Source organism: Canis lupus, chromosome 17 (genome assembly GCF_011100685.1).
Source record: "Canis lupus familiaris isolate Mischka breed German Shepherd chromosome 17, alternate assembly UU_Cfam_GSD_1.0, whole genome shotgun sequence".
NCBI classification, from domain to species: domain Eukaryota; kingdom Metazoa; phylum Chordata; class Mammalia; order Carnivora; family Canidae; genus Canis; species Canis lupus.
Genome location: NC_049238.1, coordinates 51955449 through 52530105, shown reverse-complemented (window position 1 = coordinate 52530105; position 574657 = coordinate 51955449). Strand labels below are relative to the sequence as shown.

The 574657-nt window shown below is 43.1% G+C and overlaps 12 protein-coding genes and 6 long non-coding RNA genes across 52 annotated transcripts; 9 read left to right on the top strand and 9 right to left on the bottom strand.

Annotated features, from left to right (window-relative positions):
* Positions 1 to 9369: 9369 nt before the first annotated feature.
* On the bottom strand, positions 9370 to 16669 carry LOC111090443. Its single transcript, XR_005371904.1, has 4 exons — positions 16482 to 16669; positions 15548 to 16134; positions 10155 to 10365; positions 9370 to 9473 (listed from the first exon to the last, which is right to left on the bottom strand). It is a non-coding gene; the product is annotated as an uncharacterized LOC111090443 (long non-coding RNA).
* Positions 16670 to 80139: 63470 nt separating this feature from the next.
* SYT6 (synaptotagmin 6) lies at positions 80140 to 144805 on the top strand. Of its 6 annotated transcripts, none has more exons than XR_005372603.1 (8): positions 80306 to 80777; positions 91060 to 91325; positions 92763 to 93321; positions 126909 to 127029; positions 131464 to 131635; positions 133045 to 133174; positions 136956 to 137024; positions 138608 to 144805. XR_005372603.1 is itself a non-coding variant. In XM_038561826.1 (7 exons), exons 1-7 carry the CDS (start codon positions 80615 to 80617, stop codon positions 138677 to 138679), a joined length of 1587 nt encoding a protein of 528 aa, XP_038417754.1. In that variant the 5' UTR covers positions 80140 to 80614; the 3' UTR covers positions 138680 to 144805. The 6 variants fall into 6 exon arrangements, 4 of the variants coding, with proteins under 4 accessions (XP_038417754.1, XP_038417751.1, XP_038417750.1 ...); XR_005372602.1 differs by having other exon boundaries at positions 133045 to 133195; XM_038561826.1 differs by lacking the exon at positions 136956 to 137024 and having other exon boundaries at positions 80140 to 80777; positions 90977 to 91325; positions 133045 to 133195.
* LOC111090674 lies at positions 126738 to 160454 on the bottom strand. Of its 2 annotated transcripts, none has more exons than XR_005372604.1 (3): positions 160400 to 160454; positions 158229 to 158340; positions 126738 to 127210 (listed from the first exon to the last, which is right to left on the bottom strand). It is a non-coding gene; the product is annotated as an uncharacterized LOC111090674 (long non-coding RNA). The 2 variants fall into 2 exon arrangements; XR_005372605.1 differs by having other exon boundaries at positions 158229 to 158374; positions 160400 to 160447.
* A 37916-nt stretch (positions 160455 to 198370) lies between these two features.
* On the bottom strand, positions 198371 to 215391 carry LOC102154437. The gene is made up of 6 exons (XM_038562406.1): positions 215342 to 215391; positions 214727 to 215062; positions 213689 to 214006; positions 203177 to 203289; positions 200652 to 200743; positions 198371 to 199236 (listed from the first exon to the last, which is right to left on the bottom strand). Exons 1-5 carry the CDS (start codon positions 215389 to 215391, stop codon positions 200706 to 200708), a joined length of 855 nt encoding a protein of 284 aa, XP_038418334.1. The 3' UTR covers positions 198371 to 199236; positions 200652 to 200705.
* A 315-nt stretch (positions 215392 to 215706) lies between these two features.
* Positions 215707 to 218781, bottom strand: OLFML3 (olfactomedin like 3). Its single transcript, XM_038561820.1, has 3 exons — positions 218326 to 218781; positions 217304 to 217589; positions 215707 to 216993 (listed from the first exon to the last, which is right to left on the bottom strand). The coding sequence occupies exons 1-3, from the start codon at positions 218440 to 218442 to the stop codon at positions 216173 to 216175; spliced, it is 1224 nt and encodes a 407-aa protein (XP_038417748.1). The 5' UTR covers positions 218443 to 218781; the 3' UTR covers positions 215707 to 216172.
* Positions 218782 to 220197: 1416 nt separating this feature from the next.
* Positions 220198 to 271656, bottom strand: HIPK1 (homeodomain interacting protein kinase 1). Of its 14 annotated transcripts, XM_038561797.1 has the most exons (20): positions 271093 to 271247; positions 270400 to 270570; positions 264542 to 264655; positions 259468 to 260545; positions 250841 to 250964; positions 243035 to 243154; positions 242142 to 242228; positions 241272 to 241456; positions 240802 to 240964; positions 239290 to 239515; positions 235097 to 235218; positions 234051 to 234185; positions 231292 to 231434; positions 230686 to 230868; positions 229976 to 230179; positions 227923 to 228164; positions 226156 to 226286; positions 225381 to 225449; positions 225124 to 225220; positions 220198 to 225035 (listed from the first exon to the last, which is right to left on the bottom strand). In XM_038561797.1, exons 4-20 carry the CDS (start codon positions 260541 to 260543, stop codon positions 224461 to 224463), a joined length of 3882 nt encoding a protein of 1293 aa, XP_038417725.1. In that variant the 5' UTR covers positions 260544 to 260545; positions 264542 to 264655; positions 270400 to 270570; positions 271093 to 271247; the 3' UTR covers positions 220198 to 224460. The 14 variants fall into 14 exon arrangements, with proteins under 14 accessions (XP_038417725.1, XP_038417724.1, XP_038417723.1 ...); XM_038561796.1 differs by lacking the exons at positions 264542 to 264655; positions 271093 to 271247 and adding an exon at positions 271503 to 271522; XM_038561795.1 differs by lacking the exon at positions 264542 to 264655.
* Positions 271473 to 302099, top strand: AP4B1 (adaptor related protein complex 4 subunit beta 1). 3 transcript variants are annotated; one of them, XM_038561815.1, is made up of 12 exons: positions 271473 to 272241; positions 272666 to 272728; positions 292977 to 293144; positions 294722 to 294946; positions 295422 to 295552; positions 295930 to 296077; positions 296873 to 297369; positions 298573 to 298656; positions 299455 to 299558; positions 300385 to 300592; positions 300814 to 301095; positions 301359 to 302099. In XM_038561815.1, the coding sequence occupies exons 3-12, from the start codon at positions 293032 to 293034 to the stop codon at positions 301781 to 301783; spliced, it is 2217 nt and encodes a 738-aa protein (XP_038417743.1). In that variant the 5' UTR covers positions 271473 to 272241; positions 272666 to 272728; positions 292977 to 293031; the 3' UTR covers positions 301784 to 302099. The 3 variants fall into 3 exon arrangements, with proteins under 3 accessions (XP_038417743.1, XP_038417745.1, XP_038417744.1); XM_038561816.1 differs by lacking the exons at positions 271473 to 272241; positions 272666 to 272728 and adding an exon at positions 292748 to 292867; XM_038561817.1 differs by lacking the exons at positions 271473 to 272241; positions 292977 to 293144 and having other exon boundaries at positions 272711 to 272728.
* DCLRE1B (DNA cross-link repair 1B) lies at positions 286932 to 292466 on the bottom strand. Of its 2 annotated transcripts, XM_038561819.1 has the most exons (5): positions 292015 to 292466; positions 291193 to 291358; positions 290681 to 290863; positions 288107 to 288447; positions 286932 to 287905 (listed from the first exon to the last, which is right to left on the bottom strand). In XM_038561819.1, exons 1-5 carry the CDS (start codon positions 292201 to 292203, stop codon positions 287393 to 287395), a joined length of 1392 nt encoding a protein of 463 aa, XP_038417747.1. In that variant the 5' UTR covers positions 292204 to 292466; the 3' UTR covers positions 286932 to 287392. The 2 variants fall into 2 exon arrangements, with proteins under 2 accessions (XP_038417747.1, XP_038417746.1); XM_038561818.1 differs by having other exon boundaries at positions 286932 to 288447.
* A 4858-nt stretch (positions 302100 to 306957) lies between the features above and the next one.
* On the top strand, positions 306958 to 313347 carry BCL2L15 (BCL2 like 15). The gene is made up of 4 exons (XM_038561821.1): positions 306958 to 307445; positions 307766 to 307887; positions 310625 to 310849; positions 311453 to 313347. Exons 1-4 carry the CDS (start codon positions 307319 to 307321, stop codon positions 311468 to 311470), a joined length of 492 nt encoding a protein of 163 aa, XP_038417749.1. The 5' UTR covers positions 306958 to 307318; the 3' UTR covers positions 311471 to 313347.
* A 7441-nt stretch (positions 313348 to 320788) lies between these two features.
* Positions 320789 to 381122, top strand: PTPN22 (protein tyrosine phosphatase non-receptor type 22). Of its 3 annotated transcripts, none has more exons than XM_038561807.1 (22): positions 320789 to 321017; positions 337051 to 337159; positions 337420 to 337496; positions 337656 to 337751; positions 338162 to 338200; positions 339946 to 340017; positions 340134 to 340193; positions 340746 to 340888; positions 341631 to 341697; positions 342495 to 342572; positions 344975 to 345061; positions 361040 to 361116; positions 361256 to 362073; positions 363666 to 363749; positions 364119 to 364228; positions 366386 to 366413; positions 369458 to 369541; positions 369800 to 369915; positions 371092 to 371122; positions 372204 to 372245; positions 375487 to 375564; positions 380042 to 381122. In XM_038561807.1, exons 1-22 carry the CDS (start codon positions 320931 to 320933, stop codon positions 380104 to 380106), a joined length of 2448 nt encoding a protein of 815 aa, XP_038417735.1. In that variant the 5' UTR covers positions 320789 to 320930; the 3' UTR covers positions 380107 to 381122. The 3 variants fall into 3 exon arrangements, with proteins under 3 accessions (XP_038417735.1, XP_038417734.1, XP_038417736.1); XM_038561806.1 differs by having other exon boundaries at positions 364119 to 364249; XM_038561808.1 differs by lacking the exon at positions 372204 to 372245 and having other exon boundaries at positions 320790 to 321017; positions 364119 to 364249.
* On the bottom strand, positions 363814 to 382167 carry LOC102153166. The gene is made up of 3 exons (XR_005372592.1): positions 381767 to 382167; positions 364825 to 364942; positions 363814 to 364157 (listed from the first exon to the last, which is right to left on the bottom strand). It is a non-coding gene; the product is annotated as an uncharacterized LOC102153166 (long non-coding RNA).
* On the top strand, positions 381547 to 427274 carry RSBN1 (round spermatid basic protein 1). The gene is made up of 7 exons (XM_038561809.1): positions 381547 to 382839; positions 394233 to 394906; positions 413741 to 413878; positions 414193 to 414335; positions 420471 to 420638; positions 421914 to 422022; positions 422666 to 427274. The coding sequence occupies exons 1-7, from the start codon at positions 382134 to 382136 to the stop codon at positions 423134 to 423136; spliced, it is 2409 nt and encodes an 802-aa protein (XP_038417737.1). The 5' UTR covers positions 381547 to 382133; the 3' UTR covers positions 423137 to 427274.
* A 2595-nt stretch (positions 427275 to 429869) lies between these two features.
* PHTF1 (putative homeodomain transcription factor 1) lies at positions 429870 to 473580 on the top strand. 5 transcript variants are annotated; one of them, XM_038561810.1, is made up of 19 exons: positions 429871 to 429953; positions 430264 to 430338; positions 430978 to 431034; positions 449009 to 449078; positions 449750 to 449908; positions 455381 to 455537; positions 456966 to 457100; positions 459553 to 459712; positions 460589 to 460762; positions 460868 to 460957; positions 461967 to 462188; positions 464919 to 465047; positions 465446 to 465718; positions 466480 to 466611; positions 467145 to 467231; positions 470714 to 470869; positions 471861 to 471956; positions 472389 to 472514; positions 473047 to 473580. In XM_038561810.1, exons 2-19 carry the CDS (start codon positions 430294 to 430296, stop codon positions 473065 to 473067), a joined length of 2289 nt encoding a protein of 762 aa, XP_038417738.1. In that variant the 5' UTR covers positions 429871 to 429953; positions 430264 to 430293; the 3' UTR covers positions 473068 to 473580. The 5 variants fall into 5 exon arrangements, with proteins under 5 accessions (XP_038417741.1, XP_038417742.1, XP_038417738.1 ...); XM_038561811.1 differs by lacking the exon at positions 429871 to 429953 and adding an exon at positions 430645 to 430745 and having other exon boundaries at positions 430283 to 430338; XM_038561812.1 differs by lacking the exon at positions 429871 to 429953 and adding an exon at positions 430701 to 430745 and having other exon boundaries at positions 430305 to 430338.
* LOC111090673 lies at positions 464334 to 506706 on the bottom strand. Of its 3 annotated transcripts, none has more exons than XR_005372597.1 (6): positions 506332 to 506706; positions 504788 to 504917; positions 504410 to 504604; positions 498677 to 498838; positions 467119 to 467246; positions 464334 to 464785 (listed from the first exon to the last, which is right to left on the bottom strand). It is a non-coding gene; the product is annotated as an uncharacterized LOC111090673 (long non-coding RNA). The 3 variants fall into 3 exon arrangements; XR_005372596.1 differs by having other exon boundaries at positions 504462 to 504604; positions 506332 to 506675; XR_005372595.1 differs by lacking the exon at positions 504410 to 504604 and having other exon boundaries at positions 506332 to 506569.
* LOC119874762 lies at positions 493946 to 499697 on the top strand. 2 transcript variants are annotated; one of them, XR_005372594.1, is made up of 5 exons: positions 493946 to 494094; positions 497870 to 498229; positions 498474 to 498679; positions 498810 to 499040; positions 499322 to 499697. It is a non-coding gene; the product is annotated as an uncharacterized LOC119874762 (long non-coding RNA). The 2 variants fall into 2 exon arrangements; XR_005372593.1 differs by lacking the exon at positions 499322 to 499697 and having other exon boundaries at positions 498810 to 499180.
* LOC111090671 lies at positions 504645 to 516397 on the top strand. Of its 4 annotated transcripts, none has more exons than XR_005372600.1 (4): positions 504645 to 506890; positions 508828 to 508920; positions 513970 to 514755; positions 514843 to 516225. It is a non-coding gene; the product is annotated as an uncharacterized LOC111090671 (long non-coding RNA). The 4 variants fall into 4 exon arrangements; XR_005372599.1 differs by lacking the exons at positions 504645 to 506890; positions 508828 to 508920 and adding exons at positions 509338 to 513877; positions 516338 to 516397 and having other exon boundaries at positions 514843 to 514983; XR_005372601.1 differs by lacking the exons at positions 504645 to 506890; positions 508828 to 508920 and adding an exon at positions 509339 to 513877 and having other exon boundaries at positions 513970 to 514110; positions 514843 to 516228.
* A 27588-nt stretch (positions 516398 to 543985) lies between these two features.
* Positions 543986 to 553014, top strand: NAGK (N-acetylglucosamine kinase). The gene is made up of 10 exons (XM_038561790.1): positions 543986 to 544146; positions 545841 to 545925; positions 546078 to 546176; positions 546971 to 547112; positions 547779 to 547889; positions 548557 to 548669; positions 550102 to 550189; positions 551157 to 551254; positions 551974 to 552052; positions 552684 to 553014. Exons 1-10 carry the CDS (start codon positions 544118 to 544120, stop codon positions 552872 to 552874), a joined length of 1035 nt encoding a protein of 344 aa, XP_038417718.1. The 5' UTR covers positions 543986 to 544117; the 3' UTR covers positions 552875 to 553014.
* Positions 553015 to 556845: 3831 nt separating this feature from the next.
* PAIP2B (poly(A) binding protein interacting protein 2B) lies at positions 556846 to 565555 on the bottom strand. The gene is made up of 4 exons (XM_038561791.1): positions 565416 to 565555; positions 563969 to 564035; positions 562961 to 563137; positions 556846 to 562084 (listed from the first exon to the last, which is right to left on the bottom strand). The coding sequence occupies exons 1-4, from the start codon at positions 565487 to 565489 to the stop codon at positions 562028 to 562030; spliced, it is 375 nt and encodes a 124-aa protein (XP_038417719.1). The 5' UTR covers positions 565490 to 565555; the 3' UTR covers positions 556846 to 562027.
* Between the last annotated feature and the right edge of the window lie 9102 nt (positions 565556 to 574657).

Here is a 574657-nt window from a genome sequence, read left to right as displayed (position 1 = left end):
CATCCCATGCCTACCCATCATTCTTGAAGCCTACACTTCTCTATTATAGCACTCTGCACAATTATAATGAAGAATTGAATCACTGTATTGCTTAATGTCTATCTCTTTTGTTAGAATATCAGTTCCACAGGGGAAGGACTTTGTTGGTCTTGTCCACATCCTAGAATGTGGCAGCTTCCAAAGGACAATCCAAGCACCAAAAGAGGGTATATGTTGGGAAGGCTAAGTCTAAACTCTGCCTCCTGGCTTCCCTGGGGAAGTGTATTGGTATGAATGGGGACTACAGGTTGAGACCCTCTGAATTCATCCCCACCTGGGTCTCTATCTCCTCATCTATCAAATGGGTTCCATTCTTCTGTACTGTGTGAGGGGAACAAGAGAGAATGACTAAAATTTGGACCTAAACTTGGATGCAAATTTCCCATGGCCACTCAAACTACGGTAGAAATTGTAATCCTTGCCTTGGTATTCTGAAGTCTATGGAGAGAATAGCCAAGAATGTGAGATCTGAAGCTATTTCTGAGAGCCTTGAAACAGCTCCTTTGTTTTTACAGTGCCTTCATTTCTATATTCTGTTTGAAAAAAATGTAAATTATAGAAAAAGTGAGAAATATAGATAATTGCAAAGAAGGAAATTTAAAAACACTGTGACCATATGATTAAAATATTAGTATTACTAATATTTTGGTATATGTTATCCTGGGCTTTTTTTTGGGGGGTGGAGGGGCAGAGGGAGAGGAAGAGAGAGAATTTTAAGCAGGCTCCACACTCAGTCAGTACAAAGCCCAGTGTGGGGCTTGACCTCATGATCCTGAGATCATGACCTGAGCTCAAATCAAGAGTTGAACACTTATCTGACTGAGCCACCCAGGTGCCCCTGTCCCAGGCTTTTTATAGATTCAAATCTATATATCATAATTTATACTGCTTATAATTGCATATTTTCACCATAAATATTTTATGAACATTTTCATGTTTTAAATTTTCTTATATAAGATGATTTTTGCCTTATGTTTTCTTTTTAATTTTGATTTGAGACCTTTTCTTTTCTAATGTAAGCATTTAGGGCTATAATTTCCCTCTTAGCACTGCTTTTGCTGCATCCCACAAATCCTGGCGAGTTGTATTTTAATTTTCATTCAGTTCTACATCTTTTTACTTCCTTTTTTGAGATCTTTTAATTTTGTTAACTAGTCTTTTTCATTATAACATTAATTTATTCATATGGTAAGAAAATTCACACAGTATAAGAATGTTCAATAAAGAGAAAGTCTTTCATCCCACTTCCCAGTTCTTCTCACCAAGGTAACTATAATGAACAGTAATTTTGAGTGTTTGACAGCAATCCTCCACTTATGCACACTTCTATGTGTGTACGTGTGTGACACAATGTGTTTCATGTCTTATCTTTTATTGGACAAATAACACACAACACACTTGTGCATGTTAGGCATGTGGTAGAATGCTTACAAAGACAGTCCCAATTATTCTACTCCTTCTCATACTTCCTTTTGCAACATGACTTTGAAGCTATTCCCATCAAGAGAGGAGGAATATTTCCCTACCCCTTGAATTTGGGTTTGTTTGGCCACTAGAATGTGATAGAAGTTTTGGTGTGTCAGTTCTCACTCCAAGTCTTAAGAAACCTTGCTTGCCTCTACTTCTCTTGTGAAATCCTACCAATGCCATGTGAGCAAGCCCAGGGTAGCCTGTTGAAAGTCCACGAAGAGGTCAATTTTCCTGGCCATGTCAGTTCTAACCCACACTACACTGGCTGACCACCAAACATGTGAGAGAGCCCTCCCAAGATCAGCACAGCTATCTACTCAACCCACATCTAACCACAGAGACAACCAAAAGTCATCCTAGCAATAAAACATCCTTATTGCTTTAAGTCACCGTGTTTGTTATCTAGCAATAGCTAACATACAGAAACTTTTGTATCAGTATATTAAATAAATTAACGTGTAAAACACTTAGAACAGTGTCTGGCTCAGAGTAAGCTTTAAAAAATGTTAGCTATAATTATCACTATATACAATAATGCCTACAAAATATTCCATTGTATGGAAAGGAACACCATTATCTATTCAGCTAGTCTTTGTCAAACATTTATACTGTTTCCAGTTTTTTTCTGCTATGAGGAATGCTGCAATCAATCTGGTATACACATTTTTCTATTAATGGAAAAATTCTTTTTTTTTTTAATGGAAAAATTCTTAACATTTTAATTGCTGGATCAAAGTACAGTTGACCCTTGAGCAACATGAGGCTTAGGGGCACTGACCCCAGTACAATCAAAAATCTGTGTATAACTTTCAATTCCACAAGAACTTTACTACTAATAGCCTACTGTTGACCAGAAGCCTACCAATAACATCAATGGTAGATTGACACATACTTTGGATATTATCTGTATTCTATACTGTATTGTTATAATAACATAAACCAGGGAAAAGAAAATGTTATTAAGAAAATCATAAGAAAAAAATAAAAATAAATCATAAGGAAAATGCATTTACAGTGCTGTACTGCATTTATTGAAAGAAATCCTCATATAAGTGGACTCATGCAATTTAAACCTATGTTGTCCAAGGGTCTATATATGCACATTTTAAATGATGAAGGATAGTAAGACCTTGCCTTCCAAAGATGTTACTCAATTTGTCTCCACTGACAGTGTATGGAATCGCTACTTCTCCTCACTGTACCCAGACCCAGTAGTGTCTGTACCCAGACCACATAACAGTGTATCATAATTCATTTAACTGGTCTCCATTGTTGAACATTTAGGTTGCTTCCTTCTTCCCCCTCTTATAAACAAGATGTGGTGAACATTCCGGTAGATAAATCTTTTCACACATTCATGATTATTTCCTAAGGATAAATTCCTAGAAGTAGATTTCTGAGTCACAGGATTTACACATTTTAAAGGGTTTTGAATATATAATACCAAATTATTCCTCAGAAAAATTATACCAGATTACTCAAATGCAGCATTTACAAAAAACTGCATTACAGAAAATTTCCAAAATATACAAAAGAATAGAGACTATCACAGCAGCTCCTCATGTAGCTATCACTCAGCTTTAAGAATGATCAATTTATGGACCATCTGTTTTGTCTACAATTCCCCAATTTGGCAAGATTATTTTGAATCAGATCTCAAGGGGTATTTTCTGTGTACATTCATTTGAGCAGTTGAGGATTCAGAAGAGAGATGAAAAGTTCCCTTTTCAGAGGAGGTCCTGGTGCAAATCTTGTGTGATTACAGCCCAAAGGTCCTGGTCAGAGGAGGGCTCTGCTGAGGTGCACAGGGATCTGTGGCAAGCTTCGACGAATTGTACTTAAGCCCTGTACTGGTGGAGCCAATGGTCCTGCAAGCAAAGACCAACCCAGCCCACTCCTGTGGGTTTCCAGGGTTTCCAGAGTCTTGAGTCCCTAGCCCTTTCACTCTTCATTTGAATAAAGTGAGGTAGATCATGTAATCCATCTGTGGCTCACGTAAGAGCAAATATTGTGATTTGTTTTTACAGTGATTGCAGCTGAGTAAGAGGCCCTTCTTTGGCCTCTGTGGAAAATTTCCAGGCTGATTGAATTTTGGAATAATCGTTGGTCACATTGCATCAACAAGAAGTCAGCACAATCTTGGGACAGAAATACTAGCGATTTCCTTTAATAAGAAAGTACACTAACGGCCCAGTGTCTTCCCAGCTCTGGGTGCACATTATGTAGGATGGTACCAGGAGGCAAACTGCACTGTCGCTGAGGAGTTGCTCTGAGGGGAACTCAAAGAATCAGCCAATTTGCAGATAAAGAGCAGGATGAGACCTGTCTTCTGGACCAGAATAGTAAGTGGAAGGAAGAGGAATACTCAAAGCTAATTTCAAAATGTCAGATTCCAAGCACCCTCGAGTTCACTGCAGTTATTCCTAAGATACTGTGTTAGTTCCAGAGGTCATCTGGCTTTGCTTTAAATGAATTCTGTGTCATCAGAGTGCAAAGGAAAGGCCACAGGCTTTGAGGCAAAGAGGACTAGGTTTGAATCAAACTCCACCATCGAATTGCTGAGCAACCTTGGGCAAGTTACTCGTTCATTTGTTCATTCACTCACTCAGCAAAAATGTTTCAAGCTCTTGTTGGGTCCCAGATGTTGTGCCTGGCACGAACAATGTCATGGTGAGCAAGACATTGTTTTTTTCTTTCAGGAGTTTGTGGTCCAGTGGGGGGCAATGCAATGCTGTGCTAAGGGTAAAAACAGAGTGATGAGGAGCAGAAAAGAGGTCAGGGGCCTGCCTGCCTAAAGAAAGTGGTATCTCAGCTGGAATTAGAGAACCAGGGGGAGTCAGCCAGTGAGGGAGGGAGGGTAAATAGGGGATCCGCGTTTGTGGGTAAGAGGATTCCAGACACAGGGAACAGCTTTCAAAGGTTTGGAGCAAGAAATAAAAATCACGCTCCTGGAATTAAAGCTGTCAAGTGTATCTGGAGTGTAGTGTGCCCAGACAGGAGTGGCAGGGTGATACTGAGGAGGTAGCAGGAGCCAGATCTTGAAGGGACATCCAAAGGATTCAAGATAAGTCGGGAAACTAGAGTGTCAGGCTAGGCATCAGGATTAGATGGCTGAGAAAGACCCCCTCCACACCCTGCCCCTGGCTGCGGTGCAGAATTGATTGGAGAGGGCAATGGTCAGGAGGTGGTTGTCAGGTGCTCTGGACCAGCGCAGTGGCAGGGGCTGGTGAGCTGTGGATGATGCCTAGAGCTATCTTGCAGGTCAATGGCTGCATATGGTGATTGTGGGATATGGTAGGTAAAGGGAAGAAGGACCCAGGGGTGATTCCCCGGCTTCTGCCTGGCCCCTGGTGGGTGATAATGCCATTTACAGAGATAAGGACTGTCACAGGGGGTGGGACAGGGGAAGATGGGGAATTTGTGCTGAGTGTGAAGCTGAAGAGTTTCCATGGGCAATCATATAAATGCACTGGGGACTTGGAAGGATGACAGAGCTGGTTCTGAGTTGTCAACACATAGAGGATTATTGAAACCATACGAGGAGAGGTGATCTCCAGGAAGAGTACTTGGTCAGCGAAGAGAAAAAATGTCATCAATGAGATGGCTAAAATCTGAGATGCAAGGAATAAGCAAGCTATCTCTTGCAATGTGCTTTAGGAGGGTGCCTGCCACAAGGCAGGGTGGCTGTAGATGGCAGGGCCCTCTCTTCATCTCCCTGTGGTACTGTGGGGCAGACTTGTCCCACACTTACCTGTTCTCCTTCTTCTTAACTGCCTCTGTCTTTGATTTAATAGCAGCTCTGAAAACCCAAGCCTGACCCTTTCCCTATGTTCCAGAAAATGAAAATGGGCTGTTTAATATGCAAGCCCCCACCTCACTCCTGCAGGGTTCAGACTTTTCCAGCCAAGCAGGATTGAAGTCAGAGATTGAGGCTGTATGCTGCTTGCGATGGATCTTAAAGTCATGGTTTGCTTCATGATACATAGGAGAGAGAAATCTGGTCAGGAAACTCCAGAAAATCATTTCTCGGCCATCTGTCTTCCCCTGACTGGCAGCCAGAGATCGCTCACCAAGTCGTGTATGGCAGCTCGGCAGCTCAGTTGGAAAGGAACTGGAGCCAAGGTGCCAGGGTGCCCGTGCTGTGGCTTTGGTGATGGCAGCTGGCTGGTACGCTACTCCCAGGGTCAGCAGGAACAGATTATCCCAGGACAAGAGAACTAGCTCCCTAAACCTTCCCAGATAGTTCATTATTGGAATGAACTTCCCATCCAGTGGAATGTGGTTGGGCTGTCCTGACAGCCCAGCCCCGACTGCAGGTAAGGGCAGACTCAGCCCATTCTACCCTTTCAGCGTACTCCTGTTTTTTTTTTTTTTTTAGCATATTTTTTCATAATATTTAATTTATTATTATTTTTTAATAATAAATTTATTTTTTATTGGTGTTCAATTTGCCAACGTACAGAATAACACCCAGTGCTCATCCTGTCAATGCCCCTGTCAGTGCCCGCCACCCAGTCACCCCCACCCCCTGCCCTCCTCCCCTTCCACCACCCCTAGTTCTACTCCTGGTTTGAAAGGAAATGAGAACTGAACAGACTTCCCCACTGTTGGAGGAGCCGCAGAGAGACTCCCCCATGCCCAGCTGCCCTGAGGGTCCCAAAGCAGGAGTTAACTACTCTTCCTCGGAGTCTATTGAAAGCTAGTGGACTCGAAGGAAAGCCTGAATCAATGAACTGTGCTTTCAAGTGAGTGAAAGGAAAGAAAAGACCATACAGCTGGTGCTCTCCAGGAGAGGCAAAATGTTTGTATTTATAAGAAAAGAGCCTTTCTGACTTCTTCTTTGCCACTCACCATCCAGGCTACAGTGCTGCAGATTCTCTTGGCAGAGCACATGCCTTCGATTTAGAACAACATGGAGAAGGCAGGCATCCCTCCGTTTATCTAACCAGACCATTTTTCGTAATGTACAGCAGGGGACAATTTTGGCTGAGTCAGAACCCATCTCTGGCAAGTGTCAATATCCCTCCCCAGCTATTTGTATTCATTCATATGCATGGGGATCATATTTTATAGTTGGAGGAGGAAGAAAGCAGAGGTTTCATGAATTTGTCTTCTACCAGACCCTTTGGCTTGGGTTTGATCTCTAGAGGGATAAGGATCTGAAACTGATGGAATTATTTTCATGGAAGCCTCTGCAAGATTCTGGGCACAAGCTAGCATATGTAGGACTCAGGTGACAAAGTGTGGCCTGGGGGTGGGAAGAGGCCATTCTCCTCCCTGTGCATAGATCTCGGTGCCGTGCTGAGAACTGGTGGCCCTGGAAAGCTTCTTCAGGTGGCTTACAGGGTGAATGAGAGCTAGAAGAAGAGATCAAACAGGGTTGCCCTGAATGGTTGCTACAGTTGGAAGCCTGGCCTATCACCCAAGTGAGGTTCTCTTACAGAGGTTCCTAGAATTTACCAAAGGCCTCTGGAAAGGGGCTAGATTCTGTATGGGCAAGTGAAGGGCTTGCTCAGGATCATTGCATTTGGGCTATAGACATAAATATGACCTTGTTTTATACTCACAGAACTGGGAGGCTGTGGGTCACCTGGGAGAACTTGTGCAGGCAGAGTTAGTGTTACTCTTTCTTGCCACTTCTTTGTCTCCAACTGAACTTAGGACCTACTCTGGAAAGTGTAAGGGATTCATAGCTGAGGAGAGGACCCAGAGCTCTGCTGCCTCTAGGGGAGGTTTCAGGATATAGGGTGAGGGTAGGAACAGAGAGGCTGAACCTGGGAGTGGGGTCAGTCTGGAGCAGATGGAAAAGAGGAGGGAAGAAGACATACTCTCAGGTGGTCACTTTGAGGAAGCTATATAAAACTGTAAAGAAAACAAAATTCACCCATAGATCCACATTCACTAATACTATTTTATTTCATTACATTTCAGTCATAAATACACACATAATACTATTGATAGCACAAATATAAGTTTTATAGATATCTCTAATATGTGTAGATATCACACATCCTATATATGTTACATATACTATTTTCATTCTGTTACCCCCACAGAATCCTATTTTCTTTACAGCAGAGCTAATTGACATGGACAAATGTGTGAACTTCCAAGGAGAAATCAGCAAAGCCAAAAATTCTATCTCTAGGAAATGCTTCTTTCATTCCAGATTTTCAATCCTGTGAGAGTTAACACAAGTCCTAGCTTACATATCAAAAACATTCTAAGAAGGGGGAAAAAAAAACAAAGCCTAAGACCAACAACTCCAGGGTACCCTGGGGCCCCTTTAACAGTAACTTCCTGCACATGGTCCAGATGCCAACCTATATGAAAAGCTCTTGGGATGCTGGTTACAAATAAAATTCCTCGGCCCCACCCAAGCCCACTGAATCATATTCCCTTGGGGAGGGTCTGGTAATCTATTTTTATACAAGAACCCCGAAAATTGCTATGCACACTACAATTTAAGAATACTTTGTCTCGGGGTGCCTGGCTGGCTCAGTCAGTAGAGCATGAGGCTCTTGATCTTGGGGCATGAGTTGGAGCCTGATATTTGGTGTAAAATTCACACACACACACACACAGAATACTTTGTTAACCTGTGCTGTTTAATACAGCAGACACTAACCACTTGTGACTATTTTAATTAATTAAAATGAAATAAAATGTAAAAATTCACTTTCTCAATCATGCTAGCCATATTTCAAGTGCCCCATAGCCCCATGTGCTAGAGGCTACTGTTTTGGACGGTGCAGAACATTTCCATCATCACAGAGAATTCTATTGGACCGAGTTGGCTATAAGGAATGTTGTCAGTATGATTTAGAAGATTAAAAATATTTTTATGCTAAAGTGCGAAATTTAATCATTTATTCTACAAAAATGCTGTTTATTCCTGAAGAGTGAGCTCTGTATTGGTCAATGTTGATCTGTAAGGTTATGGCTGTCCCTGTGGGTCACCTCTTTTCTGCCTTTTGGCTGGGCTGTATGAAGCCTCTACAGGAATTAGGTGAGCATAGCCAAATATATTGGCCTAATACACCTCTAGGTAGGTAGGCTGTCATAACTACCCCTCAGTGGAGCAATGGAGTCTTTGTGCAAAGCAGAAGTCTCCCATTGTTCTGGGCTGATGCAAACCTGGGCCAGTGGATGTCAGCCTCCTTTTGCCTCCTCTGCCAGATACCACTGCACGTTCACAACCTATACAACTTTATGCAGCAGCCCTGAGTGGGGAGCGGCTTTAGTTGAGGTTGCAGATTTCTGTGTCCATAAAATATAAAACTTTAATGTCCTATTTTAAACACCTGCTAAGGCTGGGTCCCATGCTGGGCACCCGGGACCTAAGAGGTCACTGCCCTCAAGTTGTCCTCAATTGAACTGGGAAGGGGCGTTAAAGAGAACATCCAGTGGCGTGTGGGACGTGCATTGGTGGAGGGATTGCTTTCCCATAGGGAAGTTAACCATCTTGGAGAGGGCAGGGGCGTCTTCCTGGATGCCTGAGATAACACAGCAGGAAGACAAGGTGCCAGGTGAACCGGGCAGGGAAAGGTAGTGTGGCAGAGGGACAACAGGACTGCAGGTAAGGAGAGAAGCAACGTAGTGTTTGGGGGCCCTCATGTCCAAGTTGCGTTTACAGGAGCTCAGGGTCCAAGTCAAAGAACTGGAGATGAGTGAGAGTGAGGCAGAGGCCGGGGCTGAAGCTGCACAGCTGGGACTTCATCTCGCTTCAAATGGGTAGTCATGGGAAGGCTTTCAGCTGCTCCAACCATCACTTTAAATAGATTGTTTTGGAAAATACAACAGAAGTAATAATATATTTGTAAGTTGCATTTTATTGAGTTGCATTTGATCCTTACAACCCTCTAGAGAAGTAAGTCGGGCATTATTTATCATCTTACAGAAGTGGAGCAGTTTACAGAGAGGTGCCATCATTTGCCCACAGGTCACATAAGCCCCATCAAGCCCTTGAAAAAAATTTAAAAATGATTGTACCATTAATATTTCCAATTTATAAAAGCAATATGTGTTCATGAGAAAAATTAAGGAAGCTATATAAAACCGTAAAGACAACAAAATTCACCTGTAGATCCACATTCACTATTACCATTTTATTTCATTATATTTCAGTCATAAATACACCCACAATACTATTGATAACACAAATATAAGTTTTATAGGTATCTCTAATATGTGTAGATATCACACATCCTATATATGTTACACATAATTATTTTCATGTATTAGGATTTTGTATCCTGCTTTTTTCACTTACCAGTTTATCATAAGCAATTTTACATGTTTTTAGATAGTTTTAGAAGATTTTCAATGGTCAAATGTATTGATAGCTTCTTTAATTAATTTCTCACTCTTGGGGCACCTGGGTGGCTCAGTGGTTGAGCATTTGCCTTTGGCTCAGGGTGTGATTCCAGGGTCCTGGGATCGAGTCCTGTATTGGGCTCCCCGCAGGGAGTCTGCTTTTCCCTCTGCCTGTGTATTTCCCCCTCTCTCTGTGTCTCTCATGAATAAATAAATTTTAAAAAATTACTCACTCTTGGAGAGTTTTAGATTGCTTTTGGTGTTTTTTTGTTTTTGTTTTTGTTTTTTTTTTGCTCATAGAAGTAATCCTTAAAGAACATTATTATTACCTTTGGATGAGTTTCTTAAAAATTAGTGTGTCAAAAAGTATGACCCCTTTTTAAATGCTTGATACATGTTGCCACACTGCCCTTCAGAAAGGCTGTGCCAGTGTGCTCCCTGTCAGCTGTGTGTGACATTGTCCTCCTTACTGAAGCGTTGCCATGCTGCAGCCTCTCTGACATAAGTTCAGCTCAGTGCTGTATTGTCATTGTGTAGATGCTGCAGAAGAAGAGGACAAGGAACATAAGTACAGGTGAACAAACATGTCTGTGGGTCTGCTGACTGGGAGGAGGGCCACCAAGCAGCTTGTAGATGGGGAAGTGAGGTTGGAAAATTACCATTAAAGCACCTCAAGGGATGCCTGGGTGGCTCAGCAATTGAGTGTCTCCCTTGGGCTCAGGGCATATCCTGGAGTCCTGGGATTGAGTCCTGCATCAGGCTCCCTGAACAGAGCCCGCTTCTCCTCCTTCTGCCTATGTCTCTGTCTCTCTTTCTCTGTCTCTTGTGAATAAATAAATAAAATCTTAAAAAAAAAAAAAGAGCACCTCAACCTAGTCAAGACTTTAACCGGGCACACTTGGCATGTGGCTAGAGGCTACAAGACACATTGCCTTTTGTTTCAGGCATTCTATGACAAGTTAGACTTTCTGCTTAACATGTTCTCAAAGCCAGGGTTCCTTAGCTCTTGGAGCTTCATGAGGGAAGTTTTAAAGCTTTGGATAAACAGAGGAAACAGAGATTTGTGTTCAGGGCTAGAGAAAAGCTCTTTTAACCAATAAATCCTGTGAAATGAAATCCATCCATCTGATCCTAAATCCCATTGAAAGTGATTTTAATAGACTTGAAGTTGTGTTTGATCACTGCATCTTACTTTGAATGAAGGAAAAAGTGTTGTTTCCAAGGGAAAGGAAAAAGACTGGTACTCAAAGATGGAGAAGACACTCCTGAGGCCTCCCGAGGTGTACTGCGGGTGGGGTCTGATTCTGCACTCCCCAAAGCAAAGGGACTGTGGGCAAATAAAATGCTGGTTGTGTGTCTCCCATTTGCAGTTTGAGTTCACTGGTGGAAATGCAAACCAGAGAAAAAATGTTCCTCCAGAGTGGCCAGGAGCACCAGCAGAGGGAGCGAGTCTTAGAGAGGTCCTGAGACCCGTAGAGTTGCAAGGATCTGAAGAGGTGGCACCACTAGAAGGTGGGAATGTAACTAGGCACAGCGTGAGCCACCTCATGGATGTCAAAGTTCAGAAAGGAAGTAGCTAGATCTCAACAGGCATGTGGAGTCAGGACCTTAGACCTTCTTCTCTGTCTCCCAGTGGCTGTTTCATTTTATTTGCTCTCCCTCTCCATTTCTTTCCACCCATCTCTGCTTAATCGTCTGTCATGGGGTCACAAAACAACCATCTTGTCCATTAAATCAGTGTGAGCTTTCAGTACCAGTATTCTCCATCAAACTGACAACACTCTCCATGTCTCTCAAATCAAATTCCCAAAGAGAGATGTCCTGGCTCAGCCTCTTGAGTCTTAGCTTCTAGGTCAAGTGACCACCCCTGGTCCCTTGGAGGTCATAGAGGGGAGAGCTGGGTCATGAGGCATAGAGGGCTACAGGCTGTGGGTACAGCTGCCATGGTCAATTATAGAATATTTGAGGTGTAAAAAGAAGTTCAGTTTTCCTCTTTGAAGACAGCCTCACAATGTCCGTGAGACCAAACCAGGGGAAAGATCAGAAAGGAAAGAGACAGGAGACAAGGCTCATCTGGGCCCAGAGGGAAGGTGCACAGGAAAGGAAAGAGCTTTGGGCTTAGAGTCAGAGCACCTAGGTTAAAATCCTGACTGGTCTGCCTGGAAGTGGGGTCTGGGACCAGGAGTTTTACATTTTGCAGTCCCACTTGTCTGGGAAAGGCAGATTGTGCTGTCCTGATGGAGAAGAAAATTATAGTGTATACATGAAAGTGAATTTTAAATTGCAAATCATAACCTTTTTACAGTAGAAGTCAGGGGATCTTAGAGGCTGTGATCTTTCAGGGCTCTCCAGAGAAGCAGAGGAAGACAGGTATGACTTGTTTGAGATCAAAGGAGTTCTCAAAATTCACAGTCACATGATCCTTTTACTATCTTAAAGATTATTGAAGACCACAAAGAGTTATCTGTGTGGGGCGGTCATGATGATTTACTATGTTCAAAGTTAAAACTAAGGATTTAAAAAAAAGTGCATGGTAATTCATTGTAAGAAAATGATGACCCACTGAATGTGAGCATAAATCCATATTATTATTTTTAAATGGGGTTATTTTCCAAAACAAAAAAATATCAAGTAAGAAGACTGGCATTGTGTTAATGTTTTTGCAACTCTCTTTCATGTCTGGCTTAACCCATTCAATCTGTTGGAACATGTGGTTTTGAAGTATATGAAGAAAACCTGGCCTCCATACGTGTATAGTTGGAAATGAGAGAAATCTTTGAATAGCTTTTTCAGGTAATTGTGGATGCCCTTTGGTATCATATTCATTCAACAAGCAGTAGCTACTTAACGTGAAGTTGCAATGTGGAATCTGAAATCGTATCAATGAATTTTTCATTCTTTGTTCCATTATAACCCATTGGTCTCCCTTGCACTCTGAGTGCATCTTTTACCAGTGTACAATTTTGTAACGTGCATTGGTTATTTGGAAAATACCAGTTGAATGAGTTATGGAGATCTTCTAAATGTTGACACACTTCCTTATACAATATCAAAAAATTCCATTCATTAATTTTACCACCAGTCTCATCAGACAAATCTTAAGGTATTGGGAAGCTGTCAAGCTTACAGTGGTGGATGCAATGTTTTCCAAAAATTTTAAATTTTTGTTTAAAAGCTTAAATTCTGTCATTGGCAACAAATACTCAGTCGATTTCTCTGACGTGACAGACTCACTTTGTTCATTTTAGAAAATTTCTGCCAGATCCTGTAGTCTGAATAACCACATTTTGTCTGTCAGTGATTCTTTTGAGCAAAAATGGTGTTCCACTTTCTGAAAAAGGCTAGTTCAGCTCACAGCTCAGACCCATCACACAGTGCTTTTCATCAACCATCGTGCTTCGGCATCCAGCAGAACTGCTTTATGTGTACTTCCCAATTTGTCATGCAGAATATTAAAATACATGTACTCAAGGATCAAGAGTAATAAAATTGCTAATTCTTACCACTTCATCAAAAACATTCTTAAGTGAGACCATTGTTTTCCTGCAAGTGTGTGCCAATCTCATCAATACAGTGACGCAGGTAAATGATATCTATCTCAGTATTGTTAAGAAAATAGTTTTGACCTCAAGGACCTCCTGAAAGGGTCACAGGGACCCTTGGGTGTTCATCACTGTTCTAAGACTTTTGGGTTGGAAGAAAGGACACATTTCTTTATTTTCTAAATGAAATTAACTCTGGCCTGAGAAAGTCCACCATGCTTTCTTTTGAGATTATTTCCTCCTTTCTTGGGTCAGGCACAGAAAACAGGCAAGGGCCTTGGTCCCTCCTGGTTGCTGCTGACTGCTTCTTGTCCAGATCCTCTGGGTCCTCTGGTGGCTCTGTTGGCAGCTCCACCACCCAGAGCCCTGCTTGGCAGTGGGCTCTTCCCCAGACCCTCCTGGCTCTGGCACTTGGTGCTCTGTCCTCACAGACTCTCCTGCCAAGGTTCTGCCTCTTCAAGGTGCATTGGCTCAGGTCCTTATTGCTCGATAACTAGCAACTCTCCTTCTCTTTAGGAAGAGCCTATGTCTCCAACCACTCCCTGGATCAGGCTTCCCTCTTTTCAATCCCTAAAGTCTGAAGCCTTCAAAATCCTCCTCTTCTCCAGCATTCTGATATAATTCACTCAATGGACCTAAGCCAAAGGGCCATGGCCCCCAGATTGTGCATGAATTTGACTACAAATGTGTTTTTTTTTTTAATTTGGATTAATTGTCGTATTTAAAAATCAAGATCAGACAACTGTGATATTTATCTTCTCCAGAAGCATTAGAGGGCCTGACAACCTTAGGCCTGCATTGTCATATGGAGGCAGTTGCTGAAGATGAGAAAAATGGATCCGCCATGTTGCCAACGAGCTACCATTTCCTGTTAAACCCACCACAGTCTCCTTTGCTCACTCACTTACTTGCCTGACTTCATTAAGACTTGAGTTTGTCATCTCTGTCCAGCCCTTTGAAGAACAAAGCCTTTTTCAAGGTTTATCTCCTTGAAAGCAAATTAGTTTTTCAATCACCCCATTATAGTTGAGAAGACAAAGATAAGCCTGCCTGCCGACAAACTTTTATGAAAGGATTACTATGTTGCCTTAACCCCAGTTTAAAAGCAGAGCTTCCCCCTAGCCCTGCTGCAGCTGCTGGGCATGTGTCTGTGCATATGCTCCTGGAACCAGGCCTCGCTCATGCAGACCAGGAAGGCACCTGGACCTCTGCGACCATTATTTCCACCTCTTTCCATGAATGAAAGAGACAAAACAAGGAGGATGCTAACCCATGTCATAGAACCTGCAAGGGAGAGGCACTGGGACAAGAAACTGAAGTCCCACAAAGCCTAAAATGCCTTCCAACAGCCACTTCTTTCACCTTCATGTCATCCTTAGAGACCTCTTGCAACTACCCTGGGAGAGAGAAGACATTGAGTAAGAGGAACCCATGGAAACTTCGGTGCTGACTTTTAAAACAGTGTATATTTAGGTGATTCAGGGTGATGTGCCTGTCAGGTGAGGAGGAAAAGGGGGTGGGAGCATGCAGGGCTTGCAGGCTGGATTTTTCGTGTCCCAATTCCTTCTTTTTTAAAACTTGTGTTATTTATTTACTCATTTATTTTATTTGAGAAAGAGAGCATGCGTGCGCATGAACAAGGGGAAGGGGCAGAGGAAGAGGGAGAGAATCCCAAGCAGACTCTACAGTGAACACAGCGCCTGACATGGGACTAGATCTCACAATCTCCAGACCATGACCTGAGCCGAAATCAAGAGTTGGACGCTTAACTGACGGAGCCACTTCCTGGTTCCTTCTGAAGAAATACATTTATAACCAGAGAGAAAACTCTCCAAGTTATCCATAGTGTTGGCACTTCAATATTGCAAACCAATGGGAATAAAATATTTCAAACTCAAACAACAAGGTGGAGCTTCTCCAACTGAAGTTTGTAGAGGACTCAGAGTATTGCCTATTTGAGGTCTCTTGGGCTTCCTTCACAAAGTCCAAAGTGTTCTATGGAGCACTATTGGACAGCCACAGATTTAGCTCATGCAAATCTCCTAAGAGGAAACACAGGGAGTCCTTGACTGAGTCCAGCCACAGATAAGGGTGTTTGTTAGGTACCTGATAACGTGCTACTGAGGAACACTACAGCTTGATGCATATAGAACACAGGTTGGAAATAATCATTGACTTACCAAGTGGGTGCCCAGGGTAGATCATGTTATATTTTAAGCCTCCTCAACATCAATTATCACTTAGAGTATAAGTCGTCTGGATTATTCAGGTGAGGCCAGGCGGAGCCATTTTGGGCAATTCTTCTCTGTGTAGAAACAGGGTCTGTTTGTGTACTATGTTCATTGTCTTGGTGAAACCACAAGGCGTTTGTGGCCCCTGGCTCCTGTCATGGTCTGTGACTGGGTCAGTGCCAGAGCCGAGGCCTGACTGAGGCCAGGAGATGAGGCAGCTTATGGAAACTGGAGGTGGGGGGATGCGGGGAGTAGTTCAAACTCAGCATCACTGTTGCTTTTCTCTCCTCTTTTGTATAAAAAAGATCAATCTCATGTCTAATTCATTTGAAAATTCTCCACTTCTCTGTGTGTGTTTTTGGTAAAAATAGAAGTCTCTGAGGATTGCAGGCTCCTGCTGAATTTTATGAGCAACTTCCAAAGCTTGCTAACCAGGTTCCTCTAATCTTTCCTTGAGCGAATTAAGCACCAGTGGGAGGCTTGCTTTTCCGGGTGACTGGTTTGAGTAAAAGACTTCCAGGGTTGGGGGTAGAAGACTTTTAAGGTCATTTAGTCAATTTGTAGACCATGGAAAACACAACATGTGGGCAGGTTGACAGGAAGTTGGCCTCATCACCTCTGTTCCCATCCTATTTATTCTTCCCCTCCCTCTTACCCCTCTCCCTCCCTCCCTTCTTCCCCTCTTTTCTCTCCCTCCTCCTACCCTCCCTCCCCCTCCCCACCCTCCTACCTTGCTGCCATCCTCTCTCCCTCCCTCTTTCCATCCTCCTCCCACCCCTCCTTCCTTCCCTTCCTCCCTCCCTCCCTCCCTCCCTCTTTCCTTGCTCATTGTTCCCTTCCTGGTCCTGGCTATCATTATTTCTGCAGCAGACTCCCAGCTCACCTCTCTGCCTGCAGCCTTTCCCTTGCCCAAGCCAGGGAGTGCTTTCCAAAGGACAAATGTTATCCGATTTCCTTCTGGCTTTAAACCTTTAGTGCTTCTCTGGTTCAAAAACTTCTTTAATGTTAGAAGTCAGGATACACATTGCCTTTGAGGAGGAAAGTGGGATTGGTGATGGAGAAGGTAGGCTTCCAGAGGGTTGGCAATGCTTGATTTCTTATCTCCTGTGGTTGTTACATGATAATCACATTGTGATAATTTATTGAGCTGCCATTATGATGTGTGCACTTTTCAGTACATGTGTTATGCTACTATAATTTTTTTAATTGGATCAGTGTTTAATATCACCTTCCTGTGCTTTCCGAGATGGAGGTGAATGACTTTAAATGCTGGGGAAGGGGGCTATAGGGATTGCTGAAGGGATTCGTTGAAACTTGTGGCAACTTTGAAGCTGGAATATCAAAATAATGAGCTAATTTCAATGACTGCTGGTGTGACAGACTTGTAGACTGTCTGATGAATGGTGCTATGGATCTGCAGTGTTCTGGGATAATGATGATTCAAAGGAAGCTCTAGAATCCTTTACAAAGGTTATGGTTTGGGGCTGAGCAGAGAGAATTAATTCTGGCCCAGTTCCCATCCAAGAAAGGATTTGTTTCGGATGAAGGTTGATTAGGCACTGGCTTGGCGTAGCTCTTAGCAGGGGTGTGAGGTTGCTCCATAGGAAAGCTTTCCTGAAGTTTGTGATTAGGGATCCAAGGGGAGAGATGCCAGGTGTTCCTCAGAGGCAGGCTGCAAACCTGTCCCTGGGAAGTGACTCTAATGGGTAGGCCAATAAAGGGTCCCTGGAGGAAGTGAGGGGCGCTGAGTCCCTCCTGATCATCCGATGGAGGAGCAGAGGGAATAGGATAGCTATAGGTCTCAGAGCAAAGAGAGAATTGGTGTGTTGGGAGTGATGGGAAACAGGCAGAGAGGCTCCCCTGTCCTCTCAACTGAGTCACCAGCTTGCTGAGCTTTTGCAATAGTTGGGCTTCTTGTTCACTGCATTAAAAAAAAAATTACTCTTCATAGCCTGGGTCTATCTCCACTTAGCACTTTGTACATGATATTGGTATTTACTTTCTCATGCCTCCACCTCCTTGTTGGCCATGATGGTAGCACTGTCCCTTAAAACCATTGTACCCATCTCCAGTGCAGCATCTGACACCTTGCAGGTGCTCAGTGAGCATTTGTAGAACAGCTGGAGGTGTGCAGGTCTTCAGAGAGAGTTGCTTCCACTCCACAAAACCTCCCTGAGGAGTGGGACTTATTATCCCCCAGAAAACTGAGGCTCAGAGAAGTTCATTCAAAGCATATGGCTTATAAGTAGTGGACCTGTGATTCAAACCTCGGGCTGTTTGTGTTACCAAAGCTCTTGCCCCAAGTCTCTATGTAGTGCTGACCCCCATCTACTGTATCCTAGTATTCTCCAGTCAGCAACCTTACAGGTTGCTGACTTTTTTATTCAGGGTAACTTAGCCCTTCCCATCGGTGGATCCCAAATAGCCTAAGGATCAGGTTCCCTAGCCAAATATACAACATCCTGCACAAGAGAAGATGGACAGTTTCTTCCTGCTTATACCTTCCCAAGTCGTGGGCACATCCGCTGCATGGCTTGCTGGCCAGGCCTGATTGCAGGCTTAGCCTGAGTCAAGGGGAACAGTGTTACTGAGATTAATTAAAACCCATCAGGATACACCCTGGAGCTGGGGATTGATTGGATTATGCCAGGGACAGGTGGGCACCCAAAACAGTGGACTGTCTGCAAGGAAGGTCTCAGGATTGAAGCAGTAAAAAGGTAAAAAGTTATCCAGCCTAGTTTTTCTAAGGAAGGCTCCTCCAGTTAGCATTTTAGCCTCACATAGCCGATTGTCCCTTCACCAGCCCTTTTCCCATTGCCAATGTCCTCTGCTGGCCCTTTGCCCTTTGGCACAGTGGCCCTCTCTGTTGGCCTGGCCTTTTGCCTCACCTGGCCACATTTACCTGCTATGCTTCCCACACGCCTTGCTAACTTACTGGCCTGAGTGTACTGCCTACCGATAACCCTGTGCCTTCTTCCTGGACAATGTGTGCATCTTTTCTATGAGATGTCCCTGGATTAATCCCACCCACGTCACTCCCCTTCCATGACCCTCTAGCGTTGGAGATTCTCTCCATGGATTTACTTGCTGATGCTTTGCTTAAAAACTTTCTAAGTTCCAAAGTCACTTCTCATGCATTTCATGGGCATGTTTTTCTCCCAAACAAGAATGTTTGTTCCTTGATGAGAATAATGTCTTCTAATTCTTTGGCAACTCCAGGAACAATGAGCCTCATTCATATCACACACACACACACACACACACACACACACACACACACACGTTATCTCTTCTGACTTCTGCAGCCACACTGGAAAGGGAGCAGCCAATCAATGCCGCTAATTAACTAGCCAGGATGCCCTCAGCCTAGCATTTTGCCCTTGCTCTCACCCCTCTGCAGAGATGGTAGCTGCCTCTGTACATATGAAAGGTTGGAGAAAGGCACAGCTCCAGCAGCTAGGGCCAGAAAATCCTAGGAATATTGTTCTTTTTGGCTAGAGTCTCTGGGGATAATTTAAGCTCTACAGTGAACAAACTGTCTGTGACACTGCTAGGGTACAATTGCAGGAAACTGGAACCCGTGGAGTACCTACCATGTGCCACATACCTGTTCCTTACTTTAAATGCTTGTCCCTTTCAGTCATACATTTGCCAGCGCTGCTTCCTCTGCCACTCTTTCTCGAGTCTGTTTGGAGAGTTACACATACTCTCTGGTAAGCTCATATAATACCCTGTGGTGAAATCCCCAGAAAAAGTTTCTTCTCCTTTTTGTCTGTTGTTATTATACTTTGTTTGTTGACCCCAGCTCAGCACAAGAGAGTGCACTGCTCACCTGCCTGCCTCTTTACTACTGGGTGAGCTTCTTAAGGCCAGGAACCATTTTTTCCTGCATCTTTGGATCCTCTGAGGACAGATCCCTGTCAGATAATAATAAATAGATTCCTGTTGAATTAAATTAAATTAATTGTTGCTGAGGACAGCAGAAGGCAAGATTCAGAAAGAGTGAATACAGGACTTAAATACAGTGATTCTTAAATAAATAAGTATTTTTCTCCTTTATTATGGCTCATGGATGGAGAAAGAAGGGGGGAAAAGGAAGGAAAGAGGACTGATAAGGCTTTTCCCTCTCTAGATGAGCTTCTTAAGAGCAAGAATGATTTTATATCCCATGGTCCAGCCCAGCCCCTAGAATATGGAAATGATCCATAAATACCTATTGAGTGAATAAATGGAATGTAGGTCAGGTTGTGCTTCGGGGTTGGATTCTGAGTACTGCCTAGGGTGGGGCATAAGGACCCTGGAATCTAAGGTAGGATAGGGAAGGTCTTCATGAGGGAATAATCGACTTGGTCTACATTTCCAAGGGCCCATCTATGTCTCATACCTGTGGTTGATCAACTAGCTTCTCTCTTCTCAACCTCCTCCATCCCCCACTCTCTACCCTCAGGTCCAGCACCTGCAATGTTGCGTTTAAGACTCTAAACTGAGGCCTCAGGTCAAGGGAATGAGACCAACCTGTCCTTCATGTGTGCCAGACAATCAAGATATTCACATCATGTGTTCTATTGGTGGTAATGATCTAGATGACTATATTAAAATTAAGGATACAATACAAATTTAATGAATATTAAAATGGTTAAAGTCACTTAAATCAAGCTAAATAAGACTTGTCCTACAATTCTAGCATGTAATAGCCATGCAGTTGCCAGTGTAAAAAAACAGTATCATCCTTTATGCACATTATGCATAGACCAGTGGTTCTCACTTGGGGGTGATTTTGTCCCCCAGAAGCATTTGGTAATATCTGAAGACATCTGTGGTTGATACAACTTGCTATTGGTATCTAGCCAGTAGAGGCCCAACATGGTGCTAAGTATTCCATATTACATACAATGCAAGAAAGAATTAACCAGTCTAAGATGTCAATGGTGCTGAGGTTAAGAAATCTAGTTATGTACATGTGTGTGAGCACATGCATGTGCACGCACGTGCAAGCACACACACACACACACACACAAGAGTCATATAAACTGTTGGAAAATTGCAAAAATATTCCTTCACTGTTATGTGCAATTGTTGTGAATACTACACTAATTATGGGTACTCCAGAATCACAAACTGGAATATGAAGAGAAGCAAGAAAATGGACAGGCGACACATTGCATTATGCAAGAACTGATTGCATTCTTGCTATGCGAGAGGAGGAATTTGACATTTTAATTAATTTGTCTTTCCTTTCACCCAAGCGATTCTGCCTATCAGTCACCACCCCCTTGCCCAGCTAATGCACATTCTGAAGTAATGTCCATCTCTAACATCAGAAACAATACAACCCACAGATCTTGACATTCAGACACAATCACCTTTTGTGTCAAGGATGTCAGATGAGATGTGAAGAAACACTTTCCTCGGGCCAGAATGGTGTCGTTTCAAGAGCAGGTGTTTTAGGTTATGGGTCATGCTGTACCAGAGTCAGGCAGCAGATCCCTAGTGACAGAAGTGGCCATGTTTTCCTTCATAAATGCAGTTACTGTGTATTTGTGACATGGTGGGGGTGGGGGGCTTCAAAGCATGAAGCCCAGGGCAGGGGCTAGGAGGTTCCATGTCCTGTTGTCAGCCTCAGGTTCTGAGTGGGAACATAGAGGAGCTGAGAAGCTGCTAATCTCAGACCATCAGCAGTTTCCCAACTCTTTTGCAGAACAGCATGCTGTTTAGCTGCCAAAATATTAGGACTGGAAGCAGCTGGCAAAAATGTTCAGTGAGGAAGTGAGCCTGCTTGGAGAAGCCAAAGGAAAATTCTCTTAGACTGTGACCCAAGAAGGAACCTGGCCCTTAGGACCTCTTTTGGAAACTTGCGCTCAGCCAACTTGGGGCTCCCTCTGACCCTAGGTCCCCAGGGTTCCTTTGAAGAGTGTGTCTGGGACCAGTACTTATTGCTAGCCCTTTCTGGGGCAATGGGACTGAGGAGATCCTATCACTGCTCAAAGAAATTCACAGCCTAAAAGTGAATTTATTCTCAGCTTATGTTTCGTGAAATTGGAAAGCAAAAAGAAGTAGACGGAACAAGCCACTTCCATATAACTCAGCTAATATCTCTAAAGAGGCAGGTCCAAGGCGGAATAGATGACAGCCACCTGTGCAGGTGAGTGTTGAGAAGAGAGAGGGGACACACAGCTCTACTGAGGCTCATCCCTGTGTACATTCACAAGTCCCTTTCCAAAGAGCTATCACTTGGTCCTCACTGCAACCTCAGTACAGATACCCAGGTGGGTTTGTTTTCATCGTACAGGATATTGACCTTGAAGTATATAGTAACTCACACATTCAAGAAGGTATAGCTGGGAGGTGAAACTTGGTCTTTGGGCTCTAAAAACAATGCTCTTTCAGGTGACATCAGTGTTTCAGTCTGTGGACCCTGGACATTTTCATTATGAGGAGAGGTTTGTGAACCCAAATGTACAGTAGATGCTACCTGTAGCCTCATGTGAAGAGGGCCTATAGAATCTATTGACACTGATACAGAGCTCTATGGAAGGGTCTTGGAAGCAACCCATCATCCTCTGCTGTATTAGAGGCCTCCTAGCAGAGAGGTGACGTTCTTTGTCACTAGTGATACTGGGCACAAATATTCCTACAAGTGGATAGAGCTAGGGTGGAGGCATGCATCTTTGGTTCATGGTGTGTGGTGTGCAAAGGACTCCTAACTCAGATAAAGAACCCTACACATAGTACATGGGAGGTGCTCAAAGATTTCATCAATTGACCAAGTGGCTGAACTGTAGAAGAGAAGTCAAATGCCAATGGGAAAAGCAGCCTCCCAATAGCAACTAGGATGGGGAAAATCAGAAGCGAATTCCCTCAGGCACGAGGGACAAGGAATGGAAACAAACAGCAAAAGCATTTAGCACATTGCTAAACACTGGAAAGCTGTTGTTTTTGGAATAATAACACAACCGTGCAGTCTCATTAGAAGTTCTAGTGGGAACAGAAAAATACTTGTGGCCAATTTCCTTTCTGTTCCTGTAATTAGTAGTACATTTTTAAAGTACTGAGTAGGGTGCTAAGTCCTTTTCAATCACTACGAGTTCATTCATTCAACAAATGTTCATTGAGTGCCTATTATATGCCAGCCATTGATCTAGTGTTGGGGATATAAGAGTAAACAAAATTGACAAAATTTTCTGCACTCATGGAACTCATATTCTAGACAACAAACAAATGAAAACTACATAGTCTATCAGGTGGTGACAAATGCTATATAGATGGTGGCAGGGGGAGGGACACGGGGGGAAATTGGCAAATTTAAATAGGATGACCAGGGAAAGCCTCATTGAGAAAGCAGTGTTTGAGCAAAAGCCTGAGGATATGACAGAACGAATTAAGAAAATATCTGAGGAAGGAACATGCCTGGTGTTTCAGGAACAACCAGGAAACCATTGCAAGGATGCAGAGTGAGAGAGAGGGAATCAGGGTGAGGCTGGAGTCTGGGTTATACAGGACCCTATAGGCTATTGAAGGATCAGGAGCTCTTACACTGAGTAACATAGGAAGAGGTGATGTGATCTGACCTGCATTTTAGCAGGTTGCCCTGACTACTGTGTTGAGAATACTAGTAGGGAGTCAAGGGTGGGATTAAGAAGAACAGTTAGAAGGTTCTGGAAAAAATCCAAGGGAGAGACCTGACCAGGGTGGTAGCAGTGGAGGTGGTGGGAAGTGATTGGATTCTGGATGCTTTATGAAGGTAGTAAAGGCAAGATTTGCTAATAGATTAGATACAGAGTGGGTGGGAAAGATTTATCAAGGGTGATGCCAAGGTTTTGAACCTGAACAATGGTAAGAATATAGTTGCCATAAACTGACACGAGGAAGGCAGTGGAGGGAGGAAGCATGGGTTTGGAGAAGAAAATCAGAAATTTGGTTTTGTGTTAAGTTTTTTTTTTTATATATATATATTTTAATTTTTATTTTATTTATGATAGTCACAGAGAGAGAGAGAAAGAGAGAGAGAGAGAGGCAGAGACACAGGCAGAGGGAGAAGCAGGCTCCATGCACCGGGAGCCCGATGTGGGATTCGATCCCAGGTCTCCAGGATCGCGCCCTGGGCCAAAAGCAGGCGCCAAACTGCTGCGCCACCCAGGTATCCCAAGGGTTTTTTTTGTTTTTGTTTTTGTTTTTAATTTATTTTTTATTGGTGTTCAATTTACTAACATACAGAATAACCCCCAGTGCCCGTCACCCATTCACCCCCACCCCCCGCCCTCCTCCCCTTCTACCACCCCTAGTTCGTTTCCCAGAGTTAGCAGTCTTTACGTTCTGTCTCCCTTTCTGATATTTCCCACACATTTCTTCTCCCTTCCCTTATATTCCCTTTCACTATTATTTATACTCCCCAAATGAATGAGAACATATAATGTTTGTCCTTCTCCGATTGACTTACTTCACTCAGCATAATACCCTCCAGTTCCATCCACGTTGAAGCAAATGGTGGGTATTTGTCGTTTCTAATGGCTGAGGAATATTCCATTGTATACATAAACCACATCTTCTTTATCCATTCATCTTTCGATGGACACCGAGACTCCTTCCACAGTTTGGCTATTGTGGCCATTGCTGCTAGAAACATCGGGGTGCAGGTGTCCCGGTGTTTCATTGCATCTGTATCTTTGGGGTAAATCCCCAGCAGTGCAATTGCTGGGTCGTAGGGCGGGTCTATTTTTAACTCTTTGAGGAACCTCCACACAGTTTTCCAGAGTGGCTGCACCAGTTCACATTCCCACCAACAGTGTAAGAGGGTTCCCTTTTCTCCGCATCCTCTCCAACATTTGTTGCTTCCTGCCTTGTTAATTTGCCCCATTCTCACTGGTGTGAGGTGGTATCTCATTGTGGTTTTGATTTGTATTTCCCTGATGGCAAGTGATGCAGAGCATTTTCTCATATGCATGTTGGCCATGTCCATGTCTTCCTCTGTGAGATTTCTGTTCATGTCTTTTGCCCATTTCATGATTGGATTGTTTGTTTCTTTGGTGTTGAGTTTTTTTTTTTTTTTAATTGACTTTTTTTTTTTTTAATTTTTTATTTATTTATGATAGTCACAGAGAGAGAGAGAGAGGCAGAGACATAGGCAGAGGGAGAAGCAGGCTCCATGCACCGGGAGCCTGATGTGGGATTCGATCCTGGGTCTCCAGGATCGCGCCCTGGGCCAAAGGCAGGCGCCAAACCGCTGCGCCACCCAGGGATCCCTGGTGTTGAGTTTAATAAGCTCTTTATAGATCTTGGAAACTAACCCTTTATCTGATACGTCATTTGCAAATATCTTCTCCCATTCTGCAGGTTGTCTTTTAGTTTTGTTGACTGTATCCTTTGCTGTGCAAAAGCTTCTTATCTTGATGAAGTCCCAATAGTTCATTTTTGCTTTTGTTTCTTTTGCCTTCGTGGATGTATCTTGCAAGAAGTTACTGTGGCCGAGTTCAAAAAGGGTGTTGCCTGTGTTCTTCTCTAGGATTTTGATGGAATCTTGTCTCACATTTAGATCTTTCATCCATTTTGAGTTTATCTTTGTGTATGGTGAAAGAGAGTGGTCTAGTTTCATTCTTCTGCATGTGGATGTCCAATTTTCCCAGCACCATTTATTGAAGAGACTGTCTTTCTTCCAATGGATAGTCTTTCCTCCTTTATCGAATATTAGTTGACCATAAAGTTCAGGGTCCACTTCTGGGTTCTCTATTCTGTTCCATTGATCTATGTGTCTGTTTTTGTGCCAGTACCACACTGTCTTGATGACCACAGCTTTGTAGTACAACCTGAAATCTGGCATTGTGATGCCCCCAGATATGGTTTTCTTTTTTAAAATTCCCCTGGCTATTCGGGGTCTTTCCTGATTCCACACAAATCTTAAAATAATTTGTTCTAACTCTCTGAAGAAAGTCCATGGTATTTTTTTAAAATTTTTTTATTTATTTATGATAGTCACACACAGAGAGAAAGAGAAGCAGAGACATAGGCAGAGGGAGAAGCAGGCTCCATGCACCGGGAGCCCGATGTGGGATTCGATCCCGGGTCTCCAGGATCACGCCCTGGGCCAAAGGCAGGCTCCAAACCGCTGCGCCACCCAGGGATCCCAAGTCCATGGTATTTTGATAGGGATTGCATTAAATGTGTATATTGCCCTGGGTAACATTGACATTTTCATAATATTAATTCTGCCAATCCATGAGCATGGAATATTTTTCCATCTCTTTGTGTCTTCCTCAATTTCTTTCAGAGGTGTTCTATAGTTTTGAGGGTATAGATCCTTTACATCTTTGGTTAGGTTTATTCCTAGGTATCTTATGCTTTTGGGTGCAATTGTAAATGGGATTGACTCCTTAATTTCTCTTTCTTCAGTCTCATTGTTAGTGTATAGAAATGCCACTGATTTCTGGGCATTGATTTTTGTGTTAAGTTTGATATGATTTACTTCTCCAAATATATATATTTATGGAGAGGTTCATGTTCGAGATATGAATTTGGAAGCCATAGCACAAAGATGGTACTGAGAACATTCACCAAGAGAGTATTTAGAGAGAAAAAGAGGTCAGAGTTCTGAAGCTTGGGGATTTGAGCAAGATGTAATCAACAAAAGCCTGGGAATGGGTGACCAGTGAAGTAGGAGGAAACCAGGAGAGTGTAGACCACCCTGAGTCAAGTGAAGAAACTTTCAAGAAATGTCCGCTGTCTCCACCATATCAAAGGCTGTGAAACATTGAGCAAGATGAGTCCTGAGAATTGCCCATTAACTTTGGTAACATGGAAGTCAATGGTGAGTTTTACAAGAACAGTTTCAGTAGAGTGGGGCAAATGACAGCCTGACTATTGCAGATTAAGAGAAAACAGGAGGAAAAGCAACCAGCGAATATAGACAACTCTTGAGGAGCTGGATGCAAGAGGGAGTGTAGAAAGGAGAGCTTGTCCCCCTGGAGGGGCCTGTCAGTCAAGAAAGGTATCTTTTCATTTTTTTAAAATATTTTTTAATGTGGGGAAGGTTACGGCATGTTTATATGCTGATGGGATGATCCCACACGAGGGAAAAATGATGATGCGAGACAGACGGGGAAAATTGCTGGGGCCAAGTCCTTGAGCAGGACAAAGGAGAGACCCCCTTCAGAGCGCATGCGTGGAGGCTGACCTTCCCGTGCGCAGGTGAGGCCTCTGTAACAGGAGGAGGAACGGTGGGTACAGACGCAGCTAGGAGGGGAGGCGGTGGGGGGAGGTGGCGGCCTGGTCTTTCGGCTTCAGTTCTCTCCTGCAATCGTAAGCAAGGTCGTGTTCTGAAGGGGAGGGGAGGGGAACGGTGCTGGAGGTATTTGAAAAGACATTCCTCCCAAGTCTGTTGTGGGAATTACCTGAAAGGACCCAGCACAGCACATGGCCCATAGGAGAGGCTCATAAAATGGAAAGAATTCCTCTATTCTTTGTGATTGTTGTTCAGAACAATTTCTTTTGAACATTACATATATTGCTTTTATTATCATAATAATATTTCATTTTCGATGTAAAAAATTATGGAATAGGCAGAGAAGTATACACACACACAAAATCACTATCATCGTCCCACAAAGAAAATAGCTATTACCAGTTTGATGTATATCCTGCCACTCCTTTTTATATGGATATACAATATATATAACCTGCTCGGGATGTAGCTTTTTTCGCTTCACGTGTATTTCAGGGTTTTCTCATGTCATTTGGTAGTGTCCCAAAATATGATTTTTAATGGCTATACATTCCATAAATGGCTATAAGCATTCCATCATGTGGCTATTTCACCATTTATCTTGAAACTTCCCTATTTTAGACATTAAAGTTAATGCCAATTTTTCACGTTTGTCACTACCACTGTAACGGACATCCCTGCAGAGAAATCTTATGCTCTGATGAGTTCTTTAGCGTAAACTCTTAGAAATGGAGTTATTACATCAATGGGTAGGAACTTTTTAAAAACTCTTGATGTATATCACCAAATGGCCTTCCAGAAAAGTTATGCTAATTTACATTTCTTCCAGTGGCATAGGAGAATACCCTGACATGATCATTTTTAAAACCTTTGCAGGTCAGTATTGATTTATTGTTTTAATCTGTACTTCCTTGATGATTTGCAGAGTCCAATTTCTTTTCATATATTTACTTCATTTGCATTTCTCTGGAATGGCTCTGTACAGGGGAGTTTGGCTTGAGGAAAAGCTTCTCAGTGGAAAGACTTTTGAAGCTGCTGAGAGTTGTCCTGGGTCTATCCCTTTCCAGGACGCTTCCTTGAACAGGGACTTTGAGCTCCAGGAAGCCAGCTCCAGGAAGCCAGCGTGCAGGGGTGATCACAGCCCTTCTGCTATCATTTCTTTGCCCCAGTTCTTAGGGAAGGCGCCTCCAAACCCCTTCCTCCCCCTAGATGGCACCTCCATTGTTATGGCACATTTAGGGGGAGGGTGTTATTCCTGCAGCGGTGTCTGCAGGAATCATCCCAAGTCCTAGGGCACCCAAAGTCCTTTTTAATATTCCACAAAGAGAGACTTTCATCCTATCCATAACCTGGCAAACAGGAGTCATCACAGGAGTGAGTGAAGGGGCATCTACAGAGGGCAGTGAGCACTTGTTTCTTTTCCCTTTTGGTGTAGTGCCTGAGACTTGACTTGTTTTGAAATGAAATAATTCCTCTCACCCAGTAGAAGGAAACCGAACCACCACATTGTTAGCACTGACTTTTAAAAAGTTCTCCCCAATATATCTTTAATACTCATCTTATTTGATGGAGACCCAGCTTGACCTTTTAAACCAGAGCATCAGAGAGCCTCCCAACATAAGCTTTAGCTACGAAGGCAGTTATTTTTGCAATTTTTGAGGAATAGAAAAACTCCCTTTCCAAACTGTTTTGTTAGTGATAGCTTCAAACTCAATCTCTTTTATATAGACACACACACGTACACATGCACACACATACATATACACACACCCACAGATATACACCCACAGATATCACTACTACCACATCTGTCCCCCCACGCTCGTACCGCATTTCATACACCACTCCCATACACACACCCGACCTACACAACACACATAACACCATACTACACATTGCACCACACATGAGCACACCCACACACCACACACTCACACCACCATGACTACCACCACATCCCTAGCCCCCCAACACACACACATACATTCCTTCTCCCTCACAATCCTTCCCATCACAGCTCTCCACTCTTGGGCTTCTAGGAACATACATGGGCCTGCGATTTTCACAAGGATGAAGGGGGTTGTGCTGGGTCATCCATATTTCCCATCACAAGACATTGAGGTCACCCCAGTCATCTTGCTACCTGCCTGTAAGGAGGGGAAGGGGACAGAATATGCCCAATCCAGGGCTCTGGGATGCATCCAAGGATCACTTAGAAATTAGTGAGTCATTTTTGAGGCAGTAGCTTTAGTCCAGAGCACACCTTGGACTGAAACTTCCCTGCTTGCTCATTAATATGGCTCATGGAACTTGCAATCTGGAATAAATCAAGTCTAGGGCAGATGGTCAAGCCAAGACAAAAGAACCTTGAAGCATCTACGCTTCTAATTTCCATCCACTTTCCTCATTTAAAGATAAAGAATTAAAAAAAAAGTCTCAGTGGTATGAAGGAGCTATAACCGTATAGCTCTTGTAATTAGAAAGGGCAAATCTAATCAACTTTGGTGATCAGCTTCACAGATCTGTGATAAAATTTTCATGCTACAGCAGTTTCTCAGTCCTACCCTTCCTTCAGAATCATTCCCTCTTCTACTCAGAGTGTTCTCAGAGACCAGGGGCTATTTTCTAATACTTGCCATGGAAAAACATCCTTTAGGAGCAAATCTGCTATAAACTACTCTGGTTAGGTGGTCCGGAGTCAAATTTAGATAACTTCTTGCATATCCCCATGCCACCACAGTCCTTTCCGTCAGTGTGGATGATTGAAAGTTACTCCCTCTTGACTAGAGGTGTCAATGTTGACTCATGCCAAATAAATTATTTCAACCACTGAAGACTTTCCAAATGGCAGTCGATGTGGTATGTGGTTGGGATACTGGGCTCTGGGTTCAAGTACAAAATGATTTGAATCTGAACTACTCTAGACTCCTAACCTCAGATCTCTCACAAACCATGAGTCTCACAGATCATAACAGGATATACTTGATGGGGAGGTGGAGAGGATCAAATGAGATGTTGCACAGGGCCTGGCACATAACCCCGTGCATTTATTTTCCCAGGATATGCTATTATTATGAATGTGCTCTGAGCTTCTGCAGCCAAAATATCTAATAGGTGGGCACATCACAGAGAGCTTTACTTGCCCTGATAATGCCCTGCAACCAGGAAACAAGGAAGGGAGATTGTAGCCACATATTTTCCAAAAGATGAACTGTTATTTCTCAGCTGTAGTAAGAGACCAGAGGGATGTTTTTCCCTACCTGTTCCCAGCGTCAGTGACACAGAATCACCTTGGGAAGTGGCCAGGTAGTAATCGTGTCCCTGCCCTTCCTAGAGTTCCTCTAATGAGACCCTCTTTCAGCCTGTTCACTCATTTGGGAATATGTCTCCCTTATCTTTTATACTAATTTGGCAAGTCATTATGATAGTAATAATACCTGTTATTACCAGTCAATCTCTCTCAATACAAAATTATTATCATGTAACTTGGCCAAAAAGGTCTGTGTTGTTATAATTTATAAGGGCCAGATGAAGCAGAACAATAGAACTTGAAGTAATAACAATGACATCTTGCATTTCCATGGTGAGTTTATTTTTCAAGTACATAGTATGTCAGCAGGCTGCTCTCTGACCTCCCTTGGCCAAGAAATCCTGGCATTGGGCCTTTTATTCTGTTGGGAACCCTAAGTTTTTGGGCCACATGTCTCCATGTCTTCAGGCTCTGGTGATAGCCGCATCAGGTGGAGCCAGACCTCGTGGGGGGGCTGTTTTTCTGCAAACATGTGCCCCTGACCTCAAAGAGGCAGCGTCTTTATTATGGCCATTTATTATTTACAAAACCCTGCAGGTGTACACAGCATTTTATGAGACACAAAGACAAGGTCCTGCCCTGTGCACTGAGAGGTTTTATCCAGCATTTCATCTGTCTGAGCTGAGCTGTGGGGATGCAAGGCAAGCAGGACTGAAGAGCTGAGAGTGGTGTCTAGGGTGTCAGGGAGGAAGGAAGGATTTCTGATGAAGAATTTTAAATGGGGAAAACCAGGTGTGTGAAACTTGAAGCATCACTGCAGGGTCCAAGGAGAGGCTTAGCAATGTCCTGTGTTCCAACCCCGTGAAGAGAAATTCTGTCCGTGTGCCTTGGAACAGTTGGGGGAGGAATAAATGAAAGACGGAGAAGAGACAAGTGCCCTGTTGGGCCCAACAGCCTCTTATCCCAGCCTGTACCTCCCTGCCCCAACTTTCCTGCAAGTTGTCTTGTTTTCTTCTGTTTTGGGGAGTAAGCATGACAGGGAGGAGGATTAGTTGGCCTTTTAAAAAATGTGTTGTTTTTAATTCACTGTGTAGCTTTGAGCAGATTCACTTTCTTCCTCAAAAAGGGTAGATTCCTGGGTACTTGGGCCTCTAATCTCCAGCCACCTGTCAATCACTCCTCTTCCGTCTGCATCTGCCTGGCAGGCCAACCCTAATGGCACCTCCGAGTCTGGTGGGTGACCATCAGCTGCCTGTGTCATCCTTCCATCCACTAGCAGACACTCGTCCAGTAGCTCCCAGAATGGGCACTGGTGTGAAGGGATGAACAAGACCCCATTCCTGCCCCCCCAGAAGCCATAGACTCTCGGGCACAAGATGTGAAAAAACGATGAGGTTGGGATCAAAGCTGCCTCTCTTTTGGGAGCAGCCCGAGGGTTTGGCAACATGAACGCAGATTCCTTCAGGGCTTCTAGTCACTCGTTTGGAGATGTTCCTGGGCTCCTATCATCTGAAACAAGGGCTCAAATCCTAAGAAGGTGCAGAAATACAGACTTGCCCTGGGCACGGGACAAACTGATCACGTCCTTGGCATGGGAGACTTCCTGCTCAGAGCTCAGGGCTTAGTCTAATACCAGGCAAGTTTTGCAGCCAGAAACAGATATAAATTTGGCTGAGTTGCACTAGCGAAAGCAAAATAGATTCTGTAATGTACCGAATATGCACCAGATGGCTCTGCTTCCTACCAGCCCTGTAAGGCTGGTTAACTGCCCTCCATTATCACCATCACCGCCCCTCACCACCACCATCGTCACCACCACCACCTTCATCCCTACCCCCACCACCATCACCACCATCATCATCATCATCATCATCATCATCATCACCAAATCTTATTAATAGCTCTGTGGTACATGACACTCTACAGAGTCCTCTGAGTCTGGAGGTTTAGTTGAGAGTATTTCCTGCCTCCCTCCCCAATCCCCTCCCTCCGCCTCCACATCCCAGTGTGTCTGTAGTCTGGGTTATCATTTCCTCCACAATCTTCCCTCCCCATTTCCCATCCCTTAACCTGTTCCTTCTTCACATTCCCTTCCACTTTCCAAGCCGATGTCAGTGTGGACCTTACACCTCTTGTGTAAGAATCATCCAGGGAGTGTGTTAACAGTACAGATTTTTGGTAGCCCCTCTGTCCCCCATGGTAATTCAGAGTGTCTGATGGTGGCCCATGGGCATTTGCATTTTAACAAGCTCTGTACATGATTCTCATATGCCATAGAATTTGGCAACGCTGCCCTACACTCTCTGCTTTCTACAGGAGCCAAATAGTCTATCAGCTTCCCAATTTAGAGGGGCACAGACCAAAAGCCAGCTCAGGAAGGGACACCAGCAGTCATGTGCCAGAGCTGGCCTGTATCTGATGGCAAAGACATTTTCACAAATTTACAAGCTGGTTGTTAAACCATAGGTAGTTTGAAATCAACCATGGGGCAAGTATTTACATCATAGAAACTATCAAATACTACATATCAAGATCTTGTTTATTTGTTTGGAGAATTAGTTCACCAGCACACCCCTGGACACCAGGTATCAACCCAGCACTGTGATTTGCCCATAAGAGCCCTGAGGACCAGAGAGGTAAAGGGATCTATCCAAGGTGTTTGCAACAGTGAGGTGGAATCATAGCTAGAATCTGAGCCTCCTGGTCCTTGTTCTGATGTACACGAGAGCCCTACTTCTTTTTCATAATTATTTTGCCTCTTTTGGGAGGTTGGTTTGTAAGGATTCCTCCATAGAATTCCCATGAGTGGTTTTCACTCTGTGAGTTGGTTAGGGTGCTTCGATTGCAAACCACAGATTCTAGCTGCCGTAAGCAGAAGAGAATTCAATTGAAGAGTCTCACTGAGTTCACAGAATTGGAAAGTAGGCTTGCAGAAGGACCGAGCAAGGGCAGCTGAGGACTGCATGCAGCAGGGACTGATGGACCGTCTCCTGAGGGAGATGTGGATGGGTTGAACCAACTCCAAATCTTCTTTCCAGCCTTGCTTTCCTTTGTTCAAAATACAAATTCCTTGAAGAGAGTGAGATTGCCCTTGGGCCTCACGCCCACCTCTTAGCTCAGGCTGGACAGGGCATCTTGATTGACATACCCAAAGCTACATACAATGGGTGAGAGATAATTCCCCCAAAAGAAATCAGGCACCTTTACAATGCGAAGAGAAAACTGATGCCCAGTAGCCAAAAAAGAAAAAAAAAATCACATGCCTTCTATGCATTTCAACCAGACAAGAGCTCTAGAAAGCTTAGATCAATATTTCCCTCTTTCCATTGATACCGTGCATGGCACTTTATGCCCTGGGTACATCCTGCCTTTGGCTTGATGCTAGGGTAGTTGGGAACCAGACTTGGGCATTCTAATGCCTAAATGCTTAGATGCTTAATGCTTAAACTGAGCTCCCAGTCATCTTCTGCTCACTCCCTGTGTCCTCTCTTACTGTATTAACTACCATCTAAATGCTAATGATTCCCAACTCTGTGTATCTAGACTTATAGGTTGGGTTTCCCATTGGACATATTGACCTTAGAAGCACTTTACAGCTCCAACTTCCCTTCATTCCTGCTGCCACTGTCTGGATTCAGATTAGCATCATGCTCATGTATCATTTGTACCACCTCTGGTCTCTTCTCTATTATATTCTTTCCTATCCAATCTATCCTGTACATTGCACCAGTTCAGTTCCTAAAAACAAGTGAATCTTATTATCCCCATCCTTACATGACATGCAATAAGTCCTTTTTATTCAAAGTAAAGTCCCCACATCCTACCTTCCACGCAAAGCTTTTGGTGATCTGTTCTTAACCTGTCCCTCTCAGCCCCTCTTCCCATCACTGCTGACACACAACCTTCACCTTTATCATGTGGAACCTCTCAGCAGACACACCAGACCTTCTTGGACTTCTTGACCACTTCTTGGACTTTTCACATGCTTTCCTCTCTGTGCAGTGCCCCTCCTCAGAATCTTTCCCCAGAAAGTTCTTATTCATCCTTTATGACTCAGAAGACAAGATAGAAAATGTGGGCAGAATGATTGTGTTAGATGGATGGGAGAGGTAGAGATTGTCTTGGCGAATCTTGGAGAATCTTGGTGAAGATTGGCCTTTGCTGTCCTGTCTCATTAGATTTTATTTCTTTGTCCATTGTATTTCCACAACTCTTTGCTCATATAGTTCATAAAGTGCTCCCTCCATTTTAATGTATGAATTCACATGCATTTTTTTCACATCATTGTCAACATTCATGATTTTTTTGGCCACTCAGGACCTTTCACATCCTTCCTATATTTGGGAAATTCTCTGTTTTATGAATCTCCACATTCTACTGTGGAATGCACACACTCACTGTCCCAGCCTCCCTTGCAGCTAGAGCCCAGGATGTGACCACACATGCACATCCAGAAGCTAGTGCTACAAAGCAGTGAGAACTGGGGGAATACATTTTAACAAAGGTGGTTTGTATCTACCACAGTCTCAGAGATAGTGGTGGCAAAAGATCTTGATGATAGCCTCTGAGGTCATCAGTTCAAGGTGCATGTCTGTGTGGACACAGGGAACCAGTTCTGCAAAGTGTTTTGGGGTTTGATTCTTAGGTGTGTAGCTTCCCAGAAATTTTGTGATTGCACTGCTATTCTTTAATAAATCTATTTTCTGTTTAAAGTAGCCAGAGTTGGCTTCTGATTTTTACAATGAGGATCTTGACCTTTTAGTCTGAAAAACCTTCAAGAGAAGGGGCTGCTGCTTGCTTATTTCTTCATTTCCTCCGAAGTTCCCAGCACCACGTAGCTTCTGTGTATGTATTTGTTGAATGAACACCTGGCTTCTCTGGGAGGAGATTGCTTATCCCCAATGTATGACTTTAATAGCTACAGGCTGAAGTTTCAGAGCTTAGGGTAATGCTTATATTACTTGCCTCAGATACCTGGGTCCTGGAACCTATTTCAAAGAACTCAGAATTTCTCAAAGAGGAATGTTGAACAATCCACAAGATTACTTTGATTTTCATGTAGAATTTTGTTTGTTTGTTTGACTTTCCCATAAAGCTCCTAGTCTTGGACTTTAATTGGGCTTTATTCTTTCAATTCCAACATATTCCTGCATTTTCCTTCTTATTTCTTCCCCACATAGATTAACAAAAGAATTGAATGAATTTCCCTGCCCCAAACCTGGAACCATTTTTTAGAGATAATGTAGACTGCCTGTGTGTCATCTACTTATAAGGCCCTGGAAATAATTTTTTTGTGTTATAGAGTTCCTAGGCCAATAGGAGAGCAGAATGCTAGAGGCCTTCAATTTCATAAGGCATTTGATAGAGTCTCATTTTACTTCCTTGAAGACAGAGTAGGAAATGTGAGCTGAATGACAACACATTGGGGTCATGGTTGAGGTGGAGATTGCTAATGGTCCACCAAATTCCCATCTTCTTCATAGGAACAGGAGCAGAGCTGGCCCTGGCTGCCCAGCTGCACTGCATTTCCCACCTTCCATACAATATGGTGTACCATGTGTCTAAATTTTCTCCACTGACATGTGAGCAGAAGTGATGCCTGCCACTTCTGGGCCCAGCCCATAAATATCTCCTAGTTGCTCATCTAAGCTCTTCCCCTTCCTGCTGACTGGAATGGTGACCAGCACCGCAACAGAAGTCACATGCTAAAGACAGAAGAGCTTCCCTCAGCCTGGGTCCCTGACTAATGGTGGGAGGATGGTCTCCTGCCAAAGTGGAGCTTCTTCATACTGTTACATGAGAAAGGAGTAAACTTGTATATCTGCTAAACCTGAGTTGTTGTGTGGTCTCTTAATACTGAATTCACTGTTCTCTAATGCACTGGGATAGCTGGTTTAACGGCCATAGCCAAAGGATAATGACCAATGCATCAACATTAGCTTGGAAGGAGAACACCAGTGACGTGCCACAGGGCTCTGTCCTGGATGCTGACACAGCTTATTTTAAGCAATAATTCAGACAAAGCTGTGGAAGTCATACTTACCAGATTTAAAGACGACACAATAGCTGGTCAAATTAAAAAAAGATCTCACGAAGCTAAAAATAACAGGTGATATTTTCTAAGCACTTAATGTAAGCCAACCTCTGGGTTTAATGCTCTCCACACACGATCTTATTTAATGCCTGTGATAATCCTACAATGTAGGAACATTATCTCCCTTTCCAAGATGGGAAAACAAACTTTGGGAAATTAAGTACAGAGCTGGTAAATGATACTGCTGGGATTTGAACCTGGACTCTGTGGTCCCGACCGTGATGCTAAGGTGGCCTTTTGTCTAGGTTTGTCTGGGACATCCCTGGTTATTCCTGTTGTCTCAGTGTGATTATTAATAATACTGATAGTACTCCTTTCACTTTCAAAGGTGTGCTGATTTGAATGATAAATTATATGGTCACCTTAATGATTTTTCCCAGTCTAAACCTGACAAGGTAAGGTTTAGAGGAAATCAGTATAGAGCTCCATACATCAGAAATTCAAATATGGAAAATTCAATGGATTTTTAAAATCATAAAACATTACATTGAGACAATAGTATGATTAGGTTGTAAAAATGGCATTGGAAACTTGTATGTCATCATTAGTAGGTGTGGTGAGTCCAGAACAAGGTATGGATGGTTCTATGGTACTTGGTGCTGGATAGGCCATATTTAAACTGTTGAGATATCTTTAAGGATCCATATTTACAGAAAGACAACCACAAACTGAGGCATATCCAGAGGATGATGTACTAGTGCAATATCAGGAGACTAAATTATATAAGGACTGGGTGAGGACCATCCAAAGAGATGCTTCACCTGGAGTCAAGCAGACTTTAGGGACATATACGCTGTCCTCATATGTCCCAGTGGCTGCCATGTGGGGGAGGGATCAGGCTGATGCCAGAGACTCCAGATGGCAGATCCAGGACTAGGTGGAATGACAAGGAAACAGATTCCAGCTCAATTTCAGGAAGAACTTTCTAACAATCTGAGCTGTCTGACAATATGCCTGCTTCGCAGAGGATGGAGCAGCCGGTCCCTGGTCATATTCAAGCCAAGTCAGAGACACAGTGGTAGCACGTGCCCTGGGAGTGGGGTTGAATTAGATGACCTCTATGCTTCCTTCTCAAATTCTGTAGTTCCCAAAACAGGGATAGAAATAGATCGCTGACACAGACAGGGCACAGAATTTATTCAGGGTGTGAGTAGAGAACCAATCACAGCCTGGATTTTTAAATTTTTTATTCTATTTATTTTTTAAAAGATTTTATTTATTTATTCCTGAGAGACACACACACACAGAGGTAGAGACATAGGCAGAGAGAGAAGCAGGCTCCCCACGGGTAGCCTGATGTGCGACTCAATCCCGGGACTCCAGGATCATGCCCTGGACCGAAGGCAGGCACTAAACCACTGAGCCACCCAGGCATCCCTGGATTTCTTTTTTTAAAGGCAAGTATACAAGTCTTAATCTGTACTTTGAATGGCTCCATGGTCCCTAACCATCTCTGAATTACCAGACCTGCTAAGGTAGGCTGGGGGCTTGAATTAAGCTAGTCAGGAATGATCCCATTATAGTGGGACCAGGAGTTGGTGGTTGTGCCTGAGCCAGAGAGAAGAACTCTTGCACCTGCAGGGTCCAGGGGAACAGAGGGGAGGATGTCTGTCCAGTCCTTGAGTAGAAATAGAAGAGAAAGAAGTAGAACCAGCCTCTTCATGTACCAGGTTGGAGAGAGCTGAGTGCTTCTAGTGCCTGCTCTGTGTCAGCCTCCATGGTTGCCAGGCCCCAGATTTCTTACCCAGAACAAAGAACTTCTGCATTCACCCATAACTCAGTGAAAGGCTGTTGGCTGAAGTCAAGGGATGATAAGGTAGAATTTGAAATTAGGATGTTTCTCAGTTGCAGGTAACAACAACAACAACAACCAAACCAAACCAAACCTTCAAACTGATTTAATGTAAAGTGATTTTTTATTGTCCATGTAACTGACAAGCCTACAGGTAGCTTTAGTTTCAGGCGATGCTTGATCTAGGAGTTCAAATCATTAGGATCAGGAGTCTGTTTCTTTCTCCCTATTTCTTCTTCTTCTTCTTTTTTTTTTTTAAAGATTTTATTTATTTATTCATGAGAGACAGAGAGAAAGGCAGAGACACAGGCAGAGGGAGAAGCAGGCTCCCTGCGGGGAGTCTGATACAGGATCTGATTGTAGGACCCTGGGATCACGACCTGAGCCAAAGGCAGACACTCAACCACTGAGCCACCCAGGGGCCCCTCTTTCTCCCTATTTCTTAACTCTGTGCTCTGTGCACAGCATGGCTCCATTGCTTGCCAGATTCTCCCACTGTAAACCTCATCAGCCCTGGGTAACTTCCAGTATCCTAGAAAGCTATGAGTCCAGTAGGGGAAAAAGGCGAGGATGCATCATTTCCAGCCAGAACCCTGAGGTTCAGTCTGATTGGGCCTAAGTAACATGTCAGCCTTGAGCTTATCACTGTGACTGGGATAATGCAGGGAGGGAATGCCATTAGTTTAAGCTTCGTAGCTGAAGCTGTGCATTGGTGTCAATCCTGTACAAATCACGTGGCTAAAATAGGGGAGGGAAGTTTCCCAAAGGAAGTCTGATGGACTGTTGCTCAGAGGAGGGGGAATGAATGTGGAGCTGTAAACAACAGGTATCCCACAGGCATGGTCTCTAATCTCAGGGGGGCATCTATAGAAAACCCCGTTAGTTGTGAATCTAAGGTGGTATTCCCCTAATATAGAGGAAACCCTGGGTCCCAGGAGAAGAGAAACACTTAACCCAGCCAGGAAAAGAGGTAGTTAGGAAAGTCTTCCTGGAGGAAGTGGTGTCCACATTGAGACCAGAAGTGTGAATAGGTTTTAACTAGATAATAAGAGGGAAAGATGGTTGTACATAAAGGCACAAGTGTGATCTAAGCCAGTAGGTGAGAGAGCATCACAAGCTGGAGTACTGAAAGGAATTTAGTGTGGCAAGAGGGAGCAAGGAATCCTGGGAGTCAGGGCGCTCAGCCTGGCAGCGCTGTTGCTGTCCTTTGTACCCAAGAATGGAGCTGGGGCTGAACTGAGGGGTGGGAGCTTCATTTGTTCAAAAGGCTGCAGCCAGGGCAGCATTAGAGGCTGAGCACTGTCTGCCTGGGGAGAGGAGGGGGGCAGCCCTGGCTTGTCCTCTCACCGTCCCTGAGAGACAGCCCAGAACCCTGAGGGAGGAGGCCACAGAGTCAGTAGGTATGGGTGAGGGGGGCAGAGGCCCAGCGCTGTCCAAGGGGTTAGCTCAGTCTCTGGGTAGCCCCAAGCTAAATATCACAGTTTTGCCTAAAGCTGGCTTGAGATTAAATAAACGTCTGTTAAATTATAGACTGAGGTACTCGCTGCATTAATATTTTTCACTGGATCTCGAGGTGTGAAAGAGGATTCTTTGGAGAAGAGGTTTTTCTCCCAGGCTGTACGTCAGAATTTCCCAGGGAGCAGTGTCAGCAATGGTGTCACGGTATCATCCTGTGGTGGCAGGGCTCCCAGCCCTGCTGGGGCTCCTGTGGTGACCCACTGCCTTCTTGCTGGAGAGATAACATACATCGGTGGTGATGATGTGGGCTGACGTGTGGAGTCAGGCAGCCCTGGGTTTAGACCTCAGCTCTTCCTTTTACTGTGTGATCTCCAGGAAGCTTCCTGACTTTGCCAAGCTCCGGTGTCCTTCTCTGTAAAATGAGGTTGGTACCTACCTCATGGGAACTTCATAAGAATTAAATGAAATTATGTTTCTAAATTGCCTACATTATCATAAACCCCTAAATGGAAAATATTATTCTTACTGTGTTAGAGATTATTTCATCTTTACATACCTTCAAATGCCATTCATTCGCTTGTTTCTTCTGGCAACATTTACTGAAAATCTCCTCAATCCCACGTACTGGAAACATATCTGTGAACAAAACAGGCAAATATCCCTGCCCTCGTGGATCTTACCTTTTAGTCAGGGAGATGGACAATAGACAAATAAAAGACAACGATAAATGGTCTGAGGAAAATAAAATAAAGAAGAGAGGGGAACCCATAAGGGGATGTTTTAGATAGGAGTGATCAGAAAAAGCCTCACTGAGGATGTGACAGCTGAGCAGACACCCAAAGGATGGGAGAGAAGAGAACCACGCGGGAAGTGCTCGAGGCAGGAGGAACAGCTAGGGCAAAGGATGGGAATGGGTTTGATATTTTCCAGGGAGAGTAAGAAGGCTTCTGTGGCTACAGCAGCATGAGTCAGGTGGGTGATGGGATAAGGGGTGGGAGAGCCAGGCCAAGGCCAGACCTTGAAATGCAGATGTTGTTCTAAGATGTGATGGAAGGTTTACTACCACAGGCAAGTAAGATACTCTCGCCTACATCTTATAAGGGCTGTTCTGGCAGCTTCAGGGAAAATTGACTGGGAAGTGTGGTCCAGGTGACTACCAAAGGGTGTGCATGCCTTTGTTTTATTCTTGGAATAGTAGGCAACCTCTGAGATGCCCCCAATGACTCATGCTTCCTGGTAATCACTTCTTTTTGTAATCCCCCCCTCCCCTTGAATGTAGGTGGACATAATGATTCCCTTCCATCAAATATATTATGGCAAAAATGACAACATATTACTTCTAAGATTAGGGTATAAAAGACTATGACTTTTGTCTTTTCACATGTTTGTTGGCTTGCTGTGTTGCAAGCTCCAAGCAGCAAGGAGCTGATATCTTTAGCCAACATCCAGTGAAGACCTGAAACCTGCCAACACTACCTGAGTGATCTTGGGAGTGGGTCCTCTTCCAGCTGAGCCTTGTGATGACTACAGCTCTGGCCAACACCTTCACTTCAGCCTCAAGGGGGACCCTGAGCCAGAGGAACCCAGCCAAGCCACATGTGGATTCCTGACCCACAGCAGCTATGAGATAATAAAAACCAGTTGTTTTAAGTCACTAAGTTTTGCAGTGATTTGTTACACAGCAACCTATAACAAGTACACTTGGGATGAGTCAGTAAAATGGGAACCTAGTATAGCCAATCGGAAGTGTAAGAATTACCAAGAATCACTGTGAGTTCTTCCTTCAGATGTCTCATGACTCACTGACTTCCTTCTGGTCTTTAATCAATGTCATCTTCTCACTGAGGGCCTTTTTGGCAACTCTGTAGAAATGGCAGCTCTCCACTTGTATGCTGTCTTGTCACTAACCAACACACTATAGACTTTACAGTTATTTTGTTTATGCCCCTCTCCGCACTCCGCCCCCAGCACCTTGTGAATGTAGGTTGCACATAAGCAAGAGTTTGGGCTCTTTTGATCACCACTGTATTCCCAGTGCCTAGAATCCTGTATCACCCTGGGAAAGTAGTAGGTGCTCAGAAATATCTGCTCCCACATGTACCGCTGTACTTGAGCAGTGCGGGCAAGCACCGAGGAGTGACTACGTTGGCTAGAGACTACATTATTCTGTTCAGCAGCGCTCCACATACACGCAGAACAAAGAGCATCAATCAAAGCCAACCGCAGTGTCTGGGAGGCAGTGAGAATTCCAGAACACAGAACATGAGCAGCAAGAGAGGATGTGCAAAAGATGAGGAAATGAAAGGGAAGCAGGAGTGGGGGAGCAGACATCACCGCACTGAACAAAGCCCTCTTGAGCTGTGTGTCAGCCTGGCACATCAGGGCCCTGGCCACCTTCACTGTGGTTGAGTTTAATCAGTCCTAGAGACGCTCCACTGGCTAAGCAGCTGTTACGTGGGGTTATGGCATATAAAGTGTCTTTGAACTGGCTACAAAATTCTGTGGTATTTATTGCCTTACCTAAGCCCTCTTCCTCCCAATTTCACATTTAAAAAAATCAGCTCTTCCTTTTTTAAAATAATGGAGGGGGGAGAGGAAAAGGAAGAAGTTAGTCTTGGAAAGTGGGGCATGTCCCAGTGGAGAGTCCATTAGGGAGCAGAGCTTCACATCCTTAATCTATGGCCTTTGACTGCATGTCGTCGGCTTCTATTTGGGGGATGATCATACTGTCTTATTCCTCCATTCACTATCCTGGTAAACTTTTCTGTTTGCTCCTTAAAAATCCAATTTCCCCATCCCACAGCATCTGTTTCAGATAAGGCTCCTGCCAGCCTATAAAGTGTGTAAATTCTAAATGAATACTCCTTCTGTGTGGACACACTCCGCCAACAGATGGCTTAGTGGAAAGCTGTTGCTTTTGTGCAAAGAAAAGGCATCCCTTCTTGTAGGACTGGAATTCAGCCCTACTTGCCTTCCTGGCTGGGTACCTTTGCACCGTGTATAAACTTGTGTCCATACACAGTGGCCGTCTTCAAGTCCTTTCTTGTCCTCATCTATAAATGTGAAGTATGTGTGAAGAGTAAAACTCTAAACCATCTGAAGCCCAAGGGAGTGTTGAATGGGGTTGTTCAAGATGTGTCCTAGAAACTTTCTTTCTTTCTGAAGATGGAGATCACATTCAGTCTGGAAGTAATTCTTGATACCACGAATTCCAGTTCCCAACCTAGTCCACCATAGACGTAGCCAAGCAGAGGCAAGCAGATGCTGCTGCTGAAACAGAAGAGCATGTTGCAAGTAGAGAAAGGAGTCATTTGTGGGTTATAAATAACCAACAGCAGGCATTTTGCAGAACATATTGGAAAAGGCAGCCTCCCTGGATATCAATTGATATAACCTTTGTTATTTAAGATCTAAACTTTGGAAAAGGAATAGCAACGTTTCAGTTAAAATTATAAACGAGAAAAAAATAAAATCTGAACTCTGAGAGATTACAGATACAGAGATTGAAAAGTTTCTGCAATTAATAACGAGAGCCTTGATAGAAGAAATAACCGCCTAAACCTGGAACAATATGAACCAAGAATTAGGTGGCACCGAAGAAGCAGCTCAGCTTCTTGGGCCCGGATAATATAAAATCAATAGATTCATCAGTCTTTCACTTTGGATGGAGTGGAAGTAAGCATCGAGCCCAGGTGGAGTTTCCCCCGTGAATGCTACAGTAAACTTTAGATAGTTCTCATTACATAATGTGAAACTCAGCCATTCTCAATTAACCTTGGTCTAATCTTTATTGAAGTCTAAATTAAAGAACACTTCCAAGTACCTTCTCAAATGGAATCTGACTGTGAGAAGAGCCTTACCTAACTATGGTTGACGGGTCCCGGTGTCCAGAATGGGCAGGGTAAGTAATGCAGCCTCCCTCTGGGAATGCGCCTCCGAGAGCCTTCTCCCTGTCCAGAAGGGGCTGCACATTAAAGTGACAGTGTGTGTGGCTGCTGGCCAGGCTACCTTTCTTGCAGCCATCTGTGTGACAGAGTCTCCACCAACCTGCCTTTGTGTTCACCACCCCATGGCATCAATAACCCAGCACATTCCTGTGTGTGCCTTACGGCTAACCTTGGGCAGTCCTCAGGAGCTTCAGCTCCACTGCAGAACCAGCTTCCCATGGTGAGTCTGTCTTTGCCTTGTACCAACCCCCTAGTGTCCACGGAGGTGAAGTGGGGAAGAAGGCAGGCATTAGTAAAATTTAAGTAGAAACCATTTGTTTCTAAAAGGGAACCAACTTTCAGCAACTGATAAAACTGGTCTTTGGCTGTCTTCTCACCTTTCTTTCAGTGCCTTGCCACTAACTCCCCCAGTCTGTCGATAATGCCCCCCCTTCACTCCCATCCCACAAACCTCCCTTGAGAGCTCAAAGCTCTGGCTTTGGCCTGTTTATCTTCAGAGGGCCCTACGCCTTCAAAATATTCTTTATCTCCATTCCATTTTCTTATGCCATGTGGGGAAAGCAATCTGATTAAATTCCAAACCCTCACCATGGTGATTGGTGAGATTTTATTTCAGTCATGAGCACTTCTGGCCAGCAGCATGAAACACATTTTTTTTTTTAAGTAGGCTCCATGTCCTGGATCCCAACATGGGGCTTTTACTCACAACCCTGAGATCAAGACCCGAGCTGATATCAAGAATCAGACCCTTACCCAACTGAACCACACAGGCGCCCCAGCATGAAATACTTCTATACTTCTTACAATGCTGAGTATGGCATCACTGCATTATTCTTGTCATTTTATGTATTATTGCAAATAATTCCCTTTTTAGACTATAGCTTCTTGGAGTCTCGCTTCTCACTCTTCCTCCCTTCCTCTCCTCTCTTCCCTTCACTTCTGAGTGTTTCACTTTTGAAATAAATTACTCCATGTAGATTTTTCTTTTGACATTTATTCTACCCGACAGGAGGTCACTATTACTTTTGACCTCCAGAGGTTTCTAGAATTAGGTTTGGGGACCAAGTACTGCCTCCTCCTACTTTTTTGTTGTTGTTATTGTTTGTTTTGTTTTGTTTCAAATGATTGAATAGCTCAGCCCTAGTTTTCTAGCTGTATCTTTTTTTCCCTTTTAACATTTAAAAAAATTGTGTAGAAAACACATGCCATAAAATTTATCATTGTAATTATCTTTATTTTTTAAAAGATTTTGATTTATTTATTCATGAGAGATACGGGGAGAGAGAGAGAGAGAGAGAGGCAGAGACACAGGCAGGGGGAAAAGCAGGCTCCATGCAGGGAGCCTGATGTGGGACTCGATCCCGCATCTCCAGAATCACGCCCTGGGCTGAAGGCAGTGCCAAACCGCTGAGCCACCCAGGTTGCCCATAATTATATTTAAATATACAGCTCAGTAGTATCAACTATATTCATGAATTCATGCAAAAGATCCCTAGAACTTTTTATTGCAACACTGAAAATCCATACCAATTAAATAGCTACCCCTCATTCTCCTCTTGTCTCCAGACTGTGGCAACCACATTCTACTTTTTCTATGAGTTTGATTGGTTTATATACCTCATAGAATTGGAATCATACAGTACTTGTCTTTCTCTGTGCCTGGCTTATTTCACTCAGTATAATACCTGCAAGTGTTACCCATGTTGTAGCACGTGTCAGAATCTTCTTCCTTTTTAAGGCTGAATGACATTCCATTGTAGGCACACACCACATCCATTCATCTGTCGATGGACATTTGGATTGCTCCCATCTTTTGGCTATTATGAATAATGCTGTTATGATGAACATGGGTGTGCATCTGTCTCTCTCTTATACTAGAAGTACATTAAAATTATCCAGAAAGCAAGAAGAACTGAAAGGATAAAGCTCCACTTTGCCACAATGGCAAAAAAAAATCTGCTGCCTACTTTGTCACTCACTCTGGAAGCTGCTTGCTAGTGTGAAAGTTATTTTGCATAAAATTATCTATTAACTCAAAGCTTTCAACTCTATTTAAAGCTCCACTTTAAAGTTTGACTCTTTTTTTTTTTTTTAGTCCTTCAGAAGTTTTATTATCTGAAAGTACTCAGAAATGTCTCCATTCATCAGGGATCTCTAGAATACTTTATTCTTGAACAAGGGTATCCTATATTAACACTAACATGCAAGCGACTCTCGAGCGCTGTCCCTGCTCAGCGTTAGTTTTTAAAGCCAGTACATCTTTACGTGGCATTGAAAGTAGCTATTGAAAAGAAATTTGTAGGCAGAAGTTTTTCCGTAAGTCAGTAATCCCCAGCCCCTTCTCCAGTAGGGCAGACAAAGAAGAAAATCTCCCATGGTGAACCCAGGTAATGACAGATGTCTGCTTGCTTTGCCTTCATCTCTCTTCCACTCAAGAAAGCATAAAACACAAGTGAATAGAATGGGTGTTGTTTAGGGATAACCTTGAATTTTCTCTGGTTTATTTTTTCAAAAAGTCAATCTTTGCAAACTCCAGTGTCTTAACTATTTAAACAAATCACTCACAAGCCACCTTACAAATGATTCACTGCACCAGTACGAACACACTGTGTTTGAGAACTTTTGCCTTAAATGGTGATACTGCTGTTCTGCATGTGGTGCCTTCAATCCTGGGAGGGGTGAAAAGAGGTTACGTTTGTGGTTCCCTAGTTCCTTCTTTCTGATTGGGGAAAGGCAGAGGAAGGACAATGGAGAAGAGTAGCAAGTTCCTTGAGAGTCCAGAGGTCTTGATCTTGAACTTACTGCTAGGCTTCTTGCAAATTCAATCATTTTGAGAGCCCTAAATGACAAGCCCCAAGTCTTTGGAGCAGGAATAATGGAGTTCCTGGAGATTCTGGAACAGTTAAGATAGAGTTTAAGGGTTAAAACGCTCACTTTGGAGGCAGACAAATATGGCTCCAAGTCCAAACTCTGCTACTTCTTAGCTTTGTGAACTTAGGTGAGTTATTTAACCAGTCTGATCCTCAATTTTCTCCTTTGTAAAATGGGCTTACAAACAATCTACCTGATTGATGTTTTCATATGTCTAGAATTCCTTCTTCAGTTCCCTCTTTCCTGTGGGCAGCCATTCTGTGGGGTTCAAGTGAGGCTGACCTCTACTTCATCCTCCCAGCCACTGGTGTATCCACTCAAAGAGTTTGATTCAGGGAGGAGCACATGACCCAAACTGGCCAATCAGATCTTTCTGCTGGGGCTCCTGAGAAAGATTCTTTTCTGCTGCAGCCACTCATTGGGTAGACAGCAGTATGGGGGCAGAGGGCAGTAGCCATCTATCCTACCATGTGGGAATAAGCTGTCCAAAGAATGGAGTTGAGTGGAATTAAGCAGAGGTTAAAAAGAGCGCCCTAATGAAATTGATTCTGTGTTCCAGCCATGCCTGAAAGCAGATGTGCCGGGGTCCTTAAATTTCCCTTTTTGTTTAAACTAGTTTGAGGAGTTGAGTTTCCAACATTCTCAATCAGAAGTTGACTAGTATGCTACCTGGAGGTTGTTGTGGGACTAATGCCTGCAAAGGGATTTGAGTCTAGGTCATGGTGTCACATCTTCTTCTGAGCCTCTGTCATCAGCCCTTAAGCTAGTAGAAGCCAGAGAGTCCCTCCTTTTGTGTGCATGCGTGTGTGAGTGTGCGAGTGCGTGCATGTGCATGTGTCAGGGGTAAATAAGAGCCTACAGACTCTCCTTTCTCCTCTTTCCTTGCTCCATCAATGCGACTCAAGAAACTCTTGCCCTGGAGGAGAAAGTACTTCCAAGTGTAGCTCTTTGAATGAACTGCTGACCGTTTCTTCATACAGCTCAGTAATCACTATGGGCATCCCATGTCTATATGGGATTGATTTGGTTGTAAATTTTACTTGATTCTTTTCATCACACTCCATTTATGGAACTATAGAATATGAGAACCAGGAGGTACCCTACAGGAGGAAGTGTCTGGATGGACCCTCTGTCCTGCCCCTCGGGACAGAGGGAGTATTGGTTCGGTGATCAGCCCCAGGCCCCACAGCCAGCCAGCTGGCTGGAGCAGGTCTATGCTTTGTCTCCTGATTCTCAGTTCTCTGCAAGGCTTTTGCCCTCAGCTTGAACTGGGCCTCTTCTCAGCTGCACATCCAGACCCCTCCTCCCTCTCACTGAGGTGCCATGTGGTGTGCAGCCCCAAGGTTTGCCTCGCTCAGAGTTAAGGTGGGGGTGCCGCCCCTACCAGGTGTTCTGAGCAGCATGGCCGAGTTCCCACCTACTCCAGCAGTGGACGCCCCCGCTCCACTCTGCACCCTCCTTCCCCTCCCTTCTTTCTCTGTTCTCTATTTGTCCTTTTCTCCCCATTGTTCTGTAGCTTCATCCCTCTCTATCTGCTCTTGACCGCCCTTGCCTTCTCCCTTGCTGCTTTTCCCTCTCCCTCTGCCAATCTCCCTTCTTACTTCCCTCTCTTCCTCCTTTCCTGGTCTGGTTGGCCCACTGCTCCTGGGGGTGGGGACAGGTTGAATCCTCGATGTGGAGGCTAATGTTCTGAAGCCAGAATTTCCCCAAAATGGGGAAATTCCCAATTTTCCAATGACCAACAATTCCAACAGTTGTTAATACAGACTTTATGTGTTTAAAAAGATTTCTGTGGGCAAATCAAGAGTTATCAAGTTTCATGGGTAAGAATTTAAATCCAAACTTGAATGTGCAAGAACTGCCGTATTACCCTATTTTCTTAAAATCAATTTGACTCTGAATTCAAGCCTCCACCCCAACAGGCAAAGGGGAAATTCACCTTGTCATCACTGAAGAGTTCCTCCTGGTCTTGCCCTCCCCCATCCAGGGTTATGACAATGTCCTGAGGCATGACATTGAGCAGCACCTTTCGGGTAGGCACCCACGGCCACATAATGGGGAGTGTTTTGTTTTGGGTTTTTGTTTTGTTTTGTTTTGTTTTGTTTTGCCTGTGCCTGTATGAGGCTTGGGCATGGGGACCTTAGCTGGGGCTGGAGCCTCAGTGCCCAAAGCAACCCCCTGCTCCCAGGTCCTGTTGGGCTCCAGTGCCAGCTTCTCCCAGACATCTCCACCTCTGGTACCCTTTCATTTTGGAAAATTTTTAGCTGCTTCCTCTTCTGGCATCCCCTGCACTTTCTACCAGGCAAAACCACTCACCTTTTCCCTCCTGCTCAAAGAGGATCCAGCAGAATTTCAAAGGCGGGAAAGTCTGTATCGACAAATGGCTCCTGAGGTTCCTTCCACAAAATAAATCTCCTCTCAGTTAAGAGAGAATAGAGGGCTGGTTACTTTCTCAGGGAGAAGAAGCTGGGCAAGGAAAAACAGTAAGAACAAAATGCAAAATATTTTCTCAGTAACTGGCCCTGTCATCAGAGGGAGACAGGTCCCTCCTTGGAGAACTTCACGGGGCCACTGTGCATCGTGAACCTCCAGGAGGCAGAGAGAAAACCTCTCCTGTTGTATTTGACCTAGAAACATCTCTGTCAGCATCTCGAGGACTAGTTCCACAGAACATACCTCTGGGAAATTCTGCATGGGCAGTTAGCTGAAGGCTCCTAGCTCTGGGCTGGCTCTCAGCCTGGACCAGTTTGTGACACTGTCTAGTGGACACATGGAAGGACAGAGTAACGCTTCAAGCTGTGGTGGGAAGGTGTGGGCTGAGGGTTCCAGTCCTGGCTCTGCTTCTTCCACACTATCACCTCAGGCAACTTAGCTTCTCTGATGTTCAGTTTTCTCATATGTAAAACAAGGTTAGTAATAATACCTACAGAGTAGTGTGTGGGGAAGATTACATGAGGTAATGCACAGAAGCATCTAGAACAGCTCCTGGAATGTAGCAGATATCTGGAGTGACATTGTCCTTGTAAAGCCTGAATCCGAGGAGTCTGTGAGTAGCAAAGTGACTGTCCAAGTGGGCTTTGAAGAGGTCCAGCTGGCAGAGCTGAGGGATATGAAGGGGAGCAGGGTCTGGAGATCAGACCCTGACCTCCCCAGCTGGAGGCAGAATGAGGGCACAGGGGAGTGTTGTTCCCTCCCAGGCACAGCTCCTCAGGGTGCTGCCTTTTCCACGATCTGAAGAAGTATGTTAGCAAGACTGTTACTAAGGCTGCGATAACAAACAAACAAACGAAAACAAAAGCAGAGATCTGAGACACTGACCCCATTAACCTAGAGCACAGGCCCCAATCCCCTTCTTTATCTTGCCTCAGAATGTGGCTTCCCTGGGGTACCCGGGTGGCTCAGTTGGTTAAGTATCCAACTCTTGGTTTCGACTCAGGTCATGATCTCAGAGTTGTGGGATCCAGCCCCGGGTCAGGCCCCACGCTTACTGGGGAGTCTGCTGGAGATTCTTTCTCTCTTCTCATTTCCCTCTGGCCCTCCTCCCCTTTCACACACACTCTCTCTCTCAAATAAATAAATAAATCTTAAAAAGAAAAGAACAGAATATGGCCTCACCGCTGTGAGAAGGCCATTGTGACATGTGAGTGAGGACTTGTAAGGACCTGAATTAGGGCAGCATCAGCACAGAAGAGAGAACAGAGAGAGCTACCCCGATAATGGGAATGAGAGGCCCCCCCCCGCCAAGAGCTTGCTCTGCCTGCTGCCTACGTTGATCCCCTTTATGGGGCATTGGGGTGTCCATCAGCCATGGCTTCCTCCAGCTGTGCCTTGTAAGTAGTTCCTGGTGGCAAGGATTGTGCTGAGATATGGTTCAAGGCCGGTGTTCAGAGGCACGGGGACTTGGTTCATTTCTGCACCCCTTACACTTAGCACAGGGCTTGCCTCTTTCCTGGCCCCTCAGGAAGCAGATGCTAAAGGGACAGAAACATTCCCTGCTTCCTCATGACTTTTGTCACCAAGGCTATGGAGCTAACAGGCAAGGTTCCGATAGGACGGGATGGGATGTGGGCACCTGACACAACCCCCTCCACAACTGGCTAAGGAGACTGCGAGAAGGGTGGGGGGAGACACTGAACCAAGGTGACAGGGCTGCTCCTGCCCCCCCCCCCACCCTCCCTTCTCTCCCTGCACTGCCTCTGACCCCTGGGTTTCTTTGCAGCTCAGATTAACAGCCTATGAAGGGAAGCTCGCTTCTAGCATGAAGCCATGTGCACAGGCACAGCTGGTGTTGTGCTTCGCCCCTCCTGACATTGCTTCAGGAGCAGAGTGATTTGGGCTGCAGCATTAGGAACAGGCTGTCGAGGAGTAACAGCGCATTAATTTTGAGCATGGGCAGGAGCACAAGTGGCAATTCTGAGCTTAGACATTGTATTTGTACAGAACGGAGGCTGTGTCGGTATCCTCTGTCAGTCCTCGTGCACTGCTGGTGTGTGGAGCAGCACTGGGCTATCAACAGCTTGGCACCTGTGACAAGGTCTGTGAGACATGAGGTTCTGCAGGGTAGGGTGATGCCACAGAATCATTGAATCTTAGACCAGGCTGGGGCCTTGGGTATCGGTCTAATACTGGAGCCTTGCTTTGTGGTGTCACTGGACCCGAAATCCAAAGAGGTAAAGGAACTCAGGAAAGGACACAGAGTTCATGCTGCAGCAAGAGCAAGGAGAATCCACAGCTTCTGGCTCCCACCTAAGTGCTCCCCCTGCAGAGAATCTTCTCTCAGGAACTGTGTGGTCTAGAATCCTTTTACCTGAACTCCGTTTGCAGAGGGATGGGTTCCCGAGGAACCAGATCTTCCTTGGGCTGGGCTGCATAGAGCTTCCAAGGATCCAGGTCTGGTGAATCTGCTGCTCTGAAGCATCGTGGTACAGCCCTTCCCATGGGGCCTACTCACTGGATGACAGGTGCCATCCAGGTCTGCCCTTTCCCACCTCACCTCTCCAATCTTTTCTTTCTTCTCTTCCTTTAAGAAAGCCACAGGCTCTGCCTCTGGTGGACTGGGCTGAGGCCTTGCCTCAGAAGCCTCCACTCAGAGCTGGAGAGAGCCCCAGAGATCATCTTGTCTAGTGCCCCAGGAGGAAACTGAGGTCAGAAATGCCAGCCTAAAGCCACACAACTGGGGAGCTGGCAGCTGAGGTTAGAATCTAGGACTCTGGACTCGGTCTTAGTACCCTTCCCTCCTGATCCCACAACTTGAGAGAGAAGGCCTAGGCGGGGTTCCTCAGAGTGGGGCCTGTGGACAAATTGGCTTCAGAATCACCCGGAAAGCTTGCCTACACAGGTTTCAGGAGAGCTACCCAGGTGGAGCAGATCAGAATCAGTAGGGCGGGGCCAGGGATCTACTTCTGACACACCACTTCCTTTGAAGAACCAGTGAGGCATATATTACAATCAGTGGTGAAGGATGTTGCAAGTAATTTGTTACTAATAATACTTGAAGCTTTGACTAGAACAGATACAATAGCCCTGCTCTCACACACTTGCATAATGATGAGCTTCCTTGACCAGGGAAAGTTATGCAGCTCCAGCTGACTCTCAGGGAAGACACCAGCCCTGGAGTCTGCATTTTTCTGCACCCAATGACCAGCCCCTTGTGTTTGGGCCTCCCCTGAATGGATGTCTGAGGGGCACACACCTTTGGAAACAGGCTGAATGGGGTTTGGCTCCAAGCGCTACGGCTCACCAGCAGTTCATCAACTCCCTTGACTTCTCTGGGTTTCAGTTTCTTCATGTGTAAATCAGGAATAATAGTTCCTACCCCTGAGAGTTGCTGTGAAGATTAAATTAAAACATCCCAATGCATGTGAATTGGAACAAAATGAATGTGCAGGGGTCTATAGCAACCTGCAACCTACAGCAAGGCAACTGTGTGTGGCCTCTGGCTTCTTCGCCTTCTGGGGAAGGGGAAGTCTAGGGTCTGAGGACAAAGGACCCCCAAAGGATTCTTCTAGGATTCCAGAAGAACTGTGTTTCCCAGGGGGACATGCTTCAGGCAGAGCCTACCCCTGCAAAAAAGCTCCCTAAGTGGAAGTGACAATATTAGTTCTTGTCACTGCCATCTTTACTGCCTGCCACCTTCCCTCTGCAGAATTTGAGGGCTGTGGCCTGAGCTGGGACCCCCTCACCTTTCCCCCTCTTCCATTGCAGGAGCTTCTGTCCCAGCCCTGAATCCAATTCAGTGAGAACAGAAGTCAGACTGGGCATCAGGTGGGAGGCTAGTTTGGGAATAAATAAAAGACATACCCCTGGCTCTTGTGAAACTTCCAGCAAAGGAGAAAAGGAATGCTAAGCCCGGGGATTTTATTTTGCATCTTTGCTTCTCTGCAGTCCCACCTGTCTTGTACATTGCCTGCTTTTCGGGATGGACAGCAGGATAGAGCACAGAGGGGCATGTTTGGGGATCCCAGTGGGCTGTTTGATTCCCAGGCAACTCCCCTTCATCTTACTCCAGACTGTGTTTACCTCCCAATATGAGCCACTCAATGGGCTGTTCTGTTGCAATTTCAATGTATCAATAGGCAGCCATTCACCAATAATGATGCCCAGCAAGAAACTAATTTTCTTATTCACTGCACATGGGCCTCATTAAGGCCTGTATTACATGTGACATCTCAGGAGGAAACAAGCTCCAGGCTGGGAGGCCTTTCTCAGCATGTAACCTCATAAATAATGGGTGGGGGAACCCTCTGGGGAGCAGTGGCCCTGTTAACCCACTTCCTGAGGTTCACTGGCTTCACCACAAATTCTAAATAAGCCTCAAAATGGAAATAATGAGTGAGCTCAATGTCAATCGATACCCCTCACGGCACTTGTACAGAGGCTATGGTCACTGCAGCGCACCGTACTTGGATATGGCCTGGTCCTAGATGAGCCTAGGCTTTGCTTTCTGACTGCAGACCCCAGAGAGAAGGCTTTTAAAGAGCATTTGCCACTTCTGTTCCCCTCATTTTGCAGACGATGCCTCTAACTCCTGTGTCTGTGACCCTCTCCCCACTCGTCCACAAAGGCGCTCATTAGTGCTGGCCAGGCTCACATCAAAGGTGACTGTAGGTCCAATTTGTAGGAATCTGGTTGCCTTTAATTATCCACACCCTTAGGGGTGGAGGCCTTAGGGCATGGACAATTTTTAAACTGCGTTTTATCTAGAAAGGACCCACATGATCCTAGACAGTCTGAAACGATTAAAGAAAAGTTTGGGGGCAGCCCAGGTGGCTCAGCGGTTTAGCGCCACCTTCGGCCCGAGGTGTATCCTGGAGACCAGGGATCCAGTCCCATGTCAGGCTCCTTGCATGGAGTCTGCTTCTCCTTCTGCCTGTGTCTCTGCCTCTCTCCCTCTCTGTGTCTCTCATGAATAAATAAATAAAATCTTAAAAAAAAAAGAAAAGTTTGGTGGTGGGAAGTGGTGATGGTTGGGATAGCGTTACAGACAGGCTGGGTTTCTAATTGGTCTTAGCTTACTCATTTTCAAAAACCCCTTGGATGGGGACAGACTTCTAGGCAGAGGCAACTCAGATATGCTCTTGGTATCCATAGGGAGCTGGACTTACATTAAAACCTTGTAACTGACCTGTGTGTGCACAGGAGGGATGCCCATCCTACTGATGTGAAAAACAAAGGCAAAAGAAAAATTACATTTCCCTACTACTTACAGCCCAGTGACAAATCCTTGACATAGGCAGAGTGACATTCCTCTAGGAATGCAGCTGCCTCGACGTTAATATTTTGCTAAGGGCAAAAGGCAATCTTAGCCCAACTCCCATGATCCTGTGAGTCTACTTTAACATATAAAAATTGCTTTGGAAACTTCCTTTATCTCTACCCATCAAGATATATGTTGGCGATCATCCCCCAAGCATATGGTCCATGGATGTACATCCGAAGGGTCTCATGACTCAGATTTTATTAGACAGTAATAAATGACCTTTTCCCAACAATAGCTAGCCCCCTCAAGGTCTTGGAAAATTTGTTTCCAAAATACCTTGGAGGCTTGCACTGTCCCTAACCCCCTCTCAACTTGAAAGTATATAATCAGTCCATCGTCACAATCCCAGTGCAGCTCTTTCTGCTTACAGGCCCTGTGCCCATGCTTTAATAAAACCACTGTTTGCAAAAAAAAAAAAAAAAAAAAAGAAAACACTGTTTGCACCGAAGTCGTCTCAAGATTTCTTTTTTGGCCATCAGCTCCAAATCCCACTGCTTCAAACCACATCACTGCTTTCAGGCATTTAGAAATCTTCATATTGGCTCAGATTAGGCTGTGCTCTTTCTGGTGATATTTCCCCTTCCAAGGATGACCGTAACTAAACTGGCCTAGCCTCCTCACTGAGTCTTATTTAACAAATATTTACATATAATGAACTTACAAATTCAACACCCAAAAAACAAAAAAATTCAGTCAAGAAATGGGCAGAAGACATAAACAGATATTTCTTCAAAGAAGGCATACGAATGGCTACCAGACACATGGAAAAAATGCTCCCATCACTTGGCATCAGGGAAATACAAATCAAAACCACAATGGGATATGACCTCACAGTGCTCAGAATGGCTAAAATTAATTACTCAGGAAATAAGAGATATTGGACAGGATGTGGAGAGAGGGGAACCCTCTTACACTGTTGATGGGAAAGCAAACTGGTGCAGCCACTCTGGAAAACAGTATGGAGGTTCCTCAGAAAGTTAGATAAATACAGAGCTACCCTATGACCCAGCAATTGCATTACTAGGTATTTAGCCAAAGTATACAAAAATAGTGATTTGAAGGGGCATATGAACCCCAATGTTTACAGCAGCAATGACCACAATTGCCAAAATATGCAAAGAGCCTAGATGTCCTTTAATGGATGAACGGATAAAGAAGATATATATATTATTTGGCCACAAAAAAGAATGAGTTCTTGACATTCTCCACACACCTGCCATGATGTGGATGGAACTAGAGGGTATTTATGCTAAGCATATAGCATTCTGGTTCCACCATTTGTGCGTTGTGTGACACTGAGCAAGTCACCCAGTCTCTCCGTGCCTTTGTTTTCTTGTCTATACAATAGGCACGATAATAGTAACCACCTTATTGGTAGTTATGAGGACTCAATCAGTAAGTATTCCTAAAAGTGCCAGCAAGCACTGTGTGTTTGTTGTTCATTTTTATTTACATTCAAGTTATTTAACATATAGTGTATTATTAGGTTCAGGGTAGAGTTCAGTGGTTTATCATTTGCATATAACACCCAGTGCTCATTCCATCACATGTCCTCCTTAATGTCCATCACCCAGTTACCCCATCCACCCACCCACCTCCCCTCCAGCAACCCTCAGTTTGTCCTCAGTCAAAGAAAGACAAATACCATATAATTTCACTCTCATATTTGGACTTTAAGAAACAAAACTGATGAACATGAGGGAAGGGAAGGAAAAATAAAAATAAAACAGAGAGGGAGGCAAATCATAAGAGACTCTTAACTCTGGGGAACAAACTGAGGGATGCATCGCACATGCATCAGGCCAGGCACTAGCCTCTTGCCAGACAGCATGCTGTCCCACAGACAGAGTACCAGCTTCTGTATGACACCACCCTGAGTTCAAACCCCAGGGCAAGTACTTCACATCTATGCAAACATGGGGCAAGTTTTTTAGCCAACCTGAACCTCAATATCTTATCTGAAAATGGACGTGTGCTGGTTTTGATTGCTCATTCCTATCAGCATTTTGATTTCCCTTGGGGAATTATTTATTTCTTGCTGGGTGTAGTTTTGACAAGACTGTAAATGAAGGTGACTCATCTTTTCCCAGCTGGGGAGGGCATAGACCCCAAGTTAGGCCAATCAAACTATTTTCCTGGACTTTGATTCTGGAACAGAGTGGCACATGAATGGAAACACAGTGAGTATGGCAGGTATGCAGTCTTGCCTGTTCCCTCTTGCCTTGTCTGTGTTCCATCTGGATGTTTAGACTCCACATCTGCCTATTTGGTCTATTAGGCTTGACAGTTAGGCCTCTAATGAACTTTCACTGCTTTTTATATGCATAATAACCTCCCCAGACGTAACACTTGCTATGGGTCACGCTATCTCCTTGCCTGCTCTTGTTCTGGACCTTCCATACCCAGCATCATGCCTAGACCCTCCCTGTCCTTACCTCCTGCAAGTGTCCTGTGTTCTCTGAGTTCTAGGGTGCTGCCCATGGAGAGACCCCAGAGGCCAGGGTAGAGGATAAGCCAGGGAAAACTACTGGTGCCATTTTTATTTATTTTATATACTCAAGTTCTATATAAGACTTCAGTTAGGAGGAAAAAAAGACCCTCTACTGAAAAAAAAAAAAAAAACACCCCTAGATCTTTATATTGCTTGAACATTCCAGCTTTCTGTTTGTTCAGAACTCAGTTACCCATTCACTTAATATTTGCTTAGTGCCTGCCCTGCCAGGCACTATGCTAGATGCTTGGGATGCCAGGGGAGGAAATACAAACTCGATCCTCAAAATGCTCATGAGCTAGAGTGGCATCCCTCAAATTCGGTGTTCTCACAGGGCACCTGAGGATCTTGTTAAAATAGATCCTGTTTCTGTAAATCTGAGTTTGGGCCTGAAGTTCTGCATTTCTAACAAGTTCTCAGATGAAGGAATCAGAAACCCAGTGCTCACTTATGCCTTCTGGGATGCTTGTAAAAATCTTAATGCATGAGCCATGATGAAATCAGCATCTGTAATTTTTAAATAGTGTCGGTGAACCCAGTGGATAGCCAAGATTGGGAATCACTGATCTATAGAGAGAGATAGACTATGTTGGTTTTTTATGGCTGTCATAACAAATTGCCATAAACTTAGTCATGTAAAACAACATGCATTTAATATCTCACAGTTATGGAGGTCAGAAGTTCAAAATAAGTCTCATTAAATTAATCTCACTAAAGCCATGCTGTTGGCAGGGCTACATTCCTCTCTGGAGATTCCAAGGAACAACTCATTTTCTTGTCTTTTCAAGGTTCTGGAGGCTGCCACATTTCATGGCGTGAGGCCCCTTCCATTGACTCCAATCAGGTCTTTCTCACATTGCATCACTCTGGCTCTCTGCCTCTCTCTTTCTTTTGTAAGGACCTTTGTGATTATATTCAATCCACCCAGATAATCCAGGATAATCTTCCCATCTCAAGGTTGGCTGACAGGTAATGTAGTATAACATATTTACATATCTTGCGGATTAGGACATGAATGTCTTTCGGGGGGATATTATTCTGCCCACCACGCAGACATGGATTCCAAGATTAGACAGCTCAATGTGGTTCTGCCTTGAAGGAGATATGCATAGGTTGACCGGGGGCGGGGTGGGAGGGGGAGGGTGTCCTTACCCAGCCTTGGAAAAGGGAGAGGGGGCATGGTCATGAAGGACTTTCTGGGGGAAAGTACTGCAGATGATTTGTACTGGCTCTAGAGAGCAGACTGTCAAATTGCCAGGAATACAACCCAAAACAACCATCCATAGCTTGAATATTTCACCATGGAAAAATGGCAAATGCTACAAATTATTCATGTTTTTTTCTTTCCCAGAGAATCAGTTTTTAAACATTTACTAGCACACCACTGAGGGGATGCCCCAGAGTTGAATCTAAAAGAGTAGACATGAATTAGGTAGACAAGACACTTACCTTTGAAGTATATCTACTCTTATCAAATACAGTATAAATTCCCATTGGATAAGATGCATGTTTCAATGCCTCTAGAGCAGGCTTCTCAGACCTTAATATGCACAGAGATCACCTGAGGATATTTATTTATTTATTTTCACCTAAGGATCTTGTTAAAATGCAGATCTGATTTAGGAGTTCTGGGTGGGGTCAGAAAAGAAAACATTTTTCTAATAAATTTCCAGATGATGGCCAGAATGCTGGTCCAAAAGGCATGCCTTACGTAGCAAGACTCTAGAGAAGTGGTCTCTGAAAGTGATCACAAAGCAATCCATTCAGGTGGAGGAAAGATGATTCCAGAGTTTCTATTTGCATATTCTATCTACTGATGATGCCACTGGTTGCCATTATTTTATGTACATTGGAGAAAAAAATTTAAAGCTACCAATTAAACTATGATCTGCTATTAATTATAAGATGCATCTTAATTTTAGAGATATTACAATGTGACAAAACTGCATGTCTTTGAATCAATAAAATGCAGAATTTGTATTTTATAATTTAAAAAGTAAGAAATTGGGCACCTAGGTGGCTCAGATGGTTAAGTGTCTGCCTTAGGCTCAAATCATGATCTCAGGGTCCTGGGATCAATCCCCATGTTGGACTCCCTGCTCAGCGGAGAGTCTGCTTCTCCCTCTCCTTCTGCCCCTCCCCCTGTGTGTGCTCTCTTTCTCTTTCTCTCAAATAAATAAATAAAATATTTGAAAAAAAGGTAAGAAATTACACTTACCAATATTTACTACATGGACTGACACCAGAGCTCTTCCTGGCCTATATGTATGGTTCTGAATGTGCACAGCCCAGAGAGACCCAGAGGTAAAAGTGGGGGTCTCATACCCAAAGGGATTAGTGCTTGTCAATGCACTTTTGTTGTTTACTCATTATTTTTAGTTTTTATGGAGAGAGAGGTTATGTTATCTAGTTTTAACTAAAATAGCCATCATAAAATAGACAAATGGTTTAAAAGGATTCCTGTGGTTTGAAGTAACACCAATAATATAAGCCTCAGTAAGCAATAAAAAAGGCAGAACTGACATTTCTCCTCCTGATGTGAGTTCTGCATCTGCCACATTATGCAGTAAAACAATGATGATCTAATCAGATCTGACAAGACATTGGGTGGGGGGAGAAATTATCAGAAACCCTTTTGAAACGTGGGTTTACATCCATTTCTATTAGGGATGAATGTCACCCTTGAGACCATGAGTATTAGTTTTATGGTAGGACTTGTGTATAATTCACACACACACTTAGGGAGAAAAGCTCTGCTTATTGTAGGTACCCAGGGACCCTTGCTGATGGAGCTTCCACCAGCTTGAATGCTATGGGGGCGCTCACACCAGCAATTAAATGCTCTGGTCTGAAAGTGGTACATGTTTCTTTTGTTTACAATTCATTGGCCCAAATCAACCATATGGGCCCAGACACAAGGAGACCCAGAAGTGCCACCTGGCAAGCAGGACCCGTGACTGCCATGACACCTGAGTATTTTTTCTTCACCAACTGTGCCTCCTGTCCATCTGGGGTCATGATCATTGCAAGATACAGACAGCTCTTGACACTCTCTGTTAGAAGATACTGCCCACATAAGCCTGGTTAGCCTGGAAAAAAATCTTACTTTGAATGCATTTGAATATGAAGAGAAATTGGAGAAATTGCAAAGTTTATGAACAGATGATAGAGTCAGATCATGAAGTCATAACCTTGAAAACCTGTCTAACTCTTCCAAGCCAGCCCTATTCTGTTCTGGGAAATGACAACATCCCTTCTTAGCTTTGTGCCAAGAACTGAGTTAAGGAGATCTCTCTTCCAGGCTACAGTGGGCATAAAGAGAAACAAAGTTGGATATTATCACCTTGAAGAAAGGATTTAATCAGTGGGGAGGATCATGCCAAGGAGGCTCTGGAAGCTATGCTTATTCAGAAAAAAAATCCCAAAACAGATCATCTGTCTGAAGAGAATCTAGAGTTAGAGGGAATGTTTTCAATCTACAAAGGTTATATATGCACCCCAAATTTTTTAAAAAGATTTTATTTATTTATTCATGAAAGACACACACACACACACACAGAGAGAGAGAGAGAGAGAGAGAGAGAGAGAGAGAGGCAGAGACACAGGCAGAGGGAGAAGCAGGCTCCACGCAGGGAGCCCGACGTGGAACTCGATTCCAGGTCTCCAGGATCACACCCTGGGCTGATGGCGGCACTAAACCGCTGAGCCACTGGGGCTACCCTATACACCTCAATTTTTAAAAAGAGCTCCAAGTGGTATAATGAGCCCCAAAGGAGAGATACTTTGGGGTGACTCCATAGGAGTGTGTCAGAGCTGAGTCTTTCATGAAGCAAACTTCATTCACATTTGATATTGAGTAAATAGGTGGGAAACAAAAGGCAATATTGAACTAGGATGTAATTATTCATCTGTAGTGCACTCACAGCTCAGGTACTGTTTTAACTAAAGGAGCATCATCTTTTCATCAGCAACTGGAATCTTATCCCAATTCTATTTGCCTGGGAGCTGGTGATGTTTGGAAGGAGCAGTGGCCAGGGAAAGTCACTATGTTGTGCCCCTGGGTGGGGACAGCACAATATGCAAGGAGAAGTCATTCTGGAGTATTTACTGTGAGACTGGAGGATGGCAGCCCCGGGAGCAGATAAACAAGGTGAAGAGTTGTGTCCTGAGTATGTGACCAGTTTAGCCTACTAAGTTCATATTCAAGCTGGAATTTAAAAAAATTATCTAAATATGAAACTTTTATTTTTTGTATATTTTTTATTGGAGTTTGATTTGCCAACATATAGCATAACACCCAGTGCTCATCCTGTCAAGTGCCCCCCTCAGTGCCCATCACCCAGTCACCCCATCCCCCCGCCCACCTCCCCGTCCACTACCCCTTGTTTGTTTCCCAGAGTTAGGAGTCTCTCATGTGCTGTCTCCTTCACTGATATTTCCCACTCATTTCTTCTCCCTTCCCTTATATTCCCTTTCACTATTTTTTATATTCCCCAAATGAATGAGACCATATAATGTTTGTCCTTCTCCAGTTGATTTACTTCATTCAGCATAATACCCTCCAGTTCCATCCACGTTGAAGCAAATGGTGGGTATTTGTCGTTTCTAATGGCTGAGGAATATTCCATTGTATACATAAACCACATCTTCCTTAACCATTCATCTTTCGATGGACACCGAGGCTCCTTCCACAGTGTGGCTATTGTGGAAATTGCTGCTATAAACATTGGGGTGCAGGTGTCCCGGTGTTTCACTGCATCTGAATCTTTGGGGTAAATCCCCAACAGTGCAATTGCTGGGTCGTAGGGCAGATCTATGTTTAACTCTTTGAGGAACCTCCACACAGTTTTCCAGAGTGGCTGCACCAGTTCACATTCCCACCAACAGTGTAAGAGGGTTCCCTTTTCTCCGCATCCTCTCCAACATTTGTTGCTTCCTGCCTTGTTAATTTGCCCCATTCTCACTGGTGTGAGGTGGTATCTCATTATGGTTTTGATTTGTATTTCCCCAATGGCCAATAATGCGGAGCATTTTCTCATGTGCTTATTGGCCATGTCCATGTCTTCCTCTGTGAAATTTCTGTTCATGTCTTTTGCCCATTTCATGATTGGATTGCTTGTTTCTTTTCTGTTGAGTTTAATAAGTTCTTTATAGATCTTGGATACTAGCCCTTTACCTGATAGGTCATTTGCAAATATTTTCTGCCATTCTGTAGATTGTCTAGTTTTCTTGACTGTTTCTTTTGCTGTGCAGAAGCTTTTTATCTTGATTAAGTCCCAATAGTTAATTTTTACTTTTGTTTCCCTTGCCTTCATAGATGTAATATGAAACTTCTAAAGGGCTTTGCAATTTCTTCTGAGAAGTCTTCCTGGAAATGCTCAGGCCAGATCAGCTGCCTCACCTCTGTGCATGCCACTGCCTTGTATCTATTACAGTGCTGTCATCATATGAGAATAATTGTATACATATAATTGCTTATTTGCTTTCTGACCATTGGACTGTGCTCCTGGAGAATGGAGACTACATCTGGTTCAGTGCCATCCCCCTTGTGTGTGACACATAACACGTACTTAGCATATTTGATTGAAAGGATATGTGGATGGGGTGACTCATCTCAAGCCCTCAACTGAAAACACTATTGACATCCCATGGAGGACCTATTACTATGTACGCTTTCTTTACGGTAGGGCTCCTGGGCCTGGAGTCTACTCTATGCATCTTGTGGGAGGGGATTCAGCTCATGCCTGGGATTCAGCTCATGCCTAGGATTCAGGGTAGGGGGGGTAGGTTTGATGAAAATGAATGCAATATTTTATGTGCATGTTCATTTTTCCGGATAGGGTGCCCACCAGAGCACTTCAGAACCACTCACGACCTCAAAAAAGCATAAAAAATTCCTATGCTTGTGTAATGCTTCCCTTTGGCCCTAGTGGAGGAGGGATGGGAATGAGTTCTGGTTCTGCAGGGTGGTACCTGCCATCTCTGGAGATAAGGAGCAGCAGACAGTTACTTCTAGGCTCTTGACCACGGCAGATCACATGTCACTCTGCCCCATATCCCCTAAACGCAACGAGATAGACACATGTCTGAATTTGAATCTTGGAGTTGCACCATTTGGGATTTTAGAAAGCAATGAACCGTGGAAGGGACCTTGGAAAGTGGCAATCTCAAAGAGAAGCAGTCAGAGATATTGAAGCCAAGGAGAGAGGGAGGCTGCCTCATCATGCAAGAGGAATTGCTTCCTGCAGGAGGCTCTGGAGGGCAGAACTGAGATGAGTAGGTGAATGCTACAGGGAGTCCATTTCTGCTTTTACAGAGGAAGAACTTTCTCCCAGTTAAAACTGCTTAAAAATGGAATGGTCTTCTCTTTGAAGGTAGTGAGTTCTTGTCACAAGAGAAATTCAAGCAAAGGCTGAATGAACAAGTATCAGGGATACAGTGGGGCAATAATTCTAGGATTCATTTCACTGTCTCCGTCCCAAGTAATTCCATAGATTTTGAAAGGCATTTCACCTTTCTTAATTCAGTTCCTTGGAGAGACTCTTTTGACCAAGCCTCACCCACAGCATTTAAGCTTTTGTCTTCAGGTTGAAGTCAAGGGCTTGTGCAGGCAGGCTGACTCTAAATAAATGGATGAGATTCTGAGCAAAATCTCTCTGAATAATGTACTGAAATATATTCTTCTAAAATGTGAAACAGATAAGCAAAACCGCTTTTATTCTGATATACTCTGTTTTCTTGACTATCCTAGAAGCAACTGCTCTTGAAGATTGAGCTGTTGGAGCCAAAGGCTCTGAAATTAATGGAATGCAATTTTCTGCCATTTGTGATAAATTTCTGGCCTTTTTATGCACATGAAAGTCTTGGGATGAGCGGAAGCAAAGCTACTAACCAAGAGGTTATTTCGACAAGCTTCTTTCAGCCATCCCTCTATTGTCTTTTCCTGATCACAGCTTTTTGTTTTGCACTGAATAACAATAAAATAAAAAACGAGAACAAGTGAGAGAGAAAAGCAATGACACAATGTTCAGCCAACAATGCAAACAGAATAAAAATGTTCTTCGATTTTAGACAAAAGAAGAAGAATTTGGTTAAGGGCAAAAAAAATGTGCAACTTTATAAAAAGCAGCATTGGAAATACCATAACTTTTCTGAGCCACACAGAGTTTCACCTAGAATGTTATTTTCAGTTCTAATACGACCTTGGGCACTGTGGACACACGATTCCTGTTTAGATTCTTGCTTCTTCAGGGCTTCGCTCAGTGAAGTTCCCCCTTTCAGACTTAGAGTCCAGTCCCCTAAGTCTGGAGGAATCCTGATCTTTCCTGGTCTTGCTTTAAGCATACTCTGCTTTTAAACTTGTCTCTGCACGTCCCTTTCCCTCTGCCTGGGATGTCCAATGCCCCTGCCAGCTCACTGTGACTGCTGGAACTAAAACAGCCCCGCCCCCACTCCCACAGCCAGACACTATCAATGACATCACCCTTTCCATTGCCGTCATGGCATGTCTTGTGATCTTCTATGCTTATTTGTTTACTTGTGTATTATCTGTCTTCCTCAACTGAGATACAGTCTCCTTCTCCGTAGAGTTCCTCAGCTGCTTTGAAGCACAGGCTGTCAGAGTACCACCCAGCCTCCTTCCTTTTACGCAATTATCTGATGGATGTTCTCCTAGAGACTCCTCCATTCACTGACTACTTCATCTGCTTTACGGTTTCTCTTTCTACCTATCAGGATTCTTGGTGACTTCCATAGCCATATAAACGTCTCTGGTGTTTCAGGTCCTTGACTTGCTCATTGCCCCTAATCTTACCCTCCTCCTCCTTAGCCACCCGTGCCCATCCATTCATCTTTACCTATTCATCTTTACTGTACATAATCGGGGCCCCAAACTATTGACCCTCTCACCCTGCACTCTCCTTCCCCTGCTTGTGCCTGTCCCCTCCTTACCCAGCTCAGATTCCCATATCCACCTGCAGAATTACTGCCTTGCTTCATTATAATAAACTATCTCTCCCCTGCCTCATTCTTGGTATTTGCATGGCAAAATTCCCATCCTGATTAAATCCAACTCTTTGCTCCTCACCTGTGATCATGGCTGGAAAAAATACACACCCAGATTGATTTGTCTCATTTTAAATTCATGACCACAAACCTCCAGTGAGCCCTCAGTGCTGCCAGGCAGTGCTCCCACATTCACCTAGTTAATTCACTCTCCTACTCTCCGAGAGGAATATTTCATACATTTTCTCTCCTCTGACCCCTCTCTACCCATAATCCTCCCACTCTCAGCTGCTGATCTCACATGCCATGTCACCGAGAAAACAGGAACTCCCACTGGTGTATCCACCTGCCTCCCCACACATGAAACCCACAGAGTCCACCTCCTTCCTGCTACAAGAAATGATGTGTCCATGCAGCTATTGAAGGCCAAACCCTACACCGCAGCACTGGATATCCTTCCCCTCCCCACTCAAGGACATTGTTCCTTGTTCTCCTGCATCATGACTCTCCTCTCCCCACTATCCTTGTCAGCATAGACTGCTGTAACATCTCTCGTCTTAAAAAGGAAGAGATCCCTTGACACTGCAATCTTCTCCGGCAACTGCCTCATTTCTCTGTGCCCCTTTCTAGCAACACTCCTTGAAAACTTGACCATAGCCATCATGACACATTCACCTGCTGTTGTCTCTTGCATGGTCTCCCATCATGTTTTTCTCCCAGCCTCACCCCACCTTCCCATAGAGCCATTGTCAAGGTCCTCAGTTGTCTTAGTCAGCTCAGGCTGCTATAACAGAATTCCATGGACTGGATGGCTTAAACTACAAACATTAATTTTTAATAGTTCTAGAGACTGAGAAGTCAAAGGTTAAGGTACTGGCTAATTCACTTCCTGGTAAGAGTTCTGTTCCTGGCTATGGTCAGCCACCCTCTGTGTCCTCACATGGCAGACAGAGCACTCTTGTCTTCTCTTCTTTTAAGGGCATTAATCCCATCATAGAGGCCTCACTCTCATGACCTCATCTTAACCTAATCGCCCCTCAAGGGCCCCACCACCAAATACCATCACATCAGGGTTTAGCATATCAACATATGAATTTGGGGTATGTGAACATTTCATCCATCACAGCAGTGATCTCCATGTTGCTAAATCTAGTGGCTCACTCTCAGTTCTCATTTACTGGACCTCTTAGTTGCATTTGGCACAGCTGATTCTTCTTAAAACAATTTTTCCACTTGACTCCCAGAGTACCACCCCATTTTGTTCTCCAACTTCACTGGCTGCTCCTTCCCAGTTATTTTTATGGAGGCTCCAGTGCCCAGCATCTTAATGGTGCAGGTCACAGCACTCAGTTCTTGGACTTCTTCTCTATTCTTCACTCTCTCCTTAGATGACCTCATCCACCCACAGCTTTAAAGATTGTTTCTCAGATTTTTATCTCCAGCCCTAACCTCCCTGCTGTACTTCAAACTTGAATATTCAACTGCTTTGTTTTATCTCCACATGAATGTCCAGTGGGTATCTCGCACTTGACACGTGCAAACTGAATGCATAATTTCTGTACCACCCTCACCCCCACATAAACCTCTCTTTCCTGGGAATCTCCAGCTCAGGAAATGATTCCACAATTTATCCAGTTTCTAAGATAAAAAATCTGAGGATCATCTTTGACTCCTCTCTGACACACACCCTACAACTAATCAATCAACAAATTCTTTTGATTCTATCTTTAAAATATGTCCGATATCCAACTAAGTCTCACCACTTCCACCACTACTATCCTGGTCCATACCACCATCAAATCTCTCTTAGATTACCACAGCAGTCTGCTAACTGGTCTCTCTACTTTTACCCTTGTCCCTCTATACTTTATTTTCCACTGGGCCAAGATGATCCTTTAAAATGTAAATCAGATTATGAACACTCGCCTCAGACTTTCCAGGGCTTTCCAACACTCTCAGAATAAAATCCCAAATCCTCACTGATGGCTCCAAGACTTCACAGCCCCTCTGTCCAACAGTGCTTTCTGCCATGATGGAGATATTCTTCATGTATGTTGTCCAATATGGTAGCCATGGGCCATATGTGGCTATTGAGCATGTGACATGTGGCCCATACAACTGAGGGATTGAATTTTAAATTTTATTCAATTTTAATTAGTTTAAAACTCAGTCGCCATGTGTGGTTAGTGCCTACTATATTGGACAACACAGTCTGCACAGAATTTCCAGCTTTGCCTGCTACCTTTTTCCCTTCTTTCACTTGGCTCCAGACATACTGGCCTTCCTGAGGCTCCCTTGAACATTTTTTTAAGATTTTATTTATGTATTTGAGATAGAAAGAGAGCAGAGTGAGAGAGAACATGAGCAGGGGGAGGGGCAGAGGGACAAGGAGAAGCAGACTTCTCACTAAGCAGGGAGCCCAACATGGGGCTTGATCCCAAGACCCTGAGATCTTGACCTGAACTGAAGGCAGACGCTTAACTGACTGAGCCACCAAGGCACATTAACTTGAACATTTTAAGCATATTCTCACCCCATGGCCTTTGCACTTGCTCTTCTCTCTATCTGGAATTTACTTCCCCTGGATGTTCAAATGTCTTACACCCTCACTTTATTCTGGTCAAATACTATCTCCTCAGAAAAGTTTTTCTGAATACCCTATGCCGATAAAGGTATTACCTGTTACTCTCCAGCCTCTTTCCCTTGCTTAAGTTCATTTCTTGGCACCACTTCTCACCAAACATGATATTATAGACTTGTTTATTTGCTCATCATCCATCTCCTCCATTAGGTTATAAGTTTCATAAGGTAGAGAGTTTGTTTTGCTCACTAGTATATCTCCCAAGCTTAGTGGGTAGTTTGATCACTAGTTGAATGAATGAATGAATGAATGAATGAATGAATGAAACAGCTCCTGCCAAGCCAAGAGTAAGCACCTGTACTAAGTATTATAAGGCTACAGAAGAAACCTGAGGCAGGGACCCCATCTGGAAGTCCACAGGAGAGGACTAGCATTGGCAACAGGTGTTTACAGAGGGCAGAAGGGTCTATGTGGAGGGTTGGAGCTCTTTGCATGCAGTGTGGGTGGGAGGGTCTGCAGAGGCCGATGTGGAGAACAGAAGGGATGGAAGAGGTTGTTGAAGAAGACTGTGTGAAGGACACGCTATGGCTGAAAGGATCTGGGCAGGGATCCCAGGCCAGGGAGCACCCTGAACAAAGACATGGAGGCCATAGACCAGCAGTAAGCCTTCTTCTCTCTTGTGTGAGCACCCCTCCTGCCCCCCACCACCACCCAGAACTGATCCACAGCTTTTGCTGATCTGTGCTGTCTATGGCAAACTTCTCAACCTCACCCTCCAGGGTCTAATCTAATGGAGCTCTGACCTGTTCACAATAACATTTTACAAGCTCTCTGTTATTTCCTCAGTGTTGCATTCAGTTGTCTGCAACTTCGGTGCTTTCTCATTGCATTTAATTTGAAATCACTCAGGATGAGAAGCAGCAAGCCCCTTCAGGCCTTGAATCTGAGCTGTTTTCCCCAATTTGGCTTTACCAGTAATAAAGCAGATATTTGATGTCTCTCTCTGATTTCTGTGTCTGTTTCTGGCTTAAAATCTGGAGTTTGGGTGCATCGGCCTTCTCAGAAACCCTAACGTCTTCAGAATCGGTTGAAAATGTGACCTCTTCTGGAAGCTTTGCCTGCTTCCCAGCAGATACGTGGCTCCTCTGGCATCTGCAGCAATTTGCACCCATACTTGACAAGGGGCTTAAGATATTGTCTTCTGGCAAGCTCCTGTAGCATCCAGCCTGTGTCTGCTCCTCGCATGTTGCCTCAGCTCTCAGCTCAGAATGGATGCCTAGTAACCTTCCATTAAAACCATGAATGGAAGCAACAGCCATAGCTCCTGAGACAGGGACAGCACAAAGGCTCCAAGCCCAATTTTGGAGTGGTCATGGGAGGCCTATGGAGAATGGCTATAATACTGTGCCAAGGGCCTATCTCTATTCCCAAGGCTCCATGGCACATTGCCCAAAAGCCCAACACAGAACATGTGTTGGGCATCCACAAACTACTTTCTGCAGTTTAGGCCTTACCTTTGGAAAACATAGGTTTTTTTTCCCCCCTCATCCCCACCTTATTGCCCATGTCTGGCTGCTTGTTAGGCCATTCCATTGGGTCCCTAACTTTGAACAGAGAAAGCCAGAAGCTGCTATTAAAAACCAACCACCCTGGATCCTAACTGAGAGAAGCCAAATATAAAGAGATGATTTTACAAACAACCGAGTAACTTGAATGTGGACTGAATAATAAGAGAGGATTATTATTTTGTTAGTTTTGTTGGAGTGATAAATATTTATATACAGATATAAAGTTTTTATCAGAAGTGCATGTGGAAGAATTGACAAATAAAATGGAATGTGCCTCAAAATACTTTAGGAAGGTAAAAGGATGAGGGATAGATGAAACAACGTTAAGAGAATGTTAATAATTTTTGAAGCCAGGTGATGGGTGCATAGTATTTCATTTCACTGTCTCTACTTTTGTATGTGTTTGAAGATTTCAATTAAAAAAAAAGCCAACTTCTTGGTGTTTCCTTTCTTAAGGCTGCAAAAGAACAGGATCCCCATGAGGCCCAAGAGGGTTACCTCTTCATGGAGTGCCCTGTGCACTTTTTGTCTGAACATATTTCTTTCTACTTATCAGTTTAAGAACCCACAGATCTATTATGACAGCTTTATTAATAATCTGGATGTTTAAAACTGTTTTAATGAATTGGTCAGGATAGCAAGTTTAAAAGAAGGATAAGGTGATTTTGCAAAGGTCAAAGGGATTAGGCGAGCCCAGAGGGGTCCAGTCCCTGGTCTAGGGCATGACCTTCATCACACAGAGAGAATTTTCCTGCCACAGAAATAGCCACACAAACCAGGGTGGATAAAAGCAGAAGCTCCAGGCCATAGGTTTTGCTGACTGTGAGCAGAATTTGCCCCCCGGGGCCTAGCGCCAGAGCCAGACCACCCAGCAGTGGGAGTAATTAAGCTAGGAAAGGTCACCGATTCATAATTTATGTGTAAACAGCTCAATTTAACCAGCAGCCCCCTCCTCCGTTAGTGCCCACCTCAGCAGAGAGGGGAAAAAAGGGCCATCTGAAGTTTTCCAGGCCAGCAAAGACACATGCCTACTTACCTGGGGGCAGATCCCTCTTGCTGGAGCTGAGGACAATTTCTGTTGTGGAGATGTGACTGTTCTTGGTGTAGTTGAGGTGTTCAGTTGTAGCTTATAATAGGGGCCAACCAGCAGGGCCATCCCCTTGTATTTGAGGCCTCTCAACAATCACTTATGAAGTCTAAATAATAATCATAGTGCCATCATTTATTTATAGGTCTTCTTCAGGTATTACCACAATCTACACTTAAACCTCCTGACACCTCTAACAGTTGGTCAAATTATCCCCTTTTGTAGATGAAAAAATAAATAAAAAAGGAAGCTGGGTTGAGGGGAGGTTGTTATATACATTGAATTAGTCAGACTCCCAGGATTAATATCCAACTCTGATATAACTCCAAGGCCCAAACCCTTAACTTCCTTTAGGCCTTGCCCATTGCCAGTTGTCTTGGCCTGAAAGTGAGGGTTGTCCTACTCTCTGGGTGACAGCTAACTATGGTCTTATTTTATGTTTTTATCACAGAAGTTGGTGTGGCTCCACCAGTTCATCTGAAGACTGGCAGAAACTAGAAAAAAGATGAAGTTTTCTGTCTACCCTAAATTCTTTAATCTCACTCAAGCCACTCAAACACACAGCACACCAAGAACCCACAAGGACAAGTTTGACACATTCACAAGGGTATGTGGCACTTGTCCTGGGGCCTGGGCTGCTTAGTGTTGACCCCATCCTTCCTGGTTTCGGAAATTCTGGGTCTGCAGCTGGGACCTCAGCTCTGGCCTCTGGGCCTGGTGTCCTTTGTCTTTGGTCCTCTGGTATTGCACAAGTGGCCTCTTGGCTGCCACTGCAGAGCTTATGGTAAATGTCAGGACCCTCTCATTCCTGTCAGATTCCCAAAGCACAGCCTCTGGTTGGACAGTCACCACACTCTAGCCTCTAGTCAGAAGGGGCAGGTGCCCAGGAAGGTTTAGCCAGTAGGACAGGGCTGGAGCTGGATTCCCAGAGGTTACCAACTAAATGGCAGGCCATTTAGATCTGATGATGAGAATGGCTTTCAGAGAAAATAAGGACTTCCCTTTGTTGTTGTGCGGTTTGGCTCTAACAAGTTAACCCAATGACTAATGAAAAGCCCCCTTTCCCACCCACCATCTTCCCCAGGTGAGCATAGTTGTGAGAAAAGGGATTGGTTTTTGGTGATTTTCATGCACAAGAATCATAAAGAATTGGCTATGAGATGAGTCAGGCCATCCAATCCACCTCCTGCTAAGGCTGGAGGCGCTCATTGCTCTCTGAGGCTTCCCCCAAGCTGTGGAGCTATGGCCTGTCTACTCTACCTGGAAGCATCCAGGCCCCTTCACTTCAGCAACATCCTATCCTTGATTCCTCCTCCTTGAGCCAGAGGCTTCACCAATTTCCTCCTTCTTCCCTGTTCTTTCCTCTTCGGCCCACTTTCTTTTCCTGGGCGGAGAGGCTGGGCTCCCCTCAGTGGGCTCTGGGCCTCCCCTCCAGGATTTTCTCAGGAGTTTCAAAACAGGCTCTCTCCATCCTCCAAAGATTGCTGAGAGTTCCTAAAATCTCAGTGGCCTCCTAGAGGGAGAGCATGTCAGTGAATCTGTCAGGTGCTTTCAGGAGTATGCCTGAAAAAAATCCCCCTGGGGGTGTGTGTCTGTCTGAGTGTGGTCTGTGTGTGTATGTCTAAGTGCCTGAGTGTGTGCTTGTGCACACAGTGTTGCGTGTGTGTGTGTGTGTGTGTGTGTGTGTGGGAGAAATAATTACTCAGAGTGAAACAAAATATGTTTCCATCGAACTTAGCTGCGGTTCCTACCAGCAGTCTAAACAAATAGAGCATCACCCACCCACGGCCCCATTACCTGGCTTGGCACTGGGCTAGCTCCCCACAGCTGGGGCAAATCAAATCACCCTCTTACCAGGGCATTAGAGAGGGCCCCTGGGGTGGCAGACTGCTGTTATCTACCCCAAAGGACAGGTTGCCCCAGGGGTCAGTGGGTGCCTCCCGTTTTAACTATAATGGTGCTCTCCTCTGAAACTAAGTTCTCTTTCCCCTTCATCCCCATGCTTTTGTTCTCTGCCTCCTCCACCAGCTCCATGTGCACCCTGCTAATCTGGGAGGCCTGGGAGTGCAAACCCACTCTCTGACAGAGCCACCCTAGACCCTCTTCTCCCACAGCCAGCTTGGAGGTTGGGAGGGAGAGGTCAGAGAAGAAGGTATGAGTGCGCAGGGGCGAGACAGAGCAGAGAGAGGCAAAAAGGGAGGGAGGGAGTGGGAAGGGAACTCTGCATTCCCCATTAGCAGTACTAATTGCACAGTAATGACTTTGTGTTATTATCAGAAATTTATCCTGGAAAACAGTCAGCTGCCCCAGCAGACACATGCTTCCTCCACAGCAATGACTTGACACTTGAGAAAAATGAGAAATTTCTTCTCATAAAGAAACTTTTCATGCCCCAAACTCTGGTGTGCTCATGGAGGCATTGGCGCTGGTTCTTCCCAGCTGCCTGCCTGGGTCACCATAATCTCGGGGGGCGGGGGGGGGAGGGGGGGCGCCAGGGACAGTGTCTTCCCTTCTGGCTGCAACAACCACTCACCATAGGAGTCTGTTCTCCGGCCAAGAAAATTTGCTCAGTTTTTCTTTTATATAAATTGCAGATTTTTGTCCCAAAGCCTTGTCACACAAGCTATTCCAATATTCTCCAATTCCTTCCAGGCTCACCTGGCTAAAATCTCAAGACTCTACTCCCCCAGGAAGACTTCCCTGATTGGACCCATTTAACTCAGCTCCAATGCTTCCAGCACTCACATGCTCACTTTGCATTACGTGACATTCACCCATTCACCTCTCTTCAAAGCAGCAGATACTCACTGAGTGTGCATTAGATGTGAAGCACTGAGGACATAAAGATGAAGAAGACGCAGACCCCAGCTGGAAGAGCTCAAGGCCTAGTCACAGTCAACAGCATGATGTTGCAAATCTCTCTGGCAAAGGTAGGCATCGTGCACAATGAGCTAATAAGAAAAGGGACACGTCTGAGACGGCTTTGAGGTCAGGGAAGGAGTTGTTGAGTGCTTTGTGTGATCAACTCATTTAAGCCTCTCAGGGAACTGATGATGACAGTGGTATTTCTATTATCATCTCTAGGGGCAAGAAAACTGAAGCATGGAGAGGTTGAGTAACTTGCCCACTGTCACACAGCAACTACAAGGCTGATCTGAATCCAGGCAACCTGACTCCAAAGCCCACACTCCTAACCTCTGCTTGATTGCATCCTGTAAGAACCAGCTGAGGGATGAGAAAAACAAGAAAAGTGTTCAGAGCACAGAGACATAAAATTACGAAGTTCCAGAATCTAGAGCGCTCACGGGAGGGGAGGGGGGGAAGACAAGAGGAATTACACGAACAAAGAGCAAAAGCAGGGAAGTTTGGGTAGGATGTGAGGATAAGAGACAGGAATTGACACTCTGTGAGCACAGCCCAGGCAGCCTAAGGGATGCCTGGAGTGTGTGGAGAGGAGGCTAGATGGGTGGTTGGCGGCCAGGTCTGGAAGAGCATTGAATGCCATGTGCAAGAGAGTCACCCTCAACCTGAAGGCCCCGGGAAGTCTACAAAGGATTTTAAATGAGAGGGTGACATAATCGTATCATCCTGTAAGGCAACTGCCATGACCCAGAAGAGGAATGCTGAGTGCCTGAGCTAGGGCAGTGACAAGGGTAGGGAGCACAGGGGTTCAAATGTTTTAGAGATAAAATCAGGAGGATTCGGTGCCAGACTGAATGTGGTGGGTAAGGGAGAGCGAAGAATCAAGGAGGCCTCGGAGATTTTTAGTTGAGTTTGTTTTAGTTTTGTCCCCTTTCAAGGAGGTAGGGCAGGTTCATGAAGGAGAATACAAATCCTGTCTTGGACATAGGGGATTTAGAGGGTCTGGAATAAAAGTGTTTGAACAGGAATTTGGAAACTCATGGGTAGAACCACAGAGAGACAGAATCAGGAGTGCTGAGGGTCGGGGCTCTGGGTTGCCTGGGCTCATAGTCTGGCTCTGCTACTTGGTACCTGTAGCCTATAGGTAATTACAGGGTCACCATGAGAATTAAATGTTATAGTCACTAGGAAGTGAGCAGGGGAGATCCTGGAACAGAGTGTGTGCTCAGTAGATGTATAGTGGTATTGCTCTGATTACTAGTATTCTTTAGTGTTTGAAGCTCCCAGAGTGGATGAGATCACTCAGAGAGACTACGCAGAGACAGAAGAAGGGATGAGAGTCCAGAGCTGAACCTGGGAGAAAATGGACAGGCAGGGAGGAGGCAGAGGGGAGAGTGAATCAGGATGGGAGGGAACTCCAGAGGAGAGAATATCAGTCGATAGGGATGTGGGCATCTGCAGCAAAGAGGTCAAAGAACTCCTTTGAAACCGATTTCTCATGTGGCCTCTCTCCTTGGCATTCCCCCAGGGCAGGGCCTGTGTACTCGGGGCTCTGCACAATGCATGTGATGACCACACAGGGCTGCGTCTCCTGTGGCTGGTGTGGAGCCGGGTCTGCCCAGGACCTCAGTACATGCTCAGTTGAGTGAATGAATGGAGTGAAAGGACAGGCTCAGATTCTGGCTCTGCCACTTGTTAGCTATAACCCCAAGTCAGTTATTTTTAGCCTCTTTGCGAACCCACCACAAAGGTTTGGATAAGAAATATCTATCCTTTGGATAAGAAATATCTATCGCTGCTCAGGGTTGTTGTCTGAAGTGAGATAACAAATGGGAAAGTGTTGTGTAAACTGTCCCACATTTTATGAATGTAAGGGAATATTAATAAATGTTGGGGGGTTGACCCATTAAAATCATTTACTGTACCTCTAACAAACAGCAGAGATGTAGATAGTCTTGGGGGCTGGGATGGAAAAAGATTTTTGTTTTATAGAATGGATAGAGGCTAAAACTGGAGGGACAAGTGTATTTTTTCTAGGGACTTCAGCCCCTCAATTCCACCCATGGCTGTAGGCCACTGACCCAAAACATGTCCTTTTGATTCTTCTGGCTTGCATTCCATTGAAATCAAGGATTAAGACTTCCTGGTTTTGACAGAGCCCTTTTGGATTTGTTGTTTAAATTAGTTTTGGCATTTTATCTGGTTTCTTTTCATTAGTGCAACAGTCAGAACTCTGAGATGGCAAACTCTCTCCAGGCTCCATGGGGGAGAATTATAGTCTTTGGGGTCCTGGTCTTATAAGAATCTTGGCTTGGCCCTTTCTTGGAAGCTGTGCTCTGACCATGGAACACAACCCAGATGCAGCAGAGACTCCCTGAGTTGTCCTCTGAGGAGTTCTATCTCTGTCAAGAGTGAAGCAGCCAAGCATGTCCTAAGCCATGAAGCTGCCTGGCCTCAGCCCTGTGTTTTATCAATGACACTATCTGTCCCCCCCAGAACAGCATCTGGGCTCAAGATGCAATGGCAGGGGGCTACGATCAAAGGGCCAAGAGCTTTGCAAAGAGACACAGGAGTAAATCTTTCACTGCCCTATAATTTATTTCCAAATATTTTTTGTTATAAAGTCAATTTAAAAGCATTATAATCTTTTCTGTAAAAAAAATAAAAATAAAAAATAGGGACGCCTGGGTGGCTCAGTGGTGTCTGCCTTCAGCTCAGGGCATGATTCTGGGGTCCTGGGATCAAATCCTGCATAGGGCTCCCTGCAGGGATCCTGCTTCTCCTTCTGCGTGTCTCTGTCTCTTTCTCTGTGTCTCTCATGAATAAATAAATAAAATCTTTAAAAAAAATATTCACGCTCACTATCCTTCCCAGTACAAGGAAGGGGTACTAACCAGGAATCAGAAGGCCTAGATTCTCTCTTTCTGGCACCTCCTAGCTTATGCAACCAGGGACCAGTCACTTCATTTCCCCATTTGCCAAATGGACTTTTAGCATCCACCCATTCTGCCTCTCTGGGTTGTTATAAGATTAAATGAGATAAACTCCTGGGGCTCTTGGGTGACTCAGTTGGTTAAGTGTCCGACTCTTGATTTCAGCTCAGGGCATGATCTCAGGGTGGTGAGATTGAGCTCGGTGTTGGGCTTTGCACTGGGCGTGGAGTCAGCTTGAGAGTCTCTCCCTCCATCTACCCCTCCCACCACCCTAAAAAAAGGTGGGGGGGGGGGGACAAATTCCTTCTTGCAATGTGCAGGGACTTGTCCAATGGAAGAATATAGGTTAACCTCTGGACAGTGCCTCATGGATGGCCTTCTAGGATCTGAGAGACAGAGAGAGGGCAAGAACTGTTGTTTGTATTAACATCTGCTGCAAATCAGTCACAGTGTATTAGGTGTTTAGCCTAACTCATATAACCTTTGTATGCTCTAAAACAGGCCTTTTATGTCCCATTTTACAGATGAGGAATTTGAGGTTCAGATTGCTAAAGTATGGCACCCAAAGTGATATAGCTGGTAAATGATAGAGGCTGAATTCGAACACAGGTCTGCTTGACTCCAAAACCTGTGCTCTTTCTTCTGTATGGGGTCAGTGTGAAGAGGAGAACACTTGGCTTCCTTCCTACCTCTTCTCCTTCAATCATTCTCATTTCTCAAGTAGTACAGTGAGAGCCCTCACACACCATGGTTACTTAGGTACCACTCTAAAATTTTCAGGGATGATGTTGCCCTTCTGACCTTGAATTTGTCTGTTTCCCCAGTCCCCAACCCACTGGGTGCAACAAACCCTGTCCAGCCTTCCCAAGACTGATCTGGAACACTACACTTGAGCAGAAGCACAGAACAGAAGAGACCTCTGAAATGAGGAAGGAATAAGAAAGAGGCAAATATAGCCCTGGCTCAGGAGGTTTGAATTGTCAAAGACCTTCCTCAAAATAAAAGCAAGACTGGCCTTCTCAAAAATACCTGGGCATTGATGCATGGCTTTGTCTTCTGCATCTTTTCAGGCACAGAGGAATTCCTGAAAACTGTTAGGATGGCCTGGAATGGCATGGTTTGCAGAGTCACCTAGCTGTGGCTAGAGTTACTATGTTGGTGTGGGGGGTGGGGGACTTCTGCTGGAAATACTGATAAAGCTGTTCTGGCAGAAATCCCATAGGGATTCCATAGCAGTGTTTGCTTTAAATAATGGTGTAAAATATTCCCACTCCCCAATATAGGACATCGACTTAATGCTTCACCAGCAGTGAAACAGGTTCAACTGATATCTGTTTTCCTAGAGTTAATTTAAAACCCTGGCACAAAGTATCCACATACCTCACTAAGCAGGACACAGGGGCAGTGGGGAGAGGAGATCAGGGGCCCTCAAGCTTGGGTCAGAGCCCTCTTGGCTCCAATCCATTTGACAAAGCAGTGAGTACACTTGTATTTTTTCTCTCCTCTCCCTGAACGTCAGACAATCAGGCTGTGAACGTCAGATTGCTCCCTTTACATCTCTACTGGGGGCTTGGAGGGGAGGAGGGAATGGGGAAAGGGCTCCCTATTTAGAAATTGCATTGAGATGGAAAGACAATATGACACATCGGCTCATGTCAAAGGAGCTCATTCTTCTCGCCTACAGCATTAGCAATTTCCTACCGAGGTTTAATTTTTTTTTTTTTAGAAATTATTATTTTGTTTTAATTTACTTTTTTTGTAGCATAACTCAGCAGGTCATTATTGCTCAGAGCAGAGCAGGGACCTGTCCAAGGGCAGTTAGGCCACTGCCTAAGAGAATTGGGGGTGGGGGCAGGGAATGTGCACTTTGGCTATTTCTGAGGAGAAGAGGGCATAGGAATGGGAGGCTGCTTGTTTCTGCCCCAAATCTCCTTTCATTCTGCTTCCTACCCCACATCCAGTCCCCCTCCCCACTTCTGAGCAGTCTGGCCTAGAGGGGCTGGGGGCCCAGACTCAGGAGGCTCCAGCCACAGTGTAGATGAGATGAGAGCAATGGGGGAGGGGAAGCCCAAAGTGAGTCTGGACACTATCTCTAGAGCCAGAAACACTGCTCTTCTGTCCCTTTTTCCTTTCCCCACTCAGCGCTCCCCTTTCCCTTCATGTAAAAATCCTAGAATGCTGTTGCTGGAATGAGCCTTGAAGAACTCCTCATCTAACTTCATCACCTTACAAATAAGGACATTGACACCCTGACAAGGAACGTGACTTGCACCGGTCCTGGCACCCAACTTCCTGGAGCTCTACTTAGTTTGCAATGCAATCTCTGCTCCTTTTGTCTCCATCCCACCCCTAAATTGAAACTCAGATGGTATTTCTCTGAAAGATAGCCCTGAGGGGCAGCAATTCTACTCCTTTCTACCTCCTTCCCTTTTCAGGTCTGGGTGGGACTCTGGGAATCTAAATTTGGTCTCTTTATATGGGAGTGGGCTTGTCAGAAAAAAGGGTTTTAGAGAGGAAGAGTTCCCATCTTTATGTGTTTTTGTTTGTTTGTTTGGTTGGTTGGTTGGTTGGTTGGCTGGTCTGTGGCAGGTTATGTGACCACAAGTACCAGCAGGTATCAGCATTAACCTGGGGGCAGGGAGAGGAGCAAAGAAGAAAACTAAGGTGGGGCTTTTTCTCAATATAAGAAAAAAATGTTTCTCTTTCATCTGTGTTTCTGGATGAGTGTTCCTTTATATGTGTCTAGGTCTCTCTGTCCCTCTTTCCCTGTTCTCTGGATCTCTCCTGTACCTCCTCTATCTGTCTCTGTATGTCTGATTCTTTGCCTTTTTCTCTTGTCTCCATCCATGTCTCTTTCTCTCGCTGTCTCTTTCATACACACTCATTCATGCCCTCCAAATTCAAGAAGTTATTGACTGATCCTGGAGCCCCAGCCCCTTCCCGCAGCCCTGTCAGAGCAGAAACTCCTCCCCGTTCTGTTGAGAAATGCCAGGTCCAGAGCTGCTGCTGGGGCGCCAGAGACGCTGCAGAACCGTTTGCCTAGTGTGGAGGCTGAATCCGGGAACAATGAGAAATTATCTGTTAATTCTCGGATCCTGCCACCTGCTCTGCTCCAAACAGGCTCCTTTGCCTTCAGTTTAGATGCAAATCCCCCCAGTCATTGTAAAACAAAATATTGATTTCCCTGCATCACAGGCCTGGGCCCTTGGAAGGTCCTGTGCTTTTTCATTCTCTGCAAAGGCAAAACAAGGCGCTTTGTTCTGTGAATTTCCCGGGGAACTCGGGAGGGGGAGGGAGAAATCACCGCGGAGTGACAGAGTTGCCATAAACATGGGCAGAGAGCAATTCTTCTCCATTTGTATTTTACATAAACACAAACCTGCTGCCTGGGAAACTGTTAATGAACATGTAACAAGCAGCCTCTCCAGTGCTGAGCTCTGCATTGGGTGGTGGAGCAGGAGGTGACAGGGCTCCTGGACTCCTCAGGTGGGTTCTAGAAGCACTGGGATGCGCTTGGGGACTCCACAGCTTCACCTGTTCTTAGAACAGCGACTGAGCACCTCCCTCAGGAAGGCAGCCTGGATTGCATAGTGTCTCTGGGCTCACTCCAGCTCAGGTCCGCTGGCCTGAGTTCCTAGCCTTCTCCTATCGCAGGTTCGGGAGGTCAGGGTGGAAGCTGTGAACCCGCCGCGACTGCCCACCCTCCACCTCCCCTCCCCTTGCTCCCCCTCTGCGGTTCCACCAGCTGGGCCTTCAGCACCGTGGACAGGGCCAGGGACCGCGTCCTCCGCGCCCAGACCTCCGGGGGAGCCGGGCGCCCTCAGGCCGCGGCTGGGCCCTAGTCCCCGAGGCCGAGCTGCCGGGGTTCTCCAGCCCGAGGGCCAGCCAGAGCGCCTGGCGCAGATGGCGCATGTGGAGACCGCCAGGAGCTGGGGCTCGGAATCTCCTCCCTCTGGAACGTGAGTCACCGCCCGAGCCACTTCCAATTAGCGTGATAATTAGGAGGGAAGACCCTCCTCCCCCACCCGCCACCAGGGCACGCGCCAGCCCCGAGGCTTCTGGAGGCTCCAGCTAAAGTTTCCTTCCCAGCTCCGGGGAGGCAAAGGGACCTGAGCCTGGAGCTTCAGGTGAGCCGCACACGGGCAGGGGCTCACGGAGCGCGACGCCTCGGAGCCGGTCAGCCAGCCTGCCCTTGGACCTCACGCCGCAGTCCCTGGGAGGGAAGTCTGCCTTAAGTGTCGCCTCAACCCTCCCGTTTAGTTCGGTCTTTCTGGCCCTGGTTATGCTTAATAGCAAGACACACGATCTCCTGTGGTGTTGCACCGCTGTGGGGAGATGGGTCTGGCGGCGACGGAGCGCCCTCTTGAAATGCCCCCCATCCCTATTTGCCAGAAACTTTCCCCTCCCGTTGCCATGGAGAGAGACGGCCGCTGCCTCTCGTTGCCATGGCAACGTGCGGTTCCGTGGACCGCAGGATTGCGGGGCTCAGAAAGTCTTTCTGCAGTTGGAATAGCCCCGCAGTCTTAGGGTCCTCTGCCTCGGAAGCTGGGACTTGGGGGGTCGTCCGACTAACTTCCCTCGTGAGGAACCTTGGCTCCCCACTCCCCGCCGGGTCATCTTTCTTTCCCTAATGGATTTATCTATTTCGTCCGCCGCTTGTGCGGCGTGTGGCAATTTCCCCAGTGTCTTCACAAACACCGTCTCTCTATTCCCCGCAGCCTGTGAAGCACTCGCAGTCATTATGCCCCTTTTACAGAATGGGCAGTTGAGCCTCAGAGAGGCCCAGGGTCACAGCAGGCAGGGGATGCGGAGTCAGATCCCAGGCCCTTTCCTGGGCCTTGCACCCTCCGCGGTGCTGGACAACCGGGCTCCGCTGCCTCGAACCCGCCGGGACTCCGACCCGTCCCCGGGTGCAGAGGGGGCGGCCGCGAGGCGCCAGACTTGCCAGCTGCCGCGGGATGCCACGTGAGGGGCGGAGACCCTGCGGGGAGCCGATTAAAAGCCGAACGGAGCCGCAGGGGGCCGCTGCGGGGAGGGTCTTCTTGGGGCCGCGTCGCCCACCCCAGTCCAGAGGCTGCACGGGTTCGGGCGCCGGGGTGTCCCGGGCATGAGTGGGGTGTGGGCGAACGGGGGGCCTCGGTGCCAGGCGGCGCTCGCGCTCCTGGCCTCGCTGTGCCGGGCCCGGCCGCCCCCTCTCGGGCTGGACGTGGAGACCTGTCGGAGCTTCGAGCAACAGCCCCCAGAGAGGAGCCCGAGCGCGGCCGGCGCAGGTAACGGGAAACCCCAGACCCTGGCCGCCGTCCCTCCCCGGAGCCCCGGCCCCGGGAGCCCCGAACCTAGACAGAGAATTCTAGGCTCAGGATCCTGAATTTGGAACCAGCCAGTGCCCCGTTCCATCGCCCGCAGGGCAGGCGGAGGGACGTGAAGGGGACCTGGGAGGTGGAGAATCCCTGAGCCCCCTCCCGTGGGACTCTGCGGGGATCTCGTGCAAAGCCGCGCTCCCGGGGTGCAGCGCCCCACCGGGGCCTCAGTTTCCCTGGCGTCTCTCCGCTCACCCAGCGGGCGACCTGCCAGGGAAGGGGTCTGTGGGGCGAGTAGGAGACCAGGGACATCCGGGCGGAGGAAGGAACTCATTTCTTGGGAAGGCGGGGTGGGGGGAGGTTGTCGAGGTCCCAGGGTCCGCCTGTCGGTTTGCGCGCCCGTTGGTCTGCCCTGTCGGGCGAGGCCGTCCGAGCCCCCGGTCTCGGGGAGAAACTTGCGTCTGCGGGCGGCGGCACGAGGTCTTTGTGTCCGAGCGAGTCTCGGGCGGCGAGTGGCCGTCTGCGTCTCCGCCGGGGGGGCGGGGGGGGGCGGGATGGGGGAGGGTGTCTCGGCGTCTTGCCCCCGCCCCCGCCCCCGCCCCCGCCCCTATAACTCGCTCCCTCGGTCTCTCTCTGACTCACTCGGACTCGCGGCCGGCGCGCGACTGAGCCGGTGCCTCTCGCCGACTTTGCCAAGCGGGCGCCTCCCGCCCGAGCGCCAACGGCGCGGACCCTGCGCCGGACGCAGCCCCGCGCGGCCGCCGAGCCCAGGCGGGAGCCCGAGCCGAGGCGAGCTCGCCGGAGCCGGTGAGTCGGGAGCCCGAGCCCCGCAGCGCGCGGGCCCGGCGCGCAGCTGCGGCGTCTCTCGGGAGTCGCGACAGCGGCAATGGCGTGTCGCGCCCCGGCGACGGGAGGCGGGCGGGTGGCGGCCGGCCCGGGGCTTCCTTGCCGCACCGGCGCCGAGCGGCCGCGCTCCCGCTGCAGCCGGGCTTCTTTGTCCCGATGCCGACGGCCGGAGGGTCCTGGGCGACCGGGAGCCCCGATGGCCCCCTCCGGGGGGAGGGCGGGGGCAGTGCGAGGCCTCGGGAGGACGAGAGGATGCGGCGTGGGGGTGGGGAGAGCCCGCGGGGACCCGGGCTCCGGGGTTCCCTCGGCTCCGCAGACGCCGCTCCTTCGTGCCCCTCGACTCTGACCCCAGTGGCACCGGGCCTAGGGGTAGGCGGGGGTCGCCCCTGCGTCCCCCCCACACCCAGGCGGGCAAGGGAGAAAGGGGCCGCAGGAGGCGGGAATTTGGTCTCCAAGCGCGTCTCCAGGGAACAGAAGCCGGGGACCCGGGCGGCGGTTCCCGGAGCAGGTACAGGTGGGGTAAGCTCCCCAGAGGCCGCAGGTCTCGGGGCCCTGGTGTCACTTGAGGTTAAAGGTCAGAGCTGCTGGTAAGTCCTAGGTTAGGAACGGGGCCGCCGGGGTGGGCAGAGGAACAGAAGCCAGGCAGTGGGCCAAGGGGAGGGTTGTGTGTGTGTGTGGAGGGGGGGGATTGTGTCCCGCCTGCAGTAGTGGAGCGCACCTCAGCCCCGTGTGGGTTGTAGGGGGCGCTGCTCTCTCGCGTGCGCTCTCTCTGGCCCTGGCAATATTGATCAATGGGTCGATTACTGCAGCAGAAAGGACTAAGGCTAGACCTAAGAAGAACTTTCAGAGGGTGGTGCAGTGATGGATGTTGGCGAGGCCGATTCTCCCTCTTGAAGAATCTCCAAATAGATTAGGCCCAGCAAGTGTTACTAGATTTTGGTTCTCAGGTGCCATCATCTGCTACGCCATCCCACTCCCCATACCCCCTAGACGCATAATTTTCCCCAAGCTAGGGAGCCTCTTCCTGACTGTCTACCCAGCTCCCTTCCATCCTCTCCTCCAAAAATTTGTTTCCAGTGGGGGCCTCAATGCTGGTCCTGACTCCTTAAACCCTAAAGGGGATAATTCAAGGTAAGAACACACCTGTCGAGTTCCACCTGGGGTGGAGGCTGCCCTCCTCCCCTGTCTGTTCAGAGCAGAAATGTATGTGCTGGGGAGGGTGTATGTGTGTGTGTGGAACATTCTGATACAGGGAGGCAGTGGTGTCTCAACTCCCGGGGGACACCCTGTAGTCGAATGACAGGTACTTGGTGGCCAAGCTGAGGATGAGAGAAGGTTGAGGACTAGGAGCAAGCAGGCTCCGATGAATCAGTGTGCCTTTGCTGCAAGCTGCTTGAGCCCTCGTTAGCCCTGGGGGACTTGAACTTTGGCTGCTGAGTCACAAGCCTCTGGAGGCCTCCAGGGTGCCAAGCTAGTGGGCTGGAAGGGAGGAGGAGGCAGAAGGAGACCCTTGATCACAGTGAAAGAAAGAAAGTGGTTGAGAGTGGGTTTGAGATCTTGGGGTTTAAGTGAACACAAGTCTGGGGAGATGCCATGCAGTTCAGGACCAGGCGCCCAGGTAGCCTGGGTCTAGCCTACTCCTTGCATCCCAGAGCCACTGCCGAGGGCTAGATTCTTCAGTCAGAGAAATGCTGGATCTTTTTATTTGTATCGTCATGAAAAATGCAAGTGACTAGAGCATGCCCAGTTCTCTTTACCTCTGTCTGTGTCCTCCTGCCTTCCTCCTACTGGGAGTCTCTAGCTCACAGGATTTCTAGTAACACCCCAAAATTCAACTTTGAGAGATTTGGACTCTACTCTCTATTTACTGGGACCCTTCTATGTGCCGTGGTCTGTGCTAGGAATTGCACAGGAAACCTTGATCAGATCTCCTTAGCTTTCCTGACTTGGAAACACCTCTACACATACTGTCCCAGGTAGAAGCAAGTTCATTTTTCTTTAAACATTCTAGGGGCAAAGGGTCTGCTTTCCTCCTTAAAATACAACCTCCTCCCGACCTGCGCACCCCTGCAAGTGAGTTCTGACAGGCAGTGTTCTATCTTCTTCATGCCATTTACCTTGTGGAGATGAATGCATTTGCTCCATAGGCCAAATTGCAGAGTGTTGGAGGTGGGTAGGAGGTTCTGGATTTCAGGTAGTAAGCAGAGTTTCAGAGGTGTTGCAAAAAATTCAGGAACTGACGGGGATCCCTGAGCCTCCCTGCCCCTGCAGGGCTGGCAGCCAGGAATGATTATTCTCGGGCTTACTTGTGGCCATGAAATGTACCTACTGTTGGTTCACTTCTCTAATGACTCTGGATATGTTCTGTGATTCAGTCACCTGGTTTTGAAGTTGGCCATTGGCAACACAGGTAAGATTTTTCCTGTTTGTGATGGCAAGTTAAATGCATAGCATTTCATTAAAACACAAATGTCCTGTTTCTATAACTAAATAATCAGTTACTCCCTCACCTCCTGTTGGGAAGAAGAAATTCCGCAGATTTTGCCTTCTTTGAGGAACGGTGAAATGTACGATCCTTTAGAATGTACATCCTTTAGGTGATGTTCCGACTTTATGGTGTGTCTTGAACTTTAAGGGCACAGCCCTTAGGGTAAAATATCTAGGATCTGTAGAGTGCTTGGATTTATAGTTCTAGAAGTTTTCTTCTACCTCTGTCTGTGGGAACTTTGAGAGTGGAATGGTAGACTCCTCCCCTCCACGCTCTGTACAGAAGATGTGTCCTAACTATTCTGTTACTCTGTCCACAGAATTGGGGGCATAACATGGGACTGCAGAAAATTAGGACTAAGACTGAGGCATCTGGATCCTGCCAGGTTTCTTTAGGGTCTGTGTAAGGCTGTCTGGAGTGGAAAAAAGCAGAGCAAGAGAAAGTCCTGCCCAAGCAGGACATCTAGCTGTGGACACTCTAGGTGTCTGATACTGTCTCATCCCTCCTTTCTCTCTATTGCTGCTCTGTTTTTCTTGCTCCGTGTGGACCTAGGCAGACCTTCCTCTCAGTACTTGAAGGTGTAAACAAGAAGGGGGGTGTAGAGAGAAAGAATCTCTCTGGCTCTCTGTTTGCCATGCCCCTTCTCCCCCCTGCCAACTTGGGGCCTTGAACTCCACATCTCAGAGAGGCTCCAAGCCCTGACCAATCGGGTGGAAATGTACAGTTACCATCTACCAAAATAATAATACTAATAATTGCTAAATTAATGTCAACCGCTGTTAGCTATAGCACTCTGCATTAGTCTCCGGTTTATCTCTGAATCCCCTAATGATGGTGGAAGCCCGTGTCCAGTCATAAAGCTTGTGCGGCCATAATTAGTCTGGCATTGTCTATCTTCATCGAAGCTTTTCAGGAGCATTAATTCCTTCTCTGTTTGGACTCTGCTAATTATCCCCATCGGTGGTTCGGCCTGGATCTCTGAAAGAAGGAATGGAAGCAGAGGCTCTCTGCTCCCTCCTCCCTCTAACCCTGAATTTTAATTACACCAGCATCTCCTAATAAATTTACAAGCCACAGCAGAGTTTATTATTAATGGACCACATCTGTAAGGCTTAGAACAGAATAGCCCCGTTCCCCTAACTCACACACACACACACACACACACACACACACACACACACACATATATACATGCACTCTCAGGTATTTCTCAGGGACATCTATCTCTGGACAAGGTGTTTCCAGGGGCCACTGGTTATTGGCCTGGTGCCTGGTGTGTAACGTTCAGTGTCTATACTTTCTAGGGAAGAAGAAAGAGATGGGGGATGAGGAGGTTGGTCATAGTCCTAGTCTCCAGGTTACTACTCAGGTACAGAAGATCAGGCCAAATAGTAGAAATTGTGTCCCATACCCTCCTGATGATAACAAAGAAATGCCCCCCCTGCCACCTTCCTGTCCAGCTTTCTACTCAGCCCACAGTACTCTCAGGGGCCTGGCTCAGAAGCTTGAATTTTGGCATCAGAATTCCCAGGTTTAAATCCCTGGTGTCAAAAATAGTTTACTTCATACAGAATGGACCCAAAGCAGGGCCCTCTGAGAAAAGGAAGGGAGATATCAGACCACAGGGAGAGGCATCCAGGAGACCTTGGGCCCCTCCTCTCTCCAGGGAAGTGAAGATCTCCCTGAAGCCCACGAGGACAGACAATGCTTGTCACCTTCAGTGAGACTGCCTGGCAGGGGTAATGGCTCATGGCCTCCCTCCCTCTCTCTGGAAAATGCTGGGTTATTAATTAGCAACCTGGGGCTTCCTTATCTCTCCATGCTGACATTCCTTTCTCCAAAGACAGAGCTCTGGCGAGCCCCCTCCCTTAGTGTTAGGATTCATCAGCAGCTCTTATCACCTGCTATTGTTCCCGTTTTTCTAATAGGTTTCGACGTTAGGAAAACCCATTTTGTAACAGTAACAGGCATTTTTGCTAACAGATTGTAACTAAAAAGATAAACTGGGGAGAGGAAGTGAAAAGAAAGGACCATTTTCTCTACTTGCCCCAAAGCTGGAGAAAGCTGGCTCCAGGGCCTCAGGTTGCTAGTCGACCCTTGGAAAATGGTTTATGGATAAGCCTGTGGGGAGCAGGAACCACCTGGGCCGAGGATCCCTCATTCAGGCACAGAGACACAAAAGAGCACAACCCAGAGATCAGACAGCAAGAAATGCAGAGGCCCAAGAGCCTGGAAGGAACAGCACCAAGTCTGGGAAGCGAGAAGACTCTGGGCAGAACCATTCATATTAATACTAGTAATATTATTTGCTATTTCCTTCCACCGTGCCCTTTACATTATCTCATTTAATCTTTACCATCTCCCTAAGAAATTAGTGTGTACCCCTCAAAGATAAATTAACTCAGTTTAGGGGTGTTAACTAAGTAACCTACTAAAGGTGACGTTGCATTTCCAAATTTCCGAGAGAACTTCGCAAAACCATAGCATGTTCTCTCAACTGTGGATTTTTCTCCTACGATTTTCTTTTTACTCCTTTGGAGCTCACTCCTGTTTACCAGATGGCTGGTGACAGTAATAGCAGAACTGGACAAGTAGCAAACCAATGAGTATTGACAGAAAAACTAGGAGATGTGAGAGCTCTCATGTAGTACCTAGTATGTCTTGAGATCTAGCTATATATGCAATACTTATATTCTTTCTGCTGCTAGTACGATCGTTCCTAGTTTGTAATGACAAAGATAAAGTTCTATTAGTGTTCATGACTTGTGGGTGTTCTGCTGAGGGGATATTCAAAACTAGACTGGGCAAAACTAGGTGACTCTAATAGAAACGGCCAATATACTACATTCTGGACACTGTCCTCAGCACTTCTGCTCTCCCTGAAACCTCACAATGACCTTCTGAGGTAGATACTATCACAGATGAGGATTGTGAGGCTTGAGAGATTAAGTAGCTTGCCAAAGTCACACAGTTCAAAGGCAATGGAAATGGACATTTGAGGCGCCCAGCTTGACCCCAGGACAACAATTCTTTTTCTCCAGGCTGAAGAGGAAATAAAAAAGGAGAAGAGAGGGAGAAAGAATACAGGGATTTAGGAAGGTTCTTTTTCGTTTTCAGTACTGTGGTGAGGGCTTTCTCCTTTCTGGAGGGTTGCCTCTCTCTTGTCGGGAAGCTAGCATGAGATGGCAGTGTGAAATATACAGAGCACTGGGTCAGGACTCAAAAGGTGGCTGAGTAGCTCATCAAAATCATCTGCCTCAGTGTCGAGGTTCAGGCCAAACAAGTGGAAGAAAGGCTCTGAAGGCTACCTGTGACTTGCTAGAGGGCAATATGCCCTGATGGGTTGGCCACTGCTGACCTGGGTTGGGAAGGCACATCTGGTGGCTGATCTGGGCCTTGGTACAGCCCTTAGACCATACAGGAGCCTCACCTTCCCAGGTTCAGTGAACCTTTTAACCAGGCTCTTTGGGCTGTGTTTAAGGCCACATGTGGTGATTTTACAGCGGCTAAATCCTGTACAGTCACCCTTGCCCTGTCCTAATTCTGCTCTGGACTTGCTCACTGTCTTGTGTCCCTGGTGGGTGAATCCACTCAGCAACAGAACCCAATTCCTCGTGTAATGCCTGTGGGTGAGGTGTCCTGGAAAGAGATTCTCCAGGCAGAGGAAGGGCCTCTCAGTCTTACATAACCAGTATTGAGTGCTGGGTGCCGATTCCAAATAATCCATACCTCTGCCTGCCCTAATCACAGCTCTGAGGGAACAACAGCCCGGGTGGGGGGGTGGGGGTGGGGGCGAAAGAGAGTAGGGGGAGGGACATGTGCGCAAGCATTCCAAATAGCAGCCATACAGAGGAAAACTGATTCCCTCGGCCCGCCCCCTTCCCCCACCTCTCTTTTCATTTATGAATTCAGGTTTTTTTTTTTTGTCAGGCTGAACATTTAAATGCACTCTATGCTCTCTGGATTCCCCCCATTTCTCCCCCTTTCTCATTAAAATTCTAATTATTACCAGAGCAAGTAAGATGTATGATCAAAGGAAAGCAAAGCCCTAGAAATACCTTTTTGTTTTAAGGTGACTCATTGTAGAGAATGCATCCAGAACAGCTGGAACTGGGAACAGATGTAACTGCGAAGGGGCTAGAGATGGCTGGGTTCTTAGAATAAGGAACCCGTGTATCTGTGGTCGCTTTGCTGGTGAACCTCAGGGGCATCAGGGCCTAAAGAAACTGTCTCCAAACCATTTAGCTAATGGACTCATAACAACACAAATTATTTGATTTAATGCCTCCAATATATATTTGTTCCCATGTTCCATACTCATGTGGGTTGTGTCTCCAATTCTACGGCTTACCAGCTGTGTGACCCCAGGCAATATAATCCTCTGTGCCTCACCTTTCTCATATGCATAAAGGAAATAATAATCATATCTATTTCGCCAGAGAGTATGATATGAGTGAATACGTAAAAAGCGCTTCATACCTTGGACATTGTAATGTTTAAAACTTAACTAAATCCAAAAACAAAATGCTATCATTTCTGTTACTAGCAACCTGTATATTGCAATTCTGATTTATTGATTTCAAGATAATAAATACGAAAACAATCTGATATTTTTTTCTCTTGTGCCCCCAGGATGCATGCACACCACACTAGAGACCTTTAGAAGTGAACTTAGGGGACTCCTGGGTGGCTCAGCGATTGAGCAACTGCCTTTGGCTCAGGGCATGATCCCGGGATCTGGGATTGAGTCCCACATCGGGATCCCTGTGAGGGGTCTGCTTCTCCCTCTGCCTGTGTCTCTGCCTCTCTTTGTGTGTCTCTCATAAATAAATAAATAAATAAATAAATAAATAAATAAATAAATAAATATGAACTTAGACTTGGCTTTCCTGATCCCAGGCAGTGTCCGGGTGAAGGACAAATCCCAGCTCCTCTGGCCGGGGAGAGGCTCTGATGTCTCTGCAGGGGGTTGGGGTTGCTGTGGGTGGCTGTCATAGTTGATCCACGCCAGTACCAGGGAGTCAGAAGGCAGTCCTAGCTCCCCAGACAAGGTGGCTGACACTCTCACCTCCTTCCAAGGTTCTCTGGCTGGGGGACAGCTTTTCTTGGTGCCTGTGTGCTATAAGAGAACTCTGGAGTACTCTGGATTCCCCCTACAAGGGACTTGGCATCTTGGTACTGCAAGCCTAGGTTAGCACCTGGCGTGTAGCAGGTGCTCAGTAAATGCTGGTTAAGAAATAATTCTAGCTCTTGTATGTGCCATTCATTTATTCATTCATTCACTCATGCATTCTCATGTGCCAGGTTCTGTGCTAGGCCCCGAGTCAGACAAATATGAAAACACAGAGTTACAACAGCCCACAGTTTAATCAGGAACAAATAGGCTAGGACAGTGGAAGGAGCCCCAGGCTGGGTGGTGGACATCTGGACCCTGGTCCAGGCTCTGTGTCTGACCTGGGACCCCAGGTGAGTCCCTTCTCTGGACTATTGCTTCTGTCTGCAAAAGCACAGCCTGGCCTCAGTACTTGTAGGGTCATTTCTCGCCTTAGATCCTAAGGTTCCTAGGGCACTGAGCCAGGATAATCCAGGGCCTGCAAACCCACAGGCCTGCAGGGGCCACACAGGCCACACAGGTGAGGACACACACCCCTTCCCTCCGAAGGGTACAGGAGCACAGGTCCAGTTACCAAGGCATCTGGCCTCTTCCAGAGTTTCCAGAAATTTGGTGTGATGATGATGATGGTGGTGGAATTTCTTGACTTTTCCGCTTTCACCCAGAGGAGGCAATACTCCTCTGCAGGCTTGTTCACAAAGTTGACAAGTGACCCTTGAGCACACTGTGACCAGTGTCCCATTGGTTGGGAGGCTTCTGACCTCTCAGAGGGAGAAGAGGCTTTGGGATCTAAGGGTCATTCCAAAAGTGTGTGGGGGGGGGAGATCTGCTTAATCATTTCTTCTAGAGGGAGACATCCTGGCTGCTCTTCTGGGATAACAGGCATCCTGCTTCCTGCTGGGGTCGGGGGTGGGCTGGGGGCAAGACAGTGAGCACCTGCCTCCGAACCAACTGCGACATTCAAAAATGCTGGTTTTACAGCAAAGCTCTCAACTAGCCCAGGAATGGGAGAAGCCAGCTACAGGAATCACTTGTAATGTAGCTTTGAAATAAGTTGTGTAGGTCAAATTCCGACTTCATCCAAGTATTTACTGAGCCTGCTATGAGCAGAGTTGAGAGTTCTGCAGAAGCCGGGGACCTGATCCCTGCCCCTCGTTGGCATCAAGTCAGCTGTGACGGTTAAGCTCCCGCGTGGGCTCTGGGCTCCCCAGGGGTGGGGTAAGGGAAGAGATGGAGTTGGCTGAGCCTCTGGTCCCCGAGGCCACATGGCCTGTTGAGGAAGAGAAGCTGTATACACAAAAATGACTCTGCTGTAAGTCTGGCCATAGTAACAGCTCTAATAGAAATTCAAACAGCATCCGATTGTGAACGCTTCAGGAATCTGCACATTTGCTTAGGCTGCTATTTAAATTACTTTCCCTTCCCTGTGCACGTGCCCATAGGCAGTGGGGGAGGCCGCCCAGGTGCTCCCCAGGCTGGCAGCCGTGGAGGGGTGAGGGGTGGGGGAGGCGAGCGCCAGGCTGCAGACGTTTCCCAAAGTGGACTGTGGAGCGGCACCCCTAAACCACCTGTCCTCTGGCCGGCAGCTTTCTCACGAGCGCTCTTCTCTCTTCTCCCTTTGTCTTTGTCCCTTCTGTGTGCCCCCTCTGCCCACCCCCTTCCCTGCTTCTGCCCACCTCTGTCCGTCCCTGTCCCTTCCTGCCCGGCTCCTGCCGAGGGCAGGCACCTCTGTCAGCCTCCTCGCAGTGGTGGTTATTGTGTGTGGCGTGGCCCTGGTGGCAGTTTTTCTCTTTCTCTTTTGGAAGTTGTGCTGGATGCCCCGGAGGAGCAAGGAGGCGTCCAGTCCCGCGCCCGCTAACCCCGCCCCGGAGGCCGCGCCGCGCCCCGGCCCCAGAGGGGTCATGGCCGAGAAGCTGAAGGACGGCGCGGCGCTGGGCTTCCTGGAGGCGGCCGTGAAGATCAGCCACACGTCCCCCGACATCCCCGCCGAGGTGCAGATGTCTGTCCGGGAGCACATCATGCGTCACACGCGGCTGCAGCGACAGACCACGGAGCCCGCGTCGTCCACCAGGTGAGCGGGGCTCTCGGGGCCTGGCCGCCGGCCTCCGCGCTCCCTGTGGGCGGCGGGGCCCAGCCCGGGCGGAGCGAGCGAGCCAGCGGGCCGGGAGGGCACCACGCGCCCTCTGCCTGGAGAGCCGGGAGGCGGGCACCCCGAAGGGCTGCGGGAAAGGGGAGCCTTGGAGGTGGGTGCGTGCGGCGGGGCGGGCGCCGGGCTGTGCACGCGTGGCGGGGCGGGGCCTTTGGAGGGAAGGAAAGATTGCAGGCAGAGGGCAGAGAATGTGCAAGGACCCAGGGGCGTCCGAGGTCGTGTGTGTCCAGGGGTAGGCCAGTAAAGCTTGCAGATCAGAGTCTGCGCTGCACGCGAGGCAAGACCAGAGGGTCCTAACATGTTGAGAATAGGATTCCTTTATGACCTCTGACAGGGTTCCCTGCAGGACAGCAGTTGTATACATGGCATCCTTTAACTGAGAAAGCCAGAGACAGCACCCACAACATAATGACAAACGTCTGCTCTGAACTCAGAAACAAAAATAAATAAATAAATAAACTCCGAAATGGAAGCGGTGCAGTATGAGACACTGTATTTTTATTCAAACCTAGGGCTCATGTGGGCTCCTGGGTCCCTGCAATGTCTCCCCAGGCTCTCAGGGGAGCAGCCAAAGGGAAGGAGACTGGGCCAATAGGGAGTCCAGGATTCAAAGTGCCGGGGAGTCACATTGTCAGAGTTGATCATGTGATTTCCGGCCCGTAGCTCACCTTTCTTAGGCCTCACTTTCGCCCACTGTAAAATGGGACTAATGACTCCTAAGGTTGCTGTGAGGAGCCAAGGAAGGAATGCATCTGGCAATCCAGAGCTGACGATATATCACTTACTATACATCTGGTCCTGTGCTAAGTGCCTTTTCTGTGTATTAATCTGGTTCATCCTCACAGTAATCCTATGCAGTTGCTACTTTTATTATCCTCATTTTGTAGCACAGTGAAGTTAAAGAACTTGACCAAGGTCACATAACCAGACAGTGGCAGAGCCAATATTAACCTACACAGTCTGGCTCCCAAGCTCAATAAATGTTAACTACAATGGAGGGGGTGGTGCTGCTGATGATGCTGGAGGGACAGCGGCATCCAGGGTAGGAGAAGGGGTCTCATGCTTTCATGGTAGAAACCAGTCACATATACTAGGAAAGAAACCCAGAAAATAGGTGGGCGTGTGCTGGGAATGGCAGCCAAGGCTACCATGAACTGAGTTTATTATATACCAGACCCCATCCCAACTACTTTCCAGAGGCTTGTATTGCTCACAACCACCAGTGCACAAAGTGTGTGCAGGAGGCAAAGGGCCCCCGCAAAGGGTGGGATGAGCCAGGGCAGACAGGAGGTGCTGGCCTGCATATCTCTCCCCCTGAGCTGTGACCCGCTGTCCCTGCCCCCTCCCACCCCGCACCAGGCACACATCCTTCAAGCGCCACCTGCCACGGCAGATGCATGTCTCCAGCGTGGACTATGGCAATGAGCTGCCGCCGGCGGCAGAGCAGCCCACCAGCATTGGCCGAATCAAGCCCGAGCTCTACAAGCAGAAGTCGGTGGACGGGGACGATGCCAAGTCTGAGGCCGCCAAGAGCTGTGGAAAAATCAACTTCAGCCTACGCTATGACTACGAGAGTGAGACTTTGATCGTGCGCATCCTGAAGGCCTTCGACCTCCCTGCCAAGGACTTCTGTGGCAGTTCAGACCCCTATGTCAAGATCTACCTCCTGCCAGATCGCAAGTGCAAGCTGCAGACCCGGGTGCACCGCAAGACCCTGAACCCCACCTTCGATGAGAACTTCCACTTCCCGGTGCCCTATGAGGAGCTGGCCGACCGCAAGCTACATCTCAGTGTCTTCGACTTCGACCGCTTCTCCCGCCATGACATGATCGGAGAGGTCATCCTGGACAACCTCTTTGAGGCCTCCGACCTGTCCCGGGAAACCTCCATCTGGAAGGACATTCAGTATGCCACAAGTGTGAGTACAGCCTTGCCTCCCGGGCTTCTTGAGGATCCCTGGTGCTGGGTTGAGTGGGGAGAGTCCCTATTGTTCTCACCTGTAAAGTAGGCCTTTGCTCTTTAGAATGTGAAGGGGGGCTCTGCAAACTGACCGGTGGCTCAGCCCACCCTGGGGAAGTCCTTGCACTCTGCCCCAGGTTGGGCTGGGGCCACAGAGCTCCTCCTGTGTGGGTTGGCAAGGAAGAGAATTTTTGACCATTGCTTCTGATTACATGTTCTGAGGGGGTTACCTCTACCTGCTGGACCTTAGGTCTACCACCTAGAAAACAATGTCATCTATCTCTTTGATCACAGAGGAGGACTGAGCCAGGTCTATAGGACTGGACCAGACAGCAGCATCTGCCAAGTGCACTGATGTGTACTAGAAGTCTGGGAAAGGCAATCAAAAACAGAACATATTTATCAGGACAAACAGGTTATGCAGCAACAAATAATCCTAGGATTTGGTAGCTCAGAGCAACCAAGGTCTAGTTCTTGTTCACGTCATACATGCTTTGCAGCTCGGCCGGTGGCTCGATTTTACCTTGCGATGCAGGGGTCTTAGCTGACAGAGGCTCCGTGTAGACACATGCTGCCATCATTACCACATCAGGAAGAAGGGGATGGGGCAAGTCATGCACTAGTCCTTAATGGTTCCACAACGAAGTGATATATGTCACTTCGACCTACATTTCGTTAGCCAACTCGAGACACATGGCAACTCAGGAGGGCAGGACAAAGACATCTGACCATGTGTCCAAAGAAACTGGAACCATGTGATGACCAACACCAGTGACTACCACGCAGCCCCTTCTCTCAGGCATTCCCTGCCTGGGCCAGCCTGGAAGGACACCTGGCTAATCCACACACGGGATGGGATCCACACACCACATGGGGGTGGGCGCTTGGCTGTCTGTGACCAACTATAGTTAACCAGGGAATGTTTTGAGGAGCTGAGGCTTGGGCTGGCTTTTCAGAGGGAGGACACGTTTGGCACAGAGGATGAAGAGGGCATATCCAGAGGTCCAGTGCAGACCTCACCGGTATGGGTGATTTGCCTCTTTCTAAGCCCATCTGGGCAGCTGAGAGCCCAGCATGGGTATTCTCATCAAACGCCAATGGCCTTGTGTCTGGGGTCTTGAGTGCCAAACGGTCAAGTCTCCCAGGATATTTCCTGCACTGTTTCTCTGGGGCAAGAATGACTCCATTCAATCTCTAGACCTTCCCCTTGAATACAGTCAACTCTCAATATTTCTGTGTTGAACTTGTGAGGAGAGATGCCAGGAAAATCAGCCCTGCTCTGATGGGAAAAGTGTGAGAAACTTGATTTGTTCAAAGTTTGGTGGGCCTCTTTTCGGCCCCAGGGAGGGTCTCCAGGACACCCCATTCTAGCTGGTGCTGACTTTTACTGGTTCAGTCTCATGACCCAGTCTCCTCCCCCACCTTTGCTTCTATGATCTCCCCAAGAACAGGCGAGGCAGCAGGGCCAGGCAGAAAGGGGTGGGCAGACCGGGCCGGCTGGAGCAGCAGCTGTGCACCAGGCCGAGCCCAAGAGCTCTGCTCTATAAATCACTGTGAAGTTTACATCTGGTGCAGCTCTTCCCTTGTGGTCTCATTGGCCAGCAGCTTCATTATGGTGACTGCACAGGTAGAGAAAAGCAGCTTGGGCCTCCCTGCATGGAGGTCGAGGCCCAGGAGCTCTGAGAGTGGGAGGGGTGGGGCTGGAGAAGCACAGCTTGACTCAGACTCCGAAGAGACTGACTCCCTTTTCTAACAGGGTTCCCTGCCTCCCTCTCCTGTGACTTTAGCTGCAGGCATGATGGAGATCCAGGTCTGGTTTGGACAGTCTGTGTCTCAGAGGGATGCTAGCTTCCTAAATGCTTGAACTTTGTGGCTGTCTTGCCCACATCCCATCCCTTTCCCCAGCCCAGCTTCAGAAAATGGCAGATCATCCAAAAGGTGTTGGACCAATCGTCACCACCCTCATCATCCTCAGTACTCTTCTAGTTAGTCCTCCTCCCTCTCTTCCTAAGCAGAACACTGTGCCAGACACTTGTGGGGGGGAGTGGTGAGCAGGGCTGGGATTGAAGATGGCCCCTTTGATCCATAGAACATTTAGAATCTAATTCCGGAGGCAAGAGATGTCCATGCAAGGGCTAGTAATGCTGAGTAGTGAAGAGTGTATACCGTGTGAAGTTGCTCTTGAGAGTTAGGACAGCCCGGGAACTTTTCCCGGAGGAGGAGGAGGTATTAAGCTAGGTGGGGAGGGGCAGTATACATAGCTCGACAGGAAGGGCTAGCATCCCAGCCAGGAGCACAGGGAGGCCCCCCTCCCCCGAGTTTCTGAAGCTGAGGAGCAGGTGACTGGGCTCACACATCCTGTCTTGCTTGCAGCCTGTCTGGGCTGATGTCCTGCCAACGAGAGGGCCCTGGAGCCCTCCAATCTGCAGCTCTCCCAATGGGCTGGCTCTCAGGAGTTGGCTCATCCTCTTGGTGGGGGAGGAATCAGACAAAGGAGGGAAAAGGGAAGTAAGAAGACTGGTACTCTTACCTGTGTTTTTGGTGCTGACTCTGAAATTATAGTTATTTGGGGGTCAGAGAGGCCCAAGTCATCATCACTGAGAATGAGGAGCACCAGGTGCACATGAAATCCCGTGGCTAGCACGGTGGGGGCGGTATGAATGAGCACAGGGTCTCCCATTGGTCCTGTGTGCTGGACTCCATTCTTAGGAGCAACGTTTGGGCCCCGCTCGCCTTGGAACTCGGGCAGCTCTGCTGTCCTGCAAGCTGGTCCCCATACCCCCAGAAAGTCCAATATTCCTGCCTCCTGCCTTTGCTCACAGGGTCCCCTCTGTCAGGCAGGCCTGCCCCCACCCTCTGCCTGGCCCAAACCAATCCCTCTTTCGAAGTTCCCTGAGTCCTGCCCCTCTTACAGAAGTCACTCCTCTGGATTTTTATGTGTGGGTCCCTCAATTATGCCCTGAATCATATTCAGTCTTACAAAGCCCTCCCAATATCTCAGGAATGCCTTTGGTTCCACATGTGACTTTCTCTTATATTTTTCCTCATGGCTGAGTGTGTCATTTTATGCAAACATAAGAACTCAGCACATTTTTGTAGAATGACCAACTGCTTAGTTAATTCAATTAAAACTGTATATTGGAATGCAAAGAAAGGGTTATTAGAGAAGCAGGGGGAATGGGGTGTGGCTAACCTGGAAGGCTTCTTGGAGGAGAAGGTCAAATTGTATTTTGAAAATGGGTAGATGGGACACCTGGGTGGTTCAGTGGTTGAGCGTCTGCCTTTGGCTAAGCGCGTGATCCTGGGATTGAGTCCTGCATTGGGCTACCCCCAGGCACCCTGCTTCTCCCTCTGCCTGTGTCTTGGCCTCTCTCTCTGTCTCTGTGTCTCTCATGAATAAATAAATAAAATCTCTAAAAAAAAAAAAAAAAAAAGGAAGGAAACGGGTAAAGTCAGGCTTTGTGGGGAGAGACACAGCCTGTGTGTTCACTCCTTCAGAGACATGGTTCAGGTAGATGGTTTGTGTCTGGAGTAGCAAATTTATTAACCAGTTGGATCAGATAGTCTGGACTGAAATGGAGGATCAGTGACTCACAGAACAGGTAGGAGGACAGGCATGGTGAAAATCCGGGGCCTGGCAGGCTGCTTTGATTCACGTGAGGCCATGAATGCTGTTCCATTTTCGGTCCTAGTGCTTATACTAGAGCATCACATTCAGCCCTGGCAGGTGGAACCAGTGTGTCCCTTGTTTTGGGCTCTAGCTCCATTGTTCAAGTTGGTTTGAAGTAGCAAAGCCTGGAGCATTCATGTTGTTTTCCCCCCACCCCGACCGCTGAATGAGGAGCTTCAAGGCTGGTGAAGGGGAGGTGAACATCCGGGGATCTAGCTCTTGGTTAATTGCAAATCTTAAGCCATAAGGGACATTTGCCTTGCTGCCCCCAGGTGGTCCTGGAGGGAAGCCTAGGGAGCCATGGAGGTAGTACCCCCCTCACCAGGCTGGAGGCTGAGAAGCAGGCAACCTGGACATGCTAGAGCCATCAGAGGCCTTTTCTGTTCCCCTGACTCAAGGAGCTCACGGTGGGAAAGAAATCGTGGGAATTGGATAAATGCACTCCAGCCACAGCAGGGCTGCCCCTCCAGTTCTTGCCGCTGCCACTCTTGCCTGGCCTGACTCAGGGCCCCTGGTGGTCTCCTGGGCATTCCCAGAGCTGCGAATTTCCCCTCCACCTAGAACTTCGATGGGCTGAAATCCCCCTGTTCCTCCCTCCCCCGCCTTCTGCCCTTAGTCTCATTATTTCTATATAAAGCTGTAGATTTATCATTATAATAGAGCCGCTATCACCCGGGTTTGCTAACGTCTCTGTAATCTTGTAGTTATTGCTACAGAGGCCTCAGACCCCACTGCACACAACTATTCCTGTCGCTGTTCCTGCTCCTTGGTGGCGGGGGGAGGTAAAGACTGTAATTGGGGCCATAAATATGTGTTGTGCTTGGTGGCGGTAATGGGCTCGGCCGTTTTCCTGCCTTAGCAGGTCCCTGCCAGGTCAGAGTGAGCAAATACGGGTGTGTGTGTGTGTGTGTGTGTGTGTGTGTGTGTGTGTGTGTTGTTTTGGGGTGATGGCTCACTCTGGGTATTTCCAGGGACCCTGGACTCAGATGTTGCAGGGAGGAAGAAAGGCCTAATGTGGTAGACGAGTCTCTAGCCTGGGAATGAGCAGGGCTGGACAGAAAGACCTCAAGCTTTGGTGCCAGACACACCGTGTTGCAGTCTAGCTTCTGCTCTTTCTAGCTCTGAGACCTTGGGGGCGCTAGCTACACTGTGCCTCAGTTTCCACATCAACAAAAGAGGGATGGTAATGGGAATTGTAGCTCGTAGTGATATTATATGTAGAAAACTAAGTAACATACCTGAGATGCCTAGGTCAGCGCTGTCACAGAACAGCCTCCGGAGCCTCCTTCTCACAGTGACTTTCCTCCTGGTTCAGCCTGTGGGTCACCGCTCTCAGACCTGACCCCCACCTCGCTTCAGTCCCAACTACCTGTCCTGACAGGTTGTTGGGTATCTTTATAATTTCTTGCCCTAGCCGTGCCATATGTTCTCTGCATGACCTTGGGAAAGCGACTTGTCCTCTCTGAGCTGCAGTTTACTAGTGTTAAACCAGATTCAAGGTTCTGAGATTGTCTTCTAGAGAAGTGGCTTCTCTTATAGCGAAGTGCTTGGCTCTCTTGCTTTCAGAGCAGTCCCTGGGAGTGTGGTCCACAGGTTAATAGGCCGCTGGGTAGCATTTCCAGACATACTGTCCTCCCTTAGATGTTAGTAAGAATCAGTCCTCTCTTCAAGCCCCTGAGAAATGTCCTCTGGGGGGGGGGGGTTCCTGCCTCAAGGAAGCACCCCTCCCCACCAACAAGGTATCTTCCTTCTTTTTCCACAAGGCACAGTCCTATGAGGGGCACTTAGCTCCCTCCTCACCTGCTTCCTCTCAGATCCCTGTTTACTGGGGCTTATTACTTGAGCTCCTACCAGGAGCCTAGAGCACAACCAACTTGATTACATTTTATCCTTACCACAAGCCTTATTATCTTCCCCTTTATGTAAACAAAGAAATGAAGGATCAGGTTAAGTGATTCACCCAGTGTCACCCAGAAAGAAGGTGGTAGAGAGCCAAGATTCAAATCCAGGTCTTCAACTGAGCCCGTGGTCTTTGAGAGGCAGGAGTAGAGTGGAATTACATTACTCCCTGGGGCAGAAGACAGATCCGAAATTGTGTAGCTCATTCAAGGGATCCAGAAGAGTGATTTTGTTTTCTCTTTTGGCCGTGTTAGGTTGTCTCCTTCCTCTTGTTCCAGGTGGCAGCTTTTGTGTTGACACTGGAATTCCTTTCCCTTCTCCCCAGGATCCTTCCTGTGGGCAGTAGTCTGACATTCATCGCTCTTTTGTTCAACAAACATTTGAGTGTCAAGTATGTTTGGTCAGTTGCATCACTGAGCACTTGTTGGATGTAGAAGCTTGAGCTGGCTATGGAAAGGATGGCAGAGAAAGAGCCCTCCACCTCAGAGTGCCTAGGCTAATGCGCACCTTAGAGTATGCCCAGTCCCCCCCGCCCCACACACACATATGACATATGCCTGGGAATAGACCGGTTCAGGATGCTTGCAACAAAACTATGCTCTACTGCAAGCCATGTGCAGAAGTGTTGGGGAGAAATGCAGAAAAGAAATCAGAGTCAGAAAAGGAAAGTTTTATGCTAGACTTTGATGGCAATGAAGGTAGAGAGTGCTAAAAGGCCGGGGCGGTCAGGAGTGGGGGAGTGTGTTTCTTGATTTTCTCCAGATTGGGGAAAGGATCTAGAAAACACTTCTTTCACATCAGATTGATTTTTTTTTCTTTGTGCAAGACTACTGGTGGTATAATTAACTATACCAGGTACCAGGCTAACACTGAGAACACGATGACTTAAACTCCAGTCTTGTCCTCAAAGGCTCACAGTCTGATAGGGGAGGCAGGAAAGCAGCTCTGCTGTCCTGAGGGACATGCAGGTCTTCACTAGCCCAGTGTGTTGAGGAAGGCTGGCCTCCTGGAATGAAATTGCCTGTCCTTGCCAGAAAAGAGTTCAGTTGCATCCTCTTCTCATGCCCATGTACTCAAGTCAAATGAGATCCGAGGGTAGCCACAAAAGCCCTTTTCAAGTAGAGCCAAAGAATCAGCTAAATTGATCCACTGTGACTCATTAAATCACCTTGGGATGAAGCCTCCCCAAGGCTCATTGACCAGTGGCTTCATGCAATGCACACCTTGGATCTCAGGCTCTCAGCTCTACCCTGGCTGGGAGGCAGGCAGCAGGAAGAGGGAAGCATGATGAATCTTTATCCACTCAACATGTCTTCAGTCATCTCTCAGAGAACTTATCTGGGTCCAAGAATAACTGAAGGCACAAATAGAGGCCTTGCTTTCAAAGAGCTTACCATTCAGTAAAGGTTTCAGAGCAAGTCGATGCAATCAGAACACGATGATTTGAGGTGATTATGGAAGCCAGGAGGGTAGGTGAGTGGTCTGAGGATGTAGATGGTGGAAGGAGAAGTTGGGAGCAAGAACTGAGCTTTGGGGATCACCCACACTCATAGAAGAGAAAGCGTGGGCCCAGCAAAGGACAGCAAGCAGAAGGAGACCCAAGAGAAAAGAGAACGGAGGAAGTGAGAGGAGGGATAATTCGACAATAGCACATTCAGTGGTGATCTGTTCTACCATCTGCGAGGCACCTAGTACAGTCCTGGGCTCTGGGGTGTAGAGCTAAACAAAGTCCTTGCTCCCAAGGCACTTACAGTCCAGTTGGGGGACATGGGTGAGTTGGTGAGGTAAATATGTAGAGTCAGAGAGATACTGTGGAGAAAGCAAAAATGGGAAAGTGTGGTGGAGAGAGCAGTTTGAAGAGAGGATGTGGCGTAAAACAGGCTGGTCAGGAGAGGCCTCCCTGAGAAGGGCCCTTTGAGTAGATCCACAGGATGACTCAGAGAGAATCATACAGATACCTGGAAGAGAGATCTGGGTGGAGAGAAAGGCAAACACAAGGAACCTGACGTGGGTTGGTCAGATAACAGTCAGGGGGCTGGTGTGGCTGAAGCAGAAGTGGACTGGGGAGGGGACAGAGCAGAAGCGGAAGTGAGAGGGATATAGAGGCAGGGAAGCTTAATATAGAGGCAGGGAAGCTTAAAGAAACTTTTTTTTTTAGGCATAACTCATTAATTTATTTTATGAATAAATAAGAAAAAAGCCACTGGCTGGAAAGAATAGTAGAGATTTGTTTTCCAGCATTCTTTGATTTGGACTTCCCCACCCCCACACCATTATAACTGAGCTCACTTCCCACCCGTAGTCCGAAGTGATGACTCTTTCCACCAGGCCTTACCGCCGCCTCTCCAGTTCAGAGGAAATCGTGTCGGCCTGCGGCTCAACAGTCTTTATCCTACTCTGGTTCCAGCTTCAGGTACCCAGTCAAAAGTTTTAAAATATCACTGTAGCTGGCAGGTTGGGAGTAGACTCTACATTCAGGGCAGAAACAGAGAAATCAGTTGAGAGACTATTGCCATAAGAGACCACGGTAGCTTAGACAAGGATGGTGAAGGTGTAAGACCTGGCTTGATTCTGCATCTGTTCTGAAAGCAGAACTAGCAGAATTTCTTGACAGATTGTGGGTAGGGCCTGGGGTATGGAGGGAGAGAGAGAAGAATCAGGGTTTTCAGCTTGAACAGCTCAGGAGAGAATCACCAATCACTGAATTGAGGAATCCTGGAGGATGAATCCATCTGGAGAGGAAGGTCAGGCACTCAGACCTGTACACATTATATGGGAGATGACTTTGGGACATTTAAGTGGAGTTGTTGGACAAGGACTTGGATATAGAGTCTAGGGTCCAGGAGAGAGGCCTTGGCTAAAGAAATAAATATAGGAGAAATCAGCATATAAATGGTGTTGAAAGCCATGAGACTGGTTGAGATCCTGTTTGGAGATCCGCATTTAGACTGAGCATCAGGACTGGGACTGTCTTGTTCAGTGGTGGCGACTGGGAGGAAAAATCAGCCAAGATGTCCGACAACTAAGAGCCAGTGAGGTAGGAAGTAGGGAGATGCAGGGCCCTGGGAAATAAAGAAAGTATTTCCAGGATGAGAGCCAAAGACCAACTGTATCAGGTGGACCCTGAGAGAGACAACCTGAGGTCCGAACCTTTGGCTCAGCATCATGTGACAAGAGCCCACCTGGGAAAGAGATCACGTGGAGAAGACTGGGACCTGGGTTGCATTGTTTTAGGGAACTTTCCTGAGTGGCTGGCCCTTGCAATGTGACTTAAAAGACTAAGAAGGCGGGTTTTGCAGTGTTTTCCAGGTATGGGTCATACCTCGGGGAAGGCAGGGCTGGGATGCGGGCGTGGGGGAGCAGTGGGTGGCTCCAGCCCACTTAGTGCAAACCAGGCCAAGATGATGCATTCTATCAGGAGTTTGCCGCAAAGGCTCAGTATTTCTAGAATTCTGCCTTAAATTTCCAGGTGTCTGGACTCTTGCAGGCAGGACCAAGCCAGGATAGAAGCAGAGAGGGAGAACTTCCCAGAAGAGGCCCGTAGGGCAAATTAGGGTCATGCAGAAGCCACGGGTGGTGTAAGGGAGCAAGGCCGGGCCCGGGCTGCCTGCCCAAACCACGAACACGGCTCCCCAAGCCTTCTTGCCAGAGATACTCTGAATAATGTATGAAGCCCGCCAGCCCTGCCCGCTTTGTGTCAGTGACCTGGCCCCAAGTGAGCCCTCTAGGCTGCGTGAGCCTGCACTCGAGTCAGAAGCCACCTGGGTCCAGAGAGGCCACAAGGTTCCTTTGTTTGCTGCTCAGTGGGACTGCCTCCCAGCCTGCTAATGTTCACTTACCCCCACACTCCATCGAGCCTGGCCTCGTTTTCCTCTTTGTTGGGATGCCAGGCCTTGAGCTCTCCCCCTGTGCTCCCACCCTCAGGTAGTGGGCAGAAATATCCAGACCTTGCTCCCATAGTTTATGCCTCTAGCCCCTGCCAAGGCAGAGGACAGCTGGGTGGGCTCTTCCTTTTGCTGTCCTCCATGCAGGTAGGGCCTGGTTGCCTCCCTGGGAGGAAGTTCCTGCTCAGAATAAGAACCACGGCCCTACCCTCAGAGCTCATGTCTTTTTTTTTTTTTTTTTTAAGATTTTATTTATTTATTCATTCATGAGAGACACACAGAGAGAGGCAGAGACACAGGCAGAGGGAGAAGCAGGCTCCTCGAAGGGAGCCTGATGTGGGACTTGATCCCTGAACTAGGATCACGCCCTGAGCCAAAGGCAAACACTCAACTGCTGAGCCACCCAGAGCTCATGTCTTATAGTGCCTGGGAGCAACCTGGAAGGGCAGGCACCCAGGGGTCCCTCAAGGCTCAAAGCTTAGGTCCTGAGAAAGCGGCTCACCCTGCCAGGCCCCAGGTCCAGAGGCCAGAGGGGCCAAGGCTTTTCTAGAAAAAGATCGCTGAAAATCCATCAAGAACCCAGCCAGGGGAAGAGACAGGGTATGGGGCCCGAGCTCCATCCTGCAGGCAGCATGTTGGAGAGACAGGGCACGCGGTCCCAGAGCGGTGGCAGGGCTCCTGCCCACCCCCCACCCCACCCAGGAATGCTCCAGGCCTGCAAGTTCTTTGGGCAGAGGTGATGGGGGTGTAGCACCCCTTCCACACCCTCTCCCTTGGGCCTACTGGGACCAGTAGCTGTCTTGGGCACATGGGGTTAACAAGTTTCCCGTGTGGTACTGGAAAACAAACATAATTGGTAAAGACAGGTCCCTGACCTGGCAGTAAGCAGTTGCTCAATAACTGCCCCACTGGCCTTGGGTGCTCTCCCTTTCCCAAGAGGCCCTTCCCCTTGGCTTCAGAGGAAATGGCCTAAGAGGTTGCCAGAGGCTCCCAACAGTAGAGACAGTTCCAGTCTCAACCTGGATCAATTCCGAGCTTCCAGACAGTCCCCACTGCCCACTCTGGCCAGCTCCTTACAGAACCCAGCTCCCACTGACACCTGAAGCGGAGCCTGTTCTGCCTCCCTCCTCAGCTTGCTGCAGCCAGAGTAGGCTGGGCCAGCCCCCCCTGCCCTGCCCTGGCCCCAGGTGCCCTTCATTGGTATGCGGTGCATCTCAATAGTATAAATATCTCATCTTTGCCTACACGAGAATGAATGGGAAATCATTAGGCAGCGAGCTCATGCATCAACAAAAATCTATTTCTCTAACACTGGGACACTTTCTGTGCTCCCCCACCTTGCTGTGCAGAGCATATGCACTTGTCTTGTCGCTTCTATCACCTGATAACCCACAGTGACATTTTCTTCTGGAGAGAGATAATTTAGTCACAAGGGAAGCAACAGCCAAGCATCCCCTCTGGACACTGTCAAGGACATTCAGACTCCAGGATTCATTCAGGAGGAAGGGATTGTACGGGGTCCCCTAGGTCAGCATGAGTTCAGAGACTGGGGTCATTGGATGTAAGTATGAGCAGAATAGCAACTGCCTTGGGAGAACTGGGGCCATCCCTGGGGAGTTCCTAATTTCCAGCGGACTGCAGTGTTATGACCCCATGTTCTCATGGATGTGGGGAAGGTCAGAGCTGGAAAGTGTCTCAGAGATGATCTGACCCAGTGTCTTCCTGCTACAGATGAGCAAGGCAGGACCAGAGAGTTCACACTCATCTGGGGTGGCTCAGTAAGTCCTTGCAAATCTGAACCCAAAACCCAGCTCTCACGAGACCTAGTCCTGTGCTCTGCCTACTGCCTTCCTTGGTCGTCTCTAGGGTTTGGGGGCCAATTCTCTTGCCCTGGTATTTTGTGTCACTCCCCACCACAGCCCTTCCCTTCCAAAGCTGCTGCCCACTTGCTGTCTTCACTCTGTGCTTGTGAGTCTCTCCATCCTGCAAGGAAGAGGGCCAAGGGAAGACTGGGAGTCCAAGGCATGAAGTGTCAAAGGGTGCAGAGCAAAGAACACATTCTTGCTGCCAGCAGTTAGCCTCTTGTATGGAAGAGACTTCCAGTTTCCAGTGAGACTGGAAATAGGGCAAACCAACAAGTGACATCAGCACAAAAATCAAGGAAGAAAGAGAGGCCATTTATGAAAATGCCTCAGACCCTAAGCCAGGTGACTTTGACTTCAAAGCCTCCCCACTGCACATAAATATTTATATTTTGGAAGAGGAAAGAGGCAAAGCTAGCTGTAGGGTCCTGGTCAACCAGGACCCGTTGCTAGCATATTTTTAGGGTATTTTAGTGTCGGCAACTGTGTAGAACTATGTGGCCTCTCCAGCAGACCACCTCCCCTATCCCACTCTCCCACCAAGCCTGTGGCCGTCTGGTCCCCATTCATCCTCATCAGTTATCCCTGGCCACATTTTCCTCTCATGTCTGAGTTGACACCTACTCATTCTCCATAAATAGTCAATGCTTTCCTCTCTGGTCAAAGTCTTTGAGACCTTGTGGGTCTCTTTAGGGCTGTAGCAAAACTGGGGATGGAGTGTTTTCTGCAGAGTCCACTTGGCACAGGGATGAGAAATTACAGCCGGAAGACCACCCCGGGATGCTGGAGGGTCTGAAGCAGGAGGCTGAAGGTTCGCCTCGTTCTGGCCAGCATTGCCCTCAAATCTGATGGCCCGAGGAACACCGGTGACAGCTTCAGGAGACGCCCATGTCTGTCACTTTACAGCTCTTACCCCGCTGGGGTAAGACTGGCTGGACTTGGCACAGCCTGGCATTCAGGGAGGCTCCAGTATCCTCGACTATGACTCTAGCTTCTCCCAGAGCTCATTTATATTGTGATCAGAAAGCACATGAAGGTGGGCAGGATGGGCAGGGGTGGGGTGTGAGGGGCCAGGGTGGGGGAACAGGGCTCAGATTACTGTCCGTATGGAATCCCATTGTAGGTGGAAGTGAGCACCTCTGCCTCCTATGCCTCCTATGTGCCAGGCTCTAAGTGACAAAGCTTACTGTTAATCCCCAGCACGCCCCTGCGGGGGGGGGGGGGGTACTGTTGGCATCCCCGGGTTCCAGGTGAGGAAACTCAGACAATCTGCTCCAGGATGCAAAGTCAAGGAGATGTGGAGTCAGGAATCAAACCCAGGTGCCTCGGCTCTGCTGTATGTGCTCAGTCCTCCTCTCTGCTGTCTCTCAAGAGCTGGCTAAGGGGGGCTCTCCTCAAGGTCCTGCCTCTGCTTGGCGTGGGAAAGCAGATGTTCCCCTCTGACACTTCATTTTCTGCCTCATCTAAATGTCCTCTTCTCCGCCTCTGGTGACTCTTCCTTCACTGACCCAGTCATGGGACACAAGCCCAGCTCCACCCCACCCCAGGCAACACAAAGTGAGTTGCTATGCTTCAGTTGGAGGTTTGTTGTCATGAGAATTGGGTCTTTCTCCTCCCACTGCCCAGTGGAGAACTCCAAATGACACAGCAGACTGCTGCCCCGAAGGGCTCTCCCACCAGGCCTCCCATAGAGTGCCGCCTCTCATCTTTCTCTGGGCTCCTCTGAGCCTTCCCCAGCTTCTAAACTAAGCTTCAAAGCACAAACAAAGGCCCTCTTTAAATTGCCCTGGGCAATTAGTTCTCTCCAGCTCCTAGGCCTGGGCCCCATTCCAGCTACATCTTCAAACTCTCAAAACCCGACAGGGTGTTCAGTTGAGTGGTGATGGGCCATCTTCTCCAGGAGCAGTGGAACCCTGAGATGGGTGGATTGCCTTTACCAGGCTCCACCCTCCAGAGAAGGCAATTGTGTTTTTATTTTTTTATTTATTATTTTTTTTTTAAAATTTTTATTTATTTGTGATAGTCACAGAGAGAGAGAGAGAGAATGAGGCAGAGACACAGGCAGAGGGAGAAGCAGGCTCCATGCACCGGGAGCCCGACGTGGGATTCGATCCCGGGTCTCCAGGATCGCGCCCTGGGCCAAAGGCAGGCGCCAAACCGCTGCGCCACCCAGGGATCCCGGCAATTGTGTTTTTAAATAACATTTGTTTTCTTTTATTCCCTGAGAACTGCTATGGCCGTTGGGATCCTGTGAGCCCCTGCAAGGGCGTGTGGGGCCGTCCCTGTATGTGCATGAAGAGGTCCCTCCTTGGGGGGGTAGGTGTGAAGCGGAGTTACCACCAAGGTTGGAGAGGGAAAGCCACTCTCCATCTCAACACCCCCAGTCCTGCCAGTGGGTTGAGGAAGAAGCAGCTCTTCCCACAAGATGAGCCTGAAAGGAGGCCTCAGGCTGGTAGATGCCTTGCATGCAGCCTCAGCCAGGAAGGATACAGGCTGTGAAGAGACCATAGATAAATGTTGAGCAAAGAAAGGATGCCGCTCACCAGTAATGGGCAGAGAGCTGCCAGAGACAAACCCAGGGAGGGGCCTATGAGGTTGTCCCAGACTTTCGGGGCTACCACCCAATGATTTATAAGACTCAGGGGACGCCTGGGTGGCTCAGTTGTTGAGTGTCTGCCTTTGGCTTAGGTCATGATCCCGGGGTCCTGGGATCGAGTCCCGCATCGGGCTCCCCACAGGGAGCCTGCTTTTCCCTCTGTCTGTGTCTCTGCCTCTCTCTGTGTGTCTCTCATGAATAAATAAATAAATTCTTTAAAAATAAAAGAGACGGGTGCTGTGGGAACCAGGAATGGAGAAGATTGGGGTCTGCACTTGGTTTGGAGCTTTAGAGAGAGAAAGGACAGAGAGAAAACCCAGAAGGAAAGAAGGGGATGGTGGGGGTGGGGTGGGGAGTAGGGAGCTAGGGTTCTAGGCTAAGCTTCAAAGCATAAAGGCCCGTGTTAAATTGCCCTGGGCAATTAGTTCTCTCCAGCTCCTAGGGTTTCAGCCCCTCCTCACCTTGGCCTCTCTGGAGCCCCTCCCTCTAAATAAGGGAGACACGTCTTTATGGGGCAGCATGGAGACAGTTGGTCCTCCCACCGCCTCGGAGAGCACTGGCGTGGGGCTCCTTCTCTACGGGCTTCCCAAGTGAGTCCACTCCTTCTGAGAGCCTCTGACTGACTCACATCTTGGTGGTGACATATTGGACCACATGCTAGGGTCAGTCCAACCTCCAGAGAGAAAAACAGCTCTGGTGGTGTGTCATGCAAACACGATAAGCACTGCCCTTCTTGAAACGTTGGGGACAGCTGGCTTTGTGACTTGAGGAACCTACTGGAAAATGCTTCCCCCTCATCTCAGAAACCATCTCCATCTGTGTCACCTTCCAAAGCCCCAGCTGGAGTGACACCCTGAGGAGCCCTCCCTACTGTGTAAGCTGCAAGTTAGCAGAAAGTGGCAGAGCAGGGGGGAAGGCCCATAGAGCAGCTTAAGTTTTGAGAGCTTGAGGACAGCGGGGAAGAGAGGTATGATTGGGGAGGATCCTGGAGCTGGCGATCTGTCCTGGGAGGGCTGACCCTTGACAAGTATTTTGAAGGTGGGGGTAGGGGCTCCAAGGTGGCTTTTATATATTTTTTTAAAGATTTTATTTATTCATGAGAGACACAGAGAGAGAGAGAGAGAGGGGCAGAGACACAGGCAGAAGGAAAAGGAGGCTCCCTGTGGGGAGCCCGATGCAGGACTTGATCCCAGGACCCCGGGATCACACCCTGAGCTGAAGGCAGATGGTCAGCCACTGAGCCACCCAAGAGCCCCTCCAAGGTGGCTTTTAAAGGGGAGAAACAGGCAGACTAAACTTCCTTCTTGCTCCTGGGCCTTTTTGGTAGGTCTGGGTAGAAAAAGCGGCCAAAGGGAAAGGCAGGCAGTGAACACCTTTGTAATTCCAGTTCTTGCTGACAGAGCTTTTTTCTTCTTCTTTTTTTAATATATTAGTAAATCCTCTCCAGGACTGGGCAGACACCCAGCTCTCTTTAGGGAGTGAGTGTTCCCTAAGGAAAAATAATCCCCCAACCCTATTTGGGCACTGTTTGCTGCAGAAACTCTGAGCTGAGCAATGTTTTTTTCTTGCATGAGATGAGAAGGAAGATTCTCAGCAGAGTGTCCTGACACCTCCAGTATGGGCCTGACCTCAGCAGGCAGTCCTGCACATGCGTGTGCACACACACACACACTTTGAGTCCCTGATGCAAGCTTGTTTGATCAGCTTTTTTGTCACTTCCCTTCCTCAGAGGGCTCTAGCTGTCCAGAGTGGAATACTTTCAGTTGCCCTAAGAAACCATATTTGGAAAATAATAATCTGGGGAAGACCTGGTGTCCTAAAAATCACATAGCTTATTATATATACCCATACAGGTGGTTATAATAAGCCCATCACTAGAAACTGGAGGGTATTATGCTGAGTGAAATAAGTCAATCAGAAAAGGACAAACATTATATGGTCTCATTGATTTGGGGAATATAAAAATTAGTGAAAGGGAATAAAGGGAAAGGAGAGAAAATGAGTGAAAATATCAGTGAGGGTGACAAAACATGAGAGACACCTAACTCTGGGAAATGAACAAGGGGTAGTGGAAAGGGAGGTGGGCAGGGGGTTGGGGTGACTGGGTGATGGGCACTGAGGGGTGCATTTGGCAGGATGAGCACTGGGTGTCATGGTGTATGTTGGCAAATTGAACTCCAATAAAAAAAAATTAGAAAAAAAGCCCATCACTAAAAATAAATAGATAGATAGATAGATAGATAGATAGATGATAGATAGATAAAAATAAAAATCAAAAAATAAGCCCATCACTGCTTCCGCTTTGAATTGTGTCTCCTTTGTGTTGATAAAGGAGGATAAAGAGTATCTCTTTAGTTTCACTCATGAGGAAGCTGGGGATAAGGACGTACATCTGTTGAAGGCCACACAGTCCCCTCGGGCCTGTCAGTCAGGACCCATGAGGCATTTGGTGGACCTGGGGCCAGCCCTCAAGGACTTACAGGTAAATAGGACTTGGAGTCAGGAGACCTGGGCATGCATCCTGTCTCTGCTGTGCGGCCTCAGGTAGATCCCCTCACCTCTCTATTTCCTCATTAGTAAAACTGAGAACTAACCAGTCTTCCACAAGGTTGTGGTGAGGATGTATTAAATATCAATGAGAAAGGGCCTTCCCACATTCTTTCTGTAGATCATTGCTGCCAATGCGAACAGCGGCAATACCTAACATGTTTCTAAGGCACCGTCCGAGTTTACTGCCTCATTTAGCCTCATTGCAAGGTATGAAATTAGTATTTCAATTTTATAGATGAGGCAAACTGAGGAAATTTCTGGAGTCACGCAGCTTTAAAGCGCTAGAACAGAGAACCCAAACAGATCATTTTCTTTAAAAGCTGTATGGCTGTTATATCTTTCACCTTTCCTTGCTTCAAAGCAAATTATTACTATTTTGTTTTAGATATTTTGGAAAATACAGAAAGCCACCCAAAAAAGGAAATACTACTGGGACCCCTGGGTGGCTCAATGGTTGAGCATCTGCCTTTGGCTCAGGGCGTGACCCCGGGGTCCTGGGATCGAGTCCTGCATCAGGCTCCCTGCGAGGAGCCTGCTTCTCCCTCTGCCTGTGTCTCTGCCTCTCTCTCTGTGTCTCTCATGAATAAATTAATAAAATCTTTATTTAAAAAATGTTACTCACCATAAGCCCATTGTCCTAAGATAACCAGTATTGATGAAAACCAGAGTCCTATTGCATAGAAAGATCACAGGGATGCAGTGAGAGGCAGGAATGTGCTGGAGGCTCAGAGAGTGCTGATGCACAGGCTAGGTGGGGCCTGCAAATTTCTAGGATTAAGTGATTCTGGAAGAAGGCTGAGAAGAAGGGAAGGAGGTATGTGGGGAATAGGAGGAAGGAGACCGTTAGGTGTGCAGGTCCAAGGGATAGTCAAGCTAGGCTCACAGGTCTGGTGGGCCCCAGGCCTACCTTCTCACTTATAGATCATGGTCCCCCCTTATCTATTATTAGTGAGCCCCTTATTACCTGAGGTGTGAGCAGTAGGAGGGGCTGTGGCCTCCTCTTCCCTGGTGATGAGGCGGACACATCCCTGTAGGATTCTGGGGAGCCTTATAACCTCATGGTGAATCGGTAACCTTCCCCTGGGGGACCCCAGTCAGCTCCTCAGTTGGCAGAGCAGCAGGGACAGCTCCAATTCAGGCCTCCCTCCAGGTCTGGGGGGTGTGAGGTCTGGTATAGCTCTGTCCCCCCATCAGGACAGCGTCAGGCCACGCTGCAAAACCCATCACCGCTGTGGGAGCCAGTCCACTATCTCAGACGGGGTCCCAGCCTGTTAGACCCTCTTCACCAATCCCTGGATCCAGACTCTGAATGATGGGGGTACCCAGGGGCAGGGACTGGTCTTGTTATTAATAACACTGTTACCAACAGGTCTGGCTTGCCTTTATATAGCACAGCTGAATTTACAGAGCTTTGTGCACAACGCCTCATTTAATCCTCAGCATGTCTTTGTAGGGGCATTATCCTAATTCTGCAGATAGAGAAAATAAGCTAAGAGAGACAAAGTGAACTGTCTGAAGTTTGCCCAGCAAGTAAGACAAACTTTCATTTATTTTTGTCTGTTACTTTGTGCTGCTCCAAAAAGGATTTAGCCAGCTCACAAGACCTATAACACGATTAAAACTAAGTTTAAAACATCTGACAAATGTAGCAAAAGGACCCATGAAAGACAGTCAAAATTAAGTTCAGGGACACTGGGTGGCTCAGTGGTTGAGGGTCTGCCTTCAGCTCAGGACGTGATCCCTCGGAGTTACGGGATCCATTCCCGTATCGGGTTCCTGCTTCTCCCTTTGCCTGTGTCTCTGTCTCTCTCTCTGTGTCTCTCATGAATAAATAAAGTCTTTTTTAAAAAATGAGGTTCAGAGAGCCACCACACAACATGCATGCCCTCCTGTCCACTGTCCAGAGCAAGCCCACGTTTGACTTTAGGCATCCTAGCAGCTAACACAAAGAGGGAAACACAGTCTCAGAATTCTGTGTCCATGAAGTGAATACAGACCAAGTGCTCTGGGAAAACAAAGCTATTCCTGGTCCTAGCACAGGAGAGAATAATGAATATCATGGGGTCTGTCCAGGGAATGGTCTTTGAATTCCAAAACCTTATTACCCTCATAGGCCTCAGTTTCTGCATCTGCAAAGTGGCAGTAATCATAAGACCTAGTTCCTAAAGTTGTTGCAACAATTGAGATTCTCTTAAAAAAGATTTATGAGAATGAGTAACTGGATAATGTACGTAAAGCGCTGTCATGTGCTGGAATCAAGACTCCAGAAGTGTTAGGGGAAACACAAACATTGGGTGATGTGTGTAATGAATTTGGTCCCCATGACAACCTTTCAGAAAAGCAAGCTGGTTTGGCCTGGTGATTAACAGGGTGTGTGAATTTGAGCCACATGCCCCTCCTCTTGAGTCAAAATCTCTGATTGATATCTCTGTGACTATCTCTGTGCTTGCTTCCTCATCTGTAAAATGTGGGTAAGGGTAATTCCTACCCCATAAACACGCAGAGCTCTCAGCCAAGTGCCCAGCATATGGCAGGCGCTCAGTGAATGCTAGCTACAAGTGGTATCTTGGAAGTTTCTTCCACAGTCTCCTTGACTGTGGTGGATGTGGGCAGTCCCTGGAATCTGGGGCTCTTGACTTTCCTCTGCCACCCATTGGTCTCATTTGTTTGTACATCCCCTGTAGCCCTTGACTTTCATATAGTAAGTACTTCATTTACACATGCAGGGTGAAACTGAAAAGTGAGAGAAAGGAATTCCAAACTAGTGTAGGAATCAGGGAAACTCCATCTAGTGTTGCCCCGGGGCCACACAGCCATTCAAAGCCTTGTTCCCCTGGTCTGTAAAATGAGAAGGGATTTTGGTAATATCCAAGGCCCCTTGAGCTCTTACATTGATTGTCACGGAGGGGGGTTTACTGGGAAACTGTTAACTGCAGAAGAGCATGGTCAAGAATTCTTTAAAGAGACCTAGTTCCCACCCTTGTCTCTAGGAAGGCCCTGGGCTAGGAGAGCATGGCTGGGTGCTCTGCAGAGCCGTAGGCTGTGTGGATGGCAGTGAACACAGGTTCGGTCATTTCCCATCACCTGGTCTGGCAGGAAGGGACCTGGGTCAGCCTGGGAATGCCCTGTTTCCACTCTTCAAGTTTGGGTCCTTCCCACCTGAGAAAGAGGGGCCTCAGCTTACAGAACAGGATATGCTCTGTCTGTGGTCAGAGGAGAGGCAGATGGGGGTAGGGGACGGAGGAGGCGGAAAGAAGGAAGCATTGATTTCCTTCTTGGGAGGGCAGGAAACTCTGGGCAGCCACAGGGGGCCTGAGAGAGGAGCTGGAGAGGTGGTGAGCTAGGAAGCAGCCGCCCTCCACAGCAGCAGCACCAGCAGCCAGAGGGGCCTGGGGGATGCCCACCCAAGGGGCTGAGGCCAGCTCGCCTAGGGGTCCAGCCTTGCCTCCACACCAGGTTGGGCCCTCCCAGGCTCATTCAGAGCCATGGGGCAGTTCCTCTCAGAGAGGGAACAAAGGAAGAACTTGTGCTATGGCGCTAGGGCACCCCTAGTCATGGCTCTGGTGTGGGGGCAGGCAGGCACCTGGGATCCCTGGACCCCACCCTCAGGGCTGCCTCGCCAGAGCCTTATCATGTTTTTGCCATCTGCACTTGGTGCCTGGAAGGGAGGAGATAGCCATCGGTGTCCCTGGCTCACCAGTGGAGATGTTAGCTGCCTCTGGCATAACATGAAACCTATGATTTTTTTGAGAAGTTACAATAATGGAGCTAATTTGGTGTTTATCACTGTGCTCTTGGGTGAGCAGAGGGGGAAGAGAGGCCTGGGCCTGATGCAGAGCAACCAGCCAGTGCAGGGCTCTGTTGGCATCTCCAGGGGCTGTGGAGCCATGCTCCCTCTCCCTCAGCCTCCTCCCCCACTGCCTGTTTCTCCCTCCAGAGACGTGTCCTCACAGTGCAGCTTGAAGATGGTGGAAGCCCATTCCCGTCAGCTGGCAGAGGCAGTTCCATGGCAGGACACCGTAAGAAGGGGTTCGAAAGTTTGCAGAAATGCTTGAAGAATCTGCCCTGTGGGGGGTAAAGCCCACACATTCATTCAGCCTCTCAGTTGTCTCCATTTCATGATGAGAAGGTGAGGTCATCTGGTACAATGGTCTCATTTTACAGTTGAGGCAACAACAGTTCAGGGAGGCACAGTGACTTGCCCTAGATCATTCTACTGGTTAGCAGCACAGTTGTGATTAGATCCCAAGCCTCTTGGCCCTAAGTTCATCCTAATGCTGTAGACATGTGAACTGGAGGCTGCAGCCTGAGAAGCCCCATGAGATGTCTTCCCTAACCTTGTTTGTTGAAAGTGCTGATGGGTGGAGAAGCCCAGGTGAGAATAGAGGAAAGAGGCTGCCTGCAAACCAGCACAGCTTTCTATGGATCCTGAAGCCAGGAGCTGGCCTTTGAAAGTCATGGTAGAAGAGGTCCTCATTGCCACCCTCCACCCTTTCACCCAGGGACACACTCAAGGTAGCTGCTCCTCCTTCTCCTCTTGCTGACCCATATGTCCAGGGGACACACCTGGCCCTTCAGCCTACCAGGTGGGTTTTGGCTAGCCTGCCCAGTGGCTGCAGGGCCACTACCTGCCCCAATGTGGCTGGAGAGTAAGAGTTTTACAGACTGCGTGCTTGCTGCATGTGCATCTTGGTTGTGCCAGCAGCTGGCAAAGTCTACCTTGTGCTCTCCTCATATGCCTCCAGATCAGGGGCTTAGAGCAGCTTCCCAGTGGGATGCCACCCTGAGGACGGCTGATGCTTACAATCAGACAAGGTCAGAGAAGTTCAATGACTTTCACAGACATGCAGCTGGAAAATAGAAGAGTGGGGATTTGAACCTGAGGTTCTGCCCCAAACCCCATGTACTACCCCCTGGGGTTGTTTATACTAATTCCCTTGAGGCAGACTAGTGACTCCCTCCCCTCTGTTTGGATGAAGAGCAAGGACCCCAGCTTTCCACCAGACCCCCAGTTGAGAGTTCCTTGTTGATTATTGTGGGTCTACATGAGGGCCACTAAAATGCCTAGAAACTGTAGAAGGCCAAGGAAATGGAATTTCTTGGCTCTGGAGAAGAGAAGATGGTGAAAATTAATATAGTCTCCCAGACCTTGAAGGCATAATGTCTGCATCATGATGAAGTCATAGATGGGAACTGCGAGAGAAGAGCATACATGGGAGGCAGTGGGTTGGACACTGAAGAGAATTTCCTGAGTTCTAAGATGGTGGGATACTGAGAAAAGTGTAAGACATTTTAAACAGAGGGCTTAATTGTTCAGCATAGTGGAGTCCTGCTTAGAAGCTACAACTGGATGAGTTGACCAATCACCTGTGGTCTCTTGTGGTCTAGAAAATGCAATTAGAATTGTCTTGCTTAGATCTGCAAAGATCTCCCATATCAATGGAATGAATCCCAATATGACACCTGCAACTCTCTAATAAGCCCACAGGACTACAAACCATCCCCTCACCCACCTCAAAACCTAGGGGAGCAAGACAATGAAAGTGAGGAAAATAGCTCCCACTCTGCAGGAGACAAACTTCATATAGGGGTTTCCCAGTCCCAGGCCTGGTGTCTGCATCCTAGCTCAGGTGGGAAGATCTGTGTAGAGACAGCCTAAGGTCCTTGCATGGAGACAAGAACTTCTGGCCCAGGGGTTCTGTCTACCACCAGTCCAGCTTCCTCCAGTTGGGGTGGAGGGGAGTGAGTGGAGTATGCTCAGTTCCAGAGCAGGCTGAGTGACATGGTGGAGAAAAGCAAGGTCTTCAGCGTCAACAGACAGGAGTCCAAATCCATACTTGGTCAATCACTCTGAGAGCTTACGCAAGTTACTGACCCTCTCTGAACCTCAAGATGACAATGATCATAGACTCTTCAGAGGAATGTGGTATGAATGAAATGAAAAAAAAATAGGTTAAGTATCCAGATGCTCCATATCTGTTAGTCTCCTTCTCTCTTGTCTTTGGCTTTGATCACCAAAATAAGTAGGTTAAAAGAAGTAGAAGAAACTTCAAAATCCTGGCCAGAGTGTGCATGCTCAATTGGTTCTTCTAACTGGAAACGGCAGTGGTCCTCACCTTGGTGAGGGTGGGGCCCAATAATCTGCATTTCTGGCAACTTCCAAGTGGTGTGGATGCTGCTGGTCAGGGAAACACACTTGGAAAACTACTGCAATAGGGGTATTTACAGACTAACATCAGACATCTTTAAAACCCTCCCCGGGCTGCTTAAACCCTCTAAATTTGGGACAGGTGCCTTCTTGATAAAATGTAGCTATCCAGTGTACATGTGGTATGTAGAGAAAAGGTGAAGAGCTCGAGTGAGTATGCCGCTCCAGGAGGACCTTGCATGGCTTTGATCCATCAGAACCCTTGTGTGCACCCAACAAAAGGGAAGAGGCCCTTCCATCATCCCAACTTTTTTGGTGGCATTGATATTGAATGACTTTGCTTATGTTCCCTGAGGATGTTCCATGTCACTGTGGTTCTACTAGGGTCTGATCCAGGGTGGCCACAGAATCCCCTCATGCTATAAACTGCTGATACACAAGAATCACCTGGGGATCTTCTCAATCATTCACACCCCACCTTTGGAGATTCTGACTTAGTATGTCTTGAGCACAGCTCAAGAATCCAACCTCTACCTCCCCCAAGGAAGGGCCAGTACAGGAGAGTTTCAGACCACACCCCAAGGAACATCTTATGTGGCTCAACCCTGAAACCATCTCATTCCTCAGGGGGACACTCCTGGATAGACTAGAGACTGAGGTTAACCAAGGTCTACACCTGTCACCAACCCTTTCCACCACCTTCTTGACCAGGTGCAGACCACAAAGCTAAGTTGTTCATTCATTCAATGATTATTTGCTAAGCACGTGTTATATTCCAGGCACAGTGCTCAGTCCTAGGAATATAGTGGTGAGTAAAATATAGAGCCAGGACTAGGGTAAGGGAGACAAGGTAACTAGGGGGCAAAATGTAAGGAGGTCCTCACTCTTAGAGGCATGCATGAACCTGAGAGTGAGGGCCTCCTTCCCTTTTGTACTCTGGGCACCTGGTTTACTTCACCCAAGTCTCCCTCCTGGTGAGACGGACCCAGTCCCTATCCCTTGGGAACACACAGTCCAGAGCAGGGGGTGGCCTTGGAGGAAGTGACCTGAAGGGTGAGTGGACACCTGCCATGTGAAGAGTTGGGGAAAGAATGGTTAAACGGAGAGAGCCAGATTGCGGAGTCCTGGGAGCAGGGCACCCCAGAACTCTTCTGTTGCTGTGGGAGGGTGAGAGTGAAGATTTGGATCCTAATCAGTTAGGGCCCTGTAGGTCTTGGTAAGTGTTTTGGATTTTATTCCTAGTGCAAGGGGACACCACTGGAGGGTTTTAAGCAGAAGAGTGACGTGCTTCACTTTAGAATTTTGAAAGAGGACTCTGGCTGCCATGTGGAAAGTGGGACAGGTGAACACAGGGAAGCGGAGAGGTCCATTAGGAGGTGGTTGTAAGTGGGCAGGTGAGAGATGGTTTTGCCCTCTGTGTGGTACTAGAGAGGGAGAGAAGTGGGCAGGCTTGAGACTGAATTTGGAGGTGGAATTGACGGGGTTGGTGATGAACTACATAAAAAAGAGAGAGAAAGGCGGGCATCAACATTAATGTCTCATTTCTGGCTCGAGTAACTGGGTGGATGGAGGGACCATTTCCCAAGTTGGGCAAAACTAGGGGAGGATGTACATGGCAGATCAAAGTTCACCTTTACACATCTGAGAGATTTTTAGATTTCTGTGAGATGTCCACATTGAGACTTCGTGTTGGATATATGCGTCTGGAGTCTAGAAGAGAGGTCTGAGAGGGGCCATAAATTTGGGAGTCCTGAGAATGAAAGTGGGCTTTAACATTATGGATGAGCAGAGAGAGAGAGAGAATGAGTGTTTAGAATTCCACTGTTTAGAGGCAGGATGGGAGGAGGATGGAGCAGAAACTGGGAGGGAGAAGCCAGACAGGTGGGAGGAGGCCTGAAGGAAGTGGGTGCTCCAGAGTAGGATGGTCAACTATGGGAAAGGCTACAAAGCGCCTCTTCACCGAATAGCCACACCATAGTAAGACCAAGGGATTGTCTTGTGTTGGAGCAGGAGGTGGGGGAAGACCTAAACCCTCAGGTCAGCAAAGAAACAAGGAAGCTAGAGCCCCCGTCACTGGCCGTTCAAGCATGTGCCTGTGGCCCTGACCAAAGCTCTGCCAGTCTGGCATCCCCCAGGGCACCTGTTTGCAGAAATGCCCCTCCGCTGCCCCAGGAGATCATCTCCCTGGCACCTGGGCATCTTCCCTCCTGCTAAGAGCCCCCCCCCCCCCCCCCCCCCCCCGCCACCACCCTGCTCTGGGGCAGAGGTCAGATCACTGGATCACTCACTGTGGAGATGAGATGGAGATGCCTGTCCTCTCCCTGGGGAGACTGACAGCTGTTTGACAGCCGCACAGCAGGACAACTGGAGGCAAGAAATGAAGACAGATTCTCATCGTTAACTTCATTAATGTGCCATTTATTCCTCTCTGTCATTAATGAAACGCCAGTGGAGGACCAGAGCAGAGTCCCTGGCCCCCTGATCTTCCATGGACAAGCACCCATGGAGCAGACATTCTAGCCTGACCAGGCATCAACTCCATCTCTTTCAGAACTTTCCCAAACTCTCATCTCCTCAAGCTCCTTCCACCCCCTCGAAACCCCTCTCCCTCTCCACCCACCTTTTAAAGAGTCATTAAGATGAGATCTGCACCTCCCGGTGTGATTCTGACTCACGGATATTTGCCCAAAAGTAATGGTGCCTGTGAAACACTAAACCTCTTTTCGAGGGCAGGTTCATGGAGGAGAGGCTGAGAAAAAGTTTCCTAAATAAAACCATCTGTTTCCCTGAAGATGCTCAGTTACAGAAACCTTTGCCTCCCGCTGATGGGCTTTAATCTCTTGAAGGTCCCAGTGAGCCAGCCCAGCCCGGGGATCTCACCCACTCCCTCCTGCTTCCCCGGGGGCCATCCAGGGCTCTCCGTCTGTACCACAGGCTGCAGCTGGAGTCCACTGACTTCATTCAAGGCACCTCTATCCCATCAGATCGTTTATTCATAGGGCTGCAAAGCCCTTGGGGCAGAAGGCACTTGAGAGAGCAGGCAGGGATGGAACTCAGGGATGGATGGAACCCCGCAGGGAGTGCAAGCATCACAGCAGCCGTCAGCCCTCCACCTCAGCCTCCCCCTTTCCTCCCCCGCCACCCCTGGCAAGTTCCCCAGAGCCCAGGAGCCCAGGAGCCCAGGCAAGAGGAGGGGTGAGGAGGGATCCAGCCCACCCTCAGTCCCTCCCCACCTGGCAGCACTCACAGTGGGAGCCCTGGTGGCAGCCAGGGAAGAAGAACACCCGCCCCCCTCGGATCCACTCCCAGCAGGGAGTGGAGCCAGCCCTGGGGGTGCTGGGCGGACAGGGTGTCAGTCTGTCCTCCTCTGCAGCCCCATCATCCAGCAGATCACTAGGACCTCCTGGTTGTGTCTTCAAAACACCCCCCTTGGCTTCAAGGCATTTGTGACAGGATCTTCAGAAGCAAGGCTGGCGGGGACTCCCAAGTCACACCAGGGGAGTGAGAGTAGGCACCCCGGAGGAGGGAAGAGAGCACCTGGCCTGGAAAGATGCGTGTGGTCAGCGGTAGGGACAGATTCTTTCAGGCAGTGGCCAGAACAGGGCCAAGGCACGGAGATGTGAGAGAACCTGGAGCATTTGGGGAAGTAGGGGGTCCTAGGGAGGAGGACGGTGTGGTTGCCAAAGCTGTGGGCATCAGAACCAGGAGCCTGGGTTCCTGCCTCAGCTCTGCCATTTGCTGTGTGTCCCGGGCCAGTTGCACGGCCTTGCTGTGCTTCAGTGTCCCCATATAGAGAACAGGGACAGTACCAGTGCCCATCTCGCAGACTTAGGTGAAGACTATCCAGCTTACTATGTTTAGAAGCTAAGGACAGAATGGCCCGCAGTAGGGCTCCCAAAGTAGGATGGCTGGAAAAAAAGCCACGAAGAAACTTGAGTGTGGCTTGATCCTATATTGATTCTCTGGCTGACTCCTGGCAGCTCAAGGAGGTGGGCAGAGAGGTTCAAGGTAGGAGTCCTACAGGCCCTGTCCCTGAGCCTCTTTTTATCTGTTGTTATATATTTGCACTTCTGGATGAAGAAGAGGTTTTCTATCTACAAACTGGATTTGAAATGGGGAGCCATTGTAGGATTCGGAGCAGAAGAACAGCCCCCCTATCTACAGCAAGGAGGGTAGGTCAGAGGGAATAGGCAGGGAGGGGAGATCAGAAAGCGCCGAGGTCCAGGCCAGAGTGATGCAGGTCAGAGCTAAGATTGTGCAGAGGGGAGGGGAAGAGAGGCCCCAGGGTCGGGGCTGGAGGTGGGGGGACACTTGGAAGGCACAGCAGCTCGCCTGGCTAGGTGTGGAGTCTGTGAGGGGTGCAGGAACTGGCCCATTCGGGTTTCCTCGCCCCCCTGCTCTCTGTTCTCCACAAGCCTGCTGAGGTCTCTGCTTCACACAGGGAATAAAATGCAAACATCTTTCAAGATCTCTGACATCTGGCCCTGCCTCCCATGGCTCCTGACCCCTTGTCCTGTGCTGTTCTGGTCCCCCAGGCTCTCCAGCTCAGTGGCCACCTCTCACTGCCCCAAACCTGCATGTTTCCAGGCCCAGGGCTTGCTTCGCTGTCTCCTCTTCTTCCTGGTGGCTGGCCACCCCCTCCCTCTTTCGGTGGCTGGCCACCCCCTCCTTCTTTCAGGCCACCACCTTCCTGACCACTCTAACATGTTACCTGCCGCCCTCCCCACCCCCCTGTCATGTCCCCAGTTCATTCACTGCCCTTGGATACTCTCTTCCTTAGTTTATTTTTGTCTTCCCTCCCTGGAATACAGGCTCCTGGATTGCTGGGACCTTGTCTGTCTTGTCATCACTGTCTCCCCATATTCACGAACCTTTAGTAGGTGGGTAACAAATGAATGACATCCATGAAATTGGTCTCCGGTGTGGGTGTCTGAGTGGAAGGTGTGACACTGTGAACTGGGTGGGGCAGGTCCCAGGGCAGACTCCTCAGTGGGGGCCATGAGGCAGCCAGGGAGGTCCCTGCCCCATTCCAAGCCTGCCCTGAACAGTTTCAATCCCCACCCTGCTTCTCACCTTCTAACACACAGAACCTCTCGTGTCCCCTCCCTCTACCTAGAAGGTCCTCACTTGTTTTCCTCTGCTAGCAAACTCCCTTTGCTCACCTTGCTGGACTCTATAGAATATCACCTTCCTTCTGGGAAGCCTACCCTGCAAACCCGGGCACTTGGTTATTCCCTCCTCCACTCCCCCACATCTTCCCCACGCCTCTCTTAAAGCACTGATCAGACCAATGTATTACTTCCTTCTATGCTTTTCTCTCCCCTGTCCCTAAACTGTGAGGCCTTTATAATATTTGTAATTATAAAGTAATCATTATAATAGCTCTAGTGCTTTCTGAGAGCCTACTCTGTGCCAGGCACTATGCCAAACACTTTATACAAATGACTTCACTTAATCCTAACAACAAACCCTAAGAAGTAGATACTGTTAGCCCCATTTTACAGATTAGGAAGCCAACACTATGAAAGGCTAAATAAGTTGCACTGCTCATAAATAAACATCAGAGCTGGAGCTTGAACCCAGAGCTGCCTGATACCAAATCCCTATTCTCAACTTTTCGCTCATCAACCAGTATTTACTGAGCTTTTACTATGGATCAGGCACTGGCCAAGACATGACAGGTATGATGATGAATGATACCAGACCCCATCCCTACCCTCAAAGAGCTCACAATCTCAGGAGAACACAGCATTTATCAAATAATCCCCACAAGCAACAGGAAAGTGATGGTGGTGGCCTGTGCTATGGAAGAGGGTGGTCTGTGGTACTTTGGGGGCACATACCCAGCCCCAAGTGCCAGCCCCCATATCTGACTCAGCTCTACCCCTGATTCCAAGCCTCAAGCCTTCACAGAGGGATTGCTCACTGGATGTTTTTCTACCCATTGGAGCCAGATTGGCTTCCACCCTGTCTCTGTTCCAGGCCCCCCTGCCCTAGGGTAGCTTAACAGCACTTCCTGCCCCGTGTTTCAGAGATCTTTTTAGGTCTCCCGTGGCCTTTCTGAAAGTGCAGCGGATGCTTCTCTGCTGATGAGGAGAGATTCAGACAAGCCACTTAATGATTAAGAGACATGAAGTGTTCTCTAAGAGATGGGGAAGTACAATTCTTGCTTTGCTCAGCCTGGATTCCCAAGACAGATGTGGAGCATTGACGCCACTCATTGCCTATCTGGGAGGAAGAGAAGAAGGCTAGCTGTGGAGAAAAATAAAACATGTGGGGGCAGCGGGGACTGAAGGAGTAAGAGGATTTGGATTTCAAGATGAAGTTGCTAGATTCCTTGAGGCGGGCAATAGATAGCAGTCAGGCATCCAGAGGCCATCTCAACTAGAGATGTGGGTGGTAGGTTTTCCAGTGTGAATCCTTGTTTTTTATGGTTGGCAGGAAGGGACCTGGTTTTTATGGTTTTTATGGCTGGCAGGACGATCCTCTCATATTACAGACTGAAGCCCAGAGATGTGAAATGATGTGCCCAAGTTCTTGTGGCTGGTTGGTGACTGGAGGACTAAAGCCCAAGTCTCCTGACTTGCAATTCACTGCTTTTTCCTGGGCAGCCCACAGATCAGAATTCTCTTCTCTGCTTAGGGCTATGTGAGTGCATCAAAGAGATGGAAATGCCTCAGTGAGCTGTTGCAGACAGCCTACTGGGGAACCAGCATGAGCAATGGTAGGCAGTGGATGGGACTTAAGAATATTACTGCCCAGACACCTGGGCACTATAGGCAGGGGGAGAGTGCTGAAGTTAGGTGGACAGCTTGCACCTAAGGACAGGCTTTTCCAGGAGCCAGCACCCTGGCTCTTCCTTCCCTGGCAGCAGGTCTGCCCCCTCCAAACACCACTCAGGACATAAAGCCAACTGCCACTGGTCCCAGATCTGCCCCCATCGGCCTGTAGGTTAGTGGTCAAGAGGGCCAAGTTGGCCTCTGCCGATTTCTGGACAGAGGTGACCTCTCCATCACTGGGGAGCTCATTACTAACCAGGGGCCCTAAGGCGGCCTCCCCTGACAGCAAGTGAAGATGAAAGCAATAATGTGTGGGTAGTTCTGCAGCCCCTGGTCACCCTGGTTTTATTAAAGCCAAAGTTTCAAGCATCACTAATGAGGATAAAAGGCTGGCAATGAGTCTAGGATCTGGGGCCAAAACCTCCTAAGAAAGGGGGTGGGTGGGGCAGAGCAAGGACCTGTCAAGGCCACCCACGGGGCTGGAGCTGAGGCCCAGCTTTCCAGAGAAGGAGGTGGCTGCCAGGAGATGCTGACTCTGTTTGCTCAACCCCTGGTCCCTCTATTTACTCAAAAATAACCTCTTTTTTTTTTTTCTTTATCAAATAAGCCAGTCCTCCGCTGCCTGCATGTACAAGGGTAAATGTCCCCTCGATCCACTGAGCCAAGGGCAGCCAACTTGTGGTCAGGCCCAGTGAGGCCCAGTCACCCACGGCAGAAGGTCCTGGGTCCAGCTTCGGGCCCCTTGGCTCCTATTTTCTCTCTGCCTGCAAGTCATGGGTAGATCTTGGCCCATTCCCTTTACCATGGATGGAGAAAGGAGTTTACAGTCAGGAGCAGGGACCAGGGTGGAGGTAGGGGGGTCCGCTAACCACCCTAAAGACTCAGCGCCTTCATGCTGCCCAGCTGCCACTGTCATGTCAAGAAAGGGCTCCCTTGCAGAAAAGAGGGGGTCCTGCCGGTTCGGGGCTCCCCTGGAGGGAACCATCCTTGAGAGCAGTTCATAGAGCTGCACATGATTCCATTTACCCCAAGAGATCCTCCAAACACCAAGCAAGTCTCCTAAGTTCATAAACAAATCAACTCGGATGCCCCCCCAAATAAGACAGCCCTTAAAAGTGCCACTCTGCATTGTAGGATGATAATGGAGGGGAAACTGCTCTCCTCAGAGGGGCCACAGGATTCCTTCCCAGACCCTACCTTGATGGCAACACTGATATTGAGAACCACTCCTTCCAGGGCTCTCCTGGCTAAAGATACAGCCATGTACTTCTACGGGTGCTTCTCTGATGGTTGACCACCTCTGGAGCACGAGTAGGTATAAAGCAAAGCCTAGCCCCAAAGGGGCTTCCAGTCACCAGATGCTAGTGGGAGGGCATGGCAGCAGCAGAGGGGGGACTTGGAAACCCCTAGTGGCTCAGGGGCAGAAGGTGCTGCAGGGGCATAGGAGAGAGATGCTGTCTGTGGGCTGGACCCTGGGTGAGGACACCTGCAGGATGCATAGGACTGTCTACGCAAAGACAAGAAGAGGAACATTCTTGCAAAAGGGACCAAAGCTACATCAGCCTGTGGAGCAGAGGATTGACATAGAGGAATGGAGAGAAATAATTAGGTGAGGAAGTAAGATGAGACCTCAGTACAAGCTAAGAAGATGGATCTCGATTCCAGAAGCTGAACAAGGGGAGCCACCGGGGGTGTTTGAGCAGCAGCCTTGATCTGTATAAATTGGCACCAGGGCACTGTTCACTCAAGTTACTCAACTTGGGCGAGCTACTTAGCTTCACCAAACAGTCCTTTCCTCCTGTTTGCAGTGGAGACAGTAAGAGCACATGCCTTATAGGGCTATGGTAAGACTCACTGAGATCTTTTGACCAAAGACTTGGCACCTGGTGCACACACAAGAGCATTAGTTCTTCTTGCTGTCGTTGAGTCTGAAAGGTTTCTCTAACTTTGGGCAGGAATGAACCTGGGACGGTTATGAGAGAAATGAAGGGAGCCACCCTGCCCCCATTCCTTGTATCTCGGTGCCTCAGAGATGGAACCTTCAGCCAGGTACACTGGGGACCCCTGCATAAGAGGAAGGTCACCCTCCCTCAACAATATGCCACAGGGTCGCTTCCTGTGTCTCCCTCCTTGGACTAAGGGACTAGGGAAACAGGAGACACTCCTGTGGGAGATGGGGATCCTGGCATCTCCTTTTTATGGGTGTGCCCCACTGGACTGTGTGTGTGTTGAGGGGGGACTATATACTCTCCACAAAGCATGACGCCTCTAACAGGTTCTCAGTAAATGTGAATTGGCAGATACATGAGCAAATGTAGGAAGTTGTGTGGTGTAAGGTCTAGAGGAGCCAGGGTTACTTTCAGGTGCTGCCTGGGTGTGTGGAAGGTGCTCCAAGACAGAGCATGTGCGAGGAGTGTTCTCCTAAGAGCTGGGAATCCAGCTGTGTCTCCCACCAGCTATGTAAGCCTGGGCAGAGCCTTAGACCTGTGTTTGAACGCTGAGCTCCTCCTATCTGTGAAGTGGAGGGAAGAAGGACGGTATTCCCTGCCCTACAGGTGGCTGCGAGCATAAGAGCTCAGGGGTGTGGGTCTCAGCTCACTGGCTCTGTGGCCAGAACCCCTCCTGGGGCCCTGGTATGGTTCACCTGCCGCTACTCTGGGGTTTAACTGTGGGGGTGAGTATAAAGACCAAGGCTGGATCTTTTGCTAGGGCAAGGGCGGGTACCAGTCCCGCCCAGAGGAGAGCACTGGGACCACCTGCTCTGGAAGGGGATGGAAGAGTCTTGGATTCTTCTCCAGTTGGGGCCAGGTGTTAGGTGTCTCTAGGAGTCCCCAGGGAAGGAAGTTCTTTGTGTGGAGTAGGGACAAAAACTTTGGTGTCACCCTTGACTGCTCTCTTTCTCACACGTTGCCTTCTCAGGGAGGCCTTCCCTGGCCAGCCTGTCTAAAATGTCAATATCTATGGCATCCCCTGTGAGCATAACACATCCCCTTGTCCTGCCTTGCATTTTTCTCCTCAATACTTTTTATCATCTAACTTTTGACCTTTTTTTCTTGTCCAAGTAAAATGGAAGCTCTGTAGAGGCGCACGCGCATGCGCGTGTGTGAATGTGTGTTGTCCTTTCCCATATCTCTAGCACCCAGAACAACACCTGGCACCCAGCAGGTGCTCAGTGAACATTTGTTGATTGACTGGCTGAATGAATGAATGAAATGAGCAAAGAGCTCCATCTGAAATCAGAGCCACCCCAAACCCTGCCCCCATCTTTCCCCCCAGGGTTGGGGAGCACCAGACCAGCCTCAGAGCTTGGGGGAGGTTTCGCAGCAACAGCATCCTCCTTCATCAAGTGAGGAAGCAGCCCAGCAAAGTGCTGCTTAACTTGACAGACAGACATGCTTATCCTCTTTGAAGTTTTCCTCTTCCCTGTTACTGAGAAACTTCCTGGGATTGGGACCTGCCAGGGGCAGGAGAGGCAGCAGAGTACATACTCTCTGCCAGGGTCGTTTTTGAAGAATGATCACATTTGAGGGAAAAAGACGAGGTGAATCCAGGACCTGCACAAACTGGGGGTGGGGAGCATACATCTTGGTGGGCAGCATGGCCTGAGCGACGACACGATTGCTTGTGCTTTCATGCAGAGGCCTGGAAGTTAGGCAACTGGGTGGGCTTCCAGAGAGGTGAGGAAGCTGCTGGCCAGAGGGGCTGGTGAGGAAGAGCTGAGCTGAGGACTGGATGCAGCCCTGCTGGGAGAGAGCCCCGGATGGCCCGAGCGTGTCTTGCCGGGACACTGTCATGACCACAGACAGGCAAGGGGCTGGGATGTGGAGTCAAGGGACCATGGGTGAGCTGGAGGGGAACAGGGCTGGGTCTGGAGGCTGCAACCGAGACGCACATGTAGGACAGGTCAGGACAAAGCAGGGTGGCGGGGACCAGGACCAGAATCTGAGCAGAGTTGAGAAGGAGCAATTCTATGAAGAGGCAATATTGTTATCATTGTCTTTTATTCCCAGTTACTCCCAGCATGAAGGCCAGACCCTTGGGTCCAGAAGACCTGGTACTCTGCCTCAAAGAATGTTCTCCTGGGCACCCGAGTGGCTGGCAGCAGCGGCCCTGAGAGCTGTATGCCCCTCATCTGCCCTCTCGTCTGCTTCTTTGCAGGAAAGCGTGGACCTGGGAGAGATCATGTTCTCCTTGTGCTACCTGCCCACAGCAGGCAGGCTCACCCTCACAGTGATCAAATGTCGGAACCTCAAGGCGATGGACATCACAGGCTATTCAGGTACCTCTCCTCCCCAGGTGGCCTGCCATGTGGTCTTCCAGCCACCCAGACATTAGGACTTGGAAAGAGTTTAGAGAGGAGGGGAAAGAACTGTCAGTATTCTCAGAAGAGGAGCACCAGCTCTGGATTCCAATTCCAGCTCTGCCAATTCCTTGCTGTGTAATGCTTTGAATTTTCTAACCTGAAAGAAACAAAACCAAAACCAAAAAACTTTGGCAGGTTGCTTTAACGGATAAATGAGTTAGTGCATGTAAGTGCTTACTGTTGTGCCACGTAATAAACACTCAGTAGATATTAGCTGCTACTATCATTTTCCCTCAAAGGAGAGAGAGAATAAGAAGTAAACACATAGGAGGAAAAAAAATAAGGAAGCTTTCTCGTTACATGAGGCCCCGGCACTTTCGAGGGTTTTGTCAAGTTTGTGTAAATGTTTGTAGCTCCGCACAGCCCAACGGCAGCCCTGCAGGCCCAGTCAAGGGAGCAAAGCCACAGCAAAGCAAAGCACATTTGTATTTGAGTTTTTCCTGCAGGGCTCCCAGCTCCGACCTCGGCACCAGGAATGCTGCTAAATACAGCAGGAACGAGAAATCCTATTCTAGCAACCGAGGACATGCTTGCTTGGGGGCCGCTGCACAGACTGATCCTTTTCCATGATTCTCTAAGCTGTCAGAGAAGCTATTTGAGTTTTGATACAACAGAGGGGTAACTTGAGTCCCAGGAGCCTCCTTCCTCCCTATCAGCTCACATTAGCCCACGAAGAGAAATGGGATGAAGTCTCCCAAAGAGCAGATGTGCAGAATAGTCTGGGTTGCACTCGGAGTTGCAGACATAGGAAAAGGCCTGTTTCCCTCGACCCATCACCCAAGAGGCTTTTCTGAGGAATCAGATTTCCAGCATAAAACTACTCCAGAGGTGCCGATCTTTTATTCATTAATTATTTCTTTTCCTGGAAAATTCCTTAGTGTCATCACAGTTATCGTAAAGAAGGGATGGTCCAGCTGCAACTACCCGGGCCCAGGTGCAACCTAGTATAGTTGGAAGATGAGGAGGTATTAGACCTTGAAAAATGAGATTTTTGGGAAAGGTAGCTGGAAAGAGCTGAAGTAATGTGTATTTGTTGTCCCTTTGAGTCCCTTGGAGCCTCTGACCCAGCCCCCACTGTCTCTGTGCAACACTCACATCTTCCAGGCCAGATGCTCCCCAAGATAGTGCCCACCCTAAGTCCTCTCCTTCCACTGAAGCTCCCACTGCACTTTGGGGGGATATGAGGAAGAGCTTAAAGAGCCTCTTCCGACGTGTGCAAAGCTCTCAGGCCCCAGCAAGTTGGCTTCCTCCAAAAATACAGGCAATGTAGATTTCATTTTAATATCCAAAATAAGTGCATGCCAGGGACAGAAATTCACTGAGGACTCTCAAGGCTGCTGAGGGAAATAGGATTTTGCTGCCTAAGTCCCCACACTATCTTCTCTGGTGTAATTAAATTGATGTGCTAGAGAGGGAGCTTATGGCAAAGCCACTGAGGTAATCATAACGGCTGTTCCACATCAGAGGGTTGGGGGAAAGAGATTTTTCTCATGCTAAATTCTAATCTCCCTCTTGCAATTGACCCTCTTTTCTACCTGGGTTTGGAATCTACTATTAAATCTCCACTTGATTCTGGAAATTCAGGGGTCCTCTTTTTGTTGGGGATTTCTGTTTGGTCCACAGATCTAAGCAAATATCTGGAATAGTGCATGCAGCACAATATGCATTGAATAAATATGTTTTGAATGAATGGATGAATGAATTGACAGCATGAGGAGCCTTGTCAGAGGGCGAAACAGTGGGGGCATGTGTGCTAGGGGCCTCTCAAACTAGATCTCCTGTTTGTGAGGATGAGTTTGAGGTTGCCTTCAGCCCAGACTGCTTGGATATTAGGCCAAAGTAGGGAGTGAATGGAGCTTGTTGCCTCTTCTTGATTTCTATAACATTGACCCCCCAAACCCGAGGGTCTTCCTATTCTCCTCAATTTAACTAGTCATGCATCAATTCTTTAAGCCCATCCACTGGAACGATGACATAACACAAAATAATCAGAAGGATCAGGACACAACAAGGGTGGTGAGTAAGTAAAACCACCCATCTCCACCACATCTGGTCTGTACTGATTTGAGTCTAGTGGTTTAAAATGTAAATTTTGGAGTCAGAAAGACCTAGGTTCAAATCTGAAGCAAGTTCCTGAATCTCTCCAGCCTCAATTTCCCTACCTATAAAAGGGGATGATGATGATGATGATAGATATTTTACAGCATTGGTGGGAAGTTTAAATGACACAATGTATATAAATCTCAACACAATGCCCGACACATACTAAATGCTGGGCTATGATGGCTCTCATGGCAATGGGGCTGAAATGCACCACCTGCCTTTATGCTCCCTCTCTCAGCTACCTAGAACATCATAGGCTGTTAGAGAGGAAACAACCTCCAAGGTCACGTAGAGCCAGCATCCCACTGGAAGCCACCAACTTTTTGCTCTAGAGAATCCTAAGGAATAGGCATCTCTCTGCTTTGCCTCTTGGACAATCACAAGATGGATGGTTTCTTCAAGGGAGATACACCCACTGAATTTTATAAATGGATATGCCTCGTAGGAGTAAACAGAGTTGGAGAAGGAAGCTGAGAATTTCCCAGTCAGTAACAAGGCATTTGCCTAGTGGCCTCCGGGACAATTGGCTCTGCCATATTTTTCCAAGCCTAGTGACATGGGACTCTGCTGTGCTGTGAAAGTGCATGGAGATGGGCATGGCAGGCAATGGGGCAGCACTTGAGCAGCCACAAGTCCGAAGGCACTTTCCAGGGCAGTGTACACCTTATGGAGAAGTGGCTGTGTTAGTGATGGGTCTTGGAGTAAGCTTTACCCATCTGACTGCTTGGACTTGAACCCTGCCCTGGGCATATCCATAGAGAAGGGAGCCCACAGACAACCAGAGAAGTTGCCTCACAGAGGTTCTAGGAACTCTGCCTTCCTTTTTACTGAAAACACCTCCGAGAAAGGGCCCTTCCAAATGGGTCGTTGGAGACAGCAGGTTGATGAAACACCTGCTGTTTAATCACGGTCTCCCCAGGTCCCTCGTAAACCCAAGTGCCCCTGTGGTTAAGGCATAGCTGCCCTGTCTGTCACATTAGTTAGTCGGCAGCTCCTTTGAGAGTCTGCAGAAATGCCTTCAAGGCTTGGAGTTTCTGATCACGTGTCGGAGTCCTCCCTAGCTTCCCCATAGCTGGGTGCCTCAGCTGCCACCTGATCGATGCTCAGGGAGTATAAGGGCCTGATGGGTGCTCAGGTGCTCAGGAGATAGAACCACATGCCTGTGCATCAAGGCGTCAGGCAGCGGCCGCTCGGCCCCCGCCTCCTAACAGATCCTGTGAACCCTGGCTTTTGGGCAAGCAGGTATCTCTGTACATCAGTGTCTCAAAAGCTGTTATTACCTGCAAGTCGCCCTCCCATTTCTTCAGCTATGCAGCATAAATAACAATTATGATGGTGTCTAAGACACCTGTGCTATGAGATACAATGGATGTCACTTCACTTGGATGAGTGGAAAATTTCAGGGTAGAAGGATGACCACAAAATACCTATTCAGAAAACTAAAGAAGAGACAGGGATGGGAGACACGTGGAAGTTCAGTAAAAAGACATCTCCTCTGGGGATGGAGAGGATCCAAGATCCCACTGAGAAATGAAATGTCAGCCGGCTGCCCTGAATCTCAGAAGCCGCCTTACTCACGGCCCCCACCATAGCTCCCTCCTCCTCCTTTGCCCAGAAGTGGGCAGGAAATAGCTTCCGGGGAAGGAGAGAGCAGGGCTCTTCTTGATGCCAGCTGGAAATGAGCTTGTTGGGACAATGAGACCCATAATCCCGTTGTCAGGTAGGGAGGACATGAACAGTGCTGTGATTGTCGCTGTTCATTTACTCTGACACACTGCTACTCCTTGGGTGTCATGGGCTTCTATTTTTACCCCCCTTATCCTTTGGTTAATAATGATGACAAACCCCCAGAGAAAAGGCCTCCAAGTAGGTGAAAGGAAGAGTGTGACTTGTTCAGCTTCATCACCCTTTGGAGCCAGCCAGCTGTCATGGAGTGGGGATTTAGGGCCATGAACCGCATACCTATGGGCAGGTGTCCTGTCTGACTTGAGGCCATTAATGCAAGTCCATTAGGCACTCTCCCAATAATCCTGAGGTCGCTAAAGACTCTGTGTTTATTAAGCACGAGGTGTCCTCAGAGACAGGTGTGCTACATAAATACAAGGTGGTTTAATTATCTTAACAACCCACCGATACCATCGGATGAGCTACAATAGGTCTGTGGCTTCCATCCCTCTGTTGCAAATGATGTTTAAGGACATCTGGTTAACATGCTCCCTTCCCTTCCCATCACCCCCACTGGCACAGATCCATATGTCAAAGTGTCCCTGCTTTGTGATGGGCGGAGACTGAAAAAGAAAAAAACAACCATCAAGAAGAACACTCTTAATCCTGTCTACAATGAAGCCATCATCTTTGATATTCCCCCAGAGAACATGGATCAAGTCAGCCTGCTCATCTCCGTCATGGATTATGATCGGTAGGTGTGGGGCCCAGAGGGCCACAATTCCCTGCATCTCACCTCCCATGTCAATGCAGGATGGGCTTCCTGACCTCAGATCTTGTGATTCAGGGCCCGGGAGCCCATTGGCCTCAAATCTGGCTCCACTCAGGAAGAGTGCCGAAGTATGAGGAAGAGAATAGATTCCCCTGAGCAGAAGCTCAAGTTTTGCTTTCCAGGAGGCACATTTCCATCAGGGACCAACCCACCCATCAGTGTCCCTGAATTCACCCCTGCTGGGTCCTATTCCTCCCTCTAGCTGCAAGTCCCATCATGGATCCTCTCCATTTCTGAGGCTGTTACCATTCCCACTCAGGGATGGCCGTGTAGCCTCCCAGCTGACCCCTGCCTTCATCACTCCCTGACTCGAGCCAGCCAACACATGAAAGGCACACCTTCCTCAAAGACCACTTTTTTCTGGGACCTGCCCTTCTCAAGAACCATCACTGGTTCCCATTACCCAGGCCCTTCTCCTGGTTCCTCAAGGCCTCCTAGAATCTGGACCCAGCATAATTATCCAAATTAATTTCCCCTCCCTTGGATGTCTTTCTTCTCTTCCACTTACCCAAATCCTCTCTCCTGGCAAGGCAGGCTCAAAAATGTTTTCTAGGGGATCCCTGAGTGGCTCAGCAGTTTAGCACCTGCCTTTGGCCCAGGGCGCGATCCTGGAGTCCCGGGATCAAGTCCCACATCGGGCTCCGGGCATGGAGCCTGCTTTTCCCTCCTCCTGTGTCTCTGCCTCTCTCTCTCTCTCTCTCTCATTCTCTCTCTCTCTCCATGTCTATCATGAATAAATAAATAAATCTTTTTTTAAAAAAGTGTTTTCTAACCACCCCAGCCACAAAAAAAAAAAAAAAAAAAAAAAAAAAAAAAAAAAAAAACCCATGCAGAAAAGCCTTCATCCAGGATTTTTTAGCACAAGTTCTCGGGCATAGTAGGTGCTCGCTGAACATATTTGGGTGATGACTGATGTTCTTGCTGAGTCAATAAATCACATTCTAGCTACTGGGGGTATGGAGAAATGGTGCTGAGAATAGGGTAATTTATTTCCAAACGCCGATGTCTCAAGCAAGGGCGTGATGTGCTAGCTGAGTCAAATAAGGAAGAGACTTAAATTCTACCATTCCCTAAAGTCAGGCCATCTGCCCACCATTTCCTGAGATTCCAAAGCAGTTTATAACCTTTTTCTCATCTGCCTGGTGCCAGTGTCCACCCAAGGAGGCTGCGCCAGGTTTCACTGCCACTGGCACTCTGCAGTCCTGCCAAGCATCTATTTTCAGAGTTCAGCACTCCGAGTTAGACCTGCCGGGCAGACTCCCAGCCCCCAGGACCTCCCTTTCTGACAGCGCGTCTGGTCACCAGCGCCAGGCCCTTTGTTTCTCTCTCAGAGTGGGCCACAACGAGATCATAGGAGTGTGCCGCGTGGGGATCAACGCTGAAGGCCTGGGCCGGGACCACTGGAATGAGATGCTGGCCTACCCGCGGAAGCCCATCGCACACTGGCACTCCTTGGTGGAGGTAAAGAAATCCTTCAAAGAGGTGGGTGAGGTCGTGCTTGGCCCACAGCATGTTTGCTGCATGGCCACGTGGGCTGGAGAATGGCAGTCAGCAGCTGTGCGACCTGGCCTTCGTGGGTCCTGCCCCACGGGGTGTGCAGGGGCTACGTGCTTCTCATCCAGGGCATAATGGGCAGGAAGGAGATGGAAGAGGACAGTGGGAAGCTGCCTGATGGAAGAGCCTCCAATGTTGAGCATATTGAAAGCGACATTGAGTTCTAAATGGAAAATTAAAACTCGGAGGTAGCCTTCCCCGCAGCTCCACTGTGGCAGGCCCAGGACGCTTTCACAGAGCCCCCAGGCCATGTCTGTCCTTAGGGGGAAGCCCCAAGAGGGTGAGACCAGAACTTGACAAGAAATTCTACCCATGTCGAACCACTGTGTTCCCTGAGGCTCTAGCCAGGCAGTCCCAAGGCTGTCCTTCATTGCCTCCAAGCGGATGGCCGGAGACAAGAGCCTGCTGCCGCAAACGTGAGTTCTCCCGTTGTTGGAGAGTATGGCTTCAAGGCGTCCCGCTTTCTGACCTGACCCCAAGAGAGGTAGAGCAGATGGAGCACTGCCCAGGGTCCTGAGGCTCGGGTTCCAAGCTTGGCCCCCTCGGACTTGCTGTATAATTTTGAGCCAGTCATTCCTCTCAACTGCAAAGAAAATGTCCCTTCCAGTGATATTTACAGCTGGTTCTCCCTCCACCAAACTCCATCAATGTGACATCCTACAATTTATCATCCCATGGCTCCCAGGCCTCCTTTTTCTCAAATGGGTTGGGATATGGGGGTAGCCAGGCAAGCTTTAAACCTCATTTTGAGTATCTCATACCCCAATTTATATCCTAAAAGGCAAGGTGGTTGTTTGTTCATCCGAGGCTTCAAGCCTAGGAAGTCTAGAGCATAAAATTAGAAAATCTACTAATGAAAATAAAGCTTTAGTCATTATACCACATGGCCCCTCACCTTAAAAGCTGTCACCTCAAAAACAGTGTACAGTTGACCTCTGAACACCATGGTTTGAATTGTGTGGGTCCACTTATGTGTGGATCTTTGTAAATAAAAACAGTACTACACTATGAATGTATTTCTCTCTCCCTCATGACTTTTTTAATAACATTTTTTCTCTAGCTTACTGTATTGTAAGAATACAGTATAGAATTCCTATACCATACAAACTATGTGTTAATTGGCAGTTTATACTATTGGTAAGGCTTCTGGTCGACAGTAGGTCATTAGTAGTTAAGTTTTGGGGGAGTCCAAAGTTATATGGGATCTTTGACTGTGTGGAGGGTCAGCACCCCTAATCCCTGTGTTGTTCAAGGGTCAACTGTAATCTTTTCTTCAGGCTCTGGGACACAGGAAAGGTGTGGGCAGCAAACCCAGAGGACTTGCCTGCTCTCCCTTTTCTTCTTGATGTGGACAGGCCTGTTTCTACCTGCTTCCAGCACTGTGAGAGACTGAGGGCTGTGGGAGAGAGAGGACTCCAGGAGCCAGGACCAGTTGTTTACCTACTGAGCTAGGAGTGCCTTCGAGGCTAGCATGGAGAAATAAGGCAGGGACACAAAGTTCCTGTTCATCTGAGGCTTCATGTTTCTAGCTTGTGGTTGTCTTGATTTTGCCACAGCTGTGAAGCTTGAGTGATGGAGGCCAGAAGGTTCCCTTTGCAGGAGTGGGTGAGGTACTCACGACCCAGCCTCTGCTTCCATGGGAGGCAGCACTGGATAGAACTATAATGACCTGGGGACCACACTTGGCACCTCACTGAATGCAAGGTTGATTCAACCAAGGGAGAGTGCTGGGCCCCTGTCTGCCCACCCCCGCCACAAACACACATAAATACCTTGGAGATATTTAAGAGTAGAATAAGTATACTAAAATGTTCAGGATGATCTAAGGGCAGGAACATGTAAGGCTAAGAGGCCCCTGATGGGCTGCAGGGCTTCAGGCAACTCATTGCCCCAGTTTCCTGGTTGGTGAATGAGGGGGCAGGCTCCTAGCATCTCTGCTTTTCTAGGAAACTCTGATTCTAAATGATGATGGGTGGAGCCGGTGAGTCCTCATGTTGCACCAGCTCAGAAAGCTAATTCTTCCCATAACTCGCAAACTGAAGCTACCCTGACCAGAAGGTGGCTGGAGTTGAGGGTGGGTGCAGGGAGGCAGGGAGGTGCCGGCACTCGGTTACAGAACCACTCCGTGATGAATACAACCTAATTAAGCCAAATAATTGATTCCGAGTCTCATTTCTTTGAAAACTCTGACTCACTAGCCCAGACTACAAAAGAAAGAGAGATAAAGTAGAATCAAGCCCTTGAAAATGAATATTTGATGAGACAGTAAAGGGGAAGTAACAGTATACGGAGAACGAAAAGAGAATAAATTGATTCATATCCTTTGGGTTTACTTTTTTCTTGACCTCACACACCAAGCTCCGAGTCTGCTCGTCCCCCTTGCACTCTCCTACCATTTTCTGCTCAGCTGATCATTTCTCTGGATGAAGAAGCTGAAAATGGCATTCATCTTGGCAACTCAGGATTTCACCTGCACTTTTAGCACCCACCGTTTAAGTATCTTTATAAAACTGCATTTCTAAAAATCTACCAGGCAGATATGAAGTAAATCCTCTTTGGGCTCATGTGCTACATTGTACTCCAACATTCACCACCTCAATCATCCTTAGAACTCTCCTCTTGCCTTCTTCGTTCTGTTCTGGACATTGAGCAAGAGCCTTGCTCCTGGAAGTGTCTCTCCCGTTTGTATAATACATAAAGAAATCTTACCCCCCGGCTCCCGGGAAGATACTTGGCATCGTATCTATAAAGTACTCTCTATTTATATGGTACTTTTCTTAAGGCATTTCAAGTGCTGTGATCATTTCTTTTTTATTAATGAGAACAGAGGGCACCATACCTGCTCGCTCGTTTGGGGTTTTAAAATAAGGTTGAGGGGAACAAATTAACCAAAGAGGTATTTTTTTCCCTGCTGGGATATTTTTGTGAATAGAAGTTGATTAAGCTCCAGCCAACATCCTTCCCGGCAGTGGCCGTGGCCCCTTCCCTCTCAGCACTCCTGCCCAGGGCTGCATGTCGTTGCTGTCACCGTACACAGAGCTGAGGCTGACCAGCAGCCTTCTCCAAGGCATTTTATCATGAAGGGCCACATGGAAATCAGCTTCCAGAGATCCTGTTTGAGTGTGACCCATTTCAGAACAACAAAAGGTCTTCCTGGAACATAACTGCCCTGAAACGATCACCTTCCCGGGTGCTGGGGACCAGTCTTTGCTATTTCAGAGCCACCTTGATAAGCCTGCTGGAATCATTCACCTTCCTATTGTCCATGAACCCCATCTCCCTCCTCTGTTTAGCTTCACAGAAAAAGTCAGGGTCTGTCAGGGAAGCCAGCGTGCCTTCTTCATTTGTCCTGGGTTAACAATTATGCTCGGCGTGACTTCTCTTTGGGCCATTATATAAAGAGAGAAAGGTACTCTATGTGGCCATTTCCCCTTTTCTCCTCAGAATCAGTCCATCAATCAGATTGTCTAAGTGGCGTGCTTACCCAGGGGAGAAGCCAGTAATTACAGGGTACCTCTCACCAACACTACAGGCTGGCACAGGAAAAGCAGAACCTCTAAAGCAAAGGTGTGTTAAATGAGAGCCTTAGTGATCATCTTGTGTCACCTTCTGGTTAAGAAGCACTTGAGTCAGAAGTCACAGTGGGCTCAAACAACCAGGCATTTATTTATTTAAAATATCTCACCAGGGAAACCCTCGGTTGTGATTTCATTCACGTGGATGCTGCAAGCAGAGAGACTACCATCTGGAGTTAGGAGTAAGTACCTGGTGTGGACCTGAAGAGGTTAGGTTTCTTACACTCTGTGTGCGTCTCCTTCTTCCCCTGGTGTGGCCCGATGCTAGGGTGGCAGCAGGATGGAGCAGAAGGAACACCAATCTGGGAGTTAGACTTGGTTTCACATCCTGGCTCTGCCCCTAACTAGCTGTGTCTTGACTTCTCTGTGTCTTGGTTTTGTTATGTGCAAGGACAAGAGAGTGACCGGATGACCCCCTAGGCCTGTTCCCCGGTCTGGCATGCTAAGATCGCTCAAGCCTAGGGCACATAGTGGTGATGATCAATATCCGATTGTCCAGCGTCTGGTTAGTTGTAAAGATCTGCTGGTTGGCCTCCACAGGGAGCTCTGAGGGCCTGGGCCCGGGGAAGGTGACAGAGGCTTTCTGTAGAAGTGGGAGCACATGCAGGTGTCCTGCAGGTCTGGGTCCCTCCTCAGCACTGTGGCTTTCCAGTAGGAAATGTTGGCTGGAAAATGGTCTACTCCTTAGGTGGCTCAGCTCTGTCTAGAAATGGCTGCGTCATAGGCAGAACTGCATCCTTCCTCCTCTCACCCCCACTCATGCATGAATGCAGAAAGCATCTTCTACTAACCCATCATCCCGCAGTGGAGACCCTCAGAGATCAGGGGAAGCACAAGAGATCCATATTTCAGGTCAGATAAGCCACCTCCACCACCTCCTGATTCTCTGGAGCCTTGTCCCATGGGCACCTGGGAGAGGTTGGGGTCTCCTCAGCCCCCAAAAAGGATGGAGTGTGCAATGGACATTGCCTCACATTGAAGTTACGTGGCCCCATGACGGGTCGGGAATATTCCCGAGGTCAGATCTTTGCCCAGAACGCACTGCTCCAGCATGCCTGGCTTTTCAATTTAAGGAAGGGTCGAGTGGCTCAGGCTCGGGTGCGTCCATCCTCGGCCTTCTCCTTCGCTCCATCACGCCTCATTACGTCACCCACTTTGACAGAAGGGTCAGGGTGGGGCCGACAGGGCAACCTGTGAGATGGGTGAAGGCGGGGGGATGTTCTGGAAAGGGGAAGGGGCTGCCCTCCTCACACCCCCACCTCCTGGCAAGGGGGGTGTGAATGCCAACAGGAAGCATTAAGCCTGAGAAAGAGCCTGACACTAAAGTGATATCAGGTTTGTAGCTGTACTAACAGCTCCCAGACAAATTGCTAATAATTCATGATGGTGGGTTCTTGGCAGTAAGGGCATAGTCTGTAGACTGCCTCTTTCACTGCTAACATAATCCGATTTTCAGGGTGAAAAATGGCTGAAGCACTCAGAAATGGCCCAGTCACAGCACCTCATTACACACACACACACACACACACACACACTCACTGCACACAGTGAACACTTTAATTATCTCTGCTGTAAGTCTTTTTTCTTTTTTTAAATCAGGTATTCTGAACTAGAAGCTCTATAGCTCTTTTCCTTCTGTTTTTGCATGGCTGACAGCAAAATTCAAGCCGGGCAGGGTGAATCCAGTGCATGGGCCAGAGAGGTTACAAGAGTGAAATGCAAATCCCCTTGGCAATCAATAACCAGCCTTCTCCCCTCTCCACAGTGGCAGGGCCGGGCTGCCAGCTTTGACAGCGAGAGCTCGTGCCCGTCTCCGAAACCACCTCCCACACCGTGAGCCATGCGGCCGGGTGACATCAATGGGACTCAGCGATGTTCCTTTTTGCACTTGTTCAACCGTCCAAACAGTGCTGCGCAGAGGCAGCGGCAGCCGTAGCACAAGTCTTAACCACTCCTGCGCAGGTCAAAGCCAAGACACTTGTGTGGCCAGACCCGTCTTAGTCTTTTGTGTCTCCCAAGGTGATGTTTTCTGTGGTTTTCACTTTTTATGGATCTGCTGCCAGGAGGAGAAGGGGTGGGGGGTGGGTAGGAAAGAAAGAAGAGTAGGGAGCCCAGAAGCTGGTTCATATAAAATGCAATGTACAATAGTCGTCTTTTTCGGGGGAGGTGAGGTTGAGTTCCTGCAGTTTCGTGTCTCCACCAAGCTCCACAAGCCTGGAGAAGAAGGATGGGGGATGGAGCCATGACTGCTTCTGCCATGGCCTGCGGAAGGATGTGAATCGGGCCGAGAGCCTTTACAAGTCTGGTTACCACACCACCCTTGGAAGCTCTTGGTGACAACGATGATCATGATCGTGATGCGGACTCCTGGTCCTATGATGACATCACTGGGGCTCCGAGACGTGTGCACACCTTCCGCTGGTTGTGCAGGGCTCCTCGCCCCCCTCCCTTGTTGACTTTCCTCATCAGTTGAAAATGTCTTGATTCCTCACTGGAACTTAGTCACTTTCTTTAGGAATGATTCTGCTGAAACTAAACATGCCATATGTTTTCTGGCACACCACAGTTAATGATCGTATTTGTTTGAAAACAGGATCTTTGTTCTCAAAAATAACCTTCATTGTAAAGAAGAGAAGGCACATGTTCCAGAATGACTTCTGTGTTATGCATAGCTTTATAATTCCATGACATATCAAGCAACTGTTTAAAATGCCTAAATAGATCAAAGAAAAACCTAGATAAACTGTTCTTTGGGGACTGGAGAGTTTTAATCCAAGTCATAGCTGGAATCCATCTTTCCATGAAGAGAATCTCCTTGATTGAAACAAAGTCAGCTTAAGCCTATTTCAGACCCCTTGACTCTAGGACAATATTCATCTTAAACTTTAGTTCTATGAATTACTAAGTACTTCAGTGTTTGTTTTGGTGGTAGTGATGTTTTTGTTTTTATTTTCTTCCTTTAGATCTCTACCTTAGGCCAAATTCAGTCTAGGAAAAAAAGATGTTTCAACTCTTCTGTGTTGTAATAGTACATTTCTGTTGAGTTAATAGTGGTCTTCCCACCGACCATCTATAACTCAGTTGATTTGCTCAATTTCAGTCTGTATAGCCCTGGTAAACTCGTGGAGGTGAGTTTCTACTTTATCTGTGATTACACAGTGCCAACTTCCAGAGTTGTGTGTGTGACTTGCAAAAGGCAAGTCTGCTGAAGAACCCCTTCTTCCATCAATGGAATCTCAAGAAGGGAAAAGTTATTCACACGCCTTGTGTCTTACTCTTTATATATGTCACATGCTTTAGGAGCAGAAACTCAATAAAGTAACCCTCACTTTAAGCCAAGTTAACAGATTTCTCTGCTGATATAGCTTTAGGCAGTGTCTTCTACCCAAAATTCAGACTGGGCATGAGGATGACCAGGATATTGTAGCCAGAGAGGTTTTCAGCTTAGAAAAGTAAAGGCAGATAGACCAAACTTGATTGCATACTGAGCCTTAGGCTAGGAGCTAATGTGTCATTGGTATAAAGATCAGTTTCTCCCTAAATTGTCTTGTGATTGATAGTCATCCTCGTTAGGCAGTACTGCAGCTGGATGTTCTTTTGAGAGTGAGAGAAAAAAAACACACACACACACAAAGTCATGACAAGACTCAGAGCAGGCCATAAACTTCATTCTGTCTCTTGACTCTAGACTGACTCCATCAAGATAGCCATCTCAATCATTGAGCAGATGCTGTGGGTCCTGCAACTAGGCAGGGGACAGTTGAGTTTCCTGGGTCATGAGCAACCCAGAAACTAGTATGAGAGGGTCCTTCCAGAAGTGATCTCAAAACGCAGGTCCAGCTGCCTTCTTCGTACGCCCAGATGCATAAGGATGACCACTAGACTCCTGGAGAAAGGAGTGTGATCTGTGTGAATTGGGGAATAGTTACTGTTCTCGGACATTCCTTTCTTGTCCAAGCAGCTAACTTACATGAGTGAACCTCCCAGTGGTTTTGGGAAATCATTTCCTGAGCAGATTATGGTCAGTCCCGCACCACCTACCCCACTGCTACCACTCCCACTACAGCAATCCTGGTAAATTACTATAGGCTGAGAAGCCCACCCCAGGGAGGCCCTCAGCTCCAGGAGCCCCGCACCCAGCGTCTTCTGGGGTGACCAGTCCTCAACCTGAAGCATGAATGAACATGAATGTCTGCCAACTTCATTATCTAGCCCAATACCTCTTCCTCGAAGATGAGAATCAAATGAATTACAAGTTTCAGAATAAAATGAAATACAAAGTTGATTTATTTGTTGGCTTCTCTGCCATGAAAAACCTCTTTCTTGGGTTGGCGTTTTGAGCTTTGCTGAGGCCATGATAACCAGGGCCTTTTGCATCTCAATGTTTTGTTTTTTTTTAATACAAAGTTCCCACCTGTATTTAGCTGTGTTTCTGTGCTGAAAGATGCCTCTCACCCTTCCTTCGCATACTCAGGATGTTAATTAATTGCAACATCATTTAAAGACATTATGTTGTTAATTACCGCTTCGTGTCTCCCCGCCCCTGTCACAGCCTGGAGTTTTTGTTCAATTAAATCTCTGTCTCTTGACCATTTCTCTTGTCATCGCATGTTCCTGAAGGTTAGCTGTCTGCATACACACGGAACACAGCCCGGTTTTATCTTTAAACTTTGTTTCACATAGATAACCCCCTCCCTTCCATCAGAGGGACATCAGATGGGCTTGTTGGTTTTTTGTTCTGCCCAAGGCATACCTGCAGACCCCGTCAAGCTGGAATCCACCTGTGTTTTGTCAGACTTATGGCTCACAGAGCATTCGGTTCGCGGGGCTGTGCTGGTTCCTCAGCTGTTGGGCTCACGAGCAGTCCCTGCAGATGCCGCTTCTCTAGGGAAGCAGGCTGCACGCTCAGAGCTGGAAAGTGCGATTGCTCTCGCCCACCAGGAGAGGAATTCTGCTAACTCTCATAATAACACTACTTGGCCGAGTGAGGAGAAAACTCTACTGCAGCCTCGAATATTTAAAAAGAACATTCTGACTTAATAGAATAGCCTCTCCGCTCACCCCCAGCTTTTAATTAAATTAGGAAGCAGTCTGTAGAGGGGAGAGTGGTAGGGACCCTCGGCTCTGACGCACCTGCATCTGAATTACCTGCACTCCACAGTGAGATGCCCCCAGGGAGCTGCGCTGCTGAGGGAAGCACTCTGCCTCGTAAACACACAGCCTCCCCTGGCTTCTGCCTTCCGTCAGGTCACCCATCAGCCAGCGGGGTTGGATGATGTGCGGCTGTATCGGCTGTATCCAGAGCACATCGGGTGACGAGGTAAACGTGTCTGGCCGGGTGATGCGGCCTTAACAACCTTCAGACTTCAGTGGCTGCAGACAACGAAGGCTCACTTCTCATCCGCGCTCGTCCGAGTCACAGATCAGCAAGGGGGGGCTCTGCTCACCTCCTCGGATTCATTCCAGGGGGATTCAGCGTCTCCAAGGCTGCTGGCTGCCGCGCCCGAGGGAGAAAGAACGCTCTGCAGCCTCTCCTCAACACTCTGGCCCAGAGGTGACACATGTCCCTTCCCTTCACAGTTCATTGCTCACGACCACGCATGTGGCCTCCCAGAACACAGGGGTTCAAACACCCAGGGGAAGAACAACTGGAAATAACTGGTTCGCACTCAGGATGACCACAGCGAAGTTAGCAGACCCGTGGGGGTGGCAGCTACTGACGGGCAGGTTCAGAGATGCAAAGAGAAGCTGCAGTGCATTCACTGTTGAATGAACTCAAGGACTAGACTGAACCCCATGACCGTCCCTGGCTCAGACCTGAATGCTGCCCATAAAGAGCTTCTAGTCTAGCAAATTGGCAACATCAGTAACTATGGTCCCAGGTAGAAAGCGGGGAGTGCAGGATGGGAGGTAAATAAAAGGCTCCAGGGGTCCAAGAAAAGAATGACAGCTTTGAGAGGGAGGGGACATCTGATCTAGAGCTCTTAAGGATGGGTAGGATTCGGGATGGGGAAGTTAGGAGGAGGGGGCATATTCCCGGCTGAGCACTCCACACACCACACCACCAGGCTGCAGACCTGGTCCCTGCCTCATTCCTCCCAGCTGCCTCCGTGAAATGGGCCTGCTGCCCCTCCTCCCTCCACTGCTGGCTTGCCTCCTGCTCCCAGGCAGGCTGATGACCCAGAACTGCGAGGTGGGCCTGATTTTGAGGCTCTGGCTAGCTGCCCCGCCTCATTCACTCACCCAACCTCCCCTCCACGGGCAGTTTTGAAGCCACAGGCCACTCAAGACTTCGTGATTTGTCCTATGTCTCACTCCTGTTTACAGCAGCGAGCCCCATCCAGATGTCTGATGCCCTAGGGCAGGGAGCAGGACTGGCATCCCCCTGGCTTTCATGGAGCTGGTTCCCAGCAGCTCTCCCAGCATGGCTGCAGCAAGCCCTCCAGCAGAGACTGGGACCCAAGAGGCTGGCAGGCAGTTGTAGGCATTCACCCGAGGGGTGGAGTGCTGAGCTAGGCACGGGGACACAGGGAAACGAGGGCATCTGTACAGGACACAGTGAACACAGATGCACAACACAACAGGACTGAAAGCTGAGCAGATCTGGAAGTCAGGGAGGAGGAAAGGGTATTCAAGAGTATTGAGTGCTCTCCCACTTGAGGCACAGGAAAAATGATGGAGCCTTCCATAGAAACCGGAGACAGCAGAACAAGGAAGAAACGATGAGTCCAGCTGGGGCCAACTGAATTTGAGGTGTGGGAGGGATGTGTAGCAGACAGCTTGGTTTGAGATGCAGCTTGGCAGAGAGGTCAGGCATGAGAAGTTCATTTATAGAAAGCTTACACCCCAGAATGAGAGGTGGGGACAGGAGGCTGACACGGCCACGTGGGCACAAGTGGACAAGGAGAGTCTCAAAGAGGGCTTCTTGGAGAACCATCAAGATTTAGAGGGCAAGGAAAAAGAAAGTGATGTGAATAATAATGGAGGTGTGCCCAAGCAAAGCTGATAGATGAGGATGCAGATCAATAGAACTAGATCAATCAAGGGCCTCAGAAAATGATTCTTCACAAGTTCATCCCAAGTGCTTGAACATGACTCGCAAGTCTGCCTTCACCCACACTTGCAGGGACCCACGGCTCTTTTTCCCCCTAGCCTCTGCTCTTGCCTTTTGTGTGTGTGGTAAAATATATTTATCTTCAATTTACCATTTTTAAGTGTACATTTCAGCAGCTTTCAATATGTTCACATTTTTGCACAACCATCACCACCAGCCACCTATAGAACTTTTCTCATCCTATGAAACTCAAACTCTGTATTCATTAAACAGCAAATCCCCATCCTCTCCTCCCTGTCCACCCTTCAGCCCCTGGCAAAAACCATTCTACTTTGTGTCTCCATGAATTTCATTAATCTAGGTAACTCCTGTGAGTGGAATCATATCGTACCTGTCCTCTTGTGTCTGGATTGTACCACTTAGCAGAAGATCCTCAAGATTGATCCATGTTGTAATGTGTGTCAGAATTTCCTTGCTTTTTAAGGCTGAATAATATTCCATTGTATCAATACACCACATTTTGTTTTCCATTGATCTGTTGGTGGACATTTGGGGTGCTTCCACCTTTTGGCTATTGTGAATAATGCTGCCACGAAGGGGGGTGGTGTACCAATATCTCTTCTCGTCTCTGCTTTCAATTCTCTGGGGTATATACCCACAAGTGGAATTGCTGGATCATATGGTAATTCTCTTTTTAATGCTTTGGGGAAGTGCCATACTGTTTTTCATAGTGGCTGTGCCATATTACATTCCCATAGGCGGTGCACAAAAGTTCCAATTTCTCTCCACCCTCACCAACACTTGTTATTTTATGTATTTTTGATGGTAGCTGTCATAATGGGTATGAAGTGGTATCTAATTGTGATTTTGATTTGCATTTTCCTAATGATTAGTGATGGTGAGTATCATTTCACGTGCTTATTGGCCATGTGTATATCTTTTTTGGGAAAATGTCTATTTGAGTCCTTTGCTCATTTAAAAAAAATTTATCAAGGTTAAAATTTTACTTCCAGTATAGTTAACAAACTGTGTCATGTTAGTTTCAGGTGCACAATATAATGATTCAAGTGCTCATTTTTTAATGTGTTTTGTTATTGTTGAGTTGTCAGATTTCTGTATATATTTGAGATATTAATCCCTTATCTGACTTATGATTTACAAATACAGCATTATCTCCCATTCTGTGGGTTGCTGTTGATCATGTCTTCTGATACACTAAAGTTTTAAATTTTGAGGTAGTCCAATTTGCCTACTTGTTCTTTTGTGACTTGTGCTTTTGGTGTCATATATGAGAAATCATTGCAAATCCAATACCATGATACTTTGCCCCTATGTTTTCTTTTAAGAGTTTTATAGCCTTAGCTCTTAGACTTAGGTCTTTGATCCACATAAATCTTTGTATAGGTTGTGAGATAAGGGTCCAATTTCATTCTTTTGCACACGGATATCCAGTTTTTTTCTACGTCATTTGTTGCAAAGACTATCTTTTCCGCATTGAACGATCTTGGTACCCTTGTTGACAATCATTTGACCATATATGTGAGGGTTTATTTCTGGGCTCTCTATCCTGTTTCAGTGTCTATATATGTGCCTTTATACTAGTATCACATTGATTACTTGTAGCTTTGTAGTAAGTTTTGAAATCAGGAAGTGTGAATCCTCCAGCTTTATTCTTTTTCAAAATTGTTTTGGCTACTCAGGGTCCCTTAGATTCCATATGAAATTTAGGATGAATCTATTTCTACAAAAAAATGGGATTTTGATAGGGATTGCATTGAATCAATAGATAGCTTCAAGTAATATTCACAGGGACTCAACTTTTGAGGACACTATAAAATATCCTATAGGCATCGCCTATAAGGTGCCATTTGCTGACATTCTGTCCACAAACCCATCTGCACCTCTGGGGCTTTTGCTAATAAACATATGCTATGATGCTTGATGTAGGACCAAGCACAGTGATGGAGGTTTAACCAGCTAATTAGACTTTTTACCCAACTCTTGCCAATTTCCTATGAAATTCATCTTCCACAACTGCAAATGTCCTGGACCAACTGCCAACCTACCAACCAAACACAACCTTACAGTCCAGGTTCTCTCTCCTGCCCTCCTTGGCCCAGAACACTTAAGAACTTCAGCTGGACTAAATCCCATGAAGGCAGGTTCATCTCTGTTTCTGAATGCACATAGGTATTCACTCAACGAACGTGTTGAGCACCTAGTATATATCAGATAATGTGCTAGGCTGAGGGCACACAATTGATAATCACAACTAACAAACACTACGCACTTCTTTTTTTTAAGATTTTTATTTATTTATTCGTGAGAGACATACACAGAGAGAGGCAGAGACACAGGCAGAGGGAGAAGCAGGCTTCATGCAGGGAGCTGGACGTGGGAGTTGATCCCTGGACTCTAGGATCACGCCCTGGGCCGAAGGCAGATGCTCAACCCCTGAGCCACCAAGGTGCCCCAACTACACACTTCTTCTATGCTGGGCACTGTTCTAAGTTCCCAGTGCTTCACTTAATTTTCTCTTTAACCATAAGAGGTCAATAAAGCTGTCCATGGTCATACAACTGAACTCAGGTAACTAAATCCCATTGTCCACATGCTTAAGCATGATGCTTAATCATTGATCAACATGATGCTGAGCTGCCTTCTAACAAAACACATCTCTTCAAGGAGCTCACAATTCAGAGGAGGAGACAGATACATAAAGAGGAAATAACTATAACGCAATAAGCCTGGAGAAGGATTGCCTAAGCCATCCACCTACATGTATACCCTCCTTAGTGCAACCCTAAGTGTACCCTCTGAGACCCCAACCCTCATTCCTTCCTGGAGAGAGCCCTGCAGTGGCCTCTTTGTGAACCAGCACTCATGCACATTCATTTGCTCCCCCACATCAATTACCCCTGCAAGAATAGCTGAAGAATTGTGGAGTCCACTCATCACACTCAGCCCTATCAGTCACCCCATAAACATGTCTGTGTTAAACAATGCCAGGCAGAGTGAAGTCTTGCTGTAACTTGGTAGCTCTACTGGAAAGCTCAGAAATGGCAGGAGGGCTCATCACTCTACAACACACAACTCCAAACAAAGCCTGTGTCATCAGACTTGTTGAAAAGGGAAGTCCATGATGGGCTGGCATGGGAGAGGCAGGCAGAAGAACTCCAAGGGCTCAGAGGAGTTGTGCAAACTCAGGAGTTAGCTGAGCTGAGCTAGCTCAGCTCTCCTGCCTTCCATCTCTTCCTGTTTAGTACCAGAGGGGTGAGTATCCTCCTGCAGGGGCCTCAGCTGAGGATGGCTCACTGGCAATAAATTAGTCCTTGGGGCAGAGTGGGGAGATGTGTGACTCCTTTCCCTGAGGTGACTCTTTTTTCTGCACAGATTGAGGAAGTTTGGTGACACATCGGGGATTATGCAGACAGAGCAGTGATGTGGGCAGGTGCCTCAGGCATCCTGAGACATGTAGCATCTCTTCTGTTCTCTGTGGCTTCACATTGCAGCTTGTGTCTGAGCCAGGCTCATGGGGACCCTTTGGGCTAGGACAATGAGGAGTGAGAACCTACAGCTGGAAATTCTCAGTGTTTTTGGAAACATGAGTCCTGGAGATGACAGAGGACTTGCTAATCACAGCTGACAGGGTTATGGCCCCTTTGTACCATAGTCCTTCATCTCCCTGGAGAAATTACTGCTGATGACACACTGCAGTTAGAGTGAATAGTGAAATTGAAGAACGAGACAAGCTTCGCAAACCATCCTCCTTTAATTGCCACTAGCTTTCTTTTCCAGAAGGTCCAGAGATGCCTGACTCCTTACACAGAGGGGTTTCTTTCTGTGCCTCCTGGTCTTAAACCTGGGGCTGCCCTGATGCTCCTGGCTTGCTCTCTGCCTGGCCAGGAAGCTAAGGCTAGAACTGTATTCTCCATTCTGTTTCATCCCCATGGCTGCCTGACATGCAACGCTGTATCTTGCCAGATTTGCCACGTGAGGACAGGTTCATCTCTTCCACCCCACTACATTTGGTAAACTCAAGAGCCAGAAGATCATCTGGGTTCAGCCCTGACTCTCCAGCTTGCCCAGGCTACCCTGGGCAGGTCATGTGACCCACATCTATAAGACAGAGGTGGGTTTGCTTCGGTGGCAACAGCCAGGCTCAGCTTCTGGTGTGCAGCCCGAGGGCACAGTACAGCAGCCAGGGCTGCATGGACCATGTCCTCCCTCCTTGGAGGGCTCTTCACCTTTCACAGCTGAGTAGCTTGAAAACAAAGGCAATAAGATTGCACTGCTCTAAAGTCTGGAGAGGGTAGGAGGGAGCAGGGAGGGGGATGTACAGAATAAATCAAGTGGCTGGGCAATTAATTTAGAATAACTTAGGCACTGAACGTTGAAGAGAAACAAAAGTGGTGACATTTAACGAATGTGTCCGTTGATATCTCGCTCATTCCAGCTGTCTTTGGAAATGTCAGGTATCTCGCAATCCCTTTGCCTTGCAGCTGGAAGGTTTGTGCTAACAACCAGTTCTGGTTTCTGCCCAGTGGGTTAGCACAGGCACGGGATTTCCGAAGCGGGAGGTCCCGGAGGTGGAAGGAGCAGGAGACAATGCCCATCACCCTCTGAGAGCCGGACCCTACGGCTGCGCCCAAGGAGCCCCCATGAGTCCTGTCGCCTTGCCTTTTACCCACCTTCTTGCCACGAACTATAAGAAAACACACAGGGCGTGCACATCAAGAGAAAGACAATCAGTGTTTTCCTGGAGATCCATGGATGCCTCTTCAAACTTCTCAGAACTTAAAAGTTTTCAAGAGAAAACCTTAGCTGAACTCCAGGGAGAGAGGAAGCCAAGAACCAGTGGCTCCAGAGAACTCCAGGCTCAGGAATTTCCATTCTGAGCTGATTGGCCCTCGGTTCAGTCCTCTATAAATACCAGATACTGCTTCAGACACAAACTGGGGAGCAAACCAGCTGGATTTTCACTTTGGGGAAAAACGTGAAGCCAAGCAACGTTCGTATCCCAAACCGTATCCCGAACCTCCAAAATGAGCTTCCCCACTTCCATCTGCAGCTGAGCGGCCAACTCCATCAACCTCAGGGCACCGAGGTGCAGGGAGAAAGGAGTCACTAAAACCCAAAGGGAAACTAGCTGGTGGAAGTCTGAGTGACCACGGAGGCGTCAAGTTCCGCAAGCCCAGCTCATCTAGCAGAGTCCGGCTTCTGGCTGGAGGAGCAGAGGAGGGCCATAGTGTTCCAGGAGGCCTGGGAGCAGCCTGGGGATGAGCCAGCTCAGGAGACACCGCCACAGCTCGGCCTCGGCCAAGCCTTGTTGTGCAGGGAGCACACAGGTGACACGTCAGAGGAGAGCCGGCCTTCCATGGTCCAGTTCAAAGCCAGGCTTGTGCAGGGAGTCCGTGCCAGCCCCCCAAGGGAAGCCAAACACACAGGAGTCCCACCACCTAAGTGTGCCCTCACTTAAAGCAGAGCCAGACCGGCTGCCTTCCCACCAGCACACAAAGCCACAGCTCAGTAGGACAAGTGTTCCCAGTCCCTCCTGCAGGGTGCCGCCTGCGTGCTTGCCTCCCTCCTGGGGGTTCTTTCCTGACTCTGTCACAGAGCCAGCTTTGCAGCCTCCCCAACTCTTAAGCACATTATCTCTAGAAGTGAGAAAAACCCCAGACCCAGTCCTTGGCCTCTCCCCACTTTCTACATCATTTCACCCACCCCGACATCACCTCCAGCCTCTGTGCTCCTGCTGCTCCTTCCCCAGCTGCCGTCATACTCCCAAGGACCAAACTGCCACCTGCCGTGCCCAAGGCCCTTAGAAGTCCTGTCGCAGCCCCGCTGGCTCTCTCTGTGAACTTCAGCAGCCTTCCCCCATGTGTTGAATCCTGGACTCTCTTCTCTCCCTGCCTGAGCCACCACACCACATTTATTTCTTTCTCTGTGTTATCTCACTGCCCCCCTCTCTCTAGACCCTAATAATTTCCTTCTGCATTACCCCCTGGGGCTCCACTGCAATTTCTCCTTCTCATCCTCCTCTCTGCCCACCCTGGGAATGAAACATAAAGACCTTCTCACCCTCTTCTCTGCCCACCCTGGGAAGGAAATGCAAAAACAGCGGCACCTAAGCAGGTAGTAGAAATGCATGAGGCTATAAATCGGAGGTAGAGTGGCAGGTTGTGGGCCTGGAGGGGGCAAGCTCTATCTAAAGATATTCAAATTGAAATTAAAAAAAAAAAAAACAACACTAGGCATACTAATCAGATTTGGCCCCTGGACAACAACTTCTCAGCCCCTAAAAAGCTGGTGTCTACTTCTTGGAGAGTTTCATTACCCTGATTTATTTATTTATTTATTTATTTATTTATTTATTTATTTATTTATTTATTTTTAAGATTTATTTATTTGAGACAGAGAGAGAGCAGGGGCAGGGGCAGAGGAAGAGGGAGAGACAAGCAGACTCGACACTGAGCCCAGAGCCCAACATGGGGCTCAATCCCAGGATCCTTAGATCATGACCTGAGCTGAAATCAAGAGCTGGACACTTAAAGCCACAGAGCCACCCAGGCACCCCTACCCCGACACCTTTAATACACATTCCACCCTTACTCTGAAACTGCTACTGGCTCCCCTTTTGCCCGTGGGGAGAAAGGAATGATTATTGTTCGCATAAAATTTTAAATATTATCAAGAATCTTGCCTTCCATGAAACCAGTAATGGCTTAGTCTGGCATTTGGGACACCTCGCAGGTCCTCACCACCATTTCTATGGGCAACGCCACCTCTCACCTGTGCTTTATGTATGCAGATCCTGCCATCAGGATGCCCTTCCCTCCTCTGGGAAATATAAACATAAACATTCACTCTTTAAGGCCTAATTCCAGCCTCTCCTCCTGGAAAAAAAAGGCTACCCAGGCCCCTGGCAAGGGAGCGTGCCCTCACTGCATTCCTGAAGCAGTTGCTAGCACACACTCCCTTACTGTGTGTGCCTGTGTGCATTGCCTTGTCTCCTTATTGCTCTTGTCCTCTACCTGTGGCAAGGATCAGAGATCTTTTTCTTGTTTGGCTCCCTCCTACCACCCTACACTTCCAGGTGTCCCATTGCGGTGAGCCTGTCAGAGAAAAAACACCTGCCGCTAGGGAGGAGGACACACCAGCCAAGACCAGGGTCAAGTACCTAGATTCAGAATAGCAAGTGTGTGGTTGAGAATATAGTTCTGAGATGTACAAGCGTACTGGTCATGGTCATGGTCATGGTCATGGTTTCCAGTAGTGGCTCTCAAACCTTACTGTGCACTTGAACCACCTGGAAAGCTTATTAAAAATGTGAATCACGACCACAGAGATCCTGATGCACTAGACCTGGGTTGGAGCCTAGGAATATGTCTATCAACAAGCTGGCAGATGACTCTGGTGCCCATGCTCTGAGGAACAATTGGTCCCAGAATTAGGGATTTGGCTTTACCTGGATTGGGACGGTTGTTCCTAATTGTGAAGACCTCAATCCAGTCCCAGCTCACAGGGTGATTGTGTTCTAAATTCCACATGGTAGGTAGTCATGGGGGGCTATGTTCCTGGACAGTCTTAGGAGTGGGATTATTCCCACCCTGGGTATCTGTCTGGCAGCCCCATAGGCAGTACACTGTCCATCTGAACTGGACTGGGTGCTAGCAGCAAATGCACCCCCTGTGGAAGCTCTGCCCAATGCCCTAACAGTCACACCTCACCCGTGATATTATAATTCAGTCCCTACCACAGCAGGGCAAGCCATCTGCTTCCATTCCTGCACCCTTGTTCTATGTCACCACAGAGCAAAAGCAGAGGCCAACAGGTTGATCATGACAGAGCATCTGCTCTGCACAAGCTGACTGCAGACTGGGCACAGGCAGGGCCAGGCAGGAGGCAAGGCTGGAGTGCTGCCCTGGCCTGGCAGCTCTTCCAGAGCTCTTCTACTCACCCCTCTCCCTAACCCGATCTTTTCCTTCCTATAGTCAACAAACATTACCCAGTCTCCAAAGGACAGATACTAAAGAATTTTAGGGAAGCCTTTGTGAACAGGGATCGACTGGAGCAGAAGGTAAGAGGGAAGGTGGGAGCCCAAGAAGGTGCTAGTCCCACCAACTAGTCTTATGCATGGAGTCTGAGGATGGGAGGTCAACTGGGCCTCAGTTCTTTCTGCCATTAGAAAACGTCCTGATATGCCTCGCAAGCTCCCAATTTCCTGCTGGAGAACTCCAGGTGGATGACGAGGGACCTCAAATTCAGTGCTCCCACAGTTGAGAGTAGGATGCATTCTCAACTGACGCCCCTCCCTACTGGCTCCTGGTCTCCCCGTGCCTCCTGTCTGGGGGATGGCACCATTGATATTTTCTCTCCCAGGCCCAGGGCTTCTGAATCCTCTTCTATTCCTCCCTCTCTCCAGCCCCAGTCACTCAGCAGGTCCAATAACACTAACATTAATAATAGCAGCTCTCATCTGTTAAATGCCTGTGATATGCCAGTCTCCATGCTAGGCTCCTTTTGTGCATTACTCAACCTGTTCTGACATCTGTCCTATAAGGATGGATACTTAACATACGTAAGAGAAGTCATGGCACTTGCTGAAGGCCAAGGGGAGGAGCCGAGATTCAAGCCTAGGTGAGTCTGACCCTAACTGCTCTGTCCTGCCTCTGCAGGGCTTGGGTGCCCCCTCAGCCTGCACCCCACTGGCTGTCTCTGAGCCACTGGTGCGACAACGTGTTTATATCCTGCCAGAGTCTGTGAGCTCCACAGGCAGATTGATCCCAGGCCATGAAGGCCAGCCCACTGTGCTTCCTTGCCCAAAGTGCAAGTTCCTCTGCATGGCCCCCAAACACTGCTGGGGAAACATCTTCCTTCCTGTCCTAGCAACCGATGCCCCAGCACCCCTAGACGGAGCGTTGCCACTGCACCATGCAAGGTGGCACCTGGGATCAGGTGCCGCTGATGATGGATGCCTTCAATATTCTGGCCAGTCCCAGTAAGAGGGTTTGAAAATAAACTGGGACAGCAGGAAAAGGTAATTAGGCAGCACTTTCCTGATGAGGTGGGAGGATCAGCAGGTGTAAAGTCAGGGAATCTGAGTCCTGGTGTGCATTTAATTAAGTATCACTGTTCTGTTCACACATTGGATGGCAAAGCTTGAAAAAAATCCCAAACCAACCTCTTCCTTCACAACTCTGGAGGGGGAGAGGAAAGAGGCCAAGGGTGCCACAAAAAAAAAAAAATAAAAAAAAAATCAACAAAGCAAAGCCAACCTACAAAACAGTATAACCAGAATCCCAAACCTCCTCATACAACCTCAGCCCAGCCCAGCCCTTGATTATGAAAAGAATAACCAAAGGGAACAGAGAGAGTGCCAGGGAGACCGGGCTCTAGATGGCCCAGTGGCACACAAAAGGATTGGAGGAAAGGGATGGGATGCTTAAAAAGCAGTTAAGAATAGCTGCAAGTCATCCTATTTAAATTCTAACAAGGCCACTACTCAGAGATAACAAAGGCCACTGTGTTTAATTAAGGGTATAAATGGTAGAAATATGAGACAGGAACTCTTACTAGCTGTTAATGAGGTGGATGGGAAACCTCTAAAAATAAACCATGACAAGTTGAAAGGGTAATTAGGGGTGCAAAAATAAACAGAGGGTGTCAATTAGAAGTTCCCTGCAAAGACTTCTTCCAACACATCCTCACTAGGTAGGGCAGGCCCAAGAGCAAGCCTCCCCCCCGCCCCCCAGGCGTTAAGGTCTGTAGTAGGGGCAAGAGCCCTCTTGACTTGCCTGTTCTCCTTCCTGGCCTTGGAAGAATGAGAATAATCTCCCCACCTGGCCCTGCCGCACACGAAGCAACCAGAACCCAAGAGAGGCGGGCTATGCTTATTGAACAAGGAGTCCCAAGAGAGACCTGAACAACTATTAGGGGATGAGAGACTTTAAGAGCTAAGTGATAAAAATCAATCTGGTTCCTGCCTCTGAGCTGAGAGCCAGGAATTACCCCTACATGCATGGATTCGTGGACACACACACATGCACACACACATCACTGGAGATTTCCAGTCATGGCCAGCCCCCCACATAGAGGGAGCAGATGACTGCTAACCCCAAAGGTAGACGTGAGATGTTCTTGAAGCCTCTGGCCTTCCACCCCCTTACTGTCTTTCTCCCCTTCCCTGTTATGACTTTGAACACCACCACATTTGGAAGTCAGTCTGGGGTCAAGTAAGTTTGGGAAATTCTTCCGATGATATGTCTCTTGGGGAGATGCCCATTAACACATATAAGGCACTGAGAAGAACAGGGTAGAGGAGTCTTTGTGTTTATTTAACTCAGGTTTTCCCAAGCAATCTGATCACATAACCCTTTTTCCACAAAACATTACTCACCGTCTTTCCCTACCATCCACCCCAACCAGCAGAATTTGGGAACATTAAACCCAGCCCTGAGGAACCTGGAATTAGCCTTGGGAGGTATAACTGGAACACAAATCCCTCTGTGCTCCAAAGATGGGGCATCTGCCATCTCCCTGAGAGTTGCTGCAGAGCAGCAGGCTGGTCATGGGTCCAGGAAGGAGGAGACCCACAAAGGGAGACGAGGGGGTCCCAAGGATAAATGTCTCTCATTTCATTTATTCTCCCTCCAACTTCTCTGCAAATATTAAGCAGTGCTGGTGGTGCACGCCTCAAGGGGAAAATGGGAGCTTAAAAGTGGACCAGCCAAGAGCCATCACTGCTGTTGCTATAGGCTGTGTGACCTGAGCAATAGGACTTAGCCCTTTTTACCACCATTTTTTCTTTATTTATAAAATTAGATTGTAATAATAGCTACCTCACAGGGTTGTTTAGAGGGTAAGTAAAATAATACACACAAGCACTAAGTGTCTTTTCAAGCATGAAATGTAAAGTATTTATAATGATCAGAATAGCAACATTTTCTGTTTCCCTCTTTACCTCCCTTGGGTGATCTCATCCACTCCCAAGGTCTTCATTCCATGGAAATGTAGGCAGGCCCAAAAACCATACCCTGTCCAGATCTGTCTCTTGAACTCTAGATTTCTGCTACAGTTGGGGATTTATTTTAAGAAAGCAGAAATCCAATGAACTTCAAGGACAGAACTCCTTGCCAGATCAGAGAGGATCTACATTTGAGATCGGTGCGAGGGGAGGGGGGGACCCATTAAGAACAGAAGCAGTATCTCTGTCTTTCCCCCTCCAGGGTCTGCTCTGTTCTCCTCCTGTACTCCACCACCTACCTCTGCCTACTTATCATCCCCCAAGCGTATAGAACCCAAACCCAGAGCCCACTCCACATGGCAATAGATTCCATGTCTCCTTGTTCAAATGTAGGGAGAAAGAGTCTTCTTGAATGAGTCTATCCATTTGATCCAGACAACAGAAGTCATAGAAGGCTGTCCCGGGTAGGCCCATTGCAGGTCCAATAGCTATGGCCCTCTAGAGGGAGAGGATGGTGTGGTGTATAGAGCTGTCCCTTGAGGCATTGAATATTGAATATGGTGGGCAGGACATATAATAAAAGCCTATCAATTTTATTCTGCTCACCCTGCCTGGCACACATAACTTTCTCCCTATTCAGACATTTTCAAAGATATTATCTAACTTGATCACGTTTACAACTATAAATCAACTTTACAGTCATTTACAACTGTAAATCATGCATCTCCCCACCAGAACATGAAGTCACCTTCTACTGCTCATTCAGAGTCAGTGAGCATCATGAGATTGCTGCCGAGGTTGCTTGCTGGCCTCAGGATACACAGTATTCAGGTGCTGTCCATCCCTCTTCCAGTTCTGTGGGATCCTGCCCCAAAGTGACTGACCATTTTCTTAACAATCTCTGAATGAAATAGTAAATTTAACCTCTGCCATTCCCCCATTATCCAACAGGGTAGCAAAACCAGGATGGCAGCAGGTGGGGGGCGGGGGAGGGAATGGAATTACTTACTTGGAAAAGTAGAGGAAAGAAAGAGAAAATTAGAGAAAAGGAAGAGATCTCGAGGGCAAGAAACACACAGTAGCTCCTGGTCCAACTGTATGTCAAACCCTGTAGCCACAGGGGACCCCTGGTTGGCACAATGAAACTGATGTCCTTGGAAGGCTGCCTATTCTTAACAGTCCAAACAAATCCTGAGGATCAGGCTTCCAAATCTTCTGTTGTTTAGAACCCAGGATTACCTTTTTGCATCTGACCATCCTTCTCTCAATAGCTGATACCACATGGCACAGAAAGGATGGAAGTGAAGGCAGTATGTCTTTCCTAGTCTGTCTTTCCTTATCCATATTCCAACCCTCACTGTGAGACTTCCTCTCAGTGGGAAGGCTCTCCTTATTTTGTGGGGAAGATGGAGGAAGAAATGCGGGCTGGGGCTTGTGGGGGTGTCATGTTCCCCAGCAACTCCTCCTCCCATAATTCTTTCTAATGGTCTGAACATCCATCTTTGTCAATCAGAGCTTTAACTTTGGCACTAGAAATTCAATGAGACAGAAAATTAGGACCAGACCACAGTTTGGCAAGGCCCATTGGTCTGGACTTGGCTTGAAGTAATCAGAGAGCTCCAGCTACAGGCAAAATAGGCTGTCTGCACCAGAGTTACATAATCACTCTGTTTTCCTTATTTACTCATAGACAGGCATTCTGAACAGAAAACTCTCTCTTTGCTGCTGGCTATTATCTAAGGTTATAAGCAATAAATAATTGGCTTCATTATTCTCACATTCAGGCATCAAGCCTCCCAAATATTCACCTTTGGTATGCATATGGTCTGAGTCTCAAGAGACAACAGATGACAACTTAATTACTTGTTTTTCCACCAAAAATCACAGACTGCAAACTTCCTATCCTATAATGAAAATAAATTTTTATTGTATCTCACCCCAATAATACCATAGCTAGTTTCATATGTTAAGGCTCTATCACTCTGAACCCCATTTCCTAGTACCAATTTCTATTCTAATTGTGACTTTTCTGGTTACACACCTAAAAGAACTGAAGTAAGAAAGAATTCTTACTGAAGTAAGAAAAAATTAAATGTAAATTTATTTAACATTTAAAGCTTTACTACCCTCTCAACAACTTATATGTGGCCCCAGTGGCTGCTACCACAGCCCCTGATTCTAAAACCTTCCAACGCCAATGTCCACCCAGTGGCTTGGTCAAAACCCTCCAGAGATAAAACCTGATTGGTGTAGCTCGTTTATTTGAGCCAGACCATACACAAAAATTTACCTGTCAGCCTACTCATTGCCTTTGTGTCTGACCTCTATTCCATGTGTAGTTGGCAGTCATGTGAGAACCACGTAGTCTGTAATCCTGTCCCTTCCTGGAGCAAGCATCATGAAACAAGTAGCAGAATATCCAAATACTACGTATATCTCTACACGGAATTTGTAGACCCTAAAAATTAATCATTGCACACATTGAAATTATCATCTTTATATATGGCGATCTTTGTTCTTCCATAATCCTGATCTCAGTGAACGGCACCTCCATCCAAGCTAGAATTGGGGGTCTTACCCTTCATTGTCCCTTCTACTCCCATCCCTATATTGAATTAAACAACAAGTGTCATTGATTTTACCCCCCTAAAATCTCTTGAATCCATCCACTTCTCTTCAACCCTCCAGCATTATCTTAGATCATGCCGTCATTAACTTTTAACTAGCTTATCCCAGTAGCCTTCCCAAATATTCCCCAGATGGTTTTCAGACAAAACTGATCATGTCACTCTTAGAACCCTTCCATTGTGCCCCAATGTTCCAAACCCTTTGTAATCATGACTCCACCTACTTCCCCAGCCCTGCTGCTTGACTTTAGTCTAAGAGCCAGACTGAACAGTTCCCAGTTCCCAGAAGCCACTGTCATCCAGGCTGTCTTTTGGCTCAGGCTTGCATATGCTCAGCACCTTTTCCGGGGGTCTTTTCTGACCTCCCTTAGTCTAGGTTAGAGGTATTTTCTGTGCACTCTCATAAGGGACTTGGCATTACCATAGATCTCATCACTCTGGATTGTAAGCACCTGTTTTCTTATCTGTATACAGCACAGTGCTTGGCACATACTACATACAGATTTGTTATAAAAAAAGACACACTTATCTGTTGCTGTATGTATACCTCCTAACTCCTATGGACATTTCTTTGTTAATTACAACTGCAAGCTTTTGTGCAGGGTCTTATATCTTGTCAAGGATATTCAGGAGTTATGTCTCATTGGATCATCCCAGCAACCTTCCCCCACCCACCCCTACCCCCAGCCCTGGCACCACACCAAGAATGGAGGAAGGGAGGAATGCTACTCTCATTTACCTGAGAAAGAAATTGGATTCAAATGCTTAAGTGACTCATCTGATGGCAGGTTGCTAGGGCTGGTTCTTTCTGGAAAATCCATAAGTGACAGCTGGGGAGCAGGTGCCAATCTCTGGTAGCAGAGAAAGCACAGGAATGAGCAGGTTCTAAAGAAAAATGCACTATGAGTAGTGATATGTGAGACTCTAACTCAGCAGACACTGAAGTTGTTAAGAAAACAATAGGGGATCTATTTCAGGAGCTTTCAACTGCCACTTGGTCACAAGGGAGAGGGCGACTTTGTGTTCTAACCATTAGAGTGGATATTATGGTCCTTAAGTGATGACTTATGGTGTTCTCTAATGGCAGTGCACACAGATAGGCTGAGCAAGGATTAGATACAACACCACCAGCTCAATAAGCAGCTAAAAATTATTGGCCAGGGGAGAGTTAGGTACTGGGTGACTTGATTTTCTGGAAAACAACATGACAAGGAAGGCCAAGCAGAGGGAGACAATCAAGGATCCAGTAGGATGTAGAAAACAGAATAGGTCAAGCAGCTGCTGTCTATGAGGGCCATTCCACGCAACACCGTCCCAACTGTATTCCAAGCACCATTCAGAGCCTCTGCTCTTAGTGATCAATAAGAGTGCTTTGTATTCTGTGTGTGTGTACTTCAGTGCCAGGACATCAGACCACTTTAGCAACAACAACAAAAAATGCTTCACCCATAGGGAAAAAACACAGGCAAAAAAAGGGAGGGGAGGGTCGCTCCATTAAACAAGATTATATATAGAAAACCCAAGCTATTGTTAGATCCATAGTGACAGATACACATCTCCATTTGCCTTATCAGTTGTACAGAAAGGAAAAGAAAGGAGTGACACCAGAAACAAATCGCTACCAACAAATAGGTTTGCCTCTGGGCAGATCACAGGCAGTCAGTTCCTTTGCTGGGACCAGCACTGTGGCTGAATTAAAGCTCCCTAAATGCTGACATAGTGTTCTAGCAGCTAAACGGGTGTTTGCATAATTGATCTAACCAAGTCGATTTGAGATCTGTGTTTCTGGGCTCCACTGCTGAAATGCACTATGGTATGGCCTAGTGTGGAAAAAAAAAAAAAAATTTCATTCCAGGAGTGGATAAACCAAGAGTTTTTCCTGAAGGTCGAGGATTACAATTCCTAATGGGATGTGATTTCTTCTAGTTGCCCACCTTGTGGAATTACAGAATCTCCAGTTATTCTAAACGTTTTAGCCGGTCCGCCTGTTCCCCTGCCTCTTTGCGAGCTCCTCACAGTTGCATTGTTGACTTGGGCTCAGCCCAGCCCCAAATCCAAGAACATAAATTTAACATGAGACAGAAATCATTGGAAGAGCTTTAGTCCCTCATCCCCTCCCCCCCTCCAATCTAATGGGGATGGATTGGAGAATGCAAATGATAGTGTGGAAAATGGGCACCCCATTGTCCCCAAAGTCACTTTCTTATTATTCTTCCCCAGGCTACCACTATTCCTTTCACATCTGATTTGCAAGCTGTTAGCTCTATCTCTAAAATCTTTGTCTTTATTTCCACCTCCACCTGGAGCGTCCCATTCTGCTCTAATCCACCATCCCCTTCTCCCCCCTTTTTGGATTACTGCCTCCCAACTGGTCTCTGCTTCCCCTCTTGCCCCTGCAACCCATTCTCCACATTGCAGTCAAATTATTTTCTTTGTCACATTTTTTTTTAATTTTTATTTATTTATGATAGTCACACAGAGAGAGAGAGGCAGAGACATAGGCAGAGGGAGAAGCAGGCTCCATGCACCGGGAGCCCGATGTGGGATTCGATCCCGGGTCTCCAGGATCGCGCCCTGGGCCAAAGGCAGGCGCCAAACCGCTGCGCCACCCAGGGATCCCTCTTTGTCACATTTAACATACATTTTTAAAAACATACCTAAGTAGAGAGTAAAGTATAAAGCAGAAGCCGCTTTTAGGCCAACAGGCTTGAGCAAAAGGATGTAAGAAAGGGCCACAATGACCCCCTGGCTGGATATAGACAGGCCCATCAGGCGACCCGCCTCAAGATATTCTTAGGCCCTCACTGACCAATGGGCTACTTACAACTAGGCACAGATCCCCAAAAAGGGAAGATTCCATATGTCACCATACCTCCTCATTTTACCTCTTTAAAAATGGTCTCTACTCACTGCCTCCTTGCAGACAACCTCTCCTCTGCTGTCCCGCTGGCCACTTCCTTGTGATGTATTCAGTAAAATTCTATCTCCTTTGTTCTGTCTCAGGTGAATTCTCTTACCACCCCTCCACCCTTGCACCATGAGCTTCCATCTGATCACCGCCCCCCTTCCAGTCGAGAGACACCCCACTTAGGAACCACATATAGCGAAGGCTCAGTGATTTCTGTGTGTGGGGGACGTGTCAAAACAAATATTAGATATCATGGCATATCACCCATCACCACCTGCGCATTATGCATCTCACATTAATACAGGTTTTCTTTTAACAAGAGTCACGCTATTATTGCACTTAACAAAATTAACAGGAATTATTTAATATCAGTTGATACCAGGTATGTACTCAAATGTCCTAGATTGTCTCAGAGATCTCTTTTCACAATTAGCTCATTTGAAGAAGGATCTAGACTAGGTGTGTAACTGAACTAACGTGAATTTTACTCCTTAGTGAATTATAGATAGAGACTATGCCAGGTGAACTTGTCACACAGAGGAAACTTTATTTGCAGCAAATAAAAAGATCATAGGGAATAACTTCCAAAGCCCTGGCTCCTTGAGCCAAGGTGAATGGTTCCTTTTATTTAGGGTTAGGATGAATATCCAGAAAGAGGCATATACTCACCGCACGTAAAAGCTGGCAGGAGACATGCCCACACATGCATCCTATGTTACATTACTGAAGCTCATGCTCTTCCTTGGGCAAAGATTTTGACATTACAATGAAATAGAGGTAACTGTCTGACAAGCCACAGTCCATCTGTGCAGGTATGTATGTGGTTGCGCTCAAACTATCTTGGCTCTTCCTGCGGTTTATCTCTAAAAGATAAGGTTAGGGATGCCTGGGTGGCTCAGGCAGCTAAGTATCCGACTCTTGATCTCAGCTCAGCTCTCAGCTCAGAGATTGTGAGTTCAACCCTCACGCTGGGCTCCACACTGGGTGTGGAGGCTACTTTAAAAAAATGAATAAATAAAAGATAAGGTTAGCATTTCTGTGAAGAAGAAGCAGGGGTTAGTGGGGGTCAGATGGTGAGTTTTAACCTCATTAGCCATATGAGAGTGGTTTCAGGTCTATACATTGTGCCTCATCACATCCTTTAAGGCTCTTTTATTCTATAATAGTTTCCCCTCTTTTCTTTCCATGCCCTTGATTGATCTCTTAAAATATAAATCAGATCAGGTCATTCTCTGCTTGAAACCCTGCAATGGCTTTCCCAGGAGTAGGAATAAAATCCAAAACCCCAGGCCCTACAGGATCCGGGCCCTACCCACTTCTCCAATGTTCTTTGTCACTTGCTGATTCAGTCTAGCCCAAGGGCCTTCCTTGAACACACCAAATTGTTCTCACCTGGGATTCTGCACTTGCTGTTCCTACCACCTGGAATGCTTTCTCCACCGCCCCCCCCCCCCCGCCCCTTGCCACATGGATAATCAGATCTTGGCAAAACTGGTTCCTTGTCCTTGGGGGTCACAGCTCAAATTGCCACCTTCTCAGAACTAGATACCCTCCTGGATCACACATTCTAAAGTAGCTCCTCTTCCCTGGGCCCTGACTCTATTTCTTTATGCAGCTGATTACTATCTGCAATTATTTTCTCTTTGTTTACCTGTGTAACATGACACTGAAGTAGAAGTTGCCACCAAAACACTAAGAGACAACAGATGTGAAATTTCAGAGCTAGATAACTGTCCACAAAATCTACAAAGGAAACGGTCAGGAACATTCCCATGATTGTTGGTCTCCTCAGCCAGATTCAGTATATTAAAAAAGAGGTAAGAAAATGAAGAAAGAAGGATCTCTAGAAGATTTCTTTGGAAGGAGTCGTTGATATCCTAAGAAAGCCAACTCCTCCCACCCCAAGGAAGGGGTAGTAAGATGGGGAGGGCCACCTCTTACCACTCAAGAGAGAGAGGGTTTTAGAGGACCACTCAGAGCTTATACAGGTGTCCTCTCAAGTTGGTGAGAGGTGAAGAGGGTTATCAGATATTGGACTCATGCCTGACTCTCACTTAAGAAACCTAAAGTGGTTAGCTTAGGAAAACAAGGTAGAGGGTGCTATGTGGGGTTCACTCAGCACTTCCAGATGAGAGATGCTTGAGTATTTCCTATGGACCAATGTGAACCACAAGAGAAAAATCAGAGAGGAGTTGTCTTGGGTTCTGCCCAATGGAGGCTTCTAGAAGGTGCAGAGATCCCAGCAACAAGAAGCTGAGGGAGAAGACTAGGCTCCTAGAGGCTAAGAGAGAGTAGAAAATAACCCCTCACAGTTAAGATGCAGCTACATGGCCAAAGGAATGCAGTGATTGGGCTCTCCAAAGGAGTCAGCTTTAAGCATCTGCCAGGTCCAGAGAACACAAAATCTCCCAGTCTAAAAGAACTGCCCCATCCCTTTACCACACATGCTCTTGCCTCTCTCTGTCTGTCTCTCTCTCTCTCTCTCACACACACACACACACACACACACACACACACCCTGAAAGGAATAGAACGCCAGCAAGGAAGAGATGAGAATTTGAGCGTGGGAAGATGCAATGAAGAAAACAGGAGCTGGCTCTGCACCTTTCCCTGGAGTCAGGAAGCCATCAGCAGGTCAAAACTCAGAGGTTTTAATTCAACGTTTGGGTGCAATTGAAGATTTTAATTATTATCTTGCACCCGAAATTTCATTTCTCAAACCGAGGCTGTTTTACAACTTAGTGGCAGAAGAACTGTCTACCACCTAGGAGTGAAGAGCACAGTCGTGGTATCTGCCCATATTTCTGTTGCAGGGAAAGATCACCATCACTGAACTTCGGATGGGCAGGGCAGGACAAAATCAGTTATGCTTTGATCCTCCAAGTCATGCACTTAGCATGTCAGCTTGTTACCTGTCTCCTTGGACCGTGGACTTTGTCATCCTAACAGTGCATCCCCTGAAAGGAGAAGAGGGTCTGGCATGTGGCCATCTCTCCATAAATAAATAAAATAAATATTATCCAAGCCTGATGAGCGGGGTCATCCTTAGGTTCCCCAAGTTGTGGATCACTGAATAGCTGAGCTTCTGCTTTGAGGCGTTGGAATTTCCTCATATAGGTGTACTAGATAAGATAGGCTGCTGACCATGACAATGACCCCAAAACATGATTGGATTAACACAATGCAAGTTATTTTCTTGCTCGTGATGAGTCTGATGACAATGTTCCTGGGCACCTGTCCCCTAAGCAGTGGCTCAGGGATCCAGGCTCCTGCCCTGCCGTAATGCTGCCATCTTTAACATGCGGCCTCCAGAGGCTAAGGGAGGGGAGGCAGTTCGGGGAGGCACAGGTGATAATCAATCCCTTCACCTGGGAAATGAGACGCATCATTTTTACTTAGGTTCTTTTGGCCAGACCTAGTCCTGTGGGCCCAGCCAGGGACAAGCGGACGGAGAACTATGGTGTCTGGCTGGACAGCCACATCCTTGCAGTACTTCTACATCATAGAAGGAGAGCTTGAATCTTGGTGGTCAGTTACAGAAGCCACTGGAAGGACTGACTACAGCTTGTCTTGCTTGAAAAAGGAAGTCCTCCTCCGGATGATGACCCCAGCCAGATATCTGAGCTCAAATAGCCCTACCTTCATGTCCCCCATACTAGCTGTGACATAGTCCAGCTTCCCCTCAGGGAGCTCAGCTCTTTGTAGAAACCCTACTAGTTCATCAGGGGATCCCAGACTGAATATCTGCCTGCCACAGTGGTAAGATGTCCGCCTTTTCTTGGGGATAAAAAGGCCACTGCCATAGCTGGGTCAGGTGAAAAGTGCTGCTTCCACCTAGTGAAGCCCCTTGGCTCTGACCATCCTGCTGTGAGTGAAGTCCCCTGAGGGCCCTGAAACACCTATTTCACTTTATGGATGAAGAACTGGCACCTGGCATTTGACTTTCCCAAGGTCATAGAGCTCCTCAGTGGCAGGGCTGCCATCAGAGCCCAGATACCTGTCCATCATACCACACCACATCTTTGAAGCCTCTATCTTATTTACAGGCTGTCATTCCCACTCAATCCCCAAATCACCTACTGTTCTGCACAAACTGAATTTTCCTTGTTCCCACATCCTGGGAGCCTTTGCGCATCCTCTGCCTCAGCTGCTCCCACTTCCTTCCCAAGACGCACCTTCCCCAGGAGGCCTGCTCCTCCCAGTCTGTCTGCTAGCCGGTGCATCCTTTCTCCTCAGATTCCATTTAGAAGTTCTGTTCTAAAAAAAAAAAGAAGAAGAAGAAGAAGTTCTGTTCTATGTGGAGTGTGGGTCAAAAAGAGCTTTAACGACCGAGTTTACTGCCTTGTTCCCTTGGTCCCCCCACCTTCATGGACGAGGAGTCTAAAGCCCTGAGGCCTAACATGACCCTCCTGAGCTCACACTGCTAGTGGTGGCAGTTTGAAGAAGGCGTGTACTGCTGGCACACCTCTTGGGATGCTCTTGGCCTTACCCTCTTTTACGCAGTCACCAATCCTCTGTGAGCTAAGATGGTCGTTGTGTTAAACCTGACAGCCATCACCACAGCAGTGCTGGCTTCCCAGTGGGGCTTCCCTGCCTGGATGGCAGGAAACTTGTATACCTGGGGAGTTAGCCTCAGCCAGTTGCTGGAGGGGCGGACATCTGACCAGAGAGGATGGAAGCTGATGGGTAAGTGCTTTCTCTTTCTCTCCTCTAGGCAGACAGCTCTGAGACGTCTGTCAGGTGGCTTTGCAGACAGCCTCACATGATCAGGCCACCAGGAAGTGCCCCCCCCCCACCCGTGCATCTTTGAATTAGCTTTCTCCATCCTGACTTTACTCCTTCTGACTCTCATTCAGGCTATCTGGTCCCCACCCTCCAGGAAAACTTAACCGTTAAGACTGTCTCTGGCTTGTCTTTTAGGGGAAACCAGGCTCAGACAGAGACAGAGAGGGTGGCCCCTAGGAACACCTGGCTGCTGAGGTGGGTCGCCACAGGGCACTGGTCTTGGTTAATTCACCACTCTCCATGTCTGGTCCTCAGCCTTGTTGGTTCAGAATAGGGTATCTTGCCCAAGGGCAGTTGTGTTACCCAGGCTTGCCGGGGTAGGATACCCATCTATTTGGTCACCATCCAAGATGTAACTGTCAATCAGGCCAGAGACGTGAGGGCACTAACTAGTGCATCTTCTCCCTCTCGGTGAGAAATTTGAGAGGCCACGTGGCCAGGAAGTCCTCCGTGAGCAGTGAATCCCCAAGCAGTTCTAGGGGATCTCATCATCTTGGGACAGAACTCTCAGCTGAATAGCTGGGGGACCTCTCAAGGCTTCAGAAGTAGCCCTTGTCAAGATCTTAGTATACATTGGGAAGAGAGCTCATTTCCCAAAACAGTGCTTAGGTGGTTACCGTCCATATTTGGCCCATTACATTACTATTTTTATACTTCTATGTCCTTATATTGTTATTATTATTAGCAAGAAGGCAATATTTTGAAAAATTATTAATGTGCTTCCCTCTTTCACCTTTCATAGGATATAGCTTTCCCGTGGTTAGCCCTAAGCATCCACCTGCCAAGGAAAAGATGAAATCATTACAAAAGAAGGTAAAAAGAAGTAAAGAATTAATATTCTGCTATTGACATTTAAAATGAGATTTGTCAGCAAGCCGTTTATCTTTAGACCCAGGCTAAAGAGTTATAATTGCCAATTGGCTAAAATGACAACTCTGAGGTACAGTATTTGGGCTCAAATCCAGGTTCTGCCATTTACCAGTTATGTGACCTTGAGCAAATTACTGAATTTCTTTATGACTTATTCTCCTTATCTGTAAAATGGGGGTAATAACAATACCTACCTCAGAAGATTGTTTTGAGAATTTAATCAGCTAATACACATAAAGCAAGCATTCAACAAATTGGACTCCTTCTAGCTACCAAGCCCTGTAACACTTAGAGGTGGTTAGAAAGTGTCTGGGACACAACAAGTATTCAGTAAACATCATTTCCAAAATTCCTTAATCTTCCTCTTTGGCGTATCAAGAATCAGCTCTTAGAGTGCCAATGAGCCATGAAGTTCTCTCTGTTATAGACAGGGGATATGTCAGAGAGAAAGTGATAAAAGCCTTTCAGTCTTGAGGGGTTATGGAAAATTAGGTGGGAAAGAGAGAAAGGAGAAAACTCCATCCCATCACACACACCACACACATACACCGTCATCGCATATGCCGTACACCGCACACACACAAACATACATACACATCACATATACACTATATACCCTAGGCATACCATTCATCACACACACACCCATCACACATACCCCACATATACACACACACCATACACCACACACTAAACAAACATATATATATATATATATATATATATATATATATATATATATACCATACATCACAGACTGCACATACACCACACATACCCCGCAACACTCACACACAACCAACTGTTGGGACTGACCTTCTGAAACACCCAGAGAGTGAAAAGCACTAAGGACATAGGGACCTCATGTGTCAAAGCATAGCTAATGAAAACCAAGTAGCTATGTCAGGCAGAAGGAGGGTCTGGAGAAGATTAAGAGGAACCATAAGTGTTGGGGAGCCAGCAGGGGGACATGACGGAAACTCAGAAGGATCTCCACTCATCTGGCAACTGTAAGCGGAGGCTGAGTTAGCTAAGCAGCACCGTAGAGCCCTGACCAGGCTGAGAGACCAGATCACAAATTCCTCTAGTTGCTAAATTTAACAGTGCAAGCAGAGACCAGAATTAGGGCCAGAGAGAAAGCCCGGGAGACTCCAGAAACCAGGGACACCACCATATGATCCCAAAGGGGTGGTGTAAGGAGGGGTGAGTAGGAAAAAGACTCCAGAAGCTGGGAGACTGAGCATTTTTACACAAAGATTGACTGTTTTCTAGAGGTATTGTTTACATCATTGCCATCAATAGAACTGAATCTAGATTTTTCTTCCAGCTACCTAGAGGCTGGAGACACAATAAAGAATCCAGTTCCCTCTGGATGTCCAAGGCATGGTATAAGTCTTATGGCCTTGATTCAGTTCTTATTGTTGTTGTTATTTTAATGGATGCTGTCATCTATGAAGTTCTCTTTTGTGCAAATTGCCTTCCATACACACAGGGCAGTGCCAACAAACCAAACAACTTCCTACTGAGAAGTCCTGTTCCTTCCTTCCTGCTATCCAACCCTGTGGGTGATTAGTTTCCAAGGAAGACACCTTGCTCAAGCTGAACCAACTCAAATCTCTTTTGGGATGTGGAGATTTTGAGCAAAAGGAGCTGTTAGCAACTGGAAATCATAGTAGATTTCCAGAGCCGTGGCTCCCAAAGTACTAAGGGAGCCCCCTGGTGAGCCTCAAACTGACCTGAAGTGCAAGCTCTGGTTCCTATTTTTATGTGCAAATGACTTTATCGTATAATACCATAAATTTTTATATATAATGAGGGACTATTTTCTAATAATCTACCGAATGGGTTGTTATGGATCACTAAAATTTAGGGTTCATAAACTAAAGTGATTGTTACAAGAGTGTTCTAAGAACTCTAATTCGACATTGTGCTAGGGAAGCTGTCTGCTGGGCCAAGTTGGCAATGATGTGATACTCTCACAGCACAGGCACACACATAACTGGAATTCCTGCAATTTGGGGTAATGACACTTTATCATCAGTGCTTTATTGGTGTTGTTTAGAATTGCTATGGGTTTTGATGGCTTAATTACATTGCTCATTAATTATAAATTATATTAATTATAAATTGCTATAGATTTGGCTTCTTGATTATTTAGCTTATAACTATCAGTTTAGTTTATTGTGATTGTTATGTGTAGTGATCTTTTGGACCTATCATTTTTCAATAATTAGACTTTAAAACTATGCATTATAATTCAAATGGCATCATCATGCTTCTAGATATGCATATGCATATGCATGCATAGTCTCCCTTGCAGTTTTATTAGTACAGTGATAATTCATGCTGCACTGACTTTTGTCCTCTGGATATTGGGAATAATTGAAAGATTTGAAGGTTTTCACTCTTCTTGAGTCAGTCACAGTGAAGAATTTTGAGACCGTTACTTTTGAAGAAGAACCCACAAATATCTGATGTTAAGCCCCTTATTCCCAGGCACCTCAAAGGTCAACTCCTTTTTGGGTTCCATAAATGTATACAATAAGTTCTCATTTTGACTTAAACTTGCTTGAGTTGGGTTGGGTTACTTCGATCTAAAGAACCTTAACTAACAAAGTCATTGTATTTTAGGTAGGGACAAAATATTAATGTATTCACAATCTTTCCACTCTCTCTGCATTCTAAAAAAAAAAATCCCCCACTTTTTTTTTTTTAATTTAGGATATGGGTGGGATGGAGAAGGTAAAAGCCAATCAGATTTGGTACAAAAGGCATGGCACCAGGAAAGAAAAGAGAGGCTCAGAAGGTAGGAGGAGGGGGGAATAGAGAGGAGTGCAAAAGAACCCAGATGGGTCAGAAGATTCTGGAAGGAGAGTAAGAAGAGCTTTGCAAAGAACAGCTGCCATAATGAATAGAGAGAAATATGGATTATGAGGATCTCTAGGAAGTTTTACTGTGTGTAGAGGCCACCACAAAGTGGCCAGTGATACTCAGGTTTGAACTTGAGCAATCCTCTTCAATGTGGGCAGACTTTTCTTAAAATGAATACAATAATTAGAACCTAATCTTTCTGTTACTACTCACTAAATTATCATCACATTTCGGGCCTACTCCCTGAGAGTCCTCCCATAACACCTTGATTGGACTTTGAGGTATTCCCAAATTCTTCAATCCCACACTCTAATTTATTTCTACAGATACACTGGATGTTATTTTTATTAGTTATCTTGGAGGCAACCTTAATTCCAAGCTTTTAGAGGGTTGTTGACTGCCACTAAGCTGACACTCAACCCTTTTTTCTGCCTTCCTGACCTAAGCCAACTCTCAGCCTGAAGTTCTTCCCACAATCCCCATGGCTTACATGCTTTTGTAGTTCAGTTATTACTTTCATGGTGGTAAATCCAAATCAATTGGAGCACTTTCAAAAAGCATAAGTTCCTAGGCCCCAAATAAAACCTACTAAATGTGAATTTCCCTGAGAAAGGCTCAGTCGTTTGGGGGAAAAACAAATCTCCTCACTGATACCGATAGGTAGTCCTTCCTGAATTTAAAACAGCAAAGTGTGTTATATTCTTTAAGAACATTTCAGTATCACTGGTGTCATATATCCTACTTACTTTAAGTCCTAGAGTGCTAGGCACAACTTGTTTGTTTGACTAAACCATTTGTTGGCATGCCTGGGTGGCTCAGTGGTTGAGTATCTGCCTTTGGCTCAGGGCGTGATCCCGGGGTCCTGGGATTGAGTGCCTCATCAGGCTACCTGTGGGGAGCCTGCTTCTCCCTCTGCCCATGTCTTTGCCTCTTCTGTGTCTCTCGTGAATAAATAAATAAAATCTTAAAAAAAAAAAAAAAACAGTCTGTTAATAAGAACTCCTTTGAAAAAAAATAAAAAACAAATAAAAAAGAAAAAAAAAGAAAAAAGAAAAAAAAAGAACTCCTTTGACTTAGTAAATATTTGTGTGTGTTTTTTTTTAAATGATGTTTATCAAGCCTCTCCTCCATAAGGCTACTCTTTCCCTCTTTGGAAATTACTAAGTATTTAGGGAGGAGGTATTTAGAAACAATGTAATATCCTCTTCCTTATTAAACTTGCCATTCTTTTTTTTTTTTAAGATTTTATTTATTTATTCATGAGAGACACACAGAGAGAGGCAGAGACATAGGTAGAGGGAGAAGCAGGCTCCCCATGGGGAGCCCAATGCGGGACTCAATCCCAGGACTCCGGGATCACGCCCTGAGCTGAAGACAGATGCTCAACCACTGAGCCATCCAGACATCCCAGCCATTCTTTTATTTATATAGTGACTCATTGTTTTCTATTTTTTTGAAGGATTTTAATATGTTACTGTTATTATTTCTTTCCTTTTTTCATTCAAGTAACATTTTATTTTCATTAAGATGTAAGTGTGTTTATTTTTTATCATTATTTTTAAATTCCACTATTGTTAACATACAGTGTTATATTCATTTCGGGGTGTATATTATTTCTTTTCATGCTCATTTTCTTTTCAGATTTAGTCATTGTGATCCCCTTCAAACTGGTTTTTATGTCTTTTTGATACATCTCCATCATTCTTTGAGAACTTCTTCACTGTACTAAACAAGATGATCCAGGCTCATCTTGCAGTTTCCATGCTCCAGTTATGTACTATGGACTGAATTATGTCCTTCTAAAATTTATATGTTGAAGTCCTAACCTCAACATGGCTGTATTTGGAGATAGAGCCTATTAGGAGGTAATTAAGGCTAAATGAGGTCATAAAGGTGGGGTCTTGATCCAATAGAATCAGTGTCCTTATAAGAAGAGAGAACATTAGATCTATGATCCATTCTTTTTTCTTTTTCTTTTTTTTTTTTTTAGATTTTATTTATTTATTCACAAGAGACACAGAGAAAGAGGCAGAGACACAGGCAGAGGGAGAAGCAGGCTCCATGCAGGGAGCCCGATTTGGGACTCGATCCTGGGACTCCAGGATCACGCCCTGGGCCAAAGGCAGGCGCTAAACCGCTGAGCCACCCAGGGATCCCCTATGATCCATTCTGAGTTAATATTTTATATGGTGTGAGGTATGGATCAGAGTTTATTTAGTATGAATATCCAATAGTTCTGATACAATTTTTTAGAAAGACTATCCATTCTTCACTGAATTGCTTTTGCACCTTTGTTGAGTACTAGTTTTCCAGATATGTGTGGGTCTATTTCTAGACAATTCTGCTCCATTAATCTACTTACCTATCTTTACATCAATATTATATTGTTCAAATTACAGTAGCTTTATAATAAGCCAAAATTAGGGAGTATCAGACCTAGTGTTGTTCTTCTTTTTTGAAGTTGTTTGAACTATTTTAGATCTTTTGAATCTCCATGTGAATTTTAGAATCCACTTTTTATTTTCTGAGAAAGGAAGAGGGAAGGAAGGAAGGAAGGAAGGAAGGAAGGAAGGAAGGAAGGAAGAAAGGAAGGAAGGAAGGATAGAGAAGGAAACAGAATTCTGAGAAGTCTTTCTCAAGACCTCCCTCCCCCCCCCCCCCCCTCCCCTTCCCCCCTCACCTCCCTCCCCTCCCTCCAAAAGAAGAAAGAAAGCCCTCCCGAAAAAAGAAAGCAAGCCTACTGAAATCTATCTTGATTGGGATCACATTGAGTCAATGAACCAATTTGGGGAGAATTGACATCATAACCATATCGAGTTTTCTGATCCTTGAACAAGGCATTTATTTAGTTCTTTAATTTTTCTCAACAATGTTTTATAGGTTTCAGTGTACAGGTCCTTCACATATTTTCTTATATTTGTCCCTAAGTATTTTTAACTTTTATGCTATTGTAAGTGGTGTCATTTTTCTAAATTCCACTTTCTAATTGTTCATTGCTAGTATATATACATTTGATTCTGTATATTTGCATCCTACAACTTTGCTAAACTCATTTAGTTCTAGTAGCTCCTTTGTAATCCCATCAGATTTTCTACATAGGCAATCATATCTGAGAATAAAGATGTTTTCACTTCTTTCTTTCCAATCTGTACACTTTTTCTTTTTCTTTTCTGATTACAATGGCCAGAACTTCTAGTACAGTGTTGATTAGAGGTAGTGAGAGAAGATTCAGGTGTAATAGTCTACATAGTCTACAAATGTAATTAGATCAAGTCAGTTAATAGTAATAGTGTTGTCTGGTCTACTGTATCCTGATCTTAGTGGGAAAGTATTTGGTTTTTCATCATTAGGTATGATGTTAGCTCTGGGTTTTTCATAGATGCCCATTATCAAGTTGGGAAAATTTCATTCTTTTTTAATTTTGTGGGGGAGGGGAGAGAGAGAGAAGGGTAGAGGGTGGCAGGGGCAAAAGAGAGGGAAAGAGAAAATCTCAGACTGGCTCCATACCCAGTGTGGACCCCAATGTGGGGCTCAATCTCATGATCCTGAGATCATGATCTGAGCCAAAATCAAGAGTTGAATGTTTAGTCAACTAAGCCAGCCAGGTGCCCCAGAAAAATTTTATTCTATTCCTGGCTTTTGAGATGTTTCTTGCATCTACTGAGATGACCATATGGCTTTTTCTTTTCAGTTTATTAATATAGTGAATTACATTGACTGAATTTTTAATGGTAAACCAGCCATTCATTCCTGAGATAAAACATATTTGGTCATATTTTACTATTATTTTTATGTATTGTTGGATTTGATTTGTCAGAATTTTAAGAATTTTTGCCTATTTCTTCATGAGGGATATGTCTGTAGTTTTCTTTTTTTAAAAAAAATTTTTTTTTAATTTATTTATTCATAGACACACACACAGAGGGGGGCGTGCAGAGACACAAGCAGAAAGAGAAGCAGGCTCCATGCAGGGAGCCTGACCTGGGACTTGATCCGGGATCTCCAGGATCACACCCTGGACTGAAGGCGGCGCCAAACCACTGAGCCACCAGGGCTGCCCTGTAGTTTTCTTATAATGACTTTGGCTTTGGCATCAGAGTGATACTGGCCTCAAAGAATGAGTTGAAAAGTATCCCCTCCTCTTCAGCTATGAATGCATTTATAGAATTGAGATTATTTCTTTTTTAAATGTTTAATATAGGTCACCAGGAAACCATTTGGGCCCGGAGTTTTCTTTGTAGAAAAAAAAAAATTAACTATCTATTTAGATATAAGATTATTTTTTCTTGAAAGAGCTTTAATAGTTTATGTCTTCCAAGGGATTTGTTCATTTCATCTAAGTTGTTGAATTTACTGACTTAAAGTTGCTCATCATATTTTCTTATTATCTTCCAAATATCCATAATTTTTGTTTTTAAAAGATCTTTCTGTCTTCTCTGTGGAGAATAGAAAGGTGGGGATGTTAGGTTTGAGGGAGTAAAAACAGAGCATTCATTTATTCTCCAACTGGGTTCTGAATTATGTGAGAGACTCTAGAGTCAGTCACCTATACAATAGGAAATGAAAATAGATTCTGTATTACTGATAAATGCTTGTTTGGAGAATGTGACTTAATTGTAGCAACAATGAGCTTTCTAATACTTTAGCCCAGAATTATACAGTTACCAACCCCTTACTCCTGTTCTGAAGAAAAGATTCACAACAACTATGTTTTTGGTTTCAAGAGGGAGAACAGTTTATTGATATTATAAAAACCTAGTAAAAACAGAAAGAAAAAAAAAGAAATCTACACATAAATGAGGGCAATAGTAAGCAATAAATAAGAATAAGACAAACTTACATCAAATCGGGTATTTACAACATCCCACCTCATTAGCTGGGGAAGCTCCCTGGAGACAGCTGAACTGGAGCTTCCTCCCCTCAGATGAGACTTACTTCCAACTGACCATCCCCATAAGGGCTGTATTTATGGAGCAAGTGACAGGGTTTGAAGTTAAACATATGTTCACCTATGTGCAGTTTGGAGCAAGCTGCATTTCTATGTTATCATGTTCTTACATTTTCAAGGAGCCTGGATTCCATTCCAGGGGGCCAGCCCCCCCTGGAGTAGGAGGGGATATAAGGCAAGATTTGCTACTCTTGGCATCCAGACCAGAAGGGCCAGTTCTGACCTGAAGGCCAGATAATATCAATCAACTGGATTCCCGAGGTCATTCATGCAGTGGGAATCTCACAAACAACATTCCTTAGCCTGCCCGAGTATGAGTATGTGCAGATCTGGGTGATCAGTTATGCAGGACAAATCCCAGAAAACTCCATCCATATAGTCCAGCTCCCCAGGACCAGGCAGCTCTACATGACAGTGGCTCCTCTTTGGGGGTGCCATTCCTATAAAACTGTGGGCAAAGAAGCAGAGCATGGCACATCAAACCCTAAGGTGCCCCCCTGTGGTTTTCTGCCTCCTGCTGTCCCTGCTTTTTTTGTAATTCCTTCCATTAAGTGCAGGTAAAAACTGCCTTGCTTCTAACCAACAGAACATGGCAAAGGCAATGGACTATCACTCTCTTGATTGGGTTGTATTACATGGTAAAGGTGATGGCACGTTATTCCATGGTTACATGACTTTGTATAAGACTCTATCATAGCAGGCTGGATCAAGATATTCACCATGCTGGCTTGATGAGGAAAGCAGCCGTGTTGAGGAAGCCTATGTGGCAAGAAACCGTAGGCAGCCCCTGTGATCTGAGGGTGGCATCCACCTGATAGCCAGCAAAAAGCCAGGCTCTCGGTCATACAAGTTCAAGTCTGTGAATTATGCTAACATCCCAAATAAACCTAGAAGCAAATTCTTCCCTAGCTGAGCTTCCAGATGAAAATGCCCTGGCTGACACCTTGATTGCAACTTTGCCGGAATTACATAAAGGTCCCAGCTCAACCATGCCAGTCTTGACCCACAGAAACTATGGGATGATATGGGTGTGTTGCGTTAAGCTGCTATGTTTGTGGTAACTTGTTACACAGCATTAGAAAACTAATACAGCCTTCCTGAGGCAGGGAGATCCTTCCGAAAGAAAGCTAAGCCACTTGTGCCATTCCATCCCCTAAACTCACCACTCAATGGAGAGAGCAGCCCTGTTCACTTAACAGGGAGGTGGCTCCACAGGAAAACATGAAGTCAATCTGAGGGACATCTTCCTCCTTCCCCTCACCCCTGTCTCAACAGGAAGGAGAGATAACAGCTAGGGGACCATAACTCTGGTCCAAGCAAGAGGTGATGGTGGCCAAAATAGGGGGAGAAGTAAAAGGATCCAAAACATATTCAGAGGGAGGCGGGGTGGGGGGAGATCTGGACTTCCCAGCTTATTGCTTGAACACCTGGGGCTCTGGTGATACCACTGACCAAGCCCTCTGACTGACAGCTCTACCTAGAGGTCTCGGAGCAGCAGTTTGAGGGAAGGGCGGAAATCAAGAGTTGACTCTGCACACGCTGAGTTTGAGCTCCCGTGAGACAATCCAAGTAAAGCTGACAGTTAGAGGGCTGGCTATGCCAATCTGGAGCTCCGAAGAGAAGTTGGGGCTGAAGATGTAAATGCATGAGTCATCAGCATACAGATGTTATTTAAAGCCATGAAAGGGAGAGAACATAGACTCATGCCTTCCCAGTCTCTTCAAGCTGCCCTCAGACCCGGGCATTCTAAAATGCAAATCCCATCTTTTTGTTCTGCTGAAAATTATGCAATGGTAATCAAAGGGGTTTTTTTCTTCTTCTCTTAAGATTCAGTGTTACTAAAATGTTGTTTAAACTGTAAAAGGAAAGTTATGTTAACACGTTGTACATTGACCTAGTTTTGCAGAAGAAATTATATAGCACTGATTAACAGCCAGTACAATATTTGGAAAGTTGAGGAGACACAGAAAAAGCAAAGAAAATATAATGAAGGCAAGCGAATAATTAAATTAGAGCAAATGTGTCGCTTTTAACATTATTTTCTCTGAGTAACTATGATAATTTATAGACCAGCCGAAGATTTTAATTGCTTAAAAGGCCATGTGCTAGCTGTGTGACCTTGCAAACTGCTTTAACCTTTTTGTCTCCTTTTGCTTTTTCTATAAGGTGGGAATAATGATGTTTGCACACATTTCTGGAAAGGTTGCTGAGAGGGCCAAATGAGATCATGGAAATAAAAACACTGTGAAGGTTCTAGGAAGAGGAGGTGATAAGCTCCTTAAGTTCAAGGACCGGGATGTATTGTACTTGTATCTTCTCTGCCCGGCAGAGTGCCTAGAGTTCATTAGAGGATTATTATTAGAAAGGGAAAAAAATGCTTCAAGGGCTCTTCGTATTGCCTTCAGAGTAAATCTCAATTGGGTTCCCCGAGAGCAGAGTCTAAGATTAAGACTTGGGTGCAGGCGGTTTGTAGAATTGTCCAGAAAGCAGAAGGGAAGCAGGAAGACAGAGACAAAGAAAACAACCTCAAAAGTGGTGAGCTGAAGGCAACAGGACTTGGTTCCACAAAGACCCTTTACTGAGTCCCTCCCAGAATTGTCCACCTGCAAGACAGGAGGCTAGACCATTCATCCACCAGTTCCAGCCCCTTCCCTGCATCCGGTTGTCCTGGAGTATAATTCCCACTCAGCCCTCCCCCAGCGGAGTGTTCCTGTGGCCTTGGAGGCACTCAGAGGCAGACGTGGAGTGTGCTTGAGGTGGGACCTATCACGGCCCTGTCCACCTCCCTGTGCCACAGCTGATGGACCAGGGAGAGATACCGGTCTAGTCCTAGTCAGCTCAGACTGCTGTAACAAAATAGCACAGACAGGGTGGCTCAACCAACAGAAAGTTATTTTTCATAGTTCTAGAGGTGGGGAAGCCCAAGATCAGGGTTCCTGAGCCTTTCTTCCTGGCTGGCAGATGGCCACCTCTTCACTCTATCCTGGTGGAGAGCGAGTGAGTGAGTTAGCTCTGGCCTCTTTTTGTAGAGACATTAATCCCATCATGGGGCCCCCACTCTCATGACCTCATGGAAACCTAACCTATGTTAGGGCTTCAACATAAGAATTTTGAGGTGACACAAGTATTCAGTTCATGACACATCCCAACGCAGCTAAATCTTAGGGTGACTAGTAGCCCCTAACTGAATCAGACTGGTCAATCGGTTTCTTTCTCCCTGAGGAATTCGAAGTGGAGAAAGCCAAGAGAATGGATCCATCCGTGATGGGTATCGAAACCAGCAGGATGAAAGGTAAAGATGGGGCTGTAAGAACTGGTGAGTTTTACCAGGGGGCAGGTTGATTTTTTGATAATCATGAAAGAGATGGTTCTTGAGCTGAATCTTGAGGAGTTACCACGTGTTAACAAAATGATGGAGAAAGTAAAAGGTAAGGTAGAGAACAGGTGAATGTGGATGACAATAAGCCAGTGGTGTGGCTGGACTGGCGGTACCTACCTGGGCCCTGAATTTCCTTAATGGTGCAGCACTACCCTGAATGAGTTGTACCTGGTGCTAGGTCAGGAGGCTGCCCTGCGTGTCTTCTGACTACTCCTCACTCTTTTTTTTTTTTTTTTTAATTTTTTAATTTATTTATGATAGTCACAGAGAGAGAGAGAGAGGCAGGCAGAGACACAGGCAGAGGGAGAAGCAGGCTCCATGCACCGGGAGCCCGACGTGGGATTCGATCCCCGGTCTCCAGGATCGGGCCCTGGGCCAAAGGCAGGCGCCAAACTGCTGCGCCACCCAGGGATCCCTACTCCTCACTCTTTCAGGCAAAGGGCCCACAGGGTTCCAGATGCCCAGAAGCCGGCCGCTCTCTGGATACTCCACAGCGTCTCACGCCAGCCCTGCCTCAACTTCCTGAGCTACTCCGTTCATCCCTTAAAACTCAGCTCAGGCTTCAGAGCCTTTCCTGACTCCACTGTAGCCCTATCATCCCACTGTCCTCCATATACCCCACACTTATCTCTATTCTTTGAGTTCCAATTATTGATCTTCTTGTCTGCTACCATCACATTGAGACCTCTCTGAGGAGGGGAACAATGATTAGCTATGTTTAATTTTTTTTTAATTTATTTATGATAGTCACAAAGAGAGAGAGAGGCAGAGACACAGGCAGAGGGAGAAGCAGGCTCCATGCACCGGGAGCCTGATGTGGGATTCGATCCTGGGCCTCCAGGATCGCGCCCTGGGCCAAAGGCAGGCGCCAAACCGCTGCGCCACCCAGGGATCCCTGATTAGCTATGTTTAACAAATATATGTTGAGCGCCAACTAGGTGCCAGGCATGGCTCTAAACACTGGGGACATGAAAATAAATAAAGCAGAGTTCTTGCTGGCCTGGAGCTGATACTCTAAATGCTTGTCAGATGGATGGGTGGTTTGATGGTGGATGTGTGGGTAGGAAGATGGAAGATAAATGGGTGGACAGAGAGACAGATGGTCAGATGAATGACTGGGTATGTGAGTGAATATGCAGATGAAGCTTATGAGGTAAGTAGGCCTACTGTAAAGGAACAAAAGATATTCTCTTCAATTAAACTTTGAGAGACACTGTGGGGTACCTGGGTGGCTCAGTCAGTTAAACATCTGCCTTCAGTTCAGATCATGATCTCAGGGTCCTGGGATCAAGTCCCATGTGGGGCTCCCTGCACAACTTGTGCTCTGTCTTAAATATTAAATAAATAAATAAATAAATAAATAAATAAATAAATAAATAAATAAAATCTTTTAAAAATTAAAAATTAAAAACTTTGAGACACCTCATAGTCCCAGGCTGGGCCCATCCTCATCCCTAATAGCACCTATTACTGCCTAACAAACCAGCCCATGACTGAATGGCTTAACATGACGACAACCACTTATTATCTCCCAGTTTTTGTGTTTTAGATAAGACACATGAGGCATGAGTCATCTCCCTCCACAGACTCCCTCTGGGGTCTCACCTGGATAACTGAAGAGCTGGGACCTGGAATCGCCTGCGGGTGTGATGAGGCTGAGGGTGAAAGAGCTGCTTTGCAGGCAGCTCACCCATGTGGTCGTGGAAGGTCAAAGGTTGTTCCCCTGCACACGGGCTTCCCTGCGGGGCTGGGGGCTGGAGGGCCCTGAAGACACAACAGTTGGCTTCCCCCTGAGTGACTTATTCCAAGAGAGCAGCAACACCTTTGATGGCCTAGTCTGGGAAGTCACGTGCCATTCACTTTGGCCACATTCTAGGCATTAGGAGCAGGTGACTCAGTTTGGCCCACATTCAAGGGGACAGGAAATAAACTCCACATTTTGAAGTACATAGTGTAAAAGAATTTGTGAACATATTTTCAAACATCCTCAATCCCTCTTCCTCAGGCCCCCAAAATGATTTTTCTTTTTTCCAGCAGCCTCCACCTACAGTCAAACTCCCCTCCACCACAGACTCCCCCCAACACCCAGTAGGATGCAGTCTTCCCAGTTTCACCCCTACCAGCCTTCGCTAAATAAGTAATAATCCTTTGCATTTTAAGGGTTTTAATGCTAGTTCCTACAGAAAAGCTAAGCAAACAGAATTTTAAAATGGCAAATCTAGGGAAATTATTAAGTCCCTGAAACTGTCATGGCCTCAGCTCCATGGCTCTCAGACCCCCTCCTCCTGCTCAGAAGATCCCACAGGAGAATCAGTTCCCCTTCTGGAAATTCACCTGCACTTCCAATCTCGTTGGATGGCAGACTATGCTACTCAGCTTCAAGCCAGAAATATCTGTTTTGACACCTCTTCTCATCTGATGGAATTTTTGGTTTCTTCCAGAACCGTCTTTCAAATCTCCTCATTCATTGCAGACATCTCTAGCTTTGAGCTGTTCTTTATGTAAACTCTGCAGCTGCCTATGCTGGCACTTATGGATTGTGCTCTGCTCCCTGGAAACCGGGAAAGGAAGGCTTGTTTCCCAACCACACCAACAGATTTCTCCCCTGATTTTGAGGTGTCTTACACAGATTTGAGGGTCATGGCACCAACATCTTTTGCCTGGAAAACTTCAATAGCCCTCTAACTGGTCTCCCTCCAAACTACCCTTCATACCTTAGCCACAGTGACCTTGCTAAGTATTTATCTGACCACACTGCTCCCATTCCTTGAGACTCTTCAGTGGTTCCCCAGTGCCCTAGGAGAAAACCCACACTCCTTAACAAAGTCTACAAAGCCATCATGATATTGCTTTGGCTCACGTTCCCTGACAGCAGCTTCCAACCAGAAAGAGCTAGGTTGTCCGTATTCTGATTTACCTGTTGAAGGCATGCTATCAGCTGGTTCTACGTGGAAAGCTCACCTTTCCTGCCACTACCCCCAACCCCAGGCCCCTTTTACTCCTATTCACTTTCAGGTGTCAACTTGAAGCTTATCCTTGACCTCGGCCCATCCCAAGCTAGTATATCAGCTTGCTCCCACTTTTCATACTTAGTCGAATTTGGCTTATTTGTGTATCTGCACTATTAAAACCTTGAAGACATTAAACTAGGTCATGTGTTTTTACCATGTAGCACAGTGCCTGGATCATAGTACTTGCTCAATGAACTTTTTTTTTAAAGATTGTATTTATTTATTCATGAGAGACACAGAGAGGCAAAGACATAGGCAGAGGGAGAAGCAGAGGCTCCCTGTGGGGAGCCCACTGAGGAACTCGATCCCAGGACTCCAGGATCATGCCCTGAGCCGAAGGCCAACATTCAACCACTGAGCCACCCAGGAGTCAATGAACATTTTTGATGGAATGAAAGAAGGAACAGAAGCCCTCCACCACTCTCCTCCAGATGTCTGTTGCTCTGTTCTCTGGAAGGCCTGCTTTGGCCCTGGTCTGTTCCTGTCACACATAGCTGCCTGAAGAACACTGACTTCATAGATACATGGGTGCCAAGGTGGGCTCAGCTCCTCTGCTGTCCTGGGCCACCAACAGAGCTGAGTCTCAGTAGCTGCCATATGACGTGAGAGACAGCCACCACCATCACCAGCCAGATGCAGCCCCATAACCTATGTGACACATCCCTCCAAATCTCCAAGACCTGCCATCCGCTCATCCTCTCTGCCTGGGTGAGCAAAGCCACAGACCAGGGTATCGGATGACCTCTAAAAGGACTCTCCTTTCACTAATATGGCCTGGCTAGTTTTCTCCAAATTATAGTCACGTTTCTGATGGCAGTCGAAGCCATTGACAAAGGTGTCCAAAGCTGGAAAGACCCCATGCACTGCAAGAGCAAGCATTTTGTTTCCAGCTCCATGTGCCAGCATGGTGCAGAGAGCTGAGTTCCAGACTCACACTGCCGAAGGTGGACCCTGGTGCCCCACTGGCTAGCAGGATGGCCTTCAGAAAGTCACATGGGCTTTGTAACCCTCTCATTTTTCTAGAAGACAGAACAGTACCTACTCCTAGGACTGTTGTGAGGGCTACATGAGACCGTTGATGGGAAAGAGCTTTGAATGGACTTGATCCTCAAATAAATGATAGCTACTATTACTTGCACATAAAAGAGAGGCAAGATGGGACATCCCTGGTGGGACATTTCTTGTTCTCTATTTTTTTTTTAATTTTTTTATTTATTTATGATAGTTACAGAGAGAGAGAGAGGCAGAGACACAGGCAGAGGGAGAAGCAGGCTCCATGCACCAGGAGCCCGATGTGGGATTCGATCCCGGGTCTCCAGGATCGCGCCCTGGGCCAAAGGCAGGCGCCAAACCGCTGCGCCACCCAGGGATCCCCATTTCTTGTTCTCTAACTCTCTTCCTTGACTTACTCTTCCTCCCACAAGGTGCTCCCCAGAAGCCTCTCCTCTAGAGGGATAGCCTTCCCCTCCCATAGGACAATTCCAGACTCAGCCCATCCTCCTCTTCATGGCTACCAGTCCCTCAGACGACTGTCAGTGAGGGGCATGCCCTCAGTGCTCTGCTGGGAACCATGGGCAGGGCTCCTGGTGGGTCAGGGAGGGATAGTGAGCTGACGAGGGGTGCTGCAACTCCAGCTTTTGTCCCCCCAGCAAATGCTGCTGGCTGTTTTTCCCTGAATGACCTAAAGGCAAACACCCCTTGGTATAGCAACAATTAATTTCCTTCCAAAGCCCACAGTCTGAGATACGAAAGGAGTGCATATTCTTCCCACAAACGCAACTTTGACCCTACTCTTTGGGAAGTAATTACCTTGGCCTCATTATGTTAAAGGACCATTCCTTTAGCATAATAAACCTAAAATAAAACATAAAAACCTGGCCTGGATTTTATTCCAAAACATCTCCCATTAACTGAAAAGGCTCCTGCTCCAATCGGGAGCCTAATGGCACAGTCTCCTCAGTGTAAATTCTCTGATCCCCAAATTTCTCTTTTAATAATAGCTGTATTTCTTTCTGCTTACCCCACTATCCACTTCCATCCCCCTATGTCAAAGTGCTGGCCCCCTGTCCAAACTCCCACTCACTGTAGTTTCCAGCCTGAAGGGCACCTCTTGTCTCAGCTCACTGCAGAGATGACTAACACATCCTAACCCAAAGATGAATCACTCAGGTTACCAGCTCCAAACAATTTTCTTACAGACCCTGTGACCTTCTCTAACACCCACTCTCCTCCAGAACTGTGGTTCTCAATTTTGCCCCTGTCTGCCCACCCTGTATGCACCTGTTCTCACATTCCCAGCACCAGGGCATCCCTGGATTATTTCCTTTGATGCTGTGGGACATTAACAAGACAGTCCTGAAGTTATGTTAAAGCTCCAGTTCAGACTCTAACTCCAAATCCTCCCACAGCTGAACAGTACTCCCCCACATCCCACTGAGATCCTTATTCTCAGTTTATTGTATTCCAGGGCTACCAGCTCTAAAATTACTTAAACATACCGTAACACAAAAATAATTCCTTCCAGGGGAAGAGAAAGCTCACTCCTAACCTCTAAGTCTCCAAGAGACCAATGAGAGTTAATTCCACCTGAATCCCAAGCTACACACTCCCGGAGGCCACCAATAACCAGGCACTCATAATGGGTGCTCTGGTTCATCCCACCCCACCCTTTGCCCCAATTTTTGAATTCTGCTCAGCAACCAGAGCCATTAAACCCAGAAACTAATTTGTAAGGAACACAATGAGAAGAGTAATAGTCTCTCAGTAGGGTTCCAATGGAAGGTCCCTCCTGGACTGGCTCTGTAAAGAACAGAGCTGAAATACCTATTAACATTCAACCCCCACCCCCTACCCCAGTGGAATGGAAGCTGACCCACTGCAAAATGGAAATGTGCCCCAGACCTCAGGAGCCAGCACTTGGGTTCACATTTATTTATCCTGCAAATGGAGGCAGCCCTCGTGTGCCTGCTCCCGCAGCTCTAGGCCAGCCTGCAGAGCTGTCCCCAGGACACGTGCCTGGATTTGCTTTGGAGCAGTGCTATTTGGAAAAAGAGAAAAAGAAAGTGAAGAAAGTGGGAGAAGTGGGAAGGTGAGAAAGAGCCCAAAAGGCTGAAGAGAGAGTCAGCGGATGGGCGGGCAGAGAGAGCAGACTGATAATGTTAGCAGGGGTCCTGCACAGACAGCCAACCTTGCTGGACGGAAATACTGATGTGGTATTCTTTTCTTCACAGATGGAAGCCAGAGACTCAGAGATGGGTAGAGATTCACCTTGAGTCATCCCTGAGTCATAGGCAGCAGGCAGAAATAGATCTTATGACCCACTGTTCCTTGTCACAGATATCTTGTAGCATCTTTAAACCCGGACTCCTGAGTGGCGATGGATTCTGGTGCTCTTTGCCACCAGGTTGGTTCATTTGATGAGATATCTATCCTTTTCCATTCCAAAGGCAAGTGATTTAAAGTCAGAGAGGACCAGGATCTATTGTCTGTCAAGTATCCTTCAACAAAAGGAAAGAAGAAAAGAAAGAGGAAGGCAAGGCAAGGCAAGGCAAGGCAAGGCAAGGAAGTAAAAAAGGCATGCCAGGATCTTCAAACAACATCCCTAGCCAAGGCTAGCTCTCTCTGCACATCAAGTATACGTGTCTACCATCATCAGCAAGGTGCCACTCGTTTGTTTTCTGTTTCTCCTTTGCCACCACTGACTCCTCACTTCCATACACCACACATACCTAGTCCATCTAGGACTTCTAGGTCTCACTGGAGGCCCATGCCTTCCAGAAAGTCTTCCTCATCAGAACCCAATCTTGATCTTTCTCTTCCTTGTATTCCCTCAGGGCTGTGATGATGTGGATTTCCTACTCAACAGCCAGGATCCCTCGTGTGCCTCTGTCATCAGAACTCTGCTTTAGTTCCCATATTCACCCTCCCCCTGTGCTCAAGGAAGGTGCTCCTTCCCCAGCTCATTTATGCGTTTGAATTTGTCATGTGAAGATGTTATTGTTTTATTGTTTTTAAAATGTAGGTTTATTATTTTTCAGGCATAGTGAGGCCAATAGATCAGGAGACAACTACCATGGAAAAGAGTCTGTTTCTCACAGCTCTCAGAGAACCAAGGGTGCCTTGCTGTGTGGGTCAGTCCAGAGGGAGAGGGAACAGGAGAAGATGTGGGCAAGATTCTTTATTGCAGTTTTCTGTGGTATAGAACAGGTGAGGTAGGACAAACAGGCTTGGGATTGACTAGTTAGAATAATTTCGGTGGACTCCGAGGCTTAGGGGAAGTTCCTACTGCCTGGGCAGGTAGATGATGGCCCAGACAGTGAAAGTCTGATAAAAGAAGTGGTTGAGGTGTGGGATCTGGATTGGTTGGTTCACATGTGAAAGGCACAGGCCAGTGGTTTACTATCTCCAGAAATTAGCTAGCCCTAGGAGGAGCATCTTCTCCAGGGTCAGCAAGGGTTGGAGCGTTCAAAGCATCAGAAATACAGAAAATAGGAAGGTATGACTAATATATGTGCCCTTGGAGCTGCTGCAGCCATTTTGTGACCATAGGAAAAAGCCAACAGGATTCCCAAGGAGCCACTTCAGGCCCCCTGAACTGGTTAAATGACGAGTTAAACAACTTTCAATTGCCTCACTCTGATGTTCTCATTATATGAGACAAACCCCATACTGCTTCTGCCACTTTTATTCAGCTGTGATGTTACTTGCAGCTGAAAGCACCCTCACTGGTATGACATTTAAGTCCTGCTTTACTCTAACAATAAAAATTCTAACATCAGCTTGTTTTGTTACACTTTTTAAAGAATGAGCTGCTTGAAATAACACCATTCCCTGGCTGCAGAAACCATAGATGACGTTGTAATAACCCACCACATCTGTTTAGAGTTTTTATACCTTGCCTCCTTGGAGTCAAACAGAAAGTGAAAAACAAGGGCTCTGAATCTAGCTGGAGAAGGACATAGGTTCTGATTCCAGGTAGGTGTGGTGGTTGGACAGGGAGATGGGATTAGGAAGGGGTGAAGGTAGTGAAGTTCAGTTGGCACTTGGTTGTAGGACCTAATGAGTATAGCGGGGGAATATGAGCTTGGAAGAGAGAAGCCAAGCTTTCTAGACTGGGCATGGCTGCTGTGCAAATACATGCCCTATGTCAGAACACATCACCTTCCAGGCTTCAGCTGGCTCACTCTCCGAGTGAAGGAGTTGGACAAAGTTGTTTCATGATTTTAAGTATGAATAGATTGTCTCAACTCCCCTTCCATCCAAATGCCAACCACATACAATCAAATTGTTCATTAGAGGCAAATACCATTACATGCATTGGAAGAACTGGTTGTAAGTGGTTCTGTTTGGCAGGGCCTGCTCCCAAGATGAAATAACTTCTCAGTGATATTATTAATACTACTGTTATGGACTGAACCTTGTCCCTGTCCCCAACCCCTATGCCTCAGAATGTAGCCTTAGTTGGAAATAAGGTCCTTGCAGATGTAACTAGTTAAGGCAGGATCATGCTGGAGAAGAGTGAGCCCTTAGTCCAGTGACCGGTCTTCTTCTCCTCCTCCTCCTTCTTCTTTTTAAAGATTGGTTGATTGATTAATTTGATAGAGAGAATGTGTATATGAGTGGGGGGAGGGGGAGAGAGAGAGAGAGAAAGAATCCCAAGCAGACTCCGAGCTCTATCTCATGACCCTGACATCATGACCTGAGCCAAGATCAAGAGTCAGATGCTTAACCAACTGAGCCACTCAGGCTCCCCCAAGGACTAGTGTTCTTATAAGAAGAGAAGACAGAGATACACAGAGGGAACACCATGTGAAGACACAGAGACACACAGGAAGAAGACGGCCATGTGGCAACAGAGGCAGATACTTCTACAAGCCAAGGAATGCCAAGGATTTCCCGCAGACATTAGAAGCTGGAGGAGCCAAGGAAGGATTCTCCCCTATGGGTGTCAAAAGGGAGCATAACCCTGATGATAGCTTGATTTCAGACTTCTTGGCCTCCAGAACCATGAGACAATAAATTTCTGTTGTTTGAAGCCATCCAGTTGGTGGTGCTTTGTTATGGCAGCCCTAAGAAGACAATACAGCTATTGCTAATATGTGTCAGATGCTTACCATGTGCCAATAGCCATACTAAGTCCTCTAGTGCAGAATTTCTGTTAATTGTCAGAACTTTATGGAGTTGGTGCTATGTTTATCTGTGTTTCATAGGTGGAGAATATAAGATTTTAGGAGTCAAGCATGTGCCCACAATCATCTGGTAAGTAGTAGAGTTGGAGCTTTGAGGTATAGGACTCTTTGTTGTGAGGGTCTTAAGTATTGTGGGGATTTTATATATTCAGGTCCTCTTGGGGATATCATTCTTTCTATACTACTTGAGTTGTTTTGCCTGTTTGATGTGTTTGCCCAACCAAGCTATTTAATAAATTACCTCAAATGTAATATGTCCAAAATGGTGTGCATCATTTTCCCTCCAAGTTTCTTCAGTTTCCCACTACAACATCTCCTACCTCCTTCTCCCCAGCCTCAGTTGGTGGCCCTGTGCTTTTGCTCAGGCCCAAATCCCAAGAGTCTTCCTCCATTCCTGTACCCATCCCCAACACTGGAACCTCCAGCAAGTCCTCCAGCCCCCCAGGCTGCATGTCAAATCTACTCATGTCTCACTGGCCCAACCATCACCACCCCTGTCTTAGCCACCAATACCCCTCCTCTGAGCTAACTGCTGTAGCATAACTAGTGTCCCTACCAATAACTCCCTCTCCTGCTCTCCTGGAACCCAAGGTGTCCAGAGCGGCCTTCCACACCTCAAAACACTGCATATCATATTCCTCTCCTGCTTAACACCCTTCAAAGTTTTCTCATTATACCTAGAATAACACCTGATTCTGTCTGGGGTCTACAAGGCTCAGGTGAGCTGGCCTCTGCCCATCTATAGCCTCTCTGTCTGTCACTCTCTAGCTATGCTGCTCGTTTTTGTGGTCCTCAAATGTCCCTCAGCTCTGCATTGTTTTCTTCACCTAAAATGTTCTCCCCTGAGCTTCAATTGGTTCTCTCCTCATCATCATTATTCAGGCCTTAGGGGCCACCATATTTAAAATTGTCCCTTTCTCCAAGCTCGCTTCATCCCACTACCCTGTTCTATTTTCTTTATTCTCTAAAAATTTATATATATATATATTTTTTAAAGATTTTATCTATTTATTTGAGAGAGAGAGCACACAGGAGTGTGGTGAGGGCCAGAAGGAAAAGCAGATTCTCCACTGAGCAGGGAACCCATGTGGGGCTCAACCCTGGGACCCCGGGATCATGACCTGAGCGAAAGGCAGATGCTTAACCGACTGAGCCACCTAGGTGCCCCTATATATTTATTTTCTATTAAGTTACTTCCCTGCTTATTTTTTGTCTCTTTCCATCAGAATTTAAACTCCATGGCAGTGGGACCTCACCTACTCCAGTTCACCACTTTGTTCCAACACCTAGACTAGCGTCTGGCACATAACATGTGCTTCATAATTGCCTTGATACCTAAGTGACACGTTAAGTCCTCAAAGTGGGATCTGTGCTTTGGGTGACCTTCTCAGGTCACTCACTGCCCCTGGTTCAGTGCTCTGGTCCAAACAGTGTTCACCAAATGTTTGCTGGGTGAATGACCAGAGAAACTTTTCTTCTAGAATTTCTGATCTTCTTAAATATAGAGTTTTCTGGGTGGGTCCCAGAATTTCATTGAATTCAGAAATCTACCCCACGATATGCATAGATGAGATTCAGAAAGTTTTTCCTCAATTTTTTCTCTACAGGAAATCTGTTCAGTGAGACAGATTCATCCTCCACACACATGTAGGTTTGACCTGTTTCAAATTTGGGACCTTGCTGTCCTCACTAAGCTCTCATTTGTAAATATTTTCTGGATTTTTAATTACTTCCAACACAGAGAACACATTTGGATCCCCTTGCCAGTCATTCTGAATCTCTTATCACTCCAAATTGCTTGGGAAAATGAGTTTTTGTGCAATAGGGGACAGAGAAGAAAACTAAGAACTTTTTTTTAATTAAGTCCACATTTGGTGCCCTTCTAAGAACCACTGCATCTACTCATAATAAATAAAAGTGGACTTGCATTTCTTGGCAAGTGATTTCTCCATTCCCCTTAGTTTTTGTTTAAGGCTCAGTTTTTGCTGGCCCATTGATTTTTAAACCCCCCCAAGAACTGTTCTTAACTCCAAATCTGCTGGTGGGGTGCCGGGGTGGGGGACAGTGGTTACCCAGGTCCAGTTGCTAGAACTGTTGCAGCAGGTTTCTGGAGACCCTTGAAAAGTCTGCAGGAAGCAGAGTCAGATGAAAGGAAACTCCTTTAGATGATGAGTCCTATGCAGTTACTGAACAGAGGATCTAGACCTGATTCCCAAGTGTCCTACTTTTTTGCCATGTAACCTTGGGAAGGTTAATTACCCTCTCTGAGCCTCAATTTGCTCATCTCGAGAAAGGGGGTAGTGGTAACAACATGTGTTGGAGATGTGAGTGTACCATATTGCCCAGGACATAAAGTCTCCAATACAGCTCTTTGTGTCTTGTCCCTGCCCTACTTTGCCACCATATTCATTCATTCCCACTCTGACTTAACTATTCCAGCCAGGAAAGAGAAGAAGGAAAGATTTATTTTTTTTTAAAGATTTTATTAATTTATCCATGAGAGACACACAGAGAGAGGCAGAGACACAGGCAGAGGGAGAAGCAGGCTCCCCATGGGGAGCCTGATATGAGACTCCATTCCAGGTCCCCAGGACCATGACCTGAGCCAAAAGCAGATGCTCAACCACTGGGCCACCCAAATGCCCAGGAGGAAAGATTTAAAGAAAGTTAAGCAAGCTTGGCATTAGCCTCTGAGAAGGAAGCAGCAGCATCTGCTTTATTATCTCTCAATGAAACTGTCCAAATTCCTCTTCCTACAGTAAAAGGTAGCAGGGAAACAATCTGGCTAAGTGATGTATTTTGGGTAAGGTGCTTTGGGTTGCAGATAACCAAAACCCATTTGAACTAGCTTAAATAAAATAGAAAAATGGATCACATGGATATGAGAGTATCTCACAGAACCCAAGATCAGGGAGAGACTATGGGTCTCAGGAGAGTCTGAACCAGAAGCTGGAAAACCCACAGAGACCAAATCAGCCATTTTCTGGTTTTATTTTACTTTAAGATCACGTAGACCATCATCCCTGCTTCTCTCTATTCCATTCTTTTCTCTACCTGATAGTCATCATCTGACTCGCAAGTTTATAGGTTATCAGTTCAAGCCACATACAGGAGCTTACTGTCCTTGAATGACCGCTTCAGGCTCCCGGGAGAAGGAGTCCAATTGGCTCAACCTGAGTCAAGCACCAGTCCTGGGTCATTCCAATCCCGGCCAAGTGAACACACACCAACACATCCCAATGAGTGGACAGGGCGAGACTAGAAGGATTCTCAGACAAAGGGCCCCCAAGGGACAGGAAGCAATTCCCAAAACCGTCCACACCATATTATCACCCTGCATGGACAGAAAGCCACTCTTTCACTCCACCCACCAAGTTTTTAAAGATTACTATAATTTTACCATTTATTGCTTTGTTAGTAGCACTTTCTAATGAATCCTAAAACCATTTTTTCCAGAGTAGTTTTCTCTTCTTTGCAAATGTCTGAACAGGATGGGTCTCCAAGCCCGTAGCTCATGGTCACTTATTCTCAAATACTGCGAACTTAGGTAGCAGTCTTGGAACCATGTTAGTTAAGGCTAAGGAATAATAATGACCATAATAATAATAATAATGGGAGGCAGGTAGGTAAAGAAGAAGAAATAGATGTGGAAGAGAAGGAGCAAACATATATTGCACACTTAAAACTGCCAGGCATTGTAGTAAGTATTTTGGGGATTCAGTGGCCAATCCTTTCCTCAAGCAAATTAAAGACCCTGGGAGCTATTGCTTTATTACCCACCCACATTCAAGACTGCTGCTCACTCCTAGACACCCCTGAAAGTACTTGGTTTGATTCCACAAAATATTACTATTTTCATTTACACAAATAGCTTCCATTTATACCTAATCACCATGTAGCACAAAGATGATTGTATGTTGATTAACTTTGCTTTAAGATTAATTTCAACATTAAACTTCCCATTATTTTCAGGCTTCCTGGTTTATTGTTTCTACAGAACTGATTGTCTACTTAAACTTAAAAATAATTAGAGGGAATGTCATATCCTGGGATACTGGGCTATAATACAGATGGCACACAGGTCCTTCCCCAAGCAGCAGAGGATAGCTGGATATTCTAAAGAATCGATCTTAAGGTATCTGAATAGCTTTTGGAAAAGGAAAGAATATTAATGTCATGGAGAGATATAGTACTGTCTAATTGCATTTTTTAAGGAGTTAAGTAGAGAGGTAGACAGCAAAGATACTGCAGAAGAATACTGGTACTAAAGTCAAAAGCCTGCCTCCAACAATCACTAGCTACGATACAACAGGGAAGTGGGGCATGGGATTGGGTAGGGGAAAATTAACATTTGTTGAATGTTACTGTTATAAGTAATACTATGGCCAGATACATTAGTAAATAGTAATGACAATAATAGGGAAAAAACAGAAACAAGATGGCTTCTGTCTAGCTCTTTCTATGTGCCACACAATAGCATATTTAATTCTCGGAATAACCTTAAAGGATTGGTGCTATTATCACCTTCATTTTTCCAGAAGAGGAAACCAAAGCTCAGAGATGCTAAGTAAGTTGACAAAGACCAGGTTGATCATTCCTAGGCCATCTGGATTTGAATCCAGGTCTGCCAGGCATCAAAATTCAAGGTCTTTCCAGTTCTAGGTTATCTTCTTTTTTTTTTTTTTTTTTTTTTTTCTAGGCTATCTTCTTAAGTGATCCCCAGTCTCCAAGAATCTCAGCTTCCTCATTTGTAAAGTTGAATAATAAATTTTACTTAAAACACTAGGTCTTATAGGAGGCCCCGTAGGATCACACACCTGAGAGCTCTTTGTAAAATGTTAGCAAGTGTTAATTTGTTAGAGACTTAGAAAGTTTACCTGTTTTCATTTTTTTAAAAATTAAGTAAACTTCTCTTCCTTCCTTCCTTCCTTCCTTCCTTCCTTCCTTCCTTCTTTCCTTCTCTTCATCCTTTTTTCCTTCCTTCCTTCTTTCCTTCCTTCCTCCCTCCCTCTCTTCCTTCCTTCTCACTTTTTCTGCCTGTCTCTCCTTCCATTCCTTCTGTCTGTCTCTTTTGTTCTTTCTCTGTTTTCTTTCCATCCTCTGCCCTCACCCCCACCCCTGTGTGTTTGGGGGAAGAAAAAAACAGGTCGCTCAGGACAGCATGCATTTTAATTAGTCATCTGTGATTCACTGGGAGATGGCTTTGTTACTCTGAAGACAGAAGGAGACCTGGAAATTTCTCACTTACACAGAGGTGGTTGCACACCTAGTGGGGGCCCAGGGCATAGTTGCTAAATGATGGATGAAACTGTTGCTCTACTTAGGATACTCACTGCATAGTTGTGAGCAATTTCCTTTTAGAGGACCATCGTCATGCTGAGTCTCAGGCACCAACCTGGAATTCTCTAGAGAAAACCTGCACATCTGCCCTTGATAGGGTATAGTGGATAAGGCATAGCATCTGTGATCAGAGATCTAGATCTGAGCCCCAATTGTGTGACATTTTAGCTGTGTGGGGAAGGTTAATTACCCTCTCTGAACCTCAATGTTCTCATCCCTAAAAAGTGGTACTAACCTGTATGAAAGATGTATTAGATGAAGTAATAGATACTTTGCAAACAGTGCTTATTAGTTTGTAATTATAATTATGTATTGTTTCAGCAATGGGGAGAAGACAAGATGAAAGGCAGTGGCCTGAGCCCCTGGAAACTCTTCCTCATGGGTAGGATCTACAGAGTGTTCACTTGGCTTCTTCTGGGAGGTTCACTTACAGTCCTTTATCATTTTCATTAATTAGAGAAAAGAGCACAGGTGTCACCTAGAACTTGCAGAGCAGACACCTGGACTTGAGACAGAGGCAGTGAGGCCAGGGAGCAAATGGGGTAAATCCAGAGCCAGGCCTCTGGAGACGGGGGCCAGTTCCCTGCAGGCAACGTGACAATGGCTCAGGGAAGTCAGAGAAGAAGGGAGTGGCAAGTGTCCATTAAATACAATTAGCAATCACACCACCACCCAGGCCTACAGGGGTTCCAACACCCCCCAGGCTGTTGCCTCCATGTGGTGTTCTCCTCCCTACCTCCACTCCCAGCAGCCCAGATGCTCCTTTTAATCTGATTTACAGGGATCCCTGGGTGGCGCAGCGGTTTGGCGCCCGCCTTTGGCCCTGGGCGCGATCCTGGAGACCCGGGATTGAATCCCACGTCGGGCTCCTGGTGCATGGAGCCTGCTTCTCTCTCTGCCTCTCTCTCTCTCTCTCTCTCTCTCTCTCTCTCTCTCCCTCCCTGTGTGTGACTATCATAAATAAATAAAAATTAAAAAAAATTTTAATCTGACTTACAGGAAGCAGGAATGCTGAGACAGCCAGTGAGGACTGCCCCGGGGAACCCATGGACCACCAGGCCAACTCGGAGTTCCTACATCCTTAGGTTCAGAAATGGCCACTTCCTTGCTGAGAAACCAGTGCAATCTTTGAGCACACACTGAACTTGGTGTTAGAAGACAGGGGACTCCATTCAGGTCCTGCCACAAAAATACTGTGTGGCTCTGGCAGGCTGCTTCATCTCTCTGAGCCTTAATATCCTTCTCAGCAAAATGGAGATGTTAACACTTGTCCTGACTGCCTCATCTTGCTGACATGAGGATTGAATTAAAGAACTAAAACAAAACAAAACCAAATCATGGGAACAAAAACAGTCCCTTTAAACGATTGTTTTTATGAGAACAAATAGGCTGGCTGTACACTTAGCAGCATGGCTGGGCCTTAAAAATATGGCCGGGCCTTAAAAACATGGCCCTGAATAGAAAATGCAAGAAACACAATGAGTTATATACCACAATACTGTTCACAGAAATTAAAAATACACATGTTCACAGGGGCACCTGGGAGGCTCAGTTGGTGAAGCGTCTGCCTTTAGCTCAGGTCATGATCTCAGAGCCCTGGGGTAGAGTCTCAGGGCAGGCTCCCTGCTCAGTGGGGAGCCTGCTTCTCCCTCTCCCTCTCTTCCTGCTCTTGCTGCTTGTGCTCATTCTCTCTTTCCCTCAAATAAATATATAAAATTTTTAAAAATTTTAAAAATGAAAATATACAAATACACATGCTCACAAAACAATTATACATGTCTTTCAAAGATCCAACTTTAAACACATGAGAATAGCAATAGCAAGAGGGAATGGGGACAAAAGGAAGGAACAGATGCCCAGAGTTCTGCATGGACCCGTGGTGACCGTGGGTGACGTGAGCTAAGGGGTGGGCCGATCCTCCCACATGCACCTGAACATTGGGGGGAGTAAAAGTGCATTGTTATTGTCACAGCTTTGTGAAGTAAGAGTATCGATAGCACTCTCTCCCATAACCCAATCTTCCATTTATTCATTCATTCTATTATCATTCCTTAGGCATCCACAGTTGGCCAAACTGTACCAATTACTAGGATTACAGAGCTTTAAAAAAAAATAGGTCCAAGGGAGTGACAGTGCCTAATGGAGGTGAGGACAAGGGAGCCCAGAGCAGGGACCCCACCCCCACCCTCCACCCAGCACCAGCGTGGGCCAAGAGAGGCAGGTAGGGGGAGGGAGGCTGGCTAAGGGGCATTTGAGTCCTTCTAAGGATGGGGCTGTGTTAATCTGGTGAATAAAATGAAGAGGAGACAGCAAGTGCAGGGGAAACAGCAAGGTCAGTGGCATGGAGGGTTAAAGGAACGAGTTGCTGGCTCCGGACAGCTGAACAAGGTGGGGCCCCGGAGAGCCAAGGCCACGGGGGCAAGCAGGCCAGTCCCCCTCTGAAGGGCCTTGGAGACCCAGCTGGGGAGTTTGGATCGGGTCTCTATGCAGGGGAGCTGATGTGGCTTCACACAGGAGAGCGTCACACCCAGGTGTTCATTTTTGGTGACCACCCAAGACACATGCATAGACTGGGCCCCAGGAGGGAAGCCTGAAGGTGGGGAGACCATTCGGGGGGCTGTGGGGACCCCAGGGGACGGGGCTAAGGCAGTGGCTGTGGTGATGGAGAGGAGAGATCAAGGTAGTGGGACAGGAAGAGGAAGAACTCAGGAGTAAGCTGACTGGTATCTGGCTGGACATGGGCATAGACGGGGTTTGAGAGAGAGTCAGGGAGGATGTTACAGCCTCCAGTGGGAAAGCAAGGTAGCCATCAAGCCATTTTCCAGGACAGGATAACCAGGAGGATGGACAGGCTTGGGCAAGACAATGGAGCCCGCCGGGGGAGGATTGAGTTCAGCACATGCAGCAGGTGGTTGTACATGCAGGTGCTCAAGGAGGGAGAGGACCCTGGCTGGGAAACAGGTGCATCTGATCACACCTGCAATAGAAAGCCACTGGGGGAGCTGCCACACTAGGAAGGGGAGGGGGTCCGGGGGGTGGGGGGAAAGGCAGCCTAGACCGGACCATTCGTTTAGGGGGTGGAAGGAATTGGAAGGTGCAGAGGACAAAAGCAGGAGCCCGGAGAAGACAGGAGGAGTAAGCAAGTCCTGGAGATCAAGGAGCAGGGAGGTTTGGAGCAGGAGGAGGCAGGAGGGTCGGCAGGTGATGCAACCAGGCCAAGTCACATCAAGACTGAATCAAGCCCAGCAACCCAAAGGCTGCTGGTGACTGACAACAGGAAGGAGGTCCACTCTGCAGCACATGGGGACACAGACACAATGTAGGTGTGCCAGTCATGGAAAAGGCTTCCCTTCTGGCTGGGAAGGTCAGGAAGGGGACAGAACTGTGGCTAGAGGAAATCCAGGAAGGCACTTCTCAAGGATGAGAACAGCTGGAGTGTCTACAGGAGGGAAGGATGCGGGCGAGAGGAAGAGACTGCAGATCTAGGAGGGAAAAGTTATGGACCCTGGAGTAGGGATGGGAGGCAGGGCACAGCTGAAAGGGTTCACATGGATTGGAGACGGCCTCCCCCCACCCAGATGCAGCGGCTTTGCCAGTTCTCCCTACCGGTAAACCAAGGCTGGCATCTGTTACTGAGATTACTGCAGAGTTTGTTCCGTCTCATCCTTTCCTCATTTCCTTCCAATAAGGGCAAGAACTCAGAGGTGGCTGAGAAGCAGGAGGGAGGGCCAGGGGCCTGGGGCCAGGCGAAGTGGGAACCAGGACAAAGGACTCCAGCCCGTCACCGACATAAATGCCTGCATGCCCCAGTCTTCATCGCGAGGCGTCTGCTGACCATGGGCGAGTTGAGATCCTTGCTAAGTTATGGGGACACCAGCCTGGCTTCTTTATGGTTCAAACCCATCCCCACTTACCCTGCCTCCCAACTCTGGAACCAACTCTCAATTTTTTTGTTTTACCCCTGCTCCTTTGGCTCTGTTGTTCTTTCATTTCTGCCCCCGTGATTCCTGGCTCCCCATCAAGAGTTTTGTCTTGTATCCAATACACTCCAGCTTTTGTCTCTCGTGGGTAAAGGGATTTGAGGTGGTTAACAAAGATATATTGATGATAACAAGATATTTTTTAAAGGAGATCACAAATAAGCACAAAAAACAAAGTTAGAAGAAGTAGGATAAATCCAAGAGTGAGATGAAGAATGCCAAAAATACATTCCATCGGTTTTTGTACACTTGATTTTAAATGGCCATAGACTGCGTTCTGAGCTTCTTGGCAAATATATGTAAAGAGGAAACATGAAGTATGCAATTCGCTGTGCTTCTAAATAAAAACAAATGTATTAAAATACAGAAGAATTCAGAATAAAAGAAAAAAATGGACTTCCAGCATGAGAATGAAAGAAAATCCCAGGGTATTAGCTATGCAGCAAGCCCGGAGAGTACCAGAACATTCCGGGAGCTGTCTCCAAACAGCCATCTCCATGGGAGGAAATGATGGAATACCTGATATGTTTGAAAGTATTGAAGAGTTTAGACAACTAGGGGCAGGTTCAGCATGCAATAATGATAAATTCACAGAAACTAAGCATAACGACAGGGCAATAATTATACCCAGTATTTTTTTTTAAGCACAAGAAAGTAAGACTCATAACTCTGCTATGAATAGGATTTATGTGCTCTTACTAATGTAGTCATCAAACATCAATATAAATGTTGATCAAACTGATGCCATATAATATATTAAGAGGAGAAGAAAGTGACTGTGAGAGATGTTTTTTGTTTTAATCTGCTACGTTTTGAGGTAATTTGTAGTTCTCGCTATAAAAATGAAAAGGTGGGAATAATTATCAATAAATAATGCCTAAAACAGAAAAATCAGGAAGAAGTGGGATAAGCTTGTTATTTAGAGATATGAAAGTGAGTACCCAAAAAAGGAGCTTATGTAAGTCAGGCCTAGAGGGTCTGAGGGTCTGCTTCCAAGAAGGCTCCCTCATGCAGCTGGTCCATTGTTGCTGGCTGTAGGCAGGAGGCTTCCTTCCCTTCCTCACCACGGGGACCCCTCCACAGGGCTTCCTGCATGTCCTTACAACATGGTAGCCAATGTTTCCCACAGCAGGCAGTATAGGAAGGAACATGGTGGAAGCCACAGTATCTTTTATGACCTAGGTTTGGAAGTCACACTCTACCCTTCCAGGTATATCCTCTTGGCTACCCAGGTCAGCCCTATTCACTGTGACCACACAAAACATGAGTCACCAAAAGGCAAGGATCACTGGAGGCTGCCACATGAGTGTTCACAAAATAGGAACTAGCTAATAAAGTGAACCTCACCCTTAACATGCTTCTAAGGACATCATTGTTACGCCAGTGGTGTAACAGCAGAGAACAGCTTCTCTGTAACAGCAGCTTCTCTGTAACAGCAGAGAAGCCCTGTTTCAAAAAGCTAGCCAACCAGAGACCAAGGTCACATGTCCAGGCATTCAGCTCTCTGAAGATCTCTGAAGGTCTGATTTACCCACGGATAAGATTTAGGGATTCTAGAGGGATGGTGGGAATGCATGTCTTTTGCCTCCATTAATGCTAATTTTTGCCACTGAGCATCTGCTAAATGTTGAGCTGCAGGGAGCTCACTGTTATGCCAGCTGACAAGTACACATAGTTCAGCTCTGCCCTGTTACCAATTGAGGGCAGATCCACGTTCTTTATTTAATAGGCTGAGCTGGAGATGGGTTGTCACCCACGTGTGAAAGCTCAGGAGGCTGGCTGGGACACACACATGGCTGGAAGGAGAGCATCTTGCATGGAATGCCTGTCCTACATGCAGATGGCCTTGGCATTTAGGACATTCCAACTTTAGATCCATACCCCCTCCTCCTTGTCCAGGGGCAGAAGACTATTCATTCTGTATTTTAAAGTTCTATCAAACTTCCAAAGAGCAGCTCAAAAGCTCCCTGTCCATCAAACCTCCTTACTCCCTCCATACCTGCTCAGGACTGCCTCAGTAGCCTCCATCCCTCCTCCAGACCAGTGTCCTACTTTCCAGGCCCTTTTGTGCTCCCCTAGCCAACCTTCCTGACCCACACCTCCTGACACAGGGACCTGACCAAGACTGCAGAGGAAAAGGGAGTGCAGAGTGTGATGAACAAGGTGCACGGAGCCCCACCGAACTCTGCCATCCTACTCAGATATAAGACTCAGCTCATTCAGGTACCACTCATTCAGCGTGTACCTTCCCAGGCCTCAGGTCCCTTCACAAGAAGCTCTTGTCATTTTTGCTTCTGCAATGTGAGCCCTTAGAACACAATGATCCTGGGAACACAGAGATGCCTATAAAGGATATCCACGGTATTTGGTGTTTGTTCAGGCATATTTTTCCCCCTGAGGAAAAGACTACAGTTTTCATCGGATTCTCAAGACCCAGAGAAGTTAAGAATCCTTGTCAGAGGACACAAATCAGGGCCTGCAGGCCAGATGTGGCCCTCTGAGGTTATTGGTTTGGACGGCACAGTGTTTGGGGGCTTTTGGCAACATTTAAAGGTCAGAGGATTTTACACAAAAATACTGATTTCTAGTTGTTGATGCTTTTTTTTTTTTTAATTATTATTGGGAAATGAGGCAACCCTGAGCCCACATTCCCTGGGGGCAAGAACTGGCTAGATCAGGACAGCCGCTGCCCTTCAGATGGGGTGTGGGCTCCTCGCAGTCTCCAACAGACTGGTTTCTTCTCGATGAGCCTGCCTTCTTGACCCTGGCCAGGCCCTCTGTGTCAGAGCTTCAAAAGCGGGTCGTGTGGCCCTCCCAGCGGCGTGTTCTCACGGGGTGCAGGGGTGCAGGCCGGGCTCTCTGCGCGCCTGTGGTCGACGCCCTCACCGGGCGCCTCGCTGCCATCTGGGACGCACCTGGCGCACCCCCGGGCGGAGCTGCGGTCCTCACCTGCAGAGGGACCACCGAGCCGCCCTCCCGCCTGGCCCCGCCCCCCAGCCCTGATTGGCGGAGGGGCTGCTGGAGCCCTGGCCGGCCCCGCCCTCCCCGCCGCCCCGGGCCGCGCGTCTGGCTCTGGGTGCTCAGGCCTCCTGCGGCGGGCGCCTTGGCGAAGGACCGCGGTTTGCTCCCGGTGTGACAGCTTTAGCAGGTAATAAGGCAAGGCTTCGTCCTCATTGGCGCACCTGGGGGGCTCAGCGGTTGGGCGTCTGCCTTGGGCTCAGGGCGTGACCCCGGAGTCCTGAGATGGAGTCCCACATCGGGATCCCTGCAGGGACCCTGCTTCTCTCTCTGCCTCTCTGTGTGTCTCTCCTGAATAAAAATAAATAAAAACAAAACCACCTTGTCCTCCATCGGTCTACGCGCTGCCTTTTTTTCTCTTTGTAGTCGGGGATCCACATTGCCCTTCACTTACCAGCTGTGTGACCTTAGGCAAATCAGTTCATCTCTCTTCTGCCTCAGTTTCCTGTCTGTGGAAAGAGGATGATAAGACTAGTGTCACCCTCAGTGAGTTGTCATGAAGAAGACATGTGATAATCCAGTTTGTAACGTTTATCTGGCCTAATATCCAGAATATAATAACTCAATAACTGTAACCTATTATAATTTCCAATCTCAGTGTTGTAAAAGTTAAACCAAACTAACTGGGAAGAAACCTCCCAGCCTTCCCTCTTAGATATCTCTTTATTCTCACAGGATTAGGACGCTCTGAGCACTTCTGACAACAGATGGTGTGGGGGGGAGCATTCCCCAACCAAGCAATTCTTTGTGACACCAGTGGGATGGCCTCCAATTCAACTCAGTTCTGATGTTATCTACCTGGGGATAGCATCCCATCCCGTAGGTTAGGGCTCAGTCCCACAAGAGTGCCTGACCCCACTCCAGATGCCAGGTTGTCACCAGTGCTTCTGACAAATCAGCTACAAATCAGAGGCTTCTATGACCACCTCCTCCAGTTTAATTAAACCCCTCCCTGGGTTTAATTTAATTCAGGAAAGCAGTTACTGTTTACAGGTGTCATATAAAAGGATATGATAAGGATACAGATGGGCATTCACATGGAAGAGTTGCATAGGCAAGGTCTGGGAGGATGGCACAGGAGTGCCATCAGCCTTCCGTCCTCATGGAGTTGGGGTGCATTACCCTCTTGGTACATCAATGTGTTCACCAACCTGGAAGCTTTCTGACAGAAGCCCACGCTACTGGTATTTTATGAAGACTTCCTTACATAGACATGATCAATTATTAACTCCATTTCTAGCGCCTCTCCTCTCTCTAAAAAATGGGGGTTGAGGCTGAAAATGCCAACCTTCTAATCATGACTTAGTCTTTCTGGGGACCACCCCCCCCATCCTGGAGCTACCCAAGAGGTTACCCAGAATTACCTCCTTAAGACAAAAGATGCATCTAGTGTTCTTATCATTTAGGAATTTATAAGGGTTCAGGAGCCCTGTATCAGGAACTGGGGTCAAAGCCCAATATCTGGATTTTTCTATTATCTCACACAAACCAAAAACAAGGAAACCAATAACAAATAGAGAAACACTGATTTTCTCTGGTTGGAGCTCTTCCCTTCCTCCCTTCTCTGGCCTCGGAAGTGGCTCCAGGAATCCCCCAGGAGTCCACCAGACATAGTTTAAAACCACTGTCCTAGCCCACCACTGACCCAGTGCTGGAGCCAGACATGTCCTGAGAATCGTACTTGATCCTTCTCTGTCCCCTTACCCCATACCCAGCAATTCCAGGTCCTCTGAGAAACTCCTAGATTTCTCTCCATCTCTCCCTTTTCTCAACCCCACTGCTATTGCCCTTAGCTTCATGAGTTTTTTCTTTCATCCATAAGTTCCATAATTCACTCATTTAGCCAATATCTACTGATACTTACCATGTGCCGGGCACTGAGGAGATACTTCAGGGACAGCGGTGAGCAATGTTGCTCTCAAGGAATTTCCTTGCCCTCAAAGAACTTCCATTCTACTGGAAGGAGACAGAAAATAGATAAGCAAAAGATACAGTATGGTGGATGGAAAAGATAAATCAGAGGAGTGGAGGGTAGAAGGACTATTTCAAATAAAATGACTCACAAGGTTTCCTGGAAAATAAAATTTTAAGCAAAGGCTTGAAAGAGGTAAGGGAGTGAACCATGTGAACATCTGGAGGAAAACCACTCCAGAGAAAAGAAAGAGAGGTGCAAAGGCCCTGAGGTCCGTGCGCCAGGCATGTTTAAGAAGCAGCTAGCAGGTCAATGTGGCTGGACCAGGAAAGCCCATGTGGGAGATGAGGTCACAGAAATAAGGGATCAACCTGTCAGGGCCTGGTTTGTGGGTCATTGTAATGGGTTTGGTCTTAGTACTCTGAGTACAGTGAGCAGCTTTAACTGAGACTCCCCCAAAGCCTCCTACGTGGCCTCCCTGACTCCAGCCTCCACCCTGCCTGCCCTACCTGTCAGCTTTCCACAACACATCATTCCCATTCTTAACACCTTCACTAGGTCTCCATTGTGGACAGAAAATGCCAGTTTCCTTGGTGAGGCTTTAAAAATTGAGTGATTTGAGCTTAGACCCTCCCATCTTTCTACAGTCATTATCCAAGGAGCACCCCCTGCCTGCAATAACACGAACAGATTCTACTTCATCCCCTGTGTGGGCTGCTGCCTCTGACCCTCTGATCCAGCTGCTCTCTCCAGATTTATTCTCTTTGCTTTCCACTCCTCTGGCTGCTCCAGCACTTCCCCGAACACCTGGCAGGGGGAGGAGAGCGCCCATGGTCCCCTGGAAGTACCATCTTGTGCTCATCTTCACTCTAGCGCTTTTCCCCACTGTCTTTTCACGGTCCACCCCTCCATCCCGCTACCCTGGAGAGGCTCTGGAGGTCGGACATGTCCCTTTCATCTCTGTATCTTCAGCATTTGGCCCAATTACTCGCACACAGCAACAGCTCATTTCAATTTTAGCTTAACAACAAATGATCTCTTTCCTGTGCCCTTCAAACCCAACCCATTAAGCTAGATCTCATCTTTCCCCTGCTCTTAAGCACCTCCTTGGATTTGATTTTGCGAGGAGCAAAAAGCACTGTGCGGCCTTTATTAATTATGTGTGTACGTGTGTTATAACCCTTCATGGGTTACGAACTGGCCGGGGTCATGGGAATCAGCTTTTGTAACCACACTTCAGCCTCATCCCCACACCACCTAGAACAATATCGCTTGTGGGGAGATTTTAAGCAAATTAAGAGTGCGTGGGCTTCGCGATGGAACTTTTGGCCTCCTGGCCTGTCTGTTAAGCTTTTTTCCCCTTTTTTGGGAAATGGGGGTGGTGGTGATGGTGATGCCTATTTCAGAGCACTGTTGGAGGAGTTGAATGAGCCAGTTGGTTGGAGGGTTGTCATTGATTAAGGGCTTAACAGAGGCAGCGGTCATCATTAAAGTCACAGTGCTTTCTCACACTGTTAGAGGTCCAGTCCCCTTGAAAGGGGAGAATTTCTCGTAGGATCACCGAAAACACACATGCTAAAACAGTGACTCAGAATAAATTTTATTTTTATAAGTGGAATAAAAACTTGTGTAAAGTTTATCATGTTGAGGAGTCAAACTGAAGCAATTCTTGGAGACTGTGCAGAAGCTAAGAGTGTCCACAGTCCCTGGTCTGAGGAGCGTTTGTTTACTAAGTGGATGTGGGGCCCAGCCAAAGGCTGAGGAAGGCAGAGGCCACTTTCATGGCCAACAGTGTGGTTTCCTGTCTGGGGACATTCTTTGTGGTGGTCTGCAGAGACAGGGCCTTTTGTTCTTCCCACGGGGGGAGGGGGGCGGGTACCAGGGAGGGGGGCGCCAGAAGGCCAGCGGTTTGCTGGTTTGCCCCTGGTGACTCCAGCCTAGTGCGGGTCCAGCCTGTGGGTGTGAGCAACCTCCCACCACAGTGTGGAGCCAGCAGGGCCTTGCACAAGACTGAGGGGAAATGGACTGTGGGCTGAGGCAGAAAGAAGTGCAGAGAAAACGATGTAAGTGAGGAATTTTACGTCTCCAGCAGATGGAAAAATCGCAGAGGCAAGAGAGGGTCTCCCCAGCAGAGAAGAACCACGGCTATTAAAGGGAAAGAAGGACCCCTGTGCCCCCTCCATTCCACCAGGGACCCCACAGATTCTGAGGATCCTTGGGGTTCACTGCACAGCTGCTCTCTAAATGCCATTTCAACCCCATGCTGCCCAGAGCACCCTCTTCACCTCCCCTCTCCCCTAGGAGGATTCTGAGAGCCACACTGGCCAGACTCAGAAGTGGAAACATCTGGAGATTTCCCAACTTGCATTTCAAAGAGATCTCCAGGGCTCCCTCCCCACCAGCAGCACGTGGCAGCCGCCCCCGCCCCCACCCCCACTCAGGCCTCGGCCCCAGTAGTAAACACACCAACCGCTCACCCTGTCGTCCTCCCAAACACCTAAACAGAAGTCTACTTAGATCATGCTCAGGACAGCCACGGGCAGACGCGGTCTGTGAACACACACGGAGATCCTCTGCGTTCCGGATGACGCTGCAGAGGGCACGGGCAACAGCCTCACTGAAGCTCTGTTTTTTCACTGAAGACCCTTTGTAGAGGCGATCAAGCTTGGAATGCTATTCTCCACCTCCCGAGAGACTTTGGAAAGAGTACAGACATTCAGCCAAGCCTCCCACCCTAAAATGTTGGTGCACACAGTGCCCTTGTCTTACAGCAAGGGGCGGGGAGGAAGCAGCTCGGGCGGAGCTCCCCTCCCTGGGGTTGTCAGACCCCTGGGGCAGTGCCTGTGGAAGCAGAAACTGGACGAGGAGCTCTAGTCTAGTGGCCCAACTAGCTCTGCTCTAAGTCATTGCAATGGGCTGCAATCAGAACCTAAAAAGAAACTCAGCTGCATGTTAAGTAACTGGAATTTAAATAAAAATTGGGTGGGGGGAGGAAAGGAAAAGAAAGAAAAAAAATGAGAGAAAAAAAACTCGACTGTTGACCCACGGAGCCTAAGAACCCACACAGGGCTCCCTCCCTTGTTCTATTATTTCTTCTACCCCTCACCGGGCCTCCTTTCCTCCTCCCCAGCCCATACACTGCAACCATTTCCCAGAGAGAGTCTGGTGATGTGTGCCAAAGGCCTTACTAAGTCTGACTTCTAAGAATCTACCCCAGGAAAACAGTCTGTTTCATTTTGTCTTAAATCTATTAAGTGTTCTCTTTGAAGTCTTGTTTGTAATAAATACAAATGACCCAACAGAAGAGATTTGAACACATGGTATTTCTGGACATTAGAACACCATAAAATCTTAGAAAAAAAAAAGTATGGGGAAAAGTTCATGCTATGTGGAGAATTTTTTAAAAGCATCTTCCAAAACATTATTTCTCCAATGATCTAAAGAGAGAACAAAACCAAAAAAAGTATTCCCCCCGCAAAAGATATGGAAATGTGTGTGGTGGATATATGGATGATTTTTTCCCCTTCTTTGCACCTTTTAGATTTTCTACAATTAACACACATAATTTCTTAGCATACAAAAACAATAAATTGTCCACCTTTCTAAAAGACAGCCACATACTTTATCCAATACTCACACTTACAAACTTCTTATTGCTTTGCCTCCTGAGAAAAGCCAGAGGTGGAAAGGGCAGATGAACATAGGGCAGGTCATTGATCAATGAAAGAATCATTGGCAGGGCCAGCTAAATAATTGGCAGGGCCAAGTGCAAAATGAAAGCAAGGAGCTTCTTCAAAAATTAAGATTTTCGTGGGGCACCTGGGTGGCTCAGTCTACTAAGTGTCTGTCTTTGGCTCAGGTCGTGATCCTGAGGGATCAAGGTCCCATGTCAGGCTCCCTGCTCAGCAGGGACTCTGCTTTTCCCTCTCCCTCTACCCCCACCCATTCTCCCAACCTAATGCTCTCTTGCACATCTCTCAAATAAATAAGATCTTTAAAAAACAATTAAGATTTTCGACAGACAGCAACAGCAGAGCATTACACCAAGAGTGTGGGGCCCTCCTAAAAGGAGAGCCCTGTGCCTCTGCAGAGGTCATACATTCAGGAAGCCAGCCCTGGTCATGGGCCTGGAGCAGGACACCTGATGCAGTAGGTCAGAGCTTGCAGACCTGCACCATGTCTGGAGGAGTTGGCTGGACGTCCCACTACTCCCTCACCTGTTGCCCAATAGATTTTCATTCTTCATGAGTCCACTTTCCCAGCAATCAACCTCTGGAACAGTGGCATACTTTATCGTATGTATGCAAATCAGAAGCCAGCCAAGATTATTTAAACCCTGGATCATAACCTCCCTTTTTTTCTTTTCTCCCCTTAAGGTGACTGCTTATTTCTTCTATTTTAAGGATACTGGAAAGATGTCAACCCATTTTCTACCCTGAAATTAATGACAGTCCCTCCGAGAACAGTTTTTTGTTGTTGTTTTTTGGAAAAGCAATTTCTGCCTATTTTCTCTTCAGAATCATCAAGGACTCTGATTTGCAGAGTATTATGGTCTTTCCCTGGTCTAAGACCCCTTTTTTTTTTTTTTTTGCCAGTCCCTTATTTTTGGGGAGCAGAGAGGACATTCATTAACAAATCCACTACAGAGCATCATTCATTCCACATGTCTCACTCAGAGGGTTTTAGTATCAGGAGTTACAGTAAATCACCTGTGGGTTGTGATCACATGAACTCGCAAGGCAGCATCTTCGCTCATGACCAGGTGAGGGCAAGGATGCAGGAAGTGTGTTCATTCCCTTCGTCTGAGGGGGAGCAAACTCATTAACTAACCCTTGCATTAAATCATGTGCAAAGCAAACCTCTTCCTTTGCAGCCTATCACAGTGGCCACCTGCTGCAGAAATGCAAACAAATCAGACTCAAACCACAGCCAGACACCTGCCTGAGCCAGAGCTTGTGAAAAATGGATGCGGGGTTGCTTAGGCAGAAATGCACTCACTAATTTTTTTCTTCTTCTACCTACCTTCTCCAGGAGACTTCACCAGAGGCCAAATCAGGGGTGGGGGAGGGCTGGGCCCCAGTTTTCATTTGTTAAAATGTACCATGTGAGGTTTGCCCTGTGGCCAGCCAACCCCAGTTCTTTGAACCTCTTCTCTCTTGACTGTTCCTCCTTTTTTTTAACTTGCTGGAAAATGGAACAAAGTTTGAATGTTGGAAAATACTGTAAGGGGCATCTAGTTCCAACTTTCGAATACCTGCATCCTCTCTAAAGCACCACCCAACATTCATCCAGAGCTCAGTATCACCAAAGACAACACAAAACATTCTGGCACAGGGCTGACTACTCTTCCTTTTGTTAAGTGGAACTCCCTCTTTCTGTGCAACTAACTTGTACTGAGAGCTTGTTTCTACACTTTGGGGCCAGATTAAACAAGTATTATCCCTTTTCCTTTTGGTGATCTTTCAGACGTTTAAAGGCAGGGTCCTTAGTTCCCATAGGTCTTCTCAGTGGGTGTCAGCTATTCCATTGCCCAGGGAACTTAGCCCGTGATGACCTGCTGGAGGCTCAGTTTTCTTACTTGTAAAGTGGAGATAATAATATCTAGTTTTCAGGATTAAAATGAATGCTTGCTCGGATGCCTGTGTGGTGCAGTCGGCTAAGCATCTAATTCTTGATTTTGACTCAGGCTCTGATCTCAGGGTAGTGAGACTGAACCCTGCTTTGGGCTCCACGTTTAGCGTGGAGTCTGCTTAGGATTCTCTCTCTCCCTTTCCCTCTGCCCCTCCTGCTCTCTCTCTCTCTCTCTGAAATAAGTAAATAAATCTTTAAAAAATAATCAAAATAAAAAATAATCAAAATCAAAAGAATGCACACAAACATGTCCCAGGAGCCCTGCCCACAGCAGTCCCTAATAAGTAACAGCAGCTCTAACTGTCCTCCTCCCCAGGACGGAAAAGAACATTGCTTCTCCAGCCTAACCATAGCCCAGCGACACAGGATTGTTTCCCTCCTTCACACTATGCTGGGCTTCTACTTACTCAGTCTCGGAAGGATCATCTTTTGGAGCAGCCACACTTCATAGTATCTACTTACATAAACCTGATATCAACCCAAATCCTTTAAGTCTTTTTGCTCTAAACCTATGGTGCAGTTAGAGGCAATTTTATTCTCAAAGAGCTAACCCAGTGGCTATTTTCTGGCCGTGCCTGTGCAGAAGCACCTCCCCACCTTTGCTCGTGCTAGCTCTTCATCCCAGAACACATTCTATCGAGGTCGGGATCTCCCTCTGGGGCCTCCCTCAAGATATCACCCTTTTACAAAATCTCTTCAAATCTCCCTCATTGGACTATGACCTCATCCTCCTTGGAGATCTTAGGAAGGACCCTCTCTTAAGGTACTACTCTTCAGCCATTCAGGAAGTCTTAGGGAACAGAGGGAAATGTGTGCCTGTTTGTCATCCTATCGGCAACACTTCCCAGTTCCCCCATCCCACCTGAATTGTCAGCTCCTGAGGCACCAAATTCATCACCGTGTCCTTCTTGACCACCAGCATGAAGCTTGGCTCATAAATATTTGTTAGTAGGATTGGTTATTTTGAGGGTGAAGTGAGACCACCACGTTGATGCCATGCCTGGCAGGTGCACAGGGCTCAGTAAACAGTGCTGCTGTTTGTTATTTCTGTGTGGTGGCCCAGCCCAGAGGTAAGTGCCCCGCGGACACTGCCGTCCAAGGCAATGTGAATTTGAGGCTGCACACAGTGAATCTCATGTGCTCCAGGGCACACGAGGCTGGCAACGAAGTCCCTGTTACCAGGAGATGCACAGAAAAAACTGTGTGCAAAACAAAAGATTGCTGCTGGGCTCCGGCCCTCTGGCTACTGACCTTTGGCACACTTCTACATTCAGGAGAGAAGCAGGTGCTTCTGGAGAGCTTACACCTGTGAAAAAACCTGTGTGGGAAGCACTTGCCTCTCAAGCTCAAGCTCATGGAGAACAGCCTTGGGAGGAAGGACAGCTCCTGGACAGTAAAGACTTTCCTTTCTCTCTCTGTGCCTTCCTGCCTTTTCATCTTTCTATTTTCTGCAAACACCCCTCAAGCTGGAGCACGAGGACATTCCTTGGGTGCCTGGGGGCTCAGTGGTTGAGCATCTGCCTTTGGCTCAGGACAGGCCTGTGTCTGTCTTATTCAATATTGTGAATAAGCATGTAGCACATAGTAAATACTTCATCAATATTCATTACATTGTTAATTAATCAATTGTCAGTCCTGGCTGGCTTTGACATTGAAGTGTTCCCACGGACACTGTCCTCTCACTGGGGCTCTGTTCAGACTTCAGCATCTCTCAGTGGCCTTCCTGCCTTGGACATGTGTCCAGCCCCAATTTCCTTCCTGCTCCACGACCTTGGCTTTGGGCCTCACTCTGTTCTCCCGTGTTTGCGGAATCCATGCAGCCCGCTGATGACCACTTACAGTGGATCGATCCCACACAGGGTCCAGGTGAGAGAGATTTCAGAGCCCCTTTTTGAGTCTGGGATATCTACAACCTCCTTTTGCTCCCAGTGATCGACTCCCTTAATTACGACTTCTCATCTGTCCAGCTTCCCTTCGCTCCTTCTTGCCAGCTGGTCCTGTTCCTTGGCTCCCCGAAACCCAGCGCAGACATGAGACGTCTATGCTAATTTTGAAGCAGATACTGTGAGCAGCTGGCACTTGTGTGCGTGGTGATGGACAAAGCCCTTTCACATACATGCTCTCCTTTAGTCATCACACTACTCCTGGGAGGGAGGTATTCCATTGCCCACAACGCAGGCCTCAGTGTCTGCTCTGTGCTCTTCCATGGCACTGCCCACGGCGAGGAGGAGCCAGCTGGTGCTTTCCAGATGTGAACCAGCACCAGTGTTGAGCTGCTTGACTTGCCCTCCTTAAAAACCCACAGAACATAAAGCCCAATTTATGGCTGATAACCTATCTTCAGTTTACAGGCTTTCCACTGAATACTGAAGTCTGATAGAAATGAGATTACTCCTATCTCAACTTAAAATGTGATATATCTAACATTTCCCCTGTGTCTCCCTTTACCTACTGAATTATTATTATTATGCCACTATTCCTAGTTTATACATTGACTAGCTTATGACAGTAAAAGTTATTTGTCCTCAGTCTGGACTAAGGAGGGCTGGCAAGCACAGAGAAGGAGAAGAGAAGGGAATTTACCAGGTCATAATCAGAAATGAGAGGAGAAATCCACATCTCTGTGTGTCTCCCTCCCCTGGGCTGGGAGGAAAAAGTATTTAAGAATTCAGGTTGAAAAAAAAAAAAAAAGAATCCAGGTCGTTGGGCAGCGATGATTCCAGGGGGCAGAAACTGGTGCATTCCTTAGCTACTACAGCCACTGTCATGCTCCCGCTTCACTGAATAATCATGCCATGTGTAGAAAGGGCACAGCGAGTTAGAAAATGCTTGTATGACGTGAGGAGGTGAGACCAGACGACTTCAGGCCACTTCCAGCTTCAAAGAGGCCCTGCTTCTGGTCTGTGGAAGATTCCATCACACTCTGTGACTCTCATAATGGTGACCTGTGCATGTGTCAACTTTCTTTTAAGGCCCTGCACTCTTGCTCTGTCCTAGCCTAGAGGGGTCAGCCAATTAGAAAGTGACACAGATTCCTCCGAGTAGACCCAGTGGCACAGGGAGAGCTGGCAGGCAGGAGGGAGAGAGATAAGAGAGGAAACATTAAGTGGAAAAGCATAGTAGCCACATTCTATTCAGCCTAATGGTTTTGAAGGCATCGTGGCATAGCAGCACAGTGTAGGAATTGATGTTGACGATAACTCTGAGTCATTAAGAGGGATTCAATCATAGGTATGTCACTGTGAGCTGGCCACTCAACTCATTTACAGAATATTTATTGGATACCCAGTATGCACCTGACTCTGGATCCAGGGATAGAAAGATGGATAAGGTCCTCACCTTGAAAAGGCTCTCTCGACCTCAGCTTCTTTAGCTGTAAAATGAGGGCGCTAAACTCAGAGATTCCTAAGATTCTCTCCTGGGGGTACTAAAAGCTTTGTGCATTAGGGCTTGAACCTTAACAACCCTATAAGATGGTAATCTGGGTGTCATAATCATGTTCTGCAAATGAATAAACAGGCTCAGAGGGGTCAGTGTCCGGCTCAAGGTTGCCTAGTCAATGCAGAGCAGAGTCGATACTTGGCCACATGGACCAATGACACCGACTAGAAGGGTCTTCCTCTCCCCCTATCCTGTGCTGTCTCTGCACTGTCTTACTTCCTTCAAAAGGGCAAGCAGAATAGATGGAGAACAGCCCATGTGCCTGACAACTGCATGGATTTACCAGTCTGGAATACAGCATTCAACAGCTACAAAACAAAAATCACCTGCAATTGGACAGTAATAAATATCTGCAAGACCAAGTGCAACCAAAACGACGTTGAAAGATCTGTCAAGATCAACAGCAAGGGTGAGTCCAAAAAGTCAATAGTGATGTCTACCAGTGACAGCTGGGATGAACAGCTAAAACATCTTTGAGAGAAAATACGGTAGAAGGAAAAAGGCAGCTTGGGAGTACTATGTTAAAAAAAAAAAAAAAAAAAGGAAAGATGACCAAAAGCCAAAAACGCAAACACATGCATCACTGCTGGTAGAGGTGGTTCAGGCACAGAGAAAAAGAGGTGCCTTCACACATCCTATTTTCTTCTCTGATGGCAGGTGCAGGCTATCTGTCAACCCCTCAGTTACTGATAATGCAAAGATCTATGGTGGGCAACAGGTGGCGTGTCTTCCTATAGACAATGTACCGATGACAAGAGAAGGCAGCCAAAGAGCCACCGGATTGAGACAAATGGCTTATAACACCAGAGACGGCCACCAGCATACTCCCCATGATAAGACAGCAAGAATCGGCCCTGGGAATGAGCATTTACTGAGCACCTTTATTATTCTGGATGCTGTGCTAGCTGTTCTGTGTACACTGGCTACATCCATGCCTCTCAAGCTCTGGGGTAGGTAATATTGTCTGAAGCGCAGAGAACTGAGGCACTCGGGCTTATGTGGCCAGGGAGTGCCAGAGCAAGGGCTTGAACTCAACCTGAGGTCACACAGCCTTTCCACTCTTCAGTCGAGACCTAGGTTCTGCCCCAGTACTTATTAGCTATGTGGCCTTAGACAATAAGGCCTGTGTCAATCTCTGTACCCCTCAGGCTCCTGAGACCTGCTTATTGCATGGAACTGTTGTAGAGATGGAAGGAGAGAAAATGTGAGAGCACATTACCCTCTGAAAAGACTTCTGCAGTCATGATAACATGACTAACAATATGAATGACATTTCCCGAGCACCTGCTGTGTGCCAGGCACAGGGCTTACTGCTTTGCAGGAATCATGCCATTCAGGTCTCACAGTAATCTGTGAAGTGGGTACACTTACTGCCCACATTCTCTGAGTGAAGAAATGGGGTGAAGTAAGCCACCAGCAGCAGGGGGGCAGGGCTAGGGTGGGAGCAGCTTGACCTGCTCCAGAACCCTCGCCAGGAACTGGATGCTGAACAAGAAAGGTCTTCCCTCTGCCTTCATCCCCTGTGGTCACAGGGGAGAGATGTGCTGGTTTGCCACTTTCCCTTTAGATCTTGGAGCTGGAGATTGTCACTGTGGGAAGGCCAGTATGTTCCACAGTTGAAGGAGACTGCTTTCTGTGCTTATCTGCAGCTTGTCCTTGTCCAATCACATTGAAAAATGCCTCGAGAATGTTTACCGCTTGCTGGTGATGTGCCCCTCCTGAGTTAGGTCCTGAGTTATAGATACGCCCAGAGTTCCAAGGGTTCACTGCCTAACGGGGGAATCAGAAGACAAGGGTTTACAGGTCCCACCTGTGACCCAGGCTCTGTGTTAAGCCCTGGGGACCCAAAGATGAACAAGATACAGTACACAGTGATGTGGGCCGCAACTGGGATGTGCCCAGGATAAACTGGGGCCCAGGGTAAAGGCACCTGACTCTGTTGGGTGGGTGTAGACATGGACAGAAGAGCCTCCCAGAGGAGGTGGGGTTTCAGAGCCCCATATTGATTGTCCACACTGCTCACGAATTTCCATGGGTCAGCTCTCATCTTCATGGCAACAATCCTGTTGGGCAGGTACTATTATTTATAGATAAGGTAGTGAGTGACTCGCTTAAGGTATCACAGTGGGAAATGGCAGACCAAACTCTGATCCCAGGTGCTCTGATTCCCAGCTTGCCAGGCTCTAGAGTTTGTGCTCTTTCTAATATGAAGGGTTGCCACAGAGAACACAGGCTCTGCTGGAGAAAGCAGCAGGACACTGAGAATGCACAGAGCAGGAGAGGGGACCTCCCCACCACCACCCCGCCGCCCCCGACCGTCCCGAAGGCTACACAGGAAGTGGTATGACAGGCCTACACAGGTCCTCTCATTATCCTGGTGTGGGTCATGGCAGGGAGGAACATCCTAGAGGGTCAAGGTCCCCTGCCCAGCTGTCCAGGGGACAGGGTCAATATTTTTGGTGGGGAGGTAAGCTGAAGATGAGGAGCTGTCTTTAGGTCATAAGAAATTGAAACCCATACTAGAGAAAAAAAAAAGAAAAGCAAACAAAAAAGAGAGTACTTGTTTTAAGGAATCAGGCATTTTGCAGAACCCAGACTAGAAGTGCATGGTGAGCACAGGGAGGGGGTGAGGGAGGATACACACTCAGTGGCCCTAGGCCCTCTTGCTGGGCCTCGGCCTCTGTCCACGAGCCTCATCTTTTCCCCTCTGCAGGCCAGCTCCTGCTGCCTCTGGACAGGTAGCAGGGCAAAAGATGCTTCCAAACACTTTTCTCAGCTCCAACATCTCCAATCTGTGATTCTAAACCCCCAGGAGAGGGAATGTGATTTGTTTCTCTTGCACCACAAGGCCAGGCCGCCAGCCAAGGCCAGGGGATGTGGGGTCCTTTCTCAGAGAAGGTGGAGTTTGGGCTGTGGGCCAGGCCCCCGGGGAGGGGCGGGGGTCATGCCAGAGGCTCAGGAGAGGTGTCCAACTCTAGGGACCATCAGAACCCAGGTTCTGGAGAGACAGTGCTGAAAGGTCTGCCCTTTAAAGTAATACATTGACTTCTACATTTATCATTCTTCTGTGGTGTTATTAAATCCATAAATAAAGATTTAATCTTTTAAGCTCTGCATTGTGAGAGCAGAAGTTAAAGAGCAGACACAGGAGAGCTTATCAGCCCTGGTGGTGGCGGGGGTAGCAAAGGAGGGGGTGACCAGGCTGCTGGGGGTGTGGAACCAGGAGAGGCTGCAACTGCTGATAGGGGCTGGGGGTGGGAGAGACCCCTGCCGTCTGGCAGCAAAGCTCCTGCACTGGAGCCTGCACTGCCAGCTGAGGCAGCAGACAGGCTGGACAGCAGGTCCTAAAGAGGACCTCCCTGGACACTGGGAGAAAAACCCAGAGTCTCAACAGCTCTCCAGGTGAGCACGTTTTAATCTAAACAGAGAACTGGGGAGGACCCTAGGAGCCTCAGGGAAGGAAGGGGTTCCTGCAGGAGGAGAGAACGGAGCCTCCAGGAGGAGGCGGAGGAGAAGGAGGAGGAGTGGGGGGTGGGGGGTGGGAAGGGCTCTGCTTCCTGCTTAGCCTGAGCCGGGCCCAGAGGAAGCTCTGACAGCTGAATCAACAACTTCATCCTTACACCCCTGCCCTTCCCTCCCACCATCTAGGGCTCAGACAACATTGGCTCAGGCTCTTTGATGAAAATGGTAAGGCCAACACTTTGGTTCCTCTGGTGGGGAGACACAAAGACCAGCATGAGGGTGGAGAAGATGCTGAGAACAAAGCAATGAAGTGGAAAGCCAAGGAGTTAGGTCAGGAGGCTCTGCAGGCCAAAGCAGGGGGAAGGAGAGCCCTCTTCATCGGGCCTTGTGATGGAAGGCAACATCTGGACCAGGAAGCTGGCAGACAGTGGTGCCCAGCAGCCTGCATGGCTTACCTTTGTAGGAAGGGCCAGGTGTTGGGGGCAGACGTGGAGCTTCTCTTTGGGCTTTTAGCCCCCTTCCCCCTCACTGGGGCCTGTGCTTCCCACTGCCTTTTGTTCAATCCAAAGCAGAAGTCACCGCCTGTCTCTCCCAAGTAATGGGCCATGGAGGGTCGGAGAAGGGGCGGTGAGGCTGGTTTCTGATGATAGGCTTCAGCTGCTGAGGCTCTCTCCTTGAGCAGCAGATAATTTAGTTTAATGAATTTGGACAGTTCACTGGATCTGCCCACACAGTTCCACTCACCTTCCAAAACGCTTCCAAAATAGCCCAAGCTATTGAATGGGAGCCAAAGAAGAAGAAGAAAAAGCAAAGAGTAATAAATGACAAGGCCCCAGAGATTTCTGCCCTTTCAGAAAAGTCTGAGTGAACTTTTCCAAAGAAAATGGAAGCAAAAAAAAAAAAAAGGCTGTTTTTGTCCTTCTCATTGAGAATTCAGGCAAAGAAAGATGCTACAAAGACGGACACCCACATGGAGGCAGAGGACCCGGTTTCTACCCTGCGCTCCTCACACGGATGCCATATCCACGGTCTCAGAGCTGTTCCCTTGTCAGGGTCATCCCGAAACCGTTCCTGATGTTGCACACCACATCAGGATACCTCCACCGACGCGGCCCCGGCCTGTGGCAGCTCACAATGCCGCTGTGAGAGTGTCACACTCGCAAGGAGGCCATCCTCCCCGGGGGCACACTGGGCCAGGGTGCCCTGCCCCCCCCCCCCCCCCCCCCCAGGCCAGGAGCCCTCTCTCCAGGCCTCCAGCGAGAGCTCCCTCCCTCCTCCACAGCCCTCCGGTGCACCGCCCGCTGGAGCCAGATGTTCCGTGGGCAGCCCCCTCCGTGGGTGACAGGCCGTGATTACCGTTGCCAGCCCCACATTAGGAGAGCGCTGAATGGGAGCGAGCCCCCCGCCCCGGCTGCCTACAATAGCGCCTTTGTGAGGTGCTTCGCCGGCTTGCTTTTCCCTGCCTCGCCAACCTACGTCAGGGCAGCTCTTGCCTGGGGAGAGAAGAGAAGGCGACAGGAGGATCACAGCGCCTGGCTGGTCCGCCCCATCCTAGGGAGGCGGGATGTCCTTTAGGGAAAAGATGTGTTCCTTCTCCTCCCCGCCCTGAGAGCTGGGCCTGCCTGAGGTCCACGGCCCCGTGCCACGGCCTTGTTCCCGACCGCGGAGCGGGGGCGGAGGCTGGGACCGGGCCTGGCCCAGAGCTCAGCACGGTCCCAGACGCAGGAGTCCAAAAGCCGGGCTTCTCCGCTTCCCTCTGTGCGTCCCCCGGACGGCCTTCTGGGATTCCAAGCCAGAGGCCAGGGCAGAAAAGGGTTAAGTCTCCAGGCCTCCCAGGCCGGGGAGGGGGGGCGGGGGGGGGTGCGCGGGGTTGACCAGAGGGACGTGTTGGGAAACTGGGAAGCTAACATCTGGGGCGCGCTCCTTGCCCCTCCTCCCTGCCCAAACCGCAGACGCCGTGGCAGCAGGAAAATCGGAGCGGTTCGCAGGAGCTCGGTTGTGTAACCGCGCCCCCCAACCACCCCCAACCCGCCCCCGGGGATTGCCCCAGGCTGGAGAGGGGCGTGGGGGCGGGGCGGGCCGACTGAGGCTGCAAGCTCTCCCCAGACCCGTTCAGGGCTCGCGGCTTCACACTACTTTCCAGGGCCACTAGTACCATTTTGCCGGTTCGTAAACCTCCGAGGACTGGAATTGGGAGCCGCGCCCCTGGGCCGCAGTCTGGCGGCTGGGGTCCTGGTGCCAAGGGTGGCCCTGGGGCGGGGGGGCGCTGCAAACCCGGGGTGGGTGTGGGGGGCAGCCCTCCGCCCGGCCTCCCCGGGCGCCTCGCGGTGAAACCTGTAACCCGAGAAGGTCCCCGCCCCACCAGCGGGAGAGCCGGGCCGCGTCCCTAACGTGGCCTAAGGGGCGGCGGAGGAAAACGGAGGGTCGCGGGTTGAAATCGTCTCTGCGGACACTCCAGACACACACAGGCAGGGAGCAGTGGATTTTCCTTTTAATGCAAAAGGCGGCAATACAAAATGATGCGCAGGAAGCCCAGGTTCTCCGGGCACTTCAGGGGCAGCCAGAGGTGAGGGTTCCCTCCTCCGGAACTCGCTCTCCCCGCCCCCTACTAACACTGAGGCAGGGAATATTCTGCTGCCCCTTTGCTGGGGTTGCCCACCTGTAAGGGCCAGAGCTGTGGATCTGCGAGACCTCCGACTGGCCTGAAAGGCCCTGCCCTGGGGCAGGAGGGGAGTGAGGTTTTCCCTCTTTCCGCTGGGAAAGGAGCTCTCAAGATCTAAAGTCCCACAGGAAACGAGGGGACTTGAGAAGGTGGCTTTCACTGGCTGCAGATGCGGCGGGAGCGGCGGCCTGCCACATCTGGACAACGAGGAGCAGGAAACGTGATGGGGGTAGAAATGTGCGGAGGTGACAGAGATCCGAAACCCAGAGCTGGGTCCTCAGACTTCTTCCTCTTTCCTTCGCATCTCCAGCTTATAGACAATCTGGTAGCCGTCATCCCAGGCGTAGAGCTGGCGCTCTCGGGGGTTGTAGCGGAGGCTGGCATGGGCCCCGTACCGGCGGGGGAAGTAGGGGAGCGCTGCCCTCTCTGGGGTCAGGGTGCCGCTGGCATCAAAGGAGCATTGGATGCGGGCCCGGCTGGCAGGGCGGGTGTTATAGACGACGTACAGGGTCCCGCAGATGACAAAGGCAGCCTCGGCGTTCTCTCGGGGACACGGTGTGTCCCACTGCTGCTCCGTGTCCAGAGTCTGGGGGTCTAACTTAGCCAGACACAAGTGCCTGTCGTCTTCCCGAGTGGCATAGACGGCCCACAGGCCCTCCTCGTCCGCGGCCAGGTCAATGTAGGTGTCGGCCGTCAGCCCGTATGGGGGGATCAGCCCCTCCGCGGGGAACACGGAGCTGTCCACCACCGTTCGGTTGGCCAGGTGGAACTTGATGAGTTGCAACGTGTTCTCCAGCCCCCCTCCCCCTCCGGGTCCTCCGGGAGGCCTCCGGGCATAATAAAGAAAGCCCCCGTACACCAGCTGTCCTGTGCCCACCCAGGGGAAGGGCACCCGGACCCGGGAAGCTTTCCGGGCAGCCATGGCCAGGGTGAAGTCCCGCAACCTTGGGAAGACAAAGGCTGTGTCGTTCTGTGTCCCATCTAATACGTAGATCTTCTCTGTTGGCCCCATTGGATCCTTGGTCCATAGACCAGCTGGGCCACCAAACCGCTTCAGGATCTTCATCGATCTCACCTGAGAGATCGTGTAGCCACAGTCTGGCGGGGAGGGAGGAAAACACAGGACAGGGCAATACCGGCAAGAATTAGATGCCCACTGTGGGGAACCCACCAGGGGGCCATCTGGAGGACAGAGGGCATCTGCCAGTGGACACCTCCTCTCTACGGGAGACTAGGGGAAAGGGCACCCCAGAAACTCTTGCAATGGACCTGTCATTATAGAGATTCCCCTAAAAGAGATTCCAGGAGGCTGCACCAAAGTGGCCTGGGATGAGGAGAATGACTGGGAAGGAACCAAGGAAGAGCACAGGTTCTGAGAGTGTGAGGGCTCTGTTGCTGGATGGCTTACCTGTCAGCATATCGTACTTCTCATTTCTTCTGCCCTTGCCTTTGATCCCGGGGCCTCCGGTCACCTTCTCGTCAACCTCCACACAGGGTAGAGCTGGGTTTTGGGTCTCCAGATAGTCAACCTCCCGCTCCAGACGGTCTACTCTCCCCGAGATAGTGTCAGCCTCAGTCCTGAGGGCCTCGCGCTCCTTCTCGGCCACCTCCAGTAGCGGCAGCATCTTGTTCTTGAAGTCCCTCAGCTCGGCAGCGTGCCGGCTACTTTGGTCCTGGCACTGGGCCAGCCGTTCCTGCAGGGATGGGGGGGGGCAGGAGGGGGCTGGAGGGTCACAACTCTCAGGCAGGGAGAGGCCCGACCAGGGAGCAGGGAGTGGGGGAAAGCACACACTCAGCCAGGCATCCACTCCCCTTCAATCTCCCACTGAAAGGAAACCAGATGTCAGAGATGCCAAATGTGCAAAAAACCCGGCACGGATCACCTAGGCTTCTATCCCCAGTTCGTGTCCTCCAGCCCACGTTCTCCGTGAGCCTCACCTCAGAGGCCATCCTCTAAGCTGCCAGGGCGGCCTAAGTGCATGAGGTTGGTCAAGGGTCTCTGCTCCATTATACAGTGCTCCACTCGGGAGTGCACATATTTCCACTTGGGAAGTCCCCAGACTTCAAACCGTTATAAAAAGCAAGATGCAAGCTCTCTGGGAACTTCCAACTCTCACAGAATCACCAGCTCATCCTGAGAGGCTTCCCTACCACTCTGTCTAGCTCTCCTGTCCCCTGTCCCCTTATTCCATGCGATCTCAGGGTAAAATAGAAAGGCCTGTTTGTTCTGGAGTCACTCTGCGGCTGTGGGGAAAGAGCTGCGATTGCGATCGTGAGGATACCCTTAGTAAAAGGTGAGAGTGTTCTGTAGCGCCTCACAGAGCCCCACCTTGTCATCCCCACCCCAGATCCCTGACTGCTAGGTGAAGCAACAAGAGTTGTAGAGCCCTTCCAGCCAGCCTGGCCCAGGACGAAAAGGGAGCCACTCACCTCTAAGGCAGCTAGTCGGCGTTCCATGTACTCCACGAGGTGGTGCTGCTGTCCTTGAAGGGGTCGCAGCCACCATGACAAAAGGAACATGGTGAGCAGAGGCGTGTAGGGCCCCATGGCAGCGGAGAACAGGGCCGAGTAGGATTAGGAGCAGAAGCGCGGTCCGGAGCCTTTCCCGCTTAAGCCCGCCACTTAGCTTTGGAGGCGGGGTGGGGGCGGTCCCTCCTCTCGTCCTGGATCTCGGGTCTCTCTCACTCCTCTGGAATGCTCTCACAGGCTCTTTAGGTCCCCCGCCCCCTCCCATCCGCCTGGATTGATTAAACACAGATGGCCCTATGGCAGAGCGGCCAGAAGCCATAAGCACCTCCCGCCTAGGCTGTAGGCTCCCCAGGAGAGGGGAAGAAGGTGAAACCCCAGGACAGAGGCCTTCTGGGCAGTCACCCAGAAAAAGAAGCTAGCAGCAGGAGGCACGGCCCCAGAGTACACTCAGCAAACTCTGTTCCTGTTTTAGGAGAATGCATGCTTCCTTCCAGCGCTGGCTGCTTAAGAAACACCCATCATTAGTCTTTTTCCTTTCCCAGCAATAGTAGCATGAATTGTTTTCTGCCTTGTTCAGTGTAAGCTGGAAGCAGGGAAGACGAGGTTTGAGGGGAAGAGGTGGGAAAAGATCACCGCGGTCCTGTCTGCATTACCTTCTTCTATAGCTCATTGGCGCCACCTTGCGATGTCATCTCAGGACTTCTGGGGAAACCAAGACTTAGATCTCACCTCCTGAGGAAAATTTTCCACAAAGCAAGCCAAGCAGATTGAATTTACAGGAGTTTTTTTTATCATGAAAACACAGATTTCCCCACAGACTACCCAAGTACTTGAGGAGCTATTCCAATCTCTCTCTGGCTTAGCCTAAGGAAGAGTATGTAACTGAGATTTAAAAACAAACAACAAAAAACAACAAAAAAATAAAAATAAAAACGAACAACAACAAAAAAACCCCCAAATCATTGATAAGTTAAATTAGGTTTTGGTTACCTGGAAGTGAGATTGATGGCAGAGCCTTTCTACTTGGCTTTCTTTTACCCGAATGCTTCTAAGTATATTGTCTTACCAAAACTGGGGAATGTTCATGAGTTCACACTCATTTCATGTTCATTTATTTAGGAAAACAAATCTGAAAAATGTATGTGTTGCAGTCTGAATCAAAATAAACGTGTTCTGACTTCCCTACTAATGGGAGAGAAGAGCCTACTGATCATTCCTCTTGGTTATGGTCCAAAATAGTGTTTCTAAATGTGTCTCATTCCTATGTCCCAACCACAACCGCAGAACCCCACAATGAATTAATGGCCATGGTACGGTAGATGTGGCCGGAAACACGTGTCAAAAGAAGTCAAACGAGTATACCTTTTATTCATTGACCTGCAGTGATCCATCTACACAAATCTCTAATTCTTTATCAGGAGAAATTTTGTTCACTTTAAAACCAAGAGAAATCTTTTGAGAAGGGCTCCTTCTCCAAAAGGACTATGCTTCTAACGATGTAGCTTGAAAGAAGGGAAAAATATCTTCTGTGGTGATTCTCATTTTCATTACAGTACTTCAGATGGTCGGCGGAACATGCTAGGAAACAAAGTTTAATTATCCTGGGTCACAAGTTCTGCCTCTTTCAAAGAGCCAGGACCAGAGGATCTTCAGTTAGGGCCCGGACACTCCATTCTTGGAGAGTGTGTTCTATCGACCCCGACTCATTTCCACTGTGGAGATTTGTATGAAACCCGCCACTGATGTTCAGATGCAATGTATTTAGCCACTCCAAAGATGTCGTTTGTTGATCCTCTTTGCAACCCTCCAACAGAAGTCAAAAACAGCCACATAAATCAGAAAATTTACCCATTTTATTGATGCATTGCAATTGCTCTACATTTTACCATATTATGTAGAAAATACTGAAAATACAAGCTACTTTGTAAAACCAAAGACAAACATTGAATCCAAAGATAAACTATGTTTTACACAATGGACCCTTTTCCCGTAGTTAGTATTAAATTTTAAATATCTATTTCTTTTGTTAAAATGATTATTTTACATACTCCCTAAGTACATCTGCATTACAAACATAGCTCAATAATTCTCAGAAACTGTTTCTAGAGGCTTGTTGTAAAAGGAAGCGCACAACCAGAAAAGGGAGAAAGCAAAAAAAGTTTAAATCGCACACAATAACTAGCATATCAAATACATTTAATAAAGTTGGAATTCCATTGCAATATCAAGGATTCAAAGCAGAAATACTAACATTACATATAATGTACATATAATGTACTGCTACATGTAGTGAGATTATTTTTCAAGCTGAATCAAAACCACACATTATATAAAGTTTAGCAACAAACAACCATGTAGACATGCTGCACCATCCATCAGTTTAAAAAAATAAAATAAACCAAAAACTAAAATAGGAAGCAGGCTTGGGCCATTCCTGTCACTGAGAGGCAATTTCATTTCCTATCCTAAAACAAACCAACCTAACCAGTGGGTTTTTGCATAATAATGCTGAATAAAACACACATTACTGTGCTTGCCTGGCTAAGGGCAGTCAAGCTGAGCCCCTCTAGTGGAGGACGATGGATGGCCAGAACTGTTTGAAATGGAGTTCTTATTCCTGGGGCTGGTATCTGAGCTGAGTACTGACAGCAGTATTCCCTCCTGCAGGCTCTTCAAACTCTGGAGTGATCAAGTTGCCCAGGAGCCCAGAGTGGCTGTACTTAAACCTTCCCCGCTTTCTCTCTCAACCCTGCAGGGGAGAAGCTGGAAACGCAAGTTCTGAAAGGACGTAAAGCCTTAAGCTGGTCTGAGGCTAGGCCACTGGCTGAGTTCGCAGGGCTTCCCCCATCCTGTCAGGGCCGGCAATGTTAAACCCCAGGGACAGAATCTAAAGCCACATGGAGCACATAAAAATTCAGCAGACACAGATTTTTACCTCGGTAAATTTGAAATGCCAATTTGCAGACTAAGGCTGAAAACTTCTAAAATTCTTAAAGCCACACATTGCTAGTCAGGTGATTAAGATAACAATACACGCTCTTGGTATTGTCTTTTCCCCATAAGTTAGTAAGACTCACATCTTAAGTGGTATCTACTTATTGGACAGGGCGGGGCAGGAGTGGAGTGTTCTGTATATTTTCCCTGCATCTCATTTGTTACAGAAACAACAAATCTTATCCCTTGTAGAGGAAAGAGGAACAATGAAATGTTTCTCCTGGAAACTTAGGTCTGCCTTTGAGCAAGAAAATAAAAATACACTCAGCAAATGAGGAAACACAAAGATCACACACGCAGACCAGAAAACTATGTAACACCAGTGACAGAAACTATAAAAACTGCTTGGGTATCTTCACCAATATAACGGTGCAAACACAACTCAAGAGAATAACCCCACCACCACCACCACTCCTCAAAAAAAAAAAAAAGAAAGAAAGAAAAGCAGAAAACACCAACATGTTCCTGGTAGGCTGTACTGACTATCTGCCCCATCGTGGAAGCCCTTACTCTTTACAATGAAGAAACTCCAAATACCTTGACAGCTCCTCGGTGTTCAACCCGGTACAGAGCTGGCTGACCAGGCTCCATGAAATCTCCCATCTCCATCCTGCACCTCCTTGACGCCATCTCTACAAAGAACCAGTCCTAGACTTAGCCCTCAAATAACAGAATTTTCAATTCAGATGGAACACTTCTATATCTTAGAGTTAACTTTCTTCCCCCAAATCTTTTATGGGCAGGAACATCCCAATCCCCAGTACCCTCCACTTGACTCACATCCATGCAGGAGCTGAGAGTACAAGGACAATTTCACAGCCCCAAGAATACTCAAGTTGTTAAAAAGAAACCTCCAAAGCCCGATGACTCGATAGGTTTTGGTTTCTTTTTAATATTCTTCACCGGCTCAGAAACCTTTGAGTTCCCTGTCACCAGCGGCATCACAAAACTCCTCCTCATAGTATGGGGACATGGTAAGCAATACAACAGGCTCTTTGGTATAAACAGATCTGTTATAGGTTTTTTTTCAACAAGCAAATATTTTACTAGGAATGTCAACTATTTGCAGGAAGGACTGCCACATGGGAAAAGGGGGAAAAGAATCTCATTCTAAAAGGTGATTGCACATACTTAAAAAAAGAAGAAGAAAAAGAAAAAAACACATATTTCATACTGGCTTGACTCCTCCCACCTGCTTCCCAAATTCTCACAGAAGCAAGGTAGCAATGCACCGTGAGAGAGCCAAATGGGGGAAATGCTTCTGTGAGAACTCAGCTGAGATTCCAGACTGGAAAGGGGTAGAGGTGGTGGTAAAGGAGAAAAGCTGCTGTTTTTATTTTTCAGTCTTGGCAGGGAAACTGACAACAATGCATTTACATGGCACAGCTACTGATCCTGTTCTGCTAAATCCCAGTGAACAGCGTGGGGTCCATCCTAAGGCAAGCTCACTGTAAACTCTATGAACCACTACATTATCATATAAGGCACTACAATAAGGGAAGGAGGAGAAAGGGAAGAAGAGACACACACTGAACAACTCCTCACCAGACACACCTGTGCAAAACAATTCCAAGGGTCTCCTCTCCTTGCAGGCAATGCCCCTGCTCATTCAACACTACAGTAATATGCTCTAATATAATTGCAATTAGTTCACATACATTCCAACAAGTATCAGTTCATTTTGGTTTAAATACAATGGAGACATCCATTCCATCTCCGGGGTAACACTGGAGGATCAGATACACACTAAATACACAATTCAAGTGTAATCACTACACATTTGATTACAAATAACATTTGGGGTTAGCAGGAAAAATTGCTTGTTATATTTTTCTAATCAATATGTACATATTTAATTATGCAAAATATTAAAACACCACCATTACAAAACTTCTAAAATATTTTTAAATTCAGTAATAAATTTTTAAAATATTTTTTGCAATTCCTACATGCACTTATTGTATAAGTCTTAATAAGAGAGCATTCAGTTTGCTGCTGGCATACAAAGGAAGCTACTTTAAAGTATAAAAGCTATACACAAAGTTCTTATCTGGTTTCAGATCCTTTTGCTTTCTCCCCAGATAAATCACATAGAACAGAAGGGAGAGATGAGGCAAAGAGAGAGAGAGAGAGAGAGAGGTGTATTATTGAAAATTCATATTAATCTTTAGGCAAAGCTCACCAATGCCAAAAAACTTTAGACAAAGCTCATCAATACCAGTATCGCATAATACAAAGAGATATTGCGTATAAGACAACCACCACCATAAAATAATAACCACCTTAATGGCTTTTCCAATAATAAAATTTAAGCTGAAACAGAGACAAAGACTTTTAAAAATAACTTAAGAAGAATGCATGGTACTTCATTTAAAAAGAATACCTAGTGCTTACATGGTAGATATGGATTCTCTCACACTAAGTTACCAGCAAATGGTGAGCTGCCTTTTTAACACTACTTTATAATAAACACAGGAGCAACTGAGAGAATCCCAAGAGTAACATAGAGCAGTTTATAACCAGTTTTGCTAAAATAACAATTGCCCAGTAAGTATAACATGACACAAAAACAAAACTAAAACACTGTAAGTCTAAAGTCCCATAAAGAAAGATAAGATTTTGAGGAGAAATGCCTGATAGTCAAATACAGACTTGTGTAAGCTGCTCTTAAAATAGGCAATTAAGTCTTGGTTTTTAAACAAACAGAAGAGTGATTATTTTTCTTTTCTCACTTGTTACCAGATTTCAAGTCCTTCTATCAGCATTTTTCCTCTGACCAGCAATTACAATAAAACAAAGTTAAATAAAGAGGGGGCTTCACTTGGTTTTAAAAACATTTATAGAACTCAAGTCAGAGAGAAAATATTTTTCAAAGGGTAACTTCAGAACGATCTCTCTTCCTTGGTAACTGCAGAAGATGGGCATCTCAACTCTTCCAAATACCAAAAATGCTGTCACAAAAATAAGGAATTAAAAAATAGGGCAGACTTTGGGAGACTACAACAATGCAGTCAACACTAAGACAGGTTCCCCAGAGAAAAACCTTCTGCTTCAGTGGGCCCCTGCAGGACAAGTTGCTGGCTAAGGAGTTTCTGGAGGGGCTTATGGGAGGAGCTCATCATCGTGTGTCATTAAGAACTCAGGGCCAGGAACAGGCAGCCATGACCCCTCCTCCCTCTGCTCACCAACTACAAATAGGAATACTGGCTGATCTTGGTAGGACTCAGTGGGTATCCAGTGTAAATTGTTGAGCCTCGGGAAGACCCGATGTAGGACTGGGTGGCAAACTGGTGTTGGTACTGAGCAGGGGCCACACTGGCTGAAGTGAGCAGGCTGGGCCCAACACTGACAGGGACCTGGTGCACCAGGGTGCTGGGGTGGGTGCTGTAGGCTGCAGCATGCCTTGAGGAGCCCTGGGGGGAGAAGAGATGAGCAATGGAGCTGGTGGAGCCCAATGCAGCAGCGGAGGTGGGGGCAGCATACGTATACAGGTGAGGCTGGCTTGGCAGGTGAGCGGGGGCTGGGGCCAGGTGTGGGTGCCCCGTCGAGTGGAGTGGGCTGCCGTGCTGGAAGGTGTAGGGTGCTTGGGAGAGCGGGGCCACAAACGCCTGCTGCCTGCGGGGGGCAGGGTTGCTGCTTCTCTCCTGTGAGGTCGACGCTGACGATGACTGCTGGTTCTGGAAGGAGTAAGAAGGGAGTGAGGAGCCTGGAGGCCGTGCTAGTCCAGGGGGCACCCAAGGCCAAGTTGAGAGTTGAGGTTCTAACCTGTACTGCTCCTGGGCTGCAACAGCACAGAAGCTCCCAGGCTGGCAATGCTGTCAGAAGTCAGCCTCCATCCCTCCACCTCTTGGCAGAACAGATCCTAACCCAGCCCAGAGAGCAGCAGTTTGCTCTGAAGTATGACAGAGGCAAGGGGAGGGGGGGGGAATCAAGAGTTCACAGGGTTACCCGCTCCTGCAAGTTAGTAACTGTTGACTCAACTCACCCTATTCTGGCGCCAGGGAATTTGAATTTTTCCTAACCTTTCTTTCTTGCCATTGTTTTCTTTTGTTCTCCTCTAAGTTCTTCATATCCCTCTTGACTTGTGGAGCCTAAAACACATGCACTAACTCGAATTTACACTTGCACTTGCATGTGCTTTCTTTCTCTCACATACATACACACACGCGTGCACACTCACAGTTACACCCTCATGTTTACACTTTCTTACTCCTGGTAGACATCATACAAGCACCAGAATTTTAGCTGAAGAAAGAGTGAATAGTTTGCCCCCTTTAGAAAGAGAATAGTGTCCCTCCCCACCCCATCAGATCTCACAGTGGTGTGTGTGTGTGGGGGGGGAAATCCCAGACTCAAGTCAACACAGAACACTAGAACCAGTTGGTGAAGTGGCCACAAAACTTTGTACTGTTTCTTGCCTCAAGTAATCAGGGTGAGGCTTGGGTTATTTATGACCTGGGAGATAAAGGAAGAGGTCTCATGTGGTGTGGTACAGAAGCAGGCAGGGAGGGACTAAAGCATCCATGGCTCTTTCTAAATTCCAGACATTTCTCTAATCTTCCAGGACAGACTAGGGATGTCTGATGGAAAACCTGGAATGTGCATCCTCAACACTCTTACAGAGGGAATAAAAGGACACAGCACATGCAGGTATGACGCAGGCCACAAAACACCAAACTGTCTGACACAAAAGGGGCTTCATTTGGCTTTATTCAGCAGTCCAGCCAGAAGCAGAGTTCTCCAGAAAGTGACAGTAGGGAGGGCCCCAAACAGAAGGCAGCAGCCCCTAGCGCTTACCTGGCTAAGGTTGAGTGGCTGTGCTGCACTGGTCCCCCCGCGTGGAACTCGATACCCTGTGGGGGTGATACAGCATCCAGATGACTGCCCACTCACTGAGGCCACTGGCTTGGTCTTACTGCTCAGGAGACCTAAAGAAGGGTCAGACCGTAGTCAGTTATGAGTGGCCTCAGTTAAACCTCAGATGGCAGCATATTCATCAGTCCACATTTGCATGAGGTTTGCAAGAAAGAGGTAAGGTTTCATGTGTACCTTATTTCTTTAATTACATTTACAGCAGAGGAACAAACACTGCAGAACCTACTTTTCTGTCTTACTACAAAGCTCCAAAAATAATCTTTGAAAAGAGTCTTTTTTCCTTCACTTTAGTAAATCTAGTCTCCTGTAATGTGCAAGACACTACTAGAAATACAAACACCAGTAGGACATAGTCCCCATCCCCAGGGGCCCTAGGGTTTTATGTGGGAAACGGTTAAACAAGTATAGACATGACAACGGGAAGCTGAGGAAGATGTTGGTGATCCTTAGAGGACACTGAGGTTTCAAAGGGGCTTTAAAAGAAGGCAAAATTAGATCTTTTTGGGCACTATCTTCAGGTTCTTAGAAACTGCAGGGTAGTTGGACATAAGCAGGATCAATTTCAAAATTTTGCTTCTTTCTTGGTCCCACTAGGAAAACAGAAGCATTTATTCAATGATCTGTGGAGTAGCCAATCTTCCTTGGACCCCACGGTGGACAGAGCTCCTAACAACACTCGCCAGTAGCATGGCGTCAGGAAGTTCTGCCTTGCCTGCAATGGGACAGCTGCCTACTTCTGATGGAGGAACCGTACCGAAGCTTAATGATATCCTGAAATCAGAACTCTGTTCGTGTCTCTGGCAGTAACATAATTCAGAGTAAAAGACTAACTAATTTAAGTATAGCACAGACACCAATTCATGCTCCCCTCCTTAAATGTATAAGAGCTGCCACTGGAAAACAACTGCCTAGATAAGGACTCTGTTTCCTGGGCCCCCAAACCTCTTGGTGGGGCCACGGAATTAGTTTGCACTGTTTCCAGGGCTTAAGAGGTAAAGAAATGTGTGTCCCTCCCCAAACTCTTTCCCTATATCTCACTGGAGACTGAGGATTCCTGGGCTCTGATCCTTCACTCACTGCAGGCCCACCAAGTAGGAGCACTAGCACTGGGAAGTGAGTAAGAAACGAACTTCTATTACGTCAAGCCAGGGAGATCTGGGGCTTGTTACTGCAACTAGCATTACCTGATAACTAGGGAGCCTAAATCCAACATTTAACAGCAAAAAAGATGGAGGTCTTTAGGTTGATAATAAAACCATGAAAGTATCAATGCTATGACACTGGGTAAGAAAAGATCTAAGTATATCTTGTTTTCCAAACAAAAACAAAGATAAAAATGTTTGCAGTCATTTTTAATATTATCAGTTCCTGTTCACCCTGGATTGTCAAATTTGAATCGGCTGTGGCAAAAAAAAAAAAAAGTGGCCTGCTAATTCTCCCTGCCATATGACAGCTCGTCTGCCTTCTCCCATCAACAGATTATTTCTGAGACTACAAATTCACTTTTAGATCAATCCAAACAAAATAAACATAGTAAGATAAATTGATCACCGAAAATAATTTCACATCACAAGGAATGGATTTCCGGGATTAAGTAACTGGTTGCTACCACTGGCATAAGTAGACTAGCAACATATTAAGGTTATACTCATCAACACAGAATTCACCTGTGGCTGTGAAGATGCTCACCTGAGGCTTGGGTTGCTACTGTGCAGTCACCAAGCTGAGTTTTCAGTGGAGGCACAATGATGGTGCGGGTGCTAGCGCCATCCCCCACAACTCTGCCGGGCCCCTCCACAAGGGATCCACTATTGCCCCGGAGAGCACTCAGGGTATCAGTGGAATATGGGCTGCTCAAGGAAGAGTCAGAATCTGGAGAGTCATTGACAGTGACATAACTGATGACATTTGACCTTGCCTTCAGGCCAGAGCTGAAGAGAAGAAAACACGTGAAAATTCAACTCCTGTTTAGCAATGTTTCTTTGATGCTTTCTGGTCCTCCCATGATTACAAGGATAATGACAGCGACAGAATAATACTAGCAGCGGTGAACTTCTGAGTGCTTATTATGCGTCAGGCACTATTCTTACACTCCACCTATGTCTCACCAAATCCTCACAACACTTCTATGAAGTAGGTACTACCACCCGCATTTTGCAGATGAGGATGCTGAAGCACAGGAAGATTAAGACACTTGGCCAAGGTCACACAAGTGGTAAGTGGTGAAGACAGTACTCAGAGCCAGGACAGAACTATGCCAGATGCACACCTCTAACAGCTCTTCTATGGTGCCTCTCCGCCATTTCCACTCACGGTTATTTCAATAGTATTCTTCAAGAACTACTTTTTCCCCATATCATCCTGCTAGACTAGAAACGGTTCCTTATTATGTCTAATCAAACTTGCCATACTTTTTTTTTTTTATGTTCCTTTACAAACTAAACTCCACCTCCTAACTTTAATTTTTCCCCGAGTTTTGGAAAGAATTGGCTTCAGTCAAAGCAATCCTGCTGATTACATAATTATAGCTACTACGTGGTCACTTTTCCTCACTGGAAAGTTTACCTTTTCTCTTCCCCAAATCAGTTCAGAAACCACTTTTAAGACTTAGTTTCAAAGTCTAGGGCAGCCCTGGTGGCGCAGAGGTTTAGCCCTGCCTGTAGCCCAGGGTGTGATCCTGGAGACCCTGGATCAAGTCCCACGTCAGGCTCTCTGCATGGAGTCTGCTTCTCCCTCTGCCTGTGTCTCTGCCTCTCTCTCTCTCTCTCTCTCTCTCCTCTCTCTCTCTCTCTGCATCTCTATGAATAAATAAATAAAAAATCTTTAAAAAATTAAAAAAAAAACAAAGTCTACGTCCCATTTGTAAATACCATTTTGTTAACTGTAAATACCATTTGTAAGTAGCTCTTTTAAAGTACTTCATTCTAAATTTACTCTTTCAGTTCATTAAACTTCATTTATATAAAACTGCATGGTTTCTTAGTTACTGTCATGTGTGAATCTGAGACTACAAATTCACTTTTAGATTAATTCAAACAAAATAAACATAGTAACTACCTCCTCAGGTATACATAGGGTTATTCTGTCTTCTTTATGCCTAACACAAAGGCCCAGTGAAGAATACAACACAGCATAATCAAAGCAATTGACTATGTTAGCACTAAGAGAGAGGTGTATGTAACAGTTCTTAAATGTATCCACTCTCTCTAGGTTAACTGCCCAGTTAAGAACTTGGATTAAGGTGCTGAGATAAAAGGACATTCTTTGATACTTACATTCCTCAAATTTCAGACCACAAAGCAAAAGAAAAAGAAGTTGCACTCTTCCAAAGAGGCCTTTGCAGATTAAGAAATTACAAATTATCTCCTGATTACTGACTTGTTCCAATTAATTGCTGTTTATATGCTTCTGCTACGGCATCTATTTTCAGACTCTAAAGGTCCTTAAAGACAGGGAATCATGTCTGTGGTATGATGTGCATTCCAAGGCAAAGCAGATGAATATTAAACAGCTTAATATCCAACCCCCTTCTAGCTAATGTATCTGAAAAGACTGATGATTTAACATGATGCTCAGTTGTGGAAACTTGAGTGTTCTGTCTCATGCATCCAAGACCATGCTTCCAAAAATACCATTTATCAGTCCTTCCTGTCACAGCCCAAACTGGACCACTTGCCTAAAACCAAGAGTCTAAGCTTAAGGGTAGGAGCCAAGGAACCAGTGGGTCATTCACCTATCTTACCTGCTAGGCTTATACTTGTTGTCCTCTTCCTCATCAGTGTCACTGCGGATGGTGATGACACTCACAGGAGGGCTGGGAGTATCTGGAATGATGATTGGCTGATGCTGATCTGGGACAGGAACTAGGGAATTATAAGATGTGGTACGGAGGGGACTGCTCCCAACCAGAGAATAGACTTGAGAAGGCAGAACGTCCAGAGAAGACCTGTAGAAAAAGGTCACAAGGAAAGACCGCTCAGTCCTTGGCCCCCCAAACCATCCATCTTTTCCCCAGAACTCTTTCCAGCTTGTTCTTTAATTCATTTTTACCTAATCATTAAGCCAATACACTTAACTACAGAAGTTCCAATAAATAATAAACTAGTCGTGCTAGCCACAGTTTCCACCAGGGATAAGAACCCTAAAATACAACATAAATTTTATTTTTGTATGCCCATTACTCCATGGTTAAATTTCACTCTGTAATGTGGGCAGAGAAATAACAACATTGGCATAAAGATGGCCTGGATTCAAAGTAGCAGCAGAGAGAAAGGATGTGCATAACCAGGACGCACCTGGTATGCATGCCCAAGTCTCAGAAAAGGTTAGCTCCTCCTCAATTCGGCAGCCACTTGCTGCTTCACACCAAAAATCTATACCATGGCACTTTAAATGCTGGCAACATCTTTCCCAAACTGGCAGTTTTATCTACCAGTTCTAGCAGAGACTTACTTTGAAGAGACTGGAGCAGACTGCTTATTCTTCTTGGAAGGGAGAGAACTGGATTGCTGTTGTCTGACAACATGGGCAACACCAACATTCAGGGGCTGAGCAGTGGCCAGTGTCACATGGTTAGTCAGCAAGGAGGGCTGCTGCATGATGGTGCTGTACTGGCTACCATGAGAATGGGCATTCCTGTTTCAATGGAAAGACACAGAGAAGACTGAAGACTTCAACCACTGGGGAAATAGGTCCGAAAAGGTATCAAAAGCAATGAAACAACCAAATAGAGCTACATTTTAAATTGGGCACCTGGATTATACAAGGCTATAGTTTCTAATTGACTAATAAGACTTTCTTAAAAAAAAAAAAAAAAAGACTTTCTTTAAATCTGAAATAAATGATTCCCGATCTCAGAACCTACTGTTTTCCTATATTCAAAATTTTCTCATTACTCCATCTCCTAGTCTAATAAGGATTCTTTTCTTAAAGAATCTGAAACAAAGATGCATCTCTCCTTTCCTTCATTTTCTTCCCAGTCTGACCAAATCATCAAACACTCCTGCCATAAGGGATCTGTCCTTGCAAATCTCCCAGAGAAGAACACTGGGTACTTGCCTCCAGTCTGTGAGCTGCTGGCCACTGCCCATGGCCTCTGGAATCACTGCTGTGGGCTGGACAGAGTTGTGCAGAGCTACCCCAGGCAACTGTTGCCAAGTTGAAGGCAGGAGAATTTGTTGGGTTCCTCCAGGCCAAGCCTGCTGTAAGGAAAGACACACAAAAAGAACCAGACTTGACTCATTCTTGGCTTTTTCTTTTGTTTTTCAGATGAAAGAAAAATTCATATCTTAAGAGAAGTTGCCCGTAGATTGTTAACTTGCAGAGATCAAAAAAAGAAAAGTCAGAGGGGCTCAAGGTTACAAGTCTTACAAACAGGGAAAGACAACATGCTGCTTTCTGTCAGCCACCTCTTTAACATGACCACCAGGGTATTAAAGAAAAGAAGATCCCTGTGGTTAAGAGTTTCTGTAATATACTGTAGAGTCAAGGAGTCTGAAAGTTCAGAGGTAAGCTCTGGTTAAATGATGGAGTTTCATTTTTGCAATGATTCTAAAAATATCCCTAAAAAGAGTTAAGACAGCTCCCTTGAGATTAAAAATAGGAATTTTAAAATTTAAGTGCCAATCAGTTAAGACATCAGGTCAGTTCAACCCATAAAACAAAGGGGAGAATTGTGTCTTTTTAAAAGGGTAGAACTTGGAACACAGAACCAGATGTGGATGACCAAAGGCCAAAATCCTTTGGCAAACAAGCTTATGTCAGCAAGAGAAAGCTAACTTCAACATATATAGCCATATGATAGAATGAAATAGGGCAGTAAGTAAAATATTTCCATAATAGATGCAGGGAGCACCATATTTTGCTTTTAATAGTTACCTAAAATATACTGTTTAATGTATCATTTATAGAAACATACTTCAACATAAAAACTAATCACTACTAGAAAATACATCATTTCTAGTTTTTAACAAGCGCTTGCAGTAGACAGCAACAAATATGTTTTCTGAACTTCTTAGAGAAATTCTGGCATTTTCTAAAAAAATGGGAACAGATTTGAAAGTTTCCTTTTTAAACTTAAATTCTACAGTACAATCACCTACAATGCTTGGGTACATATGGTTCTTTCTTGAATTTCAAACTGCAAGGCCATCAACACACTGTTTTAAAAATATTTCTGCAAGTAACAGATCCACTTGTTACAAATACTGGTTCCAAACAAGAAGCCTTCAAAGCAGAGAAACTGCAAACACGTCTGCTACCATAAGCAGAATTTAAAACAAAATAAAACAAAACAAAAAATAAGAGAAGTATGTTAAGTCACACCATGCGTCTTTCCATAAGCCAACACCTGCACAAGACAAAGCATGTAGTTTAATACAGAGCAAGAAATAACATTCCAACGTGAGGCAGAAATCTGGCGTTCCAAGCGACGAACTGTTTTGACAGAGGAAGAACAAAAATATGCAAAGCTTAGCAAATGACTAGTGCAAACTTAAGAGAAGCAGCAAAGGAGAAGTTTCAACTAACATTCTCAAAACTATAGGTGAGCAAGTTAAAACCAGTGGCTTGGATCAATCAAGTTTGGAAATGTATCTGACTCCCTCGCACTCAGGTTTTATGCTTAGGATATAATTAATCTGGAGGTTGACGAAGACTTTTAAACTAAAACCAAACAAATTCCAACAACCAAAGTATGTTTCTGGAAGTGTTTACACTCACATGAGTCCTTGAGAAACAACAAAAGAAATGTAAAGCCACTTTGAAAGATGTAGATATCAGTATTCGATAGTATCAATAAGGTTTTTCTAACTTTAAATTTCAAATAACGAAATGCTGGGATGTCCAATAAACAATTCTAACTCCCCCATATAAACCAAAACACATCCAAAGACCACTCTGAAGGGTACAAATCCTGAAACACACCCTGAGGTCCTATTTGTTTTTCCTATCTCTAAGCCCCATAGTATTATATTTGCTGCTGTATTTAATAACTTTTCCCCAGGACTTGCAGTAACAAAGGTATTGCATTTACATAGAGGTTTTTGGCCATATTTTTTCACCTTTGTATAAAGACCTATTTGTAAAGTCATTAATTTCTCCATAAACCCCTAAAAATGAGTTCACCTTTAATCTCAACCAACACATGAAATATGATCTAAAAAGATTCTAAATGGAACATCTTTAAATGGAAGATATAAGCTGCCATCGATCATGAATGGCAAAAAGAGTTACCTTCATGTGTTCAGAGAAGGAAAGTTAACATCAGCTGATAAAGTAGTAAATTAAGAGCATCTTAAACATTTCTACATGTACAAAAATTTTAGAAGATTAAAATAGCAAATAAAGAAGGAAGCTAACTTGTCAAGGAGTTCAAATTTTGGCCATCCGGATACCTGTAGCAGAGCCAAACTAAAGGCCATTTCCTTCATTCTCAAGGATCAGAGGGTAAAAGGGCAGAAAACAGATAACAGTGTTGAAGTTCTTCTGAGACTACACCAAGAGCTTTTATCACACTAGGCTGCCAAAGAAGAATTAAAGCGATCTGGCTCCTTACAGAGCCACACTGAATATCAGAGTCAAACAGTGCTTCAGCAAATGTTGGGGAGGAAAACGATGAGACATTAAAAATGTAGCAAGAACACAGCCACAAGATGGCACATGCTTCCATGCCCTCTGCAAAAACTAAGTTAAAAATTTTTTTTTCTTTTGAAAAATGAGAAAACCAGAAGAAAACAGAACAAAAACAAACAGGAAAAAATAAAAAAGAAAGAAACCAAAGAAACTCCGTTAGTAACACAATCAAGTGAGGGAATTACCAGTACAGCGGCAGTCTGTTCAACCAGCGCCGGCCGGCCGGCTGCGCAGCTCAGAGTAAAGGGCACCGCATACTGCGGTGTGATGGTGGCTACTTGAGGGTGGAGAGTTGCTACCATTAGTGGTGTACAGCTTCCCTGCAACGTAGATTAGGCAGGTGAGTGAAACAAACACGGAGGCAGGTTATCTGGATTCAGAAGGGTTCTCAATCCCCCCAAGATATTACCAACAAGTAGTAATTTTGTATCACCTAAAATGCATGTACAAACACAACTTTCCCCTTCAACTCTGCTCATCAGAGCATCAGCTCACTAGGTCAAATGTCAAGGCCTAAAGCGATAAAGGATAGGAATCCTTCTTGGGCCAGATTCAGAAGATCGGTTCTACAAAACTCAGTTAACAAAGGCATGTAAGAATTCCTCTTCTTCCTACTCACAAAAGAAGAGTTTTGGACTTCCAAATTTCCTCTGTGTCATGGGCCACAAACATTTACACATAGAATTGAAAACATAGTATCTGTTGCTTATTTGAGTCTTTCACGATTTTCTTGCCCATCTTGGTTGCATGTCCCATGGCTAGTAGAAAGTTTTAAGGCTTTCTATAGCTTAAACACACAGAGTGAAGGAATGTAATACTTGAAGAGGCATCCTGATATGATCCAGCCTCTCTGCCATGATGTCATTCTGAAAGAGTGAGCAAAGGGGACATGAAACGGAACAAAAGGGGAATATCTTTAGAATCAAAATGTTGTTACATGTGTATGAAAAATTAACTTCATCTCACAAAGTCTGAGTAAGTTTACTCAAAACACAATGACTCAAGGTCTGGGTATTTATTCCTGTAAGTAAGTCTAAGGAAGACATTGGCAAAAATTGTAATAGTATTAGGAATGAGGAATCATTCAACTATAGATGTTTCATTTTAAGTCCACTGAATCATGACCAAGAAAGATCTTATGGTCAAAGCAAATACCATCTTCCAGGACAAAATATCTGCATCTCAATAGTGCTTCAGTGATACTGAGTGTCCAAATTGTTATGGCTTTTACCTGCGTAAGAACTCCTGACTGTATTTGTAGTGGCTGAGCAGCTGGCGCCTGGGGTACAATTGGCACAGCATTATCCATCCTCACAGGGAATCCAGAATGTTTTGTTGTTGCTTGTAACCCAGCTGTAGAAAACAACAACACAGTTAAATTGCTTTGTTAGGTCTGCAGTATTGTTTATTTTGTTGTTGTTTTTAGCTTTTCTGTTCAAATATCGACCACCCGGGTTAGTTTTAGACGTGTAAGACAAAGGCATTTTATAGAAGTCTAGGGAGTTAAGAAAAGGGAGAGTGGTTTGGTTCCTTTGAGGTTAAATTCATGGAAAGATGTTTGATACAAGAAGGGACAGTTAAGGGAATTCTAAGAAATTTTTTATCCTGCAACACTTATAGCACCCATCCCATTCTCCCATTAATAGCATATGCAAAAGCAAACAAACCTACACTTATTAAGTTACATTCACCTTTTAATCCATTAGGAGGAAAAAAAAATATTTTTATACATAATCTACTAAAAGCAAAGACTTAAAAAAAAAATAAATAAATAAATAAATAAATAAATAAAAGCAAAGACTTGAAAATAATTATAACTTTTCATTAAATTATGATTCTTAATTAGTTAAGAAAAATGATCATTACTTATTAAGTTACCCTTTCAGAATATTTTAAGATGTTTTACCCTACTCCTCAAAAAATTTACAAACTGTACATTTTACACCTACCATGTGAACTGAAGAAATTATAACCCAGGATAAAAATATTTAAAAAGTAGATATATTTGTTTATAGAAACACTTTTTTCTATTTACTTTAGGAATCTGCCTTTGCCATTGACAGCTTTCTAACAAGGCTCTTTTGCAACTAACGGACAACTAAAAAAAAAAAAAAAAATTGGGAATTTTTTTGCTGCCTTGTTCTGGCATAAATGCTGAATAAATGTTCCCTGCAAATAGGAATTTCTTATTCTGGGGAAAAGAGCGGCTTAAGATAGTTCTCCTTTTTGCCAAGACTTGAGAAGAGAGATTTCAAAGCTTTCTTTTAAACCTGTCCTATCAAAACCTTCAATGTGGAGAATTTAAGCTTCTATTATCTACTAACAGAAGTTTCTCTAATTCACTAATGCCTGCAGTTTTGTTAAGTGGTGATACATTTTATTTTAATTAGAATATTTCTTCAGTGACACTTCTTAAGCTATCACCAACTAATTTCTCTTAATATTACTATGGAGATAGCAAATAAGCATAACTCCTAAACTCTAATACTGTACTTTTCAGCAAGTCTCCCAATTTTCCATTTCAGTGATTTGCAAGTATCTTAGCAGTAAGATGTCATACTGGAAAACACAATCCAAAAATACACAAAGTAAGAGAGACTAGTAAAATCAGAATTAAAATACTCTAACAATAACTTTTCAAAAGTGCCATTCATATATTAAAAAAAAAAAAGTAAGAAATCCAGATATCCAAATCAAAAAATCTGCCAGCCATAAGGCAATGCTATCTAATAAGACAGCTAAACAACATCAAAATTCTTGTCTAAATTCCCAGGACACATGGCCAACTACAAGACAAGATTACTATAATAGCCTCCTATAAGTGGGCAGGAACAAAGGGCAAAGGCAGGTAAAATTTAGAAAGAAATGTTCATGATAAAGGTTCACCTATAAGTTCCAGGATAATGAAGTAAAAGGGGACAAAGTAACAGAATAAAATCATTACCACTGAGCAAACTGTGTATCTATTTTGGTCAACTGAAATAGTATAGAAAGTAGTATTTATAGTACTGACCTACAAATGTAACTAAATAAGCATTAGATTGCTTTCCTAATTTAGGCTAAGCCACAGCAGTTAAGCTAGTTTAAAACTTGCTTCTTCAGGGAACTATAAGTGGAAACAAAGATTAACAAAAGGCAACACTTTTGGAAGGTTTTCCCTAAACCCTGAACTAGGAAATGATTCAAAGTTTTGCTTTGCTTTTGTTGTTGAATACAACCTGTTAAATTTAAAAAAAAAAAAACCCATGGTAGTATGGAAAGAAGAGTAAAACTGTCTAATTGATGAGGGTTGTCATTTTTCCTCTAAGTATATAGTATATTGTAAAAAAGCAGATGGTGAAAGAAAAGAAGGCAACCTGGAATAGCCGACTGCTGGGCAGAAACCAGCATATGGCTGTGGCTGGCAAATCAACTGACAACTCTTTACAGCTAAGTTTAAATACTAAGAGGTGGTACAGAATATTTCAAAATCCATAAGCCATGAATCCCACTGCCTGGGTTCAAATCCCTGTTCTACCACTAACTAGTTATTAAAACTTTGGGTAGATGAGAGAATCATTCAATTTTCTCACCTATAATGGGACAGAATGACATTGGGCATAATGACATTGCCCACTTCCTAGGATTGTTTGTGAAGATGAATTAATACATGTAGAAACAGAACATTATCTGGTGTGTACATAAGAGCTATTTGCATCCGCATTACCTTAATTTAAAAACTCCCTTTTGTCTGGAAATTTTATGATTTGCTCTAGCTCCTCAGGTTATTCAGACTTCCTAATTAGAAAAAATTTTCCCAAACTTACACTTATCTAATTATACCAAAAGGAGTTACACCACTTTCCCCCCTCTACATCGAATCTACCTTTTGTTTTATTAAAGGAACTAAAATGTTCTGCCTCCTCTTGTAAATATCCCAAGAAGCAGCAAGACTTCTGAGTCCCACATATGAAAACTGTTCCCATGAGACTCACTTTGGAAAAGGTGAGGGGGAGGTGGGTGGCTGGTTTGCTGAATTCAGTAGAAGAATCACTCAACATATAACAACCCAAAGGTATAGAATTTACTATTATGTAGCAGACGCAGAAAATAATTTGGTAAGTTAGGCTAAATTTGCATTTACGGGTTTTGAATCTGCTCCTCCGCTCTCCCTGTGGTTTCTCCCTGGTTTACATCGCTATTGCTCTCCTGTCCTCCCGGTAATCTCTCAGTCTCCCCTAGCCCCTCTTTTCCTTCTGCTTGCTCCGACTCTGTCAGAAACCAAACAAGAGAGTCACAGTCAATAAGTAACTAAAGTAAAAAGATAAAAATGCTACCTGCTTCTATTTAAAGTGCTATGACACACCTAAGTCCTAATTTATTACCACAAAGTACTAATGCTGACTTTCTGTTGGGAAAGTCAAGTGTGTTGTCAGGATTTATCCTTAAAATAATTTAACCTTTTAAATGGTTCACCATATCAATAAACACATTTCCCATATTTTGGAATAAAGGAACTGGATAGACTCAATTATAGAACAACAATGAAAAAAATGAGGAAGGGGATCCCTGGGTGGCGCCGCGATTTGGCGCCTGCCTTTGGCCCAGGGCGCGATCCTGGAGACCCCGGATCGAATCCCATGTCGGGCTCTCGGTGCATGGAGCCTGCTTCTCCCTCTGCCTGTGTCTCTGCCTCTCTCTCTCCCTCTGTTACTATCATAAGTAAATAAAAATTAAAAAAAAAAAAAAATGAGGAAGGATGGGAAAGTGAAAATTTAAATCTTATTGCAACACATGGGGTCAGAGCCTCCTCCTTCAGCTATTCTGTTCCTTTGCGGATAGGAGTTTGCAGGAACAATATGATTCATAAGCTGAAGCAGATTTTAATGCACGCCCCACACAAATACCTCAGCTTATAGAATTTTTCAGTTCAATAAACAATAATCTTTATTTTTGGATATAATTCATGAGGTTTCTATATCCTGAAGTATAATTTTTTTACATTTTAGAATAAAATTACCTTTTATTTGGAATGCTAATTTTATCTAATAATGGAATGATATAGGAAATAAGAATCAATATAGAATTTGTTTACAACAAATTTCTTCAAGCTTAGTATTTCTGCATATTGATAAATACATGCTTAAACAAGGTATAGGACACTGGTACAAGGTCTCAGTGGGCAAGAAATTGACACTAGGGCAGTTCAAATATGAAAATGTTCACTGAACTCCCATGATGTGTCAGTATCATAATTAGATAAATAACCAATGTAAAAAAGGTAAACCCACTGTGTTAATTTCAGTTATCTTCATATTCAGAGACAGAATTTAAAGTTGTCAGAGATCAAAACTAAACAGCTAGATACCTACACTAAGGAACTACCTAAAGCAAGATTTGTAGGTCTGATATGATACCATTTAATACAGATGTTTCCCCACTTACTCTGAAAAGCAGGTGGACATACTATAAATGTTTGTTGGAACGGATCTGTCTGAGTGCAAATTTGAGTGGTTCCAGGCTGCAAGGATACGCCCTGCTGGGCAACTCCAGGAACTGGTGCTGCAGATGATGGGTACAGAGCCGACTGGTAGTTTAGCAGTGAGACATCTGAATTAGCCAGAGAAAGTGTAGCAGCTGCTGCAGTAGAACTGGAAGCTAGAACACTGGCCTAAAAACAAAAAGATTATAGTTGTACACTGGTATAAAATGGAAAGAACAGTATTTTTACACATGCAGAATCCATCCAGAAAATCTTAAAATAGAGTTTTGAAATTCAGTATTAACTATCCCTGAAATAATTCTCTGCTTAAGAAGTTTTCCCAATCTCCAAATTTAAGGTATATTATAAGGTTGAATAAGAAAACAAAGAATTAAAAAATGGTCCTACACTGACTGAGGACAGCCTCATCTTTCTTTCTGTGCGAAAAAGTTGCTGGATGTGAGATACCACCAAATCTCATTTTAAAAGTAGTCCTAGCTAAGAAATTAGAAAGCTCACATTTTCAATAACAAATGTAAATATTCCATTTGGCAAACAAATGCAAAACTACTTTTTTTAAAAAAAAAGATTTTATTTATTTATTCATGAGAGACTGGGGGTGGGGGCAGAGACACAGGCAGAGGGAGAAGCAGGCTCCATGCAGGGAGCCTAATGCGGGACTCGATCCTGGGTCTCCAGGATCAGGCCCCGGGCTGAAGGTGGCGCTAAACCACTGAGCCTCCTGGACTGCCCCAAAACTACTCTTCAAGTTAGTTATTGGAAAGACCAAACTGAACTTTTAGAAACAGTGAGCAGATTGGTGGTTGCTAGGAACAGGACAACAGGTGGGAGAGAAAATAGGTGAAGATCGTCAAAGGGTACAAACTTGCAGTTACGAGATAAATAAGTTCTGAGGATCTAATGTACAGGATAGAAAAAAATTATGAGAGGGACGCCTGGGTGGCTCAGCAGTTGTCTGCCTTTGGCTCGGGGCATGATCCTAGGGTCCGGGTTCGAGAATTGGGCTCCTTGCAGGGAGCTTGCTACTCCCTCTGCCTGTGTCTCTACCTGCCCCCTCTGTGTCTCTCATGAATAAATAGATAAAATCTTTAAGAAAAAAATTACTGGAAACTCCTTTCAGCACATGTAATGAGATATATAAAATCTTTCCAACAGAGAAAGTTAGTGGCTAAAGTCAGTACAACTAACAGTGGTAAGTAGTACAATAGCTATGGTCTGTTTATGGGACTATGCTAAGACTGAAAGCCTGGATTAGGTCTTTGTATTTAATTTTCGGTGGCACATGACTGGTAGGTATCATCAGTCTACTTGCTCTTCCATCACTTTTGTCATGTAAAAAATGTGAGAAGCAACAAGATCACCAAAGCAAAGACTGGTTTCTTTATCCCAACCTGTACTCTTACTACTCTTTACCCCACTTAGGTTTTTAGTTTCCAAAATCATTTACTGAATACCTGATTGTGCACTGTATTAAGCTGGTTGCTGAAGCTCATGGTTAGATTTGTGCTTGTATTTGGGGCAACATGAGTAGTAAAGGGACTCTTGATCTGACTCACTGTATCATACATGTGAACCCTCCGCTTGCAGATCTCCATATTCTGAAAGCAAGACTTAACACTGAAAAAAGAGATTAAAGTTTCAGTAAAATGAATACTGAGATTTAAAGAGATAACAAATAACTCAAGATGAATACAGATCAACATTTTCCCCCAAGAGTATTCAGATAAAATGAATCAAGAGTTTTTATAACCATAAAGAGAAAAAATACACCTTAAGTCTCATGATTTTTCAATGAGAAAGGAAAGCATCAGTGAGCCAAATATGCAAAGTACCAAGGTTGCTGCTCATGTGATCATTCCACTGAGCTATAAGATGGTAACTCAACAGAGAACCACACCATGGCAAATGCCCAGAACATACTCACTGATTGCTATGTGGAAAATCCAGAAGGTGAGTCATTGTCACAAACTGATGGTTAAGAGTTTTCAGAGGAGTAATTCTCTTATCTGCATCAATTGTTAGCATTTTTTTTAACAGATCAATGTATTCTCTTCGATCTGCCTTCTCTGCCAACATATCTGTTCCCTCCAAATCTGTGGACATATTCACCTTCCAAGGAAAATTTAGAAATATTATACTTCATCACTTAACCTTTAAAGCTGACACTAAACATCTGCATAACAGATAGACAGACATAGATCTCAAGAGAAAAACCTGAGGAAATTCTTTTTAATTATAGTATAATCATTTTCACAAGTGGAAGCTCTTCTTATGCTAATTAAAATCTTCAGTTTGGTAGAATTTGTGGCAGAATAAAGCTGAATGAAGTCTTTTCACTCAAAATTTGGATGAACAAGTTAAGCAGAAGCAATTATCATTACTTAAATGTTAAAATTTCTATTGTTGAAAAGATTAAATGATATAGTTAAGTAAAAAGTGTTTAGACAGAGTTTGGAACATAATAAGCACTCAATTAAGTTCTTATGTCTTTATTTAGCAAAGAAAAGAGACAGGAAAGAAAGCTTCATAAACAATATTTCAAAATAGTGACAGGCAACAAGACCAGTTAATCAAATGTAAGGGAGAAACAGATAATTCTACAAGTATCCTTGGTTAGGATTCAAATGTTCTTTTAATACATGGCAGAATATTAATGAACTTTTTTCTCTAAAAAATGAAAGCAGACTAGAAGATAACAGATTAAATCTATTTTTTAATATAACTAATAAATGGAAGTATGTCTCTGATTAAGAGATATGTAAAAGTCTGGCTTCCTTAAACTTTCTCTACTCACCTGAGCCATGTCATCTAAACAATTAAAAATGTACTTTCGAGCTTCTTTTGATTTGATTCCAGTCTCCAATTCATGTTCTTCTGGTGTCTATAAAATACAAATTAAAAAACAAAATTCCATCGGTATGTTATTTTCATATTTTGTTCTAAATTAAAGCCAAAATACAAAGAAACAATTGTCATCACCTGCCAACCAGAAATGGCAAACATGAAAGTAATTTACAACCAAAAAATCTGGTGGAGATGGGACCTGAATATCTGACTTCCCTTTCAACAGTGTTAAATTAAATGTGGAAAAAATGATGTAGCATGATGGTTCCTGAAAATGTCATATAAGAGGGGGACATTACCATTTTTCTCTTACAGTTACTTCAAATTAAATGACATTTCAAATGCTAGCTATTAAACAGGCAGGCTCAGGCGAAGAGATTCACAGGGTTATTCAAATTACTCAGAGATCTCTCAAGCTAAAGGCTCAGAAGTAAAAAGCAGGCACTGGTATTTGTTTCATGAAAATACGTAAGGCCTTAGCATGGGGAATTAGGAAATTATGTTGTTTTCTCCTATTTATTGAGAATTCTCTAAAAAACAGTCATTGCTAAATTACTCTAGTTCTTCCTGTGACTTAATGGTGAGCACTATTCTCCATACTCCCCTCTCAGCTGCTGGTTCAAATACACAAAATAATCTCAGACAACCAAACAGGTGTTTAGTTTATTTTTTTAACTAAGGATCAGGTCAAAGAGGTACAACAAAATAATTTTTCCAAGTACTTCTTTCTGCAAACATAATTCCCATCACCACCACCTCTTTTCCCTCCATCTCAAGAATTTAGTAACTAAAACGTTGGGAGTGAGGAGTACAGGAATGGATAGTATAGAAAGGGAGACAGACCTTCAGCCTCCACAGTGGATACCCCAAATTAGGATCTCTGTTGAAAAACCTGGTTGTTTTTGTCCCAGCACTGAGAAGATATTCAGCAGGCAGGCCTTGTGTTTGTGAAATGTAACGAATCTGAAACATCAAAACCATTAAAACACTGATTTGGAGTGAAAAGGAAAATATTAAAAACTTTTACACTAAGACATTATTAGCTCTAGCCAAATCAATATAAGTGAAATTTATCTGTAAATACATATTTATGCTAACCCACTCACAGGTAATTCCCAAATATTTATTCAGTTGTTTCTATGTTACTAAAATTGTTATTTACAAGGAAAATTCAGTTTTGAAAATTTTGTGTATAACCATTTTTGCTTTTTTGTAGACCTCTGATACATAGTTCAGAAAATGTCAGGAGATTTTTAGGACAGAACAGAATAATTTCCAACAAACTACCTCATGGATCACCAAGGGATTTTGTTTCATTTGTTGATACATCACCAAATTTAAAAGATCAAGAAAACATTTTTTTTTATAAGCTACTTTCTCCCTTAACTATTCTAGCTCCTGTCAATTGTCCCTACTCTAAATTGCCATAGAGTTTCTCTCTCACATCATAAAATTAAACACTTAATTTAGCTTCTCTATCCCTACATTACTAGAGAGCAGGCACTGTGTTCATTCAATCAACATTTACTGAATACCTACTATGAACTAGGCTAGCAGTTCTCAGTCTGGTGTGGGGACCCTTGGTGATCCCTAAGATCCTTTCAGGGAGTCCACGAAGTAAAAACTATTTTTAAAAATAATACTTCTCTGCCTTTTTCATCCCCTTCTTAGGGTGTACAGTAGAGATTTCCAGAGAGGATGTGTGATGATGTCATTGCTCTAATGGCTAACAAAACATGTTCTTATATATACTTGTGTTTTAAAAATTTCCCAGTTTTATTACTCACATTTGTTTGCTTCCACAATTCTAATGACCCAAGAAAGCAACAGAAGAAGTAATTTGCTTTTCTCTCCACTACTGAGAGTGATACAAGAAGTAATCTTTTTTACCACCTCCTCCATATTTGAATGGCTGTACTTAAGATGAAATTAGAAAGCAGGGAAATAAATCTTACTTTCCACCTCTCCTCCTAAAAACTTTAGTTTTAGTGTCTTTTTAAGTTATACTTTTTATTTTTATTTTATTATTTTTTAAAAGATTTTATTTATTTATTTGAGAGAGAGAGAGAGAGAGAGAAAGCAAGCTGGGGTAGGGGCAGAGGGATAGGGACACAGAGAGAGAGAATCTTAAGCAGACTAAGCATGGTGCCTGAGGCGGGGCTCGATTTTAGGACCCTGAGATGATGACCTGAGCCAAAATCAAGAGTTCATGCCTAATGACAGCCGCCCAGGTATGCCCAGTTTTAATTCCTAATGCAGTATATACTAATATATATAACCTATACAAACAGAGCTCTTTGGGATCCTCCCCAATTTTTTATCAGTGTAAAGCAAAGGTCAACAACCTATGGCCTATAGGCCAAATCTAGCCTGCTATCATGAGCCAATTTCAGATAAGAGCAGGATATTATTCTTGATCTGTGAGACCTACATAATGGAAGCCAATAAATCATTAACAAAATAGAAAATATATTTTAATGTAGATAAGAACATTTTAAATGTGAATATCTTTTGTGTACAAAAATGGTGAATTTTTTTTTAAATCGAGGATAAAATCTGTGTAATAAAATATTACCCAGACATTTAAAATGATAGAGTAGAGGGGCACTTGGGATGGCTCAGACACAGTTAAGCATCTGACTCTTGATTTTGGCTCAGATCATGACCCCAGGGTCTTAAGATCAAGTCCCAGGTTGGGACTAGATGTGCTAGGCATGGAGCCTGCTCACGATTCTCTCTCCCTCTCCCTCTGCCCCTCCTGACCCTGCTCATTCACATGTGCACATTCACACTCTCAAAATAAGTAAAATAAATAAAATGACAGAGTAGAAGTACAGTTATTGACACATAAAGATATTTCACAGTATATTAAGTAGAAAAGTAGATTACAAATTAAATAACCTCACTTTTTAAAAATATCACATTTCACTGATTCTAAGAGGCACATTTTTTCATACTAACATCTTTGAAATCAAGGTAAGTCTTACAACTGATAACTATCCTGATTTAATTAGTAGCATTCTTTCTTACAGATACAGAAAAACGGTATATCTTTGAATCAATGGTGTCTTAGATATCATCAAATACAGTATATATGCTTATATATGTTTATTATCCCTATATCCCTAAGTTTATTATGCACAACAGAACTATATATAGCACATATATTCATTCATTCTTTTAGTAAGTACATATTGAGCCAGGCACTGGTGATTTTAAAAATAGATATGGTTCCTGCTCTCATAGACTTTGCAGTCAAGTGAGGGAGACAGATACTGAAAATTCAAACTGAATTGGCATTCTGGAAAAAAAAAAAAAAAAAAAAAAGGCTTCTATAAAAATAACAACAAAGAAACCCAAGCTAGACTAGGGACTAGTAAGGAAAAGCTCCCTGAGAAAGTAACACTTGCACTAATGAATCAGTAGGCACTGACTAGATGAAATGAATGGGTGGTGCTATAAGACTATAAGCACAGCATATATAAGAGCCTGTGCTGGAGGGAAGCATATTCTTAACCAATGCTGAAATGATGCCAATCGTGCTAGAGGATGAAAAGCAAGAAGAAAAGGTAGAATATCAATCTAGTGGGAGACAGACAGGGGACGGACAACCCAGTTAGGGGCTCAGAGGCCATATTAAGGATTTAGCCCTTTATTCTAAAAGAATAGGGATCCCTGGGTGGCGCAGAGGTTTAGTGCCTGCCTTCAGCCCAGGGCGCGATCCTGGAGACCCGAGATCGAATCCCACGTCAGGCTCCCGGGGCATGGAGCCTGCTTCTCCCTCTGCCTGTGTCTCTGCCTCTCTCTCTCTCTCTCTCTGTGTGTGACTATCATAAATAAATAAAAATTAAAAAAAAAAAAGAATAAAAAAACCACTGAAGAGCAGGGAAGTAGAATGATCTAATCTGTGTTCTGTAAAAATCACTTTGTAAAAAAACTGGAGATCTCAATCATATTATATAATTCTTATATGTTATATATAAAACTATTACATAGTTATTTAATATCTGTTTCCCATCACCAAATTATAGCCTCCATGAGGGCAATACAATGCTTTAAGCAGCACTATATCCCCAGTGTCAAGTAGGTACTCAATAAATACACGATGAAAATTAACAAATTATATACATAAATAAATACAAAATATGCCAAATCATAAACAGGGTTACTTCTGAAGGATGGAACTACTAGAAGTCGGAAGTTTTATCTCTTGGCTTACTGCATCTTTTCTAATTTTTCTGTAATGATGCACTTAAAAAATTAAAACATTTAAAAATTTTAATATTATAGAATGAGTTTCATTGTGAAAGTAGAATGGAAAGCTATCATCCAGATACTGCTTCTCACATAGCTTACAATAGAGCAAAAACAAAAGTCCTACATTTATACAAAGTATTACTGTCTGTTATATTAAACGATTAAAATGTTTCCAACAAATCTGAAGCTATTAACTAATATTTCAAAAATCATAAATATCTGCTATAAAATCTCAGCTATAATATTTATGAAAAATCTATAGCTGATATCCTACTTAATAGTGAAAAACTGAATACTTTCCCCCTAAAATCTGGAACAAGAATTTCTGTTCTTATACTTCTATTCAACACTGTTACTAGTGCTTCAGTGCAAAGCAATTAGGCAAGGGGGGAAAAAAAAAAAGGAATCCAGACTGGAATGGAAGATGTAAAACTATTTTTATTTGTAGATGGCCTGATCTTGTAGATAGAAAATTGTAAGGAATCCATCAAAACAATTAGACCTAGAGTTCTATCAGAAAATTACTTGAGGGGCATTGGATGGCTTAGTCAGTAGAGCATGCAACTCTTGATCTTCAGGTCATGAGTTTGAGTCCCATTTGGGCATAGATATTAATTAAAATTAAAAAAGAACCTTGAAAGAAAGAAAACTACTAGAAAAAATTCAACAAGACTGCAGAATACAGTATCAATTACAAAACTCATTGTATTTCTATAAACTAGCAATGAACATTCTGAAAATAAAATTAAGAAAATAATTCTATTCACATAGCATCAAAAAATACTTATAAATAAATTTAATAAAAGTAATGTAAAACTTATACTTTGAAAATTATAAAATGTTACTAAAAAAAACCTAAAAATTCTGGTCACATTTATGGGATCAGAAGATAAATATTAAGATGATGATACTTCCCAGAGATCCAATGTATTCAACTATTAAAAAAATAATAATAACTTTTTTGCAGGAAAAAAAAAAAAAACCTAAAACCTACACTAAAATTCACATGGAATCTCAAGGGCCCTTGAATAGCCAACACAATCTTGAAAAAGAACAAAGTTAGAGGACTAACACTTCCTGGTTTCAAAACTGACTACAAAGCTACAGTAATCAAAACAGTGTGCTACTTGCATAAATACAGATGTACAGATCAATGGAACAGAACTGACAGTCCACAAATAAATCATGTATTTATGGTCAATTGATTTCGATAAGGATACCAACACAATCCAGTAGGAAAAGAACAGTCTTACAGGCAAATGGTTTTGGAAAAACTAAATATCCACATGCAAAATAATGAAATTGAATCAACTTAAAATGGCTTAAAGACCTAAATGCAAGAGATAAAACTATAAAGCTCTTATAAGAAAGCATACAAGAAAAGCTTCACAACTTTGGATTTGGTAATAATTTCTTGGATATGATACCACAAGTACAATCAACAAAAGGAAAAACGAATTGGGCTTCATCAAAATTAAAAACTTTTGTGCAAACTAAGCTATCAATGGAGTGAAAAGGCAATCCCAAGGAATGGGAGAAAGTTTTTGCAAATTATGTATATCTGATAAGGGATTAATACCCAGAACACAAACTTCCACAACTTAACAACAACAAACAACCTAAATTCAAAAATGGGCATTGAAGGGATACACAGGTAGCTCAGGGTTTGAGCCTTCAGCTCAGGGCATGACAGGTCTGGGGATCCAGTCCCACACTGGGCTCCTTCTGGGAAGTCTGCTTCTCCCTCTGTCTATGTCTCTGCCTCTCTCTCTGTGTGTGTGTATCTCATGAATAAATAAATAAAAATCTTTAAAAAAATAAAACAAAAATGGGCAATGGACTTGAACAGACTTTTCTAAAGATTGATTGATTGATTTTTAGAGAAGGGAAGAGAGAAAGTGAGAATCTCAGGCTGACTCCCCACTGAGCACAGAGCTTGACTCGCGCTTGATCTCACAACCTCAAGATCATAGCCTGAGACAAAAATCAAGAGTCAGACGCTCAGCTGACTGAGCCACCCACGCACCTTTCGAGTAGACTTCTCTGAAGAAGATATAAAGATACCCAATAAGCACATAAAACAATGCTCAACATCACTAACTGCTGGAGGAATGCAAATCAAAATCACAATGAGATTATCACTTCATATTCTTAAGGATGGCTACTTTTTTTTTTTTTTTTAAAGAAAACAACCAGTGTTGGTAAGGATGTAGAGAAATTGGAACTCTTGTGTATTGCTGGTAGGAATATAAAATGGTGTGACTGCTGTGGAAAAGTTTGTTTAAACATAAAATTACCATATGACCCAGAAATTCTACTTCTAGCTATATACCCCCCAAAATTGAAAACAGGGACTTAAACACTTGTATGCCAATGTTCATTGCACCATTATTCATAATGGCCAAAAGATGATAACTCAGCAACCATCAACTCACAAATGGACAAACAAGATGTGGTACACATATACACAGTGTACTCAGCCATAAAAAGTATTAATGTTCTGATGTATGCCATAGCATGGATGAGAAACATGCTAAGTAAAAAAAACCCAACACTGAAAACCACACATTGTATGTAACAAACATGATAAACTACAATAAGCCAAATCTATAGAGACAGAAAGTACATTAGTAGTTGCCAGGGGTGGGGGAGGGTGGGGGTTAGGAAAAAATGGGCACTGAGTGCTAATCAGGTACAGGTTTCATTATGGAGGGATGAAAATGTTCTAAAATTGATCATGGTGATGGTTTACACCCCTGTAAACATACTAAAAAATCATTGAGCTGTACACTTCAAATGGCTAAATTAAACGGTATACGAATTATATCTCAATATAAGTTATTTTAAAGAAACTCGGCTGTAAGAACAGAGATCCTGTCACTAAAATCTTTTTGTATAATGAGAGAAGCATCAAGATAACCTATCCCCAGTCCTGCTCTACAACAGCAGTATCCTATTTATTCAGCATGGGAAAAACGACTTCCTCCTACCACCCACAGTTTCACATCTATGTACCAGGAAAGAATTTTCTCAAAACTATCAGATCATTTCTTTTAAAAAGCCCCAGTTGTACCTTAGCTTCTATATCTAATTTCATTTGGTTCCACTTCCTGGAAAATTTACAGTACCAATCTGTCTACTAACATTGAAGGTTGGCCCTAAGAATGGCACTTGAGGGGCAAGGTTTCTAATTAGGGATCCACGAATCCCCTAAATTTGTACTCAAAATACTGTACACAAATTTTTCTGAGACAATCCATACCCGTATTTCATCAGATTCTCAAAATAGTCTAAGACCCAAAAAGGAGAATCAATGGCTTATTTCAACCAACTGGTTTTGCATCATTTACTCTCCTTCACACTTTTTTTTGTAAAATAAGAAACCTGGCTTTCTTTCTCACAAGGTGGAAGAAAAAGGGTCAATTATAAAGCTCAATTACTTATCACATGAGCTACTGATTTTTGTTTCAAAGACATGCCCAAAGAGTCAAATTTTTGGAAGGTGAATCTAAAATGAATCAAGGAATCAAAATCCTAAGTTGAACAGGGGAAAATACTATTTTATTCTTTTTTCCTTTTAATAATTCCAGATAACCATTTCTTTCTTTAAAAACAAACAAACAAACAAACAAACAAAAACAAAACCCTCACGCACCTACTATGCACCAAACACAATGTGAGGAGTTGAGGATACATTGGTGGAATCAAACAATCTATGCCCTCAAATTGCTTACAGCATTGTGGTTAGAACCACTTTTTAAAAAAAAGAACAAGAAATAAGAATTCACAATTTCCATGGCAAAACCTTTTCCCTCAGCACTTAGCTCCCTGGGAAATCATAGCATATCCTGCAAAGTTTCTCTTTTTGAGACACAGACTATCTATTACAATACTTTTCAACTCATACAATTTCCCTCCTAAATCCTATTTTATAGAAACCCAGTGTACATCACAGCTTCTGGGGCCCAATGTGTTTCAGTATGTAGAAAGTACTTATTTCAGCATCTGTCATGTATAAAAGGAAGTAACAGTTCTGAACGAGACAAAGTTCACTCTTTAAATTCCAACTCCTCATCCTTCTTTACTTTCATTATCTTAAAAACTCACAAGACACGTTTGTTAACCAAAACCAGTCTCTAATAAGTCATGACAGATCTGGAAAAGTACTAATCTAAGGTAATACGAAATAAAAAACCTTTTAAAATTGCTGTACTGCAAATATACCACCAGCCTAAGAAGCAGGTAGAAAAATCCTACTCTTTAAAAAAATCTTTTGTAACTGGACTGCTCTTTCCCTGATATCTAAATACTTCACTAGCACATTTCTTCCTCTAGAATCTATTTCACTAGTATATACTTGCTTTCTCTTTCCATCCAAATATATACTCTTACCTGATCATATTCTGAAGCACCAGGATAAAGAGGCCATCCCAGGAACAGCTCAGCTATCACACAGCCCAATGACCACATATCAATGGCTTCACAAAATGGTAATCCAAGAATAATTTCAGGGGCTCTAGCAAAAACAAAAATAGCAAATTAAAAAACAAACATTACTTGGGGAAATTAACTACTTTGACTAAGTCCTGTTTTAGTACCAGCCTAAGGTACATACTTATTTAAAGAACCTGAAAACTATGTGTGATATAAAATCCATCATTTGAAACTTCTGGAGCCAGATGTGTTTTGGAATTGAGATTTCTTTTTAATTTAAGAAAGGTAGTACCCAAGCATAAAACTACATATTGCATAATAATCCCAATGGAGTTTAGGGAAGCACCCATAATCAAACACAGTAATATTTCTACAACAAAACAAATGAACAGTCATACTAAGTTGGCTGAATACTTTAAATAGCCTTACATTGGTTCAAGACAGATTTTGCCAATAAATGAGCTTATACAAAACTCAGAAAAAGTTTTTTAATTTTGAAATCAGAGATAACGATCGCAGATTTATTCTTTTTACTCGTAGCACCTTTTTAATTATAGAAAAATCAATTAAATGACCTGATCAATAAATACCCCTTGGTAACAGAAATGCCTTCTATAGAGACTTAGTGGTTGACAACACTACAGAAATAATCATTTCTATTAATGCTCTAAGCGAGAAATCTAACCCTAGGGAAGCTTAAAGAGAAGACTAAGATAATATCATAAACTAAGAGCTTTATATATATGACCACATCCAAGGTAAAATTATTATCTCTACTTATAGGGGAAACTGAGGCAAACAAAGTAATTTACCCCAAACCACAGTTAAGTGGAAGGGCTAGAATATGAACACTGGCAGTCTGGCCCCAGAGTTGAGTATATTGTAATGTTTTCAAAAAAGTAAAAGTTAAGTATATATCCACCTATATAAATCTATTTGGCATGGTGGTATACATGGCATTTTTCAAACTATGACTAAAATTATGAGGTAAATGGGCTTAAAAGGGGGGGATATTAACAGGTATTACTAATGTCAATAATAATAAAAGATGATGCTTATATAGTGCTTACTCTGTGCCATGTACTGTTCTAAGTTACAAATGTGGTCACTTACTCCTTACAATAATCCTATGAAAATAAACATTACTACTGTTAAGTCATCAATTCTTTTTTTTTTTTTTTTTTTAACTAGACTCCTTGCAGGGGCTTGAACTCACAACCCTGAGATCAAGACCTGAGCTGAGATCAAGAGTCGGACACTTAACCAACTGAGCCACCCAGACACCCCATGTCATCAATCCTAAAATGTATGCTTTTTTTTTTTTTTCACATTTTAACATCTCTGAAATCAAGAAGATTCTTGCAAATGAGGATGTATCTTAGCTTAATGGCAGTGCTTTTACTTTCTTATTGGTACAAAATGTTTCATCTTCTAATCAATGGTATCTTAGATGCTACATAATAAAGTATCCTTTCCATTTTACAGATGAAGAAACCAGGCACTGAGAAGTAACTCACTCAAGGTCACACAAGTACTAAATTATGGAGCACAGGCAACCTGAATCTTAGGGCTGAGCTCTTAAACATTTTATCATAATCTCCAATTTCCCTTCTTTCTTAAAAGTCACAGAATTGGAATCTGTAAGGGCACACCAGATCCAGACCCCTCAGCAGATCTCTCTCCACGAGGGGCCCTCAAAGGGGCTGTGTCCCCTCATGGAGTGCCTACGTTTCTCCAACTTTCCTTTGAAGTATTATGTATACATTGTTGCTCTAAGGGCAGGAAGGATTGAGCAGGAAGAATATAAAGATATTTCCCTAAATAAAAATATTCTCCCCAGGTAATTTTCTAATTAAGTACCCCCTTAGAAAATAAGGTAAATTAGAGGATTTCATAGGCTCTAGAGGCTTTCCTAGGTGATCCTTGTACAGAAACAGCAGAAGGATGATCCAGGCCTGCTGAGACTTCCACTATTTGACAGCTATGGGCAGAAGGATGAATATCACCAGTTTTGTATTATTTGACGTTAACCGTGGCTTTGTTAGCCAAAGAAACAACCTTCAAAAGGGATATTCCTGTTGCAGGTAGCTAGAGCCACATATTCCTGATGGAATTCCAGAGTTTAATTAAATCCCAACCACTGTAGCATGTTTTTAAGATGGCACAAGTTTTATAGCATTAATAAACTAGAGTGTAATAGTATACAGAAACATAAAAGCTTTTCTAAAATTGAAAAGGAACAAAATTTTTACTTTCAGCAAGCAGAATCATTAATTTTCAAGTTCATGACAGTGCCAAAAAGAGCTGGCAGGGAGAGCACAAATGGCTTTGTGCCAAAATAAAAACTGGGCTTAGAACATTCCTAAGCATCAATTGAAGAGCAGCAGATTGATTTTGCCATTCCCACTATACCAGGAAGACATTTTAAAATCCAAAGGTAGGTCATAGGGAGGGGCAGGCCACCCAATAACTTACTTCTTTAAAAAGGTAGCAATAATATGTGATCATTGTTAGGCTTCCAGAGCCTAAAGTTTCAGAGAACTTAAGAAAAACACTAATTTCAGTCCCCAAGCCCCATTAGACAAACAAAACAAAACAAAACAAAACAAAACTCTAAAGACTGGCTGGAATCAGTTTTTCCATTTAGTCTCATTTCTTCTTCTGGAGTAACAAAAGCCGCTAAGGATTTTCAGCAAAAACTCACAACAGTAACTCTACTACATCTACCATACAAAAAAGTGAGCATCAAAGGAAAAAAACAATGAAAGTAAAAATAAAATAAGGTTGTTCAGTCTATTGAGGGCTTTTCACTATCATTAGAAACTAGAAATGATGACTGAACTAAACTCTAGGAAGCAAAAAAACAGAAGTTATTTTCTTGTACTGAACAGATCAGAATCATTTAAAGCAGGTTCACCTCTAAACACGGAATGTTTTAAACTCTGAATTCAGATAATTCTTGGTACTATCTTCATTAGTATATCATCTTTCCCTTGGCCTCCATTGTTTCTCAATCCTTCAAATATAAACTCTCAACACTAAAATTCTGCTTCTACTCCATCTGTATAGGGAGGCTGAGTGAGGTAATTACTTTTCTAGGTCCCTTACCAGCTCTGACATTAACACCTGTACAGCAAAAAAGATGACCTAAAATAGCACAGGGGGCAGCCCGGGCGGCTCAGCGGTTTAGTGCCGCTTTCAGTCCAGGGCCTGATCCTGGAGACCCGGGATCAAGTCCCAAGTCAGGCTCCCTGCATGGAGCCTGCTTCTCCCTCTGCCTGTGTCTCTGCCTCTCTCTCTCTCTCTCTCTCTCTCTCTGTGTCTCATGAATAAATAAATAAAAATCTTAAAAAAAAAAAAAAAGAAGAAGAAGAAGCAGCAGCACAGGGAAGAGAGGGAAAAAACCCAAACTGGCAGTCACTTTTGTAGGAAAATGGCATTAATTGTACTTTGGACACAGTGGGTCTTCTCTTTGAAAATACATCCCATCTTTAAGGAACAGATACTACACGGGCTCTAAATACTACAACCAGGTGGTAGAAATAATCCCTGCCTTTTGATTTTCCAACTTCAAATTTCATGAAACTAAAAAACTGCTCCAAAGTGTTATTTCACTAGAACCCAGAGCAAACTACTGTTAGAATCACTTAACAGCACAAATTACCCTCTGATCATTTTAATGAATACTCTTGTTTCTTCCTGCCCATCTCAGAGGCATCAAACTTACCAGATCAGAGATGTTACATAAAGTCTAACTTCCTGCATCTGTGGCTTGGGTGAAACTGTAGTATGTTATTTGTCTAGGATAAACTGAAAATATGCTTTCCTTCTCTAGACCTTGTCCTTCCATACATAACAAATACAGAGATCTCAACTTTAATAAAGGCCAGCTAGTTTGTTCAGAATGGAAAAGCACTGGGATCCCTGGGTGGCGCAGCGGTTTGGCGCCTGCCTTTGGCCCAGAGCGCGATCCTGGAGACCCGGGATCGAATCCCACGTCGGGCTCCCGGTGCATGGAGCCTGCTTCTCCCTCTGCCTGTGTCTCTGCCTCTCTCTCTCTCTCTCTGTGTGACTATCATAAATAATAAATTAAAAAAATTAAAAAAAAAAAAGAATGGAAAAGCACTGAGTTTGTAAGTATGGCAAACCTTTGTACCTAAACTGAAGCCCCAAACACAGCAATCTCTTTGGAAGTAGTCTATATTTACACTTACAGCGGCCAGAAAATAAACTATATTATTTCCACTGCCTAGAGTATTTAGCCATGCCTATGGCCAACAGAGACAGTATGCTGGTAAAAATTTATGTCAAATGATAATATTTTGGCAGGTCATCAGCAAGATGAAGCAATGTAAACTAAAAAGGAGGGAGGGTAAGGGGAAATCTCACTTTGAAGTCAGGATGCTTCACTGGCCAAAGGGATTTCACAGAGGTTTTCTTTTTCCTTTTCCTTTTTTAAAAATATTTTTATTTATTTATTCAAGAGAGACACACAGAGTAAGGCAGAGACACACAAGCATTGGGGGAAGCAGGCTCCCGAAGGGGAGCCTGATATGGCACTCAATCCCAGGACCCAGAGATTATGGCCTAAGCCAAAGGCAGACCTCAACCACTGAGCCACCAAGGTGCCCCTCCCAGAAGTGTTCTGAAGGACACCAGGGTGAGACTCTAAAAGCAACACGAAGAAGGCCACTGTGGATAAAACTACTGATAAAGAAGGAATGCCTGAGCTACTACTCCATTGGCCTGAGGTTCATTATCAAGTATTATTATGACATAACAGAATACTCATATTAAATCCTAAATGTAATCAAGCCCTGGACATTGAACTTCAGTATGCATAGTAATTACTCAGTAATACACAAAAAGAACTCCTGTTTTTAAGGGGGTAAACTGAGCTCCATTTACAATTACTCCTATAGTCAAGAACTAAATGCAATGGATTTGCAGAATGATTTGTTGAAGAGTACTTGACAGTAGACTTAAAAATCTGAAAATCATATTTGCTATAAAGATAAAACATAACCAAATTACTCCTATGACAGCTTAAATTAAATCAAAAGGATAGGGAAAGGGGCAAAGATCATCAACCTAACACTGAAAATTATTCAAATGAATTACTTACAAGAGAAAGCTAAGCAGCCAGAACTATTTACTCCTCAAATCTCCTTTACCCTTTAAGAGAAAATTCCATCAAAATTATTTCACAAAAGAATTATTTCTATCGCTTTTTTTTTTTATCTTAAAATTGCTTCCGTTACCATAAAGACAAACCAAATAGTTAAAAAATACCTGCAGGCACCGACTAGAAAAGAGATCAAGAAGTAAGAGCTGATCAGCCTCCACCCACCTCAGCGATGCCCTCCCTCCTACCTCCCCAATGCTCCAAAGGAGATCTGAGCTCTTAAGTGTACCTGTAGAATGTTTCTGTATATATACATGAGTAGGTGGTGGTAGGATTGCTCAAAGGAGAATACTAAAAGAAAAAATAATTGGAACCTAAATCCTCCAAGTCGTGAATAACCAAATGGAGGTGAGATTTTCAAAATTAGCTAAACTGCCTAGAGCAGCATGAAACCAGAAACCAAGGCTGTAGGAATTTCTTTACTCCATCTCACTCAAGTAAGAAATAATCAGTTTTACAAAACTATAAAAGGAAGAGATAAAAATAGAGAAGACTGGATTGGAAGACGTAATACTGTGAAGATGTCATTACTACCCAAACTGATTTACAAATTCAGGGCAATCCTTCAAAAACCAACGAGATTATTTGAGGAAATAGAAAAATCCATTATAAAATTCATATGGAATCCCAAGGGACTCCAAATGGCCAAAACAATCTTGAAAGAGAATAAAGCTGGAGATCTCCCACTTCTTGATTTTGAAACTTACTACAAAGCTACAAGTAATCAAGACAGTGTGGTAACTGGCATAAAAACAGACACAAAGATCAATGGAATAGAACAGAGAGCCCAGAAATAAACTCTTGTATTTGTGGTCAATGAATTCCAACGAATATCAAGACCTCTCCATAGAGAAAGTATAGTCTTTTAAGCAAATGGTGCTAGGAAAACTGAATATCTATGCAAAAGAATGAAAATGGACCTCTACCTTACACCATATACAAAAATTAACTTAAAAATAGGTCAAAATTAACTTAAAAATATTATGTCTGTATTTCTTATATTCTTATAAGTAAGAGCTAAAAACTATAGAACTCTTACAAGAAAGCAAAGGTGAAAAAGTTTTATGACATTGGTTTAACAATGATTTCTTAAATATAATTCCAAAATCTAAGCAACAAAAAGAAAAAACACAAACTGGACTTCATTAAAATTTAAAACTTTTGCGCAAGTATCATTTCACCAAAGTGAAAAGGCAACCCCATGGAATGAGAATGTATTTGCAAACCATCTACCTGCAGAGGGAGATTAATATCTAGAATATACAAAGAACTCTTACAACTCAACAGAAAAACCCAAGACAAAAATGGACAAATGACTTGAACAGGCATTTCTCTAAAGAAGATATACAGATGTCTAATAAGCAAATGAAAAGATGCTCAACATCACTAATCACTAGGGAAATGCAAATCAAAACCCCACAAATACCATTTCACACACTTAAGGATGGCTATTATCCCCCCCACCACAAAAAAAAAACAAAAAACAGGTTTTGATGAGGAGGTGTAGGAACTGGAATCCTCATTCAATGATAGTGGGAATGTAAAATAGTGCAGCTGTAGAAAACAGTTTGGTGGTTCCTCAAAAAGTTAGAATTAAAAAAAAAAAAAAAAAAGAATTGCCATATGATCCCGCAATCCTACTTTCAGCTGTATACCCCAAAGAAACAGGGACTTATACTCTTGAATGCTAATGTGCATTGCAGTATTATTCATAGTAGCCAAAAATGTGGAAACCCAAGGGACTGAATAAACAAAATGTAGTATATACATGCACTGGAATATTATTTAGTCATGAAAAGGAATGGAAGTCTGATACATGCTATAGTATGAATTAATCTTGAAAACATTATGCTGGGCAACCCAGGTGGCTCAGTGGTTTAGCGCCTGCCTTCAGTCCAGGGCGTGATCCTGGAGACCTGGGATCAAGTCCCATGTCGGGCTCCCTGTAGGGAGCCTGCTTCTCCCTCTGCCTGTGTCTCTGCCTCTCTCTCTCTCTGTCTCTCATGAATAAATAAATAAAATCTTTAAAAAAAAAAAAAGAAAGAAAACATTATGCTAAGTGAAATAAACCAGACACAAAGAGATAAATATTGTATGATTCAACTTACATGCCGTATCTAGAATAGGCAAATTCACAGAGACAATAAGTCAAATAGAGGTTACCAGGGGTAGAGGGAAAGGTGGAGTTTTTGCTTAATGGTTACAGAGTTTCTGTTTTGAGTGATTAAAAAATTTTAGGAATAGTGGTGATGGTTACAGAACACTGTGAACATACTTAACACACTGAATAGTACATTTAAAATGGTTAAAATGGTAAACTTCATATTAGGAAGATTTTACACAATTAGAAAAAAATATGTAGATGGCATACCTTCTGAGCCTTTGTTCAGATTAAAATATCCTTCTTTTATTTTCACACACAATATAAAATTCTAAGCTCAGACTTTCTATTTACTGAAAATTTAATATGGGCATTTGATATGTTGGACATATCACCTGATAAACATATATTGTGGATTATCTTTTTTTATTGTTTCATTTCTTGATTGGGTGAGTGTACAATTTGTATTTAATGAATGATCATTAAAATTAAATATTAGGTTCCTTATAATTAGTAACTAGACAAATAAATAAATGTGGTATTAAGAAATAAAAGCTCATTTAAGACTTCCCCCTTTATTTTCAGTAATTCTCCCTGATTATAGCACAGACAACATTGTATATACAAGCATTTAAGTACTTTCACAATAATTATTATATATTAAAAAGACAGCTTTCTTAGAAGTATCAATCTGGAAATATAAATCACTAAAATATAGGCACTTATTGGGTCAAGGACATTTTAGGATAACCAAATAAGGTCATAGCCAAATTAAGTTCGAACTCTTATGGAGATGTTAAAATAGGAAGAGCCCTCGGCAATCATCAAATCCAATTCTCTTTACTACACAAAAAAGAAAACGTCAAAGAATGAAATGTTGCTAGAGTTAAACCTGGAATTATTCCCAAGGCATCTTACCTGCCAAGATATGAACTTGGAAAAGTAGCAGCATATGCCTAAATTCATTACAAATAAGTAAACATCTTTATATTTTTAAAGACTCTTTAAAATGGGAGAATTAGGTTTAATGGTACTTGAGAAGGAACCGGATGCTAGTATAATTCAACTATGAACAACCTTCAGAATTAGACTGAATTAATTTTTCTAGTGTTAAATAAAACTTCAGAAATAATGTTACATATAGGAATGCCAGAGATGGAATGAAGTAAAACATATTTTCCTATTCTACCTTGCAATCTGCAAATAAATTCAGTTTGTTATACGTACTCTATGTAATATATGTTAAATATAAAGATAGATCTCTAGTCTAAGATATGCTTTTTAACATTTGCCACTTGCCTGTAGTAACGTGACTGTAAGTAGGTTGAGCACACAGCTTTGGAAACGTGACTAGCAGAACCAAAGTCAATGACCTTCACTCGGTAGGGTTGGCGCACTGGGTCGACCAGCATTATGTTTTCAGGCTTAAGGTCAGCGTGAATCAGACCAAGGCTCTTGAGCTTCATCAGGGCTGTGGCCACCTGCTGCAAGATTGGTCTGATGTACTTGAGTGGCAGTGGGCTAAACTTGTTCTGCTTTAGAAAATCATATAAGTTCTGCTCCAGCATCTCAAACACAAGGCAGGTGTGATTCTTATGCTGAAAGCATTCATAAGAACGAACAAAATTATACTCATCAGCATTTTCACTGCTTAGGCGGGAAAGGATGCTCACTTCAATCTGTCCTTGTCTGGCATAGGAGGGGTGGTTCTTCAAGATTTTAATAGCCACGATTTCCTTAGTGCTCCGCTTCCAGCACTTAGCCACCTGTCCAAATGTTCCCCGGCCTAGGAACTCCAACACTTCATAGCTATTGGTCATAGAGCAAAGGATCTCATGCTGGACCAGCTGGTAATCCCCTTCTCCGCTGGAACTGCTACTCTTTGTGGTCACAGTGGTGGTTGTGGCAGCAGCACCCACCACAGTCCTGTTTTGCAGCATGAGAGGGGGATGTTCTTCTATGATCTGCACACTACCGTTGCTGTCAACTTCCTCACTTTTTCTTTTCAATCCACATTTTTGATATGGCTCAAGCAAAGAAACGTTGTTTCTGTGAGTCAGGGTCTGGCTGCTTTGGAAGGTTGATGTAGCAGCACTGGCCGAGCTATCAGCAGCTGTTACAACAATATGCTCCACTGCAGGAGCTGGGAGGAGGAGGCCCTGGTCGTAAGCAGGGATGTTGAAATTTGCTACCTGGTGAGAGGAGTTGGCTTGCCCTTGTGTGGCTGGGAGGGTTTTGCTGTGGGTATAATATTTGTCGTTGCTGCTCTGTCCAGAAACATCCCAGCCAGAGGGCTCTATTTTCAGTTTCTTCGCACTGCAGAAGGCACTCGACGACACTGATGGGGGGGAAAACACCTGCAGCTGTGATGCCATACCTACGTTGAGAGAGAGGAAGAATTAGATCCTCAGTTTTACACAACCCTGCAATTAATAGATTAGAAAACTTTTAGTTTAGTAAAACCACAAGTAAAATATTACTATCTGGCTGGAGTTTTATTTTATGCATTTTCCAAAATATGTTTCCTATTACAGAAGGATAAACTTTTTGGTCTAATCACACACACACACACACACACACACACACCCTTTTTTTAAAAAAGATTTTTATGTATTTATTCATGAGAGACCCAGAAAGAGAGGCAGAGACAAAGGCAGAGGGAGAAGCAGACCCCCTACGGGGAGCCTGACGTGGGACTCAATCCCAGGACCCTGGGATCACAACCTGAGCCAAAGGCAGACATTCAACCACTGAGCCACGCAGGTGCCCCTAATCACTCACCCTTAATCACTCTTTGAGACTCAGCAATAGTAAGTCACCTTGTCAAAAGAGCATGAACATCTATGATGGTTTATAAAATAATAACCATAATAATAATAGCTTAGATGATTGATCACTTACTATGTGTCAAGGAGTAGTCTAAGCACTTCCACGTGCATTACTCATTTAATTGTCACCACAACCCTTTGGAAAAGATACTATCATTATTTCCCCTTTACAGATGAGGAAACTAAGATACAAAGTGGCTAGAGTAACTCGCCCAAAATAGCACAGCTATTAAGTAGCAGCACTGGAATTCAAACCGAGGCTTTTTGGCCCCAGAACTCATTCCACAGCTCTGTCTTCATTCCTACCCTGATGAGATTTTTGATCATTTAGAGATAGATGACACACTTACAAATTTTACAGCTGAATCAAATTTGCGAAGGATATTCAATATATTGCTAAAATAACGGGTCCCAAAAGATCACAATAGGGCAGAAGCCGCAAGACAAATCTAGATGAAATTTGACACAAATATAGAATCCTACACAGGCCCAAAATATGACTAGCACAAAGCACCAGGATAAAAAAATTCAAGGTTTAGCAGGAGCACATGTATATGAAAAACACTTTGAGTTGGTAAAAGAAACACTATGTAATAATGTTTCCCCAACCAAAAGCTAATTCAATCTTAAACTACATTCACAGAAAGAGTGTCCAAAATGTGCTGGACAAAGTGAAGGCTACTACTCTGCTCAAGTCATACACTATTTTAATGATGTCTAGCTCTATACACTACATTATTAGAGGATCACTGATAAAATGACCAGGAGAAAGTAATCAAGATGATGGGAACCCTATTGAGAGGATCTTCTGAAGAACCACATGAAGTTATTTTTAGAAAATATGGAGAGGGCAGCCTGGGTGGCTCAGCGGTTTAGCGCCGCCTTCAGCCCAGGGCGTGATCCTGGGGACTCGGGATCAAGTCCCACATCAGGCTCCCTGTATGGAGCCTGCTTCTCCCTCGGCCTGTGTCTCTGCCTCTCTCTCTCTCTCTCTGTCGCTCATGAATAAATAAATAAAATATTTTTTAAAAAAAGAAGAAAAATAGGAGAAAGAGGGCAGAACAACCCAGCTTTCTGGTCCCTTAATATCCCATAAACACCTCAAGTTCAATAAACCTCAAGACTCCCAAAGCTAATACTTTCAGAAAAAGGTTCAAACAACTGACACAGCATATAAGCCATTTCTATTTATCTTCTCCCTTCTCAACCATATAACCCTCAGATGCCTTGGGGCTCTATATTAATTATTCTGCTCTTGTCCATACATTCCCCTTTTCAATTAACTACTTCCCAGGATCAGTCATCTACAAAAGATTCTCAAATTTTTGATTCTAACCCAGACTTCTCTCTCCTGAACTCCAAATTCTTACTTCCAAATAACCACTCCACACTGAAATGTGGGTATCTTGCAGACATCTCTCAAATTTAACATGTCCAAAATGAAACTTGAGCCTCCACCCTATCCCCAGTCTTCTATCTCAATTATGACACCACCATATACCCAACATCTCAAGCTAAAAATCAGAGAGGCAATGGGTGTTTCTTTATCTATAAACTGGTGGTAGCAATACCTACCCTCAAGGGGTTGTTCTAGAATTAAGTTATCTAATACATGTAAAGTGCTAGTGTCTGGAAATCATTTAGTATTATTATCCTGACTCCTCCTCATTACTCCACCTCTAATCTATAACCAAATCTTAACTGATTTTACCTCCTAAGTATATTTCAGATCAGCCATTTTTCTCTATCTCTATCAGGACTATTCTAGTTCCAACAGCCAGTGGCCTCCAAAACTAATCTTGAATGCACTCTGGGGATGACCTTTGTTGTTAAACTATGCAAATCAGATGACTGCTCTTTCTTTCTTAACCACCTTCCTCCCCCTGCCTCCAGGGTTTTCCACTGCTTTGTGGATAAAATCCAAAATCCTTAATTTGCTTTTAAAAACTCTCCAAAAATCTGTTTGCTGTCTTCCAGAATCTCTCCACCTTGATTCCTCCATTCCAGCCATACTGCCCTTCCTTCAGTTCTTGGATAGGCCCTCTGATATGCTGAAGATTTTCTTCTGGGAAAACCATTCATTCACACACATCTTCACACACACACACACACACACACACACACACACACACACACACGCCCCACAACTCTCCCCCCAACCAAGCATTCCCAAGGCGTCCTGTTCCTCCCTTAGGACTCAAAAGTATTTCTTTAATGTTACTTTAGCATTCTCAGCTACAGTGTAAGTTCCATGACAGGTACCATAACTGTCTCGTTTTTTGCTTCTATCACCACCAGCAATTACCACAGACTCTGGCAATATACAAACATGCAGTATTTGCTGGATGATTCTGACCGCTGCCTACCAACCTCTTATCTACTCCCTACCACTCATATTAAACCACAGGATTTTTAAACTCTTGGTTCTATTTTTCAAACGTCCCTCCTTTTTATCTGTGCAACCTGTGAGATATGGGGGAAGTCTCCACTCCAATACACAGAGTATAATTTTACTAGTCATAAGAGAATAAACACACACAAGAAAGGAAGGAAGTGTGACAAAGGATGTTACAGCACATAAAAAAGCAATGTGTACGTTTCTTTGTGCCTGAATGCAACTAAAAACCCTTTGCACTGGACTAGACAGCTGGAACGAAAACAAATCCTCAGCCTTAATTTCTAAAATGTAGTCTGGATTTACTTGAAACAAGAGTTTCCATAATTTATGTGAACTCTGAAGAGAAAAAAGTGTAAATTAAAAGCTAAAGTCAGTGCAATTGAACTCCAAAGCTACAAATCTGTAAGTCTTCTTGTTCTGCCTATGTCACTGACGTAACACCAATTTAAAATAAAAATGTAAAACCAGGTAGTGCCTTTACAGAATTTACCTATTAAAATATATGCAGAAATATTTCTCATCATCATAAAACTGAGCCAACTTTTTGGACAATGAAAGGAAGCAAATTTTTGAAATTTGTTTTCCATTTCATATCGGTTGAGCTACTAATTTTAATAACCTATCAAGAAACAGGAACACAAACTTTATGTACCTAAACGTATTTGATAAAAGAATTTGAATGCAAAATTTGCAGTTTGTAGCTATGCCTAGGAATATGGAAGCTGAAGGAATAATACTGAAAAGAAATCATGAAGTATAACACCAAATTTTTAAAAGTATGTTCACTACTACACACTTTTTAAAATATTACATTTACCAGAATAATGTTATGGACAACTTTTCACTCAATAAACAAAAAGATACTGATGGTTTCAAATCTTCACAGTGAGCACTGCAAAAAGCACAAGTTCTAGGAATTTTTCTAAAAGTTTATATAAATGACTATAATTCTTATTCAGCAAGACAAACTTTAAGTCCACACATAGGAAAAGAACCACCCAGAATTTAACTAGCTTTCCCCACAGTAGAGGTATGTGGTACTTAAGTCAGTATCATGCCAGTGTGGCTGAGTCTCATTCTGACCTCAACAAGCACAAGGTGAAAAGAAAATGCAAAATCAAAACTGTCTAGAAAAATCAATACTTACCTATATAAAACCTTGAAATTCAGCTAAAAGCAGCCATTTCTAGACGTAAGATTTTATGTTCCATAAAATTTGCCTTTGCAAAATGGGAAAGGAATTTTCTTCCTAGGGTGAGACCTCCCAAACAAAAATATGGAACAGAATTATCATCTGTGGAAAACTTTTTTATGAATATTCTCAAGTCCTGGGAGAGTAGCTCCCAATAAATTAAAACTTACTTCTCATTTCCTGAAAATGTTGCACTTCTTGACCCTAGTAATAAACTAGTCTTTTCATTTTAAACCTGACTTTCTGAGAATTTAACTATCTAAATATATTGACAAATTTGGTCACTACATTAATCTGGAACTAGAACTAACAGGCGGAAGGCTACTAGTACTTGTATTTATTGCTAAAGATAATTGAGTCTTGCTAGAACTAAGGCTTTCAAAAACAAACAAATTAATAGCTTCTCCACTCACTGCCATGGTCACATCTATCTAACATCTACAGGTGCCCCACATTATGGACACTCCAAGTAGGTCATCTTACCACAAAGAATTCAAATATTAAAACTATGAATGGAACAGTTGGTTATGGCAACCAGTAATCATTTGTCAGTGTTTTGCCCTTACTCTTCAGGTAACTTCCATCTTCCACACCAATAATAAAATTCCTACTACTTTTGCTTAGCATCACTTTTGTCTCTTTGATACAATTTAACAATTGGGTGACCTAAATAACCTAAAATCAGTACTGTATATTGACTGCTTCCTCTGGCACTAGTCCTCAGATGACATGTACATAGTTGTACATCTTCTCCAGCAAGCTGATATATAAAGAATATTCCTATCACTAAAGTAAGTAAGAAAACACATTCTGTAAAAAGAAAGCAAGGAGTACAGTAAGTAAGAAAACACATTCTGTAAAAAGAAAGCAAGGAGTACTTTCAGGATGAAAACTCCTTCACCACAACTCCATCTCTCTCTTCACTCCACCCATTTTTCTCCACTCCTGCTGATGATCCTGGACTACTTAACAGCCTAACTTGCTTCCCCCAAATAGTACTCTCAAGTCCCCTTTTTAAATTCCCTTCTCCTAATTCATACTTTACCTTACCACCGAAGCTTTTAAAAATACTTAATCTGTCTTCTGCTTGAAACCTTGAGATAAAGTCCAAAATCTCTAAATTCCCAGCAGCAGTAAATTTCTCTGAGTTCCTAGAATACACCTTATTTCTCCCATCCTAGTTCTTTCACACATAACGTTCCCTCTCTGAACTTCATTTTCCCTTCCTAGTCTTCTCTTTTTCTAACTTCTATTTATCCTGTTAGTCTCCGCTTAAACCTCACTTTTTTCAGTGTGGTATATACAGGTGGTTGGTTTGGATCAAATTCTACTCTCTCCTTCACTCCAGGCACACGGCTATGTTTACCAGTCCCTCTCACCAACAGAAAGTGGTGTGTGGGTTAGCTTACTGTGTTCCTTTCCATTTCCACCAGCAGGAACCTATGGAGATCCAGCTTCCACCACGAAACAATGCTCAAGGGGTGAGAGGGCAATAAGATGGAAAGAACTGTCTCTGATCATGTAACAGCAGAACCGCCTGCCCCCTAAGAATGCCCATTTCAACCTGGAACATTTACTTCAGGCTGTTACATGAGAGGAAAACTATTTTCCTAGATTATGTGTATTTTGCTGACACACACAGGAAAGCCTTGCCCAGACCACTTTGTACTAGCTTAGGTTTCCTGGTAAAAGCTCCCACAGCATCCTCTACTACTTCTTAGCACTTACCACACTTGTACTTATTTATTTCATTTACTCTTTTAACCAACCCATATTGAGTACCTAGTCTGTTTGCCTGGCACTGTTCTAGAAACTACGGATAAAAGTGATGCTCCAGATGGACAAGATCCCTTGTTCTCTTGGAACTTACTTTCTTTTGGGAAGACACACACACAGCCCCCACAAGAAAACAGTAACTAGTGACAATGTTATGATAAAAACAAAACACAACGAAATGACACAAACAGTGGGAAGGGGAGAGATACTCCAGATTTGGTGGTCAGGGAAGGCCTTGTAATGTGATGGCACTTAAGCTAAGACCTAATTGACAAGAAGGAGCCATTCTAGTGAAAGAGAACAGTCAGTTAGTGCCAAGGTACATTCTTGGCTTATCTAAAGAAGAGACCAGTATGGATGGACTAGAACAGGAAAGAAAATGACAAGCAGGGCCCAAAGAGGCAGACAAGGGCCAGGCCATATATTAACTCTTTAGGCCACCCTAAAATTTATTCTAAGTATGACCATTTAAAAGTTGACTTCTAGGGTGCTTAGGTGGTTCAGTTGGTTTTAAGCATGACTATTGATTTCAACTCAGATCCTGATCTCAGGGTTGTGAGACTGAGTCTTAGGTCAGGCTCTATGCTAGGCATGAAGCCTGCTTAAAAGTCTGTCTGTCTGTCTCTCTCTCTCTCTCTTCTCCCTCTGCCTCTCCCTCCTCCCCTTTCTTTCTCTCTCTCTCTCTCTCAAAAAAAAAAAAAAAAGTTCACTTCTCTTCTAAACTTCAAGTTCTGCGTGGGGAATTTTCAATAGTAGAGTAGGTATCTTTTTTGAGGGCGGAGGGTATTACCAGCATCTATCACCATGGCTGACGTATAGTATGTGTCAAATGTTCATTAGAATGAATGACTAGGGACACCTGGGTGGCTCAGTGGTTTAGTGCCTGCCTTTGGCCCAGGGCGTTGTGATCCTGGAGTTCTGGGATCAAGTCCCGCATGGGGTTCCCTGCGTTGTGATCCTGGAGTTCTGGGATCAAGTCCCAGCATGGGGAGACTGCTTCTCCCTCTGCCGGTGTCTGCCTTCTCTCTGTGTCTCTCATGAATAAATAAATAAAATCTTAAAAGAAAAAAAAAAAGAATGAATGACTAAAAAAGATCATTATTTGTCCATATGTAAACATAAGGGGATCTCGGCTGTCATACTGAATGAACTAAATTAATATTCAAGTGAGACAGAAATTATAGTCTCTTGCCTACAAGAGAATATCTAAGTTAGTTTTCTAAGTGTAGAGATACAAAAAAAAAAAAAATAAGTGTAGAGATACAGAAGGAAAAAATAAGTGAAAAACTCTAAGGACACCATTTGAATGGAAGTTCCCCACCCCTTTCCTGTAGCACTTTCCTTCATAAGGAACTAACAAGCCAATTGCTCAACTAGTATGCAAAGAAAGGGTGTGGAATAAGTGGTGTTAACTGATGAAAGAGTAACTCTACAATTCTATTATTATTTACAGCCATATAATCAATATTTTGTAATATTTTGGTAAGCCAGCTGATGGGTGCTTTCCTTTTAGGCAGGATATCTTTTCCTAAATTTCAATAGCTCTATTATTTATTTGGAATGATGCATCTATAGCAACAAAACAAAACAAAAGTAGGGTTTTTGTGTATTTGGTAAAAAGGTCGATCTTGGTATGTGCAACCGACAGTTTACAGGGCCTATAAAGTTTAGAATGAAGAAAACTATACCTGGAGGAGTTTCAAGCATAAGGGAAATGTCAAATTAACAAAGCATACATCAGTATAGAACATAAATGTTGAGATGACCCTGTTTAGATCAGTCAGCAAAGGCCTAAGGAAAACAGAACTTAAATAAGGTAACAACTGTTTGGCAGATGGGAAGGTCGAATAACTTCTTTCAGATGAATGAGATAACTTTTGCCAATATGCCAGGCAATGTGGAAAAATGAAAAACTGTTTCAAGTAAGGAGATGTATCTGATGCAGAAGACACTGGCAAAAAAGTACAGGGATTCTTACAGCTAAAATGAACCTTATAAGACTCTTTCCAAAACGCCCTAACTCCAAGATGAGAAAAAGGAGACTCAAGAAAGGCAAACAAGTTTTACATAGAGCTAATGAGTAGCAATGCTGGCAAAGAATTCAAGTCTTCTGATTCTTTTTCAATTAAGCACTCTGGGAAAGCACTGTACCAGGTGCCCTTAAAAGAATCCAAAAGAAATACACTTAAGTTTCCCTATCTTCAAAGAGTTTAGAATGTTGCTTAGGTGATTTAACACACACACACACACACAAAAACGAAAAGAAAAGAAAAGAAAAGAAAAGAAAAGAAAAGAAAAGAAAAGAAAAGAAAAGAAAGAAAAGAACAGAAAGAAGAAAGAAAGAAAGGAAGAAAGAAGAAAGAAGAAAGTAAAGGAAGGAAAGGAAAGTAAGGACTACAGTCCCTTCCCGTCCCTTACATTCCCCCCCCGCCCCTCCCCTCCCCGCACCTAAAAGACATAAAAACAGGATGTAAGGGTTTTTTTTATAGAGCCAAGTTATGCTCTACAAAAATAAGTCAGTCATTTAGGGAGCTGGTAAATTAGGAACAAAAAAGGAACCAAAAAGCAAATCAGTGATTGTTGAAGTGGTACTTGGAAGGAAAAATTATTTTTGGTGACCTGTGTTCAGAATGGCATGAAATGTAAGTGAAGAAACTGGGAGAAATTAACAACTATAACTTGAAAAAAAAAAAAAAGCTAAAAAATATATGGATTGGTCTATACAGTCATGAAAATGAAAATAAAAGGGCAGATCAGGAAGTTCATGTTTGCAAAATTACTTCAAATTACAAAAGGACCAGTTACAATATATAACTAACATCAAGTTGTGCAAGTTCCAAGTGTAAGAAGTTTACAAGGCAGGTTTGGCTCACTGATTTCTCCCAACACAACCATGGACTGAGCTGAGCTTATGAAAACAAAACCACAGAATGAAGAAATTCTGTTTTCCAGAGAATTGTGAATTTTGAGATTATCTTTTTTTTTTCTTTTAGGAGAGTTCTGGTTTGGTTTTCAATCTCAAGTTACCGATCAACTAACTTACTCTACAATCTGTGAAACTACAATATCCAAAAATAGTATAAACTTCTTATGAGTGTCACCAACAAAAGTCCTACTTACCAACTAGAGCCAGTATACATATTTACAAGATCTCACTCACCATTCTACTCATCAGATGCTTTACTGGCTTGGCTGCCTCCGGTTCCAACCACAAGTTACTTTAGTAAAATTTCCTCCCAGCTAGGAACAGTATATCTTAAAGTCAACGATATACTTCATCCTCCCATCGTACCCTTATTGTAACACAGAACCCGGAGGTAATTACATGCAACGATCCAAAATCACCAGCTGAATAACAACCATTAGGTAATAGGGCTGGTTAGATTTTTAAATGTTTTACAGGAAGCCTCAGACCTATAAAAGTAAAAGCTTGTTAACGATTTGAATTCTCTACAATCTTTCAAACACACGCAAACTAGAGACCAGGAATCAAAAATAGCTTTACACAAACAAGAGCAAAATTGTAGGTTTTGCGGAGGGCATCAGCCACTTAATTTAACCCCACTTCATCAAGAGCAGGAAGCCAGGCTGCTGTTTTCATCAGTTACTAGGGAACAAATAAGATAAAAGATAGACTGGGCAGGGGAGTCTACAGTCGGAAGGACTATTTATTTTGATGCAATTACAGAAAACTCCCAAAGTGTCACTAAGAAGCAGCACCCACGGCCGCCTCAAGACGAGTCTATCTACGACGGAGCGAGTGCCTGAAGGCGGAGGAAAGACCTACAGGAGCTTCGGATTGTTTCTTCCCCGCCTCGAGCCCCTCCTCCCTTCCCCCACCCAAACAGGAAAGAAAACGCGCCCAGCATAAACACAGGCCGAGGCTCCCGGTCTGTCACCACAACAAACTGGCGGTTGGACCAGCGCTCCCGGAGACCGACCCCCAAGTCCCGGTTGCTAAACACAAAAAGGGCCTCCTCCTTCCCACAGACCTGTGACCCGTGCGGGCCTTGAAGAGTTTCTGGTTGTTTCCTCACCTTTTCTTTCTCTCTCTGTCTCTCTCTCTTTTCTTTAAACGAAAGCTTTGGGAGAGTGGCGACCGACGGCAAAAGTTTCCCTCCGAGCCAGACCTCTAAATCCGCCTTGCCCAGACACATATTAGGTGGGCTGGTCCCACGGCGTCTCCACCATCATTACAAATTACAAACCTAACGATTAAAGAACAGAAGCGGAGAGGATCGAGGAGCTTCCACACCCACCCGACCACCGCCGTCCTGTCCAGACACCGCTCCCCGCTCGCAAAGAGCACAGATGACCCAGAAGCAGGGTGGTCGGCAGAGCTGAGCATACACACGCACAAGCCCCGCGCTGGGCACCGGCCACGACGGCCCGGGGGAGGCCGGCCGGGCGAGCAGGCGCAAGGCGGCCCCCTGTCACCCGGGGACAGCAGCACGCCCCGAGAGCAGGGGCAGGAGGCAGGGGGAGTTGCCCCGCGGAAGACCAGCTCGGAGCCTCCCCGCTCTTCCCGGGAACGCAAGCCCGTCGCCGCCCGCCAGCGGCCGGGCCGCAGAGCCGGGCGCCGGGTCCCGGGGGGCGGGGGGGGACGCCCAGGCAGGCGCCCCCCGCAGGCCGGGCGTCCCCGGAGAGCCCGCGGCCCGCCCGGCCCCGCCTCTGGGAGCCGATGGGAGCTCGCTCCCCGCCGAGGCCCCTTCCCGCCCGGCCCGACTCACCGCCGGTGGGTCTGGTTCTCAGCCGCGAGCCGGGGCTGCCGTGAGGAGGCGGCGGAGGAGGAGACGAGATCCGGGGCCCCGCCGCCGGGTCATCATACCCCCCGCGCGAGCCGGCCCGGGCCCCGGCCCCCGCCCCCCGGAGCCGTCCCCGCGCCCGTCCCGCGGGGGGAGCCCCCTCAGCCTCCCGCCCGCTCCGCCGCCCGGCCCCTGGCCGCCGCCGCCGCCGCCGCCGCCTCAGCCCCGCGCGCTCCCGCCTCGGCCTCCCGCTGCCGTCCGGGGCCACCGCCGGGCCCCTCGCTCCGCAGCCGCCGTTGTCGCCAGACCCGACGAGCCGAGCGCCGAGCGGCCGCCCCCATCCGGCGGCCCCGCCCCGCGGGAACCCTTCCTCAGCCCGGCGCCATGACACCTACTGAGGCGGAAGTGTGGAGGCGCCGGCCGGTTAGGACCACCGCACCGTACGGGTGGCGGCGGGAGTGGGGGGGCCTCCGTGGGGAGCCAGTGTGGATCGAGTGCGGGGGCCGGATTCCCCGCCCCCTCCGCGCGGCCGACTCCGCGGGGATTTAAAGGTCCTTGGTGGCGGCAGGGGGTCCAGCTGTAAAATGTCATCCCAGCCAGTGTGACATCACCACAGTCCAGCGTGACACCCGCGGAGACTGGGCAGCGCGCGGGCGGCAGCGCCTTCCCGGGAAGCCCCGCTGCCGGCGAGAAACCACCTCAGTTTGGGCTTCAAGGTTTCGTCGCCCGCACGGAGACGTTCTAGCCGAGCGGCCTCGGCGTGCGCGACCTGGCAGCCTCCGCGCACCTCGGGAGCGCCCAGGAGGCCCCCCCGCTGCCCGCCATAGGCCCCTGTGTGTGCCTCAGGAAGTGAGCGACAACCTGTGCCCCGGACCAGCCCCTCAAAACGGGCACTGAGCAGACGCTGCCACAACGTCCTTGCCCCTCCCAGGAGAGTGGGACTGGGTATTCAGGAAGCCGGTGCGTCGGGCACGCAGCGTTGTGGAGAAAATGGACACTGTAAAAACTAGGTTATCCTGACGGAAAGACTGTCGCCACCTCCCAGTCAGGAGATTCTGTAGGACTTCACATGTACCTCCTCCTGCTGTGTGAAGTGTTCCTACTCCTGAAGTGAGGAGCGTTTTTAGAGAGACGGTAGGATAATCTGTTTATTTTTTTCTACCCGGCAAGTGCTGGAGGCAGCAGTGATCTGAGCCCTACAAAGTGACTGTCCCAACATCACGGGTGGGTGTTTCCATATACCCTTTCAGGAGGGGGACAGATGTGGCTAAGTCAAGATTCTGCTATTACATTGTATTTCCCGGATTTCACTTGTTATACATTCTTGACTTATTTGTAGCGCCGACTCCTCACAAAAAAAAAAAAAAAAAAAAAAATTGTGCTAACACTTTTGTGAAGAAGTGGTGATACCACGTTAGTACATTAGGGTTTCTCTTTCTGGCTTAACAACGCTGGGAGCAGTTCTATTTTATGGGAAAAGGGAAGTTTAGTTCCCTAGAGGACCAAGGTTAGCAAGTGTTCAATCCCACAGGGCAGTTTTGTTTGCTTATTTTCACAGGAACTGAGAACATAAAGTCCTCACATTGGGCTGACCTGGGAAACAGCAAAATGTGGAGACTGGGTAAGCATGTCAGCTTTGGGGAACCTGGAAAAAGGCAGAACTTGAGCACTGGTGTAGAACAGACCCTGCTCAAAAAGCAGGCTTCAAACACACTAACTGCTTACCAGGCCTCAGCTCAACCAACTCCATGGCGTGCTTCTAGGCTCCTACTATCTCAAGTTATATACCTTTCCTCTTTTCAAACTCACAAAATTCAATTTTAGGGAACCTTTCCCGATCAACTCCCACTTTATTCTAATGATTTAATTCTTTACATCATCCTCTGTATTTACTTTCTTGTTTATACTTGTTGATCTATTTTCCTCATTCTTAGGTCACCTCTTTAGTTTGCCTCACTACAGGGAGACCTTCTCAAAATCTACTATTTCCCCCTCTGTGGGCCTCCTCTACTCCAGGCACTCTCCTAGATACTGGGTCAGATGCAACATGAATAAGGTATAGTCTCTTCCCTCAGCTTACAGTCTACTGAGGAAAAAAAAAAAAAAATGCATGGAGACATATATAAGACTTGAATGACAGAGCCAGAGAAGACTTCAGAAAAGGAGATATTTAAACATGGCATGGTCAAAGAAGTTTCAAAATTGAATGTAGCTAGGGTTCATTTGTCCATACAGCAAATGTCTATTGAGTATTTTCTGTGTGCCAGGCACTACATTAGAAATTAAAGATACAAAAAAGAAAAAGCATAGCCCATGCTCTGAAAGACCTTACACTTTAGCAGAGAAGTGGCAAGATATGGAATTAGTAAGGCAGGTAGAGTCAGCTTTTAAAGGCAATGAAGAACACTTAAGAGGTTTAATCAGACAGGTATTATGAAGGAATCTGTGCTTTAAAGAGAGAGCTAGTGGCAGCAAGGAGGATAGCTGACTGGAATGTGTGTAGGCTAGAGGAAGAGAGCCTAATTAGAAAGCTATGATAAAGGATTGGTCAAGCAGAGACCCTGGAGAGAAGGAGGCTGATGGGACAACTCTCCTCCTAGACAAAATCAGTGCAGATGGAGAGAGAGATGAAGCTGTTGCCTGTTGGAAGCACGGAATCTCACCTAGGGTATAATATTGCTCTGGGGCCTAGAGCCTAGATTCAATGTTGCAGGAAAAAGTCACTTGCTCGGGAGTTGCAGTGCATAAGGCCAACCTGGAGGAGTTGACCAAAAGGCTGTGTCATGAGAGAAGTTGAATCAGAAAACTCATCAAACCCTGTGAAGGAGTAGTGAATCCAAGAGTCCAGGAAGAAAAGGATAATTCAAGTAGAAGCCAACAGTTAGTTGTAAAACTGGGAGGACTAGATGAGAGTAAAGGTCTGAAGGCAAGGACAGGAGGCAGGACAGGGAAAAATCCTTTGAAGCAGGAGGGAATCTTCAATGCTTTTTAAAAATCTGACCCCAGAAGACTTTATCTGGAAAAAATTCCAAACACACAGAAAAGTTAATAATAAAAAAAGCACCTATATATCCTTTGCTTGGATTTTTTTATTAACATTTTTCCTCTTGGGAGCCTGGGTGGATCAGTGGTTGAGCATCTGCCTTTGGCTCAGGTCATGGTCCTGGGATCCTGGGATCGAGTTCCGCATGGGGCTCCTCACAGGGAGCCTGCTTCTCCCTCTGCCTGTGTCTCTGCCTCTCTGTGTGTCTTTCATGAATAAATAAATTAAATCTTTAAAAAAAAAATAAAACCCCAAAAACATTTTGCCCCTTTTGCTCTGACACTTGCAGTCTCCAATAGTTAAGACACATACACGTTATTTTTTTCTGACCATTTGAAAGTAAATTGCACACATTATACTCCTTTATCCCTTAATACTTGAATGTCCTAAGAATATGTACACTCTACATACACAATATATACAGTTACCAATTCCAGGAGACAACATTGATACAATCCCTTAATCTGCTATCTGTATTCCAAATTTTGTCATTTAATACAGTAACGTCATGCTTACCCTTTTTCCCCTTCCAATAGAGGATCCAATTCAGGATCCTATATTGCAGGTCTCTTAGGCTTCTTTAATCTGCATCAGTTCCTTAGCTGCTTTTTTTTGTCTGATATTTTTGAAGAGTACAGCCCCACCCACCCCCCACCCCCGCTTGGTTCGGACAAAAGAATGTTCCTCATTTCCAATTTGTCCCTGATGTTTGTCTCACGTTTATTCATTATTAGATCCCTGTTATCCATTCCTGGCCAGAATACTACATAAGTGATATTGTGTCCTTCTCAGGGTATCAAACCCAAAGTCAGATGATGACTCTATCCCTCACTGGGTAATAATTTTGGTCACTTTGTTGAGGTGTCTCATTTCTCCACAGTATATTTGCTATTTTTTTCCTTGTAATAAGCAATCTATGAGGAGACATCCTAGACCCTGCAAAGCTCCTGCTCCTCATTAAACATATTCCCTTAGAGTTAGCATCCGCTGATGATTCTTAACTTGTACCAGTCCTCCTTCATCTCTTATTAATTTAGTTATCTGTTAATGATATAGACTCATGGATTACTATGTTTTTCAATGGTTTATAATTCCTTACAGTCCTTAATTATTTGGGTGCCAGAATTTGCCAGATTTAGGGGTGGCGCAGTGGGTCAGGCATCTGCCTTTGGCTCAAGTCATGACCCCAGAATCCTGGGATTGAGCCCCACATTGGGCTTCTTGCTCAGAAGGGAGTCTGCTTTTCTTGCTCTGCCTCTCCTACCCTCCCCCTGCCCACCCCCCTACCCCACCCCTGCCACTAGTGCTCACTGGCTCTCTCTCATGCTTTCTCTCAAATAAATAAATAAAATCTTTTTTTTTAAGTTTAAAATGATGACACAAAAAATAAAATTAAAAATTTCCAGATTTATATGGGTGCCTTTTCAAGTTCCTGTGTCCTTTTTGGCATGTCTGAATGTCAGATGTCCCTGACTCATCTTGACTCTTGCTCGTTCACCATTCCCTGGAGCATTGGATTTCTCCACTGGGTGCTTTGTATCTGGCCAGAAAAAAGCAAAGGAAAGAAAAAAATATGGATTATTTGTGTGGGAAGTTTTTATACACCAGGCCTGCATGTAGCAAACACATAGATCTATTCTGCACACATCACATTGGTGGTCACTCAGGAACATGGATACTGCTAAAGAGATTAGGAGGTGACACAATCCGTGTGCCCAAGGGAAAAGAGACATGACTTAGTAAAAATTAAGCCAGTCTGTGCCACGCTTGTCCAAAAGCCATTCCTTGTGTTACTTCTTCCATATTAATACAATCCCAGTTGTATTCAGAGAGAAGGAAGATCCCTTGATTTCAAAGAAGGTAACATCCTCTCACCAATTCAGAAGATAAATCACAATGGTCCAAACCAATCCTGGTAATTCCACTTCTCTTCACCAATGACTAGTCTAAGAGTGGGTATAGACTCAGTTCTGGTTAATGAAATTGGAAAGGAAGTCTAATGGAGGCTCCTAGGAAAATTTTTCTTTTTGTATAAAAAAGACAGGACCTTCACAGAAGAAATTCTTTTGTTCCTGCCTCTCTTTTTGCTGAGACAAAGGAATGAAGACACCAGGCTTGGAAATGCCATAGCCATCTTGTGATCATAATGTGACAATAAACAAAGATGAAAACAGTCAACATGCTGAGGACAGCAAAGGAAACAGAAAGAATGGGTCCTTGATGACAGAGGTAAACTTCTGAATTAACCTGGGACTGCCTACCACTTTTGGACTTTTTACATAAATGCTTGTATGTTTCAAGAACACTGTTAGACAAGTTTTCTGTTCTTTGCAGCCAAAATCAGTCTTAAGTTGCTACAGGAAAGAATTAGGAGAGATTTTCTAGAAAAAGGAGCTAATTGGTGGTGGATATCCAAATGTTCTGAGAAGTAAAGAGAATAAGGATGAAGAGCAACCAGTGGATTTGCAATTAGGTCACTGCTGATCTTGGTAACAGCAATTTTAGTGGCATGGTGGGGGCAGAAGCAAAGTGATTGCTACAAAGGATTCTTTTTTTTAGGATTTTATTTATTCATGAGAGACACAGAAAGAGAGGCAGAGACACAGGCAGAGGGAGAAGCAAGCTCTCTGTGGGGAGCCTGATGAGGAACTTAATCCCAGGACCCTGGAATCAGGACCTGAGCCAAAGGTAGATGCTCAACAACTGAGCCACCCAGGCACCCAGGATTTTTCCTCGTATAAGTGGTGAGTGACAAACCAGGAAAGATGGAATCTACTCTAGTCAGTTCCCATATTCAGCTCCTAAGATCTAAGGAAGCTGCTTGGTTTCCACCTGTCCACTTCAGCCCACATCTGGGTATGCACAAACTGAATCACTTTGACTGCTCTACCACTTCCCACAGGCATAAGCCAAGAAAAATTATTCTGGCCCCTTACCTGGTTTCATGGAGAGCAAATCCAGCATGTGTGATGGGGGAGTGAATAGGACCTTTTTAAAAACATTTTCTTCCAGGATTTATTGACTGTATAATAAGTACCAGACATTCAGTTAGAATAAAAAGATGAGTAAAGCACATTCTGTGACCTCAGGGATCTGACAATCTAATTAAGGATATAAATTAGGAACAATTATAACAAGTCCAAGACTGATCCTCAAAGTGGCATTACAAGCGTTAATTGTCTGACGATCACTGCAGAAGCATCTAAAGTATCACTATTGGCTGAACAGGGACTTAAGGACGACAGCACTATTTCAGCCAGGCCATCAGTGAGATATTTGTTTTTAGCAACTATTTTCAAGTACCTTTTTCATGAAAGATGTGAACAGGATAAATATGCTGTTATATTATCATATACAATAGACAGGAGCTCTTCAGTATGACAAGTACTCATTGGGAAAGCGTGACTGGTCCGTACTAGGCCACCAGAGAGCCATGGGGTTAGAAACTGAAACCAGGCAGGGATGAGTGTGATATACAGAGCTAAGTGAAGCACCTACCTGTATTAGGATAATCGGGGGAGTGAGTCCCTCCACTGTATGGTAAGAAGCCTTGGTCCCCTCATGATTCCCACACCTCTCATCTTCCCCAACATCTTCCCACTAAAGCTGGGGTGGTTGCTGTGCTGAATAGTGGGATTTTAAGTAGGAACTGGCTTCCCCGCTCTCGGATGTAAGTCTTGCTGGTCTTGTTTTCTCTTTGTATCAAAATGGAACATTTTGGTGACTGGGTCCCAGCAGAAATGATGGCTTTGGTTGGAAAGGGAGTTTGGAAGAAGGCCGTGGCTGTGGGATTAAAAAGAATCAAATACAACTAGCTAAAAGAAGAGGAAGACGAAACCAGAGAGAAGTGGTGGTTGTACAACATTGTGAATGCATGAAATGCCACTGATTTCAATTCCGAAAAAGGGGGGAGGAGAGGGAGATTTGCAGGATTTAGAGATAATAGGCAAGAGACTTGATACCTAATTTTCGTAACTTTCAAAAAGAGTCAATCCAGAAACTTCTGGGAGAAGAGCAATCCTTTAAACACTCATACAACCGTGTTTATTCTTCCTAAGACCCTCCTTCTCCCTAATTGTTTGTTTCCTCCATTATCTACACATGACCATCTTACTCTCTCTTACTTTCTCCATATACCAACTCTTTGTTCAGCACAACCAAGGGATAGTGCTTTTCTCTCTCTTTTCCTGGGCCAAGGAAAATTCTTGTTATCATGCCTCCACCATTCTGTAGCTTCTCACCTTCAACCAACTGTTACACAAGCTTTTAGCACCAGCCTTCCTTCCCTCTTTCCCTATTCTCAATTCTGAGCAAAAGCCAAAGGCAAAACAAATGTCTGGGAAGGGACACAGAGATCCACAAGGGAGAGGGCTATGAATCAGGACAGGAACTCGAAATTCAATCATTGACTATTATTTGTGCTAAGTCATTTTGCATTTCCTACAGACTCAGAAATCAAAAAGACACAGGGACGCCTGGGGGGCTTAGTGGTTGAGTATCTGCTTTGGCTCAGGTCATGATCCCCAGATCTCAGGATTCAGTCGCACATTGGACTCCCCACAGGGAACCTGCTTCTCCCTCTGCCTATGTCTCTGCCTCTCTCTGTGTGTCTCTCATGAATAAATAAATAAAATCTTAAAAAAAAAAAAAAGATATAAAAGGACCTAATGAAGTATCCCTTGCCTAACGTAATGCCTGATATGTGGTCAGTACCAATAACTATTTGGCTGAGCAAATGACTATTTATTCATGGTGCTCAAAGTATTCTATAGTTAACTATAGAATAGAATTTTGGAAATTTCAACAATCTTCATCTTTCGCTGTGAATTTAAATTAGTTTTTAAAAACTATTACTTTTGGAAACACTTTTAGAAAATCTATAAGCTCTCATCAACTGGTTAACAAATGGCTCACTCCTTTGGAGGCAAGTAGAAGGATGGGCCCTATTAAAATCCTAAAGGATTAATTCTCTGATGTGAAATAGGATTGTGCCTGGCTAACCTCAGTGCCCCTAGAACATCCAGTACAGAAGTAAACTACAGAAGTAAAAGTGTTACTTCCAAAAATATCCTGAATCCACTACTATTTATCTCCACTGATACAGACTTTCTGATTTCACAGACATTAAGAAGTGAGATATAGACTAATAATAAATATGCATTTTTCAGTCCTATCTTGATTAAAGGGGGTGCATGTTTTAGTTATGTATATATTAACTAGGAGCCTTACAGAGGATGCGCTGTCATGAACAAAAAATTACCTGTTCATTATGGTGCTCCTCTGTAAGGATGTAGAATATTACAAGTTGGTGAATTAAACAAAAAGGTTCAACTCTGACTAAATTTGACTATACTCTGATTTCTACGACATCCTTGATCTATCCTCATAGATGCAGATATTCAGAAATCAGGACTAATGTTATTCCCAATAAAATGTTATGGATGAAACTTTATAATAATTTACATAATTTAAAAATTAAGTTTTCTCTGATAAATATATATGTTGTTTTCTGAGGAGCCCTAGTCTCTCAGAAAATATAACCTTTAACCCTAAGGTTTGTGTTAACTCCAAAGCAAATAAAACAGTAACTTTCTCTTAAGTACATAGTTATAAAACATGCCATTATAGAAAATAGTGTTAATTCATAAAATATACCAGTTACTTGTAAAATTCATTATTTTCTTCTTCTCTCTTTCTTTATTCCCCTCAAATATCAGTATGTAGATATTCATGGGCATAGTTTTACAGTTGTGTACATTTCTCCTTCGTGAAAGCTTTGGGGGAAGAAAAGGCATGTCTTTTATTTTTGTAACTGCTTGTGCTAAAGAAGTTTCTCTAATAGATTTACATCCAGACACAAGTCCCCTTTCTTCCAGAAACCCCAGTTCAGCTCACCAGTATCTTTCATGGTCACAAGACCTTCCTAACTGGTTTGTCTGCTTTTGTGCCTGCCCCATTCTCCATCTGTTGCTTTCAATATGTATATAAAATCATATCATGCCCCCCCACACACTTTAAGGCACTCCAGTAGCTTCCTATTACACTTAGACTAAAGCCCAAACTTACTTTAACCCCAAGACACTTCTTTTTTTTTTTTTTTTTTTAAGATTTTATTTATTTATTTGACAGAGAGCACACACAAGCAGGGTGAGGGGCAGGCAGAGGAGGAGGGAGAAGCAGATTCCCCACTGACTGCAGAGCCCCACAGGGGCTTGATCTCAAGACTGTGAGGTCATGACCTGAGCCTAAGGTAGAGGCTTAACTGACTAAGCTGCCCAGGCACCGCCCCCTCCCTAGGTCTTTTTTTTTTTTTTTTTTAAGATGTTATTTATTTATTCACAAGAGATACAGAGAAAGGCAGAGACACAGGCAGAGGGAGAAGCAGGCTCCCTTTGGGGAGCCTGATGCAAGACTCAATCCCAGGACCCTGGGAGCTACCTGAGCCAAAGGAAGATGCTCAACCACTAAGCCATCCAGGTGCCCCTCTCCCCAAGACCCTTCTGACCCCACATCGGCCTCCCTCTCTGAATTTACCTTCTCCCTCTCTGACACATGCTCTTCCTAATGTTCCTAGGATACAAACCTCATTCCTACCACATCGTCCTTGCCCTGATGCTAACAAGTCTTCACTTCACTGGCTCATTTTCATCACTCAAGTCTCATCTGAAGTGTCCATCCCCCAACATACCTTCCTTGACCTGTTTCTGAACTGCTCCCCACACCCATTAGCCAGTTTCATTTTCTTCTTAGTATTTATCACCATCTGATATTTATGTATATTGCCTGTCTCACTTCTTTAGAATGCAAATGCCACATGGTCAGGACATTTTCTCTTCCCTATTTTGTATCTCCAATGTCTAGAACACATGCCTGGCCCATAAAAGGCATTCAGTAAATTTTGTTGGCTGAGCAAATGAATGAGTGATTTGTGGACACAGGTTTTCGAAGTAACATATAAAAAGTGTCTGCCAAGGTAAGCTTTGCTAGCTCCTTGAGGGCTAAGAACTTGCCTTATTACCTATTTGAGAGAAACAGTATTTACTAAGATAGGATTGCCTAAAGGATGAACAATCCATCCATTTCTCTAGATTCATTCATTTATTCATCCTACCAAGGCTTGTTATTAAGAACCTGCTATGTGTTCTAGACATTATGGATGCAACAGTGAACAAAAGAAACAAAGTCCTGGAGTTTGCATTCTAGTACAGTGAGGTACACGCCAACCTCAATAAGTAAATGTTAGAGTGTGTTAGAAAAGTAGTAAGGGCTCAATGGAGAAAAAGGAAGGGAGAGAGCGGGTAACTGGCCAGGCGGTTGCAATGTTAAATAAGATGACAAAGTCTTGCTGAGCAAAACCTTGAAGGAGGTCAGGAAACCATGTGGCTATCCAAATGGAAGACATTGTAAGGAGAGGGAACAAAGTGAGGTAAGTGCTTGCCTTGCACACTGGAGTAACTGCAGTGAGGCTAGCATGTTTGGAAAGTGTGAGTGAAGGGTAGGGGAGTAATAGGAGAGTACCTGGCAGACCACGTGGGCCAGGAAGACCACTCTAAGAACTTTAGTTTTTATTCTGGGTGAGCTGGAAAGGCCTTGCAGGATTTGAACAGAGAAGCAGCACCGTATGATTTATGTCAGGCCTGCTGTGGGTACTAGACTATGTGTCTGCAGGGGAGGGGGCAATGTTGGAAGCAGGGAGAACATTTAAGAGGCTCGAGCGATAATTCACACATGAGACAAAAGCTGTTCGGTAGGACAAAGGTGGCAGATCTGGGTGAAGACGGGGAAAGGAAATAAGATTTGTGATATATTTCAAGGTAGAGTCAATAGGATTTACTGACAGATGGTAGAGCAGGGTGGGAGGGAAAGCAAAGAGAGAAGGAAAACTGGAAACCAAGCCCTCTAAATAAACAGAATAGGATTGCTTAGCAGAATGGAAAGCCATTTTGATGTATGAAGTCATGAATTAAAATGAAACCAGTCAGCCTGGTTGAGGGGTTTCTCCAACAGCATCTAGCTGCTCCAGTATAGGCAATGGGCAAATAGATGGTATAATTTATTCAGAATTGGAGTTTTTCAAGGCAAGGGTGTCTGAGTAAGAGAGCAAGGGAGTTGTATTATATCAAAGGATCATGGGAGGCAGTCAGGTCAAGGTGGGAAGTGGAAGTTCAGAGGGGGCTTACACTAGCAATGGAAGGGATGTGAGCAAATAAGCTGGGAGAAAAGGCTTAAATTGAGATTTCAGATGCAGTGCAATTTCTGGTAACTACAGACGTGGTGAGGAAGACACAAATAAGGTCTTCGGAGGTCAAAGAAGCTGAAAGGCTGGAACATTGAAATCATCCAGAATGAAGACAGAATTCTGAAGGAGTGAACACATGGAATTTTGGGGAGAGCAGCGTGCTCAGAGAGCATGGAAGCTCCTCGCCCTCTTCCAGACCCCACCCTAAGCATCTCTTCCATCTGAGTTATATCCTTTTACAACAAACCAGTGATCTAGTGAGTGAAATGTCCTTCTGAGTTCTGTGGGCTGCTCTAGCAAATTAATCAAACCCAAAGAGGAGTTGTTGGAACTTCCAGTCAATAGCCAGTGGTCAGAAGCACAGGTGACAAACTGGACTTGCAACTGGTGTCTGAGGAGAAAGAGAGCAGTCTTATAGGATTGAGCCCTTTGAGGGACTGGAGGCTATCTCCAGGTAGAGAGTCAGAATTGAGTTGAATTATAGGATACCCAACTGGCATCAAAGAATTGTTGGTTGGTGGGGAACTCTCTCCACTTGCCCTCCCCAGTGTAGGAATTGGGTGCTCAGAACCTTTTAGCAGGTTTTCTCCAAACATTATATCCCTGACTCCCTCTGTAAAGGAGTCTAGTGCCACCCTGATGCTTTGTTTCTGTGGAGCTTGGTTAGTAGGGTGAGTGAGCTGGACACAATGTTCTTGGTTCCACAAAAGCACACTTTACAGTGAACACATTAAGAATGGGATTATAGCATCTAGGACAGCCTTTTCATCTTCCATGCCCCCAAATTCTTGAAAACTGATGAGAGGACTCAGGATTGGTAAAATAGCCAATATAATTGTTTTTAATTTTTATTTTTATTAAAGATTTTACTTCTTTATTCATGAGAGACAGAGAGAGAGGCAGAGACACAGGCAGAGGGAGAAGCAGGCTCCATGCAGGAAGCCTGATGTGGGCGTCAATCCCTGAACCCCAGGATCATGCCCTGGGCCAAAGGCAGTCACTCAACCACTGAGCCACCCAGATGTCCCTAATTGTGTTTTTTAATATGTGAATACTATAAGGGAAAGACTAACCCAAGGCTAGTCTGAAGTTTTGTGTGATTGCAAAATGATTCAATGAGCCATCTGTCCAGGAAAGGAACCAAGCCTAAGATTCTGGGAGCATTCTGTGATCGGGTAGGTTAAGGATGCATTCAAAGAAGAGGAAGTTATCTAGGAACAAGTAGTCAAGGTGGAAAAGTATAGCTAAATTAAAGCACTGTGGTAAAAATAAAGACAAGCCTGACCATTCTGAGAATCTCCACAGGAATTATAGATGTAGAAGATTATGACGGCCAGCAGAATTATTCTGTATTGATGTGGTGGGGTGTTCCATGGAGGAGGAAGTGGAAAGCACTGTGAACCCAAGACATAATAGCTTGTTTCGTAGTGATTAGGGAGGGTGAGGGGTGGAACCAGGTAACAAACCGACAGCTATTCAGTAGTGGTAGCACCAGCAATACGTGCATATGGACCCCCAGGTGGGATTTCTCCTGCTTCAGAACCACTCCAAGAATATAGAGAGAATGATCTCCCTGGGAGTGGACTTGAAGTGGAGATCACAAATCCAATTGCTTTTCTTGAATAAGCATTCTTGCTTATCTCCTATTTCCTACTATAAAGGGCAGTATGGGTCAGGAGTGAGAGATGGCCCCTCAAAGCCAGCCAGGCAGATTTTTTTCTCTAAAGGGACTTAAGCCAGTCTGACTTAAGCCAGGACTGTCAGTCTTCTTGTGGAATAGTACACATTTTCCCACAGATCATGAAACAACTAATCCCTAGGAAATTTCCTTTCTCCCTGTATCTTCAAGCCTAATGATAAGATCTCCTTAGATCTATCCGATCATTCAGAGATTCTAAAAATTCATTAAGGGGTGCCAGGGTGGCTCAGTTGGTTAAGGGTCTGACTCTTGGCTTGGACTCAGGACATGATCTCAGGATCATGGGATCATGGGATCGAACCCCCGTGTCATCCTCCACACTCGGTGGGGAGTCTGCTTGGGATTCTCTCTCCCTGCCCCTTGGTCTCTTCCTTCACACACACTCTCTCTCACACAAGTAAGTAAATAAATAAAACCTTAAAAATAAATAAACTGGCTACTTATGGATATATGAAATGCAGCACTTTCAAATGAGACTATTGGCAACAGCCAATCTCTATTATAAGCCAGACAAATTTACTTTAGAAAACTTTCCCATTATTAAAACACAAACATGCCATCAACAATTAAGTTCCTCAAAGCCATTTGCTTCTACTCCCCCATCTGAATTCACATAGATCCCATTTCAAGGAATGCATGTGACACAGCACATGCCAAAAGTAGACAGGTTCCCTTGTTGCTAGAAGATAACGCCAATCTGGGGGCCCTTGTATGGAGACTACCTTATCTCTCCCAGCCACCTTTGGGTAGCAGAGAACTGAGACAGCTAGAGGCTCCCAAAGGAACTCTGGCAAAGCCTTTGCTCACACAGCTCTAGTAAATATTTATTAACATACACGGTGATTTACCAGATGTTCACGTTCCAGTCTAAAGTCATCATTTGAACTTAACAAATCTTCAAGATATTCTAATGCTATCCTCTTCTGCAGAAAGGATGCCCTTTCTGAAGGGCAATTGGGCACAATTTGCATTAAGAATTTAGAATTGAAAAAAAAAAAGAATTTAGAATTGTAGGGGCACCTACAATTTGGCTCAGTTGGTTAAGCATCTGACTCAATTTCAGTTCAGGTCATGATTTCAGGGTTGTGAGACAGGGTTCTGCACTGGGTGTAGAGCGTGCTTAAGAGTCTCTCTCCCTCTGCCCCTGCCCTCCCCAACCCAAAAAAATTTACAACTGTAATTCTACTTTCAATAATTTAAGGAAATAAACAAAAATGCCATGAGATATGCCTAAAAATGTTCACTGTATATGTATAGTTGTGAAAAAAGGGCACACAAAATGTTGAATTTGGAAATGGTATTACCTATGTAAGGTATCTTACAACTACTCATAGTTAGTTACATTTCAAATAATATTTAATGGTACAAAGAAATGTTTAAGATATTCTGAAAGTAAAATGCAGGGTTGAGACTGTATACAGTATTGCCCCAATTGTGAAAAAATAAACATATATCTAATACATTTATAAATACAAAAAAGGACTAGAAGAAAACAATTGATGTTCATGGGGGAATTACAGTTGGCTTTTTCTTTATCTTTATCCTTTTTATAGGACTTCCAAAATTTAGTATTTCATATATAGAATAATCTCCTTAGAGAACCAGAAGCTAAGAGAACCAGTATTAGAAATGCCAACATGGGATAGACATTGAGCTCAGAATTTTACCAATTATCTAACCTCTAGAGCAACCAGGAGAGGTAGGTCTCTCAGTCCTCGTTCTATTTTTTTATTTTTTAAAGATTTTGTCAGAGAGGGTAGGCAGAGAGAGAGGGGGAAGCAGGCCCTCTGCTGAGCAGGGAGCCTGACAGGACCCTGGGATCATAACCTGAGCTGGAGGCAGATGCTTAACCAACTGAGCCACTCTCCCCAGGAACCCCGGTCCTCACTTTACAGATGAACAGAGGCTCCACTATCTAGGTGTGGTAGCTCCTTACCCAAGGTGCCCTGGATTTGAGCCCAGGACAAACCCATGTTTCCTGCTGCCCCACATGCCTCACCTGCTGTGGCTCCTAGTGAGCCCATGGGAGGCTTACAGTGAAGATCACTGACAGAACAGAGCTGTGTACAGCTTGCCCAAGGGCAAGGCCTTATTTTACTTACTAAACTCATCACATCTTCTGAGAGTAATAAACTTTTTCCTGGGTAAGAAACCACCTTCTCTATTGTAAGGCTCCATTTGGAGGAAGTTTTTATCCATGTGCCTAGCTCCACAGGCCTGTGCCCTCTCAGAGCCTATGGTATCTGTTGTCCCGCTTGTTGGTTTGGCATGTTGTCAGGCTGCAAGCAGAAGGACAGGGCAGAGCTGCACACCCCCACCCCTTCCACCAGCTGGCTCCTTGGTCTCTGCCCTGGATACTAAAACAAACAGGCTGTGTGCTCTGGCTCCCTCCCTACTCAACCCAAGTGGGTGGGGGGTTGGGAGAGCAGCAAATATCCCAGCTATGTGAACAATCAGGAATATCTGGCACACATTTGATCTTTTATAACTTTATTTCAGCCTAATAGTCAGGGCCTCCAGGCAGCTGGGAGGCTGCTGTACCCCTAAGTCTAATGTCAGCTGGGTTCCAGATATGGCCTTGGTGGGGCATGCCCAATCCCCTAGCTGGCTATTCCAGAGAAGTCTCCAGTGACACTAATTGCAAACTCTCATGGATGCAAGGGGGAGTTTCTCTGCACCATTCCAGGGTTCTTCATTGCTTCCTGTTCCCTCCCAGAGGCAAAGAGAGGAAGTCCCTTTGATGGGGTCATGGCAAGTCAATGACATTCAGGATTGGAACACCCTGCCTGGATCACCACATTATCCTCCAACAACCCAGTTCCTAACTTAAACAAACAAAAACCTCACAACAACACATAACTGCCTTTATTTGGGAAGAGGGGGAAGGGGACATGGGGAATGGCATATGGCACACGAAATGACAATGGGAATAACCTGGTCCTTTCTGATTGAGACTGCACCTCTTTCTGCACCCACATCAGAGGACTGCATGTTCATATGTCCCAAAAAGGAGAAATACCAAGTTAAGGTTAAGCAGATTAAATTACTAGACTTCTTGGAACCTTTGATGTGCTCAGGTATAACGGGCAGGGGGCATAATGAAAAGTGTTTCTTAAACAGAGTCAACCATAAAACTAATAAGTCTGTAGGCACTGGGATTCCAAGGGACACACTTGGAGAGGTAATGCTCCAGGGTGAGCCCACAGGGATCCCATGAAGGTTGAAAAGCAAGGCCCACCACACACCTCCTCACCAGCTATCAGTCACTATCTTTAAAACTGCAGTGTTGGGTCAGCTAAAGGGATCATTCTGCATTCAGTTCTCTGTATTTCAGTAGGGGTTTATGGTATCTTTCCACTTGTTGGTCAAAGCCCCTACAAGAGAACTGTGCCTGGAAAAAGTTCACTGGAGTCAGAAGGTATTTTAGTGCCAGGCCCCTGAACTTAGGAGCCAGCAGAGGAGCAGCCTTGCTGCTGTGGGACAGCGGAGAATCCTGGCCCACCCAGGTACTCTGGTTCCCCGAGGCTGCTGAGCCAGCATGGTCTCCCTTGGGTACCAAGTGGGGCCCTACACCCATATCCTCCCCAGTTTCTAGAGAGAGAAATTCCTCATCTGTAGACCGTAAGTGCATTGAAAAATTCAAAGGGGCAGTCAGTACAGTCACCATCTTCTGGGACTCAGAGATTGGGACTGCCCCAACCCATTCTTTGCTGCTGAGGTCCAGGAATGATGGTTTCTGCTTCTCAAGCTCCCCAGAAAGGTTCTCGTTCCTGGCCTTCTTTGAGTCCCTGTCAGCTTGCGACTGATCAGCAGTTTCCTGAAAGGAGTCAAACACAACACCCTGAGTTCTCGGCCTCTTTAGCCTCCTTTCTAACAATAGCCAGAGAAAGCTTGGTTTTCTTGAAGAGGAATTCATATATTGCTGCACAGAGTTTGGGATCAGGGGCATAGAGAGCCCAGGGCTCAGGCTGTCCTGAAAGTAGTCCCTACAGGGCTGCTGACTGACAATGGGCACCACCTGGCAAGGCTTCAGTGCTGCAACAAAGGTCTGAAGCTCTGAGAAGGAAGAATGGTCAGAGTAAGGGATGATGTGGATGTCAGGGTGGGAGCGGTGGATTTTCCGGCTCGTGGGAAGGATAGCAATGGTAGGATGGGTCTGGTTCCAGTGCAGCACGGCAGCGCGGCAGATCTCCATGTGGTCCACGGCATGGATGCGGCCGGCTTTCTCCTCCACGGTGAACACATTTGCCAGGCCCAGCAGCTGCACCAACTCCAGGCGCTGAGGGCTTAGTACCACCCAGGTCCGAAACTCCAGGGCTAGCTGCTCCAGCAGTGACTCCTTTCCCAGGCTATAGAGTCCTGGATAATGTTAAAGGAAATGGGAAAAGCAAGAGATGAAAGAGAAAGAAGATACTGGGGAATCCTAAGAAATCAACCAAATGTTTAACAAAAATACACAAAATTGATGGGGCAATCGGGGAGTACATCGGGGAGGAGGTGGCATATGAGCTGAGATATACAGAAGATGGGGGAAGGCTTAAACAGAATCCACCCACTGGTTCAGTTCAACAAAGGAAAGCATATACCAGGTGCTAGGCCCTGTGAAAATAAGCATAAGCCTCAGTCCTCAAGGAGTGTAACCTCCACAAGGACCCAGAAGCAATGTGGTTACGGGCAATGTTAGAGACATGCACACAGTATTATGAGAGTAAAGAAAAGTATCTACTGGTTGACAATTAGGGAAACTTTCCTGAAAGTGGCAACTGAGTCGTCATAAAGGATGGGTCTGAGTCTACCTGGCAAGGGAAGGGGATGATGAGTCAGTGTTACTAAAGTGCAAAGAAGGAATTGGTAAGAAATGACACAGGAGAGAACAATTGGTAAGGGTTGCATAATAAAGGGCCTGTATACACTGCTAAGGAGTTTGAACTTAATTCTGTAAGTGAAGGGGAGCCATTAAAGAATGTGCAGCAGGAAAATGGCTAATTTTTTTTTTTTAAGATTTTATTTATTTATTCATGAGAGACACAGAGAGAGAGAGAGGCAGAGACATAGGCATAGAGAGAAGCAGGCTCCATGCAGGGAGCCTGATGTGGGACTTGATCCCGGGTCTCCAGGATCACACCCTGAGCTGAAGGCAGATGCTCAACCACTGGGCCACCCAGATGTCCCGGAAAATGGCTAATTTTAATCACAGGAATAAAATGATCAGAGGAGGGCTTTAGGGGGAAAAAAAAAAAAAAGTAGTAGCAGTATTATTGGGTCACCTGGGTGAGGAGATGCTGAAAGCAGAAGTACCAGTTAGAGAGCTCCAAAATGAGGGCACCTGGGTGGCTCAGTTGGTTAAACATCTGACTCTTGATTGGCCCAGGTTATGATCTCCAACTCTTGAGATCAAGCCCCACATTGGACTCCATGCTTTCTGTGGAGTCGGCTTGAGAGTCTCTTCCTCTGCCCCTCTCCCTACTCGTGTGTGCTCGTGCTCTCAATAAATAAAATTTACAAAAAAAAAAAAAAAAAAGGCCCAAAATGTCTTATATACAATTGTGGAATCGCTAGACCCAACCATATAGTTGGTTTCTGGCTGTGTCTGGTTTTAAGCACTTCACTTGAATATCTACATTCTGATCAATTTTGTTCACTCAGGTAACAAATATTTATTGAGTACCTCCTTAGGCATTAATCTAAGCATTTGGGATATATCCACAAATAAAACAAAGAGCCCCACCATTGTGAAATTTATATTCTAGTAGGGGTAAACAGGTAATAACCAAATACAACGAATGTAAATTGTAGAATATGTTATGAGGTGATCATCTAATATTGGCTCTCTCCTATTTGAAAACCTTCCACAGCTTTTTATCCAAATGTAACCATTTGGATCAGGTTACACTTAAGGATTACATTTAGGATCAAGTTCAAGCTTATAAGCAAGCACTTCAGTCCCTCTTACCTTGACAGCCTCCTCACCCACTGTGTGCCTGTCACTCTGGCTGCTGCTTCTCTGTTCCACAAATAAGACTCCTTCCTACTTCTATCCATGCTTTCAAGGAGTTGGGGTGTGTGTGCGTGTGTATATATAGCAGAAGTGGAGAATAGACAAATAAGCGATAGCATATTGAAACATGGATAGAGTATACTGGAAGATGATGAGCGTTATGAAAGAGCTGAGATGGTATAAGGGATCAGGAAGTGGGAATGTGGGAATAGAGATGGTGGGAAGATTGTAATTTCTTTTTAAGATTTATTTATTTATTTAGAGACACTGTGCACAGCGGGGCGGGGGTGGGGTGGGGAGCAGGATGTTGGTGTTGGACAGCTGGGAGAATTTTAAGCAGACTGGGCGCTTGGTGTGGAGCCCTAGGCAGGGCTTGATCTCACGATCCTGAGCTGAAACCAAGAGTTGGAGGCTAACTGACTATGCCATCCAGGCACCCCAGGAAGACTGCAATTTTAGATAAGGGGGTCAGGGTAGATTTCATGGAGAAGTACGGGGGGTCTACAAAGACCTGAAGGATATGAGAAACCCTCAAAAAAAAACCCCAAGATTCATTACCTATGGGTGAAAGAAAAAGGAAAGGAAACCACTCACCAATCTTTATGTTATGTTGTGGGTGCTTTCGAATGAGCTCAACAATCTGGCGGGCAGCTTCTTGTCGGGAAGGAAGAACCCGGGCTGGATTGCAGTTGGTGTTGTCTAGGTATAAGGTATGGATCTGTTTCCCCAGTTTCAGGGCTGGCTCCTTTAACATGGATGGTGTATACCGAAAGTCACCTAGACAAAGAACATACAGGGAGCAGAGAGTCAGAGACAAAAGTATAAAACACAAGCCTCTCCCTGCTTCCAACAGCTGATAGACACTTGATTACTGGCCTGTGGAAAAACTAACAAGAAGTCAGGCATTAACACAGTATAGCTTCTGTTTCCATTTTGCTTCTGTTTTTATTATTCTTTATAAGGTTTGAAACTTTAAAGAGTGGGAAATCAGTTGAGAAAGGGTCACTTTGTTTATATGGGTTGAAGCTAGGAGGCCTCCAGACTTCTGAGTTAAGGCTACTCAAGAAAAGTGGTATCTAGGCTGGGAAGGTAGGAGGGAGGCCCACCTGTGTAGAGGATGGTTCCAAAGTATCCTTCAAAGAGAAACATGACAGAGCCAGGGCAGTGATTGGCATCCATGAGGGTTACAGTCATGGTCTCGCGCCCAATTTCATCTAGAGGCAGGACATGGCTCTCACCAACCTCCAAGGCCCGGATCCACCTCTTAGATACCTGAGGAAAAAGGTGGTCATTCTAGTGAACACAGAATCTCCTTGATACTGCCCTGGATCAGGAACTAACCCTTTACGGCAAGGAGGGAGGGAAAGCAGACCACATCCTAAGCCACCGTGGAGCAGGAGCTCTATGGAGAGTCCCCTCAAATCCCCCCTTCTTTCTCTTACTCTCCCCTCCCACTCTTTGTACAGTTTAAATTATGAGTCCAAAACCAGTCTAGCCAAGAGATTCTCAAACATTCCTGATCATCATAATCCCTAGGGAGCACCTGGTCCAACCAGATTTCCAAGACCTGCTCCAGCTAGATCTACTGGATCGGTGGGAGAGCGGAGGTAGGGTGGGGGCCGCTGGAGAACATGTGTAGTCCCCCAGCACATTAGGTGGATTCTGATGAGACTAAGGAAGCACTGGCCTGGTTTACATGAAAAGGTAGGTAGTTTCCTTGGGTGGACTAAAAGATCTCCCCGACTTCTAGCTGAAACATCCCAAGTCGGCCAGTCAAGAAGCCAGGCGCATTTCTGGATTCAAACCACTCCCGCATTTGTAAAACTCGGCCCTCCTGTCCCCGCTCTACGCGCCCGAGGCTGTGACGGATCGCACAGCGCCACGGGACTCCGCCCCGCCCCCTTCCCCTCCCCCGAGCCCCCGGGTACCTGCAGCTGACGGTGCACGAGGTGAGCCGTGATGGGGGAGCAGTAGAGCGGCCGGGCCCAGGTGCTAGACAAGCCCACGGTGTGGTCCGAGTGCATGTGGGACAGGAAGAAGAGCCGTGCGGAGCCAGCCCGGCGCAGGCTCCAAAAGTCCACGGCGATGGGGGTGTGGGGGATCAGGGCCCCGTTCATGGTGGCGGGGCCGCGGGCTCACCCGCGGGATCCTCATGGGCTCAGGGCTCCGCGATCGCGCCCTCTGGAAAGTCGCGCTGGGGGCAACGGGAAGCCGGCCCGGGAGAGGAAGAAGCCCCTGCAGGCGGGGACAGAAAGAAGGAAGCGGCCGCGCTCCCGGGAGGCCCGGCTGGAAGCGCAAACCGCGCAAACCGCCCGCCCGAGCGCCACTCCTCCCCGCGCGCGGGAGCCGGGGCTGAGGCCGGGCACTCAAAGCGCGCGCTGCCGGGCGCAGACAGGCCGAAGCAGCGGATCTCCGATGGTCGCCGCGCCCCCGGCAGAGGGAGCTGCGCGGCTGCGCCCCGCGGAGCGGCGGGGGAGGGCGCCGGGAGGTCGGCGTCCGGGCGGCGCTCGGCGCTCGGCGCTCCCGCGGGGGGGGGGGGGGGAGGGGGGGCGCGGCTGGGCGCCGTCGGCCCGGAGGAGGCGGGACTTCCGCAGGGCGCGGGCCGGGGCCTATCGGGGCGGGTCGCCGCGCGGAGGCGCTCGGACGGCGGCCCCGGCCGGGAGGGGGCCGCGCCCTGGGGCGGCGAGGCTGGGAGTGGGGCGGAGGGCCTCGGGGTAGCCGGGGCCGTCTCGGGGCGGAGCGAGCCGGCCTGCGGGCCCCAGGAGGGAACCGCCGGAGCGGGTGCGGGGCTCGCCGGGCCGTGGAGCCTGGGCTGCGGCCCGGGGGAAGCGGAGGCGGGGCCGACCTCACGCCTCGGGGCGCTTCGCCGACCGACCTTTGCTTCGCCCAGGTTCCCCCGTCAGGGCTGGGAGGAGCCCGCGGGGACTGCTCCTGGCCGGGAGACGATGCCGTACCTGGGCTCCGAGGACGTGGTGAAGGAGCTGAAGAAAGCTCTGTGCAACCCTCACGTTCAGGCGGATAGGCTGCGCTACCGGAATGTCATCCAGCGAGTGATTAGGTATCAGCCACGGCCCGCGCTCCCCGCCGCCGCGGGCCCTCCACCCCTGGCCGCTCACACCGGGCAGGGCACGTCGGGTCGCCCTGCTGCCCCGCCGGCCTTCGCAGCCTCCCCCGGGGGACCCACTTGACTCCGTTTACTCGGGAGAGTGGCTACACCCGTGCCTGGAACTTACACTGCTGACTCCCTCTAGACCTATAGAATCTGGGACAAAAAGCCTTTTGTATCTTCAGACCCACATATCCTACTGCCTGCTGGGCATTCCCTTCTGGATGTTTCTTCAAAGACATGCAAAATAGCACCTGTGTCCTGCCCCTCTCCCCAAACCTGCTCTTCCGCTGGTATTTGGGTTGAGGAATGTCACCATCCAGCTGACCAGGGGAGGGAATCAGTCTTGATGACTCTTGATTTTCACTTCTCTGGTCAGATGGTATGGATATATAGTTCTAGATATCCATCTTCTTTTCCTTAAAAAGTTCTACCTATTTATTTTTTGTTGGCACCGCTGTTCTGGTTTTATTATCAAAGCAATTGCAGCGGCTTACCAGTAGGTCACCTTGCCTCATTTCAGTCAAGTTTCCCAACATATGAGTTTGAATAATGCATAACTCTTGCCTGTGGTTGTGGATTGCAAACTTTGGTATGCACAAAAGTCCCTTGGGGTGCTTTTTTTAAAAAATGTAAAATTTTCATCCGGTCCAGTAATACTGCTTTTAGTAAGGTGGCGTGGAACCCAGGAATATGCATTGGAAACAGACATCCCATCTGCTTCCTGTAGGAGACCACCGCTTGAGAAACAGTGATCTACAGAATAAAGTCCAAACTTCTTATCATAGCAACCAAAGAACACCCTGCTTAGGGAACTACTTGCAGACTCGCAGAGTGTAGCATTACTTACCTACTACACTTGCCTGGAAAATTCCAGCTCATTCAACTGAAGTATTACTTCCCCTTTGGAAACATTTTTTATGATTTTTTTAAATTTATTTATTCATGAAAGACACAGAGAGAGGCAGAGACACAGGCAGAGGGAGAAGCAGACTCCATGCAGGAAGCCGGATGCAGGACTCTTTCCAGGGACTCTAGGATCACACCCTGGCCCGAAGGCAGGCACCAAACCGCTGAGAAACCCAGGGATACCCCCAATTTTATGATTTCTTAGCAGTATTAGATTTCTGGATCCCCACTGCACCTTGTCTGTTACTTCTGTTTTAATACCTACCTGTGGTACTGTAATTAGTGGCATTTTTTTTATCTTGCTCCTTAGTCATATTTTGAGTTCCTAGAGATCTGAGACCATGCATTCTTCAAGATTATATCCCCAGAGCATATCCCTGGAATGTAGAAGCTGAGTTACACTGGAATGTACCAGGAATTCAATAAGTGTTTGTTGAATGAATAGAACATTTGTGGTAGGCCCATAGTGTGAAGTATTGTGCAGTGTAATAGGCAAGGTAGATGTGGTTGCTTCCTTCACAATCCAGTTGGATAGCCAGGATGTGTATAGGTAAAATGCCTTTTGTTGTCGGCTGGGGATTATGTATTTTACTTTTTTCTACTGTGTGTATTGGTTTCAGGCACATGACTCAGGGCTTGGACATGTCCGGTGTTTTCATGGAAATGGTGAAGGCGAGTGCCACTGTAGATATTGTTCAGAAGAAGTTGGTTTATCTGTACATGTGTACATACGCCCCCCTGAAACCAGATCTGGCTCTTTTGGCTATTAATACGCTGTGCAAAGACTGTTCGGATCCCAATCCGATGGTGCGAGGGCTGGCATTACGGAGCATGTGTAGCCTTAGGTGAGTACCCGCTTCCCTGACTGTTTATCAGTGGCTGATGTATTCAGGAGATCATGGGACATGTTTTCAATGGTGATAATCTATTTGAGCTTCGTAATACTAGGGAAAATGCTGTTGTAACCTGAACTCAGGTTTTCAGCCATTGCTTAGGCTTAAAAAAACTATGTCATATGGTTACATTAAAGGGAGTTTTCCATCCTCACTGAAATAGTTTTTGGTTTTGGGTAAAGGTTTCTAAACAAGTCAGTAAATATAGATAATATGTAGATAATATATTTTTGCTGCCCCTGGAGTATTATTCCAAATGAAAAATCAAGTCTGACTTTTTAAGTTGGGCAGTGGCTTTCCCTAATTCTTTATGATGTGATAGAGGTACATTCAAACATCTACTAACCCTCTTGTTAAGTGAATAGGGGCTGAAGTATGTCAAAACTAGTATTTCAAGATCTGGCTGACTCCAGGATGTGTTGCTTAGGATGCCTGGTGTGCAGGAATATATCCAACAGCCTATTCTCAATGGCCTGCGAGATAAAGCTTCATATGTCAGGAGGGTGGCGGTCCTTGGTTGTGCCAAGATGCATAATCTTCATGGAGACTCTGAAGTGGGTAAGTTTCAGTGTAATCCATCATGATCAGTATTTATTTGTGTCTCCATTATATGTATGGTTTTGTAAAAGATGACATGACTTTGGTAGAAAATAGTAATATGGCCCTACTTCTGTACTTGCCTCTTTAAGTAGAAAGGCTGGTTTGGTATTTTTTGAGATTAGAGAAGTCTTTTCTTTGGGGGCCCAGGTGAGATCCATTGGATTAGCTACTTAGAACAGTATGGAGATGGCAATTTTTTGCCTTGCACTTTGTTATTGCCTTTGTTATTTTTGAGGCAGAGAAGTTCAGCTTTGTCTACCTGGAGTTATTACTCTGGTTCTATTCCTGAGACTCTGAAGCTGTTCTTTATCTGAGATCTTTGTGCTCTTTTATAGACGGTGCTCTGGTAAATGAGTTATACAGTTTGCTGCGTGACCAGGATCCAATTGTGGTTGTGAATTGCCTGAGGTCTCTAGAAGAAATTCTGAAACAGGAAGGAGGTGTTGTCATCAACAAGCCCATCGCCCACCATCTCTTAAATCGGTTTGGTTGCCTTAGTGCTCTTTTTGTTATTATGAGATCTGCATCCTAGTGGGATCTTGACGTGTTAAATTAAGGAGACATCTTTTTTTTTTTTTTTTTTTTTTTTGGAGTTCGATTTGCCAACATTTAGCATAACACCCAGTGCTCATCCTGCCAAGTGCCCCCCTCAGTGCCCATCACCCGGTCACCCCAACCCTCCACCCACCTCCCTTTCCACTACCCCTTGTTCGTTTCCTAGAGTTAGGTGTCTCTCATGTTTTGTCACCCTCACTGATATTTTCACTCCTTTTCCTTTATTCTAAGGAGACATCTTGAACAACTTCTTTAGAGTAGTAAAGTCAACCATCACTATTAACTTTCTTGTATTTCACTGAGAGAATTTCTTTTATTTGTCTTAGATTCTTTTGATTATATGGAAAGATGGCAGAAATATCCCGTGGAAATAGGTTCTTTTTTTTTTTGGAAATAGGTTCTGTCCTCCTCTACAATCATTATGTTCCCCCAAACGAAGCATTTATGCTATCTTAAACTGTAAAAAAAATCAGGATCTAGGTATAGTGATCATGGTCTGTGGCCTTGGATAAGTGAGAATTTGTACTGTAAACTCAACTCAGACTTTAAAGCCTATTTTGTGTAAAGTTTAAATAGTACATAAAAAGAATAATTCTTTTATGGCATAGACTGTTTTGAGAATTTCCTCCTTGTGATGAACAGATGACTGGTGACATGGCATTTGCATGCAGATGGTCCTAGTTTGGTTGCTAAAATAACACTTTTCTTTTCTTTTTTGGCTAGAATGCCAAAACTGGACCAATGGGGCCAGGCTGAAGTATTGAACTTTCTGCTACGCTATCAACCCCGCAGTGAGGAGGAGCTGTTTGACATTCTCAATCTGTTAGATAGCTTTCTCAAGAGTAGTAGCCCTGGTGTGGTGATGGGGGCCACAAAACTCTTCCTAATCTTGGCAAAAAAATTCCCCCATGTACAAACCGATGTGCTTGTGCAAGTCAAGGGACCTTTGCTGGCTGCCTGTTCTTCAGAGAGCCGTGAGCTCTGTTTTGCTGCTCTATGTCATGTGCGTCAGATCTTGCATAGTTTGCCCGGTCACTTTAGCAGCCACTACAAAAAATTTTTTTGCTCCTACTCGGAGCCCCACTACATCAAGTTGCAGAAGGTGGAGGTGCTGTGTGAGCTGGTGAACGACGAAAATGTACAGCAGGTGCTAGAGGAGCTCCGAGGGTACTGTACGGATGTGTCAGCCGATTTTGCTCAGGCCGCCATCTTTGCCATAGGTAGGTATCTGCTGCCTTTTTTCCTTTTGGAGAGGTTCGACCAACCGGAAAGCTGTGGAACCATAGAGAAGAAAAGGGAATGAATCTTGCGTCAGAGACAAATTACTATGCACCAAAGAATAGAGTCAGTGACCGCAGACAGGAGTGGGGGGGAGGTGTTTTTCTTTGTCAACACTGGTGTTGCCATATCTTCTAAGAGAGAGAACACAGGTAACTCAAACTAGAGTACTTAAAATTTATATTGCCTTTTGTTGGCTGCTACCCAGAATGTTTTCCTGTATATCATCTTAGCACCATCTTGAGAGGCAGTCAGGAAAAGTGGACAAGTATTATCACTTCGTTTTAGAGATGAAGAGACCCAGAAACAAAAAGGTTATTAAATTGACCGAAAGGTCATGTAGTTCCTGACCTGGGGTTGGAAGTCGACTTTCCAGACTCAAAGTCCTATGTCAGAGATGTCTGGGCGGCTTAGCGGTTGAGCGTTTGCCTTTGGCTCAGAACATGATCCTGGGATTGAGTCCTGCATCGGGCTCCCTGCATGGAGCCTACTTCTCCCTCTGCCTGTGTCTGCTTCTCTCTCTGTGTATCTCATGAATAAATAAATAAAATCTTAAAAAAAAAAAAAGTCCTATGTGAGTTGGCCAGTTGTTTATTGAGTTTCTGCTACGAGCTATGTATTGTGCTAAGTACATACCAACACAGAGTAAATCCGAAACCTTACAGGCTTTTTCATACTACTCTGGAATTCAAAAGGCCACAGTGACTCACAAAAGGAAAGCAGCCGGGGAGTTATGTTTTGTTGGAGGGCTTCAAGTGGCAGAGGAGAAGGAACCCTTATATTAGAATAAAGAATGATTATTTTCAGGAGCAGGAAGAGAGAACAAAGAGGAGAGCAGGGTCTCCTGCAGTCAGGTGACTGCTGTCAAGTGTTCCTGGCAGGACATTGCTGTGTAGGTGATCTGCAGCCCGCGATGCCTCGTATCTAGCTGCCACATAAATACCTTTGTTGCTGAAAGTTTTCAACCTTGTTCAATGGAAAATTCACTTTTACCAAACTTAGGAAACAGATTGTTATTTAATCAAGCAAGAGGTAATTATTTTTTAAGGGTATCTTTGGTTCTCTTTGTCTTTGTCTGATGGGAAGTTTTTTAAAAATGAGGTGCTAGGATTTGACTTACCACTTTGCTCTCTGTTCCTCCGTAGGTGGTATTGCCAGGACCTACACAGATCAGTGTGTGCAGATTCTAACAGAGTTGCTGGGGCTTCGACAAGAGCACATTACCACAGGTAATGGCTGGCTACCCTTTGAGCACTTTTTTTTTTTTTTTTTTTTTGGTCAATTGCTTGCCCCGTAGCAGTTGCTTATAAAATATTTGTTGTTGAATAAGAGCTTTAAACTTTTCTTTGCATCATCATCTGTTGCTATCAGAAATAGCATAAGGTCTTAGATCCAATAGGTAGAGGGTCTTCAGGTTGCCATAACTACAAGGCTGTTCTGTAGATAATGAAGGGTACCAGAATGCTCATGCTTGTTAACTCCCCACTTTTACTTCTCTTTTTGCTTTATGTCAGCAGTGGCTTCTAGGGCTGGGACTAGGGTGAGGCAAGCAGGGTCCCCAGGATGTAAAAATTTAAAGAGGCACTCACTCTCAGGTTCGTGCAAGTGCTAACCCTATGTGTCTTCTTAAATTTTACACCCCCAGTGCCTTGTTTGCCTTACCCTAGTCCCAGCCATGGTAGCTCCATTTATACTGTCTTCAGAATAGCTTTCAACAATAATATGACCTCACATTTGCTTTACATTCTATAATGTGCTTTTGCACATATTAGCACATTTTGTACATTTTGCATATATTAGCTCCTTTATCCTCATAGCCAATCCAATAAGGGCAACATTCATTTAAGAAATTATTGCCCATGTCCAACATTTCTCAGGTAATCATTGACCACCCCTCCAACACCCATTTTACAGAAATTCAGTAGCAATTACAGTAGCAATCTAGTCTGAATATGTGACTTCTTTTAAGATTCCTTCCTGCGTGGAGCCTCTAATCGTGTGCTCTTGTATCCTGAGCTGTGTTTTAGTGGTGGTGCAAACTTTCCGAGACCTGGTTTGGTTGTGTCCTCAGTGTACGGAAGCTGTGTGTCAGGCTCTGCCCGGCTGTGAGGAGAACATTCAGGATAGCGAGGTAGGTGGTAATTCTCCTTTACTTCAGGCAGAGGAGAAATGCTTGGGACCCTGCTCTGTAAAATGGAATCTAATTCTTCTCTCACAAATGCTTTGATAGTATTGTTTTCTTGAACTGTTTTGAGTCCAAGATTTAGACCATGGTGTTTTCAGCTGGAATGAGAATCAGAGTCATATGTGGTATTTGGGCCTCACCGCAGGCCTACAAACTTTCAGGAGTGGTAGACCTGGATGGTAGGTTTTTTTTTTTTTTTTAAGTTTAAAAATTTTTTTTTAAATTTATTTATGATAGTCACACAGAGAGACAGAGAGAGAGAGGCAGAGACACAGGCAGAGGGAGAAGCAGGCTCCATGCACCGGTAGCCCGATGTGGGATTCGATCCCGGGTCTTCAGAATCAGACCCTGGGCCAAAGGCAGGCGCTAAACCGCTGTGCCACCCAGGGATCCCAAGGTTTTTAAGAAGCTTCACATATGACCTCGATTTGCACTCTAGGTTAATTACTACATTCATGAAGTGGTTTAGAGGAATCTTTCAGTAGCTTCCATTGGCACATTAATAAAGCCCAGATTGGGGCAAAGGTCCCCAAACTGAGGAAGCCTTAATATATAACCCACACAGGCTCTGGGAGTTTGGAGTCTCCTTTTGTGTAGTAACATTTTATTCCTATTTGTTGTAGAGAGCGGAGTCAGGGTGCAGGGGATCGATACAATGCAAGTTGAAGTAAATAAAAGATTATACCTTTGCTGCCGATGTTGCAGGGGAAGCACAACCTGCCATTGTGTTTGGGACAGCCAAATGTTGAGCTCTTACTCCTTTATTCCCCAGGGGAAACAGGCACTTATTTGGCTCCTTGGTGTCCATGGGGAAAGAATTCCCAATGCTCCCTACGTGTTAGAAGACTTTGTGGAGAATGTGAAGTCAGAGACATTTCCAGCGGTGAAGATGGAGCTACTGACTGCACTGCTGCGCCTTTTCCTCTGCCGACCTGCTGAGTGCCAGGACATGCTGGGGCGTCTGTTACATTACTGCATAGGTAGGCTCTTCAGAAGGAAACTGTTCTTGTCAGATAGTAAACATTCTGACAGCTGACCCTGTTTGGTAAGTCATGTCTGGGACCCAAGAAGACAATGTTAATGATGCTAATGTTCTCTAGGAGTGTCGTTCCCCCCCTCCCCCCGCCATGTGGTTGGCACAGGGTAGAAAGAGTGTTTTTGTTTTTGCTTGTAATTAACTCAGTCTTTGTCTTAACCTCAGAGGAAGAAAAGGATATGGCAGTACGGGACCGGGGTCTCTTCTATTATCGCCTTCTCTTAGCTGGCATTGATGAAGTGAAGCGGATCCTGTGTAGCCCTAAATCTGACCCTTCTCTTGGACTTTTGGAGGATCAGGCGGAAAGACCTGTGAATAGCTGGGCCTCAGACTTCAACACACTAGTGCCGGTCTATGGCAAAGCCCGTTGGGCAGCCATCTCTAAATACCAGGGGGCAGAGCATCGGGGCCCAGAGCTTCCTAACACTGCATCCTTTGCCTCCTCAGGTAAAAATAGTTCTTACTTTATATCTTGTCGTGAAAATTCTTTACTTTTTGCAATGACTGGTAGAAAGTAGAGTACCCTAGCTACATCTTAGGCTGTTGCCTGAATTTGAAGTCTTGATGGGCAACAAAGAAGTTCTTCATTGGTTATTTCAACCATTTATCCGAAGATAAAAGTCACATTGTGTACTTTTGGAAATCTAGATAAAAACCATAGTTCATATAGATTAAGAAGATCTCTTATACAAGCTTTCTGCCTCTTTTAGGTCCCCTGATTCCTGAAGAGCACAAGGAGACAGTACAAGAACCAGATTCTGGAGCCCTCATGCTCGTCCCCAATTGCCAGCTTACTGCTGAGTATTTTGAGAAAACTTGGTTTAGCCTGAAAGTTGCTCATCAGCAAGTATTCCCTTGGAAGGGAGCAGTCCATCCTGACACCCTCCAGATGGCCCTGCAAGTAGTGAATATCCAGACCATCGCAATGAGCAGGGCTGGGGCTCACCCGTGGAAAGCCTACCTCAGTGCTCAGGATGACACCGGCTGCCTGTTTCTAACAGAACTGCTGTTGGAGCCCGAGAACTCAGAAATGCAGATCTCTGTGAAACAGAATGAGCCGAGGACTGAGACACTGAACGGTTTTATTTCTGTATTAGAAACTGTGCTTGGAACCATTGGAGACATAAAATCCTAATAGGTTCTTGCTGCCTGTCCTGAGAGGAGTAGCTATCAGAGTTCTAGTTTTTCTGATTAGAATTGCTTGAAGTCCAGATATTATCAAATGCAAAAGAGAATGGACAATCTCAGAATCAGGATTCTTATGTTTTTGTCCGAAGACAATTGACTTCTTCCTCTCATACCTCTAGGTGAATGACCCCATTTTTCCAGGTGTTGTTGAAAAGGTTAATGTTGGTAAGGGGATGGGATGGGGTGAGGATAGGATTTGGATTCTTTTCTAATCCATTTTAGGGATTGTTTTACTAATTAAAGATGCTCAATGTTTATGGAAACTGATGAAGTCATCATTTGTGTGTGTTGGGGGGGTCATCTTTTCTTCCCTGTGTTACTGCAATAAATTCCTCACTGGCGTCATATTTCTAATCACACTTTTCAAGGCCAGAGTTCAAAGTAGCATCCAAAGTGACTCTTTGGTGTCCTGTCTCACTGCTCGTCCAAACACTGTTCTTGAAAAAGCAAACCACTAGCATTCCTTGAATGCACAAGGCTCTCTCACCTCTGTGCTTTGATACCTTTTACTTATTGGCTAGAACATTTCCTCACCCTCCTATCTTCTTTCTTTAATACCATCTAGTCCTTGTCTTACAGTGTTCTGCTAAGTCATGCACACTGGAAGTCATGAGCTCTTGCAGGAAGTTTTCTGTGACCCTTGCTGCTCTCATTATCGGTCCTGTTCGGGCTGTCCTGGCATCCAGGGCATGTGTCTAGCAGTACTGGTGTAATGGTTTCCTGTCACTCTTCTCTGCTTTCAGTTGCATTCAGACCTGCCCACATTTCATACATTAACTGATGCAACTTAAGAGCAGATGTAATAAAATGATTTAAAGTATAGATAGTGAAATGTAGATAACCAGAGGATCTACAACAGGGAAAAATGGAAATAACTACTTAAGACCAACGTGGTTGGTGATAAGGAAGTACGCACATGTTCAGGTCTAAGGGCCTACATAATTGATGCAGTAGAGCCTCAAATTTAGCTCCGTAAGTGATTTGACAGTCAAGGTGAAGAGAAATAGGTATATAACTGTCATCAGAGGGAAGAAACTTTCCAATATTAATTTTTAAGATTTTATTTATTTATTCATGAGAGGCAGAGACATAGGCAGAAGGAGAAGCAGCTTCCTGGCAGGGAGCCTGATGTGGGAGTCAATCCCAGGACCCTAGGATCAGGACCTGGGCCAAAGGCAGATGCTCAACCACTGAGCCACCCATGTGCCCCATCAATATTCATTTTTAAAAGGAATCTACATGTAGTTTCACATAGGTGGCACTGAATGATAAGTACAGGATTCTTACAGAAAGTTAGTAATGGGTTTCTCATGACTTACAGGGTTCTTTAATGAAAATGAAGAGCATAACTTTAACATGGAGCTTAGTGAGGGCATTTCTTCAAGAACTTAACGATAACATGGTCCAAATGTCATCTAGCTTAATTCAAAGACTTTTACTATATAGGTACATAAATGGACTTGCATACCTTTAAAAGATTTTTTCATTCATTACTTCTCTCAACTAGGCTCTTAAGAGGAGTAGATAACAGACAGCATTGAATTTTCTGGCAAGGGCCTGGATTTTTTTTTTCTTTTTTTTTTAAAGATTTTATTTATTCATGAGAGACACAGAGAGAGAGGCAGAGACACAGCAGGAGGGAGAAGCAGGTTCCCTCTGGGGAGCCCGATGTGGGACTCAATCTCAGGACCCCAGGATCACCACCTGAGCCAAAGGCAGATGCTCAACTGCTGAGCCACAGGCGTCCCAAGGGCCTGGATTCTGTGAGTTGTTTTACCCCCTGGATAATTTCTTTTCTTTTTTTTTTTTTTTTTTTTTTTTTTTATGATAGAGAGAGAGAGGGGCAGAGACACAGGCAGAGGGAGAAGCAGGCTCCATGCACCGGGAGCCCGACGTGGGATTCGATCCCGGGTCTCCAGGATCAGACCCTGGGCCAAAGGCAGACGCCAAACCGCTGCGCCACCCAGGGATCCCCCCACCTGGATAATTTCTAAGGACTGTGGTACTCTCTTCTTCCATCTCCACAGTCTGCCACATAGTGATAACTCAATAAATATTTATCAAATGAATGTAAGTAATTAGATTCTGATGGTGTTTTTGGATTGGTGTTCGAAGTAAGTTTTGTTATATTGTATCAACCAAACAAAATGATAATGGGAGTCCATCTAGGTTAGGGTTTTTCAAAAGTGGTATTAATGGGGCAGCGCGGGTGGCTCAGCGGTTTAGCACCGCCTTCAGCCCAGGGCCTGATCCTGAAGACCCGGGATCGAATCCCATGTTGGGCTCCCTGCATGGAGTCTGCTTCTCCCTCTACCTGTGTCTTTGCCTCTCTCTCTGTGTGTGCCTCTCATGAATAAATAAATAAAATCTTTTTAAAAAAAAAAGTGGTATTAATGACTTTCGGGGCCAGATAATTCTTTGTCGTGGAGGATTTTCCTGTGCACTGTAGGATGATTATTAGCGTCTTTGGCCTATACCCACCAGAAGCCAATAGAACCCCCAGTTATAACAAAAATGTCTCCAGACAATGCCAAAGGTGCCCTGGTGGGACAAAATCACTCCCTATTGAGAATGATCTCAATCCTGGGTCCTTAGGGATTACATTAGAGAGATTAGAACGGCTTTAGAATTGCTTTTTTCCATAGTTTGACTTGTTTGGTTAAACCATAAATGTCAATTAGGTACTCAAAGAAATAAAATGGAAGTGTTAAGTGCTGCCAATTTAGAGTTATAAGGCATCAGGATATAAATGGTGGAGATTAAGTAAATTGACTTTTTTAAAAATTAAAGACTACAATAAAAATGTTGACCTAAAGAAAATTAGGTATGGCTCAGTAATTGAATAAATGTTACTAAAATGATCCCAGTTATTGGAGCTTTTAAAAGATTAAGTCCTACTTGGTTGTTTTTCTGTAATGTATGGGGGCATAACAGAATATGAAACTGTTGCTTTTGAAAAGTGTACTTTTAAAATGATCTCAGTAAAGCAACAATTCCTCTTAACTGTAGCCTAGTTTTGCTAATTTAGAAATTAGCTCTCTAGCCTTGGCAGACATATGCTTTGATGATGTGACATAAGTAGATGCATATTTTTTAAAAATCCTTGAGGGTAGTTGATATTGTGCTTTTAGAAAAATGGCCTTCTAATGTCTATCCTGGTTGGGAAATAGTATGTAACACATGTAATGGGTGCCTACTGATGACTGTGGTGCTTCAGAACATTGCAGAAGCAATCATTTATGTAGTTCCTGACCATAATCTTATTGCTATGGACTATTACATGCCTCCATTTCTTCCACCCCCTTTCTTGAATGGGAGTTCGTTACAATTATTCTATCTCTTTCTCATATATTGGGTATATGAGAAAATATACCCATTATAAAATAATTTATATTTTAGTTAGAGATTTATACATTGAGAGGAGTTGTAGCCAAGGATCCTCATTCACAGGCAAACATGGTGCAGATGACAAGGCTTTGAGCCAATGATAAAAGGTGATGAGGTTTTTGAGAGCAGGATGTAAATTGTTATGGCCACAGCAGCAAAAGAAGCAAATGATGGTGAAAACATTCTGGCCTCATTTTTCAGTACTAACTGGACTGGGAGATAGTACTTGAAATGCAATAGTGAAGGATATGTGGGCCGTGGGAGAAGGGATGGGACAGTTCTCAAAGATGCTATAATGAAGGCTCACATTGTCCAAGAGAAAGTAGACTTTCATTTCCTTAGCCTTACAACATTGATTCTATAAGGTAATGCTAAGAATAGATAAGATAATCTGGAGATCAGATTCCAAAGCTGGCATTTGTCTATAAGCACATCAGTTGTGAAATCAATTACTGTGGGAAAAGGTTTATTATTTGAGGTAAGATGGGCTTGATTTTAAATTTCTATTCTGCCACTTAAGGATGTCACTTACCTTGGGTAAGCTCTTTAACACCAGTTGGATAGTATCTTAAAAACCTTTTGTTTCTTTTCATATGCTAATTGGGGAGTATGTCATAAATTAATTTGTTGGAATCCTTAAATTTTTAGTAACTGACTGTAGTGTGAAAGGAGGGTGGCCCAGAATTATCTCCAAAGGACCTACTTACATTGGAGATCTGAAGCTTACCTAGTAGAAACTGAAATTTCAGCCCTAGTGACAGATGAGAAGTGAAAATGGCCCTTTACATAATTTGTTCCTTGTCCCAAAGCAATTTATGATCATTTGTTTCTAGAATAGAAAATAGAAGGTTGGCTCTTTTTATTTCGCAAGTAGAACTTTTATTCTGAACAACTGCCTTACAGTGCTTATGGTTGAATCTCTTATCAGCTCACCAGTTCAGAATACTCTGGAAGAGCTGATAGGTTTGAGAACTGACTCTCAAATCCAAAATCTGGGTATAGCTACATTAAGAAGACAGCTACTATAGGTAAGTGTCTAATCATGAGAGCTCATAAAAACTGGTGGAGTCTAACCCTGTTAGGAGAATCCTACTTACTCCTGTTAGAGAGTAAATCCCAGATCCCCTTCATCCTGGTCCTCAGGGTTTAGGCTAACTGGAAGACATTTAACATTTACTACCTGTGAGAAACTGCTGGATCATTCCACACAACATTATCTTATTTAATCCTCATAATTTCCCTGTGAAATACTTTGTATGTTCCCCATTCCCAATTCCTCACTCAAGTTTTTTCCCCTACCTTGTCAGCTTATATATATCCTATTCCCTCCTGGAATGGTCTTATTTCTCCTTTTTTGCCTCATAATCCTTACTTGTCCTTAAGAGCTCATCTCAGATGTTACAACTTCCAGAAGCCTTCCTAACCCTCTAGGTCTGATTCCCCATTGCACACTGTAATCACACACTGTATCTCAATAAGCACAAGAAATTATTCTTAGTCATGTAATATCTGTCGCTCACACTGAAGCGTAAGCTCCAGGAAGACAGGAATGTATCTGTTCCATTTTCCTGTGTTATTTGTAGTTCCAGGCATATTTCCTTATCCATAGACACTCAGTAAATAAAATGTCTAATTATGGTAAACAAATGCCATCTATCGGGAGTTGTATGTTTGTCTACTATCATTTCAAAACCTTCTTTAAGTTACGCCATACACAAAACCTAACAGGAAGTATTTCTAAAGGAAATCGCCCAAGAAATTCTTCCTCAGCTCTCTTTCAGTTCTAAATTGGTTAACAATAAAAGTTATTCATTAATCTTAGGTGCTGGCTAGGGTGTGGTACTAAAAAAAGGAACTGAAAGTCTCCATAAAGTCGCCCCAATTTGTGTAAGTGAGCTCTTCAGAGAAGTCCCATGTTTCTGAGTAGCAAGTTTTGAAAAAATTGGTAGGACAGGCTCTGGAGCTATAAGTCCCATTAGGAAACCTTACAAAGCACAGAGACAGACGCATGTGGTTTACCAATATTTCTGACTTTCTGCTGGGCTGAAAATTGCTTGTTTTGTGGAAAAGCAAAACTCCACAGCAAGCATCTAAAATGAAGAAACCCCGAACTTTTGAGGAGCAAACGGAATGCATCGTGGACACTTTACTCAAAGACTTCTTAGGCACCACGCTGCTGGTTGCTGACCGGAACCTACGTTGTGTAGATGAAACAGATTCAGGTAAGGCTCCGGGCCCGAGGTCGTGATGGCAGGTCAATAAGAGAAGCTGAGTATGCTTTCTTATTTTGTCTTCACTTCCAAAATGAGAACTAAGCTTTCAGCAATACCTGAACATCAGTAGCCTCCATGAAGGGAAAGGTGTTCTCAGGGAAGGGAGATCTTCTGACTATGGGGTTGACAGAATATTGAAGCTGTTCTTGGAAGAGAATGATGCCAAGATTGTTTAAAAGTCTAGAGAACGTTCTCTAACACCCAGATTCCTGGGACTTGCCATCCCCTCAAACTCTGTAACAAATGTAAATGTATTCTCCCCCTCTTAGGAGAGGCTTGCTCTTTTGATGTGGCCATCATTGCTGGTCGCCTTCGGATGTTGGGGGACCAGTTCAATGGAGAATTGGAAGCTTCTGCCAAAAATGTCATTGCAGAAACCATTCGGGGACAGGTAAAGTTGCTGCAGTTTTTCTATTCCAAACACTCTTTTCTTACTATTCTTATACAACTGTAACTAGAAATGTCCTTCGAAAGATTTGGGGGCTTATGTTCATCCAAGGAGACACAGCAGGAGCTCTCCAGTTGCTAGTTCTTCAGGAGCTAATCACAGGTCCAAATGGTATTGAGAAGAAAATCTTCTGGGTGGTCAGCCTTCAGACTGTTCCCATTCGTTTTCCAGCAGAGCGGAGCATACATGGCATAGAGCACATCTGTAGCACTTTGTTCTAGGTAAAGCACTTTATTCTTTTATGTACCTGTTGTAATATTTATTTGGCTGGGAGTAGGCATCTCCCTCTCCCCCCTACAAGGTCCAGCAATGAAATTATCTACATAATTTCAGAACGACAGGCAGACAAGACAGTCGACAAGTCTGCTGGGGTGAGGGGTAAGTACCTACAGCAACCATCTAGGGCATATCTGGATTTTCATCAGAATGCTGATTACTGGCAGAAGCACTTGGATTCTGTATTGCTTGTAAAGACCATAGACGATGTCGTGTTCTAGAAGATATTTCTGACTAATGTCAACAATGGCGAGTAATATGAACTTATCACTTAATACGTGCCAGGCAGTATTCCAAACACTTTGCACTTATTATCTCATTTAGACCTTCCACCCCTCCCTGGGGTGTTATAGAAACTGTTATTCATCTGTGCATGTAGTGCTATGAGAGCAAACATCTAACCCTTTTGTTCACTGCAATATCCACACAATTCAGAGTAGTACCTCCTATACGAGAGACCCTCCACAAATACTTTTTGACTGGATATCCATGTAAACAGATAAGGAAACTGAGGAAGAGGGAAACAAGAAATTAGGTTACTCAGCGGGTATTGAAGTTAGGATTTGAACCCAGACTGATTCCAGAATCCTACTCTTCACCATTATGCTTTATTCTGGATAATACACCTATTTAGGCAGAACTGTATTATCACTCTTCATTGCTTGCACTAAAGTTTTCCTAGGTAGCAGAAAGCTGAATTTACTTTTATTTTTTAATTAAAAAAAAGTTTTTTGAAACAGTTCTAAATTTATAGGAAAGTTGTATATATTGTACAAAGAATTTCCCTCTTGAATCATCTGAGAGTGGGTAGCTGATAGGATGTTCCATCATCTCCTAATACTTGGCACATTTCCTTTCAAACAAGGCCATTCTTTTATATAACCACAGTCTAAGCATCGAAACCAGGAAATCAGCACTGACACATTATCATCTTGTCCTCAGATCCCATTCAAGATTTGCCAATTGTCCCAGTGATGTCACTTAACAACAAAAAGATCTAAGCCAGGGTGCCTCGGTGGCTCAGTTGGCTAAGCATCTGCCTTTGGGTCCCCTGCTCAACAGGGAGCCTGGTTCTCCTGCTTCCTCTGCCTGCCTCTCCCCCTGCTTGTGCTCGTCCGTTCTCTCTCTCTGTCAAATAAATAAATAAAATTTTTTAAAAATCTAGGCCAGAATCATATCCTGCATTTAGTTGTCATGTCTCTTTAGTCTCCTTCAATCTGGAACTGTTTCTCAGTCTTGCCTTGATTTTTCATGACCTTAACACTTGAAGATTATGGGTCAGTTATTTTGTAACCTTGGATTTGTTCCATGTTTCCTCCTGATTGGATTCAGGGTATGTACTTTTGGTAGGAAGATCACAGAAGGGTTGCTGTGTTCTTCTCATTGCACCTATTAAGTGGCACAAATTTCAATCTGTCCCATTACTGATGTTAACTTCAATCACTTAAGGATAGGGTCTGCAAGACTTCTCCACTGTAGTTAATATCCTTGGTTAATATAGTCAAGTGTTGTGGAGGGAGGTACGTTGAAACCATGTAAATATCCTATATCTCATCAACATTTCAATCTATTCATTTATTTTTTACATCAACATGGACTCATGAATTCCTCCTTTATTCAAAGGTTAAAATCTGTTACTATCACTATTTATTTGGATGCTCAAATTGTCCCAGTTTTGACCAGTGGGAATCCTCTCCATCTGGGCTGTGTCTTTTTGGCATGCCCCTGTCATTCTGTGGGTACTTCCTTAATTTCTGGCAGATCTCTTTGTATTTTCTAAGCCCCACCCTGAAATCAGCCACTCTCCAGGGACCTTTGGTTTCTTTTAATGGAGAATGATATTTGGAAACCAAGATCTGGGTACTCATGTAAATGTCTTTCTCAGTGTGTTTGGCTCTGACAGCCCACTCTGACTAACATGGGTCCCCCTACAACACTACGCTAGATCTTGCTTGGCCCCACCTAATGACTTTTGGATCAGTTTTTGGGGAGAGGACAGAGGAAGAGGAAAAACAAGTCTTTTTTTTTTTTTAACTTTAGAATTTCCCAGATGTCAGTCATTCAAATAATACTGTCACCACTCAACCAGCTATGCTATCACATACTTAATATTTTTCTTTCAAATCATTTTGTTTTTCTTTCAACCATTTTGCTCATCCTCAGTAATAATGTCTAAAATCATGGGATGTGATGGGTTACTTATGTTTTCTCTATACATGTTACAATAAATAACAAAATAATAAAATAATAGACATTTGTCCATCTACTCCTTAAGATTACCCCAGATACAACCAGTTGTGCATCTGCCATTCTCTAGGAAACTCTTGCTTTACTGGACTCCTGCCCCTGCAGCCTCTTCTGCTTATTTATCGATACTTCACTGATAAACTATGTCTCTCCCCAGGCAGGAGCTGTACTTCGGGACACAGTAAAATCTCTCAGCCAGGCCTGGTGTGCTCAGGATTCCAGCTTAGCTTATGAGAGAGCCTTTCTGGCAGTGTCAGTGAAGCTTCTTGAATATGTGGCCCGCATGGCTCCTGAAATGGCAAGACAGATGGCTGCCCCCATGACAAACATGATCAATGGGAACAATGCCATCCGGGAGTTTGTCCAGGGACAGGGAGGTTGGGTAAGTATGTCGGAGCCCCTGGCTTTAATAGGCATTTGCATTGTTTTTGTACTAATACCTGGGACTCCCAATTCCAGATTCTTTCTGTAAGTTGGAAACCAAGTAGAAAAACAGACCTCCTTATTTTGCTGCAAATGGCAGGTTTTTGTTTTTGTTTTTGTGTGTGTGCCATGGAAATGGCAGCAGTCAGAAGCTCAAGATTATAGATGTTGGACTCCAGAAACATTTGCCTAAAGTTTTAGTTGACTACTAACAGTGTAGAGCTAAATTCCGCTTCCCAGATATAACAGCCTAGGAAGCATACTAGTGATAGTGTACTGGGCTCAGCCTGGCTTCAGAAATTCAGAATCATCCCCTGTTGTCTAACCAAAAACAATGTCATTTGCTGCAGTAATAACTATAGGAGAATAACTAAGCCCATGTCTTACTAATCATTAGAATATCTGCTCTCATAGAGCATTCCTCTTCATGTCCAGCATCAGCAGAAGCCTTAGTAAGAGCTGCATTCCTGGGAGGTACCTGTAAGTAATTTGTGGTTTCTTGAGGAAGCTCCCTGTAGGAAGATGATCCCTTTGACCGAAAGATATTCATTGTCCTTCCTAGGAAAATCTGGAGAGCTGAAGAAGAGGTGGCACTGTTTACCAGCTTGAACATCACTGCTACTTTGATCGGGCGATTGATTTCTGGCAGTTAAAACAGATGACCAAATGCAAAGCTACCTTCTTTTGGACTTAGCTGAATAATTTCTTCTCTACTGATGATGCTAAAGTTAGGAGCAGCCCTCGGAGGTCTACAGAGATTTTGTACTTTCTGCCTTTATGTGAGTTTTAATGAGGTTCCATTTAAGCAAATACCTCCAGATACAAAGTAATGGCTTGTTAGGAGTGGAATTCCAGGTGACAGAGCAGGACTTCGCTGGAGATAGTTTGGAAAAGGGAGCACGTGGTAAACTATTCATTCAGATTTGGCCCTGTCTTTTGGTAAGGATCTTGTCTACTCATTTTGCAGTTTAAAGATCTTCTGGGAGATTTTGGTTGGAACCATGTTATTTTAGGTTGAGAATTTTCTTTTAAATCCCTAGCCTAAGTTTTGTGTTAATTTCACCAAAGCAGAATTATTTTATGAATTTTTAGGTTGAAAGCAAAAAATGGCAGTTTCCTCATCTGCCTTTCTACTAAAAAGGCCGACAAAAGATGAAACGTCATATTTTTACTGCCACAGGATGCAGGAAGTGCTGGCCCACATCTAGGACAGTGGGGCCATCCCAGCTTAGATGAAACTAGCTGTATACCACAGTATTTTTCAAACCGAAAACTGGTTTACATACCCCTGGTGGACCTTATAAATTGCTGATTTCCAGGCCCCGTTCCTAGAGATTCTGATTCTGTAGGGGTGGGCGGAGGCCTAGGATCCTACCTTTTTGAAAACCAGTTCCACAGGGGATTCTTTTGTACATATAGAATTTGAGAGCCATTACTTTAGAGCAGGGCTTGGCCAAATACTGCCCACTACTTTTTTTGCAGATAGGTTTATTGGCATGCAACTACACTCGCTTGTTTCTAGATTGTCTATGGCTGTTTTAGCATTGCAATGGCAGAGTCGAGGAGTCACAGCAGATACCTTATGGCTTGTAAAATATATTTAATATCTGGCCCTTATGGAACATGTGTAGCTTTAAAGCTAGGTGAACATTTCTCCTTGAATTATTTAAGTTCTGTTGCAATCCTGATCACTCATGCCAAACACAACTGTATGTAGGATAACTCATTTTTATTTTTATTATTTTTTTTAGAATTTAGTCTGAGAGTGTTTGTTAGTTCCTGCATAGTAAACACTTTCTCTAGGACTCTGAATCAGAGAGCTCCGAGACTCCTAGGTAGTCAGTCATTAGAGGGTATACATTTTCCTGGCCCTACCATAGGTGACTGGTAGTGACTGGAAGCATATGATATCTACGGTATGTGTGTCTTGTAATAGTCCTTAATCATCTTATAGTTGAGTAGGCAATCCTCAAGTAGAGACTCTTATATTCATAAGCCCCAAGACTAGACTACCTAACTGATTGTCGAGAAAAAAAGCATTGCTATATCTATTTTTGAAGAGCAGCGTTAATGGCTTGGTTACAGTTTGGCTCAAGTGTAACCACATCCCCTCCCTTCAGCCAGCCAGCTATCTGCTTCCCCAAATGCATAGAAACAAGGATGTAGGTAGCATTGCTACTATATTTTGACTTTTTCAAGTTATGCTCTTTCCTCTATTCATAGATAAATCACAACAGGTTAGTAATCCCAAATGAGATTCCATGTCTCTATTAATAGAAATTAGCTTTTTTGCTACCAAGTTAAGACACTCAATATATTCCTTTTTCCTTTGCATTACTATAAATTCAACATGGTGGGTTTTGTGGTATTTGACTTCTTCGGCGAAATCACTATTTTCACTTTGACCAATGCTGTTTTGTTCATGAAATAAAATTGTGTCTACATATTTGAACTAATTCTCAGCAAGTGCAGTCTCAATTGAATGACAGAGAAACAGAACAGATTGGTAGTTGCCAGGGGCAGGGCGTGTGAGGTGGGGGGAGAAGATGAAAGTGGGCAAAGGGTATAAACTTCGAGTTATAAGATGAGAAAGGTCTAGGGATGTAATATACGGCATGGTGACTATAGTTAATAATACTGTATCATATATTGAAAAGTTGTTAAAAGAGTAGATTTTTAAGGAACTCGCCACACACACACTTTCTTCCTTCCTTTCTTTCTTTCTTTCTTTCTTTCTTTCTTTCTTTCTTTCTTTCTTTCTTTCTTCTTTCTTTCTTTCTTCTTTCTTTCTTTCTTTCTTTCTTTTAAATTTTTTATTGGAGTTCAATTTTTTTTTATTGGAGTTCAATTTGCCAACATATAGCATAATACCCAGTGCTCATCCCGTCAAGTGAGATTTTATTTTTTCTAAGTAATCTCTACACCCAACATGGGGCTCGAACTCACTGAGTTCAAGAGTCGCATGTTCCACTGCCTGAGCAAGCTGGGTACCCCAAAACACATCTATTCAGCTAGGTAAGGTGATAGACATGTTAACTAACCTTATTGTGGTAAGCATTTTGAAATATGCATATATAGCAAATTATTACACTGCACGCCTTAAACTTATACAATGCTACATGTCATAACATCTCAATCAGCTGAAAGATAAAGTAAATGATAAATGTCAGAGGCCAGCAGCCTCCTCTTTGTCTTTTTTTCTCCCACTTAGCTAGACCAGCTCCCTGTTTCATCCTATACTGCCAATAAAACATTAGAATATGAATCTGGCTCCGAGTGTACAGCATTATTTTGAGATTGCAGGATATGGTGCCTCTGGGGATTATACCAAATAAATGGGTAATGCAGCTCTGATTTGGATGTTGTGTTTGTTACTAGGCCATCCGCTTCTAGGCGAGCTGAAGTGGTGGAGTTGCAGCAAGAAGACACTGTAGCCCAGAGATTAAAAATACCTTCAGATTGTCTGATTTTAACAATTTAGTTTTACCAGAGACTAATCATGTGAATTGGGCCAGTAATCCAATTCCTTTGTGTCTTAGTTTCCACATCTTAAAATAGAGATGTTTGGTCACTAATTCATAGGATTGAGGTGAGGGGTAAATGAAGCAATACATTGTGTTAAGGGCTTAGCCCAGTTTCTGGAATATTTTAAGCACTGCACCATTAGCAATTTGAGGCTGCAGTGATTTGGGGTTCGTAAAGTTCTAGCTTGACTTTTTTCTCTCCACTGACACTGTCTTTTACAAAGATAAGCCAACCTTCTGGCTTTACCTCTCACCTCAATGTGAGTGATTTCTAAGTCTGACTAATTTTCCTTCTTCCTAAATCCACATCTACAAGCTCTGATTCTTCATTTCTGTATACCTTTTTTTTTATATCTATGCTTTCCCAAACTGCCATCCAGCTAGCTCATAACCTTAGTCATTTTCCCCTGTTCGCTCTTTCCAGTCTTACACACAAAATTAGTCTTTCTCACTTATTCCTTATTTTTTGACCTAATTCTCTCACAAGAGTTTATTACCACTTACCTGGACTTTTGGTAAAACCTCTTAGTTAGGCTGTTAATTGATTGTCCTGTTCCAGGCTTGCCCCATTCCAGTCTGTTCTGTATACTGCCACCAGGTTAACCAAAGCCATGGTTTCCTTGTCTATTCTTTTGATTAGTTTTTAGATATGGTATAGTTCATTTTGAAATTTTACATACTACTGAAGGAGATGATGAGACTTTCAAAATATTAATTACAAGGGGCCATTTCTTAAAAAAAAAAATATCAAGGACCATTGCTCTAATTGCCATTTTCTTAAGATTTTCCAGTGCAACTTTTGAAGGTGATTGGATACGTTCATTATCTTGATTGTGGTGATGGTTTTGTGGGGTGTACACATTTCAAACTTATCCAACCACACACTTTGAAATGTGTAGTTTACTGTATTTCAATAGTACCTAAATAAAGTTGTTATTTATTTATTTTTAAAACAAAACCTTCGCTGGTTTTTCACTGCCCGTCAAATAAAGCCCAACTTTTCAGCCTGGTATTCAAATTCCCTCAGGGTCTGTCTCCAACTGCCATTTCTAGCCTTTTCAATCAGGACTCTACATAACCAAGGCTTGGTCAGATTGAGCCACTCACTAAGCTACCCTCTTCCTATTGTTCTTTCTCTCTCTCTTTTTTTTTCCTAAAGATTTTATTCATTTATTTTTGAAGACACAGAGAGAGAGGCAGAGACATAGGCAGAGGGAGAAGCAGGCTCCATGCAGGAAGCCCGATGTGGGACTTGATCCTGGGACTCCAGGATGACACCCTGAGCTAAACTCGCCCCCCCCCCCACCCTTTCATATTGCCTCTCCTCAGGCTCTTTGACAAATCCAGGGCCTAACTCAAATGCTGCTTCCTCCATGAAGGCTATCCAGGTAACCCAAGTCAATGTGATCTTTGCCTTCTCAAAATTTTGTTTGTATAACATTTATAGCTGTACCACAAGTGGCCTTAAATTATAGCTATTTGTATACTTAACCTTCCTCACAAGTATAAGAGGTCCTTGAAAGAAGATAATTTGTTGTATTCACCTGTAGTGCACCTCTTCCTGTTCTCTAGCATATATCTGGATCTCTTAAATATTCATTAAATAAATAGATGAATAGACTGAATAAACAATCAAAAGGAAGATAAGACTTCTAGTTAATTTTCTTTAAGATTTTATTTATTTATTCATGAGAGACACACAGAGAGAGGCAGAGACATAGGCAGAGGGAGAAGCAGGCTCCCTGCAGGGAGCCCAATATGGAACTCGATCCCGGGACCCTGGGATCATGCCCTGAGCTGAAGGCGAGCGCTCAACCACTGAGCCACCCAGGCACCCCAAGACTTCAAGTTTGATTATATTTTGAACAAGATGCCAAAACCCCACCAAGAGTCCCAATTCTGTTTTAAGAAAAGGTACATTGTGTCGATTGCAAACTATCAGTTGACTTTTGCCTTCTGAGGGTTGTTTCTGAAACCAAAGGCAGAACATGATTCCCTGTGGAATGTAGGAAGCTAACTAAGAGGTTCATAGCCGATGACCTGAGATTGATGAGGGCTCAGAATGCTGTAGTGACAAGAAACAACTGTGACCAGAAGCAATCGTGACAAGAACATGGGTAGGGGACTTTCCTGGTGCTGGTGATGTAGAAAGATGAGCAAAGCAACAAGCTTCATCAGAGGTGTTTTAGAAGACTCTTCTGTGTCCATTTATAGAAGGGAGAATGGATGTATTCTGGAGAGGAAGGAGATCATTTCTTCCCCCAGCCATCACAGCCCTGCAGGATTGGACTCTGCCTCAGTGGTGGTGGCCCCATTCCTTCCTCAACAATGGCCCTGCTGCTTGGGCAGTAGCACTCAGGCAAGTGCTCTTTGCCAGGTTCTCGGGGCCTCCCTGCAGGGAAGGCCCATCTGCTCCTGGCATAGTGAGAGTGCCCAGCCAGAGACTGGTGTAGACTGTGCCAGGCAGGAGACCTGGAGTCACTGATGTAGTGAGTAAGCAAGTCAGTGTGCATCTCTCGCCAATACCTAACCGTGTTATATAGCACATGCTTTCATAACAGAAACAGGTTTATTTTAAGTGTGCTTAAGACCACGTGAAGTGTTGTGGCTTACACAGATACATACAGAAGACACTAGCACTGCCTTTGATAAACTTAACCCTCTAGGGGGAGGGTTATGTTTTTTCTTTTGAATAAACTCTTTTAAATAATCTTACGGGAGACTAGGAACATGTGAAAAAATGAATAAAACTTCTATAGCTGAATATATAGACTTGATCCTGAGAGAAGGCCAACTAAGTAAGAGAAGTGTGTGGTGAGATGGCATTAGGAGCAGGGTTTTTGAAGAAAAGAGTAACCAGGCTTTACAGCTTTATTTTCGTCTTGACAAAAAGTAGGGGAAAGGTGAGAAGTAGCAAAAGAGGTGGTGATAGAATGAGCAAGGCCTGTGGATAATGTGGCTAGGTAGTTTGGATAGGGACACATGGGGAGGGGCGTGGTGGCAAGTGGAAGAATCAGGACAGACGTGTTCCCATAGACCATCAGCGATTACTTTGGGTCTTTAGCATGACAGTAGAATTTTAAGAACTTTCGTGGTTTCTAGAAGCCTTGGTTCCTAGGAGATGGTAGCATCGGGTATAACTGAGAGCCTGTTGCTACAGGAACCCACATGTGCAAAAGTACAAAAGGGGATAGTGGTCAGCAGGGGAATGGACAAGACTGCTTGAGTCTATCAGATATTGAGGAGAGAGGACAAGTTGGCCCTGGTGACCAAGGGGATGCTCACAGAGAATGGAGTATCCCACAGATAACACACGGAGCCCATATCAAATCAATGGCCCTGCAATGTAGAGAAAGGCAGGCATAGTGCCACTACAGCAAAAATTGGTGAGTGGCTTCCCCAGGGTGAAATATGCCTTCTTATATAGAGAGAAGGATGTTCTGAGAAACCTGAGAGTATTTCCTATTAACCAAATAATAACTGTCCTAATACTTTCCCCTGATATTGTCTTTGGTTGAAAGATTTTTTTTTTCTTTCGGTCATTGAATTCCAACCACGGTGACACTCATGTTTCCCCTTACACTGGCGTACTTCCCTCTTTGCGATGTGGGCGACAGTGTGATGGTCACTTCTCTCCACTGTTGTCTTCCTTCTGAGCACACAGGAGAGCCACAGGAGGCAGCAGTGAGGTCCTCCTTCCTCTCTCTTCTTCAGGCGCTCGTTCACTTTTACTTTCCACTAGAACTCACCTTTGAGGGTTCTGACAAAGTGCTCATGGGTTTTTCACTGCATGGAACTGTCGTGTTCACTCAGGGTTTATGCCAGCCCGGTTTAAATGTTTCATCACAAGTTCATAAATCCTTTTAGGTGCTTACCAGTCTTTGCTGTATAACATGCTCCCCCTTTGCCAGCTCTTGATCTTCCCACAGGAGATAAATGAGTCATCAGAATCTCTATCAAAAAGCATGATGCTCCTGTTGTCCTCTGGTACCTGTAGAAGGAAGTACAAAAAATTAAGTATAGCAGCTTAGATTTGTTCAAAATAAAACTGAAAAAAAAAATAAAACTGAAGGGTTTTTTTGTTTTGTTTTGTTTTCTCCTTCACTCTTGTTTTTTGCTTACTTGAGTGGTCTACTCAGGAAATGGTCTTTCAGCTAAGTGGGTTTTTGAGGTTGGGTTATTTCACGATGTTTCTGTATCTTTTGGTTTTAGAGTGGAACAGACTCCTAAGAATTGCTGTTTGCTTTGTAAAAACTCTACAGTTATGTGAAGATAATATTTTTAGATTCTTATATTTGGAGTAAAAGTGCTATGGAGGGTATCTCAGCGAATTTCTCTCTGTCTCATATCTATCTCTATGTCAGCTCTCCCTAAGATGAGACTAAAGTTAAAGATTGTTCTGAAATATGAACTTGAGAAAAAGAGCTTTAAATCTCATTTTATTAGGTCTCTTTTGTTTATTAATTAGTAAAGATCTGGTTTGGTTGGAAGTAATTATATTCTAAGGGGACCGAAACTCTCTCATTAAAATATAGAACATCATTTTCCTTTTAGGGGTATGCTTTGCTACTCTGCAAATGAGCAAGTTAGTTTGGAATGTTTTTTTATTTTAATTAGTAGTTACATCTTTGTCTTAGTCTTGAGATGCTTTATTATTGGCTAACAGTGCTTTTTACTGTGGCTTGTTCACTACTATATCCGCAGCCCTGACATAGTGCTTTATATTTAGTGGATAGTCAATAAATTTGTGAACAAATTGATGGATTGTTATGTCTTTTATTCTAATTTAAAGATAGCATAATAATTTTAAAAGACTTTTTAAAAAGCACCCTTGATCCCAGCACTTACACAATTGATTCTTTTCTGCATCACTTACTTAGTCTTCACCTAACCTTATACATACTTTTATAGAGTTTTAGTTATTGTGAACTTTAGCCTTTGTGCTTTTAAAGTTTTCCTTATATTTTATATGTCTTAAAATAGCCAAATTAAACATCACATTAGTTAGTGCTACAAAAAGTTCCCCTTTAATGCCAGATGGGGCTAACTGGGGAAATACTATCCTATTCTCAACAAATATTATTGAAGAATTATGCTTAATTTTAATTTATTATGTGGCTCTGGATTGAAATTCTTTATTGGCCTCACCTGCCTATAGCAGGATCCCTCAAAGACTGTTCCTTTCCTGTTGTGAGGAAAATAAAGTGGATGCAGCTTCATAGTGTTTGGAATCATAATTTCCTAAAGGAAGTTTGAATAATGCAAAACAGAAAGGATTGCTAATATCTTAAATAGAGGAAGCTCTAATGGCACATTTCCCGGTTTCCTTTGGTATTATTTCAGGCTAATTTTGCTAACATTTATGGAACTCCTGTCCTCAAGCAGAGATGATATGCTGATTTTGGCTTGCACTTACTCTGTATGAGACAGTCTTAGGTAGGTTTGTACTCGCTGAGGAGAGGATTTATTCAAGCTGAGATATGGAAGCTTTTTTCTAGAACAGCCTGCCTGTCAAACAAGCCAAAATGCCATGTGTACAGTGTGGCCTCCTGAAGCAATGGCCTTTTCCAAAGCACTCTTTGGGAAAGTAGAGATGTCTTCTCTAGACCTGGAAAGCTACTGTTGCCAGCAAGGTAGTCGATTTTACTCTTTCTTCTGTTCCTTATAGTTAACTAGTATTGGATACAGAGGATATTGGGCCAACTTCCTCATCAGGTGCTCTTCGTGGGGCGGGGTCACACTATTCTCCTGGCTCCTGTACAGTCCTGAGATCAACAACACTTCCCTTAAGCAGGTCGGCACTTCCCCAGCCCTGGGGAGAGATACAGACTGTCAGAAGCAGCTGACTTTGCTTCATCCAAAAGAGAATTTGAGGTCTGTCTGGCAGGCTTAAAACTTCTGAATAAAAATGCCTTGTCTGATGAACAGAAATTTGCCACTGATCACGTGGACAAAGAACTTTGGGGAGAACGGTACAGGTGGAAGATGTCTTAACTCCATACAGTGCCTATCTCCCTTTCTGACACTAATTTTTCTGAGTTCATCTGGGACCTGAAGAAACAGAAAGTATTAGCAGGACCTCTGTGTTCGTGGAGGAACTGGGGAGAAGCAGACCCCAGCCATGAGAACTGGCCTTCTGCCTTTTCTCTAGGAAACAAGAAAAAAAAAGGTGAATCTTGCTTAAAGATGATGAAGTGGAAGAGTCTCAGAGCTAAGCAGACCATGTGTTATGTTCTGGTTAGCCTCTTGTTTGTTAAAACTTGAACTGTAAACCAGGTTCCTTCCTTGAGAAGGGAGGCACTAGGGCCCTGGAGTGATGGTGGCTTTGTTGTGTGACCACAGAGGCTGGTTGCGTACTAATTTCCTCTAGGGCTTGTGACGAAGTCAGTTAACCACAGCCTTCAACATGCTCTGCTCTGGCAGCAGCAGTGGCTTCTTGGTGGTATCTCGGCCATGACATACATTTGACATGCCCTCCCTTAACCCGCTGGTAGACAGCTTCTCTTGGCCTGCAGCATGGACCAAAGGGAAATTCTGCACAAGTTCCTGGATGAGGCCCAAAACAAGAAATCTAGCAAAGAGGAGTTTGCTGATGAATTTCTGGTGAGTCCTATGTGTGACACTCTCAAGGTAGTTACACAGACTGCTTAATTGATGAGGATGGTCCAACTGTCCTAGACCAAATTGCTCTTGGGATAAAAAGTGAATGTCAGACCTTGCAGGGGAAGAAGGGAGAGAGGCAAAACCAGAAGCTCGACTTTTCTCAGTGGCTTGTGTGTTTTTCTCTTGAAAAAACTATTTCAAATGTTGGTTGCTAGTTCTCAGGAGTTTGGCCAGGATTCCTGTGGAAGGCTTACACAATTCCAGGTGTATAAGTACTCATATTAATTGACCATCTGGAGTTCCCAGGTACCTGAATTGAGTTGTGGTTGATGCTTCAAATGACTACTTTTATTTTATTTTATTTTTAAAGATTTTATTTATTTATCCATGAGAGACAGAGAGAGAGAGGCAGAGACACAGGCAGAGGGAGAAGCAGGCTCCATGCAGGGAGCCTAATGCGGGACTCAGTCCCAGGTCTCCAGGATCACACCCTGGCCTGAAGGCAGGCACTAAACTGCTAAACCACCCAGGCTGCTCTCAAATGACTACTTTTAATTAATATTAAGAGGAAAGAAACCAAGATTAACTTTTCATGGAACATGATGTTTTAGCCTCCCCATGGAATCCCATTTGGATGACAAAGGTTCTTGAGGAGCACTGAAACTACCTCCTGTCATATTTCTTTATTTCTTCTTTTATTTTTCTTCTGAGAAGAAAAATGAGCACATGTGTTTTTGTACTAACAGGGTTTCCTTAAGCTTCTTTTGCTTGGAGGGGTGGAATAACAGGGATGGGGGAGTAGACACAAGTGAGGGGTATGGAGACAAATATAAGTGCCAGGTAGCCTAGGGCCAACTAGATCTGACCATCCAGGAAAACACTGCTTCTCTTCTGAGGAGACTGTGGTGACTGATGTGTCAGCAGCTGGGTAGGCCTCATTTGTCCTATAACCTAGCATATCAGAGGACATAGGCTATCTGATAGTGCCTACTATGTATTTTGGAATACCTCCAGCTGGTGTTTCGGGGCTATAAGAACTCGAAGCCTTCGGTCTTCAGCTGTGAATAAGTAGGAAAAACAAGAGAGTTGAAGCAGAAAATCTGAAATCAAATCATGATTCTCTTTCTTTGACATGTTCCTTAATTTCCCCATGTCTTTGTTTTCTAACTTCCAAAATGAGGATGATAATCCATGTCCTACCTGTCTTCACAGGTTGTTGTGATGATTAAATATCAATAATAATTAAAAGTGTTCATTCATTCAGTAATATTTATTGAGCATCTACTGTATACCAAGTTTGGTTCTAGGCACTGAAGATACAGCCATGAACAAGACCAAACTTCTGTGCTCATGGACCTAATATTCTGGCACCCGATAGTAGATATGAAAGCACTCAGTAAAGTCTTGAGTGATTAGATATTATGACTGAGTGATTATATGTTGTGAGAGAAGCCCCTATGTCAACTCAACTTGGGTAATATTGGGGCATCGTGAAAAATGTACTCTCATCGCCACTGGCCAGGCAGTGAGTCCCTCTGAGTAGACCTACCAGGGAGGGAAGCAAGGAGAAGTCCTGACCTACGTGTCTGTTTAGATATGTGCCTCCCCCTGGGCTATACTCCAGAGCCAAATTCACCCAACACATAGAGGTAAAAAGTGACCTGAGGAGGTAGGGCCAGCCTCTGTCTTATTCCAGTTGTGTTTTTAAAAATAATATAGACTACATCCCCAATATTGTACCTTTTCTTACCTCAGTCATTATAAACTCCCACCAAATTATGGAAGTCACCTAACCTCCTGTTTTCTCTGCCTCTAGACTTGTCCCACCTTCAATCAATTTTCCATTCAGTACCCAACTGATCTAATAACCACAGACCTGGCCATTTCCCCCTGCTTAAAAACATTGTATAGTTCTTTTTTTCAGCTGTTTAAAACTGTGAAATATAATACATAGTTATAAAGCTACATACAACATGTGTAAGTATAATTATAAAGCCACCACCATCAAGGTCACGGACCAGAACATTCTTGGACTTAGGAAGACCTCTGTATATCACTTCTCTGGCCGACCTTGCACCCCACTCCCATCCCCCACCCCCATCATGTCCTGATCTGCTCTGCCCAAGGAATAATCACTATCCTGACTTTTGTATTAATCACTTCCTTGCTTTCCTAGCTCTTGGTTTCAAGGACCTTGTTTTTGGATGGTGATTAAGTGGAACCTCACTGTTCATTGACTCACGTCCTCCAGTGGAAAAACAGAGTCTTGCCCTCAGTCCCACCTAACGGTTCAGCTGAGATATCGGAGACATTCATTTTGGGGGAGTTGGGTAGTGGTGAACAGGGCTAGATTGCTTGCCGGGACAAGATCAATACTGCTGTTAACTTGAAGGGCTTTCCATCTGGTCCTGTTCCCTACCCCTCCTTAAGCCCTTTCATCTATTCTCCCAAGATTTGATTTTTGAGGTTGGAGGACTGATTCTGTGACACAAGGCCACTGTTAGCCTAAATGGTAGAGACTTTGTGGGAATTCTAGAAAATCACCTCTGGTTCCAGGTAGACCATCTGTGTACCCTGCCCCTACCAGGTCAGTGGCTTGGATTTCCGTCTCCAACCTCCCTCTTGGCTGTGTATCTGTGTGCAGAGCACATGGCCCTGCTATGATAGTTGAAGCCAATACCATGTGGCATAGGATATTTCCCATGCCAATGCTAAATATGATCACGTTCCTATAGTGTGAACTGCCATGAAACTAGTGGAAGGGGGCACCTGGGTGGCTTGGTCGGTTAAGCATCTGGCTTTGGCTCAGGTCCTGGGATGGAGCCTTCATTGGGCTCCCTGCTCAGCGGGGAGCCTGCTTCTCCCTCTACCACTCCACTTGCTGTGCTCTCTACTCTCTCTCTCTGTCAAATAAATGAATAAAATCTTAAAAACAAGAAAGAAAGAAACTAGTGGAAATTTAGTTTAGTGGAAACTGCCATGACTATAAGCTATTCATGCATTTACTCATGTGTTTACTGAGCGCTTACTATGTGCTAGATAATGCAATATGCAATGCAATGTCAAAGACATTAGGAGATGTTATAGGGAGGTAGACACTAAATAGCTAATTACCCTAGTAAATATTGAATTGTGATAGTCTTGGTGGTGTGCCAAGGAAGCATCATAGTCATTATCTTATTTATTACTCATTAAAAAAAACCTCTATCAGGTAGTTACGATCTCTGACTCTGGAGATGGAGCCCCAGCATATAGTCCAAAAGAAGGGGAAAGCCACATGGCCAAGTGCATGTTATCAACAATCATGAAAAGTTAGAAATAATCTAAATGTCCAAGAAAAAAAAAATCAAATTACTACCACACATTCGGTAGTAATTTACAGATGAGAAAACTGAGGCTCTGAGAGGTTAAATAATTGGCCTAAGCTCACGCCACTGTTCAGCCCTTGAAGTTTAAACTGAATCCATCATTTCAAAGCCTGTGAAATTAATCCTATGCAATAGTGTCTTGCTTCAGCCTGTAACACTGAGTCCCTCAAAGGGTCCAGCCTGAGAGTAAGTCTCCAGTTAGTATAGTCTCTCTCTTTCTTTCTTTCTTTCTTTCTTTCTTTCTTTCTTTCTTTCTTTCTTTCTTTCTTTCTTTCTAGAGAGCGATTGAGTAGGGGTGGAAGCAGAGAGAGAGAAACTCAAGCAGACTCCCCTGTCAGCACAGAGCCTGATGTGGGGTTCAATTTCATGACCCTGCAATCATGACCTGAGCCAAAATCAAGAGTCTGACTGAGTCATCCAGGTGCCCCATATCGTCATTATTCTTATAAAACAATATTATTGCAAGTTAAAAGAAAATAAATTCACCTTAGTACCAATATCCCAACAAATACAGTCTTTTTGGAGGGGAAATTCTAGTTCTTGTCCATTTATATGCTGCCTTTTACATTGTTGCAGTGATAGCATAGATACAATTTGGTATTCCCATATTTTCACTTAACATTATACCAAAATTATCATGTTAATTAAAATCTCTATTTATGGCTTTTGATGCAGCATAGTATAATGAAAGAGTAATATTCATAATAATTGCTAATACTTCCGTATTTCTCATAGAAACTGTTCTAAACACTTTCATGTATCAACTCAGTTAATCCATTGAAGAAGGTACTATTATTATGTTCATTTTATAGATGAGGAAACAGAGAAGTTAACTGACTTGCACAGGGTCAGAGAGCTAGTAAGTGGTGGAACAGAGACTCAAGTTCAAGTAGTCTTGCTTCACCATTTATATTTCTAACAACTCAGGCATTATATAAACCTGAGTTTGCATTTAGGTTCTGCCTATCTTTAGCTCTGTCACCTTGAACAAAGTCATTTAAAAGTGGGAATAAATAAACATTCACATTACAGAATTGCTGTATAGGAAATGGAATAAATATACACAATGCCTGATGTGTGGTAGTAATTTGATTTTTTCTTTTCTTGGACATTTAGATTATTTCTAACTTTTCACGATTATTAATAACCAGCAATAAATGCACTTGGCCATGTGGCTTTCCCCTTCTTTTGGACTAAATGCTGGGGCTCCATCCTCAAAAGTGTCCTTACTGGGTCAAAGAGTCTTAGCATCTGATTGGCTAAGTATTGCCAAATGCGTTTTTTTTTGTTGTTTGTTTGTTTGTTTGTTTTTACAAGTAGACTCTTTTATTGGAGATTCAGAGGTTTACGCCTTTCTATGGTAGGAAGTTCCGTGGAGAAAGCTCTTGAACTCGGAAACACATGCCGTCTGGTCCTGCAGCTGTGCACTCTTTTCTCACACAGCTTCTGACAAGCTTCTAACATAAGGGAGTTAGAGGCTAATTCCACATGCAGTGTGGAGCCACGAGGGAGAGCTTGGGTGCTCAACGTTCAGAAGTGTGGCTTGAAGCCAGCTTTCAACTAGCCTCTCTCTTAGGAGAGATCGAAGCAAACTCCATTCGAGGTGAGGAAGTTTGGTGAAAGCGCTGTAGTCAGCCTGGAGACGCAAGCATCCCAGGTCTGCACGAAGAGACTTGCCTCTCACACCATTTCTGCCAGGCATTGTACAGAAGGCTGTTAGGGCCTAGGTATACTCGGTTGTGAATGCGAGAGGGAAACGCCATAGGCTCAGCTCTCAGAAGTGTGTATGTATGCCTTCAAGCCAGCTTTCAACTCGTCTCTCCTATTGCAGGAAAAACCTAGCTCAACTCTCGGTGAGCAGGTTTCAAGGAAAGTGCTGTATTGAACTCGAGACACAAGGCTTCTGGGTAGGCAATTTGCCACTTGCCTCTCACACAACATGTGGCAGGCATTGAACATCAAGGAGTTAGAATTTTTTTTTTTTTTTTTTTTTTTTAATGATAGTCACAGAGAGAGAGAGGCAGAGACACAGGCAGAGGGAGAAGCAGGCTCCATGCACTGGGAGCCCGACGTGGGATTCGATCCCGGGTCTCCAGGATCACGCCCTGGGCCAAAGGCAGGCGCCAAACCACTGCGCCACCCAGGGATCCCAAGGAGTTAGAATTTAAGTGCACAGGGAGAGTGCAGCCGGGAGGGATAGGACTTGTGCTCAACTCTCAGAAGTAAGTGTGCCTTGAAGCCAAATGTGGTTTTTAAAGAGCTTTTCTAACTTGCAAAGTCTGAATTTATCATCTTCTCTATTAACACTTACTAGTCATTTATTTTTTTTTAAGATTTTTAAAAAATGTATTTATTCATGAGAGACAGAGAGAGTGAGGCAGAGACACAGGCAGAGGGAAAAGTAGGCTCCCTGAGGGGAACCCGATGTGGGACTTGATCCGGGATCTCCAGGATCACGCCCTGAGCCAAAGGCAGAGGCTCAACCGCTGAGCCACTCCAGGTGTCCCACCTTGACGCTCAACTGCTGAGCCACTCCAGGTGTCCCACCTTACTAGTCATTTAATAACTATACAAGAAAATAAATAAATCTTTTTGACTGCTTACCATATGTTAAGCAATAAGTGGTTTACCATATATGATCATAATCACTGCAACAGCCCCGAGAGGAAAGCATTATCTTCATTTAACCCATAAAATGGCAAGGCCAGGAATTGAAACTGGTCTGACTAAAAGCCCTTTACCTCTATACTGCATCATAACATCATAACGTGCCTCCCCCTGCCCCCAATTTAGTGTAAAATAGTACTTTGCCCCCAATTTAGTGTAAAATAGTACTTTGTTACATTAATTCTATTTATTTGATTTTAGAGACTCAAACATTTTCCTGATTTTCTTTTTCTTTCTTTTTTAAAAATTGAAGTATAGTTGACCAACAGTTGTTACATTAGTTTTAGGTGTACAACATAGTGATTCCACAACTCTATATTCCATGGTTATTTTCAACCTGCATTTTCTTTTTTTTTCAACCTGCATTTTCTTATATAAATTTTCTGTTATTCTACCTTCAACAATCACTAATCCATGGAACTGTGCTCCAGACTGTGCTAAAGTGCTTCACAAATAGAGCCTCATTTGCTTCCCAAAGAATCCTTTACATTGGCTAACCAAGTCCTGCACGGACCAGTGCTCATATGCTTCTCCAGATTCCTACAGCACGTTGAGTTTTTTCTCCTTGTCGTACTTCTTCTACCACAGGGCCGTGGCATACGTGCTGTTCTCCCTTTCCTTGAATAGTCCCTCATACTCCTTTTTACCTAGTTAACACTTCGTAGTTCTTCAGATTTCAATTTGGTGGTCATTTCCTCAGAAAAGTCTTTCTTGACCTCTCCAAATAGAGCAAACCTCCCATTATACATTCTCATTAGCACTGTCTTTTTTTTAATGCCTCTTTTTTTGCCCCCAGCTTTATATAGGTTTTCATAGCATATATCACCATTCCAATTTTACATCTCTTTGTGCCATTATTTGATTAATGTCTGCTCTTCCATCAGTCTGAAGCTCCATACAGACAAGGCTCACATTTAGTTCTGCTTATCTTGGTATCTTCAGCCACTAGCACATGTTTGGCAAGTAGTAGACACTGAGGGACAGCTTGCCTAAGGTCATTGCAGTTCATTAAGTGGTGGAACTTGGATTGGAAATAAAACTATCTAACTGGTTAGTCTGTGCTCTTAGCCCTCGTTCTGATCGCTGACTCTATTGCTCCCAATTTATGCATTGGTCTGAACCTTTCAAACTTATATATACACACAGAAAAGTGCTTTAGATGCACATATGAAGGGAGCCTGGGTGGCTCAGTTGGTTAAGCATCTGACTCGATCTCAGCTCAGGTCTTGATCTCAGGGTGGGGAGTTCAGGCCGCATTCTGGGTTCCACACTGCACATGGAGCCTACTTAAAAATAAATTTTAAAAAATAAATAAATGCATATACATGCAATTTAACAAGTAGTGATAAAGAAGGTACCCATACAAGCACCACTCAGATCAAGATATAGAATGTTGCCTACACTTCAGAAATCCCTTGGGTGTCCTTCTAGATCACAACTCCCCCCCAAAACCCACCACATTAGAAGTAAACGCTGCTCGGAAATGGTTATGAGTTTTATTTATTTTCTATCCCCTTCACCTATTTTGCCCATCCCCCAACACCCTCCCCTCTGGCAATCACTAGGTTTGGTTTGGTTTTGTTTTTTTTTTTTTTTTTTTTTTTTTTTTTTAATTTTTATTTATTTATGATAGTCACACACAGAGAGAGAGAGAGAGAGAGGCAGAGACATAGGCAGAAGGAGAAGCAGGCTCCATGCACCGGGAGCCCGACGTGGGATTCGATCCCGGGTCTCCAGGATCGCGCCCTGGGCCAAAGGCAGGCGCCAAACCGCTGCGCCACCCAGGGATCCCTGGTTTGGTTTTGTATATATGAGTCTATTTCTCTTTTCATGTTATTTGTTTTATCTTTTAAGATTCCACATATAAATGAGATCACGTGATATTTGCCTTTCTCTGTGAATTATTTTCTTTGTTCTTCTGCATAGCTTTAAGGCCTGTATAACTGAACAGTAGAGATTAATTTTACCTGTTTTAGAATTTTATATAATGAAATCATGTTATGTTTGTGTGTGTGTTTGTCTTTTTGATTTTGTCTTTCATTCTATATATTTATGAAATCTATACATTTTGTTACATTTGGATTTTTTTTCCTAATAATTTTTATGAATTCCATCAGGGTTGAATATATGCAATTACTGTAGCATTGTGATCACAGAGTGCATTGAGCAAGGTCACGTAGTCACTTAGGATGGTATTAACTATTTTGGATCACTACAGTCCAGGGTCATGGCTTTAGTTTTGCTGGTCTAAAAATTCAATTTTATCAGTATGCCTAGAGTGGATCAGGACTAGGCAAACACATAAGAAATTCACCAGAAATAAGAGTACCAATTTATTAATTTTTTAGTCAGAAAAATCACTGTCAGAGGACAAGTTTTCATTGACTGACTTCATGTTCTATAGCTTGGAGAAAAACTTATGTGAGAAGTCAACTATAATCAGAAAGTTGCCTGATGAGCGTAGTGGCTTTGGTGGCCTCAACTGTGATGGTATGGTCCCCACCTCTTTGTTCCAACCCTCAAGCTTGTGACTACTACTCTTTCCTGGCCTGCACTAGGGGCACAGTGACAGTGTTGGATGTCTTGTCTTCTAGGTTTTAGCATGAGGACCATCTGCTTCTATTAGTGCATTTTTGATCAGATAGATTACAATTTGCAGAGGAATAGGCATTCCCTTTGGCCACTTACTGCAACTGATTGTGGTTTATGACATGTACATTTCAGTCACTGTATGAAATATGGGTCAAGGCTTGGTTATGCATATCACATGCTGGTCAATTTTGTTTAAAACTCCTTTGGTTTTGGGATCCTAGGTTCCTCGGCGGTTTAGGGCCTGCCTTTGGCCCAGGGCCTGATCCTGGAGTCCCTCAGATCAAGTCCCATGTCAGGTTCCCTGAATGGAGCCTGCTTCTCCCTCTGACTGTCTCTCTGCCTCTCTCTCTGTGTCTCTCATGAATAAATAAATAAAATCTTAAAAAAAAAAAAAAACTCCTTTGGTTTAGTTTTCTATGTTGGAGGCTGTTAACGTGTCTTCATTTAGAAAGCAGGTATAGGAATGCTTGGGTGGCTCATCAGTTGAGCATCTGCCTTTGGCTCAGGCTGTGATCCTGGGGCCCTGGGATTGAGTTCAGCATCAGGCTCCCCACAGGGAGCTTGTCTCTCCCTCTGCCTATGTCTCTGCCTCTCTCTGTGTGTCTCTCATGAATAAATAATCTTTAAAAAACAAAGAAAAAGAAAGCAGGTTTAAAAGTATGAATTGTGTACAAAAAGTGAAAGCTTAGCAAATGTCAAGAATATACATATATGAGCTCACTGAATGTCTGTATGTATTTATACAAAGGCTAAATGGAATTACAAAAATATGAACCCGGCTTCATGTAGCTAGGGTAATTTGATTATGGTCTATCTACCTTCTTTCTTCTAAAATATGTTTTGTAGGAAAGAAATAGCAAATAGAAGTACAAATAACAAAAATACCACTAACAGCATTTAACCTATCAGATGGCCCTATACTTAAAATATTATAACCCTAATATTGGTCAGAGTTCAGAAATATGCAGTGTCATACATTGCTGGTGTAACCTTTCTGGAGGCAGAATTTGTATACCGTTCCTGATATATGTTTGATAATATGGATCAAAAGCCTGTAGAGTTGACAAATTCTTTGACCACTCCTAAGAATTTATCTGAAGGAAATAATGAAAGACATTGATATAGGTTTTGGCTACCTTTAATAATATTGTTTAGAACCATCATTTAGGAAGATTGAAGCATCTTAAATGTGCAAATATAAAGGAACAGGCTTCAAAAGTAATTTATGTTACACCCCATATAATGGAATACTCTGCCGTCACTAAAAATGTAGATGCAAAATCATAAGTAAAAAGAGCAAGTTGCTAATCCCTATATGCAGTGTGATCCCATCTTTATTACACACCTAGATAAAGGATTGGAATGTAATATAAAATATCAAGAATGATTAACTCTGGGTAGTGTGGGATTATAGGGGATTTTTCTAATTTTGTTTGCTTCTCTGTATTCTAAAATTCTTCAATGAATACACATTACTTTTTTATTTAAGAAATCTATGTTTAAAATTTTCCTTTAGTGTTGTTTCATTCCACTTAAGGAAAACTAAAGAGGAAAAAAAGGGGAGGATGATTTTTATGTTTCTTAGGGATGAGGTATTTTTGTAGAAAAAGGATACATTATACTTATCAAATACAAGGACATATTTATTAAATACCAAGAATTCAATGAGCCCTAGTAGAAAGAATATACCCGGTTCTGAAAGTCACAGTAATGTTGGTTTATAATACATTAGAAGTTAGACTGGTAGTGTAGCAACTTCTGGAGACTTACCATAGACATACCAGAGAAGGCATGGGTACATTTTAGTTCCACAGGGAAGATCTAGATAAATTCAATTCTGTATTTATTTACAGTAACAATTCTAACTGGGCAGCCATGAACACCGTACCTTCTGCATAGCCAGTGCACAAACATTGGTCCAATTCAATGACTCATTGATGTGAAACAGCCTATTGCGTGAACATGCTTACCAGCATTTCTTGACTTTTGTGTACACTGAGGTGAAATTTTTTTTTCTGCTACCACCAGAGTAAATACATCACTTCTAAAGCTACCTCCTTTCAACTCCATCCCAGCCTCTCACTGGGGACTATTCAGTCCTACATTTTCTGATACTCACAGGATTTATAAAAACAAAACAAAAAAAAAACATTTCTTGTCATATCATTACATTGTAAGTATCTAAAGAGTTGAACTTCTTGGTTTATTCACCCCACTTTAGCAATCGCTTACCCACTCACCCACTTGCCTTAACTATGGGACTGCAACCCGATCCTCATATGTTTGGCGGGCTAGTTGGAGCTAGATTGGAGGCTTAGAATACATCTTATTGACCTGGCGTTGGTTGTAGACTTTGAAGAACTAGCTTGAGAAGCTCTGGAAACAGCCCAACCTGATTCTCCTCTCTCATCTAGCACAGGTGGGCCGAATTTGAATTCACCCACTCTGAAATGTAACTTATGCTAGGTCTTCTATACAATGATGTCGTTCTCCAAGACAAAGATAGTATGGTCTTGGGCTTTCTTTTTCTTTCTGTCCTCTTTTAGGAGTGACCTTAATCCACTTGTTAGTAATTTACTGACTAGTCAATAAGAACATGCTAATGACTCTGTCCTGATTTCTATTTTTATGGCCAAGACTTCAGTTTTCCTGTTTTGAAGGGAAAAAGATAGTATAGACCATAAACCAAATGTGTGTACTATTAGCTTGTGAAGCATACACCGAATCTGGTTTGTCATACATCCCAACTGACCACAGCCCAGGAGGGATGCTGCCCCCCCGCCCTTTTTTCCCCTTTTCTTATTCTCTCAGCAACTTTGCCCCTGATTTCTCATTGGTGCTGCCTCTAGTGAACGCACATCCCTGTACCCTGTGGTTGGCAGAGAAATACCTTCTCCTTTTGACCTATCCTTCCCCCTCAATCCCAACCCATCCCCTGGCTGTGTTTTTTCTTTTATGCATTTTTGCTGTCTAGTCTCATAGCTCCTCCTTTTCTGATAAGGTATATCTGTTCTTCTGTCCTAATTCTGGTCTGTTCTGTTCTCTGTTGGGGTGTTGGAACCTGTGGGTCTGGTAGGGAGAGAAGGAAAAAAAAAAAGGCCCTTACAGTGGTCTGAGCTAAGGTATCCAAAACTAAACAAAACAAAACAAAAACCTTTCACACTTTCCAAATTAACAATTCCATAGACATTTCCCGTGTGATGTTTTGTTAAGAGCGCATCTCCCTGTGTCATCCAGCAGGATGACTCCAGGAGGAGGAACGAGTCGGGGGGTAGGGGGGATGAAAGCCATTCCGTCCCATTGTTGAAGGTGGCAGGTCCACCTTCAACAAACCTGAACAAGCACAGGTTTGCAAGTGCACATGTGCGTGTGTACACACACAGACACACACACACACACACACACAGTCTTTATCTGTGACATTTTACCAAATTAATAGATGCTTAACTTACAAAAAGGGCTTTTGGTCTACAGCATTCTCCCTAGAAAGCATTCCACAAGTAAGCAAAGCAAAACAAACAAGTAGGAACCATGTAGCAAGGAGTAAGCACTAGGCTCAGTTCTGGAGATTTCTAAGAGAAACAGTACTGGGACTTGACATCTTTTCAGCAACCTAAAAATGATCATTCCAAGGATGCATCAGAGCAGAGACAGCTGAAAAATTGGTGTAACTTGAGTGGGAATCTTATAGCCTCCCATGTGCCTGTGGCATATCTTTAGTTAAATTCCCAAATTAGCCCACTTGCATCTATCTTGCTATGAAAATATGTCATATCGTTGTCAGTTCAGTTTATTGTTTAGTTCCCTTAAAACTAATCCTGAAAATCCACAGGAATTCATGGTAAGAAACGAGAATTTAAGGACTGTATACCTGCTTTTTAATAGGTTTCCTGTGTCTGATTTACCTCTAGAAACAGAAAAAATGGTCATTAAAACAACACATGCTGGTATTTGTGGCTCAGCAACTCAGCAGGCAGTAACTGTCCTGTTTGTCACCTTTAGTGGGAAAACGCTCACAATCCTATACTCTGTGGTGATGTAACAATTTAGCGATCTATGTATTATTTGGAAAGTACCAATTTAATTAGTTCTAGATATTTGGAATTCTTTGTGTTATGAACTTGCACCTAAAAAACATCTCATGATCCCAACTTTTCATTAAGTTATCTTGAGCTGATCTTGAAATCTAATGATGGATTTGGATGATTTATTGGAGCAAATTTCTATTCTCTATGACCTTTTTTTTTTTTTTTATTTCTCTCTCTGTCTCTGTCTGTGTCATCATACCTTGATTTTAGGTTCTCCCTTCCTCACTCATTTTTTTAAATGACGTAGTTGTAAGTGTCCTTCATAAACTACTACAGATAAACACACATTCTAATTATGTGAAAACTAGGGGATCCCTAGGTGGCTCAGCGGTTTAGTGTCTGCATTCAGCCCAGGACGTGAGCCTAGAATCTCAGGATCGAGTCCCACATCAGGCTCCCTGCAAGGAGCCTGCTTCTCCCTCTGCCTGTGTCTCTGCCTCTCCCTCTCTGTCTCTCATTAATAAATAAATAAAATCTTTAAAAAATAATTATGTGAAAACTCTATATGAGGTATGGCAACTAAGCAACAATAAATAACACACCCCTTTCTTTTTTTATTATTTTTTCTTGTTGCCAATCCCTTGAGGAAATCTCTTTTTCTATTTTTTTATTTCTCTATTATTTTACCTCGTGGAACAAAATAGACCATAATCTTGGCTGAGAAATGTAAAGGCAGTGCCAGATACACTTTTAGAATAATGAAAAGGAAACCATAGTTTTAAAGAAATCATATTATACATAATTGACAGTGACATCAATTTGTAGAATCCTTTTTTTTTTTTTTTGAGAGAGAGAGAGCGAGAGAAAGCGAGAGCACACGCACATGCTTGCATGTGCAAGTAGCAGGGAAGGGCAGAGTGGGAGAGAGAGAGAATCTCCAGCAAGCTCCACACCCAGCACAGACAGAGACTGCTACAAGGCTCAATCTCATGACCCTGAGATCATGACCAGAGCCCAAATCAAGATTTGGATGCTTAACCAACTGAGCCAACTGGGCCCCCCTCAATTTGTATAATCTTAAAAGAACCTGGAGGTCAATCTTAAGGCGTTTTATAATTGTAGGACAGTGGGGAATATGGGAAAATTAGCTTGGGGTCCAACTGGGGAGAATCTTAAGTACTTAACTAAGGAGTGTGGACTTTTTCCCAGTAGCAAGGGGGATTCACTTGAGTTGTTGTGGGCATGAGAGAGATAAAGAAAGCAATATTTTAGTAAGATTAACTTGACATGATTGTCCCTTGATGAATTTGAGTGAGGAAAGACAGAAAAGTATGAAGGTGAGTTAAGAAGCAACTGGAACAAGTTTGAATTTTAAGGTAGAGGATATAAATTAAGGTACCCGTGGGAGAGGAGACATAGGAAGGAAGGCAGTTAGTTGCAAGATACTGCGTGGGAAGAATCAGTTGAACTTGCTGGCCCAATTAGAGGTAGGAATTGTCAGAAAGGGGGAACGACAAGCCACTCTTGGTTTCCCATGTGTGGTTGCCTGGGATAAAGATAATGCCACTGGCATCGACAGCACAAACAATGGTGATTTTAGTTTTAAATGTGCTAAGTTTGAGGGTCTAATAAGATGTGAAAGTGGAAAGGTCTAGGACATGGTCAGGACTGAACTTAGGAATTGAATCTCAATATAGAAATTTGAGAGTTCTCCAATCAGGGTTGGATCTATAATTAAATTTGAATTAGATAAATAAATGTTAACATCTCCCACTGGTGTGCCTTCTATCAGAGTATGTAGGTATCCCCAAGAAAATGTATATGGTGAGAGAAGAACAAAGAGTTGAGGTCTTGGGGCACCTGGGTGGCTCAGTGGTTAAGCGTCTGCACTTTTGGCTCAGGTTGTGACCCCGGGGTCCTGGGATCAAGTCCCACATCGGGCTTCCCACAGGAAGTCTGCTTCTTCCCCTTCCTATGTCTCTACCTCTGTCTCTGTGTGTCTCTCATGAATAAATAAATAAAATCTTAAAAAAAAAACTGTTGAGGACTTAACTTCGGAACTTTGAATAACTCACAACCGGAAGGCAGAAACAGACAAAAGAGCCAGTGAGAGAGAGTAGACATGGGAATGGAGAAGGCAGAGAAGGAGAACCAAAATAATGTACATTAGGAAGGGCCAAGGGAGGAGGAGATTTCAAAAAGGAAATTAAAGAGAACGAAGACTGAGTGGATCCTGAGCGATCTGACCTATAGGAAGTAGTTAATGCTCTGCACGTGATTGATCCACCATGAAATAGTGAGTAGATAATGAAAATTATTTTCTGTGGTTCAATTCAACAAATATTCATTGGCTCTCACAGCTGTTTCCTCCCTTTCTTTCTCATATTGAGTACAGCTTCACCAAGGTCAGCTCTATTAAAAGTGGTTTCCTTAAGTGATAAGGGAGGTTAAAGTCTGGGACCAAGTTGATTCCTAAGGAGCTACAGAGGGCCTATCATTTTCTCTGACCCCAAATTCAGGTCTATAATAGAATATTGGAAAACAGGAGTAATTTTTTTAAATATTTTTTTAATTTATTTATGATAGTCATACAGAGAGAGAGAGAGGCAGAGACACAGGCAGAGGGAGAAGCAGGCTCCATGCACCGGGAGCCCGATGTGGGACTCGATCTCGGGTCTCCAGGATCGCGCCCTGGGCCAAAGGCAGGCGCCAAACCGCTGCGCCACCCAGGGATCCCAACAGGAGTAATTTTAAGGAGTTTAATCCACTCTCTTGAGAAATCTTGTTGAACCATATTATGCCAGGCCTAGCCTGGTTCAGATCATATTCTACTAACTGAATAGGATATTTTTCTTTTTTTTTTATTTTTTTAATTAAAAAAAAATTTTTTTTGAATAGGATATTTTTCAAAGATTGTTGCTTGGTTGAGAGGTAGGCTTGCAGATTAGGTCATATAAAAAAGGAAAAAAGAAAAGACTGCTTTTGGGACTGAAATCTTTGATATTTTGCTCGATATGGAGAGATTTTATTAGGCTTAAGCTCCATTTCTGCTATAAAGAAGGTATCTTTATATCTGACATTTGTGTGGAGCATGTAGTTTGTTTTCAAAAAGATACTGGCTTTTAAAATATTCACTAGTTTCACCTCTAGGTTTTAGCTATTTGTGGCTCAGCTCCTCTAAGTGTGATCTTTTCACTTCTCCAAACTGAAGTCTGCTGACCTTACGCTCTGGGGCTCTGTCCTGAATTGGAGGTAGTTCTAGAAGATGCTATATGTTGTAAAAGTGGACTGTTTGGGCAGAAGAGATCGAAAGTTCTCTAGAGATAGCATCTTATCTCCGTACTCTAGGAGGATTTAATTTTTGGAATTTCATTACAGAAGCTGAAAAGACAATCCACCAAGTACAAGGCAGACAAAATCTATCCCACAACTGTGGCTGAGATGCCCACGAACATCAAGAAAAACAGATATAAGGATATCTTGCCCTGTGAGTTTTGTTTCTCCCTATAAACTTGTACCTCCTCCCAAATTCTATCATTCCTACCTCTTTTTACCATTGCCTGCTGTTCCTAGACCTGGAACAGTGCTTTGACAAATTAGCCTGTACTTTTACAACCACAAAAGAACATGCATTCACTCACTCAGCACTCATGAGCATCCACTATTCACAGTGCTAGTTCCTGACTTACAGCAAACTCTCTAAGCCTTTTTAGTCTTTTTAGACTATGTCTGTCTTTTGTATTATAGATGATCATAGCCGAGTAGAGCTGTCCTTGGTAACCTCTGGTGAAGATTCCAACTACATCAATGCCAACTTCATTAAGGTATACCCAGTATTCTCTAGTTCTCTAGGTACCCAAATAAGAGGTCGGGGTACCAGACCATATTTCTCTAGCTACCTAAAATAAAGGTGGAGGGGATACTAGACAAGAAGAAGACAATATTATTTGTAGTCATCCTATATAATTTCTGTTCCCCCTTAGGGAGTTTATGGGCCTAAGGGTTATATTGCCACCCAGGGACCCTTGTCTACAACTGTCTTGGACTTCTGGAGGATGATCTGGGAATACAGTGTCCTGGTAAGGGCAGAATTGCCTCTGTTACTCTCTTCTGTAGCTGTCAGGGATGGAGGGAGGAGGGTGTCAGGGTATGTGACTGAGGTTTCCTTTGCATTAAAATCAATGCCTCTTGGGGTCAGTCTTTGGAATTTCAGGGTCAGGCAAATTTTTTGTCAAAATCACAATTTCACCCTTATTCAAGGAAATGAAAGTTCATATCTTGACAGGTTCATTTGTTAACAAGAACTTACTAATTTGAATAGAGAAAAGGGAAGGAAGGACAGAAAAAAGGGTAGGAACAACATTTTATCATTTACCAAGATTTCTTTTTTGGGTTAAAAACCAAACAAAATAGAAAAAAAGAATGACTCTGGGATCCATGCACTAACTGCTCTTTCTAACCATCTCAATGCTCTATTTAATCCCCTCAGATCATTGTTATGGCATGCATGGAGTTTGAGATGGGGAAGGTAAGTTGCTTTCTAGTAGACCTAAAGATAAAGGAAAGAGAAAGGGGAAGGAGACTGTAGTAGAACTTTCCTTAAGTGTGTCTACTTAAAAATTATTCTTCTTGCTAGCTGTCAGTTTGGGAATTTCAAATGACTCTCGTGGCTTTTTTTTTTCTTCCCCTAAGAACTCCTTTTGCCCATTTTCCCAGTAGGCTCTATATTTTCAAGTAAAAATCAAATATGCTTTTAATGTAATGATTCATTTTCCCACTTTTTGCATCAGGCGTCTTTAACCAGCAGTCAGTACTTCTAACCCTGTGCTGCCCACCATGACATCCACTAGCCACATGTGGCTACCAGGCATTTGAAACATGGCTAATGCATCCAGGGAACTCCAATTTTATTTCATTTTATTTTAATGAGCTTAAATTTAAAACTCAGTTTTCCAATTCAGTGTTTGGAAAACTTTATGTTTTGAACGACCAGGGTACGTGAATCTTTTTCATCTATACATTTGACGAACTCTAAATGGAAAGAAAATGTTTCCAATGGAAATTTAGTGTGTTGAGATGTGCTATAAATATAAAATACACACTGGGTTTTGAAGACCGAGATAAGAAATGCCAAATATCTAATATTTTTTATATTGATTATATGTTTTATTGATATACTGGATAAGATGTATCATTAAAATTCATTTTTTTCATTTTTGAATGTGGCTATTAGAAAACTTAAAACTGCATGTAGAGCTCACATTATGTTCCTATTGAAAGACACTCTTCTTACCTACTGTTGGCATTCATAATTCCAGTTAAAAACCAAATTTTCAGGGGCCCTGGGTGGCTCAGGTCATGATCTCAGGGTCCTGGGATCAAGCCCCTGCTGCAGTCTGGCTTCCTGTTCTGCAGGGAGTCTGCTTGTTCCTCTCCCTCCACCCTGTATCCCTCCCCCCCCATTCCCTCCTCCTTGCACTCTCTCTTTAAAAACAAAACAAAACAAAAAAATAAGCTTTCACTTAGCTTGTGCAGCTTTGCTTTAATAGACATGATTTCTGTTAATCCCTTTGAAATACAGTTGTCCCCCCTTATTCACGGGGGAATCACTCCAAAACACCAGGTGGATGCCTGAAACCCTATATACACTATGTTTTTTTCCTATGCATACATACCTATGGTAAAGTTTAATTTGTGAATTAGGCACAGTAGGAAGTTAACAACGACAAAAATAAAATAGAACAATTATAACAACATACTATATGTTATGTGGATGTGATCTCTTTCTCAAAATATCTTATTGTACGGTTCTCATCCTTCTTATGATGATGATGTGAGATGATCAGATGTTTATGTGATGAGAGGAAGTGAGGGGAATAACATAGGTGTTGTGATGTAGGGTTAGGCTACTCCTGCCCTTCTGACAATACATCCTGGACTGTAGGTACCTGAAAGACCACAGTTGACCTTGGATAACTAAACTATGGAAAACAAAGCTATAGACAAGGGGCAACTACTGTATTAAAAATGTCAGATCTCTTTTACTTCTTCCGACTCCTAGGAAGTCTGTAATTTATATATCCTTTCGTGTTTTTCCCATCCTTGGAGATTCCAGACCATGATGTTGGGGTTGAAGCCCCAGGGGTTAGATGTTCCCAACCTAAGCGAAGGACACAGAGATGAATCTGCTTCTGAAAGGGGGAGTGGGTTTTGTTACCCAAAAGAGACTAGAATATCTGGAGGGAAATCATTACATTCTTCTTTATGCAACAGAAAAAGTGTGAGCGCTACTGGACTGAGCTAGGAGAGCTACAACGGCAACTTGGCCCTTTTTCCATATCCTGTGTGAGTATGATGTCTGCTCCCATTATGGCTGAGAAGACGCTCTGGGATCTACTTTATAGAGACTAGCTTTTGAAGATTCATCTTTGAAATAACTAATATCTTAATTTACTTCTTAGGAAGCTGAAAATAGAAAATCTGATTACATAATCAGGACTCTAAAAGCCAAGTTCAATAGTGTAAGTATGGAACTGGAGTAGTGAACTCAAGAGCTGGGCATAGGACAATGGGGAGTAGGGGACCTTTGATGTTTCGGGTAAATCTTCATATGCAAAAAAAAACAAAAAAAATCTTCATATGCAAAAGAAACCTTTGGTGTCTCTATTCCCCAGTCTATTACACACTATGGCACATCTATAACATGATAATATTTGTAGGGTGGATAGAGGCTGGGAACCAACTTAAGAGCTCACATTGCCCCGTTGCTCTAGGCCCAAGGGGTTTAATATATCAGCATGCCAGGGACCCACTTGAACTGGTGAAGCATGCCAGTTGGGAAGTTCTGGTTTGGACTATCTTAATATCTACCTCCTCTTGTGAGTGGGGACAGACCAATAGTGACTTGAGATCACTTTTAATTATTCTCAGATGGCATGTGGTCACCAGAGAAGAAAGCAGCATAAATTGTCAACAGGACCAAGATGCTACTTAGGAAATCAGAATAACCTGGTGGTAGAATGAGGTGGGGTCCTCACACTGAGCTTTCCTTTTATTCTGGCTCTTTTTTATAGGAAACTCGAACTATCTACCAGTTTCATTACAAGAATTGGCCAGACCATGATGTGCCTTCATCTATAGACCCTATTCTTGAGCTCATCTGGGATGTGCGATCTTACCAAGAGGACGACAGGTTTCCCATATGCATTCACTGCAGGTATGATGCTGTTCTCGGAAACTTCCACCCAAAACAAACCAAATGTCATAGTCTGGCCAGGACTCCTGCTATAACCAAAGGAAGATGGACTTTGTTGAAATTAATTAATAATTATTAAAGATATTACTTATTTACTTGAGAGAGAGAGTGCACAGATGGAGAGGGAGAAGTGGACTCTCCCTGAGTGGAAAGTTCAATATGGGGTTCCATCCCTGGACCCTGGGATCATGACGTAAGCTGAAGACAGGCACCCAGGCACTTAATCAACTGAGCCACTCAGGCACCCAGACTTTGTTGGAATGGTACAGACAAGTAGCATGTAGGCTCCTGATCCTAGTCTCAGTTTTCCCAGTTGATCAGAAAGGAATGAAGCTTAGAAATGAAAGTGATTAAAAAAAAAGAAAAAAGAAAGAAATGAAAGTGATTGAAAGAGCAAGGTCCATAAGCAACAACAAATCATAATAAATTCAACCTGAGCATTAAATCAGTATTTCCTGACAAATTACTTGTGAACAGTGCAGTTCTAGAGACTCTTGCTGAGAGAAGTCACGTAGGATCTGTCCCAAGGTTCAGTGTGGGCACATGGCAACTGACACGCATGCTCTGGGAAGTAGGGATGGAAGTTGGGACTGTTTCATTGCCTCAAGGTTTCTGATTCCTCAATCTGCCAGGGAAATTTCCCAGCTATTGTCAATGATCCACCCTCTACAACTACATGTGCTCTTGTGATCTTCCATTTCAGTGCTGGTTGTGGAAGGACTGGTGTTATCTGTGCTATTGATTATACCTGGATGCTACTAAAAGATGGGGTGAGTTTCTCTCTGTAGGCACTTCCTGTTTGCTTACACTGCTACTTTCAGACTTAGGAATTGTTTGGTTCTTCCAAACATCTATCTCCATGACTCATCTTTTCTAGAATATTTACCATAGACCCACTTTGTCAGATGATTAAGTTAGTCCCTACAATGATGGCTCTCAAAGTGTGGTTTCCAGACAAGCAGCATCAGCATCACCTGAAAACTTGTTAGAAATGCAAAATCTTGGGCCCTGCCTTGGATGGACTGAAGCAGAAACTCTGGAGGGGGGTGGGGGCAGGTGCCCAGCAAGCTCTCCAGGTGCTTCTGATGCATGCTATAGTTTGAGAATCACTGCCCTAAATTTCACAGTTACCCTTCCCTTATCCAAATTACTTTAGTGAATGGACTTAATCCACCACAACCAAACCTTGTGCTCCAATCTCTAGGAAGTGGGAAGTTGGAAATACGGGCTTTAAACCTATCTGCCAACTTCTTTCATTTCATAAAATTCTCATGCTTGCTCATCTACTGAGCCTTCTCCCATATATATTTTTAACTTCAGACATTTGATCACCACATGTAAAATCATTCTCAAGGGTTTCTTCAATCTTTTCTAGGGAAAATACCAGGCTCTAAATCACGCTGCAAGTGATGAGAAATCTCCTTCATTTTAAAAATGCATTCTTTCTCTTATTATATTATCTTATGTTAGGAGAGCAGATATCATGGGAGTGACAAGACTGTAAGAAATAATTTATCTACAAAGCTGGGAACAAAGGAGTAAGATATTTTTTCCTTTTAACTGATAGATAATTCCTGAGAACTTCAGTGTTTTTAGCTTGATCCAGGAAATGCGAACACAAAGACCTTCATTTGTTCAAACACAGGTATGTAACCATGGTGAATGGGTCATAACATGTGTCTGGGTCTTGCTACATCTCTCTGTTCAATAGTAAGGCAAAACAGCTGACTGACTAGCTATAACACCAATTTACTCTTAGGTGCATTAGTCCATTTGCATTTCCTCCAACTCTGATAGATCAATATTTTTCCTATGTCCCTTGCCTTGGGTTAAATTCCTCTCATTCCTTGTATTTTACTGCCTGTTCAGAAAATATTAAGAAACTAATGTAATATGTCTTATAAATGGCATGGAAAAAATTCCACAAGCTGTTTGACTTATTAGAAAGAAATAGCTGTGTCAGGTTAACTTGAAGTTTTGTAGCAATAATTCAGTTCTGAAACCATAGAAAATCAGATTTGTCATTTTTACTTCAGGAAGTGGTAACAGAATCTGGAGAATGCAGTCTATATACTCATTTTTTTAACTTGAAAAATAAAAATAAAACCATAAGTCCTACCACCTAGAGGTAGCCACAATTACTATTCTTCTGTAGTCTCTCCTGATCATTATTGCATGTATACTTAAAAAACCATAATTTAATTATTCTATATATGTATCACAGTATTTTCATCCACCCCAAAGTGCTCACAGTCATTCACTCTGTTAGGAATGCTCTTCCCCTGTTTGGTTCTCTCCTCTCCCACACAAGATCCACTTCCTAGATGAAACATTCTCAGCACAGATCTCTCACTCTCTACAATATTAATTTCATCTAGACTTTATGCCCACATTTTTACCCATATTTCTAAAAAAGTGGTCTCCATCTTTAATGGAGTTTAGCATTCACCCATTCATTCACCAAGCATTTACTGATATTAAGTAACAGACACTTTCACATAACTTATTAGAACTACTTTTTACGATTTAAATAGCAAGACCCTGAAGTGTTTAAGGCTCTTAAAAATGAACATGAACGTAGACTTGGAGGTAAAATAATTGACAGTGGCAGTTTAGATACTTTCATCTAGCATTTGTGAATTGAGGGGAAAAAATTAAGAGCTGTTGTAATATAAGCCTTCTGTTTGGCCCACACAGGTTTTCCACCAATAGCTAGTGGAAAAAAATTTTTTTCACACATTGACTGTAGGTGTTTTCTATATTAAACCTGTGAGGAAAAAGTTTCTGTGACATGAAAGCATTGGCTGGTTTAGTGCTACCAGACTTAAAAGTGGGCTGATCCATGTAAATGTATAAAGACCCCAGGAAGTATGCAGCCTAGTTGTCTAATATTACATTGTTATATTGAATCAGTAAATAAAACCATACCCCATTTCAGAGAAAGCCCATTTTTGGTCCACTTGTAAAGGTTTGAAGACAGCTGAAATGATTTTCGGTTAGCCTTCGCGTGTTGGCATTATCAACTAGTTGAACAAATTCCTTACCAGCTGTAGCTACTTTTTCTGACAGCACTCTAACCAGGAAATAACACTGTAACCAGCTGAGTGCTTCCTGTCTGATTTTTCTCTTTTCTTAAAAAAAAAAATTTGAAGGGTGTACCAATAGATGTGTTGGGTGATACAGGTTTTGTATTGTTCTGCTAAGATTAGAATTGTCAAAAGCTGTGCTTTATTTGTGTAGGATTGTGTGAGGTACCAAGGAGACCCTGCTTAGGCTCTTTCAGATGAAAAGTAGATCCAAAATCAAGAGCTAGAGCAGGTCCTGTGGCAGAAAAAACCCACAGACCTTGTAATTGTGGTGGTCCCATTTCTCAATGGTGAAATCCTTTTACAAGCACAAATTTCCAGACTCTCTGTAGTGGTCTACTTTTCTTTGGTGTCTTTGCTAGGAGAAAATCACAGTGGCTTGATCTTAGCCCTAATGGCACAGAACTGAGTCAGAAGATCCAGATTTGAGTCCAAGTCTGGAAATTACTGGAAACTGAATGACCTTGCACAAACACGGATAATAGCCTTCCTACCTTAGAGATCAATTGTGAAGGTCAAATGAAGAATTCATCTATCTACCCATCAACCATAATCTATCCATCTTTTTCCAGGAAAGATGAGATGGCTTACAAAAAAAAAAAATGCATCCAGGATCAACTAAAACTTTTAAAACATGAGCCAGGAGAACCGAATTGGAGGGATGATGGTGGAGGGAAAGATAATTGAGACAGTAGGGTCAGAACATAACACATGCTGGAAGATCCTTGCATATTTAGAGGTAGAAGATTAAATATTGAGCTGTTTCTAATAGCCTAGAAGTGCTTTGCAATCCGAAATGAGGTAGGCAAACATAAGGGCACTACAATTAAACTACTGTTGATGGTCTTTTCTGGTCTGCTGTACTAAGATTTTACTGATGTTCACATTTCTGAACTCTGGTTCTGTAGTTCACTGAGTTTCTTGTTTGTTTTCATTTGTTTCGGTTTGTGATGCTCTTCAGGAACAGTATGAACTGGTCTACAAGGCTGTATTAGAACTATTTAAGAGACAGATGGATGTTATCAGGGATCAATATTCGGGAACAGAGGTAAACATTAAACTTGATATTTTGTCTTTTTTCATATTTGATTTTGGTCAAGGGATTTCAGATAACAATAGCATTATTTATTGTCACAACTAAATTGACTTGTCAGGGATGCATGGGGCTACACTACGATACTTCAACACTTCAACTTAGAAAATGAATCTTTTGGTTAACTTACTGTATACAGTTTTCAGCTAAATTTAGAAACAATAAGGGTGAGTGACAGGGCAAGTGTATATTCTGTTCCCAGTTTAGCTGTATGGCGAGTTAAAAGTGAGAATGACAGTTACAAAGTGAAATCATGGTTGAATACTGATGTGATTTTTCAGGTTCCTCCAAACTACTTTGATTGAATATGTCTCATCAAATTTGGGGATTATTTTAGAATATGCAGAGGAATTTTTAGCTGAAGGTCTTAGGTATAAAAATAATTATGATTTAACCAAATTTCAATTAAGAAATGTTGCATATTCCAAGATATGTTATTTTAAGCTCATCACAAAACTTGATAAGTCAAATACTTACTGTGTAGTCACAAAGTATTAAGTTCTGAACAAACTTTCAGAAGATAAAATTACTGATTTACCTTTCAAGGGTATATTTTATAACACTGATTAATTTTTAACATCACATTTTAGATTCTTAATCTGAAATATTCACTGAGAACCTACTACCTAGCTACTACCTAGCTACTACCTAGCATTGGGAATACAAAGTATGTAAGACATGATTCTGATCGTAACTCCTGTCAATCAAATGCTGAATTGTGGGGAAAGAAAGCAAGCCAGAAATACTGTTGAGGCTTGAAATGGACTAAGCAATCCTATGGTTAGTGTGAACTTCAAGGGAAAACAATGTGGTGGAAGGAGATGGAAATAATAGTTTTCCCAGAAATTGTTACTTATATCCTATCTATGTATGCTTCATTGGCTAGTATTCCCAGACCAAGGTTAAATGATAGAGATGATTATGGACAACCAAATTTTAATGGGAAAGATTCTCATGTTTCATTATCAAGTGTGATACTTACTTTATTGGAGATATTTGTTTGTTTATATCTCTTAATCCCCATCACCTACTTCACCTCTTCCCCTACCCACTTCCCCTCTAGTGACCACCAGTTTGTTCTCTATAGTTAAGAGTCTGTTTATTGGGGGCATCTGGGTGGTTCCATCAGTTTAGTGTCTAACTCCTTATTTTAGTTCAGGTCTTGATCTCAGGGTCGTGAGTTCATGTGTCTGGCTCCATGCTAGGCCTGGAGCCTACTTAAAAAAAAAAAAAAAAAAAAGAGTCTTTTGTTTGTTAATTTTGCTTTTTAGATTCCCCGTGTGAGTGAAAGTGAAATGTCTTCCTCTGTCTAACCTATTTCACTTAGTATAATACCCGTGTTGTCACAAATGGCAAGATTTCATTCTTTTTTATGACTGAGTAATATTCCATTATGTATATACCACTTCTTCTTTATCCATTCATCTATGGATGGACACGTGAGCTGCTTCCTTAGTTTGGCTATGGTAAATAATGGTGCAATAAACATAAGGTTGCATATATTCCTTGAAATTAGTGTTTTTGTATTCTTTGGGTAAATACCCAGTAGTGTGATTACTGGATCAAATGGCAGTCTTATTTTTAATTTTTTAAGGAAATTCCATACTGTCTTACATAGTGGCTGTACCAATTTACATTTCTGCCAATAATGCATGAGGGTTCCCTTTTCTCTACATCCCAACACTTGTTGTTTCTTGTGCTTTTTATTTTAGCCATTCTGACAGGTGTGAGGTGATATCTCATCATGATTTTGATTTGCATTCTCCTGATGATTAGTGATGTTGAGCATTTATCATGTGCCTGTAGGCCATCTACATGTCTTCTTTAGAAAAATTTCTATTTGCATTATCTGCCCATTTTTTAATCAGATATTTTTTTTTGGTGTTGAGTTGTATAAGTTCTTTATATATTTTGGATATTAACTCCTATGGATATATCTTTTACAAATATCTTCTTCCCTTCAATAGGTTGCCTTTTTGTATTATTGATGGTTCTCTTTGCTGTGCAGAAGCTTATTTTGCTATAGTTCCCATAGTTTATTTTTGCTTTGTTTCCCTTGCCTGAGGAGACATATCCATAAGTATGTTGCCAAGGCTGATGTCCAAGAGATTACTGTAAGAAATTACCTGTGTTTTCTTTTAGAAGTTTGATGGTTTCAGGTCTCACATTTAGGTCTTTAATCCATTTTGAGTTTATTTTTGTGCATGGTGTAAGAGAGTGGTCCAGTTTAATTCTTCTGCATGTAGCTATTCAGTTTTCCCAATACCATTTATTGAAAAGATGGTCATTTCCCCATTGTAAATTCATTTTTTAAAAGATTTTTATTTATTGGTGTGTGAGAAAGAGAGTGAGCCAAGCAGGGGGAAGGGCAAAGGGAGAACCAGATTCTATACTGAGCAGGGAACCAAACATGGGGCTCAATCCTAGGACCCCAAGATCATGATCTCAGCCAAAGGCAGATGCTCAACAACTAAGCCACCAGGTGCCCCACCCCATTGTTTATTCTTGCCACCTTTGTCATGGATTAATTGATCATGTGAACATGGGTCTGTTTCTGGGCTATCTGTTCCATTGATTTATGTGTCTATTTTTGTGTCAGTATCATACTATTTTGATGACTATAGCTTTGTAATACATCTTGAAATCTGGGATTGCAATACCTCTAGCTTTGAGCTTCTTTCTCAAGATTGGGCTTTGACTCTTTGAGGTATTTTGCAGTTCCATACAAATTTTAGGATTATTTGTTCTAGTTCTGTGAAAAATGCTGTTGGTATTTCAATGGGGATTGCACTGAATCTGTAAATTGCTTTGGGTTGTATGAACACTTTAATAATATTAATTCTTCCAATTCATGAGCACAGTATATCTTTCCATTTGTTGTGTCATCTTCTATTTCTTTAATAAATATCTTTCACCTCCTTGGTTAAATTTATTTGTAGGTATTTTATTCATTTTGGTGCAATTATAAATTGAACTGTTGTTTTTCCATTGTTTAAAGAGAGTATTCATTGATCTCCATTTTATTAGGAAAATTTTAGAGAAAGAATGTTGAATTCCATCAACTGCATATTTTGTATTCATGGAATGATCATGTGGATTTCTCCTTTGACCTATTAATACAGTCATATCATTGGGTTTGTTAATATCAAGTCATCCCTGTACTCTTAGAATTAACCCTTCTTGAACAAAGAATATTCTTTTGATATGTTGCTAGAGTATGTGGGCTAATATTTTATTTAGGTACCAGGAAATGCCAATACTCAAATTTAGCTCAGTAGCAGTGCCATGGCTGCTTGTTTGGAGTGGGCCCTTAGTCGGTAAATGGGAATATAGGAACACAGTTCAAACTTCTACAGAGAGAATTGGTTACACTTAATTAAAGAGAATTCCTGTTTCTGGAAAGATCAAGTAGACATACTTTTTCCTATTCCTCCCACTAAGTGCAACCAGATATCATATATATAATTGATGTTATATATAGAACAACTATAAGAAGGCTCTGAGAGATAGAAAGAAGACAGACCAGCTAGGGACCTTGGGATCTGAGAAAAGACATGACAGTAAGTTCCTTGGGTTTCCTTTTGCCTCATATATCCCGAACGTGAAAATGAAGAAGTCAACAACCTGGAAATGCCAGTGATGCAGTCAAAAAAGCCTCAACAAAACCCTGCTCTGTCTAGCCAAAGGACCAGGAAAGAGACAGTCCAGGAAGACAGAAAACTTTTAGATAAACATCACTCTACTTTAGTCAACACTACAGAAAATAATACCCCCTTCCAAACCCAGCCATGTCAGCAAAGGCTGAGTGGGGTCCTAGACTCCCACCTTTCTAACACTGTAGTAGAATGCTGCAATGATGTCAGAGAAGGTCAGATAAAGAAAGAGGTAGGAGTTTCATCCCCAGTGGCCTGAAATGAGGGTTTCCTGTAGTGTCAGTGGGAACTGCATGGGGAGCCTGAGCTTCCCCTCAACAGTAATATGATACCGTAATGCCTTCCCCCTGAAGTAGTGTCAGAAGAAACCTAGTAGAGAGTTAGGACTTTCACCATTATCCAGTAGTGATAAGGCCTCCCCTGCCACAGTGTCAGTAGAGATCACATGGGGAGCCTTTCCCGTGATGTCTCCCCTTGGGTGTCAACAAAGACTCAGTGAGGAAACTGGTGGAGGTAGAAGCTACCTGACAGTAACAAGGCAGTGATGAGGCAGCATCTTCCACATCCCCTGTAGTATGGAGTGAAAAATAAAAGAACCTAACTAAAACAGAAGGTTTAACTAAGATTCAGAGTTGAAAATCACTCATCATACCAAGGACCAGGAAGATCTCAAACCAAATGAATAAAAGACAATCGATAGATGACAGTACTGAGATAATAAAGATGTTAGAATTATCTGACAACGTTTTAAAAGCAGCCACAATAGAAATGCTTCAGTGAGCAAATACAAACATGCTTAAATTTTTTTTGAAAAAATGGAAAGGCTCAGCAATAAATATAAAAAGATATAGTGAAAAACCCAGAAGATATAAAGAGGAACCAAATAACCATTTTAGAATTGAAAAAAGTAGTAACTGGAACAAAATAGCTTAGTAGGTGAGCTCAATAGCAGAATTCAGAGTACATACAGAAAAAAAGAACTGATGAACTAAGAGATAGAACAATAGGAATTACCCAATTTAAACATCAGAAATAAAATAGACTGGAAAAAAAGAACAAACAGGACCTTAAGGAACTAAAGGACTACAACAAAAAGCCTAGCATTTGTGCCAGCAAAGTCCAACAAGGAGAGGGGAAAAAAGGCAAATCTAAAAACGTACTTGAAGACTCATTATGAGGCCACCTGGGTGGCTCAGGGGTTGAACATCTGCCTTCAGCTCAGGTCATGATCCTGGGGTTCAGGGATCAAGTCTTGTATCAGGCCCCAGGCAGGGTGCCTACTTCTCCCTCTGCCTATGTCTCTGCCTCTCTCTGTCTCTCATGAATAAATAGTAAAATCTTTTTATTAAAAAAGGCTCATCATAATTAAACTTTTGAAAACTAAAGACAAAAGTTCTAGAAAACAGCCATAGAAAAAGATTTTAACCATAGGAAGAAAACAACTAGAATGATAACGGATTTGTTATCAGAAACCATGGAAGCCAGAAGAAAGTGATAGAGTATTTCTTCAGTGCTGAAAACAAAAAAAAAAACAACAAAAAAAACCAAACCAAAACAAAACAAAACAAACAAACAAAAAAACTGGCAATCCAGAATCCCACACCCAGTGAAAATATCCTTCAGGAATATAGAAGAAATCAAGACATTCTCAGATGAAAAACAAACAAAAAACTAAGAGAATTTGTTTGGTAGACCTATCCTTAAAAAAATGACAAAGGAAGTTTACTAAACAGAAAGGAAATGATGAAAGAAGGGAGAACATTATAAGCAAAACCATAGGTAAATGTAATAGATTTTCTTTATCTTCTGGAGTTTTCTAAATTGCTTGATGATTAAAGCAAAAATTATATGATCTGATGTAGTTCTAAATGTATTAGAGGAAATATTTTAGACAATTATATTATAAGCAGGGAAGCGTTAGGGATGTAAAGGGAAAGGTTTCTGTACTTGAACTAGTGAAATGTTAATATCTGTAGACTGTGATAGGTTATGTATATATAATGTAATACCTAGAGCCACTACTACAAAAGCTATACAAAGAATGTACCTTAAAAAACACTATAGGTAAATCAAAATGAAATTCTAAATATGCAGGAGAAAGAAAAGAGAAATGAAAAACACAACAAACAGAAAACAAAAACTAAAATAGCAGATGTAAGCCCTAACATATCAGCAATTACATTAAATGTAAATGGTAAAAAAAAAAATTAAAACGGTATAAATATATAAATTAAAAGACAGATTGGTAGAATGTATTGAAAACATAACCCAACTATATGCTGTCTATAAGAAACATACTTTAAATACATAGGTTAGTTTATTTTTTTTTAATTTTTATTTATTTGTGATAGTCACAGAGAGAGAGAGAGAGGCAGAGACACAGGCAGAGGGAGAAGCAGGCTCCATGCACCGGGAGCCCAACGTGGGATTTGATCCCAGGTCTCCAGGATCACGCCCTGGGCCAAAGGCAGGCGCCAAACCGCTGCGCCACCCAGGGATCCCCATAGGTTAGTTTAAAGTAAAGATTAAACAAAAGAAAATAAATAAAGATTAAAAAGAGGATGTATCATGTATTCATACAAACATGAATAAGGGAACAAAAATTCTGATTCAAAGGGGCACATGCACCTCAGTGTTTATAGTAGCATTATCAACAATAACCAAATTATGGAAAAAGCCTAAATGTCCATTGACTAATGAATGGATAAAGAGGATGTATACATACATACCACATACATATATATACTGAGTGTATATATATATACAGTGTATGTATATATATATATACACTCAGCTATAAGAAAGAATGAAATCTTGCAATTTCCAACAATGTAGAAGGAGCTAGAATGTACTATGCTAAGTGAAATAAGTCAATCAGGAAAGACAAATACCATATGATTTCACTCATATGTGGAATTTAAGAAACAAAACAGAATATACGAGAAGGTGGGGAAAAGAGAAATAAACCATAAAGGACTCTTAACTATACAGAACAAACTGAGGGTTGATGGAGGAGAGGTGGGTGGGGGGTGGGCTGAATGGATGATGGGTATTAAGGAGGGCACTGGTTGTGTTGAGCACTGGGTGTTATATGTAAGTGATGAATCACTAAATTCTACTCCCAAAACCAATATTCCACTATATGTTAACTAACTAGACTTTAAATAAAATTTTGAAGAAAAAAACCCAAGGATAATAGAAGGTCAGCAGGACTATTTGGTGTAATTGGATTAATATACTCTTTATGAAAAAAAATATATATACTCTTTATGGACAGTTCTCTTGTCTATAGATTGTTTGGAAAATTGTTAATCCATCTTTCAATGGATTTCAAAAACTGTGGCCTAAAGACTTGTGGTGATTTTGGGGGAGATTTTGAATCTAAACCCAGGGTACCTATACAATAGTCAGGTCCACTAAAGTTCCAAGTAAATAATCTGTAAGAAAGAAGAGTCCTTTATGCTAGAATAAAATGATGTTAAATGGCAGTAAATAAATAAAATAATAAAAATAAACATGAATAAAGGAAAGCAGGAATAGCTTCAGAGCAAAGAAAATTATCACAGGCAGGAAGGGACATTATATAATGATAAAAGGATCAATCCACCAACAAGACATAAATAACAGTCCTAATTGTGTATGAACCAAACAGAGCTAGAAAATATGTACAGCAAAAGCAGACAGAACAGAAAGGAGAAATAGACAAATCTGGTTATAGTTCAGTACGCCTCTTTTAGATTGATTTTCAATGGAAAACCAGTGAGAATATAGGATAACTCAACATCATCATCAACCAACAGGATCAAATTGATATTTATAGAATATTCCAATCAACAACACAAGAACACACATTTTTCTCAAGTGCTGATGGAACATATACTGAGATCAATCGTATTTGGGCCACAAAACAATCTCAAATATTTAAAATAATTGAAATCACACAGAATGTATTCTCTGACCACAGTGGAATCAAACTAGAAGTCAATAAGAGAAAGATAACAGGAAAAGATCCAAACACTTGGAAACTAAACTACATTCTTCTAAATAATCCATTGGGTGAAAGAGGAAGTTTCAAGGGAAATTTTTAAAAACTACACATTGAACTGAATAAAAATGAAAATACAACACATTAACATTTGTGGGACAGAGGTACAACAGCAGTCATGATTCCAGGGCTCCCTGCTCAGTGGGTAGCTTGCTTCTTCCTCTCCTGTTCCCCCTTCCCCCTGCTTGTGCTCGCTATCTCTATCAAAGGAATAAATAAAATCTTTTCTTTTTAAGATATTATTTATTCATAAGAGACACACAGAGAGAGGTAGAGACACTGCAGGAGGGAGAAGCAGGCTCCGGATGGGGAACCCGATGCTGGACTCAATCCCAGAACCCCAGGATCATGACCTGAGCCAAAGGCAGATGCTCAACCACTGAGCCACCCAGGTGTCCCAATAAATAAAATCTTAAAGAGAGAGAGAGAATATCTAAGGGGAGAAAGGAGCAAAATAAACCCAAAGAAAAGATAAGGAAAGAAATAATGAGCAGAAATCAATGAAATTGGAAACAGGAAAACCGTGAAAAAAAGAGCCAAAATGATCAATAAAATTGACAAACCTCTATGAAAACTTATGAGGAAAAAAAGAAGATAAAAATGACCAATATCAAAAAAAAAAAAAAAAATGACCAATATCTGGGCAGCCCGGGTGGCTCAGCGGTTTAGCGCCGCCTTCAGCCCAGGGCCTGATCCAGGAGACCTGGGATCGAGTCCCACGTCAGGCTCCCTGCATGGAGCCTGCTTCTCCCTCTGCCTGTGTCTCTGCCTCTCTCTCATGAATAAAAAAATAAAATCTTTTTTAAAAATGACCAATATCAGGAGTAAAATGGGAGAGTCCTATAGTCTCTGCAGATATGAAAGGGATAATAAAGAAATATAGTATAAACTGGATGCATCTAAACTTGGCAACTTAGACAAAATGGATTACTTCCTCAAAAAACACAAACTACCATAGCTTACTCAACATGAAATAGATCATTTGAGTAGCCCCATAACAATCAAGAAAACGGAATTTATAATTTAAAAACCCAAAAATGAAATCTCCAGGCCCATATAATTTCATTTTAGTAATCTAACCAAATGTTTAGGGAAGAATTAACATGAACTTTACACAATCTGTACCAGAAAATGGGAAGAGGAAACACTTCCCCCATATTTTCTATTGTGATAAAATAGATCACTGTATTACAGTGGAAAAAATTACCATTTTAACCATTTTTAAGTGTACAATACAGTGGCATTAGGTACCTTCACTATGTGTATGACCATCACTACTATTTATCTCTAGAAATTTTTCATCATCCTAAACAGAAACTCTCCATGCCTCCTACCCCAACCCCTAGCAACTCTATTCTACTTTTTGTCTTTATAAAATTGCTTATTCTAGGTGCATGATGTAAGTGGAACCATTGTATTTAGTCTTTTGCATCTGGCTTTTTCGTGTGGCATGTTTTTAAGGTTCGTCTATTTTTTTTTTATTTCACTCCCTTTTATGGCTGTATAATATACAATTACAATTACAGGGGCAGCCCGGGTGGTTCAGTGGTTTAGCACCTGCCTTCGGCCCAGGACCTGATCCTGGAGACCCGGGATGGAGTCCCATGTCGAGGTCCCTGCATGGAGCCTGCTTCTCCCTCTGCCTGTGTCTCTGCCCCTCTCTCTCTCTCTCTCTCTCTTTCTCTCTCTCTGTCTCTCATGAATAAATAAATAAAATCTTAAAAAAATAATAATAAAAACAATTACAATATACAATTTCACTCCCTTTTATGGCTGTATAATATACAATTGTGTGTCTATCCCACATTTTGCTTATTCATTCATCCACCAGTTGACATTTGAATCGTTTCCACCTTTTGGTTACTGTGATAATGTGGTAATGCTGCTATAAAAAATCAGTGTACCAATATTTGCTGAAGTCCCCACTTTAAATTCTTTGGGTTATATACCCAGAAGAATCCAGGAATTGTTGGGTCATGCAGTAATTCTAGGTTTAGTTTTTAAAGGTACTACCCTACAGTTTTTTTACAGTGGCTGCAAAATTTTACATCCCTGCTAGCAATGCACATGAGTTTCAATTTCTCTACATCTTTGCCACCACTTGGTATTTTCTGGGTTTTGGATTTTGTTTTGTTTTGTTAGAAAATAGCCATTCTAATGGGTGTGAAGTGATATCTCATGGTTTTGATTTGCATTTCCCTAATGATTAGAGATGTTGAGCATCATTTTTGTATGCTTATTGGCCATTTGTATAGCTTCTCTGGACAAATGTAGAACAAAGGTCCTTTGCCTACTTTTATTTCAAATTTTTAAAATTGTGGTAAAATAGGGGCACCTGCATGGCTCAGTCAGTTGAGGATCGACTCTTAATTTCAGCTCAGATCATGATCTTGGGATTGTGGGTTGGAGCCCTGGGTCAGCCTTGTGCTTAGTACAGAGTTGGCTTGGGATTTTTTCCCTCTTCCTCTCCCTCTGCCCTTCCCTCTGCTAGCATGTATGCATGTGTGCCCACAGGCTCTCTCTCTTTAAAATAAAATCTTTTTAAAAAATTGTGGCAAAATATACATAAATTTACCACTTTAAATCTATGTGTATAGTTCAATGATACTATGAATATTCATATTGTGCAATTACCACCACCATCCATTTCCAGAACTCTTTTTTTGAAAAACTGAAACTTTATACCTATTAAACAATACCTCCCTATTTCTTCCTCCCCTTCTCCCACCCTTGGCAATCACTAATCTACCATTTGTATCTATGAATTTGACAACTCTAGGTGCCCCATATCAGTGGGATCATATGTTTGTCCTTTTGTGTCTGGCTTATTTCACTTAACATAATGTCCTCAAAGTTTATCAATGTGTCAGAATTCCCTTCATTTTTAAGGCTGAATAATGTTCCATTGTATGCCACATTTTGTTTCTCCATTCATCCATTGGTGAATAGGTGGTTTACTTCTACTTTTTGACTATTGTGAGTAATACTGCTAAGAACATGAATGTGCAAATATCTTTTTGTATCCTTGTTTTCAGTTATTTGGGGGTATATATGCAGAAGTGGAAATGCTAGATCATATAATTCTTTTTTTTAGTATTTATTTATTTAAGTAATTTCTACACTCAACATGGGGCTCAAACTCATGACCCTGAGATCAAGAGTTACATGCTTTTCTGACCAAGACAGCCAAGTACCCCTCACATGATAATTCTGTGTTTAATTTTTTGAGATACTGCCATACTGTTTTTTACAGCACTCGCACCATTTTACATTCCCACCAGCAATGTACAAGGGTTCCAATTTCTCCAGATCCTTAGCAATACTTGTTATTTTCTATTTTTGTTTGCTTTTGCATGGTAACCATCCTAATGATATAAAGTGGTGTCCCATTGCGGTTCTGGTTTGAATTTTCCTGTTTAGTGATGTTAAGAAATTTTCCTGTGCTCATTGGCCATTTATATATCATTGTCTGTATAAGTCCTTTGCCCATTTTGAATTGTTTTTTTTTCTTATTGTTAAATCTTAGGAGTCCTCTGTATATTCTGGATATTAATCCCTTATCAGATATGTGACTTGCAAATATTGTCTTCCATCCTGTGGGTTGCCCTTTCACACTGTTGATTATGTACTTGATGCACAAAAATTTTAATTTTCATAAAGTTCAATTTGTTTATTTTGTTGTTGCTAGTGATTTTGTGTCATATCCAAGAAATCATTACCAAATCCAATGTCATGAAGCTTTCTGTGTTTTCTTCTAAGAGTTTTTATAGCTTTAGTTCTTATGTTCAAGTATTTGATCCATTCTAAGTTAATTTTTATATATATTGTAAGGTACAGGTCAAAATTCATTCTTTTGCATGTGGATGTCCAGATTTTCCAGAACTATTTGTTGAAAAGAATCTTTTCTCCATTGAATGATCTTGGTACCTTCACCAAAACTCCATTTCCCACTTATGTGAGTTTATTACCATGGTCTCTATTTTATTCCATTGGTCTTTATGGCTGTCCCAAGCCAGTTCAGCTGTTTTATTACTGTATCTTTGTAGAATATATTTTAAAAGTAAGCTCTATGCTCAACATGGGGCTTGAACTCATGACCTCAAGATCAAGAATCACATACTCTACCTGCTGAGCCAGCCAGGCACTCCTGTATAACAGGAGTGGAAGTATGAGTCCTCCAGGTTTGTTCTTCCTTTTCAAGATTGTTTTGGCTATTTGGAGTCTCTTGAGATTCCATATAGATTTTAGGATGAATATTTCTATTTCTACAAAAACATCATTGGGATTTTGGTAGGGATTGAACTGAATCTGTAGACCACTTTGGGTAACATTGTTATTGTATCAATATTTTGTCATCCACTCCATGAACGGAGGATGTCTTTCCATTTATTTGTCTTATTTAATTTCTGTTAGCAATGTTTTGTAGTTTTCAGTATATGAGTCTTTCATTTTACTGTTTGAATTTATTCCTAAGTATTTTGTGATGCTAATAAAATTGAGTTGTTTTCTTAATTTTCCTTTCAGGTTGTGTATTGCTAGTATATAGAAATGCAACTGGTTCTTGTGTGATGATTTTGTATTTTGCATTCTCACTGAATTCGTTTCTTAGTTGTGGCTTTTGTGTGTGCATATGTAGAATCTCTCAGCCTATGAGATCACGTCATCTGCAAATGAAAATAACATTACTTCCTCTTTTCCAATTTTGATGCCTTTTGTTTTTTCTTGCCAAATTTCTCTGGCAATAAATTTTAAGTACTAAGTTGAATAGAAGTGGTAAAAATTGGCATCCTTGTTCTATTCCTCATCTTCGGGGAAAAGCTTTCAGACTTTCACCATTGAATATAATGTTGGCTGTGGGTTTTGCATATGTGGTTTTTATTACATTAAGGAAATTATATTCCCAGATTTTTGAGTGTTTTTATCATAAATTTTGTCAAATGCTTTTTCTTCTGCATGAGCTGACATGATCATGTAGGGGTTTTCTCCTTTATTTTATTAATGGGGGTATATTATATTGATTGATTTTTGTATGTTGAACAATCTTTGCATTCTGGGAATAAATCCCACTTGGTCATGGTTCGTAATCCTTTTAATATGATGCTGGATTCAGTTTGCTAGTATTTAGTTGAGGACTTTGCATCAATAATCATAAATTATATTGATCTATATTTTTCTTTTTCTTATAGTATCTTTGTCTGGTCTTACTATCAGGGAAATGCTGGCGTCATAGTATGACTTCTCAAGTATTCTCTCCTATTCAGTTTTTTGGAAGAGTCTGTGAAAGATTGGCATTAAATGTTTGGTGGAGTTCACTAATGAAGCCATCTGGTACTGAGCTTTTCTTTGTTGGAAGGTCTTTTGATTACTGATTCAGTCTACTTACTAGTTGTACATTTATTCAGTTTTTCTATTTCTTCCTGAGTCAGGTTTGGTTGGTCATGGGTTTCTAGGAATTTGTCCATTTTATCTAGGTTATACAATTCGTTGGTGTACAATTGTTCACATAATTGTTTTGTAATACTTTTTATTTCTGTAAAACTGGTGATAATATACCCATTTTTATTTCTGTAATTTGAGATTTTGGTAATTTGAGTCTTCTCTCTTTTTTCCTTAGTCAATCTAACTAAGGTTTGTTTTGTTGATCTCTACAAAGGTTTAACTTTTGGTTTTGTAGATTTTCTCCACTATTTTCTTAATATCTATTTATCTTTGCTCTAATAGTTAATATTTCCTTTCTTCTGCTAGCTTTAGGTTTAGTTTGATTTTTTCCAGTTACTTAGGTATAAAGCTAAGTCATTGATTTGAGTTCTTCTTTTCTTTTTCTTTTTATATATTATTTACTTATTCATGAGAGACACAGAGAGAAAGAGAGAGGCAGAGACACAGGCAGAGAAGCAAGTTCCATGTAGGAAACCTGACGTGGGACTCGATCCTGGGTCTCCAGGATCACACCCTGGGCTGAAGTCCGCCCTCAACCGCTGAGCCACCCGGGCTGCCCCCCCCCCCTTTTTTTTTTCTTTTTATTTATTTATGATGGGGGAGGGGGCAGAGACACAGGCAGAGGGAGAAGCAGGCTCCATGCACCGGGAGCCCGACGTGGGATTCGGTCCCGGGTCTCCAGGATCGCGCCCTGGGCCAAAGGCAGGCGCCAAACCGCTGCGCCACCCAGGGATCCCCCCTTTTTTTTTCTTTTTAAGAGTAGGTGTCTAGCGACGCCTGGGTGGCTCAGTGGTTGAGCATGCCTTCAGCTCAGGTCATGATCCTGGAGTCCCCGGATCAAGTCTCACGGAGGGCTCCCTGCATGGAGCCTGCTTCTCCCTCTGCCTGTGTCTCTGCCTCTCTCTTTCTGTGTGTCTCTCATGAATAAAATCTTTAACAACAACAAAAAAGAGTAGGTGTCTATAGCTATAGATTCCCTCTGAATATCACTTTCATTGTATCTCATTTTTGTATACTATGTTTTCATTCATTTTTGAATATTTCTAATTTCTGTTGTGATTTCTTCTTTGACCCATGAATTTTCTAGTTTTATTAATTTTTAGCCTCAATCCATTGGAAAAAATACTCGTATCACTTTGATCTTTTAAAATGTATTAAGACTTGTTTTGTGGCCTATTATATGGTCTATCCTGGATAATAGTCTATGTAAGTTTGAGAAGAATGTATACATTATAACATGGAGTGTTATGCATTGTTAGGTTAAATCGATTCATGGTGTTATTCATGTCTGGTTCTCTGTTTCCTTATTGATCTACTATCTGACCTATCCATTATTGAAAATGGGGTACTAATGTATCTTATCAGTTTACCAGACCCACTGTAACAAATATCACAAACTAAGGAGGGTTTAAAACAAATTTTCTTTTCTCATAGTTTTAGAGGTAGGAGAAAGTCCAAACTCAAGGTGTCACCAAGGCCATGCTTTTTCTCACAGTTCTAGAGACAGAGTCTTCCTTGTTTCTTCTTAGTTTCTGGTATTTGTCAACAATCTTTGGCATTCATTGACTTACAGATGCATTGTTCCAGTCTCTGTCTCCATCATCACAAGGCATTCCCCTTGAATGTCTCTGAGTCCCTGCTTATATTTTTATAAGAACACAAGTCATTGTGATAGGTCCACCCGGATCCAGCATAACCTTATCTGGACTAATAACATCTGCAAAGACTCTATTTCCATATAAGGTCATATTCATAGATATCAGGGGTTAGAGTTCAACAAATCTTTTTGAGAGTCTTCATTAAATCCACAACAGGTGGAATCTTACAATTGCTGATGACATTTATAAAATATATTTAAACATTTCTAAAATCAGGATGCATTTTACAAATTGGAGGTATCAAAAAAAAAACAAATTGGAGGTATCTAAGATTCTGTGTAGCATATTTCATAATGTGAGCATTGCTCTGAAGAAAAAAAGAGTGGCTGACAAGTGTGTGGGAGTATAATGTTTAGGTTGAGTGGTCAGAGAAGGTTTTTTTTTTTTTTTCTAATGCAGGTGACATTTAAGTAAAGAATAATTACTTAGAAAGAGCCAGTTATGCAAAATCTGGAGCAAGAGTATTTCATTTTTTAAAAAGATTTTATTTATTCATGAGAGACATACAGAGAGAGAGGCAGAGACACAGGCAGAGAGAGAAGCAGGCTCCATGCAGGGAGCCCGATGTGGGACTGGATCCTAGGTCTCCAGGATCATGCCGTGGGCTGAAGGCAGCGCTAAACCGCTGGGCCGCCTGGGCTGCCCGCAAGAGTATTTCAATCAGAGGGAGTAGTAAGTGTAAAAGCCTAGAATTGGAAATAAATTTGGTATGCTTAAGGAATGGGAAGAAAACTAGTCTAGCTAGAGCATGTTAAGGAAAGAAGAGGTAGAACAAGAAAAGTATGAGGAACTTACTAACATTAATAACATAATAAGAACTTACTAACATTGAGAGTTTAGACTATGTCATTTCTGAAGGTAGATTGTGCATGAGAGTAAAGTTACCCCCAAAGACATTTGATACTATAAGCAAATACTTTCTAGTTTCTATACCACTACTAATCCTTTATTTGGATCTCTTTGATCTGGATATGGAAACAGATTCTTGTTGGACTCAATATTTTGGAAACTCACCTCTTTTGTGAATTATCTAGAATCTTTATGTTTTTTGAAAAATAACTTCTCAACTTTGTGAGTGTTAAAATACTCATTGCCATTTCTTCACTAAAAACTAAAGTCTTCTTTATTTCTCTTGAAGATGCAAGCAAAGTATTCAGTTCTTGAGCAAAATCCCACTGTAGAAACAGAGTCTTATTCTCCTAATTTACCGGAAAGGTGAGTACAATTTTACACACCTCAATGTTGTCTAATTGTGTCGGGGTGGAGGGCAAATGTCATGCTGATCACCCATTGTGATGGCTAGGAAGAGGCCTCTTTGGGGTGTGATGTCATTATTACTGTCTTTTTGTTTTAGTGACATAAAAGAAGCAAAAATGATGAACCAACAGAGCAAACAAAGGCTAAGGGTAAAAAGCGCAGAAGCTTCTTCCTTTGAATTCAGGACTTCTGACATCAGTGAAAAGGAAGGGTTAGTTTTGCACCCTGCTGGACAGAGCAGTTCTTTTGACCTTTTGGAGCTAAATTGTAGTTGTAACAAAAATGCTGATAGAGCCACAGAGTGGGAGACAAAAGCATTTCCAATTGCTGGGGAGCCTCTTCAGAAGCATCAAAGTTTGGACTGGAGCTCCATTTTGTTTGGAGCATATCCAAATTCTAAACCTGCAGATGTAGCAGGAAGATATTTTAATTCAAAGAGGCCGATAATGAGGACCAAATCAATTCCCTTTGAACTGATACAACAGAGAGACACCAAAGAGCTGGATGTCAAGGAACATGCTTCTTGTTTGGAATCTCAACCACGCAACTTTTGTCTTGAGCAGCCTCAAAAAGCAATGCATGTTTCTTCAGCAGAACTGAATTACTCGCTGCCATCTGACTCTCAGCACCAAATGTGCAATACCTCTGATGCAAAGTGGCAGGACTCTAGTGCTGTTGATGTATATTCTTACATGTCTTCAGAAGATCCTTATTTTTTATCATTGTCACCAAGTAGTGCTGGTTCTAAGATGTCTCTTGATTTACCTGAGAAGCTAGATGGAAATGTTTTACCTTGTTCTTCATTGCCAACATCCTCCACAACCCTTTTTTCTTGTTACAATTCACATGATTCTTTAGCACTGAGTCCTCCAACTGATGATCCCCTACCAAGCCAAGAGACAGCAGTAGTAGTAGGTAAGTTATCTTTAGAAGTTTATGTGGAATTTTGGATTTCACTCTGTTTCTATAGATTTGGTTTCTCTCAGTCTCCTCCTTGTCTTTCTCTGCTTTTGTCTCCTTCTTCCTTTTCCTTCTCAAAGAAATAAATTCCAGAAATGTTTTACTGATGTGGTAAGTCAAGAAGTAGCAATAACAAACATGTAATAGTGGTGAAACAGGCAGCAATGGAGGCATTCAGATCTGGTGCAGGATCTATGCCAGCAAGGGTGCTTCTAAAAAAGGCAATCCCCATTCCTTGGAATGTATCAGAGGTCCACAGTTTACCCTTAATATCCAGAAGCAACTTCCAAAGGAACAGCAGAAAGGATCTGATCCACAGTACCACGTGATCACTGGGGACTTTTATCACACAACCATGTGGCTGCACTGAGTTGAACAGATCGCTAAGAATTGAATTTTCTTGCTGCAGCAGTTGGAACAGGAGGATCCCATCCTGTGTAATAACGTAGTAGAAGAGAACATGTATTTGGTATCCTGTGTAGGACTTTAATCTTATATACACCATTACTTTCATACTCTTTCACTTTCAGAATTCTGGATTTTTGCATATTACGCATATTGTTTTTGTTTTATTGAGTGGTTTGAAAGTAGAAGTAAAAAAAAAAAAAGTAGAAGTAAATATCCTGCTAGAGATGATCATAATAGCTTGATATGGAAGAAGGTGAAGAAAAGAGCAAGTTTAACTCTCCAGGTATATTATCAGAAATTTATTTATTTATTTATTTATTTATTTTTAGAAATTTATAAATAATATTTTACTTTAAGAGGAACTAAAGAAAGTTTTTTTTCTATAACATTATTTATTGTACAGCGTTTCTTAATAAGATAGACATGTGGATGTATAGTTTGTTACAAAAATATTTCATCGGATCTAGTTCCTTATTTATTTTATATACTTTGATCTTGTTTTATAATTTAAAGGATTTTTTTTTAATATATCCACAATACCTTAAACTTCTCTGAGCATAATCATTAAAATCAAATCCCATCTTTAAGGATTGTAGCATCTTGACATGTGTGCCACCTGGTGGCAGTTTCTTATAATAGCATTTGAATTTTTCTGTAAAAATTCTCAATTTTTCTGTAGAAAAACAGAAAACTTTGTTATGCCATTGTTTTGTAAAAACCTAGTCTTCACTGTAAAATGAAGAAGAGCTGCTAAAATCTTTATAATACCACCCACTCTGTAACTGAATCCTTGGCATATTTCAAAGTGCTTTATCATGCTTTATTGTTTTCTTCATAAAACAAAAGGGTTATATAGAAAACAATTCAAAACTTCCTGAATTAATATCATGTTTTCTATTATCTTAACTGTGACTCAGTAAAAAAACTTTTGGACTTTTAAAAGAAATACTAAACTTTGAAGCAGCAGAAAACCTCCTAGGTTTGCAACTTAAAATGGAAGAATTTATTTTGCTTTTCCCTTGAGTAAACACTTACCAACTTAAGTATTGTAATGATGCTTGATGGGCTTTGGAATATAAGAATTTCCTTTGGATTTTTCTAATTAAAAATTGTGGTTGTATTTCTGACACTTTGGATAGCAACCCCTCCTTCGATGGATGATGAAGTACCCCCTCCACTTCCTGAACGGACTCCTGAATCTTTTATTGTGCTGGAGGAAGCTGGTAAGTACAGTTCAGTAAGTGTAAAATAAAGTGTGGATTAACCAGAATACTTCTCAGGTCCTGCCAATGTTCCTGTGTGTTATTGCTGAGTAACATTTGCATTGTTCTTTTTTTTTTTTTTTTTAATTTTTTATTTATTTATGATAGTCACAGAGAGAGAAAGAGAGGCAGAGACACAGGCAGAGAGAGAAGCAGGCTCCATGCACCGGGAGACTGATGTGGGAATCAATCCCGGGTCTCCAGGATCGCGCCCTGGGCCAAAGGCAGGCGCCAAACCGCTGCGCCACCCAGGGATCCCCATTTGCATTGTTCTAAAAGACAATTACAACACTCCTAAGAATTGGGCCATATATATTTACTTTCTTTCAGGAGAATTCTCACTGGGTGTTCCCAAATCCTTATCTTCACCTGCGAAGGCAAAAGTTGGAATATCACGAGAATGGAGTGGAACATCTGAGTTAAATACATCTGATGACTCTGTAAGACTTAGACCAACTAAGGTCAATAACTTTTTTTTTTCCTACTCATCTGGATTCAACAGACCATAATCCTACTCCTTGTATTTTTAACACCTATCACTCAATGAATGCTGAGCAGGTACTACTGTGCTAGAGGATGTGGGGTAAAAAGATGGATAAGACACTTACAAGTTGGACGTGACTAAGGAAGGCTTAGTGAAAGAGGAAATATTTGAGGTGATACTTGAAGGATAGGCAAAATAAATGTTTCAGAAGTAGGTAGCCTGTTCATGGTAGTCCTTTGGTAGGCTATATCATGTTTATGGTGATAATATATTGTAGAGAATTTTTTTTTTTGAATGACAGATGTCTGTATTACTTGAGATAAACTTTTCGGAATAATGCTCCCCACTTCTGGAAGTAAAATCCACGCTTCAGTAATCTTTTACATGTTTGTATATATTCTATGAACCAACTACCTTAAAATTTCAGAGATCGGAAAGGTAATGAATTAAACATTTTTAAATGCCTACAATTGCAATGCTTGTAGGCAAATAGTCTCTTTTTAATTACACTTTTAATTCATTAGTAGTTATCATTGTTGATAATATACCCACATGTAATGATCTTTATCTTAACGACTTCTAGAGCCAGGAACAATTACTCCTTTTCCAATGTCATGAAGTAATTTCAGTTTCAACAATTTACTTCCAATTAAATCTTCAGGGAAATGTTCTGAATACAAAGGAAATAAATTTTAAAAATCAGTGTAGGACCAATTGCCATGACATATAAAAATCACCATAAGGTTATAGCAGAAGATATTTGCAAATGATACATTCAATCAGGGGTTAATATCTAAAATATATAAAGAACTTATACAAGTCAACACCAAAAACACTTAAATAATCTAATTTATAAAATGGACAGAAGACATAAATAGACATTTTTCCAAGGAAGACATACCGATAGCCAACAGACATAAAAAGATGCCCATCGTTAATCATCAGGGAAATGCAAATCAAAATCACAGATATCACCTCACTCCAGTCAGAATGGTTGAAATAAAGAAACATGAGGAACAAGCATTGGTGAGGATGTGGGAAAAAAGGAACTGTCATGAATTGTTGGTGGAAATGCAAACTGGTGTAGCCACTATGGAAGACAATATGGAGGTTCCTCAAAAAGTTAAAAATAAAATTGCCATATGACCTTGTAATTCCACTACTGGATACTTACCCAATGAAAACAAAAACACTAATTTTAAAAGTTATATGCACCCCTATGTTTATTGCAGCATTCTTTATAATAGCTAAGATATGGAAGCAACCAAATGTCATCTCTAGATGAATGGATAAAGAAGATATGATAAAAAAAAAAAAGATATGATATATATATATATATACACACACACATAAGCACATATCTCATACACATATGTATCATGGGATATTATCCAGCCATAAAAAAAGAATGAGATCTTGCCATTTGTGACAACATGGATGGACCTGGAAGATATTATGCTAAGTGAAATAAGTCAGAGACAGACAATTGCCATATGATTTCACTTGTACGTGAAATTTAGGAAACAAAACAAATGAACAAAGAAAAAGGGACAAACAAAAAAACAGACTCATAATTATACAGAACAAACTGATGGGTTACCAGCGGGGAGGTGGGTGAGGATGTGAGTGAAATAGGTGAAGGGAATTAAGAGTATACTCATCATGAACAGCACTAAGTAATGTATAGAATTGTTGAATCATTAAACTTTACACCTGAAATTAATATAACATTGTATGTTAATTATACTTGAAGCTTAAAAATAATTTAAAATTTAAAAAATTCATAAGCTCGCTTTGTAAAAAAGAAAAAGAAACAAGAAATAAACTTACAAAAAGAAAGTAAAGCACTTAAAATTTTAAAAATTCATAAGCTCGCTTTGTAAAAAAGAAAAAGAAACAAGAATTAAATTTACAAAAAGAAAGCACTTAAAGGGTAAAGGATGCGTTTTCATAATTTGGTGTGCTTCCAAATTGAAAAATAGGCTCAACATTTCACAACTGTCTCTCTAAGTATATGCAATATGCTTTCAAAAGTGCCTTTTATTGCTTTGAGATTGTAAATTTCTGTACATATTCTTCTTTCACTTTTCCTTTCTTTCTTTCTTTCTTTTAGAGTGTAAAACTCCGGAGTCCCAAATCAGGTAAAAAAATTTCCTTTGGCTTTAGATGACATTTAGCCCTAAGAATTTATAGTATAAGGATGACTCCTTAAATTTAGAGTAGTTCACCTCCGGAAATGGCATGGTTCCCATAATAGCTCCCACTATTTATTAGTTTATTTCTGATTTTTCCAGGCTAGGAATTTTGTTTTGTCAAGGGCAAGGTAAACACAGGATTTTAAAACTCTGCTCCTTGATATATAGTCCTTTTAAAAAAAAAAAACCCAAAACTATTTTAGGTAGAATCTCTTAAAACTTTGAAGCTTTTTTATTTTATTAGTTTTTACCGTTGTTAGCAATGTGACTCTTTAGGTATTTAACTTGCTTGTTGCTTCTCCAGGATTTTTGAGTTTTGCTCGTTTTTTTAAAAAAAAGATTTTATTTATTTATTTGAGAGAGATAGTGAGTGAGACAGAGTGAAGAAGCAGGGGTAAGGGCAGAGGGAGAAGCTGACTCCCCACTGAGCAGGGAGCCCCACTTGGGGTTCTATCCCAGGACTCTGAGATCATGATCTGAGCTAAAGGCAGGTGCCTAACTGACTGAGCCACCCAGGCGCCCTAAGCTTTACTTATTTTATACATGGAATAACAACATCCACAGCTAACATAACTGGGCACACAAAGGTACTATACGTTATAATACATGTAGTTGCCCTTAACAAATTATTCATGTGAACGTGTTATTCAAATATACATAGGTAGTTTAACATAGAGATTAATGAACATGGGCTTTGGAGTCTGATAGGCTTTTATTTAAATCTTTAGCTTACCAGTAGTTATCAAAATGTATGACTTTGGTGAAATTATATACTTTGTTGATTTTCCTCATTTATAATACCAGGATAACAGAATTCATTTCTTAGAGAATTTTTTAAGGGTTGAGTCAGACAATGCATATAAAGCTTTTGACACAGTGGTTGTCAAATAATAAGCTCTCATTAAATGCTATTACCATTTTTATTAGATAATTATTAAATGAGCAATTCCTAAGCAAGTTCTATATGTTTTATGCAGTGTTAGCATAGGCAGGATATGTAAGAGAAGATACTGTTTAATGTTTATATTCAAACTGGGTAGGCAAAATTAATACTTACTTGGAGCCACTAACTGATCATCTGTGTGTCGCTGATTATAATCACCAAGAGTCTGGGAAAAAAGGAGGTATCACTGGAGTGGTTAGGAAAGGCTTCACTGAGTAGAAGAAAGAAATTTAAGAATATGAATAGACAGAGGAAAAAGGAGGTAAGCTCCCTCCTAGGAGCAGGGATCAGGATAACATTGACTTAAAAAGTAGAAATAAGCATGATGAGTGTAAAGAAATGGTGAGTAGGTTACTTTAGTTGTAATGGAGGATCTATTCAGGGAAATATGGAAAATAAATTTGGATAGATAAAATGTGGAAAGATTCTGAAGGATTTTAAAGGTAGGCAGATAAAATATCCAGGTCAAGGAAATCTATATATAAAGAAAACAGATTCATGGTTGTCAATCTGATCTGGGGGAAATGGGGAGTGACTGCTAAATGGATATGGAGTTTCTTTTGGGGGTAATGAAAATGTTTTGGAGACAGGTAGTGGTGATGGCTGCACAATGTACTGTCATTAATAGCAAATTTTGTTACATGTATTCCATCACACACACACGCACAGGTAGGCAGAAGAATTTAGATTTAATGCAATAAGTAATAAGCCTTGTAGGTTATTCCTCAGGGGAGAAATACAATGAAAGTGGTATTTTAGGGAGATATTTGGCAGGATATCATTAACTGCAAGTTATCTTTAGTTCCCAGGATATATCTTAACAGCAAACTGGCAGATGATAAGCAACTTCAGAGTAGATATCAAATATTTATTAAGTGCCTACTATATGCCAGGTATTATATTAGGTGCTGGAAATAAGTGTTGTACTTTACTTTTGCATATCACCCAGTATATAAGAAAGAAACAAGGGAACTTGCTTTAGAGACAAATTGTAAGGCCTAAAGAACCCAAAGACCAAAGATAGATGAAACTCTACCATTGAACCACATTTTCATTTTCAAAAGACATTAGTATAGTATATAATTATACTCAGCACTATATAATGAGATTATCATACACCCTTTGTATCTTCAGGACTTCTATTGTGGGAAAATAGCTCTATTATTTAAGATTCTTTATATCAGAGAATATTTCAAACACATTTTAAGCCTACCCTAATAGCATTATCACACCAATGTAATTAACAATAATTCCTTATTATTATCTAATCTCCAGATTTTATTCCGTTTCCTCAAATTGCCTCAAAAATGTCTTTTTTTACAGTTGGTTTATTTGGATCTCGATTCAAAGTCTACATACTGCATTTGGTTTATATATTTGTTCAGTCTTATAAAATCTGTAACAGTTTCTCCTTTTTATATTTTCTTATGCTATTTATTTGTAGAAGAGCATGGGTCGTTTGTGCTAAAGACTGCAGATATTCTGGATTTTTGTTGATTGTATTCTCATGGTTTTATTTATTAACATGTTACTCTATCCCCCCCAGGATTCTGTGTAAAATGGCAGTTAGAATTAGAAGCTTGGGGGTGCCTGGGTGGCTCAGTTGGTTAAGCGTCTGCCTTAGGCTCAGGTCACGATCTCACAGTCCTGGGACCAAGTCCTGTGTAGAGCTCCCTGCTTAGTAGGGAGCCTGCTTCTCCCTCTCCTCACTGCTTATGCTCTTTCTCGCTATCTCTATCTAGCAAATAAATAAAATCTTTAAAAAAGAAAGATAAGAATTAGAAGCTTGATTAATTTCAAGTTCAATTCCTTTGGAAGAATACTTTTCTAAGAGAGTACAAGTTTCTGATGAATCATAGGCTTATTGGCTAAAACACTAGAGGAACAAAATACTTGAGGCTCCAGTTATGGTTCAGATAATTTTTTTATTTGCTTGTGTAGGTTAATATTGAAAAATATGGAAAAGTTACAGATCAAAAGGGGGTTTTGACATAACTTGTTGGATTGTTGTTTTGTTTTCTTTTGTTGTGTACTCTTCTTATTACAGATCAACATCAAGATCGTTCTTCTCCCCCACCACCTCCACTCCCAGAAAGAACTCTGGAGTCCTTCCTTCTTGCTGATGAAGATTGTAAGTGGCAGTATATTCCTCTCAAAAAAGCTATAAAAAATGAGACTTCTAAAAGATTAACAATAAAGTGGGACCTAAATGGAAAAGGTATAAAGAACGATTAAACAAGATAAAAATAATACATTTAAAAAGACCTGTAATGTATTGCAAAAATAAGGCATAAAAAAGCCAAGCTAAGAATTACTGAATATATCACTATATATAACCCAAAGGCTTAAAAAGCTATGCAACAAAACTGTTTTTTTTTTTTTTTTTAAGGTATGCAGGCTCAGTCTATAGAGACTTCTTCTACTAGCTGTCCTAGTACCATGGAAAATTCAACATCTTCAAAGCAGACATTAAAGACTCCTGGAAAAAGTTTCACAAGGACTAAGGTAAAGAAGATGGGAGTTTTAAGAAATATGCCAGAGTCTTTCTGTTTCTGAAGGTGTTCACACTCCCTGCCTCCCCTGCTGCCAGAATCAGGATGGAAATTAGATTGTTTATAAGAGAAGCAGATTGAGAACAAGACTGTTAATCATTAGGGGAACTGATTTAAAAAATCATAAATCATAGTATACGCACAGTATATAGTTTAAAAAGGAATAAGAACTTCCTCAGTATATTTATATATTATTTATTAACTTTTCCTTAAAAGGTAGGAAATATAATCTATATTTGTATTATAAGGTACAAGTGACTCTGGAAAATACACAAGAAATGAACTATATTGGTTATCTCTGAAGGGAGGGTTAGAAACTGGGTAGATGGAGAGCAAAGATGGGAGCATTTTGATTATAATATTTTGAATTATAAATAAATGATCTATTTTAAAAAATTAAATAATTTTCTGAAGAATATAATTTATTAAATATCTATTTTATAGGAGAGTACACTTCTGTTAGGTGTTAGGAAAATAAAAATGTCATAAAGGACACCCACCCTTGAAAAGAGAACAGTTAATCCATTGGAATAGAATGCCTATATGAAACAACATGAAAATATAAACAAAAAATAGATTAAAAACATACATGCTGAGATATGTTAAGAAAAGAAGAAATATAGATCAGTTCCTGGAGGTTAAATAAGTTAGGGACTTCCTCATAAAGGAAGCAGAATGGGTTTGCTGAATGGATGGAGCAGGAAGTGGCATGGTTAACAGTATGGAGTGGACCTTAGTAAATTTAGCTCAGAATGTGATTGGCCAAAGTTCTTGGCTAGAATGAGAATGGCTGTATATCACAGCTATCTTAAGAAGCTATTGTGGATTCTGGAATGGTCCTGATAAAGAAGAAAAGTAGGAACTCCTTTTTTCTCTGATATTTTGATAGCACTATTTCTAAATATATAGGGTGATTCTTATGTGGATGGGAAAAAGTAGCAAGGTAAAATCAAGGGAAGACTTTGAGCTGAATTAAAATAGCAAGATGGAAAAATAATTTTGTGTGTGTGATGGCTATTTTTAAGGAAATTAATCCTTTCGACTGAAGTCTATATTTCTACTTGATTAAAGTGTTTTGGATTTCATAGGAAACAATAAAAAACTAATATTTGCTTTTGTATTTTTGCAGAGTTTGAAAATTTTGAGAAACATGAAAAAGAGTAAGTTTTTTTTACTTGTATTTTAGAATACATATACCACTTTAGCAATTACATAATTTTTCCTTATATAACCACTCTGTGAAAAAATTAACAATATTATTCCTATACAGAGCCTTGCTATGGCTCTAATATTATTCCTATACAGAGCCTTGCTATGGCTCTTTGTATCAGAACAAACACTCCCAGCCCTTGTAGTGTGAAGCTCCACAATGCTAATATTGGAAGGAAGTAAGGGGAGGAGGAGTTTTTGTTTAATAGACAAGAATGAGAATATGATGTTTGGCATTTTGTACTCATCCTAAGACGCTGTCATACAATTGTGTTATTTAAAATTCCTAGCAGCCTAATCTCAGATGTATTTTCTTTGAAAAGCGTCACAGCCAAGCATATTGTGAAACAAATGTGTTGATTTAATGAAAGAAGCAAAGTATTGACACGTTTCCATTTTTGCCAAGTATTATTAGCAATAAAAGTCTGTTGCTTATTATTTTTGCTATATTGTAATGAAAACAAAACCAAAAGACTCTTGAAGCTGTGGGAAGTTGGTTATCTTAGAAATCCTTATATATAACTACGAAGTATATAAAACATAGTGATACGCTTTTTATACATTTGATCCACTTGGTTAATCACCAAGGACCAAACAGGTATTTGGCATTATACCAATGTCATAGGGAGGGTCAGAGAGTACTGAGAAAACACAATTTATAGTATTGTCTATATAAGAAGGTTTATAGTGAAGCTTATTTCTTCTAACTATTCTCTTCATTTGTGGTCAATAAACTTGTGCGAGCCTGCCTTCATTGACACTATACCTCATCTTGGAAGTGAATGGATTTCTCAGCTATGAGGGCTAAAGTATGATTGGAAAATATATGCTTTCCTCTAAAGTGAGTCAAAAGAGAATGTAAACATTTCAGAGGGAACTGTAGTATAGAACAGCCCAAAGCAAAGCAGTGACTGACTTGAATAGCTAGCCAGGTTGGTTTGAACAGTTTAGCTTATGAAACACCTAGTTTTCTTTCTCTTAAAAAAAATCACCTTTTTTTGTTTTGTTTTGTTTTGTTTTTAATATATAAAGCCCAACTCTATCTTGGGGATAGGAAAGACACAAAAACTTCAGGTAAGTTTAGGTTGGCATAGATTCCATATGTGGTGGGACTCTAGAGACTCTGAATCTAATTTCTAAATAAGACCTCCGAAATCATTCTCTAGATCTAAGCTAATTTCAATTTCTCAGTTGCTTTCATCCTCCGGTCTTTAGTCCTTAAATGAAGAACAATATCTGGCCTTCAAAAGTGATCCTGAAGCTTCAGATTTATCTGCCTGTACTTAAGTAGGTGTCCTCTTACCCTTCTAGATGGTTCATGACTCATAAAGTCCAGTAGTTCTCCCTTTAGCCTGGATCTCTAATTGATCTCTAGTTAAAGCTGGTCCTACTTATAATAAAATGGGGATTCTTCATCTGTTGTTTTAAGCTGACATTAAGAATAGTGTCATTCATTCATTGAATATTCATTGAGTGCCTATTATGTGCCAGGCATTCTTCAAGGCACTGGGTATATGATGGCAAACATAGCAGGTAATGGGCTATGCCTTTACGGAACTTAAGTCTAGTGACGGATTCGGATATTAATTCAAAGATGCAGGATAACACATGGTAATAAATGCTGTGCAGGAAACCAAGAGGGTAATTATAAGAGAGAATAGCAAAGGGGATTTATTTGGAATAAGTGGTCTGGGAGACCCTTTTTAAGTAATGATTCAACCTGAGACATGGAGGAGTAGCCAGCCAGGGGAAAAGTGGAGAGAGGAGCTCTCCAGATAGAGGGAGCAGCATATGCAAACTCTCTGACGTGTGAGTTTGGTGTTGTAGGAATTGAGAGAAAGCCATCATAGCTGCATGGTATTAGGAGGAAAGAGTAGTAAAGTGTGGTTGACAAGATGGTGCAGGTGAGGGAGAAGGTTAAATCTTTACAGGTCATGTTAAGTAGTTTAGAGTTTATTCTAAGTACAATAGGAAGTCATTGAAGAGCTTTGGGCAGAGATGTTACATGATGTTTTTCAAAAAGATCACTCTGGCTGCTGTGTAGAGAATGAATTACAGGGTGACAAAAATTGAAGCTATCAACCATGATGCCTTTTGTCTGCTTTTGGTGGGAAACTTTAATTACTCAGATATCCTCCAGTTTCAAGTGATAGGAAACCCAACTTAAGCTAGTTTAAGCAGAAAAGGGGAATTCATTGGTCTGTAACCAAGAGAGTTCAGACGATATAATCAGGACCTAATCTCATTCCATATCTCCAGCTTTGTTTTACTCTGTGTTTGCTCATTCATAGGCAGGCTTTTACCATGTGGTTTCAGACTTGTGATGGAAAAAATGAGCTCTTTCCTGGTTGCTCAAGCAACAGTCTGATGACTAGGGCTGATTGGGCTTGATTGTCTTGGTTTGGTTCATTTGCTCATCCTTGAAACAATTATTATCAGCGTATTCTGATTAAGTATAGCAGTGTCATGCTATCATACTATTATTAAAATATTTAATAATTGTTACACATGGACAATGACCAATAAGAAATGAGGTCAGATCTAAACAACTGGTATGACCATGGCAATGTACCAACTGAAAATTAGCACCAGTCATAGGTCAGTTCCTTGATCTAAGGATAGAACCAACTTCACCAGAAGTATGAGAGCTGGAAAATTGGGGAGGGGTGATTTCCTAAAGGAAAGCTCAAGTTCTGCTATGAGAAGGAGGAATTAACGCTGGGCAGGCAGCATAAAAATATCTATGACATAATATAGTTCTACTGGAGCTGCCATAGGGGAAAAAAACCAAGATATTTCATTAAATGAGAAAAGCAAATTATAGGATAGTCAGTCTTGTTTATGTAATAACATAATAAAACTAAGTACTTACAAGTATATTAAATTCAACCACATGGCACTGCCATTTTGGAAAACAGAAACAAAAACCAAACTGTGACAAGTCAATATGCAAAATATCAGTTCTCTCTGATATATATATTTGCAGAATCTTTGTCCTCTGTGATAAAACAAAAACAACATTCCCTTTTGGCACACTTTTCTTTCTGAAGGATGTATATAACTCTTAGTTCATATGCAGTTTAGTGATAATTGATATGTCCTAAACTTTCGCACCTTCACTCATTTATTCATGTCTCTAACCTGAGTGCTTAGTCCAATGCTTGGCACATAATAGGCATTCAATAAATATATATTTTAATGGAATATGACTGAAATTCACCATGTACTCCTAGTGATTCATACTCAAGTACCTCCATGAAGAGGGCGGTTTTTCTTGAATCCTAGCATTAGGCATGTGTTTATAAACATAGATGCAGTCCTCACGCTGTACACTGAAAATGCTGACAACCAAAGGAAAGGTGAATATTTATAATTTATCCCTAATCATATGCTGTTTTTACACCAAGTTTTATAGATGGTTTATACAAACCTGACATTATCTTTTTTCACTGCTAGGTAGTGTACATGCAAGATGTGAATGATGTTTTCACTAGATCATTTTTTAAAATTGGGCAGAAACTGTTACATGATTAAGGGGTTCTGGGAAGAGGAACTTATTTTCAAGCCTAGCTATAAGTAGCTAAAATAGCAAAACAAAGAAACAAAGCCATATATCAATGTTTTGGGGGAGATTCTGGGCCTAACTAGAATCATTTATAATGGGGAAAAGATAGGCTAGAAAGTGAAGGAAGATATTCAGGAGTAAAATACTGTACAGACATGCCATAGGTGAATGAATGTGGGACACAAATTATTTAAAAATGTGTTGAGTGATCAGAGTGCATGGGTGGCTCAGTAAGTTAGGCATCTGCGTCTTGATTTCAGCTCAGGTCATGATCTCAGGGTCGTGAGATCCAGCCTGGAGGCTGCTTAGGATTTCTCTCTCCCTCTACCCCTCTTCTCTCCCCACACTCCCCTGCATGGACATGCTCTTTCTCTCCTCTCTAAAAAAAAGTGATCAAAGTGCAAAGTAAAATGAAATAATAAACCACAGTGTGAATTCCCCAAGAAGTTGATTCACAATGTAATGGATGTTATTTCTGAATTCTCTGGTGTTTCCCTTTAGTGTTGGGCTTTACTGTACAATCCATTTCCAAAGGGAAAAAAACCCTTTCAAAAAACACCCACATAAAAATGAGATTATAGTGTTAACCTATTTGTAAGCATCTATATTTTGTTATATTTTATGGTAATATGTTTACCTGGGAGTATTACTTTGGAGGAAATGTTTAATTTCAAAATTATGTGGTCTGATAAGCAGTAATTAGAGTCTGCCTTCATTTTTCTCCCTTACATTTTTTTCTTCTGATTCTAGGTATCTGTAATTCTTCCCCACCAAAAAAACCTGCAGACTCTGTTCAGTCAAATCACTCCAGCTCCTTTCTGAATTTTGGTATGTGTATTATTTTCCAGCAGAGTTAAAAAAATGTTTATCTTATAGTATGATACAACTTAAAATATGATTCAAGGTTGATGGTAAGCCCTTATATTTGTATTCTTTCCATGCAATTTATCTTTTTATTTTTGACCTTAGCTACCTCTCAACATCTTCCCTAGGACCAAAATGCCTAGCATAGCAGAAAATGAAGCTAGGTAATCAAATGACTCTGTTGGCATGTAGTAAATGAATGTGACTAGCCAAAGCCAAATAAAGAAATTCTGAGATGCTAGGATACTCCATTTCATGTTTCAAGTTTCAGGTATGAAACTTATAATCAAAGTTATAAAAAAATACAAGTGTGATCATAAGAACAAGAGTTGCTATCTAATCTTATATTGCTCATTCTCCATAGGAGCTGAAGCACAAATTTTGACAGTTTAAAGGAATTGTTTGCCACACTGCTCCTAGCTATAAACTTAAAATAATTTCATATTATTTTAAGCATCCTATTATACTATAGGACATAAATTCATGATACTCTTTAAGATAGCATCACATACACTATAAATTTTTGTAAGTACAGCAATTAATGTAGGCTATTATTACTAAATTTGTTACCCAAAAGACAGACCCCCTGAAACGGTCCGGGAGCCTCCTAGGGTTCCCTGGGACAAGACCTTGAGAACTGCTGCTCTGTAGTATTATTCTTATCTGCATGGTTAAAATTGTGTCACTGCCATGTCCAGATGGCAGGTGGCAAGAAATTGAGAGGAAAATGTGGAAGAGGTGTGGCCTCCTCTTCTGGTCTTGAGGTACTTGGCCTGGAAGTGGCAACATCATGTCCGCTTACATTCCCTTGAAGGGAATTTGGACATGTGCTACATCTAAATTGCAAAAGCAACTGGGAAATGTAAGCAGTTGCTGAGATACAATCGTATTCCTGAGGAAGGAAGGAAGGATTTTGGTAGACCAGTAGCAATCTCTACCACACCTGGATAAAGGTCCCTATTCATTCCACCTTGGCAAAATATTTAACTAGAATCTCTGTATATGTTTCTTGGTCTGTAGAGTTTTACTTGGATTCCATTAACTCTAAGGTTTAAAGTTGTTAGGGGAAAAAGAAGTTATTCTTATGAAATCATTTAGTTAAAAATTTCATATAGATTATTATATAACCTATGAAAAAAGCACCAAACTTTGCCTGAACACAAATGTTCCCTTGCTTCCTTTTCTCTTAATCAGTGATACTACTTGAGTTAACTCATGACCCATCTAACTTTACATGTGATCTAATATGAAGATGTGATCTAAAATGAAGATAAACTGTTAGAGAGCCTCTTCCATATTATTTCTTCTGAAATATGCTTAGATTTGAGTATTTACTTACTTAAAAAGCACAACTCTTTGACATTTTTTAGAAAAGAAGCAATATAAATTGTACTGTTTTACTTAAAACGGCATTTAAATGTGAATGTTAAAAATTTGTGGTTTAGAGATCCCTGGGTGGCGCAGCGGTTTGGCGCCTGCCTTCGGCCCAGGGCGCGATCCTGGAGACCCGGGATCGAGTCCCACGTCGGGCTCCCGGTGCATGGAGCCTGCTTCTCCCTCTGCCTGTGTCTCTGCCTCTCTCTCTCTCTCACTATCATTAAAAAATAAATAAATAAATAAATAAATAAATAAATAAATAAATAAATAAATAAAATAAATAAATAAAAATTTGTGGTTTATAAACATTTTTATTTTTCCTGAATTGGCCTACATGCAAAAAATGGTAGCTCACTATTGTTCTACTCAGGATTTATCAGTGAAAAAGACTGAATATAGGTATTCCTCAAATTTCAAATACTTAGTACTTGTATATTATGTTCTTACTTCTATTCTGTCCACTTGGGGGTTATAGTCAAGTTATCTGGACTGAATAGATGAGTTTGTGACTGTGTCTCTGAAACTATATAACCAAAAATATTTGTCCTTCTATTTTCTTTTTTATCACTCAAAGGAGTAAAACACACATGAACTTGGCTGTGTGCTTCTTCTCCCCCCAAATTTTTATCATCACTATTATTAACTTAGCAAGTTTCTTGTTATATCTTCTTTTCTTCTCTTCCCTACTCTCCTTTTCTTCTAGTTCCGATATAGGTTTTTTGTTTGTTTGTTTGTTTGTTTGTGTGTGTGAGTGTGTGGTTCTGATTGAAGCAACACTTAAGTAGTTACTATGTGCCAGGCATTGTGCTGGATGCTTTAACAAATACCTCCTCTGATCTTTTCATTGGTTCTGTTCAAAGCTTTCATTGTTTAATTTGAGCAGTTTAAGTTGCACTTAAAGTTGTCAGAGTACCTTGAAAATATACCTTCATCAAAGAAAAGTCTTATATTGAAGTGATAAAGAGACATTGTTATCAATCTGTAAATTTTTTGAAGGGACTTAAAAATAGTTTTCATTGTTTGTGTAAACCTTGTTTTCCTCCTTTTGTGGTGGTGGTGGTGGGGTGGGCAGAAAGAGTGTTTGAAGGAGACGGATAAATAAAAGTGATTAACTACTTAGTTTTTCAGGATTGTTTATTAGTTTATTTTCTAAGCTTTTCAAACACAATGTCTTAGTAAGTTGAGTGCTTTCTGGGATGAAGTAGAAATTTAACTGAATTTAATACGATGATTTTGTAAAAAAAAAATAGTGCTTATTTTTCTGAAATTGAAATTTTCAGTTTTGTTTTGTTTTGTTTTGTTTTTGATGAGTGTGTGGTGGGTGAAAAGATGCAGACGTAGGATATTAAAAAAAATTAACAAGTGGGCAAAGCACTTGAATAGACATTTTTCTGAAAAAGACATGGATGGCCAACAGGTAATGTGAAAAGATGCTTGATATCACTAATGATCAGGGAAATGCAAATCAAAATCACAGTGAGGTATCACCTCACATCTGTCAGAATAGCCATTATCAAAAAGACAACAGACATGATATTAGCTAGCCTGTGAAGAACCCTTGCCTGTGTGAATAAAATTGGGATAGCCATTATGGAAAACAATATGGAAGTTCCGCAAAACACTAAAAATAGGGACATCTGGATGGCTCAGTAGGCTAAGTGTCTTCAGCTCAGGTCATGGTCCCAGATTGAGCCCTGCATCCAGCCCTGCAATCTCCCTCTTTCTTTGGCTGCCACTCCCCCTGCTTGTACGATTTCTCCATCAAATAAATAAATAAATAAATAAATAAATAAATAAATAAATAAATAAATAAATAAAATCTTAAAAAAAATTTTTTTAAAACCCCATGAAAAATAGAACTATCATATATGATCCAGCAATCCTACTTCTGTATATATGAAATCATTACCTCAGAAGAAATGTCTGCACCCCATGTTCATCGCACCATTATTTACAATAGACAAGACATGGAAACAACTTAATTCTCCATCTGACAGATGAATGCATAAAGCAGATATGTATACATTTCATATTTTTATGAAAAGAAGGAAATCCTGTTGTTTGAGACAACATGGATGAAACTGGTGGGCATTATTATACTGAGATAAGCCAGTTGGAAAAGACAAATATTGTATGTTTTCACTTATATGTGGAATCTAAAAAAGCCAAATTCACAGAAATATAGAGTAGAATGGCCAGTGGCTGGGGGAAATGGAGATATATGTCAAAGGGTATAAGCTTGGCCAGTGGCTGGGGGAAATGGAGATATATGTCAAAGAGTACAAACTTTCAGCTGTAAGATGAATAAGTTCTGGGGGGTCTAATGTACAGCACAATAATTATATAATTAACAGTACCGCATTTTATACTTGAAAGTTTAGAGTAAATCATAAATATAATCACCATGAAAACATGGTAATCATATGAGGGGATGGAGGTGTTATGTAGCCTTAATGTGGTAATCACTTCACAATATATATGTGTATCAAATCATCATGTGTACATCTTAAATTTACAGATGTTATAGGTCAATACTATGTCAATAAAACTGGAAAAAGAAGGATATTACAGTTTACCCTTGAACAATGTGGAGGATAGGGATGTCCCCCTGCCCCTGGTGTGTCAACAATCTACAAAACTTGAAATCTCCCAAAATGTAACTCCTGATAGCGTACTGTTGACCAGAAGTCTTACCCATCATAAATAGTTGATTAACATATTTTGTTTGCCCTATATATCATATGCTGTGTTCTTACAATAAAGTAAGCTAAAGAAACGCCGTTCAAGGGTCAACTGTACAGGCTGAATTACCAAAGGTTGTTAAAACCAGGGTTCTTCATATAATTTTTACCATTATTAAATTTGTAAGTGTTCTATGAAATTAAAATGTTATTAGTGTTATCATTCATGCATTAAGTACTATGCCTTTACAATCTATTATTAAAGTGATCCAAGATATTGCCTTTTTGAAAAAAAATCCATGTATTTGCATATATCATATGCTCTAAAACCTAATAATTCATTTCTATACTAAAAAACTTTTCATTCAATTTTTTGTTCCCAGGTTTTGCAAATCGTTTTTCAAAACCCAAAGGACCAAGGAAACCACCATCAACTTGGAATATTTAACACAACTGGAATATAGGCTGCAAGTTCATTTACAAATAAAAGTACTATAATACTGCTATCTAAAATAAGGTTTCCATATTCATAATTTCAACAACGAAGATACTGTAATGTGTTAGTAGCAATATCAGAAAAGGATATTCAAATAAGTGCCAGAAATTTTATATTTTCATCTTATTTCTATTGAGTTGGAAATTGGAAATAAGTTTGTCACCTGAGCTTAAGTAGAGAATGCTGCATGAGAAACAGTTTTAGAATGGACTTATTTTTCACTTTGGAAGTTATTTTTATTCTACTTTCTACAGAAACATAAACTTCAAAATATTTTTAAGAATTGGATCTCAACTGTTTACCTTGCCAGAATTTACTATACAAAGCGTTTCGCAAAATCTGACTTGTGGTTGTGGTACAAAATTACTACTTGTGACAGAGACTATTCCCTGGGAGTTATTTTTGCCTAAATTCCTTGCACATCTCCCCAAAGATGGAAAACTAGAGAAAAGGAGAAGTTAGATTTAAGAGAATTAAGTAAATCATGAAAATCTTTGCTGTTTGGTTATATTCACTAACAAGATGTTCAACTGCATTTTCTGTCTTTACCAAAGCTATTCAGTTACCAAGTCTAGAAGAATAATCAGCAAAATAGCTACCTTTTGGTAGCATTTTCTTCATTTCAAAGGTCCGACATAAACACGTGCAACTTATATCCAACCAGCTGGAGGTTTTACATTTTTCTATATGGAATATGGACCTGCTTTAAGAAAATCTGAGTTTTCAAAGCTGATTTTATGTAACAAGTTAGCGAGTAATTATTGTTAGATTCCCCCTGAGTTCTCCTAATGATTTAAAACTTAGAAACTAAGTTTAACTTTTAGAAACCAGAAATAAACAGCACTTGTTCTTCAGTATCTTTCATTATGAACCCTAATGACAGCGCAAACTGGATGATGTATGTGTTAGCCTGTTTACTGTAGTACAATGTACACAATAGGTGCTGAATAAACTGTTTCTAAACTGACTGCACCGCAGTGTTCATTTGGCCGAATACTTCTCCAGGCGCTCGTGCCATTTCGGAGTACTTCACTGTAATCAGTTATCCCCAGATACCTTTATCACGGACCAAACGCGTCAACAGAATCTTAGGTAAAATCTAAAATCCTGACGATGGATTTGTGAATGAATTTCCGGGCAGCAACCCTGGTGAACTGTGACGATTTTTGGAATGTTCCATGGTAGGCACCTTTCTCAAATTTATGCAACCTTCTACTTGTGACTCGGGGGGGGGGGGAAAAAAAACTTATTTAGAAAAGTTTTAAAACACGGTTTTCCGTCTAGAATTCTTTCGTCGCCGAGGAGACGGATTCAAAACAAATGATGGCCTCTACCTTTCGAGGCAAGGGGGGCGGGGGGCGGGGGCGGGCGGCGCGGCTCGGGGCGAGGTGGGGCGCGCGCCCCAGGCGCCCAGGCAGCTCTCGCACCTGCCCGGGGACGCCGGTGGCCGTAACCATGGCAGTGCCCGCCGAGAGGTTACAACATGTCTTCGCGGCGGCCCCATCACATTCTACACCCAAATCGCCCTCGTTTCACAAATGACCAAGTTCCCCTTTCTTCTCCATTATTTCATCGCTTTTATCCAAAGATAAAAGGCCGCAGATTCTTTTACCTGACAAAGGTCACGCGAGGAACGTGAAACTTTAAAAGTACCTAAGGAGACCACCGACTCGGTGTAAAACGACGCAAAGGCCCACGAACGCGCTGACAGGAACGCGCCCGCAGACGCCGAGAGCCACGAACATTGTCTCGGCCGTTAAGGCGGTTGGCGGCAACTCTCCGCCCAGCGGCGGTTGCGTCGCGGCCCGAAGCGTGACTCGGCGCACGCTCTCTTGCCGCTCCTCCTCTCCCGGAGCCGGGGATGCGGCGGGGCGCCGGGAACTACAGCTCCCGTGAGACTCAGCGCGGCCCAGGGTGCTTTACAATAGGGCTCGCTCGGCGAGGCCTGCGGAGAAGCGCTGAGAACGGCCGCTTCCGGCATGTTTGGCTCCGGAGGAAGAGCCTCCGACGAGTGGAGGGCGGGGGAGAGACTCCAATGCCCAGCGGGCCGTGCGCGGGCGGCGCTTGCGCGATACGCGGACGGGGGGGCGGTCGGGCCATTTAAATGTGTGTTTGTGGGTGAAATGGCTGCGCAGGTCGGAGCGGTGCGCGTAGTACGGGCGGTGGCGGCGCAGGAGGAGCCGGACAAAGAAGGGAAGGAGAAACCCCATGCCGGGGTCTCGCCGCGGGGAGTGAAGCGGCAGCGCCGAGCGAGCAGCGGGGGGTCTCAGGAGAAGCGGGGGCGGCCGAGCCAGGACCCCCCTCTTGCTCCCCCTCACCGGCGGCGTCGCAGCCGCCAACATCCCGGGCCGCTGCCGCCAACCAATGCAGCCCCAACCGTCCCGGGCCCTGTTGAGCCTCTGCTCCTGCCGCCTCCGCCTCCACCTTCGCTGGCACCCGCCGGGCCCGCTGTCGCTGCCCCGCTCCCGGCCCCAGGCACCTCGGCCCTCTTCACCTTCTCTCCCCTGACGGTGAGCGCGGCCGGGCCCAAGCATAAGGGCCACAAGGAGCGGCACAAGCACCATCACCACCGCAGCTCCGATGGTGACCCCAGCTCCTGCGTTCCGGGCGATCTCAAGCACAAGGACAAGCAGGAAAACGGCGAGCGGACCGGAGGGGTGCCTCTGATCAAGGCCCCCAAGAGAGGTGAGAGCAGGCGAACTGCCCGAGCTTGGGCTCTGGGTCTCTCTCAGTTCTCATATCCCGCCCCTTTAGCGCTGAAAGACGCCAAACCCCCGCTTACCTCCTGCTGCTCTACTCCCCTAAGCCCACTGGGGTGGACTCTGCATTTCAGACCGTTGACACAGCCTGACCTACTTGAGGCTTCTCGTTTCGAGGCCGAGCTGTCAGTTACTAACCCCCTGTACCAGGCAGGCTCCCCCCACCCCGCCCCCGCCCTTCACCCCGAGCCTTTCCCGACGTTTGTTTTCAAATTCGCCAGGGTTTCCGCGCCGCGCGGTCCTTGGCGAGGGATTAGTTGCTGGGGTATTATAAAACTGCTTTTCTAAAGTAAAGATTTGTCGCTAAAATCCTTTCTTCTTGTTGTCTTTTGTGGAAATCTGTAATAGCAGCTCTCCTAGTCCAAAATATTCATGGGTATGGTTTGGGGCTTTTAATGAGTTTGAATTCTTACAGAGGTTGCTTGACTCACAGGTTGCTTTAGCTTTTGCCAGGTAAAATATCAAACGTAGCTTGTAGTGGTTCTTTTCTATCCGGAGGTGAAATCGTTTTTAATTTTTATATTGAATCTTAATTCTGGGAAGAGGGTTGGGGAAGGGTTTCTGTTCCTTTTGGTCCTAGGAAATCGGACTAACCATGCCTTTGAAAAGTGGGAAATGTACAGTGGTGGATAGTTAGAAGCAAGAATTTCAGTTGCAATTTATTCTTTCTGGGCACCAAAAAATTGAGAATTTATTTAATTCCAGTAACCATCACTAAACTCATGAATACTGAACCCAGAAAACGTAGGACTACCCAATTAAATGAGATCTGGAGAAATTAAGTTTACCAAAATTGATGTCTTCCTGTTCCCAAATACATGTAGCATTTATTTGTATTCTCTGTAAAGGAGGGGGAAGGTAATGAATTTTTATTATACTATGGGTTTTTATATGATTTTATATAATTTGTTTTTATATGATTTTATATAATTTTTATATGATTTATTATAATTTGTTTTTATATGATTTTATATAATTTGTTAGTTGTATTTACTCAAGAAGATTTTAAGATATAAGTATCTTAGTATTTCTTAGTATTCGGCCAGCTGGGTTATTACATGTCTTTCAATCTAAAGTTTTGGGAATCTTGGATTCCTTCCATATATGGGTCTTGACTTAATCAGGTTTTTTTCGTGTGTGTGTGTGTGTGTGTGTGTGTGTGTGTGTGGTGCTACTTCCAAATGGTACAGTTTGTTGCAAATAATTGCTCAATAAATATTTATTGGATGAAATCTTTCTTGCTTTGGTAGTATCCAGATGTTACTAGGAATAAAACTTGTGTCCATCCGACAGGACTGCCAGTTTCCACCACCACTAGGCCCTGATCTTGCTCTTTTATTTCTCGTCTTCTCATTTCATGTGTGTGTTTTAACTGTACAGAATTAGAGGGAATCTTGGAGATCAACCAATTTAAATTTGTGTTGTGGAAGAGGAAACCCAGGCCCAAAGTAGTGAAGAGACTTGTCTAATTAAGTCACAGTTAATTAGTACAAAGTACAAACATTAAAAAAAATCTTTTAATGAATCATTGGTATAACTGGAAGTAGAACCCAGATCCTTAAATCCCAGTTCAAGTGTCCTCCCCCAGCTGCTTGTTGTTCCTTTCTTTTATATATATGTATATATATAAATGCGCTATTTACTTTCCCTCATTCTTTGCTTATCCCTTCCCCATGCCTTGGCATCAGAATGGCAGTAACTAGGCCCATCAAAAATTTCTGACCTAGCCCCTTTTCTATGGTGGGGTAGTGGCAGTTGCACGTATAATGAACAACAGTGTGTTCCTCTGAGGATTGCACAGGCCTCATGTTCTTTAACAAACATAATCAAATCTTTAACTCAGTGTTGTCTGACAGAACTTTCTCCAGTGATGGAAATCTATGTTTGTGCTGTCCAATATGGTAGCATGGGTCATATATAGCATTTGAAATAAGTTGTGAAGACTTAAATGTGGCTGGTGTGATTGAGGAACTAAATTTTTAATTTTATTTAATTCTGGTTAATTTATAATAGTTTCTTTGGGCTAGTGGCTGCCATATTGGACAGCACTGCTTGAAGCATTTTAGTCTGCCAATATGTGACAAAGTGGATTGAGATCAGGTAATTTCAACATGTTACCCTTTTTTTTGTTGTTGTTAATTGAAACACATAGACATATAATGTTACTAGTTTCAGGTTATACAACATAGTGATTCAATATTTATATGGATTTTTAAAAAGATTTTATTTATTTATTCATAGACACACGCACGCACACACACACACACACACACAGAGGCAGAGACACAGGCAGAGGGAGAAGCAGGCTCCATGCAAGGAGCCTGACGTGGGACTTGATCGTGGGACTTGATCGCGACTCGACCCCGGGTCTCCAGGACCACGCCCTGGACTGAAGGGGGCGCTAAACCGCTGAGCCACCCGGGCTGCAGAAGGATCATCATAAGTCTAATTTAAACATTTTAACATTTGAGTGAGGGACTGTTGGATGCTGTATTCTGCAGGGAAAGGACTCCCTGGTGGTATATACTGGGGGAAAACTGTATACTGTAGCCTTCTAGATACATAACAGATAATGACATTTTAAAAGTTCTCAGAACCCTACTGGAAAAAAACTGGCTTAACCTTGTTTCATCCAGGCTTTTGCACTCATTTTGATGGATATCTTTACTTTTTTCACTGAACATCTTTATACTTGTTACAGTCGTGTGCAGGAGGCATGCCTTTGGAATCAAGCTTAAGTTTAACCTGTGGCTCTACTACTTATTCTTTGATCATGGGCAAATTACTTTAACCTTTTTCAGCTTCAGTTTTCCTGTCTTTACAATGAAGTTGTAGTATTTGTTTTACAAGGTTATTATGTGGATTAAATGTGGCAATATGTGGAAAGTATTAGAAGAGTGTCTGGCTGATACTAGGCACTTTAAAAACTGCCTTTTGTTATTTTTATCATGCTTTGTCCTTGAAACAACTCTAAATTAATAAGGAGAGTTGCTAGACCCTTGTTATGTACAGAGTTATGTCTTCCCTCCCTTATTCTCAGATTTTCAGAAACTATTTTAACTTTTTATTTTGAGATAATTATATATTCACAGAAAATTGCAAAAATAGTGCAGAGAAGTTTTTACCTTTCATTAGTTTTTCCCAATGGTTAGATCTTACATAACTATTGTATAATATCTACACCAGGAAATTGACATTGGTGCAATGTATGGGTGTAATTCTGTGCCATTTTATCTCCTGTTTAACCACCATTGCAATCAAAATCCACATCCATTCCATTACCACAAAGATCCCCCTTGTGCTAATCCCTTGAAAGTCTTAAATACCTCCTGTATCTCCCCACCTTTACTAACCTCTAACAACCACCAATCTGTTCCCTAACTCTGTAATTTCATCATTTTGAGAATGTTATAAATGGAATAATATAGTATGTGATCTTTCAAGGCTTATCGCTTATCCTGATGTCCTTGAGATCCATTCAAGTTGTATGTATCAATAGCTCATGCCTTTTCATTGCTGAGTAGTATTCTATGGTATGCATACACCACAGTTTAACCATTCACCTACAGAAGAACATTTTGACTGTTTTCCAGTTTGAATAAAGTTTCTATGAACGTTCATATTCAGGTATGTGTGGGCCACCTAGGGATCCCTACTATCCTGTTTTGACAAATGTTTGTATATTACAGGTGTGGGTCCTTTGTCAGATATTTGCTGTGTAAATATTTCCTCCCACTTTTGTTATTTGTGTTTCCTTCCTTTTAACAGGGTCTTTCACAGAGCAAAAGTTACAAATTTTGTTGAGGTCTAATATTTAATTTTTTTTTCTTTATTCTTTTATGGATTGTGCTTTTGGTGTCATAGCTAAGGTCTCAGAGCTTAGGTCCCAAAGGTTTTCTCTCTCTCTCTCTCTTTTTTTTTTTCCCTAAAAGTTTTACAATTTTACCTTTTACATTTAAACGCTGATTCATTTGAGTTAATTTTGTGTGAGGTGTGAGGTGTTTTAGGTCAAGGTTCATGTTTTTTTGCCTGTGGATATCCACTTGTTCCAGCATCTTTGTTGAAGACTTTTCTTTCTCCATTGGATTACTCCTACACATGTAAAAAATCAGTTCCACTGCCTGTTTTTGTATGACTTGTTAAATAAGGTGGTCTTTACATTTTAAGTGGTTGAAGAAAACCTCATGACATGTGAAATTTGTAAGAAATTTAAATTTGGTGTCCAGAAATAACGTTTAATTGGAACATCACTCCTTTAAATGTATTGTCTATGGTAGTTTTCATGCTACAACAGTAGAGTAGTTGAGATAGCATCATGTGGACTGCTAAGTTTACTACTATCTAGATCTTTATAGAAAAAGTTTGCCAATTTCTGAGGTCATTCAGCTGAAAGACATGTTCCTTCACACCAGCCTAATGGTACCAAATCCAGCTTCAGGTATAAGTTAATCATAAATTTCAGATTCTAGATGTTTGGAGTTGCTCATAAATAGTTGAAACAAAAATTTCTCATCTCTAAATTGGGAACTAAAATGAGTTTTGAAGAGATAAAGTGACATGCTTAAGATCTTCTAGTAAGTGATAGAACTGAATCTAGGACCCAGTTTTTTTGACTTGTGGTCCACTTTGCTTTTCATTTTTCTCTAAGTACATTTTTTTTTTTTTTTTTATGATAGTAACAGAGAGAGAGAGAGAGGCAGAGACACAGGCAGAGGGAGAAGCAGGCTCCATGCACCGGAAGCCTGACGTGGGATTCGATCCTGGGTCTCCAGGATCACGCCCTGGGCCAAAGGCAGGCGCCAAACCGCTGCGCCACCCAGGGATCCCTCTCTAAGTACATTTGATTGTTAACTTAGTAAAGAGATATTTAAATTTTTTTTACTTCTTATAAGTAACAAGCTTGAGTCTCAAACTGATAATGTATTACCTGTATATTTTGAAATCTTAATTTTTTCTCTCCCTTTATTGCTTATTAAAAGCATAGGACATATTTGCTTCAAAATTATTTTTAAATTATTCTTGCTTAGAAAATTTGTAATTTTAGTAATATTTTAATATTTTATAGAAAAAAGGAAAGGGGTAAGTCCATTTCCCTAGCTCTTTTCTGTAGTATCATTACATGACAGGATTGTTCTTTTATATTTACTTGTGAATCAGCCTTCCTTTCTCACATTTTTTATCATTGACCAACTGCCCAATTTCTATCACAGGGAGTGTCCCTTAGACAACTAATTGAAATTTTTTGTGATGTCAGAAAGCTATTGGCAGGAACTTAAAATCCAAATTCTATTTGGTGATAGGAGTAAGGAATTATTTGGGGATTATACAGAGACTGAAATAAACAGATCATCTCATTTATCGGAGTAAAAACTTAGGGGAATGATACTTTCCTTACCTACCCAGAGGGGGTGGGGGGGCTTTAGGGCATGAAATTTTTGCATAACCTAAATAATGCCAAATTTGTGGTCATGTAATGGGCACTCAGTAAAATATTTGTTGAATGAAGTAATGCTCCCCTTAATGGAGATTCTTCTAGGTCGTCCTCCTCCTTCTCAAGTCCCTTAATTGTAACCAGATAATTTTAGTTTATCATCTCAAGAGTGTAGTGTAATAATGCATGGGAAGAATTTGAGTTTTGGAATCAGACAAGATGAGTGAATATTGGTTGTCATCTACTAGTATTGTGACCTATGGTAAGTAGCATATCTTATTTCAAGCTGTTTTCTTCTCTATAAAATGGACTTGCAAATCTACCTCACTGGTTTGAGGATTAAAATGACATTGTATCATATCTAGTAGACCCTTGGTGAATAATAATTTTCTTCCCTCTTTCAGAGATTTTTGTCCTTTTTATGGGATTATCTTGTAATATACTACATTGTATTCTAGGTCAATAATTTCTATCTTTTGTTTTGATATCCCAGAGTTATTGCCAATAATTTCAAGGAATGTATCAAATATTATTGTGAAAATGATACGATGGAAAAAAAAAGAAAAAAAATGATACAATGGTGAGCACTTACTGTGTGTTTGGTACTGTGATGAGGCCCTTATATTTATTGTTTTATTTAATCCTTACAATAGTTCTGTGAGGTAGGTACTAGAATTAACATCTTAAGATGAGAAAATAGAAGTTTAAAGAGATTAATGAGCTTTCCTCTGGGAAATTAACTGCTCATTAATTTAAAGCAGTAAGTAGTTGGGCTGGGACAATACGCTAGGTCTAACTGTAAAGTACCTGTGCTATATGGCACTCTTTACTGACTCTACAATCCAACTATTTTGAGGTAACAGTAGTTAGCATGTATTGAGTATCTGTTATGGTCTAGGACTATTTTAAGTACTTTATGTGCTTTGTTTCATTTACTCTGCTCACTCATTTTATGAGATACTGTTACTTTCCCTCATTTTACCAAAAGGAACAAGGTACAAAGAAGTTGCAAAAGGTAATACTCTGCGAGGAAGTACTAGGATAGGGATTCAAATTCCGCTAGCCACTCTTAAACATTATGATATAGAGGGATGGGGGTAAAGTAAGGCAGTTTTATAAACATATGGTGACCTTTTTTTTAGTCAGGTTCTTATATGGGATGGCAAGGACACCTAATAAGACTAAAAAATTTATTTTCAGAAAACAACTTTAGCTTTTTTCTTTATTATGATTAGTAAAATATAAAAAATGCACTTGCTTTGAAAATGTTTATCCACCATGATTTTTAGAATTGAAGATAATACATTTTTTTCAGTTCTAAGTTACAATTCAAGTGTAAGAATGGTGATATAAATTTAAGTTTTATAATAGGAAAAGTAATTTTTTTGCATTAATAAAAACTTTCAATAGTGATGTTGAATAAATGATGCTATCAGATAGTTGGTAATATTGGCATATTTGAGGATTTTATTTTTATTTTTATTTTGGTTTCAGGTGTAGAATTTAGTGATTCATCGCTTAAATAGAACACCTGGTGCTCATCATAACAAGTGCCCTCCTCAATACCCATCACTCATCTAGCCCATCACCCACCCACTTCCTCTGTCAACCCTCAGTTTGTTCTCTATCATTGTCTTATGGTTTGCTTCCCTCTCCTTTTTTTCCCTTCACATATCATATGTTCATCTGATTTGTTTCCTAAATTCCACACATGAGTGAGATCATATGGTATTTGTCTTTCCTTGATTGATTTACTTCATTTAGCATAATACACTGTAGCTCCATCCACATAATTGTAAATGGCAAGATTTCATTCTTTTTGATGACCGAGTAATATTTCATTGTTTCTCTGTGTGTGTGTGTGTATTTTATATATTATATATTCTTTATGCATTGGACACTTGGTCTTTTTTTTTTTTTTTAAGACACTTGGTCTCTTATGAGGATTTTTTTTTTTTAAAGATTTTATTTATTGGGATCCCTGGGTGGCGTAGCGGTTTGGCGCCTGCCTTTGGCCCAGGGCGCGATCCTGGAGACCCGGGATCAAATCCCACATCAGGCTCCTGGTGCATGGAGCCTGCTTCTCCCTCTGCCTGTGTCTCTGCCTCTCTCTCTCTCTCTCTGTGTGACTATCATAAATTAAAAAAAAAAAAAAAAAAAAAGATTTTATTTATTCATGAGAGACACAGTGAAAAGCAGAGACATAGGCAAAGCAGACTCCCCACAGGGAGCCCAGTGCGGAACTCAGTCCCAGGACCCTGGGATCATGACCTGAGCCAAAGGCAGATGCTCAACCAGTGGCCACCCAGCTGCCCAGTCTTATGAGGATTTTATTGATAGTGTTGTGCATTTAACACATTGATAGTGTTATAATGACCTTTGTTTTAAGACAGCAATTTGTCTTTCAGATAAGTGTATCTTCTTCTGTAGACTTACTTCTCTTTATATTTGCTCTCACAGTTTGATATGTGAAAGCTTTCCTTAATCACAGATAATAGAGTAGCTTGGCTTTTTTTTCTGTAAAAAACTGATATCAGTAAATATTAGCTTTTGCACTATAGGGAAATACTCAAAATGTTACTTCCTGAATATGTTCTCTGTTGGAAAGCTAGAACAATCAACCAGGAATGGAAAGGCTGTGAAAACTTTAGGCTTTGTTTGTTTGTTTGTTTTTAACTGAGATATAATTGACATACAACATTGTGTAAAGTGTACAACATACTGATTTGATACATTTATACTGCAAAGACATTGATTTTTTTTTTTTAAGATTTTATTATTCATGAGAAACACAGAGAGGCAGAGACACAGGCAGAGGGAGAAGTAGGCCCCCTGCGGGGATCCTGTTGTGGGCCTCGATCCCAGGACCCCGGGATCACGCCCTGAGCCCAAGGCAGAGGCTCAACCGCTGAGCCACCCAGGCGTCCCAAGACATTGATTTTTAATTAATGTTTTTAATTCAAGGCAAGGCAACCTTGATAATCTCATAGGGCAACAAGGGCTAACTTACTGTAATAACCTCTTAACAACTTTGTATATGAATGCCATATTCAGTTGGTTGTCATCACAATAATTCAAAAGTAAATTTTGTTTATTCATTGAAATTCATTTAGCTAGTATGACACAAATAGTCTCAAATTTCTCAGTAAACACAGGTGAGCTCTCTATATTCAACCTTAGATAAGAATCAAAATTTGAAAAACAGGATTAGTGAGATAGATTGACATTTATTTCATATTTTAAACTTTTATCATGGTGAAATATGAGATTACAATCAATTTAAGGCCCTTTTCATTTCTTTGTACCGTGGTTTTTTGATGGGCTTGTGTTGGATGATTTAAGTGGTTCTCATATAAATGAGTTTGGAATAAAACCCACAGAGACTTGGCCGTGTTAGAAATACCATTGGTAAGTTGATAGTAATATAGAAAATGTGTTACAATCAAGGCAGCTCCTTCTTGGTGTTAATTTCAGTGGCAGATCTAGGTCACAATTCATCTTCTGCATACCAAATACCTCCTCTGAAGCTTAAAATAACAGATCTATTCAGAGATAGTTTCTTTTTTTCTTTTTTTTTTTTTTTTTCCGGTGAAATTGCTAAAACGTTTAGCAGAGTGTAATTAGATGACTTTTAAAATTGGTCTAACCTTTGTATTTAATGGCATTAACATTTAGTTGCTTGGGAGAATTGCCTAAATTACTGAATTTTTAATGTGGAAAATGTATTTAGATTAATTTTATTTGGTAAGAAATATAAACTACTGTTACCAAGTGTTTTAACAAATTCTCAAAGATTTACTTGTATGTAGAATAAAAGATGGATTGCTTTTTCTCTTGCCAATTTAAGCAATCTGATTACATGTATATTTTGCTATATGATCTCAGTTTAATTACAAGTGATGTTTGCAAATGAAGGGTTTTCTTTTTGTTGTTTAAAAACATATTAAACAGAATGAAAGTAATTTGGTATCTGTACACTTTAAAGTCTGACTTGTACTTCTGAATATTTTCTTTAGAAGTTTTTCATAACTGGGCAATATTTGGTGATTTGGAATGACTGTATAAAGCACAGCAACTGTCATGTTTGCATTTTATACCAAGTAAATTATTTACTGTCAATTTTATTGAATTTGTTCTTAGGTGTAGTCATAGGATCAGTTGGAGTATTTGTCTTAACACCGAATTGCTTGAATCATGTCAGAAATACTATTGTTGGGTAGACAAATACTATACAGTAAATACCAGAGCAAACTTGAAAGATTCGTCAGGACTATACCTGATATTTAATCCTAAAGATTTCCTGCTAGATACATTTTCACACTAGTAAATGAAAGATACTATTCTATTTTGGGTTTGTCAACCCATAATAATCCCTTAAAAATTAAAAGTAAATTTTTAATTATAAAAATAGTATGTGTTTATTGTAAAACATTAGAAAATACAATAAGCAAAAAAGAAAACATCTAGATCTTCATAATTCTACCATCCTACATAACTACCATTATTAACACTTTGGTATGTATTCCTTCAGGTACCTTTTTTTTCTAGTGTATGTACAAAATATTTGTAGACCATTAAGATTTTTTCCTCTCTTTTGGTCCTTTGCTTTTCTCCCTGGAATATTTTTCCCTAGAAAACATGCCTGGCTTGTCTCATTTAGGACTCAACCTAAATGTTACCTCCCAAAGAGAAGTTTCCTCAGAATCTAGAGTAGTTTACTGAAACCTTTTTTTTTTTTTTTTTTTTTTTTTTTTTTTGCCAAACTAGATTGTAAAGTCCAGATTGTGTCTGCCTTAGCACCATATCCCTAGTGCCCAGAAATGTCCCTGGTGCACCTAGTGGGTACTTAATAAATGTTTGTATGTTTAATATTATAAACTTGGGATCAGTTTATACACACATTAGATGCCCTGGAAAGAAAGGTAATATATTTATTTCTGACCTTAGATTGCTTACAGTCTAGAGGAAAGGTAGAAAATTAGATCTGTGATAATACAGCATGTGGTTAAGTTCTGTGGGAAGTACAGTGCTAAGTGCACAGGGTAGGAGCAGCTACCCAAATTGGGTAGGGATCAATTGTTAGAGAATGCTTTCTGAATGATTGGCAATGTAAGCATTTTATAACCTTTTAATTCATCAGTTCTTTTCATTTATAATATAACTTGTAATGACTGAGTAGTATTTTGTCAGTATATCAGTGCCAGAATTTAATCAACATCCTATTACTTAGGATAGACATTTAAGGGAGTCCCTAAATAACTATCATGGATATTTATGTGTATCTTCAGTTATTTTTTAGGTAATATTTACTTGGCAGTGGAACTTCTGGGTCTGGTGATTATTAAGATTTTCAAGGCTTTTGGTGTACATATCCAATTTGGTGGGTGCCAGATTGCTCTCTATGAAATTTGTACCGGTTTATACTTTCAGCAACACTATATGAGAATGCCAAAAAAAGAAAAGTCATGCCAATTTGATAGGCAAAATGGTGTCTTACAGCTTAATTTGCTTTTGTTTGATTTACCTGTATGTATCATAGCAAAATATGACAAGCTTCACTTTAGATTTTACAGTGGTTACTGAACAGATACTCCGTACAGTATGGCAGATGTGAAATTACTTGGATATTTTCTTTACTTTTGATTATAAGTTGTATTAAATTATATGCTTGCATTTCCATTATCTACTGTTTAGCATAGTTTTCAACCCAGAATATTATTGTATTTTAAGATCTTTGTCTTATTTATTCATTTTATAAACATGTAAGTGGTCATGGCAAATTCAGAGAAACTGAGAATAAGCCAGTTAATTTGAGATCAAGTACCGTAAGAAATTTATATGTTGACCCTAGGCCCAGCAACTAACTTCTTTTTAATTATTGTGGCCAGAAACACCAGATGAAAATGGTAAAACCCAGAGAGCTGATGATTTTGTCTTGAAGAAAATAAAGAAGAAAAAGAAAAAGAAACACCGAGAAGATATGCGAGGAAGACGCCTTAAAATGTACAATAAGGAAGTACAAACCGTCTGTGCTGGCCTGACCCGCATCAGTAAGGAAATCCTCACCCAAGGACAAATAAATAGCACTTCAGGAGTTAATAAAGAGTCCTTCAGGTATCTGAAAGATGAACAGCTGTGCCGATTAAATTTGGGCATGCAAGAATATCGGGTACCCCAGGGAGTACAAACACCTTTTATGACTCACCAGGAACATTCTATTCGTAGAAATTTCTTAAAAACAGGTACTAAATTTAGCAACTTTATTCATGAGGAACACCAGTCCAATGGTGGTGCACTTGTCCTTCATGCTTACATGGATGAACTCTCATTTTTGTCTCCAATGGAGATGGAGAGATTTTCTGAGGAGTTTCTTGCTTTGACATTCAGTGAAAATGAGAAAAATGCTGCTTACTATGCTTTAGCAATAGTGCATGGAGCGGCTGCTTATCTCCCAGACTTCTTGGACTACTTTGCTTTTAATTTCCCCAACACTCCTGTGAAAATGGAGATTCTGGGCAAGAAAGATATCGAAACAACCACCATTTCAAATTTTCACACTCAGGTAAGATAAAATCATTGTTAAATTGTTTAGTAAATATAGCTTCTTGACAGTATTAATGTCATTCTGTTTCATTTGCACATACCAACACACTTTTGATAAAAATTCATGGTGGTAAAGGTGATTAAAATCATTAGCTTATTGCTCTAATTGAAAAATCTTAATTGCTGAAGTTCTTTGAAATGTAGCTTGTTACTTGCTTGGTTTAGGAAGTGTTTTATACATGTTATACAGCATTACAAGTTTTTATGGAAAACCAGCTTGAAAACTAATCCAGTCTTTGAGAAATCAGGTAGCATTAGTATAGAGGATGTGATTCAGATCTGGTAGCGCCAAAGTAACTTTAGTTAAGACTTACTTACAATAAACACACGAGGGCATTGGCCTGTTTATTTGCCAGGTTTTTGCTATTTTTGTTTCTCTCCTTTCAGTAACTTGTTGGCAGTCTATCCCAGAAACATACCCCATTTTGTGACTTGGAAGTGTCACTAGGAAGACCGCCATAGTGTCTGCTCCTTCTGCCTATGCACTGTTGTAGGTGAAGACATTTTCTAAAGCCTTGCTTAGGCAGCTAGGCTTAAGTCAGCAGGGAAATCTCTCCTTCCTCACCAGTGGTTTTTAACCAGATGTTTTTTTCAATGAGTTATTTTAAGGCATAGAAAGAAGTTAATATCATGGCCTAGTTACTTTCTTACTTCTTTTCTCATAAGGATTATAAACATGAATGGTCAGCTATAAGTTGCTATCCTCGATATAAATTCAACACAGGTTTAGTGGAGAATATTTTACTTTTTAGAGATTTATGATTATATAACCTGTTTTTTCAGGTTATTTAATAATTTGCTGCCATTCTTTTCCTTAAGATTTTTTTTTTTAGGTTAAGAGCCTGTTGCATAATAAGACTCTCAGCTGCCTGCATTATAGTGGTTTCAAGCCATTTGGATTTATTTGAAACCTCCTCTAACTTGAATCTTTTTAATGATTCTTACCATCCTTGCCTCCAGTGAGGGGAGTATCCAGTTTAGATTTATAAGCTTCAGAATTTCTCTAATTGAAGTTCTCTCTGCAGTAGAGAGAGCAGGAGCAGCCAATCTGGAGAGGTCGCAAGATGGGGCTGCCCAAGACGTTGGAACACGATGTGCAATAAAGGGCTTCGTCTTGGATTTTGGCCTTGTTACCACAATCAGGTACCGAAGTGCTGACTTTTGTAGTAGATTTTCTTTTTTCTTTTACCTTTTTTTTTTTTAAAGGAGTTTTGCCCTTTTAAGGTTAAGAATCCTATTTTTATAAATATTGCAGAGAAGGGACTGAAAACAGTTTTCCTGATATAGGCCATAATCCCTGTAAGTCCCTATTTAACAAAGAAAGATATTGCTGAGAGCAGAATTAACATGCTTCATCACTTTTTTAATTTAGAAGATGCAGCAAATTTTCTCTTCTGATTTATAGACCAACAAGCATATCTGAGAAATAAGTCAGAAATAATGGGTGAAAAAAAGTCTTGGTTTTGTAGGGGTGACTTTTTAACTTTCATGTTAGTCTATAGTGGCTCAAGCTTATTTGTCAATAGTACCCAATCTAAATAGTTAATAAAAGAAAGTATTTCTAAATATTCCCTGCTGATTTTTGTCCTCCAATTTTTTAAAATGGAGCTGAAATTTAAATGACTGTACCAACAACTTACCTTGAGATTTACTTTGAGATTTATAGAATAACCTCTTCTTAAGAACATAGCAGATTGTTATTAAATTAGATATCACTAAGTACTTCAACCAGATAAGAATATTGAGGACTACTGACTAAGTCTTGTGCTGTGGTAATCCTGGAACTTCATTTTATTTATGAATTTTCAGTCATTGGAGGAGAAATATGGAGTGGGTATGGAGGTTGAGGTGGTCCATGAAACTTTAAATTTGCACCTGTCAAATACTTGGCGGATGTGAGTGTGGAAGCTAACACAATAGTTGACATTGATTTAGTAGTTCATTGCTTAAGAAATATTTTCACATTCCTAACAATATTTGAAACAACCTATGGTGTAGGTAAGCAATTTTATCTCTGTTTTCCTTTGAAGAAACCGAAGCCTGGAGATGTTCATTATTATCCAAGTTCATGTAGCTAGTAAGTGGAAGTCAGGGTGCTAACTTAGGCCACCTGAACAATATGCCTGTCATTTTACCATACTTCTTTACTTCAGCCATTGGAAAAGAGATGAGTGCTTTTATTTGTCTAACACTGTCGTTAGTGAAATTAAAATATCTTTGTTTAAACACGGTATTCAGAAGGCTATTAATTTTTAACAAATACCTTTTTTTGTCTAATGAAGTCTTTTGAAGTTCTGTTTAAATGTCTATAAATAAACTGAAGAAACTTGTTACCTTAGACAGTTATTGGAAATTATTTATAGTTTAAATATGTAGTCATAATAATTATTTATGGTTATTTTAAGATAATTTAGCAAACACTTATTTTTTAGTTATTTTTTAAAGTTTTATTTATTTGAGAGAGCATGCAGCAAGGAGGGATAGAGGCAGATGGAGAGAGAGTCTCAGGTAGACTCTAAGGAGCCCCATGCAGGGCCTGATCGAGAACCAAAGTCCAACACATAAGCAACTGTGCCACCCAGTGCCCCTCAGCAAACATATATGGAGAACATACCATGTACTGGACATTCTGTTCTTAAACGGACTAACTGATGAGCTCAGTCTGGTGGAGGAGATGAACAAACCAGCAATTATAATACAGTTTGCTAAGTGTTAGAAATATGCATAGGGGAAAACCTTGTATTAGAGGGAGCATAGTTTGTGGTGTTACCTAACAGACTTGAGGTGATTAGAAAAGGCAGTTTAAAGCATGTGATGCTTAAGTAGAGTCTTAAAAGATTAGTACTTAGCTTAATAAGGGCATTTTAAGCAAAGAGAAAAACTGCCTGTACAGACACACAGGCATTAGAGAATGTGGTGCTTTCAGGGAGCTGCAGCTAGCTTGACATAGCAAGAGTACATGTTAACTATTGAGGCGTTGTGGGAGTTGAGACAAGAGACAAAAATCAAGATTGTGAAGAGCTTTTATATGATGTGCCAAAAGAAAGTTAGTACTTTTTCCTAAAGGTAATGGGGAAATCATTGGTGAATTTTATTAGGGGAGTGCTATCAAGTTATGTTTGCCAAGATTACTTAGGAGTTTGAAGCTTGGGATAGAGGAGGAAAATGAGATTGGAAGCAAGAAGACTGGTTAGATTACTGTGGTTACTAGATCAGAAATGATCCATGTCAAAATTGATATTGACACTTAAGACGGAATGAAAGAGAAATAATTAAAAGATGGGATTAATTGCAATCGGTGAAGGAGAAGGATAGAGTCTTAAAATAATAGGATTTGGATAAATAGGTGGATGGTGGTTCTGGTCATAAAGTTTATACAAGGTTGAAAAAGCTGGTTTCTAGGGGTGAAGGGTGTTGATGAAGAGCTCAGTTTGGGATACTTTGTATTGGAAGTACCTGTGAAGACTAAAGGTTAGAAATGTCTATTAGGTAGTTGAATATATGAATCTAAGACTAGGAGACACTTGTAGGCTGGAAATGCAGCAGTTGGATCTATTAGCATATAGGTGATCCAGGCACAGCATTAGAGGGGAAAAGAAATGAATGGAATCCTGACATGTACTCACATGTAAGCATGAGGAACGTGGGAAAGAGATCAAAAAGAAAGGGAAGTAGAAGGAAGATTAGGATATAAGTTTTCTAGGTTTTAAGAATGATGGAGTGTTAAGTATCACATTCATAGGAGAGATCAAGTAAGATAAGGATTGGAAAATGTTAAGTTGCTCGATTAGGAATTTCATTTAGAAACCAGTGGTTATCCAGACCAGTGCTTCGCAAACCATGGCTAAATATTGTCAATTATGGTTTTTTTGTTTTTGTTTTTGTTTTTTTAAGAAGCTTACTACTTCTCTGTGTTTATAAACTTGGCATTCAGACCCTTACCCACATCTTCTGAATCAGAATCTACATTTTAACAAGATTTGCAGGTGATTCATATACACATTAAGATTTGGGAAGCACTACTTTAGAACATATCTGCACTAGTCAAAGGAAGTAAAATGTAGGTTTGTTTTGTGCAAGAATAGTTGTAGCTTCCATAATTTTTACATTTTTAAATTATTGTAGTGGCAAAGCTAAGATCCACATAAAGTTGTTTTTGTTGTTGTTTTCATATTATATGAAACTCATATTTTAATACCAAAGGAAATTTAAGTTTATGATAAATCTCAGTTGAAGCACCAAGCTAATCTAATCCTCAAATTTGATTACTTTTCAGATCTAATTTTTTTTTTTTTAAGATTTTATTTATTTATTCATGAGAGAGACACACACACACAAAGAGAGAGAGAGAGGCAGAGGCAGAGGGAGAAGCAGGCTCCTTGCAGGGAGCCCGACATGGGACTCGATCCCGGGTCTCCAGGATCACACCCTGGGCTGAAGGCAGGTGCTAAACTGCTGAGCCACCCAGGATTCCCATAGATCTAATTAAGATAGATTTATTTATTTATTTATTTATTTATTTATTTATTTATTTATTTATTTAGAATTAAGTTTTAAATAGTCATTGGCGAAATAACAATTTTGACCAAAAACTTTTAAGTGTGGAATGTTTTGTTAATTAATGGAGAAATATTAGTGTCCACTTTGAAATATATTTCTCCCTAATAGACATGTACACGTTTTAGGAATAAATATAATTTATGACTTTTTTACTTAAGTGCTATATCTTGTAGTTACTTGCTTTTTAAGAACTTTTTAATGGTTTTAAACTTTGAAGTGTGGTAGTTCTATAATGAGCATATAATCCTTGACTCCCCTTCTTATAAAAATCCTATTGTAGATGATAAACTGATTGAAAATTAAAATAGTTTTCTAGTCATCTTACGGACTAACAGGATTTTAGAGCAGGTGGGGGCCATTTCCAAGCCTTCATTTTATAGATGAGGAAGCTCACACTTTGGTTGTGACCTTCCCCAAGGTTAAATAGTGGCAGATCTTCAAAGAGGAATTATTTTTTCTTCTTTCTCTGGGTGGAATTAAATTCTACAGGTGAGGATTACCAGGTTTTAATGTGTCTATATAATGCAGATTTTTATTTTATATGTCTGGGTTGGGGCTGTATAGGCTGCATTTTTGATGAGTTTCCAGATGATGCTGATACTGCTGGTCATGAGCCAACAAAGCTATAGACTGTAGATTCTGTACAGGAATTGCAAGTCAAAGCAACAACAAAAAACCACTAAAACACTAAAAATATAGTAAAATTAAATGAAGAGTTGTTTTAAATATTGCCATCTGAGATTATTTTCACCTTAGAGCACCTAGATAACTGAAGGGTATATATGGAGAAGAAGGATATGTATATATGTGTGGTGGGAAGAGAGGCAATTGATTAAAAAAGCCTATCTACGATAGTAAGATTTTGTTTTCTTTATCTGGCAAATGTGCATGTTTTAAATTCTCCTTGACAGAACATAAAGACTCCTAACTCTGGGAAACGAACCTAGGGGTGGTGGAAGGGGAGGAGGGCGGGGGGTGGGGTGAATGGGTGACGGGCACTGAGGGGGGCACTTGACGGGATGAGCACTGGGTATTATTCTGTATGTTGGCAAATTGAACACCAATAAAAAATAAATTTATTATAAAAAAAATTCTCCTTAAAAGAAAATGTTGAAGTCTTTTACTGAGGATCATAGATCTTTAACTTTATTTAGGTGGTTGGTGGGAGAAGTTCTTGTACATACTACTTTTATTACTATAAATGGTAATGTCTACTATTCCAGAGAAAATCAGCAAATGTTATTTCTTCATTTTGTGTTCTGTCAAGGCCTAAAATTAAAATGGGCTTATTAGGTGCTCCTCATCTTTAATCAATATAATTAACATTTTATGGTGAATTGGTAGTACTAAGAGTTGAACCAGTAGAGTGCTTTGTACTTTCTAAATAACTGAGAAACTCCTTACGAACTACACATCAATCAGTGTGTTATATAAAAGGAGAAATAAATATTTTAAGTAGTTGGCTTTATAAAATAAACCAGCATAGGGATGGTAGGTTTGGTTCTTTTTTCTCTAAGTACAGCTTATAATAAATTCATTTTGACTTGCACTACTTTTTCACTATATGTTTTAAAGTAGGAATGCTTTTCTATTCACAGATCACGAGGTTAGGAAGATTGCTGGCTAGCTTTTTCCTTTCTGATTTTTAAACATTCAGATTGATTAGGCGTCTTCCTAAAACATGAGTTCTGTAAAATAATTACCCCTGCCCTTAGTTGGGGGAAGGATGTCCATATAGTATATTTCTAGCTTGATGGTCTTCTAGTTTTGGGTATGTGTGTGTTTAAGAATTTCTTTTTTAGGTAGTTTTGGGTTCATGGCAAAATGGAGGGAATGTACAAAGATTTCCTGAATACTCTCTGCCCCCATCTGTGCACAGCCTTCCCCCATTATTAACATCCCCCCTCCCCCAGTGGTTCATTTATTACAAGTGATAAACCTATGTTGATTCATTATAATCACCCAAAATCTGTAGTTTACATTATAGTTCACTCTTGGTGGTGTACTTCTGTGGGTTTGGACTAATGCATAATGATATGTATAAGTACACAGAGTATTTTCACATCTTAAAAATCTGTGCTCTTCCTCGTCATCCTTTTCCTTCCTCTCCCAACCCTTGGCAAACACCGATCTTTTTACTCTCTTCATAGCTTTGCCTTTTCCAGAATGTAATATAATTGGAATCAAATATTATGTAGCCTTTTCAGATTGGCTGCTTTCACTTAATATGCACTAAGATTCATCCATGTCTTTTTCATGGATTGATAGTTTGTTTTTTTTTTTAATAATGTCTGGATAAACTACAGTTTATCAGTTTGTTCACCTACTGAAGGACATCTTGGTTGCTTCCAAGTTTTGGCAGTTATGAATAGAATTGGTCTCTTCTAAGTTTTAACTGACTCATGACTGTCCTTACTAAAAAGTGTATGTGGGATCCCTGGGTGGCACAGTGGTTTAGCGCCTGCCTTTGGCCCAGGGCACAATCCTGGAGACCCGGGATCGAATCCCACATCGGGCTCCTGGTGCATGGAGCCTGCTTCTCCCTCTGCCTGTGTCTCTGCCTCTCTCTCTCTCTCTCTCTCTCTCTCTGTGACCCATCATAAATAAATAAATAAATAAATAAATAAATAAATAAATAAATAAATGCAAAAAGTGTATGTATTTGGAGCACAGTTGAGCTTCTTTCACTCTGAGCAATTGATACAGGATAACTGTGAAGTTGAGTTTCTTTTTTTTCTTTTTTTAAAGATTTTTTTTTTATTTGAGAGAAAGAGACGATGTATGCATGCGAGTGGGGGAGGGACGGGGGTGGGAGGAGGAGAGAATCCCAAGCCGACTCCCTGGTGAGTGTGGAGCCCTGCCTGGCTCAGTGCCAGGACCCAGAGATCATGCCCTGAGCTGAAAGCAAAAGTTAGATTAGATGCTTAACTGACTGAGCTACCTAGGAGCCCCATAAAGTTAGGTTTCTAATCTAAAGGAGGATATAACCTATTGACAGCAATATATATTTTTAAATATAATTGCTTGAACTTTTATAGATTTAAGATTTTTTTTTAAATGCATGCAGAACTAACTATTTTCTTATAGGCATTTTCTCCCTTGATCCCACAATCCTTCTCCTCTCCCCTTTTGCCTTCTGATTCTACTAATGGTTGAGTTTTTTCTGGCATTCTGTCCCTTGCTTCCATGGCAGCCTTACTTTTTTCTGTTCTTTAGTCTCTATTTACCTTCCTCCAGTTCTCCTAATACTCCTCTACTCAACTTGTTCTTTGCTTTCGAATGCCATTTCCAGACCAGAGTTTTTCAAACTTGCCAGATCCTAAGAATAATCTGGGGTTGCTGATTCCAAACACATATTTAGAATCTCAGGTTCTTCTCTTGGAAATTCTGATTAGGTCTGGAGTGAGGCCTGCGATAAATATGTCAAGTGATTCAAATCCTGTGATCAGGCAAATTTAAGAAACTTTGGACATATATTCCATCTAGCATTACTGTGTTTTCCTTCATCTGACCTGTAGATCATCCTTTTAGAATTTCATAGAAATCATAAACTATGGGCTCTTAGAAATAATCTTGTCTAACCTCTACAAAGTGCAAACGTTTTAGAAAATCACTTTTGGGTTGGTAATTATTCAGGAGCTTGTCTCCTCCTAAGGTTTCATAAGGCTGCCAGTGGGTACTCAACATTGTCTGGGAAGCTTGCGGCTTTTCTTTGGTCAACTTGCTTGTTTGTTCTTCATGAAGACTATTTACACTTTTTATCTGTGTACATCTTTTCTGCCTTCCCTCCTGTTAAAATAGAAAAAAAATCCCACCTCTTCCTCAAAAGCGAATCTTTCGCCTCTGTTCTAGATTTCCATTCCTCACTTGAAGATTGTTACAAAATATACATAACAAAATTACTGTTTAACTATTTTTAGGTACATAATTTGTTGGCATTAAGTGCTTTCACAATGTTATATAGCCATAACCATTATCCATTTCTAGAACTTTTTCATCATTTGAAACAAAAACTGTACCCACTTGCTTAGGATCTTTACCCACTCGCACCCTTTTAATCTTTCCCTCTCCATTTTCACATAAAATGCAAATTAAGTGAATTCTTTATGTTTCCTTCATTTATAATAAAACACTAAGCTTTTTCTTTCTCCCCAGAAATAAATCTTTCTTCTGAATTTGTGGTTCATTATTTCTATGCATCTTCTAATATTTTGCTGTGCATATGTGAACATATAAACTACATAAAACTGTTTTGTGTGATTTAACATTTTATAAATAGTATTTTGCATGTATCATTCTACAAATTGCTTTGGTTCAACATTGCTTCAGAGGATTATGTTGATACATATAATTAGTTCATTCATTTTAACAGCTATATATTTGGTATTTTGCTGTGTGATTATATCACTATTCTCCTGTTGTACATTTGGGTTGTTTACAGTTTGGTAATATCACAGTGTAGAGGGGCGACTCAGTGGCTCAGTCAGTTAAGCATTTGCCTTAAGCTCAGGATATGATCCCAGAGTCCTGGGATCAAGCCCCACATGGGGCTCCCTGCTCAGTGGGGAGCCAGTTTCTTCCTCTCCTCCCTGCTTGTGCTCTCTTGCTATATCTGTCACTATCTCTGTCTCTCTCTCAAAAAAAAGTTTTTTTATGTATGTATGTGTGTGTGTATGTATGTCTGTATGTATGTCCTGTATATATCCCATGTATGTCCTTGGATTTCTATTTGCCTTTTACTCGCATCACGGGATTCCATGACTCTTCTGTTGACTGAATTCAGTGACTCAAATGATACTTCATATGTCTAAAGTCTTTATCCTACCATTACATTTTTTGGTAGTTCAGATAGGTGTGGCATTCTAGGTTGGAGATCATTTTCTTGAGATCTATAAAAGTGCATTACTCCAGTGTATTAAGCTTCTAGTGTTGCTATTGAGAAATCCAGTATCATGGTGATTCCTGATGTTTTTAGGTGTTTTTTTGTTTTGTTTTTTTTTCTCTCTCTCTCTCTCTCTCTCTGGAAACTTATTTTAAAATCTCTTTCCTGCAGAATTTCAGAATACTGAGGATAATGTTCCTTGAGTTTTTTTTTTAATTGGGTTTCTTTTTTTTAATTTACTGTAAAACATTTCAGACATACATAGAGGTATAAAGAATAAACAGCTATGTTCTAACTGCTTGGCCTAAGAAATATTATCAGTACAACTGAAGACCACCTCCAACCCACATGATTTTCTCAGATTTCATTGGTATGAGTCCTTTTATATTTACTCTGATGAATATTTCTCATTCTGAAAATGCATATCCTCTTGTTTGGGTAAGTTTTCTTGTTTTCTTTGTTAATTTCCTTACCTCACTGTTCACCGTTCTCTTTTCCTGAGACTTTTATTAGTTAGATATTAGGCCTCCTGACTGAACCTATGAATTTTTCCTATCACTCCTTTTAGTTTTCTTTGTCTTTTTGTTCTACTTTCTGGAAAGATTTAACTATCATCTTTTCCTCCTGTTGATTTATTTTAGCTGTAATGTTTTGAATTTAAGACCTTGGGGTGTTTTTTTTTTTTTTAATTTAAATAACTTATTCCATGGATGCAATATCATCTTTCATCTCTTTGATGGTATTAATACTGGTTTTGAAATTTTCTTGTAGTTTGTTTCATCAAGTTCTTTTTTGTTTTAATCTTATGTGTTTTCTTCAAATGTCTGGTGATCTGTTTGTATTGAAACATGTGTTAGTACAAAACTGATTAGAAACTGTGGTCATATGACTGGGATTGGCCATTTGATGACTGGGTAGGGAATCTGGCCATATTGTTGTAAGAAAAGCTCCAGGTATCAACATTTAGAGTTCTTTTCTCTGTGGCTTTTAATTTCTACAGCTAAGACTACCATATTTTTTGCCAGGGGAGTAGAGTAGGTTATTTTTCTGCTAGAATTCTTGGAGCTGAACTGTGGAAGTAGGTAGAGAGATCATTGTTGAATATAGGGAATTTTACTTAATTGTTTGTTGTCAGTATAATGGCCCTCTTTCCTATTTGTGCCTGCTATCTTTGTTTCCATAGTCTCTTTGGTTCATTTTCTCCACAAGGTAGGGCAAGAGTGTGGGATAGGACAGGTGGTGGAGAACATGAGCAGAGGGGGTCTAACTAATTCTTATACAAATTATAAACCCATCTCCCCAGTTTTCAGTTCTATGCTTTGTTTCCCACCTTCTATTTAGCCTTTCTCTGATTCTGTAGCACAAACTGACTGATTATCTTCTGTATGGGAATTCAGTATTCAAAGTTCTCTTTTTTTTTTTTTAATTTTTTTTATGATAGTCACACACAGAGAGAGAGAGAGAGAGAGAGAGAGAGGCAGAGACACAGGCAGAGGGAGAAGCAGGCTCCATGCACCGGGAGCCCGACGTGGGATTCGATCCCGGGTCTCCAGGATCGCGCCCTGGGCCAAAGGCAGGCGCCAAACCGCTGCGCCACCCAGGGATCCCAGTATTCAAAGTTCTCAATCTGCTAATTTCCGTATACATTTTTTCCCTTGTGAAAAATGGTTTGCTAGCTTGTATCTGTCATTTTTTTTACTTCTGTTCTCTTTGAGCTCCTGGGATTTATAACCTTTCTGTTTTACTCTCAAGTGGATTTTGATAAGGAATAGACCTAAATCTTTTGTTCTGTCTGCCATGTTTAGATAGCAGCCCTCCTTATGTTTTCACCTTTACCAGATTCTTTGCATTAAGACATCACACAAAAGAAGACTTAGATGGAAAGATATATTTTTGGATTAAGAAGAACCAACCTCAAAATGATAAAAAAAAAAAAAGGAAAGCAGTGGTAGAGGAGTACCCTATCAGATATCAATACATTCTAGAGATTTAATGATTAAGTGTATATTAGTTTATGAACATTATTCAGTGAAACAGAAAAGTCTAGAAATAGGCCCAAATACATACAGGCATTTGATACATAAAAATTATAGTATCTCAAATCATTGATGGTAGAGAGATGACAGTGTTGGGACATCAGGTATTTATCTAGAATTCATATTAGTATTCATATCCCTAGATACCAAGATACATTCTGAATGACATTAAAGATTTAAATGTAGAAGATGGATTAATGGAAGAATTCTTTCATAACTTTGTAGTTCAAAAGGTCTTTCTGACTACAACCAAAACAAAACAAAAATCACTGTCAATAGTCAAAGGACAAGTTGTGAAAAATTATAAACAATTCATATCGCTGACAGAGGATTAACTTTCCTAAATCATTAAGGGTTCTAGAAGTAGATAAGAGAAAGAAATACTAGTAGCCCAATTTAAATATAAGCAAGCATTGTGAATGGGTTGCTCACAGAAAAAGAAATACAAAGAGCACTTTCTCTTATGTGAAAAGATACAAAGCTTCATTCCTAAGAAAGTGGATATTAGAACTACTAAGAAGGTAGTTTTTACTTACCAATTAATAAAAATCCAAAAGTCTGATAACATTAGTGAGGCTGTGGGGCAATACATACCTTCCTAGAGTGCTGGGCAGGAATGAAAGTTTATACGGCCCTATTGAGGGTTGCTCAGTCTTTCCATTTAAAGAATTCTCTCAATCTTATTTTCTCCTCTCACTACCAACCCCAGCTATTTGAACTATATATGTTCTGTAGCCAATGACTAGGATTTATATCCCCAGTCTAAACCACATGATTTTAGACCCAGCTGTTCTCTTGACATACCCACTTGGGGTGTTTTATAGGTACTTGGTGTTAGTCCCTATTGCTCCTGTAACAAATTACCATAAAGATAGTGCCTTAAAACAGTACAAACTTATAGTTTCTTACAGTTCTGAAGGCTCTGAAGGAGCTTTGTTGGTTTTTTGCCTGTTTTAGCTTCTAGTAGCCATGTATTTTTCCTAGTTTGTGGCCCCTTCCTCCATCTGCAAAGTAAGTCACTCTACTCTCTGCTTCCATTATTTCATCACCACCTCTTCCCTGCAAATCTCCCTGTGCTGCCTCCTTATAAGGATGCATGTGATTTTAAAAAAAAAAAAAAAAAAAAAAAAAAAGGATGCATGTGATTATAAATAGGGCTCACCTGGATAGAGTAGGCTACTCTCCCCATTTCAAGATTCCCAATTTATTCACAATTGTAACGTTCTTTTGCCATATAAGGTGATGTTCTCAGGTTTCAGGGATTAGGACCTAGATATCTTTGGGGGCCATTATTCAGCCCACCACACACTTAAAGCTCATCATGTTCAGAACTTAAGATAACACCTTCCCACCCAAACCTGGTGGTCCCCCAGTAGAAAGAGTGGTTTCTATATCTCATTGCAAAGGTCAGAACCTGGGAGACATCTTTGGGTACTTTTTTCTCTGCTCTATCATATCCAGTCTGTCTCCAAGTCCTGACAATTTTATCTCTTGGATATTTTTCAAATATATATATATATTTTTTTATCTTTTTCTAATCATCTCCACCATTACTAGTTTATCATTTCTTATTTGGAATATTACAGAAGCCTAAGTCTCTTTCAGCACCCCTCTGAGAAAATGAAACAAATACCAAGCCCTCTCTGCTCTAAAAAGACAAAGGCAAATTGATAGCTTTCCTTTTACTACTTTAGATCTTTTAGTGATTTCACAAATCTTTAATGTAGTCTTCAAGGCTCTCCATAATCCAGCTACAGCTCATTTGTCTAGCCTCATCCTTATTTCTTTCTTTTGCTTTGTGTGTTTTGCATCATTAGCTTTCTTTTAGACCTTGGAAAGGGCGATTCTTAAGGGATTTTGTTTTCTTTAAACTTGTTTTACAGATTTTAACTCGGTTACTTCGAGGAACACTGTATTCTCTAGATCAGGATCCCTTGTTCTCTTCTACAGTGTCTTATTCCATTCTGAGGATTCATCACAGTTTATAATTAAATTTTCGTTTAGATTAGTGTCTGCGTCTCCCTACTAGACTGTTAGCTTCCAGGGGTCAAGAGTGGGTCTGGTTTGCTATATCTGTGGTTAGGACAGTGTCTGACATGTAATATATAGTAAACTTTCATTAAATGAATGATAACTAACTTTCTCACAATTCCTGTTTTCTATTTAAAGTTATATAAATCTACTCTTCTTCAGTCTTTTCAAGTTAAATAATTTCTTCACACTTTTTCCAATTTACATGAATTTCAAGTCACTAATCATCTTAATTGTTCCCTTTGCATGTACTCTAGTTACATACTTTTTAAAGCCCAGAGCGGGGAACTAATACTCCAGATGTCATTTGTGCGGTACCGAGTATTGTCTCCTTTAGTACAGAAAGTATAGGCATACCTTGGGGGTATTGTGGTTTTGGTTCCAGACTACCACAATAAAGCAAGTCCAATGAATTTTTTGGTTTCCCAGTGCATATAAATGTTATATTTGCACTATATTGTTACAGTCTATTAAGTGGGCAGTAGCAGTATGTCTAAAGAAACAGTACAAAAAAAAAAAAAAAAAAAAAAAAAAAAAGAAACAGTACAAATTCTTTAATTTAAAATGGCTCTATTGCTAAAAAATGCTAATAACTACCATCATCTGTGCTTTTGGCAGGTCAGTCTTTTTGCTGGTGGAGGGTCTTGCTTAGTGTTGATGGCTGCTGACTGATCAAGGTGGTAGCTGCTGAAGGTTGGGTGGCTGTGGCAGTTTCTTAAGACAGCAATGAAGTTTGCCACATTGATTGACTCTTTCACAAACAATATCTCTGTAGCATGTGATGCTGTTTGATAGCATTTTATCCATGTAGAACTTCTTTCACAATTGGAGTTAGTCCTCTCAAATCCTGTTGCTGTTTTATCAACGATGTTTATGTGATATTCTGAATCCTTTGTTGTCATTTCAACAATCTTCATAGCATCTTTGCCAGGAGTAGATTCCATCTCAAGAAACCACTTTTTTTTTGCTCATCCATCAGAAACAGCTCCTTACCTGCTAAAGTGCTACCATGATATTCCTGCAAAATCTATTCCCATCTTCAGGCTCTAATTCTAATCCTATCGAGTTCACTTGCTGTTTCCACCACACCTGCAGTTACTGACTCCACTGAAGTCTCAAACCCCTCAAAGTCATTCATGAGTATTGGTTTCAACTTCTTCCAGACTCCTGTTAATATTGATATTTTGACCTCTTCCTGTGAATCACGAATGTTCTTAATGGCATTGGGGATGGTAAATCCTTTCCTGAAGGTTTTCCATTTACTTTGCCCAGACCCATCAGAGGAATCACTATTTCTGGCAGCTATATATAGCCTTACAAATAAAGACTTGAAAATTGAAATGACTCCTTGATCCATGGGCTGCAGAGTAGATGTTGCGTTGGCAGGCATGAAAACAATATTAATCTCATTGTACATTTCCATCAGCATTCTGGTAACCAGGTGCATGGTCAGTGAGCAGTTATGTTTTGAAAGGAATCTTTTTTTTCTGAGCAGTAGGTCTCAACAGTGGGCTTAAAATATTCAGTAAACCATGTTTTGTAAGCAGCTGTGCTGTCATCCAGGCTTTGTTGTTCCATTTACAGAGCATAGGCAGAATAGGTTTAGCGTAGTTCTTAAGGGTCCTAGGATTTTTGGAATGGTAAATGAGCTTTGGTTTCAAGTTAGAGTCACCAACTGCATTATCCTCTGATAAGAGAGTCAGCCTGTCCCTTGAAGCTTTGAAGCCAGGCACTGACCTCTAGCTATGAAAGTCCTAGATGGCATCCTCTTTCAATATAAGGCTATTTTTTACTACATTGAAAATCTGTTGTTTAGTGTAGCCATCTTCATTAATTATCTTAGTTAGATCTTCTGTATAATTTGCTGCAGCTTCTGTATCAGCACTTGCTGCTTCACCTTGCACTTTCCTGTTATGGATATGGAGTCTTTCCTTAAATCTCATGAATCTCTGTTAGCTTCAAACTTTTCTTCTGCAACTTCCTCACCTTTCTCAACCTTCAGAGAATTGATGAGTTGGGGCTTGCTCTGAATTGGGCTTTGGCTTAAAGGAATGTAGTGGCTGCTTTGATTTATCTAGACCACTAAAACTTTCTTTATATCAGAGGTAAAGCTCTCTTTCTTATCATTTTTGTGTTTCACAGTGGTGGAACTTTCAGTTACCTCCAGGAAATTTTCCTTTATTCACAACTTGGCTGTTTGGTGCAAGAGACCTAGTTTTTGGCATGCCTTACTCACTAAGCTTAACCATTTCTGACTTTTGATTTAAAACAAGAGACATGTGACTCTTTATTTCACTTAAACAGACCATTGTAGGGTTATTAAGTGGCCTAATTTCAGTTTTGCTGTGTCTTAGGGAATAGGGCCTAAGCTTGAGGAGGAGGGAAAGAGATGGGGGGACAGCCAGTCAGTAAAAGCAGTCTGTACACATGCAGTTTTTATTGATTTAAGTTCACTGTCTTATGTGGGCATGGTTCGTGGTGTCCCAAAACAATTACAGGTAGTAACATCAAAGAGCACTGATCATCATAATAAATACAATAATAATAAAAAAGTTTGAAATACTGTGAGAATTACCAAAATGTGACACACAGACTCATATTATCCCTGAAAGCATGCTATTCCTAGAACTGGTATGGAAGTTTAATCTGCTTTAATTGTTTTATGGTGCTTGGCTCAGAAAGGTTAGAATAGTGATTATTAGAAAAGCTTTTCTAGGGCAGCCCTGGTGGCGCAGCGGTTTAGCGCCACCTGCAGCCCGGGGTGTGATCCTGGAGACCCAGGATTGAGTCCCACGTTGGGCTCCCTGCATGTAGTCTGCTTCTCCCTCTGCCTGTGACTCTGCCTCTCTCCCTCTCTCTCTCTCTATGAATGAATAAATAAAATCTTTAAAAAAAAAAAAAAAAGAGGGATCCCTGGGTGGCGCAGCGGTTTAGCGCCTGCCTTTGGCCCAGGGCGCGATCCTGGAGACCCGGGATCGAATCCCACATCGGGCTCCCTGTGCATGGAGCCTGCTTCTCCCTCTGCCTTTGTCTCTGGCGCTCTCTCTCTCTGTCTCTCAGTCTTTCATGAATAAATAAATAAATAAAATCTTAAAAAAAAAAAAAAAAAAGAAAAGCTTTTCTACTTCCCCTTATTTCCTTTTTTAAAGATTTTATTTATTTATTCATGAGAGAGGCAGAGACATAGGCAGAGGGAGAAGCAGGCTCTCTGCAGGAGCCCAGTGTGGGACTCGATTCCAGACCCCAGGATCACACCCTGAGTCAAAGGCAGACACTCAACTGCTGAGCCACCCAGGCGTCCCTATTTCCCCTTATTTCTGTGTTCCAAGATCTTCTTTCCCAGTCTGCCTCCTCTGGCTTTGCATAGCATGATGATCATACAAATGAATAGAAAGTAAATCATACAAATATACGCAAGGTAACTTTTGTTGTGGGTAGTTGCTGCTTCATGATTGTATAAGGTTTTCTTGAGAAAGATTTATAAGGAATTAAGAAATCTGACATTTGAGAATAAGAGCTAAGACCTTTTTTCTGTGTGTATTGTATATGAATAGAAGTGCTATTAAATTGTCTACAGAAGAAAAATAGTAGGTTCAAAAATGCTGCTAGGGAACTAAGAGTAAAGAACTGTGTAAGAAATACTAGATGGCGGGGGGAGGGTTGCCTGGATGGCTCAGTCAGTTAAGCGTCTGCCTTTGGCTCAGGTCATGATCCTGGAGTCCCAGGATCAAGCCCTGCATTGAGCTCCCTGCTCAGTGGGGAGTCTACTTCTCTCTCTCCCTCTTCCCCCTCCCCTTGCTTGTGTTTGTTTTCTCTCTTGCTCGCGCACTCTCAAATAAATAAAATCTTTTACAAAAAATACTAGATGGTTGTTTGTGCCTTGAATTGAGGCAAAATTAGTAGTATTTTAGACAATTGAAATCTTTTTTAAAGATTTCTTTATTTATTTGAGAGAGAGAGAGAGAGTTTGCCTGTGTGGAAGGGGAGGGGCAGGCAGACAGAGGAGAGAGTATACATCTCAAGAGGACTCCCCCCACTGGCTGCGGAGCTTGACTCTGAGATCATGACCTGAGCTGAAATCAAGAGTTGCTTGCATAACCAATCGAGCACCAGGCACCCCCCTCATCTGTACCTTAACTAAGGTAGAGAATGCTTGGTTACTGATCCAAGGTGGAAGTTCTGGTTAGAATTAAGCATTTATAGTCTAGTCATCTGTATGCATGGATCCATGTTGACCCTTGAGAAACATTCATTTGAAATTGGAGGTGGGAATACAAGAAAATACAAGAAATGACTTAGAAGAATAATATCAGATTGTTTTGAATTGGTAGATTCCATTTATTGTTTTTTTTTTTTTAATTTTTCATTTAAATTCCAGTTAGTTAACATACGGTGTAATAGAAGTTTCAGGGCTACTAATAGATTCCATTTGAATGCTAGGATTCCTTGGGCTACGAATTGGTATAAAATATGCCCTAGATTCACTAGAGAGTTGATATAAAGAAAATGTCAAAAAAAAAATATGTCTAAGTGCTTACAGATAACATTAGATTTCAGAAAAGGAAAAGATCATGAAGGGTGACCAGGAAGACTTCCAGAAGAAAAGTCTTGAACTGATCTTTGAAAGATAAGATTTGTGTTGGCAAAAAAGAGAACATTCCAAATAGGGCTGGTTTAAGAGAAAAATCATTGCAGGTGGAAGTATGTTTGGCATAAGTTGGGTAGACAAAAAGAGATCAGTTTGCCTAGGGTAGAGGATCTTATATTCAAGTAATTAAGGGAGGTTGGGTTTGGTAGCAGTCAGCCTGGTATTGGCCTGGTGTGAAAGTTTTTCATTAGGGACTGCAAAATGGATATGGAAGAATAATCTGACCATGGTCCTTTTTGTTGTTGTTGTTCCTTTGCCCTGCCAATTTTTCCTGCTTATTTACCTTTTTCTTTTTCTTTTTTTTTTTTTTGCCTAAATATCACTTTAGAGTGTTTACAAAGTACAAAAATCATCATTCTCAGACAAGTTTAAGTGTATCTTAGTGTCTTCAATGTTTCTTTGAGATGTTGGGATCATAGATTAGCTTGCTCTTTGAAATTTCTGTTTGTGGCACTTATCAGATTAATGTGTTTGTCAGTGTGCTAGGGCACCGTTCTCTAACTACGAACTTTATACAAGGTACTGACTATTGAGTTTTTAGTATGTAGAAGAAATAGCAACATTGGAAACAATATTCTAATTCTTATATTATAGTGTACTTCAGTCCTTTCTCTCCCCTCTTTCATTTTATCTCAGGTCAACAGGACATACTGCTGTGGCACCTACCGAGCAGGTCCCATGCGGCAGATAAGTCTTGTTGGAGCAGTAGATGAAGAAGTTGGTGATTATTTCCCAGAGTTCCTTGATATGTTAGAAGAATCACCATTTCTGAAAGTGAGTGTTAATTCCAGTTATTAGAGTTCTGATCATTACTTTAGTGGACACTTTCTATTAAAAAATATTAATATTAAGTTAATCTTTTCTATTAAAATTAAATTTTCTCCAGTGTTCTAAATAGAAATGTTTAGAATAATTAACTTCAGTTACTCTTTCTTTACATATAAACTATTATATAGCATTTATTTCTTCATATACATATACAAAGTAAACTTCCTAGAGCTTTCTTTTGGTTTTGGGTTAACTTGTAAATAGTAAAAAAAAAAAACAACAAAAAAAATTTTAATGTGAATCATTCTTCTGACTTCTAGATGACTTTGCCCTGGGGTACACTTTCCAGCCTCCGACTCCAGTGTAGGTCCCAGAGTGATGATGGGCCAATCATGTGGGTAAGGCCAGGAGAGCAGATGATCCCTACAGCAGATATGCCAAAGTCACCCTTCAAAAGACGACGGTAAACATTTATTTTTCCCAAATAAGCAAAAGCACTTTTTAAAAGTTTCGTTGGTTATAAAAATGATTGAGACCTGAGCAGTTTGAAAAACCATTTGTCTAGATTATTTGAAGAGCTGTCTTAAGGAATCTTCAGTGATCAGTTTCTTAGTCCAGTCCACTCATTACTTGGTCATCAGAGTGAGGCATCCTTCTAAAAAAACAAATTTAATTTTTACCTATTTTCTTAAAACCTGGATCCTACCTGCCTGCAAGATAAAAGTCCAAACTTCTTTGTGTGGCTACAAGGATCTTTCATAATCTGGTTGTATTTCTAGCTAGATCTGTTTCTATTCCAGCCTTGAAGAATTTAGTTTTCAAACTATGGTCTTTCACAGCTTTGTAAGTACTATTCTTTTCACTTGGAATGGCATCTCCTTCCCCATCTTCCTCTCTACCTGACAAACTCTTAATAAATTTTCAAAACTAAACTTGGATGTCACTTCCTTTGTGAAGCTTTTCTTTGTTTCCATACACAATTAATTGTTTCCTTCTCTGTGTTCACACAGCATTCTGTTCTTTAATGATGTGTTTACATATTTTTGTTTTTTACTAAATTTTGAGCTGTTTTATTCTTCTCAGTCTCCATGACCCATAGTTGGCGATCAGTGTTTGCTGAATGAAACCAATAATGTAGATTTCCTATAGTCATTCATACTGGGCTAACATATTTAGTATTTCAGATACTTAAAACAGATATAGATTGATTTATTCTAGTACTATGAAAAATCTCATTTAATGAGACTGAAAATGATTTATATTTGCTTAGAGTATGGAAATAACAACCCCAAATAAGTATCCAGAAGTGAGATTTATTTATTTATTTTTAAAAGATTTTATTTATTTATTAGTGTGAGAAAGAGAGCACCATCGGGGGGAGGGCAGAGGGAGTGGGAAAAGCAGGCTCTCCCACTGAGCAGGGAACCTGACACAGGGCTTGATCCCAGGAGCCTGGGATCACATGACCTGGGTCAAAGGCAAATAGATGCTTAACTGACTGAGCGCCACTCAGGCACTCTCAGAAGTGAATTTTAATGGAGTAGTCTAGCCCTTACGTTAAAGCTTATAGGGGAATGATGCTAAAGCTAAGTATGGAATAACCTTAGGTACTTGAAATACTGCATGAAAATATTTGGTAAAAACTATATATGAATATAAGATGGTGGCATGGTGGAAGCTGGCAGTAAACTACTGCACATTGCTTAGACCATGGCAGTTGTATATCATGATGATAAGTCTGGAAATCCTAAATTCTTAAGTACTGTATACAATTTTTGTTCTATAATCTTTCCAGAAAAGAAATGACCATTATTTCCTGATTATTATAAGGTTTTAGAAAAATCAGATAATAGAAAATAGTGAAAAGGCAAAAAATACCCATAATCCCACCTATTTAGGCATATTCACCTTTCAAATTTTAGTCTGTATTATACTCCTAAACTTTATACACAGATGAACTCCTTCTTTATGTGATGTTTACTTTAAAACTTGGTGGTTTTCTCAATCCCTTAAATTTAATGTGTTATATTAAGATACAGCTATATCATCATTTCTAAATGACTGTGTTGTTCTCACTGAATGGTTGTATCAAGATTTACTTAACCAGTTCTTTCTTAGTGTAAATTTCTTTCAGTTTTTCAGTGTAAATAGAATTTTGACAAACAGGACAGTGGTCTGCTGGACAGGGCCATTCTTAGCCTCCCAATTCCACATTGAATGAGGTCACGTTAGTTGCTTGAAATTGGCCATGTTGGGAGTATTTATACCACAGAAATAAGCAAATCAGCTACAATCAGCCATCTTCTCCTGAAGCTGGTTGTAGAAATCTATCATCACTGATTGCTGGCAGGTTGGTGGGTAGGTAGGTGGAAATATGTATCTTTATTCATATACATGTTTATTTTCTTAGTAGAAATTTTAAAGATGCGGAGTATATACACATTTCTAATTGATCCAGAAGTATACCAATTTATACTTCCACCCAAATAGTAAGATAGTACCTTTTCCCCATACCCTCCGTTAACTTTTTTTTTAACTTTGTGATCTGATGGGCAGAGATGTCTTGTTTTAATTAGTTTTTCTTTGAGGAATTTGTATTTCTTCTTTTGTGATTCCCTTTTCATTTCACCCATATATTTACTAGGCTGTTTTTCATTTAAAATTCTCTTTTTATGACTGTACATTTTTTTATGTTGCAATTTTTCTCATTTTTTTTCTTTCAGCTTCAGTTTTTTCTTTACTCAAAAAAAATTTTTCTCCCTTGGTTTATTTTTCTTTACTCACAGATTTTCATGTGTTGTCAGATCTGTTTTTTTTCCTGAGGTTTCTCTCCTAGTGGCAGACTTAGAATCACCTTCTCTCATTCAGTATTACAAAATATTCATTTCCATTTTCTCCTAGTACTTTGATGATTTCAGTATTTACATGTTTTATTTACCTGGTATTGATTTCAGGACAGAGGGAGACATTCATCATGTTTTCCAAGTAGTTAAGCAGCTGTACCAACCTCATTTACTTAATAATTTACCTTTTCTCCACTTATCTGAGAGGCTATCAAATTTTATTTTTATTGGGGTTAAATATTCTTAAGTGAAGCATTCAAAAGACTGAATTAGAGTGAATAAATCAGAACTGAAACACTAATATCATATTTTTATGTTAATGAGAACTTTTTATTGCTGAAAACTGTAGAATTGATGTGAGAAGCTGTCTAGCTATCAAGGACACTGCTAATGAAGATCATCTTTGAATTTATGGACTTTAAATTTAAATACATGCATAGGGTTTTAAAAAGTCAAATGCTACAGTAGGGTTTGTAATGAAAATTCCTGGCCACCTTTCCGTTCAGAGACTTACACTTTTTTACCAAGGGCAAAAACCATTTCTGTTTTCAATGCCTTTTGTTTTAAGACTGTGGCAGGAAATTTGTCAGTTTCATGGTATGATAGATAGGGACTCCTTCCTGTTCTCCAAACAGTTAAATGATCCTTTCTTTACCTTCTTCCTCCCCTTTCAGCTTTTTGTCAGCTGTGCTTCTACATTTTTAAGATGAATTCACATTCTGCTTTAAAACCACAATTAGGTTTTATATGCATTGTCAATAGATATATTCTACAATTTGAAAGTCAGTAAATGGCATCTATAATAATATGGGAAGATAAGTTTACTGCAGACCTAACCAGTAGACTAAAAATTTCTAAAGTTGCAGTGTTAACACTTAAAGGGATAATATACAAAAGGATCTTTCTTTCCTGTATTTCACCTAGATATTGAAAATCATGCCACATTATAGTCTCATGTTTGGATTATGCTGTTTTAAAACCAAAATTATTCTATTTTTTCCTGCAGTTTCTGATTTACGCCTCTTTTGAAGGGGGGGACATGTACTTTTCTTGACCATAGTCCTCATATTTTGTATTCTCTTTTTTGCTCCAAATCTTTTTTTCTAAAATCATACTTTCTGCTCTTATGACTATGACTTTGGCTTTTTTTTTTTTTTTAATATTGTTAGTTATCTTGGATTCTGTGGCTTTATCATATCCTCAGGTATCCAGAACTTTAATCATACTGTCTACTCTAACATTTCATTGTTTTTTTTTACCTGGAAATCTTCTGGGGCTCTGTGTTCTCTTCAATGTGAAAAGCTTCATAGTTATCAACCTTGGACTTCCCTCTTAATTCATTTCTACATTAACCTACAGTTGTCGTCTTTCTATGCTTATTTCCTTCTCTTCCTTTACAGCACATTCTCAAGTAATATTCTAACAAAAGGAAAGTATTCTGAGTCATTATATGTCTGAAAATTTCCTTTTCTGTCATTAAATAGGATTGATAGTTTAGCTGGATTCCAGAGGATACATTTTTCCCTTAAAAACTTTTAGCATTACTCCAGTGTCTTTTTCTTATGTAATATTGTTTATGAGAAGTCTTAATGCCAGTGTAATTTTGGGGTTTTTTGGTAGGTAATCTTTTTTCTTTTCCTCTCTGAAAGCTTAATTTAACAGTGATATCTTTGGGTCTTTTCATTCTTACTCTTCTATTTAATCCTTTTTGTTGTTTGATAGGTCCCTTAAATTTAAAGATTCATGTCTCCTTTCATTTCGGGGAATTTTTCTTGCTTAATTGCCCTGGTAATCTCTTTGTTTTCTCTGTTATTTCTTTCTGAAACTACTGTTGGTTGAGTAATTGATCTCTCAGTTTGATTATCCTCATATTTTCTATTATCTTTTTGCTTTTCATTTTGGGACATTTAGCCTTTCTTTTGAATTCTTACATTTCAGCATTGTTTATTTTGGTCTTTGTCAGGCTGTTACAGGCTATCTTCATATAGTTGATGATTCTTATATAATATGATTCATTCATATTTAGAAATAAAGCATTGGGCTTACTGAGTGTTCTATTTATATTTTAGTGAGCCTTATCACTAGGTAGGTTTCACTTTAGAGCTAATAGGCATAGAACTGGACCTTAAAGGATATGTCCGCATGCCAGAGGATTACATTAGTTCTATTAATATGGTAAGTTCATTGTATTTAGAGAAGAATATGAAGAGGATTTTGTTGTTGTTGTTTTTCTGAAAATCTATCAGGACACTTTTGGCTACAAGCAATAAAAATCTTAATTCAAACTGGTTCATAAAATAAATTGTTATCCCATATATCAAGAAGGCCAGAGAACTTGGCTGTAGGTACCGTATATATACGCCAGTGACTCAGTACATTTATCAAGGAATCAGATTTTCTTTTATCTGCTCTGTCATTCTCTTTGCCTGGGCTTTGTACTCACAGTGGCTTTCTTTCTGTACTCATGTTTCTAGGCATCACATATGGATCTGGTTATATGCAATAGAAGAAAAAAAATATCTTTTCTTTTACTTCTCTCTTAGGGGCTAGGAAACTTCCCAGAAATCTCCTTAGCAGATTTCCTCTCTTAACTGCTGGCCAGAATCAGTTCATGCCCATTTTTAAATCAGTCTCCAACAAGGGGAATGTACTTACCAGCATTTGTCAGGATTCATCAGGATCTACCCCTGAAACTTGTTAATGAGGTCCTTTAACGGGTTAGGAGGAGATACCTAATGAGAATCAGAGTTCTGTCAGGGAAATAAATATGAGAAATGGATGCTGGGTGGGTCAATAATAGTCTTTTCCAGGGGGGTAGATGCCTGACTTCATTTTACTTACAGAGGTGGCAGGTTTATGTGCAGAATTTCACTTTAATTCCCCCTTTCTCAGCCTTATCTCATTTCTGTCTATTATCATCATTATACTTGGCTTTTTTTCTTTTTTCTTTGTGTCTTAAGCTTCCCCAAGATCTTTTGGGCAGGCCAGCTGCCTTTTTAGTTGCCATTCCCTTCTTGTATATTCTAGGCTTATGGCTTTCTCTGCTCAGTGTTATTAGTCCAAGACATTAGTAATCATCTTCCAGAAATTTGTTGATACTGTTCATTAACTGATTAATTCCTTTGTTGATTCTTATTCATTCTTTTACTATCACCTTTTATTATTATATTTGGAAATTTTTGAGCACATAAAAAAGCAGATGATGATGTAATGAATTATCATATATTCAGTATCAATAGTTATTAGCTCAAAAGTTATTAGTTCATATATTCAGTATCAATAGTTATGAGTTCTGTACTCCTATCCATTTGTGTATCTCCTCTCCCTCACCCCCACCATAATAATTTGAAGCCTTTTACTTTCATTTTAATATAGAAGGAGATATGTACATGCTCAGTTTATCATCTTGAACCAAGTCTAGTGGAATGTTTTGAGAGTTAAGATGAGTCAGAGTAAAGAAACCCACAGCCTTGAACTTTGAATTGTGTTTTCTGTTGCTAGAAAACTAAATTTTTTATATTCCAACACTACCTTTGAGCCAAATCAGATACAGCTTCTATATTATCATGACATCCTGAGAGAAGAAGGTAATCACATTAAGCATTATAATATAGTGTGTTAAAATGCTATGAATAAAACCATTGAATCCTTATCAGTCCTGATCTTATTTAAAATTTGATATTTTAGCAGATTTTTTTCACCTTATTGCTGTTAATACTTTCCCCTCCTTTACTTCACAACCAAATCAACCACAGATCAATGAATGAAATTAAAAATCTCCAGTACCTACCTCGGACCAGTGAACCCCGTGAAGTCCTCTTTGAAGACAGGACAAGAGCTCATGCTGACCATGTAGGTCAGGGGTTTGACTGGCAGAGTACGGCTGCTGTTGGGGTTTTGAAAGCTGTCCAGTTTGGTGAATGGTAAGTTAAGGGAACTCACAGCAAGGTTGATTAATGTTGTCTAAGAAAATGTGGACTCAATTTAAAAGGTTGGATACTAACGTTTTTAGAAATTGTGGCTAAAATACACATAACAAAATGAAAAATATTAACCATTTTAAGTGTATATTTCAAAGGTGTTAAGTTTATTTACATTGTTGTGAAGCAGATTTAGAGAATTTTTTTGTCTTGCAAAACTGTAACTGTATACCCATTAGACCATTATAACCCTACCCCCTATCTCCTCTCTCCCTAGCTCCTGGTAACCTTCATTGTATTTCGTGTTTCTGTGAATTTGACTTTAAATACTTCATTTAAGTGGAATTATACAGTAGTGTTTTGTGACTGGCTTTATTTTCATTAGCCTAATATCCTTAGGGTTCATCCATATTGTACCATGTTATTAATTTTCCTCCTTTTGAAGGGTGAATAGTATTCCGTTGTATGTGTATGGCACATTTTGTTGATCTGCATTCATTCATTATTGGACACTTGGGTTGCTTCTACCTTCTGGCTGCTGTCAATAAACAGCTCTTCCTGTTCCTGCTTTCAGTCTTTTGGGTATATACCCAGAAGTGCAATTGCTGGATCATTTGATAATTCTATTTTAAATTTTTGGAGGAACTGCTATACTATTTTTCGTAGTGGCTGCACCCTTTTACATTCAGTTGGAACCCACAGCTCAGAGCATAGAATTTAGCTTATTTAAAAACTGTTTTGTTTTTCATCTTTGTAAGTTCAGGGCCTTCAGTATTACTATAGAGTTTGACCTGACCTTTTTTAGAAGTCTAGTTCAGGCATAGCTCGACAGTATTTCAAGTAGATCATTCAGCTTTTTTTTTCCCCTCTCTACTTTGGCAGCTGAAGGTGTGATATTTATGTGGCTGGTAGGTTTCCTCTCTACTGTGTTCCATCCTGATAATGACATTACAGGGTGGCCTGGAAATAAATGTTGAGGCAGAGTGGTGAGAGGGTGTAGATGCAACTAGTTTAGAATGAAATTGTTTCTAGTCATTGTTACTTTGATTTTGTAACAATCTAATTTTCATTTTTTAAAAAAAGCTTTATTGGTGTTTTATTTATTTTTTAAATGTTGATTAAAGAAGCAAATGTATAGTGTGTTTGTAGGAACTGAGGGTCTGTTTCTATGCTAGTAGTAGCATGTCCAGGAACAGAATTGAAATTTGTCATCATTTTCCATTATGAAATGGATGTTTCTAAATGCATGTTTCTAAAATTTGATTTTGTTAATCTTAGGAGTGACCAACCTCGCATAACCAAAGATGTGATTTGTTTTCATGCTGAGGATTTTACTGATGTTGTACAGAGACTTCAGTTAGACCTTCATGAACCTCCAGTTTCCCAGGTAAAACTCTTGCTTTCTTATTACCTTTCAAGTGAGATAATAGAAATAAGTGCCTATACCCATTTTATTTTGCATTTGCATTAGATACATGGGATAGTAAATTTAATTTTATTACTATAAAAGCGGTGTGTGGAGGGTGTTGAAGTCCTTAAAACAGACCCTCTCCAAGCAGAATGTTTGCGATCCCTTTAATCTTTGGAATGCCAGGTGGGCCCAGATGGTCAGAGGGTCTTAGGCTTCAGAGGGTCTTAGGCTTCTCAGTTCTGGCTATAAGCAGTCTCAGCTGATAACCCTATTGCACTGTGTGTCCTCACCTGCTAAAGGTTGAAAGATGCAGAAGCAGATACATTTTGCCCTTCTCTATGTCAAAGAATATATTATTGATATTTAGCTGCATTTTGAAATAGTTGTTTAAATGATTCCTTAGGTCAAGCCTGTACTTTGTCACTAAAGAGGTAGTGTTTAAAACATGAGGAAAAATGTTTCCCAGGTGTTACAGGAAATTTTAGAAAGTTGTCTGTCATTTAGTAATGCTTGGCTTTCATTTGGCCCTAGTTCTATTTTCCTGTGTTAATTCTAAAATTTTATTTGACTAAATTATTACATATTTTAAAGTGTTTTGCAATTTTTCTTTTCTCTGCAGTGTGTACAGTGGGTGGATGAAGCTAAACTAAACCAAATGAGGCGGGAAGGCATTCGTTATGCTAGAATTCAGCTGTGTGACAATGATATTTACTTCATCCCTAGAAATGTCATTCATCAGTTCAAAACAGTGTCTGCAGTGTGCAGCTTAGCTTGGCATATAAGGCTTAAACAGTACCACCCTGTTGTGGAAGCCACTCAAAACATAGAAAGCAGTTCTAACATGGACTGTGATTTAACTGGAAAGCGAGAATTAGAAGTTGACTCCCAGTGTGTAAGGGTAAAAACTGAATCTGAAGAAACATGCAGAGAGATGCAGCTTTTAACAACTGCTTCATCGTCCTTCCCTTCATCAGAACTTAACCTCCAGCAAGATCAGATGACTCAGCCTATTCCAGTTTTAAAGGTGGAAAGTAGACTGGACTCTGACCAGCAACACAATCTACAGGAACATTCGAGCACTCCTGTGTGATATGTACATAGTCAAACACATTTTTTAACTTTTTTAAATTTTGATGTGAAGTTATAGTTTTATAACTGGCTTAAGTTAAGTTTTATTGGAGAAATCTTGCCTATAATTCTATAAAGAGAAATGACATTCCACAAATGTCAAGCATATCTTTTTTACACAGATTATGCAAAGTTAAGAGTTGTATCTTATCCCGTTAGTACAGTATGTAATAGTGGGTCTGCTGCTACTTTCTGTTTTAAGGTGTGAGGTAACAATTCAATCTCTTCTTCAAATCAAACTGAGAATTCTCTGGAATAACAGATTCTTATTTGGTAAATTATTCACTTCCCTTAATTTTATCTTGCCTTGTCTTTTGCCATATTTGCTGTTTTTATGATAGAAGATCAGATTTATGCTTTAGTACCTGTGTCTTTATGGCACAGATTCAATTTCTACGGTAAAAATGGCATAGATTACAGGAAAGAGTTCCTGCATCTTGTACATGGGCAAGTAAGTTCCAGCCATAAAAAACAGGTAGTTTCTAAGGAAAATTCAGTGGCTCTCTGGTTTCTTAACAAAAGAGAAAGCACAGCACTTTCTGATCCAAACTGTCTTTTTTGTATCTGTTATTTAAAGCCCAGTGGATATTTCAATTAAAAATATCTAAAGATGAATAGTCCTTGGTCATTCATTATCCATGGTTCATTAATCTCTTCTAGAATACATGGTAACTATGGAAGATAATTGGGTAAAAGAGATAATGTTGACATGATACTCTATCGTTCTGCTACTTAGCATCCTCACACTTTGTGTGGATACTTTTGCTTCCTAAATTGATCAGGAGTATCAAACTTAGAATGATATCTTTCTGATGAGGCTGCCATATTTTGTGCATGATACTTAGGAAAAACTGTGTGTGTCACTTGGCATCAACCTCTTCATGATAAAGATCTGTTGAGACACTTCAGTTCACAGTTTTAACTGAATACTTGGGTTTATTTACTATTACTTGTGTTGCTATGGTCTAATAAAGAATATGGCACTAGACTTCATCCTAGAGTTTCAGGTAACCTAATGCTTAGTGCCTGAGTATTTAAATTTTTTTTTGTCAAACAGGCACAGTTCTTATAGCTAGTGTAGTCTTAACTTTCTATTATTTTAGAATGTTAACATGATACACATTTCACTTTTTCTTAGTTAATAATACAATAGGCCTTTTGTTCATTAAAGGAAGAGTATTCCCCACACCTAAGACCAGATTCTTGTATCTACCTGGTTATAGTGCAATTTGGAGATTTTTTTTCCTGGAGGATGAGATTTGGAATATTTACATTAACATAGGCAAAAAAAAAAAAAAAGATGCTGCTTTATTATGTCTGTCACCATGAAAACCTAGCTGCATCTTTTGAAATATCAAATATGAATTTTCTCTAAAATATTCTGAAATAGGCTAAATCTTATATAAATATTACTTTGTGCAATATTGTTGTGTAGTTAAATGCATATTAGCAAAGTATAGAGGTCACTGTGTAAACCGATAGAAAAGTAACCATCAGCAAATACTGCAGTGATTAGTTAGAATCTGTATTATTCCTTATATATATGTATATGTATGTATTCTCTGTTACAAAGGATGAAGACAAATAGAGAAACATTTCAATGTAAACCATTTATGAATTGGAAGTGATGTTGGTTTTAGTTATCTTTGTAAATAAGGTAATTAGAATGGTATGAAAAGTAATGTGATTATTGCAGGGGTGTTTTAAAATCTTGGGTATAAATTCTAGGGTAAATTCTAGTTTATCAAGACTAGTTTTTAAAGGGACCTGCCTTTGAGGGTGTTTTTTGTTATTTTGGAGGGGGGAGGGGTTAATCACAAAAAGTGTGTGGATTTGGGTTTTGTTTTTGTTTTTCTGTCCAGAAGAATTTCATAGAGCTTTACTAGGCTGTGCAAAATAGAATTCTTCTCAGGCAACATTTGCTTTTTAAAATAATCATGAAAACAAGGTTGTTAAAGCAAAAACTTTTTTTATTTTTATTTTTCTTGTCTTCCAAGATCCGATTTCCCCACTCCCACTTGCCATCCAGCAGATGCCATCTGTCATCTTAGCTGGTCATTATTAATAAACAAGGAGACTGTCTCCTGACAGCCAGCACTGTGTTTAATCACTCAGGAACCAGCGGATCTGCAAAGACCTACAATCAAAAGCAAATCCCTATTTTCCTTTAATAAAACATTCTACCCTCACCTCCAATATAAACACATTAAAAGAGTATACAAATGTTTAAAATCATGTACTAATAAATTCATTGTATGTTAGAATTGCAATAGAATGGAGAGAGAAACATTTAGCTAGTAATGTATCTGGAAACTGAATGTCCTATGTGAGTATTAGATTTAATAGCATGCTTTAAAGACTGATGAATATAAAAGCTCAAGTTTTGAGTTTCTTACTGCTTTCAAAGTTGTATCCTAGTTTAGTGATACAAATGATTGCAACTTTTCTAAATCTTGAAATTATTTGGTTTGGTGGAGTGAGGCATGGAGCAATCTGGCGTCTTCTGATTTGTAAAGTAGTGATGGCAGTGAAGTTGTAACTGAAATTTAAGCTGATCTTCCTTTTTGGTATATTATCTGTTGTGCCAACTCTTTGAAATTACTTGCAGAATGTGGCTGTAAGTTTGAGTATTTTGTGGAGCAGAGGGATATTTTAAAAATGTGCTTATGGAAAGGACCCAGTAAATGAATATTCCTAACTTAGTAACTAGAATGATCCTATGGTATTCATAGATAAGGATAAAAGTCTTCCCCCTGCCCCAGAAGTCATTCTGTAATTACCAAGATATGCTAGGAGTAGGATTATGATTCAGAGGTATCCCAAATTCATAAAGCAATAATAAAAACCTACATATTAGTTTTCCCCTCCAAAGTTTTAACTCTTTAAAAATGAATTCCTAAGCTTCATTGTACTTTTAATTTGCTTATTCAGTACTTAGAATTTGTTTCACTGGTACTTAATTATTTTTAATTAAAAACTTGAAAGGTGCCCTTTCCCCTTGGAGACAGTTGGAATATCAGTTGACTAATACTACAAGCTCTTGTAGGGGGAAAATGGAGCTTGTTAAATAAAATCCTTTACCAAACCTTAGGAAAAGATGTCTTGTAACATCTTGCATCAGTCTTAATAGGCATAAAGTTCACTCTTAATGCCTGGAGAAACTTTTTCTTACTGCCTTTCCCTCTATAAATAGTGTCTAGAATGAAAACTAATTTAGAAACAAGACTCCAAGATTCAAGAAAACCCTTAGTGAATATATTCTTGATCATTAATATTAGCCCATTATATTTTCATCTGTATTTGCCATTAAAAATTTATTTGCATTTATACCTTTAGGATAATTGAGTTTGTGTCTTTCTAATCTATTTTATCATTGCTACAGGTTTAAAAAAAAAAGCTCTTCAGTAGTACATGGCAGAAATTTATGTTTCTGCTAAGTTTTTTTTTTTAAACAAGTTGTAGCTGTATTTATTGGTCATGCAGTAAGTAGAGGAAATGTACAAGACAAATGTTTTTCTTTAGCTTTTAAGGGACCTATCCTCATCCTGAAAGTTTGTTGCTTTAAAAGCAAGTATCTCCATAAATATTATGGCCTTCCATTTTCTTCATAATTTTTTTATGATCCACTTGTGCATGTAGTTGAGACCACTGTCTCTTAATATAGCACTTTTCAATTCTCTAAAGAAATACTTATGTACTACTTCTATCACATGTTGTAAATTTTCATGTAATAGTGTTTTCTGTGACTAAACTCCATTTTGATTGGCAGCTAAGACTTTTTTTCCTGTGGCTTTAATTTATCTAAGAGGTCTTTGCATATAGATGAAATGTATAATTTGCCTGGCGGACTATTTGCGTTGTGTGGCCTTAGTTTGTTTATTGACATTAACGAGTGTTTTAAAAAGGTTTTTAATGAATAGTCTTAAATCTAAATTTGTGTGAATAATAATCCTTTTAACACAGTGCTTTTTTGTAGCTGTCTAAGTGTGTTAAATTGTTAAGCTATTTCTTTGTAAAATAGGACAATGGAATGCATAGAGGTTTTTTTTTCCCCCCTGTAAAGTATTTTTTTAATAAACAAAAGTCTGATTTGTCCTTTACTTCTGTTTCATGAGAAAATGAATAGTACATGTGAATTCTAGCTACCTGGAACCTGTTTTTAAAGTATTAATCCCCCTGTTTCTACGTCCCCTGTCATTTTCTAATCTTTTAGAAAAATCTTATTTTCTTTCCTAAAGAAAGAAAGAAAAGGTCATAGATAATGGGAAAATTCCATCATACGGAGATACAACTAGTTCTTGGGAAGAAAAGCTACAGTTGGTATTTCTGGCAGTTGTGCATTCTGATGCTTAGATCTACTTAAGAGAGGATGATCTTAAATTTTTAATCTGGTGATGTCCGTATTTTTCAAAGTACATGGAAGCAGTATTAATGAAGATGGTGAAGAGACATTTTCGATGTCTCTGATGTATTAAGTCACACAACACAATGGTTTTTTTTTTCCTCATTAATTTTTTTGTGAATTTTTGAGATACTTGCTAAGCCCTGATAGACCTTGGTTCTGTTTAGGAAAAGAAAGGGAAGGAAACTGATGTTCTCTGAGCAACTGTGTCAAACCAGGCACTTTCTTTGAGGGTATCTCATTTAATCTTCACAGCCTTTAGTATTTAGTAGGAAGATAAAAATAAACAGAGGTGAGAAAACAGGCTTGTTAGGTTGAATAAACTGCCTAAGATCACACAGTTCTTTAATTGGAGCAGGGATTTGAATGCAGTTCTTGGTTCAAAGACCATGCAGTGTTCAGTGATGGCCTTAGAAAGCATGGAAAACTTTGTAAAAAGGGGTTCCTGGAAGATGACTTGCTACTTCCTACCATTCCATAATGCAACTTACCTGATTGTTCTTCCTTCCCCAAAAGTCTCTGTCGGCTAAGCAATGAAGTAAAATGTAATTCATGTCTAAAAGCAAATATTTAGATACACAATGATGACTTTTTCATTTATCACTTTTTTTTTTTCAAGTTGGCCATTTATCTGAAATCCAACAGAATTGTAATGTTTAACTCTAAGGCTGGGAAAAGCTGTCAGGAAGCAAAATCAAAGGAAACCACAGGGCAGCCCCGGTGGCACAGCGGTTTAGCGCCGGTTTAGCGCCGCCTGCAGCCTGGGGCGTGATCCTGGGGACCCGGGATTGAGTCCCACGTCGGGCTCCCTGCATGGTGCCTGCTTCTCCTTCTGCCTGTGTCTCTGCCTCTTTCTCTCTAGCTGTGTGTCTATGAATAAATAAAGTATTGAAAAAAAAAAAAAAGGAAACCACAGCCAATGTGTGCAATATAAAAAATCATGCCTGGGTGGAATAATTTTTAATTCTGTGGAAATTACTTTTACTTCTTAGTGGCTTTTTCCTTATCAAATGGGACTTCACCTTACCCCAGATTAATAGATCAATGTTTTTAAAACTTAGGACCGCATTTCTTAGGCTTTCTGAAGCGGTAGCTGGTGTGACCATCATCTGTCACTAGCTTTACCTGACTCAAATGCTACATGCTGGGCAAGCAAGTGGCTTGGAAATGGCCGTTAGGGGTCAGTGTTCCATTAATGGCCAAAAAAAAAAAAAGTGCAGTAAAATGAGGAAAGGAGCTTATAATCTTACTAAGGTAAATAAATAATCAGTTTCGGGTTCCACCATTTCTTTCTCCTGACCTCTACCAGCCTGCTCGAATTCTTAACCTAGAAACAGTCCTTCCCGCCGCCACCGGGATGCCCCTACCCTCGTTTGGGGAAAGTGCCCTGGCAGTGCCCCGAGCCTGGGCCTCCTCCTCCCTTGGCCTGGATGAGGCCGAGAGCTCAAACCTCGGAGCTGCGGAGGGCGGGGGAGGAGGCGAACCGCCCAGCCGCTGCCCCCCTCGCCCCCGTCCGAGGACGGCGTCAGTCAGGAGCGCAGCCCAGCCCGTTCGCTGACCGAGAATGAGCGCACCTGGGTGCCAGGCTCCTGCCAGGGAGTCCTGCCGGGGTCCGAGCTCCCCGAGCCCACAGCCCTTGGGGCGAGACCGAGAGTGAATGACGAAGCACAAAGAAACCTGTAAGACAAAGAGAAGTGTCATACAGGGATGCGCGGGGAGCTGCTGGAACCTCGGGGCCGGCCTCCGGCAGGTGGATGCCCGGGAGAGCCGTTCCTGCGGAAGCCACCGGGACGCGGAGCCCGCCGAGCCCCGCAGCCCCGCAGCCCCGCAGCCCCGCGCCCGGCGGAGGTGGGCGGCCCGGCCCGGGCGGGGGCGGAGCCACCTTCGCAGCCAAACCCGGAAAGCGGAAGCCGCCGCGGGGCCGTACCGGGGGCTGCGGCGCGGCCCTGGCCCCGCTCCCCGCCGGCTGAGTCTCGGCCGCCGGCCGCCCCGAAGCCGCCGCCCGCGCGGGGGGCCTTCAGCCCGCGGCCGCGGCCGTACCCCCGGCGGCTGGCCGAGCCCGCCTTCGACTCATCCCCCTCCTTCCCCAGTTCAGTCGTGGCTTCCTGCGGGGGCAGCGCGCCCACCCCGTAGGTCGGGCTTGGCGGGCGCCGGGTCCGCGGCCGCCGACCGCCCCCCTCCGGACGCCGGGCGGCCCGCTGCCCCCGAGCCCCGGGCGGCCTCCGCGGTCTCCATGGTAACGGCCGCGCCGGCGTCGCCGCCGCAGCGGGAGGATGCGGCCTGCGGGGCCCGCCGGCTCGCCCCCGGCCTCCTGGCGGGGCCGGGGCCACTGAGGAGGAAGGGCCCGGCCGGCGGCCTGCGGGGCAGCGGGCGCCAGGTGAGAGCCGGACGCCGGGGAGACCCGACTCCGCGCCCCCCCCCCGCGCCCCCTCCGCCGCGCTCCCCCCCCCGCCCTGCAGCCCTCAACACACTCGCGCCGCGCACCGCACGCAGCTCCCCGGGCGCCACTGCGCCAAAGGTTGTGGGGTCGCTTCTGTTTTTGTCTTTTTTCCCCCCGGCAGACTGCGGGAGGAGGAGGCGGTCGGCAGCCCATGGAGAGGCGGGGAGAGCGACCTCTGCGTTCTCCCCCACCTGGGAGGCTGCCGTTCAGCCGCCCGACTCACCGACTCGTTCTCCTTCGTTTTCAGTGAAATCCCATTCTCTGGCTGGAAATACAGATGGCCTCAAATGAGAGAGATGCTATATCGTGGTACCAAAAGAAGGTAAAGTCCATCTTTTTTACTTGCAAAGCATGGTTCCTGCAAAAAGCCCCCGCAAAGAATGTCCCGTTAGTTTTCCCTGAGCGTGGTCGCACCAGGAATTTTGTACATGGTGTCTCTCAACAGAAATGGGGAAACCCCATGCACAAGGTCATTAGGTCTTTTCAATTCAGCCCCGGGTCCCCGAATAAGATTTTCTATCCCCTCCCTTCTCCGGGCTGCATCACACAATGCTACACGAGGCTTTGTAAGTTTGCTTCTGATCCAACTGCTGCTGTTTTTTTAGACCTGAAACTTTTATCTTCACAGCTCAGATTGGTACTGTCAACAGTCTTATTGAGCTGCCCGTTACCTTTCCTCTCTAGTTTCCCTACTGATGTTTTCCTTAAGAAGTGGAAATATCTTGTAAGGTAATACTTAATTTGAAATATTCTAGACATAGCGTTTTAACTTAGATCCAGCTACTTTAGAATTTCGAAGGAAACAGTCCTTGGAAATAAATAACTTATTCTAACCTCTGAGAACCATAAACGTTTTCCAGATATCATTTTGATACTTAAGAGTTTCATGACTTTTGTGAGATTTGACCTAAGTAGAAGGATTTTCCTTTGCATCATTTAAATAGCCTGCTCCCTATTTCAGATTGGAGCATATGATCAGCAGATATGGGAAAAGTCAATCGAACAGACTCAGATTAAGGTAAATTGATTTCTTTGATTCTAGCTTTGTTTTACTGAATTATTGTGAAGAGTGGATTGTACTTTTTATAAAACCTGCACTTATCCACCAGGTATGGCATTCTTTATTCTTTGATGTTTATAAGGAAGACAACACTGCAAACAGAATGACAAATAACAATTGACATTTGACCTCAGTATCAGGGAAATAGAAAGGAGTGGTTGGTCTATGATGAATTAGAAAGCAAATGTCCCCTGTAAGGGGGGCTGTGGCTACTTACTCCAGCCAGTTTTACTCTGTGGCAATGCAGTCCCTGGACTTCCAGAGCCTCAGAGTTTTCAAGAGAAGCCGAGAAGATGCACTTTTATGTGAAATATCCAGATTTTTTAGAGCCTCTTCCCTTCTCCCACCTTTCCTCCTCCTCCACCTCCTTTCCCACCTTCTTTCTCCTTTCTCCTTCTCCTATTCCTGTGCAAGCCAAATCGAATCCATTTGTGGCCTGAATCACTTTCAATTACTGGTTTGGAGTGTGGTCTTAGGTTTTCAGGTTCTTAAACGTTTTTCTGCACTGCACTTAGAACTGAGCTGATTGTTAGGGTAATTTCATGTTAACCAACCAAAAACTGATACATGATTCAGAATGCCAGTTTATTAACTTGTAATAGCAGAGGGGAGGGTTAAATAATCTAATGTTCCAAAGTCAGGGTTATGGGCTCAACATGTACTGGATGGAGGACGTGGGAGGGTGGTGCAAATTAGTCATGGGAAGGTTGCTTGGTAGCCAAATGTAATCAGATAGTCTTAAGAGATGTGGAAAAGCCTAAAGACCATCCCTGCCCCTAAAAGAATGTTTCTCTCTATTGACTTTAATACTTAGATTAGTATTTAATACAGATTCAGTGTTTCCTTCCTTGAAAAGTGCTGAATAATGACTGGCAGATTCTTGTTTTTGGACCTTGCTATTTTAAAGATTTGCTTCAGACCTTTTCTTAACATTTTAAAAAATATTTGTGTGTCTGGGTGTAATACAATTTAATAGTTCTGTTTATCTCTAAGTCACTTTGGACTGAGATGTTTAAATCTCAGGTGAAATCCATTTAACCAACTCTTCTCTTGTAGGGTGCATTCTTTTTATAGGCCAGTCAACTAGAAAGTTGTTAGGACTACATGGTACATGACTAACTTTCACAACTTTGTACAGTCCTTGATTTTTTTTTTTTTTTAATATATCAAAGGGACATGGGCAGGATGAATAACCCCCCACATTTTATTTTGTAAGTCTCTAAATCCTGTCCTGGTAGTCTTTTGTGAGTTGCTATAAAATACTGATAGTAAGTAAGGTGTAATGAAAGAGCACAGAACTGGGTCTTAGGTCTTCTTTTTGTGATTTCTAGCCTTGTGATCCTAAGCAGCACTCAGTTTATCTAGGTTTTGGTTACCTTATCCTTAAAAAGATTCTATTTACTGCTATAGAATTGCTTTACCTACTTTCTTCCCCTACCCAGCTAAAGATTTTCTCAACTCTTATTTCCACGCCATTTTATGCATACCTTCCTTTTAGTATACCAATCAAAGTTATTTGTTAACCTGTGCATCCTCATAGGCTACAAAGGTAGGAATTGCGTTTGCATTACATTCTTAGAACATCTTGATTCATACTAGGACCTCAGTTGTCTGTTGCTTATTTAACTAACCCCGTCTATGATGTCTGTTTTTATTCATTGTTCTGTCATGAGGTAATGTACCTAATAACTCCTTAATGTATACTTTTAATTTAGCAGCAGTGGCAAGAATAAAATTAAGGACAACTCTAAAAATTTACTGAGCTGATATACCAACATCAGGTGCTAGGTGCTAAGAGTACAGTCAACAAGATAGACATGAATTTCACTGTCTAATGATGGTGGGAGAGAAGCCAAGATATCCTTTTAAATATGTTTTAAGACTTAGACAAAAATTGACCAAAGTATAGGGTGCAAAGTAGTGCAATTTAAAGCTAGATTATACAAATATAAATATTTTTAACAAAAAATTTAAAAAAGTAATTAGAATATTAACATCAAATCACAGTACAATAAAATTGGAAATTACATAATAAAAATATAATTCAAGAGGCAAGAATATACAATGGGGAAAATACAATCTTCAACAAATGGTACTGGGAAAACTGGACACCTACATGCAAAAGAATGAAATTGGACGATTTTCTTATACCATACACAAAAATAAACTCAAAATGCATTAAAGACCTAAATGTGAGACCTAAAAACATAAAACTCCTAGAAGAAAATTTTCTTTGACATTGACCATAAAAAGTCTAGATATCTTCTCAGACAAGGGCAGCAAAAACTACTGGGACAACACCAAAATAAAAAGCTTTTGCACAGGGAAGGAAACCATCCAGAAAATAAAAAGGCAATCTATTGAATGGGACAAGATATTTGCAAATGATATATCCAATAGGGGCTAATATCCAAAGAACTCCTGTAATTCAAGACTAAAAGAAGCAAATAACCTGATTAAAAATGGTCAGAGGACCTGCATAGACACTTTCCAAAGAAGATGGTACAACCACTGTGGAAAACAGTATAGAAGTATGAAAAGTGGTATGAACTCTTCCACAAATGTTTATTGAGCTACTGTGTTTAAGGATTTTGCTAGGTGCTGAGTACAAGAAGAAAAATACTTACAAAAGTATAATACTTGTTTTAGAAAAGAGCAAGTAGCCCTGTCTGATTGGAGTATAAGGTATATATGTGAGATGATAGGCCGTAAATCAGTTTGGAACTGATTTGACTGCTTTACTAAGAAATTTTGATATTATTCTGTAGAAAATGGAAACATTGGGATCCCTGGGTGGCGCAGCGGTTTGGCGCCTGCCTTTGGCCCAGGGCGCGATCCTGGGGACCCAGGATCGAGTCCCACGTCGGGCTCCCGGTGCATGGAGCCTGCTTCTCCCTCTGCCTGTGTCTCTGCCTCTCTCTCTCTCTCTGTAACTATCATAAATAAATTAAAAAAAAAAAAATTTAAGAAAATGGAAACATTTTCATGGTTTTTGAATGGGGTGGGTGACATCATGTTTGTGTTTTTGAAGAATAGACATAACAAAATCTATGGAATGTTTCTGAATACTAAATGAAACTATATCACTCTAAATGGTATATATGAACAAAAAATATCTAGATTGATTAGGAAGAAAGAGTTCCAACGATTCAAGTCAATATATGAAGAACCTAGAGAAAGAAAACAATAATTCCAAATAAAGAAGGGAAAGAAATACCAAAAAATAAAACTAAAGCAGTCATTATGTATTCTTCAGCTGCCAAATATTTGTTGAGCCCTTACCTACCATGTGTCAAGTAGTAGGCTAGGCACTAATGTCTACATAATGATGAGCAAAATCACTCAGTATTTTTCTTTTCATGGAGCTTAAAATGGGAAAGAAACAATAATAAAAGTCCTATTAATGAATAAAAATTATTTTTACAAGAAAAAGAGTTCTTATAAGCCATTACACTTATAACAAGGAAATGGACTTAGTCAAGGAGGTCAGAGAAGCCTTCCCTAAGGAATTGATATTTACAGGAGATCTGAAGGACAAATAGCAGTTAATTTTTCCTTTTCTTTCTTTTTCTTTTTTTTTTTTTTAGAGATTTTATTTCTTCTTTTGACAGAGAGCAAGCAAGCTTAAGCGGGGAGGGGGGGGGAGTGCCCAAAGGAGAGGAAGAAGCAGGCTTCCCGCTGAGCAGGGAGTCTAAAGCAGGGCTCCATCCCAGGACCCTGGGATCCTGACCTGAGCAGAAGGCATATGCTTAACCGACTGAGCCATGAAGCACCCAAGAATAGCAGTTAAGTCAAGAACAAATATACTTAATCTACACAAACTCAGAAAACGGAAGGAAGTGCACTTTCCAACTCACTTTATGAGACCCATATTATCCTGATTCCAAAGCCAGACAAAGACATCACAAGAAAAATCGTTGTGAACATAGGTGTGAAATCTTTGAGAAAAATATTTGCAAACCAAATTCAACAACATATAAAATGGATTAGCTACTGTGACCAACTAGGGTTTATCTAGGGAATGCAACTTTGCTTTAACATTTGAAAATAAATTTATGTAATATAATGTACTAATAGAATAAAGGACAAAACTATCTTCTCATTAGAAACAGAAAAAATTTATGCCCATAATTTAATGCCCATTAACAATACACTAGAAATGTAATTTCCAGGCAGCCCGGGTGGCTCAGCGGTTTAGCGCCGCCTTCAGCCCAGGGCCTGATCCTGGAGACCCCAGATCAAGTCCCATGTCAGGCTCCCAGCATGGAGTCTGCTTCTCCCTCTGCCAGTGTCTCTGCCTCTCTCAATCTTTCTCTCTCTCTCTCTCTCTCTCTCTCTCTGTGTGTGTGTGTCTCTCATGAATAAATAAATTCTTTGAAAAAAAAAAGTAATTTCCTCGATTTGTCAAAGGGTATCTACATAAAACCTAGAGCTATAGGTTAGGTTTTACTTCAGGATATCCCACTGAAAAGTGAAAAGATGAGACATAGATTGAGAGAAAATGTTTTGTTTATATGTTTTATACACACACACACACACATATATATGAAAGTATTTGTATGTACAGTATATTAAATATTCCTACAACTCAATAAGAAGACAAAAAAAACCAATATAAAAATTGGCAAAATATTCAAATGGGTATTTGACTAAAGAAGGTAAATGAATGGCTAATGGGATATGAAAATATGCTTAATATTATTAGTCATTAGGAAAGTACAAATTAAAACCATAGTGAGATAATACCATACACCTGTTAGAATGGCTAGAATTAAAAAGACTGACTTTACTAAGTATTGACAAGGACATGGAGGAATTAGAATACTCATATTCTGCTAATGGGAATGGAAAGTGGAAAATAGTTTAATGGTTTTAAAAAAAAATAAATATGTATTTTCCATATACTCAGCATTTCCACTCCTAGGTATCCATCCAGAAGAAATAAAAGCATATGAGCACATGCAAATGTTCATAGCAGTACTAATCATAATAGCCAAAATGGAAAAAAGTCCAAATGTCCATCAACTGGTGGGTAATAAACAAATGTGCTATGTCCATCAACTGGTGGGTAATAAACAAATGTGCTATATCTATGCAATGGGATACGGCTTAGCAATTAAAACTATTAATACATACTACAACATAGATGAACCTCAAATATGTAAGGGGCCAGACACAAAAGACTATATACTGTGTAATTCAGTTTATATGAAATTTATGCAAAAGGCAAGTCTATAGAAATTAAAAAGCAGACTAGTGGCTGCCTGTGGCTGGGGGATAGGAACAGAGATTTACTGCCATTCTCGTTTTTGAGTTGATGGAAATATTCTGAAACTTGAATGTGATGATGGTTGCACAACTCTATAAATATACTAGAAACCTACTAAATTAGTTAATTGATAAAACTGCACACCTAAAAATGGGTGAGTTTTAGAATTTGTAAATTATATCTCAATATAGCTATTTTCTTAGGTCATGCCAATAAAAAAAATAGGACAAATCATAATGTACACAAGAATGTCATACATATTCTCATTGAAAATTGTCTTCTAAAATTTCTTAATTGGGAGAATATACTAAATTTAACATCTAACATCATTTTCAGTGAGGAAGCTCAACTTAGTCACTCTGATGTCCCTTGGATATGTTTGCTAAGATGAGCATTCTAATTAGTATTATATACCACATCTCTTTTATCCATTAGTCCATGGACACTTGGGCTGCTTCCATAATTTGGCTATAGTATATAATGCTTCTATAAACATCAGGGGCATATATCCCTTTGAAGTAATATTCTTTGTATTCTTTGTTTTTCTTTGATATTTTTTCTTTCTTTTTTATTAAAAAGATTTTTTTTTTGAGAGAGAGAAAGAGAGAGTACAAGTGGGAGCAGCAGAGGGAGCGAGAATTCCAAGTAGACCCTGCACTGCGTATGGAGCCCAATATTGGACTCAGTCTCATAACCCTGAGATCATGACATGAGCTGAAGCCAAGAGCTGGATGCTCAATCAACTATGCCACTGAGGTGCCCCTTTTTCATTTTCTTTCTAATTAATATTAGAATAATGAAAATCAGTGTTTGAAACTGATATGATTTTTTATACCTAGAAAATTTTATTTTTTTTCTTCCTAGAAAATTTTAAAGGGCTAATCATAAGCACAAAGGTGACTTCAGCTGTATTTGTAATATTTTATTTCTTTAGCTGGATGGTGGGTACATGACAGATGAGACTCCTCATTGAAGATGACAGTTTGAATATATACCTAAATCTCCAACTGATCTCTTCTGAAATTCCTCTAAATGACAATAAATAAGAAAAAGATATTAGCCCACAAGGATTAAAGGAGTAGGAGAGGAGACTACCATAAATGACAGCTATTAACACAATTTTGAAAGTTGAAAAGTAAAGAGAGTAAAAATGTAAGTGTCTGTAGTAGGAAATGCCAATAGGAAACAAATGTTTAAAACTCCTGTATTTAATTTCTGAAAGACTCAGGAATTAGATGCATCAAGTATATTTGCATGTATGAGGTGGAACTGAAAATAGGATTGTTTGAGCCGTTTATAAGGGGCAATAGACCTATCCCCAAATCTTCTTCCTTATTCTACATGGTCATGTAGTTATCCTTACTTCCTCTAACAGAAGGTTGGATTGAAGCTTGCTGTCTAGAGAGGCTGAACCAGAGAAGTTCTGGATTCTGGAACACCAAACATAGTAAGGGCGAGGTGAAATACTGTACTAATAATGGAGGTGAAGTAAAGGTCTGGTAGCCAGGTTTATGATTTCCAACAGAGGACTGAAATTTATTCTTGTAGACACTGGCCAGCTAACAAGACCAAAGGATACTGGAAATGAAATAGCTGGCTACCCTTCTACAGTGACGCCAGCTGCTTAACAAACTTCAGCCATTGCACACTGAACTCTCATTCAGCATGTTAGTGCCTCACTTTTAAGTGTCAATGGATAGCCCGGCTAGCTCAGTCGGTAGAGCATGAGACTCTTAAGTGTAAATGGATAGTTGAAAATCATCAAATATTTGCAACCTAATGAAACAGAAGGAAAGAGATAAAAGAAATGATAAAGGAATCATAAGAATGCTAATGTTAAAGATATAATGAATATATGTAAAGAACTGGATGATTAAAAAAAAGAACTGGATGATTTAAAAAAGAGGGAAGAGGGATCCCTGGGTGGCGCAGCGGTTTGGCGCCTGCCTTTGGCCCAGGGCGCGATCCTGGAGACCCGGGATCGAATCCCACGTCGGGCTCCCAGTGCATGGAGCCTGCTTCTCCCTCTGCCTGTGTCTTTGCCTCTCTCTCTCTCTCTCTCTCTCTCTGTGTGACTATCATAAATAAATAAATAAAAAATATTAAAAAAAAAAAAGAGGGAAGAAAAAGAAAAAAATGGACTATAGAAGAAAAGGTAAGAGAACTAGAAAACAAAAATAACCAATAACTTTAATAGAAAAGTTGGAATTTAATAGAAGCAGCCATTCCTCAAAAAATTATACAAAAGAACAAAGGAAAAGAAAATAGATAAGTGAGTATAATTCATGAAGGAAGCCTAACAACCAGCTAATAAGTGTTCCAGAAAAAGGAAACATGGAGGAGAAGAAATTATCAAATAAATAATATATTTCCCAGAACTAAAATACATACATTCTCAAATTGGAAGGATTTTTTAAAAGATTTATATTAGTTACAGGTGTATAACACAATGACCCAACATTTATATACATTGCAAAATACTCAACACAGTAAGTGCAGTTATCATCTGTCACCATAAAAAGTTTTTATGATATTCTTGACTGTATGCACTATATATATGCTGTGGTTTACATCCCCATGACTTACCCATTTTATAAATAGAACTTTGTACCTCTTAATCCCCTACAACTATTTTGCGCCTCCCACCCCTCCACCCTTTCCTCTGGCAACCACCAGTTTATCAGTTTATTCTGTTTTTATGAGTTTGTTTACTGTTTTGTTTGCCTATTCTTTAGATTCCACATATAAGTGAAGGCATGCGGTATTTGTCTTTCTCTGACTTATTTCACTTAACTCTGAGTCTATCCATGCTGTCCCAAATGGCAAGATTTCCTTTTTGTTTTTTTCTGGCTAACATTCCATTGTACGTATATCCCATATCTTCTTTATTTATCAGTGGACACTAGGTTGCTTCTATATATGGGCTATTGTCAGTAATACTGCAGTAAACATAGGGTTGCATATGTTTTCTGAATTAGTGTTTTTCTTTTCCTCAGGTGTACATTCAGAAGTAGAATTGCTGGATTGTATGGAATTTCTATAAGTTTTTTAGGAAACTCCATACTGTTTTCTGTAGTGACTGCACCAATTTGCATTCCTACCAACTGTGCATGAGGATACCCTTTTCTCCACAACTTCACCAACTTTTGTTACTTCTTATCTTTTTGATACGAGCCATTCTGATAGGTGTGAGGTGATAACTCATTGTGATTTTGATTTGTATTTCCCTGATGATGAGTGATGTTGAACATCTTTTCTGTTAGCCTTCTGTATGCTTCTTTGGAAAAATGTTCAGTACCCCTGCCCATTTTTTAATTGGGTTATTTATTATTTGGGTATTGAATTATATGAGTAATTTATATACTTAGGATATTATCCCCTTATTGAATATATTGCTTGTAAATATTGTCTCCCGTCCAGTAAATTGCCTTTTCATTTTGTTGATAGTTCCTTTTTCTGTGCAAAAGCTTTTTATTTTGATCTAGTCCCACTTGTTTATTTTTGCTTTTGTTGTCCAGGCCCAAGGAGACATATCCATAGATATGTTGCTAAGACCAGTGTCTTAAGTTTACTGCTTATGTATTCTTTTAGGAGTTTTATGCTTTCAGGTCTTACATTTAGGTTTTTAATCCATTTTGAGTTTATTTTTGCACGTGATGTAAGAAAATGGTCTAGTTTCATTCTTTTGCATGTAGCCATCCAGTTTTCCTACACTATTTATTGAAGAGACTGACATTTCCTCATGTGTATTCTTGTCTTCTTTCCTGTAGATTAATTGACCATACAAGTATGGGTCCTCTATTCTGTTTCACTGATCTATGTTTCTATTTATGTGCCAGTATTATACTGTTTTGATGACTATAGCTTTGGCGTATGGTTTGAAATCTGCTATTCTGATACCTCTAGCTTAGTTTTTTCTTTCTCAAAATTGCTTCGTCTATTTGAGGTCTTTTGTGGCTCCATACAAATTTTAGGATTATTTTTTTCTAGTTCTGTGGAAAATGCTATTGGTATTTTGATAGGGATTGCACTGAATCTGCAGATTGCTTTGGACAGTATGGATATTTTAACAGTTTTAACTTTTCCAATCCATAAGCCATGGTATATCTTTTCATTTATTTGTGTCATCCTCAATTTCTTTAATCAATGTCTTAAAGTTTTTGAATACAGGTCATTCACTTCCTTGGTTAAATTTATTCCCATGTGATTTATTCTTTTTGATGCAATCATCAGTGAGATTGTTTTAAATTTCTCTTTTTTTTTTTAATTTTTATTTATTTATGATAGTCACACACAGAGAGAGAGAGAGAGAGGCAGAGACACAGGCAGAGGGAGAAGCAGGCTCCATGCACCGGGAACCCGACGTGGGATTCGATCCCGGGTCCCCAGGATTGCGCCCTGGGCCAAAGACAGGCGCCAAACCGCTGCGCCACCCAGGGATCCCTAAATTTCTCTTTTTGCTAGTAGTTATTGGTGTAGAGGAATTCAACAAATTTCTGTTAATTTTGTGTCCTACAACTTTAATGAATTCATTTTTTCTAATAGTTTTTTGGGAGTGTCTTTAGGATTTTCTGTATATAGTATCATATCATCTACAAATAAGGACAGTTTTACTTCTTCCTTACTAATTTGGGTGCCTTTTATTTCTTTTTCTTGTTTGATTGCTGCAGCTAGGAGTTCCAGCACTTTGTTGAATAAAAAATGGTGAGAGGGGACATCCGTATCTTATTCCTGATCTCAGAGGGAAAGCTTTCAGTTTGTTACTATTGAGTATGATGTTAGCTGTGGGTTTTATTATATCAATGAAAGGATCTTTTGAGTGATTAGCAACTATACTAAGGAGCATTATCATATTTCATAACTTGATTAAAAAAAAAACTTAGTTCAGTCTACCTTGTGTGTTTCTCCCATGAGTCTTTTACTATTCACGCCAGACACTTTGCCTCTGTCACCAAACATGTGGAAGTTTCCCCCAACACCATGCAGTTCTCCCTGAAACCATCTGGGGGGTCCTATAATTCACTCAACTCTGACACTGTCTCCCTGAATATAGTGTCAGATCCCACAAGTTAAAGGCTCAGTCCCACAAGACTGCTGCCACCCCACTTTGGATACCTAGTAGGTCCCCAGATTACCCACAACTTCTGTCCAATGTGGCTACAAATCAAGTTCCCATGACCTCTTCCTCAGGTTTGATTAATTTGCTAGAGTGGCTTACAGAACTCAGAGAAACAGTTACATTTTTCAGTTTATTAAAGGATATGATGATGGATATAGATGAACAGCTAGATGAGTTGCAAAGGGCAAGGTATGGGAGAATCCAGATCATAGGAGCTTATGTCCCTGTGGAGTTGGGGTGTGTCACACTTCTGATATGGATGTGTTCAACAACCATGGATGCTCTCTGAACCCGCAGACTGTTGGGGTTTTTTTTCAAGTTTATTAACTGAATATAAGGTGCTTCATGAATATATTTTCAGATCTTCAATGTTTCAAAAAAAAATGTCTCACCTGTGTACCCTCTCAGAAAGTACAGGAAGGTATATATACTGTATTATAATGAATGAGTAAACCAAAAAAGAGGAATTCATAGTATTAGGAATCAGGATAGCCAGCACAAAGAGAGGTAAAGGGAATTCCAGGATAACTAAGAGATGTCCCAGGATGACAGTTTATATCAGGCCTGGAAAATACTGAGATCAGAAAGAAGCAGGAAGACAAAACTGTTAGAGATATCTTCAAAGGGAAAAAAAGAAACTGGTATTTGTTGTGTTTGAGTATATAGGAAGCAGATTTGTAACACTTATAGGGAGTTTCAACTTGAACTAGTGATATATATGTAGAAAATTAAGTGAATGAAAAAAATGAACCTTGTCATTTATGGCCTTAATTATGTTGATGTACATTCCCTCTATACCACTTTGTTGAGAGTTTTTATCATAAATGGATGTTGAATTTCATCAAATGCTTTTGGGATGATAAATCATCAAAACTTTTTCTAATCTCCTTGCTGTTAATCAGTCTGTCCAAATTTTCTTCCTGATTTAGTTTTTTGGGAGGTCTTGTGTTTCTAGGAGTTTATCCATTTCTTTTAGGTTGTCCAATTGGTTCCCATATAATTGTACATATTAGTTTTTTTTAATCCTTTCTTTGTTTTTATGTTATCAGTTGTAATATCTCTTTCATTTCTGATTCTGTTTGAGTCCTCTTTTTCTTCCCCCTTTGGTAAGTCTAGCTAAAGGTTGGTCTATTTTGCTTATCTGTTAAAGAAACCAGTTCTTAGTTTGTTGATTTACTTTATTGTCTTTTTAGTTTCTTTTTTTTTTTTTAATTTTTTTTTTAATTTTTATTTATTTATGATAGTCACAGAGAGAGAGAGAGAGAGGCAGAGACATAGGCAGAGGGAGAAGCAGGCTCCATGCACCGGCAGCCTGACGTGGGATTCAATCCCAGGTCTCCAGGATCGCGCCCTGGGCCAAAGGCAGGCGCCAAACCACTGCGCCACCCAGGGATCCCGTCTTTTTAGTTTCTATTTCGTTTTTTCCCACTCTGATCTTTGTTATTTCCTTTTAGTAACTTTGGGCTTTGTTCCTCTTTTCTAGTTTCTTGAGATATAAAGTTAAGATATTGTTTATTTGTTAGGGTTCTTTCTTAATGTAGACATTTATCACTAGGAACTTCCCTCTTAGAACTGTTTTAGTACATTGTATTTTCATTTTTATTTGTTTTCAAATTTTAAAACTTCTCTTTTGACTTCTTCTTTGACTCATTGGTTATTTAGTAGCATGTTGCTTAATCTCCACATATTTGAATTTTCCTTCTTTTTTGGTAATTGATTTCTGGTTTCATACCATTGTGTTCAGAAAGAAATGCTTGATATAATTTCATTCTTCTTAAACTTATTAAGACTTCTTTTGTGGCCTAATATGATCTATCCCTGGAGAATTTATTATGTGCACTTGAGAAAAAATATGTATTCTGCTGCTTGTGGATGGAATGTTCTATGTATATCTGTTAAGTCCATCGTATTTAATGTCTTTTGAGGCCAGTATTACCTTATTATTATTACTTGTAATTTTTATTCAGTTTATTTAAACTAAGAGGAAAAACCCATTAGTTCACTTATTTCTCCCACCCACACCCTCAGTTCTTGCAACTACCAATCTGTTGTGTACCTAAAAGCGTGGTTTGTTAATTTTGGGGTTTTGGGGTTTTGTTTTGTTTTGTTTCGTTTTAAGAATTCACGTATAATCATATGTTATTTGTCTTTTTTCTGTATGACTTATTTCACTTAGCATAATGCCCTCAAGTTCCATCTATGTTGTCAAAAAAAAAAAAAAGAGAGAGAGAGATCTCATAGTCCACAGCTAACATTATACTCAGAAATGAAGAGCTGAAAGCTTTTCCACTAAGATCAGGAACAAGATAGGCTGCCCATTTTTCCACTTTCATTCAACTTATATTGGAAGTCCCAGCCAGAACAATTAGGCAAGAAGAAGAAATAAAAGGTATCCAAATCAGAAAGGAAGAAGTAAAACTGTTACCTTTTGCTGGTGACACGGTATAATATTTAGAAAACTGTGAAGACTCCACCAAAAACAATGATAATGAATGAATTCAGTAAAGTCACAGGATACAAAATCAGTATATAAAAATATGTTGCATTTCTGTATACTAAAAACAAACTATCAGAACAAGAAAGAAAACAAAGGAGAATATACCATCTGTAAATATTTATGCACCTGGGCAGCCTGGGTGGCTCAGCAGTTTAGTGCCGCGTTCAGCCTGGGGTGTGATCCTGGAGACCCAGGATTGAGTCCCATGTTAAGCTCCCTGCATGGAGCCTGCTTCTCCCTCTGCCTGTGTCTCTGCCTCTCTCTCTGTGTCTCTCATGAATAAATGAATAAAATCTTTAAAATATATATATTTAAAAACCCAATGTAGGAGCACCCAAATATATATATAAAGCAAATATAAACAGACCTAAAGGGAAAAATAGACAGTGATACAATAGTCAATAGTCATTGGGGGCTTTAGTAACTCCACTTTCAACAATGGATAGATCATCCAGACAGAAAATCCACAAGGAAACATTGGACTTGAGCTATACTTTTCTTTTCCAAAGAAGATATACCCAATAGGTATATGAAAAGGTGCTTAACATCACTAATAATCGGGATCCCTGGGTGGCGCAGCGGTTTAGCGCCTGCCTTTGGCCCAGGGCGTGATCCTGGAGACCCGGGATCGAATCCCACATCGGGCTCCCGGTGCATGGAGCCTGCTTCTCCCTCTGCCTATGTCTCTGCCTCTCTCTCTCTCTCTCTGTGTGACTATCATAAATAAATAAAAATTAAAAAAAAAAAAAAAAAAAAAAAAACATCACTAATAATCAGGGAAGTATGAACCCAAACTACAGTGAGATATCACCTCAGACCTGTCAGGATGACTCTTTAAAGAAAGACAAAAGATAGTAAGTGTTGGTGAGAATGTAAAGAAAAGAGAGCCTTTACATACCACTGGTGGGAATGTAAATTGGTAAACCATTATGGAAAACAGTATGAAGGCTTTAAAAAAATGAAAAATAGAACTACCATTTGATCCAGCCATCCCTTTTCTGGGTATTCATTTGAAGGAAATAAAAGCCCACAAGGTCTTTGTCTGTTAGAATATAATACAGCAAAAAATATATATATATAATACAGCGATATTTTTATTTTTAAAGTTTTAATTTCTGATTTTGTATGTAGCCAAGATAATTGTTACTCTCATGGATATAATGCATATTTCAAAAGTTAGTGTGTAAGTTTTCAAAGGATTATTTTTTTTCCTTGAAATGTCTAATTTTCAAATTTTGATTCCTCTTTAGGTTTACTTTTATCACATTTAGGGTTTTAGAACATTTTTCTGTAAAATCTTTAGTTTGTAGTTGAATTAGATAGAAACATAGGATCCACTTGAGAGAAATTATTTGGCTACATCTATTTAGTTAAACAGAGCTAATGATCAATACTGGCTCAATGTCTGAAATAGGGAAATAGCAAATGGCTGTAACCTTTAATTTTTACTTTAATGCTTAAATACCTAATTTTAAAAGCTTAATTAGCATTTACACATGTTGATTGAGTATGAAATTAAAATTCATTTTTAAAAAGTTTTATTTACTGATAGTAGTGAAACAAAACTGTTAGGCAAACCAGGAGTTTGAAACACAAAAGATAATTCACAAACTTACTTTTGATTCATAATACCCAGCAAAGTTACGATTTTTAAACCCTGGCTTTTCCCTGTGAAAACCATTATCTAGATGTTAATAAAATTGAGTAAGTGCCACCCTTTGGGAGCAACAATGATTAATTTAAGAAACTTGGAGATGTAAAACGTACTCTGTGAAAGCTCATGCATTTTTATCTTTTAAGAAAAATGAAAAAAAAAAAGAAAAATGAATACCTAATAACATCACAAATTAAGCTCCTTTAAGTTGAAGTGCTAGAAGATAAAGGCCCTGAAAGGATTCTTCATGTCATGAAAAAAAAAAAATTATGACTAGATTTTTGGTTAAATGTGATAGATTGGCTGCACACATTTATAATAATCTCTTCTTTCTGAGTTACCACTAAATTACATGAAAGGAATTCATAAAGAGGTTGTATAAAATGGGTATGTCCACAAAGTCAAGGAAAAAGATTGAGGAAGAAGATCTCAGTAGATTAGGAATCAACACATGTTTAAAAGATGAAAAATGGGGGCTCTTGGGTGGCTCAGTGGTTGAGAGTCTGCCTTTGGCTCAGGTTGTGATCCCGGGGTCCTGGGATGGAGTTCCACATTGGGTTCCCCACAGGGAGCCTGCTTTTCCCTCTGCCTGTGTCTCTGCCTCTCTCTGTGTGTCTCTCATGAATGAATGAATGAATGAATGAATGAATGAATAATGAATAAATAAATAAATAAATAAATAAATAAATAAATAAAATCTTTTTTAAAAAAAGACAATGAATAAATGGATGAGAGTGTTAGGGGAGCCAGGAGAAATGTTGTTTGCCCTTCACAACTCCTCAGAGAGGCAGAGGACTTGAATGCTCTAAGTTCCATGTGAGGCAGTTAAATAGGAGATTTGATGAACTTTGTTATACAGAGAGGTTGGACCCTTAAAGACCTGCAACAGTGCCCTTCGGAAGGAGACTGGTGATATTTCTTCTGAGAAAATTCGTTGGAGAAGGGTCTGTGGACAGTGAAGGACAGGCAAGAATCATGCTAAAAGCAGAATTGTGAGCCCCTTGATTTAATCTTAAACCTTCCACCACAGAAATCTTTACCCTTCCTAACCCGCAACCAAGGAAAACACTGGAAAATTCTTCGAAGAGCCTGGAATGACCCAGAAAAAAATCCCTCCAGATACTGACATTTAGTAATCCCCTCAAGCTGGTTGATTACTCTGCAGTGAAATCCCAAGTCTGTAAGCTGTGCTCATATACACAGAGCTTCCAATAAATTTTAAAAACTTTCTATTGAAGTAAAACGTGTTCAGTAAATATGGATATACTTACACAGAACAAAGCTTTAAGTGCAAAGTTTGAGGAATTTTCTCAAACTGAACATAACCGTGTAACCAGCACTAAGATTAAGAGATGGATAATTAGCAGTACCATAGAAGCTTTCCTCATATACTCTTCCTGTCAGTGCTACCAACAGAGATAAACCAGTATCGCAAGCACTAGTGCTGTAGATTAATTTTGCCTTTTTGAACTTTATATAAATGAAATTATACCTTATATACACCTTTGAGTCTAATTTCTTTTGTTCTGTATTATGTTTGTGAGATTCATTCATGTTGTGTAATTATAGTTTATTCAGTACAACACCATAGTTATTTATGCATTCTGTTGATGGGCAACATCCATTTGATGTTGCTGGGTAGTTTCCAGTTTGGAGCCCTTATAGATAATTCCTCCATGAACATGTTGTACACATTATTTAGTGAAATACACATTTGTCTTGGATATATACTTTGAAGTAGAATACTGAGCCCATCAGATTTTCAGCACTTCATTCTAATATATAAAAAAAAAAAAACAGCCAGTGATGACTAGGTATTTGAATAAACCCTCCAACATAAAAAGAAAATAGAAGGAAATGAACCCAAAGAATCAAAATGAAAAATTTAATAGAAGAGTTTGAGGAAATTTCCAGAAAGCAGAACAAAAAGACAAAAGAGGTAGAAAATAGGTGAGAAAGTTAAGAAGGGAAGAAATATAATTATTATAAGAAAACTTCCCTAAAGCCAAAAAACACGGATTTCCATGTAGAAGGGATTCTCAGCACAATGGATGTAAAAACTCATATCAAGGCATATCATTATGAACTTTCTGGACAGCATGAATAAAGTGAAGATTCAGAGGAAAGGAACAATTCACACTCAAACGAAAAGGAATCAGAAAGGCACTGGAGTTTGCAATGGCAACACTGGAAGCTAGAAAATAGTAGAACAATGTCTTAATTCCTGACAGAAAATTATTAACAACTTAGAATTCTACACCTTAGTGTAACCTTTAACTAGGCATAAGGGTAAAATGAATTCATTTTCAGATATGCAAGGCTTAAAAAGGTTACTTTCTGTGACCCCTTTCTCAGGAAGCTTCTGAAGGATGTGCTCCAGGAAGTCATGGGATATAGAAGCTAGAGATTCACCGCAGAGGTGAAGGGAGTGGTCAGGGTGATAGTGAGAAGTCCTACCCTACAGCTAGCTGTACTCAGGGGGCAGCCAGTCTGATAGCCAGTCTGATTGCTGCAGGAAGATAGAAGTTTCTGGGAAGGGCATTTCTAGGAATTTTTTTTTTTTTTTTTTTTTTTTTGAAAAAAAGGACTCCATTTTCTGGCATTTGAGTATTTGAAAAATGATAAATATTTTAACTGACTCTGTAGAATAAATTAAGAGAATATAAAATATGGCTTACAGGGAATAATATTTCCTAGTGATCACACCGTACCACTGATTACTGATTTATCAAAAGTTAATAACTGTTGTAGGGATATATGTTTTGGGGGTGGAAGTTATGATGTGGGCTTGTATAAGAGACCTAAATTCTCATATGCTTATGTATTAGGAGTCAATAGATTATTCTAAAATCAATGAATTAAAAAATGGCAGTAAAAACGTAGCATCTTATTTAGAAGTATAGAAGTAGGGGTGCCCAGGTGGCTCAGTCAGTTAAGTGTCTGACTCTTGATCTCAGCTTAGGTCTTGGTCTCAAGGTTGGGAGTTCAAGCCCATGTTGGGCTCCATGCTGCATGTGGAGCTGACTTAAAAAAAAATAAATAAATAAACAGTATGGAAGTAAATACCACGAGAAACAGGTTTAAAAAAAATTATAGTTATTTGTTTTTAATGAATGAAACCAGGAGGAGAGGAAAGGGGAATAGGAGATTATTATTTTATACTTCCTGATCTTTTGGCATTATTGGATCATTTTAAAAAGTGATAAAAGTATGTTCTTGCATTACTTGATAAACTAAAAACCAGAACTTTAATGATAAATTCTTTTAAGGAACATTAGGATTAAAGTGTCCCCAGTAAAAGGGAGTCAGATATAGAGAAAAAGAAATGTTTAAATTTACCTTTTTTATTTAAAAAGGCTTTTTAACCTTACCTCTGGTTTTGTTTTATACTAGGGCTTCAAAAACAAACCAAAAAAGATGGGTCACATAAAACCAGACTTGATTGACGTTGACTTAATCAGAGGTGAGTTCTAAAGTTAGTTTCTTATGTTTTTTATTGCATTATTTCATAGTGGTGCTAGAGATTCTTTTTAGATGTCTTCCCTATATGACAATATACTCTAATTTCCAAAGGGAATATTTGTCCCTCATCATTCAGGCCTTAGGATTTTTTTCCCTTTTTTGGGGGGTGCTGGGTGGCTGTATAAATGGCATGGTTTCTTTTTTTTTTTTTTTTTTTTTATGATGGTCACAGAGAGAGAGAGAGAGAGACAGGCAGAGACACAGGCAGAGGGAGAAGCAGGCTCCATGCACCGGGAGCCCAATGTGGGACTTGATCCCAGGACTCCAGGATTGCGCCCTGGGCCAAAGGCAGGCGCTAAACCGCTGCGCCACCCAGGGATCCCCGGCATGGTTTCTATTAGAGTGAATGAGGGATGAACTTGGAAACTGCTATTGTGTAATTGAGAAAAACATATATCATAGCTTTCGAGTCAGCCTGACTTATGTTGAGCTCCTGTCCCAGTGATTGAGGCAAGAAGTTATCAGATTCAATGAACATCTAAGAGGGTTCTTTTTAACTGAATAGGTTATGTGGTGATTTTTGCTCTCAGCTGTTTTTAAGACAGCGTTACAAGTGGGCATTAGTACAGTAGATGTAAATGTTTGATGTTCTGTTTTATTGTATATTTAAAGGCTCAACATTTGCCAAAGCCAAACCTGAAATTCCATGGACATCTCTGACTCGGAAGGGGCTCGTTCGAGTTGTATTTTTTCCATTGTTCAGCAACTGGTGGATTCAGGTTACCTCCTTAAGAATCTTTGTTTGGCTGCTACTGCTTTACCTCATGCAAGGTAATTATAAGGGTGGAATAAATTATTGACAGTTTCTTTTTGCTATTTTTGCTATTAGATAATGCAGACCTTACTGTTCTTATGTTTACCCTTTCATTTGAGAGTTTAAAGTGCAAAGAAATGAAGGGATGTACACCATTTGGAGATCATCTTAGATTTATTTGCTCACAGAGAGCAAACATAATTGTCTAACTCATCTCTCTTGAATTTCTTTCCACCTGTTTCATTGACCAGGCCTTTTTAATCTTTTCTTCTGTGTGACCTTTGAATATTGGATTACCTCAAGGTTAGATCCTGGGTTCTCTTCTCTCCATACTATCATCAAACCCCATTTTTAAATATAGCTGATAAACTGGTGATTCTCAAATTTCTATCTTCAGGCCAGACCTCTCTTCTGAACTTCAGACTCATAAATCTAATTGCCTGCTTTTGGCATTTCTCTATAAAAATTTAATAGGTATCTTGAACCTATCATATCTAACATGGAACTCTGGATTTTTTTTTTTCCCCCATCATGGTCCACAACATCAACATCACTTTGCCTAGACCACTGGAATAATCTACTTTGAGCCTCCTTTCTCCCAACCATTCTTTTCACAGAAATATTTTACAGTGGAACCTATATCATGCCATTTTCCTGCTTAAAACCCTTGAGAGACTTCTTATTGCCTTGGATTAAAATACAGACTCCTCACCACAGCCTTCAGCACCCTACATAATCTCTTCCCTGCTGACCTGCCCAAAGTCCATTTTATGGCTCTCCTCCTTGCCTGCTGTAGGCATAATGGCCCTTTATCTGTGCTTTGCATAGAGTTCTTCCTTCTGTTTGAAACAATCTTCAGGCTTTTCACATGACTATCTTCTTTTTAATCTTTAGGATCTGAGCACAGATGGAATTTGCCCAGGAGGCCATCCCTATCTATACTTTCTAAATAGTCCTGCCATTCCCCAGGAATCTATTATAATCTCTGTATTACACAATTACGTGATGTTGGCTTTTCACTTCTCACTATGTGCAGGGAACCCAGCACATTCTCTTTACCACTTTGTGGCTACTGCCTCCCGGGAATACTTTTTGAAATGGGACCACGTATACACTATGGTAATATGTGAGCAAAAAGACATGAATTAGAACAGAGTTAGGTGGGATCCCTGGGTGGCGCAGCGGTTTGGCGCCTGCCTTTGGCCCAGGGCGCGGTCCTGGAGATCCGGGATCGAGTCCCACGTCAGGCTCCTGGTGCATGGAGCCTGCTTCTCCCTCTGCCTGTGTCTCTGCCTCTCTCTCTCTCACTGTGTGCCTATCATGAATAAATAAAAATAAAAAAATAAAAAAAAAACAGAGTTAGGTTAAGGTTGAGTTGGGGTGGAAGGATTTGGGGCGATTTTTGTTTTCTTTTATCTGCATTGGTTTTGGGGGGTTAAGTTTTAGAGGGAAAGATAAGTGTATGAATTTACAAATCTCTTTAATTTTCTAAAGTTGTGACAGTGCTGTCCCAACAGATTTTCTGTGATGATAGAAACATTCTGTGTCTGTACTACCCAGTCATAGGTGGCTGTTGAGTACTTGTAATGTGGTTAGTGTGAATAAGGAACTGAATTTTTAGTTTTATTTAATTGTAATTAACTAGCTGTCATTTTACTGGCTGCATAATATTCCATCACATGGATACACCATCATTTAAAATGATCATTTTCATGTCTGTATGAGTCTCTCATATGGATTCACCACAAATCATTTTTACAGCTACTTAATATTCCACTGTATAAAAGTACTATAATTTACATAACTGTTCCCATTTTGTGAGCATTTAGATTGTTCCTGGGTATTTTTCCCCTATTAATAATGACATTGTGAACAAAATTTTCCATATTTTATGTTATTTCCTTAGAATTTATTCTCCGAAATAGAATTAAGAGATAAAAGAATATAAACATTATAAGGATCTTAGTACATAAAATGAAATTGCTAGTGGCATACTTCTTTTGGAAAGTAGTGGTTGAGAGTGCCTGTTTTACCACAGTCTGACCAGCATTATTATAATTTTAAAGATTGTTATCTAATTGGATATACAAAAAATTGTTTTGCTTATTTAGTCTGCATTTTTGGGTAGCTTGTAAAGGTGAAGTTAAATATTTTTCCATATGTTTGTTATTAAAGAATTTCTTTCTTCCTTGTTGGGATACATTAAGTTATATATATTAAATTTTCATATACATCATGGCCTATTTCTAAACACATATATACCATCAGTTTGGTTATTCTCATATATGTACCACATTTCTTTAATTGCTATACTTGTTTAATATATAAAGTATTCCTCTAGTATTCTGCTTTTTCAATATTTTCTTACGTGTTTTTTACTTATTTTTTCAAAATAACATAGAATTATTTTATCCTAATCAAAACAAAAAAAATACTTTGGAATTAGAATCTTGCCCTTCCCATGAAGACATCGATCTATTTGTGGAGGGGGATGGGGAGAAAATGATTTATCTCACCTTTTATTTTTTTTTTTTAAGATTTTATTTATTTATTCATGATAGTCACAGAGAGAGAGAGAGAGAGAGAGAGAGGCAGAGACACAGGCAGAGGGAGAAGCAGGCTCCATGCAGGGAGCCCGACGTGGGACTCGATCCCGGGTCTCCAGGATCGCGCCCTGGGCCAAAGGCAGGCGCCAAACCGCTGCGCCACCCAGGGATCCCTTTATCTCACCTTTTAATCAAGTCTTCTGTTATATCAGTAAAGCTTTGTAGGATTTTTATTTCTTATGAGGTCTACTTAGATCTTCTTAAACTCAAAAATTGTTATTGTGATAAAAAGTACATAACATATAATGTACCATCTTCATCATTTTTAAGTATACAGTCAGTGGCATTAAGTCCATTTACATTGCTATGCAACCATCACTACCATCCATCTCCAGAACTTTTTTCATCTTTCCAAACTGAAACCCCATACCTATAAAACAATAATTCCCCAATTCTCCCCCAAGCACAGGACACTAGCAACCATTCTGTTTTCTTTCTCTGTGAATTTGACTGCTCTAGATACCTCATGTGAGTGGAACCATGCAGTATTTGTCCTTTTGAGCCTGGCTTATTTCCTTTAGCCTAATGTTATCAAGGTTCATCCATATATATATAGCATGTGCATTTCCTTCCATTTTAAGAGTAAATAAGACTCCATTATATGTGTATCCCATATTTTTTATACATTCATCCATCAAATGGACACTTCAGTGCTTCCATATTAAAGTAAAATATTTATATTTTTATTTTTGTTGCTGCTGCAGATATGACACTTTTTGTATTATAAATTTCAACTGGTTAGTGCTGTTACATTTGAAAGCTATTAGTCTATGTTTAAAATTGTTATAATCAATCACTTTATTAAACCCTTATTAATTTCAATAGTTTTTCAGTGCTTGCCTCACATTTCTAATTATACAATCACTTTGTAAGCAAATAATGAAAGTCTGGTCTCCTCCTTTTTCATAAATTTCACTTACTATAATTGAATTAGTCAACATTTTCAGAGCAGCATTAAATAATAACAGTAAAAATGGTCATCCTTTTGTTTCTGATTAAGAGTGTCTTCATTAGTGTGATGTGTGTTGACTTACTCTTTAGTATATTAGGGACATATTTTTATATTCCTAGTATTTTAGAAGAGATTGACATTTAAGATTAATCACAAATCAGGAACAAATGTTGACTTTTATGGAATGCTTTTTCACTATATAGGAGTTGGCCAAACTCACAAGTTAAAGGTACAGTCCTTTGTAAGACTCCCCTCACTTCAGATACCAGCCTCACTTTGGAAGTCCCCAGGGCTACCCTTACTTCTGACCCACTGGCTACAGTTTTGAGGGTCCTGTACTGATCCCTTTGATAATTCATAGAATGACTCCCAGAACTCAGGAAAGTGCTCTACTTACAGTTTTATTATACTAAAAGTTTTATTATATGAATTAGAAGAGATGCATAGTTTGGAAGGATTCCAAACAGGAAGTTTGCATCATCCTCAGGGATATGGTACCCTTTCCACCATGATGGGTAGCAGTAATACTAACAGGCTATTGCCCATCAGGAATGCTCACCCAAGCTTTGTAATCCAGAATTTTTACTGAGAGTTTATTATATAGGCATAACCAGTTGAGTCATTGGCTAAGTAGCCAACTTAGTCTTCAGCTCTCCTCCCCACCCAGAGGTCAGGCTGATGCAATGTGGCTCAAAGACTCAACCCTCTAGTCACATGGTTGGTTTTTCTGGTATGACTACCCCTATCCATAGTTACTTCATTGGCATAAACTATCAGGTTTGGTCCAAGGGGCCCACTGTGAATAACAAAGATACTTCCATCCACTTGAGAAAGTCCAAGGATTTAGAGGTTACCTCCCAGGGATCAGAGACAAAGGCCTTTAACACAATTGTCAATTGAGACGATTTGTATTATGTGTGATTTAAATTACATGTTATTAAATTATTAGATTAAATCATTTCAGTCAACAAATATGTAAGTACCTACCATGTCTGTACATGTACTATTCTATCTAGCTGCAGAGATAGATTTTTCCTTCAAGCATAAACCCTGCATGGTGTTGGCGAATTATTCAAATTTACTTTGATAGTATTTCAATTACTCATTCAACAAATATAAATGCCCATTATGTGCTACTTATGCCCATTATGTGCTACTTATAGCAGTGAGCCAAGTAGAGGAAAATCCATTCATGTTGCTTGCTTTTCAGTAGTAAATTATAACCACATTCACAAGCCAGCAAGGTCTGTGTATGGTTTTGGTGCTATCATGTTATATTTAGGTGATAGGGTAGTAAGGCACGAAATGAATTTGCTAGCTTTTTTCTCCATGTAGGAATAGTTTGTATAGCACGAGAATTATCTTTATGTTAAAGTCTGAAAGAAGTGATCTGCTAAGTTGTATCTGGAACTTTTGGATGCAATCTTTAATGTTTTTCTATTTCTTTCACCACTTACTTTTTTGGACAGTTCATATACATATATGAAGAGGCAGTAAAGCAGAGTAGTTAAGAGTAGGGACTCTGGAGCCCAGGTGCTGGGGTTCAAATCCCAGCTTTGCTGATTGCCACCCGTATAAGTGTGGGCCGTGGAAAATACTGTCCTCTGAGCAGAACAGCACTTTATAGTATATGTATCATACAGCATATGTATCACCAGCTGTTTTGTGGTGGAGGGCCTTTTGAAATATCTAGATTATTATAATACCAGGAAAGCAAATCCTTCAAATGCATCATCCTTCTCTTTCTCTGTGGCCTAAGGCTTCAGTTTTCACTCAACTGATGTGCAGCAAGAGGCTTGTACTATAGAAAATGATGTGCCTTTTCCCTTGTACTTTTTACATCGATAGATTTTTGTAGCAATAGTGTATGCAGTTGCCAGGATATAAAGATGGGCCTTGCTGTTTTACATTTTGAAACCTCTTCCTTTCAGTTATAGCACTCGTGTTATATATTCTGATGCCTATTGTGAATGTAAGTGAAGTCCTTGGACCCCTGTGCCTTATGTTACTCATGGGGACTGTCCACTGTCAAATTGTGTCGACTCAGATAACAAGACCATCGGGAAACAATGGAAATCGGAGAAGAAGGTAAGATGAGAAATTACACTTCTAGTTGGGTATTTTCTGGGAGGGGCATGGTACAGATTTACAAAATCCTTAATGAAAACAATGAAAAATCTTCCTGTTTTGTGTGTCTTTTCAATTATCGTTTAGCTTTCACTTTTCTTTCTGATGCTAAGAAACCATCATGACCTCTCAATCCCAGGTGGGATTTTGTCATTAAGAATGGTTGTTTAAAAAGAAAAATCTGGAAAAAAAAAATCTGTGATGCTGTATTGTCCTTTGTTAAAATTTACCTTAAATAGTGACTTTGAAAACCTTCTTCAAACTACAGTCTCAATCAAAATTTGGTGAAAATTCACTGTATAAACAAGGATGTTAGTACATTGTATTAGTGCTAGTAAGATATTTACCTTTTTTTTATATATTTACCTTTTTTTAATGGTAAATAATAAGAATGATTTCAAAGTGTTCTAAGCTTTTAACAGAGATGAATTTGACTTTTCTACACAATGACTTCACTTCATGTTTTCGTTAGTTATGTGTGTGGTTTTGGAACTGTCAAAGGTTTTTTTTTAGTTAAATGTAGGTCTATTACCTTCCAAAAGTTATATTATCATCTCTCAGAATATATATAGATTTTTCCCCCTAAACAGTTACTCAAGAAGATTTTTTTCATTTGGTACAATGAATTTCAACACATTTATTCTTATTTTTGAATGTTATTTTCAAAAAAATGTTTTTAAAGCGTTCCTTGAAAATTCTGTTCAATTGAATGATTTCTAAGGAAATCACATGTGGTGTATCTCGGTGATTTATAAGAGATCTTTTAACTGCTTAAAGTATCAATGCAAAGTGATCATTTGGTGTATTTTGTGTTCTCTGCTGAAGTGTGCCCAATGCATACAGATTTCTGACATCCATATTTAAAGGAATTGTTCCTTCTGCTGGTGGCATTTGAGTGTTCCTGAAAAGACTTTTGGTCATATGTGTGAAAATTTTTTTCTAGTAATATTTTGGAATATCAGTTCCATTTCTTGAAATATTGAACACAATGATAGCATAGGAGTTTGGTTTGGAACCCAGTTTTAACCTTCAGTCAGAAACATTCTTGCATGATTTATTCTCATTATATGAAGTTCACTATACTTCATTTCACATTGTAGCCCACTGGGATCATTTTCTTTCTTTTTTTTTTTTTTTTAATTTATTTATTTATTCATTCAGAAAGAGCGAAGAGAGAGGCAGAGACACAGGCAGAGGGAGAAGCAGGCTCCATGCAGGAAGCCGGATGTGGGACTCGATCCTGGGTCTCCAGGATCACACCCCAGGCTGCAGGTGGTGCTAAACCGCTGCGCCACCGGGGCTGCCCATGGGATCATTTTCTGTAGTGATATTTGGGGCATAAATATGAAAGTTCTTGAACCTGAAACTGTTGAAATTTTTTTTTCGTAGAAAATTACGGAAAACTGTCAATGGTGATGGGAGCCGAGAAAATGGAAATACCTCCTCTGATAAAGTCAGAGGAGTAGAAACTTTGGAATCTATTCCCTTTATTGGTGGTTTTTGGGGTACTCTCTTTGGCAACAGGTGGGAAGTCTCACATTGGAACGTTTACTTGATTATATATTCATGTCAGTATTAACCTAGTATGTAATCTAATTAGGAGAACGCAATATAAGCATATTATAATTGTGGTCTGAGTTTTAAGCATTCTAGAAGGATTTACTTCCTTCAGATATCTCCACTGTCTGTCAGGTTATCCATAAGTCCAGGAGTCTACCATAAAAGTTTCATTCTGTTTGATCTTTAATGGTATTTTAGACCACATGATTACAGAAATATAAATACTTGGTAAATATTTTAAGCCATATTGACAAACATCTTGAGGGGAACAAAGAATTTTTAAAAGATTGGGTGTTTTTCAGTGTGGAAGCTGATACCTCTTTAGAAATGGGATGCAGGAGGCTGGTGTTTATGGGAAGTAGTACAGAAAAGGAAATGGATCCAAGAGAAATTCTATCTCCTTCTTGATTTTGCAGTGTCATGACAACACTAGTATGACTCTAAGAAATACTTATTTTGTCATATGTTGGTGATTTTGACTCAAAAACAAAATGCTTTTGCAGTTCCTTTTTTGAAGATGAAGTACATGTTCCCCTCACTTTCCAAAAGTAGAGTGTTCCTATGAAACCTTTTGTGGGCCGAAATGGAATGAAGTGAAGAAGCAATTACCATTAATTTATATGGAAAAATTTTTGAGCCCTCTCAGACCTAAGAAAATAACCTCTCTTAGGATTGTCTGATACCTTAGAACATAGCTTGCTGGCAGATGCACAAAAGAGATTGAGACAAAGCATGGATGCTCATAGATGTAGTTGAAAGCTCTGGCAGCTTAATGCTGAGATGCTAGAGGGTAGCTCCCAGGGAAGGAGCGCTAAGGGGCCACCCTTGCCACTGGAGGGCATGCTGCTTCTTTATTGGCTTGCTGCAAAACAAGCTGATTGCTAGTTTCACTTACACCTTTTTTCATAAAAGCAAAAATCCTCTTCAGAGTTCTTTCGGCTAGCAAAAACCAGTCCTAACATAAGTCTTTCATAAAAGCAAAGAGATATAGTGCAAACTTTTGAAAAGTGGAGAATGCCTGTATAATCACATACTTTTCTAAAGATAGGTTACACTCTATTTTATTTATTAGAGACTTTAAAGATTTTATTTATTAGAGACAATGTGCGAGCAAGCACACAATTTGGAGGTGGAGGGGCAGAGAGAAAGGGAGAAGTAGATCCTGCCCTGAGCAGGGAGCCCGACACAGGGCTCAATCCCAGGACCCTGAGATCATGACCTGAGCTGAAGGCAGATGCTTATCCGACTGAGCCATCTAAGCACCCTACTTACGCTCTTTAGTTTGGGTTCTTTTTTTGTTTGTTTGTTTAATTTATTTATGATAGTCAGAGAGAGAGAGAGAGAGGCAGAGACACAGGCAGAGGGAGAAGCAGGCTCCATGCACCGGGAGCCCGACATGGGATTCGATCCTGGGTCTTCAGGATTGCGCCCTGGGCCAAAGGCAGGTGCCAAACCGCTGCACCACCCAGGGATCCCTAGTTTGGGTTCTTTATGCTGAATGTTGTGCTGGTTACTGGGCATCCCTGTTCTCAGTGATTTTACTATCTAATTAGGAAGATAAGAATATGATGCAATCACAGCAGTGTAAAAATATCATAAGTGGTTACCTGCTGACTAAAGGCCATGCAGTTCAGCAGATGGAGTGATTATTCAGGGGTGAAGTAGTCAACAGGAATAATGAAGGAGCCAAGAATTGCTGGTCTTTGAAAGACAGGAATGGGGAAGACATTCTCTGAATGGCATAAACAGATGATGTGAGGTAGGCATTGGCACTGTGTTTGAGAGGGAAAGTGAAGACTGGAACCCACTTGCTTGCAAAACTGAAAAGAAGAGGCTTACTCTCAAAATTAATTGTGACGAGTCTTTGGAAACTAGAGATATCTGTATTCTGGCTTTCTACACCCTTAGGCAAGCTAAAGCCTGAAAAATATGATTTCTGAATTTTCTTAATTTCTAGAATATATACAGTTGACCCTTGAACAGAGGGCTTAAGGGTGCTTGTTGACTGGAAACCTTACTAGTAACATGAATAGTTGATAAAAATATATTTTGTATGTTATATGTACTATGTTACTGTATTCTTATATAAAGTGAGCTAGAGGAAAAAGAAATGTTATTGAGAAAATCATAAGGAAGAGGAAATACATGTATAATACTGTACTGTATTTTTTTAAAAGATCCACAAATAAGTGGTTCTTGCAGTTCAAACCCATGTTGTTCAAGGATCAACTTGAATTCTTCAAAAGCAAATGATTTCATTAAAGATGGTATTTACAGAAAACAAGCTAGATGGGTGACGGGCACTGGGTGTTATTCTGTATGTTAGTAAATTGAACACCAATAAAAAAATAAAAAATAAAAAATAAAAAAAAAGAAAACAAGCTAGTAATCTTTTTTTTCCTTTTTTTAAAATTAGGATTAAAAAAGTAAAATTAATATGTAACAAAGGGACTGAAACTGACAATGACTCAAGTTGTCTGCATCCTATCATTAAGAAGAGACAATGTCAACCAGAGATTAGAATGTGGCAAACAAGAGAGAAAGCAAAATTTTCAGATGGAGAAAAGTGCCGTAGGGTAAGATTTAGACGAGTACTATATATAAAAATCTTTTCTTTCCCATGTAAAATTTTCCTATTCTTAGACTACTGGAAATATCAAATAGATACTAATGGGTTTATGTAATTTGTCGTAACAAGTAAGTGAAATGTAAAGCCATGGGACACGCAAAAGAGAATAGCACATGAAGACTGTAGTTTATTCTTTTCTAGGAACAGAACCTGTTATGTCATTGGCTACTGATCCAGCCTTAGCAGTGGGCTGGTAGGTTGACTGGATCAACAGATCAGTGTAGAGGCTACTGAGCTGTATTCCAGCGATGCAGTGAGAATATGGTAGGGGTTCAGGAAACTGTTTTCTAGGTGTAGCAGAGATGTTCTCTCTCTAAAACTTCCACTTTATAGTCGAAATATTTTCTCATTTGTTAGAGAAATTAACAAATTACAAATTAGAGAAATTACAAAAATAGCTAATGTTCTTGAACCATTACTGCAACCAGGCTCTATTCTAAGCGCTTTACATGTAGTAAGTCATCTGATTGTTTTCACAGCTCTGTGAGATAGGTGCTTTCATTATCATCACTGTTCAGATGCGGAAATGGGGCCTCAGTTTAGTTACTCACTTCCAGTTACTTCACTAATAAGTAGAAGGGCCGTGACTCAGATGCAAGCCTGTGCTTCTAACCTCTACGTAATCTATGTAGCACATCAGTGAGGCTGTTTAGTTCCGAGGAAGTTCACTATTTTTCTTTATTGAGACCAAGTAATATATAGGTTGGGTCAGTTTGGGTTCCCTCTGATTGTTTCTTTGTTTCTACGTGCTTATTTTCATGTGTGCAGCTCCCTAGAGTATTTTGGGCTGTCCCCTGTGAAGAAATTGCTGTTCTCTTTGCAGGAGGCTTTTAGGCATTTGGGTAACGGGGTTTCAGACGAACTGTCGAGTGAGGAGGATGGGGAAGCCCGGACGCAGATGATGATGCTGCGTAGGAGTGTGGAAGGAGCCTCAAGTGACAATGGCTGTGAAGTTAAGAACAGAAAATCCATACTTACCAGGCACCTAAACACTCAGGTAATCTTCCGTTTGTGAAAGTATCGGCACTGACTTCAAAATCATTAAATGGTAACAAGACATGGGATGTGTTTTCTTTTTGTTTGTTGGCTTGATTTTTGACAGGTAAAGAAAACCACTACCAAGTGGTGTCACATTACACGGGATTCGGACAGTCTGGCCGAGTCAGAGTTTGAATCAGCAGCCTTCAGTCAGGTAATGTATCCTTCTGACAGGTCCCTGTTCAAGGCATAGCCTTAACTGTAGTAATAATGGTATCCGTTGCCTTTTTTATTGGTTATCCTAAAGTAGCGGTTGTATTTGCCTGGCTTCCCCCACCACCAGCTGTCTGTCTCCCCATCTGGCAACTTTCATATGGCTACTCACCCCCAGAAGGAGCTCTATTTCACTTTGACTCTAACCTTAAAGGCATCATAGATGACATGATGCTCAACACGAGCTCCGTCAATCCCCAGAGGACAAGAAGGCTCCCTAATATTTACTTGGAATATGGAGCTTATTCTTAAGCATCATTCCTTTGTAAGTGGCACTGATGCTGATGAAGACAAAGTTTTGAGAAAAGACCCCTGAGAGGTGGGAGAAGCAGATCTCATCATGCAGCTAACGGGCATGTTGTCCATTTGGAATATTATCACTCAGAGGTGAGCGGGGTAGCTAGTGGTAGTGTGGTTTTTGTTTTGATTGACAAGGCAGTTGGGGTTGTGGAAAAACTTGCATATTTATGTTTGCACTGCAGGAGAGCTGCTTCGGGCATCCTTTTCTCAGCCTGACTAGCCTTTCCAGGTTTGACCAGGCCCTGGGACATGACTAGATCTCCAGTCACGCTCATGGTATTTAGAGTAGGGGACACTGTGGGTGTGTCATAACCTATATCCAGGGTAGTTCCTCTGGATATGCTTGCAGAGGTCACTGTCATCTCAGGGAACTTGAGTTGAACAATCTCATGATTTGGCAATAACTTCTTAGAGGAAGTCCTTTTAAAGTCCTGCTTGGTAGAGAGTCATCACAGTTTTACATTTACATATTAAAATGTCTTAATTGTAACATGAAGCTTTGTGAATAAATGACTACATGGGGTCAACTTAAGAAAGCTTGCCAGCCATCACCACAGATAATTTGTCTTAATTTTATTTCAGATATATGATTGCTTTTAAAAATGAATGAAGATAAAGATACAGTTTTGGTTTTCTGTATTCCTTTAAAGGGCTCTAGGTCTGGCATGAGTGGTGGTTCTCGAAGCCTCAACATGTCAAGAAGAGACTCCGAAAGCACCCGCCATGACTCGGAGACTGAGGATATGCTATGGGACGACCTGCTGCATGGCCCAGAGTGCCGGTCATCTGTCACCAGTGACAGTGAGGGGGCCCATGTGAATACCCTTCACTCAGGGACCAAACGTGACCCCAAAGAAGATGTTTTTCAGCAGGTCTGTAAAGGTGATGGTAATAATAGCCAATATGTACTATATATTTGCATGTGCTGGGTACCATATTATCTCATTTGACTTTATAATAATTGTATAAGATAGATACTATTATTATCTCTAATTTAGAGATGAGGAAATTCAGCATAATTTGAAAGTGAAGATGTTGGCATTAGAACTCGGGGAAGTACTCTCGAGTTGCCGTAACCTAAATTTTTGTCCATAATACTTTTTTCTCATTTTCCTTAGAATGATCCTTAATGTTCATTTTATGTGAGCAGGATTGTTTGAATGGTCCATCAAACTCGTATGTTCGTATTATATTACATATTTCATGTCATACATGAATTACTAAGAGATGGCATTGCTTGGTTCTCTAATAATGTATAAACCAAGTGATGCTTTTAATTTTAGGCTTTGCATTAATATCATAAAATCAGCCTGGAATTGGAGGTTGCTTAGAAGGTATTTGAACCCTCAACTGATGTAGAAATTCTCATGTGGTAATAATAGTTACTACTTCATAGGACCATTGTGATATATCTAATGAGATAATATAAAGTGCTTAGCACAATGTCTAGCAAAGAGTAAGCACCCAGGAGATGTTAGCATTATTTTTAGTATCCCCACCAGATCATCAGTGGCCTCTACTTAAATACTTCTGGAGCTGGACTGATTATTACTTCATGAGAGAGCTTTCTCCACTGCTGGATAGATTGAATGATTAGAAGTGGTGCTCAAATCAACGTTTCAGATATTTGGTGACAATGTGATTCTTTTTTGGTTGTTGTTCTTTAGGCTAAAGATTTCCACAGTGATGTACAAATACTGGATGGTGGATATTCATTTGTTTAATTAATGAATTTTCTTGATTCTAGGATATCACTGATTTAGGTTATGCATTTTCATGAAAAAAATCCTGCTTCATTAAATGTATACAATTTTTAAAACCTAGTCAGAAACAATGTATGTTTTCTCATTAAAGCTTTAAGCTTTTTTCTTTCAATTTTGCTATCAAAGTTTGAATCTAAATATCCTTTACGTTCAGTCTGAAGATTCATCTAAATCACATTAGCCCTCAGTAGTTCTGCATAGCATCCTGATAATCTTGACCTCCTTTGCACTTTGGGGATTTTCAGTATAATTTTAAGGCATATATAATAATAATTGGGTAATACGGAATTCTCTGTATCAAAAGGAATTCATCATTTCCCAATTCCCCTACCTATCCTGTTCTTTTATTCCCCATATTTTTGAATGCCCTCACCAACCACACCTAAGACAGAAACCTTGGAGACCCCACCTTCTCCACATGTTTCTAATCTGTCCTTATATCCCCTTGACTCCACAGAACAATACCTTTCTGTCTGCTTGTGTCTCTCCTGCTTGGGGCTATCTGGATCATTACAGCAGCTTCTGTGGGTTTGCTTCCTTTGTCTGTTCTTCCACAGAGCCGCAGCCCGAATGATGCTATTCCCCTTTAAATCCTTTAACTACTATTTCCCCCCCTTGGGATTATTTGCTTCTGTTTCTCTCTTTGCACCGATACAATCCCATCTCTGATCATACCCCCACCTGCTCTCACATACTACACTTTATCTCAACTGGACTTTTTTCAGAGCTGTACCATTCCCCGTGTGCCTCTGGCTTATTTGCCTGGAACACTCTTTTCTCTGATACTCGATCCTTCAGCTCACTTCTTTTTATTTTTCAGGTCTTGGCTAAGGAAGCCTTCTTCGTTTGCTCCCAAAGCCCTCTTTCCTCCCCCTATCATGCCATGTAGTAACTTTATTTAATCATGTCTCCATAAATCTTAAACTTCTTGATGTCAGGGACCTCATCTGTCTCATCCTCCTGTTGTATCTGTGGTGCGTGTTACATAGTTGGTGTGTCATATATTTTTTTTGGCATCCTCAATGAATAAATCAGTAAATGCTCATCAGCATTATGCTAGGCACTGTAGTAGATAGAGAAGAAATCTACGCCATGTAGTCCTTTTTTAGAAATTTAGTTTGAGGACGAGATGATTATAGGGGAAATAAGTAGAGGACACTAGAAAAATAGCATATAATTATGTGCTAATTTGTCTGATACACTAGGGGTCTTTAATTTCAGAGAAGGACAAAATAGCGAGACTTGTCACAATGAGCTGACTGTGTTGGTGAAGGGGACTTGAGTTGGTACTTGAAGAATAAGAACTTATGTGGCAGAAGAAAATGGTACTTTTTTTTTTTTTAATCTTGAGCTTCCTCTTGAGTTTTCTGTGCTTTTCTGTGTCCTGATTAGACCAGAGAAAGGCTTAACTCCTCAGTTATTCATGTAAAGTGGAAGGCCTATTAGAGGCTCTCCTACCTAACTTCTTGCTACCGCCAGTACAGTCACATTGCTCTCTATAAATACTTCTCTCCTTAACATGCCACAAACACACCAAGCTTAGCCTTACTTCCAGACATTTAGACAGGGAAGCTACGTTGGAGATCATGGAATCCTACTTCCCATCATCACAGATGTTTAGCCTCTTTCCAGGTAAGAAGTTGGCTTTTTGAAGAAAAAAGGACCAGAGATGAGCATCACGGAGGTGGCCATTGGCATGATGAGCTCTGGGAAGGAGAGAAGAGAATGATGAGGTCCAACACTGGTGAATGTGGCCTGGATGCTGGAAAATGGGGAAAAAAATCCAACGGAGGAAACAAAAAAGAGTGGATGAAAATAGTTTTATATTTTTCTTTTTAGAACCACTTATTCTGGCTTCAGAACTCAAGTCCTGCCTCTGATCGAGTTAGTGCAATAATCTGGGAAGGGAACGAGTGTAAAAAGATGGATATGTCTGTGTTGGAAATAAGTGGCATCATCATGAGCAGGGTAAGATTTCATAAGTTTTCAAAATTTTCAGAAAACTTGTTTAATGATCAGCTATTTCATAGGATCAATCTATTCAGTAATCAAAACACTGCTTTTGAAACAAATACATATATTTTTAATTTTGTAGTTAGAATCTTTACTTAGCAGAATATTTTTTTATTTGTAACAAAGTTTTCTGTGAACATGATCAATTATTCAGGTATACTCCGCAAATATTCCCTATGTCATTTAAGCCTGATTTTTAAATAAAATCTAAAAGTCATAAGTCTGTACATCATTTTTATTTGTACTTCTTTTAGCTATAAAACAGTTTTTAATAATCTAAATAGTACTTGATAAATACTGCTTCGCAACTCCATTTAACTATGTAATGATGGACATTTTAAATTAATTCCCAGGTTAATGCATATCAGCAAGGAGTAGGTTATCAGATGCTGGGAAATGTCGTTACCATTGGATTAGCATTCTTTCCTTTTCTACATCGACTTTTCCGCGAGAAAAGCCTTGACCAGCTAAAGTCCATCTCAGCTGAGGAGATCATGACTCTCTTTTGTGGGGCACCACCTGTTACACCTATTGTTATTTTGTCTATGATTAACTTTTTTGAACGATTGTGTCTTACTTGGATTTTTTTTTTCATGATGTGTGTGGCAGAGAGAACATATAAGCAGGTCAGTATAGAACTAAGTAAAATTTCTTGCCTCTGGTTTTGCATATGATATGCCACTGAGTTGATTTTGTTCTCTTGATTTGTTCCCTTTCCAAAAGTTAATGTGGGCAATAAAGGATTGATGAGTGGGCTTTGGTATTTGTGGGTTTAACACTTGTGGTATTGATTATTCACAAATGACATGTTGTAATTTGGCATTTCGCTGAGTTCATGTGTAAGAGTAAGTGGCTTAGGCAGAGAGTGAGCCTAGCTGACTGCATGGCACCTGTGCCTCAATGTGCCTTTGTCCTTGTTTACCCATAACATATGTAGTAATTCTCAAAGTGAAAACGTTTCTGTGGAAAATGGGTGAGTGAGAAATAAATTTATTGAATTTTGATAAGAATTAGGAATCGAGGACTTGCTTATTGGTGATATGTGCAAAAAACATGATTTTAAATGGAAATTTAATCTGGAATTAAACCAGAATTCTGTATAAACATTTGTGTGTGTGAAGTTGGGGATTCACAAAGGTTTCCAAATAATATTCCTTGAAAATGTCAAGAGTGTACCATATTATGAAGACATATATTATTATGAAATGTGCTTTGGAAGAAACAGGGTCATGAACTATTAACTTGGTCTGAGTGACCACTGATTAGAATTTCATCCTTTTGTTATTTTTCATATACTGGGAATATTGTTTATAATTATATATATAAATATATACACAGATACACCCATGTACCTTTTACTTTGTGATTTTTTTTTCTAACTCTCTAGAGATTTTTATTTGCAAAACTCTTCAGCCATATTACCTCTGCTAGGAAAGCTAGGAAATACGAAATACCTCATTTCAGACTTAAAAAAGTGGAGAACATTAAGATATGGTTATCACTGCGTTCCTTTCTAAAGGTGAGTTTCATTTGACTAATGATAGAATGTGTTCAAGAATATGCAGAAAACCTCAGTGAAATTCCTGGCAGCAGATACTCAGTGGGCAGGGTGGTTAGTTCTATGTGCTGGACAGATTGTGTCAATGGCTGACAGACATAACTGAACACCAAGTTGGAAGTGATCTATCTGCTGAGCTGGTGGAGGTAAGTAAATAAGAGCTTAGAAAGGGAAAAGAAAATTCAAATTCCTAGGACAGAATTATAAATTGAAAATTGCATCTTTTTCTGACTTTTTGGAAAATATTCCAGCTGAAAATACATCCGTGAATCACTCACACTCTTAATTTGGAACAGCACGAATTTCAGTGCTTAAACTTAAACTGTCCAAAATGTGTTAAAATCCTACTCCAGAAACTTCTTATAAATATCTATTTTCAAAAAAAAAAAATCTATTTTCACATTAATGTAGTGAAATTCAGAGTGCAAATGATGTGAGGTCCATTGCTGTCTCTAACTGTAATCTTACACATTAACTTGCATCTCACTCCACAGAGACGGGGGCCACAGCGTTCAGTTGATGTGGTTGTATCTTCAGTCTTCTTACTGACACTTTCGATTGCTTTCATTTGTTGTGCCCAGGTAAGAGTTTCATATCTGTTTTAATGAAAAATGGAAATTATGATATGGTTCACTATTTTAGGTGTGTATGTGTGTGTGTATATGACAAAAATTAATTTCTCAAGAGCAAAGCACTGGCATGGTTATGTTGAAATACCCATTTTTTAATGTATCTAAATTTCCTTTGCTATGTTAAATGCTCGTTAACTTTCCTTACTTTTGAAATGAGAATAAAGTAATTCTCAGTGCTTTAAGACCCTCAGATCACTCTAATTCTAATTGGCAATTTTTGACTGATAATAAAGCTGTCATTCCATGAGGGTTACAAAATAGTGATTTTTCTAATTTCATCTTTCTTTCATTTTTTAATTTTCACTCTGTGGTTGACCTTTACCTACTTCCTTCCCCCCTCCCTCCTTCCTGTCCTTCCTTCTTTCCTTCCTTCCTCCCTCCCTCCCTTTCTTCCTTCCAGACTCATATATTCTGATTTTTATCCAACAGATTATAATCTATTACTCTGTTTCTTTTTTTTTTTTTTAATTTTTATTTATTTATGATAGTCACACAGAGAGAGAGAGAGGCAGAGACACAGGCAGAGGGAGAAGCAGGCTCCATGCACCAGGAGCCCGATGTGGGATTCGATCCCGGGTCTCCAGGATCGCGCCCTGGGCCAAAGGCAGGCGCTAAACCGCTGCGCCACCCAGGGTTCCCCTATTACTCTGTTTCTTTTGATGACTAAATCATCCCAGATGTGGCTAGTGGGGAGGACCGTTGAAGCTCCCTCCTGTATCCTTTCAACAAGTCCTTGTATCAATTTGAGGGTGGAGGGTGGACTTTTGTGCTTTCTTGATGACAAGAAGTTTCAGGCTTACCTTTGATCATTCCATTTGTTGAGTTTTGTCTTAATTCTACTGTAGTCAGAACATATTCGAATGTTTTCACTCCTTTGAAATTTGTGAAGCTTGCTATATTATCTGGCATATGATCAGTTTCATTAAATCCATATCAGCACTTTGAAAGAACTTGTATTCTGTTGTTTGGGCGAGCAACATTCTCTAATTAGTCCAAGTTTATTAGTTGAATTGCTTGCATCTCCTCCATTCTTACTCATATCTTTGGTCTGCTTATTCTGTCAGCCATTGACAGAGGTCTGTTCAAGTCCACTGTGGTGGTGGATTTCTCTTTTCCTCCTTTTATTTCTGTCAGTTTTCACTTTATATATCTTGAAGCCAATTCTTATGACCTTCATAGTTCTTCTTTTTTTCTCAATCCAGGATCACATGTTGCATTTAGTTGTCCTGTCACTTTAGTCTTCTTTAACCTGGACAGATGTCAGGCTATCTTTATCTTTCATGACCTTATGAAATATCTCTGAATCTAATGTTCTTAACTTAAAGTCTACTCTATTTATATTAACTATACCAACTGTCTTTTGATTCATTTTTGCATATCTTTGCCCTTTCATTTATTTTGTCTTCATATTTGAGTCATGTTTCCTGTAATCGACATAGCTTTGTGTATGGGGGGGGGAGGTTCTTGTTCTTAATCCAGTTTCACAGTCTTAGTGTTTTAGATTGTCTGGCTCATTTACATTTCATGTAATTACCACAAATACAAATACTGTTTAGTTCTTATTTGGTCTACCTATTAATTTTTCTTTTTTCGCTCCTTTCTTGCTGTCTTTTATTCATCTAATATTTTATAGTATTCCATTTAATCCTCTCTGTTAACTTACTATATGTTCTTTTACTCCTGCTGACCTCAGAGATTGCAAAATATATCCTTAGCTTATTATAGTTAATAATTTATTAGTTTCTGCTTCCTTGTAATGCTAGGCCCTTAGAACACTTTATCTCATTTGTCCATTCACCCATTATTAGTGTCCTTCATTTAAATTTTACATATATTTTAAACCCACAAGATGTAATTACTATTTTTTTGTAGTCAATTATTCATTTATATTTACCTACGTAGTTACCCTTTTCATTGCTTTTCGTTAGTTTCTTGATTTCTCTTTTTCTTGGAATTGTTTTCCTTCTGTTTGCATAATCTGCTTGGTGATAAATTCTGTTTTTATTTGTTTGAAAATGTCTTTTATCACTTTTGTGTTTAAAGGGTGTTTTTGCTGAGTATTCATTTCTAGGTTGCCAGTTACTTTCAGTACCTTTAGGATTCTGTTATCTTCTGATTTCCATGTTTTATCTTGAGAAGTCAGCTGTTAGTCTTATTGCTGCTCTTTTAAAAGTAACATCCTTTTTCTCTGGCTGGTTTTAAAAGTTTTTCTTTGTGTTTGGTTTTATAGCCATTTGGCTGTAGTTTGTGTGTTATCTATTGCTACACAACAAACACCACCCTGCTGAAAAGATGGGCCTAGATTGGTATTAGTTGTTCCTTTCATCCCCTAGTCATAACTGATTGGCTAAATGTATCCCTCTTTTGGAAATTAGAACTGAAAACCTGAGATAACAGTGGTGGACTTTGGAAAAGAAAGGTCTGTAGGAGTCAGTGGGCCAGTAGGGTACTATGATAAACCAAAACTAGAGCAAGTCAAAGTTGGGGGGTAGCAGTAAAAAAAGGTCTTGCAAGGCAACAGAATTAGCTAAGAAGTGGGGAGATGGGAGCCCAAATGGCCCTCAAGGAAGAGAGATGGAGAGGGAAGCTGTTCCTTGACTTCCTGGTTTTCAAAAGGCTAGCATTTGGTTTTTCAGTGAATTTTTCAATAAATTCCATGTTATCTTGAGCTCGCTTGAGTAAATTTTGAAAAAAACAAAGACTTTTACCAAAAAACTTGATACATAATAGGCATTTGATAACTGGTAGCTGCTGCTGCTATTATTTGGATCCTAAAAATGGAGCAAAGAACTGACCATCAGGATTTTCTAGTCATACCAGTAGGATGGGCCACATATTTTAGGAAGCTCTACTAGCCATATAAATGCAAACTTAAGGGGATCCCTGGGTGGCTCAGCGGCTCAGCCTTTTAGCCACTGCCTTTGGCCCAGGGCGTGATCCTGGAGTACTGGGATTGAGTCCCACTTTGGGCTCCCTGCATGGAGCCTGCTTCTCCCTCTGCCTGTGTCTCTGCCCCCTCTCTCTCTCTCTCTCTCTCTCTCTCTCTCTCTGTCTCTCGTGAATAAATACAATCTTTTTTAAAAATGCAAATTTAATACTTTGAAAAAATGGTCACCGTGTATTTGTGATTGGGCACACCAGTGGTTTAAAAGACTGAAATGTGTTTGTCTTATTTTACTTTTTGTACATTTCCTCCTTTGTTACTTCCAGAATTTGCTGTCTTTCATGCAAAGGAAAAAAAAATATCTGGGAACCTAGAGAAATAGAGTGATTAGTTAAATAGATAATACTTTATATAAGTATTGAAACTCTTCTGCTTTGAGTGTAAAACATTGGGAACTTATAAACCTCTTTAAGTTTCTAGAGTAAAGTGATAATTATAGATTTTTGAGACAAATGAAAAACTTAACTTTTTTTGATTCTTTGCATAGGTTCTCCAAGGGCATAAAACTTTCCTGAATGATGCTTATAATTGGGAATTTTTGATCTGGGAAACAGCTTTACTACTTTTCTTACTGCGTCTGGCCTCACTGGGTTCTGAAACCAATAAGAAATACAGCAATGTTTCAATATTACTTACTGAACAGGTATTGATTGGTCCTTGTCAATTTGGTTCTGAATTTAGAGATGACATAATAAGATTTGTGCAGAAGATTCAGGGTTAAATCTAGAGTTAGCACTTTCTGGCTATATGAACTTATAAGTCACTCTGCTACCATGTAAGTGTTTCCTTCTGATAAAATGAGGGCAATAATCTTCCCCCCTGCTCCCAGGATTGTAAGAATTAAGATCTTATGGATTGAAAGTATTTTGTATATTATAAAGATATCTTTATTGGTGGTAATGGAGCATGCTTTTAATCTCATATTCCACATCAAGTGGATCTTTATAATACTTGTCATTTAAGTGTGTTTAATAAGCTTCTAGAATTTCTTCTGTATCAGCCATAGAATGCATTCAGTGTTTGGAAAATACTTGCTCTTTAGTATGTGAATGGATAGTAAGATTGGGAAGTGTTTCTTATAAATACAGAGTAGTATAAAGGGGTTTTTTTTTGGTTTTTGTTTGTATTTAATTTCATGTTTATCCATAAGTTTTAAATAAAAACATTTAGTATCATTAGATTTTCTTTTTTTGCCTTAGAATTATAGTGGAAAATATTTCCTAGTAGAGAAAAAATAAGGATATAGCAAGTTAAAAGCAGCAGCTATTTTCTTATATTCCATTAGTGTTTCACAAGGATATTAGATTATGTGAGGGACACCAAAATGAATAAGCCAGAGCTTTTGAAGTTAAGGAATTCACATGTTATTGGTTATATTGTAATTAATATTACACTTTTCATTGTTTTGATATTTAAATGAATTTATCTTTTTCTTTTTTTAATTCACTAAATGCCTTTTCTTTGCCAGATGTGACCAAAAGAGCTGAGGGTAGGGTTTGTGACATCTATGTTCTGTAGAAGTAGCTGCAGGAATTTCAGAATTTATTTGAAAATATCCTCGAATCTGCCAGACTTAGTGTAGTATGTATATCTTTTTCTCTGACATTTGCCTTAATCTCTCTTTTTTCCCTCAGATTAATTTATATCTTAAGATGGAGAAGAAGCCAAATAAGAAAGAACAGCTTACTCTAGTAAATAATGTATTAAAGCTGTCCACCAAGTTATTGAAAGTAAGTAATATCCTGTGATACACTTTTACGAGCACTTAAATCAACACTTTATGTATTGGAGAAGACTCTAGTAACAGATAGATACTGGTCTGTGTACATTCAAAATGCCAACTTGACAGTTTAGGATTAAGGACTATATAAAAAAAACTCCTATCTCATTACCCAGGTTCTGGTGATTGCTAAAGTCTGTTACATTTTTCAAATTAACATTTAAAAAACATGACAACATATCACACAAACCCATCTTTGAACATTTCTAGTGGAAAAGTAGGTGAGAGTCCATTACAGGTCTCTTTTTAAAGCAGCTACTGAACATGAAGGAAAAAATGACTTCTGCAATCATCCTCACCCAAGACCTAAAAGCAGCCCAGAGATAACTGGCAGCCATCGAGAGGCCATGTATCTTATCTCCATTCTTCCATGTTTTTCTAGGAGCTGGACACACCATTTAGACTCTATGGACTGACAATGAATCCCTTAATCTATAATATCACACGAGTCGTTATCCTTTCTGCTGTCTCAGGTGTTATAAGTGATCTTCTAGGATTTAATATAAGAGTAAGTGTGACCAGTACTTTGTAGCACCTGCCTTAGTCTTAAAATTGACCAAATAGAATAATCCTTGCTCTTCACACTGTGTGTGCATGTATGTGTGTGAGAGTGTGAGAGGTTGGAAGACTGGAGACTTGTGTAAAGAACCCTTGGGGTAAAAAAATAGACATTTTGATGGTGGTGCACAGGCTTCTTAGCTTAGGTTTTCTCATGTGACACAAGTGTAATAGACTGTGCTCTTGAATGGAACACAGAATCAAGTTTGAATCTCATGTCAGTCTAATAGCACAGGCTGGGGAAGGGTCATCCTCTCACCTAGGGAATACACTGAGGCAGAATGAATGAAAACCCATGACCTGTGAACTGCAGGGTGGAATTTTTAACCTTGGAAATTGTTGATGTTTCTCCTCTGTGGTGTCTTATGGTTGCTATTGTTCTTCTCATGTAAGGGTTCTCGCTTCATAGTCATGTAAGTGGACCTGTAAACCCCAACTGTTGGTCTTAAAATTAACTCATTTTGGTGGTTTTCTTTTCTTAGCTGTGGAAAATTAAGTCCTAAGCTGAGCCATGTGCCTGGAATCTCCCCTTGCTGGCATCAGGATTTACCCATTAAGGAAGGAGATGACTGCAGAAACCATGAGACACCTACCTGCTTGTTCACACATAGAGGTGCTCTCCGCTCTGCCTAATCTTAGGAGTGGTGTTTTCAGAGGAACAAATCCTTTTCCAGCTGGGCATGCATGCCAAAAACTGTATTTTCATGGTTTTCAAACAATATGAATAGTCAGAAAACTAAAGATCATGTATTATGGTAACATAAGGACAACTTTCTCAGTTAGGAAATTGATTTGGGGCATTTCAGCGCTGTTACGGTTTTATTTACTGCAAGTAGTTTTTTTGGGGTTACTATGGTAGATCCCCAACGCATGAAGAAAATACCTTCTTTTGGAAATGGCAAATTCAGTACTTTTCTATTAAGTCTATACAATTGGAGATTTCTTTCCTCTAGCAAAGAGAGATCAAATTTAAACTATTTTAGGTTGAACCCAAATAAAATAACTTTATTGGAGAATTTCGGTTTCGAGGCTTTTTTTTTGTTATTGCAGAAAAAAATAACCTTTTAACCTACAAATTTCTGTTAAACTATGGAGAAAATTTTAGTTTACAGTTTTGAAGTTAATCCCAATAACTATAGTTGTTGGTGAAAGAGACATGCATATATCATGCCATGTAATTCAGCATGAGAAGTGTAAGTGTATGCATACTCATTCATGTCCATCATACAACATGGTTTCCATGTAAATCATCTGAGCTGTTACCTATCACAATACTAAGGGAAGCATTGATTGTTGTATGACTTAATGTACTCAACCCTCAGTACAATTTCAGGTCCCTAGTGTCTATACTCAGCCAAGTTATGCCTTTGATGATTTGAATTCTCTCTCTCTTTTTTTTTAAAGATTTTATTTATTTGGGATCCCTGGGTGGCGCAGCGGTTTGGCACCTGCCTTTGGCCCAGGGCGCGATCCAGGAGATCGGGGATCGAATCCCACGTCAGGCTCCCGGCATGGAGCCTGCTTCTCCCTCTGCCTGTGTCTCTGCCTCTCTCTCTCTCACTGTGTGCCTATCATGAATAAATAAAAATTTAAAAAAAAAAAAGATTTTATTTATTTATTTATGAGAGACACAGAGAGAGAGAGGCGAGATATAGGCAGAGGGAGAAGCAGGCTCCATGCAGGGAGCCTGACGCAGGACTCAATCCCGGATCTCCAGGATCACGAGCCCTGGGCTAAAGGCAGGTGTTAAACTGCTGAGCCACCCAGGCTGCCCCTATCTGAATTCTCTTATCAACATTCCCTGTTACACACACATGCATATACATATGTTAATGAAAACTCATAGCTACATACAATTCCTGCTCTTCAAGTTATCTGCTTTGAAGAATCTCTTGAGGCAAATTAAAAGTCTGAATATTTTAATGATAAGATTTTATGAATTTTTATTGTTTTATTGAAATAGAATAACCTACAGTGTTATATTATTTTCAGGTGGACAATATAATATTTTAACAATTCTCATTAGTCAGTGCTCATCCCATGATAAGTATACTTTTATTCCCCTTCATTTTGTGAACTTTTAGAAGGAAGTAATTTAGAAACTTAGGTATTACATGTAAAGTAGGTACCCACACAAAATCAATGTATCAATTATACATATCCCAATATGCAGGGAGATTTTTGAAGTCTAAAGATGAATTTCTCAAGAGTCCAGGGATTGAGGTCAGACCTATCTGGGTTCATATCTTTGGCTCTGCGACTTACTAACTTCATGGTCTAAGGCAAATTACTTAACTTCTGTGCATCTCAATTTCTTTATCTGTTAAGCGGGCATAACTACTATATAATTGAGTTTTTAAGGTTGAATGAAATTATCTTGTAAGGTACTTAACACAACAGATAGTGTGTAGCACTTTGTAAATCCTTGACAAACATTTGTTATTATTTAAGAGCTTTAAAAAATCTCACTGATAGATTCCTAACTGGAATCTGAAGATAGGAACATAGGAAACAAGGTTGCTGAACAAGGAGGGATGACCACAAATTTGCAGCTATTTCAAATGCTGCATGAGACTTATAATTTCTTTTAAAGGTACAACTCTATTATAGTGATTTGCCTGTAGAAGCAACTATTTTGTAAAGGCACTTCAGTATCTCAATGGATGGCTCATAGAAATCATGTGTTTACTATTTTCCATAAGGAACAATACCAACTGCGAATGCAAGATTGAGCTCAGTGCAAATTTCAGATGAAGAAAGCTCGTGTCTGTATCTTTTTCTCCTACAAAAAAGTGCTGTTTGGTTTTTATTTGCAACTTTTACACAGTGAATTGTTTAAGTACAGCATTTAGTTTATTCTTCTGGGTTGTTTCAGTTACAGTTTTGATAGTATATAATTGGTTTAAATTATTTTTCAGGTGGATAAAATTATATATAAGTATAGTCGTTCATGTCAGAAACAGTAATCATTCTTGATTCCTTCCTCTTCCTTAAACCTTATGTCTAGGCACCATGTCTTTGAATAACCATATTCTAACTATTTTTCTTTTTTTTTTTTTTCTAACTATTTTTCTAATCAGTCCACTGCTCTCTACACCTCCTTCTATGACTCCAGTCCATGTCAATATTCTTTGTTCTTTTGGACAAGTTTATGCTTCCTTTGCTCTTACATATGTATGGCTCCTTGTCCACCAAGCTCAATCTACTTTTCTCAGAAAGTTAATGTGTTTTTCTTAAAATGCAAGCCTCATCATTTAGAATCTATTAGTGGCTTACAATTACTTTGAAGATAAAAATCTAAAATCCTTTTAGCAATGTGTACAGGCCCAACTAGTTGAGAAAGATTTTTGAATCTATATTTGAAAGATATTTTTGCTGGGTATAAAACTAGTTTTAAAGGTGTTGCTCTGCTGCCTCCTGGATTGCGTTGTTTCTGACAAGAAACCTGCTGTCATTCTTACCTTTTTCAACCTCGGCTACCTTTAACTTAAGGCTTTTATCATCAAATTTGTGCAGTTTAATTATAATGTGCATTGGTGCAGTGTTCTTCATGATTTTTGTGCTTGGGGTTTGTTGCACTTATTGGACTTGTGGGTTTATATAGTTTAATTTTGGTTGTTATTTCTTAAGATAAGTTTTCTATACTCCACTCTCTACTACATCCTTCTGGGACTCCAATTTACATGTATGTTAGCCTGTTTGAAGTTGTCCAACAGCTTACTGATGTTTTGTATGTTTCCCATCTTCTTTCTCTGTCTTTAATCATGGATAGTTTCTGTTGCCATGACTTTAAGTTCACTAACTTGTTCTTCTGCACTAATTTGCTGTTAATCTTACCTAGTGTATTTTTGTCTGTGGAAATCCGATTTTTTAAAAAAACCTTTCATGTCTCTCCTTACTAGGCTATTTCTTTTCTCTACCTTGTTTAACATGATAAATATATTTATAAAGAAACAGTAAATAAGAACATTAAAAGAGTTATTTGTATCATTTTTGGGTTTGTTTTTAATTATTGTTTTTTCTTGTTTTGGGTAATATTTTCCTGCTTCTTTGCATGGCTGGTAATTTTTTTTTATTGGATGTGAATTTTACACTATTGGTTGTTGGGTTTTTTTATGTACATGTGTATTCTTTTAAATATTCTTGAGCTTTGTTGCTGGAATACAGGTGGGTTACTTAGAAACAGTTTGATCATTTCAAGGCTTACTTTTAAGCTTTGTTAGGTGGGCCAGAGCAGCCTATTTAGTCAGGGCTACTTTTCTATTGAAGCAATATCCTCCTGAGTATTCTACCCCAATGTCCTGTTTATTATATAAAGTTTTTCCAATTTGACTGTGGGAACACAAATTATTCCCAGCTCAAAATTTCCCTGCCTCTTTTTGGTAGTTCTTTCCATGTCATTTGGTATTTCTCAACAACAATTATTGTGCTGATCAGTACTTACCTAAAGACTTGAAAGGAACCCTCTGGACATTTTTTTTTTTTTTAATCTGTCTTCTCTATGTAGCTGTCTTCTGTCTGGTACTCTTCCTTGCAATAAATTTCAGCTGTCTTGAGCTTCCCAAATTCTTTTTTTTTTTTTTTTTTTTTTTTTTTAGATTTTATTTATTTGAGAGAGAGAGCACGTGAAAGAACACAAGCAGGGGGAGCAGCAGGCATAGGGAGAGGGAAAAACAGGCTCCCTGCTGAGCAGAGAACCCAACGTGGGGTTGAATCCCAGGACCCTTAGATCATGACCTGAGCTGATGTCAGATGCTTAACTGACTGAGCCACCCAGGTGCCCCAGTGTTTTGATATCCTTTGGGTAAATACCCAGTAGTGCAACTGCTGAATCATAGGGTGGTTCTATTTTTAGCTTTTTGAGGAACTTCATACTGTTTACCACAGCAGCTGTACCAGTTGCATTCACAAAAATGTACAAGTGTTCCTTTTTTTCCACATCCTCACCAACACTTGTTGTTTCTTGTGTTGTTGATTTTAACCATTCTGACAGGTGTGAGGTAATATCTCATTGCAGTTTTGATTTGCATTCCTCTGATGATAAGTGATGATGAAGATCTTTTTATGTGTCTGTTGGCCATTTGTATGTCTTCTTTGGAGAAATGTCTGTTCATATCTCCTATCCATTTTTAAAAGATTTTATTTATTTATTCATGAGAGACACAGCGAGGCAGCAACACAGGCAGAGGAAGAAGCAGGCTCCATGCAGGGAGCCTGATGTGGGACTCGATCCTGGAACTCCAGGATCACACCCTGGGCTGAAGGCAGGCGCTCAACCACTGAGCCACCCAGGTGTCCCACTTCTACCCATTTTTAAATGGGATTATTTGTGTTTTGGGTGTTGGGTTTTATTAGTTCTTTATATATTTTGGATGCTAACCCTTAATTGGCTTTATCATTTACAAATATATTTTCCCACCTCTAGACTGCCTTTTAGATTTGTTGATTGTTTTCTTCGTTGTGCAGAAGCTTTTTATTTTGATGAAGTCCCAATAGTTTATTTTTGCTTTTGTTTCCCTTGCTTTAGGAGACATATCTCGAAAGATGTTGCCAATGTCAAAGAGGTTACTCCTGTGTTTTCTTCTAGGATTTTTTATGGTTTCAGATCTCACATTTAGGTCTTTAATCCATTTTGAATTTATTTTTGTATATGGTGTAAATGCTCCAGTTTCATTCTTTTGCATGTGGCTGTCCAACTTTCCCAACACTTGTTGAAGAGACTGTTTTTATCCCACTGGATGTTCTTTCCTGCTTTGTTGAAGATTAACTGACCATATAATTGTGGGTTTATTTCTGGGTTTTCTATTCTGTTCTGTTGACTATGTGTCTGTTTTTGTGCCAGTACCATACTGTTTTGATCTACAGCTTAGTAATATAACTTGAAGTCCAGAATTATGATGCTTCCAGCTTTCCTTTTCTTATACAAGATTGTTTTGACTCTTTAGTGTCTTTTGTAGTATCTTTTGTAGTTTTAGGATTGTTTGTTCTAGTTCTGCAAAAATTCAGTTGGTATTTTGATAGGGATAGCATTAAATGTGTAGAGTGCTATGGATAGTATAGATATTTTTTAACAATATTTGTTCTTCCAGCCCATGAGCATAGAATGTCTTTCCATTTCTTTGTGTGGTATTCAGTTTCTTCCATCAACATTTTATAGTTTTCAGAGTAGAAGTCTTTGACCTCTTTGATTATGTTTATTCTTAGGTATCTTATCATTTTGGGTGCAATTGTAAATGTGATTTTTTTTTTTAATTCTCTTCTTCATTATTGGTGTATAGAAATGCAAGATTTCTGTACATCAATTTTGTATCTTGTAACCTTACTGAATATACTTACCAATTCTAGCAGTTTTTTGGTGGAGTCTTTCAGGTTTTCTATATAGAGTATCATGTCATCTACAAATCGTAAAAATTTTACTTCTTTCTTACTGATTTGGATGCTTTTTTTTCTGTTATCTTATTGCTGTGGCTAGGACTTCCAGTCTATGTTGGATAAAAGTGACCTGACCTTAGATGAAAGGCTATCAGTTTTTCCCCATTGAGGATGATGTTAGCTGTGGGGTTTTTATATAGGGCCTTTATTATGTTGAGGTATGTTCTCTCTAGACCTACTTTGTTGAGGATTTTTATCATGAATGGATGTTGTACTTTGTCAAATGATTTTTCTGCATCTATTGAAATGATCGTATGGTTATTATCCTTTCTCTTGTTGATGTGATGTATCACATTGATTAATCTGTGAATACTGAACCACCCTGGAAACCCAGGAATAAATCTCACTTAATTGTGATGGATTATTTTTTAAAATGTATTGTTGGATTGGGTTTACTAGTATTTTGTTGAGGATTTTTACATCTGTGTTCATCAGAAATACTGCCCTGTATTTTTATTTTTTGTGGCGTCTTTATTTGGTTTTAGTATCAGAGTAATGCTGGCCTTATAAAATGAACTCGGATGTTTTCCTTCCTTTTCTATTTTTTAGAATAGTTTGAGAATAGGAATGAACTCTTCTTTAAATGTCTAGTAACATTCACCAATGAAGCCATTTGGTCCTAGACTTTGGTTTATTGAAAGTTTTTTTTATTACTGATTCTGTTTCTTTGCCAGTAATCAGTCTTCAAATTTTCTTTCTTCCTGTTTCAGTTTTGGTAGGTTTTATGTTTCTAGGAATTTATCCATTTCTTCTAAGTTGTCTAATTTGTTGGCATATAGTTTTGCATGATATTCTCTTGGAATTGTTTATATTTCTGTAGTGTTTGTTATTTCTCTTCTCTCAGTTATGATTTTATTTATTTGGGTCCTTTTTTTTCTTGATAAGTCTGGCTAAAGGTTTAATTTTTTTTTATTTATTTTTTCCCAAAGAACCAGCTCCTGGTTTCCTTGATATGTTCTTTTTTTTTTTTTTGAAAGACTTTATTTATTCATGAGAGAGACACAGAGGCAGAGACACAGGCAGAAGGAGAAGCAGGCCCCATGCAGGGAGCACAACGCAGGACTCGATCCCGGGTCTCCAGGATCACGCCCTGGGCTGAAGGCAGCGCTAAACTGCTGAGCCACCCGGGCTGCCCTCCTTGATCTGTTCTATTGGTTTTTTAGTTTACCATTTATTTCTGCTCTAATCTTTATTATTTCCTTTCTCTTATTGTTTTAGGCTTTGTTTGTTGCTCTTGCTTCTTGAGGTAGGCCTGTATTGCTATAATCTTCCCTCTTAGAATTGCTTTTGCTGCATCCCAAAGGTTTTGAACCATCGTGTTTTCATTTTCATTTGTTTCCATGTGCTTTTTAATTTCTTTTATTTCCTGTTGGCCTATTCATTGTTTAGTACCATGTTATTTAACCTCCATGTATTTGTGGTCCTTCCAGATTTTTTCTTGTGGTTGACTTCTAGTGTCATAGTGTTGTGGTCAGAAAAGATGCATGATATCATGTTGATCTTTTTGAATTTTTGAGGTTGGTTTTGTGGCCTAATATGTGATCTGTTCTGGAGAATGTTCCATGTACACTTAGAAATAATGTACATTCTGCTGTTTTAGAATGAAATGTTCTGAATATATCTGTTAAATCCATCTGGTTGAGGGTGTCATTCAAAGCCTTTGTTTCCTTGTCAATTTTCTGTTTAGATGATTTGTCCATTGATGTAATTGGAGTGTTAAAGTCCCCTACTATTACTGTATTATTATCAATTAGTTCCTGTATGTTTGTTATTAATTATTTTATGTATTTGAATACTCCCATGTTGGGTGCATGTTTATAATTGTTACATCTTCTTGTTGAATTGTCCTGTTTATTATTATACAGTACCCTTCTTTGTCTCTTGCTACAGTCTTTGTTTTAAAGTCTATTTTGTCTGATATAAGTATTGCTACTCAGGTTTTCTTTTGTTTTCTTTTTTTGTTTTTTTTTTTTTTTTTTTCGTTTTGTTTTGTTTTTTTTTTTTCCAGGTTTTCTTTTGATATCCATTTGCATGATGATGTTACTCCATCCCCTTGCTTTCAATCTGCAGGTGTCCTAAGGATATCTAAAATGAGTCTCTTAAAGGCAGCATATAGATGGGTCTTCTTTTTTAATCCATTCTGTCACCCTGTGCCTTTTGAATGCAGCATTGAGTCCATTTACATTCAAAGTGATTATTGATAAATGTGTATTTATTGCCATTTTATTACTTGTTTTTTGGTTCTGAAGATTTCCTCTGATTCTTGTGTTTCTCCCTTTCATAGTTTGCTGATTGTTTTTAGTGATATATTGGGATTTCTTTCTCTTTAGTTTACAGGTTTATTAGTGGTTTTTGTTATATGGTTACCATTAGGTATATATATAACATCTCCTGCATATAGCAGTCTATATTAAGTTTATGGTCATTTAAGTTTGAACCCATTATTTACTCCTCACCTCCCCACATTTTAGGTATATGTTGTCATATTTTAAATCCTGTTATTTTGTGAGTTATTGACTGTTCATTCTTACTGCTTTTGTGTACTCTACCGCATACTGTTATTTCTGGACTTTCTACTCAGAGTCCACTTTAATATTTGTTACATAGCTGAGTTACTGGTCATGAACTCCTTTAATTTTTGTTGTCTGGGAAACTCTTTATCTCCTTTTCTATTCTGAATGATAGTCTTGCTGGAAAGAGTATTCTTGGCTACCAGATTTTCCCATTCAGCATTTTGAATATATTGTGGCTTGGAAAGTTTCTGTTCAAAGGTCCACTGATAGCCTTATGGGGTTTCCCATGTAAGTTATTGACTTCTTTTGTCTTATTCCTTTAATATTTTTTCTTTATGTCTTAGTGTGGATCTGCTTTTGTTTATTTTTTGGAGGGGTTCCCTGTGCCTTCTGAATTTGGATATGTTTCCTTCCCAGATTAAGGAAGTTTTCAGCTATTTCTTCAAATAAATTCTTTGCCCCCTTTTTTTCTCTTTTCTTCTTCTGGGATTTCTATAATATGAGTGTTACGTTTGATGGAGTCACAGAGTTGCCTAAGTCTATTCTCATTTTGCATGATTCTTTTTCTCTCTTTAGTTCAGCTTGATTACTTTCAACTACTCTGTCTTTTGGATCATTAATATGTTCCTCTGTTTCTTCCATCTTGTTGTTCATTCCATCAAGCATTTTCTCACTTTGTTTATTGAGCCCTGTATCTCTGCTAGATTATTCCTATCTCTGTGTTAATAGTCTCACTGATATCTTCCATTCTTTTCTCAAGTCCAGCAAGTATCTTTATGATCATTGCTTTAAATTCTCCATCAGGCATATTACCTATGTGTTTCACTTATATCTCACACCATGGCCTTGTCTTGCTCTTTCATTTGGGACAAATTCCTCTGTCTTCTCATTTTATCTAAGTCTTCATGCCTGTTTCTCTATGTTAGGAATGTTAGTATATCTCCTGTCCTTGAGGGAATGACTTTATGAAGAAGAGGCCCTCTAGTTCCCTGCAGTGTATTGTACATTTTCCCTAGGGTGTGACGCTTCTGGGAGTGTCTCTAATATGTGCTGTGTGCTCTGCTGTTGTGTCTCGGCCACTTTATCCTTCAGGCCAGTAATTTGCAGAGGCTGTCTTAGGCAGTTGTGGGCAGTGTTGGTCCCTGGCCTGAACGTGGTGAGTTTTAACTAACTATGCTGGTCTCCTTGTGAAATGAGACCAGTTGCCACTGCTGCCAGAACTGAGGCTCTGCAAAACTCCTGGGTGGGGACACATGGTGTGGGCAGGGATTTGGGCCAGTGCTCTGAGGGAGGGGGCCTGCTGTGTGTGACTTGAGGCAAGCTGATGGGTAGGAGTGGTTATCCCAAAGCTTGTGGCGGGGGGTAGGGGTGGGGGACGACTTGGTCTAAGCAGTTAGGTAGGGTTATTGACACTATGCTGGCTCCTGCAGGTGGGTTCATGCTTATGCTGAGGTGTGGAGCAGGGAAATGACACCTGCTAGTTCCTTTGTACCCAGAGGGGTCACTCCATGAATGCTGCCTCTCTGGAACACACTCCAAGATGAGCAAGTAACCTCCCCACTGTGTGCCCCAGGTGCTCTTCAGATTGCTGTGTCCACATTGTATGTCCACTGGCTGTTTGCTCTGGCTTTTCTCCAAGAGCAGACCAACGTCCTCTGACCTCTCTCTGAGCCAAGCATGCAACCTTTAAAACCGCAGGCTTGGGATCCCTGGGTGGCACAGCGGTTTGGCGCCTGCCTTTGGCCCAGGGCGCGATCCTGGAGACCCGGGATCGAATCCCACATCGGGCTCCCGGTGCATGGAGCCTGCTTCTCCCTCTGCCTGTGTCTCTGCCTCTCTCTCTCTCTCTGTGACTATCATAAAAAAAAATAAAAAAATAAAAATAAAAATAAAAATAAAAAAACCGCAGGCTTTAGGTCCCACTGGTTGTAAGAACTACACAAAACCTGGGCCCTCTCACTTTCCAAGCTAATTGTTATGGGGATTCATTTTCCCCATGTACTCCCCTGTGTGCTAACTTGTCTCTTGCCCTTCTCTATGACTGTGGTGGCCACAATCTGTTTCGCTCCCAAGCTACCTCTCTGTACTTCCTACCTCCTTTGATGTGGGCTCTTCTCTACCTTTAGTTGTGGTTTGTTCTGCTAGTCTTTAGATTGTTTTCTGGGGTATTTAGGATGATATAATGGTTATCTAGTTGTATTCAGGGGATGAGGTGAGCCAAAGGTCCTCCTACTCCACCACCATCTTCCCCTTCTTTCTTGCTTTTAAGATTCTTTAGGGATCCCTGGGTGGCGCAGCGGTTTGGCGCCTGCCTTTGGCCCAGGGCGCGATCCTGGAGACCCGGGATCGAATCCCACATCGGGCTCCCGGTGCATGGAGCCTGCTTCTCCCTCTGCCTGTGTCTCTGCCTCTCTCTCTCTCTGTAACTATCATAAATAAATAAAAAAATTAAAAAAAAAGATTCTTTAATTTTTGACATTTTAATTAATTGTCTTGGTGTGGACCTCTTTGTCTTCAGTAGTTTGGGACTCTCTGTTCTGCCTAGACCTGGATGTCTGTTTCCTTCTCCAGGTTAGGTAAGTTTTCAGGTATTATTTTTTTAAGTTTCTGCTCCTTTCTGTCTCTTCTTCTGGGACTCCTATAATGTGAGGGCCCTTTAAGAGCAGAGTTTTAGTTTCCTATAGCCCTCTGGCTTTCCCCTAGTTAAGCCTCGCTGATTTTCAAGGTTCCTAGTTTCAAAGCCAAAGATGTTATGGGGCAGGGTGGAGGGTGGCTCATCTTCCCAGAACAGATTCCCAGGGCTGGGGCAGGAGTGCCCCAAGGAAGATATCTATGAATGTACTAGGGCCCAGTGAGAGTTAGGGATAGACTTAGGAGTAGGAGTAGGGTAGCAGTAGGGGCAAGGTTAGGTGTATGGGTAGGAATAGATTTAGTGGAAGGGGTTGGAATAGCCAAATGGTTGGAGGAAGTTTTGGGATTAGGGTAGGGTATGTTTAGGGGTATGTGTAGGGGCAGGGGTAGGTGTAGTTGTAGGTTTAGGGTTAGGGGTATGGGTGGTGTAGGGTTAGGGGTAGGTTTATCAGTAAAGGTAGCAGTAGAGTTTGGTGTTCAGGTAGGATTAGGATCAGGGATAGGGGAGGAGTAGTGTTAGGGATAGCAGTAGGGTAGGATTATGGACAGAAGTATGGGTAGGGGTAGGGATAGGGTTAAGTGTAGGTGTAGAGGTAAGGGTAGGGTTAGGTATAGTGGTAGGTGCATGGTAGGTTTATGTTTCGGATAAGGGGTAGAGGTAGTTATAGATTTAGGGGTTGGGGTAGGATTACCATTACGGGTAGGGGTAGCAGTAAGGGTTGGGGTACGAGAAGCGTTAGGAGTAGATGAAGGGCTAGGCATGGAGGATGGGTAGTGGTAGGAGTAGGGTTAGGTGTAGGGATAGGGGTATGAGTGGGGTAGATGATAATGTAAAGTTAGGGTAGGGGAAGAGCTGGGGGTAGCTCTGAGAAACCAATGTTCCTTGAATGTACCTGGCAACTAGGCTCTAACAGAAGAGATTTAGAACCTATCTCAACTGTTGGTTGGAGGTACAGTGGAAATGCACTTCCTCTAAAAACAAGAGGTCCTTGACTGAAGCTTTCAACTAGTCTCTAACATAAGGGAGTTAGAACATATATCAAAAGTAAGTGTGGAGGCTCAACAGAAATGCAATATACTTACCTCTGAAAAACAAAAGTTCCTTGAATGCAGCTTTCGACAAGCCACTAACATAAGGGAGTTAGAACCTATGTCAACAGTAGGTTTGGAGACATAATGGAAACAAACACACTGTACTTAATTCTCAGAAACAAGTGTTCCTTCAATGAATCCTGCAACTAGCCTCTCATGTAAATAAGATAGAAACTACCTCAACAGTAAGTCTGGAGGTACATTGGAAATGCGATATCGTTAACTCTGAGAAACTCTGAGAAACTCATTCTTTGAATGCAGCTTTCAACTAGCCTTCACATAAGGGAATTAGATACTATGTCACAGTAGTTGTAGTGGCAAAATGGAAAAGCACTGTATAGTAGGACTAGTATATGAGTATTTTTAGGAGTATATTTAAATATGATTAGGGGTAGGGATCCCTGGGTGGCGCAGCGGTTTAGCGCCTGCCTTTGGCCCAGGGCGCGATCCTGGAGACCCGGGATCGAATCCCACATCGGGCTCCCGGTGCATGGAGCCTGCTTCTCTCTCTGCCTATGTCTCTGCCTCTCTCTCTCTCTCTCTCTCTCTCTCTGTGACTATCATAAATAAATAAATAAATAAATAAATAAATAAATAAATAAATAAATAAATAAATAAACAAACAAACAAATAAACAAATAAATAAGATTAGGGATAGTGTTAAGTTTAGGGTTACGGGTAGTTTTAGTGATAGGGTTAGAGGTAAGGTTAAGCATAGGGGTATTGTTAGGTTTAGGGTTAATTGTAGAGGTAAGGTTAGGTGTAGAGTTACGGATGGTGTAGGAATAGTGGTAGGAGTAAGTTTACATGTAGGGGTAGGGATAGGCACTGGGGTAGTGGTGGTAGTATGGGTAGGGTTAGAGGTAGGGGTATGGTTAGGTGCAGAGTTGGTGTAGGATAGGATTAGGTTTACGGGTAGATGTAGGGATAGCAGTAGGGGTTGGGGTTGGGTTAATTGAAGGGGAAGTGTGAGGGTTAGGGGTGAAAGTAGGGTTAGACCTAAGGATAAAGTTAGGGTTAGTTTAGGTGTAGGGGTAGTTTTAGTGTCAGGGTAGGGTAAACATAGGGTTGGGGGTAGGATTAATAGAATGCTTAGGGGTAGCTGTGGGGGTTAGATGTAGGAGTAACTGGATGGGGACAGGGGTTGGGGTAGCGTTTGGGTAAGAGTAGGAGTATTGACAGGTGTAGGAGTAGTGGTAGGGTTAAGGGTAGGTAGAGCTATAGGAGTAGAAGGGGTAGAGCTAAGGGTAGGAGTAGGAGTAGTTATAGGGGTAGAAGTACAAGTATAGGTAGGGGCAGGGATAGAGGTAGGATTAGAGGGTGGGGTAGAGTTAAAGGTAGGATTAGGGGAAAGGGAAGGGTCCAGGCTGGGATAGGGGTATGGGTAGAACTTAGGGTATGGGTAAGTGTAGTATTAGGGGAAGGGGTAGGGCAAGTTGTTAAGGAGTGTGGGTAGCAAGTGGTAGGGGCAAGAGTATATAAAGATGTAGGGATAGGTGTAATGGAAGGAATGGGGTTTGTGGATGGGTAGTGTAAGTGGTAGGTATAAGGGTAGGAGTAGGGATAACGGGTAGGGGTAGGAGTAAGGGTCGGGTAAGCATAGTTTTAGGAGTATGTGTAGAGGTAGGTGTAGAGTTAGGGTAGGAGTAGAGGTGAGGGCAGGTAGGTGTACAGGTATGGGTAGGGTTAGAGGTTTGGGTAGGGTTAGGGGTATTTGAGGGGTGGGGTTGGGGTACAGCTCACAGTTGGGTTAGAGGTAGGAGTAGAGGTAAGTTTAGGAGTAAGGAATAGTGTAGCTGTAAGGGTAAGGGTAGGGTTAGGATAGGCTTTAGGGGTAGGGGTAGCGATAGAGGATGTTTAGGGATAGGGTTCAGGGTAGTCGTAGGTATTGGTGGAGATTTGTTAGGTGTAGAGGTAGGGTTAGGAGTAGGTTTAGGGTTATAGGTAGCTGTAGGTGTAAGAGGAGGGCTTGGGTTAGGGTTAGGTTTAGGTGTATGGGTAGGGGAAGAGGTAATTGTAGGGGTAGGTTTAGCTGTAGGGGTAGGATTAAGATTAGGAATAGGGCTATGTGTAGTGCTAAGGTAGGAGTAGGGGTGTGAGTAGGGGTAGGGCTAGTGGTAGGTGTAGGGTTAGGGCTAGTTGTATATGTTGGTTTGTGGGAGGTGTAGGTTTAGCTGTAGGGGTAGGATTAAGGTTAGGGGTAGGGCTATGTGTAGTGCTAAGGTAGGAGTAGGGGTGTGAGTAAGGGTAGGGCTAGTGGTAGGTGTCAGGTTAGGGCTAGTTGTATATGTTGGTTTGTGGGAGGTGTAGGGGAAAAGTTAGCTGTAGGAGGACCTACTCCTACAGGGTAAGGGAGAGGGGTAAGGGTGGGGTAAGTGTATTTTAAGGAGTAAGTGTAGAGGACGGTGTAGGGTTGGGGATAGGGTAAGCAGTAGGTGTACGGGTAGGGGTAGGCTTAGGGGTGGCATTGGGGTAGGATTAGGTTAGAGGTATGGCTAGCAGTTTGGTTTGAGGTAGGAGTAGAGGGAAGGAATAAGGAATAGTGTAGGGGTAGGGGTAGGATTACCTTTAGAGGTAGGGGTACAGGTGTGTTTAGGGATAGGGTTTGGGGTATTCATAGGTGTTGGGGGAGAGTTAAGTGTAGGGTGGGGACAGGAGTAGGTTTAGGGTTACGGGTAGCTGTCTGTGCACGGGCAGTTTAAGGTTAGGTGTACATGTAGAGGAAGGGGTAGAGGTAGCTTTAGCGGTAGGGTTGGAGTAAGTTTAGGGGTAGGGCTAGGCATAGTTTTAGTGTAGGAGCAAGGGTGTGTGTAGGGATAGGAATAGGAGTAGTGTTAGTGGTAGGTGTAGGGTTAGGGGTAGATATATGTAGGTTTGCGGGAGGTGCAGGGGATGGGATAGCTGTAGGTGTACCTACTCCTACAGGTTTATGGGTAGGTTTAGGAGCAGAGGTACATGAATAGCTAGTCCTTCGGTTGGTGTTAGGGATGGGGATGTTTTAAGAGTAGGATTAAGGGATCCCTGGGTGGCGCAGTGGTTTGGTGCCTGCCTTTGGCCCAGGGCGCGATCCTGGAGACCCGGGATCGAATCCCACGTCAGGCTCCCGGTGCATGGAGCCTGCTTCTCCCTCTGCCTGTGTCTCTGCCTCTCTCTCTCTCTCTCTGTGACTATCATAAATAAAAAAAAAAAAAAAAAAAAAGAATTAAAAAAAAAAAAAAAAGAGTAGGATTAAGGGTAGAGGTAGGAGTAGGGGTAGGTATAGGATAGGTTTTGGGGTAGGAGTATGATTAGGGTTAGGGGTAGTGTTAGCATTTGGAGTAGGGTTATGGGAGGGGCAGGTGTAGCATTAGGTTATTGGTGAGAGTACATTTAGGGCTAGTGGTATGGCTAGGTGTAGGTGTTAGGGCAGGTGTACAGGTAGAGGTAGATTTAGGAGTAGATGTAGGGTTAGGGGTAGTGGTAGCATTAGGAGTAGGGGTAGCGATAGTAAGATTAAGGGTAGGGGTAATTTTGGAGTTAGGGGTAGGAGTAGGGTTAGGGTTAAGGATAGGGGTGGGGTTAGGTGTAGAAGTAGGAATAATGGTAGGATTGGGGGTAGGGATAGGATTTGTGATAGGGGTAGTTTTAGGTTTAGTATTAGTGTTCATTGTAGGGGTAGGGTAGGGGTAGGGTTAAGGAATGAAGTAGTGGTAGGGATAGTGGTCAGTTTAGTGTTAAGGGTGGGGGTAGGGAAAGCGATGTGTGTAGTGTCAGGGATTGGGGTAGAAAAGGGGGTATTGGTAGGTGGTGGGGTAGGGGCAGGGGAAGCTGTAGTGGAAGTGTTATGGGTAGGGTTAGGGAAGGGTTTGGGAAGGAGTTTGGGTGGGGGGTGGAATGGGTTTAATGTGTGGTATAGGTGTAGGGAGAGGGGTATGTTTAGAGGTACAGGTAGGAGTAGTTGTAGGGGTAGGCATATGGTTAGGTGTAGGGCTAGGTTTAATGGTATGGGTATTAGTAAGGGTAAGGGTAGGAGAAGGTTTAGGGATAGGCATATGGCTAGGAGTATAGTTAAGTATAAAGATAGGGGTAGTTGGAGTATGTTAGTGGTAGGGGTAAGGTTAGGTTTAGGGATTGGTGTAGGAGTAGGGTTAGGGGTAGGTGTTAGGGTAAGGGTACTCATAGGGATACATGTTGGGATTAGGGGTAGGGTTAGAGTTATGTGTAGAGGTAGTTTTAGCAGTAGGGGTATGGCTAGTTTTAGGGATACGGGAAGGGATAATGTAGGGTTATGGGTAGAAGTAGTTATAGAGTTAAAGCAACAGGCATGAGAAGTGGTAGGGTTAGGCTTATGGGAACGGGTAGACATAGGGATAAGTTTAGGGGTAGGTATAGGGCTAGGGGTAAGTTAGGTATAGATTTAGGAGTAGGGTTTGGTGTACCAATAGGGGTAGGAGTAAGGTTAGGTTTAGGGGTAGTGTAGGAGTAGTGTTAGGAGTAGTTGTTGGGGTAAAGGTAGTTGTAGGGTTATGTAAAGGGGTACAGATGGGGGTATGGTAGTGGTAGCAGTTTGAATAGGAGTAGGTTAAGGTGTAGGGGTAGTTTTGGGGGTAGGGGTGTGGCTAGGTTTACGTGTAGTGGAAGGGGCAGTGTAGGGTTATGGATAGAAATAGTTATAGATTTAAAGCTATGGTTATGAGACATGGTAGGGTTAGATTTAGGAGTACGGTAGGTATAGGGGTAAGGTTAGGGGTAGGTATAGGGGTAAGGTTAGGGGTAGGTATAGTACTAAGGATCAGGGGATGATAGGGTTCTGTGGGGTTAGGGATAACAGTAGTCATAGGGTTATTGGTAGGGGTAGGCATATGGATAAGTGTAGGGGTAGGGGCAGAGGTAGAGTTATGGGTATAGGTATTGTTAGGAATAGATCTAGGGTTAGGGGTAGTGGCAAGGGTTAGGGGTAGGGCTATGGGTAGGTTAGAAGAAGGGGTTGGGTTAAGGTTAGGTCTAGGGATTCGGATGGGTTAGGGGTACAGTTAAGGGTAGAAGTAGAGGTATGTGTAGGGTTCAAGGTAGGAATGGAGGTTGGGGTATGGTGACAGGCATGGATAGGGGAAAGTATAGGTGTAGTGTTAGGAGTAGGGGGATGGGCAGGAATGGGGTTGATGATGGATTAGGTGTAGTAGAAGGTGTAGGGACAGGGTTATGGGTAGGGCTACTGGTATGGAAAGGACAGTGTAGGGGTAGGGGTAGTTGTAAGAATAGGATTAAGGTTGGGGATAGGGGAAAGGGTAGGGATAGGGTTAGGTATAGGGATACTGGTGGTAGTAGGGACAGTGGAAGGCATCAGGTTATATGTAGGGATAGGTTTAAGTATACAGGGGTAGGGGTAGGACCTGGGTTAGTGTTACTTATAAAGGTAGGATAGGGTTAGAAGTACTGTTAGGGGTAAGGTGTAGGGCTAGGGTCAGAGTTAGGGGAAGTGGCAGGCAAGGAGTAGGCATAGGTGTAGTGATAGGAATTGGGTTCAGAAAGAGTAGGGGTAGTGGTAGGTTAGGGTTAAGAAGGGGCAGACAATGGCATAAGGATGCGGTAGAGGTAGGTGTAGGGTTAGGGTAGGTTGAAGGGTATGGATTGGGATAGGTGTAGGGATAGTTTAGGCGTAGTGGTATGGGTAGGTGTAGGAGTGATTTTACGGTGGTGTAGGGATAGGTTTATTGCTCTGGGTAGGGGTAGGCATAGGGCTTGGGATAGTTGTAGGTTATGTTAGGGGTTTGGGGGTAAAGGGGTAGGGGCTGGGTTATGGGTAGGTGTAGGGCTAGGGGTTGTAATATCATTAGGAGTAGGGGTGGGTTTAATTGTATGTGTAGGGATAAGAGTAAGAGGAGGGTTAGGAGTATGTGTAGGGCTAAGGGTAAAGTCAGATATAGATTTAGGTTTAGTTTTCCGGGTACCATTAGAATAGGGTTAGGTTTAGGGGTAGGAGTAGGGTTAGGGGTAGTTGTTGGGGTAAGGATAGTCTTAGAGTTACGTTTAGGGGTACAAGTAGGTGTATGGTAGTGGTAGCAGTAAGAATAGGAGTAGGTTAAGGTGCAGGGGTAGTTTTAAGGGTAGGGGTATGGCTGGATTTACGGGTAAGGCAAGGCTCAGTGTAGGGTTATGGGTAGAAATAGTTGTAGAGTTAAAGCTTGGGTATGGGAGGTGGTAGGGTTAGGGATAGGGATAGGGTAGTTATAGGGGTAAGGTTAAGGGTAGGTGTAGTACTAGGGATAGGGGGATGATAGGGTTGCTGTAGGGACAGTGGAAGGTCCGTGGGAGTGAGAACCCAGCGGGACTTGCGGCGGGGGTGGGGGGGCCGGTGGCGCCCCGAGAGAAGGAGAGGGGAGGGCTCGTGCTGCGGGGAGGGCCGTGGCTGCTGCGGTTCCCTCTGGGGGAGATCCCTCCCCATGCACGCGGCCTTGGGTTGTGTCTGGGGGGGGGGGGTTGCGGTTCCGAGCTGCCGGTGGATAGTGGTCCGTGGAGGGGGGCGGTCGGGAGGCCTGGGTCCGGAACACCGTGGGTCTTGCCTCCGCTCCCCAGGCGGCGGCTGCTTGTCTGCTTGTGGTCCTGGCGGGGTCCCCTCTTCCCCCCACCCAGTCCGCCGCCGCGCCTCCGCCTCCGGGGTCCGCGCCGCCCCTCCCTCCCGCTGGCGATCCTGGCCTTCGCCCTATCCGAGAGGCTCGCGCAGGGCGGAGTGGCCCGCGGGCCGCGTCCGGGGACCTGTGCCCTGGTGGCCGCCCGGGCCGCCCCGTTGCTGCCCCGCGCCCCCCCCCCCCCCCCCGGCGCGCGGCTGCTCCCGCAGTGATCAGGGTGGACAGGGAAGGAGGGGTGTCGGTGGGAAGGCGCCGCCGTCGGTTCCGGCGAGGAGCCCTTCGGCGGAGGGCGCTGGGGGACGTCCCGGGCGAGGAGGAGGAGACCCGGTGTCCCGCGAGTGGCGGGGCGCGTGGTTGCGGGCGGCGCTTGGGGGCGACCGCGGCTCCCGACGCCCCCCACCGCGTCTCCCCGTGCACCGCGCGGTGCCCGCACCCCGCTCCCCTCCTTTTCCCGCGTCGCCTCCCCGCCCTCCAAGCCTGGCAGGGCCCTTGGCCTGCGCCGGCTTGTGCTCCCTTGCCCGCCGCCCCGGTGTGCTCGCGGTGGCCTTTCCTGTGCCACCTCGAGCCCTGACCACGCGCGCCCTACACCTGGCGACCTGCGACCTGCTGAATTTAAGCGTATTAGTCAGTGGAGGGAAAGAAACTAACCCGGGTTCCCTCAGCCCCGAGTGAACAGGGAAGAGCGCAGCGCGGAATCGGTGCCTGCGGTGGGGCGCGGGACACGTGGCGGCGCAAGACCCCCTCCCAGGGGCGGCGGGGGCGGGTGATGGAGGCGCAGCCCGGGACTGCGGGACTGCGTGAGGCCGGCGGCGCCCCCACCCCCGCCGGGTCCTGGGGGAGCCAGGTTGCTTGGGAAGGCAGCCCAAAGTGGGTGGTGTATCCATCTAAGGCCAAACACGGCTGGAGCTGGAGACCCGTAGTCAACAAATTCCATTAAGGGAAAGTTGAAGAGAACTTCGAAGAGAGAGTTCCAGAGGGTGTGAAACCCTTAAGAGGTAAAGGGTGGGGTCCGAGCAGTTCGCCCAGAGGATTCAACCCCGCCGGACCTTTCCCGCCCCCTTCCTCCCGACCCCTCCACCCACCCTCCCTCTCCTGACGTCCCTCCTCCCCAGAGGGGGGCTCGGCCCGCGGGGCCTCCTCTCCGGCGACCTGCCAGGCGGATTCCCGCTGCGGTGGTGTGCTGGGAAGGCCGGCGGGAAGCTGGCTGGGGCCCCACTCTCTCTGGAGGGCGGCCCACTCCCCGAGTATTACAGACACCCCCGCCCCCCCCCCCCAGCAGCCCTCAAGGAATCCCGGCGCCCCGGGAGCAGACGGCGGCTGCGCTCATCCCCTCCCTGCGCCCACTGCCGCGAGGGGTCCTGGGGCGGGGCGGGGCGGGGGGGGCCTAGGCCGCTCCTCCTACAGCGCCACCCGCCCCCAGCACCCCGCCGGCCGGGCCTTGGAAAGCCTCGGGGTTTCGGGGTTTCGCAGCGTCCCGCGAGCTCTCGCTGGCCCTGGAAAATCGGAGAGAGGGTGTAAATCTCCCGCCAGGCAGTGCGGGATCCGCAGCAGGTCTCCGAGGTGAACAGCCTCGGGCGTATTGGAACAATGTAGGAAGGGAGGTCGGCAAGCTGGATCCCGAAGTCAGGGATACGGATTGGCCCTAAGGGCTGGGCTCTCCCCCGCTGGACAAGGCGCTGCCGCCCCCCCCATCTGGGGCACCCCCGCCCAGGCCCGCTCCCAGGGCGCTCCTCTGCCCCACCCTGGGAGGCTACCCCAGCTCTCCCCCCCCTTTCCCCTCCCCCCCTTTCCCCTCCCCCGCGGGCGCTCGGGGCCGAGCACCGGGGAACCGGCAGCAGCTGCGACTCTGGACCCTAGGGGGGCCCTTCCCATGGATCGCCCCGGCTGCGGCGGGCATCGCGGCCCCACCGCGGTGGGAGCCTGGGGAACGCCGTGCGCCCCGCCCAGCGGGGATGTTCCGCCGGCAGCAGGAGGTCCTGTCCCCGTCTTCTCCGCCAGGGCGGTCAGCGCGCCGGTTCCCCTCGCCCCCACCCCCGCGGGGACCCCCCCAGGCAGCGATGGAGCTGCGCCTCCCCTCCCCTCCCCTCCCCTCCCCTCCGCCGCTGCCTAGCGGCCGACTTAGAACCGGTGCGGACCCGGGCCCCCGACCGTTTAAACAGTGCGCGGCGAAGGCCTGCGGCGGGGGTTGACACGACGTGACTTCTGCCCAGTGCTCTGAAGGTCGAAGTGAAGAAATGCAGTGGAGCAAGCGCGGGTAAACGGCGGGAGTAACTAGGACTCTCTTAAGGTAGCGGCAGGCGCCTGCTTGGACGAGCGAGATGGCCACTGTCCCTACCCACTACCCAGAGAAACCACCGCCGCGGGACCGGGCTGGGCAGAGCGAGCGGGGAAAGCAGACCCTGTTGAGCTGGACTCAGGTCTGCCGCAGGGAAGTGGGAAGCCCCCCTCCACCCCCGCCCCGGCAGGGCCCACCCGCCTTGCGGGCGCCAGGTGAAATACCACTACTCTTACGGTTTTTTCACTGACCAGGTGGTGGGGGGAGCCTCAAGGGGCCCTCCCTTCTGGCGCCCACCGCCCGGCTGCACCGGCAGGGCACAGCCCGCTCCCGGGACATGCCAGGTGGGGAGCTTGACTGGGGCGGTACACCTGTCAAACGGTAACGGCAGGTGTCCTAAGGCGAGCTCAGGGAGGGCAGAAACCTCCGTGGAGCAGAAGGGCAAAAGCTCACCTGATCTTGATTTCCAGTACGAATACGAATACAGACCGTGAAAGCGGGGCCTCACGATCCTTCTGACTTTCGGGGTTTTAAGCAGGAGGTGTCAAAAGTTACCACAGGGATAACTGGCTTGTGGCGGCCCCTCCCCCTCCCCCTGTTTCTGCACCACTCTTGTGGCTGGAGTGGTCAAATCCTTTACCATCCCAGGTGCCTCCAGTGCCATCCCCCCTCCCCCCTCCCCACCCCCACCAAGGAGCAAAAATCACCTCAAGTCATTGGGCCACCTCCTTCTGAGGTTCACATTAGAGTACCTCCCAAATCAGCAGGCAGGAAGGGGCCCAAGGGCTCCCCTGGACTTAAACCACCCACTTCAGACTTTCCCACGAGAGCCTGATAGTGGGAGTGGGGAACAAATCGACTGACTCTTTAGTGGACACGGGGGCGACATATGCGGCTTTCAAGCCAATTCAAGGTTGTTGGTTTATTTTAAAAAGACGTGTCTTTGGAGCTATCAACATCACACATCATACAGATAACCAGCTTTACCTTCCCCCACCTGCCCCCTTGAGTTATAAAATCATTTGATTTTCAGTTCTGCCTGCCTTATAAGTCCTTGGGGTGGGTGGTGGAATGTGCTGCACTCCCATCACAGTTTGTGAGCCTGGAATGGTGATGATGGAAATAGACCCCTCCGTCACCTTTATACAAAGAAACCACGTTTGCTGTCTCATTATGCAACAGGCACACAAAAGAAAATGAGAACTACTTATACCCTTGTTCCACCTGAACCAACCTGGACGCTGGAGGATCCAGGCCCAAGGGAGGGCCCTACTCAACTTTGCTGTTACCTCCAAGGATTAGTTGAGTTGTATCTATTGTGATTTATCCACAGAAACTACTTAAAATGGTCAATTTGGTCTCTCTCATATACTTTTCATTGTTAAGAGCAAATAGGTAAAATAATTTTTAAAAAGGCTTATAGGTAAACCTTTGCAATAGCTTCCAAAATCTTTGGTGACCTGAAGCTTGAAGTTGTGCTAGGTTAATTGGCAAATTGGGTTGAATTCATCGGATACCTATGTCTTTTCATCATAAGGTAAAAAACTAAAGCATGAGTCACTAAGACACCCAAGGTGGTTTTTGTTTCCTTGTTTTCCTTCCTCCTCCCCCTTTTCTTCCCTCCCCCCTTTTTTCTTTTCATCTTTTGTCTTATTCAGGAAAACTGCAGATACTTGAGTGTTAGTAAACATATTTCATGCTTTCTTAAAAATTGTATTATAAACACTGTGTTTCTAAAAACTATGACATGTATTCATATATTTGCTAATCTAAAGAATTCTGGTACAATAGATAGTGTGCCCTTGGCTCCTACTGACTTTTCACCAGAGACTGAGGCTTCTAGGAGTTAAAAGTCTGCCAGATGGGGGACGTCTGGGTGGCTCAGTGGTTGAGCATCTGCCTTTGGCTCAGGGCATGATCACCGGGTCTGGGATCTTTAAAAAAAAAAAGGAAAGGAAAGGAGAGGAGAGGAGAGGAGAGGAGAGGAGAGGAGAGGAGAGGAGAGGAGGAGGATCTGTTCTGTCCTTCCTTCCTCCCCCCGACAGCCCTCAGACCCCGCCCTCCCCCATACCCCTCCCTAACTCCCGCCCTCACCATCCCTCCATCCCTCCCCCCTCCCCTCCCTCCCCTCCCCCCTCCCTCCCCCCCCTCCCCTCCCCTCCCTCCCATCCCTCCCTCCCCCCCTCCCCTCCCATCCCCTCCCCTCCCCCCCTCCCCCTCCCCCTCCCCACTAATAGAAAGAAAGAAAGAAAGAGAAAAGAAAGAAAAGAAAGGAAACTTTCTCTCTCTCTCTCTCTCCCCCCCCCTCCCTCCCTCTCCCCCTTCCCCTCTTCACTCACATGCTCTCTCTCTCTACAAAAAATAAATTAAATTAAAAAAAAAAAAAAAAGTCTGCCGCATGGAATCGAGACTACTGGAAAACAATAAGGAAAACAACTCCGTGTGTGAGAATGGAGGAGACGTGTAGAAGAGGCACAAGGCATGAGAATACATTTTTTTTGTTGTTGAGGGAAAAGAAAATAATTTTGTCCTGAAATGAGCCTGGCTATTTTTTTTTAAAGATTTTATTTATTTATTTATTTATTTATTCATGAAAGACACAGAGAGAAGGCAGAGATATAGGCAGAGGGAGAAGCAGGATCATGCCCTGAGCCTAAGGCAGAGGCCCAACTGCTGAGCCACTGGGCGTCCCTATTTTTTTTAAAGGAATTTATTTACTTATTTATGAGAGACACAGAGAGAGGCAAGAGAGAAGCAGAGACAGGAGAAGCAGGCTCCATGCAAGAAGACCAATATGGCACTCCATCCCAGGACTCAAATGTCCCAGAGCCTGGCTATTTAGAGAAAGAAAACTTAAGACTGACTCTGAATGAAAAATGACATTGTAGAAGGAGTTTCTGAGGGAGATGTTTTGAAAAGGAATTCTATGTATGGTCAGGACTGACTGAGATTAGGAGAAGTTTTACAAGTACACTGGTATAACATTGAGATTTGGCTCTTCTTTCTGTTAAAACGACAAGGGTTTCTTGCATTGTTAGTCTACTCTGCATAAGAGATTGTGAACAGAGAAGAAAAGACATTTTTTTTTCCTTTACCTGCCTGGAACAACAAGGTTTTTATATTCGTTTTTATCTGGTCTTTACCTAAATAAGAGAGTGAAAACTTCTCAGTATTGGAGCTACATTTTGGTGACAACTCTATAACCTCCTGTAGAATCTCCTAAGGCAACCTTGGCAAAACAGATACTGAAGTTTTCAGTTTTGTAATGATCCGTGATCCTTTGTAGGCACGTGTTATGAAAACTTCTGAGATGTTGGTTGGTTGGTTGGTTGGTTGGTTGGTTGGTTGGTTGGTTGGTTGGTTTGGCTGGCTGGCTGACTGGCCAGCTGGCTGGCTGTTTGCTTATTCGTTCATTCGTTCGTTGATTTTTCAACAGATTCCCAGAAAGTCAAACCCTAAATAGAGTCTCTTGACTAATTAACGTAGTTTACCTGCTGTGTTAGGTCACATGAGAAGCATTGTCAAACAAATAATGATAAACCCTCTTAGATTATATTGGGTCCGTGAATGCTGTTGCTGTTCCAAAAATTAAATGAAATTTCTAAAGTTGTAACATGTCCTGGTACAGTGCCATCACTTGACATTCGAATTGCTAAAATGCTGTGTGTTACAAAAGAAATTTCAAAGTTTCTTACCGACTGCATTATAATGAACTATCATCGGGTCTTTAACCGTCCATTTTTGACATTTACAGGTATTGTTCTGATGCCCTTGCAAAAATATGGTCCAGCTTCAAGAAGATTCATGAAAAGAACTTTTGACAAATACCGGTTTCTGGTCACCCTGAGATCATAAAACTAAAGAATGAATTGCCAGAACTAATGAAAAAGCTGCATTTGAATAGAACAAAAAGAAACAACATGGAACTGAATGAGCTAAGGACAATGATGACCATTTTTAATGACTCTTGTTCAAAGCATTGTGTTGATCCCCTCATGTTTGCTCCTCCAGATTGAAGGAAACTTTGTCTCTAGAGATTTTATTAAATTGTTTTGTAAACAAATTATTTATCTTTTCACCCTACCTGTAACCCTCCAGAGTTCAGAAACTCTCAGTGAGTATTCTTTCTTTTATGACAATTGTAAATCATCCGCGTTATGACAATTGTAAATCATCCGCGTAGGTTGGGTGGGAATCTGTTCTCTTTGTAACCAGACACCATTGGAAGGATTGGTAATATTACCAAGGCCTTGACTAGAATGGCATCTGTTTTTCTTTTTCTTCCACCACTCCACCCCCTCCCACCCCCTACCCCACCCTGGTTTAATTTTTTAAAGTAATCTCTACTCCCAACGTAGGGCTCACACTCACAACATTGAGGTCAAGAGTCATGCTCTCTACTGACTGAGCAGGCCAGGTGCCCCTGGAATCTCATCCTTAAGACACACGCATAGACTCAAGATCAGACAGCTTGGAGAAACAGATTGACTTTCTGGAGCCAATAAAGCCCCTTGGAAAATGTTGGCCTGATACCCTCTTCCAGAGGTCCCCACAGCCTTACCAGGTGAGTCAAGAGTGCCACCTCCTGACAGATAAAAGCAAGAGTCCGATGCTTAAGCCCACCGAGCCTCCCAGGTGCCCCTAAAAGGTGCTTTGAAATGCTGAAGTTCTTCCTTCATGCCTTGCCTTTACAGGGATGACGTCAGTGACCATGTCTGTCTACCTGGAGAGGAAGAAAATATTCCAGATTGCTGAACCCTGGTTTTCCACACTGTGGATGACAGGACCCCCTCCAACCTGACCCAGGAACTCCCTTACTCTGAGCCAAGGACAGGGGCTTTTGTTTTTAAGTTGTGGTTAAAAATAGACATCACCTACAATGGAGTGGTTTAGCCATTTCCAAGCCTAGAATTCAGCAGTATTAGGTATGTTCACACCCTCCTCGCCACATTATCTTTCCATTTTTTTAATTTTAATTTTTATAGTTTTTTAAAATTTTATTTCTTCATGAGAGCCGAACAGAGAAAGAGGCAGAGACACAGGCAGAGGGAGAAGCAGGCTCCCTGCAGGGAACCCAATGCGGGGACTCAACCCCAGGACACTGGGATGATGCCCTGAGGCAGATGCTCAACCACTGAGCCACCAAGGCACCCCATACATACTTAATTTTTTAAAAGTTCATTTATTCATTTTTCACTATCTCTAGACCCAACATAGGGCTCGAACTCACGACCCTGACTGAGATCAAGAGTTGAGTGCTCTTCTGACTGAGCTGGCCAGGTGCTCCTTCCATTTCATTTTTTCAAGAACCCTGGGATCACGGCTCAGAGTCACCATTTGTCCGGTGAGGCCCCACCCCTCCATGCGGAGGTGACATCTGTCAAACTGGTTCATGTTTGTCCATCTTCCTTCTTCCTTTTAGTAGACAGAAGGTGGCTTGTGAAACAGCCAGTGACTATGTTGAATGAGACTGAGGATTTCCCTTGGGAAGTGGGTGTGAGAGGGAGGACAGGTTGATGGAGAACCAGTAAACTGTTGGTGTTGCTTTAGAGGAAAGAGTGTGCTTTCTGGGCCCTCACCCAGGGTGGATGAGTCAGAATTGTCCCCTGCCAGGCCTCCCTTAGTCCTTTGCCCTTATCACTCCAAGCCTGTGTTTGGTCTCTGAACCCTAAGACACCACTGTCGTGAGTTTAAGTCCCCCTCAGATTCAGCATACCCCACCATGCCATGCTCTCCCAGATGCACCCCCACCCCTGGAAGGCATTAGAGTGAGATGTCATCCTCCACATCCATGATTTCCAAAGGCTTTATTGGGGTTTCCTGGGTTAGGAAACCAGGAGGGGACTCTTTTGGCCCCCAGACAAGGGAGTTCTTCAGACATCCTCTTTCCCCTTCCTTTCCCCTTCCCTTTCCCTCACTTCCCCTCTCCTCCCCCCCCCCCCCCCCCCCCCCCAAGTTTGGAAGAAGTTTGGAAGCTGAAGCTTGATGGTTGGGGGAGTTGAAGAAAGCCATTCAATGGAGAGAAGTCCCAGTCCCTGACTTTAACAGACAACCTTGTGCATTTGAATGAAAGGATTGAATGAGGCCCATTGGAATAAATTACCCTGAACCTCCCTTCAGCCTCCAGCCACCCCCACAACCCCCCTACCCTCCAGAGGATTGGGAAAGGAAGGCCAGGTGTATTCATGCCCTGAGGGTGGGGGGGGGGGCATGCTCAGGCTGGCTCCTGCAACTCCATTCATTCCGGGAATGTTCTGTTGTTTCTGCTGAGTTGCCAGTTGCTGCTATGAGCAAAGCTAAACTCCTCCCATTGCCTAGTTCTTAAAAAGCCTCATTCTCCTGTTTTCTCCGTGAATGGACTGACCCACACCCACCTATCCCACCAGACCCCTTGTGCAAATACTTCCCTTGAAGAGTTCTTTCACCTCATCCAGAAAACAAACAACAGCCACCCATATCCACCCCATTGCCACAGATACCCAACCAACAAAACAAAAATCTATTCTGCCTCAACCTACTGTACAGTCACTGTCTTAGACATGCTTTAGGCTCAATGACTTGATGCTGTCTCCCTTTCTCTGGCACAATTCCACCTCCCCATTAGGCCCATATTATAACTGCATGACCACACTGTTCACAGGAGCTGGAGACAATATGCTAAAGTGACCGGATGGTAGCACTGTCCATTTGAAAGGACCTACCTGCCAAGGCATCCATAAACATGGTCCCCAGAAATCTTTGACATTCACTTGCCTCTGATGAAATCGTTGCTCTGGAAACTCCAGCATCGATAGCCAATCTTGTCCATGTGCCTCTAACCTTTGCTCGCCCTCTGTTCACCTGATATTTTGCCTGATTGTTCACGGGAAAATTAGAACCCATCCTGCAAGAGCTGAATCCAAATCCTTTGCTCACCCCCACAAGAGAAAAGATATGCCCAGGTCTGCACCTGTCTTATCCTTCTCCACTGTGGCAGAACTGTGGCCCGCCCTCCCTCCCCCTGTCAAAAGTCAAATCTGAGATAAGACGGATATAAAGGAAACCAGAATACTTTTTTGAACTATAGACACTTTTAAAAAGTAGCCGCAACAGCAAAGAAACACACAAAACACGCCCCCCCCCCAGCAGGTGGAAGGAGGGTGTGCTGACCCCTCCTTTCCCTCCTAGAAGCACACCCCCTCCTATGCCCCTGGAAGGTGCCTCGGAGGGGTGTACCAGGAGGGAAGTGAATGACATTCTTATCTTCAAGGACAGGAAGTTGAGCATGAGAATGAGAATTCCGGACAAACAGATCTTGTTATTAAAAAAAAAAGAAAAAGAAAAATTCTTATGTTCTTTTAGCCCCCCCACATGGTTGAGTTACTCTTCCACAATCTCTTCTCCTTGTTCAACCCAATAGACAAGCACTTAGGGTTTGCCACTCCTGGGTCTGTGTTTGTTCAGGAGGGCTGTGCCAGTGAAGCTGAGGTCAAGGTCCTCCGCTGGGAGGCCCCAGATGCTGAGGGGGTGGAGGTCAAGGTGGTGCCTCCGGAGGCTGGAGGCCATCCTTTCCAGGAGGCCATCCTTTCCAGCGTCTTTTTTTTTTTAAGGTTTTATTTATTTATTCATGAGAGACACAGAGAGAGAGATTGGCAGAGACACAGGCAGAGGGAGAAGTGGGCTCCATGCAGAGAGCCCCACATGGGCCTTGATCCCGGGTCTCCAGGATCACACCCTGGGCTGAAGGCGGCGCTAAACTGCTGAGCCACCCGAGCTGCCCCTTTCCAGAGTCTTTGGATGTGACCTCCTTCGTGGCCTCACTCGCTCCCCTCTGGGTGCTGCCCTGCTCTCAGCCACCATCTGCAGAAAGGCCCTGGATAGGAGCTAAGCACGCTCTTACTGGCAGATCCAGCGATCCCACTCCCACGGATCAGTCCTCGGGGACCCAGAGGAGGTGAAAGTGGAGGGCCGGAGCCCCTCTAAATCCTCGGCCTGTCTAGCTTGTCGAGGTCATCTCTACACCCATCTGACGCAGCGCTGGCCCTTGGGATGGGCGCCAATCCTGCGTGGAGGCACAGGCTCCTCCGACCGACCAAGCCACAGCCAGGTCCTCAGCAATACGTGTCCTTAAGAAACACCGCTGAGCAGCCTTCAGCTCATCTGCCCTCCGGGTGGAGGAAATACCAGGAATGCAAGTAGTTTAGCCAACTGAGGAAGGATTCCCGCCACCCCCCCCCCCCCCCCCCCCCCCGCTTTTTTTTTTTTTTTTTTTGAGGAAGGATTCCCTTGAAAGAAAACCCTTCTTTTCACTTTTCTGTTGTTGGGTCAATGCTTTTAACCTGCCAGACTTCCAGCCTCCCAAGTCACGTGACTTGCTTGATTTCTCGCTTGTCCTTGTCTCTTCAGTAGCTTTCATAGTGCTCAGGATGTAGGATGTCCAGGGAACAGTTTTCATGCTGGGGTGGGTGGATGTTGTGAAGTGGGATCAGAGATTCATACAGGTGAGAAGAAGGCCGAGAGAGAGGCTCCTTAATGAAACCCTAAAAGCCCATGGTCAATTGGTGATGCTTAACATGATAAGAGTTACCTTTGATGAGAGGAATTCTTGCTGGAGGGGCTTGTGTCCTCTCTTGTCTGGATCTGAGGGTGAAGTTTTTGAAAGGTCCCTACTGGTCCCAGAAAACGTTAAAGGGTCCTAGCGTGGTCCTGGAGTCCCGGGATCAAGTCCCACATTGGGCTCCCTGCAAGGAGATTTCTTCTCCCTCTGCCTGTGTCTCTGCCTCTCTCTGTGTGTCTCTCATGAATAAATAAAATCTTAAAAAAAAAAAAAAAAGTGCCCTAGCACCTAGACAGGATGCTGCTTTGTCACCTCCAGCGTCCAATCCTCTGCCACCGTTATGTTTTCCTATGACTGCTTAATGCTCACATGTATGTATCTTTGATAGTTACTGGTTCTCTTTGTCCTCTGTAGTCCCTTTTGTTTGTTTCTTTTTCAAAGCTTTTTATTGTGATTGATTGATTTTTAAGATTTTTTAAAATTCCCTTATGAGAAACACAGGGGAGGGGACAGAGACATAGACAGAGGGATAAGCAGACTTCCTGCGGGGACCCCAATCTGGACTCAACCCCACACTCTGGAATTATGCCTCATTCTAAAGGGACAGCCTCAACCCAACCACCAAGCCACCAGGCATCCAAAAGCTTTTTAGTTTCAAGAGATTACTACACTCATCCAACAGACATGGTGCTGGCTGGAACTCACGACTTCCCACAAGCAAGAGTCCCAAGTAGCCAGCCAGGTGCCCTATAATACCTGAACTAGAAAAACAAAACAAAAGGAAAAAGAAAAAAACTTTTGTACATGCCGAAGGAAGTTCTGCGCATAGCTTTCCTTTTCCCCTTAATATCCTGGACAAATTCAGGATCAACATTTACCTCTTTTCCAGTGCAAACCGCCCCCCCCCCACCCCCCCACCAGAGAACTGTAAGGATGTCCTGGAACTGGATTGATGTCGTGAATGGCTAATTTAACCCCCTTCCTCACATCAGCTCTCCCAGGCTAAGCTCACTACTACGCCTCTCTCAGAGCCCTGTAAGACCCTGACTACCTAGCAACTGTGAGGCCCCAGTGGAAATGAGCTTGCCTGAGTTCTGAGGCTAAGGCCTTCCCAGAAGGCAAACGTCCCAATGAAAGGAATTCAACCGATCTCTCCAGAAGGTTTAGAGCAGCAGTCCATGAGCGCTGGAGGGTGTCTGGGACACCACAGTTCCTTGAGCGCAGCTATCCACTGGCCCATTCCATGAGGAAAATCAAACCTATCAGCCCAGCAGACAAGTCTGGTCAGGGGCAAGTCTGTGGGCTTAATTCTAAGAACCAGGCCCTCCAAGACGTTTCCTTTCAACAAGCCCTCAGAGCTGAGAGAGGTTAGAAGATACCTCCAGCCTTGGTGGTGGAGGGCCATTGGACAGGACAGGTACTATTCAATGAGAAAGCAACTTTCCTGGCCTTCAGCTTACAATAAGTCTGTCACCGGGGTGAGTTAGCAAACCCTCTCCACAGTTGGTGTGGGGTGGGGGTGGGGGGAGAAGGACTATGAAACCTACTGAAGAACATTCCTCAAATAAAACTTTCATTTAGTCCATCCAAGTGGGAGGTATGCCCTGGCTCCACCGGAGGCTGGAGATCCAATGCACTCGCTGTCCTGAACTCCGGGGCCCAAGGGGCCAGAAGGGAATTTTACATTGGTCGATACAGGAAAGCCTAGACAAGACAGCTCCTCGGGAAGTTTGGAGTGGCCTTGGAAGGCCCTCTCACCTCTGGGTGATATGTCACCTTCCTGGAGGGCCCCTTGGGACTAGCTTCTCACCTCAGGGAGTTGGAACATGTGTCTCAGCTTGGTGGCAGTGCCAAGGGAACGCGGGCTCCTTTCCTCTGAGGACAAAGCTCTCGCAGACTAAGTTCACCACTAGGCCCCTCCCAGAGGCCTGTGAGGCCCAGCCTCCCCGGCAGCTGTGAGGTCACAATGGAAGTGAAATGAGCTGGACTGTGTTCTGTGGCTTAGGCCCCCCCAAAGACCTGGAAGAGACCCTGCCTACCCTGCAGCTGTGGGGGGTGCAATGGAAAGGAGCTGGACTGAGTCTGTGAAGCTCAGCTTTGCCAGAAGACGAGCTTCTCAATGAAGGGGGTTCAAACCTGTCTCGAGAGGTTCAGAGTGCAGTCCAACAGCACTGGAGGGCCTCTGGGACACCATAGTTCGTTAAGTGCAGCACTCCACTGGTCCCTTCCATGAGGCAAGTTGAACAGATCAGCCCAGTAGACGATCCTGGGTAGTGGCGAACCAGCAGGTTTCAGTCTGAGAACCAGGCCCTCGCCCTCCCTTAGGGACCACTTCAGTGAGCCCTCACAGCTGAGGGAGTTGAGGAGGTAGCCCCAGGCTTGGTGGCGAAGGGCCAGTAGGGAGGCCAGGTACTTTTCACCAGGAAAGCCGCTCTCCTGGCCTTATCATTAAATGAGTCTGACACCGGGGTGAGTTAGCACACCCTCTCCACACTCCTTGTGGATCTGAAGAGACCAAGCAACTCACTGAACACCAAGGGACTAGCATTCCTTGAAGGAAACGGTCAGCTAGACTGTTGAGGTGGAAGGTATGACGTGGCCTCACCTGAGGCCGGAGACCCAATGGAACTGGCTACCCTGAAGAAGCCTGGGCCCAAGGGTCCAACGAGGGCAGCTTTCCACTGTCCTCTCCAGGAATGCCTTGAAAAGCTTCCTCCTCAGAAGGTGGGGAGGGTCCTGGGAGACCCTGTCCACCTCTCGGGGACACACGCTTTCAGACACTGAACCCTGCTACAAGATACTCTCACCCCGGGGAGCTGGAGCATGGTTATCAGCAGTGGTGGTGATGCCAAGGAGAAGCAGGCTGCTTTCCTCTGAGGACAAAGTGCTCCCTGACTAAGCTCACCACCAGGCCTCGAGGCCTGGGAGACCCTGGCTCCCCGGCAGCTGTAGTGGCACAAAGGAAAGGAGCTGGCCTGAGTTCTGAGGCTAAGGCATTCCCAGAAGACTAGATCCTCGGTAAAGGGAGTTCAGGCCTTTCTCCCCAGAAGGTTTGCAGTGTGGTCTAAAAGTGTTGCAAGTCCTTTGGGACACACCACAGTTCCTTGAGTGCAGCTCCCCACTGGCCCCTTCATGAGGGAAGTCTAACATCTCAGCCCAGGGTGAAAGCCCGGGCAGTGGCAAGGCAGGGCTTCAGTCTGAGAAAGCGGGCCTCCCTCAGGTCACCAGTCAACCTGCCCTCACAGCTGAGGGAGGTTGGCAGCTAGCTGAAGCCTGGTGGTGGACGGCCAGTGGAGAGGCCAGGGAGTCTTCACTGAGAAAGCAGCTTTCCTGGTGTTCTGCTGACCACGAGTCTGTCACCGGAGTGAGTTAGCCCACCCTCTCCACAGTTGTGGTGGAGGTGAAAAGACCACGTGACACCCTGAACACTGAGGAACTTGCATTCCTTGAATGAACCTTTCAGCTAGACCCTCCCAGGTGGGAGGCGTGGAAGCCCATCAAGTGGAATTTGATGTCCTGAACCCTGGGCCAAGAGTCCCATGGAGGCAGCATCCCACTGGCCTCTCAAGGAGAGCCTAGACAAGACAGCTCCTCGGGAAGTTTAGAGTGGCCTTGGAAGGCCCTTTCACCTCTGGGTGACAGAGGCCTTCCTGGAGGACCCCTTGGGACTAGCTTCTCACCTCAGGGAGTTGGAACATGTGTCTCAGCTTGGTGGCAGTGCTAAGGGAACGCGGGCTCCTTTCCTCTGAGGACAAAGCTCTCGCAGACTAAGTTCATCACTAGGCCCCTCCCAGAGGCCTGTGAGGCCCAGCCTCCCCGGCAGCTGTGAGGTCACAATGGAAGTGAAATGAGCTGGACTGTGTTCTGTGGCTCAGGCCCTCCCAAAGGCCAGCTTCTCAATAAATAGACAGGGCTCAACTGGCCTCCCCAGAAGTGTCTGCAGCGTTGGCCCAAATGCGCTTGAAGGCCGCTGGGACACCAAGTTCCTTGGGTGCAGCTCTCCGAGAGGAAAGTCAAACCTCTGGCTCGCCCCAGCAGACCAGCCTGGGCAGTGGCGAGGCAGGGCTTCATCTGAGAAGCAAGCCGTCCCCGATGGACCTTTCAACCTGCCCTCCAGCTGAGGGGAGTTTAGCAGCAGCTGGCTCCAGCCTGGGCGTGGAGGGCCAGTAGAGAGGCCAGGGACTTTTCAGAGAGAGAGCAGCCTTCCTGGCCTTCTGCTGAAGCGAGTCTGTCACTGGGGTGAGTGAGCACACCTTCTGTCACTGGGGTGAGTGAGCACACTTTCTCCACAGTTGCTGTGGAGGTGAAGAGACCACAGGGACCTACCGAAGGCTTTGGACTTAGCCTTCCTTGAATGAACCTTTCAGCCTGCCCCTCCCTGGTGGGAGGACTGTCCCGGCTGCACCTTAGGCCAGAGACTCAATGACACTGTCCTGAGCAGCTTTCCACTGGCCTCTTCTGGAAGGGCTGGAGAAGTCAGCTCAGGAAGTTGAGAGGGTCCCTGGAAGGCGCTGTCCACATCTAGGGGACGTAGGCCTTCCTGGAGTGACCCTTGCCACTAATTTCTCACCTCAGAGAGTTCCATATGTATCTCAGCAGTTTGGGCGGCGCCAAGGGAAAGCAGGTTACTTTGCTCTGAGGACAAAGCTGCTCCCTAACTCAACCACTAGGCTTCTCCCAAAAAACCTATCAGACCCCGCCCCTCTAGCCGCTGTGAGGGCACAATGGAAATGAGGTGGCCTGAGTTCTGAGGCTCAGGCCTTCCCCCAAGTCAAGCTTCTCAGTGATCGGAGTTCAACCAGGTTTCCCCACAAGTTGTGGAGGGGCGATCCCAAAACCCTGCAAGGCCTCTGGGACAGCACAGTTTCTTGAGTGTACCTCTGCAGTAGAAGGGAGTGCCCCCTCTGAGTGGAAACCTCTCACCTCCAACCTCTCGGCCCAGCAGACAAGCATGGGCAGTGGCAAGGCTGTGGGCTTCAGTCTGGGCATGGAGCCCTCCCTGATGCAACCTTTCAAGGAGCCCTCAGAGCTGAGGGAGGTGAGCAGCTAGCTCCCTCCTTGGTGGTGGAGGGCCATTGGAGAGGCCAGGGACTTGTCACTGAGAAAGCTGCCTTCCTGGCCTTTCCTTTACTATGAGCCTGTCACAGGGGCTGCTTGGCACACCCGCTCCGCAGTTGGTGTGGGGGCAGCGAACAGACCATGCAACCTACTGAAGGCTGAGGAAGTAGCGCTCCCCGCTCCCCAGTTGAGACTTTCTGCCAGCCCCTTCCAGGTGGGAGGTATGCCCTGGCTCCACCTTCAGGCTGGAGACAAAATGGAACTCGCTGACCTGAACCAAGGGCCAAGGGTCCCACGGGGGCAGCTTTCCACTGGTGTCTCAAGGAATGGCTTGAGATGCCCACACCTCAGCAAGTTTGCAGGGGCCTTGGAAGGCTTTGTTCACCTCTAGGTGACACAGACCTTCCTCAAGCGCCCCTTGCGACTCGCTTCTCACCTCGGGGTGTTGGAACATGGGTCTCCTCGGTGGGGGCAGCGTCAAGTGAAAGCACGCTACATTCCTCTGTGGACAAAGCTCTCCCTGCCTAGGCTCCCTACTAGGCCTCTGAGACCCTGCCTACCCAGCAGTAGTGGGGGAGCAATGGAAATGAGCTGGCCTGAGTTCGCAGTCTCAGGCCTTCCCGGAAGGCTAGCTTCTCAACGAAGGGAAGGGAACGGTGTTCGAATGTGTCTGCCCGGAAGGTTTGGAGTGCGGTCCCAAAGCACTAGAGGGCCTCTGGAATACCACAGTTCCTTGAGGGCAGCTCTGCACTGGCCCCTCCCGAACATCCCCCCCAGGAGATGAGTCTGGGCGGTGCAAGTCTGTGCCTAGTCTGAGAACCAACCCTCCCTGATGGGCCTTTCAAGGAGCCGTGGGGCGGGCGCTGAGGGAGGTGAGCAGCTAGCTCCCTCCTTGCTGGTGCAGGGCCATCGGAGACGCCAGGCGCTTTTCACTGAGAAATCAGCTTTCCCGACCTTCTGCTTACACGGAGCCTTAGCGCACACTCTCCACGGTTAGCTTATCGTGGAGGTGAGAAAACCTTGCCACGTTCTGAGTGCTGAGGAACTAGCATTCCTTGAATGCAGCTTTCAGCCAGCCCGTCGTCCCAGGTGGAAAGAATTCCCTATCTCTACCTTAGGTTGGAGACCCAAAGGAACTCGATGTCCTGGCACCCTTGGCTCTGGGGTGAGCAGCCTTCCTGGCCTTCTGCTGAAGCGAGTCTGTCACTGGGGTGAGTGAACACACCTTCTCCACAGTTGCTGTGGAGGTGAAGAGAGCACAGTGACCTACTGAAGGCTTTGGACTTAGCCTTTCTTGAATGAACCTTTCAGCCTGCCCCTCCCTGGTGGGAGGAATTTCCTTGCTCCACCTTAGTGGAGACCCAATGGAATTGGCTGTCCTCAACCCTGGGCCTAAGGGTCCCGTTATATCGTTATATCGTCTTTTTTTTTTTTTTTAATTAAAAAAAAATTTTTTTTATTTATGATAGTCACATAGAGAGAGAGAGAGAGGCAGAGACATAGGCAGAGGGAGAAGCAGGCTCCATGCACCCGGAGCCTGACGTGGGATTCTATCCGGGGTCTCCAGGATTGCGCCCTGGGCCAAAGGCAGGCGCCAAACCGCTGCGCCACCCAGGGATCCCTATATCGTCTTTCTACTGACTTCTCTATGAGAGGCTGGAGAATCAGCTCAAGAAGTTTTGAAGGATTTCAGAGGCCCTGAAAACCTCTCAGCGACATGGGCGTTCCTGGAGTGCCTGTGCCCTAGGTCCCGAACATCTACTTCCACTGGGCCTGCCTGGTTATTTTTGAGCAATAGCTAACCCCCCGCCCCCCGCCTCAGGCAGAGACTAGCTGAAATTTCCTTTGTAGAATGCTTGTGTCACAGTGTATGCTATCTCACCTTGTCACTGCACCTCCACACCAACCTTTGAGAGAGGTTCTAACCACTCAGGTAGTAGGCTAGTTGCAGGCTGCAGGCCAGGGAACAATCTTCCACACTGTTAAACACCTGGCTTTCCACTGTACCGCCACACCATTGTATGGGACCAGCTTCTAGGTTCCCTCAGGTGTGAGTGCTCATTGAAGGGTATGTCTGGGAAGGCTTAGCTTCAAAGGGAAGCAGACCACCTACCTACTGCCCGAAAGCAACCTTTCAAGAGGGGGTCTACTTACTATTTAAAGAGGCTAGTGGAAACCTACATGCAAGGATCTGTGGCTTCCCAGAGGCCCTATAGCAGATATTTACCAGGTCTCCAAAACTGCTGTAGATATAGGTTTAAACTCCCTTGATGTAGAGGCTAGCCGGCTAGGAAGGCCTGAGTCACAGAATTAATGCCAGGTCATTTCCAATTCGTCTCCACAGCTGCTAGGAAGGTAAGGTCTAAATTGCCTATGTGAGAGATCTAATGCAGAGCTTCCCTCAGAGAAAGCTTTGTCCTCAGCGATAAGTAGACCGCTTTCCCTTTGCACTGCCACCACTGCTGAGACATATGATTTAAACTCCCTGATGTGAGAAGCTTGTCAGAGGGACATTTCAGGAAGGCCAATGTCCTCTAAAAGTGTACAGCACCTTACAGGGCCCCCCCAAACTGACTGAGGAGCTAGGTTCTAAAGCCCTTCATTGACAGACCAGTGGATAGCTGACCTTAAGGTAAGCTTCTGCTTAGGGTCCAGCACAGGGAGGTCCATTGGACCGCCAGCCTATTGTTGAGCTAGGGCCTGCCACTTACATTTCAGAGGCTAGCTGAAAGTTTCCCTCGTAGAACACGTGTTTCTCAGAGTACACTATGTCTCGTTGTCATTTCACCACCACATCAACTGTTGAGGGTTGTTCTAACTCACTCTGATGATAGACTAGTTGCAAACTGCAGGCCAGGAAAGCTTCTTTCTAGTGTTAAGTACCTGGCCTTTCCACTGCGCCAACACACCAACACACCAACGAGTGGAGTTAGCTGCTAACATCCCTCAGATGTGAGGGCTCATTGAAGGGTAACTCTGGGTAGGCCTATCTTACAAAGTGAAGCGGACCACCTTTCCACTGCACATAGGCTGGGGGGAGAGTGGTCTATCTTCTTTTTGAAGAAGTTAGTGAAAACCTGCATTCAAGGATCTGTGGAATTCTAGTAAGCAGAAGGTCAGGAGAATTGCTTTCTCAGTAAAAATTACCTGACCTCTCCACTAGCCCTCCACCATTAGGCTGGAGCTAGCTAAACTCCCTCAGCTGTGAGGGCATATGGAAATGTGACCTAAGGGAGGGCCTGGTTCTCAGACTGAATCCCAGACTTGCCACTGCCCAGGCTCATCTGCTGGGCTGGGAGGGTTGACTTACCTCACACAATGGGCCAGGGGAGAGCTGCACTCAAGGAACTGTGGTGTCCCAGAGAACCTACAGCTCTTTGGACCACACTCCAAACCTTCTGGGGAGACAGGTTTGAACTTCCATCATTGAGAAGCTAGCCTTCTGGAAGGCCGGAGCTTCAGAACTCAGGCCAGCTCATTTCCATTGGGCCCTACAGCTGCTGGGTAGGTAGATTCTCACAGGCCTCTGAGAGAAGCCTAGTGGTGAGCTTAGGCAGGGAGAGCTTTGCCCTCAGAGGAATGTAGCCTGCTTTCACTTGGCACCACCACCACTGCTAATACCCACCTTCCAACTCCCTGAGGTGAGAAGCTAGTTGCAAGGGGCCCTCCAGGAAGGCCTATGTCACCTAGAGGTGAAAGGGCCTTCGAAACTCCTCCAAAATTCCTGAGGAGCTGGCTTCCAAAGCCATTCCTTGTGAGGCCAGTGGAATGCTGCCCACAGGGACTCTTGGGCCCAGGTTCATGACAGCGAGTTCCATTGGGTCTCCAGCCTAAGGTGCAGCCAGTGCATACCTCTGACCTGGGAGGAGTAGCTGAAAGTTTCATTCAAGGAACACTAGTTTCTCAGCATTCAGTAGGTTCTATGGTCTTTCATCTGTAAAACAAATGTGGACAGGGTGTGCTAACTCACCCCGGTGTCAGACTCCTTGTAAGCAGAAGGCCAGGTAAAGCTGCTTTCTCAGTGAAAAGTACCTGGCCTCTCCACTGGTCCTCCACCACCAAGGCTGGAGCTAGCTGCTAAACTCCCCCAGCTGTGAGGGCTCGTTGAAAGGTTCCATCAGGGAGGGATTCGTTCTCAGACGAAAGCCCATAGCCTTGTACTGTACAGACTTGTCTGTTGGGGTAAGAGGTTAAGCTTTCCTCACAGAAGGGAGGGCTTGGTTCTCAGAGGAAAGCCCACAGACTTGTACCGCACAGACTCGTCTGCTGGGGTAAGATTAAATTTTCCTCATGGAAGGGGCCAATGGAGAGCTGCACTCAAGGAACTGTGGTGTCCCAGAGGCCTTATGGCGCTTTTGTACTGCCTCTCCAAATATTCTAGGGAGACACCTTTGAACTCCCACCATGAGAAGCTAGCATTCTGGTAAGGTCTGAGCCTCAGACTCAAGCCCGATCATTTCCACTGCTCCTCCACAGCTGCCGGGTAGGAAGGGTCTCAGAGGCCTCTGAGAGAGGCCTAGTAGTGAGCTTAGTCAGGGAGAGCTTTGTCTTCACATGGGTGTAGCCTGCTTTCACTTGGTGTTGCCACAACTGCTGAGACCCATGTTCTAACACTCCTTCTCAGGAGTGCCCTGAGAAGCTAGTCGTAAGGGGCACTCCAGGAAGACCTATGCCCTCTAGAGGTGAACAGGGCCTTCCAAAGCCCCTCCAAACTTCCTGAGGAGCTGGCTTCTCAAGCACATCAAGCAGTGAAAAGCTACCTTCTAGGGACCCTTAGGCCCAGGGTTCAGGACAGTGAGTTCCATTGGGTCTCCAGCCTAAGGTGGAGCCAGGGCATACTTCCCACATGGAAGGTATTAGCTGATTGTTTCACTCAAGGAACGCTAGTTCCTCAGTGTTCAGTAGGTCATGTGGCCTTTTCACCTCCATAACAACTGTGGAGAGGATGTGCTAACTCACCCCAGGTGTCAGACTCCTTGTAAGCTAAAGGCCAGGAAAGCAGCTTTCTCAGTGAAAAGTACCCGGCATATCCACTTTCCCTCCACCAACAGGGCTGGAGCTAGTTGCTAACATCCCTCAGCTGTGAGGTCTCGAAAGGTTCCATCAGGGCAGGCTGGATCTCAGACTAACCCAACAGCCTTGCCACTGCCCAGGCTTGGCTGCTGGGCTAAGATGTTTGACTTTCCAAACAGATGTGACTAGTGGAGAGCTGCACTCCAGGAACTGTGGTGTCCCATGGGTCCTACAGCACTTCTGTACCGTCCCTCCAAAACTTCTGGGGAGACACATTTGAACTCCCTTCATTGAGAAGCTAGCCTTCTGGAAGGCCTGAGCTTCAGAACTTAGGCCAGCTCATTTCCATTGTGACCTCACAGCTGCTGGTTAGGCAGGGTCTCAGACACCTCTGAGATGTCTGTTGGTAAGCTTAGTCAGGAAGAGCTTTTTCCTCAGAGGAATGTAGCCTGGTTTTTCTTGGCACTGCCACCACTGCTGCTGCCCATGTTCCAACTCCCTGAGGTGAAAAGCTAGTCGCAAGGTGCACGTAGGCCTATGTCCCCTAGAGGTAAACAGGGCTTTCCAAGGCCCCTCCACACTTCCTGAGGAGCTGGCTTCTGAAGCCCCTCCTGGAGAGACCAGTCAAAAACTGCCCCCATGGGACCCTGGGACCCAAGGTTCAGGACAGCAAGTTCCTTTGGGTCTACATCCTAAGGAGGAGCCAGGGCATACCTCCCACCTGGGAGAGGCTAGGTGAAAGTTTCATTCAAGGAATGCTAGTTCCTCAGCGTTTATTAGATCACACGGTCTTTTCACATCCACCACAACTGTGGAGAGTGTGTGCTAACTCACCCCGGTGACAGACTCACTGTAGGCAGAAGGCCAGGAAAGATACTTTCTCAGTAAAAAGTACCTGGCCTCTCCACTTGCCCTCCACCACCAAGGGTGGAGCTAGCTGCTGAACTCCCTCAGCTGTGAGGGCTGTTTATATTCCCTCAGGGAGAGATTGGTTCTCAGACTGAAGCCCACAACCTTGGCACTGCCCAGGCTCACCAGGTGGGCTGAAAAGTTCAACTTTCCTCATGGAAGGGGCCAGTGGAGAGCTGCACTCAAGGAACTGTGGTTTCTCAGAGGCCTGCCAGCGCTTTTTGAATGTGCTCCACACCTTCCAGGGTAATGGTTGAACTACCTTTATTGAGAAGCTAGCCTTCTGGGAAGGTCTGAGCCTCAGACTCAGGGCAGTTCGTTTCCATTGTGCCCCATAGCTGCTGGGGAGGCAAGGTCTCACAGGCCTCTGGAAGAACCCTACTGTGGTGAGCTTAGGGAAAATATGTCCACAAAGGAAAGTAGCCTACTTACCCTTGGTGCCGCCAACACTGATGAGACCCATGTTCCAACTCCCTGAGGTGAGAGGCTAGTCGCAAGGTCCACTCCAGGGAGGCCTATGTCCCCTAGAGGTGGATAGGGACTTCCAGGGCCCCTCCAAACTTGCTGAGGTTCTAGCTTCTCAAGCCCTTACTGGAGAGGCCAGTGGAAACCTACCCTCATGTGACCCATCGGCCCAGGGTTTAGGGAACCGAGTTCCTTTGTGTCTCCAGCCTAAGGTGGAGCCAAGGAATACCTCCCACTTGGGAGATGCTTAGCTGAAAGTTTCATTCACGGAATGCTAGTTCCTCAGAATTCAGTAGGTTGCATGGTCTTTTCACCTCCACAACAACTGTGGAGAAGGTGGGCTAACTCACCCGGTGACATTCTCCTTGTAAGCTGAAGGCCAGGAAAACTGCTTTTTTCAGTGAATAGTACCTGGCCTCTCCACTGGCCCTCCACCACCAAGGCTGGAGCTAGCTGTAAAAACCCTCAGCTGTGAGGGCTCATTGAAATGTTCCATCAGGGAGAGTTGGGTTCTGAGACTGAAGCCCACAGCCTTGCACTACCTGGATTCCTCTGCTCTTGGCAAGATGTTTGACTTTCCACTCACAAGGGGCCATGGGAGAGCTGCACTCAAGGAACTGTAGTGTCCCAAAGGCCCTACAGTGCTTTTGGGGAGACAGGTTTGAACTCCCTTCATTCCAGGCTAGCCTTCTGGAATGCCTGAGCCTCAAAACTCAGGCCAGCTCATTTCCATTGCACCCCCACAGCTGCTAGGTAGGCAATGTCTCAAAGGACTCTGAGAAAGGCCTAGTGGTGATTTTAGTGATGGAGAGCTTTGTCCTCATGGAAAGTAGCCTGCTTCTCTTGGTGCCACCACCACTGCTGAGACCATATTCCAACTCCTTGAGGTGAGAAGCTAGTGACAAGGGGCTCTCCAGGAAGGCCTATGTCCCCTAGAGGTTGACAGTGCCTTCCAAGGCCCCTACAAACTTCCTGAGGTATGGCTTTTCAAGCCCTTACTGGAGAGGCCAGTGGAAAGCTGCCCTCATGGGACCCTTGGTGCCAGGGTTCAGGACTGTGAGTTTTATTGGGCCTCCAGCCTAATGTGGAGCCAGGTCCTACCTCCCATGTGGGTGAGGCTAGCTGAAAGTTTCATTCAAGGAATGCTAGTTCCTCAGTGTTTAGTATGTTGCCCTGTCACTGCACCCCCACACCAACTTTTGAGAGACTGTCTAACTCACTACAGTCATAGGTGTTTGAAAGCTGCAGGCCAGGAAATCTCTTTCAGTGTGAAGTAGCTGGCATTTTACTCTCTGTTTGTTTGTTTTTTACAGATTTAACCTTTTTTTCCCCATATATAAATGATATAATTCAGTACTTGTATTATTCTGTCTTGCTTCCCTCGCTTAGCATATGTGTTCAAAGTCTACCGGTGTTGTCACAAATGGAAGGGTAGCCTCCTTTTTCATGGCTGAACTATATTCCATTGTATATGTGTACCATTAATGAACATTTAGATTATTTCTATATATTAGCTATTCTGAATAATGGTACAATAAGCATGGGAGTGCTTATACATTCTCAAAATCCCGTTTTCATTTCCATTGGGTATATATCATGAAGTGGAATTATTGCTTAGTATAGTAGATCTATTTTTAATTCTTTGAGGAACCTCCATAGTATTGTTTTCCATGGTGGTGGACCAATTTGCATTCGTACTAACAATGTGTAAGGTTTCCCTTCTTATCATATCCTCATCAGCACTGTTGTCTCTTATCTTCTTGATGGTAACCATTCTGACACATTTGAAGTAATATCTCACTGTGGCTTTGATTTGCATTTTTCTGATAATTAACAATGAACATCTTTTCATGTGTCTGTTGACCATCCCTATATCTTCTCTGGAAAATCTTTTCTCTGGAAAAATGTCTATTTAGAAGGGGTTCTTTTAGCTCATTTTTAAATTAAATTGTTTAATTTTTATTAAGATGACTGAGTTCTTTCTATATTTTGGATATTAACCATTTATTCAATATATGGTATGCAAAATTTTTCTACCATTCTTGGGTTGTCTTTTTATTTTGTCCATTTATTTTATTTTATTTATTTTTATACATATATTTTTGCTGTCCAGAGGCTTTTGAGTTTGATGTAGTCCCATTTATTAATATTTACTTTTGTTATTTATACTTTTAATATCATGTTTAAAAAAACATTACCCAAACCAATATCTATGAGCCTCTTTTCTATGTTCTCTTCCAGGGATCCCTGGGTGGTGCAGTGGTTTGGCGTCTGCCTTTGGCCCAGGGCGCGATCCTGGAGACCCGGGATCGAATCCCACGTCGGACTCTTGGTGCATGGAGCCTGCTTCTCCCTCTGCCTATGCCTCTGCCTCTCTCTCTCTCTCTCTCTCTATGACTATCAAAAATAAATAAACTATGTCCTCTTCCAGGAGTTTTATGATATTAGACTTTATGTTTAAGTCTCTGATCCGGTTTCAGTTAATTTTTGTGAATGGTGTGAAATAGGGGTCCAATTTCATTGTTCTGCATGTGTTTCACAATTTTTTCCAAAACCATTGTTGAAGAGACTACCTTTTCCCCATTGGGTATCCTTGGCTCTTTGGTCAAGTATTAGTTGACCATTTATGCTGGGATTTAATTCTGAGCTTTCTGTTGTGTTACATTGGTCAATGTGTTTATCTTTTGCCAGTGTCTTTTCATGTTTATCACTATGGCTTTGAGGTAGTTTGAAATCTGGGATACCTCTAGCTTTGTTCTTTTTACTCAAGATTGCTTTGGCTATTCGGGGTCTTTTGTGGTTCCATATAAATTTTTTAAATTGTTTCCTTTATTTCTGTAAAAAAAAAAAAAAAAAAAAAGCCTTGATTTTCATGGGGATTGTATTGAATCTGTAGATGGCTTTGGGTAATGTGGCCATTTTATTTTTTTATTTTTTTAATTTTTTAATTTTTTTTAAATTTATTTATGATAGTCACACAGAGAGAGAGAGAGAGAGAGAGAGAGAGGCAGAGACATAGGCAGAGGGAGAAGCAGGCTCCATGCACCGGGAGCCCGACGTGGGATTCCATCCCGGGTCTCCAGGATCGCGCCCTGGGCCAAAGAGATCCAAATGTGGCCATTTTAATGATATTAATTTTTTCAATCTACAAACATGGATGTCTTTCCATTTATTTTTGTTGTCTTTAATTTCTTTCATCAAAATCTTATAGCTTTCATTGTATAGATCTTACACTTTCTCAGTTAAATTTATTCTTAAGTATTTCATTGTTTTTGAGACTATTGTGAATGGGATAGTTTTCAAAGCTTCATCACTAGTGTAGAGGATTGATTTTTGTATGCTGATTTTGTATCCTACCACCTTACTGAAATCACTGATTAATTCCAATAGTATTTTAATGACTCTTTAGGATTTTTTTTAAAAGACTTGTTTATTTTAGGGAGACAGAGAAGTGCACATGAGTGAGGAGAGGGACAAAGGGAAATAATCCTCAAGCAGACTCCCTGCCAAGTGTGAAACCAGATGCAGGGCTCTATCCCAGAACCCAGAGATCATGCCTGAGCCGAACCAAAATTCCGAGGTTCAATCAACTGAGCCACCTAGGCACCCCTCTTTGGGATATTTTTATGTGTAATAAGATCACATCATCAGCAAATAGTGACAGTTTTGCTTCCTCCTTTTTAATTTTGATTACTTTTATTTCTTTGTCTTCTTTGCCCTAGTAAGGACTACCAGTACTGTATTGAATAGGAATGGGGAGAGTGAGCATCCTTGCCTTTTCTTGATCTCAGATGAAATACTTTCAGTTTTCCTCCATTAAGTGTAATGTTGGGATGCCTGGGTGGCTCAGCAGTTGAGCAACTGCCTTTGGCCCAGGGCGTGATCCTGGAGTCAGGGATCGAGTCCCACATTGGGCTCCCTTCATGGAGCCTGCTTGTCCCTCTGCCTATGTCTCTGCCTCTCTCTCTGTGTCTCTCATGAATAAATAAATAAAATCTTAAAAATAAAATAAAACTATAAACAAATATTGAACCTTATTTAATAGTATGTATGCTAATATATTTAAGGCACAAGTATAGAAATGTCAACAATTAAGTTTTAAATTAAAAATAAGAGGTCTGATGGATGGTGAAATGATTAGATATATGACAAAACAAGTCTAACAAATTGTTAATTAGTAGGATATAGATGGTGGCTACGTGAATATTAACTGTAAATTCCTTTTAAATTTGGCCTATGTTTATATATTAATATGCCATAGAGATCAAACATGAATCTAAAGCACTAACTCAAAGAAGTGAGAATGTAAATGTAAATCTGGTGCCTGTCCTGAGAGAATCTGCTAAAACTGGGAACTTGGGGCTTTCATTTTATAAGTGAGAAGATGGAGCAGAAGAAAAACCTCTTAAGCATAAACAAGATGTGGGGGGTAAAGGCGGACATAAGCTACAATGTCAGTGATAATATGAATTAGAATAAAAAGTTAAAAAGTAAGGTTGCACACGGGACTGGTGAGAAAAACTAAATGCTTTGACATTAATTTATGTGAAGGAAGAAGAATTTCCGGAAATTCAAAATATCAAACTGACTCTCTAATAAGACTGAGGCTCAAATTTATGCTACCTAAGTCATCTGAAACCCATACAAATATTAATGAAAAACCAACAAAGTTAAAGCAAGACTTTGTTTAAGGACACCCACCTGGAATTAAAAAAAAAAAAAAGTTTCAGGCACTAATGTATTACTGAGATTGGTGAACAATAGGATGCTGAAAAGTACCCAGTCAAGACTCAGGAAATGTTAAAACTCAGAGATCTAGAAAAATGAGCCTAGGATTTGTGACTATTTTACCCTGGGTTAGGAGGACAAAAGTTGAGTTTTATGGTTTGGCAATGGTAACATTTCTCCAAAATATCTTGTACCTTAAGTTTCATCCCAGTGGACTGCACAAGTAAATAACATCTTGCATAAAATGCAGCTTAGCTTCATGTCATCTGAATGAACCAGAAGGTCTCAATTCCAGAAATAGTATTGAGGTCATACGAAAAGGTAGTGTTTCCAGTGACCTGTAAAATCAAATGAAAATGTCTGGATAAAAATAACTTCATTTTAAGACTCAATTTTTTTAAAAATTTTATTTATTTATGATAGTCACAGAGAGGGGGCGGGGGGCAGAGACACAGGCAGAGGGAGAAGCAGGCTCCATGCACTGGGAGCCCGACATGGGATTTGATCCCGGGTCTCCAGGATCTTGCCCTGGGCCAAAGGCAGGCGCCAAACAGCAGTGCCACCCAGGGATCCCAAGACTCAATTTTTTTTAATTAAAAAAACACAAAACACAAGAAAAAGTAACCATATACACAAAATTTTTTGTTTATTTTTAAATTACTGATTTCTGGTTTCCAACTAGGATTTATAAAACTAAAAAAAAGAGTATCACCTTGACCCTAACTGTAAGAGAAGCTTGATAATAATCTACAAGTTCGTGATTTTTCTTAAATCCATCAAGAAAACAAAGTTTGCAGGGCAAGCAACTAGACTGAAATCTAAGTAGAGATAGAACATATCACTTATGACAGAGTTTGAAAAAAGAGACACTAATCGTGACACAAGTGGATAACAAAATTCAGCTAAACTTTTTAGTGAATGGCCAAGTGTGCAATAGCTTGAGTATAGAATTCCTTGGAGTCAAAGATAGAGTAGTTAATAGTTGTTTACAGGTTTTTCTCTATGGCCCTGCATCAGGTGCTCACAAGGGTGGGATTGGAGAAAGCTTCCTTTCCTGAGCCAACTTGGAGAAAGCAATCAGCTCCTGCTGTGGGAGAGGCATGAAGCAGTTAGTGTGGCACCCTTTACCTTAAGGAACGAAGCCTTTGGTCACTAAGGAGGAACATCAGATCCTGTTGCCTCAGAGCACCAATGAAGACTCATTACGAATTAAAGAAGGGAATAGAGAGGTGTCAGAGAAGATAGCAGAGGAAGTAGGGTCCCCAGTTCACCCAGCCCCACCAACTTACCTAGATTACTTTCAAACCATCCTGAAAAACTATGAATTCAACCTGAGATGTAAAGAGAGAAGAGCTGGAACGCTACAGAGAAGAGTTTTTGCTTCTAACAAGGTAGGAAAGGGTGGGGGGGGGATAGAAAAGAACCCAGTGGGGGAGGGGCCCCATGAGGAGCTGGGCAAAGGCCTGTGGCGAGAGCCTCTGGGACAGGAAAGCTCAGCCCTGGAGAAGCAGGAACTTTAAAAATCCTTACCGGGGGACCCCTGGCTGGCTCAGCGGTTTGGCGCCTGCCTTTGGCCCGGGGCCCGGTCCTGGAGACCCGGGATCGAATCCCAGTCGGGCTCCCGGTGTATGGAGCCTGCTTCTCCCTCTGCCTGTGTCTCTGCCTCTCTCTTCCCCTATGTCTATCATGAATAAATAAATAAAATCTTAAAAAAAAAAAAATCCAAACCAGATTCTTCCAGGACAGAAAGGCAGGGAAATCAAGCAGAACCGCAGGAGGGGCGGTGAAGCCCCCAGTCTCCTAGAGTCACTAACATACAGGAGGTGCGCCCCGGGGAGAGTGCGCCACAGACTGCGGGCCACGCTCGGGAAAGGGCTGGAGCGCGCCCTGCGGCGGGGCCTTGGGAGAAGCGGGGCGGTCAGGCGGTCAGCTCCAGACGGAGGTGCCTGAGCCCTGTTCCCTTCTGGAGTGGCAGCCCCGGGAGCGTGGGTCCAGCAGCACAGGCCCCGGATCCCAGGGCGCCAGTTGGGCACAGCCCACAATCCTGCGGTCCCCTGGAACAGGGGGATGCGGGGAGGGCCCAGGACAGCGAGGACGCTCCTGCTGCCGGGTGCCCCTGAGCTGTGCAAATCAGCGCCCCCGCCGCCTCAGGAGCACCTAGGCCCCTGCGGACTGGGAGCTGCAATAGTTACTGCAGGGAGCTGACTCCAGGGCTGGAGAGCTGGCCGCCACCAGTGTCATTGTTCCTCCTTGTTCCATTTTGTGCCTGGGAGAGGTGGGGCCGCCAGGGAACAGAGGCCTCACGGGGTCAACAGCTCCCACTGAGCCGGGCACCTGGCAGGGGGCGGGGCAGCTCCCCCAGGTGCACACACCAGAGAGTCAGCACAGCAGCTCCTCCCCCAGAAGAACAGCTGGAAGAACAGAGGAAGAGCAAGTTCTTGACCAAGCAGCACTGGAAAGCTCCAGGGGAAAGTCGAGGGATATACAGGATATAGAACTAGAGGGTACCCCTCCTATTTTTTTTTCTTCTTTTTATCAGTACAACTCATTTTTTTTGTTTTGTTTTGTTTTGGTGTTTTTTGTTTTGTTTTGTTTTGTTTTAGATTTTATTTATTCATCCATGAGAGACACACAGAGAGAGGCAGAGATACAGGCAGAGGGAGAAGCAGGCTCCATGCAGGGAGCCCTACGTGGGACTCGATTCCGGATCACGCCCTGGGCTGAAGGCAGCGCTAGACTGCTAAGCCACCCGGGCTGCCCTGACAACTCGTTTTTTATTTTTTGTTGTTTTGTTGTTGTTGTTGTTGTTGTTTTATATTTATTTATTTATGATAGTCACACACACACACACAGAGAGAGGCAGAGACATAGGCAGAGGGAGAAGCAGGCTCCATGCACCGGGAGCCGACATGGGATTCGATCCCGGGTCTCCAGGATTGTGCCCTGGGCCAAAGGCAGGCGCCAAACTGCTGCGCCACCCAGGGATCCCGACAACTCGTTTTTATATTAGAATGTAAATTTCCATTTTTTTTCTCCTTTCCCTCCTTAACTACAATATTTCACCACCTCTTCATTTTTAAGATTCTTGATTTTTGACTTTCATATTCCTACAATTACAGATCCTAGATATATTTTCCACTTCTAGATTCCCTTCAACATACTCAACTTAATTTTGGGAGATATACAAGATATTTTTTTTGTTTGTTTTGTTTTGTTTTTTTTTTTTTTTGCTTTGTGTTTTTTGTTTTCTCTGCCTCATTTTGTTCTACAATGGCAGAAGTTAATACCTTCTAAAACACGACTAGCATCCATCCAGAACCAAGTGGTATACCATGCTGGTTCATTCTCTGAGATTCCTCATTCGCATTCTTCCCCCCTCTTTTATCTCATTTATGTTTTGGTGGTCAATGTTGGGGCCTTCTACAAGTATTTCTGGTTTATATAAATTTGGGACTGGACATCTTCTAACATACAGAACTTAATATACTCAGAAACAAGAGGATCACCCTGTAGAACCCCTCAGGTAGACTACATTCTCCCTCCACTACAACTTTGTCACCACCACCATCTCCCAGTCCCCTCCCTTTTTATTCTTCTTTTCTTTTTCCTCTTCTTTTTTGGGATTCTTGGACTTTTATTTTTTACTACTTTGTTTTAAAATTTGTTTTTCACTTTAGCAGTCCTTTTGTTTTATATTGTTCTGATCTTTGTTTTCAATTTCTGGATTCTGACCTTGGCAGAATCATCTAGGGTGAAATTTACCTAGGTCATGGTTGATATTCTTGACTCAGTCTGTTCATACAGCCACTCTACACTGAGCAAAATGACTAGAAAGAAGAACTTACCACAAAAGAAAGAATTAGAAACAGTACTCTCTGCCACAGAGTTACAGAATTTAGATTATAATTCAATGTCAGAAAGCCAATTTAGAGCACAATTATAAAGCTACTGGTGGCTCTGGAAAAAAGTATAAAGGAATCAAGAGACTTTATGACTGCAGAATTTAGATCTAATCATGCCAAAATTAAAAATCAATTAAATGAGATGCAATCCAAACCGGAGGTCCTAATGATCAGGGTTAATGAGGTAGAAGAAAGAGGAGTGAAATAGAAGACAAGATGATGGCAAGGAATGAAGCTAGGGAAAAAAGAGAAACAAAAGACCATGAGGAAAGGTAAAGGAGAATAAATGATAGCCTCAGAAGGAAAAATCTACGTATAATTGGGGTTACAGAGAGTGCTGAGAGGGCCAGAGGGCCAGAAAGCATATTTGAACAAATCATAGATGAGAACTTCCCTAATTTGGGGAGGGAAACAGGCATTCAGATCTAGGAGATAGAGAGGTTCCCCTCTAAAATCAATATAAACCATTCAACACTTCAACATTTGATAGTGAAACTTGCAAATTCCAAAGATAAAGAGAAAAATCCTTAAATCAGCAAGAGACAAGAGATTCTTAAATTATATAGGGAAAAATACCAGATTAATAGCAGACTTCTCCACAGAGACCTAGCAGGCCAGAAAGTGCTGGCAAGATATATTCAGGGTACTAAATTAGAAGAACATGCAGTCAAGAATACTTTATCCAGCAAGGCTCTCATTCAGAATAGAAGGAGAGATAAAGAGCTTCCAAGATAGGCAGAAACTGAGAGAATATGTGCCCACCAAATCATCTCTGCAATAAATATTAAGGGGAACCCTGTAAAAGAAAGAGGAAACCCAAAGAAATAATCCACAAAAACAGGGACTGAATAGGTATTATGATGACACTAAATTCATATCTTTCAATAGTAACCCTGAACATGAATGGGCTAAATGATCACATCAAAAGATGCAGGGTTTCGGACTGGATAAAAAAGCAAGTCCCATCTATTTGCTATCTACCAGAGACTCATTTTAGATGTAGGGACACCTCCAGCCTGAAAATGAAGGGGGTGGAGAGCCACTTACCATTCAAATGGTCCTCAAAAGAAAGCTGGGGTAGCAATCCTCATATCAGTTACATTGAAGTTTATCCCAAAGACTGTAGTAAGAGATAAAGAGGGACACTATATCATACTTAAAGGGTCTATCCAACAAGAGGACCTAATAATCATGAGTATTTATGCCCCTATTGTGCAAGCTGCCAAGTATATCAATCAATTAATAACCAAGGTAAAGACATACTTAGATAATAATACACTAATAGTAGGAGACTTAAACAGCACTTTCTGCAAATGATAGATCTCCTAAGCACAACATCTCCAAAGAAACAAGGGCTTTAAATGATACACTGGACCAGATGGATTTCACAGATATATACAGATTTTTGCATCCGAATGCAACTAAATACACATTCTTCTCAAGTGCACATGGAACTTTCTTCAGAATAGAAGACATACTGGGTCACAAATCAGGTCTCAACCGACACCAAAAGATTGGGATTGTCCCCTGCATATTTTCAGACCATAATGCTTTTTTAAAAAAAGATTTTATTTATTTATTCATGAGAGATGCAGAGAGAGAGAGAGAGTGAGAGAGAGAGAGAGAGGCAGAGACACAGGCAGAGGGAGAAGCAGGCTCCATGCAGGGAGCCGAACATGGGACTCAATCCCAGGTCTCCAGGATCAGGCCCTGGGCTAAAGGTGGCGCTAAACCCCTGAGCCACCCGGGCTGCCCCAACCATAATGCTTTGAAACTAGAACTCAATCACAAGAAGAAATTTGGAAGAGACTCAAACATGTGGAGGTTAAGGACCATCCTGCTAAAGATGAATGAGTCAACCAGGAAATTAGAGAAGAATTAAAAAGATTCGTGGAAACTAATGAGAATGAAGATACAACCATTCAAAATCTTTGGGATACAGCAAAAGCAGTCCTAAGAGAGAAATACATCACAATACAAGCATCCCTCAAAAAATTGGAAAAAACTCAAATAAAAAAGCTAACCTTGCACCTAAAGGAACTGGAGAAAGAACAGCAAATAAAGCCTCAACCAAGCAGAAGAAGAGAGATAATAAAGATTTGAGCAGAACGCAATGAAACCAAGACCAGAAGAACTGTAGAACAGATCAACAAAACCAGGAGCCGCTTCTTTGAAAGAATTAATAAGATAGATTCACCCCCAGCCAGCCTTATTAAAAAGAAAAAAGACTCAAATTAATAAAATCACGAATGAAAAATGACAGATCATAAGCAATACCAAGGAAATACAAACGATTTTAAAAACATATTATGAGCAGCTATACATCAATAAATTAGGCAATCTAGAAGAAATGGATGCATTTCTGAAAAACCACAAACTACCAAAACTGGAACAGGAAGAAAGAGAAAAGCTAAACAGGCCAATAACCAAGGAGGAAATTGAAGAAGTCATCAAAAACCTCCCAAGACAGGGCAGCTCGGGTGGCTCAGCAGTTTGGTACCGCCCTCAGCCCAGAGCCTGATCCAGCATGGATGCATGGAGCAGCATGGAGCCTGCTTCTTCCCCTGCCTGTCTTTCTCTCTCTCTCTCTGTCTGTCTCTTTCTCTCTCTCAAGAATAAATAAATAAAATCTTAAAAAAAAAAAAACTCCCAAGACACAGAAGTCCAGAGCCAGATGGCTTCTCAGGGAATTCTATCAAATGTTTATTTTTTATTTTATTATTTTTTTTTATCAAACGTTTAAAGAAGAAACAATACCTATTCTACTAAAGCTGTTCTGAAAGATAGAAAGGAACAGAATACTTCCAAACTCGTTTTATGAGGCCAGCATCACCTTAATTCCAAAACCAGACAAATACCCCACCAAAAAGGAGGATTATAGACCAATATCCCTGATGAACACAGATGCGAAAATTCTCACCAAGATACTAGCCAATAGGATCCAATAATACATTAAGAAGATTATTCACCATGACCAAGTGGGATTTATCCCCAGGATGCAAGGCTGGTTCAACACTCGTAAAACAATCAATGTGATAGATCATATCAACAAGAGAACAAGAACCATATGATCCTCTCAATAGATGCAGAGAAAGCATTTGACAAAATACAGTATGTATTCCTGATCAAAACTCTTCAAAGTGTAAGAATAGAGGGAACGTTCCTCAGCATCATAAAAGTCATCTATGAAAAGCCCATAGCAAATATTCTCACTGGGGAAAAACTGAGAGCCTTTCCCCTAAGATCAGGAACACAACAGGGATGCCCACTCTCACCACTGCTATTCAACATAGTACTAGAAGCCCTAGCCTCAGCAATCAGACAACAAAAAGAAATAAAAGGCATTCAAATTGGCTAAGAAGAAGTCAAACTCACCCTCTTTGCAGATGACATGATACTGTACATAGAAAACCCAAAAGACTCCACCCCAAGATTGCTAGAACTCATACAGCAATTTGGCAATGTGGCAGAATACAAAATCAATGCACAGAAACCAGTGGCATTTCTCTACCCTGACAATGAGACTGAAGAAAGAGAAATTTAGGAGTCAATCCCATTTATAATTGCACCCCAAAGCATAAGATACCTAGGAATAAAAACTTAAGCAAAGAGGTAAAGGATCTATACTCTAAAAACTACAGAACACTTCTGAAAGAAATTGAGGAAGACACAAAGAGATGGAAAAATATTCCATGCTCATGGATTGAAAGAATTAATATTGTGAAAATGTCAATGTTACCCAGGGCAATTTACACATTTAATGCAATCTCTATCAAAATACCATGGACTTTCTTCAGAGAGTTGGAACAAATCATCTTAAGATTTGTGTGGAATCAGGAAAGACCCTGAATAGCCAGGGGATGATTGAAAAAGAAAACCAATGCCAGGGGCATCACAATGCCAGATTTCAAGTTGTACTACAAAGCTGTGACCATCAAGACAGTGTGGTACTGGCACAGAAACAGACACATAGATCAATGGAACAGAATAGAGAACCCAGAAATGGGCCCTTGACTCTATAGTCAACTGATATTCAACAAAGCAGGAAAGACTATCCACTGGAAAAAGGACAGTCTTTTCAATAAATGGTGCTGGGAAAATTGGACAGCCACATGCAGAAGAATGAAACTAGACCATTCTCTTACACCATACACAAAGATAAACTCAAAATGGATGAAAGATTTAAATGTGAGACAGAAATCTAACAAAATCCTAGAGGAGAACACAAGCAACACCCTTTTTGAACTTGGCCATAGCAGCTTCTTGCAAGATACATCTATGAAGGCAAGGGAAACAAAAGCAAAAATGAACTATTGGGACTTAAGATAAAAAAAAAAAAAAAAAAAAAAAAAAACTTCTTCACAGCAAAAGAAATAGTCAACAAAACTAAAAGAAAACCTACAGAATGGGAGAAGGTATTTGCAAATGACATATCAGATAAAGGGCTAGTATCCAAGATCTATAAAGAACTTATTAAACTCAATAGCAAAAAAAAAACAAACAATCCAATCATGAAATGGACAGAAGACATAAACAGAAATTTTGCCAAAGAAGACATACACACATCCAACATGCACATGAGAAATTATCCACATCACTTGTCATCAGGGAATATAAATCAAAACCACAATGAGATACCACCTCACAACAGTGAGAATGGTGAAAATTAATAAGACAGGTAACAAATGTTGGAGAGGATGTAGATAAAGGGGAACCCTCTTGCACCATTGGTGGGAATGCAAACTGGTACAGCCACTCTGGAAAACAGTGTGGAGGTTCCTCAAAGAGTTAAAAATAGAGCTATCCTATGACCCAGCAATTGCACTACTGGGTATTTACCCCAAAGATACAGATGTAGTGAAATGCCAGGACACTTGCACCCCAATGTTCATAGCAGCAGTGTCTACAATAGCCACACTGTGGAAGAGCCATGATGTCCTTCGACAGATGAATGGATAAATAAGATGTGGTCTATATATACAATAGAATATTACTCAGTCATCAGAAAGGACGAATACCCACCATTTGCTTCGACGTGGATGGAACTGGGGGGGTATTATGCTGAGTGAAGTAAGCTAATTGGAGAAGGACAATCATATTACGGTTTCACTCATACAGGAAAATAAGAAATAGTGAAAGGGATTATAGGGGAAAGGAGGGGAAATAAGTGGGAAAAATTAAAGAGGGAGACAAAACATGAGAGACTCCTAACTCTGGGAAATGAACAAGGAGTAGGGGAAGGGGAGGTAGGTGGGGGGATGGGGTTACTGGGTGATGGGCACTGAGGAGAGCACTTGACAAGTTGAGCACTGGGTGTCATACTATACATTTGCAAATCGAACTTCAATAAAAATTGTATTTAAAAAAATAATAATATTTTAAATTATATTAAATCTGCATAAACCAGGGATTATAGAAAAAGTATTTCCAGAACACAGTGTGCTGCAGAACATTGATTTTGGTGGGACGTTTCAGGATGAGTTACTAGTAAATGAAGGTAAGAATTTTAACATGCCTTAATACTACCAATACTACACAAAAGACGTAGCTAGCTCAAGGATGCATTATAAGAAAGAAAAGTATTAATGCATTATTAATGCGTTATAAGAAAGAAGAGCATTAATTTAGATTATGGAATCAGGCTGAGTTTGAGCTACACATCTGCCGTATGACTTTGGACGTCACTGAGATTGTTTTCTTTTTCGTAAATGAGAGTTTATAATATCTAACTTCTCATGCATATGGAACTGTGAAGATAACATGAGAGAGCTTTGCTATGTAAATGTTAGATGTTATCATGTATTATGGCACCTATTCTTTGGGGAGACTTGTAAATAGGAGGAGAATGGTCATTTTTGAATTCAAAGTAATTACTATTTAAGATTTAGTATTTGCAGACTCAAACTCAGTTTGAGATTTCTGCTGTGCAATTTATGGAGGATATGACGTTGGGAATAAAAATCCAAAATAGACAGCAGTAGAATAATTCCAACCTAGATATTTAGCTCTATTTGAGGTGAGTTGTTTAAGCATCTAAGTGGTGTTTATTACTGATATAAAAAGTGTGTATTGAGAATACAAATTATGTAAAAATGGACAGATTTTCACTACAGTATTGTTTATACAGCAAGAAGTTAAATGTAACCTAAATGTCCAAGAATAAGGCATTGTTTAATTATGTAATAGAATATGTTGAAGCTATTAAAGCAATGATATGATTCTATATTAAATGACACGAGAAAGCTCTTCATTAAGAAAAATTATTTTAAAATTTACATACTAAGATCTCCTGGTAAAAATAATTTAACGTGTCTATATACAGCTACATAGATCAAATTGCAGGTATATACACACCAAATATTAACAGTGGTTATGTTCTGGTAGTAGAATTTCAGGTGATAGTGTTTTTTTCCTCCTCATTTCCGTTTTCTTGTTTTTTCTTTTTTTTTTTTTTAATTTTTTTTTTTATTTATTTATGATAGGCACACAGTGAGAGAGAGAGAGAGGCAGAGACACAGGCAGAGGGAGAAGCAGGCTCCATGCACCGGGAGCCCGATGTGGGATTCGATCCCGGGTCTCCAGGATCGCGCCCTGGGCCAAAGGCAGGCGCCAAACCGCTGCGCCACCCAGGGATCCCCCGTTTTCTCGTTTTTTAATGGTAAAATATACATACTTCTAAAATGTGAGGTGATAAAAGGATATTTATGCCTATGTAGAGGTGATGTAGAATAGTTCATGATCTTTTTGATAATAAAGAGGCTAGATCATCTGCTCAAAGGGACGGTAGGGGTGGATGAGTTAAAAATAGTGAAAAGATATGAAATCAATCTCGTCAGCAATGTGTTAAGGGAGCAGAGTATGGAAAGACCTTGGATTTGGAATTGAGACAATTCGAGACCCATCTTTGCCATTTCATCTCCTCTAAGCTTTATCTTCCTTATCTCTTTTTTGTAAGAAAGATCCCCCAAAATAAAAGAGTTAAACTGAATTATGCTTTGTAGATGGAAGCACTTAATAACATACCACAACAATCCTGGAAACGGTGATTAAAAGTAGGTAGCATGAGTTTGTAGTGGTTTAGATCTTGGCACGGTTGCACAATTCGGCAACATTTCACTTATTGATTGAATGAACATGGATTGAGAGTAGAGTGCCAGTCTGCCCAGGTGAAAGATGCAGTCCTGGCCCGTTAGGTTCATAGAGACGAAGGGGAAGACAAATGATAAAGTATGATATGCAAAAGGCCATGATGGAGCTGTGTTTAGGAATGTGGAGAATATAGAGAAAGGGTACCCCATTTAAAAATGAGATCACTTTTGAGGTATCTTGAAGAATGAGGAGTTGGCAAGATGGAGAGGATGGGGACCAGAATAGGGAAGGATATTCCAAGGAAAGGGAGCTGCATGTACAGAAATTCAAGAAATGTGTTATATTAAGGGTCATGTTGACAAACCTACCTAAGAGCTCAAGTAACCCGTCAAGACCGCCCATCTAAGATGGGGTTGAGTTGGGACTTCAGGTAGGTCTTTGGGACACGAGAATACTAGATTCCTTGAGATGGTATGATTACTGTTCAGAGGAAGGGAGGAACCAATCCCTCTTTGTTTTGTGTTGGTTAGTATAGTAGATCAGCTATGGGAATATTGCAGTTGAACTTTTTTATGTGGTTATTTTTAATAAAATTTGTTTGAGCATATTATAATTACAGGTATTTATAATCTTACTTTTTGGGCAGCCCCAGTGACTCAGCAGTTTAGCTCCGCCTGCAGCCCGGGGTGTGATCCTGGAGATGGGCTCCCAGCATGGAGCCTGTTTCTCTCTCTGCTTGGGTCTCTGCTTCACTCTGTGTGTGTGTGTGTGTGTGTCTCTATGAATGAATAAATAAAATCTTTAAAAAAAAATCTTACTTTTGCAGATGTGTGATTTGTGGCAAATATTTTCACATTTGATTTAAAATTTTAAAGTCTGATATCTTGGTTATTATAAATTTCAATGTATACTTACTATGTTCTTTTAACAATTTTTCATTTAAAAAGTCTAATTCTTAATGTCTAGTTTATTATTTTTTTTAAGTAGGCTCCATGCCCATTATGGGCCTTGAACTCATGACTCAGAGATCAAGACCTGAGGTGAGATCAGGAGTCAGACAGATGCTAAACTGACTGAATCACCCAGGCATCCCTCTTAATGTCTAATTTAAGTGTAGAATACAAGCGTGTTCTATAAAATTTCTTGTATATATAAATTCAGCTGGACTAATACAGAGATGTTCAACTCTAACACTAGTTTATTAATTGGCAGTATTTAGTTATATTATTGCATGGTTTCTAGATTTGCTACAGTTAAATGTCTGTGAGACTGCCACCTATAAATTGTGCATCCTTAACCTCTTTGTGCTTCAAATTCCTCATCCTTGAAGTGGAGATATATATATACCTCAAAGAGGTGTTGTGAAAGCTAACTAGATTAATATGCACGAAGGCCCACAGTCAGCTCGTTGTATGTTTAGCTTTAAACATATTTGAACCTTAATGCTCACAACAACCCCTGAGAAAGATTGGTACTTGATGTTATCCTTGAGGAGACTAGAGTTTAGAGAAGTGATGTTACTACATCCAAGGCCAGAGCCTGAGCTGCTTATAATTTCATACTAGTCAGTAGCAGTAAATATCAAATGTCACCCACCCCCAACCTAAGAAAATAATATTCTGTAGCTGTAAATGTATAAGTTTATCTGTTACTTTGTGGCGTAACTATATGAACACTCAAGTGTTTCAAACATTATTTTCTGTTTCAGTGTATGATCTTTCCCAACAACCTAAAGATATTCAGCTCTTTTATGGAAATATGCATAAAATTATACTTTCATACTTGGAGAATTCAGAGACTCCATGTCTAGAGGTGAATTCCTTCAGCCTTCTTCCAAACCTAGCTTAGAATCTAAAACAGACAAACAAAACATCTTTCACCAGATTTCAAGATCATTTAATTCATAGTAGAGCTCACATTTTCTCTGTACTTTTTTGCCTCAACATGCTTATTTCATCTTTATAGTTTAGTTTAAGTTGAAATAATTTCAAATTTACAGAAAAGTTTAAAAATAATATTAAAAATAGTAGATATGCTACCTGCATTGATATTCCTCAGTTGCTAACAGTTTACCACATTTACACATTCTTTATGTATATGGAACTTATTTCTGAATCATTTAAGAGTAAGTTGCTGGCATGATGACCAGTTTGTCCTAAGGTTCCTAAAAACACAGACCGTGTCCTAATTAGCTATAGCAAACCCATCAAAATTAGGACCTTAATATTGTTGAAACCATATGATTGTCCTTCTCCAATTGGCTTACTTCACTCAGCATAATACCCTCCAGCTCCATCTATGTTGAAGCATATGGTGGGTATTTGTCGTTTCTAATGGCTGAGGAATATTCCATTGTATACATAGACCACAGCTTCTTTATCCATTCATCTTTCGATGGACATCAAGGCTCCTTCCACAGTTTGGCTATTGTAGACACTGCTGCTATAAACATCAGGGTGCAGATGTGTCCCAGCGTTTCACTACATCTGTATCTTTGGGGTAAATACCCAGTAGTGCAATTGCTGGGTTGTAGGGTAGCTCTATTTTTAACTCTTTGAGGAACCTCCACACTGTTTTCAGTGTACCAGAGTGGTACAGTCACTCTGGAAAGTTTGCATTCCCACCAACAGTGCAAGAGGGTTCCCCCTTTTCCACATCCTCTCCAACATTTGTTGTTTCCTGTCATTAATTTTCACCATTCTCACTGTTGTGAGTGGTATCTTATTGTGGTTTTTATTTATATTTCCCTGATGGCAAGTGATGTGGAGCATTTTCTCATGTGCACGTCGGCCGTGTGTATGGCTTCTTTGGCAAAATTTCTGTTCATGTCTTTTGCCCATTTCAGGATTGGATTGTTTGTTTCTTTGTTGTTGAGTTTAATAAGTTCTTTATAGATCTTGGATACTAGCCCTTTATCTGATATGTCATTTGCAAATATCTTCTCCCATTCTGTAGATTGTCTTTTAGCTTTATGACTATTTCTTTTGCTGTGCAAAAGCTTTTTATCCTGATTAAGTCCCAAGAGTTCATTTTTCCTTTTGTATCCTTTGCCTTCATAGATGTATCTTGCAAGAAGTTGCTGTGGCCAAGTTCAAAAAGGTTGCAATCTCTTCTTCCAATCCATGAACAGCTAATTTTTTTCCATCTTGTTACATATCCCTCAATTTCTTTCAGAAGTGTTCTGTAGTTTTTAGGGTATAGATCCTTTACCTCTTTGCTTAGGTTTATTTCTAGGTATCTTATGATTTTGGGTGCAATTGTAAATGGGATTGACTCCTTAATTTCTCTTTCTTCAGTCTTTTTGTCCGGGTAGAGAAATGCCTGTGGAGGCCGAGAAAATTAAGGCCATTCCACTTTAAGTTCAGAGTTAGCACAAATACAGCCATCCCAGGCCCCTGTGAATAAGAACTGAACTTAACCCTACTTCAGTTACAGGAAGAAAACAGCTTACAGCTTAACGTCCTAGAAAGGCCCATATTAGAATAAAAACAGAGCCCAAGCCGTGGGCAGGAAGCCCCTATTAGAATAAGAACAGAGCTCAATGCCCTTGAAGGCCCCATATCAAAATGTAAACAGAACTTGAGGAATTGCTCCACCCCTTCTGGAGGTCCCCTAGACCAGTCCTTAAAACTAAGCTGAAACCCACCTCGGGGTCCAAGTCCCTGCTCCGCTGTGGCTGTGTCGGGTATACTTGGACCCAAGCTGCAGCTTGTAAATAAACCCTCCTGTGTTTGCATCGGTGTCGGCTCCTCGGTGGTTTCTCGGATTCGCAATCTTGGGCACAACAATGCCACTGAGGGCAGCCCTGGTAGCGCAGCGGTTTAGCGCCGCCTGCAGCCCAGGGGGTGATCCTGGAGACCCAGGATCGAGTCCCACATCAGGCTTGTTGCATGGAGCCTGTTTCTCCCTCTGCCTGTGTCTCTGCCTCTCTCTCTCTCTCTCTCTGTGTGTCTCTATGAATAAATAAATAAAATCTTAAAAAAAAAGATTAATAAAAAAATGCCACTGATTTCTGTGCATTGATTTTGCATCCTGCCACATTGCCAAATTGCTGTATGAGTTCTAGCAATCTTGGGGTGGAGTCCTTTGGGTTTTCTGTATATAATATCACGTCATCTGCGGAGAGGGAGAGTTTGACTTCTTCTTTGCCAATTTATTTTTTTAAAAGATTTTATTTATTTATTCATGAGAGAGAGAGAGAGAGGCAGAGACACAGGCAGAGGGAGAAGCAGGCTCCATGCAGGAAGCCTGATGCGGGACTTGATCCTGGGTCTCCAGAATTACACCTTGGGCCGAAGGCACCGCTAAACCGCTGAGCCACCTGGGCTGCCCTTCCTTGCCAATTTGAAAGCCTTTTATTTCTTTTTGTTGTCTGATTGCTGAGGCTAGGACTTCTATCTAGTACTATGTTAAATAACAGTGGTGACAGTGGGCATCCCTGTCGTGTTCCTGATCTTAGGGGAAAGGCTCTCAGTGTTTCCCCATTGAGAATGATATTTGCTGTGGGCTTTTCATAGATGGCTTTTAAGATGCTGAGGAATGTTTCCTCTATCCCTACACTTTGAAGAGTTTTGATAAGGAATGGATGCTGTATTTTTGTCAAATCCTTTCTCTGCATCTATTGAGAGGATCATATGGTTCTTGTTTTTTCTCTTGTTGATGTGATCTAGTATGCTGATTGGTTTACAAGTGTTGAACCAACCTTGCATCCTGGGGATAAATCCCACTTGGTCATGGTGAATAATCTTCTTAATGTACTGTTATATCTTATTGGCTACTTTCTTGTTGAGAACTTTTGCATCTGTGTTCATCATGGATGTTGGTCTATAATTCTCCTTTTTGGTGGGGTATTTGTCTGGTTTTGGAATCAAGGTGATGCTGGCCTCATAAAATGAGATTGGAAGTATTCCATCCCTTTCTATCCTTCAGAACACCTTTAGTAGAGTAGGTATATTTCTTCTTTAAACGTTTGCTAGAATTCCCCTGGGAAGGCATCTGGCCCTGGACGTTTGAGTCTTGGGAGGTGTGTGAGGACTGCTTCAATTTCCTCACTGGCTATTCACGTGTTCAGCTCTTCTATTTCTTCCTGTTCCTGTTTTGGTAATTTGTGGTTTTCCAGAAATGCATCCATTTCTTCTAGATTGCCTGATTTGTTGGCATATATTTTCTCATAATATATTTAAACAATCGTTTGTATTTCTTTGGTATTGGTTGTGATCTCTTCTCTTTCATTCATGATTTTATTATTTTGAGTCTTTTTTTTTTAAAGATTTATTTATTTATTTATTCATGATAGACACAGAGAGAGAGAGAGAGAGAGAGAGAGAGAGAGGCAGAGACACAGAAGGAGGGAGAAGCAGGCTCCATGTAGGGAGCCTGACGTGGGACTCGATCCCGGGACTCCAGGATGGCGCCCTGGGCCAAAGGCAGGCACTAAACCGCTGAGCCACCCAGGGATCCCCTCTTTTTTCTTTTTAATAAGACTGGCTGGGGGTTTATCTAATCAATTCTTTCAAAGAAGCAACTCCTGGTTTTGTTGATCTGTTCCACAGTTCTTCTGGTCTCAGTTTCATTGAGTTCTGCTCAAATCTTTATTACCTCTCTTCTGCTTGGTTGAGGCTTTATTTGCTGTTCTTTCTCCAGTTTCTTTAGGTGCAAGTTTACCTTGTGTATTTGAGTTTTTTTCCAATTTTTTGAGGGATGCTTGTATTGTGATGTATTTCTCTCTTAGGACTGCTTTTGCTGTATCCCAAAGATTTTGAATGGTTGTATCTTCATTTTCAGTAGTTTCCATGAATCTTTTTAATTCTTCTCTAATTTACTGGTTGACTCATTCATCTTTTAGTAGGATGCTCTTTAACCTCCATGTGTTTGAGTTTCTTCCAAATTTCTTCTTGTGATTTAGTTCTAGTTTCAAAGCATTGTGGTCTGAAAGTATGCAGGGGACAATCCCTATCTTTTGGTATCAATTGAGGCCTGATTTGTGACCTAGTATTTGGTCTCTTCTTGAGAAGTTCCATGTGTACTTGAGAAGAATGTGTATTCAGTTGCATTTGGGTGGAATGTTCTGTATATATCTGTGAAATCTATTTAGTCCAAGCTTTCTTGGAATGCAACATTCAACTGGCATCCCACGTAAGGGAGTTAGAACCTATCTCTACAGTAAGTGTGGAGGCACATTGGAAATGCACTTTCCGGGATCCCTGGGTGGCGCAGCGGTTTGGCGCCTGCCTTTGGCCCAGGGCACGATCCTGGAGACCCGGGATCAAATCCCACATCGGGCTCCTGGTGCATGGAGCCTGCTTCTCCCTCTGCCTCTGTCTCTGCCTCTCTCTCTCTCTGTGACTATCATAAATAAATAAAAAAAATTAATAAAAAAAAAAAAAAAAGGAAATGCACTTTCCTTAACTGTAAGAAACAAGCTTTCCTTGAATGTAACTTTCAACTAGTCTTTCATATAAGGGAGTTAGACCCTATCTCAGTGAAAAGTGTGGCAGCGAAATGGAAATGCAATATACTAAACTCTGAGAAACAACCATTCCTTGAATGCAACATTCAACTAGCCTCTCACATAAGGGAATTAACACATCTCTCAAAACTGATATGGAGGCATTCTGGAAATGTGTTGTACCTAAAGGTGAGAAATAAGCATTCCCTGAGTGCAGCTTTCCACGACCCTCTCATGTTAGGGAGTTAGAATGTATCTCAAAAGTGAGTGTGGAGATGCAATGGAAAAAGCAATATATTTAACTCTGAGAAACATGCGTTCCTTGAATGCAGCTTTCAACTAGCCTCTCACATAAGGGAGTTAGAACCTATCTCAACTGTATGTTCAGAGGTGCAATGGAAATGTCCTTAACTCTTTGAAACAAGTGCCCCTTGAATGTAGCTTTCAACTAACCTCTCACATAAGGGCATTAGAACCTCTCTCCAAGTACATTTGGGGGCACAATCGAAATGTGCTGTAATTAACTCTGAGAAACAAGCCTTCCTTGACTGCAGGCTTCAAGTAGCCTCTAATGTTATGTAGGTAGAACCTATCTCAACAGTAGGTGTTAAGGTGCAAAGAATATGGGCTGCACTTAATTCTGAGAGACAAGCGTTCCTTGTCACAACTTTCAACTGGCCTCTCACACATGGGAGTTAGAACCTCTCCCAAAGTGGGTGTGGAGGGGATGGCCCTTGCACTTGTCTCATCCTTGAGAAGCAGCTGGTAATGGAACAGGTGGTGACTTGCTCTGAGAGGGGACCATTGCCCAGCCTCTACTGTCAGCTGTCTGCCCCAGTCTCTGTGCGCCAGAAGTCTGAGCAGGAAGAGAGGCCCTAGTTGAGGCAGAGGTGCTAGTCTGGCAGAGGTACATTTGCCTCCTCTCCCTTCTGAGCTCCTGACCTGTTAGTCCCTTTCCCAGAAGACAGTTCCTCCCAGCCTGGGAGGGATACTCAGCCACCAGGGCTTGAGAGTGGGTGCCAAAACATGCAGCTTCTCCTTGTTTTCCAGGTTCTTCTGTGAGGCTCAAGGCTTGGCAGATAGGAAGTCACAACTTTAAAAAAATTTTTATCCATTATATAGATTTTTGTATGTGTGAAATATTTCACTAGAAAGAAATGCACTGCCTACTGAATACTGCTCAGCAATGGGAAGGAGCTAACAGACATGCCACAAACTTGGACGAACCTCCAGGGAACTGTGCTATGTGATAAAAGCTTCCGTGTAGATCACATTCTTGAAATGACAAGATTTGGGAAATGAACACGTGAGTGGTTGGCAGGGGTCAGGATTGGGGGTGGAGGGAGGGAGGGAGTGTGAATACAAAAGGACACCTTGTAGGAGCCTCAGGGAGAGAGGACTGCTCTGTATGGCAACTGTGGTGGAAGGTACTCCCCCCTACAATTGTGACGACACTATACAGAACTAAACACACACGTGCACACACACATGGAAGCAGGTACAGGGAAATTAGAAAAATCTGAGAGACTGATAGATTACGTCTGTGTCAATATCTGGATGTGATATTGTGCCATATGGTTGTGCAGGATGTTACTAAAGGGGGCCCTGGGATGGCTCCATAGTAAGGTTCACAACTGTGTGTGAGTCTACACTCATCTCAATAAAAAATACAATTATTTATTTTTAGAAAAGGAAATATAATTTGATAAAAGGGGGTGTTAGGGTTCCCACATTTGTGTATAGGCAGGGCAGGGGTCTGGAAGAGATGAGGCTCCCCCTCTACCCCTCTGCCCACCCCTCCCTTACAGTGGAGGGACCTCTTCCAAAGGAGACTTGTTCTGGAAGCCTCCGACCTCAGGGCTGGTCTGCATAACCCACTTTACCCTGAGTCCTTTGCCCTTCTCTCCTGGGACATAGAATATCCATAGCTCAGAAAGTTCTGTTTCCAGGGCTTTAGCTGGGTGCCAAAGAACAAATCCTGATAAAGGAATGGGACAGGCTGGGGAGTGGAAGCCAGTGAGACATATCCCCCTGGCTGTATGTGTCACAGATTCCCTAGAGGAGGGTCAGCCTCCCAGCCCACCCTCTGCACACACTTATTTCTGGGTTTCCTGCTGGATCACAGCATCAGGGCAGGTAAAAGTTGGTGCAGGGCGGTTTGGCGCCTGCCTTTGGCCCAGGGCGTGATCCTGGAGACCCGGGATCGAATCCCACATCGGGCTCCCGGTGCATGGAGCCTGCTTCTCCCTCTGCCTGTGTCTCTGCCTCTCTCTCTCTCCATGTGACTATCATGAATAAATAAATTTAAAAGGAAAAAAAAATTAAAAAAAAAAGTTGGTGCAGGGTCAGGTGATGAAATTTGGAATTCCATGATTTTTTGAGCATCAGTGGCCTAACCCATCATGACAAAAAGCAGGTACTAATGGCTCCTAATTAACCAAGAATTAAGGCAGTCTGGTAGAGTGAAAAGACTTAAGAGTCAGAAAGAACTGGTTTCAAACCTCAGGTTGGCCTTCTGTGAGGCTCTTGACCTCAGAGTATTTGGGACTCTATAAGATGGGCTTTATCTTCTGGGTGTTGTATAGTTTAGGTGACATGATGCTCCTTTTTCCACCCCCCTGAATCCCGGAAGCAGCCTGGAGGGGGAGTCCAGGGTAGGAGGAAGGAAACCTAAACCCCTCTGAACCTGACAAATGGACAGGTTCTAAAAATCGCAAGAGATGGAGACTGGTTGGAGGCCCAGACAGGAAAACTGGGCATCTCTTGGCAGCTGCTGTGGCCTGCACTCCCGGTGCTGCTGCCTGCTGTGTCACCCTGGCTTTCAGATGCAAATGTGGGGAGCTGCAAGAAGGCTGAGTGTTAGGTTTTAAACTGCAATCTGGAATGACTGAGCTCACCTGTACCGGATTAGACTAGAAGCAGAGGATTGAGAGAGAAATTAAGCTCAGTTGTAGGAAAATAATTGCAGTGTTGCCTCTCTGAGTTCGTAGTCGATAAAAAATGAACTCACTACACAGGTGTACGTTTTCACATATGTACTTCGACACTGATACACACAGAGCACAGACATCTCACACACATAAAACACATATGCCCAGTGTGTGCTGGTAAATGTTTAACTGCCAGCTTTCTGGAAAATAACAACCACCTGATTTATAGCAGTTACTGTTCTGTGTTGTAAAGACTCCCACTATGACAATTTTGAGCTACGACATGATATCACCTAATGCAAGTCAGAAAGATGTGCACAGTTAGTTTCTTGTGAGCTAGGGCGAGCTGGTTCCAGCCTAACACCGCAAAGTTACATTTATGCATCTATGTATCTGCTCCAAGATGCCTAAGAATCCAGGAGGATTGCTTGGGTTCCTTTAAGAATTGAAATTCTAATTCTCATTCTGTACCTACACCAAGTACAGAAAAATGCATAAAGATATTATCTCAACTACATGTGCTTGTAAACACTTAAGTCATTTAGAAATCTGTACAAGTTCAAATATGTACATAAATTTATACACATCTACATAGAGATGCAGATAAGAGAAAACATGCATAGAAACCACACATAGAAAAAGAAAAAAAAAAAAAAAGAAAGAAACCACACATAGATACCCACAAACTCAGGAAGAGGGAATAAACCAATCTGATTTTGTGGGGTTGCTGCACTGGCCTAAGACCCCACACCTTCAGATCCAGGGGCGGGAGATCAGAAGATCACACTATTTATATTTATAATCAGTGGTCTATACTTTTTCCTGCACTCTATCTCTTACACCCCTTCTCTCATCTTCTGGTTTTTCCTGGTGGCCCTGCACGTCCTTCCAGTCTGCAAGAGCTCTATCTCTTGCCATACAGCTACCAGACTGGGAGTCCCATCTTTCTTCAGTATGGCAGCCCCTTACCTCTTTTCTTTCACTTCAGGAAAGTCAGCTTCATCTTCTGTTTCTGTCCTTATCCCAGACCAATAGAGGGAGAGGTCAGCATGACCTCCCCCCCGCCCCGCCCCCACTTGGATCCTTCCTCCTGACCTCTGCTTTGTCCTATCCCTTATCACTTTCTTGATAATTTCATTCTTGCCTGGACCAGCCTTCTAGATGTTTCCCCCCTGCTCCAGGCTCTTCCCTCCCATTTGTCCTGCTATAAGGAACTTGTCAGATTGATGATCCCGAGCACAGTGCTAGGGTCACGCTTGTGCTGGCAACTTCCCAATTCAGGACAGATTAGGCCTGGATCCCTCTGAGGCCCCTTGACCACTTTTCCAACTCTTGCTTCCCCAGGTCAGTTTCCCTTCTGTTTTCTCCTAACTTCTTTCTCTCCTCAATCTGTTCTGCAAATTGTTTCTGCCACAGAGTCTGCTTGCTCCCTTCTTTAGTTTACAGTGGGGGCATTTACTACCTCTCATGACTGTGATATAGTGCTTTATAGTTTATAAAAACTCAAAACTATTTATGAACCTCTTGTGCCCTGTACCAAGGTTAGCCCGTGGTACAATGAGTAAAAACAGATGTGGTTGTGCTTTCATGAATCAAGGCAACATAACCTGGGACCTTGGGCCCCAACGTCCTCTGACCCAAAATCAAGTGGATTTGGGAGGAAAGATATTTTCCTGCTGTCCCTTCAACTCCCCCACTCCCCAACCCCCAATGGAAATATGGCCTCCCTGGGGCCACAGGGTCAAAGAACACAAGACAGAGAACAAGACTGTGGCTTGCAGAAGAGCACTTTACCAACCACAGGAGCATCACAGGGGCAGCTGTTGGGATATTGCAAGGCATTACAAAGGGTCACTGAACTCTAACAAGCTAAATAGAGGTTAACGCTCGTGTGTATTGCAACATCTTTCTTTCCTGTAGCACACCCACAGTGAGGAACATGTATCTGTGTGAACCTATGCTAATTGCTTTGGTTTCAGAGCCTCAGCTTCCTCACTTGGTTAGAAATCTCTGATATTTCATGGAGCTGTTAAAAGAGTCAAACAAAGAGGTGCCTGGGTAGCTTGGTCAGTGTGCTTGACTTTTGGTTTCAGCTCAGGTCATGATCTCAGGGTCAAAACATGGAGCCCCATGTTGGGCTCTGTGCTTAGTGTAGAGTCTGCTTGAGATTCTCACTCCTTCTACCCCTCCCTCCCAAATAAATACATAAGTAAAATCTTGAAGTAGTCAAACGAGATAAAGGTACCTGAAAGAATTTTATAGAACTATAATGTACAGAAATAACAGAAATAAAACGAATGAATCACTGAAGTAGTAATTAAGAAAAGTTTACTCTGCATACAGCAAGAAGACAGTTTTACAATGTAGGAGCTCTCAAACCAAAGCATGGAATGAGGCTCAGAGATAGATTGTTATAAAACAGCTTAATTAATGACAAAACAGTAATTGTTTAAGCTTTGCTGTGATTGGTTATTGTGGTATCTAAATGGGATATCTCTCAGCTGGATGGGGGACCCCCGAGTGTGGGGCAACGATCCAGTGGAAGTTGGTCATGCTTGACAGGTAAAAGAATTCACCTGCAACAGAATAAGGGCGATAGTAGTTTATTGAATACAGCATAAGGGAGTAGCAGCAGGACAGCAGAGGAGAGGCTGTTTGCAACAAACCAGTGGGTGGAGGCTGTTTTTAAAGAGGGGAAGAGGTATGGTCACATGTGGAAATCTTCCTTTTCTGGTAACTGTGCCTGGTTTTAAGTAACTCATTGGTTAGTTAGAGCCTATGGTGGCCCAATGGGCCTGTCTATATTGAGCCAGGTGGTCCCTTGAGCCCTTTCTACATTCTATCAATCAAGTCTGTTTGCCTAAAAGCAGCCTGTACAGTTACAATATTAAAATCTTAAGTGACAGGGAATTGGTCAGTGGTTACCTCTTATAAACCTTAGGTTACAGTTCACATTGTGCTTATGATATCTTAGATGATATCTAGGAACGAATGACCCAGGTCAGGTTAGTCTTGCAAAAGTAGCTACATGAAGCCTTGTTTGTATGACTAGACTGGTTTTGACCACTGGTTTTCAAGGCTGATCTCTACCTGTTAGCTTATTTTGCAGTCCTGTAACTTTACAATCTCAAGTGTGCTAGCTACATTTCACATGTTCAGTAGTCCCATATGGCTACTGTGCTGGACAGCACACAGTACTTAGTAATATAAGTAAAAATTAGTTAAAATCTGTGTAGTACTTTAAAATCTCCAAAATTCTTCTGATACTTAAATCTTGTGTTACTAGGTGGATGTTTATCATTTCCATTTTGTAGAAGAGAAGCAGAAGCAGCAGCAACTGTCTATAAAAACCCGAAGTCATCAGCTGGTAAATGGTGAACTCAATCCTTGTCTTTGAATCTGGGCACTCTTCTCTTTTGCTTCCTTTTCTAAACAAGCAGTACAAAGGGAAACTTTATCATACATACAGGTCCCAAGGTTCACTGCACTAGTGTGCAAAAAGACACAGTCCTTTCAAAATCCACCTACAATCTCCTCCCCTTTAAAAACCCTGCGCAGTTTAATCCCACCAGAATCTGAGTTCTATTATTCTAAAAACATGTGTGTTGGACTAAGTACATTCCAGCTCAGATGTTCTACAGACGTTATTTGACACAGGTGGGCATAAAAAATATCCTGCCTCTCTCTCTCTGATATTCTCTGTGACTTAGTGAGTTACTTCAACTCTCCTTGAGGGTTACATTGTAGTGTTTCAAGGACCCAAGTAAGTAAGACCTGGGGTAAAGTCTCCTCTTCCAGTCTAAAAAAGCACGCAGGGATCCCTGGGTGGCGCAGCGGTTTGGCGCCTGCCTTTGGCCCAGGGCGCGATCCTGGAGACCCGGGATCGAATCCCACGTCGGGCTCCCGGTGCATGGAGCCTGCTTCTCCCTCTGCCTGTGTCTCTGCCTCTCTCTCTCTGTGTGACTATCATAAATAAATAAAAATTTAAAAAATAAAATAAAAGACCACGCATGCGCCGAAGGTTCACACCAAAACAAGTGCGCCCAACTGGTTATTAGGTAAAGAAGCTACTAGCCCAGGGTTTCTCTAAAAGAAGATATAAAGTACCTCTATCTACTAAGGGATGGGGAGCGGCCAGAGCAGGGACCAGGCCAGTTTGAGAACTGCCCAGCGAAGGGCTGGTCCCTAAGGCTGAAGTTCCGGAAGAGATGCCAAGAGCAGTGCCCCGCTGTGGGCCCAGAACAGCCTGGAGCAGCCCGCGGAGGCTCGCAGGAGCTCCGGCCTGGCTCCCCAGCCCGGCTAGTGATTCCCCCGCTTCTCGCTCCCTTTCCCAACTCCCGTGTAAGGAAGGAGAGTGGGATGGCGGCTGGGGGGCAACAAAAGGTTTCTAATCTTCCCCCCCCCCCATCCCCTGCACAACGAAGGGAACTGAGCGAGTGCTAAAAGCCGACCGCCCCCCTCTCCGGTTGCAAGGACAGGCTTTTCCTTTCCCAGCCCAATTCCAGTGTCTCCTGGTCCTGCACATTCGGCACCAGGGCAGCAGGGGGTCTGCGCACCTGCGCCCTTTGCCGTCGCCGCGCAGACGCCGGGCGGGAGAGCCTAACCTCGGGCGAGCCCCGCCCCCACCCGTGCGGGCAGGGCCGCGCATGCGCCCCCGCGCCCTGACCCGCGACTACGCGACCGGGAGCAGCGCGCACGCGTGGGGCGGAGCTGTCAGCAGCTTCCGGGGCGGGGAGGAGGGCGCGGGGGAGGCGGCGGCGGGCGGTGACGTGTCCGGCGGGGTGGAGCCGGCTCCCCTTCTCGCTCGTGGGCTTGGGATCCCTTCGGCCCTGAGGCGGCGGCGTCCAGAGGTGCGCGGCGCTCGGCCTGCGGGCACCCGCCGTCGGCGAGTCAGCGGGAGGGCGGCGGCTGCGGCGGCCTGGGCATGGCGGCGCTCTACGGGGGCGTGGAGGGGTGAGTGCGGCTCGGCGGAGGGCCCGGGAGCGGCCGGGGGCGGAAGGAGGGAGGCGGGTGCCGGGCTGCCGGCTGCGGACCTCCCGCCTAGGGTGCGGCCGCGGGGCTTCGCGGAGGAGGGGTCGTGTTTGCGGGGCGTCGGCGGGCGCGCGGCCTGGCCCGGCGCGGGGGCTCCTGTGTCTCTCGGCGCCAGCGCTCCCCGCCCCCGCGAGCTCCCGGAGCTCCTTTTCGTCACCCCGGACCCCGGAGAGAGTTTCGCTCAGCAGGTGTGCGGTGTGAAGTTGCTGGACCGAGGGTGGGGAGTGGGACTGTGCTTTGGGCACGAGGGGGGAGAGGGGGCACAAAGGCCTTCGGTCGCCGCCACAGCGGCAGCCGAGGGGCTCCTTTCTCGTCAGCGCTCCAGACCCTCACGCTAGATGGAACCCTCTGTCCTTCTTGCATTTTTCCTTCTTAGGAGCTTGTTTGTCGGACTTTTTGTGGTGCTGCTTCCCCGAATGACTTTGGGCAAGACTTCTGCCCAGTCTGGGCCACATTTACCACCCGTGTCTACTAAGAGGGATGACAGATGGTTGCCACGTTCCCTGCCAGGAGAGCGTTCTGTGAATCTGGGAGTGTCGAAGCTGGGCACGATGGCGGTGGCTCCTGTCACAGCCTGGGCACTTTGGGATCTGAGATCGGGATTACTTGTAAGGCAGCTGTATCTCACTGCTGACTCAGGGATCCCCGCCCCCATGGCTTTCCTTTTTTAAACATGAATTGTTAAGGTTGATCTCCTCCATCCTGTATCTGTGGCGCTTTTAAAAATCAGTACAAAAAAATTTTCTTTTTTAAAAATAAAAATCAGTACAGAAGCTTGTGCTCATCCCTGTTATATTCATGGTAAGACCTGACCCCTTTATCTAGCTTGTCGAGAGATTGTTTGGGTCATTGCTGCCTCGTGCATTAACGACGTCTTCAGACTTCTTGTCATCTTTGAGTTTGATCAGCAGGTCTTTAATGTCCTCCTCTGATACTCCCAAGAGTGCTGATCAGTAAAGAAACATACATCACACCCCCACAAACCTCCCTCCAAACTGCCATTTGCCCCAGTAATAAGTATTTCACCATTTGGTTGCTTACGGAAGCATAAATTCTCCCTGCCCTCTGATCAGTATTTCTCCCAAGGGTGTCTTGAAGAACTTGGCAGCTGGAGCTGGAGCTTGAATGAAAGGCAGCTTTTAGCTATTGTGAAAGAAGCAGAGACATGTGCCATTCCCTTTAGTCACGTGTGCTGAATATATTGGCCTGTGCCAGGCATGAGAATGGATAAATGATCTGGAGTTTGACTCCTGGAGCTTGTAGTCAAGTGAGAGGAGACAACTAAGCACTCTTAACCAGACTTTAGGAGTTATGGGGGGACTGATGTGGTTTGACCAACGGAGCTATGGCAGTAGGCTACATGACAGAGGTTTCAAGGATTGGTGGTAGAGAAGTAAGGTCTTGCAGGATAAGTAGGACATCACCAAGGGAAGCCGAGCTGGACCAACATTTCAGCCTGGTAACACATCAAACCAAACCACAGAAGCGGTTTGGGAATTGGGTTTGCCGAAGCTGTCACCATCGCACTGGGCTCTGCCTGTGACAAGGTCTGCACGAGCTTAGCTGTCTCTGCAGGTTTGTCTGAGCAAGACTGAGTGCCCTCTTGTGTTCTGTAGGGGAGGCTCACGGTCCAAGGTCCTTTTACTCTCAGAGGATGGGCAGATCCTGGCAGAAGCAGATGGACTCAGCACAAACCACTGGGTAAAGACCACACTGAGGGACCAGTGGGTTGGTTATAGTTTTATTCCCTGTAACTCCCATTAAGATGGTGGTTGGGGCTGTAACTACAGTTTGTAGGGGCAACACGGGTCATGCAAGCCTTTGTAACTCCTGCTTCCCTTGATTGGGGCCAGCTAATCGGGACAGACAAGTGTGTGGAGAGAATCAACGAGATGGTGAACAGGGCCAAACTGGAAGCAGGGTTGGATCCTCTGGTCCCTCTACGAAGCTTGGTGAGTCTGGGGTAGAGTCTGGGAATAAAGGCACAGAGAGAGACAGACAGTGATTATGACTAGATCAGTCTGTGCCAAGACCTTGAGGGCTTGGTCTCTGGTCTAGAAACAGATATTCTCACCCATTCTTACGTCTTTGGTTATCACCTACAAGCCACAAGGATGGAAAGAGCCCAGGGCTTTGGAGAGCCACTGAGACCCTGCTTTGAATCCCAGTTCTGTTTCTCAACATCTGCGAGACCCCTAGCAGGATGCTTACCTCCTCTCAGCCTCTGTCTCATTTGGACAGTGCAAGTAACAGCTCCTTCAGTTGTTGGGAAAGAACAATGACATCCCAAAGTGCTTAATATAGAGCCTGATCAATAAGCACTCTTCAGCGTTAGCTGTGATGCTTAGCTCAGACATTTCTCTCAAGTTGCTGTAGCTCTGACTATCCCCTGGCCACAGCCTCAGTGACATGTTCTGTAGGCACAGCTAAACCCCAGGTATTCCAAACCTAGCCTGCCTCCTCCACTTGCTCTTCTGCTTGACTTTTTCCATTGAGGGTGCTTTTGCCCCTCCCACACTCCAAACCTGGCATTGTTGAATCCCGTCCCTGGGTTCGTTCCTAGACCAAGTTCTTGCAACCGCAGCCTTCTGATGGGTCATTGTGTGGGGCGGAAGGAGGACTGGAGCTGGATAAGCAGAGTGTGCCCAGATGGAGAGAGGGGTAGACCCCAGGAAGGGAGGGGGTCGAGAAAGGAGCTGGGTCTAGGGCCCTGTTCACTCACTTGCTCACATCCCACATGGCCTAGGGCCTGTCCCTGAGTGGTGGGGTACAGGAGGACGCATTGAGGATCCTGATGGAGGAGCTGAGGGACCGGTTTCCCCACCTGAGTGAAAACTACTTAATCACCACTGACGCCGCTGGCTCCATCGCCACAGCTACGCAGGATGGTGAGGAGGAAGAATGAGGATGAGGTTGAGAACTGGTTTTCTTGGGGAAGCCCCTTAGTTAAAACTGGTGGAGCTTGTCCTGCAATGTCTGGAAGGCAGCCTCCAGCATTCCCCGCCCTCTTTCCCTCTTCTTTTTATTGGCTTAAATCCCTACCAAAGCAAGGACTGGACAGAAGGGGGGAGGGCAGAACGGTGTCTTGACGGGAAGCAGGAAGAGTCAAACCCAAGACTCCACTTCAGAGGAAGGAGCCTCTGGGGCAGTGTGGTAACAAGGCTGGCTGGGAGAACAGTTAAGGGCTAAGAAGAACATGGCAGGAGCTCTGTGATAGTGTAAAAGGCCTTGGTATCCTGAGATGGGCATTTGAATCTCAGCTCCTGTTTTGCCAGCAGTACCATCTTGGAGAAGTTCTAGAACTCCCTTCTCCATAAAATGGGGGTGACTGTATTCACAAAGGTGGTTCAGGATGTTGAATGAGTATCACTGTGCAAACAGGATACACACACACAATCCCTGGTTCATAATAGGTATGGGGAAGGCAAATAGTCACTAAGCTGGGCAAGGAGACAGGCTCGTGTTCCTCTCTGTCTCTCAGAGGAGGGCTCTGTGTGGATTGGAGCTCCATGCCGGGCCTTGGTCGCACTGAGCCTCCTGTGCCCTCTCCCCAGGTGGGATCGTGCTCATCTCTGGAACAGGCTCCAACTGCAGGCTCATCAACCCTGATGGCTCTGAGAGTGGCTGTGGTGGCTGGGGCCACATGATGGGGGACGAGGGCTCAGGTGAGTTCATGCCAGCTGGGGCCTGGCTTTGAGGCTCAGGGCCTTGGACCCTTCCTGCAGCTCCCCATCTTCCTCTCCCCTGCCACCAATCCCTTGGGGCTGTCTGGGGACAGCTCCTAAAAAATTGTTCTGAGTCTCCAGGATAATAACCGAGAACATAGGGATGCAGATGGCAGACTAGCGGATGACCTTGGTCTGGAGCTGTGATTTGTATCCAGGTTTAGATTCGCATATTTGTTGCCTACTTGTGTTGATTTTTGGAGTCCTTAGGGAGAAATTGAGCCTATGAAGGTTAAGGCCATAGATGCCAGGACATGCTGGACCAGTCTGCTAATAGGAAAGGGGTATAGAAACTCCTGCATGACCTCATTATAGGTAGCAGGAGTACATTTTCATAGGGGCCCTTGGGGCCAGCTCATGGCAGTGACTCCAGTGGTCTTTGTGATAGCCGACTGACCTTGTCTTTACTGTTGTGTAGGAGCTGGCGTGATCCAGCCACACCTGTTGTCTAACCTCTAGCTTTCCCTTTGCGGATCGGTCAGATACAGTTGAAATTGGGGTACCTTAATTTGCTGTAATATCCAAGCTGATCATTAACCTGTCTGAGTTTCCTTATTTGTGAACTCGGGGACTGCCCCATCTTCTTAGCCCTCTCTGCCTTCCACAGCCTACTGGATTGCACACCAAGCAGTGAAAATAGTGTTCGACTCTATCGACAACCTAGAGGCAGCTCCTCATGACATTGGCTACATCAAACAGGCGATGTTCAACTATTTCCAGGTACCTCCCCCTGCCTCTGGTAAACAGGCTCCCCTGGGATGGAACAGTGGGATACTGAGCAGGAGTGAGTATAGGAGAAGAACTAGGTGAGCTGAAGTTGGGGTAAATTGCGAGTCAGAGCTGGAGGATGGTGGAGTCCCAGGTGAGGACAGGATTCATAATGATGTGGGTGATACCTATACCAAGAGGATGCCAGGCATGAGGAATGGGCAGACTGGGGACAAATGGTTAGCTACGGTGCATTCTTGGGTAGCTAGGCCCTGCTGGGAAATGAAGGTAGATGCCATTTTATAAGGCCCCAGTGAGATCAGGAAGCAATGTACTCAGACAGAGACAGCAGGTAAAGGTTGAAGAGGTGCCTTAGACAGTGAGCTGCTTCTGGCCTGTATGAGTGAGGAAGGAGAGGCCATTAAAGAAGTGGATAGGGAGAGTTCTCGGGGAGTTATAACCTCCAACCCAGGGCTTTAGGGATCAACTTTCTTATGTCTGGGTCATGCTTACTTGTAGGGGGTTAGGAAACAGCTGTCTTTAGCTGAATCTGAGGTAAAAGGGGAGAGGATAAGGAAGGTAAGTCTATTCTCTGAGTGGGAGGCACTTTTATGAGCTGGGGATGGGCTCAAGGACAGAGATTAGAGATGCTGGAAGATAGGACCTGTATTTTTAAGGTTCAGGGATTGATTGAAGAGAAACTCTCGCCAGGGCCAAGGTGAGAAATAGGGAGGGACCAGGAAGAGAAATCACTTTTGATAGCAGTTGCCATGAAAGTACAGTTAAGCTACCCTGACCCAACAGGTTGGTTCTACACCCCGCTGATATGTCTGCCACTCCCTTTCATCCTTCAGTCATTCAAAGGATGAAATGAGATCGTGTGTGCAACGGGCTTACATATTGCTGTGTGTGCTCACATTGTAGCCCCCCCCCCCGTCTTCTACATCAGTGGTGTTCTCTGGGGAAACACTGGTCCCTCAGGACCTGCAGAGACGGTTTGTTAGGGTGAAAGGAGGACCTCCCATGGTCAGAGAAGTTTTAGAGAAACAGATTTCTCAGTTCAGGACTTCACAGGGCCTTTAATTTGCTCATGTGCACTGTGTCTCTGAGAGTTGCCATGTGCAACCGTCCTTCAATTCCTCTCGCCAAAGAAATATTTTCAGGAGCACCTCAGGGAACAACAGAACACACTTTGGTGAGTGTACATCTGTGCTCTGCTGGATGTGTCCAAGCTAATGTGCAAGGAGCAATGGAATCCATGTGGGAAAACAGACAACTTCTCTCAAATGAGAAATCTCAAATCCTTGTGTTCTCTAGAACTTTAAAAAAGCAAACATTATTCCAGCTTCTCAAGCAGAGACACTGGGAAGGTCAACTTGGGTGGGCAGACTGGGCATTTGCCCTGGCTTCCAGTGACTTTCTATGCCCTTACTCTGTCTCTCAGGTGCCAGATCGGCTAGGAATCCTCACCCACCTGTATAGGGACTTTGATAAATGCCGCTTTGCTGGGTTTTGCCAGAAAATTGCAGAAGGTACTGGAGGTGGGGCAGGGTTTTGTTTGGTTTTGTTTCCCAAAGACCTCCCTAATTGGGGGATGGAATGGGACTCATTTGGGAACTGGAAGCTAGTTTCCCTTTGCCCAAGTGACTTTAGTTCTCTGCCACGGTTCTCTGCACCTTGGTACTGGTAGGCCTTGGAGTGGAGCCAGAAGGACATGTGGTTTGTATTGACAGTTATTTTATATTCTCTGTGTTTTTGTTATTGACAGCTGTCAATGGCTTGTGCAGGCTCTATGTCTATTTCTGAGAAATTTAGGAAGCAATTGTCCTTTGAGCAAATCTATAGTTAAAAAGCAACCACCACCAATGATGTCCAGAGAACTAGGAGATCATAGAGAAGTTCAGCATATCCGGTTGGGGGTCAGGAGAAGATAAACCGTATGGCTTGCTTGTCTGCAGTATAAGGTTCATACTCCCTTCATTTGGATTCCTACAGCCTCATGGCATGGTAGGTCCCTCTTAGACCTTGCTGGATGGAGGCCCTTTCAGAGCAGAGCTAGGGAGAGGCTGGCCACCAGCAGACGGTTGGATAGGGGGGGTGGGGTGGAGCAGGAGCACCAGCCAGCTGCTCAGGTAAGGTCCCCAGAGGTGAGAGACCTTCAGGGACAGGCTCGGAAACTCTCTGTAAGCTGGGGTACAGACTAGATGCCACTGTGCTCCTCTAGTGGGGGCTGCCCTTCTCCTGCACCTGGAATGAGCCACCTCCATACAGGACACCTCTTCTGGGGTGGAAGTACCGGGTGGGGTCAGGGCAGTAAGGATGGAGAGACAGCTTTGGGGGCTTGCTTACCTATATGGTGTGAGGTGGGCAGACATTCGAATTTAGACTCTTGCTAGCCATAGGTGCTCCTCCTGTTGCTGCCCTGCGACAAAAGGAGTAACAGTGGACGGACAGCAACCTAGGCACTCACCAGGTCCACCCGCCCCCCCCCCCCAACAGGTGCTCAGCAGGGAGATCCCCTTTGCCGGTTTATCTTCAGGAAGGCTGGGGAGATGCTGGGCAGGCACGTGGTAGCAGTGCTGCCGGAGATTGACCCGGTGAGTCGAGGTGGGAGGTGAAACCTGGATGCTGCTGGGCCACATTGGGCTCTCTTGTCAGGGATGAGGCTATCCTATCAAACTCCGTAAATGGGGCAGCCCTGGTGGCTCAGCAGTTTAGCACCGCCTTTAGTCCAGGGCCTGATCCTGGAGTCCCAGGATCAAGTCCCACGTCGGGCTCCCTGCATGGAGCCTGCTTCTCCCTCTGCCTGTGTCTCTACCTCTCTCTCTCTCTGTATTTCTCATGAATAAATAAATAAATAAAATCTTAAAAAAAAAAACTCCATAAATGGGCCACAATTTTACACTTGATCTTAGCCAAAAGGCCGAGAAGCGATGGGCCACAATTTTAAATGAACTTAGGGTATGAGGAAAAATTCTGTACAAAGTCTGTAGCACATAAAGTTCTTCGGTCCTGCACCTCCCCACTATGACCTCGGCAGCCTGTATTCACCTGTAGTAAATTGGTTTAACATGGTGCATGTTTCCAGCCATTTCCCTCCCTGCTGTTTCCTTCCTCTGTATTGCTGCTTAACCCTTTTTCCTTTACATTCTCTCCCTTGGCTTATGAATCTGTTTTCCTCTTTTTTCCCCTCTTTTATTCAGCCCACCTTGGCTTGAGGGAGAGGAACAGGGAGAGGGTGGGCTGGTCTTCAGAAACTACGCACTTCCATGCTGGAGAGGTTTGGTGGCCCCGTGTCCGTTTCTGCTTCCCTCAGGTCTTGTTCCAGGGGGAGCTGGGCCTCCCCATCCTGTGTGTGGGCTCTGTGTGGAAGAGCTGGGAGCTGCTGAGGGAAGGTGAGTACAGGGTGGGTGGGTGGGGTACCCAGGAAAGCTGCCTGCCCCAGGGAAGCCTTGGGACCTGGGCCCCAAGACCTTGACAGGCCACAGCCCTCAGTCGGCCAGGGAACCTTTCGGCAGTGTCCCATCCAGCTTCCTCACACTCTTAAAGTGATGGTCTTTTTAAAGGATTTATTAAATATGCACCACTTCTTAAAAATCAAGGATAAACTTCCTTTGAAATCGAAGCTTCTGACCAGAATGTGGTGACATCTCTAGTCAGCACAGTTGCAGACAGAAGGGAAAAAAGGCGCCTTCTTTCGCCCTTTCAGTGTTGGTGCAGGTAGCTGTGTGGTTTCCATTAGACATTCTGAAGTAGTTGGAGGGACCCCATTGCTTCCTTGGAGTTCCCGGCGTGTGGTGCCTAGTTGCTGCACGCTCCAGTAGCCCGTGGCTGTTACTGAGCTCGTGTACCCTGGTGCCCTGCCTGTTAGAGATTTGGCATGTGGGCCCCTTGAGGACCTGCACAGGAATGCCCCAGGGCCTGGGCCTCTCCTTTCCCTCCCTGTCTTTGTCCCACCTTCTCCTGGTCTAAACCACAGGGTGCTGGTCTATTCTCACCTTGGCCCTCTGCCCTCTTTCTCTTCAGGTTTCCTTCTGGCGCTGACCCAGGGCCGAGAGATCCAGGCCCAGAACTCCTTCTCCAGCTTCACCCTGATGAAGCTGCAACACTCATCTGCCCTGGGTGGGGCCAGCCTCGGGGCCAGGCACATCGGGCACCTCCTCCCCATGGACTACACTGCCAATGCCGTTGCCTTCTACTCCCACACCTTCTCTTAGGGCCTGGCCCTGGCTCCACGTCTCCAAACCCATTGGACACTGGGTGCTGGAAAGGAGGAGGCTTTTTTTCCTTCTCCTTTTTTTTTAAAAAAATGGAAAACACATATAAAAGAAAATAAATGCACTTTATCTACTTTTCAGTTGGATTGTGTTATCAAGCATGCTTGCTGTGTACATCCTCAGCAGGAATCCCAGAGAGCCTGATCAGGGATGTCCAGACAAAGCCCTGTGCCCAGGTGCTTGACCTTTGGTTTGCAATCTGCTTGCCATACAGTTGGGCAGATAATTCATGTGTGCCGTCTCTCCCCATCAGCCCCCAACGTTAGCATACTTCTATGCTGTGCTGCTCCCAGGTAAATATTGACCTCAGTTTCTCCTGTCAAAGTGGGTAATGATTCCTACACAACTGTTTGTAGTGGAACTAAATGTTCTCTGTGGAGAGCATCACTGGGAGTAACCCTAGACACATAGGTCACATCCTCTCCTCCTGAGAGTCCCCAGTAGGATTTAGGAGATGGTACCATTCTGGTCTGGGAGAATGACCTCACTGGATTTGGTACTTCTAGGTAAACAGCACATTTTGCAGTTTCTTTCCTCATGAATGAGTTTTTGAGAGGTTATGAAGATGGTTGAGATCCAAGAAAGCCAATTAGACACAACTAGGTGGCCTCCTCCTTCCTGGTGACTTCTACCCTGGCTCTGGCTATAGTATGACATTTTGCATTTGTTATGTGACACGGAATGATGAACATGATGTTCAGTGAAGAGCAAACATGATTCCTGTCCTCTAGATACTGTTTGATTGGTAAAGACAAGCCCAAAGCTTCCTGATGTGCTTACTTGGAGAACTGAAGACAGAGTCTTGATCCACGATGGCTGCCTCTACAGGTGTTCAGAGTGTAAGCCATTAGAGGGCGTGGAACATGTATATCAGTTATTCTAGATCTTGTTTTCGAACTAAGATTTTTGTTTCCTCCTCCATCAGGTCTAAGTTAATAGATCCAAGGAGGAAGTGGAAATGTTCATTTCTACTGAATCACCTTGGGTGATCTGTGCTGCAGAGATCCGAGATCTGCACTTTTGAGGGAGGTCTACCCTATAGCTTTTGAGTTCTGATTAAGCCCTTGAAAAGGTCTTGGATACTTGTTTCTCAAGTCCAATGACACTTCTTCCACAGTGTAGAACAGCGTGGCAGTGGCTCTCCCATCAGCCCTAGCTCAACACATAAAGCCAGGGTTTTAAGCAATAAGAATTCAAGCCAACTCCCTTCTTAGGAGACAGCAGCCATCTTCTCATTTCCTGTGGTCCAAACCAGTAGGGCCCAGCTCTTAGCAAGTCCCACATATCTTCTGGTAAAAAGTTTGCAAAGAGAAGGACATAGAGGAGGTGTCTTTGCTGTATCTCACAGTCCTAAGAACACATACTAATGTGCAGGGAGCTTTGGAGAAGTTTGGTTTTTGTTTTTTTAATATTTATTTTTAGTGAGCACATGAATGAGAGGGGCAGAGGAAGAGGGAGAAAGAGTCTCAAGCAGACTCCACGCTGAGTGCAGCACTTGATGTGGGGCTCGATCTCATAACCCTTGAGATCAGGACCTAAGCCAAAACCAGGAGTTGGCAGCTTAACTGACTGTGCCACCCAGGTGTCCCTGAAGAAGTTTTTTTTTTTTTTTTTTTTTACAGATTTTGGCACCATGAACAAGAAGTATTTTTGGATTTAGAATCTAAAACCTCATTGGTGGAGAGATTATAAATAGAACATAAAGAGTTTACATTCTTCAAGAATCTGGCTATCTGATGAGCACTGGGTGTTATATGTTGGCAAATTGAACTTAAACAAATGTAAAAAGAATCTAGCCATCTCTCTTCCTTATCATTGTCTAGGCTCTACTGTTCCAGTGGGACAGTGCAAGTTTTAGAGCTGAGCAAGGAGTACATCTAGGTTGATATTTTTAGTCCTAGCACATAGTACTGAATAAATGTTAGTTGAAAAAAAATAAAGGCAATGGGGTGCCTGGGTGGCTCCGTTGGTTGAGAGTCTGACTCGAGATTTCAGTTCAGGTCATGATCTCAGGATTATGGGACTGAGCCCCGAATCTGTGCTCTGTGCTCAGAGGAGAGTCTACTTGAGATTCTCTCTCCCTCCTTTTGGCCCTCCCCCAACTTGTGTGTTCTCTCTCTCTTGAATAAATCTTAAAAAAAAAAAAAAAAAAAAAGGTAATATTAAAGAGTACAAGGTCTGAGGTGTTCCTACTTCCTTTAGTGAAAGATGTGATAAAGTGGCTTATTTTCCAGTTAGGCTCTGTTACCAGAGGTTGCAGTGCAGAGTCATGTGATTTTTGATGAGTTTCTCCCCCTTTCATTTAGACGTTCAGTCTCCTTCCCTAGTAACAGGAGCAATTAATGGGATTCCATACTATCAAGGCATTGGAGATGAGCTTTTAACAGCCCTGTGACAAGGCAAGAGCCTGGAATAAGAACTGGACTCAAACGAAGCCAGCACTGCTTTAATCTTACCTGTGTGATTTCATAACCAGCACAGCCTCATCTGTTGTTCATTCAGCAAACACTGAAATGTCTTATGGCTGTGATGGGTGCTCTGAGGATTAAAAATGGGTACACCCTTAAATACCTTACACCAACTGAGAAGTTGGCAAAAATTTATGGAACTACATGTTTACAGTATCTGCTTTTCTATATTCTACTTCAAATAAGTTTAATGAAGTGGATTTTTTTTTTTTTTTTTTACTTTATTTATTCACGAGAGAGAGAGAGGCAGAGGGAGAAGCAGGCTCCATGCAGGGAGCCCAACATGGGACTCGATCCCAGGTCTCCAGGATCATGCCTTGGGCTGAAGGCAGGCACTAAAACACTGAGCCACCCAGGGATCCCCTAATGAAGTGTTTTAAGTGGATGAATATAACATTCACATCTTCAAGGATGTGAACAGTTGAGGCCCTATGTATACATAATTACAGTTATCTCAAAAGGTCTAATAGGTCAGCTCAGCTTCCTGCTCCCCATCAACCCCTTGTTTTTAGGAAGGAGCACTCAAAGCAAAACCTTATGGGCCATGGTCTGGTCCCACAATCTTTCTGCCACATGCTGAAGCTCCTCAGAGAATCACTGGGAGGTTCAAGCTAGCTGTAAACTGAATAAATATGAATTACCAAACATCCCCCACAACAGAACAGATGATGTCTGCTTGTTAATCCAGTAGCTCTTGTACCTAGGACAGTGCTTGGTACCTAGCAGGCTCTTAAACTTGTGCAGTACTTGAAAGGCAGATTCATAACCTTTACTTGTTTTCTAGATAGGAGTCCGTTTTTCACCTGAAGCAGGAAGGTAACAGCTATCCAATTTCAAGTCCAAGGATTTCCTGTTACCACCTTGTCCAAAGCTGTACACATTACTGTGCTCATTAGTGCCACTATGTATTGAACACCTTTCTTGTGCTAGGCAGTATTTTGAAATTTAATTCAGTCTAATTTTCACAGCAGTCCTAGGAGGGAGGTGTCCCGTCTTTATAAATAAACTGAAGTGCAGCCTGAAGGCACTAAGAAAGTGTTGGAGGTGGGATTCAGGTCTGCAACTTCCAAACCAAAGCTTCTACTATTTTGTAACACTATTTAGAGTGGAAAGCGATGCGACTAAAACCATGATCCATCTGGAGACAAAAATCTCTCACTAGGGGCTCATGGGTGGCCCAGTCGATTAAGCTCTCTTGATCTCAGCTCGGGTCATGGTCTCAGGGTTGTGCGATGGAGCCCTGCATCGGGCTCCGTGCTCAGTGGGGAGTCTGCGTGAGAGTCTTTCTCCCTCTCCTTCTGCCCCTCCTCCTGCTCTCTCCCTCTCTCCCCATAAATAAGTAATGTTTTTTTTTTAAAAAGAACCAAAAACCTCACACACACCACACATACCTTCCATGCACAATGATACATAATCACCCAACCTTAAGAAAAACAGTACCACTGCCGGCAAGCAAATGCATTTTATTCTCATTTTATTGAGATTTTTTCCACAGCTGCCATTTGATTTGTATAGCAAAATTTTTAAAAAGTAACTTTCCCCACATTTTTTATATTTTTATGAAAACCATCTTCAATTTTAAAGCCCTACCCCTCCCCCAAAGACATATTAATAACTACCATGTAATATTTATTTAAAGGAGAAAAAAGGAACAAAAACAGCTTTAAACTTGTGAAACGAGGATCAAAGTCGAAAGTCAAGACGTAGTCCTGTTAGAGGTGCTAAGCTGCCTCGGGGCACGAGGGGCACTTGGCCATCCACACCTGCAGATGCGTAAACCACACACAGACTCTCTGGGACTTCATGTTTCCACAGGCTCTACTCCCTTTCTCCCCTTGACCTCCTCTGCTGGCTGTCCTGCTCTCCAAATCTACCCGACAAAGGCAGCACAATCTTTAATACATGTTCAACTCTGTAATGGAGACAATACTGTATTCATAAAGTTCAGAGATTCCCCTCCATCCAGTTAGGGAAGATAAAATAGTCAACAGAGTACAGATGGTTTCACTTTTGTGTTCATGCAAAATATACTCATTAAATTATCAGATGGTTCAAGAGTCCTGATGTGTTGTAGACAGCACAAAAGTCCCTTATAAAAAATAAGTTGCAAAGTTATAAAAATTTCTGCAGCAGTTTGGGCTCCTCCCATGGAGCCTCTTATGACAAGGCTGGTTCTGAAAAGCAGTTCATCTCATATGCGCAGCGGCCTGCCCTAGGAGTCCTGTGTTCTGAGGGTTCTCTTTAGACCACAGGAGGCTGAAATCCAGGTAGGTAAGATTCTCTGCTGACAAAATGTGGCATTTCCATCAGTGGACTAGTACTGAGCACTCTAAAGGAAGAGACTATCGACACATGTTATGCCTTATGCGTGAAACTCAAAAATGTGCTAAGTGAAAAAAGGCAGCTATAAGAGACCACAGCTTGTGGGATTCTATTGATATGACGCCCAGAAAAGGCAAATTTGTAGAGACAGAAAAATATGTGGCTGCCCAGAGCTGGGATTATCATGTAAATGGACACAAAGGATCTCACGGGGCAGGATGAAAACGTCTACGATTGAGTATGAGTTATGGCCCTACTACTTGGGAAACTTACTAAAATAACTGAATTGTATACTTGAAAAGGGTGAATTAAAATATGCCTCAATAAAGTTGTTAAAAAAAAAAATCGCTGCTTCCCAACCACACATCAAGCATTAAACATTTCTGAAGGCTCAATCAATAGGGCAGAATTATCAGTGTTGAGTTACATGGTGAAAATACGGTAGTATTTTATAGTGAATAGCTTAGAGTCTCCCAGTGCACACCAGAACTGCGTCAATCCTCCTGTACCCTCTGCTTATTTCCCAAACTAAGGTGTTATCCCCCGGGGGGGAGTGGCTGGAGATACAGCCTTCCCCATTAGGTAGGCATCCCCAGATCTTGGTCAAATTTGTCAGGTGTCTGCTCGTGCTCACATCTAAACATCATCTAAACCAAGAAACATTATTCACCTGGGATGCTGGGACCCTTATGGAAGGACAGCAGTCCCCTCCAATCACAGCAGGTTCACTTCCAGGCACCTGATGTTTCTTTTTTTTTTGCACCTGATGTTTCTACATGGGGTCTGCAGCAGCACCAAACAGGAGGATTCAGTCAAGCGGTTTCCTTTAGCTCCTTCTTCACACAACTTTCCTCTCTGATGTACATAATGGCCAGAGTATTGTAATAACCTCCTTACTCCCTAGCCTCTCCGAAATCAAGACAAAGCAGATGCTAGGACAAGACACAATGTCAGAAATGCTGCTTAGTCTTTCCCTAAAAACATATTTTTCAGCTATAGTTAGCATTATAACCTCAATTAAAGAGCCTCCAGCTGTTTTGACTTTGGAAACTAAAGGTGCTGCAAAGGACCGCCTTTTCCTTACAATGTTTTGGTTTGACCATATGTGACCCCAAAAGTCAACTGCTGCAGTCAGAAATGCGCAGAGACACACAGTCACAGGTGCTCAGGTCTGGGCTGTAGCTGTCATATTTTCCACTGCAGTTCAAAGACCTGGAGAAAGTGAAAAATCATTTCCTTGTTTTTTTTTTTTCCTCTTGAAGAGCAAGAGATAAAATAATTTTAATCTTGGGGTTTTAGAGTTCAATAATCACAAAACTCAGAAATCAGTCACTAATAAACCAACACTGTGATGGGCCAGAACTGGCACTCATTGAAAATACACGGTCTAGGGGCACCTGGGTGGCTCAGTGGTTAAGCATCCACCTTCAGCTCAGTTCGTGATCCCAGGGTCCTGGGATGGAGCCCCACGTGGGGCTCTCCATTCAGTAGGGAGCCTACTTCTCCCTCTCCTTCTGCCTGCTGCTCTGCCTACTTATCAAATAAGAGAATGAAATCTTGAAGAATAAAAAAGAGAAAGAAAGAAAATACACATTCTATTTCTATACAAATTCTCAAACTTCCAGTTGCCAATAGGAAAAGTTTAAACAAAGTCGTGGCTTAAATTCAACGTCAAAATAATCACTTATAAAACACCTGCCTCGCCCTTTAAGGGTCAAGGTGGCTGGCTGGCATGCACCCAGACTGTTTCCTACAAGGAAACATCAGGGACAAGGGTGCCCAGCCTTTCCCCAGCAAAGGTCCAACAAGACCCACACGCATTTTCTAATAAGGAGCCTATGACCTGGGTGGCAACTGTGCTCCCACCTCACAACATACTGACGATGGAGGAAAGGGCCGGACTATGGAAAGAAACGGTCTGTGGCACAAGCTACTTGCTAAGAATGGGGTCGTGCTGCCAGTGGCTTCCTGCTCCTGCAGTCAGCACCCTCTCGTGTCTGAATGGGACCAGGAAGTCCAGGCCTCAGGTTCCACTGCTCATCTGGCAGGAAATTCTCTTCCTCCTGCCCAGATCTGCTTTGTGAAACCATGCTAACGACTGACATCCAAAACGGAACCCCAGAGCTGACAGACAAGCCCTCTGCACAGCACCCAACACCTCAGCCTATCCTGGTCAGGAGAGCAAGCCTTCTTCAGGATGAAGAAATGGCTCCATCCGGATCCCTATAGGGCTCTACTGGGCTGGGAGCCGCACTAGAAGCCGCTGTGTTGTTGTTGACCACAAAGACGCCCACGGTCTAGAAAATGGCTCCTTCTGTGTCTCGATATATTTCCCACAGCCTTCAGGACTCTGAGCTTGGACAACCTAATGGAGACTGAAGAAGGAAATGGAGCCAGGGACAGACAGACCTCTCTGTTCCTACACTTCCGAGGCTCTCTCCCTATTAGAGGCAACGACCCCAGCCTGAGGTAGAGGCTTTGGGAATTAATGGACACAACCGGCTCCTTAAACTCCTTAAGCTACTCTCTCCTAGGACATGTGACCGAACTAACAAGGAAGGCCATTCTGCAAACAATGCCATCCTATAGACTCAAATGAAGAAAGGATGTGGGTTCATATTTTAAATCTGACAATAGTCATCAGCTGTTCAAAAAGTCAACAAGGGAGCACCTAAGAAAAGGGAGACGTTCCTAAGCTTTCTAGACACTAGTCCTTTCCTTCCAACCTCTGTCCCATATCCACATACTGAATTTACATAGACTTCATTCCATGGTCTTTTTCTGATAGGCCTGTCCCACCACACAGCAGCAGTCATACAGAAGCCGCTGTCCCCCTCAGGCCTCTGCACGTCCCAGTCTGAGGACGACGGCCTGGACTACACACGTTCTCCTTTAGACCTGACTCTGCCACCTACATCTTTATCACACAAAAGGCAGTTTCTGGTGCCCAGTTTAATTCCTTATGAGTAGCAACAACAACAACAACAACAAAAAAAAACCATGGTTTATAGTCAGGAAAGACAAAAGAAATACCCAAAGAGCCCAACCTAGAAAACTCGTAAAACTGGGCATGTGGGAATAGCAAAATTTTATAATTGCTGAAACTGTCCCAGTGGGTCATGTGGTCACATGGGTCAAGAAGACCTCACTCTCCCAGGCCTTTTTTTTTTTTTTTTAAGTTCTTTTGCATAATTCTGTTAGGTGGGGAGAAGCATCCAAATTGTGATCTGAATTTCTTGCTGGTGTCCTGAAAAATACATTTACTTGGGAAAAATTGTTGGGAATAATTTACTAAGGGGAGATACTGGGAGGACCAAGTCTTCATGGGGCTGGCAAAAATTTGTCAAAATACTCTTGAGACAATGAACAGAGTTCAGGGTTGACTGTTCCAGACTAAAGCTGATGCATACCTCTCCTTCCCCTTTGGTAACAACATCCTTCCTTAAAAATAGAGTAGGGAGCGGTGGAAAGGAGACAGGGGACTAGATGCCATGAGAGACAAAGTGACAAACAGAGCTCTTTTGCCTGGTAAATAATGAATAATGAGTTTGATTTTGTCTGGAAGCAGAGGCTTAAGAGGCCAGCAGTGACTGAGTGACCTGAATGACAATCACTGTCACAGCCCACCCCTGCCATTTCCAAACTTCGGTAACCATCAAAGGAGTTACCATCAATCAGTACTTTAAGTCTGTGTTTTCTTGAATGGGGTTCCAGGCAAGGAGTCATTGGCTTGGCAGGCCATTGTAATCTGCTTCATTGCAGGAAAGCCCTGGGGGTCAAGGGAGCTGGGCTGGTGAACTCTGGTTGGCAAACACCTGCTTCTTCCACTCGTGCCTCTTCTCTTCCAGCTGAACGTACTCGATAAATAGTTCCCCAGGTGCTCATTGCCCTTGGTAAGTGTACAGTAGGATGAGAAGGACATTCTCAAACACTCAGATTTTCTTGGTCAGCTTATTTTGGCTAAGCACACACACAGCAGAACATTCCTGATGAAGGCAGAAAAAGACTGCAATTTCCTTAACTCAAAAAGCTAATACTACTGCTACTAATAATAATGATAGGAAACTGCTCCAAACCAAAATCAGTAGAACAAAAGAGAAATACTCAGAGACTCAGAGGCTTGTCGAATAAGACTGAGGACATTAGTTACTCCAATCACAGGGTCAAGTTAAATCACTCTCCCCCTTCCCCACGGAGCACCCCTCGCCCGCCCTGCCCCGCCCCCTTCTTCAGCTCTGCCTCTCTGTGCAGCACTGTCCCCAGGTGGAGGGACATACAAATTCTCCTCAAAACTTTCTGCAGCTCAGTACTTCACTCCTGGAATAAATTCCTTGGCATCCGGGTTCAGATTACTTTTGCTCTGAAATAAGAACCAAGAGATAAGAAATCCCACATTAAAAGTTATTTTCTTCCCGCTTCCATTATTACCAGTACCCTCAGCCTCCAAGAGAAGAAAAAACCTCACGCTGCCACTGCTGGGCTCCTGCCCAGGGCTCCAGGCATACTAAACCTTGAGCAACCTCATTTTCTCCTTCCTGCTTTCGATGTCAGTTCTCTTCTTGATGCTTTCGTTGCAAGTTTGACTCCAAAAATAATTTTGCAATTCACCAAGTACCTTAACTCGATGAAAATCAAGAGTATTCCACCAAACCAGTTTGGTGACCACAACCCCTTTATTTTCCACCTCACTGTATTCTCTTTGGTTATCTACTCTCTTGTGAATGTCCAAAACCTGGGCAAACCGCAGGCCAGAGTCATTTGGAACATGAGTTCTGTGAGAACTAAGTCACTCACAGAGCTCTGACTTTAAGTAAACATGAAAGGCAGGAAATTGGTTTATCCAGTCTTCTAATTTTAAGAGGAAAGTGGCCTTTTAGGAGTATGTTCCTTCCAAAACCACATCATTCAAAGCTATAAATACAGATTTGAGGAATAGTAAAAGGAAAGAACAACAGCAAGTGATCATCTGAAACCAAACCTCTTCTGTGTTCAAATTCTTATCCTAATCCCAATTCTACTCTGAAAGGCCCACTGGGGAAAATGAGAGTTGGTGATAATGCCACAGTAATGTTTTCACAATGCTGTATGTGGTGCAATGCCCAGGGGATGGGTGAAGAAAACAGGGGTCAGATGCTCCAGAGGCTCGCCCAAAGTGGTAGGGCCAGAAAGAAACTATGTCACTCCAAATTCTCTATTATTTCCACTAGGTCTCATGTGCAACTATGTAGGCTCTTACCAAAATATCGTCAGAATTGTGACCATCATTGACGGACAGTCCATTTAACTGTTGCTGCAACTGTCCCATTGCCTGAGGCAGGTCCCGTGAGGGAATGAACCAGTCTTGGTCTTCTTCATCCAGCATCTCCTGGAAGCACCGGTCTAAGAAGTCTTGCTCCTGAAGTTCCTCCTCCACCTAGCAAGCAAAGGGGAGGAGCTGACACTTCCCATCCCAGAGGGGACGTTTTCTACCTCTTTCTTGCAGTTAAGAATGATGGGCACCTGGGAGGCTCAGTGATTGAGCATCTGCCTTTGGCTCAGATCGTGATCCTGCGGTCCTGGGATGGAGTCCTGCATTGGGCTCCCCACAGGGAGCCTGTTTCTCCCTCCGCCTAAGTCTCTGCTTCTCTCTCTCTGTGTCGAATGAATGAATGAATGAATGAATGAATGAATGAATGAATGAATGAATGAATCTTTAAAAAAGAAGAACTACATACAAAAGAAAGGCGAACTAAAAAGAAAAGGGGTTAAGGGGCGCCTGGACGGCTCAGTCGGTTAAGCATCTGCCTTTGGCTCAGGTCATGATTCCTGCTCAGTGGGAGCCTGCTTCTCCCCTGCCTATGCCTCTGCCTCTCTCTCTCTCTGTGTCTCTCAGGAATAAATAAATAAAATCTTAAAAAAAAAAAAAAAAAAAAAAAAAAAGGAATGATCCTGCATGAGGTATACTAAGAATTAAAATGCTTCGAATGACTGGCTAGAGAAAACACAATTTTTAGTTTTTTCAACCAAATTCCATCAACAATAAGACTAAGGAAACAGTTACTCAGAACAGCAGGAAGTCCAGGCCTTCACACCTCTTCTAACATCTCTAATATGGGACGCAGAAACTTTCCCTTCAGATGGCACTTACAGAAAATCATTTTAAAGCTTGAGATTGTTTTTTCAATCTTGTTAAGAAGCAACTTCTTAAATTTCCCATTTTACAAGTATGAAAAAAGGTACAGGAATTACATAACTAGACCACTACCTGGATAGTGGAGATTAAATCAAAACCAACTCTCAGCTCCTGGCCCTCTTTTCTGGTAATGAGGCCCCTAAAGGAGAAAAATACTTTCAGAACCTTAGAAAGATATAAAGAACACTTTTTGGCAAACCAACAGAAAATGATGTCATCAATGTAGGTATCCTTTCAAAACAAGGAAAAATATGAATATTTAAACAACTCTATTTCTTAAAGATTGCCCTACACTAAAGCAATTTGTATCTAGGATATTTTAGACCTCTTGGCAGACATTGTCAAGTCTTAGTAAAGAGTATGGTTCACTCTGCAAACGGAGTGTGATTTTAACAGGCCCCAGGCTTCACATTTGGTCATCTTTTTCCTGTGGGCTAGTGGTGATAGATTCATAGCTCACTAGCACCACCATCAGAGGGGAAGTCAAACAAAAATAATCACCCAGACTAGCCCATACAGTTATTCATGAATTCAGAAGTCATCAGTAGCACAAGATGTAAAAATAGTCTTCAACCTTACAATTAGCCACATTGATCTCAAGTAAATTAGATACTTATGAAGTACTTAATGTAACAACCACCACAAAATATTTCCAACCCATAAGATTAAACATGACTGTTCAAGACCTGCATGATCTATGTGCTAGTCACACAAATCATGACACAGTGAGCTGACTGGGGAGGAAACTGCTGGCTGCTCCGCTCAACTTGTTTCCTTCTTCCCAGAGCACTGGGCTGTTCAGTTAAAACCACATTTCCCATCTCCCACGTTGATGATGGCCACGTAACTATTCATCATATAATGTCATCCAGAAGATGCATCACTCGGTTAAAGGGAGATCCCTTCCTTGGCCTTTAGCTCTCCCCTTTTCCCCGTGGCTAGACTTCTAGTTATCTTTCAGTTACTCAGCTGATAAACATCCTGGCGGTGCCAGAGCAACACCACTGGAGAACCAGGTGGTTGGAGAATCACTGTCTACCTACAATGCCTATCTTGGGCTATTAATGTCACGCGATACAAGACAATGGATTACTGCTGAGTCTTTGTTCAAACAGTCTAGTCTTTCTCCACCTAACACACTTCTCCATCTCAGACATACATTCTATCAGTCCCTGAGTTCCCACGTGGGGAGTATGCCAGGCCGCCCATTTTCCCACAGCTACTGTTCCCCAGAAGTCTACGCCAGGACACCGTGGCATGAGATCCTCTTGTAACCAATGTGATGGAAAAGCATCAAAAAAAAAAAAAAAAAGAAAGAAAAGCATCAGTATCTTCCAAAGTACTATACTCTGGTGTCTTACCAGCTGAAGAGGCTTCTTGGGTCAACCCAGACCAGGCCTCCATGCATTTATTTAAATTATTCTCAAGCTGACAAGCCCATTTCTTTTGCTACAGATTGATGGTAAAATATTATAGCTGTTGAGTTACATGCATCTTGGCCTTCCACTTCTTTCTTTACCTGTCTGTTGAAATCTTCTTCGTTCTCCATCCACATGTACTCTGCAAATGGGTTTTCCTTCTCATCGTGCCCATTTAATCCCTGATCCTCTTTGGATTTTACATTAGGTGATGTATTTGCTACACTGGATCCATTCATTATGATAGAACCTAAACAGAAGCAAAGGAAAGGATCAAGGAAATGAAAACCTAGAACATCCGGATTCTTCCAGATGCTTCTGAAGTTCTAAGTCAAAGTTATTAACTATAGATGAACAGAAACTATTAGTCTGTAACTGTTAGAAAGCTAACCATATTCTGCAGTTATCAACTATACAGGTGTAACTCTTAAAGAGTTAAAAGAAATGTCTAGGCTCAGTTACCTTTCTAGGCAAGTGCGAGGGGGGATATTTTCAAGTCAATTTTTTGCAGGCTCTAGAACCTAATCAAGGTCACACAGCTTCCTTAATGTTTAAATAGGCAGAGAAAATACATTCTCAATGAACACTGTGAGCAACTGCCCCTTATTCTGATTCTCAAGCTGTTTTTCTCTAAAACATATTTCAAAAAATAATACGTGCTAACTGTATTGATAAACAAATAAGAGAAAATTAAGGTTACCAGTTGTCCAACTACCCAGAGTTAAAAACTATTGTTAATAGTGATATGTATGTAATACAATGTGGTGCATATAACCATTCTGAGTTCTCTTATGTGTATGCAGACACATATACACACACATATTCCCCCAAGCATCCATTCTTAGAGTAACAGCATGATGCTCTATCATTTGCCTTTTCTCATTTCTGTGTTAATACCACCATAGTGTCTTTTGGGATATTTTCAATGTTTCCATGTTATAAGAGTTAGATTAACTTCTTGCATTCATCTTTTTCAATGTTTTCCTTAGGATAACTCCAGAAACTGAACTGCTATATTGGAAACTATGTTTTTTTTTAAGGTTCTTGATTTATTGTCACATTGCCATGAGCATTTAAATTCCCACCAGTAGAATGTAAGTGCCTATTCCTCTGTACTATTATTATTATTTTTTAAGATTTTATTTATTTATTCATGAGAGACACAGAGATAGAGAGGCAGAGACACAGGCAGAGGGAGAGGCTCCCCTGCAGGGAGCCTGATGTGGGACTCGATCCCAGGACTCCAGGATCACACCCTGAGCCAAAGGCAGACGCTCAACCACTGAGCCACCCAGGTGTCCCACTGAATTTTATTATTTTTTAAACCACTGCCAGTCTCAGAAGAGAAAAATTGTCACTTATGATTTACATTTACATTTCTGTGATTTTTACTGAGGCTGAATATTTTGAGATTTACTTCCTGGGTCATTTGATTTCTTATTTTGTCATTTTTCTGCTCAAGTATTTTGACCATTTTTCTATCAGGGTACGTATCTTTTTTTAATCTGTTACAAGGACTTTTATTATATATATCATAATTTTTATGTTTCATAAAAGAATTTATAAATTAAAAATGCTGTGTTTGTTTTATTTTCTTAATTTTTTTTTTTGGTGGCAGTTTTTGCTGGCCTTAAGTTTTGTCTACCTCTTGTGAGTGTCTGCCTATAACTCTTTAAAGTACATACGTATTTTTTGAATTGCTTATACTTGGCTTCCAATTCCACACTGATATGTTTGCTATCATCTGGAATGTGTCTTTTTTCTGTTCTTTATTTAAATCTTAATTATTCTTCAAAAATCATTTCAGTCTTTACTCACTGCTTCCCCCCTCCATGTTCTTATACCTTGTGAGGTCAGTGTTCATACTAAAGTAACTAGTCTCTTCTTTTTTTAAAATATTTTACTTATTCATGAGACACACACTCATGAGAGAGGCAGAGATATAGGCAGAGGGAGAAGCAGGCTCCCTGAGGGGAGCCCCAGTGTGGGGCTCAATCCTAGGACCCCAGGATCACACCCTGAGCTGAAGGCAGACACTCAACCACTGTGCTACCCAGCAGTCCCTAACTATTCTGTTTCATAGGCATAATTTTTCTCTTTCCAATTAGATTCTCAACTTGTGAAAAGCAAGATGGAGGCTTATATTCTCAATCTCTCTTCCTTTCTCCTTGGGGCATCTTTAAATTTCCTTTAATAATTTTTTTCTTCACTCATTTCCATCTTGTCAACATTCATGAGAAAGTCTTTCGCTGCTTCTGGGTACATTAAAAAAATTACTGCTTACTCCCCTTTAAAGTTCTTATAACTTTATAACTTTTTAATCCATTATGAACATATGAAAATCAAATCTTAAAAAAAAAAAAAGAAAGAAAATCAAATCTTAAAAGACAAGGAAAGGGCAGCCTGGGTGGCTCAGCGGTTTAGCGCTGCCTTCAACCTGGGGCCTGATCCTGGAGACCCGGGATCGAGTCCCACGTCGTTTGGCAGTTGGTTATAATCAGCACAGTGATTTCTCCCCATCAGTATGGAAATCACCCAGAGATAACCAGTATTCAGTTTTCTAAAATATTTGCCTTTGCCTAAAAAAACAAATCCTAAGTGCATATGACCATAAGGAAAAAGAGAGGGCAGAGAAACAAAGAACAGAATAACCCATTTAATTCAAGAGCAAGGTGAAACTTGCAGAGCAAAACTGCAGGATGCTCTCCTTCATCAGAAAGGGAATGGAGACATACTATAATCCCAACATAGGGATGTTACCCAATTTAATGCAAACACTTTAGAGAAGTTGAAAACACTGAGATATGGGACTGATAACACTAGGAAAGTGGTTCTCAGCAGGCTACATAGTGTTGATTGTAGTTTATACTATTCTAACCTGTGTTTTCCACACAATTGGCAAGCTTAGGTTTCTCTAAGTAGAAGCAATCCAACAACTTAATGTGTATAATGTTTAACAATTTATAAATTACTTCTGTATCTATGTTCAAACTTCTGTCCAACTTCACTCTAAAAAGAAAACCATCCAGATAGTGAGTGCTATATGTAGGACCAAAGAAGGTACCAGATTTTGACCTTTGATGTTCATTATTTCACTTGATCTTCACCCACAACAAGGTACATTATGTGTCATCCTAGCGTAGTGGGGACATAATAAATACCCTCCAAGTTTCTAGAGATGAGGGAAATGCTTGTGTACATAAGTAGGATCACAAATCAGAATGGCCACCTATGTTATGGAGGCCCATGTGACAAGGAATTGAATTCTGTTAACAACCATGTGAGTGAGCTTAGTTCATCTTCCCCCAGTCAAGGCTTCAGATGAAGCCAAGGGACAACTTGACAACAACAACTTCATGAGACTCTGAGGTAGTGGCATACCCAGCTAAGCTGCTCCTAGATTCCTGACTCAACAGAAGTTCTGAGATAACAAATGTTTGCTGCTTCAAACCGCTAAGCTTTGCGGTAAGATGTCACATGGCAATAGGTAATACAAGATTTGATAAACAATGACAACTAGTTCCGCCATACAAATCATCTGTTGCCACATCTTTCCTCTTATCTATCCAAACAACAAATGTGCAGTTTGAAGTAGGTCACGGCTTGAGAAGTTCTTCAAGAACTGGACCTCAACAGTAGATAAAAGGGTTTTTTATGTCTGGCTTGCATGTATACTGCATTATGAAATCCAAGAACTATTTGACATTTATTCTCCCCTACCTCAGTTTCCCTTCTATACACATGGCAAACATGCTGAAAATGGAAAATAAGAGTTGTTATTTTGGGTTAAGATGGAAAAGCATGTAGCCAGCACAGAGTCAAAATAGGGGTGCTAAGACCTGCTAGGCATTTGATTTAGTACTTTACCATGGTCAAGGGTATTTGGCTTGAAATAAAAGCCCAGTTCCCAGCCATAAAGAACTTCAAGACTTTTAATGTGCCTAGGACATTTCTACAATACATGCTTCATCAGTTCAATACTTTGAATGCCCACAACTTTCAGATCCAATGCGCTCATACCAAAAACTGGCTATTCTTTGAACCTGAAATTTTTCAGAAGCTATAAACCTGGATTGTGCCCATGGTAACAGCTTGACTGTGAAGAATACTTGGGACTTTTGGCTGAATTATCTGGAATTTGGCTGAATTGTCTGAGAAATTGCTATAAAAACTAGTCTCTACTATTCTGTTTCCTATAGTTTTGTGAACTTCGTTCAGTCTGGTTAATACCATTATTTAAATTAAATATTATGAATAGCAGTTTAAAATGTTATTTTACCTCAAATATGCAGTACTAGATTCAGGTTTAGTCCATTCTCAGTTACATCTTAGCAACTCAGGTCATTAGATGCACTCACTCACTCTGGGTGTCTATTTACTCTAGACACTGTACTCGACTGGTGCTTTGACAGGGTATACAGTCCTTGCCCTAGAGGTATCTACATTGTCAGGAGACAATAATTAAGAATACTTCTGATCCGTGTTATAAAAGGAAGTTAAAGGGACTACTGAAAACAACAGGGTGGGAGGGGACCTAATCAAGTCAAAGAGTGGGGGATGGTTAGGAAAGGTTTCCCTGAGAAAGCAATATTTTCTTTGATACCTGAAGAATATAAGTTATCTAGCAATAGGGAAAAGAGGGTGTATGGGCCAAGTGTAAGAACCCCAAGATGAGCCACTTTGGCATAAAGACTATTTTGAGATAAAAGCAGCTGAAACCCAGCAGATTCAGGAAAAGCTCTTTACCTCCCCCTCAACTGCCTAAATTTACATTGGCAAGAAGAGCCTGTACCAGGAAGAGATCTACTAACAAAGATTCCTCTTTACCTAATAAATTTACCTACCTAACAGGGCAACCTTTGTTTTCTAAACATCTCCTCTCACCATCCTGCTAAAGATCTTCTTCCCCTTCCTTTCCTTAGACTCCTACCCCTCTCTTTAACTCAGAATGTCTTATAAGCTTCAAATCACCCAACTGTCTTGGAATTTCATGTCCGTGTGGAGTCCCATACATATGAAACTAAATATGTTTTCACCTGTTAATCTGTCTCATGTGAATTTAATTTAGTCCACCTAGAAAAACCTTGGACCAAGGAAAATTTCTTCCTTCCCAATGAGGAAAACACATGTGCAAAGATTCAGATGCAGGAAGGAACTCTCAGAAACTTCAGAAGGTAGAGATGCATACAGTTGGAGGTCAAAGGAGAATGGCAAGGAAGAGAGATGAAGTTGTAGAGACAGATGGGGCTAGATCATGCAGGACATTAGAGACTACAGGAAAGATTTTAAATGTTATCAATGAAAGCCTTCAAAAAGGGTAATATGATTCAATTTACATTTTGAAATCACTCAGGTTGCCATATGGAAAATGGATTGGAGAGACTGAGAGTGGATAATGGGAGACCAGTAAGGCAGCTAATGCGCTAATCCAGATGAAAATATGGTTGCTGCTTAAGACTAAGGTAATGCAGTAAGAAGAGAGTAGGCAGATTTTGAAACTATTTTCAGTTGTTTTTGATAATGGACGTGGGGAGATAGACTGAGGGAAATATCAAGGATAACTTTGGTACAAGCAACTGGGTGGATGGTAATGTTATTCACTGAGCTAAGGAATCCTGTGGGAAGGGCAAACTTTTTTTGGGTGGTGATGAGGAGGGGTAAAAGGGGTGATGAGTTCTATTTTAGACACATTAAATTTGTAATGCCTTTGAAACACTCAAATGACTATGTCAAGTAGGTTATCCATGCACATCAAGATTAGGAAAGGTCTGGTTAAATAAAGAAATTTGGAGCAGTTGTTCATATAAATGGTAATAGAAATCATGGGGCTATAAGATATTACCCTAGAGAGAAAGGGCAAAGTGAGATGAGAAGAGGATCCAAGACCCAGACCTGATGTATGTGAACATTTTTAAAAGTCAGGTAGAGGAGAAGAATACAGAAAAGGAGGGAGATAAGAAGCCATAGAGTCAGGAAGGAAATCAGAAGAAGAGTATGGCATCACAGAAATCAAGGGAAGATAGAACTCCATATAATGAGTGGAATGGTAGCCCCCCAAAAGATATGTCCACATTCTAATCCCTAGAATCTTGGAGGGCACCTTACTTGGAAAAAAAGTCTTTGCAGATGTGACTAAATTAAGAACACTGAGATAAGCAGATCATCCTGGATTATCCCAGTAGGCCCTAAAATCATTGACAAATGTCCTTATAAGAGAAAGCAGAGAAGAGAAGGAGGCAATATAACCATGAGGTAGAGATCGGCATGATTTGACCACAAGTCAAGGAATGCCTATAGCCACCAGAAGCTGAAGAGGCAAAGTACAGAGTTTCCCTCCCCTAAAGCCTCCAGAGGGAGTGTAGTCTGGATGACACCTTGATTTTTTACTTCTGGCCTCCAAAAACTGCAAGAAAATACATTTATGTTAATTTAAGCTACCAGTTTGTGGTAATTTGTTACAATAACCACTGAAAACTAATAAATCCAGTATGGTGGGTATGTTGAAGGCTTCTGAAAGGTCAAGAGGAAGGCTGAGGAATATCCATAGAATTTAGGACACAGAGGTCTCTGATGACCTTAATGAGAGTGGTTGCCATGAACATAAATGAAAAGGAAAGCCAAATGGAGGGTATGTGAGTTGCATGTGACAGAAGTATTAGATAACTCTTTGGAGGAATCTAGCTGTCAAGAAAAGGGACATGAATGGACAAAAACTAGAGTGTGAGAGGTCCCTGGAAAGTATATTTAATAACTGGAGAGTCTAGAGCTTGTTTAAATGTTCATAGAAATGGTCTAGTGGAGAGGAAGAGGCTACAAAAACCAGAGAAAGAAGGAATGACTGATAGTGCAGGCCATGGGAAGGCAGGAAGGGATACTGAACTACTCATGTTTTGAATAGCTCATACATTCCCTGATTCAAAATCTAAATGCCGGGAATTTTTAATTAGTAATATAGGTAGTTGCAAGATGAGCACGTAGTGAGAGCTGAGAGAAGAAAAGCATCAGGAGAGAGATTTTATCCATCACAAAGCCATATGAAACATCTTTACTCCATGGCAGGATATTTACTTCCCTGGTGGCAAGAATGCTTAGGGTCTTGTTGGGGAGGAAAAAAATTTTCTCGACCTTTCAAGATTCTTCTAGTTGGTCTAAGAATCAAATTGACACGAGACAGATTAGCAGGAGAAAATCAAAAGTTTAACATGTATACCTCTTGTAGATATGGGAGAGACCCATGAAAACTCAGTAACTCATCAAAATGGCTAAAGGCATGACCTTAAATACCACCTCCAGCTAAAGACAAAAAATCTTTGGGGTGGAAAGTAAGTTATGGAAGTTTACAAGAAAAGCACAGTAAACAAGGGTAAGGTTGTTACACAGATTTAAGTCTGCTTTAAGATTTAAGTCCATTCCTTCTCCATTAATAACAGTTTCAAGAGATTTGGAGTCATCCCCTTCTTCCTGGTACTGAGGGAGACACTCTTACAATGAATGGAGATTTCCCTTATAAAAGTAAGTGTCTTGGGGCACCTGGGTTAAGCAATCAGTTAAGCATCAGCCTTCAACTCAGGTCATGACCCCAGGGTCCTGGGATGGAGCCCTGCATTGGGCTCCCTGTTCAACAGGGAACCTGCTTCTCCCTCTCCCCCTGTTCCTTCCCCCATACTCGAGTTCTCAAATGTGCCATGATCTCTCTCATAAATAAATAAATAAATAAATAATCAATCTTTTTTAAAACATAAATGTCTCTGCTTAGTTTTAAGAACTTCTTTTAGATCTGTAGTTTCTTAAAAAATAAACAGCTTGAAATAACCAATATACCAAAGGGGCATTTTTTGGGGTGGCTAAATTTGCTCCCTTTCATTCCCTAAGTATAAGTCTCCCTGCCTGGACAGTTGCTGGATAAACCTACCCAACTCCAACTTTCTGGGTTTCTTTTTATTTCCTCTTCTAAGTTTTTGCAGTGTCATGAGTGTGTGTGTGTGTGTGTGTGTGTGTGTGTATTTTATTTTAAAGTGACATAAGCAATACAAGAAATAATTTCATAAAGACTTTTAAATTCATATAGAATATATTTTTGTATATACCATGTTATACTTTGCACTAAAATAATTTCTCTGTTTCCTTCTTCAACAGTCTTCTTTTACTAAGTAAATAAACCCATCAGCTTTTCTCCATTATTTGGTAGAAGATCCAGGTGGTAGAAGCAGGATGAGCTTTTTCAGAGTGACGTGGGAAGAACATGTAGAATACATACATGGTGATTAAAAAGCAGGTTCCAGGTCAGTCTCTAATTTCCATTTCATTTGTTCTTGGAGAGGCTACATGGACTTAACAAAAGATAAATAAGTAACACCTTGGTAAACTTTCCTATACTGACCTCAATACACAAATGCTCCATTAGTTATCTTCCTTTTGATGCAAGAAAAGGGCTTGCAAATAGAGTATCAAAGCCTTTGTTAAGCACACAGAAAACTGAGCTTACCTGCAATTAGAAGCTGACAAGTCACTTTCAAAAGCTTATTAGCATACTCAAATAGGATTAAGAATGCAGTTAGCCAGTGTCCAGAGGCATATTTTTATTCAGTAGTTTTCAATCTCTAGAATACATTAGACTCACTAGGAAACTTTTCCACATCATACCTTTCAGACATTATAATTTGTTAGGCCCAAGCCAACGCCCAACATTTGTATTTTTGCTTGTTAACTGCCATAGGTTATTATGAGTATAGAAAGACTAAAGACTAAGAACAATTCTTCCAACAAAGTGGCAAATTCTATGCGGAATAATCCAAATCTCAATGACCCTAATTCCCACATCAGCAGTTCCAAAATTAGTGACTGCTCTTTGCAAAAAATAAACAAAAAATACAGCCAAATAAATTCATTTCTCTGAGAAGACCTATTTAACTCGAACTACCAAGCATTTCCCTAATCAATTGCCTTTATTATTCATTTATTACATTTTTAATCTAACACCTATTAACCCACAAGCTTTTAGAAACACTGCCTCAAGGATGCCTGTGCCATTATACTATTGGCAATGTATAAAACAGACATAAAATGCACTCCATAAAGCATATAAAGCACTTCTAAGGTAGAATAAACACACTTGCCTAGTCAGTGGTAAGCTCTCTGTATCCCAGAGGTATGCCCTCAAGTTCTACTTATCCAGGTAAAGGCCATCAATTGTCCTCCCGGGATAACATCAAATGGTGGTCATTACAGGACCCTGACTTCCCCATATCCAGCTCCAGATGGATATAAGCTATTAACAGGGGAAACACTCTGAACTCTTTAGCAGATTATGCTAATTGAAAACATTGTTATGGGCAAATTATTA

Excerpts from the sequence above, each read along its gene's own strand:
- AP4B1 (XM_038561815.1), top strand. The coding sequence starts at position 293,032 with ATGCCGTACCTGGGCTCCGAGGACGTGGTGAAGGAGCTGAAGAAAGCT. Across the intron at positions 293,145-294,721 it reads GTCATCCAGCGAGTGATTAG|GCACATGACTCAGGGCTTGG; the intron begins GTATCAGCCACG and ends TATTGGTTTCAG. Across the intron at positions 297,370-298,572 it reads GGCCGCCATCTTTGCCATAG|GTGGTATTGCCAGGACCTAC; the intron begins GTAGGTATCTGC and ends GTTCCTCCGTAG.
- PAIP2B (XM_038561791.1), bottom strand. The coding sequence starts at position 565,489 with ATGGGCACGATGAGAAGGAAAACCCATTTGCAGAGTACATGTGGATGG. Across the intron at positions 564,036-565,415 it reads AAGAAGATTTCAACAGACAG|GGGCCTCATTACCAGAAAAG; the intron begins GTAAAGAAAGAA and ends TTTCTCCTTTAG. Across the intron at positions 563,138-563,968 it reads ATTTAATCTCCACTATCCAG|GTGGAGGAGGAACTTCAGGA; the intron begins GTAGTGGTCTAG and ends TTTGCTTGCTAG.
- HIPK1 (XM_038561792.1), bottom strand. The coding sequence starts at position 260,543 with ATGGCATCACAGCTGCAGGTGTTTTCCCCCCCATCAGTGTCGTCGAGT. Across the intron at positions 242,229-243,034 it reads ATCCACTGTGGAGGCTGAAG|ACACCAGAAGAACATGAATT; the intron begins GTCTGTCTCCCT and ends TGTATTTTATAG. Across the intron at positions 241,457-242,141 it reads GTTTAGATGACATGGCTCAG|GTGAATATGTCCACAGATTT; the intron begins GTGAGTAGAGAA and ends TTTCCTTGGAAG.
- OLFML3 (XM_038561820.1), bottom strand. The coding sequence starts at position 218,442 with ATGGGGCCCTACACGCCTCTGCTCACCATGTTCCTTTTGTCATGGTGG. Across the intron at positions 217,590-218,325 it reads GCCGACTAGCTGCCTTAGAG|GAACGGCTGGCCCAGTGCCA; the intron begins GTGAGTGGCTCC and ends CCATCCCTGCAG. Across the intron at positions 216,994-217,303 it reads GAAGTACGATATGCTGACAG|ACTGTGGCTACACGATCTCT; the intron begins GTAAGCCATCCA and ends CCTCCCCGCCAG.
- RSBN1 (XM_038561809.1), top strand. The coding sequence starts at position 382,134 with ATGTTTGGCTCCGGAGGAAGAGCCTCCGACGAGTGGAGGGCGGGGGAG. Across the intron at positions 420,639-421,913 it reads GCTGTCCAGTTTGGTGAATG|GAGTGACCAACCTCGCATAA; the intron begins GTAAGTTAAGGG and ends TGTTAATCTTAG. Across the intron at positions 422,023-422,665 it reads ATGAACCTCCAGTTTCCCAG|TGTGTACAGTGGGTGGATGA; the intron begins GTAAAACTCTTG and ends TTTTCTCTGCAG.
- LOC102154437 (XM_038562406.1), bottom strand. The coding sequence starts at position 215,391 with ATGGTACTAGTGGCCCTGGAAAGTAGTGTGAAGCCGCGAGCCCTGAAC. Across the intron at positions 215,063-215,341 it reads AAGCCGCGAGCCCTGAACGG|GCCTGGAGACTTAACCCTTT; the intron begins GTCTGGGGAGAG and ends CCGGCCTGGGAG. Across the intron at positions 203,290-213,688 it reads ACCTGGCCCTTCCTACAAAG|CGTCATCCGGAACGCAGAGG; the intron begins GTAAGCCATGCA and ends TGCCCTCTGCAG.
- DCLRE1B (XM_038561818.1), bottom strand. The coding sequence starts at position 292,203 with ATGAACGGGGCCCTGATCCCCCACACCCCCATCGCCGTGGACTTTTGG. Across the intron at positions 291,359-292,014 it reads TCGTGCACCGTCAGCTGCAG|GTATCTAAGAGGTGGATCCG; the intron begins GTACCCGGGGGC and ends CTTTTTCCTCAG. Across the intron at positions 288,448-290,680 it reads ACAACATAACATAAAGATTG|GACTCTATAGCCTGGGAAAG; the intron begins GTGAGTGGTTTC and ends AACATTATCCAG.
- BCL2L15 (XM_038561821.1), top strand. The coding sequence starts at position 307,319 with ATGAAGAAACCCCGAACTTTTGAGGAGCAAACGGAATGCATCGTGGAC. Across the intron at positions 307,446-307,765 it reads TGTAGATGAAACAGATTCAG|GAGAGGCTTGCTCTTTTGAT; the intron begins GTAAGGCTCCGG and ends TCCCCCTCTTAG. Across the intron at positions 307,888-310,624 it reads CAGAAACCATTCGGGGACAG|GCAGGAGCTGTACTTCGGGA; the intron begins GTAAAGTTGCTG and ends GTCTCTCCCCAG.
- SYT6 (XM_038561826.1), top strand. The coding sequence starts at position 80,615 with ATGAGTGGGGTGTGGGCGAACGGGGGGCCTCGGTGCCAGGCGGCGCTC. Across the intron at positions 91,326-92,762 it reads GAGCCCGCGTCGTCCACCAG|GCACACATCCTTCAAGCGCC; the intron begins GTGAGCGGGGCT and ends ACCCCGCACCAG. Across the intron at positions 93,322-126,908 it reads ACATTCAGTATGCCACAAGT|GAAAGCGTGGACCTGGGAGA; the intron begins GTGAGTACAGCC and ends GCTTCTTTGCAG.
- PTPN22 (XM_038561806.1), top strand. The coding sequence starts at position 320,931 with ATGGACCAAAGGGAAATTCTGCACAAGTTCCTGGATGAGGCCCAAAAC. Across the intron at positions 361,117-361,255 it reads TCTCCTAATTTACCGGAAAG|TGACATAAAAGAAGCAAAAA; the intron begins GTGAGTACAATT and ends TTTTTGTTTTAG. Across the intron at positions 369,542-369,799 it reads CCTTCTTGCTGATGAAGATT|GTATGCAGGCTCAGTCTATA; the intron begins GTAAGTGGCAGT and ends TTTTTTTTTAAG.
- NAGK (XM_038561790.1), top strand. The coding sequence starts at position 544,118 with ATGGCGGCGCTCTACGGGGGCGTGGAGGG. Across the intron at positions 547,890-548,556 it reads GATGGGGGACGAGGGCTCAG|CCTACTGGATTGCACACCAA; the intron begins GTGAGTTCATGC and ends TGCCTTCCACAG. Across the intron at positions 550,190-551,156 it reads TTGCCAGAAAATTGCAGAAG|GTGCTCAGCAGGGAGATCCC; the intron begins GTACTGGAGGTG and ends CCCCCCCAACAG.
- PHTF1 (XM_038561810.1), top strand. The coding sequence starts at position 430,294 with ATGGCCTCAAATGAGAGAGATGCTATATCGTGGTACCAAAAGAAG. Across the intron at positions 430,339-430,977 it reads TATCGTGGTACCAAAAGAAG|ATTGGAGCATATGATCAGCA; the intron begins GTAAAGTCCATC and ends TCCCTATTTCAG. Across the intron at positions 459,713-460,588 it reads ATGGAGAAAAGTGCCGTAGG|GAGGCTTTTAGGCATTTGGG; the intron begins GTAAGATTTAGA and ends TTCTCTTTGCAG.